Source organism: Neopelma chrysocephalum, unplaced genomic scaffold, assembly GCF_003984885.1.
Source record: "Neopelma chrysocephalum unplaced genomic scaffold, ASM398488v2 Primary Assembly neopelma1_24, whole genome shotgun sequence".
Lineage (NCBI taxonomy): Eukaryota > Metazoa > Chordata > Aves > Passeriformes > Pipridae > Neopelma > Neopelma chrysocephalum.
This window is the reverse complement of record NW_020897693.1, coordinates 16,702,206-17,142,962: the sequence shown is the minus strand read 5'-3', so window position 1 is coordinate 17,142,962 and position 440,757 is coordinate 16,702,206. Positions and strand designations below refer to the sequence as shown.

General features: G+C 42.0%; 11 protein-coding genes and 1 non-coding gene across 78 annotated transcripts; 6 read left to right on the top strand and 6 right to left on the bottom strand.

Moving 5' to 3' along the window:
* The first annotated feature begins 6,750 nt into the window (after positions 1-6,750).
* F2 (coagulation factor II, thrombin) lies at positions 6,751-16,829 on the top strand. 3 transcript variants are annotated; one of them, XM_027705575.1, is made up of 14 exons: positions 6,751-6,882; positions 7,778-7,941; positions 8,922-8,946; positions 9,135-9,185; positions 9,689-9,794; positions 9,879-10,009; positions 11,636-11,932; positions 12,311-12,424; positions 12,711-12,837; positions 13,341-13,508; positions 13,819-13,992; positions 14,167-14,345; positions 15,627-15,697; positions 16,546-16,829. In XM_027705575.1, exons 1-14 carry the CDS (start codon positions 6,804-6,806, stop codon positions 16,687-16,689), a joined length of 1,830 nt encoding a protein of 609 aa, XP_027561376.1. In that variant the 5' UTR covers positions 6,751-6,803; the 3' UTR covers positions 16,690-16,829. The 3 variants fall into 3 exon arrangements, with proteins under 3 accessions (XP_027561376.1, XP_027561367.1, XP_027561385.1); XM_027705566.1 differs by having other exon boundaries at positions 6,759-6,882; positions 7,775-7,941; XM_027705584.1 differs by lacking the exon at positions 7,778-7,941 and having other exon boundaries at positions 6,859-6,882.
* Positions 16,830-18,025: 1,196 nt separating this feature from the next.
* On the bottom strand, positions 18,026-72,738 carry CKAP5 (cytoskeleton associated protein 5). Of its 5 annotated transcripts, none has more exons than XM_027705520.1 (45): positions 72,618-72,738; positions 62,241-62,332; positions 61,498-61,691; positions 60,193-60,399; positions 56,620-56,791; positions 55,587-55,719; positions 55,198-55,301; positions 54,718-54,831; positions 54,379-54,483; positions 51,710-51,799; positions 51,448-51,612; positions 50,591-50,719; positions 49,580-49,762; positions 48,528-48,641; positions 47,187-47,297; positions 45,884-45,976; positions 45,174-45,359; positions 43,434-43,528; positions 42,084-42,141; positions 41,875-42,000; positions 41,409-41,545; positions 41,076-41,250; positions 40,410-40,523; positions 38,326-38,454; positions 37,540-37,734; positions 36,764-36,899; positions 35,882-35,970; positions 34,600-34,725; positions 33,778-33,927; positions 33,182-33,385; positions 32,305-32,440; positions 31,291-31,484; positions 29,402-29,574; positions 29,162-29,185; positions 28,076-28,249; positions 27,529-27,649; positions 26,650-26,829; positions 25,993-26,180; positions 25,496-25,571; positions 24,529-24,717; positions 24,285-24,419; positions 23,674-23,757; positions 23,421-23,580; positions 21,603-21,757; positions 18,026-20,417 (listed from the first exon to the last, which is right to left on the bottom strand). In XM_027705520.1, exons 2-45 carry the CDS (start codon positions 62,295-62,297, stop codon positions 20,163-20,165), a joined length of 6,135 nt encoding a protein of 2,044 aa, XP_027561321.1. In that variant the 5' UTR covers positions 62,298-62,332; positions 72,618-72,738; the 3' UTR covers positions 18,026-20,162. The 5 variants fall into 5 exon arrangements, with proteins under 5 accessions (XP_027561321.1, XP_027561345.1, XP_027561337.1 ...); XM_027705544.1 differs by having other exon boundaries at positions 21,603-21,691; XM_027705527.1 differs by lacking the exon at positions 72,618-72,738 and adding an exon at positions 68,768-68,786 and having other exon boundaries at positions 20,163-20,417.
* LOC113963320 lies at positions 27,356-27,466 on the bottom strand. The gene has a single exon (XR_003532742.1). It is a non-coding gene; the product is annotated as a small nucleolar RNA SNORD67 (small nucleolar RNA).
* Positions 69,168-73,061, top strand: LOC113963252 (proline-rich protein HaeIII subfamily 1-like). Its single transcript, XM_027674217.1, has 2 exons — positions 69,168-69,219; positions 72,046-73,061. Exons 1-2 carry the CDS (start codon positions 69,168-69,170, stop codon positions 73,059-73,061), a joined length of 1,068 nt encoding a protein of 355 aa, XP_027530018.1.
* A 1,301-nt stretch (positions 73,062-74,362) lies between these two features.
* On the bottom strand, positions 74,363-170,617 carry LRP4 (LDL receptor related protein 4). Of its 4 annotated transcripts, XM_027705486.1 has the most exons (41): positions 170,505-170,617; positions 167,001-167,107; positions 162,637-162,721; positions 139,610-139,614; positions 117,800-117,946; positions 106,704-106,820; positions 104,640-104,753; positions 104,073-104,189; positions 101,525-101,653; positions 101,066-101,185; positions 100,824-100,949; positions 98,395-98,520; positions 97,813-97,947; positions 97,515-97,640; positions 96,303-96,533; positions 95,887-96,043; positions 95,309-95,526; positions 94,192-94,368; positions 93,361-93,486; positions 92,423-92,631; positions 91,739-91,820; positions 91,012-91,117; positions 90,018-90,219; positions 89,506-89,695; positions 89,125-89,256; positions 88,315-88,455; positions 87,509-87,595; positions 87,137-87,308; positions 86,891-87,053; positions 86,417-86,642; positions 84,739-85,042; positions 84,194-84,412; positions 83,760-83,894; positions 83,399-83,507; positions 82,923-83,067; positions 82,280-82,393; positions 81,862-81,985; positions 80,800-80,867; positions 80,106-80,193; positions 79,443-79,584; positions 74,363-77,709 (listed from the first exon to the last, which is right to left on the bottom strand). In XM_027705486.1, exons 3-41 carry the CDS (start codon positions 162,639-162,641, stop codon positions 77,374-77,376), a joined length of 5,670 nt encoding a protein of 1,889 aa, XP_027561287.1. In that variant the 5' UTR covers positions 162,642-162,721; positions 167,001-167,107; positions 170,505-170,617; the 3' UTR covers positions 74,363-77,373. The 4 variants fall into 4 exon arrangements, with proteins under 4 accessions (XP_027561287.1, XP_027561271.1, XP_027561280.1 ...); XM_027705494.1 differs by lacking the exons at positions 139,610-139,614; positions 162,637-162,721; positions 167,001-167,107; positions 170,505-170,617 and adding exons at positions 78,811-78,879; positions 156,893-157,012 and having other exon boundaries at positions 77,602-77,709; XM_027705470.1 differs by lacking the exons at positions 139,610-139,614; positions 162,637-162,721; positions 167,001-167,107; positions 170,505-170,617 and adding an exon at positions 156,893-157,012.
* Positions 170,618-170,628: 11 nt separating this feature from the next.
* On the top strand, positions 170,629-253,179 carry CUNH11orf49 (chromosome unknown C11orf49 homolog). The gene is made up of 9 exons (XM_027705507.1): positions 170,629-170,817; positions 181,078-181,180; positions 196,482-196,612; positions 237,881-237,965; positions 243,449-243,534; positions 245,866-246,061; positions 247,737-247,846; positions 251,051-251,114; positions 251,617-253,179. The coding sequence occupies exons 1-9, from the start codon at positions 170,772-170,774 to the stop codon at positions 251,795-251,797; spliced, it is 1,002 nt and encodes a 333-aa protein (XP_027561308.1). The 5' UTR covers positions 170,629-170,771; the 3' UTR covers positions 251,798-253,179.
* A 966-nt stretch (positions 253,180-254,145) lies between these two features.
* On the bottom strand, positions 254,146-263,470 carry ARFGAP2 (ADP ribosylation factor GTPase activating protein 2). 3 transcript variants are annotated; one of them, XM_027705440.1, is made up of 17 exons: positions 263,335-263,470; positions 262,975-263,093; positions 262,002-262,074; positions 261,324-261,455; positions 261,153-261,233; positions 260,235-260,337; positions 259,550-259,606; positions 258,943-258,987; positions 257,820-257,872; positions 257,288-257,424; positions 256,614-256,745; positions 256,008-256,136; positions 255,802-255,930; positions 255,304-255,430; positions 255,102-255,192; positions 254,894-255,012; positions 254,146-254,467 (listed from the first exon to the last, which is right to left on the bottom strand). In XM_027705440.1, the coding sequence occupies exons 1-17, from the start codon at positions 263,404-263,406 to the stop codon at positions 254,447-254,449; spliced, it is 1,620 nt and encodes a 539-aa protein (XP_027561241.1). In that variant the 5' UTR covers positions 263,407-263,470; the 3' UTR covers positions 254,146-254,446. The 3 variants fall into 3 exon arrangements, with proteins under 3 accessions (XP_027561241.1, XP_027561252.1, XP_027561260.1); XM_027705451.1 differs by lacking the exon at positions 258,943-258,987; XM_027705459.1 differs by lacking the exons at positions 262,975-263,093; positions 263,335-263,470 and adding an exon at positions 262,309-262,420.
* A 93-nt stretch (positions 263,471-263,563) lies between these two features.
* DDB2 (damage specific DNA binding protein 2) lies at positions 263,564-314,702 on the top strand. 8 transcript variants are annotated; one of them, XM_027705262.1, is made up of 12 exons: positions 263,564-263,891; positions 273,412-273,513; positions 301,290-301,473; positions 304,285-304,415; positions 305,501-305,692; positions 308,405-308,571; positions 309,655-309,754; positions 311,094-311,271; positions 311,930-312,075; positions 312,309-312,473; positions 312,792-312,837; positions 313,517-314,702. In XM_027705262.1, the coding sequence occupies exons 3-12, from the start codon at positions 301,302-301,304 to the stop codon at positions 313,765-313,767; spliced, it is 1,548 nt and encodes a 515-aa protein (XP_027561063.1). In that variant the 5' UTR covers positions 263,564-263,891; positions 273,412-273,513; positions 301,290-301,301; the 3' UTR covers positions 313,768-314,702. The 8 variants fall into 8 exon arrangements, with proteins under 8 accessions (XP_027561063.1, XP_027561107.1, XP_027561089.1 ...); XM_027705306.1 differs by lacking the exons at positions 263,564-263,891; positions 273,412-273,513 and adding an exon at positions 296,240-296,365; XM_027705288.1 differs by lacking the exons at positions 263,564-263,891; positions 273,412-273,513 and adding an exon at positions 297,652-299,252.
* Positions 271,511-296,223, bottom strand: PACSIN3 (protein kinase C and casein kinase substrate in neurons 3). Of its 5 annotated transcripts, none has more exons than XM_027705315.1 (12): positions 296,106-296,223; positions 283,716-283,798; positions 282,151-282,251; positions 281,545-281,701; positions 280,539-280,774; positions 279,986-280,141; positions 279,265-279,440; positions 278,309-278,429; positions 277,710-277,846; positions 276,990-277,055; positions 276,327-276,487; positions 271,511-274,743 (listed from the first exon to the last, which is right to left on the bottom strand). In XM_027705315.1, the coding sequence occupies exons 3-12, from the start codon at positions 282,202-282,204 to the stop codon at positions 274,628-274,630; spliced, it is 1,380 nt and encodes a 459-aa protein (XP_027561116.1). In that variant the 5' UTR covers positions 282,205-282,251; positions 283,716-283,798; positions 296,106-296,223; the 3' UTR covers positions 271,511-274,627. The 5 variants fall into 5 exon arrangements, with proteins under 5 accessions (XP_027561116.1, XP_027561121.1, XP_027561143.1 ...); XM_027705320.1 differs by lacking the exon at positions 296,106-296,223 and adding an exon at positions 295,804-295,877; XM_027705342.1 differs by lacking the exon at positions 276,990-277,055 and having other exon boundaries at positions 296,106-296,222.
* On the bottom strand, positions 306,695-324,274 carry ACP2 (acid phosphatase 2, lysosomal). 2 transcript variants are annotated; one of them, XM_027705364.1, is made up of 11 exons: positions 324,161-324,274; positions 323,959-324,054; positions 323,800-323,886; positions 321,344-321,496; positions 320,904-321,002; positions 320,652-320,741; positions 318,328-318,460; positions 318,164-318,252; positions 317,457-317,563; positions 317,055-317,230; positions 306,695-307,874 (listed from the first exon to the last, which is right to left on the bottom strand). In XM_027705364.1, exons 1-11 carry the CDS (start codon positions 324,254-324,256, stop codon positions 307,795-307,797), a joined length of 1,206 nt encoding a protein of 401 aa, XP_027561165.1. In that variant the 5' UTR covers positions 324,257-324,274; the 3' UTR covers positions 306,695-307,794. The 2 variants fall into 2 exon arrangements, with proteins under 2 accessions (XP_027561165.1, XP_027561157.1); XM_027705356.1 differs by lacking the exon at positions 306,695-307,874 and adding an exon at positions 315,043-316,972 and having other exon boundaries at positions 324,161-324,271.
* Positions 324,275-324,378: 104 nt separating this feature from the next.
* Positions 324,379-355,859, top strand: NR1H3 (nuclear receptor subfamily 1 group H member 3). 9 transcript variants are annotated; one of them, XM_027705415.1, is made up of 9 exons: positions 324,379-324,498; positions 342,281-342,528; positions 345,641-345,907; positions 349,801-350,009; positions 350,315-350,494; positions 350,901-351,000; positions 352,532-352,645; positions 353,451-353,545; positions 353,948-355,859. In XM_027705415.1, the coding sequence occupies exons 2-9, from the start codon at positions 342,411-342,413 to the stop codon at positions 354,092-354,094; spliced, it is 1,230 nt and encodes a 409-aa protein (XP_027561216.1). In that variant the 5' UTR covers positions 324,379-324,498; positions 342,281-342,410; the 3' UTR covers positions 354,095-355,859. The 9 variants fall into 9 exon arrangements, with proteins under 9 accessions (XP_027561216.1, XP_027561174.1, XP_027561189.1 ...); XM_027705373.1 differs by having other exon boundaries at positions 345,638-345,907; XM_027705388.1 differs by lacking the exon at positions 324,379-324,498 and adding an exon at positions 325,659-325,749 and having other exon boundaries at positions 345,638-345,907.
* Positions 355,860-358,715: 2,856 nt separating this feature from the next.
* MADD (MAP kinase activating death domain) lies at positions 358,716-431,866 on the top strand. Of its 36 annotated transcripts, XM_027704956.1 has the most exons (40): positions 358,767-358,796; positions 370,086-370,126; positions 372,300-372,492; positions 375,297-375,911; positions 378,545-378,848; positions 379,195-379,326; positions 380,357-380,470; positions 381,169-381,249; positions 382,407-382,463; positions 383,222-383,400; positions 383,983-384,218; positions 384,586-384,742; positions 385,698-385,804; positions 386,662-386,855; positions 387,464-387,795; positions 388,434-388,573; positions 389,835-389,936; positions 390,783-390,821; positions 391,832-391,891; positions 392,351-392,453; positions 395,074-395,260; positions 395,434-395,584; positions 396,831-397,037; positions 401,933-401,986; positions 404,988-405,085; positions 405,428-405,511; positions 407,953-408,111; positions 408,574-408,682; positions 409,219-409,281; positions 409,658-409,778; positions 410,945-411,050; positions 413,463-413,573; positions 414,513-414,620; positions 414,711-414,875; positions 416,397-416,469; positions 418,220-418,326; positions 423,358-423,366; positions 423,625-423,694; positions 428,641-428,687; positions 430,379-431,866. In XM_027704956.1, exons 3-40 carry the CDS (start codon positions 372,431-372,433, stop codon positions 430,484-430,486), a joined length of 5,151 nt encoding a protein of 1,716 aa, XP_027560757.1. In that variant the 5' UTR covers positions 358,767-358,796; positions 370,086-370,126; positions 372,300-372,430; the 3' UTR covers positions 430,487-431,866. The 36 variants fall into 36 exon arrangements, with proteins under 36 accessions (XP_027560806.1, XP_027560767.1, XP_027560796.1 ...); XM_027705005.1 differs by lacking the exon at positions 370,086-370,126 and having other exon boundaries at positions 358,716-358,796; positions 385,701-385,804; positions 387,515-387,795; XM_027704966.1 differs by lacking the exon at positions 370,086-370,126 and having other exon boundaries at positions 358,716-358,796; positions 385,701-385,804.
* Positions 431,867-440,757: the final 8,891 nt, after the last annotated feature.

Genomic DNA, 440,757 nt, shown 5'->3' with positions numbered 1-440,757 from the left:
GGGGGCTGCGGGACGCACACATGCGGGGGACAGCTGCGGGGCGGGCCGGGCTCCCCCGTCCGCCGCTCGCTCCGTTCCGCCGGCGCGGAGCTCCCGAGCCCGGCGGGCGGCGGCGGGGACGAGGGGGTCCGGGCCGGGCCAGCGGCGGCGGAGCCCCGGATAGAGGGTGTTGCGCCCCAGCCGGGGTTGGAAGAGCGGCCCGGCCTTCAGCTGTCCCCCGCATGTGTGCGTCCCGCAGCCCCTCCGGGACGGCTGTCCTGACCTTGCGCCGCTTCTAAGAGCCGACAGCCGAGAAAGGAGCATGCCGCCCTGTTTTATTCCTAGATATCTCCTAGAAATACAGACCATGAAACACTGGGAATGCTGCACGGGTACTGTCCGTGGTGAGAGATCAGAGATTCCTCCCTCTTCACCGGTTTAAAAGATAAAAAGGTCATAAAAGTAATGGTTCTCATGGCAGAGCCTCACGATTACTGCATAGCAGAGTATCTGTCTCCAATGTTCCTCTTAACCAGCAGCAATCATTCCATATGAAACCACAGTTCTCAATGTCCCTGTTAGCAGGCCATCCACCAAACATTTCCACAGGCTGCAAGAAGAGGAAAGCACAGCATCTGAACATGAGCCATGGCAAGCCAAGGTGCTGGGGACTGAGAATCAGCACCTCGAGCCCATCTCAACCATTGAGGCCAATGGCAAGTGTGAGGAAGAATTGGTCAAGGGTGTGATTCCCAGATCTGCAGCAGAAAAAGTGGAGGTGGGGCATAAAGAGGCAAGGCCAGGAGACTTGGATCTGTTGTCTCCCTCAGGTAGGGTTCGATTCAGGGCTCACTTGGCTGGCAAGCCATACACGGTGCATGCTCTGGCCAGCCAGGTCCAGAAGTGCCTGCAGGACTGTGGTGGCAGGATAGCTGGGCAGAGATCCCAGCAGGCCAATTCTTCAGAAGGAGAGACTGTAGAAATTTGTGAGGAGAAGAGCAAAGCTTTCAAAAACTCCAGACTGGCATCCCTGGAGCAGAGGTGAAAGGGCCCACTGGAGGGGCCTGAGGGGCAGGAGGAGTATGCAGGTCTGATGGAGGGTCATTCTGGCAGCCCAGACCCCACAGCAAAAGTTCTGTCCCAGAAGGAGATGATCAAGCGCAGGTAGCACTGTAAGGAGTGTGGTAAAGCCTTTCTGTGGCTCTGCCACCTCAAGAAGCACCACTTTGTCCACTCTGGCCACAAGCCCTTCCTGTACATGGAGTGTGGCAAGAGCTATAGTTCAGAGGGGAGCTTCGAGGCCCATGTGTTGACCCACGGGTGAGCACCCAGTATGACAAGGCTCATGTGCTCCCTGAGTGACATGGTCATCATCCAGAAGTGGTGGAGGTCGAGACTGGGACCTGACTATCCCAGCCTGCTCATTACTAAAATGAGGTAAAAAGACAACAAAAAAACTAGCTCTCTTGTCTCTGTTACCGCAAGGCCCTGTGCTCAGCCCCAGGCAGAATTAGCAGTCTCGGAGGTAACTGCCTGTGTAAATGTGGGTCTTTGCAGTAGCTGCTTCTTGAAGCTGTGAGCCTACACCTGCCACATGCCAGTCCTGGTGCAGGGAAGTCATTGGCTGTTGATGGGAATAATTTCTTAGAGAAGACACCCACAATGTTAATGAGTAGTGCTTCTGCTCCGCCTCTGTCACACTGTCAGTTGGTGACAGTGCCCTGTGGGGAAGGCAGGAAATGTCTCAAAGCAGCGACTTTGAACAATGACTCCCTTTCATGATTTTTTAATTCTTGTTATTCAACAAGGTGCTTTCCCGGGCTTTTGCTCTTGGAGCTCAGTAACACTTCTGATCAAATATTTGAAGGTGATGCTCATGCCAGACATTACTGTACTCTTGTAATATGAAGACCATTTTTCACAATTAGCAGAAGCAAAGTCCTGCCATGGAGCTAGGGCTGAGTGTTCCTTCTCTCACCTGGTTTGCTTGCTGCCAGCTTCCTGGCCTTATGGTGACTGGACAGTCTGTCTGAGGACATGAAAAAGAGAGTTTTGTCTCACTGTGCAAATAGCATTGTACAGTGCAATTTTCACTGTCCCCAGCTGAAAGATTTTCTCTTTCCTCTCCGGGTTCAAGTTGGGTTCATTAGTCTGTTTCCCTTGTTTCTTTTCTCACATACTTGATTCCTCTCTTCCACTTCTTTCCTTCTCCTGCACCAAAAAGCTAAAAGATAGCACCACCACAACTACACCCCAATATTCCCTCTGCTCCATCTTCTTCAGTGCCTGTTTGCCAACTGAAGCATGCTGATAGAAATTGGTCCTGTTTCAGGAAGGAAGTGCACAGTTCCCAATGCCATGAACTTGACCTCAAAGGAAGAGACTGACAATACCAGACCTAACAGGTCTTTCAGACTTGCCCACTCTGCACCCTTTTTTCACGTGTTATACAAACACCACTTTCATTTGCTGCATCCTCAGTTTTAGCTATTCTTGCTCTCTGTCTTGTGCCTCTCTAACACCTGCAATTCCCCAAAATTTTTTGTTTAGTGGCTTTAAATTCTCTGGGCTTCTTATGCCCACTGCATATAAAAGAGAAAGGACAGGGGAAACATCAGTAGCACAGTTTCCTCTTGGGGTTCTATGAATGCAGTCATGTGGCACTCTGAAAAGTCACTCTTCGCGGTTTTCTACACTAAACTTTTTTTTCCCCTAAACTTTTTTGACTGGTTTGCAGACAGAGTGCTACAGTCAGATCCATGACACTTTGATATGAAGTGAGGATGGAAGATGAATTCAACTGATAAACATTTGGGTGTCTTTATTTTTAACTATTTTCTTTAAAGTCAGGGGGCACATGAGCTGAGTCTTTACCCTGAGTGCTTGGAGCACAGGCATATGAGGGGGGGCTCGTATTTGAAGCTGCAGTGCTTCCTACTGTTCCCTCTTTGGTGCCTATCCAAACTCAAATATTGACACAGTTGCAGAGTGTTCTTACTGGAGCTGGGCTTGTGTGCTGTTTTTTGAAGCACATGCCCTCTGTCACATCAGAACTGGGAGAGAAGGGGGAGCAATGGGGGAGAAGGGAAGGGGAAAACCAAGGCCTCTATTTCCTAAACAGCTGATCTGCTTCTTTATTCTGAGGTAACAGGAGAGAAATAGTAGGAGCAATTATGAATTAAGAGGTCTTCACAGAAACATTGTTCACCTAACAGTTGATCTGAGTAGCTGGGGCAAGTCTGTGCTGTGCTGCACGTATCACTTGGTTGCAAGATAAACTCAGCTGACTAATCCTGACTGAGGAGCCCATAGGGGACTCTGACTGGGCACCTGGTGATGGTGCCATGACTGTGTCTTTGTCTTTATCTTAGAAACACCATGTTCTTATGTGAAAAACCTTTTGCTTGACAGTAAAATGATGAATAAAGTTGTTTACTCCTAAGAAAATCCTACAAAAGCCCTGAAGACCGTAATGCTGGTGAACCTCAAAATGGATAGGATCTATACAGGGTGCCATGGCCTGAGTAGATACTGTCCAATGCTGTATAGCTTGGTGTTTGCAGCATCTGAAGGGGTCTAGGATTATCTAATGCTCTACCGTTTCTTGTATTTTTAATTACTACATTGTGGGCTCTGAATGCCTTTCTTACTGGGATCCATAACAAAAACACTTGCACTACATCTGCATTACATTTGGTGTAGGCAGCAGCATCCTGCTGAGAAACACTTTACTGGAAGAAGGATAGCAAGGAAAAGGATAGGTACCTGCTTGGTCCTATATGCTGGCATGGGCTTCACCAAGGCTTTGGAGTGCTGTTACAGCACTCTGGGGTGACAAGTGCACAAGTCTTTTGGATGATCGGGGTCCTTCATGCTGGCAGGGCTCACCGGCTATCAGGCATGCATGTGAACTTCAGTGTTACACTTAAACTTCACACCACATTCAAGGTTCAGCCCTTGGACAACTTGTAAACTGGCTTAAAGCTGACCAAGGGGTTTGAACGAAAAGACAGCAGCAGGCTACAAGGGAAGGGGATGATTCTCTGGGCCCTAAAGTCCTTCTGACTCAGCAGCTCCCCTGCCCTCAGGGGCAGGGGAACCCCTGTGTGAGGGGATGGGGTTTCATCTTTGTGATTGTATCCAAAGTGTTACTTTGATTAAACTGTTATCAAACTGTATAACTCACTTGAGGAACATATTGATAAATACCCCAACTATTGAACCAGCAAACTCTCCATCATAGAGCAGACAAAGGCCCAAGAAAATGGGCCAAGGACAAACCTATATTCTGCTCCCTGAAAGCTGGAAAAATAGTTACATAGGAAAAAAATAATTGCTAAAGGCTTTCTTCACTTAAAAAGAAGAGTCAACACATAGAGGGAAAGAGATCAAAACTCCCAGCTGTGTTAAAAGCCAGAACTGTGGGATGGTAAAGCTATGAATCTTAACTCTCTTGTCCTAAGAAAGAAAACAGCATGCATCATTCATGAGTGGGTGAAGGTAGAAAGAAAATGGAATGATAATAAGTCGCTTACAGGAATGGTGAACAGGTGGAAGAGTTAAAGTTGAAGGGGCGGAAGTCAAAACCCCTGGAGAGGTGATAGCTTATGCATGCTGTGCTGCTGCAGAGGCTAACCATACGAGTGGGAGAAACAGAGAGGAGCCCTAGAAGCACATTACAGAACAGAAAAGACCAAAATGTGAAGAGTCAGCATCTCAAATTAAACATTGTTGTAAGATACCAGAAGGGCTGGAAAGTGTCTCAGGATGTAGTGAAAATCTCCAATTTACAAAGCAAAACCAATGTAAAGAAATAGTAGAAACTTAAGTGATGAATGTAACTGTGAGTAATCTAGAGACAAAAGGCTTCAGCAGTTACAGTTAACAACATAGTTGTCCTGATAGGTGGGTTTGTCCTATGTCACAAGGAGAAAGAAGAACAGCAACTGGAAAAGAAGCAGCCAAATATAGTGACAGAATCCTCACTTTCAGTAAGGCTTCTATAAACAAGTGCTTAAGCAACAAAATGAATGTAGGAACCAGAACAGAAGTAATACTAAAGAAAGATGGCATAGATAAGTTCTGTAAGATATTCATACCTCTCTGATAATCAAGCTTAACTGCTGTATTGTAGCATTGCTTATTGTCAGCCTTATATACTGCATGATACCATGAAAGGTGCTAACACCTTTCCTTTAAAGGGAAGACAAGAAGATGGTAAAAATCTATGCATAACAATGTTGACTTAAGCTGCAGTGTAAGGGCTGCCTGATTATTATAATAAGAGACAGAGAGAGATTCAAGAATGAAAAAAAGTGACTGAGAATATTGGAAAATGTTTGTGCCCCATCCCACAGCAAGGAGCGGAGGTGGCTGCTGTGTAGGACACGGCAGCAGCTCTGACTTCACCACTCTTCCCAAACCTGTTTGTGCTTTGATGCCTCCTTCCTGTCCCTGCCTGTGCTCTTTGACTAAGTGCTACTTTCCGGCTAAGTAACATGGGTTGTTTGTTGGGTCGTGTTTAATTTCAGAAACACTTCTCCACCCAGGTCGTCTCCACTCAGGGCATCCCAGCCACTCCCAAAAGTGTCTCTCCAAAATCTCAGGGGGCGGAGCAAGTGTGTGGATGAGAACAGGAGACATTCTTATATGAAGGGGGGAGCCTCTGCAACTGCTCTTTGTACCAGTGGCCACAGAGTCATTCCTCAGCCACCCTAATGCTAATATTTGCACTCCTTCTATGGAGATAAACATCACAGATGTATCTGCTGCACAGAGGCTCAGCACAAAACATGCTCCCTGCTGGCAGAAAGCACTTTCATGCCATGCGGCAGTTCCTGAAACTACCCCCACCCTGCCCTGCTTTCTGCTGTTTTTTTCACTCTGCCATTGTTCTGCTTGCTGTAGGAATCACTAGAGCTTTCCCAGCTCTGGTAGCGCAGTTCTTGACTTATTAACTGATGTCATGACATCCAGACCAGTCCTGCCTCTCTGCTCCTGGAAGCCCTTGTTTTCCTGTCTAGTTTGGGGTATGCTAGCTCCCTGCTTGTCAGAGCTGCTGTTTCCTTTTTGGATGTACTTTAGTGTGTTCCACTGTGGGGCAATAAAATGGGAAGCCCAAACTTCATGCAGCTTCATCCTCCTCGACTCAGCAGGGAATTGTAAGGCAGTGGGAAGTATACACTGCCAAGGGCATTGCTGACCTAACTGGTTAAATTCCAAATGGGCTGTTAAAGGCACCCCTTCTGATCCTTTGGCATTGGTGAGGGAGAAGAGGGAGACAAACCCTATGTTCTGGTGCCAAAATAGCTGGGGCTGAGCTTGCTGATAACTGCAGGAAGAAAAGACAACTGAACTCTAGGGAGAAGTAGAGGGGCTTGCAGCTAAAGAGAGAAGGACTGGGAATGGCTAAGGAGCTCTCTTGCTGCCTGCAAGGCTACTAGAGAAGAGGTCTCTGAGAAGAGTCAGCATGGTGGGGAGGCAGTGATGGTGCGAAGAGCTTCATGGGAGCAAGGTGAGGGAAAAGGAGAAAGCTCCTCTCTGTGCCAGCCCAAGTTCTCCCTGTGTCCTGGGACAAGCTTATCCTCTCGCTCCCCATGGCATCTTCCCAGTTATTCAATAGGATGTTAATTAAGTAAGAAAATGAAGATGCTCTGAAGAGAGGGAGAGATGCCAAGAGAGAGGAGCCTCAGTCCCACTGTCCCTGACACACCACGACCTCTGGAGTCCTGTTTCTTCATTCTGGTTCAATATTAACCCAGCGGGGCTGTGACTCTGCTTATTCTGCTTCCTTTGCAATTCCCCTGCAGCCAGGGCTGTACAGCATGGCACACACCAACACCAGCATACTGAAGGGCCTGCTCTTCTCCAGCCTTTTGCACCTCACATTGGGCCATGCTGGAGGTAAGACTCAATGGCAGAGGGAGAAGGACAGTGCTAGTGGGTGACAGCAGAAAGAAAGATGTGATTATTTCTTTACGGGGTAAAGCAGGTGGCAGGTTTTCTTGGTAAGTCAGGAAGACCTGCTAAAAGCTTGAATTGAAATCGAAAGGGTGCTGAGAGTGGAGTGAGCATAGGACGATGCAACCAGCATCTGTCAGCTGGTGACAACAGCTCAGTGGACTTTTTGGGTGGCCTGGGAAGTGGCAGGGGACAGAATGTGGCTCAGTCCAGGATCATGTGTAACACAACTGTGGGACTTTTGGGGATAGAATTCCTCAGCTGACCTGGGTGGCTTCAATTCTCCATTGCCTCCCCAGCTGTTCCTTATTACAGCTTTAGGTCATACAGAGTATGCCGCCTTCCTGCTTACTGCTCTTTTTATGAGAGCCTCTAATTCATCTGTCTTTTCTTACTATGATGCACTACTGTGTGGGGGATGAACCTGTCTACAGGTCTCAGATCATGGGCTCTGAACATGAAGATGGAACCAAGCTGTGCTTATTGCAGTGGTCTGAGGCTGGAAAGACATAAATACAGTGGCTGGCAGGGACAGTAGCAGGCTCAAAGCAAATATGCCTCTACCTAACTGCAAATCAGCAGAGCAGCTTTGCTGAGGAAGCACAGGATTCCTTTCACTTCTGTTACCTAAGTGACAGATGAATTACAGAGAGCCTGCTCTGATCATCAGGTGTACACCAGACAGGGCTTCTCCTCCTGTATGGTGCACTGTGGGAGGCTGGGCTGGGCTGTGGGATCACTACATCAGCTGCTTGTGGTTTTTGGAAACTGCAAGGGGAGACAAAGGGGCCCTCCAGCTGCAGGCAGCCCTTTGACTGGCAATATTCTGACCCGGTAGTTTTCCTGGAAAAGGGGCAGGCACTGTCACTGCTCAAGCGCCCACGACGTGCCAACAAGGGATTTCTAGAAGAGATGCTTAAGGGAAACCTGGAGCGAGAGTGCCTGGAGGAGACATGCAGTTATGAGGAGGCTTTTGAAGCCCTTGAATCCACCGATCAGACGGTATGTATAGGTGTTCCCAAGGAAACATTCCCTCAGCCAACCTCTGTAGTGAGAGACCAGCAGATCACACACACAGCCAGGGACTCAGTTCTGTGAACCAAAGATGAGGCTGGTGTGTGTGGGCCCCAGGGACAGCTCAGGCTTTCTTAGGGAGCTTTGCTCCTGGAGACACTCCAGGGAATGCAGCTCAAAGCTCAGGTTGCTTTTCCTCCCTCTCTTTGCATGAACTGACAAGAGCCTTCCCATGGGTCTGGAGTAGCATCTACTAGCTCAGCATGGTGCCTCACACAGGTGAGCTGCTGAAGTCCCAAACACTCAGAGAAGAGCTGGCTTGGCAGCCAAACACTGAGTGCAGATGCCTCGAACTCCTTTGAGCTGAAGCCTTAACACATCGTGTCCCCTTTTCTGGTTTCCAAACTCACTCTGCTAAATTTGTGCTGCATCCTTTTGTGATTTGCTCCTAGCTCCAAGGCCGGTGTCCATGCTGAATTCCACACCCAAGAATACAACAGATAAACAGTTAGGAGCCTAAGCCAGCAAGACACCACCTCTGTGGAGTACTTCGAAAGCAATTAGCCCCAGGCTGCACAGGAGAGACGTAGATCTAAACAGCTGACCTACATGTGATCTGTGCACTTAGAAGTTCTAGGTTCAGCTGCTTGGATATCTGCACTGTAGCCCACTGCACTGTAGAAGGCTCTGCTTTCTCTGCAGGTTGATGAAGGTTGTAAGCATCTTTAATCTCTTTAGAAAAAACAGTACTCTCTTAATCCTGAGCCTGATGAGTGGGAATGTGGTTTTACATCAGATTTTTTGCTTTGTTGAACTCTGTATTAATTAGTATAAACAGAGCTAGGTTAGTCTTTCCTTTTGTTGTAATGCGGCATTCTCTTACTGGTTTGAATTGCAGTAGCCAAGCAAGGTCTGATGTTCTGTGTCTCTAAATACATTTTTCTAATTATTTTTTTATTTTTTTACAGGAGGCATTTTGGTCAAAATACCAAGGTGAGTTGTTTCAAGTCCTACAGGCACTGTAGGATGCACTGTCCCATCCTAGAGAGATAGCTGCCTCTTTCAAGAGCTCACTTTCTGGGCAAAGCACTTGTGTTTTGTCTCTAGATGATAAACTGATTCAAATTATGATGCTTATTTGGATTCCTTTCATATGTGTTTCTTTTTTCTGATTTTGCTAGTATGTCAGGGCCAGAGAACGCCCAGGACAGTTCTGGATGCTTGTCTAGAAGGTATGAAATTCATGCTGACCTCAGTCTCCCAGACACAGTGAGTGCCAGGAACTTGCTTCCTGCAGAGCTTGTACAGAAAAAAAAATAATCTAAAGTTGGAGAAGCCGTACAATCATAAAGAAAAATATCAGGAGGGGAATTTGAATTCTTTCTTCCTCTTTATTTCCCCACTAACAATTTCACAAACAGCCTGACTTGTGCACTGAAACAGCGTGGGGTAAATATCCTTTTCCTTGTGACACAGTCAGGTGCAGCCTAAGGTGAGTGGCCTCTCAGAAGGGCCTCAGCCAAAGCAAAGCACAGACCCTCAGGGATAGCTCCCTCTGATGAGGCAGAGAGAGCTTAGGCTGCGTGCTCCTCTCATAAGAAGAGGATGACTGTGCTTGTGCAGGCTTCTGCACACAGCAAAAGCTAAAGGGATATGAGGGATGGTACCTCTGACCTTGGAAGTGCAACATCCAGTTCCATTGACCCTGGTTTACACCGTCTTGGGATTTTGACAGGTGACTGCTCTCTTGGGCTGGGCCAGAACTATCGGGGAACAATTAGCTACACCAAATCAGGGATTGAATGTCAAGTGTGGACAAGCAAATATCCACATATTCCTAAGTAAGTTCATCTCCTGCATACCCCTAAAGGGTTCTCCAAGGTGTCCTTCCTTCCTTCCTAGCCTAACCAGCTTTTTTCTCATAGATTTAATGCCACCATTTATCCCAATCTCATTGAGAACTACTGCAGGAACCCAGACAACAACTCAGAAGGCCCGTGGTGCTACACCCGAGACCCAACGGTGGAACGGGAGGAGTGTCCTGTCCCAGTGTGTGGTATGTCTCAGCACTACACTCCAGAACACCTTTCACTCACAGCAAACACTGCACTGAGACTGATACTAAATCAGTCAAGGAGAGGGTTAGGAGGGAGGGAGCTTACATGAACAGAGGTTAGTAGAAGTAGAGAAGCTATATCTTAAAGGGTAAAGCAGCTGAGGAAGAAAAGTTATTGAGTTGCCCATACATAATGTGCTGTTTTCTCTAGACTACCTTAATCCAAATCTAAGTTAAATCCAGTGTCAGTAGTCCCCTGGAATCTACTACAGTTTTTTATAGTCAGAGTCGTCCCAAAATCCTGGCTCAGTTGCCTTTAATTTGTGACAGCCATGAGTCATACTGGTTTTTGGTCTGAATTCCCACCTTTAGACAAAATAACTACAGGTTGTGCTTGATTGTCTGCCTTAACATTCACTTCTGTGGAGACATGCAGTGTAATACCCACAAACTCAAGAAAAGAGAAGATGCCCTTCTCTTATCATTGCATTTGACTCCCTCTACACTAATACGTTCCCATTTCCCCCCAGTGCAGAGCTGTCTCCCCTGGGACTTGGCCTCTGTCTCAGAAGAACTGGTAGAAAGCAGAGAAGCTTCTCACAGCAGAAGTGTCTCTTCCAAAAGCAGAGACTAAAGGCAACAACCCTAAGTGAAAGTCGGAGAGGTCAGCAACCATTTTGACCATGGGGTATTCTGAAGTTTTAAAAGCCTTTACCATTGCTCTGGTCTGCAGTATGACAAACTGAAAAGAGATACTGCTCTGCTTTGAGGCAATCAGGCATCTGTACTATCTCTGTTCACTAGTTAGTTTCTGACCTACAGTAGCTTACAGTTACACTTACATGTGCATGGATATGACAGGACTAAAAAAGCCTTGGCTTTGTGCACAGTTCTTTTGTAATCATATTGACACAAGTCAATCGAACAGAAGCAGCCTCACCTATTAAGGTGAATGCTACTTGCTCAGTGGCTGTTGTGCCCCAGGATGAATAGTCAAACAGGGGGGTCTCTCCCCCTGTGCACAAGGAGAAGGCAGCTTGAGGTCAAGCAACTGCCACAGGACAAATTATTGGGTGTCCACTCCCTCAGGAAATGCTGCTTAAAGCTTGCAGCCATTAGAACACTTGAAAAAAAAGTGTGGAAAGTCTTGCAGGAAAATTTTTCACTTATCATTAGATTTAGAAACACTGGCAAAAGTAAAATTTTGCCATTTTAGTAGCATATCACAGTAAAAAGCTCCCCCAAATATGGCCTAGTTATTATGCATTTGAGTATAAGACATTGGAGGTTCTAATACAGCAGCATTATGATGCTTGGAGGCACCTACCCATCCCTTGAGCTGATTCTCAAAGATACCCAGAAATGAACACAATATTGTTCCTCACATCTTAGTGACAAAGAAAAGTGTGATGAATAGTGCCAGTTTCACCTCACCTACTGTTGAACCACCTGACACTGCAATATTTTAGAGGGCCACCACATGCATGGGAGCACAGCAGGAGCTCCCAAACGTAATGGGATGCCCCATGGAACTCTAGGGTTTCGTAAAGGGGCACTGGTGCAATTCACTAACAGTACTTCTGAGTGCAAAGCTATGGCTTAAATCACAGCTCTCTGTCTTTCTAGGTGAAGACAGGACAACAGTTCCATTTACTCCTCGAGTCACACCACCTCCCCCAGTGGAGCCTTGCGAACAAGAGAAAGGCATGCTTTACACAGGGACCCTCTCAGTCACTGTGTCTGGAGCTAAGTGTCTGCCATGGAACTCTGAGAAAGCCAAAGAGGTGCTCCATGGAAAGGACCTTGACCCAGAGGTGAAGCTGCTGGAGAATTACTGTCGGAATCCTGACAGAGACGATGAGGGTGTCTGGTGTGTCACGGATGAACCACCCTACTTTGACTATTGCGATCTGCACTACTGCGGTGAGAAGTCTGCATAGGTTTGGGTAGGCACACTTGTGAGGCAGTGGCATATACAACCAGTACATGCCACTAGGGTGAAGTGCTTGGTCTGGGAGGTGTAGACAAGGATCTATGTGCACCATGCACGTGGGAGTCCTGTTTGTCCAAATATAACATGTGCTAACCTGCCTTAGGTACACAATGCTGTTAATGTGTCTCATGGGTTCTCTTCTCCCTGAAAACTCACATGGTGGACAACGAACATTAAAAAGAGCAGTGGTTTTAAAACATCATTCCTTCACCAGACTCACTGTGTGTAGAAAGGAACATTTACATTGCTGATAATTATGGAAACTAGAGCTAAGCCTTTTACCATGTTTGTCTTTCCATCTCTCTCAGACAGCTTGCTAGAGGAGGAGAACGAAGAGGGGGAGGGAATATCAGGACGTTCTACTCATCCTCAAGAGTTCAGAACCTTCTTTGATGACAAAACTTTTGGGTCAGGCGAAGCAGGTGAGCAAAAATTCTAGACACAGCATCACAGTTTGTAGAAAGGCTGTAGGTTCTTCCCACAGGGCACTCACTGTTCCTCAGAAACATCAGCTAGACAAATACTGTTAAAAGCAGGGGAAGATATTGAAATTCCTTTAAGAACTCTCAGAAGTCAATATCTAGTTACAATCATGGAGCTAGTGAGCACTTCCTTCCTAGGATCTTCCAGCTTAGCATGATGACTGCAGATGACAGTTCTCCATGGTGAATCAGGTAGAGTAACAAAGCCAGCTGCCTACTTTTTCAGACTGTGGCACTCGTCCTTTATTTGAGAAGAAGAAGGTAACGGACAAAAGTGAGAAGGAGCTGTTGGAGTCCTACATGGGAGGCAGAGTTGTCCATGGAGATGACGCAGAAGTTGGCAGCTCCCCCTGGTAAGTATTATCTTTGCATAGTCCTTCATAAGGAATTGTGTCTTCCTTCTCTCCAGCTCAAGAAAGTAGAAATAAAAGGGCTTTCTTATCTCAGGCAGCACGCACACATTATGGAGTCTTATCAAAACTTCTCCAAATGGTTGATTAGGGCAGTAGTAACATAGTTGGAAAGAAATTTACCTCTTGAGCTAAGTACTCAACCACCTGGGAAAGAAAGAGTGCTTGTGTGTTTCATCTTTGTCTCTTCCTCTTTCCAGCATTGCTGGGGCAGAAAGGATGAGGAACCTCTCTAGGTGAAAGAAATGGGGTAATTGGCCTACTACACAGAACATACGTGTCCAGGGAAGACTTGCTACAGAGCCACTTATGCAGTTCTCTTTGTCAGTACGGTGCAATGCTCTTCCCTGCTCACTGCAAATTCTGCACTTTCCACATGACACTGGGACCTGTTCAGCCAGCCATATCTTAAGTCCTGCTAAGTCTTCCTCCTCCTCATCTCTCAGGCAGGTGATGCTCTACAAAAAGACTCCTCAGGAGCTGCTCTGTGGTGCCAGCCTCATCAGTGACAGCTGGATCCTGACTGCTGCTCATTGTATTTATTACCCACCATGGGACAAGAACTTAACTACAAATGACATCTTGGTGCGGATTGGCAAGCACGTAAGGACAAAGTAAGAGTCTGGATGAAGTGGGAGTGAACTATTCTTCCTCTTGGAGTAATGAGATACAGTTCAGTATCCAAGGAAATATCACACCAATGTCACATGTCTCTCAATAATGGGATCTAATGGGGCTGTCATTTGCTGCTCTTGCTGATCCTAAAGATTAAAGGGAGGGCAGAAGCATGGGAAGCCTAAAGGGGTGCTCCAATGTAAAGACAGCATTGTCTCAGAGGTTACAAAGCACCCGAGAGTATCACAAACCCCAGAGGACTCTTAGTTGCTACTGTACAGCAAGTTCTTTCCTTCATAACTATTTCAGATATGAAAAGAATAAAGAGAAGATTGCTCTGTTGGATAAAATCATCATCCATCCTAAGTACAACTGGAAAGAGAACATGGACCGAGACATTGCACTCATGCACTTAAGGAGACCCATTGTCTTTAGTGACTACATCCATCCTGTCTGCCTGCCTACCAAAGAGGTCGTGCAGAGGTGAGGAGACTGTCCTACAGTCCTAAAAATATAGGCTACAAAAGCCATCTGTAGTCTTTAAAAAAAAAAGAAAAGACAGAAAAAGACGACTTATCAAGGCTATTTGCAGCAAGAGAGCCAGGTAGGAAAAAGCTGTTAGAAAACATTTGATTATATTCATGCATCCTTCCACAGGCTGATGCTGGCAGGCTACAAAGGGCGGGTAACTGGCTGGGGAAACTTGAAAGAAACATGGGCCACTAGCCCCAGCAACCTGCCCACAGTTCTGCAACAGCTCAATGTGCCCATTGTAGACCAAAGTATCTGCAGGGATTCCACCAAAATTAAAGTCACTGACAACATGTTTTGTGCAGGTAAGTAGCACTGGAGACAGAGGTAAAACTTGCTACAGAAGACGAGGGCTCTGAGCTCCTGGTGGGACTCATGCAGTAAGGTTACTTTCTGATAGATTTGCAAATGCCTTCCGCAAAGAATAACTTCCCTGTGAAGAACTTTCTCAGCTCTCAGAAAACATAAAGGCTGGAGAACTTAAAGCTATGAATGAAGTTTGTAACACCAAGCTGCGTCAGGCACTAGTCTAATGGCACCAGGTATCAGCGGCAGCTGATTCAGTGGGAGAACTAAGCATATATAAAATCATCTTTTCATCAGTACATAGAACAATTCAGTGATTTCCTAAATTAAAGGCTGCACACCCATTATTCTGTCTACTAGCTTGTCTCAACATTCTGGAGCCCATTCATACTTATGCCTGCAAATTTTGTGGCAACAGGCTCCCACCTTCCTAAATCTCTTCTGGCCCTATACCCTTTTTCAGTGAGAAGGGAAGTAGACAGAGAATTCAAGATACCAAAAGACTGTGGATTTATGTAAGAGTTTAACAGTTCCTGCTGTATTCTTTATTTGTGCAGACTTTATCGGTTCCTACAAGCAAACCTCCAGTGATCTCTGAATAAGTTTGTGCTGCTTGCATATAAGCGCATGGGATTGAGTTAGGATGGAAGCCAATTTCATGAGTGTGCTGAAAATACACTGTTCTTATGGTTTCTTTTTCTAGACAACATTCTTGAAAAACAGCTGAGATGCAGACATACAGAAAAAAAGGGAGACAGAGGTGATGGGAAAATGCAAAGATACCATCTAGTTCATCAGGAATGAAAGTGAAATCCTGTTCCTCTTCATAGTGAGACTTTAGGAAGACAGTTGGGGGAGAGCAGAAACAGAGCTTGCAGAGTGACAGGAAGGTGACAGTGAGGACAGCAAGGTATCTCTGTAGTAAACAGAATGATAAAAAGGACACATGGAGTATTACAAATAAGTTTCTGAGACAAGAAAAGCACAGTAGCTCAAGCTACAGCTGTTGAACACAGTGGCAACTGACATGGCTATCCTGATTAATAAAACAGGAATGAGAGCACAGAGGGTGAATTCAAGAATGTTGCAAAGACAGAAGCAGAGGTAGCTGGTTTACATATAAATTTAGAAAATTGCTTTGTTTTTTTATGAAGTCCGAGTTGGCAGGAGCAGCAAACAAGCTATCTCATGGGTCTCAGAAAATTTATGCAACTTCAAGGAAAAGATGGCCAATGCCAGCCACTTCCCCTACAAATGTCTGACTTTTTTCTTGGCTGTAGGTTACAGTCCTGAAGACTCAAAGAGAGGAGATGCCTGTGAAGGGGACAGTGGGGGACCTTTTGTAATGAAGGTATGTTCAACAAGCTCAAGCTCATAAGACATACGGAGCTTGGTTTGTGCTACGCTGAACTTTCATAATAGTCTAAAAGACAGCAGCAGAGGTGGAGACTGCTGAGTGGCTGAAGCAAACCCAGCTCATGTCCAAGCTGAATCCTGGAGATGAATCCTGCACTCAGCCAGCCCCACTTCTATACTGAGCTCTCAGCATATATGGAGATCTGCTGCAGAATGCATAAGTGATGGCCAATTCTTACTTAGAGATTTAAGAGTAGAGACAAAAAAACTCCAACAAGCTCTGTTGGAGATGCCAGTCTGAATCCCAAAGCAGTATCCCTCATTAAAGAGGCTAGGGTGCATACAAGGTTTAGATCTGAAAGGGCAACAAAGCTGCTAGAAAATCTAGAGCACAAGTCCTATGAGGAGCAACTGAGGGAGGGGGGTTATTTAGCCTGGAGAAAAGGAGGCTCAGGAGTGACCTTATCACTCTCTACAACTACCTGAAAGGAGGTTGTAACAAGGTGGGGGTTGGCCTTTTCTCCCAGAGAGCTACCCATAGGACAAGAGGAAATGGCCGCAAGCTGTGCCAGGGGAGGTTGAGGTTGGACATTAGGAGGAATTTCTTCACTGAAAAGGTGCTTAAGCATGGGAAAGGGCTGCCCATGAAAGTGGTGGCATCACCATCCCTGGTAGTGTTCAAGAAATGACCAGACTTTGAACTTAGTGCTAGTTTAGTTGGTAGGGTGGTGTTCGGTCAAAGGTTGGGCTTGATCTTGGAGGTCTTTTCCAACCTTAATGATTCCATGATTCTATTAAAGTCTCTTGCTCCTTGTGTCAATCCCATTTTTTTATTTGCTTTAGAACCCAGACGACAACCGTTGGTATCAAGTGGGAATAGTTTCATGGGGAGAAGGATGTGACCGAGATGGCAAATACGGATTTTACACCCATGTATTCCGCCTGAAAAAGTGGATGCGAAAAGCCATTGAAAAATATGGGCGATAGTTGAAGCATTTACCTTGCTTGCTCTCAGACTTGCTACAATGCTCCATTTAAAAACATAAGCACAGAAGATCCTGAAGTTATATCCTTACAACTTGACAAAGGAAAGTCTTATCCCTCAAAAATAAAAGCTCTTAAGCCCATTCTCTTCCTTTTGTTCATGCTGAGTTTAGTTGCACTTGGATCTAAGCCATAACAGTAGCCAAGAGTAACATAGCACTGGTTGTATTGCTAATTACCTTTTGTGCTTCAAACAAATTCTCCTCCCTTCCATCAGCTATAATCAACAGATTTTGGACCTGAGATGATGGCCTTGGCAGTAACAGCAAGCACAACTGCCCCCTCATGCACTGTCCATTCTCTCCCTTCAAGACAACTCATTTTCTGTTCTAGATTTTGAGCCAAGAATGTACCAGAGATAAGCACCCAATGGTAACTGTGGCATTACACAAAACACCAGTGTCAAAAGAAAAGCCATAAAGACATTGTTCTCAGCTACAACAGCAGGCGACAAATACCAGCACCACTGTGCAATGCACCCTGCAAAGGAATATGGGCTTCAATATGTTAAGCAGCACTTCCACTAACTTTCTACATAGCAGGTCCTGCTGGGCCCTCATTGTGTATTTTCCACCTCCATAGCAAGATTCAGAAGGAAGCAATTCATGCACTGTCAAAGGGCCTCCAAGGGAAGCATCCTGCACTATACTTGTTTGCTTGTCTTACAGAGGCTGTTTAGGGATCTCTCCCAAAAGAAGCTTCAGTTCTTTCATGAACTCTTTAGCAGCAATTTGTGGACTGCTGAGGACCCAGCAGTACAGCAGTAAACACATTCTTGGCTAGCCAACTTGTTCAGCCCAATTTTCTCTTAGAGCAATCATGAGATTTGAAAACTCTCCTTGCTCTCTATGGCACCTCATTCCTGAACTCCTCGCTCATAATGCCATTAAGGCACAGAAACTGGCAACACTGAAATTAGTTGTTCTAAAAAAACAGTTACTGATATTAGTGTCTGGCCACCTCCTTTAAGATGGCTCACGTGGGAAACAACTTGAAGTAGCCCAATTTTATTGCCCTAACAAAGCACAAAACCCAACCTCTTAGTGACATCTGAGGAATGAAATCTCAAGAGCTCATGTTCCACGACTGTTTAAAGTCATTGATAACCAAAGGCACAAGACACTGAAAATGTTTAGCCCTTCTAATGTTTAAAGGCTCACCCTTTCACTACTATCTAATAATCTGTGACAAATTGCATATCTAAGAGGGGAACCAGGACCACAGAGTTTCTGGAGTGAGTCACTGTTCATATTGACTTGTTACAAACAATACAGAGGAATAATTTTTAAAATTCAGTTTAATGTTATTTAAATATTGTCTGGGCTAAAGATTAGGCTTTATTAATTTGTGTGCACAAGTTTTAGTTCAGAACTCCCAGGATATTGAGTCCAACCAAACACTACAGAGACACAGGGCAAAAACTCATTCAGAAAAAGAAACTATATCTTCTGCTACTCAGTTTTCCTGTATTTCACTTCCAATTCAGCTTCAAACTTAAAATAGTTTTTACAAGTTTGCAGGCATTGCTGTTTTAACATCCTGAGCTAATTAACAAATAGTTCTTCAGAATGTCTGCTGGATATGGTAAAGGAACATATGGATTAATTTAAATGTCACTAAGTTTCAGAGAGCAGCTAGTAATTGAGAGGTAGTGGCAGTAACTAGTGCCAGCCAACACAAACTGTTCAAAAACTGCCCGAGGTAAAGTGCACAAAACTCAGCACTTACCAATAAGGGCCAACCTCCACTTGTAACAGAGCTCTGTTCCACAAGAAAGTGCATGCCCATTTCAGGTTATGAGAGGAGACTGAGACTACTAAATCAAGGTAGTGGAGCAAGGAACGGCATCATATCAATTAACACAGGATGGAGAACGCTCGCAAGTCACCTGCTATTGCAGTGTGCAAACTCATCATAAGCACCAAGCAGCAATACATCAACTGCAACCCCAGCCTAGGGGTCCTGTGAAAGTTTTCAGACATTTGCAGAAGCTCTGGCATAGATCTGCTGTACAAGTACTAATTTAAAGCCACATTTTTACTGTAATCAGGCAAGGCAGTTTCAGTAATGGCCTAATGCAGAGACTGCTGGTGCACAGAGCAAACAACAAAAGCAGCAGTTACATGGAACAGATTAAAATATAGAGCAGAAGTGTGCTATTTTAAGCCTGCCTGTCCAACTCTTCAATAACTCTGTTCTAGCTACAGAACAGATGTGCAATGTATGCTTCACAACCAGTTCTCACATGGAAGTGCAGTAGTAAGGTCAAAACACATCACCTCCCTAGAAATGAAAGGGCCAGAAAGGATACACAGTGTGTCTGTCTTCATCTTCATATTTGTAGCTTCTGAAAAAGGCTAATTACTCTTAAAAAAAAAAAAATTAGTGGCTACATCTTTTTCAGACTAGTCCTACTAGGTGTCTTAGTTACACAAACTAGTAGAGTTTGCTGACATCAGATGTTTAAGAGCAAAAAGACTGTAGTGGTGAGGTCTACCTGCAAGAGGAAGACTGCTTAACCAAATGAGTTCAGGATAAATGAGCCCACTGACTGTACATCACTGCTAGTCTATTCCATACCAATAGCAGCAGGCTCCCTCAAAGAAAACTCCCTCAGCTGGGACTACGCTTAATCTGGCTAAAAAGGCATTACAAGGACTAGATAACTTAAAATAAGCATTTCAGCAAACTAAATATTCTCAAGTTACAGAAACATACTCCAAAACATAAAAAAGGAACTATATAAAAATGCACTACTGCTCTTAGAAGAGTGCAAAGTCTCAGAACTGCACCCACAGACAGTATATTTCCACTCATCTTCCTTATAATGTATCCAAATCCCAAGGTTCATGTCAAGAATAGCTTAGTTCAGTTTCTAGATGCCCAGTCACTAACATTCAGGAATACAGAGTGACCTATAACCAGCAGTTGCTGCTGTTCCTACAGAGGCTGGTATAGTTAATGCAAACTTTATTTACAAAAGACACTTAAATTAGTTACTTCATGCCATGTGTCCATACAGAATCAACAGTTCAAGGATTACATGGAGAAGAATTCACAAAATTAAAAGTGAAATCACTAAAGATCTTCTAAGAGTTAAGAACTAGGAAAAAATCTTAAAGACAATTTTACAAATAAAACCCCCAAGTTATGAGAAACTAGTCTGAGCAGGATGGTTGTTTACAGGTCTGTACACTAAAACTAATACACAGACAGCCTTCTATTGTCAGAGATGCTCACTGAGAAGCAGAGTATGTACAAATACTTGTGCCACAATGACTCGACCCCCCAAAATCCACTGTATTATACATAAACCAGTTTGTATACATTAGGCCTAAACGAGGCCATTTAACTATGAAGACTTCTAGTTTAGTAAACTAAAGCTGAAGACAGCCCCAAGCAACAGCATTGCTTCTCTATTTGCGACTGCTTTTTATTCTCTCCAATCTTTTTTTCAAGTCATCAATATTGGCCGCTGCAGAAGAGGGTGAAGCCAGGGTAGTTCCAATGCCAGAGGAATGAGTCTGATTGCAGTCCAGGTCCAGATGTTGGTACTGCTCCCGGGACTCACGGAGCTGGGAGAGCTTACTGTGAAGCATATCTGTAGAGGATGCAACTGTAGGGAGTGTAGGTTTAGAGAGCAGAGACGTCAGAGGGGGTCTGTCTTCCTGCTACGAGGGGGGAAAGTGAAGTGTTAAGACATATAGTGGTAAATGCTATATAAATACAAATCATAATCAATGGATTGTAATCTTTACAGCAAACAGTGAAAACAGAGAAAATGGAAGGACCACTACAACACAAGTGAATCTGGAGCAATAAGTCAGAACCATGCAAAGCTAACCAAAATACTCAATTCTTATCATTTGAGTAGTTAATGTTTAACTTCATGTCAGTAGGGACACAAAAGAACTACAGTCTTTAAAGATCAAAAAATTCACTGCAGACCAGTGTTTTACTGAGACAGACCGCCAGAGTCTTAAACAGTCTGAATTCTAACACCACAAGTGCAAAGTCCATGCCTATGTGCAGTATCAACAGGCAATGAGTTTTCTGGAGGAATGAGAAGAGGAAACTTGAATTAATTGGCAAGATAGACCCTGCCAAAGACTTAAAATGTCAATTCACTGTTCTTTTACCGATGGATATTTCCATCTGAGTTATTTACCTTGTTACTATCATCTAGGAAATATTTCCCCTCCTCAGAGCTGTGAGCTGATATGAAAGTTAAAACAGTGATGTACCTTGATAACTATTCCTTGAGTGAACATTACTTCTCACGTGGCTCAGTGCAAATTTCAGTAACTGGCACTAGATTCCTAGCACATAGATCACTGAACTGTAAGAGATGTTGGTCCACAGGTTTCCAATACTAAGCTCATTCTGCATTTCTGTGCCTCAGTATTCATACACCCAAAATATATACAACTTCAAATTAATTCAGCTCTTATGGTTGTTTCACAGCAGAAAGATCTAGAATTTTCCCATCATTCAACTCAGAGGTCAATATATGTTAATTTTTAGAGAACAGTAGTTATTTGAACCTTTCTCAGACTCAACTACCCAGCAAGTGAAGATACCAAACTACAAGGCTGTAGAAACAACCTGCATGCACACCAGTACTGCAGACAGAGTGGATTGAAACGTAAGCCTACTTCACCAAGTAATGCTTTTAAAGCCATTTATACTAGGCACAGTGACATGCATTGAGTAACTAGGACATGCACTATAATGAAAGATCATAAATTCTGATTAGAATCTGACTTTGGCAGAGAAATCAATATTAATTCTTAAAAAAAAAAAGTACAAATCAAGTTCCTTTCCCAGAGATTTACAAGAGTTGTCAAGTACAATACCTTTGCGTTGTCAAGGCCACAACGCTGCCTGAGGATTTTTAGTCTTTCCAAATAAACTGAAGGCCCCACTTCCTCCCCATTTGTGTTTCCTATAGAGGAAGATACAGTGTGGGTAGACACAGGAACACATGTTCCTTCCATCTGAGAAGAAATTCCTGGAAGATGAGGGGAAGGAAGGAAGAAAAGTTAAAACCAATTAAAAACATCAAAAAAGAGTAAGCCTCTTGGTCAGTTCCTTGAAACAAGATGCAATGAATGAAGAACTAACCAATCTATAAACTACCAAGCTATTTGCATTTGCTAGTATAGACATATCAGCACTTCCAATTCCTTGCAAGAGTGACAACTGAAAACCAAGAAAAGATATGAAGAAATTTAAGAAGTGGCTGCAGAGCAGCTCCAGAAGCAGAGCAGCTGAAGACAACAGTGGGGAGAGAGGAAGATGCTGATGTGGATCAGCAGTAAGCAACCACAACATCTGACAGAATGAACTCAGCAATTGGCAGGATGGGAACTATTTGAAGTCTTCCGTCTTCTTCTAGTTTAGTACCACTTTTGGGTTTACCACTGATCCTAACGCCTCTTTACTTCCTTTGTGTAACTTAAAGCTTTTTCTTCCGGTTTAGTCTCAAAGAGCTATTTCTGGAAGGCACATAGCAAGGTTTTTAAAGCTTCCCTACCAGAAGACTAGAAAAGGAATTTACATGATGAAAAAAGCTTTTCCATTATGAAATGAATTGCAAGTTCTAAGACTTAGCACAGACAAGGGTTTGTTTTCACTAATTTACTGCAAAGGCATTTAAACTAGATAAAGGAGAATTAAGGTTAAGCATTTATACTTTTAATACACTTACTTATATTTTACTCTAAATAAAGTACTGTTGCAATATGGAACAATATCCTTTGTTATAACAAAATTACAGTTAGGGAGGGAAAAACAGACAATTGTGAAATGTAAATTTCATTTTGAAAACTGCTGTACTAATTTCTCAGTTGTACAGACTTTTAGGATGAAAAGGTAGAATTTTCTGTCCTACCTAGTTAAACATATTTAAGAGGTTCTGAAAGAATCTCATTATCTTCCTAAAGTAATCTACAATACAAGAATAGGAGAAAGAACAATAGTAGAAAAAAGGACAAAGTCTGACAGGACACAATGAAACATGAAAGAAATGAAAGTTAAAGTAAGCTTAGACAGACTGTGTATCAGTTTTTACTCTCAGCTAACAATTTGTCACATTCTCTCTCTAATATTGCATTAAATACTCATTTGTACTTATCTGCAATGAAAAGACTCACTAACAAATTGTTTTACAGTAATTTATCCAATTAAAAAGCTAGTTTATTGAAAAGGGATCATCATAAAATCTGCTAGAGGAACAGTTCAAGTTATTTAAAATAAGCTTTCCAATGCCATAGTAAATAATACTATAAAAAAGCCTCCTGCACCTTTTTGGTAAAAAGGTAAATGGAGAACCTGCTGCTGTTGTAAACCAGCTATATACCTTGCAGAACCAATTTTTGATACCGGACACATGGAAACATAGGCTAATGTTCAACCCACACTACAGGATACATATTAGAACCACTTATTTACCAAGCCTTTCAGATGTTTTCTACATTTAGTGTGGTTATAACATTTTTTTTGTAAACAAGAATGCATAGTTCCTGCAAATGGTGCGTCATGAAACAACACAAGCACCAGGCTTGCTTTGGAAATCCATAAACATCTATAAATATTAGTTTCTACCAGGAAACATGTAACTGATCTCTTATCTCTGCTTCTCATAAATGAATCAGTTTTGCTATAACATGTACCTGTAGAAGGAGCAATGCGTCCTTTCCCCTCACGTTCTGTTTCTATCAATCGGAGGCCTCTTTCCACATAGCTCTGGAAGAACTGAGAGGAGTTTTTCAGGAAGGGCTCAATGTCTGCATCAGAATATTTCTTTTTATATTCATATAGCTCTGCTAGACCCTGGGAGGGAAGAGTTCCTAGGTATTACTACAAGTGCTGTATACACCATTCCAACGTATCATGTCCTCTTCCGTGCAGGAAGGGAGCACTCACCTCCTTGGTGTTCTCCTTTGAGCCAATCTTCTTAAATATTTCTGCCAAAATATCATTAACCTTGGCTTTTGAAGCCTTTTCCTCCTAAATAAATAAACAAAAGGAGACTTTTAAAACAAAGTGAATAAAACCAGATGGAAGTCAGACAAACCCATGCCACCCTCAGATCTGCTAGTTGGATACAGAGCTTCCAAGATGAAGAAAATCTTCAAGTGATCAGGGTTCTACATAGCCACTGTTTGCACAGAATGAGAGGAGGGACATCATAAAGCTGTAGAACTTCTTCTGAGAAGTTAGTGTTTACAACCTGCTTTGGGTATGGTTAACTTCTAGTAGATCAGATGCAGTATCAGGGAGCAATAAACCTATGCTGCTCACTTGAATGTTCTGGAGAGCACTTCATCCTGGGTTATGCACAGAATACTCACATAAACACACACAGCAAGTTCCCAAAACAGCCATAAATGAAAGGGAAATTAGAAGAGTATTTCCAATATTAGTTGCACGTCAGAAAGGCAATCACTACTGCACATTCCACAAATATAAAATTAAGCTTGTTTCTTAAATTGCCTTACATTCCTTTTCCCTACCAACACATTTTCTTTACTTACTATGCGAGAAGCTCCTTTTTCTGTATCCTTATCAGCTTTTCCACTCTGGTCCATGGAGTGTTTCATTACTCTACAAAGGTGAGCTTCTAGCTCAGACTCATTTTTGTTGTCTATCATTGTTAAATGATCTAAGATCTAAAACAAGATAAAAGGAGAATAAAAAAAAAAAAGAAAAAACAAGGAAAAACTTTAGACACCGCATGAACATTCAATTTAAAAGCACATGACTAGTGATTGCTCTGACCTTGGGCCCTTTCAACTTGCACAGGGTGTGAAGCAGAGTCTTCAATGTCCTTATAGGAAAATCACTCTTACATTGCTTCAGCTTCTCTTTGGGAAAGACCTTCATGAAAATGTGGATATCCAGCAGAATCCGATCCAGATTTATGCTATTAATGGTTTCCGGAAGAAGACGCACCATTCTCCACAGACACTGGAACGAGAGGTTGACTTAAAGCAAGACAACTCAAGGAAAAAGCATTCAATTATGTAATGAGAGATTACACAACATTACCACTGAGTCACTTCACTCTGCTACCATTTACAGGCACGCAGTGTCTGTCTGCTGAAGCTATATTTGCACTGGTACATACTTTCTCTTTGTAACTAGCTGTACAGTATCCAGATCTTTCTTTAGAGCTGATGCATAAATGCAGTGCTGACTTCTCTTATCTACAGCAGGAGACTGAATGCTTTGTGTGAAGAAATTTCAGCAGATAATACATACATGCTATGTACACCGACTTGAGGTTTAACCTCATTAAGAATGCCTAAGTTGCCTTTAAATCATGCCAGTTACAAAAGGGTGTTGTATGATTAAAACAAAAGATCACACTCATGCTTTAAATGCAAACATTTGCATGTTCATTCTATCTATCATTAGAGGTGACAAAACAGAAGTCAGCTCCAGTCTGGGACTGTTTGAATCCATAGTACAGTGCTGTGCCCAAGCAAACGAGCCCAGCAGGTGACTTTACAGCTCTGTATGGAGTTTGCGTTAGTGTGAGCAAGTTTCTGTAAAATATTAGCAGGCGTTAAGCTCCCTCCTGGCATACAAGAAGTCCCTATATGTGACATCTAATAAGGTTATAAGAGTTATAAGAAGTATTTCAAGTTATGGTCACTAATTTTTTTTTTTAACTGTATGTGTCGTTTCAGCTAACACGATTCAGATAAACCAAGTAAATTCAAAATCTCTATTATAGGCTCACCTTCATGACAAGTTCTGAAAACTTAGGAGAGCTGGCTGTTGCTAGAAGACTGTCTTGGAGCAAAACAAGCAGAGCACTAAAAGGAATAAATTTACAGAGGTTAAACAGAACACATTCTATACAAAAGAAAAAAAGATGCCAACTCACCCCAGAATACCACACCAGAGACTGAGGTTAGTCCAGCAGTTTACATCACATTGTATAACAGCTCTTTCCTTCTTTCTTTCTACATACAAGAATTTAAGAGGCAGTCTGCTGAACTATAAGGCATATAGAAGCATATACTAAGCTGGTTTGTTTAGCTTGCCTCCAACTGCGCAGATTGTGCAGTCAAATTCTGATCACCACTGACAGTGAGTGATAATTCTTTATCAGCTAACTGAATGATTCTACAGACATTTGTCTTTGCTTACAGAATGACTAACAAACTCAGCCATTCAAGGAACACACAGGAACAGGTGAAGAAAAGCAGTAATTGTGCAGTTTTCATTATATACCTCAAAATGTTGGTCTGGTCAGACTTCTCCAGAACTTTCACTACCAAGAGGTTGACTGATCGGATGACCTGCTCCCCCTCCTCAAGGTCTTCAACCCGAGAATCCAGCATTAATGTAATAAGACCATGCATTAGGTCTTTAAGCACACCAGTGGAGGCCTCTCGAGCCAGACTCTCTATCTGAAATAGCTACAGATTGAAGACAGTATTAGTTTTCCCTGTACACGATCCTTTAATACAGGGAGTTAGTTCTCTAGACTAACCTGTCTCTAGACTAACGCTGTCTAACCATGACATCTCCCTGTTTCCCACAACATTAAACAATCAAAACACAATTATGAAGAAAGTTATTTCTATTGAGTGTCTTCTGAAAATACTTAGGCCACCAACTCAGTACTCAAAAAGGAATATTAAAAACAGAGCTTAATAGAAGTATTACAGTGGCTGTATTCTGCAGAAGCAGAGACCTTCTTCCCCAGTTTCTCATTCCCCACTCCCTCTCAAAAGATGCATTGATGAGCAGACAGTTAGAAACAAACCTTCATAAAAGAGACTCAGTAGTAATCTAACCTAGGTACAGGACAGACATTCCATTCTCCTTCAACTTCTGCACAGAAGTTATTTGCTCTTCACCTCACATTTTACATCAAAGCCTTACCGTGATCATGCTCCCAATAATACAGCTGTAAAGTCTGACTATCTCATCTTTGTCCAGCTTCTCATCTGCCATGTGTGTGTTGTAGATTAGCCGAAGCTGCATAAATGTAGCTATTAGGAATTGGTCAATGTGGCCAGACATAGCTTCTGCTTTGTCCTCCTGTTTGAGCACCTCATCAATCTAAGATTTAAAACCAAAACACTAGTAAAGTCAACATAATGCAAACAGTGCAAAATAACAATGACTTAAAAACTTTTCTGTAGGAAGGGGCTTGTCTTGACCAATTGATTTGCCAAGGCACTTGTATTCTAAGCTTTCACCTGAAATCAGTAGCCACAGACCTGTATTGCTAATCCCAATACAACCAATTATTAATCTTTTAGAGAACTGCAATCCTATCCTGTACACAAATGAAAACACTCCATTAAAAATTCTGGAATTAACAGCTTTATGAAATCTTTTAAGTATTATGAAAACTCTGAAGTAGTTAAAGCCACCCTAAAACCACATAAAAACCGAGGCAAGACAATCCTTTTGCAGAGGATCTATAAACCAGTTTACATTAAAATTAAGTCTCACTGACTAACTGGCTTTTTCAAACTCATAGCACAAATAATTTAACAAAACCAAAATGATAACACAGAATAACTAATGAAAAAAGCGTTAAGTCTATTCTACGTCTTCCAAGTGGAATTTCTATTGCTGAAGCGAGTCAGATGGCCCCTGTGCACTTAGTTTTGTCATCAGGGAGATTCTGAGCAGAGTCCACGTCACCTGACATGATTGCTCCACCACAGTGCAACTCATCACCCTCGCAGACAAATAGTTTAATACAGTGTGATTAGTTGCTATGATTAGTTGCTACCTTAATTCACTTACCTGAGTCAGAGCTTGAATGCTTGTATTTATATCACCACTGGCTACTTGGGAAATGACAAAGTTGATAGTAGAAGCTGTGTTACTGTGCATGTCATCAAAGTGCGGGGACACAGCACGAATTCTAAACAGTTGAAAAGAGAATTCATTATTTTTTGGAGAGCTACTTTAATTCACACTTAACTGCTACATTTCAATCAAGATTTAGAGATAAGGGAAAAGGATTTCATTCTTCACTGAGGATAGTCAAGGAAGGAATCACTCTTTTCAAACACATCTATTGCACTACTTGTAAAGACACTGATGACGCACTTACAAACTCAGAATTCTTTTACTATAAAAATACATAAGTAGAACTCAGATTTTTCATTAAAAATAACTGCTCTCCAGATTTCAGAACAGCGTAAGGGATCTTTGTTTTGACATCTCTTCAAATCAGTTGACACTACCCTCTTATGCAAACAAATCTGAACGTAGAAAGTAGCCAATTCAGCTTCACAAAATAGCTTTCAAGCAGCCCTGCTGGTTTCACTTAGGAGTTTAAACTCACTTGGGCTCAGGAATCAAGACTGGCTCAAAAATGTCATCTAGTTTGTGCTGCACAAGTGCTGGCATCTCACATCTGACGGTTCCATTGTCATTTTCAATTTCATCAAGATCCAGCTGAAATTCCCGTGGAACAGTATGTGTTGTCTCAGAGTGACTGCCCATGTTGCGATTTTGGCTATAGAAACCAGGAGAGAGGTGTTTATTACACATACACAGGAGGCAAGAGTACTAGCACTAGCATCCACTGGTAGCCCTAAAGCTCTCAGAATAGCACAGATTTTGGAGTTCTGGTTATATTTAAGCCCCCTAATAACTCCCTCACCTTTCCTCTAAGCCATGAACAAAACAAACTTTTGTAGGCCAGAAGAGCAGCTGCTAGTCACTTGCTTTCCTACTTCCTCTTGTAACCCACAAGACCCCCTGCATCTGTGACAGGTATGCAATGGTTTGAGATAACTAGTAGAGTTCACAGGAGTATAAATGGAACATAGCTTTGAAGTTAGTGTGGCTTCTTTTTCCTCTTTCGCTTTTTTTAATGACGGACGGGATGCATATGTACACAGCAACCTGGCAAGTTCCTCTGAACTTAAGACTCCCAGCATCCCACATAACTTGTGCTGCATATTGGATTTTTCAAGGAAATATTCTAATACATAGTTCTCAACACAGATTTTTACTCAGAAATAATGAGCAGGCAACAAGGAATACAGTTTCTGAGCTTTTTGTTTCTGGTACTGTTGCCCCAGGCTCTATGATTCACACATGCTTATCCAGTTCTGTGCTTTATGTTTAACATAACAAGTTAAGAACAGGGTCCAACCAATACAAAGTTTAATGTAACACATTGGAAGTTCTCCCAATATTTTGAACAGCTGCTTAATGTGGAAGTGCCAAGTCTGCCTGCAGCTTGATCTATAGTCACCTTGACAGAAACCTGTATTTTTTGGTTTCTTTTCTTTACGTCAGAGACCTGTAAATAAGCTAGAACTAGCCATGGCAAACCCGTCACCCTCAGGAAGGGATGACTGGGATAGAAACTGAAAGATACAAGAGCCTTGCTACCAAGGAGTTAGTGGGCAGTACTTACATCCTATAAGTGCGATACATAATTCTGTCCATGGAGAAGCAGTGAAAAGAGGCACAAGACCATTTAGAAAGATTTCAAGACAGACAAGACAAAAAAAGTTTCAGACATTTTGATTTATATTGTTTGGCCGATTTTCACAACATGCAAAGATGATGATATGAGAACTAAAACTGACATTGCCAGACATGATATTAGCACATACACTATGCAAGGTAGAGATCACAACCTATCATTACATACTTGAGCTTGGAGGACATGTCCTCAGCTGGCCCCTTCCGCATCATGCCAGCGTTAGCACTGATGTTTTGAGTACGCTGAGGTTTCTCCTCTGTCTGTCTCACAGGAGCTGCAGAGGGTCTCTTGGCTGACCGTTTTATTCTTTCCTCCAGCATGCTCATGTCTTTCTCAGAAAGCTGTAACACACAATACTTTCACTCAACTCAAGTTGTATGGATTTTAGAAATCTAGGTCACCTACAGGATGCATACCACTTACTACTGCAGACTGAAGTTCCCTATCCCCAAGGCAGGAACTGTCAATGCTATCACCTACCAGCAAACTAACAGGGTCACTTTGGACTGCCAGATGTTACTTCAAGAGCTAATTAACCAACATTGACAAGCTGTAATACCAAACACGGTTATTTCTAGTCCACATAATTTTCAAGAAACAATTCATCTCGAATTCAAAATACGGTACTATTAAGTATTTCCAATTGTTGCATGTGTTGCTGCAAAAAACTCAAACAAAAAGCTGCCACCCACGTTTTCTATACTACCTACTAGGAGATGAGGCAGTGCTTTAACACTCTGGACCCTGCCACAGAAGCCAGAGTCCTTCTTACAGTTGTCCTGTTCAATGTACTCATCATTCAATCCGAACACAAGATCGAACTTTAAACTCCAACTCAGGCAGTGAAAAGATTCACATATACCTGCTTACCTACTGGACCAAGATTACCAGTAACTACATATGAACACAAGTAAGCATGACAATTTTGTGAGAACTACTCTACAGCATCCCTATGATTTGGAAGCCTTCCTGAGAACCCATACATTTTAGCTGTGGCATACTGAAGCTCAGAAAGTCATAGGTAGAAAGGGTTGAATAGTTCAGGTGCTATAGTTCTTTTCTTAACCTTGAAAATCCAAAAGCAAATGGACTACGCAAAGCTAAGGAGGAGACAGATTGCACTCTGAACAGTAGTTGCAATTTGATTGGAATCTAAAATGTTAATGAAAATGCAACATTAATTCTCATGGAAATGGTTACTGGAGAAAACAAGAGTCACAATAAACTTCAACTTTTCAAGAAGTTGGAAAGGAAAAAAAAAACCAAAAAGGGGCAGCCTTGCTACCCTGCTCATCATATTCCATAAAATATCCATTCAAGTTACTCTTTATAAACAATTTAATTCCCATGAAAGTCAGTGTTTTCCTTGTTTCTTCCAGTTTTGTTTTTCATTCATGTATACCCAGGTTATATACACCTCTCCTACGAAGACAGGCTGAGAGCCAGGGGTTGTTCAGGATGCTGAAGAGAAGGCTCTGGGGAGACGTCATAGCAGCCTTCCAGTACCTAGAAGGGGCCTACAAGAAAGCTGGAGAGGATTTCTAAACGGAGCACGTATTGATAAGACAAGGAGTAATTACTTTAAAATGAAAGAGGGTAGATTTAGACTGGATTAGAAATTCTTGACTGTAAGGGCGGCTGAGGCACTGGAACAGGATATGCCATCCCTGGAAGTGTTTAAGGCCAGGTTGGATGAGGCTTTGAGGAACCTGGTCTAGTGGAAGGTGTCTCTGCCATGGCAGCAGGGTTAGACCTAAATGATCCTTAAGGTCCCTCCTCAAACCATTCTATGATTTCATATATTCCACAATCTGGGATTAACCAAATAATTTACAGCACCACAGATCTTATGATAGTTATTTTCAAAACTACAAAATGCTCTTGACGGCAACAGCAAGATGACCAATCACAGGCAAAACAGTGCTAATCCTCTACAAAAGAGTAAGGAACTAAAAACCCCCGAACAATCCCACAAACCAAACAAAAACCCCCCAAACCAAACCAAACCTATCACCTAAATCCCAAACCCCCATAATCTTATTTCCAGTTATACTCACATTTCCAATGAGCTTGAACACTTGATCGCCATGAACGTTATAGACAGTCACAATGGTGTTCAGTGCAGCATTGCGCACAGTGTTGTCCCTATCACCAATATGAGTTGCCATTTCTTTTAAGGCTTTCCCTGGAGTTGGCTGGCATACATTCATGCCATACGATTCAACCAGGCATCCAAGCTCTTCCAAGCATTCTAAAGAAAGAAAATAACATACATGCATTCAACTTGAAAAATGCTGGAAAGAGAGCACTCCCAGTTTCTGTGTTGCTTGCACAACGTGAACATTCACTGTAGAGAACTGTCAATCACAAAGCTGATGACAGACACAGTCCAGGTGATTTACAGGATGAATAAATAATAAATATTGATGAATAAAAGTAAACTACAGGTTCAGACTACTTCACACAGACAGAGTATGATAAAGCTGTCAGTCAGCCCTATACCCTTCAAAGACTTCCTGTTACCATATATGAGCAATGTTACAGTTAACTTCACATCTAGATAGTTTAGACAGTTGTGAGCTTGCAATGCTATATTATGTAGAGAATTTAACTTCCACGTTATACCAGGATAAGATATTTTCAAGGTGACTAGGGAGCTGTTTGTAGTTCAAGCATCTTACCTTCATTACAGACCTTACTTGTGCTGAGACAAATGTGCAATGTAGAGACATTTGTTGATCAGATTAACTGATTCCCTTGGTGACTAGGACAAGAGTATTGTCACCCTTCTCCCCAGCACTGTTTCACTAAGAAAACAAGCCTACTCAAGGAAGACACAATCTTAATACTGATAGCAACGAGAGACTGCTCATCTTTGGAAGGTACAGAGACACCAAAACAAAAAGCAATATGATACTTTAAAATCTGATCCTCTAAACACTTACGAACATCTGCATAAAATGCCACATGCAGACAAATCTCACATCCCACCCAACACTCTTATGCTGGGTTTTTCAAGACACAAACCAAAGCAAATTCAAATAAGCCCAGTTCAACCCGCCATTTCGCACCTGCACGTTGTTTTGAGTTTTTGGATTTTGTTCCCTCCATGATGAAAGGGAACATCTTGCTGGCTGGATAGATGAGACACATCCTGTTCAGAATGGCACGTACATCTTTGCGGATGACATCTTTCGGTTCTCCTACCTAACGGAAAATTAATAAAAGAAAAAGAAGAGAAGAAATATAAGATATTTTAAACAGTCTCATGACACTATTTCACTATTTTAAATAATGTTAGGCAAGCCAGATTTATTCTCAAGGCAAAATTCCTTTCTGGTCAATGTCTTTTAAAGGGAAATATGCAGGCTTCTAAGTGCCATATCTACATATCTTTTAAATACCTCCACTGATGGAAACTCAACCACTTCCCTAGACAGCCTGTTCCAATGCTTGACCAGCTGTTTGGTGAAAAAGTTTTCCCTAATATCCAACATAGCCATCTCCTGGCACAACTTGATGCTGTTTTCTCTCATCTTATTCACTTGCTACTTAGCAAAAAAGAGACCAACACCCACCTCACTACAGCCTCCTTTTAGGTAGTTATACAGAGCACTAGATATGCCCCGAGCTTCCTTTTCTCCAGGCTAAAAAACTAGGCCTGTTGTATCTCATACAACTGGCCTCGGTCCATCTATCCAGCTTGTTCAGATCCCTCTGTAGAACCTTCTGACCCTCCAACAGATTAACACTCCTGCCCAATCACTGATGAAGATATTAAACAGGACTGCCCCAACTCTGAGCCCTGGGGAACACTACTCATGACCAGCAGCCAAGTGGATTTAACTCTATTCACAATATATTTAGAATGAACGTATTGCAGTATTTGATGGTTCCTGCTATATTACTCATGAAAAATAAGGTTAGTTTGTGTAAAATAAATTGTACCTTCAGGATAAGATATGGAATGAAAGAGGATGCTTCATTTTCAGTGAGGTGATACTCTTCTTGACTCAGCATATTGAAAAGCAATTTAAGATATTCAAGTGTTTTCATCAAAACACTTGTGTTGGTATCAAAGAACCTCAGGGTAAGCCATTTTAAGATCAAATCCAGGCAGCTGATGACTCCGTCTTTTTCACTCTCCAAGTGCTTGAGGGAAGAAAAAAAGAAAAAAGGTTATGCACAATGACACACATACACAGAGTTCAAGAACAGAACAGAGAATAAGCTAAGCTATGTCTGATAAGATAGTTTACATTTATTAGTCAATTCTCAGAACCATAAGTACTCACTTTTAACTTATACAGCTTTTCTGAAATTTTAATAGAAGTCTCTAGTGAGGAAGTTTTCCCTTCTCCCAAGAAACAGTATTAATACCAACTTCACCATATATATTTCTATATATGTTTAGGTTTCAACTTCACAGAACAATGACTCCTGACTCCTCAGAGTAATCCTATTTGATTTGAATTCAAGCAGAATCTGCCATAGCAGAGAATAATTCTATAGCACATCATCTACTACCACAGACACAAACTCACCTCAATCATAACAGCCAGTGCTTTGTTATGGTGCTGAAAGTCTGCATGAAACATCTCATCCTGTAGCCATTTGGCCACACAAGTGGACATCTGAGTTTTTAGCTGTTCAATATATTCATCACGGGGAGTAGTGAAATTCCACTTTAACACCTGTAAAAGGCAGCATTTAAAACTCGAAGTAAGCAATACATTTTCTTCCTGAAAGACTCTGCTGATTGTATATCTTTTAGTTCTGCTTTAGAATCTGTTTTCAAAGTCTTCTTATTGTCAATAAGTAACAGGAAAAATCAGGGGTGTTTGCTCACCTTCTCTTACGCGAAAAATTTTCTTCATGTGGACTAGTTATCTTTAGGCCATCATCTTAATAATTATCACTTGAAGTAGTTGTTTTTAAGCTACAGACAGGCCTATCTACTAGCAAGTCACAAATAACATGCATGTTTTCAGTAACAGAATTTCCCTAAGAATTGCTAAGTAGGGCTGTTCAAAATAAGTAAATTAAAGCATTTACAATGTATCCTAGAACTCTGATTGTACCTGAAAACAGCTGACTGAGCTTAATGATCCTTCACAAATTTTCAGCATTTATACACTGTCATAAAAGCCCCATATCTACAAAATTTGGAAATCAGAAGAGAAACATCACAGTAAGCCAGATATTGACCTCTAAAATTCAACTGAAGAATCAGGTAATCAGTCCAAGAGATGGACAGTGACTAGCACTTTCATGCCATAGTACATTTTATTCTAAATTAAAAACTAACAAATGCCATTAAAAAAAATCTCCTTCAAAACTTGTGAATACATTCCAATTTTTCTCACCTTCAGACCTTTCTCCTCTTTCATCCTCTGTTCTTTCCCATTTGGGACTATGATAAAAATAGGACCTGATTTGTCATCGTCTTCCTTCAAATTAGGCTTGCTTAGCACTTTCTTCCCTTGTATACCCTGAAAAAAGCATAGTATTAACAGGCAACACAAGACATATATGTGCCTCAGTCCCAGCAATTGCAAGCATTAGATACCAGCCAATCTCATGCTGCCTATGTATACAAGAGCCAGAGAGAAGCTGAAAGAAAAATGTTGATTAGAATTTTAAAAGTGTGTGCTCTGCTGCTGTGGAAGCAATACCCATGACAGTGTGCACAGTAGTACCCTGTGAAGTATGACACATCACTCAACCAGTGTGCTAGTCACCCACACATCCCTAAAATCCAACGTGGTACCTGTTTGATAGACTGGCTCTTTGTCAGACTTGAACTGCCTTTGCTGAGGCTTGTATTAGCTTTGGGCAGGCTGGCATTACCCTTGGATATATTGCTATTAACATTTGACTGCTGTAAATAAGCCACAGAAAAGTCTTTGTTGTTAGACAGCTATTTACCCTTAAGAGTTACCATTCCAAACCTTTTAATGCATTTGCAGCAAAGGCCTTAACTCTACAATCCCAGTTCTGAACTCTTGACAGAACACCACATCGACTTCAGCAAATCTGCAATATCTTTCAAGGTCTGCTTTTCTCATTCTTGCCATTAAGATGGACCTACATCAAATGTTCTTGTTATAGCACTACTTCAGACAATGGAGGCAACAGGGCTGTAGAATAATTCAGGTTATTTTTAGTTATACCCACAGGACAAACTTTAAAGTTAATAGCAAAAAAATTACTGTAAAGCAAAACAGAAAAACCTAACCACAAATTGACTGTAATCAATTGAGATTATTGTGCTTTCAAGCATATTCCTTCCCTTTTTTCACTAGTGATTGAGAACATATTACCCTTCATATTTTAAGGCAGAGACAAATTTCTTTTGATACATGGGTTCAAAATTAATGTTAAAGTATAACATTGGAAGTGTTATAGCACAGAATCAAGGAGGCCAAGCAGATTTCAGACAGATTGAGTCTCTCACAAGACCGCATTTTTGACAACACAGACTTTAAGAATTAAATAGAAAATGACAACAGCTGTGATTGGGTAAGTGATACAGGAACACCTATCACTTTAGAGCTCAAGGACTATATTCTTCTACCCATAACAGATTAACAAATCACAGCTATTAACTTCATGGAACTGACTTTATACAAAATAAAACTGACATACCTTAGTTTTAGAGGACAGTCCTCCTGCTTTGGCTTTTTTGGGATCAGGCTTGGATTCCATGGTATTAGACCCCAAGTCATCAGCAAATGCTAGAGAAACAATAGACCATTTCAAGCTATCTTCAAGCCCATTTTAGGTTATCAATTTTCTGTTCTAAGAACAGAAGAAAAACTGTTCATGGATACAATATACTTATTACACAGATGTCTGAGGATTTTAGACCCACAGAGGAGGTCCCTTAAATTCCATGTTAGCATACAAAGTTCTCATAATTAATATCATACTATGGTAGCAAATTTGTCATTTTCAAAACAATTTACAAATGCACAGACATATACTTTCCAGGCTAATGTCTAGAGCTGTAGTTGCACCTGGTTTGAGCAGGCAAGCTAGCCCCAGCAGAGCAGTAAGACAGGACTGCTTCTTCAAATCACTTGTCCCCTAATCCCATTACCCTCTTTTGCATCAGCAGAAGCAATCTGGTAGTCCCAGAGTAAACTACACTGAAGAAGTAGTCTAGATAAAAAATAATGTGAAAACATTTAAAAATCATATTATATTAAAATCAGATTAGTATTACTAAAAGCCTCCCCCTGCAGCCCATGGGTTTTAACTTCAATACCAAGTAGATATTTTCAAATTTTCAAATAGCAGCTGACAGATGGCTGTGTGGAAAGGAAGCACCCTCCTACACTGGAAGCTGATTCAACTGCAAGAAAGGCCAGAACTGCAGACAGAACTCACTAGATTACACAGTTCTTTGTAACCCTAACTATGCTGAATTCCTCTTCTCCAGCTAAGTATGTTTCTTCCTCTGGAATGTCAAAAAGCTTCAAAACCCACCCTTTTCTCAGATGTTTCCCAGAATATAAGAGAGGTTACCTGATGCAGGTTGGAATTTGGCTGGAGCTGTTCCCCCTACCACTCTGGAAGATGATTTAGCAGGGGGAGCTGGTTTGGCTGGCATGTTGGCTTTGGCTTTCTCAAGCATGGCCAGTACTTGGTCTTTGGAAGTTGGCTAGAGAAAAAAAAGGGGGAAAAAAGGAGTGATAAATTTAGCAATGACTATCACTAATCTACTAATAAACAAGCCACAGACAAGGAAAACAATAATAGTTTGAAACAAGCTATTCTCTGTTTACTACTTTCCAGGATGCTTATCTTAAAACATCAATGTTCTCAGATACTTTTGTTCTGAGATAAAACATCTTTTTATTAAGTTTCTTCTGCAAGTCCTGTGGGAAACATGTGCAGTACCAATCTGTTCTAGGTGAGTGGTCCTATGAAGTCAATGGAATGTCCTACAATTATTCTTCACTCAAAGGTTCATAAACCAGACCAAACTGCTAGAAGCCATCTGAAGTATGAGCACGAAAGCATACAGTGGGACAGTAACTGGTATGGAAGCTTTCTGCAGGTGATTTTTTTTTTCAGAAGAAATGAAGAGTGAATAAATATCAGGCTCTTGAAGTGATAAGCCTATAGTGGCAGTAATCATTTCTGAAGTAGAGCCTCCTGATACTATTTTCAGCCCCCTGAAAATATTTGATGCAGACAAGCTTACATGACTCAGGACAGCATATCATGAGACTGTGAATGTGACTTGTTAATATTCACTCATTCAAGGTCACATTATCTAATCTTTGTGACAGAAATACCTTCAGCTTGCCAGTGGCTTTTGCCATCTTCTCAAAGCCAAGATGCATCATAAAGAACGGCAGGGCATCCTGTGCCTTTTTGCGCACATCCCCGTTTCGATCTTCAAGGCAGGAGTACAGGTGAGGCACGCACAAGAGTAGGTCAGAAGGAACAGAACGGAGGGTAGGCAACTTCTCAGCCAACCAACCAAGAAGCTGAAACAAAGTTTTAAAATAAAAGCTTTTGAAGAAGTGTTAACACTGCTCTGTCAGGCCACAAGACTGAATAGTAGTCCCTCGCACAACTCTGTGTGAGTAGGAAAAACCCAGCCCAAACTTTCTTCAGACAAATATTCATAACTAACATCAACTTTGATGTTAGCAATTACAAAAATAAAAAGTTGAGTACAATATGTTAATACACATCTATCTTAAAACTTGAAGCATAGTCTCTTAAAACTGTAAAGGTTGTTGCTTTTGAAAGCAACAGAATTCCATCTGCTCTTTTTAATGACTCCAGTTCTGTTCCATGGTGAATTTGAGGGAAAACACACTAGCACTTAAAATGCTAATCAAAATAGACAAAAGTTTCATTTTAGAGGCACTGAATGACAGCTAGCATGCAGGAAGAAAGCTTGTTATTAGCCTTCTGAGGTTTAACAATTTTATGTCAGTACAGAGATTCAGCTACTTGTTTTCTCATACAATTGTAGCATTGTGCCATTTCAGTCTGCATAGATAAACAGTCCATAGAACATAAGGTTATTTTGATTAGACACACAAGAAGTTTACTTGACAGAAGCCTACCTCTTGTCTTAGGAAAGGATTTTCTTTTTTGAGCTCCTCAGACAGGTCTTCCCCTTCCAACCACTCTTTCATGCCAGTTTGTTCAGCCCAGGCATTCACAGTTGCTAGTGCAGCAGCACGAACGTTATTCTGCAGCAAGAACAAGATTTAAGAAGAATAAACGTAAAGAGGGGTCAGAAGTTTACAACAGAAGAGGCAACAATCATCCTTCCTATGAAAGGAAAAAGCTTTCACATCATGCACTTTGAAATCTCTTTTTTTATTCACTGCTTGAGAAGTCTAAGATTCGGAAGAATTTAGTTTTAGTGATGGTATCAGCTACAGCAATCACCAAATCAGACATTATACTTATCTATCCTACAGCACATTAATGAATCAAGGCAGGTGGGTTACAGAGCCTGCTATTAGGGCACTCTTAGTTAGGACATACATGAGCAAAAGTCAAGTCAGGAACAGGGAAAGCCCTCTAACTCCTACCAATTTCCATATTTAGGGTTTTTTCCAAGCAAAATTTAGAACAGCGCCCTTTTTTGAAAGAACTATGTAAAGTTATGAGAAGCCAGATGGAATACCTAACAACCACAGTTCTTTAAAATGTTATCAGTGTAGACATGACTCTATATATGACCCTCTACTGCACGCAGAATTTACGAGGAAACTGGTAATGTGACAGATTCATTTATGTTCAGTATAAATCAATATTAAATGCAGAGGTAACATTCAGGCATATATGTAAATAAGTAGTGAGCATCCTTGCAAATAACTTGGCCCATCTTCAGGCTCATTGAGGAAAAGAAACAAATCATGTGCTGCAGATAAACAGATGCTCATCAGCCTCTCTGGCAAGACCTTGGTTCCCCATCACCCAAATTTAATGCTTCACTCATGCTACAAGCTGTTGGCTTTCCTCAATTATTCAGTGGGTCCACTATAAACATATTGAAGCAGGGTGCAGAAAGGACCATCCTCATCCTCAAAAGCTGGATAACTTTGATAAACTAGTTAAATCTTGCACTTGCAGTACTTAAAAAAATACTACTGTAAAAATGTTTGAATGAACAGCATTATAGTTCTTACAAGTAACATTGGTATTACTCATTTCAGCAACACTAAGTTAATCACAATTAGTCTTATCCCTAAACCATGTACTTGGAACTGAAGTACCAGGCATAGCTTTAAGCAAGCTGGTCTAGAGGAAAGTGTCTGCCCATGGCAGTGGGGTTGGAACTAGGTTGGAAGATAACCCTACAGACCATCTAAACAATTCTATGACTCTACAAAGGGAGTTTGATGTTACCTCAAGATAACTGGTGAACAAAAGAAGAATTCAACAGTCACGTAAAATCTCAGTTCTTGAAGACTCTTAAAAGACAAAACAATGCAACCAGGAGTTTTTTTATCCAGCCCTAGGACCAGTCCTAGTCCTCCGTTGCTTGGGACAGGCAGATCCAATCTACTCACATTTAGAGTGGAGACAGCTGAAGTATGCCACCTCATAACTGCCCGCGACTTCTGGCACAAGACATCGGCACCTTCCCAAACTTCTTTCCTCTACTACTTCAAATTAGCTCTTTCCCATGGCCCTAGCTCTGATCTTGACATAGCATCCTGACAAGCTTGACACTGACATTATACAAGCTTCAGTGTCAGTTGTGAGTGTCCTGTGTCTACCTACAGGTCTCCTACACAGTGAAAAGACAATAACAATGTATACTGGGATCCACAGTGATATGCTAAAAGCACCTTTACCAAGCAAACTGGCTTAGTGCCTAAGGTAGTGTACTTGCAGCACTAGAAAATATGCATACACTCACCACGTTTCATTTAAAAGTCAAATTATGACACTGACTGGGTTTAGTTACAAGCAGGAGACTACAGCTCAAGTAGAATATATATTCAGGTACAAATTCATATTTGGATAATATGCTGTCATTCAGGCAAGAACTTTTCAAAAAAATGTGTAAGCTTCCAAAGAAAGTTTAAACTGCCATCCACCTCTTAAAATCAAGTCCAAATAGCAACAGTTACTTTCAGACATAGATCAGATATGCAAAAAGGCAAAGAGATCTTGATGACTGTCCTACCTTACTATCTCCTAGGACTGTAATTACAGGAATCCCCAAATTTTTCACATGCTGTTTGATATTGGGGCCCATTGCTGTTGCTAGCTGCTGAAGAATGCTCAGTGTTTGTTGCACCTGCACATAAAGAAAAAAAGGTTTTAAAGAAAAACAGTGTTACAAGCACGTCTACAAAAACTCCAAGTTATATGGGGAAAAGCAACACTGATGGTTTTTACTTTTTTTTTTTACTTTACTAAAACACTAGATTTTTACTTTAGAATGCCTGCTTAATGACACCTATTCCAGACTTCAAATTCATCACACAAATAAATTAAAAATACTTCCATATTCTGAGCAAATTAAATTTCAACTAAAAATATTTTTAAACAACAGACAATTCACTTTTCTCAAAAGTGAAGCAATTACTCAAACTTATTTGAAGATTTGCTTACTTTACACTCAGAGTAAAGACAGATTTTCCTTTTTTCAAAGGCTTTTTTAAATAAAAAGAAAGGCAAATATTTATAAAAATAGGCAAATATATGATTTAGAAACATACAATACACTGTTTTCCAGTTGTTGATTTCATGACATTGTAACAGATCAAGTACTAAGCAAGGTTCAGAAATCATAAATAACTGAAGTTCTAAGCTGGAATCAGCTGAAACAGGATTTTGGAAAACATACCAAGATTTTATTGGAGTCATTGAGACGATTCTTCAGAGCAGCTGGAAGTTCTCCTATGTTTGGATGTATGAACTTGGCTTCATTTAATATGCTTGTCACTTCATCTAGACCTTCCTTTCTGATCTTCCAGTTTTTATCCCCAATCTTAGACACTAGTTCAGCTGTGATCTTATCACTGCAGGAGAAAAACAGGTAAAAAGCCCACTTTCTTAGTTATCTATCTATTAGTATTTGAGTGCTTCAACACCACAGAATTCTGCTTACAAAGTTTATAAACACAAAGTTTTGAATTGCAGTGAAAGTAGGTCTTCAGGCTGCAGAATCCAAACCTACCCAATATCTGTTCTTGGCAAGAGATCCACAACATCATTCCCAACTTCCTCTTGTTCTTCTTCCTCACCATCATCCCCACCTCCTGCACTGTGCCTGGAAATTCCACGAGTCGGAGTTGGTGCTGTCTGGCCTTGCATCTGCAAGCAAAGCAAAAATCAGAAACAGCTATTTTACAATTTTTCATTTGACCTTAAAAATAAAACCCCTTGCACAATACAAATGCACTGGCTCGGGAAGAGAGACTTCTATAACATTACGCTATTCAAACAAAACCAGGAACTTTTGAAGTTTGTAATGAAAAATGTGACTATTGACATAATGACATGCAGCTTTCATGCACTGCCTTAAAAAATCTGGTTCACTTACAAAAACACGGGTTAGACCATAACATTACTACAGATTTCAGCTACTGAAGTCTTAAAGTAGTTTTAATGATACTTGCTAGTAAGAGAGCTACACTTCATACCTTTTCAAATTCTGCATCTATCTGGGAGAGAAGGGCTGGCTTCTCATCCTCAAAAAACATTCGCAGAGGAGGTCCCACATAAAGATACATTACTCCCAGCAACGTAATGGCAGAAGTCCTCACAGCCTGCCAGAAAAAGGACAAAACCACTCAAGTCTTCAGATTAAGGACTGCTAATAATTCAGGATTAATGTTCTAAATTTACTCACTGGGTTAGTTGCAGCAAGAGCTGTCTTCACGTTACTGATGAAAGCTTTGACGTTCAGTCTGTGGGAGAAAGATTTCTGCCATAAACAAAATGCAACACAGGAAACACCAACAACAAAGAAAATCATCACAACATGTTAAAGAAAAAAAATACCTGGAGACAGATTTATACTACTTGCTTATGTGAAGAAGATATTTGCACCTATAAAATATCATCACAGGTATAGTGTAGATAGTTGCTATTTAAATAACTACTGAAAGAGAGCGGTTTGGAGAATAGTCTATGTATGAAAATCAATACAGTAAACATATGATAATCTATATCAAAGCCAACTATTATTACAGCTAGAAAGTTCCTTAAACTACATCACCTGCTACATAACTGCTAGGACTGAAATACTGATGAAAGAATTTAGAATAATTTTAAGCACCTGAAACACGGCTACATAATAAAGGGGAGGGTTTGCTGTTATTGTGGGGTTTTTTTTTGTTTTGTTAGTCAGGCTCAGGATCTTCCAGAAAAAGGCATGAATATAAAAAATAAATTTGCAGGAGAAATAAAGGAAGGTTTCGATTTCTGAACCTTCTATACCATCTGTGTAGCCTCAAACAGTGTTGTTCTAGTAGCATATCTACACACACGTTACCCGACTGTAAATACATACTTTTTGGGGAATTTGCCAAAGAAAAGAGTTTACTTTCCAGACTTATCCATTTAATAGCTGCAAAATACCTTAAAGACAGGCATTGTAACTGCCCAATTAGTCAAATTGATACTTGAAGTCTTCACTGCTTAGAAATTTTCTTCTCAACAGTACACTGTATTACGTATGCTTGATCACATTCAGTTAAGAGACCGATAAAAATTTAAGAATGCTATCCCTGGTTCTGATGGAGAACCCATTTCTTACCCTCACAGAGCCAGATATAACTGCTATTGTGTTGGCTAAATCTTCATCCTGTTATCAGCATCAAAATGTCTCCCTGGAGAGTAATTAATACTCTTCGTAGCTGTCAGATTTGGTTTGTTGTTTTTTTTAACTATAAAACATAGTGAACCACCTGGGTGCAAGTGTGTATCCAAGCAGCATAACAGAAATGCAACGCTACAGCTCTTTGCCCACCCCACACCTATAGTACCTCAAGTTTAAGAAAATGCTCCTCAGAGAAGGTCAAGTGATCTTGTAACGTAATCACATCCCATTCCACTAATAATGTCAGATACTTTCATTTACACAATTAGAGCTAGCATCAGAGTTTAAGGAACAAGAGTTCAGATGAAGAGAATCTTAGTCCTAGATTACAAATATTTTCATTAGAGTGTCTCTTCTCAATTTACTTAAAAGACTTACCCAGAAAAGCCAAACTCTTTAATTGCATTTGAAAGCCAGTTCAAAGTTTCTGACTGGTTTTTAGGATTCTTCTGAGAGAAAGCCGTAGCCACAACCTGGAACGGAAGAGAGTTAGGTATAAATTTTCACTGACAAACCAGATGACAAAGCATTGTAATAAAAAAGACACCCGCAAAAAACACAGGGCATTGCAAGTGAACAGAAAAGGCTGGACTAACATAGGAGGAAAAAGCAATTGTATCACTGTAGTAGAAAACAACTGGAAGTGAAGTGAACCACAAGTTCCTGAAATACTTAAAGGCAGCCAGAGACACCTTTATTACAGACTGCTCTAGCAGTATTAAAAGAGATACTGGTGAATTTCTCATTATTACTGACGTTGGAAGATCATGGAACACATCCTCCTAGACGTGTGCTAAGGCACATGGAGGACAAGGAGGTGACTGAGACGGCCAGCACAGCTTCACCAAGAGCAAGTCCTGCCTGACCAACCATAGAAGGCCTTCTATGATGGAGTGACTACACCAGTGGAGTTACAGATGCCATCTATCTGAACTTCTGTAAGGCCTTTGACATGATCCCCCACAACACGCTTCTAAATTGCAGAGAGATGGATTTGATGGGTGGACTGTTGTGGATAAGGAATTGTTTGAACAGTTGCACCCACAGGGTAGTGGCCAATGGCTCAGGGTCCTGATAGAATCAGTGACGCGTGGTGTCCCGCGTGGTGTCCCTCAGGGGTCTGTACCGGGACCAATGCTATTTAACGTCTTCATCAACAACACAAAGGGACTGAGTGCACCCTCAGCAAGTTTGAGATGAACCATGTTGTGTGGTGCAATCAACAAGCCTTAAAGATGGGATGCCACCAGAGGGACCTGGACAAGCTCAAGAAGTGAGTCCATAGGAACCTCATGAGGTTCAACAAAGCCAAGTGCAAGATGCTGCACCTGGGTCAGGGCAACCCCTGGTATCAGTAGCAGCTAAGGGGGAGAGTGAGAATGCAACCCTGCCAAAGAAGACCTGGAGGTGTTGGTGGACAAGAGGCTGGACATGAACTGGCAATGTGCATGTTCATCCCAGAAAGCCAATCATGTCCTGGGCTGCCTCAAAAGCAGCGTGGCCAGCAGGTCAAGGGAGATTATTCTTCCCTTCTACGCTGGTCTTCTGAGACCCCACCTGGAGCACTGCATCCAGCTCTGGGGTCCCCAGCACAGGAAGGATACAGACTTGATGAAGCAACTCCAGAGAAGAGCCACCAAGATGACAGAAGGATGGAACACCTCTCCTATGAGGAAACACTGACAGAATTGGAATAGTTCAGCCTGAAGAAGAAAAGGCTCCAAAGTGATCTTATTGCAGCCTTTCAGTACTTGAAGGGGGCCTACAAGAAAATTCTTGACAAGAGCATGTATTGATAGGACAAAGGGGAACAGCTTTAAACTGAAAGGGGAATTGTGAATGCCCCATTCCTGGAAATGTTCAAGGCCAGGTTGGATGGGGCTTTGAGCAACCTGGTCTAGTGGAAGGTGTCACTGCCCATGGCAGAGGGGTGTGGACCTAAATGACCTTTAAGGTTCCTTCCAACTCAAACCATTCTATGATTCTATTTCTGCTTTTGGAGTAACATACCTTCTTCTACCTCACAAGCCCTCTTGCAAACAAATAACTTTCAAGCAACAGAGAAAAATCAAAGATTTAGGATTTACTCCTCAGATGGAAAGGACACTGCTTACTCACCTGCTCAGCAGTCCATGGCAACTGACATGCTTCTGCTATTGCTGTCATGGCTTCTTTTGCATTACTCCCACATTTCACATCACCGACCTTGTCTACAAGACCATCCAGCACAACCTGTGCTGAAGTTTTGGAGAAGTTTCCTTTTTGTGCAATCAATGCAACTATATGCAGCTTCATTTGCATCACCTAGAATGTCCACAACAGCAAGAAAGTTACTCATGTCTTTGTGTATCTTAGAGTGATTTTTTAATTCTATCTACCTATAGATACATATAAAAATTAGATGTATTTGGGGATAAATGCAAATGTATACAGACATTTTACATGCACACATATTTATGTTTTTGTGTGATTACACACAAAAATTTGTGTGCACACACAAATGCGTATTGTTATATTTATATATACACAATAACACTGGGCAGCCGTTATCTACTTTTAGAACTTATATATACACACACACATGTAAATTCACACACATGTATGTACATACATCCAGAGAATGTTTGAAGATATCCAACTCTCAACTGTCAGCAGAAATAAAACCTAATTTCAGAGTTTATATGTCTCACTGACTACAGATAGAACTGTGGCCATGGTGCTATGACTATCACCAACGACATATGCACCTACAGCCTTTTAATTGGAAAAACAGCTCACATTAAGTAACAAAAAAATGAACTGTTAGTTACTGAAGGATAATGTATTACCTGAAAATTCGTTTCCTTCCAACCAGGTTTCTTGGCCAGCATTCTTACTAGAGCTTGGCAAGGCATTTCACTTCTCTCCATAAGCTCAACAGCCTAATGGATAAACATTAAGTTAGCCAGTGGGTCAAAAATTATACAAAACTCAAACTCAAACAGACTGTCCTCTAAATATTTTCTTAATACTGAATTAAGTTGCAGAAATTCTCAGCATAAGAATTTACCTCAAGAGCCTTACTATAAGACCCACTTTTACAAGGAGCCCATTTACAGGGACTGAGCCAACATTTAAACTATAGGATTCACATCACTTTATATGTTCTTTAACAAATGTCCTTAATGAACACTACTGGCCATACCAGCCCTAAGAATTTAACACTTAACTAAAAACAAACAAAAAACCCCAAACAACCCACCCACCCCTCAAAAAGCTATTTTTGGTTTTTAAGATTAAATATATTGCGCATCTTTCACATTGGAACGCTGTCTACCAGCAGAGATTCAGCCTGAATGTAATCTAAATTACTGTTTTCTACTTGTTGTTAGGCTTATTTATTCAACTGAAACTGGTATATCTTTACATTTGAATAAGCTGGCTTCTGCAGCAGCATTTCATTGCAGCCAGTCACCATTTCCTAACTGAAGTTAGCCACTTTTTCCACTAGAACATTAACATTCAGTCATAACTGTAATGGTGTAGTGCTATGAACTACTTGTACATCTGCAGCTGAAGCCTTTTTGAATCTGAAGTCTCAAAGGTCTTCTGATGGATACCATTTGAGTGAGATGTGATGCTTTTTTTGTTTGTGACTACATGAAGCACTCTTCACCACTGTGAAGATTGTTAGTATTGTATAACGCTCCAAACATGAATTATTTACCAGTTGAAATTTTTATTATAATCAATTGCTGCACACGCAAAAAGCAGGAACTTATTTGCAACAGATTTAGCCTATTCATTGCAAAACCTTTTGTTTAAACCTAGCTATCTTTGAGACCAAGCTTTAGAATTATTTGGAGTTTTAAAAAGACCTCTAAGAATCCTCCATCAAAATACAAGTATTTTTGACTAAAGCGTAACTATCTACATGAACCTAAAATACTCACTCCACTGTTGTTATGGAACTTAAACCACAATAAGGCACTTGGCTTTTGCAAGTATTGCTTAATCCATCTGAATTGCTGACATACCACTACTACTAGCATGTCTTTCAGGAGAGTTACCAGGCCTAAAGAGTTGAAGAAATTATTACTTTGTTTTGCTTTTCCTACCTGTCTCTCTTCTTAGCAACTGTTACATACTTACCTTCTGAAACTCCTCCATGCAGGCAAGCCTCTCTTTCCAGTTACCACTGTCCAACTGCTGGATACAAGAAGCTGGAAGGACAGCAGCAGCTTTCTCTTCACATACTTCCATCTGCAGACAGATCAGAACAAGGTTAACACCCCACTGTATCCCTTCAGGAGGGCAGCAGCCTTAAGGACAGGTGATATACTGGAATGACCCTTGTACTGTAGTGCATTTACAAAACATGAAAATGGTTCTGTTGTAGGTTGAAAGATTTTGTATGGATTACAGTTTAGGGGCCTTGTGGGTTTAGGAAGCTGCTAAATCATACTGCAAGAGAAAGGTAATCCCTGAAAAGGATGATAAATTGTGCACACAGTCAAAAATAATCTTGAGTATCCACTATCTAGTTATAAAATCAAGCAGAGTTAACCTAAAATCTGCATGATAATTTTGTACCAAGTCTGAATAAACACTGACAGCAATGAATCAGTAGCTGATGAGGATGGATGGGAAAAGGCATCATCTGCCTCCATTTTAGGAAAACGGAAAATTAAAGTTTTTATTACTAAATAACTTCCCTTGTTTCACTGGTGTCTGTATCACCTTCAGGAACTGTATAGTTATTGTCCACTCCATAACTAGCAACATAATCTGGACACATAATGGAAATTATTTATTCTAAACAACACTCTAAGCATAACTCACAGTGCAAAAAACTTGCAGATACATCTAGCAGAGCTTTAATAGTTTTTTCTGTTACTGTTTGACTTACAGATACCTTAGCTTACATGGTTCCCTACCAAGAAGGTAGGTAAATGCTCAACTAACATGGAGAATTCAGTCATTTTCTTGAAATGTAACTTAATATGAACAGCACAGAACAGACTTGCATTAGTTCATTTAATTATTACTGTATTTCGCTTCAGATTTTAATGTAAATTCCAGAAGAATGTATTCTCAGGCTTTTAATACCAAACACCTCCAGCAAATCTTGAGTCCTAAATTATGCATGAAGTAGTCATATCGTTACTTTTTTCATTTTTTCCTAGTTCAGGGACAATTATATACCCTGTTATATTAGCATGATTTACTGCTTACTGTTTTAAATGGCCTGGTACCAACAACAGCCTGAAGAACAACTGTATTTACCAAAGATCCATTTCACCAGTTACGAATTTATCCATATCGCTTTCCCTTCTCCTAACAAAAAATCCTTAAAGCCAAACAAAAAACCTACCACCAACAAACCCTCCCCCTCTCCAACTTCAGTGAAAAATTTTATAGTAGCTGTAGAACTGATTACCAAAACTGTAATCACAGAGGACTTCATATTTCAGAGAACAGCAGAATACTCACAGATAGCTCTGACTCAAATATTTCTTTGGTCTCAGGACCCTTCTTGCCTTTAGCCCCAGCACCGCCTGCACCTGCAGCTGCAGCTGGTTTGCCTTTCTTGGGTGGGACCCCAGACTAGAAAGATAATGGATAAATTAGCCAAGATCAAACATATCTCTATTTTGGCTATCAAAAAGAACTGCTGTTTTTCCACACTTCTATATTCTAATGTCAAGAAAATATGTATCTCTTTGGTAGCATAACAGCCACAGTCAAAATAGTTTTCTGCTAAAGCTTATTTAATTTCATGTTGCTTTCAGACTACAGGTTTTAGGAAACACATACAGTAAAAACAGGGACACACAAAACAATGAAGGATGAAATGGGAAAGAATGTATGTATTTGTGAGGTTCAGAAAATAATTAATTTATCTATAATATCTAATCAGTATCCACAGGAAAATATAAATTTCTAACTGGTTGTCTTTCCCGGGTTACCAGAGTATCAATAGATTTCAAAAAACATGATTTATTCCACTAGTCACTTCTGGGGAACCCACATGGAGAACTAAGTAGCATATTACAAAGACCACCTATGGTGCTACTTAAGTCAATTTTTAAAATCCAAAGAATTATTTTAAAGAAATATAGGCTAATGGTTCAGATTATTTAAAAATAAACAAAGGAACAAAAAAAAATGTTGCTGAAGAGAATACCCAATACTTAATCAGTAACCTTGCTAGTTACAAGAAGAGATGTTGACTCCAGCCAAGTATTACTATATCACCAGAGAGTACATCAATGTTACAACATCTGAGGCTCCTCTGAATGCCTCCAGTGGTTTATCACTATTTCAAAATCAAAACCTGGTATTAAGACATAAGTGACAATACAGTTTGTATCATTAAAAACTGACATTTCATCAAGTACATTCTCAGAAAGTCCCAGATTATTTTTGCTGATAGGCTCACCTACTCCTGCAAAAGGACAGCGATACCTCAGCGGAAGGGGATGTTCAACAGTCCACCTTCGATCTACAGTAACTATTTGATGCAATCACAGACAATCTCCCACCTTCACAGCGGATGCTTTTTTCAGTGGTCCTGCTTTGGTTGCTGCATCTTTTGTTTCTTTATCTCCCCCAGGCCCTGGAAGAGCAGCAGTCTTTCCAGCAACAGGCTTGCCTTCTCTTTTCTCAGCAGCTCCTCCTGTCTTTTTACCATAAACCAGTTCTACCTTCTCAGCGCACTCTTTAATCTGCCAAGCAGCAGGAAAAGAAAAGGGGAGGGGGGAGAAGCTATTTAGCTAAGACAATTGGATGTACAGTGTCCCTTCACCAGCAGTGCTTCAAACTTGACTACTCTGGAAAAAATGTGAAAAGTTCAAGTTGTTTACTTTGCAAAATTTTGTTATCCTGTACTCCTTACAACAGTAAGGTTAACCAGTCAATGGCATCAGCCATGACTGTATTGCCAGAATAATTTTCCTAGTTTAAAATAAAGTGCATTTCTTCACAGAGAGAGCATTGACATCCTACTGATATTTAGAGATGCTCTGAAGACTAATTTTTAGCACCTTAAATTACAAAATCTTCATTCAGTTAACACATCTGTCAGCTTATGCAAAAGTTCCAGCAAAGTTGTTGGAAAGTAAGTCTTTAATACCAAATCCTGTCTAGTAATATGATTGTGACCTAAAACCTTGTTTCAGGCAACAGACAAAGTGTTCAAAAACAAAGCCCCACATACAACCAACCAAAACCACAACCAAATCTCACAACCCACTCATAGATAATACAGCCTTGAAAACAAACAGATACTTAACATAATTAACATAAGAATAATAAGGTGCAATGTTACGAGTATTAGTGCATTTTAAGGAGAAGTAAAAAGCTTGATAATCTAGAAGAAATAAGATTTTCAGATTCCCTTCAACATCAGTAGAATTTAAGTAAAAAATAAATTTAAAAGAATCTTTGTTAGAAGTCACTAGGCTAAAGCATCCTCTTTCATCTTCTCTAGCCTAAGATGCATCTTAAATGGATAAAGATGGAGCCTTTTTTACAACATTTATAACAACACTCACCCGATCAAGCTTTAGTTTGTCTACATCTGCTAGAAAAGGATTCACAGCTTTTTCTCCAGCCACCTTCAAGGCAGTGCCTAATGCTTCAAATCCAGCATCTCTTACTTCAGGAGCAGAATCATTGATATGCTGCAGAGAAAGACAACTTGTGTCATGTGACTTGCAGTTCATATCTAAATATCTTCTACATAAATCCCCTCCCCTTTTTTAAAAACTACATCTACTACAGCGTAATCCTTAACACTCCACTGCACAAAGAAAAAGGTTTTCCTATGTACTGACCAAGTCTACAGTTTCTAAGATACAGTCATGTTCCCATCTTTGAGCCTTTCACACAAGAAGAGGTTAAACATTCATGCTTTAATAGATACTGAAACACCATGAAAGTTCACAAGGAGTTAAAAGTTCTGCAGTCTTGTTCGAATCTCCATTTTTTAAGCCAGGGAAATCTCCCATAATAAGGAAAGGACTATTTTGCAATAAGAAAAAAGTATGTATCATTATCATTTACACTGGTAAATGCTCCAGTGTCAATGCTGTGCATGAATTGATGGTTCTTTTACTCACAGTAAGTGGGATGTAGCATTCCAACAAAAACTTGTTAGAAATGTCTGCAAGAAGCAAGTGTCTGGAATTTTAATAGTTGCAAATCGCTGTCTTAACCTATTAAAAACTTAGTGAGTCTACAGCTTCAGAAAAGCTAAGAAAAAGGAAATTAAATTGTTCCCTTGACTGACAGCCACTTTCAAGTTTGACATCAGTCAAAACTGACTCTGAGGACTACATAGCACTACTTCTTGCACTACCAGAAGGGTCCTTATCCCAGAACAGAGAAGTATCAACTCTTCCTGCCTTACCTTGAGAAGTGCAGCACAGAAAGGTTTTAACAGGCTTTTTGGCAGAGTAGAAGGTGTGCAGTGTCGGAAGCTTCTTGCAATGAAAAGCGATGTTTGTTGCTTAATTGTTGGGTTTTTGTTGTCCATGACTGCCAAAATATCTTCACTTAGGTTCTGCAATGTGGTCTACAATGTTGAATAAACAAGCCATTAGTTTCAGTAAAGAGAACAGCAAATCAGAGACCAATTCTCAGACAATGGGAAAATTTCCACTCTTACTTACTGTAAGAAAGATTGCATCAATGGCCTCCTGAAGTGCCTGCACTACCTGAGGTTTCTTCTCTTTAAATTTCTCCAGGATTGTTGGAACAACCTATGGAGAAGGGAAACAAACAAAAACATCAATCCCCTCTTCACTAATATAACTGCAAAGCCTGAGAGTCTGCTCCCTGGTACTTTGCAGAGAAGCCAGTAATTCAAACATCACTGCTGTCTCTCTCCAGGGGTACACAACAGCAGAATGAACTAGTTTATTCTAGTGGATCTCCAATATTGAATTTATTCGAGTCACTATTAACAGATAAAGATTTTGTTAAAAATTTCATAGCACAACTAAACAGAAGGCGGACATACAAGTCCATATAATTACAGATTAATGCTCTAGCTCTACTGGTCTGGAATACAGAGCAATAGAATGGAAATAAACAATTTCACAACACAGAAGTACTGCGCTCTTTTACTATAAGAATCCAAAAAGGCATATAACCTGTCCTCTCTTTCCCAGCTTTCTGACAGCCCTAAGCATGGTTCATTGAGAAGTCCTCATCTGACCCATAGCTGACAAGACCATGATTCTAAAGCAAAGTGAATCCTCTGCAGAAATATTTTTCAGACCTATCACCTTGAAAAAGCATACCTGACACTAAACTATGCTATACTGGAATTTGACAGCAATTTCTACCCAATGTAGGTGTTCAGTCAGTCACTGTTGAAAAACAAACAAATAAAATATTCAAGGGGAAAAAAAATAAAAATAACTATTCAGCCGACGTTCTCGTGTGCCAGTAATATGAGCAGGTCCATTTAAGTATGGTCTCCATAACAGTAAGAACTTCTGTCATGAGCCAGAAACACGCATGTCTTAACTGTGGAAGGCAGGCTATTTTCAAGATTTTCATAAATGTAACACAGTTCATAGCTTGGAAGCAGTTGGGTGCCTTACAGAAGTAATAAGCTCTTGCATAACACAAAATAGATTTGCTTTCTCCTCAGAAGCCGACTATGTCATCTCAACCCCCGTAACACACAGTAACTAAGCTCAGGTGGTATACCTTCTTGGGCTGCAACTTCCAAATTCCCTGTTCAGAGATTTCAGCACTCAAAAAACTTCAGTTAACACAGATAGCACTGTAAAGGCCCTTATACCTGCTATTGCAGATGCTAGATACCCCTAAACCCTACAGAGAACAAAGTCAAAAAAAGGAGATATTTAAAATCATTAAGCCTCTATTTTAGAAAATGCTGACAGCCAGAATGAGTACTTAGAAGCTGTGTCCCATGTGAGAGGAAGGGAAGAAAAGCCAGTCCAGGGCTACAAATGCAGTCAGAGGTGAAGCTGAGGCACTCATTTACAGTGAGCAGTATGATTCTATTCATGATTTCATCTCTTGTTTGAGCACAGACTGCAGACTAACATTACAGTCCTATATTTAACTAATACAGTTCATAATAATCTCACAATTGTAGCAACAATTCTGTTTTATAACACTTCAATGCCTACTCTCAGGAGAAGTCTACATCTTCCTCACAAGTAAATAAATCCAGCAAACAAAGTGAACTGCAAAATGAGTACTGAGATCATGCACTTCATAGCTGCCATTACAGTACTGACAAAGTCATCTTCTCAATGCCATTTGCTTGGCAACCACAGAGCGACACCCTTATTTTAGAAGCTTGGGTTTTTTCAATACTAACTCTGTAGATGTGAAGGTTAACCATTAGAATCAAGTGTAAACAGATGTAGAGAATGCTTCTTACAACTACAGACAGTTTTCAGAATCACACAATGTCTAAACTGTTGTTCAGAGTTCAGGAGACTTGGATGTTTCTGAAGCAGTGAAATTCAGTAACTTTCCAAATCAAATACAACACTACTGGCAGCCAGGCACATCAGTTCTCTCTGTCTCTAAGCTCTAACTTCATCACTCTTGCTTATCACAAGAAAAATTTAATTGAGTAGCTTAAAGAACACAGTAACAGAGGCTTGAGAAACAAGTGAGAACTGCAACTTATAAAAGCTCCCTTCGTTTGTAAGCTTTCCTGTATTCCCTGATATTAGCTGTTGGCCAGAGATGATCAGCAAAGGAGAACAAAGAGCAATACATTAGATGACCAGAACATTTTGGTACCAAAAATCTCAGAAGTTTTGGCTACCTACAGCAGACAAAAAAACCCCAAACAACAAACAAAAAAAACAACAAAAACCCAAAACCAAAACCAAACAAAAACCAGACAACAAAGAAACAAAACACCCACCACCTACCTCCCCCAGCATTCAAAAAAATCTAACCAACATAAAACATAGACTACAGAGCTGCTAAGCAGAACTCTGATTCAGAAGTTATTTTTTCCACTGTGGACTAAAAATGCGTTTCTGTGGGTGTATCTCGAGGATGAGGTAAAGTAAATAAAGTTCATTTCATGGCAGAATAATTCAGAGTTTTCTTAGTACAGAAGATTTATATTGCAATAGAAAGCTTCATGTTGCTGGATATCAATAAAGAAGGTCCTTTCAAACTTAAGCCGCAAAGACCTTGGCAGGTATTTCAGTGCTTGCCCTTTTAAGGGGTAGGTAAGTATTCAAAATTGTACAAAGAATACCTTTGAAAGTACCAAAAGAAAAAAGGTGTCCAGCATCAATACAATCAGAAAAAAGTACATACTCTTACTTACATGCCCTGCATACTGTCCAAATTTCTTTCGGAGGCCAGTAGCTAGTCCAGCAAGGCATTTGGCAGCCAAAGCTACTAACATAACATTTGTATCCTTTCCAACAACCTGAACAGAAAAAAACCAACCAAACAATGTTAAAGACTGAAAGCCCAAGTTTCAGAGACATGGAAGAATTTCTCCACATAGTTGGTGGGCCACAGATTGGGTTATTTCCACCACTATTACGGCTAATAATTTTCTACTCAGGAGTACTGCCTCAACTGTAACTTTTAAACTATAATACAAATAAATTACAAAAATATTAATATATATATGAGCATTCCGGGTTTTATTTATTACCTTTTTGAGAACTTTCACCAAGTCTGCATAGTCTCCTGATTCCAACTTGGGATTTTTCACTAATACTTCAACAGCCTCTAGAGCTTCTTTCCTTTCTTGCCACTTTTTTGCTTCCTGTAGAGCAAATTATTTACATTAACCTATAAATGTAAACAGTTCTAGAGAAGCATACTTGCCCCAAACCATAGATTAAAGATTTTAATTCCATCCTGAGAAAACAAAGATCTCCCTGCAGTTCAACATCAGCAATTGCAATGAAATACAAATTCCAGTCCTTTCCCAGGACATATCTCAGCTCCTTAAAATTACTTCTTTCTTGCTGCTAAATTCAATTGTGAGACTCATTTATGAGTGTATATTTCACTTACACTAGCTTGTTATTACCCATGCAGCACTAAAGCATACATTGCAGAATGTCTGTCTTAGACTTATCAGCTCCATGTCATAGGATTAACAGGTAGTATTTAAGTTTATGCTTACTATTTTCTCATAGAAGTCTTTGGGAAGCTTGGAAAGAATTTCTACAGCTTCAAGCAACTCATATGCATCTACTTGTGGTACCGTCTCTTCCTCATCATCACCTCCTGCAACCAGGAGAGAAAAGTATAAGCAGAGCGATGCAAAATTTTGACTAGAGCACCACCTAAGGCTCATTGTTCAGAAAGTGCTATCAGCAGTTGTGATTTTGCTATTTCAAAGGGCAGATATTATTTCATATCAAGCTTCTGCCCCAGACATGCCTTGTGTAGTGCACCCCGTATGTTTTGTACCAGTCTGAGTAAAAGCTCCTTTACAATTTAACACATTCCTTCACAATCTGTATACCAGTAATATACTTTTCAATGAAGTTCAGAGATTAAACAGTTTACCTCCATCTGCATCCCCTCCAACCGCCTGCTGCTGCTCAAATTTTGCCTTCAGCTCCTGTTGGGAACGTAGGAACCTGGTCTGCCTAGGAACAGCTGATGACACTTTGATCCACTCTTCTTCCAGTTCTTTTAGCTGCCAAAAGGGAAAAGAATCATCATATTGGAGACATTATGCACATACTCCAACACAAGCAACTCATTACATTTTTCCCATCTCCAAGCCAAGACAGCACTACCTTTAAGTTATTCTTTTTTTGCCATTAAAGGAGTAACTTTCCCTTCACATTCACAGTTCAGAAGATTTTTGTCTAAGTATAACCACAGAACAGAATACTATCAATGCAAAGCATTTAGATAACAACCAATTCTAGAACAGTCAGAATGGTGTGGTCCCTCTGTAGACGCCTTGAAATAAAAATGGCTGAACATGAAGGAAGATCTCCATTACAGCCATGCTATCATTACACACTAAAACTAAGACTAAACAAACATGCTCAGCTACTTTTGATGAAACAGTGTAGGTTTTTATAACCATGCATTTTTACAGCAAGCTACTGCTTTCCACCTGAACACTATTAACTGAAGCGGGTAGGAGGGAAGGATGCATAATTTATAAAGTTTTAAAACAATGGAATGTTCTATCATAATGCAATGCCACTTCCTGAAATGGAACAGTCACATCCTGAGCACCATCACAACAAGTATGAAGGGACGCACAGAGGAAAAAACTTCAGTAAAAAAGAAAACCAAGAATGAAAATGGTTGACTTAAAGACTTTCAGTGCAGGGGTCTTCTATAGGGCAACCATTCGACTACTCAATCCCACTCCTCAGTTTCAATACGATGCTGAGAGCAACAAAACATTGTTATGATTTCCTTACAAAGAGTGACTAACACTTTGGGTAAAGTTACAGGAAGCTAAAAATTACATTCCAGCTTTGACTTTTAAGAGGGTCCAACACTACAGAATCAGGGAGGGTGAGCATGGAAGTGTTCTATCAAATGTTTGGATACAGAACAACTTTCTGCCTACCTGAACAGAATTTATGTTCTGCAACGGAGGTCTCAAAGCATCCCTTATCCAGCGGTAGATCTCCACAGCAAGGAGCTTGGCTTCATCTCGAACAGCCTTTTCCCGAGATTCAAAAAGTTTTGGCAACACTTTGATGATTGGCTTCAGTGAGATTATTTTTGAACCAAATTCACTGTAAGTTAAACACATGGAATAGCACCAGTGTCCAGGTAGAAACCAGGGAGTGATTCACAAATAATAACTCATTTTAAAAGAAACAATCTATGAAAGTCTTCTGGTGCACATTTAGGGATTGTGTCATTTCTCAAATCACTATTATAGATATTATTTTGTGATGCTACTGAGCTACTGTAAAATTTAAAGAATATTTGCCCCATCAAAATTACCCTCCACACTTATCTTGGAACTACAAAATCAATTCTAAAATTACTTCAAAGCACTTAATCTAAACTAGTGCTTAAATGTGACCCCTTGACAGGGGCAAGGGAGTGGAGAAAAAAGAAAAAGAAAGAAGCTGTCCTTAGACCAAAATTTGTATGACCTACTTTTTTTAATCAGAACAAAATCTCCTTTGTCTATCCTTGGAGGCAAACTGCAGTAAAAGCATTAGTCATTTTTCCACTTGTTGGACCAGATAATTATAGGGAGCTTGGGTCATCTTCACAGAAAACATACATGTTGAAATACGTGCCACTGGAAGGACACATAAAACAAGTTTCCCCAGCCAATCACCCTTCCTTGTCAGCAGATTCTACATGTTGTTGAACTTAATATACAAAACTTTCTCTTTCAGTCACTGACGAATGAGAACACAAGAACTTTCTTTTCAAACTCATGGTAAAGTTAACTGCTGTAGTTATTAAGACATCATATATAAATCACCTCAAAAGCAACAAATTGTTTTGATTCAGAAGCATTTCCTCTTCAGAATGCTGAATTAACCTTTCTACTAAGCACACTTTCTCTTATGTTTCCCTCCAATCAAGTTCCACGTGAAAAAGCTAGTAAAAAAGGTTGCTCAAGAACTAAAATTTATATATCTTACTTTCTAGAAATTCTAGTGCATATCATTTATTGTCATGCCCAGTTTGAAAAATATTAAGTATTAAAACCTCTAAAAGAGATCTTGGAAGCAACACAATTTAAATGCAGAATATGATGCCCAAGATTTTTATTTTTGTATCATGACTCAAAAAGAGAGCATATTGGGAAGAGTGCCTATACAAACTTATTCTTAGCTAATTCATATAAGATAATTTATATAACAATACAAGAAAGAACAGAAACCTTAGCACAAGATAGAAAACATCGGAAGCTAAACTAGTTCTGCATTCAAGCTACCCACCTAGGTACAACATAGACAAATTTATTATCAATGTAGAAAGCCTGTCAAAGCACAAGACAAATTTAGGTAGCAACACAGTTCAGAAACAGAATATGGAGTTTAAGCCCACAGGGTTCTATGAAAGAATTTGATCTTAACATCAAAGATAATAAAATACCGCACATAAGAAAAAAAGCAGATGCAGCACATTTTATAGGACCGGGTAGTTGAAAGATACTGAGGATGGTTATGCAGGTTTCTAATTACACTGCACTGTTAAAAGGACATTTCACTAGATTGGGCAATTTAAAATAGCTAAAATATATTCTTAAATATGGGACAGTAGTTTCACTTAGCAGAAACACAGATAATGTGCTAAGCACAATGCTTTTGACTTTTTACAGAAGCCTGAAGCAGTTTAACAAGGACTATCTATATATATGCCTCAGCAAGTCCTCTAAAACACACATAGCATAAGACACTCTCCATATACATTATACAGTTTTCACACAAGGTACTTTACTCAGAAAAGTGTTCTGTCCATTAATTCCAAAATTCTCTGTTTCCCTTTAAAAAACCCACCCTAATGGACATTGAATTACATATGTATCAATAATTTTATAAAGCCCCAGTATTTTTCACTCAAAGGTAGCAAATACACTTGACGTGGAACAAAAAAGGAAAAGAAAAATATTACTGAAATGTACTATCTCATCTTAAATTGGATTTGGTTTTTAGGGAGCATTATCAGCTCTCCTTTTTAATAAAGTGGGGTTCCACAGGGCTCCATCTTGGGCCCTGTGCTCTTCAAAATCTTCATAAATGACTTGGACACAGGACTGGAAGGGATACAAAGCAAGTTTACAGACAATACAAAACTGGGAGGAGCTGTTGAGTTCCTCGAAGGCAGGGAGGTCCTGCAGAGAGACCGCGACAAATCGGAGAGATGGGCAATCACCAGTCATATGAAGTTCAGTAAGGGGAAGCGCCAGATTCTGCACCTGGAATGGGACAACCCTGGATGTACATACAGTCTGAGGAATGAGATACAGGAAAACAGTGCCATTAAAAGGGACCTGTGGGTCGTGGTCGATGGCAAGTTGAATATGAGTCAGCAGTGCCCTGGCAGCCAGGAGGGCCAACTGTGTCCTGGGAGGCATCAGGCACAGCACTGCCAGCCGGTCCAGGGAGAGGATTGTCCCGCTCTGCTCTGCACTGGGGCAGCCTCATCTTGAATATTGTGTGCAGTTTTGGGAGTCACAATATAAAAAAAGACATTAAGCCATTAGAGAGTGTCCAAAGGAGGGCAACAAAGATGGTGAAGAGCCCTGAGGGGAAGCCGTATGAGGAGCGGTCACTTGGTCTGTTCAGCCTGGAGAAGGGGAGACCTCAATGCAGTCTACAACTTCCTTGTGAGGGGAAGAGGAGGAACAGGCACTGATCTCTTCTCTGTGGTGACAAGTGACAGGACCCGAGGGAACGGCCTGAAGTTGTGTCAGGGGAGGTTTAGGTTGGATATTACAAAAAGGTTCTTCACCCAGAGGGTGGTTGGGCACTGGAACATGCTCACCAGGGAAGCAGTCACAGCACTAAGCCTGACAGAGTTCAAGAAGCATTTGGATGATACCCTGAGGCACATGGTGTGACTTGGGGATAGTTCCCTGCAGGGACAGAAGTTGAACTTGAAAGGGACCCACCAGAATTCTCAACTCAGCATATTCTGTGATTCTGTAATTATTACACAGACAATGGAAGCTTAGTGTGCAATGAAGGTTTTTTTTAAACTATCTTCTAAAAACACACACTGTGTACCCAACTAAACATCCATCAGTGAGAAAAACTGTTTTTAAGGAAAAAACCAAACTATATTTAGTTTTCACATTCAGTTAGTTTATTTCAAGTATTCAGAAGAGGAGAAGCCTCACAGTCTGGAACAAGACACACTAATTTTGCCCTTCTTTCAGAGGTCTGCTGTGAAAATGGAAGCTTGGTAAACAGCTACCAAAATGAAAGAGATCCAGATGAGGCTTGTACAACATGGACAACCCTCACATCTAACAAATCCCATGATGCTCTGAACTGCTGTTGTCAAGATGTATCAGTTCAGGAAAGATCCATCCTATTCAACACTAACAAGGCAAGGCCCTGCTAAAGACTTAAACAGTAAATTAGACTCCACACATTGCTGAGAAAAAAGGAAAGAAGAAAACCACAAAAAAAACCCCAACTTTAAAGAACTAAAAGCTTACCTTAGTGCTTTCCTCAGTGTCTCTATACATGCTACTATGATTTTTGGGTTTTTGTTGTCCAGACCCTTCAATAATTCTTCTTGTATCGCCTCCCCTTTCTCGATTTCTATATACATTAGACATATATCTAGACCCAGCTCTTTGGCTCTGGCTTTTGGCTGATTGAACACCTTATTTACAACTCCAGATGCTACTTCTCCGGTTGTCCTGAAAGATGAGAGAGTACTACTTTTGGAACATTTATGTGAATTAAGTGTTCTACGCCATTATCCACAGGAAAAAAGCACACACAACAGCAAAACCAGATTAAAACCCAGCAAGTCCCCATACAAAAGAGACTATATCCTAAGCTAATTTTGAAAGTATTAACCTTTTGTAAGGGATAACTTCAACCTCTAGTTTAATCAAAAGAGCTCCTGCAGATCATAATTAACATGTTTCTAATACCAGACTACACCAGTGAATAGTAAACATTCCCAAAAGTGTATTAAAAAACACTAGCTGAGGTTAAAAAATAAATGCCATGTCCTGGAATTTATATGTTACAGTTAACATATTGCATCAGTACATAATCCCAGCACAGGATTTCACATATATTTCCAAGCTTCAAATAAATTCTATTATTTACACCACTTTTAAATCAAGGACTTTGCAAGGTTGTTAGGTTTTTAAACAAAGCTTCGGATTTGCTTTTTTAAATAAGACTTTTATTCATTTCATCAGGTCACAAAGTCAGGGGGCCAAAGCATTAATGTAGCCCGTTAGGTGCTTATACTTCACCCTTAGGATTATGGCCTATTTCATGGGCTCAACAACAGAGAAGTACTAAAAAACATCCATGAAGAAACTGGCAGGTGTGAAGATTAATATTGGTTAGGTTGGATGCAACATCACATAAACATAACTACATTTTATTTCATGTATGAATTACAAAAATATTCCCCTGAAAAAAAGGCTCCCTGTACAGATAGCCTGCTTTAGTCAAACAGAACAGGGATTCTAGTTCCCAGCACCTACACTACCACATTACCGATTCACTCTCTTTGCCATTTCAGAAATTTTTACTACTGCCATTAGTAGCTTCTTAAAATATTGTAAGCAATTTGTGACAAGTTAATATGCATATGGAGGCCATCTACAAGGAAAGCCTGCCATTCGGCAAATTCTCTGGATTAGAGAACAAATTCTGCTCTCAACAAGAGATCAGAATTGTTAGTGGCCACTCCACAATTCCTGTGCAGCCTTTCTCAGAGACTACATTAAACTGTCCTAACAGCCTAACAGCAGCAAGGAAAAGTTACTTACTTCCCAGCTACATGAGCATTTTCAACATAAGCAAGCGCTGCTTCCAGTCCTTTCAGCTGAGCCACTGCATTGGAATCTGTCACAAATTTCTTTATCAATCCAAGATACTTGGACCATTCGGGACTCTTTTCGTCATCTATCTTCTGGAAGAGCTTAAGGGCTTCTTCATAACCATTTAATCTGGCTTTCCACAGCTGGAAGCAGAAATAGGACATTTAAATGTTGTGCTAGTACAATCTTAACTCAATCTCACAAAGTTCTTCAATCATGTTTGAAAGTATGGTCAGCAAGCTGGCATCTGCAGACTTCTTTTCAATGTCTATTTGAATAACATGCAACAGGACAAAATACTTGTTTTTCTCCCACCAAGAATGATCTGGCTAGAGAGATGCCAGTTTTCCCCACTGCTCTTCATTAGTTCTAACAACCACTGATGAGGAGGTGGGAGCCCAACAATGGTTTCAGCTACAGAAGAATAACGAGTGTATGAGTGTACTGATCTTTCAGCACACAAGCTTACACCATGTAGAATATAATGTCACTAAAATCTGCTTAATAAGGGTTATTCAGCCTCTGGGTTGGATAGAGCTGATGCAGTTTCAGAGCTGTTAATACGCATGCCATGCGGCTGTCAAGATTACCTAACCATGATGCCTTTAGATAGAGAAGCTCTACAGAATCACCACAAGCAGAGATACACAGTAAGCCAAACCCAAAGATTTGCCAAACCCAGGATTTCCTACCTTGTGTTCGCATTTCTGGTCAATGGGCAGTTTCATCCACTCACTGTCATCCCCCATTGTAAGTCAGGCTCTCTCTGTAATTACAGTAATTCCTGTGGAGACAGGGACAAGTTAGAAAACAGAAAAATACATGTAGGGTATATACATACTTGTACCTACAAACCCCACCACACCAACCCACCAAATAAAAAAAAGGACAATTCTGTAGCAAATCTCACTGCTAATATGTAATCCAAGTTTGTAATTATATTTAGATACACACTACAAAGACCAGACCACTATTTTGTTAGCCCTGTAAAGCTACCAGAAGCCATTAAAGATTAGAGAGCAGTGCAATTTGTAGTATTTCAGATAGCAGAAGTCTCAATCTGTAAAAATTTTAGTAAGCAGAGAAGGCATGCAGAATATAACCTCATCTAAGCTCCAGGAAGAATGTAGTATGATTAAGGCACTAAACCAAAATGAGTTCCCATCAACACTAGAAAACTGACTCTTACTGACACGTGCTTTCAGCAACAGGTGCCATGAATCAGTGTCAAAAAATAATCGGGTGCTAGTGTAAGGACAGTCATTTTAACAACTTTATAAACAGCACATCTGAAATGATCAGTTACTACAAGAAGAACAAAACCCATTTTTGGCCTTAATCCTAACGTAGCCAGCATCAGCAGCTGTCAACAAGAGATCAATGTTTTGCCACGTGTAGGGCTCAAATTCTTACTCCTTCGAGTTTAAGTGTTTTCCCCCTCTCCCCTCTCCTTTTGATTAAAACAAGAATGTTGACCATTAGGGTACAAGAAACAAAATCTCAGGCTTAATGCTCATCTCAGACATATTGTACAATGTAACGTGACTGCTCAGAGAATAATGAGAGAACATGCCTGACACAGGGAGATCAGCAAAACGAAAATAGCAGCAGCAGTAACAAGGGCTCCCGACATTATTTATACAAACAAAATCAAACCACAGAGGACGTAACATTCCAGCGCACCAGTCTGAATGCATACACAAAGACAAAAACTCTATAAACCGGCCAGCATGCACAACAATTTATCACTAAAGGCAGATAAGTATACAACACTAGCACAATGCTCCTAACAGAAATTCAGTCTATGCCAGCAAAGATGTATACTTTAGCCTAAAAAGTATTTCACCTAATACTCAGAGGTTTTCTGCAGAAAATTAATCCCTAGAACTGGGGGGGGGGGGGGGGGCGTAATTTCACTGATGTTAGTTAATATAAGCAAGTTCTCCAAAGCTTTCTGTCAGCCAACAACACGAACATACAGCTAACTCTATAGCAAAATTAGACTAGCAACAGCCCACAATAAAAACAGTACTTTATTCCTTCCTGGGATTAGTTAGAAGATACAAAAAAACATAAAACCCCAACTTCCAATAATTAAAAAAGTAAAACCAAAAGAAACACAAAGAACTCCAAAACCCCCACCAGTCACCAATAACACACCCACAGCAAAGTACACTGTGCTTATCTTAAATACTTACAAGTTCCTATGGATGTTAATACTGTTCTCACAATAATTGCACAAACCTAATAATTTGCCCAATGGCAATAAAACACAAGTCAATGTCAAAACAGAAGTTGACTGCATACATAAACAAGTGTATCCAAGCATTAAGGTTTGCCCTTCTCATTTCCTTTCTCATCACAAACAGCAATATGGCTATTTTTTTCTTGACATCAGCATAGTATACTGAAAAGTTTGCTTTTAAAGCAAAAAAAAGGCAAAAAAATATTGTTGAGTGGGCCAAAGAACTGTAAACCACTGAGAATGAAAGCATCACTCTGCTTTTTATGTAAGAAGCAAAGTACACAGAAGTAAGGTTGCCTAAAGCCCATTCTACTACTACTTCTGTTCCATTATCTTTTTAATGTTCAGCTTATTTAAAAAAAAAAAAAAAAGAAAAAAAAGCTCAGGGTCATATTCTAGTCACACCATTCTTCCATGTCAGTAATTGACAAGAAAAGGGTCTCTGAATTAAAAGTTACAATGAGAATAAACTTGAACTTTGAAAGGCCATACCAAAACCAAACAATCACAAGAGGTCAAAAGAGCAACTAAATTACTACATCTTTTTGCATACAAGTCCCATCAGCCTTTTGCAATAGATCCTGCTTTCATCTGTTTAAACTCTTTTGAAGTTCTACTGCTTTCATTTTCTCTGCCCAAACCTCTCAATTATTCTCTTATTCCCTCCTTCAGTCTGCTGAGAGGGTTCAAAGTTAAATATAAATCAGCAGCCTCTTAATTTAAATTCAATGCATTTTACCTATTAAAACAAACAAAAAAAACCTCTAATAAAACCAAACTCACCCCAAAACAAAACAAGAAAAAGTGCCATCCCACACTCAAAAGCAAGACACTTATGGAGGTGGGGGTTAAAATAGATCTAGCTCTATGATTGTGATGATTTATCTCCGAAAGCAAAAATGAGATGTCATTCACATGAAAAGGTTTTCAGACAGCCCACCTAGGAAAGAATGCAAGAGTACCCCAGTGTGAACACAGTTACAGCAGCAGAATTCCCTCTATTGCTCAAGTCAGTTCTGCAGCTAAGTGCCATCAGATAAGATGCAGCTTTGCCAGCATTAATGGTGTTTCTATTATGACTACCTTCATCTTAATGGACCAGTATAGAAACAATAGAGTACCTCCTCAGTGTGGATGCAGACAACATAAATAGATAAGAGTGGTCTCTTCCCAAACTCACACTTCGCCAAGAAAAAGAAGAGTGAATTTTATAGGAAGTTAGGTAATTCTGAATCTTAATCAGAAACTTGGAGGTAATTCAAGCTATTGCCTCTATCTTGTTTTGTTGGAAGAACGCACAAAGAACCAAAATAAGGGCAATAGTTATTCTCAAAGAAAACAGGAAAAGGAAAAAACCACTAACACACCTGCCAGCAACAGAAACACCAGGATAAAACTGGCAACTGTACTAAGACAGTAGATGGAGCAGACTCCCATTTACTCCCTGTTCTTTTAGAAAACTGTCAGAAGCATGAGCTTCCTACTTCAAAAATAAAAAGAAACACTTATTTCTCTTCAGAAATCTGTTCTGCCACGGAAAAATCCTATTGACAGTGACTACCTTACTACAATCCTCAAATCAGTTCAAACCCTAAAGTTAGGAGTAACTCTATTAAAATGGCTTGTCCATTGCAAGACTGATACTGATTTACAATTATTTTTACCCTTACATATATATACAACAGGTCAGTGCCACAAAGTGCAACCTCTTGGTAGTAAACTCCAGTGATACATTACAGAATCTAGAAGAAAAGGGTCTAGGATTTCCCTTCCCAACATCACAATGTACTCAACTTGGAGGAGAACATACATGAGGCAGACACAGGAAGGGGAGTTGAATGACCATCAAACAGCATTTCACCTATTTTTTCTTTCAGTCTGGTTAACTCAGTTGCCCTACTATTTTCAGTGGTTAACATCTACAATGGTTACTTCAATTACAAAATGGGTTAAGTTACTTTCTGTTCAGAATCTGACATCTAAAAATAGTGATAAAATTATACTCCCCCCGTAATTTACAAATCCCTCTAGAACAGACAATTTCTCAGAAAGTATTCCACGGTCACAGAGGGAAGGCTCCTTCTTAAACATCCAGTCTTTCTAGCTTCATCACTGCTCACGCCTGTCTGAATGCCAAGATTTTGTACTGTCTACATCTTGCATTTACCAGAATAAAAGACTGTTGTTTCTCCTTTCAATTAAGTCACTGGGTTCTGTATGGTCACAGAGTATCTCGCATTTGACAAAAAGTTTTTTCTTAAAAGCTTGTTTGCAAAGACATGTAAACCTCAAGTCATTACTTCAACATCCAAATAGCAAGTGGCCTCATTATACAATAACGCAGCTAAATTCTGTTATTACTAGTGAATTTGCAGCAATGAAGTGTTTGACCTAGATAGCTTTCTTATTACCACAACTCGGAACAAACAGATTTAAGTCTTTCAGTGACAATATTAATTTTGGTAGAATCCAGAAAACAAGACCTCTGAAGTGACTGAACCACCAAAGTAAGTTTTGTGAGCGACATTTGTCATTAAAGTCATCAACACAACATTTCCAAAAGCGAGTCAGCCAACGAATCTGCAATGGAGATGAATAACAAATCCTCCCTGACAGTTCTCGGCAGGGCAAGTTTTTATATTATGGAGCAGTGAGAAAATGAAGACCACGAAGAAAAGAATAGGATCTTTCAAAAGGAGATCATGTAAAAAGCAGCAAGAGTGGAAAATATTTACAAGGCAGCACAAATGCAGGAATTTCAAATGTAAAAGTGAGAATTACCAACTGAATATAAGTATGTTTGGGAAACAAATTTGTCAACACATTAAAAGATTGTGGGAAAGTGTCAAAACATCAAAGTTTGGATTAACCACGCACTACTCTGAACAGCTCCTACTCAACTTCTAAGTAAATAGTTTTCCTACAGTTTTGAGGGTTGCATAGCATCAACCTTACAACTTATAGTATGGGGTCCCGCTAAGGAAAATCTTTACATCATGAACATTCTGAAGTGTGTTTTCTTTTGAAGCATACATTCATCACCTATCAACATATTTTACTGTGAAGTGTCAGCTTCCAGATCATTTTCTAGAGAAAATCTAGAATGGCAAACTAGGAAGCCATTTTATGCTAAACAAAAACCAGATGTTTATTGATACTGATTGTCTACTTCTCCCTATTCACTTTCACCTATTGAACATTACTGCTGCACAAGAACATCATCACATATTTTCATATTTTGAAAGATTCTCAAAAACACCAGTCAAGAGTAAGTTCTGAGAAATCAAGACAGGCCTTTTTAAAGGAAAAATCTGTTTGAAATGTTCCTATACAGTAGGGCACATACTTGGAGAGTATATAGATGGACGTCACATTTCAGATAAAACTATAGTTCTCAGCAGACAGTTCTCTGCCAGTGCAGCTCACAGTTTTCCTAGCAGAAAGAATTTTTATTTGTTTAATGGCAGTTTTGGGTCATATTTGCTCTTTGGCTCTGAAAAGATGAAATTTCACTTTCTGAGAAGTTTAGCCCGGCATGTTTTTTCATTTTGCCAGCCAAATCTTCCCATTAGATACAACATAAAGTAGCTCAGAAAAAAGGTTGAAAATTCAAGCAATCATAACACAGTTTTTTATTTTAAACAACACCTGGTCACACTAAGTATCCTGAAGAACACACACATCTCAGAATGACAGCCTGATCAGTCAGTGAAACACTGCAACTGTTTTGGTAAATTCCATATAATCAAAAGGAAAACTGAAGTTCAACTAACAATCCTGAACTACTGATACTTACAAAAGCAGCAAAGAGTCAGAAGAATGTTCAGTAAGACTGCAAATGTTCCAGGTTCAGTCCACATATTTTTTGATGACAGACAAAAGAACAAGATTACAAAACCCACAGAAGATTATTTGCTGCTTAGGCAATAATTTCATAGATTTTTAAAGGCTGGTATTTTCAATTGATAGATGAACTAGAAGTTGCAAGATACACCGAATCCTGATGAAAGAATAGCAAGACCTCAGAATAACAAAAAAAAAAAAAAGGACAAACGTATGCTAAAAAGGAATTTTGCAGGTTGTGGAGTAGATGACAGCTGAGAGAAGCTACTGCTTCAGCAAAAATGAAATGGCATTCAAGAACAAACTGCATTAAATTCTTTCTTCCCTGTTCTAACTTATATGTCCTAACTCAACTCAGTGAAATTCTAATAGCACAAAGGGCAAGTTATTGGTAATGTAAATAAACACTTATTTCTCCCGAAAAATAAGTCTCAATACATGGCCACTGAAAGTAACCAGGGCTGTTCCTTTTCATGCACCTAAAAGTGAGAGACAATGTAAAATAAACTGACCTTCTGTTACAGCTAAGAGCAAAAGCAATTTCTAACTGCATAGGTAAGCCTGGAGTGAAGCCAGTCTTATGGAGCAGAGAAGGGCAAAAGGGCAACACACGCACAAGTTTGTGTGCACTGACATAAATCTAAGGATTGCTAGTTGGAGTGAAAGATGTCAGTGGGACCGTGCTTATAAGCTGCAAACTCCCCCATCCCTCAAGGTGTTTACAAAGCTCAGGCATGAAAAGTCTCATGTGATGTTCTTTAAAAGGACGGCCTGAACTGCTGATGAAGGAAAGCTCCCGCAGAGACATCACCAGCCACGAGCTGCCTCCTTCTCCTAGCCAAGCTTCCTCCAGCACGGCTTCTCTCCGTAACTAGCGGCGTCTACACCATCCCCAGCATCTTCCAGCAGAGCAACCCCTACACTTCTGCCCGCAGCCCCAGACGCGCCCCCGCAGCCTGGGGATGTTTCCCGTTCCGCGGGTGGGTGGCCGCAGGCCGCGGCCGGGCACGGCGAGCAGGCCGCCCGCACGCCCGGCATTGTCTCTGCCCGCCGCCCCCGCCCCACGGCCGGGCCTGGCTCGGCCCCACCGCCCACCGCCCGCGGCTCGGTCGGGCCTGGCCGGACACTCACCCTGACAAGCTCCGAGCCGGCTCCCGGCGGCAGCGGGCGGGGATCGCGGGCGGGCCGGGCCGAGCCCCTCCCCGCCGCGGGCGGGGCTCGGGGCGCCGCGGCCGCACCTGGGCGGGAGCCGGCCCGCGCCGGGGCCAGACAAAGGCGGGCAGGGCAGGGCAGGGCAGGGCACGGCCGGCCCCGCAGCGGCCCCGAGCACATCTGGACCCCTCTTCCCGCCGCCGCGGAGCCGGGTGGGCGGCAGCGGGAGCTGCGGTGCCGCCCGCGGTGAGGCCGGGGCTGCCGGCCGGTGACCGTCGTGGCCCGCCAGGCTTGATGTCCTCATGAGTCATACCCCGAACGCCTAGACCCGTCAGAACAATTACTACTCTAACAGAGGGAGCTGCGGTCATACCCGGGCATGCAGCAGACATTATCCCAGGCCACCAATCATCCAGCAATCTCTAACTTAAGTAGGGAGCGGTTCTGAAACCCGACAGGAGGAACAAGGCCTGCCGTGAGGAAGGAGAAACAGTGCCTTCCAAAAGAGGTATGAACGAATAGCCTGGCACCACACCATCCCCGCATTTCATGTTCTGCTGCGAGATGTGTAATGACAGTGCTCCGGTGGAGCTGATTCATCAGCAATCTCTCCAGCCCATCGTCTGACATTTTGAGATGCCTTTTCTACAGTGACAATAGCAACTGAACAAGCTGGTATGGTGGAAATTGGGTCTCACTAGCTTCCAACTCAGAAAAGCATCAAGCCATACGATGCAAGGTTGTATTTCTTCAGCCATCTTTTTAGCTAATCGAAGAAAGAAGCCTCTTCCAGGCACTGCCAGCATTAGCCATGCTCTGCATTGAATAATCGTCCAAGTTACTTTTGCTATCACCTCAACCTATCCCCTGTAACAGGGAGGCACAAACATGCACAGCAGCTTCTATTTTTCAACATCTGACATTCACAGCAACCGAGCTGTCATAAGAGGCAACCCCAAAGACCTACACGTGCTCAGGACAAGAGACTATTCAAACAAGCTAGAGCAACACTGCCTACTGCGAGGCAGCGTTTAGTTTAAAAACGAGGGTTCAAGGCTTTCCCATGTCACTTCAGAATGCCACTCCTATAACATGAACCACTAGAAGAGTCTTACAACAAAACCTCAGCAACACTGTATTAGTATTAGACTACCTTGTCTTGAAACCAACCATTCTGCTACAGATGCAAATGGCTTTAATGCCATCCTACTCTGGCAGAGACTTAACAAACCATTTACATTAAATAGTTCACAAACAAATTAGCAATACAAGTCTATACGTTTCTTTTATAAACCATCTGCTGGCAGATGGAACAGATGAGAAATTCGAAGGGGAAAAAGGAGAACCTGATGAGCACTGATCATGATTTGGAAAACCTTAATTAGAAGGTTTACATCTTTCAAGTGTCCTTCCAATCATACATCCTACACAACAAAATCCTCCAAATTAGATATGTAATATAGACATATAGTTATCTCTATACCACAAAACATTCAGAGCAGATTCAAATTGTATATACTGTTCAAAACATTCATAATTAATCCTTAAAAAGGGGTAAACAGAGGTGCTACATGTCTGGATGACAATTAATCAGGGTAGCAAGAAAAAAAGAAAAAAGGATTGACTGAAGGAGCGTACAACATGCCAAGTGCTTTTCAGCTGTAAATTTATTACCTAACACACACAGTGAAACAACTTACAACATTACACTGAAATTCAGGTTTTCTGCACTGACTAAACAGAAACAGAACCGTCGCATTTTAACAGACACCAGTATGAGAGTACCAGCCCCACCATGGCAGACCAGGTTTTCAGAAGCGGTTGCCCAGCTTATGTAACTGACCCATCCCAGGAAAAGGATAAGAACCAGTGTGAAAGTTAAGCCCCACCAAATACAAGTTATATGTGTACAAGAATCAGGAATCACATTCCATCACCGTGCATTCCCTTTTTTGTATTAGAATATGAAAGGAGAAGCCCCCCATCGGTACAGATCCAAACTGGTCTGAATAAGTCTTAATTTTCCCTATTTCTAAAATTCAAATTTTATTTCTTTTTGTCAAGTTGTCACATAATTTTCCCTACAGCAGGTCCCCTATTTAATGTTCCCAGCTTTGTGTTTTTGAGAATTGTCTTGAGATAATTTTTGAGAATTGTCTACAACAATTTATTCAGAACCAGTTTGCAGTACCTGAAGGCCCTTTGCTGTTGATTCTGCTTTAAGACACTGCTCTCTTGATGTTGCTTAAAAAGCTTAACCCTATCACAACTCTTGAAGTAAGAGAAAAGAAAAAAAGATGGTGCATCTATAAGTTCAATGTGGGGGGAAGCTACCAAAACAGCAAAGTTTAAAGAAAGGCCGAGCCTGATACAAGAAAATCAAAACAAATTCTACCTTTTTCACAATCAACTGATCTGACAGTGGACACCAAAAAGTCAAAACTATATACGGGCACCTTGCACCTATTCTTCTTTTTGAGTTGAGCCCATCTCAAAGTTTTAGTAATAGATTTTTGTAAGTAGCCTTTTAGAGTACTTCAGTATTTGAGACTCACAGCATTTGGAAATACACAGCCATACACTTTCAAACTAATAGATATGTTCACTGAAAGCCTATAGCAATGCTTTCTGCAATACACACAAAATACATAAGGAAGGTCACCCACAGCTGGTAACTCAACTACCCAACAACTACCTATCCCCTTCTCACTTGCAGAACACAACTTAAACAACACTGCAGTTCAGCAGAAGTAACAGAAAACGCAACACTAACCACAAAATAAAACAGCGAAAAAGAAAAGCTTCAGAATAATTAGATAGATAATACACACCAAACACAAATCAATAAGGAAACTGTAGAACATGCAAATTTTTTTTAATTTTCTTTTTGCAAGAGTCCACGTTTGCTTAAGCTGCACAGAAGTTTCATTTCTCAGCCTCTGCCATGCAAAACTTAGTGTCTCTCGCGGGGGTCTAAATTCAGGAGAAAAATCCTCTGTACACCAACCTGAAAACTACCGCCTCTGGAAAAATCACAAGACTCTCTCTGATTCAGAAATAGAATCAAATGAAATGCGGAAAAGGTGTGGGAAGTAAACATGGGATCCATATTCCTATCCAGTCCCTCTTTGCAAACACTAGAGAGGATTCAACAGGAAGCACCTCCTGGCTGGGGGCCCTGGCGATTCAAGACTTAACACCTGCACCCGACAACAGAGCTGCAGAAACAGAGATGAGCTCGTGACCTTCGTTTTAAGATTACAATTACCCCAGGGAACGTTTTCCTTACGACATTTTAGAGGGGGACCCGATCCCGCACGCAGCCTCGGGGGCCAGAAGGCGCTCAGTCCGCATTTCCCTCGCGGGGCGGTGGGAGGCGGCCGCGCTCGGCTCCCCCCCGGCCCCTGCCCACCGCGCCGGTCGCCTCCCCCGCAGGCCCCCACCCCCGGCAGCTCCCAGGCCACAACGAGGTAGGGCGGCGGCGGCCCGCGGCCCCCATCCGTCCCTCGCAGCGCGGGCGGCCCGAGCGAGCGGCACCCGCTGCGCCCCTGCGGCGCGGCACAGGCCGCGGCCTCCCACCGCCACCAGCCGCGGCCCTCGCCCCGCCGGGCCCCGCGAGCGGGTGCCGGCGCAGCCCGCGGGCCCAAGCCGTGCCCGCGGGAGAATGTCCGCGCCGCGGGGGCTGCGCCTCCGCCTGAGCCCCGCGAGAGGCGGGGAGGCTCAGGCCCGGCGGCGGAGAGAGGCCTATCCACCCTCTCGCGGGCCCGGGAAGCGGACGGGGCAGGGGCCGGAGCTCCCCTGTGGCAGTGACAGGGCCGGCGAATCTCACCTGGGCCCCGCAAGTCGGGCCGGCGACGGTCCAGCGGCTGCTCGGCGGGGTTTGAAATCGCCAGCACCGCCCGCACCTCCCAGTGTCCGCCGCGCCCATTGGCCGCCGCCGGCCCCGCCCGCGCTCGTGCCCGCGCGCCTCATTGGCCCGTTTGAATCCGGCAGCCGCAGCGCGTGCTCCCCGCGCGCTCCCGACACCGCGGCGCCGCCGGGAGAGCGCGCGCCGCACCGCGCCGGGGGCGGCCTCGAGCGGCACCAGCCCGGCCCCGCCCCCAGCAACCACCGGGACAGGCCGCGGAGAGGCCGCCGCCGGGTCCCCAGTAAGGGCGCGGGGCGGCTGCGGGGCCCGGTGCGCCTAGCGAGAGGCTCTGGTGAGCTCCTGGGGCAGCCGCGTCAGGCCGCCCGACCCTTTGGCCAAGGGCTAAAGCAGCTCCGAGCCGGTTGATTCAGCCTTGGGGAACGTCCCGTTAAAGGGGAACGGCCTTTCTCCTCTTTACTGTGATCACTGAGTTTGCAAAGCAGTGACTGAAGAGGCGACTGAGAGGGGACCTCATCGATGTCTATCAGTATCTGAAGGTACGGTGTCAAGAGGACGGATCCGGGCTCTTCGCGGTGGTGCCGAGCAACCGGACGGGACAAGGGACAGAAACTGATGCACAGGAAGTTCCACCTGAACACGAGGAAGAACCACGTTACTGTGTGGGTGATTGTGTACTGGGACAGGTTGGCTGGAGGGGTTGTGGAGTCTCCCTCACTGGAGATATTCTTTAACTGTCTGAACACAATCCTGTGCCATGGGCTCTGGGATGACCCTGCTTGAGCAAGGAGGTTGGACCACATGACCCACTGTGGTCCCTTCCAACCTTACCTATTCTGTGAATCCTGTGCTGTTGCAATACAGTGTTTTCCCTCCTTTGTTTCTTCACTTCAGCCAAAGAAATTGAAGGAAAAATTCTTAGGGGTAATTGGAATAGAAGACAAGGGACAGCAGAGTGCCATGCACACAACTGCAGTTAATCTTACAGTACCTTCTCCCCCCCCGCCACGCTGTGTAAGCACCATCAATTTTTTAAAAAGTGAGGTGATTATATTTTTGCATGACCTGACTGAAATCACTTCTGCGCTGTGCTTCACCTGTGAAATGAGCAGGAATAGAGCTAAAATGTTTTAAATGTTTTAGGTACTTCTTTCATCAAAAAGGGACAGAATGTGTTACAAGATTAGCATCAGTACTGCAGTGTCAGGTATTAGTGGATGTTTCATTCATTACTCAGCCTTTTGCACTATTGAAACTCTTGGTTACAAAAAAATGCAACAGAAGCTTGAACAAAACCCCTTACAGACAGAAAAAACAGCTCTTCTTCAGAGCTTTATTTTCCACTGGGCAGAGCCTTGATACCTCTCTACAGTCCTAATACATTCCAAAAAGAACATCCTCTTCTGCTGTTGCTGTGTTAAAATGGGGGGGGAAAGGGGGAAAAAAAAAAGAAAAAAAAGCAAGGCGGGGGCAGAGTGAGAGGTATTATGTGTGTGCAGGAATTTGCAAAAGCGACTGCAGATATTCAAAGTCACAGGGGTACAGTGTGTGCTACAATCAGATTATTCTAAGAACACAGATCTGTTTCTACCTTCTTGCTCCTCTCAAATGAAGCAAAATTGAGGTTCTGTGCAAACAGGTCTGGGAGCTCCTCTTTCAAAGGAGAGTCCAAATAACATGCATGATTCACAACCAAAAGCCAGGCAGAGTGGTTAAGAAAAGCTAAATTTATATTAAATTATCATCAACCCCTAAAATACTGAACACAGTGGTTAAATAACTCCAGAAAGTCCAATGTCTCCAGTGAGTAACGTTAAAACCATTACACAGGAACACACGGAAATCACTGACGTTAGCTCAGGACAGACAGGAGAGAGGTTTGCTTTTTACATAGTAAATCAGTGCTCAAGAGATCATCCTCCAGTAGCCTTTCTACATTCTTTACATCCTAAGTGCAACGAGGGTCTTCTCTTCCCCAGAACAGGAAACCATGATGCAACCCCTAGACAGCATCTCACTGGGGCTGTCTCTAGGAAAAAGACACTAATTTCTGCCCACTTCGCTGATAGAGGACAGGCTGTGCGACATCTTGTTGCTCCTTTTCACCATAATCATTTGAGGAAGGGAGCAGAGAGCAGTTATGAATGGTTGTTAGGCTGGAGTGTGCAGGGTCCCTCCTAAGAAGCAGCAGAGAATATTGATTAAGGTGGAGATTACAAGCACCATGAGTTGTTGAAAAGACTAACTGCGTTTTCCCTTTCCATTCCACACTTGTGACTCAGACAACGATTATTTTAACAGGCTGACTGAACCTCAAGTGACAGGTCTGGGCAGATGTTTCCCTTCACCCCTGTCCCACCTCATGATTTTGGTGCATGCTCACTAAAGCTATTGGGGCAAAAAAAACCCCCAAACAACTCATTCCAAAACTCAAAGAAACCCTGCTCTCCTACAAGTCAGAGCCTTCCTCCTCAATCCCCTCACTCCCAGCCCTGATGCCCCCACCCCTACACATGATTTCTTTTCAAATCGATTCTTCTGCCTACACTTGAGCCCTCTGGTGGTGTCCCTGCATAAGGCGGCTTAGACGGGCAAGGTCCGTGATACACACTCCTCTCTCAGTTCCCAGTCGAGTCCATACCTCAATCCAAAAGTGCCTCTGCCCAACAAAATCAATGCTTCCCAGGCTGGAGTCAATCAAATAAATAATTAAATAAAAATCTAATTAAAAAAAATAAAAATAAATCCCTCTGGGAATAGGGAAGAATCCCACATTAACACAGGGAAATTTCCAAGCCTTAGCTCCAGTTCATTTTCCACAGGAATATACACCAGTCAGCCCAATGGTGCAGTTATGGACAGAATTTCAAGCCACCTAGCCAGGCTGAAGCCGCAACCTTCCCCTTTCTGCAAGGCTACCTCTGCTGTGAAAAGTACAGCCAACCCACTGGCACCTGTTGTGTTTTTCAGGGGTAGCCGGCCTGTTAGTTTATAAACAAGGTTAGAGCAGCATAGGATGATTTTCCTTTTTTTTTCACCAGCTGGAAAAATATCGCATGGGAGATGCACCCTCCCTCTACCTCTAAACTATACCCCTAGTGTATGTTTTGCTCTCTTTACACCATGGGTGGGAATGTACTTGACCTCTTTCTAGGCGATAAAGAGGTTACAGAGTTTGCAGTGAGAAATTCTTCACTGGAAAGTTCTGCTTCCAAGTACCTGGCTTAACGCTTAATATTTTACCATGATGGTATCCATGTGACTTGAGGGGTTAATATAAATCTCATTTTTGAAGAATTGTCAAGAGATATTTTCTCTATCTTTTTTCCTTCTCAACAAACAGATGACAAGAAAATATGAAAAGGTGGCAATAGTCCTTGGGAGCATGCAAGCCTCAGCTCCAAATGCTGCTGGGCTGTAGCTGCAAGGATAGGATGACATTCCCTAGAGGATAAAGGCCATGAAGGCCAGAGAACAACTGAAGCTCATGCAGCTGATGGGAAAAATTACTTGGCAAGGAGAGCTATTTAGTGGTAACAGAAGAATTTAAAGTGCAATTCTATCTGATAAACAACTAGTTAAAATGGCCCTTGCAGCTCCCTGATTATTGTCTCCCATTCTAGGTCAAATGGGCTCAGCCTAGTAATAAAGCAGTTCCTAACTATCAGCACTGAGCATTCCCCTGGGAAAGACTCAACCTAGGAATTCTCTTGTCCCTTATTATGGTAGTCAAAGGTCCTAAAGGCCAAGATAATTGGGACCTTGCAGAATTGGGACTAGTGGGGACCCATCAGATTTTCATTTTTTACATATCAGTTATGCTAAGTCAAGTAGAATTTAAGTCTTGCTGAGATCCAATCCCTCCCATTACCTCTGTAGAGCTAAGAGAAATACCAACCTCTTCTTCCCTCAAGTTCAGCACTCAGACTCCAGTACCCACAGGGAACAGTTCTGAAAGGGCCATTTGCTGACTCTTGTTTTTCCAGAGTAGAAACATGTTTTAACAGGAAAGGGGAGAACGGGAGCAGTGTCCACTGCCAGCAACAGACACAGTGCTCCAATCTGAGCATTCCTTAAAGTTTTTAGTAGCACATGAAAACGTAAGCAGTGATGCTCTCACGAAGTGATTCATGGCAACTGTGGTGACCCTCTTTATGCCTTTTAAAAGGTGACCTGATGCTGTGTCAGTGTCCTCTTGAGCCCCAAAGTATACCCCATCTATACCAAGACCTCTCTCAAGTCAGAGACCCCTCAACACCAAGCCTCAAAGAGTGCTGCTAGTGCTGGAATGACTAGGGATACTTTTGTGACCAGGAGCCAGCAATGAGGCAGCTCTGCTCTCTTCATGGGCATTGACCGTGAGCTGGATGGCACAGGACTTGCAGGTTGCCAGGGAACACGAACTCTGAACCAGATTCAGGCCAGGGGAGTCACTGCAAAAGTTAACGTGGCAGCTTCCAGGAAAAGGGAACATATAAATAAACCACAGACAGTGAAAATGAGTCAAAAGGGTCTCTGGGTTCCAACCCACCCATCCTCCCTCTCCAACCACAACAGCACAGCTGCCCAAGCTCCTTGCTGAAAGGCAGTCACAGTCTCAGGGCCCGTTGTGAGAGAGGCTGGTCTCTGTGCCCTTCCTTGCCTAGCAGGCAGAGTCCTGTCTTTTTTGTGCAGAGCGGAGGGTAGGGAGGGTCAGAGCGATTTCCAAGTCACTTGCACTTTAGACCTCACTCTCCGTGGAGGGCTTGCGTTGGTGTTTCCAGCCTGTGTCTGGGAGTGAGCCACGCCGTTCAGGAGTGGCTGCTGCTGTGTTCACACTGCTGCATTCAGACTGTTCTTCCTGTAGCAGCTGCTCAGTTTCGGTGTCATCCAGTGAACCAGAACTAGCCTGGATAGAGACCGTGTCTGTCTTCATACAGACGTGGTCCCGGAGGATCCCTCCTCGAGAGCTCCGAATCTGCTTAAGGTCATCCCACTCGGAATCATCACTGGATAAAAGGCATATCCCCTCCACAATCTTGATCTTCTCCTTAGTGTAGCTGTGGTCAGGACCAGTCTAGGAAGCAGACAGATGAATGAAAATAATACATCTATGGAAAAATATGGCAAAGAGCAATGCAGAGCTGGAACAAAGACAGTGAAGCAGACAAAAAGCTGGACTTCAATGTAAACAGCCACTGGCTTTAACTGCCACAATGGCAGAACCCATTCTAACTTTCCTTCAGTTCTTTACCACCCCCAGATGAATTCTTCCTGCAAGAGCTCTCATTCCAAATTCCATAAGACTTCAAATCATGGAAGGGGAATGAGGATGAGCTCGCTCCTGTAATTCAACTACACATATTCCCCGACAGCAAAGAGTAAGAACACTGAACCTAAAAAGGAAGAAAAAACCCCACCAAACAAAATGGGAAGCAGGAACAGACAGAAAACCTCATGGTAAAAGTAGACAAGGAATCAATTCTAGGTCTGCAATATATTTACATCTGAGTCATTCTAGACTTCCCTCTCAGAAAAGCACAGCTGGAATACCACTGTTGAGTCGGAGTCTCATAGTGATACAGGCTAAAGGGACCACACTGAGATTAAAGTAGTGAAATCTGCCTAACTTGGCTCACTTACAAATAAGGAGTATTAGAACATCTGATATATCCCTGAGGGGGAAGTAGAAGGGGTGGGGAAATATACATTTGGGTATATCTAGGAGCATCAGAATTCAGAGAAAAGTGGAAAGGATTTAGATTCCCAGATAAATAATCCTGGCTTATCCTTTGTAGATAAGGCTAAAATGGCATGAAAGTTTGGGAAATCTATTGCATAGTAACCTAGAAAAAACAAGTCAGGGAAAACTCCTGCATAAGTCTTGCTGTGATCCCTGCTAGAGGAACTAAGTGATCTAACAGGTTATCATAAATAGTCCTACAGAAATTATCTTTTTCAAATCTCATATACGGAGTATGAGTAGCCAAAGCCCAGACCAAAGAATCTGCCATAGAGAATTACTTATACTTTCTTGACAGACAGTAGAGCTGGTTTAAGGACATAAAAGTGGGAGGGGAAAAAAACCAAGAAAGAGCAATTAGTATGGGACAGCGCTTGAGCCACACAACAGAGCTTGAGTGAGGGAGGCAGGATCAAACACACAGAGTAGTGATACCTGACATGAGGATGTGGACGGAAATCAGAAGAGGGAAGATGAGAAGCTATCTGAGTGATAAGAAAGCTTCTGAGGAAAAAAGAAAGGAGAAACTAAGTGCTGCAAGAGATCATATTAAACCCTTTCCATCCTGTGGCCAGAAGTGTGGACCTCTGAGGGCCTTGAAAATGCTCTATTTAATGAGGGCTCCGGTTTTTAATCTATCCCACCCCTTCCAGGCTGTGCACAGCCAGGAGCCACATTTTTGTTACCAAAGCCCTTCTGGCTGCCTGGTTGCCCTGGTGACTGTCCAAAGCAACCTCGGTGCAACAGTCACTTACTGAGACCTGTATCCAAGGAAGACAATTACAATTTGCTCATGTACTTCGAGGGCCAGCAACCAATGCACATGAAATACTAGACACTTGTGTGAGTGGGAAAGAAGCAGAGAACTAAAGACAGGTCAAATTCACTACAGCTCACTGGGGAAGAAGTGCTGCTGATCTCCATAGCAGTCTCAACAATTCATTGAAGTTGTTCTCCTATGTCCTAGAAGTAAATGCTGACAAGTTGCAATGTTTTCACATACTGAGGTCTGTAATACTCAAAAGCAGCTTCAGCTGGGCTCTCATGTCCTTAGTAGCAGCTCTTACCTCTTTCTTATAGCACAGCTGGTTGTACATGGTTGGTTTGGGAATCGATTCAATCTTCACCTCCTGGGTAGATGTCCGATATGAGGGATTACTGTAGGTTAGGTTCCCCACACCAGGGTCTGTGAACTTGGACTTGTTATGCCTAGAGGAAGAAAGTGGACAGAAAAGACACAGGGTCCTACTGCCAGGATCCAAAGTTCTTGAGTGCTCAGCAAGTGGAAAGCTCCAGTAATCTTCACTTCCCTCAAAGAGGAAATGCTGGCTTCACCAGGCTCTTCAGCTACTAGTCCATTTACTAGCTACAAGTACAGCAAGGCCCTGCCATGTAACCACAAAAGCTATACTGGGAGGAACTGGTGAAGTTATCTGGCAGAAAGCACATGAGCTCATACATCTACTGCGATATGAATTATCTCCCATCCCTGTCCATAACTCATAAGGTCTCTGCAGAAAATAAGGCTTCAGATAATAGAACCGTATTCCCAACACTTCAGAGGCACAGGATTCAAACCTTGCAAATAAAATCATCGAGCACTGCTTCTAATGGAGAACAAAAAGATTGTAAATGACAATAAAGAAAAATTAAGTGCTTTCAGGAGCTTTCTTCTCCTACAACCCTAGAGTTTCCTATTGGCCAGGAGAGGGGGAAAAAAGATCACTTACCTATATATAATTAAAGCAGCAATAAGCAGCAAAATAAACAAGATGCTGAGAAGACCTCCAATAATGTAGCTGACATGCAGTCCTTCTCCTGAAAGTAAACACCAAAGGTAATTTATGCAATCAACTTTCACTGGATAATACTGACCTTGGTGTAATGCCTAATGTGGGGGGTTTACCCATATAGAAGTATGTAAAGCAAAATGTCAGCACATCGAGGTTTAACAGAGGACTTTGTTTGGCTTCATATGAAACCAAACATATTATAACCTTTCCTCCCACTCAGGCCTCAGCAAACCAAGGAGCATTGAGATCTCTGTAATAGTGTTGGAAAAGGAAGAGTTAGGTTACTCCTGCAGTGGGAAACAATTACCCTAGTCAACCATCTTCAACTAAACACAAAGGGGACAGTGAAGAAGAGCATCATTAATGGGAAGAACTCAATGGATGATGCATGGGATGAAAGAAAACAGAACTATTCTTCAGACCAAAGTGTCATTTGGAAAAGTCCGTAGAGAGGCTAATAAATGTCTGTGGTTGATGTTCATCCTTAGATGCACTTTGATCTGCTCAGTGGGCATTTGAGTAATTCAAATCTGAGTTTCAGAAATCTGGATTTCAGACACCGTGGACTGAATGCCCTGGGCACATCTGGAGGAACAACCCTGGTGGAGAGGAGTTAAAGAAGGGAACTCACCCATGGTTGCCAACACTGCCTCGTTGGCATGAGTACACAAGCCTTGCCTAGCATCTTTGTCAGAGCAGCTGAATGACAGAAGGACAAACAGTTACTGCAAGTAGAATCAACAGTATCAAAGGTATCAAAAAACAGGATGGAATGGGCTAGAACTGATATCCCTTCAATTTCCAGTTCAACAACAGAGGTCTTCCTTTCTCTTCTTCAGTATTCTTCTGTATCCAGAGAAGAGAGGACATTTATACAGGGGTGCGTGTATGTATTTATCAATCATCAGTCTGCAATATCCTTATATCTAAGTCATTCTAGATTCACCTCTCAGGTACACAGGTGTACATGTGAATGTATCAGAAAATAAATTTCAGCATCTGTGCTGAAGCACAAATCAAAACACCTCAGAGTCAGTACTAAGACATTTCTATCCAATAAATCCCACTCAACAAAGTGGAATTTTTGTCTTGTAAATAACTCAGCCATATAGGAAACATATTTTTTTTCTGAGTTGTATAAATAGCAGGCTGTAGGGAATTAGCAGAAAAAAAGTCTCTTAACTACCTACATTGTAACTTTAAATATTAGAGCTGCCAATTTTCTGCTCTGCCCCAAGCAATCTATCCCATTGTAGCCAGGGTAGAAGCACTTCCTCAGATGTCTGGGTTAGGTCTGTCATGTGTCAGTGAATTAAAGCAACACTCCCTTGTCCTCCTCTCAGAAAAGAGTTCTTAAAATTAGGAGTTCAAAAATCAATCAAATGAATGACACATGGTGTAAGGAGGATTTTAACACTTCAGCACTCCAGGAGGATTTTAACAGTCGGCCGAGACACAATTTCAACAAAACAGACAGAAAGATTCTGCACCTCTTTCTTGCCAGCTCAACAGTGTTCTGCATTCTTTGTCATAATATTCCCCCCATTAAGAACATGAAATCTGGAGCTGGAATAGCCTCTTTTGGCTAGGGATAGGTACATTTGGATGATGACAACCAGAGGGGGTTTGCATGTGGCACCTTGCAAAAGCTGTGACTTTCACACCCCAATTCCAAGAGAACAAGAGCACTTACTTTCCTTTTGCTGCTTCCAGAGACGTGAGAGGTTGGGTTGTTGAGGTATCTACTCTGCTAGGTGGTGTTTGACTTCTCTCCCTTACACTGGTTGGTTCAGGACCAGGGGGCACCACACCAGGAACTAGAACAACAGAGAAGAATAAACAGGACCCCAACACTGTGGGACAGACGAACAAGTCTGACCGGCCATTTCCGAAACTCTCTATAAATTATATTAGCAGCTTTCTCATCTCAAACCCAGTCTGTCAACAGAAGGCAGCTCCATTGCTCACAACCACCCGCCTCATTTCCAGTATACAACTCTGCATAAGATTTATACACTGGAGAGCCTCAGCTGCTCTGGTTGCCACTGCATAAGCAGTAGTAGTGGCTCACTTATGGAAGCTACTACCCGAGGGACACTCAGTAAACTCACTGGTAGAACAGGGCCGCCCATCTGGTTCATCTGGACACGCGCAGATAAAGTCAGAAGCCCTGGCAAAGCAGAGGTGAGTGCAGCCTCCATTGTTCACTCCACAAGCATTAGTACCTGGAAGGAATAAACAATTTTGTAAATGTGTTGCACATGATTAGGTAGGAGATCAGAGCAACCACCTTTTTTCCTGCTCAGCAGAGATAACTTTGTAGAAATCCAGCAAGTTACTATGTTTTTGGCACATGCTCTTCGTCTGACTGCTAACAAAGTGTTGACAACAGCCAGATACTGATCAGATTAGGGCAGTCTTGAAATAAAGGCACTGGGAATCCTGAGATAGAAGCCAGACAACACAGTTGCACAGATACAAAAATAAAAAGCTCCCATTCTTCTGTTTTAACACAATGTCAGGTGAACAACACAGAAAGTGACATTCGGTAATCAAACTTCTAACAGAACACCATTTAGATGTACTTGACTGAAAAGTCAGAGGTGGACAAGGAATGTGCTGAGGGAAGATGTATTAATAGTCTGAGTATAAGAAAGGATGTTATCCTCACTTGACATCCATAGTAGCACAGTGGTTTCAGAGTTCCTTTTGTCTACAACTAGCATTTGCCTAAATCAAGGTCCTCCCATTTACCTGTCTGCCTCTGAGGGGAAACCACAATGATATCCATCAATCCCTCAACATTGGCCAGGACTGTCTCTTTGTTCCGTCCAGAGTACTTGTCCACTCTCTGGATAGATTTTGTCTGCCAGTCAGTCCAATATATCCATCTATCCTGCTGCTCAGGGAAACAGCAAAGAAAAATCATAGGTGTTAGCATGTTTAGCCATGTAGACACAAGATACCCATAAAAAAAACATATCCCAGTGGCAGAAGGCCCAAAACAAAGGCCTTTTCAAACCCTTACCCTCTTATCATAAAGAAGATTACTGTCTACACCCCACAGGAGTTCAGACAAACTTCCTTTCTTAGCTCCAGAGAAGATGAAAGCACTATCCCCTCAGCCATCTTGGTTTCCCCAGGCTATAACACTTCCCAGGCCCCAAACTCCACTGTCCAAACTCATCAACACACTGTGGAGAACAGTGGCAGCGGGACAATCTTCTCACCTGTGTCAGAGCAAAAGGATGTGACACCTGGCTGACCAACACTTGCCGTAGCTTCCCATTGAGATCACAACTCTCTATGCGATCAAGGTGTGCATCCACCCAGTATATCCTGAAGGAACAAGGAAAGAGATGAGCTTCCATCTATACAACCCCTCTTCACTTTCTAGTCATTCACTAGCCAAGATCATGGAATCATAAGATGGATCAGAAAAAAACCAAAAAAAACCCCAACCCAACAAAAAGCAAACCACTCCTAAAACAAACCCAAACACACAGTGCTACTCCAAAAAACAAAGTTAAGAGGGCTAAAATTCATTACATCCCTTAACCCTATGCAAGTATAAGAAAATCTTTCACTGACCTCCTGGTGTCATAATCCAAAGTCAATCCATTGGGCCACCCTAGGTCAGTGTTAATCAGGATTTTTCGTTCAGAGCCATCCAAGTTTGCCCGTTCAATTTTAGCAATGTGACCCCAATCTGTCCAGAAGAGGTACCTGAGAAGACAAAAGGAAGAAGAAAAGATCATTTCATTTATCCTAATGGAAGTTTTAGTTATGAATGGAACGGTCAGATTCTTTGGTTCAAAAAAGATAATATGGTCTGTAGTTTGGTTCTCACAGCTATCTACCAACCTTCAAATTCACCATCTGCCTGACTATATGTCACTTGGAGTCAGCCCCTTGCTGGTACCTGCAGATTCACATGGCACATCTCTTCTTCCTTCCACAACCTCCTCTTCCAATCTGCCTCAGTACAGCCCTTCTCCCTGCCCCATCAATAATTCCATACCTACCCCTTCTTGGGAAAGACAGCAATGGCTCGGGGCTCATCGAGGCTGTTATTGATCAGCACTTTCCTGGAGCTTCCATCCAGTCTGGCTACTTCAATGGTATTGCGTCCTGTGTCTGTCCAGTAGAGGTTCCTGGCAACCCAGTCCACTGCCAGGCCATCCGTAGTCTTCAAACCCTGACCAATAACAGTTTCCATGTTGCTGCCATTCAGATCAGCCCTTCTGGATGGAAACCAACGACAAATGGCAGTGAGGACAAATGGCACCTCCATATGTTATCACCATCAACCACAGGGCCACTGCATGCTCTGACCTCCCTAATACCTTTTTCCCCCCAGTCTCCATTAGGTTAAACACACCTTCAGCATTTAGTTCAATGACAACATACATGATATTGTGTACCAAAGACAAGGTGTAAGCTGTGGTTTAGTGCCAGCATCTCAGTCTACCCAATTTACTGGCACACTCACTGTATGGCTCACTGTGCCACAATCAGCACAAGTTGCTGGGTGACCTCGGCACCGGCCAAGCAGATAACTTGTACCTACCTGATAACATCAAGAAATACATCTGTGTAGTAAATCTTGCCATCCACACTATCGTAGTCCAGAGAAATGACATTGTTCAGCTCAGGGACAGGTATGTGCACATCTGTGTGGTCACTGGTGTCCAGTGAGATACGACGGATGGAAGCACGGCTAGAGAAAAGTAGGTAGGTCTCTGGAGAAGAGTCACATGTCTGCTCATCTCTCTTCAGCTGGATTCCAGTGGGGCAGGCACAGGAGAAACCAGTGGGATGAGGCAAGCAAAGGTGGGAGCAGCCACCATTACGAACTCCGCATTTATTGAAGCCTTTAGAAACAGGGAAAGCATAGTCTAAGGATCCCACAGACCAAAGCTTTATATAAAAGGCTACATACACACACAACTTGCTAGGAGTTGAGTTCATCCTTACCATCCCAGCCTTGCTGGGAATCTACAGCCCTTCGTACAGAGACACTCTCCCTTCCTCTCCGAGATTCATGGTGGGCATGGGCATGGTTGGCAAGGAGAATAGGAAGGCCCAGAAGAAGAGGAATCATTAAATGCAAAATCTTGACCTGCATTCCTTGCAAATCATAGTTTTCCCATGGAAAAAGGAACAGCCAAATGCCCACAGATTCATGCAACTGCAGTTTAACTTTATAACTGCTACAAAGGGTAATGCTGACAGAAAGATCCGACCCTGTGGGGAAGCAGTGTGACAATGCACCAGAGGCCAGGCTGACAAAGAAGCTTCTGTTTCAACTTAGCTGTACACAGTGGCAAGTAAACAAAGGCATCAGAGAAGCCTGCTGAAAGTGCCTGACGTATTAGGGTCATTTTTTTTAATTGTAAAAAACCCAGCATACTACTTTACTAGGAGGGAATAAGCTCAGAGGATAGGTGCAGGGAGTGGGAAGAAGACAATGGGGATATGATGGCTAGACTTTTGGTCAGCTTTAAGTAATATTGCAAAGTTACACTGTAAAGAGTGATGTTCTCCTGTTAGTAACCACAGAAAAAGCAGCACAGTTTTCTGTAGAAGTACACTGGGGAAATTCTACCAAAAAAAAGCCAAAGCACAAAGCAACAACTTCCACTGAAGAAGGAGGCACGATGTGGTTGTATAGGATCCAAAGAGTAACAAAGAATTCACTCTGTTACAGAAGAGTTGGAGAGCAGGATATATATTAAGAGCAACTAAAGCTGCAGAGATTTTGCAAAGCAAAGTGGTAGACAGGAAGATGAAGCCCGCAATGACTGGGAAAAAAACACTAGAACTTGAAATAAGGTTTCAGCACAGTTTAAGAGGAATTAGTGTCTTTTGGAGTTATAAAAGGGAAGTTGTCCAATGCCAGTAGACTCTGGTGAAGCCTAATAGGGCATGACTCATTCAGTCCTCCTAAGAAAGTGGCTCTACTGTGTGCGAGAATGAGGTTGTCAGTGCAATCCAGTGAAGGAAATGGGATGAGGGGTGTCAAAAGGCATGCAGCAGTAAACAAAGACTAGACCTTTAGGGTTCGGTAAACAGGGAAAAGTGCAAAAATAATTAAAGAAGAGGGAAGAAGAAAAGAAAAGCTGATTTTTGAGAAGTTACTCTATTACTCATGCTTTACATCAAAGGACTTTTTTCAATGACAGCTCTGAAGGACTGCCCTAGTCATCACAGACACCCAGTGATTTAGGGGCAGCCTAGGAACTTACCCAGGGGCCGCGCTCTATCAACAGCTTGAATGTCCATGAGGCCAGGCAAGTTTGCCCTCACCAAGATGACATTGGCACCAGTGTCCTTGTCAGCCCTGTGAATACTGCGGGTTTGCCAGTCAGTCCAGTAGATGTAAGAGTCCAGCAAAGTGAGGCCATAGGGATGTTGCACTGGAGACAGCAGGGTGTGGCGGTTCGCACCGTTGAGATCTGCAGCCTCGATCCGCTGAAGGAAGAAGTAAAACATCAGCCCCATATTAAAGGCACTGCTGCTCTTGCTAGCACTTACTATATCAAGAGGGAAACAGAGTCTAAGCAAGTGATGTTATTCAGGTTTACCCTCCCCCCATTGCCCAAGCCCTCAGAAAAGCTTACATTTCCCTTGTTCTTTTGATAGCTTGCTCAAGAGCTTCAAAAAAGCCCCCAGGCTACCAAAGACCCAAAGACAAATAATGCTGAAGAACAGAATCAGACCTCAGTGTGTGCATCAGCCCAGAGCAGTTGGGATCCAGCCTTATCCACTGCCAGTCCATTAGGCCAGCCCAGGTTGTTGCTAATCAACACCACACGTCCAGAGCCATCCATCCCAGAGCGTTCCAGCTTGGCATTCTCACCCCAGTCCGTCCAGTACATATACCTGGGGAAAAGTCAGCAAGTATTATGGAAAAGGAGATCAGAAGTCCTGTGCTAACCCCTAGATAATCTCTTGACAACACTAACCCCATCTCATGGTATAAAGCTATTGCCCGAGGGCTGTCCAGGTTCTGCCAGATCAAGACTTTCCTCATGGAGCCATCAAGGTTGCCTACTTCAATCCGGTTAGTTCCTGTATCTGTCCAATATATCTTCCTGCCAATAGCATCCACAGCCAGCCCATCTGTAGTCAACAGACCTGAGAAAATAGAAAGACATATTGGTCACAGCATATTCTCCTTAGTCAGGAACTTCAGGTATTCCTCTTGTCCATCTCATCCGGCAGTTGCTTTAGGTTTTGCTTGCCTTTCCACCAAAAATTTATTCTACCAGGGTGTCAGAGAATTACTCTTCATGCAGCATGGAGGCAAGAGGTTCTCAGACCAAAATATCCCTCACCTGTAGTGATGATGTCCTCAAACTGTGAGCCATCAAGGGCAGCCCGACTGATTTTCCGTAGTGTGCTGTCTGACCAGTAAACCTTTCCTGCATGGAAAAAGAAACTTGGAAAAGTCCAGAACCAAACAAAACCAAAACAAATCCCAACAACCAAACAGCAAAATCCTTAAAAAACTGATCCAAGTCTCTGACTACCAGCTACACCATTCAAAATGCATCTGACTGCAAATGAATAACAACAGAAAAAAGATTATTAAGCTGAAGTGATAAAACAGTACAAATTATCTTGTTACAGTTCTCCCTCAAATATGTAGGAGTACTGACGGTCTGATCTTTACACAAGGACAGAGAACACGTAACACTTTACCAGCTAGTAGTAGAGTCCCAGATCTGGTTTCTCAAAATGACCCAGACGACAGCAATCAGATCATCTACCTTACTGTGCAACAATGTGTTTACATCCAGCACAGCATCAGATTTTTACTATATACAAACAGCCACACTCTCAGCTCTACTGCCGTAAAAGTCCTCAGCAGGAGGAAAGCTTTCTTAAATCCAAAACAAAGAACCACCTCACTCAATACAGCAGGAGCATTTTTCCATGGTTTTGGGGTTCTCTGTTTTCCTATAAGGATATTCCTTTCCTTATTGGAAAGCAATTATTTGCGGCACATACTAGAAAAAAACAAACCTACCCAAATCCATAAACTACAGTAAGATCTGTGTCTGGGTGTTTACTCAGACATTTAGATATGAAGCCACTTGTTGCCTTTCAAACACAGTCAGATACACTAAGAAGTTCAGACCTTCACGAGGATCCACACCAATAGCAATGGTGTTCTTCATGGTGACATTGACTGAGACAACAACATCTGCAAAGTAGGGGATATCCAGAGAGACCATCCGGACGTCAGTCCTTCTGGCAAAGATCAGAAAGCTGGTCATTCCTGCAGAGTTGAAAATGAAGAGATATCAGCAAGGAACAAGTTCAGTCAATTGTATTTATCAAATTTTGGAGGTTACAACCACTTCAGTGGAAAAGGGAAAGCGTCTCAGGCAGATCTCGGCTTATGGACAGTCTGTGTACAGAAGCTTTACTGAGCCTCATTTAATGCTTCTTTACATCCAAGTTGAAAAGCAGTGCAGTCATACAAGAGTTACTTCTACTATGCGTGGGAAATGGGAATTAGGAGTCATTTTTTTCCCACTAAAGAGAAAAAGTGGATGTATCATGGCCTGAAGCCAAGTGCCTTCCACAAAAAGAGTCCTCCAAAAGTGGGTCGATGGGAGGAGTGCAATCAGACCTATTAAAGAATATAGCACCTTGTAATTAAAGAATTCACCTTAAGATTAGGGCAAAAGTATGGAGAAAAATGTGGCATCTGGTTTAGTCCCCCACCATAATTCCAAGAAAAATTTCTTCTTCATCAATCCAGTAACCAGTAAGTTTCTCCAGTAAGCAATTCCCACTCAAATTGAAGGTACAGGCACCAAATGAGTTTTTCAAGGTGTAAAGTAGGTAAGCACATAAAAGTGAACTTTGTTCTCTAACAAGGCAGAGGCAAAATGTAGCTGTGATACAAAACTGCAATGAGGATCCTACAGAGAGGACTCACCAGGGGAGCAGGTCTTGCCATCAGATTGCAGGTTGATCCCTGTAGGGCAGGTACAGCTATAACCTTTTGGAAGCGGTGCCAAAAGGCACAGGTGACTGCAGCCTCCATTGCTAACTTCACAAGCTGTGTGTACTATAGAGAAGAGAATAAGAAATCCATGAGCCAGTGGCACTCGCACAAAAAAGGGATGCAACAGCTATAGAAATGCATTCTAGAATGCCCTTAAACATCAAGTTGAGAGTTAACTCTCATGCTTTCATATTCCACACAGACACTTTAGACAATGAGGGCTGACAGGTCAGCTTCTTGCAGAAGAGAAGTGCCACACAGCAGAGCCTGAGCAAGCTCTCAGCTTAGTGTGGCTTGGGGTGAGCTCTGTACCTTGTGGCCTGTGCCGATGGAAAACATGAATATCCATAAGATTCTCCAGATTGTCCTGCAGCGTTTTTCGAGACTGCCCAGTCTGTCTATCTGCGCTCTGGATGCTTTTGGCCTGCCAGTCTGTCCAGAAGATTCTCTCGCCATAAAGAGTAAGTCCAAAGGGGTGAGGTAGATTGCTCCCAATCAGCACCTGGTCAGATTGCCCCCAGGCCCCCCCCAAAAAAAATATTACTAAGAAGTCACTAAGGAGAAGAGGCTTCCCCTGCCCCCTCTCAACATCATAACATACAGTCACAGCAAAAGGAGAGTGATGAGGCAATGTTATCAAAAGGAGCTTCCATTACAGTTTGCAATTGAAAGGGAGCTCTTCTCTCCCAGTGAAAGCAGCTGTGTGCTTTGATTTGTAAATTTCCCTTTCAACTGGAAAAAGAGGCAGGGGCCATCAGCACTCTGTGCTCTATGACTTACACCTCAGGCTCCCAAGACTTCCTCATCAAAGATGGCTTCCTTACCTTCCTGTTGCTTCCATCCAGACTGGCATACTCGATGGTCTTCATGCCTGCATCTGCCCAGTACAAGCGCTGTGATTCATAGTCAATGGCCAAGCCATTAGGCCATGTCAGGTTGGAGGAAATGATCACCAAGCGGTTTGAGGCATCCATACCAGCACATTCAATTTTTGGGTTGGCTCCCCAGTCAGTCCAGTACATGAACCTGAAAAGAAGCCCAGAGAGAAATGAATGTCCACACTTTTTCACTGCCTCTACAGCCAGGCAGTGTTACAGAGATGCAAGAGAGTCTGGTGACTTCAGGCCCTAGCAGGAAGAAGCAGTAGACTAATATTGTACTCATGTCCAGCCTCGAGTTCTTGTAAGGTACCTACGATCATACCCAAATTTATATACCAGCTACTGCCCATGAGCTGGCCTAAGTATAACATCTAGGAAAAGGTTCAAGAAAATAGGTAAAGGTCTAAAAATTAACCAATTATTTACCAGTCTCTACCGTTGGCCCTTTACACTCTTGTTGCATTTGTCTTCCAGTAATCCACTCAAGGAAAGAATAGCACGCTTTCATTGAAGACCTCCAACACTTCTAAAGCAACGGCTGGCAAGCTTTTGCCTATCCATCCTATCCCCACCTCCACAAGGTCTGAGGATATCCTTCTGACTAAAACTCTAATTGATAAGCAGAGAGCTTGAATACAAATTCAACATACAGGGGGCTTCATTCTCAACAGTTTTTGTAGCACATCTTTAGCTATTACCTCCCCAGGACAAACAAATGAAAATACCAGCCAGCTCCTGCAAGCTGTACAGCACAACAGGCAATCATCCCTGCCTATCTTGTTCCATTAGTATCTAAAATCAGGTCTCTAGTTTCAGTCTTTGCCAGGTTGTAGAACAACAGCACCGGTGAGAAAAGCAATTGCACAAAACCAAAGACCCTGAACATCTTCAGACATGCAAGAATTGCTGTGTTATCCCAGAAGAAAGAATCTCTCACCCTCCAACAGGGTCCACCACAATATCTCTAGGTCTGTCTAAATTTTCCCAGATTAGAACTGTTCTCATGGTCCCATCTGTGTTGGAGACTTCTATCCGATCTGTTCCTACAAAAATCAAGAGAGAAAATGACAAAGAGATCAAAGGCCTCTGGAATTGCAAGAGCTAAGGCAAACAAAATTCCATACAACAATGCATTCTTCCCCTCCCATTCATCTCTGTTCATAGCCAGAAGATAGGTAAGAAATGGGGCTCAAAGTGTCACTTTCCATTCTCTCAAGTCATCTCTGTAGCTGTTACTCATGTGGAGTCCTGCATGAATATAAACCAGCTCTTTCCTAAGCCCCCAAGGTGTCTACGCAGGCGTGAGAGAACTGCTGGAAAGAATAATCTTCCTTACATCTCTCTAAACTATAACTCTCCAGCAAAGAAACACCCTCCAAACACTACCTGCTGCACCCCAAGATACACTGTTGGAAGATACATAAACACACACAATCACAAACTGTGCAGCAAGACAACAGTGATGATTGACTTCTACTATAAATCTTTCTACAGAATTAGTACTGGGGGTTCTGCAAAGAGAAATAAACTAAGGGTTGCACCTCAATTCACACTTTGTTATAAGCACAAGATGAAACTGAGATTTTTTTGCTACACAGAAACAGACAAATTTGGAATGAGACAGAGGAAGACAGAAGTCTAGATAAAGCAGAGGACCCCAGTACCTGCATCAGTCCAGTACAGCTTGTTGGTGACCCAGTCAATTGCCAGTCCAGCTGGACTTTCCAGACTAGTGTCCACCACAACCTAAATAAAAACAAAAAGAAAAGATCCTAAGTGAAATTAGACCTTAGTGAAAAAGCACTTGCCCAATGCACTACCCATTCACAATGTTAACTTTCAAAAGTCAAAAGCCCAAGCAGAGCAAAGCTACACAAGAGAGAGCATTAAGGACTTAGAAGTTCAAATAAGGCTTACATTTGGAGAATCATCTATTTTTCATGCCTGTTCAAACTGCAAATCCAAACGCTGAACTCTGTTTCCTTCATTTATAGTAACATTAGCCTAAGGGCATGTGCAAAAAGCATTCTCAAGGAGCATGACTCCTGTTCCAAATGTAGAACATAACACAGGATTTAATACTTCAGATTTTTAGGGCTACAACAAAGGAATTGACTGCAGCTCACAACCATCATGCTTCATGTCCCCATACAAGCAGGAAAATACACCAAACTTGTGTATGAAGTGTCTAGTGATCTCAGGGCTCTTCTGGGCCGGAACTAGGCAAACTACAAAAAATCCACCATGAACTGCAGTGCCCTAAAAGGCCAGAGTATCCCAGCAGCTTCATATATGATGCTCAAGCAGACTCCTGGATAGGTGACCTCCACACATAGTTAACACTGTACCTCCTGGTTTGATCCATCCCATTTTGCTCGGCTGATTGAGTCAGTGCTAACATCTGTCCAGTACACATAGTCATCCTTTGAGTCCCAGTCTAGAGCCACAGCACTGCGAACATCAGCAAGGGGGATGACATCATCTGACAGGTCATCAGTGTCAAAGCTGATCCGACGGATGTCCATCCTTCGGGCAAAAAGCAGGAACTTGTCAAGACCTGATCAAAGGTCGAAAGGTCTTCTTTTAATTTCTCTAAGTTCAACAACAGAGTGATAGACAGACAATTCCCTGATATATCCACAACCTTAACCACCTATATAATTTCTCATTGGCAAGTCTTTGGTCCTTTTTCTTTAACTGGAAGCGAAACATCACTGGGAGAGGATGGGTGGGGTGGATGGGCAAGGGGAAACAGAGCAGTTGTGAGCTCTCTCCTGGGGGGTAACCTATGGTGAGAGAACGAAGCCATATTCTTCAAAGAATGGCGCAGACCTCCCTCCAAATGAAATAGCTATTTGAAAGTAGCTCTTGAGAATCTAGGAGATAGTTGGTCTACTTCTTTCACTTGGTTGCAAACTAAGAGAAACTGTGCCAATGAAGGGGATTGAATTTTTTGTCCATTAGTGACACAGCTCTTATGGGAGCTTCAGGGAGACAATCAGCTGTGTCAGGCAGCACGGTGTCAACAGCAGCCCTGAAATAAGGACCCAAGGATGGAGTTTCTCTGTATCCCCACCCATAAAGCCTAGTGAGGGCAATGAGAATGCACAACAGGGGAATGCATCAAAAAGGTGAAGCATCTTCTGGTGGGACCTTAATACTTCTAACTCAGTCTACTCAGCTGCATCTCCTTGGAAGCAAGTGCTGCTGATGCTTACTCCCACTGCCAACCCTCTGCCACCCATTGAACATCTGAGCATGCAGACTGTGGTCCCACCTCACTTACTCTGGGCACAGGTATGGCTGCTGGTCTTGCGAAAGCCCGTGGGGCAGGCGCAGGTGTAATCCTTGCTGCTTGGCAGGCAGAGGTGAGTACAGCCCCCGTTGTTGTCCCCACATCGGTTTCTCCCTGCTCAAGTAGCCAAACACAAAAACAACCACGCATAAAACAAAGAATAACAAAAAGAGGAAAAACATCAGCTGAGGTGTCAAAACCCACAAGGATATGGTAACTCGTCTACCCAGAAATTAATTGACAATAAGGAAACGTATGACAGAGCTCAAGTACCGCTTGGACAATACTCTCAGACACATGGTGTGACTCTCAGGGATGTCCTGTGCAGGGTTGTTATACTCGATGATCCTTGTGGGTCCCTTCCAACTCAGCATATTCTGTGATTCTGTATAAACTAAAGCACTAACTCTATTTTTAGGGCTCAATTTTAAAATAAATTTAAATAAATCCACTTCTAGAGCAGATTACAGCAATTGAAGCGGAATCAGGGAGGTGTCAGTCATTACTATGACCACTTATGAGCTTTTGCCCCCTCCCAAAACAGCTCTTGCATAAACAAGCCCCAGGTATTTCCTACTGAAAGGTCTCCACCCTCGGTGTCAGCAGGGGGAGCTGCGGTAACACCCAACTCCGATTTACCGGGGCTGAGCGACCTCAGCAGAACTGCCGGTGGAGCCAGTTCTGCAACAGCCCTGGGCACAGGCAGGGATGTGCCGACACACATGTAGCGAGTTCAGCCTCACATGTGGATGATCAACAGGGTGATGGGTGCCTGCAGGTCTTCTAGCGGCTCAACTGGGTCTCTACCTTCACTGCAGTTACCTGCTGGCTGACGCTGAGGATGAAGTGTGTGGATGTCCATAGGAAAGTGGAGCTTGTTGCGGATGATCTCCTGGTTCTTGCCTGTGAATTTGTTGGCACTGTTGATGCTCTTGGTGTGCCAGTCTGTCCAGTACAGACTGTCCTCAAACACGGTGATAGCAAATGGGTGCGGGAGCCCTGTAAAAGACATCCAGTACAGGGATATAATCAGGTCTAACACGACTCAGGCTAGCAGGGAGACAAGGGAAAGCTCTTTTCACTGCCCCTTAGGCTTTACTACAGTCAACCTGCTCAAATACACTTTACACTAATATAACAGACAATTCCTCTCCGCTATCATATAACCACAGAATCATAGAATATTAAGGGTTGGAAGGGACCTTAAAGATCATCTAGTACCAACTTCTCCACCATGGGCAGGGACACATTCCACTAGACTAGGTTGCTCAAGGCCTTATTCAATCTGGCTTTGAACACTGCCAGGGTTGGGGTATCCACAGCCTCTCTAGCAATATGTTCCAGTGTCTAACCACCTTCACAGTAAAAAATATCTTCCTAATATCTAACCTATATTTCCCCTCTTTCAATTTGTATCCATTACTCCTTGCCGTATCACTACAGTTCCTGGTGAAGAGTCCCTCTCTGCCTTCCCGGTAGGCCCCCTTCAGGTACTGGAAGACTGTGATACAGTTTCCACGCAACCTTCTCTTCTCCAGGCTGGACAGCCTCAACTTTCTCAGCCTGTCTTCGCAGGGGAGGTGCTCCAATCCTCTTATCAACTTTGTGGTCCTCCTCTGGACTTGCCCCAACAGTTCCATGTTCTTCCTATGTTGGGGACATCAGAACTTATGCAGTACTCCAGGTGGGGTTTCACAAGAGCAGAGCAGACAGCAAGAATCACCTCCTTCAACCTGCTGGCCACGCTCCTTTTGATGAGGCCACTGATGACTGGGTAGCAAACTCTATCCCTCAGTGGTGGCAGAATTCGTTCCACAGTGAAAGAACAGGAGACAAGCACAGAAGCAGGAGCCAGTGTCTCTGAAACTCAGAGTAGCACTGTGCTACTCCACTGTCTTTACTGCAGAGAGCACTCCCCATACATAGCCCTTTTACTCACCTTGGCTAATAACAGCCTTCCTGTTCCGCCCATCGAGGTCAGCCCTCTCAATGACATGATGTTTGGCATCCACCCAGTACATTCGATGTCCTGCATAGTCAATAGTCAGTCCATTGGGCCAGAAGAGGTGTGTATCCGCAATGATGCGACGGTTAGAGCCATCCATGTTGGAATACTCAATACGGGGAGTGTTGCCCCAGTCAGTCCAGTAGATAGTACTGGAGGAGGCAGGGAGAAACAGGCTAGAAAACTCATGGCCCACATACTGCACCCAGCATCACTCCCTATCAGGGTAAAACAATCAGTCCTGTGACCTTGAGCATGACACTGGGTCACAGCCATGGGAGAAGTGAAAGCCAGCAAAGTAACACCCAGCACTTTCAAGCTGGTGAAAGCCAAAGGACCCAGAGCAGGATTAAGGCTCTGAAGACTCCCAGCATTGCCAGGTTCCCCAAACTCACAGTGCCAAATGAAGGCTTGAGCCCAGAGGCAACCTTTGTGACCAAGAATGGGGTTTTCAATGCTCACTTGGAAGCATGTGCATGGAGGGCTCACTGGGGTCCTACATTTTCACTTACCCCTCCATAGGATGTAGGGCAATTGCTCGTGGCTTCTCCAGGTTCTGCCACAAAAGTACTTTCCTGTGAGTGCCATCCAAGTTTGCTACTTCAATTCGAGATGTCCCAGAGTCTGTCCAGTATAATTTGTCATGGATCCAGTCAATAGCAAGTCCACCTATCTCCAAGAAAGAATTAAGCACAGAATGAAACTATGCATCAGCACAGAAAAATAGTTCCCTTTTTCTCTCCACTTCAGAAGAAGCCCAGTTCAGTCCTCCTGCCAGCTAAGATTAACTCCAGTGGGACACTCATCTTACACCTATTCCATCCAACCCGTACCCTTGCTCAGGGGGATGAACTTCATTTTGAATGCTGGGTACCCACTTTTCTCCACTCACCCACCCCAGGCTGTTGCCTTTTTTGTGGTGACGCACCTGGGCTCTCCAGCCCCGTGGAAACCACCTCTTCCACATTGCTACCATTTAGATTGGCCCTCATGATGCGATCAAGCGTGACATCAGACCAAAACACCAGCTCCTTGCTGTGGTGGAAGTCAAGGGCAATGGCATTTTCCAGGTTGTTCAGGAGCAGCGTATACTCTGAGCGATGAGGCAACACTTGTCGGATATCAATTCGATTGGCAAAGAGCAGCACTGGCTCTGGCCCTAAGAATACATGGAAGGACAGCATTAGAGTATTTGACAGCATTTGACAGGGTCCTGCCTACCATTCCCCCTGCACCAAGTCCCAGAACATAGTTTTGCAGTACTGGCAGCAAGAAATCAACCCCCAAATGCAAAACACTTCAGAGAGCTGTTTCCATATTTTCAACGACTCACAGATGAGCAGTTTTAAACCTTTTGGCAAACATTAACTCCGCAAGAAGTAATCATTCCAGGTCCCACCTAAGCCGCCTCATCTCAACCTCTGAAACCATACCACCAGGCAGCCATTTGGCAGCTGGACAACAGTGGTTTTTTCCCTATATCCATCTACTAGCCATGCAAACACATGCTCTACTACATCTTCTACCGCAGACAGGACACAGCTGAAATCTGCCTCAGCCAGATATAAACTCAGCAGGTACTTCCACAGCAGAGAAAAAAAACCCCAAAACAGTATCAACATCCTAACATCTTAAGACTTGAAATGGAATTTCTAATTCCTCAGATCCTACATTAAAGGAATAAAGTTAAACAAGTGTATAGATGTCCTTAAAAAAAAGGCAGATGTCCACACAGCAGTCATTCACAGCATTCAGGATTGGTGACCAGCAACAAAGGTCAAACCACAAGGACGTGTGACATAACATCACTGACTGGAAAGTTAAGACACTTCCTGAACAGATACAGAAAGCTGGTTTTGTCCCAGGGTCTGGGTCACCAGGAATGACAAGGGACTAGGAAAAGAAGCTAAGGGGGCTTTTCTGCTGACAGGGAAAGGAAACAGTAGTCAAAAATCACACAAAATTTTCACAGGCATCACCAGCAACCTGGGCATATCCAATACAAATCCAGGTACTTCCTTTTGCTCACATGTTGGCTTGGTGTACAGCACAATGCTGCCAATAAAGTATTAGAGACAATTATGAGAACTGGACCAACACACACCCTCCAATTGTGTTGGCAGGTTGAACTCCCATTTACCTAGAGCTTTGCAGCTACGTTTGTCAGGTCGCAGCTCGTAGCCTTGCTCACACCAGCACTGGAAGCCTCCTTCACTGTTGGTACAGCCTTGGCTGCAGTAACCTTCCTCAGCACATTCATTCACATCTGCACGTTACAGAGAAAGGGAGAAAGTTACCATTACATAGATTATCAACAAAGCAGGTAATCTCATCTATAGCTTGCTTAATGCTTCACACTCTGATTTGCACCCTGTCATAGCCATCAACGTCAGACATATCAAAGCAGTAGGGAGGAGGCTACTGCTCCAAAAACCCACCTTGGCATGATCGGCCATCATCCAGGAGCCTGTAACCTGTGTGGCAAGTGCACTGCACCATCCCTCGTACCATCTGGCACTTCTGAGCACAGCCACCATTGTTCACATTGCAATTCTCCTCCCCTGTTCGTGGACCTGCAAAAGGAACATGTGAAGATAACTGAGCTGAAACCACAAGGCAGCTGCTTTTGCCCTCAGCTGTTAGGCAGCAGTCACCCTTCAAACCAAGCTGAGTGAGAGAGAGAGAACACAGGCTGTGCTGGAAGTTTCCTCTTCACAGTCAGAGCTCTCCTCTGCAGGCCACTACTAAACCGGACAACAGAGCTCAGAATAACATGTTTTTAGGATTCACTGTCTCTGCAGACAAACATTGATATCTGAGATCATAATCTTCTCCCCATTATTCCTTGTGTGCAGTCTGTAATTGGCAAAACCACGAAGGCCTTTTTCCTCAGTCTTCAACTCTCTCCCATTATCACTCCAGGCTTTCTTTCTTACACACATTCTTCAGTAACAACAGATTGACTCCCATACATTAGAGTGCCTCCATTTGTGTTTAAGACTGAACTTGAGAGGACTTACGGCAGTTTTGATGTGGGCTCTCATCACTGCCATCTTCACAATCATTTGCTCCATTGCACAGCTTCCTCTGGCCAATACAACGCCCATTCCCACACAGGAACTGGTCTGAGGCACACTGAGGGGTGCCTGCAATAGAAGGAGGGGAATGTAGTACACCACAGCTTACTGCCATGGCGAAGAAAAGGACACAGAACATTTTATATGATTTGTAACAAGCTTTTCATATGAACACAAATCCATGACTTCCTCTTTCCTTGAATTCAGCTCATCTCACACAACTTACTGTTCCACCTATCTCTATGCTGATTTGCAGGCCTGCAAACTCTCCTCCAGTCTGATTCCACTGTTGCTTTACTGTGAAGTTCAGCTAATTAATTTCTCTCAGAATGACTGGAAGGTCCTGGCATAGCTCTCTTTGGTTCCAGATTCTACAATCCTACTCAGTGTGTAAAAAGGAAGAGTCAGTTCTTCACTTTAATCACGTGATCTGTCATCCCAGCATGGCTATGGATCTTAAGCCTGCCTAAGTAGGAGCATCTTGTCCAGCCCTAACTGCACTGTGCTGGACTTGGAATGAGATTTACATGCATCCTTAAAATCTGAGCTCAGGCAACAGGATTTCACACAAGCTACATGCTTAAACTTCTGCTGTCGGCACAGAGACTGTACAGAATTCTTGTAAGTAAAGTAATACTGTTTGTAGGGACTTTACCAATCTGATTGTTTCTTCAGCAATAACTGCACTGTCCTGTTGCCTCTTATTTTTTGTACTTCTTAAGCTGACTTGGTGAGCGGTTTCCAAATCATCACCCTCTGATAATCTTAGGAAGATAACAGGACAATACAGTTACCAGCAAAGAAACAATAAGACTGGCAGACTGCATGTAAGCAGCATGGAAAAGGGTAGTCGTGAGATTAACAAGTACAGTTAAGAACTAACGGACACACCAACTGGGAACATAAAACCAAATCACACGCAGATTCACTTTCCAGAGCACAGAAATACTTAATATGAAGGATTATGAAACCTGGACTTCATTTGCCATATTGCACATAAAGATCCTTACTTACATCAGTTGATCGCCTAGTATTTTAGGAGTCTTCTCTCTGTGGCCAATAAAAATACAACTCTTCTCTAAAACCAAGAGGATTTTACCTCTTGCTACAGACATTGGGACATCACACTATGTCGCTTAGATGAGTCAATACACATTCTGCTTGGAAGTCTCAATTTAATTTTTACCTCCTGACTGTCACCATAGACCTAAAGCAGAACTGCACAACTAACCTTACAGTAACAATAGCTGTACTCAACCACCTTGGGATTGGTTTGAGGTGGAAAAGTTGAATTTCAGGCTCTGGAAGCTTGACTTGGCTTCTGGGTGGCAACTGTTTTTTCAGTACCTCTAAGTACTGTTTTATCAGGATGAGAAAACAGGGTTACCAGTTGGTCTTTAAGTACAATTGCTTTTTCCAGGATCACCACACTGATGCTCATGACAGCTGACCAATCTGAAGCAGCTGCTCTCAAATGGCTACAAAGTGTGCCTGTTCAGGTCCTCTGAACTTAGCTATCCTTGTAGAACATTCACTCTTCACTCCTCAACAGCCCGCCCCAAAACAAGACGTACAGTTCCACAAATCCATTTTGTCACCTCTAAATTCTGTTTAGAATTCACTGATCCAGCAGGGTCAATACACATAGTTGGGCTCCACTCACTAGGATAAATAGATGGAGAAATACACGCTATTCCTCGGCAAGGCCTATAGGAATCCTGAAGGCTTTAAGGAAAAGAGAAGATTCTAGACATTCCTTGAATCCTACCACAACATTAGAGTCTGTTGAAACTCTCCATTTCTCTATAATCATTATCACACAAAAGAATGGAGATATGTGAAATGATTACTAGAAAAAGTGACTCCTGAGCAAACATCTAAGGGGAAAGCTGACACCCTTAACCTCTAAAACAAAGGCTTTACTCTTCCCTTCCACTAAATGTCCTTTTTGATCCCACTGCCTGCTAGAATTGCTCCACAATTTCAAAATGCAGCATGAAAGCTATCCCGAACTATCTAGAAGGTATAAGTTAGACACAGCTCATATGACAAAGGTAGCAACAGTGCACATTAATAATGTTTCCAAGTCTGAATGCAATAGTCTCAGACCTCTGTGGTAATTCACAGTGTAGGGACAGGATAGGAAGATAGAAGGATCTGATACTTGACCAGAAAACACCATCATCTAAGTTAGTTCAAGCACACAGACTTGGACAAGTTCGCAAACATGTAAGACAGACCACAAATCCCATTCTTTGGGAAGGGCAGAAACTCTAGGCTGAACTCACTGAAGCAATCCAAAAGAGACTTCACCACCTATTACCTTGAGGATGGAAATATTAGCTATTAAGCAGCAAGGCAGCAGGCCAAACCTGTGTTCTCACAGTTTTCCTCGTCACTGTTGTCGGAGCAGTCATCTTCCCCATCACAGCGCCAGGACAGACGGACACAGCGCCCTGACTTACAGCGGAACTGGTCAGCTGTGCACATAGATGTAGCTGAGGGACCAAAAAAGCAAGAAGGATCAGAAGTGACCCAATGACAAAGCTAAGAGTCCCAAACACTCTTTTGCACCCACAGAAACTGAATGCTTCCACCAGTTTCCAGCACTCACTGCAGTTCCTCTCATCTGACTGGTCATCACAGTCAAAGTCTCCATCACACCTCCAGCCAGCATTAATGCACAAGCCACTGTTGCACATGAACTCTCCAGAGCGACAAGGCTGGTGAGATGCTGCAGAGATGGTAAAAAATACAAAGAGCAAACTCAGACCAACGTAACATCCCCAAAGCTCCTCAGTACCCCTTACCCTCCATTATTATGAAACTTAGTCCTGAATAGATTTCTCCCAGAAACTGCTTTAATTCCTGTAAGCAGAAGTGCACTTACTACAGAGTTCTCATCGCTATTCTCACTTTCCAGAGTTAAAAAAATCCTAACAATGAAAGAGCCAGCTTATGTCCGAACAATTAGATCGCTGTCTACACCGCAACCCCTCTCCAGCCAATGCAAAATCCCTTTAGGTTTGCAACTCAGATGCTTGGACCAGCACATCACCCTGCGCTAACTTACAGCAGTCAGATTCATCAGACCAGTCTCCACAGTCATCATCACCATCACAGTGGTAGATGTCCAAGATGCAGCGTCCATATGCACACTGGAACTCCTCCAAGCTGCAGGTGGCAGCTGGAACATCTGATGCTAACAAGAGAATCAAAGAAAAAATGTATGAGGTACATGACAGGGTACAATCCAGTTTAGAAGCAACCTTCTCAGTCCAATAATGGACTAGCAAGTATTCAATGGAAGGGGGTTAGAAATTTCTAGCCATTGTTGCATATCTCTGCATGACTTGTATTACTGAGAGGAACTTGAATGCTGCTTTTGCTTCACTGAAAAGCAGGTTAAACCTATATATAAAGACACCTATGCAGACAATCCACTAAAAATAATTTTTAAAAAAGTTACACAGGATGTTAGTCTATAAACATTTAACTTTTCAAGAGCTATTAAATTCTAGAGAAGCAAACAGCTATGAATAAGGAAGAGGATCCAAGAGTGTCACATTCTATCTTATACTTGAAACACTATGTATTAGTAACCTCCAGAAAGTGTTTAAATTGCTTAAATCTGAAAAGGGTAGATACAAAAACAGATGGAAAAACAGAGACACCTTTTGGGGTAGCTCTGCATTAAGGATTGAGGCATGTCAGAATGCAGTGTTAAAGTAGGGAGTGATTCCTTTAGAATTTTAACAAAAATAAGCTCTTGAGGACCAAAGGAAGCAAGCAAGCAGCAAGATGCCCAGGTCGACACCTGACCTTTGAGGATTTCCCCCTCCATTTCCTCTCAAGCTCTCAACAAAACAACCATGCCTTTTCAGTAAGGAGTACTGCCAGAGAGATGACCCTGGGCGAAGCCCAACAGACTTATGGTCAAGGATTTGCCTACTGTTTTCTGTTCAGCAGTAAACTAAGTGGGAAGGGATGGAAAATATTTTGAGTCCCACACAACAGAATCTGACACCTCTTCTCATACTCTCCGGAGAATGAACTGTATATTTCAGGCATACAAGTCTCCTAACTGAAGAGTTCTGAAAATAAATTTATTAAACAAAAGATAAAAGAAAGACTGAAAAGAAAGAATAGTCTGGGATGTGAATTACATCTGTCTCTCCAACCTGAAGCAGTTGGCAGAGCCTGAAGAGCTTTAATTCAATGAGTGTCCAGCGGCTAGATAAAAAAATGTGTGTTCATGTGTGCCTCACCAAAGGAGTCTGAAAGCAGTGTTTGGGTCTCCTTGAGGAGAAAATGAATTCAGTGACTTAAATTATCATCCTGTATTATTCAGTTATAACACACACATCCCCAAAAGAAAAGGAAAGAAAAAAAACACAAAAAAAAGAACAGTGCAGTCCCACCTTGTCCTAGATGAATGATAAGCATGACTGGAGATAAGGAAAAGATGACAACCACATGGATGAAGATAAAAGAACAGGAAGTAGTGAAACTGAGCTTCTTAGCAAGTTACTTAAAATGCCTTATGGAGTCAAATGCCAGCCAGGACTGAAGTAGCATTCCACCTCAGAGAAGCAGGGGCACCAGTCCTGGGGTGCCCCTCCACTCCCATAGGAGGCAATGTTGGATCATCTCCCCTCCCTTCCCGGGTGTCTATCCATGGCCTTTGGCGAAGCGACAGGCAAGGGAACGAGAAAGGGAGAGGGGAAAAGGAAAGGGGCTCCCTTCCTCCTAGAGCCCTTTCCTGGCTCAGAAATGTTTGCAGCCCCTGGCTTCCTGCCAACTCTCATTATCTGGAGAGATAAAAGACAATGCCCCCATGTATCCACTCCCCCTGCCCTTCAGGAGATGATGGCCCTGATCCCCCTCCCAGAGCCTTTTGAAGTTTCCTGCTATCTAGAACAAATTCTGCAAAATGCTCTCAGAGGAGAGCAGGGTGGGGGAAGGGACCACTGCAAGTTCCAGAGACACAGACAGTGTTCACTGACACAGAAGCCAGGCAGTATGGGTCAGGAAGGGACACAAACTCCTGTCTCACTTGCTACAAGCCTGTGAAGGACAAAACAACTGTTGTGGGTTCTCATGGCCTTCCCTTCCCCATCAGTCACTTTTTGGGCAACATCCTGCAAAAAGCATCTAAGTGAAAAGAGGATGGGCAAGCAGGCAATCCCTGTAGTGTGCAGTACGTGAGGATGTCGTCAATAAGCAGAGCACCACCCCTCTTCCAAAATTTCAGTCAAGAGTCAGACAAGAGAAAAAAGAAGGGAATAGTTTTCTTCCCTTCCCCCCTGCCCTCCAGCTCCAACAGTTTTATATAGAGCTATCTCCAGTAAAGCATAAGCCTCCTGCTCTGACTCAAGGTCACAGCCTTGGGAAGGAACAGAGAAGCAGAGAGGCATGGACAAAGTATGCCTATGAGGTAACACAAGAGAGACACCATTCTCTTGTGCCCTCTGGGGTAGGCAGCTGAAGACAGCACAGCTGCCAGTACAGGCAGGACTAACTTGTTTTTGATCTCTGCTGCAGAAAATGTGCCAAACCCCAAGACAAGTGCAGGTCCAAAGGGCTATTTCCTGTGGTTACAAAGGAAGGAGAGCACTTACGGCAATTCTCTTCATCTGAGCCATCCTTGCAGTCTGTGTCACCATCACAGAACCAGTGCTCAGCTATGCAGCTGCCGTCACTGCAACGGAACTCCTTCTCTGAGCACTTTCTCATATCTGTAGAGACAGCAATGCAAACAAAGCCTTGGTTTTTATGAGAGTACCCAGAAAATCATTATAGCATTCTCCAGAAGCTCCTAGGGCACCCACAAACGAGACTTCTCATTAAACCACATGTACCCATGTCAGGCAAGGCCTGAGCAAAACCATCATTGTTCATTTAACTGACACACAGTGCTGGATTCAAAAGGAATCCAATGGGACTTCACAAGTCACAATGTCAAGGAATAAAATGTCTCAAGTGATTTTCTTACCTTGCAGGTAAGCCACATAGCCTGAGGTCCCAAGCAGCAAGCCCATGGAACGGAATATCCCACAAGCCCAGCCCAGAAAAGCCAGCTGTGAGCCTTCACCATGCTCAGGGGATCCTAGAGCTGCACAGGTTGGAGTCTGCACAACTCCTTTTAAAGTATGGGAGGGCAGTACTTACAGAACCACATTACTCACCACACTGCTCATCACTGTTGTCGCCACAGTCATTGTCACCATCACAGTGCCACAGGCTGCGGATGCAGTATCCATTCTGACATGAGAACTCATCTTCCTCACACTCCCGTGGAGCTGCAGGGACACAATGGGCACAAGGTGAAGGCAAGGCAAGAAGATTTAGCTTGCAGAACACCAAATGTGTGACATGTTACAAATTGAGCAACACTGTCCTCCAAGGACACCACAATGTTGGAGAGCAACTGTGAGATTTCTTGAGTGTCTCTCTTCCATTCCATTCACAAGTCAACAGTACAGATGCCTCTAAAAACTGAGAACACAGGTTGAAGGAAGTACACAGAACACAGAGACGAAGCCACCCATCCTGTGCTGGTATTCTAGCACAGCCCAAGCCAGACTCGAGATATCCCTGCACAGGAAAAAAAAAAGGCAATCCAGGCCTCTTTTTAAAGGAACAAATAACTGCTAATTGTATTATATTTCCACCTTCTTTTCACAACAATGCCAAAGCTGTCTTCAAAGGAAAGGAGACGGAAAATTTGAACTTCCTCTTCTGAACACCTCGGTATTTGCAGCCTCATTCCACCCTCCTTGTCAGTCTGCTAAGGAAGCTTGCCTGCAGACCAGTGAGAAAAGGAAAGGGACTGCAAAATTAGCACCCGAGGACTTCATCCAACAGAAACCCTCCTATGGTTACTGTTAATCTAAAAAAATCCTTAGGAATCTTTTATGCACAGAACCTTCCCTTCTTCCTTTCATTAGTCTCTAAATCTTTTGGTCACACTCTTCTCCACTGTTGTCTAAGATATGAGGGCATTGCAACATTTTATGAAAAACAGAAAACCAAACAGACACCGACCTACATACCTGTCCTTTCATTAATATATTTGAATAGGCCAGAGCTTAGTCCTGAGTTCCAGAGCATCACACATGATGCCAACCCCTGAACCTTGCTTCCCAGCCCTTTGCCCAAAAAGGAAGGCAAAGATCAGGGATATACTGATCAAAAAGTGAACTGATTTCCAAGCAAGGAGTGGACAGGGAATACTTTACAGCCAAGAACTTTGTTTTCACATTTCTTGAGATGGGGTTCCTTCATCAGTCACTCTGGAGCACCATGCACAAAACTTTTGTAGAATTCAAGGGCTGCGGAGTGTTGCTTACTAAGGAGCTGCAACCACCTCAACCAGAGAGCAGAACAGTTCTGCTCCCAACTGCAGCCTAATGCCAGCACAGTTACAGCAAAGCTGAAGCTCTAGTGCTACATAACACGCTGGTTCTCCGGCATGTGTTGCCAAGTACAGATCTGATGATTTGTTGTGAAGGATGAAAGTTGTATCCCTGAACACCTTTTGCTAATGGAAGCCAATCACAAGTAACTCTTGTCCTCAGCACAAAGGGGAAAGGAGGAGGCTGAGAGTAAAAGACTCAGGCAAAATTTCCTCCATTTTAATAATTTGTAGAAGCACATCAGCAATGCTCACAGCTAACAGGCTACCATGGCATATCTTCTGAGGATGGCACCTCACATGGCAGCAGACAGTCAGCTTTCAGGGAACCCGTCTCTGTGTGGGCAATATCCTTACAGCACCTCCCTCTCCTCAAGGAGCTCTGTTTGAAGGGACAGGATGCTGGTGACAGCCCAGCACCACAGAAAAGTCAGACAGTGGAACCTGAGGCCACAGGAAGTCAGCCAGACATCCAGTTCAGTAGGATTTGGCAGGGGTTAGGTGTTTCCACAAACAGGGGAGGGCACAAAGAGCTCAGCTCAGGGAAGTACTTCATGGGATATTAACTAGCAAGGCTGCAGGGCATAAACGGTTCTACAGCTGGATGGAGAAGCATCCCCTCCCCCAGAACAGGCAGCTAAATAGCAAGCCAGGTGCCAAGACAGAAGGGCTTAGAGGTACACACCTCTGTCAGAGTCAAGATATAGCTTATTTCAAGACAGAAGTCTGATTCAGTGAATAAGCTCTTCAATTCCTGCAATAAAAAGGGTCAACTTTCTCCAGCCATGGCATGCGGGCACTGCACCCACCCTCTTCCCTCAGAGAGGTGACTTACGGCAGTCCTGTTCATCAGAATCATCCTCACAGTCGTTGTCTCCATCACAGACCCATGACCGGCGGATACATTTTCCGTTGTCACAGTGGAAGTCCAAGGGAGAGCAAGTGGGCAGCACTGCAAGAACAAAGAAACACCTCATGGAGCTGTAGCCAGCTTCTATCCTGAAAGTAAAGTTCCTTCCCTCCTGAGGGAGCAGGGCTACACCTCTTAGAAACAAAAGACATAAAATTTCAAGTCATCAGGAAGACCTGTTCCTCAGATGGGGGGCAGGGTAGGTCTGTAGCTTGGCAGTCTCTCTTCCCCAGAGAAACACTGACCTTTCCACAATAAAGTAGCTGCTGCAATCCCCCCACTGAGTTCTTTTTTTCTCTTTCATCCTTGAGCCTGCTGTCCTCCCATAACTGCACTTGTTTTATAACAAGCAAAATTATACTATTAACATCTTACCTGCCTGTTTCCTAGTGCAGTCCATCCTGTTTCTATTACACAGCAAGTTCTTTAGAGTGAGAACTATAAGAAGCAATGTTTTGGGGAACAGGACTTTACAAGGTAACATGCTATAGCATGTGTTTCAGCACAGGGACTGCCAGTTTTTTTGTCAAGAAATCTGCAAGTAGAAGCTGAGAAGCAGGAATCCACTGCTGGGGGTAATTTGCTGTACCTCAGGTGTGGGCAACAGAATCCAAATCCTGCTAGAGGTTTCCAGAAGGGACAGAAGAAGAGGACAGGGATGGGATGATGCTTGCCTACACAGGAGTCTGTTGGCAATGGAGTGGAACCACAAATCCACAGTGTTTGAAGAGGCCTGGAGCCACAAAGCTGGAATTCAAGGGGGAGCATCAGCCCTGTTCTCTCCCCCACAGATGAGAGGAACACTCAGCCCCAGGAGGTTCATACTTTTAAGTGCTGCCAGCTGTGATAGGCAAGGGGCTGCACAAGACTGTTCCTGACAGGTGTGGCTCGGCGATGTGAAGGGGCGAGGGCTAGAAAGGCTAGTGCCTGAAACCCTTTCATCCCAGCCCAGCTTGCCGACAGCATCTCCCATCTGTCACCAGGCAGGCCAGCCCTCCTCTGCTATGCTGCTACTCCTTCCCTTGCCAACACTCTCCTGGAGGTGGGAGTATGAAGGGAGGGAGGTGGGTAAAAGAAGAAGGTGAAGACAGCAGCCACACACAAAAGGAGAAGGATTAAATAAGGAGAACAAATAGACACATTTTCAGCTTTTCCAGCTTTCTCAACCCTCTGTTTCCCCTCGGCCCAGGACTGCTGCCAGAGTCCTATGACAGCAGCATGGATTATACCATACTGAATCATTCACTGCTCTCTACAGCAAGTCCTCCAACATATCTCACCAAGGGACCGTCCTAAAAGCCCCCCACCATAAGAATACACTAGACTAGTGCAGTTAAATTCAGACTTGCTCTAACGTCTCTTTTTCTAACCACAAATTCAGATCATCTTCTCAGCTGTTCCTGTAGTGTGGCAGGCATAGGCATTTCTGTATCTGAGAACATCACTGCAGATGTAGCTGCTCTCAACACTCACAGAATTTGGCACTGGCCCTTAGGAAAAGGTCCCTCACATCATGCCCAGGATGTCACATGCAGATATCTATCCAGGTCATATCCAGCTTCTTCTAGGCCTCAGAGGGGTATAAAAGAGAGGGAAGCATACAAATCTGTATTTTCACCCTCCAGTTTTGACAGCACCCTGCTCTTCCAATAGCTGGCCCATTTCCTTACATTGCATTTTCTCTGAGAACCTTTGCGTTGCTGCAGCAAAATGAAGAAGGAGCTTCCTCTTTTTCCCTAGGGAAGGTGGAACTGGAAAATTCTCCGCTTCCCAAACTCTGTTTCCGAACAAAACCAAGACATTTTTGGACTCAGATGGTCAGTCCCGTACGAGACCTCTCTTCCCCAAGCACAACTTCCATACATTGCATGCTGAGCAAACCTTCCCTGGCCTCAGCTGCAGCTTCAGGACTATGACCATCCTCCCAGTGTATGCTTTAGTGTGACTAATCACCAAAGGACTGCACAGAAGCCACCTGGAAGGGAATTTGCATGCTGACTCTCCAGGGGAGAATTCTTCAGGTTCCCAGAGGGTTAAGCCATTAGCGCTGGTTCAGACGGATACCATTATTCCACTGAACTGCTGCACCCCTTCGTGAGGTAACAACATAAAATGAAATTCCACCCCTACAGGGAGCAGTTCAGCCAATTTCATACTCCCCCTAGATATAAAAATTGAGCTTCAAGCACAGGGGAGGTAGAGCAGGAGAAAGAGAGCAAAACACAAACTGCTATGAGAACCAAATTCCCAACTCAGCAGATAGCAAGTGTGTGCTAGCCAGACAACACTGGGGGTTAGGGGCAGGGGGGTGGTGTTAAATCCCCTTCTACAGGAGCTTTCCTTTAAAGAAGGAAGAAAAACCACAAACCTACTTAGATAAAAAATCCCAAACTAATGAATGAGGGCTAATGTCTCATAGAGCAGAGAAACTGCCAGTGAGATCAGGGCAGGGATCCACATATAATTGGAACCTGTATTTAATAACGGTCAGAAACAGATGCTTCAAAAGAAGATTCTGCAAGAGATTCTGGGAGCAGTTTCTTCCTAACCCCTTCTTCCTAGCTCTGCCCTCCCAGTCCACCATTCCTTCTTCCCATTAAAAAGCAAAGAGCCTACACAGAAAATTCCTGTTTCCTTCTATTTTTCTAAACATGTTAGGCTTCAGTTCCACTGTACAGCCCTTTCCTCTAGGGTTGTTATTAATCAGCTCTTTTGCTGGACATTTATTACTTCATATTTTGATGCGTTTTATTCCTATGGAGTTAAAGCTGAGGGCATACCACTAGCCCAGAGTGAATATTTAGTACAGTTGAAGATACATCCAAAGCGTTTGGAAATTTGAACTTAGGAGGAAATTCAGAACTTAAGAGGTCACACTTAGGACACTCAAACAACCTCCACTATATTTTGTCCTGACATGATGGAGCAGCTATACAATCTGGTAAGTGTATTGCTTTAACTCATATAGCTTATTTTAAAACCCATAGTCAGAAGAAGGGCACATGACAATACAACTGAAGCAGCAGGAATTCCTTTCGCTGACAGAGATAGAGCATGACCTCTTCATCTTGCTGGAGGACAAGCTGGATTAGCATCTAGAAGACTAGAAACTGAACCCCCATATTCTCTTTCCAGCTTGATACAGATGCATGACCATGGGACAGTTCTGCCTCTTTAGCCCCCTTCTCCAACCTGTAAAATGAAGGATATTTATTATTTCCTAAGACAGCTGCAAGTCCTTCATAGGCATCGCTTCAACTGATGAGCAAGCAATCACAGATTGCACTAACATGCTTTCACCACTACTCATAGCAGGATTAGGTAATGCCAACAGTAAACACAGTTTAGACTCAACCCCCCTTCCCTGCTCAATACCAGCTTGATCTCTCTATATCTATACAAAGAAACAATATTTTCCTAAAAGAGATGAGCTAAGCCAAGTCCTAGAATGGAGTTGAAGGCAGGCAAATGCCTAGACAGACAGGGACCAACTCGCCATCCCCAGGCAGAGCAGAGAGGCAGGACAGGGAGCAAGCCCAAGGAAGGGGAACCAGTGGAAAGAGCAAGGCTGAGTAGAAACAGCTCAAGAGAACACATCTGTCAACTGACAGCAAGCAATACAAAAAGGTCTTTGAACTTCCAACCATTTCCCTGAGCTCATCCCTCTGCATGGTCACACTGGACATCATCCAAGGTTTCAGCAAAGCTATGTCTATCATAAGCCTGCTACTCCTCCCCCCTCCCAACTCCTATTACACAGGACGCTCTTTTATTGCCAAGCAGAAGGGGAAGGGGGGGGGGAAAGGGAAGTTTATAAGGTGAAACGCAGACTGAATCACGTCCCACTGTCCTTTGAACACTTTATCCCTATTGCCTGTGGTGAGCAGGTTGCTTTGTACCCAAGAACAGCAAGCAACCGGTGTTCAGGTCTGGAACACAGCAGTTTGAACAATACTGGTTGTTTAAGACAAACTCTCATTCATGTGAAGAACGAGAAGTTAATTTAAAAAAAAAATACAACTGAAAAAAAATAATTCATACTAGCATATGCATACCTAGCAAACTGCAGCCTGATCCCCAGCTATGTCCACAGCCATGCCTGTGTATGAGTACACAGATACCCGCAAACAGAGATCTGTTTGCTGAGATCTGCAGTTCAGTGGGCAAAAAGTCCAGTAACACAAATAATGGATGTTAGTCCACTCTCAGAAAGAAATAGGAGACATTGCATTTTACTAACAGATGTTTTGGAAACCCTTGTTTCAGAGTAGCATAAAATGTTTCCAATCACACTGCTGAACTATATTTGAGAATGCTGCTGGTCAAAAGAAAAAAAAAAGAAAAAGAAAGAAAAAAATTAAAAGACTATCAGCACCCAATCTTTCACAGCCCTTTGATCACAAGCACTCTGCCCGAGGGGGCACTGCATTAATTCTGATGCCTTTTAAATGAAACACACATACTCTGAGCTCAATAAAATGACGAAGTTGCAGATATGGAACTCGTGTGTTTACAAGAGAATACTGAACTCTTAACAGGAGTTCCTAATTCATAAAACTTGACGTTTAGAAATGAAGCTTCACCTGAGCCATTGCATCTGTGCTTAAGACCGGTGATTAAGTGAAGGGCAGAGGGAAAATTTCTTTTAAAGTTTCCATTAATTTTAGTAAAAGACCTGTGAGATTTTTATCCCCGCATCACCTCAACAATTTTTGTTGTGGGACTGATAAGCAGGCTATACTGACAGTCCTGTTCCTGGCAAGGAAGAGACTCTCTCCTGGACTTGAATGAATTGTAGCTCAATGGGAACTGTGTAGATTTCCCAATGAGATGGGAACAGACCACTTTTAGTAATCTTTAAGGTACAAGGAGTAAATTCTTCCTTCAGCCCCTTTAAATGAAAAAGTATTGTACAACAGTGCATGGAGCTAAGCAAGCAACTCTGTGTCCCAAGAAGTTACCAATTTACAGGCTGGTTATGTATGATACAGATCCAAAATTCACATCAAGAAGGCTCTTCTGGGGGGATAGTTATGAGGGGATTTGACATATCTTAGGAGAAACAGAACTATTTATGAATTCTCAGGCTAAGTTTACTCAGTTGTCCTTTCACCCTTGCCACAGGAAGTAGGACTCATTCACACATGCTAGACTTCAAAGGGCATACAGGAGGGCAGAATGAAAACCATTCCTCCGCTTGCATGTGGCTTTCTTTAGGGACAGTCCAAAGTAGTCTCTGTTGGCACAAGGTAGGAAGGCAGCTGAGCTACTCTGTGCATGTGTAGCAAAAGGCTTCCAAACCAGATACTGTCAGCAAGCCAGAGAGCTGACACTAGAGAAAGCCTATGAAGCTGGCATGACAGCTGGGAGGTTGCTTATTGATATTATTACTACAGCACTCTGGCTTGTAAACATGATCCAGAGCAGGAAGCAAGCATGTCACAGAATAATTGGCTTCCATCACAGCAGGGCTTCAAATTTGCAAGGAAAAGAGTTTCTGTCAAAGGTAAGCAGAGGCAGGGCTTTCCCTAAAACAGTGGGAAAATACCTATGAGTGGCAGACATTCCAAGGACACCAAAACAAGTGCAAAGTGTTTGGGATGTCCAGAAACGGTACCATTTGAGGAAAAACTTAGTGCAACCAACTCAGAAAGTGGTAATTTGTTTTATAGTTTGTAAAAGAACATTAAAAACTAAACAAAAGGAAAACTCACCACATATTAAGAATTTATCTTGAAACCGAAAATGTCTCAAGGGAGTAAGTGTTCCCTGTGTCTGCTCTAGTTTTTCATAGCTGTAACTCCTCTCACTGCCAAGTATCTTGCTTTTCTTTTTTTTTTTTACATCACATGCACTGTGTTTCAAGCTATCATTCTTTAACAAAGTGACAGAGTACCCATTCAAGGTTAGAAAATTGCAATAATACAGAATTTAGTGAACTCCAATCAATTACTCAAGTACATGCAGTACTATATACACACAGATGCAAGACTGAATCTTGACTTGCTAAACCAATTTTCACCTTTATGCCCAGCCTGTGTTTCACTCTCTTGCTTTATTAGGAGTCCAATAGTCCATTGTCTTCCCATTCTCCTCTCTTTTTCCCAAGGAAATAGAATTTTCTCAGAAACTTGTTCTTCTTGTTGTATTGGCTTACAGTATACATATGAGCATATGATACATGGAAGGAAAGTACACCGTAAAAAAGTACAGTTACAGTTTTATTCCTCTGGAAAGTTAGGACATTCACAGGAGAAAAAAAGAAAATTCTAAAACTAGCTTGTAGCAGGCCAGTGGAAAGGTGGGATTCCTTGCAAACACTTCTTTTCACTCTTCTAATCAAAGACATCTACTTGATGATATTATAATTCCTGTCTTCAAAACTCAGAGCTGCACTTCCATACATTGCTGGAAAAGAATCCAGATTGTTTTAGCATCTCAGACTCCATATAAGTGGTTGCACTGATTGAGATTCATAATGAACCAGAACGAACCACTGGGCCCATTCCAGCATGAAGACTAGCCCCACAGTTTCTGAGGAATCTCAGTAATTTTTTAACTAGGTCTTGAATATATCTGGGCCTTGTATGATGACTTCATCATGACAACCCAAACCTTCGGGTCAGTATTTGTATTTAAAAGAAACTGATTGATTTCAAACCTGGTAGAAGTCAATAAATAAATAAATATATAAATTAAATTCAAAACAGAGAAGTCCAAAATTTCACTCCAAGAAAGCCATGCACTTAACATTTCTATAGCATCCTTAGCCCCATTGCTTAACTTTTATTTTTGCTTTCATATGTCCACTAAATTGCACTCAAAGTACTGCTGGCTGTCAGCTGAAAAAGTTCTCCTCTTTGTATTTTTTCTACCACAACATAATATTCAAAAAGGCAACTCATATTCTAGTCCTTCCCCTTCAGTCACTTTTCTACTCTGAATAAATGCTGCTCTTTATCTCCCCTCCTAACTCGTCAAATCTACTGTCCTTCTTGGTACATGATAGTTTACCTCTCTCACTAAATTGTAGAGACCTACAGCACAAGTCATGTTCTGAATGAGATCACAGAATTACAGAATCATCAAACTTGGAAGAGACCTTTGTCCAACTGTCAACTCAGCACCACCAAAATCACCCCTAAACCACACCCTCAAGTGACACATAGTGACACATACAGATGCCTCTTGAACACTTCCAGAGACAGTGACTCTACCACCTCCCTGGACAACTTATTCCAGTGCTTAATCACTCTTTCAGTGAAAAATGTTTTTCTAATACCTGATCTGAATCTCCCCTAGTGCAATTTAAGGCCATTTCCTCTCGTTCTTCCACTTGAGACACGGGTGAAGAGACTGACACCCACCTCACTACAACCTTTCAGGTAGTTGAAGAGGGCTACAAGGTCCCTCCTGAGCCTCCTCCAGGCTAAACAACCCCAGCTCCCTCAGTCGCTTCTCCTAAGACATGCTTTCTATATCCTTCATCAACTTCATTGCCCTTCTCTGGACATGCTTCAGCACCTCAATGTCCTTTCTGAAGTGAGGGGCCCAAAACTGGACACAGGATTCAAGGTGCAGCCTTGCCAGACACTTGTACAGGGGGACGATCACTGTGGCCCTGATCCCGCTGGCCACACTGTTTCTAATACAGGCCAGGATGCCATTGGCCTTCTTGGCCACCTGGGCACACTGCTTGGCTCATGTTCAGCCGCTGTCGACCAGCACCCCCAGGTTCTCTTCCCCAGGCAGCTTTCCAGCCACTCATCCCCCAGCCTGTAGCGATGCCTGGGGTTGTTGTGACCCAAAGGCAAGACTTGGCATTTTGCCTTGTTGAACCTCATACGGTTGTCCTCAGCCCACTGATTCAGCCTGTTCAGATCCCTATGTAGAGCCTTCCTACTCTCCAGCAGATCAGTGCTCCTGCCCATCTTGGTGTTGTCTGCAAACTGACTGAGGGATAAAGATAATAAACAGGACTGACCCCAATACTGAGCCCCAGGGAATGCCACTGGTGACCGGCCACCAGCTGGATTTAACTCCAGTCACTACCACTCCCTGTGCCTGGCCATCCGGTAGGATTTCCACCCAGAGAACTGTGCACCCATCCAAACTGTAAGCAGCCACTTTCTTCAGGAGAATGCTGTGAGAGATGGTGTCAAAGGCTTTACTGATGTCTACGTAGACAATATCCACAACCTTTCCCTCATCCACGACACAGGTCACTTTGTCATAGAAGTAGAGCAGGTTGGTCAAGCAGGACCTGCCTTTTGTAAAGCCATGCTGGCTGGGCCTGATCCCTTGGTCGTCCTGCACGTGTTGTGTGATGGCACTCAGGATGATATGCTCCGTGACTTTCCCCAGTATTGAGGTCAGGCTAACAGGCCTGTAGTTCCCTGAATCATCCTCTGACCCTTCTTGTAGATGAGTGTTACATTTGCTATTTCCAGTCAAATGCAACTTCTCCAGTTAACCAGGACTACTGGTAAATGACTGAAATTGGCTTGGCAAGTTCTTTCGCCACCTCCCTCAGTACTCCTGGGTGCATCCCATCTGGGCCCATAGACTTGTGGGTGTTTAATTGGCATAGCAGGTCACTAACCATTGCCTTCTGGATTATGAGGGTTTCAGTCAGGTTCCTGTCACTAACTTCCAGCTCTAGGAGCTGCATATCCTAAGGACAAGTGGTTTTGGCCTTAAAGACTAAGGCAAAGAAGGCATTAAGTAACTCAGCCTTTTTATCAGTTTCCTGACACTATGCTACCCTCTGCATCCACTAAAAGATGGAGACTCTCCTTAGCCCTCCTTTTGCTGTCAATAGAAGCTTTTTTTGTTGCTTTTAACTGCAGTGGCCAACTACCTTTGAAACCGTAAATTAAAGAAGGCAGAATTCAAATCCAGTTCCTACATTCTCTGCCTCACTTGGTTGTCTGCCTCTACCTCATATACTTCCCAACCTCCAGTCCCAAGAATATCAGCAGATTGATCACAATTCAGTTCTAATTCCCAGTCTGTACAGCTTCCACTCAAATACATATGGGCCAGATTTCCTTAATATATTAGGGATACACCATAACTTCAGCTTTACTGTGCAAGGCCAAAGGTTCCTCTCTTTCAGGCCACAGAGAGACATGATGCATCAGTAGATGCCAAGAGAAGAGTGGAACAGAGTAGCATGAAAGTAGATGTTCTTCCTCAGAACACAAAATCTGCCTCTATTTGTAATACAAAGAATTCCAAACAAGAGGTGGCATATTCATCTTTAACAGTCCTTAGTGGATTATACATCCATTAACTTGTGAGATTGCTGCCCGAGAATGCTTGAAATTTCAGAATCAATGTTTTGTGGCAAGGAGATTCACAGCTTAAGCATATGTTGTATGAACAAACAACTCTTTAGCTTTGAACCACCTCCTGCTAGTTCCTATGGAAGATCTTATCTCTCCCGCCCCCTTGTCCTACCATGCCTACCTGGCTTAAAACTTTCCGTGCTCGTTGTTGAATTACAAAGAAGATCATACCAACAAGTATCATCTGTCTAAATCATTACTGAGCCCACTAAAAAAACCCAAAACAATCCCACCATCATCCCCCTGCTTCCCCACCTCCCCAGCAAACAAACAAACAAACAAAAAAGGGATCTTCCTCTGTGCTTAATAAGCCAGTAAAACCAGTTTAGCTATTGGATATTCCTTACCTCCCCAAGCCCCTTATTCCTGCTCAGATTCTCCTTTTTTTAGCCTGTGCAATTGTGCAGAGCCTCCTCCCTCCTGTTCTTTTGAGACTTTAATTTTATTTCTTCAGTTCCCAGATCCCCATTTCCTCTTTTTCAAGCATAGCAAGTTTTCATATTGGTCCTTTTCTTTACTGGATATAAACATGCAGGGTTTTTATCCCCTTTTTTGATTTCTCCAGTTAAGGTCACTTCCTTGCCCAACAACTCTTTCACTAATCATCTTTAAACCAAACACTGATCATCTCAATTTGCAGGTAGCTGATTTATCAAAACCCCATTTTTCACTCAAGGTCTTCCACATTGCTCAATATTTGCAAAATTTGAAGAAACAAGAAGTGAGAAGGAAACAAATTTTCACAAAGCTAGGTTGACACCTCCCACACTTAAGGAAGAAGAGATTCTCTAAAACAATATTTCAAAGATGAGGAAAGCTCCTTTCCATACAACTAATCAACAGCAGAAACCAGGGAAGGTTAAAAAAAGATCCATGAGAGAAGATAAATTCCTCCTCATTCATGTTCCTTGACAGGAGCCTTAAATCTTCAGCTCTAGGGTTTCCTTTCAGGAAAGGAGTTCCATGAAAACAGGCCTTTTTTTCCACCCTTCAATTCTACCACCGTCTGTGCAATCCAAAGAGATGAGGTAAGAAAGAAACTTACTTGTGACTCCAGGGAAAGAGGCTTTCTCTATTAATCTGTATAATGCTAAACCCACTCAAACTGACATTATACATCAATTCTCACCTAGCTGGGCTCAGCTACAGAGATGTCAACACTATGCAGATACACAGTAGCTGCAAGGTAACTTCTCTCAGCAGATCCCAAGACCAATGAATATTATTACAGTTTTTACCTTTCCCTCCCTTTATAGGGCAGCCAGGACAAAAACTAGAATTTTGCTTAAGAGGGCAGAAACTCTCAAAATGCTTCTTCACACTGTTTGTTTTCCATTAATATTTACAGCAAAACCGTATAATTTAGTTCACAGATAGTGCTTTTGCAAGAGTGGGGAAAAAAAAGTACTTCTCTCTGTTCCTCTTCTCCCTCTAAAATATTCATGTCCAACAGCCATCTAAAACCAGCTGCAAAAGCCAGAGTGGGTGTTTTGCTGTGCTTTATGCTGGTGCTCTGTCGGACTCTGAGTGCTGAAGTCAGTCAAAGGTAGGTCATCTACAACCCAAAACATCAATCATACAAATGGTATGATTTGCCTGTAAAACAGAGAAGCACCAGAAGAGAAAAAGACATTCTATTCTCCAAATCCAAGTCAAAGATGGTATTCTTACTGCAGCCATCTTCATCACTGTGGTCCCCACAGTCATTGTCTCCATCACATTGCCACTGAGCAGGGATACACGTGCATTCACCAAAAGCACTGACAGCACATGTAAAATGATTACGGCCACAGGAGCATTCACTGCTACTCGTAACACCTGTAAAGGAAGAAAAAAAGAAAGAAAGAAGATATTTTTAAGAGATCCATCTGTTTTAGGGTAAACATTAAATACAACGTGACATCACAGTTCTTCTCCATGTACATGTTATATGTACGAACATTTCCTCTACTAAAAAGGAACATGTTCATCCTCCTCATACTGTTGAAATCAGAGATCTATTAATATGCACAGTTTCCTGGACAGGGGTGTTTGAAGGTGACAGCAAAGAGCAATCTGCCAAAAAGAAACTTAGGAGTCAGCTGAAAAATAACTCAGAACTAGTCACAAGCAAATTCAAGGAATGTCAGGTATCAGAACACCCTTTCTATTTTACAAACTCACTCTTCTCCTAGAGCACTGTGCTGCTGCTGCTACACTTAGTTCTGACACTACAAGAGAAGGGATAACTCTGTGGAGTAGAATTCTTTGTTAAACAAATGATTACTCTATCAATCATCAACCCCCTCAGGCTAGTCTGACTGGATATTTTTGCATGGTTCCTTCTTTCTGCAATTCAAACAGACCTAAAGCTCTCTGATTAAACAACAGATCATAAGGAAAGAATTACAGAGAGATATGTGCCCCAAGTGGTAGTCATATACATCCTGAACTATTTGCAGGTTTTTGATTTCATTTACCTCACTCATACATCTAGTGTATCTGTGATGAACCATGAACTGTATCAACCTAAGCAAAAAAGAAAAAAAATTCCCCAGAATGTCCTTATTTACCATGCTAATTGAGAAAAGCAGTATCTTCAAAATCATATGTAACACTTCTGCAACTCTCTCAACAGCTGAATTCCCTGCAGTGAAGACATCCATTTGTGAAACTAAAGCTAAGATTTAAGTTTAAAGGGGATGCATTTCTTCCTTGAGGAAGAATTACAATATGGTTCTTTTGCAACAAAACTGGTTGAGGAGGTTTCTGCCAGCCTCTGCTGCCTGCTCCCAACTGCTACACTGCAGGTTGCAAGGCCTTACTACAAACCATTTTCCAAGCACATCTGGCAAGCTGCTGAATTGCACCAACCAAATTGTTGTGGGACCTTCTGTTCACAGTCTGCCATGGGGGTAATAACCTTTTATTCTTCTCCCCACATTCACTACAAGTTATTTTTAAAAGGTTTAGTAGAACATATACATCTCAAAGTATTACTGCATATACTAGGGAAAGCGGCCAATATCTCGTGTAACAAGGGATCGAGGCTGAAAGAACATGAGGTGAATAAAAAACAAAAGAGGGTAGAGTGGTCAGATCTGCAGAGGACTTACCAGGTATGAACAGGCTGATTCAAAAAGACAGCAAGTGGGTGATGTAGGGTCAGAAGGTAAAAAAAGCAACACAAACATCCCTGAGGAAAAGCAGTGCATCATCTATGCAACATATCCAATTATTAGAAATGCAGGAAAATTCAGAATAACCACAACCCTCCCACAAAAAATCAAACAGGTTTCTTCAAACTGACAGCACAGGAAATTCAGGACAAACTATCCTCTGCTGTTGTCTGCAACTATTTAAAAAGGCAGAACTAGCTGCATATTGTCTCCAAAGTAGCTGCTGTTTAAATCACCTTTTCCAAAGCAATTTTCTACCATTATCCTCAACAGTACCCCAAAGCACTTATCCCAGTTACTTGAAAAGCTCTAATATCACTTTCTGTTGGAGACCACCTAGAAAAAGACAAACATGAAAGTACTAGTGACTGGCGCTATCCTGCCCAGGCTTATGGACAGGAAAGGATCAAACATCAAGGCAAACCATTCTTAAACTAGGGTAATATATTTAATAACTTATTTCTGGATAAGCAAAAATGAGGGAGTTGAGGAAAAGAAGTAAAAGCAAATTATCTTAGCTCCTGAATATAATCACAGAGTCACCGAGGTTGGAAAGACCTCCAAGATCACCAAGTCCAACTATTAACCCAACACTGCCAGGGTCCACCACTAAACCACGTCCGTAAGTGCCACATCTACACACACCTTTTAAATACCTCCAGGGATGGAGACTCCACCACTTCCCTGGGTAGTCTGTTCTCCAGTGCTTGACAACCCATTCAGCAAAGAAATTTTTCCTAATATCCAATTTAAACATTCCCAGTACAACTTGAGGCCATTTCGTCTCATCCTGTCACTTGTTAGCCAGGAGAACAGACCAACCCCAACTTCCCTACCACCTCCTATCAGGTAGTTTATAGAGTGATAAGGTCCCCAAGCCTCCTTTTGTCCAGGCTAAACACTCCCACCCCCCTCAGCCATTCCTCATAAGACTTGTTCTTCAATCCTTTCACCAGCTTCATTGCCCTTCCCCATACGAACAGCAGCATGGAACAGCTCTGCAACAGCAAAGAAAGAATTAGCACAGCTGTCCCAGTCTGCCGACTGTAACTTAATCTGCTGTATTGTCAAACACAGAGTTATCTTCAAAGTTGCTACTAATATCAGGTTATATATATGCACACACATATTAAATCTGTTCCTCCCACCTCATTAAAGTTGCTATGTTCCATCATCTGCTTTGTGTTTTTACTATGCTACTGAAACTGTTGGAAGCTGAAGGATACATTAGGATACCAACACTCTCTCATATGCACTAGCTGATATCTGTAGTACTAATATGTAAGCATAATTTGCCTATTTATTTCAAATTATGACCTTTGCAAATTTAATGGTTTGTGATTTGTGACCTATAGGGAAACTAACCTTATAGTCATTACAGTGAATCATTTTATAAATCACAATTTACCCTTGTCTTGCATTTGGACTAGTAATGCACATGATGGTTCAGAGAGCACACTACTTCCAATCTATGAACAGCATCAGAAGAACCAGTCCTGGGTGGCTGGTCTTTCCCAGTAAAACAAACAAGGTGAATGAAACGTGGCATCCCCTGCAGACAGCAGGAATTTTCTCAATGATTTCAATGTGGATAGTATTTCACCTTTGGTGTCTCATGATTATTTCCCAGTGCTCAGAGCTCCAGTGACATTACCCTGTAACTGTATCTCTAATAGTAGAGGGTCAGGAAGGATAAAGATGAGAAGCATGTTTTCTCCAACTCCCTCAAAGACAAGCGGAAGCGCTGTATTTGGTGTGAGAAACCTTAGCAGAAGACTTAACTCTCTTTACCTCGAGCTCTCATTAAACGCTGGGAGCGCGAGACAGAAGACTAACCAAGCGCACATATAAACCTCCCGTGTCACGTTCCAATCCCAGTTAGTCAGTGGTCCAGGAACAGGACGGAAATCAGCGTTTGCTGTTCAGGCAACTGGACCAACAATCAAAGCAGATATATCTACTTACACTTCTGCATATTCTTCTGGAGAAGGAACAAAGAGGTACTTCTGGGCTTAACCATGCAAATATTTTTCCTAAAACTTTTCATCACATTGCAGGCTGGGACATTTTACTAACTCTCTATATTCAAAAATCTTTTCACTTATGCAGGAGGCAAAAACCCGACATATTTTATCAATGCAATATATACAAAACAATACAAGAAAGCTAAACATATTGGCAGGTGCTGAGCTGACATCACACAACTTTCCTGGCCTCTCCTGATACCTCATGTGACCATAACACAAGTTTCCTACTCTCTCACCTGCCCATGGTATAAACAACCAAAAAATCATCTTCACTGTCTGCAGTTTGGTTCCCTCCAGATGGGATAGCAGCAGGATCCAGTAACTAAACAGTTTTCTAGCAAAGTATACAAACAACCTCCGGATTTTACAAACAGGAAGTCAGTCTAAACACAAGCCCCATACTTAACATCTGCCATCACCTTAAATTTAGCATGGCATGCTCAGTTTCTTCAGATTCTTTCCAAATATCCTCCATACTTTCTTGTTTATCTGACAAATGAAATGTCTCCCAAGGAAGGGTGAGTTGCCCCCAACCCCCTTAAAACAATATTTACAATCTGTGTAATCTGTGTAATTTTGTAATCCGTGTAAAGTTGGCAAAGCAGTTATGTCATTTCTGACCAAAAAGCAGAAGTCAATAATCATCCTGTTATTTCTGCCCTTTTTTTTTTGGGGGGGGGGGGGGGGGGGGGGGGGGGGGGGTTTATTAAACAGTTAGTTGTTGCTCTGCTTCCCCCACCCCTCCCCACAACTCTTCTTAAGGCCAAACAATAAAGCCCATAAAGCAAAACCTAATATATAAAGCTTCCTTTTGCTGATGAGGTCATTTGCAATCCTCAGAGCTACTATATAGCAGCCACAGACTCATAAAAACATTGACATTGCAAAGGAAGCTTAAGTAGACAGAATAATTACCAAACTGGACTCTGTAGCTGTTGCTTTAATAGAAACAGCAGATATCTAGGGGAGAGTGAAAAACTGTTTCTTTTAAGTCCTGATTGCATGCTTTATTCCAAAAAGACACATGCTAATCCTCTCTCTCTTCAGTAAAAATAATGACAGATGGTAGCCCTTATCACTATTTTGTAGCAATTCAACCTTTGACAGGTTGTTGCTTCAACAAAGAATCATGCAATAGTCCAAGTTGGAAGGGATCTCAAAAGATCACCTGGTCCAACCTTTTGTGGAAAAGGGAGCCTGGATGAGACTAATTAGCACCCTGTCCAGTCACATCCTGAAAACCTCCAGTGATAGGGACTCTACCATCTTCCTGGGGATGTAGAATGATTGTTCTTATTGAAAAGAAGTCTTTCTTTTGTTGGCATGAACACATTCCTGCTCTGTCAGGCTCCGGCAGCATTCTAGCAATATCAGAATTTTCTCACATTCACATATGGATGAAGTTTCCTCAATGAACACCTGCAAAAGATCCTGGCATCAATGGTCAACATCATGATGCCTTTTCAAATTTTCTTTCTATCCAGGTACCAAGAACCAGCTACATAAAAGAGACTCTTCCACTCCACACCACCCTGTTGATTGCATCTTTTCCCTTTCATCCTAACACAAACTCTTACTGTAATTTTTTTAATTAGTAGTAATAAGTTCACAGCCATTGGTTTTTTGCGCCACCCTGCAATTCTTCATGTACCTGTAACATGGAATAACACAGCTAAAACCACAGCTAAGTATCCATTTAGTTCTTCCATGGTGCAAGGAAAATAGCACCAATAGCTTTAGAAAAGCCAGAACTACAAACATATTTGGCATGATTTACAGTTGCAGACTGTTCAGCTCAGAATCAGAAGCCTCTGGAAAGAACAATCATTCTTTTGGTCCAAGACTGAGTAACAAATGGGTCTGGGTTCCTCCCCCTCCATGGACAGGCACCTAACTCCATTTCATGGCCTACAGAAGACCTCCAATGGAAGGCAGAGACCTTTCTGCAATCCTCATTATTACAAAAGACAACCAAAAATATGACAATACCATCTTTTATAATTTTAACCCTACCACATAAAAATCGTGTCAGGACAGAAGGTACAAGTGGATATTGAACTAGTGCGAAAATATAGGACAAATTACAGTGACAGAGAAGAAAAAAATCCAGGACTGTGTAAAAGAACTGGAACATGAATAATGGAATTAAAGGCAAAAGGAGAGAACTAAAGTCCTAATAGTGACGGGCATAAGGCTGTGCGATTTTTTCCACAGAGGAAGCGTGGAAGGATATCACCAGAAGCAGTTTTTAACAAATTTGGAACAAGCATCAGAGTATTTTGCCCTGACTTCAAAAGATGCACTTCATTTCTTACTTCTGTATTTTAAGAACTCATAAGCATCTGATTGTTTACTTGGGGTTAAAATTAGTGAATTCTGTAGCACAGTCTTTTATACCCTCTTAATGCCTTGCATATCTGTTGTTAGAGGAAAAAATGGTATCCGACACAGACCTTCTTTCTCCACTTCCAGGCCAGGTTCACTTCTGCATTCCCATCACATACACACCTTGACAAGGGCAGACCTTGGACATTTCAAATGGCCTTGACCATAGTTTACTTGATACACTTTCCTTCTTTATCCAGCACTTCCATGAATTCCTATGGTAAAGCAGCTTGGCTTTATATACTTGCCTGTCTTGAGGGAAAATGACAATTTTGGATTCCTCTCTTACCCAAATAGCAGTTTCCATGGAAGGAAAAAGTACAGTTAATCCAGCTTTAGAAGAGGGATTTGCTGACCATTGTTTAAACTCAGAGCTCTGCTGGCAGACACAGCAAAGGCAAGAGTGCAGCACAACAGCTTGATGTCAGACGGGGCACCGCACACTGATAAAAGCCAACAGTTTTCTCTTCTTTTCTACTCCCATTATGGAAGCATCTGAAGCAGTTCTGATTGGGTACCCACATGGTCTCCAAGTATTTGAAGCCTGCCTAGACTAAAATTAATATCACTAGGAAGATCAATCCAAAAGTTTTCAATTCAAACAGAATTGTTACAGTTTTGTTTGAGGAAGAACATGATAGTGGTAAGGTTAAGGACAAAAAAAATGGGGCATCAAAAAAACCTCAACACAACCACACGAACCAGAGAAGAGAGACTGAAAATGTTACAGCTTTTTGGGAACTGAGTACTATGCCTACTATGGCAGTCTCCAAGTGAGGATGAAAGTTTCCCAATCTTAGAGGTTCCCCTTTCATTTCGAAAAAGCAGAGATACCTCAATCCTGAACCAGCTGGTTCTCAAACATCTGACTGAACAAAGCGCTAGGGAGAGGCACATTACTAAGCACAGTCATCCTTCAGCTACTATATTAAACTGCACAACTTCACAAGTTGCACCTGAAAAACATTACACTTGATATGAGCACAAGAATCGGAAGCATAAGGAAGAGAAATTCCATAGGGCATCCACTAATTAGGACTTAAAGAAAATAAAGGGTGCAACAAAGTGCAAACTGAGTCAGTGTTAGTGCGATGGGTGTATGCAAGAAGTAGAGCGAGACAAACAGAAGCTGTGTTTTCAGAAACACAGCATAGGTCAAAGAAATAGGAGGCCTTTAAAAACATGATTGAGTCTCTGGAGCCCAATGCTGATCCCACAGCAGTGAAGACCAGCAATCCCACCAAAAACCTCAACCTGCACCCAGGGAATAGGAAGCACTTATAGAAACAGCTGTTGAAAAAGAAATACTGAAGGAGGATTTGATTTGAACATAAAAAGACTCAAGGATCAAGAAGCAATTTTTACAGTTCCTTCTCCCAAATCCTAAAGTCATAAATTAATACCTTGCAATAATCAATGTGACTATAACTAAGGTCTCTAGATAGTTGTCCTAACTCTATCCATGTCTACACCACTAGACAAAATTACTTCTTCCCTTCTAGAAGAGGGTATACTACTATTACGCCACCACAATGTAGTAAAGACTTAATGTTTAATCTGTTTCTACATATCTAGAGTCTTTGAATAGAAGGTATAGTTGAAAAGGCATTATGATTGCCATGAAATCCTAGTCAAAAACTAATTCAAATTGGCTAGGTTACCAGCACACACAGATCAAAAAAATCAGCTGAATGACCATAAACAAAAGATAATGAGAAATGGCAGCAAGTCAAGCTGCAGGGGGTAGAGATAGCTAGTAGGTATTATAGGGATCAGCATTAGATCCAGTCCCATTAAGTAACTTCATTAATTAACTGGAAGAAAGAATAAGTATCAAGTTAAAGGAGCTGCAAATGATACCAAAATAGGAAATATTCCTCTACAAACACAACAGTAGAAAAAGAAATAATATAGAGGGGACCTTAGAAGATTAGAATTATGGGCAGGAAATTAAGATTCAGCCTTTAAAAAAAAATTTTTTTAAAGCTAGTGCATCTGGTGGAAATTCATTTGAAACAGATTGAACATATTAATAGGAAAGGCTGGGTGCTGCAATGCCTGGAGAAATCAAGGAGCAATAATAAAAGACCCACTCTCTCTAAAAGTGTGTAAAAAACCATTAGATAGCGGGAGCATCTGTTTGTTTTACCAAGAATCTACAAAGGTGCAAAGACCTCATCTCTGACATTCTGCTTCTCACCTCCAAGGCCCTTACTGGAAGAGATTCAGCCTCCTAGATACTTGTAACCCACAGATTTACATTTTCTCTGTGTACTAAATCATTTTTCCTACCTATAAACCTGGATTCCAAGGAGCAGGAGCATTATGCTTCCCACCTTGTGAAATTTCCTTCCTGTTACTGTTAAAATCATTCCGTCTACCTTGGCATTCATTACCTGTAGATTTTCTCTCTTAAGCAGAGCATGTCATCCATATTACATTACGAAGTGCAGAGTGATACCTGAAGGATGCCATCAAGAAACACACTTTGCTAATTTTAACCTGAAGTAGCATTTCCTTATATAGCTGCAAGCTCCTGTGCAACTGCATGCAACAGAGAACTACAATGAAGAATCCAAGGGACTTACCCCCAGTAGTAAATTACTTGACATGAGGACCACTTAAGAACATTAAACAGAAATGAAATACCACTCAGAAATGGGCAGAATAATAAAAGGTTGTTGCTGCATGACATCATTCAGATGTTTAGCTGGACCACAAGGGCCCAACAGGCAGAGTTATGTGACTCAAACCCTTTCAGAATACACATATGCTAGAAAAACACCTTAAAATACTGCCTTAAACCTACATCATGCTTTGCAAGAATTAGTCACTTCAGCAACATGAGACACATAACTTTCCATTTCTTTCAATGTGGTGGGTTTTTTGTGGTTGTTTTTTTTTAAACCCACACACTAACAGCCTCTACCCTTTCCTGTCCCATAAAGGTTGCAAACAATTTACTTTTCATTTATCGTGAATCATTCAGCACAGTAGATGCTAAAATTTAGAAAATAATGGCACAACACCAGAAATGTTACCAGGTGACCTTCACAATTGCCAAGTGCCAGTTAGAGTAGCAACCTGCTGTTTTAAACAGATAACCCCCAGGAAAAAGGTACTTCTGATGTATTTCACCTATTACAGTCCCCTAAGAGTTTCACTAGCACAACAGCACTTGAGAACAAGGGTCATTGAACAGTCAGAAATCTTTCTACTCTATCAAAGTTCATGGAGATGAGCTACAGACGTTGATCGGGACTAATGAAACACTGGAGTTTGTCTTCCCAGTTACAATGCAGAAAATGTTCGCATTTTAAATTTCATGAGCTTTCCTTTAACTTTTCCATTACTTGATAGACAGACAGGTCTCTCTCATCCTTGAAGTAATTGTCCTAGTGATTCTTACATTACCTCAGCTACAGGAGCACCCAAGGTTTACTACAGTCACAGTAAAGATATGCTCTGTCACTTCTGGAAAACAACCTGGAAGAATCAGAACCTCAGAGCTATTTCAGAAATTCTGAAGCCTTGCAAACCTTCCCCTTCACTGAATGGATGAAGAATGCAAGCAGCCTACAAGGCCTAATGAAAACCAGCTTGGCATCTGTCACTCATAACTATAATATGAGAAGAAAAAGGCTTAATTTGCACACATGCATTCCTCCCCCTTTTACTTCACTTCCCTTTAAGTAACCCAAGTATTAAGTTTTAAGGCAAACAAACAATCAGTACTTTTCCAGCATTCATTCTGTTTCTGCTACTATTCCTGTCATATCCTCTTCCAAGCTGCAAGCATCCTTGAGATTTCACTGAATTCCTTGCTTAACAGCTGAGAAAGACATAGCTGTCATCTGACCATGCATGGACTAACTAAACTTAATCTAAAAACAAGCAAAGAAAAACCCACTCAGTTTTCAGTTTCATCTAGGATAGCTATACATCTTTCTGTCTGCATACAGTCTTGAACAGTAATGGTATCCAACTGACAGATACTACTAAAGAACCTGTTACAGATCACAGCATTAAGAAAAACTGAAATTAATGCCAATTAATTTTAATCTACTGTCTGTAAACTGCACCGATTTACTTGCAGTGTCATGAGCAGCTAAGCTATCTTGAAGTGCAGGAAAAGGAAATTGGAGTGGTCAAAAGAGGGCAGCTAAGAGAAGGAAGCACTCCTGCCATCTTTGCTTGAAAACTAGTGCTCAGAGGCTTCAAGGATCCAAGAAAAACTAAAAGTGGCATTTTTGAACCTGGGTTGCAAGGATAAATGTACTTAGGAAAATTCAGAATCCACCTCCTTACCACAGAACCTTCAGGAAACTGGCTCCTCTCCCTTTCGATTCAGAAGCTTCTTGAGCTTTTAGCTTCCTCTCCCACACCACTCATGAGCTTTGTTAATTACTGCACCAGTGCTTGTCCAGTGCTCTCTGAACTTACAAAGCATCCATAACCTTGTTCACAACACATTTGGAAGCCATTTTTGATCTGCTCTTCAAGGTTTCACCCTGCATTGGCTCTCTGAACTACTCTAAGTAAGTTTGTCCCACAGGAAATTATCAGCCTGTTTCTTTCATCTTTCAGATGCTCCAGGCACTGGACTGGCTGTGAGGACATTCAACCCTTTAGAACATGCACCCAACTTCTCTCCAAAACCCAGAACATTCTTTTCTTTGTTTAACCTAATCAAGAATTCCACCTTGATCAGTCTCAGATTACACCAACACGGACAGCCATACACTTCTTTTCAGAAAGTAAAAGTCAAAGTCTTCTTTTTCAAGGAACTTTAGATTTTAGCTAGACTGCAGTTGTCCAGGCACATAGTGCAAGGAAACAAATTTTGCATCCAAAAAAGCCTATTTTGGCTTTTGTGGGCTGCAATCAGATTCTTCCCATCATTATGGCATGATACAGAAAAGGCCAGGTTCCTGGACAAGATAGGGACTATTCTCTTAGAGAGAGATCATTTTAAGCAGTTTATTTTGGTCTTCTATAAAGTAGCCATCATGTTAGCTGCGGAGTGTCTGAGCTTTGTAGCTTTCCAGCTCTCTGCCACACAAGAGACTGGGAAGCCAACCACAACAGCTCTGCTTAGCAGAGGAGTCCTCCAGGGAAGGGATAGGATACAGTGTGGTTTTGTGGCAATAAGGAGGCAGGAGCTCATTTTGCAATCCCACAGGCAGGAGGACTTCAAAAGCACAAACCACAAGATAAACGGAGCTATCTTGGGACAAAGAGAATTGTTCTATATGTTGTTTTCTAAAACACAAACTCCACACATGATATTATGCTGCCCTCAGAGGATGAGGGGCAAACGGGCAATTATTAACTGGCCAGACTGAGCTGGAAGAATAGGGCTGGGTCTGGCAACAGGGAGGTACTACACAACCACAGAGACATTGTAGCAACTGTGCTGCCTTTTTTACTTAAAAGTAAAAAAGAAACTTTTACCGGCAACATTTTTTTAATATATATACAAACACATATATACAGACACACGTGCACTCAAAAAACACCGGTGGAGTTACTGCAGGGCAGCTATACTGTACATCAGCCCCTATTCAACGCACCCACATTTGTTTGCTTTCTAGGCAGCCCATGAAGTACCAACCTACACCTCCCACAGCACCTGGACTTCAGACTTCTTCGCAACACTTAGAAAGTGGTCATAAAACTCTTCCTCTGCTTAAACTGGAGTCTCAGGTGCTGCTCTAAAAAACTGCAAGTTCCACAGTTCATTCAAACTCACATCCCAGAAAAATTCACCACAATAGCGAAAAGTACCAGAGGATCCCCTACAGCCAGTGTCATACTGTTCACACTGGGCTTTACTTTCAATTAAATAATAGCAACAGCACTGAGGCAGATAGAGGAAGATGAACAAAAAGCAAAATAGCCCAGTTATAGAACCATATCTTTCTAGGTATGTGTGTGGCCTCTACTACTACAGTGTCAGAGTGCCTTTTTCTACTAATGAAAAATTTCAACACCTCTTAAAAAGCTGGGAAGTATTATCTTCAATACAGAAGCAGAAAATGGAAGCCAAACAGCATAGAACTGTGAGTATTTGGGTGCCTAAGTCAATTAAAATCAGTGGAAAACTAGACACTTAACTATAGTTACACAGCTGGCCTAAGAGATTTAGACCTGACTCTCAGTATAACAAAGTACTCATACCTCCCACCACAGGCAGTCTTCATGCTTGGAAACCTGAGCCCTAAGTGACTTCCCAAAGAGCTTGTGGCCAAACTGAGAAATTAAAGCAGATCCGGTCCCACTTCGCTTCTTAACCAGGGCACAATTTGCCCCTCCCTACCTAGGTCCTTACTCCAGAGAGCTCATTGAAACAAACTTGCAGGAAATCGAAGTCTCTGTTGCACAAACCTGGAAGGATTTACACACACTGCTTGGCAAGTCAAAATAACACCACCTGCTCCACTTCACCAGTCTGCCCCCCCATGCTCCCTGACCCAAATTAAGTTGGATCCAAGTCCTGCTTCCTAAAAAAAAGGTCAGAGCCAGGCTCCTGAGACCTCCTGGGGGTTCCCAAGTTCCTGTATTAGCCTTACAGTTATTAAAAGGCCAACATTAAAAGGAAGTCCAGTCCTGAGGCCACTGTTAATCTAATAAACACTGGAATTAGATTTCTTCTCAGTGAAGAGCCTGCCCGCCTGATGGCACAAAGCCAACATTTAAATGCTACTGTTGCTCAGAGCCCTAAATTAGTTTTGGATCTGGGGAGTTTGCCTTGAGCTACAGCCAAAAGAAACGTAGGAACTGCAGGGAAATTTGTTAAACGCTAACAGAGCTGCAGGAAAGGACTACAGAAGGGCTAGTAGGTGGAAGAGAAGAAGGAAGGGAAGCCACAAACAAACACAAGAGAAATGAGAAGACATGGGAAGTGCGCAAAGAGTAAGGAGATTTTTGTACAGAAGTGACTACCCTGCCCAATTCCCCACTTAAGGGTGTGAACAGCAGACTTTTTAGGTCCCACTTGCGCATAGGATTTTTTGCAACTACAGACTACAGTGGTTCTCATCTACCTTCTTCTCTCCATGTTTAATACAGAATAAGAATCTCAGGAAACTCTGCATTCCTGACTCCTTGGGCTACACTGATGCTGAGTTACCATGAAATTTGACTCATCCCTGGTCAGCTGAGAGCAAGTGTACATTTCCAGTCTCCCTGGCTGGGGATCTCAACAGATACCACGTTCTCAGAGGGAGTGGTACACAGTTGCCTGCAGGAGCAGCTTTTGCAGAAGGCTCTTTTTTGTGAAAAGGATGCAGTGAAAACAATGCAAGATCCTGTCTATGCTATTCTTCCTTTTACTGATGAATTGTAGGACTTAGCTTAGTGCCCTTCTTCCTTGAATACTCAAACACTTGACGTAATACAAATGTCTGTGTAGAGAGAGTTTAAAGATACTCCCATTTTGACAATCAGCTCGGTTAGAGTATGGTGCTAATAATATCCAGGTCGTGGGTTTGATGCCCATATGGGCCCTTCACTTAAGAGCTGGACTTGATGATCTTTGTGGGATCATCAACTCAGAACATTCTATATTCTATGGAACTTTTCCCAATAAGAACTGAACACAAAGACTCCTCCATTTAACAGCTGCTTCCCATGAAGCTAAGCCAGTGAGGCTACAACCTGCATTCTGATAGAAGTGACCAGAGATGCAGGGAAAAGAAAAAAAAGGAAGAAAAGCAACTTCCACCTCAGAAAGCTGCTATGACAATGTGACCTGATCAGTAACGAGGAAAGGCTGTGGATGTTGTCTACATAGACTTCAGTAAAGCCTTTAACACCATCTCTCACAGCATTCTCCTGAAGAAAGTGGCTGCTCTTGGCTTGGATGGGTGCACAGTTCGTTGGATAGAAAACCAGCTGGATGGCCAGGCACAGAGAATGGTGGTGAACAGAGTTAAATCCAGCTGGTGGCCGGTCACCAGTGGCATTCCCTGGGGCTCAGTATTGGGGTCAGTCCTGTTTATTATCTTTATCCCTCAGTCAGTTTGCAGACAACACCAAGATGGGCAGGAGCACTGATCTGCTGGAGAGTAGGAAGGCTCTACATAGGGATCTGAACAGGCTGAATCAGTGGGCTGAGGACAACCGTATGAGGTTCAACAAGGCAAAATGCCAAGTCTTGCCTTTGGGTCACAACAACCCCAGGCATCGCTACAGGCTGGGGGATGAGTGGCTGGAAAGCTGCCTGGGGAAGAGAACCTGGGGGTGCTGGTCGACAGCGGCTGAACATGAGCCAAGCAGTGTGCCCAGGTGGCCAAGAAGGCCAATGGCATCCTGGCCTGTATTAGAAACAGTGTGGCCAGCGGGATCAGGGCCACAGTGATCGTCCCCCTGTACAAGTGTCTGGCAAGGCTGCACCTTGAATCCTGTGTCCAGTTTTGGGCCCCTCACTTCAGAAAGGACATTGAGGTGCTGGAGCATGTCCAGAGAAGGGCAATGAAGGTGGTGAAGGGTCTGGAGCACAAGTCACAGGAGGAGGAGCTGTTTAGCTGCAGTAAGGGAGGCTCAGGAGAGATCTTTACACTTCCCTGAAAAGAGTTTATAGCAAGGTGGAGGTCAGTCTCTTCTCCTAAGTAACAAGCAACACGACAAGAGGAAATACCCTCAGGTTATGCATAGGGAGGCTTAGTTTAGATACATAAGGAAAAATTTCTTCACCAGAAGGGTTGTCAAGCATTGGAACAGGCTGCCCAGAGGAGGGGTAGACCACCATTCCTGTAGGTATTTAAATGACACATAGACATGGCACTTAATGACATGGTTTAGTGTTGGACTTGGCAGTGCTTGATTAACAGTTGGACTCGGCAGTGCTTGATTAACAGTTGGACTCTATGATCTTAAATGTCTTTTCCAACCTAAATCATTCTATGAATTGGAAGGAATGAGGAGCTTTAGAGAGCAAAAAGCAATCCTTCTGTCATCTTCCCAGAGCCCACAAAGGGCCTTTGTTTGCTCCAACTGCATCTCCACTCTTTCCACCTCTCTACGGAAACATTTCCGAGCCAGTGGGCACACATGTGCACAGGGTGCTGTAGAAAAAGATAAAACTATTGGAGAGCATACTCATTAGAGATCTTATGTGCCATCCTTTACTGTACCATACTTGAAGCTGAACATTGCTGGGGGGCAAGAGTGTTTGCCCCCCCTAACAATCTCCTCACACTGCAACACACAGACCCCTTTCAAAGCTTGAAGAGTCTATTTGAATAAATCATCTGTGCTTCTCAACAGAAGCAAGCTATAAACAGGGTATTAAAGAAGCAGAAGAATGAGCAGAGGGTATTCAACCATGTTCAGACATTAAATCAGCTGAGTAAAAAACAGGTTAAAGAAAACCAGAAGTATCACAATATGGACTTCTTTTTCAACACATTTGAAATTAAATATATAATAAAAATGAGGTTTCAGTCCTAGAAAGGGGTCTCTAAGCATCCTGAAATTCCATCCCATCACTGCTGAAACAACATATGTCCAAGCTGCCCATCCACTTTCAATCTCCCCATCATTCCCCAAATTCAGCTCAACTACAGCTTTGTTCTCACACAGATTACAGCATTCTTTTATATACTTACCTAGTTTTTATGTTCCTCATGTTTCTACCAAGTTATTTTGCAACATTCCCCAAGCAGTCTGTGGAACTTTTCATTATCTCTTCGCAGATTTTTCCTACTGCCACATTCAGAATTGCACAGGAGAGACATATATGGACAAGGGCTGCTCAGTTCTGCAAAACTATTAAAATATAGCCAGCAACATCTGAGCAAACCCCCATACAACCTCCTCATGAGCAAAATAACCCTAAACCTTATTTTCATTCTTCAGCTCCTTGTCTTTCATGAGATACAGCCTGTTTACAGGTCTCCTGCAGCGCACACAACTCCTTCCCCAAACAACGGAAGTCCTCTCTCACACAAACACATAGACTGAGCAGTTTTGACTCCGGTGAGCATCCCCCTCCCGCATTAGCCTTATAAAGGGTTAAGGCCCAGTCATCACACACCAGTAGGCTGACAGCTTCATGTCTGTAATGTCTGTGTGGGTTTCAGACTCTCCCTTTAATCGGGTTCCATTGCAATTAATCAGTGGGCTTCTTTATAAGAAAAAAAAATAATAATAATAAACAGCGAGCATTCTATTCAGCCCAATTCAATCTGTCCAGCCAAATCTCACGACCAGCTGGAATGCCCCTTTCCTAGTCTGCCCAGCAGGATGCCCAAGAATGGCGTGTGAACGTTTCTCTCTGCTCCTGCTCCAGCGTTAAAATGAACAATAGTCCCTGCCAGTGTCATTCTTCGGCAATTCATCTCTTCCTGTCGCCAGACTCTTTCGTTCCTTCTTGCCCCTTCCACCCTTTTTGTATGAAAAACAACAGCAGATCAGCAGCAATATAATAAAATAAAATTGTATTTACTTGGGAGATTTGAGGGAAGGGGCAAGAAGGGGGTTGGGAAGAGGAAGAGCCCCCAACCCCCTTTGGCAATGAAGACACGGAAGGGGAGCGTTCTCAAGCCCCAGTTGACCTGCTCCACTCCACGCCTGGTTTCCCTGCTGCAAGGAGCATCAAATTTGCCAGGGGGACTGTAGGGGAGACAGGGCCCTTTTCTTCTGGAGGATGTTGGAACTGTAATTACAGAGAGGTACTTTCAGGGGAGGGGGGGGCGGAATTAACATGGATCTCAATTCATGTTCCCTGTGTTTTTCATGTGCAGACCTGTGGCCCTTACTCAGCTTTCTCATTCACCAGGGAGCGGGTCCAAAGAGGCTGAAAGAGGCTGCAAGCACAGTGTTAGGAGAGACTTAGACCTCCTCTTACTGAAGGAGCAGAAGCAGAAGGAAACTAATACAGGACAAACTCCAAGAAAAAAAATATTATAGTATACGCATATATACATATACACATATATTCCCCAACTGAGCAGGAAATGTGTAGCATGAAAAATTAGACAACACTGAGATCCATGAGGAACAGAATAAACACAGAGGTAGCAGCAAATACCATGCTAAGAGACACACCATGAACCCCAGCACCAGCCTTCTCTCCATTGAAGGGAAATGAGGGACTAGGTCCTGGAAGATTTTAGTAAGTTTAGTTTCACAGGTGTGAATTTAAAAGGGTTGCTTCCTGCTATTCAGAACTGAGCAACAGTCTGGGAAAGCTAGTATCTTAGATAGCATGCTTCAGAAGAACTAATCCAGCTGCTATTGATTACACAGGACATTTAAAATCCATTATAAGCAAGTAAAAAAAAAGCCTTACTGAAATCCCAGAACTAAATTCACCCGCTCAGCTTTTAATAGACCCCTTTTGCCCTTCAGGACACCACACAAACCCCACTTTATTTGCAACACAAACTCTTGAACTGAATGTAGAATTATTATATGGTATTCATCACCACAACAGTCAAGCAGTTCATAAACACAGGTTCATCTTCATATCTTACTGCTACAAATCATTTCATCAGCTTTATTTTCTAGATCTCTGACAGCCAGAGTCCCAAGCCAGAAACCTTTGTTTCTAGGTGTCCAACTTGAAATGCCAAAGCATAACTTGCACGAGTGTTGGTTGCTCATAAAACACAATGGAAGAAAAGGTGATATAGAAATAAAACACTGTGCCAAACAGGTCAGCCTCAGGCCTCTCAAACTTGCAAGTCCCCTTTTTTAAGAAAAAGGACAGGCAACAGAAAAGAACATAAAAGACACAAGTTGCTTTGTGGTTGAGCCACTACAGAAAAGTGGGACTTGGGAGTAAGAGGTACAGGTTGGATGTAATAGCAAGATGTAGGAAAAGAGAGCACAAGGCAGAGTGTCCCATCTCACACCCACTTCCCAGAACCTTCCTTCCACCTGCCCACAATCCCTTATTCCTTTTTGCCTCTTAACAAGCTTCCCTGCTTTTATAATCCATTTCTCTTCTGCTACTCCTTCCTCCTAAACTTTTCTCTTCTTTTTTTTATTCCCCTGAAAAATGCCCATAAATTCAAACGTGATTCTAATCAGGTGCATGCACAGTCACCTTTCTCTCTATTCCCACTGAGTACACATATACAAGTTTAAGCCAGGTGCAAGCTGGTGGCAAAAGAACAGCTCTTTTCCATCTGAATCGCCTAGCTACCAAAAACTTAACCCCTTAAAATTACCTAGAATAATTTGAACAGGCAGACAGGTTGTATTATTCAGTATTTGACACCACACAGCTGCACCATTTTTGTGTGCATCCCTTGCAGGATGCAGAAATAGCTCTCCATGCTATTTCTTGCATTGCAACACAATCTTCAACACCACTTTGTATCACACAGAAATAGCCTAATGCCTTTTCCTCCTCCTCACAGCCTGTAGGCCAGCAAAGAAGCACTCAGCCCAGAGGGCAGCCTCTCAGAAGGCATTATGTAGACCACAGTTCCTCTGCAGCCCTTCACTTAGGGGAATAATTGGAGCAGAGCTCCTGTTCAACTCAAGCCTGTCACTGGCCAGTCAATGTCTATCGCAGAGTGTGTCAAAGGGTCTTTTGCTAACAGGTTTTTCAACTCCTACTCAGCACATACAAGCACCAATTGAAATTTCTGAAAATGTTAGAAACATTTGAATATTTGAAAAGTATTTACAACTCCACCATTCATGCGTGAATTTCAGAGAAACCAAAAAATTCTTAAGCCCCTTCTGTTTTGTTTGTGGGGGTTTTTTCTAATTCCTGGAGCATGGGAGGCTTAACAAATATTCTCAAACTTTTCTGTACTATGGAAAGATTTTAAACATGGAGAGCAGAAGCATTTTCTCTCTGTCCCTATTTTCCAAACTAAAGTTTCGCAGGCAGTTTTAAGCAGAAACTCTTCTCTCTCTCCCTCAAGTTTCAGCCTGGAAAATTACAAATCGGTGAAACTTTTATCAACTGCAAAAGAAAATCAGGCAAAGATTGCAGTAGGCTTGGCCCCAGTGACACCACTCCTTTCCTACACATCATGCCCCTTCTGCTCCAGAGGTATTGGGACTTCCTTTGGAATTTCTAATTCACTAACACAGTGGACTCAAAGCAACTGTTCTCAACTTGCACTTAAAGACTTAGGCTTCTATTTTAGTTCTCAGGACAAACTGCTCCCAAAGGCTTGTTTGTTTTTCCAGCCACATTAGCTGGTCTAACCAAAGTTGTTCTCTTTTCCTATAAACCTTGCCTCGCTAGCAGTTGTGATGCTCTAAGGATAGAATGCTTCTACAAATACTATATCATGAATAATATAAAATAAAGGGGCAGTCACCAGATGTTAGTGAGGGTACAGATATTCTATATTCTTTTTACTCAGTTCGGTATTTGGCCTATTAGTAATTTCCTTCTCCAAAGAAGGTTTCATATTCTATGCCCATCTCCAAACGAAAGGCAAGGATATCCTTTATTTAAAAGCATTGGTTATATCCATGCTAAGAACTTTACTTCAAGCTTTACCATTGCACAGTAGTCTTGCTCATCCTGCATATGGCCTTGGCCAGAGAGTTCAGGAAGTTCAGTCTCCATATGTACAGCTCTATATGTGCTCAGCGTAAAAAAATCTGTGCAACTATGACCTTACAGTAAAAGTACTCCCTGCCCTAGAAAAATACTGACACAGGTAAGCATCTCCACCTCAAATTTAATTTCTGACATAATACATCTGGAATGGGGATTATGTTTCTGATATTCCTACTGTAACAAGAATATTGGGTCTAAGACAACATTTAATCTTTAATACACATGCAACACAGCTCAACTAATGTAAGAATTTAACTCCAAACTGTGGGCATGCCAAATTTGTTGCCAGCCTTGCAGAGATGGAAAGGAATATTTAAAGGAGGTAACCTGGTTAATTTTTCCCCATAATGCTACAGAGAAGTGGGTTCACAGGATCTCTTCTTGACAAAATTGAGCAGTTTCATCCTGTATAGGTTATCTCCACTGCAGCTTTAGAAACAGGGGACAGACCAAGCACAGAGAAATGAGTTTACGGGTCTATCCCAGGACTACAGTAATGGGCTCAAGGCACATTCAAGGCCAAAACCTGTCAGACAGTGCAGTTAAAATAGTTTGCTTTAAAGAGATATCACTTCTCTGATTTATTCCATGTCTGGAGCTGGGACTCAGATCAAATAAACTAGAAACTGAGAGACAATTCACAGGTAATAGAGGGAACAAGAAATCAAGCATAAAATCCTACAGAATGGTTAAGCAGAAATAAGCTAGACATACTTAGCACAAGAAAAAGCTGTATTTTCAGTCTGCACCAACACTTTGGATGAAACTACACACAAGGGGCTTGTCACCTATGTTTCCTTCTTAAAGAAAAACAAAAAAAAGGAGACTGGCTGAGCTGAAAACCACTATGTGTTGTGTGCCTTAATCTCCCTTCTCCTTCAGATTCAACACCGATGCTCCCCCAAACACTCTCTAGCTTTAGTGTGGATGCTGAATGCTGACAAAGGTTCCTTTTAGAAGCCTGGACTGCAGAAGCCAGAGATAAATCCCTCCACCCATTTCTATTTTTGTCTCCCTCGCATATACAAAATTTCTTTCCCCCTCCTACCTCTCAAACCCATCTCACCCTCCCCCCCTCAAAAGCAATTAAGGAAAAGCTGTAGAAATATTTGCCCAAAGCTGAAGCCTGTTGCTGGGCCCAGCTGTATTGTTGGTAGGAATACACACAGCAAACTTTCACTGTGAGGAGCCCTGCAGGACTCTGGGCACTTCAGGGAGGCTTTGTGAGCCTAGCTCTGCATGCAGTAGCCAGGCTATTGTGAAAGGGAAACAGAAAAAAGTGCTACAAACCCCAATGCTCCCCCAGTCTCATCTCCCCCCACCTCCCCATGTGCCCCCCTTCCATCAGCCACCACCTTCCCCAAGACAAATCTAGAGGGGAGGGGGCCACTGATGAAGAGACTGAAAAGGTTTCTTCAGTTAGATTTAAGGCAACAAGTCAGAGCTGCAAGGAGTCTTTTATCCACCAGGGAAGCCTCCCACTGCTCCAGAGCTGGGCCGAGCGGGGATCCTGGGGGCCAGTTTTCTGAAGGCTGCCATTGATTTGTCACTGATGATAAGTGAGGCTGGGGTCGTTCCCACCATCGCCTGCAGAGGGGACGACTCTCCCACAACACCCGGCAGGGGAGTGGGACGGCAAATGAGGAAACGTAGAACCCAATGGTTGAAAACTCCCGAATGACTCTTTTTCTCTAACGAGCAGCAACAAAAAGGAGCAACCGTGCTGAGACCAAGGCAGGGGACCAGAGGCAACAGTGCACAGGGGCAGCACAGTCGCTCATCAGTGGGCAAGCCCTCCCTGGGTGAGAAAGAGCAGGGGGGATTTCTTTAGCCTCAGCCTCCAAAGGGCCTCACAGCGCCAACTCGGTCAAACAGTATTCCTTCAAAAACTCTCCAGTCGCTCCTTTGCCAATAGCTTTTAAACCTGCTCTATTTACATAGAGACACTCTTCTCTCAAGCACAGGCTGCTGGAAACTCGTTATTCTGCTTTTTGGGAGGGGAAATCTTTTCTCACAGTACTAAATAAATGAGAGAGGCTAATGAAGCACCATGTCTAAAAGGTGAATTCCCAAAGCAACAGGAGATCTTAAAGGAGCACCGGAGCTCCCCCAGGGAACATACAAATAGAGCAGCAGCTGCCTGGGCAAGACCAGATGCAGATGGGTGAACTGAAAGCAAGACAAAAGGTGGAGGGGGAGGAAAGCTGAAAGGAAAAAAGAAAGAAAAAAAAAATCAGCAAAAGAAGTAATGATCCCTGGCCTTTCTGATGTAACTAGTTAGGAAAGACCATCAGAACTGGTTCAACTTGCATTATAAAATGTCTCTTTTGTACTCCAAGACGCTGAGGATGTTTAAGAGTAAATAGGACACCTTTCCTTCCTTTCCCTGCCCTCTGCAAAAGCCCTCAGCTAGCTTCTGCCCTGGCCAGGCTGAGCACACAGGCCTTGTAACACGGCCTGAAGAGCAAGAAACACGTCTCCAGAGGGAAAAAGAGAGTCACGCCTGCAGCTTCCTTCCAGTTCAATCAGACTAGACCCAGCAATCCAGAGGATCTTATCTGGCAATACGTTACCTCAGGACAGTTGTGCGCAGCTCCTAAAGCACCAGTTTATAATCCAGCATGCTAAAATAAATGGAATTTGCCAAGCTGTAAACTGTGACATTCAGCAATATTTTACCTCACATTCAGCCACTCAGAGGCACAGAGTGGATCACTAGGAGTAATTATTTCAGATATTCTAGTTATAATTTCTTGCTATAAAAGAGAGCATAGCCTCCATGGACCCTTAAGCTGTGGATGAGCACAATATCAGAACCTTAATAGATAAAATCCAGTCCAAAAACTTCATGAGTTTAAACATAAAAAAAAAACCAAAAAACCCACTCCACCCCAAACCTCATTCATATTTGGGAAACAGCCAGCAAGCAGTTAGCTCAAAACACAGGTTTAACATGCTTCTTGCCAGAAATATCACTCTGCAACCAAGCAGCCACATCCCAAACTAACCAAAGCTTTTGAACAGTCCTAAAGTGCAACCCAATTAAAGCCCATTCAAGACCTCTGCCTCCTAATGAGAGAGAAATAAACATCTCCCGAGCTTGAAGTACTAAGCACTTGGACCTTTGCCACTACTTTGGAACCTGGAAATAGGCTTATGTCCAGCAAGACTCCAACTTGCACACCTGAATAATTCCTATAGCTAGATGAGAAACAGGATTAACAAAGCCAGTTTCAGATGGATTCATCTCTAATAGTCCATTTTGGTGCATCTGTTGCCAAATGGAGGGAGGGGATTCTTTCATGTCTAACAAAATGCAAACCCATGAGGAAACTTCACCCACAGCCAAGTAACTTCTGTGGTCCTTTCCCTTTACTGTGCTGCCTGCTTTCATGAAAGTGTCATTCTCTGAGACTAGTTTTTTCAGGTGAGAAGATATGCACACATATTGAAATAACCACTGCTTCCCTCCAATGCAAGCTGAACGGGCTTGCAGATTTTTCTCATGAGAAGAGTCTGTATTAACAATATTATTAAGAACTGCTTCTGATATTACTTCCTGGACCAAGTTCCAGGATCTGAAGTGCATATTTAAATAAAAGATTCCTCACAAAGCTCAGAAAACATTTAAGCAGATATATCATTCAGCCCTGGAAGAAGAATTTTTGATACTGAAAAAGCTTTTTAAACTCTTCTGTCTCCTACATGCAGACATACTGCCTTTTGCTAGAACCATGATCTCATGGCCAAAAACCATGAATAGACTGTGTGGTGTCTCCTGTCTTACAGATGCATTTACCGCGATGACTCAAGAGCAATTTTCCTTCTGTTATTCCACTGTACTTTGGGACTACCCAAAGGGTACGACAGACAAATCAAGTTGAATCAAGCTTTTGAGTCAATTTGTGGGCATTGCAAGACGTGATATTATTCAGCCAAATACAGAGTGCTTCCTCTGATCAAAGAACAACCCAAGCCCATCAGTGCTATAAATGCTACCTAAAATGATTTGGTAACAGTAAAGAAGCAACAGAACACAAGGCTACTTGTCTAGTTACTTTTACTCATAGCAGAATTTTATCTCCAATAATTACAATCTACCTTGAGAAGTTTCTGCGAGTTTTTTTCAGTTGGACACAGACTTTTTTTCTGTCTTTCCACTTACAACTGGAAGAGTTATATAGTAATCCTTTTCAGTGGTTGTGCAGTAAAATTACTTTTTTCAGTAAGAAAAAAAATATTTCTGTGGTGGGGAAAAAGGCCTTAATATGCAGTTTGTATCTTCACTAAATTTGCTAAATTTTTCTGGTACCTTACACTGCCATTCCCTAACACTGTAAGAACATAACATTTGTTCCTATGGATCATTCTCTAAGTAAGATCATCTGGTACATTTGGACCTTCAGCCAACAAACCTTGCTAAGCCAAGATCAGATCAACTGAAGTCACAATATGCCACTAAGCTACACACTATTATGGTCATGATGGCATTCATCTCAACTTCAGAGGCTGAGCTCAGTTAGATTTCCCATTTTCTGGTCCTTTATTCTGAGGCTGAATGTCGTCCATTAAGTCCAGATTCTGAGAAGTGTGCTTAGAGTTTCGTTACCCTCCCTCCATTTTTTTATTATACACTATCAATGTGGCATTACAAATAGCAACAGCATTCTGGAAATCATTCCCATGTCCCTCCTTATAACTGCATAAACACTTGGCAAACTGAAATACATACAAGATGATTTAGGTATCATCTTTCCATGGGGAAATTATAATCTTCTGCCCTTCATGCTATAATCTAGTTTCTTGATTTCTTTGCCAGATATCCTTCCTAAACAAACCTTCTTCTGTGCACAATAAGCAAAGGACAGGAAGCAGTCTTGATTTGACTATACGTAAGTGATAACACAACTCTCAGGTCCTCCAGAAACATACTGATATTCGCTCAAAACAGAAGAGAAGCTTCAAGACGGTGGTTTTATATACTCATCAGTAATAATACCCTGAAGAGCTCCTAGCCCTCCTTCCCCTACTCTCAGTTCCATGATCCCCATAAGCTGGAACAGCTTTGTGCAGTCTGGTAAATAACAGATAAGGAAAGTGGTCCAGTGAGTGACGAGCTTCAAAAAGATAAAAACTTGAACGATCTTCCAACTCCTCCTCACTCAGCCCAGTTTGATTCCTTCTTTTGCTTCACTGCTTCCAGAAGCATGGCCTTAGAGCCAAACTGACAGAAGCAGTTGGGGTCATTTCCTGTTTAAGGCTCTACAGATGTATTTACTCCAGTGGCTCACAAGTTATTTTCTTCTTACAGTCTGTTTATCAAGTGTTCATACATTTAGAAGTAGGATAGGCATGCTACTCTGCTGAAAATTCTTACGAAAAGGAATAAACACAGTGAATTACATCATTTTATACTTAAGTACAATAAATGTTTAAAAACCCGTAACATTCTAATCTGGGAAAAAGCCACTGACTTTACTGTGCAGAAAAAAAACAGCTCTTAAACAACCAGTCACCATGGTACAGTTCTTTACCCTCATAAGAAAAAAGTCCATAGACTCCAAAGTAAAGTTGCCAACTACCCTTAGAGAGGAAAAAAAAAAAAGACCTAACTATTAGCACTCCTGACCCTACAACCATAGGTAACCTTTATGTCCCAGTCTGCAAAGATGACACTCCCAAGTTAAGTTCTGTACAGCTGATCTCCAAAGGTTATGGGGAAAAACACTTAAGCTATTGGGTAAATACAGCCACTGGAGCCAATCATGTATTCACAGAATTCTACCCAGCAATCTAGCTTGCTGCTACAAAGCAGCAAAAAGGAACATTCAAAAATTACTATTTAAAGCTTGCCACAGCTAAACTATCCCAAGTCAGGAATCCAGGGTTTAACACTTGGATTCCTAACCAAGTCCAAGTTATGCTTCTGTTCTCAAATTTCTTGACCTTTGTGATTACATGGTTAAATACCCATTTGTGATCCATCCTAAGAGCTATTACAGTCAGGATAGGGGAAAGGGTGGAAGAGTCATAGAGGCAGAACAGGTCTTTGCAGCCTTGGTTTAGATATGATGCCCCTCACTAGACTAATGCAAACCGTTTATTGAATATGCTGGCAGACAACAGGAACATGCACTATCTAGGACAAAAAGAGCAACTAAATCCTCTTAGAAGGACATTACATCTGAGAAGAATTTTCACTCTGCCAGTACCAGATCACAGACACAACAAACATGTCTAATTGTGATAATGTTGCATGCAGTGTATCAGAGGAGGGAAAAAGAACAGAGAAAGACAATTTCAACAGAAAGATATTTCAGGGATCGAGAAGACAGGACAAGAAGCATCAACACAGAGAGTAAAAGGCAAAGCATAAGTGGAGCCTCTATTTAGTTTGTTAATCAGTATTTCACTGTGGGTTTTTGTTCTCATTATTTGATACATCTGTCAATTTATTACATGTAGAAATTATTAATTCTTTAGAGTAGGGGTTGTCCTTATTGTACAGACATGCTGCATGTAACATCATGAAGGCTCTGATTTCCATCAGAGTGAATCTTTACGTGATCCAATTGACAATTCATGTGTAAGATTCAGCCTATGTAAATCTTCCCCTTCAGCCTGCCACATATTCATTCAGGGAGAACAGGAATGGTCATTTAGGCAGCCTATGTTTTCCCACAGCTAGCTCTGTCTTCCTTTGACTAACCAGACACTTAGCATCAGCACTGCCATTTCTGCATCAACTCGGAAGGAAAGTGGGATTGTGCTTCCTTTTGTGTGCATGCCCAGGCCAGGCTTGTCAAACCACAATATCATACTGCATCAGCAGAGAGTGGTGGGGAGAGCAAGCAGAACTCTGATCCAGATTCTGCAAAAAAGGGTCAAAAAAACAACCCTCTACTAGACATCAGTCATTTAAAAGGCAAGATTAAGGAAGAAAAGTCAAAGCACTAACAAGGGGATAAAGTCTTTTGTATTTAGATTGACCATTTCTCTGGCAACAACTCACAACATAAGTCTGTGCTAGGCGAACTAAAACAAGATAGTAGGTCTTTGCTTCCAACCTTAATGAATAGAAGTTTCCACCACAAAAGGCATCACCAATTAATGTACTGCACCAATCGCAACATCTGTAAGTTGATCTTTCACCACACTTGGACACTCGTACAGCACTAAGACTGTCATACGAGTACAATACAATAAAGAGATCTATGCTTATATAAACCACAGAAATTGAATCTTGAACTTGAATCCTCACCTTCCCTTGTTTAGAGGGAAAATCTTTCCAAATTACTGCGAAGGCAAAAAAAGAAGCAGCAAGCCAGTGCCAAAAAATTGGTTAGTCTTGCCTCCCTCCATCCTTCCATCAGGTCTATATTGATGAGCTCACTGGAAAGTAATTCGCTCCAGCTTGCCCATACCACACAACCTGTGGTTTCACCATTTTGCAGACCAGTTCTGGGAGCAGATCAACAAGCTGAACTGATTCATCCAGCAGACATCCACACAGACCTATCAAAGGGACAAGGGGGTGAGACCGCCCTTGTGGGGTAACCCACAGTTGCACTAGACTAGGCATAACAAGAAACCACACCCCTGGGCCAAGCAAGCCTAACAGCTAGAGGCCAAGCCACATACACTGCGGGCAGAGGAGAACAATCCTCAGCAGTGACAACATCCTAGCATCCCCACCAAAAAAATTTCTCTCAGAGATATCAAGTTTACTGAAATCTCTGAAAGGAAAAGGCAGCAGGAACAAAAATTTCTAAACCCTTCTCAGTAATATGCCCTTGTAAATCCTTGGAAGTTGCATTCCTAATGCCACCTGAAACAACTGACTGTGTCCCAGGCAAGCCACATCTCTACTGTCCAGCCCATTGTTTAATCATTCTAAGCAGTGTGTATAATTTACAAAGTTTAAACAGGAGAAGAGGACTAAAAAGAGAGGTGAAGGAACAGAGGATAGGAAAACTGATCCATAAGTCATCTCTTCTAGTGTTCATGCAAGAGACATGGATCTGCAGGAAGGTAAGTGGGTGATAATTAGGGACAGTTGGAACATTGTTTATTTCCTACTAGCAAAGACAGCAATTCAGGCGTCCAAGGATAAATCAAATTTCTTAACCAGATGGAAGGCATTTCATTTTCAAACATCATCTATACAACAAGGGACCACAGAAAGAAAGGAGCCAATTCACAAGAGCAACAAGAAAACAAAATTACTAGAGATTTTAGAGACGAGTTCTCATCAAACTCTGCACTTACAAAGAGCCTCATGTTACATCAGAACTCGCACCACATCCCACCACGGTCGATTCAAAGACACTTTTATTGGCAAAACAAGCTCTGCAAGTGTTACCCACATGTAAAAGACAGCACGCTTGAGTTTCTCCCAGAAGCAGATTCAACATATGAAGTGCCTGTCTGCACAGAGATTTTAAACAGAGGGATGTATGGCATGGAGTCCAAAGATAGAAATGAAAATGTTCCAAGGAATAACATTTTATTTCTAGTAAGGTGTTTCCTTGCTCTATTATATTTTATATTTTACTCATAGGATTAAAAGATTTTCTTCCCAGTCTCTCTTTTTACTTCTCATTCCCAGGTATTTATTGTTTGATTCATGGTATTCTCCCTGTATCCAACTTGTAAGCCAAGTTGCACAGGCCAGTTCAGTATTTGGTAAGAGTCTGACTTGATTTTGCACATTTCATTGGTACTATCTGCCAGCATAATAACTTTGCGCAATAACTTGTGGCAGCCCAACTGGCTAGCAAGTTCAGAGTTCTTTTTTTTTGTTACAGAAACTAGCATTCTGGTTTAGATTCTGAATAGTTTCTCAGGTGAATTTTGGATTAAGTTATTTGCTTCATTAGCCTCAAAAGGAGCATCAAACCCCAGAAACAATATTTTCATAGGAATAGACAGTGTTTTCATTTGGTTTCAGCCTATGGTTCTCTAGTACTTTTAGGTGGAGACAACTTTTGCTGCTTTGGCCGAGATTGCATAAAAAGACTTGGTTTTGGTGCTGCTAAGATCAGCAACAGAAATCCTTCCACCCTACTCTGTAGCAATTGTGACATAGATTTCATGGGTTTCGTAATATCATGTCTTTGCACATCTGAAAATAAAAAAGTTAACTTCCCTTTAGTTACATACAGAGCTCTGGAGTTCATTCTAATGGGAATCAAATATTTAATTTGTTCCTGATTAGTATAGGAGGAAAATCTTGTATTCAGTTCTGATGGTTTGAGTAATTAAAATATTGTCTTCCTTTGCTAGGGTCACTACATAGCCAGCACAGCCACACAGAGACTCAAGAATGCAAGGGTGCCTGAGGCTGATTAGTGTGGGGCTGTAGAGGGACCGTGCTGCCTTCCCACCTTAGCTCAGTCCCATCCTGCAACAGATCATGTACTCCTTATGGAGTTACTGTCATTTCCCTCCTATGAGCCATTCCCCTTCTGCTTGTCTCAAAAGGGCACAGAGCCATAAAGCACATACCTTAAAGACTTTGGTATGCAGCCCGCAAGGTCAAAAAAGCTGGCTCCCTAGGCATACCTGGTCTTCTGTGGTATAACTCTGATGGACCTCTTTCCTCACAACACCTCATTAGGCAGTTTTAGCACTGCCACCACATCTAAGATCTTGACATACACCATGCAAAGCATGTTATTATATTGTTCAAGAAAAAGCTCCAAAAAAACCCAGATAACACTCCATGCTTTTCTCAGATTAACCTGCAGGACCAATGCACTGCTGTATATTAGCTAGCAAATGTAGGTGTTTTGGCAGCTGTCCCAGTCACTTAATCGGAAGCCTGAGCTCAGAAGTTGTTTCGCCTGAGTGGGTAAGTCAAGATGTACATACCAAAGATGTCATCTCCCTCCCTTCCTTGCTCGAAGGCTTCTGTCTGAGTACTGTTTATTTTTATCTTACAACTGATGGACTGTATATAGGTTTAATTTGCCCTGTATCTACCATAAATTCTATATTGTAATTGTGTTAGATTTCACCTCATGTACCTGATTAAGCTAAAGAGGGGGGTTTGCCAAGCATTTAAGTACACAAGTGTCTGCCACCCCTCTTCCTTGCCAGTCTGTTCTAAAGCACCTGCAGCACAAAAATTGCTCATAGGTCACTTCTCAAAAAATAATGATCTGAGTTCCTCTTATTCCTCCAGCATACATACCATTATCAAGTTTGCTTCTCCAGCAGAACCAACCAAGAAAAAGTTACTACAGATATCACAGGAATTAACCCCTTTTTTTTTTTAGACATTCCTTTCCATCTTAAAAGTCTGTTCCCAGACTTCTGAAGACTTATGGGTGAAGAACTAACCATAACAAGGCAAGAAAGGAAGTACCAAAACTGACTGGAAAACTTAACCTAAGTAATTGGCTTATTTTGTTCTAGTCTGGACTTTGCACTAAGAGCAACAGAAGATTCCAACTCCTCATCTTCCAGTTCACAGAAAGCAGGTCAGAAACAAGAGAAACCTCAGAGAAACAACAGGCTTCTCCTCTTAGTGAATAAGCTGCTTCAAGCCAAGGAAGTTTGTAGTGGAAGGTTGCAGAAGTCAGGGATCACCAGCATTGTTCCTATGTGAGTACTGGTAGCATAGAAATTACTCAACATAACTGCCAAAGATACGAAGATGACAAAGCTGCCCTTCTAGTAGAGTTGAGGCCCAGGCAGGTGATCCACCTGCTTCAGAGATAAAAGAATCTTATGTCTGGAAAAAAAACCAACAAAAACAAACAACAAAAAACCCCAAACAAACAATTAATGCCCAAAAAGCCTAAAGGTCTTCTGTTGCTTAAGGTAATGCTGACTGCAGGTCTGAATTCTTCCTTGCACTCAAAAATGCAGCTAACAAAGGCCTATAGACAGTATTGATTCATGAGCAGTGACAGTTCAAACTGGAACATATGAGGTTGTGGTGGAGATAACCATGAAGGAATCAGCTGTTCATGAGTCAATACCCTCTTGCAGCTGCCATTCACTGGATCAGGGAAGAAGTCAGATCCAGAGGCAGTCTTCCCTAAGATAGCAAAGGGCCGTAACCACACTAACCAGACAAATCAGTCCTTCCCTGTTTCCAAGTCAATGCTCGAGAAAAATCCCTTCACCACTTTGACTCTGCATGGATACAGCTCTCAGCTCAACCTGCTCTTTCCTTGTATTAAATTTAGGTCTGTTTGCAGGGCAATGACTACTGCTCTTGTCAGGAGACTCAACCTAGTCTCCCACCTACTCCTACATCATGCTTTCTAAGCTTCAGTCACTGAATACTTCTACTTGAGATCCATGACAAAAATATAGATAGCCCACTAGCAGTCCTAGTTACCAATGACTATTCTCTCCTGCTTCTTAGATATTAAAGTCTCCAGAATGGCAGCCTCCAATCTTTCTCCTCTTTCCCATGCCACAAACACTCCAGTTTTCTCTCACAGGTAGACTCATTACGTTTTTCCTCATGCTAATAGTTATTATGCTGATCAAGGGCCTTTTATAAAGGCAGCACAAATTAGTGGTACATCCTTCAGCCATAAGAAACTCAATTCAGGCTTTTCAGGAGTAGCAGGCTTCAAAAATCACAGTGAGAAGAACACAATCTCTGAGGCCTCAAAAACCTCACTTCTTCAATTTGTCAAGCTTGAAGAAGTGGCAAAGTCTGAATAACAAAGAAAGGATGTCAGTAAAGCTGGCTTCCTCTTAACAAATGCAATTTTAAATCAGAGAATTAGCCCACCTCCTGCTTCATCCTCAGAAGCTCGGAAAAGAACCAGGAAATTACAACCCTAAGACTTCTCTTTTTTTTTTTCCCCCTGCCCTCACAGTTGCAAAGAAAGGATTTGACTATTCAGCAGTTATGGAAATTCAGAACTAAAATTGGGTGGGAGCACAAAAAAAAAATGAAGGTGTGTCTTTTATTTATTCTAATCCTAGATCCCATGAGACAGTTCTGATACAGTGAATGGCTGCACCTTAAGCAAGAACCTGTCCCAGACACTACCAGCTGTCACCAAGTCAAATGAACTGACGGAGCTGGAGATTCAGGCCAAAGGAGCAGAGTGTGTATTTCCCTCTAAACCTTCATAGTCACACAATGCTTCTTATGAGCCCTTCAGAGGAGGAGGACGAGAATATCACGTGTCTGTGTTTTAACAGTTCACACTAGCGACTCACTGTTTCACACAGTGATTCTTAATGGAGACAAGGAAGAGAAGTAGGCTCCTTTTCCAGGAAAGGTGCCATTTTTTGCTACCAGACAATGCTTCTGTATCTAAACTCCTTACCAAACCCAAAGTAATCTCCTAATCTCATTTTATGCTTTTATCCAGGCAATCATCTCCAACCTCCCAGCTCCTCTCTTCAATTCTGGCCTCCCATTTCATACACTTTTTCAGATTGTATTGTCCTCCAAAATATCCTCCTGGACATCCCACTCAGAAATCCTTCTGGCTGTAAGTGCTCCTAAGGCTGACAGGTCCCATATTCCACAACTGCATATAGCTTCATCACCACCTCTATCTCATGGGCTCACCATCTCAATGTTATGCTAACATCAGTCTCCCTTTTCCACCTCTGCCCTCATTGCCAAGTTCCTGATATTTCATAAAATCATCCCATTAGGTAAGGGACTCTACTGCGGGTCCCTAACAAGTTAAGTGTTTCCCTGCCTCAGCAGGGAAATTCTGCTCAGTTCTCATCTTCACTTTCAAAATTTCCATATTTTATGCTACCTAATTAACAACTCTTTCTGCCATCAGATCCTATATAATTACTCCCCTTGGATTTCCTTACACGACTCTTTTGTTCCTTTGCCAGCTCAAGTCCTTGGCTCTCATTTCCAAAATGCCTATCTTTGCTTCTGTTAATACCTGTACTCCTGTATACCTTCTTCTCATGGTTTACACTATTGCATCTGCTTCCTCATCCTTATTTAACAGTTACCAGCTTTCAGTAGTCTTTGATGCACACTCCTACCCAAAACCCCTCTCTATCTTTGTTCTAAGAAGTGATTGGAATGAAAAACTTTAGAAGCTTTTCCCATTAAATCAAAGATAAAGGAAATTTGATTAGAAAGCTATGCCATTTTAATATTGACCTTATTTATTCCAGTAGAATTATCACATCCCTGATACTTATCAGATGTCAGATGTCCAATTTAGAATATAAACCTTTTGGGGCAAATGTAGCCTCTTCCTCCATGTAACAAAGAGCCACAGCACTTAAACCAATCCTTAAGGTAAGAAAAACATCTCAGAAAGTCAAAGAACTTCATTTTGCCAAGAGCAGCACCATTCCATATACTGTGACTTGGAAATGACCAGAGAAGTTGAAAGTCCTCACTCTTTGAAACTTCTAAATGCAAGAATAGGGTTCCCCTCAACAGAAATAATGTCTGACCATGTCTGAGAAGAGAGGAACTGAGTACAGAATGAACTAAAAAAGTTTTTCCATGGTATCTCTAGCCCCTTCCTGCCTCAAGTCTACAAAGCCATCACTTATCCACTTCAAAACAGCAGGAGAGTCACTTCTTTTTTCCTTCTCTCTCCAGAAGGAGCACAGCAGAAATAAACCTTGAGTGATAAATTATGCATCACTTTTGTGTGGCTGCCTCTTGGCTAGACGGGAAATTTTTCTCCCAAAGCCTTTTGTTTCCAGCTTTGATCCTAGTGTTGGATCCGCTCTGTTCAGCTTTCCCTCAGCATGGAGGTGAAGGGAAAGCTGACACAGGCCAAGTTCAGGCTTACTGCAAGTCACAGTCAGATCTTCCATTAGCCTTCTCCCCTCCCCCTTCCCAACTGGAACTCTCCTTGAGTTTGAAAAGATCCTATTAAACATTTTTCAGAGGGCCTACAGAGGATACATTATTTTGATGGATGCTGGGACTAAAGGAGGAGGATTTCTAAGTACAGTGAAATAATGGAGTTTGTTCTAACGGGTTTAAGAGATGCCCGGGGGCACCAAGTAAGTTCCTTCACTGCAAATCAAAAACACAGAAGACCAGAAAATGGAGCTGAACAACTAAACGCCAGGAAGCAGGGAAATCGGGCTCTATTTAACTGCTGCTCTTGGTTACAGCCAACTTCGGGCTGCTTGGAAAAACAGCACACACACACATCACTGGCACAAACTTAACAGGAGAAAACAAAGAGACAACAGGGGTCAAACTGGGGGTGGCAATAGGAGAAGGATGCAAGGCTGGGTCCCCACCCCCTACCAGAGAGTCGGATCAATTATCCTTGAATACTAACAAGATTTCTGATTAAAGAACTGCTGCTATGCAATAGAAATAGAAAGCTGCAGCAGCTGGGAGGGGCTGTCAGGCAGTAACAAAGAGACACAGAAGACTATGCCCTGCTAGGGCATGCTGAGGAAGTCACTATGCTGGTAGCCAGAAGAGTAAAACTTCACCTTGACACTACAGAATATAGGGTCTGTTTTCAGGCAAGTATGTTCTCTACTGGAAGCTTTGCTGGACAACAGTTCTTTACACAACCTCATCACTGTAGTACAGGGAAACGAATCCTTTAGTACCCCTTCCAGGGGAAAAATCTGGTGCTTTTTACTTCTGAGTACTGCGACACCAGAAAGTTGCAATCAACATACAACAGCTTGAGAAACAAGAATGCACTGTCTTTGGTCATACACTTTTTGACAAAACCGCAGTTGGCAGTACCAGCATTGAATACGCATGTACATTACTGTCTGATAATCTTAATGGTGTGTGACTTGCTGACTGGTGGCTAATACCAGAAGAACCTAATCACCTAAGAACATCATGACAGACAAAGCTTCTGTTACTACTTTTCACAACCCACAGGTGTACTAATATGAAGCATTTTGCTATACGCATGTATCTCATACCATCAGAATCAGGCTCATGGCTGTTCAATCCCCTTTTTTATTTTTCTTCTATTTTAAATAACAAACACGGTTCCCTGATGTGAGGAGTTTCAGTCATCCACAATTTAGCAATGCAAAAGTCGACAAATATCAGCTCCATTTAATGTTAATACAGTCTTTATGAAAACTTATTTTCCTGCCCTTACATAGCGAGTCTCCTTTCATCTAGGCTCACAGCAGCCAAGGAGATCTGCTCCTCACAGAAACACTGACTCCCTCAGATTAAATATACAGGCTGGAATGCTTCAGCATTTAACAGACAGTTCTGCATAACAGAGGCAAAAAAAACATGCCAGGAAAGCTGAAAAACCTGAACACAAATTCACCCACAACATGAGGACAGTCAAATGCTCACAGGTAACAATCCCAGAGTGATCAGGTATATAGCATGAATAAACCACAAGCCTACAGAATCACAAACCCCTGAATCCATATAGTTGCTACCTTTAGTACAGGGAAACTAAAATCTAGAGGGAATATAGATATAAGAAAGAAGATATTCAAGAAGAATTACAGTGCCCAGTCTTCACCCAGTAGAGACAAAAAAATCCCATAAAAGAGTAATACCTAACAAAACAGCCATAGCAAAGAACCACTGGCACTAGAGACACAAAAGCAAGAGCCTAACCATCAAGGACAATAGATTCATAAAGGAAAACTACAATTAGTGTTTTCTGGCACTTGTGTGAAACACAGACAGCCACTAAATACAGTATGCCAATTAATGGAGGGGGTTTGTTGGACGCCAGAGCTCCAGTTCTGGATGTTTTATCAGATAAAGCCAATCATCTTAAAGACGGTCAGTTTAAGTGTGCATATATATATCATCTTATTATGTAAACCCCTCCAAGATAACCTAAGCTGGAAATAACAGAGGACTAGAGAAATTACATATCCACTTTTCTAGTACATTTCTTTTAACAACACATTACTTACCAATTCAACCTTTCCAAGAGAGGGTCAGTAAAACTTTGTGGTTTTATGAATCTTTTGATCATCAGCAAGAGAAGCAGAATTATTATTAAAAAGAGAAATAGCCACAAGTCACAGACAGCAGAGGAATACAATGAAGGTGTAAGATGTGCTTCCTTTACAAACCTATTTTTAAAACCTTGACTGGTTTTTAAGATAATATCTCTTTATCAGCTTTTTTAAGTGTTATGAAGCATATATTCTATTGTGTTCAACGGTAAGTTGCATTCTACAGCAAATGGAGTTGGCCTTGGGCAAGACAATTTCTACTTCACTTCCCACATTTACAAAACAAGGATAATATTTGCCTATTTCACAAGAGCGCAGGAAGATTCAAGAGCATTATCAGACTACAGATCATTCTCATAGAATTAATGTTATAACTATTTTTTAATGTTAATTTCACCAGTCTGGAGAACTACAGGTTTTTAGGAGTAAAAACAAAATACAAATCACTTTAACTTCTTTTTCTAGTTCACATACAGCAAGTACTGCCTTCTGGTTTGAACTACAGATGACTGGATAATGTTTATATCCAATCACTTTTTCTTCTGTAACTTCAATGAACACAATGTTGGGCAACAGCTCCAAGTTTTCTGAAATCTCATTTTGTGGCCCACAGGAACAGAATATGCCTCTTCAAGGTCCACAAGACACATTGGAAATGCAAGCACTTCATGTAACTAAGAACCTATTAATTTTCTTTCTGCATACACCCACACTCCCATGATACAAGAAGGGATTCTCTATTGCACAAAACAGTGTTAAAACACACAACTGAAAGCTTTTGGAAAGAGAATATAAAAGAAAATTGCTTATATACACTATTAACTTCATACTGGAATATTTGTGCTGTATGCTTTTCTACCGAGATCTAGTAAAAAAACCAACAAAAACAAAACCCCACCAAAATAAAACAGAACAAAAAAACCCCACTGTATGTCAGCATTCTGCAGTACCTTACTCTTCATTTTAGAAGTGTAAGGATGTTACTCAGTGCCATCAGCACTTTGAAAAAAAGAAACAATCAAGATAATTCAGGATGATCATGAGATCTGTGAGTATCATCCAACCTGACCATCAGTAAACCCTGGCACTCTCAGCACACCCAGGAAGTAGAACATTATCAGCTCCAAGCTGACAATAAGAAAATGGGTGTTTTGCACTTGGTTGAGAGTGGAAGAACCAACAGCAATGCCAAGCACACGTAATTGAGATTGTGATTCCCACTGCAAACTACACTTCTACAAAGGTATTGCTTTCAGGCTTGTGACTGTAAAATGTAGTCAAGATGTTTGGGAAGTGAAGTTCTGATATTAACAATTTATTTTGCTGGCAGAGCTCCAGGAGCCAGAACAGCAAACACATTACCCAGACAGGTTCTGTGACATTCTGTAGTTATACTAACACAGACCATCTTAGCATGAGGTCCTCCTGCACACCATCCACCAGCAGTGCATGCCATTAGTGTTAAATTCTCTATGTATATCCATTTTCGCCTGTAACACACTCTTCCAAGAGCTCTTCCAAGGATACTTGCAGACCTCTTTCGATGGTTTTGGGGTTTTTTTTTGGCACAGACTTCTCCAGTTTTAACTGCCACTATCCACTCATCATCATGGCTAGGTTTCGCGAACGAAGATTTGGGAAGGGTTCTACCCACGTTTGTTGCAAGAGCGTTGGTGGCTAAAAAGGCCAATACGAGAAAGGCATGTCCGGTTGCAAAAGGCACAGCAGAAAGACTCCTTAGATGGTATATTCTGCAAGGCACGATTCTTTCTGCGTTGTCTTTTCTCCTCAAGGGTGATCCTGCGTGCTTTCTCAAAAGCATCAGCAGCGTTATAGATGGGCCACTATCCACTACATGAGAGTCAAAGGTCAATCTTGCAGACTTGTACACTTTCGCTCCTGTACTGAGGCAGAGTACAGGATTTCTAACGATTTACCTGTTTGGCATCGTGAGTTCTGTGGCTGTCAATGCTTTATGACAGTTAAGCTGTACACTATCCCTGGAGGTACTTCTAAAGGACAATGTTGAAAAATTTCTAAGTAAGGGAAGGAACACTGACTGACTCATCGCAAATTTTGGCATTTTGTCTGCCACCTCCATCCTGACACCTCCTCATGTTTTTCCTTGCTTTAAACAGGAAAAAGATTGCTTAGGAATCGTGTCCTTATCTTTCCTCCACATCTTTCCATGGAGGAAAGAGGATATTTACTTCTGGAAGTAGTTGGCACGTCCAATCATAAACTCCCACTTATATAACAAGAGGATACATGAAAGTGCACTGATGGGAAAACTACTTGAAAGAGAGAGAGAGACTGCCATAAAAAAGTATCCTAGAGACATCAAGGCACAACCACCTACTAGCAAACCTGCATTTTACAATCAGACATCTCCCACATGGCTGTTAACAACCCAGACACATTAACTAGGAGCACCTGGGTAACAGCCAAAATAAAGCACATCCAGATCTGCACCTAAACTAAGATCTATGGTTTAGATCCTTCTCACTCCTAGATGGCAGCTGAGTATCTGTGTGGCATTTGGGAACTTAAGAGTACTTCTGGCTTCTAAAAAGCAGACTTTCTGATACACAGAACTATGGCCCTCTCTAGTCAGTCTTTCCAAGCTGGCTGAGCACATTCTTCAAAGCTGCCTGCAATTAGGTTTCTTGTTAGAAGAGAAGTAATATTACTTGAAACCCAAACTCTCTCTGATCGTGCCCCAGGGGCAATACTTGTAGAATGATGGAGGTCAGCAGCACTACTGCAAATGCTTCCTGTAATTTCAGAGTAGCACAGGAGAAAACGGATGGGTGAAATTATACAGCAGCTGCCAAAGGAGTGAAGGAAGAGAAATGAGGTACGTATCTCTTCTCCATACCCCTCCCCCAAAAGCCTTCTAACTTTTTATAAACAATTCCACGAACCGTTTAGATGTTTTCTTCTCCACTGGGCGCACTTGTAAAATAGAGCTCCACCGTACAACACGAAGAAACAGCAGATGCTTTTCAGTTAATGGAGCAACCACAAAGATAAAGTTTCCATGGGCGAGACTTGATGGAACTACCTCCCGGCTTGCTAAGAGCGCAGCGAAGCCCTCCCCTCGCCACTACTTTTGGTACTGCTCCTGCCCCAGCCCCGCTCTGCCAGGGCGCTGCGGGAGGACTCCCAGTCCCCGCCGAGGGGAGACAGGTAGCCCGGGGCGCCACCGCAGAGCCGGACTGTACCTTTAAGGGGCCCGTCGCGGCGGGTGCGCGGCTGCATTCCTACTCCGGAGCGGCGGCTGTCCCGACACGCCGGGCACGGCAGCCTCCGAGGCAACCTGCGCGCCCGCCCCGGCCCGGCCCGCCGCTCGCACCGCGGGAACAAAGCCCGCGCCCGCCGCCAAACTTCCGCGGGGGGCAGCGGCCGCGTGGGCTCTGCGGACTCTCGCTGGGGAGAGAGTCCGCCGGCCAGGGCAGCGCCGCTCCGGGACCCGCGCTCTGGCCTGCCGGGAGACCCCGCCGGCTCCGGCCCGCCGCGCCGGGGCACGGGCAAGGCGAGAGCGCCGCGTCCGGGCGCAGGACGGGGCGCGGACAAAGCGCAGCGGCGGGGCAGGGCAGGGCAGGGCTCCCCGCCCGGCGGCGCGGGCAGGTGAGCGGCGCGGCCGGGCGGGAATCACTACCCGGGAGAGGGATCCCCGCCGACGAGCCCGGGACGGCAGCTGGGCCCCCCGCGCTGCCGCGGGGCAGAGGGTGCCGCGGCAGCCGCTTACCTCTGGAGCGTAGCAGCGCTCCCAGCAGCACCAGCAGGAGCTGCGGAGGCGCGGGCAGGAGACAACCCCCGCCGCGCCGCCTCATGGTGGCAGCGCCCCGGCCCCGCGCCTGGGCCGCCCGCAGCGACGTCGCGAGCTCCTCCTGCGCGGAGCACCCGGCACGACCACTCCTCACTCCTTCGCAGCTGCCGCAACACCGGGGCCAGGGGCTCGTTCCCCGCTCCGCCCGGCCGAGGCCCGGCCCCGGAGGAGGAGCCCCGCCGGGGCAGCCCCCGCCCCGCTCCCCCCAGCGCCGAGGCACTTCGCAAACTTTCGGCGCGGCAAAGGCGGTCCCGGGGCTGTGGCTCCGCAGCGAGGCACACACCTCCCTTCGCCACTCCCTAGAGCTGCCGCCGGCAACTGCGGCGAGACCCTTCGGCTCTCCCAGCGCCCCCGGACCCGCTCCACCCTTGCCGACGGCGGGGAAGCCCTTTCTAACGCGGCCCTGCTGCTCGAGACTGTCGGTGCCGGCTCTCCCTGTCCCAATTTCCGCAGCGCCGCCCAGGAGCATCGCTCGGGGCTCTCGGCTGCCCGCCGCAGAGCTGCCCGGTATCCTCCGGTCCCCGCGCGTTGCCACCGCTTCCCGGCTTGTGCCAGCTATCTGTACCCAAGACAAATCGCAGAGCCCTTGTCCCTGTCCCATCCTCGTTTGCCAAACGCCCTTCGAAAGGGAAACATTCACGAGCCCTTTGTCCGGCATACATGTTGCTACCGAAGAGAAACGTATGATTTTTCCCTCCGTCCATGACAACCATTCTGCTCTTTGGTGTTTTCCTTATAGCCGCCGCGTCCGAAGACAACTGACTACGTACGAATTTCGGATGCCCTAAAAAAAAGAGCTAGGGTCGTTTCCTGTAGGAGTAGAAATTAACACTTGGACAATTGGCTTATGTGCCTTCTGCTTTTACTACATTAAAAAGCAGACAGGCATTCACTGTACATCATCCTTACAGCCAGTTTTATGATCCTCTGTGGCATGATTTGGCATTTTAATACATAGGGTTGACAATGCAAGAAACTGTTGTTAAATAATTAATCTCAGTTGATTTCAAAGTATTAACTTGAACAGAAAGCTGATTCAGATAGTCCAAACCATGGACCACAGGGGAAGATGGGAATTTTGTCAAATTGACACCAAAGAGCCAATGGATAGGAATGGTCTTATTTAAACCCTTCACAAAGGCGAATCCAGGGCAAGCTGCAATTAAACCCATCCTTTAAACAATCACAAGGGTAAGTAAACAGTACAGCATGTGATTGAGAGAATTCTGCCACTCCTATTAATTAAGTGTAAAATGGTGAAGACAAGGGGTATTATTAAAAATGTCAATGTAAAATTAAAACAGGCACTGAGCCTTGACAAATTGTGCTCAATGTAAAGAAAAAATAATCCAACACAGCTTCACTGAGGAGGAGAACTCCCAAGAGCAGGAACACTGTAAGAAACAGTAAGCAGCAAACCATGTATAAATTTACATTACATAGCCAGCACAATTTTAAAAATGCGGACTTTTTGCTTTATTTGCAGAATCACTGCATCAAGATAGGAATAGATCCACTTTATACAGCAAGGGTGCAATAGCATGTAGACAAAGGCATTGAATTCTATGTATTTGATAGGCGAAATGTGCAAAGTTGCAGAAGAGTAATAACAAATATAGGTAGTCAAGAGGGACTGACTAAGACGGAGAGATTAAAAAACCTCTCTCTTCTAACACTGACTTGGAAGCAGTGACAAAATGAGACTAGGAAAGTATATGCAATTATTGTAAAGGAATGAACTCCAAGATACAAGAGTTTAAGATGATTGAACAGAACCATGGATTAAAGTTAAGAGAGAGAAAACAATAACCTCCCACTGACTGGGCTCTGGCTGACTCTGTAGCATGCAAAACCCTTACTGCATCTCCCTAAAATACAGGGCATTTAAGTTTATATTCTCTACCAAGGCTAGATCATCAGGTAATATAAATCAGGGGAACCCTTCTGACTTCAGGCTCACAGAAGCTTGCAAGAAGTTTAGATGTCGAAGTACTGAACGTGATAAAGCACAGACACAGGGCCCAGAACTTCCTAATAATTATATACTTAGGTCATGGAACAGTTTTCTAACTGTGGAGATTAGTATTTTCCTGTGTTTAAAACAAAAGCCTCTTGAAAAATATTGTCCTAAATGCAAATAAATTCACTCGTTAGCTCTTCAGGTCTTCTCTCCCCAGGGAACAAATGTTTTTACCCATTTGTGTTTGTTAAAGTGTGTTTATCAGTCCTCTGCATCTTGCGCTGTATTTTGGAAAATCACTTTCCTCTCTAAGCTCAACTTCCCGAAATTATATCTCTCTCTTATTAATAATTTTGAAATCCCCTGGTGAATGTTACAGAAGCACATAGTATTGTCTTTCACGATAATCTCCTAAATAGGTTTCAGTTGAACAGATGAAAATTTATATTATAAACCTCTCAATTACCTATCTGTTGATACAATACTATGATTGAATATAGCCCTCATTCTTTGAGGAATAATTGTAGATTTATGCAGTGTAAAATATATATTTATGGTAAAGGTAGAAGGGTTGCTAAATAATGCTGGTAAAATTCAAGCATACGTTTAGGTCTTGCCACTCTCTGACCAAGTATCTTCCAGAAAGACTATCAGAATGCACTTCAACCCATGCACGAGGTAGGTACTTGCTTTTACCCATATCTATGAGGGAGGAACATTATGAAGTAACCTGTAATAATTTATAGATCACTAGTAAGTGACATATAACATAAGTATTGTAAAACAGATGAGAAAGAAGTAATTAAAATATAATTAACAACTAAATTACATGACAACATGCCTAAGCAAAAAAAACCCCACCAATCATTATAAATGGAACAGAAGATTATTATCCTAATAAACATTTTGAGACATAATTCTCCTCCCTCCAAAAAGAGACATTAGAGAAATAAACCAACCCAATGGCAGAAAATAGCTGCCATGAAATAATACTAAAAGTTTGCATCATTTCCAGAGTGATTTTAAATAGCAATCCTGTGTCAGGAAAAAGACAACCAAGGACATGGTGTAAAAGAAGAAAGAAAGGAACCACAACAAGGTAGGATTATTAGGGAAAATATATATATTATCTATTCTAAAACCACAAAGATCTTAATAAGATGTTTAAAGAAAGAAAGGAGAAAAAACGGTCGTAGTCTTACATATCAAAGTATTTTTAAAGCATTCGAATGAGCTGTTCCTTGTGAAGATGCTTCTCCACACTTCAAGTTACCTAGAAGAGAATGATCAGGTAGCTGAATTTTTGTGTTCAGAAAGGTTTGGATAACTGTGTTTTAAATATTTGAGACAGAATGAATTCATTTCATAGAATGAAAAACACATGAAAAATGGGCAAAATGCATTTGTGCTAAGTGAAGTTCCCTTTTTCAGTAATGTAAAGCTCACTGAGTAAACAGAAGGCAACAGACATGATACATCTTGTACAGCTTTTGGCACCATCTCACAAGACACTTTCATAGAATGACATTTTAAATACAACTAGGGGAAGGTGTGCAAGCATCTGATAGAAGAAAACCATGGTCGTCATTAGTCATGACTCATCAAAACGCAGAGGCACGTCAGAAAGACACATTTCGGGATATATCCTGTGCTCTGTTTTATATACTGTGTTCACTACCAACTTAGATGATATATTATTATGATTATAAAATCTGTGCTATAACAACTGATAACCTCAAAACAATGGCAAAAGGGTGCAAACACTAGGAAGGACAAAATCAAAAACCCCAATTCCTACTGATGAATTGGACAGGTTGTCCAGAAACAAACAAGGGAAAAAACAGTACTGAAAAATATTTTATACTTGGGAAAAGAATGAAACATGAATAAACTGTGTTGAATTCCAGACTAGACAGAAATACAGCAAAACCTGATCTTAGGGTGGTAGGGATAACCAACAATATAAACCAATAGTGCAGTACCACTGCCAGAAATGTGTTTAATTCTGGAGCACGTTAACAGCTGTGTCATATACAGGACAATTAGTTTGGTTTCTTAAATTCTCATGGTACTGAAGCCCCAAGTGGCATAATGTGTCTGGTCCTGGATTAACACCTTAGAAACATAAACATAGGTGAAGAGAAGCAAGAAAATAATAAGAAGAAATTTATGAATCAAACCCTTGGAGAAAAAGCGGAAAGAATTAGGTATGCCTAGTCAAGAAAACAAAAGCTTCAAGCAAGATGCATCTTTCTGACACATACAAGCTCATTACAGAGATGTCGATCAGCTATCCTCTATGGCTCCCGTAGAAAGACATGAAAGAGTCAACTTGATTTGCAGCAAGAAATGCTTAAAAGATTTTGCTGATCAGCATTCCAGCTAAGGATTTTTCAACACTGGAGCAGACTGTCTAGGAGGACTGCGGAATCTCTTCCACTGGATTTTTTTAAAAACAAAGTTTGATAAGCATGCTGGCACTAGCCTTGATATATTTAGTCTTGATGTTGTGCAGGCTAGACTAGGTGATCTTTTGGGACTCCTCCCAAACTTAAGTTCCACAATGGATATAATTCAGAAAATTCTAACTAGAAAGATAATTTCAAACTCTGCACTCTGATTGATCAAATTCTGTATTACTAGTAAGTTCCACTAAATAAACAGAAAAGCCAGGAAAATAGGAAATTGTTCCCAACAGTTCTCTAAGTTTAAAATAAAATCACAGGTTCCATGCTCTCCGACTATGAGATTTTCCAGTGGCCCTTTTAATTTCTATAATTATTCCACTGGTACATTACCCACATCAGTTCTCTCTGCCATATCACCAGTGAACTAAAGAGGTGGTAGCTTGGAATACCAGATAGTTAAAAGTCAGGATTTTACCCATACGTAGGAAGATGCAGTGAGACAGTTGGGCCTCCAATTTCACTGTTGGACCTGTAAAGAAACAGTTTAATTTTCCAAAGACTTGAGGGTCCTACAGTTTTGCATCTGGTGACCTAGTTTGTAAATTATAGTCTCTGTGTTATATACATTAAATGAAATATTAGTATTGACTTATATTTTATGTTATCACTTTTTCCCTTTTTGCCTTCCCTGAAGTTTTCTAAGTAGCAGCACTACTACTGTATACCCACCTATGCTCAGAGGTGTCATAAACATTCAAATACTGTCACCAGTGTCCCCTACAGTGTTTCTCAAGTTACTGTTTATTTATTTTTAAGAAAACAGTAATTCATTTGCCATCTTCTGCAGTGTTACCACAATTGTTTTCATTTACAACAAAATAAAACTCATGTTAGCAAGTCAGAGCTTATATGTTACTTAATTTTCTTCACATTTCATTTAACTGTTGCTTTCTAAGTGTTCCAATTGCACATTTGTTTGGGGAAACTTTATGATCATCTCATGGACCACCATTTATTCTACTTCGCAGTGCAGAACAGTAAAACTAGAGATTACATTAAATGACTACATTCAGAAGCTGAGATACAAAGAATCGTGCAAAAGATCCTTTGTAATGTAATGGCCAAAGTACAGATTCATCTAACCCCATCCCTTTTTTGTGTGTCTGGAAGGTGGGACTGAAACCAACCTGCCAGGCTATTCAACTTTCCACTCTAGGGAAAAAAAGAAAAAAAAAGAAACAAAACCCTAAGTAAATTAACTCTCAAAATAGGGAAAAAAAAAAAACCCAAACAACTTCATGTTTTCTTTGAGATGGTAGCTCTTCCTGTGTCTCTTGAAATGTGGTTCTGCTCCTTCTTTTGCTGGTTCCCTAACATCCTCTGTGTAAAAATAATGCAAATACACCATCTTTTATTACTGATGAGTCTCCTCCCCGCAGTGAAATGGCAATTATCCAGGCCTTGCACAATGTCTGCATTGCAAAAGTAGCCCATGGGCTAGCCTTAGGAACAACACAGCTTATCTGGCACAGAAAAAAAAGAAAAGAGGAAGAGCTTAAAAGGAAAACTTTCTCTTAAAAGCCAGCAGTAGAAGAATTCAGTTTGAAGACAGAAGCTTAATGACCTTTATTCTCCAAACACATTCAAATGGATAAGTAGCAAGTTGTGTCTCCTAAATTAATTTTTGACCCCACAGAGAAGCATTTTCTAAAGAACTGGAGATCTGTCTCTTTCTCTGACTCCCAGTTATTAATGTAATTTGCTATCAATAGTCTCTGTACTCAGATAAGAAGTTTGTGGTAAAAATCAATCACGCAATCAGAAAGAAAGGTGACCTTATGTCTTGGTATGTGGAATATCTCTGATGGGCTGAGTTTTCCTTTCTTAAAAGCCTAGAATACATGAATTGGGCCTGTAAAAGAAGCAAGTAGTCATGGGAATAGATGCGAAAGACATAAATGTATCTTCCCCTCAGCTCACAAACCTTTCTTGTTTGCAGAAGCTCTGCAACTATAGATGTAAAAATGTAAACAGACAGATAGTTTTCTTCCTTGAAGATGATTCACTTCCAATACTTCACTGGCATGATGGTTTTGGCAAGTACCACCAGCACACACGAGATATAACCCTTGAGTCTTTCTGATAAGATGTCAACCATGTGCTTTCCTATCAGGTGCCTGAATCAGAGATATCTCTTAACACCTCTCCCTCTGTCATATTAGCTCTTGATAAATGTGAATGAGGGAACAAATTAATTGCTCCTTACCAGCACTAGGTGAGACCTGAACAAAGGAACAGGTGGGAGCAAGATCCAGAGTTGCTCACCCCCTCCACATGAGTCACCCATGCATATGCACACACATCCAACCTCCCTCCTAGTCACATATACTTGTGTCCATACCATTGCAATTTTGGGATTTTAGGATACTTAATGCATTAACATAACATTAGCATTCTAAGAGTTTAAAGGTTTGTGTGTTGCATTTTCATTTATGCTTCATGCTAGATCAGCAGAGTTGCTGGAAACTCTGTCAGAAACTTCAGCGCACAAAAACCAACACTTTTAATGCTCAGGGAAAACCTTGTCACAGAGGCCGCAGGTTTCTGTCGTTTCCGTTTCATATAACTTAAAGCACACTGAGTATGCTTAGGAAATTTCAGAAATGGGCTCTAGTCACAGAATTTGAGAGAAACTGTGACCCACATGTAAACTTTATGTACTCAAGGAACAACTCTTCCTCTCTAACGCGGTCTAAAGTTTAACATATAAAGTTAGAATCTTAAGGACATATTTTTACTATCTAACAAGCTATTATCAGATTTAAGGGCAGAATGGCTGATCTATTTTGCTGTGCTATAGAAACTAGAATGATAAAGTTAACAAATCCAAAGAGAAATTTAAAAACATTCCTCAGATAAAACTTAATTAGGTCCTAATTTTCTACTATATTCTGAAAGATGTTCCATGTTCCCTCTAGTTTAGAATTAATTGCCATAATCTTCATTTAGTGTTTCAGTTTCATATGGCTTATCTTCTTTCTCGGTAAGTTGTTTGCATACTACCCTTTCCATCTCTCATCCTCTACTCCTCAAGTTCTCTTCCTAACATTATATTATCCTTGGTCTCTATCTTCACTTCTAGTGAATCCACAAAGATCTTACTGTTAAAAACACCTGGAGTATTGTATAGCAGAAAGAAAAAAACATTCATCACTGTGTCCTCTTATATTATGGAGTGAATGACCAGGATACTGATGTGTTCTTTCACTGAAAAAAATTCTGACTGCAGCTCCTGCAAAGCAGCAGGGTTCCACAGTGCTGTCTTCCAAAAGCCCTCTTGTGTAGCTAACAAACAGAACTAATAATTGTTTTGAAGAATTCCACAGTTTTAATGAATCTGATATTCTTTCTTCTGTTTTTTTTCCCCCTTGATTCCATCATTTGAATTTCCATGTATATGTTATAAGACAGAATACTTTCAGAGCATTTTGCATGTGCTAAATCTCTATTCTGCACACAGAAAATTATGTACTGAAATTTCCCATAAGAGCTGGCCCGTACAGCCATCAGAGTTACTACTTGATTTCATCCCCAGACAATAGGCACTCCCACTTAGATTTGCTTACTCTCTTGTGCACATACAAAGCCTTTACTTACTATAATTTTCTCACACAAACACCTTGTCTAATGGATAACAGACTCTGGCAGCGCAAGTTTGCAAGGAACATTTGATAAGCAGAAATAAAGAACGAAAATTGCAGGCCTTTTTGGGTTACCCCCCAGGATGAGCTAAGCCTTGGCTGTTAAAAATGCCTCCCATACCAGAATTTCATAGCGATATTTATTTTTACCAACCATTTTAGACTTTTTTTTGTTTGGCATGAGAGATCCTGCAAACTCTGCCAGAAATGGCTGTTTTTCTTCTCTGCATCATTAGTGGGGCGGCATTCCAACAGAGAAGGGTCACTCACTTGGTACTTAAGTACTTTTAAAGATGTTGTCCTTTCCTTCCTGGTGAGATAATGGGAACAAAAACTGAAGTAGAATCTTTCAAGAGTTTGCTGTTACAAAAAAGCTAACTTTGCTTGCTAACACTAAGCTCAAAATCAACTAGAATTTGGACAGTGCATTTAATACACACCAGGAATCTATTATACAACTTACAGCTACCTCTGATTTTAAAATGGAGATGTGGCCTCCATGAGCCATAGAGCCTGTCATAATACTATTTCCTCTTCTCTTAAGCAGATCACCCAGAATTCAAAAATACTCCTATGACTGAGGAGTAGAAGAATATTTCAAGGGCTTTTTTTCCCAACAACTTGTATTTAAAATACAAGGATCTTGGAGCTTGGTTAGACCTAAATCATTAGGTGAACATAAAGTTCATCAATATAGACAGATCTCAAAATTAGATCAGATCGCTATTTACATCCTTTCTGTCCATGATTTCAACAGGGAAAATAAAATTTCAGCAATCCAGATTAAAATGCAGCTAACCTAGTAAATCAGTGATGGTATAATGTTCACAGCACAGTTTCCTGTATGCTTATGACATCTTACCAGTTAAGTATATTCTTAACTTAAGACTTCCAGGTACAATTACAGGTGTCATGTTTAAGCTCTGTAATGGTACAAATGCTGGCTACTTAAGACAGCTGCTGCTGTTATCATGTCCTATTACTAGCTGGAAAACACAGAGTTGTTTCCAGAATTCATCCTGTGACAGATGTTAGGAGTGACAAACTTTGTGCATCTTATTTCTCTAATGCCTATTAATCTTAAACAACAATATAAGTCCTATCTGTTTGTCTAGGTTTTACCTGAAGAGGTAAACTAATATTAATACTGCATTATTAGAGGAAAATTATTCATTTATTTGTTGGGCAAAACCACTGTGCTGTATGTGAACCAGATAAACAGTTCATTCAGCTTGAGAAAGCTCAGATAAGACTAAGCACTAAAAGTACTGGATCTTTCTCTGTAAATGTCTCCTGAGGAATCAACAATATAAAAATATGGATTTCATCACATAATTTCATTGTGATTTTGGCTGACCTTTTCATTTAAAATAATCTTATTTTTAGTGCATGTGTTTAGTGAGTTTGGTCATAATCTGTATAAATGATTAGTAAGTAAAAAATTTAATGAGACATTTTTATGGGTTTGCAACTGACTCATAATTCAATCTTCAGTGCCATTGATTTTTAAAAGGTCTTACATAACAGAATCCTAATTTCACTTATAAGATTTCCAATAATTTACATAAATAATAGCATATGAAGATCTTATTCTCCATTTCTTCAGATCTTTCCTCAAAACTTATCTCTGCCATGGTGCCCAAAATAATAGATTATCAAAAAAGATTGACAGTTGTTTAAGTCAATGTTTTTCTCCTCTCAGTATGATGTGGTTTTCACGTGTCTTTTTGTTATCACACGTGCAATTTTATTAAGTATTATATTCGAGGTAAAGCTGATCTGAAAAATATGTGGGAAGCCCCAAAGAATACAAAGCACAACCAAACTCAGAAAAGCTGAGTTCTGCACAAGACAGACTCTTAGCTAACTGTTCTAAAATAGGACCAGGCTTTGGACACTCAAAGGATGAACAAGAAAGGCTAGAGACAATTTCATAGTGAAATGAAAATTCATCTTACATTGATTTCATAGAAGTTAGATGGAACAGTACTGAAGACTGCCCACAGCCTAGTTCTTTGTACGTTGTAGTTGTAATACTTAAAGCAACAGCATTTCCAACTGTCACCTGAAAAAAAAAAAAAGGAAGTTTGTGTCCTCTAATATGTCTAGGCTTTATTGTAACTACTTTAGCAATATTGTTCAAGTTCTAAGCAAATGAAACATTTCATTCCAAGAAAATTATTAGAAGCCAGACAAAATGACTCAATCTGTTTAAAACTAGGCATTTCCTTTGGAATTTTTTGCTTGATATCTAGTCCTGTTTATTATTCTATATAATACTCTCTCTGAAAGAGGAGCTGTTTCTCAGCAGAACTTTGTCCAATAAAAAGAAAATATTTCAATTCAGCATTGATAGTATCACTTAAGAAGATGAACATAAAAACAGTGAAGAGTAAGCTAAGCAACGAACATAGTGGGGGCAAAGTATGTGGGACTGGAGGAAAATAGAAATCCAATTTAAGCTAAGTTGCTGAGAAACACTTATAAAACTGACACAGAAAGGAGTTCTTCAGTCCATACACCTTAACATAGTCAAGACATTTTCTTTCATTATATAATTTAAACTACACCACTGACTATTTTCAAACTTGTGGTCACATGGACTCTTACATAACTAAGTTAGCCTAATGTACTTAAAGTATGATTTCTAGAAGGCTACTTAAACCACAAAGTGAATTAAGCCAAATTAAATCGAGGTCACATTAACTCTGAAAGAGGGCATGCATAGAATGTATCAATGTGGTCCAACTGATCCTCACTGAATGACTGACTCGGCCACTCATATGTCCCTGGTAGACAAAATCCAGCAATTGAAGACATGTAAGGGTAGATGACAAAAGTGTGCTCCATAGGCTTCCCCTAAAGTGAGACCTATACCACTGATAATCTACTAGGGAGTTGTGACAGAGAAAAATACATTTTTGCACTGTCATTCCTCCAGCTGGGTCCAAAAGAACATTAAGCCCTTGTTAGATGTGCCCCTCTGGGGGCAGATGTTAAACTTGCAGGTGGTTTCCAGTGACCCAGAAAAGCCTTCTCAATTTGTTAAAATGCACTAGTCTAGGGTTCTAAAGTCAAGATGGGAAAACAAACTTAATACCTATGGCCAGGCTGGCAGCATTTCTCCCTTTTCAGGTCATGAGTGTGAGAGAGCAGGTGAGTGCTGCAGCTGATCTGTTACATCACCTAATCCTGGCTCTGGCAAGCCCAAAGAGAAATAATAGTAAACAGGGAAGTCTATAAATGGCTCCAGAAATGACATCTTGTTTTTATATAGTTTTCTTTGAGTCGTTAACAGTCAGGCGCCACTACTACTGAAACGTATCGTTATTAAAACCACAAATGGGATCAGTGTCCAAAAGGTTTCCCTTAGCTGTCTGAAGGAAATAGCAAAGTCTAACCCTTAGAGACCAAAGAGTAACAAGTGAAAAAAAAACCCAGAAACTGGAGGGATATTGGAATGTAGTATTTAAAATTGGACTTTAAAGGCCTCTTGTAAATCAGTGCTCCGGATACTGATCAAGGATAAATTGTGGATTACAGAAATGGTTTAAACAACATAAAAGAAACACAATCTATGGAAGGCTCCTACCAGCTCAGCTGACCAGCATTATGGAAAAGGTTTTTAGATTTGGCTTTTGAACACCACTGAAACTGCCTGGACAATGATAAATGACTGCTTGTGAAAAGAGAAATCTTGATGCTAGTGCAGGAAGTGTGCTCTTGAATATAGTGATCACAAGAAGTCTATCAAATTCCATTTCTCCTCTCCAACAGTGGCCTAGAACCAGATACCTCACTGAAAAGCTCTAGAAACCCTAAACTGTGCAGTTATAGGATAGATATCATGTTAGGAAAAATATTTTCAAAAACCCCACTAGTCAGATAATTGGCTTCATCATGAAGTAGGATACTTTGTGTACCTACAGATGTGTTCTTTTTTTCCCTATGCTTTTATGCGTAATAACATAATACTTTGTTTTCTCATTCTGCTTGAGTATATCTACTTCCTTTCTAAATTCTGCTGAATTCCTGGCCTCAAAAATATCTTGTGTCAATGTATTCTATGATCTAATTGTATCTATTATTTAAAAAATCCTATCCTTAAATTTATGGCTTATCACAAACTGCAAAACTGAACACATTGGAATTCTGAATGAGTTTCATTGTAGCAAAAATAATTTTAGATAGCATCATTTCATATGTTATGCTTAGCCTTTTTAAGACAGTCTTACATTTTTCCAGTCATTCTTCATGCTGGAGTGTCTCATTGTCTACTTCCTAAATTATTCTCTCTGCCCATCCTTGAAATATGTGTATCTAAGCCATATGCTTTTAAAGACAGAACAAAGAGAAGTGGTCCAGATAATTTTGTGGGGGATATTAATAGTTAAGTTATAACATCCTGTTTGCCCTTTTTAACTGTGGTTTCTTTGAGTATAGATTAAAGCTGAGTTACCAATAGTCACCTTCAGCTCTTTCCTCCAGTGGAATAAAGGTAGGTTATATGCTTGTACAAGTGGTTAATTTAATTTCTGTTCCTTTGCATTTGTCATTAAAAACATAGACAACTCTTCCAGCCCCCTCCCTTTTTTTTTTTTTTTAATTCCCAGGATTACATCTTGGGCTGGTATTTTTCTAATGGTGATGGAAGAAACTGCAAAGTAATTTGGGAATTTTATCCCCATCCACTTCTGGGAAAGAGGAGCCCAGCAGGCTTGCTTCCAGCCATATGAAGAGCTCTGCCTCTCCCACATTCCTGGGACAAAGGCCATTCCCAGACAAGCTTTCAGACAAAAACCAAAAGAACCCTGTGGCTCAGGACTTTGCTGCTCGTTTTTACTTGCATGTACAGCAGGGACAATTCCTGTTCCCCATAAGTCCCTCTCCTGAGCACAAGGGTTGCAAAAATTCCAGCACGGTAGTGGTATGGACAGAAGGACACAACTGTAAAGGATCTCTTTAGTCACCCTGTCAGTCCCTGCACTCTGAGACAAGGTTGCTACACAGTGAACTTCATTAGTTCATTAACCCAGCAAAGTGGTCACAGCACCAAGCCTGGCTGAGTTCAAGAAACGTTTGGACAACACTCTCAAGCACATGGGGTGTCCTGTGCAGGGCCAGGAGTTGGACTCGATAATCCTGACGAGTTCCTTCCAACTCAGCATATTCTGTGATTCTATGATTTGAAGTTATTACAATTCACCTTCAAATTAAGGTCTTTCCCCCAGAGCCGTAGTGCTAATAGCCCCTGGCAGTAGACACCTTCTGATTTCCAACCTAAATCTAACCAGAATGACTTTACACTCCTCTTGCCATTTCGGTTCTTCAGCTTGACTCGCTCTTCTCCCTCTGAGGTGCCCCTCGGCCCTGGAGCAGCTGCCCCGGCATTGCCCCCACCGCCTCCTCCTCACAGCCTGGCCGCCATGCTCCCCACAGCCCCTTCCCCAAGGCCATGTCACCATGCTCCTCCCAGAGACCCTTCCCACGAGGTCTCTCGGGGCTCCCACCCCTGCCCCAGCCCCTGTGGCCGCACAGACAGCCCGGGGACGGCGGGAGGGGACTGAGGCCGGGCGGGGGCGGATTTGGGCCGGAACGGTGGCGGCGAAGGGCGTGTTCCCAGCCGGGGCGAGCGGCCGAGCAGCGCCGGGAGCGTCGGGCGCCTTGGAAACGGGCGGAAGCTGGGAAGGAGCGGCGGCGGGAGGAGCAGGAGCAGGAGCAGGAGGAGGATGCTGAGCCCCGACCGGCTCTCGCTGCCCGGACCTGAGTACCTGGGTGAGGAGCAGGGCGGGGAAGCGGGGCCGTGAGGGCTCCTTCCCCCGGTGTGCTACGGCCCGGCCCGGCCCGGCCCGGGGAGGGCGCGGCGGGGCCGGAGTGGTTGCGGCCCGGCCCGGCCCGGCCCTCCCGGGGACTGCGGCGAGCCGCCCCAGGCTGGGCCGGGCTGGGGGGAGGGGGTCGCAGTGGCTCCGTGTTCGCCTTCTCGGCTGGAGAGGGGGCAGCAGTGGGGGGTTACAGGTCGGTGTTGTAGGACGCTGCTTCTCCGGGTACTCCCGGAGGAGGGAGAGCTGCGGAGCTCTCTTGGGCATAGGGAGCATCCCTCCGGTGCCCTGAGGTGTGGCTTCTGTGAAAACAGCGCCGGCCGGAGGGAAGTGAGCTGCGGTCTCCTCCCCTGTCCCGTTCCACGGTGTCAGTGGTGGCAAGCAGTGTTAAGCTACCCTGTGACAGGCTGGAGCCTCATTTCACCCACTGCCAACCTGTTCTGCTCCCGGATCTCTGTGAGCATCCGTATTTTGTGCTCGTTTCCCTACACAGGAAGGAGTGCAGGGAGATGGTTTGAATGTCGGCTTCTGTTCTGAAATAGCGTAGTGTTGGTAGTATTTCCCACATAAAATGAAAATCTTTTAACCTGTGAGGCAGCCACTCCATTGAAGACTACACCCATTTAAGCTCGCTGTAACTGTTTCATGTTCCAGGAAACTGTGAGGCAAAGTGATTTGGTATTATTGTGTCAAATAAAAATAATTAGGATGGAATAAAGTCAGTATGACTTCATTTAATCACTAAAGAGGAGATGAATTACAAGAAGTAAGCATTTGGAATGTGTTCAAGAGAGTATTTGTGAAGTGAAACTCTTCAGCCATTGCTTTCTAGGCCCAAGAGGCTGTTTGGTAATAACTCTTTTAAAAGTGTGCATAATTAATTGTGCCTTTCTTGTACAAGGACCGGTCAGAAATTGAATGGATTGGTTTGTGCTACTTGTTCCATCATGATTTTGCTGTCTCTGGTAAGTCAAAATGGAACAAGAGCAGAGAAACACTGCTGGCTTACAGTAAATGGAAAACCTGTCTTGCAGGGACCAGACTAAAAGAGCTTGGCTTGTTTAGCCTAGCAATAGTGTCTAAGAGGAGGGGTCCCACTGTATTTCAAAGCATATCTTAGCAATAAAGAGAAATGAATTCTTTAAGCAAAGGAATGAATGATCTAATTTACCTTGGAGTAGAATCTCATTGTGCTGTTACTGGTTGGCTGTGGTTAGGGTACTCTGCATACCTACATAACTGCAGTGCTATTGTGTGTCAGGGAAACTCAGGGCAGAAATAGGTTGGTTTAGTGCTCAATTTGGGGTGATTCTCATGAGACTCACTTTGCTGAAGCTCTTATTACTGATTTCAGTTCTGGAACTAGTTCAGGTGTTTGAGAACAGTATCACAGTTCCATGCAGATACACCCTTTGGTTTTGTGCTACTCCATCACACTACATCAGCATTTCAACCTACACATTAAAAGAGAGGTTCATAACTTTTCCAGAGTTGCTCTAGGTTGAAATTTGCAAAATTTCTTTTATTTTTTTCTAATAAGCCAAGTTGGTTTTAGGTTCATTTAATTGTTTTTAATGAAATAGGCACTTGAAACTTGTCAGTAAGGATTGAATCACTCAAAATGATCTAGGAAGCAGACTAAAAATTCTTAAAATGTAAGAATAAATCAGTTTTCTGTTTCACATCTGAAGTTGAGAAATGAGACTTCTAAGAGATGTGAAAGATTGCTAGGTGCAAGCAGCTTTACTAGTCACTTAAATGAGCCTCCTTTTATCTTTGTTCCACATGCTGATTTGGAATGACTTTTTCATTTTGTACAACCTTCTAAATTATTCTGATATCAGGGTCAGAAAAAGATGCATGTGTGTTGAGGAATAACTTGTATAAGAGTCTGTTCGGTTCATCACTTGGTATGACCTTCTAGTTTAGATTGCAATATCTGTTGTCTATTAGAGAGGAAAAAGTGTTTGCTACCTGATGGTGTTGTATTAGCTGTAAGTATTACCAATAACAATGCTTCTGTCTTTGTGAGACTTTGTAACTTACCAAACTGCTCACAGATCCTAAGCAAAGCATTGTGTATTAGCTGCAGGAAAGTGGTTAAAAAACAAAGAACCAAACCCCAAGCTCCCCCTCCCCTCTAAATAAACGTACCTCTCCATGTGTTTTTTGAAGTTGCCTTTATGTTTTCTACATGGACCTGGCATTCTGAAATCACCATTATTTGAATTTGTTCTATTGTGTGCCTCGAAGCCTTGTTAATATAGTTGTCTGAAGTGGGATTGTAAGCAACTGTGATAACTTTCACTTTCTATAATTTCATTCTGAAGTTCTGTTGCCCTAGGCTGCCACATAAGTTATTCTCTGTGTCTCCCAGATCAGACGTCACTTTTCTGACCAAGCATGGGCAAACTTCACCTAACCTCTTTTTCCTCTTTTCCCTTTTTCAGTATCAAAAACAGGCCAACACATAAATTGAGCAGACAAAATAACCTAACATACTACTTGGTGCATTACTCTTTTTCCCCTTTTTTTTCCTCCATTTGAGATGATTCTTCCACATCCAGGTAGAGTGCTAAGAGGGAAATAAAAGCAGTTGTGAGTTAAAATAGAAGTGAAGAGGGAGAGAATTAAGCATTCAGTTAAGATGAAAAATATTTGCAAAGCTTTGGTATGCCAGAGCTCCTGGAAAATAAAAATCAGGGCAACATCTCATGCCACAATGATTATGAGACATTGTGTAGAAGAAAAGAGATGACCAATACTCACTCAATAGGAAAGGAGATGAGGTCTGCAGAGGTGGTAGGAAGGCTACAGTGAAGATGATATTGTAACATTTAAACAGTATTTTCACTGAATAAACAACAGTTATTGTTTGGGCATAGTGATGAAAATGTGTTTCTCATTTGATGGATGAGACTGGAACTACAGCAGGCCAAATGAAGCATATTTGAGACACTTTTTCATACTTTCCTCATTATGGTTTAATAACTGATGATTGCTGAGTTATTTGTAGCAGGCAATGGAGCCCTTAGTGTATTGTTCTGCTCATGCAGCTGTCTTCTGAAGCTTTAAATTGTATTCCTTCCTCACTACCCTGTTGTGCTAGGGAGGAAAAGCAGTAGAGTATTGCATATTTCAGAACTTTTATTTTTCTCTGTATTCTCCTCTTCTCTACTTCCCGACTCCAGGATGTGCTTTCTTTTCTTCCTTTGCTGATATAAGGCACGTAAGAATGCAAATACTCTGCTAGGGAAGTGCCTAGTAAAGCATGGGACTATTAAGTGCGAGAAACATGGTTGTGTTTCCTCACCTCTCATAGAAGGTCTCAGGCTTCAATGGTTAGAAAGAACATTTGTGCATTTACAAAACTGAGTAGCTCCCAACAGAGAACTTCAGTTGTGTAGAAACTTTACAGATGCCTGGGATGTACTCTTCTTGTGAACAGTCTTAAGAAATATTGAGCTGGAAAGTCCAAGTACAATTGTTTTCTTTAACAGCATAATCAATGTATAGGCTACATTTTTATCCAGATATCTCAGCTGACACTGAGTCTCCTCCTAGCAGCAGGAAATTTGATGAGCTTCTATGAAGCAGTCTGGCTGAAAGAACTCATGGTCTGAAAAAAGAGAAGAGAATGCCTTTTTTTTTTCTTGTTCTGTTGTACAGATAGAACTGTAATGTGGAAGATGAAATTATTTCCCCACTGATATGTGAGAGTTTGCTTATAGAAATATTAGTTAAATTTGAATACTCTTAGACTCTTAGACCTCCAAAAGATGGAGGTTTCATCCCCAAAGCTGCTGTTACACCACAGGACTTCCATCTTAACTTGAAAGGTACAGGTGAAATCTGATCCTGACCTATGTAGAGTTCCAGAACTGGAGAGTACACAGTCCTTCTGCATATATCCTTCTAAGTATGAATAGGTAGGGAACCATTAGGCTACTTAATACCTTATAACAAGCTGGAGTGACAGTTACTTCCACAATGTTAATAATTACACTGCATAAGTTTAGATTAAAAAAAAAAAAACACCCAAAAGAAAAGATAGCTCAAAGATTGCTTTGGTGAGGTGGTGATTTCTGGCAGCTGTGTGACATCGTGCAGGAGGTGTCTGCTGGAAGGACTTGGGCAGTTAAGTCAGTCTGTGTGCAGCCCCAGAAGCACAAACCAAAAGAGTACAATATCATGGCTTGTGACCAATATGCTGATTGTTTGAAACAAATTTTCAGTTATGGTCAAGATTAAATTATAAATGGAAACATTTCTTAAATTTTTTGTTGAAAGTGGGTTTGAAACAGTGAACACACAAAATATGGTGTAGTTGTGCTGTGTGGCCACTTGGCATGCGTTCCCAAATAACAGTGCATGTCTCACATTGTAGTGTTATCTCTGGTATGACAACACGAGATATGACAAGGTCTACTTGCACTTTGTTAAGTGTTCTGTCCTTCAAAAAAGATTTTGTTTTTGAGGGTTAATAGGAAATTACATTGTGAAGCTGTGCTAAGCTAGACAGAACTACAGCTGTTCAGTGATACAGCTTTTAGGTTGATTATTTTGTTTATATACTTCTCTTGCTCAGGCCATTTCTTAGCAATATCTGAAGAGATTAAGACCCTAATGATATCTGAAAAGATTAAAAAGAACATCCTGAAAGACTATGAATGCTGGAAAAACTTCCAGATTTCACGTGATTTCGTTCTTTAAGTATGCATCCTTACTATTTCTCTCTTGCATCATTATTGTTTTGGTAATATTTGCATGAAATTGATTTTGTGTTCCTATTGATGTGTCTTTCCAATGTGTGTAATACAGTAGTGTCTTCAGATAAGCTCCAATTTAGAGTAAAATCTGAAAGGGAATTTGGCTATTGCTTTATGCTCTCAGAGATCAAAAAATGCCAGAAATATTTCAGATACATTAAAGCTTGTTATGCTCTTGAGCTTCTGATAACTGAAATGAATTATAATATTAATTGCATCAAGTAGTCTGTATTTTCAGCACTTCAATTGAGGAGGAGGCAAATAAGTAATAAAAGCTGGTCTTATTTTCCAGGGATTCCCACTCCTGACTTTTCAGCATATACAGTTATGCTAGGAATGAACCCACTGTAAAAATAAAAGCCCTAAAAGCCCTCTTGTGTGCATGCAGAACAGATTGCTTTGATAGACAGCTCATGTTCCAGAAGAAGTCATCTCTCCTGAAGAGTTCAGCAATAATGTAATAGATGATTTGATAATAATTTTATAAATAAGAACTTACCTCTGTAAGTAACCTGTATGGCTCTGTTCTGCTGCTTCTTTAAACAAGGGATGTGATACATCTTTTACCGTCTGATACCAATTTATTCCAATCATACCTTTTCTTCAGGTTATTTGGCACACTTTATAGATATGTGTCTCCAGACCTCCCGATTGGAGGCCAGAGTAGACCAGTGATAAAGATCAATTTGGCCAAGGCTGAGATATTGTTTCAGGGAGTCCTTGTATCTCCTCTTCAGGGCTCCTCTCTTGTGGCAGCCGGTGGCAAGTTCACCATAAAGCAAGATCTTAGGGAGGCGGTGGTCCTTCATCCTTGAGACGTGTCCTGCCCAACGCAGCTGCGTTCTCACCAATGTGGCCTCAATACTTGTGACTGCTGCTTGTTCTAGAACAGATGTATTGGTCACATAATCTGACCAGTGGATGTTTAGGATTGTACGGAGACGGCGTTGGTGGAAGCATTCTAGGAGTCGCAGGTGGTGGCGGTAGATGACCCATGATTCGGATCCATATAAAAGAGTAGACAGCACTATGGCTCTGTAAACACTGATCTTTGTACTTTTCTTCAGGTGTTTATTTCACTAAACTCTTTTATGAAGCTTTCCGAAGGCACTATATGCCTTTGCTAACCTGTTGTCTATCTCTCCATCAATCTTACCATCAGAGGAGATGAGGCTGCCTAGGTAATTAAACTGCTGGACTGATTTGAGCTCTGCTTCGCCAACGGTGATATGGGGATGATGGAAGACTTCCCGATGTGCAGGTTGATAGAAAACTTCTGTCTTCTTTAAGCTGACTTCCAGCCCAAAAAGCTCAGCAGCCTCAGCAAAGCAGGATGTTAAACGCTGCAGAGCTACTTCTAGCCATGATTTGGCACACTTTATTTTTAATTTGCATTATCTGCTGTGATTTTTAATTTTATCTTCTGGTCATCACGTATTTTGCTATTCCTTTCAAGTATGACAGGCAGCATCACTTCTTGGTAAGTGTGCTGGTATACTAATGTTCAGTTTTTCATCTCTGTCTTTAGGAAACTCAGTCTTGTTGGAAGAAGAAGCTTATCATCAATGTAGCATTAGGGGATTGCATCTAAGTTGTCAAACTGGGAAACTAATATGTAAAACCAGTATGGTTAACGTGATGGAGTTGCCAATGTGTGCTGAAGTAAGTATCATGTAACTGATGCAAACAGTACTGTGGCAATTCCAAGGTCTTAATCCTCTCCATTCCTGAGCACTGCTGATAATAAAACCATTACGTATATGCAGTATCATGACTTAAAGGTGACATGTATTTCCTTCCTTCCTCCTGAACTTCTGTGTTCAAGGATTTCGGTCCATGTATTCTGTTTCATGTAGCAATATTATTTGCATTAAATTTTCCTTCAAGACTTTCAAAATATCAATGCTTGTTCTTACCACATTTGTAATAAAACATATAAATTAGTGGATTCTTTTTCTCACAAGTAGATTGAAACAAGTAATTTGGTGTCTTATAAAAAGACTCTTTTTACTATTTTAAATATGTGTGCAAAATTATTTGGTGTTCTTATGGCTAAGTGGAATTAGTTGTGATTGTGTAATCTGTTGTAGAGAAGTTCAATGAGATTGTGGATTGACTGTGGATGTAATCCTCATTGTGCCTTTTACTTGTAAGCTGGAGGAGATTTGTGTGACTTGGTCTGGCCAAGCTTGAATTGAACAGCCACTGCTCAGCCCTGAATTTGGTTCTGAGCCAAAAGTGCATTCATTCCAAAATTCATTTTAAGCACTGGGCATGTGAGTGGTGGTAGGATGTGACCGCGTGAGTGTGGTGGTAACACCATTGGAGGCCATTCTTTTAAGTGCTGCAGGAGCCGGCTTCGGAGCAGCTGTGCTGTGCATGTTGCTACTGATTGGACAGAGGCTCCAAGTGTAACATCACTGCTAGTGGTTTAGTGATAAGAATTAAGATGTTCTGCTCAAAGGTATTTACTTAACATCAGGTTACGGGCTGCCTGCCTGAAAGCTCCTCTGTGAACTTATTCTGTCAGATCCCTCTGTGAAAGCTGCCTGTTAGTTCTTAAATCTGAGAGCAAAGAGTAGCACCTATCGAGTGAGGCAGGCATGCTTACTTAGTGACTGTGTGGAAGCTGCAGTATTCTGGAGTTCTGTCAGGAAGAAAATTATTAGAGACAACAAGCTATAATAGCATAGTGGTGTGACTATTTGGGCTTTACATTCTGATTTGGACTTGCTGCCTTGTTATTGCAAAGTGGGCCTCAAAAATATGAGCAATATGTATACCAATACATCATTATCCCTGAATTTTCAAAAAACATTAAAAGATATGACTCATCTCATATATTTTGCACAGAACCCCACAGATTTTTGACTATGCTTGCATAAATAGTTAATGTTCCTGTATGGTTCCAATGGTTGTTGTGGAAAGTACCATTTGTATAAATTAAGGAACTATTCTTTTGCTATAACCAGACTCCTGGCACTTTATTTTGCCTCTCTGGCCTGCTAAAACCTGCCTGCAAATTACATTTTGTTTGACTTTTCTGTGTAGGGTAGAGTTAGTTGGGTTATAAAACTTACTACTTGCATTGTTCCATGGAACTGGGTAGTCAGTGAACAGGAAGCCAGAGCTGGAATTTGGTTTGGCAGAGTGAACAGTGCTACCTGGAAAACAGCACAGCAGCCAAGGAGACAAAGAAGGGGACTTCTCAGAAGATTGCAAGTGCTATTTTCTTTCAGCTTCTCTGTTCACAGATTTTTTCCCTCCCCTACACCTCTACCCACCTTCTGGGAAATAGGGAGAGAAGCTCTTTGCCCAGATCCTTAGGCTGTGCAACAAAAAGCTTAACAGAAATACTCTTTTACCAGCTACTGTATTTACTAGTGACCTATATGTATTTCTGTACATTTTGAAATGTGATAGAAATGTCTAAAATTCTATGTTGAAAGTTAATTTATTCTCCAGGAGCAGATTCAAAGGTATTTGTTATAGAGGTCAGCTTACACTGTGCTGTGTAGCACTGTGGGACCATGCCTGTCTGTTCCGATAGGTTTTTAGGAGAGAGGTTTATGACTCTAAAGAAGCAAAATAACAGAAATATGGTTCATTGATAGGGGCTATTCTATGAAAGGAGTGTATACTTCTGCAGAAAGTTTTGAGAATGGTTTTTCCATTTAGCAGAGGTTTAGTGCAGGCTGAGAGGAAACCTGTCTGCCAGGCTTGATTTCCTGGCTTGATCTGGTACCACTGACAGCTCAAGAGGGGCCTGGGAACACCATTGCTGAGTGTAAGATGGACTGCATAAGGAGGAGGGAGGAAGATGGGCTGAAGTAAAGTTACACAGTTGCTGCTATCTTGAGCCTATGACTGAGCTGCAGGACTCATTCTTCCCTCAGGGGACACAGGTGCGCAGAGCTATTTTTCTTTAATCACTCACATAAATTAAATTTATTCCTTCACATTAAAATAATTAAATAAAGCTACACCCTATATCTTTTAGTGCCAGATAATATCTTTAAACCTTTTTGCTATCAGCTGCAAGGTATTTTCCAGGGTGTGCTTAACCAATTTTACCATTGTCCTGAAAAGTGTTCCAGGCAGAGAAATCCCCTGATAGCAATCAATATTCATACATACTTTTAATCACTGTATCCACTGGGAATAATAATTTCCGGGCCTCTCTTGAAGTCCACCTGCCCCACACTAAGATGAAAGGGACTTCCATGCTGTGTATCAAGTGGTGCAGCCTTGATGCTTACCAGGATATTAAGCACAAATTAAAATGGTTTGAAGAATATTTGTGTGGGTCTGAGGTTGGCCAGTTGCTGGTGAGGGGATGATGCTGCTAAGTCTGGAGCAGATTGGCATGGAGCAAGAACAGCCCTTGCCTTTCCTATATTCCCTAAGGGGTTTCTCCTGCTCTTTTTAGGACATGACACTACTTGCAAAGATGCAGTAGCATACATGTTTAGGATGGAGCTGTGTGCTTTGGGAACAGGGTTTGTGTGCTTTCCAGGTTAGGAATGATTTTCCTGGGTTCGTTGTAACTTGCCTTCTGATCACTGAACTTGTAGATTTGGAAAGTCTACTGCTTGGTGCTGGCACATCACCTCAGACTCGGCTCTTTGTTGCTCCAACTTGGTTTCTAGCCAAAAACATCAAAGGGGCTCAGTGGCAAATCTGTGCTGCTTCCTCCCTGGCAAGTGCTTGATTTGTAGAGTCTGCCCCTACAGAAGCAGCAAAACAGTTTGTGTTTTACTGAACTGTCTTTACTCAGGAGTCTTATAAAGCAAGTGGCACTCTGTGGTTGGGTAGTGGCAGATCCACCACTTCTGAAATTCCTTCGTGTTTGGCCTAGGCAGTAATTTGAGACTGACTGTTGAGCAATATAAATCTCTCTTGGCATTGAGACCTGTTCCCCACCTGCCACATTCACTGATGCTTGTTTGGAAACAGATGTACTTTTATTTGCACCTTTAGGAAAAAACCTTTACAGAACAACCTTAGAGCTACTTGGCTTTGGTAAAGAGGGAAGGGCAGGGAACACCCAAAGCTTTGCAACAGCCCTATTGAAACGTCTTCGATGATCTGTTTATAAAGATGGCTGTGACTCCGAACACAGATCAGGAACTCCTCCTGAGTGAGCATATTCCAGTGAAGCAGTCTCACAACTTCTTATCCTCTCCCTTCAACACCAGAATCTCCGGGGATTCTAAAAAAGGGTCAGCATTGTTAATGACTAACTGTGTAGCCAGAAAGGAAAGCAGGATTTAGGTTAGGAATTTTGCTATCCATATCTGGGAGAAAGAAACCTCTACTCTGTAATTGAGGGAGCAAATGCATATTGGCTTGTTGTGTAAAGCCCAGCACAACTGGGCTTGTCTGGCTCTGGGCTTTGCAGGCTCCTTGTATTCTAACTTCTGTTTCTTACTGTCTTTTATTTGCAGCTCAAAGACATGTCCTCACGTACATGGAGGATGCAGTGAGCCAGCTGCTGGAGAACAGAGAAGATATTAGTCAGTATGGCATTGCCAGGTTCTTCACTGAATAGTAAGTACATCAGGACACTGCCAATAGGACCAGCCTGAGGGGGGTATTTGGAAAAAGACAGGGTACATGGAGAATGGAGCTGGACACATGCTGATTATGTTGTGAATGCTGGATTTCACTGGGTTAGCCAAGGGCTGCCCGAGCATGTTTTGGAAACGTGCATGGGTTTCATACAGTTCAGTACCTTTTCTATTACAAACATTCATGTGAAGCAATCACTTTGGGGAACAGAGCTTTTAAAAACATTTTGGCAGAAAATCAAATTCTGCTTGTCTTAATCAGGACTATTAGTATCAAAAGCAGATACTGGTTTCAGCAGCACTCATTCTTTCTTTTTCTGAGTATGAATTTGAACTGTTTTTCTCCTCGTGTGATTGTTGTCCTATTGAATGCTTTAATAGAATGCCTCTTCCCCCCTTAAAACCACCATAAGTCCTTAAATACTGAGCATAAGCACAGATAATCTCTTCCTACTAATTAGCAAAAAGGTTCTTGAGGGAAAAGCTGTGTGCTTTCTGTCCACGGAAAGTAATACTAACATTAGGCAGCTGAGCAAATAGTCAGTAAACAAGAGCTTAAGATAAAGAGTGTGACTACAGTGACCTCCACCCACCAACATGATTTCTTTGGCAGAGTTGAAGGCGAGGTGGCTTTGAAATACCCAGCTGAAATTGTCATTCAGGCATCTCTCCAGATTGGATTTTGTTTGCATCTAATTTCAAGTTGATGCTTTGGGACCTTTTTTAACCTTCTGATCATATATACTTAAAAAATTAAATGATGACCAAGAGGTCTTCCATGCGGTGAAACTGTTCACATTACTTCTCTGTAGTATTTCTTCATCTTGATGTGATGACCATCTTCTTTTTACTTCCTGTTCCTCTTCTACCTTTGAAAGAATAACTAGTAATTCAAGACCACTATAATAAACAAAACTCTCACCATAGAGCACAACCCTCTGATTAGGTGCTAGAGATCTTTTCCATTTATTTTCAAGAATACAACTTTTTTACAATGGCTTTTTGTTCACAGTGAGTGTTTTGTGGAGTTTCTGATTTCATGAAAGACAGGAAAAGGCTGCATGTTCATTCTCTCTGTAATATAGAACCAGTCATTCACTTTTTTCTTTTTTTTTCTTTTATAATATGTCTGAAGTTTAGCAGATCAAACTGTGTCCGTGAACCAAAGCACAAATAGACATAGTAACATGCAGAGCTGTGAAGATTTAAAATGTGGGATTCTTCATTAGAAGTGGAGAATAAATGATAGGAAACATGGGTGTAGACTCAGAATGCAAAGTTTCCTGTTATGAAAGTGTCATATGTTCTGGCTCCCAGGGCTTAGTGGTGAGCCCTCACTGCCCAACAGATCTCTCAACTGTCTCAGCAGTTCATTCTCTTAACTGTCAACATTTGTTCAGGCTGTGCTTTGAAGGCTACGCTGCTCTCCCAAGCAAAAAAGCTTGATCTTTAATCTCAGCATCTTCAAACTCAAAGATAACTTGTGAGATTCCAGAAGGTTTGTGGGCACTCTCCCAGTGTTGTTCTTGTTCCAGGTTTTTCTAAGGAAGAGTATTGGAATGTGCATGTTTGGAAGTATGCTACAGTGATTTGAGATGAAGGGACTTAATATTAGGGCATCCAGTTTTTCACAATGTCCTTTCCCTGTTTATGCTCACTTAAGATTAGAGACCAAGCCTGAGGTTTAGAAAGCTAGTAGGCAGGCCCAAGCAAGTAACGTGGGTTTTTTTAAGTGTGTATGGGGTAAATTAATGTCATCTGTAACCTTTCAGAAATTATGATGTTAGTCTGTCAGGGAGGGGTGTTAGGTATTCTCCAAACTCCTCTCAGAGGGCACACTTTTCAATAGAGTGGTGTTCCATGGACCTCTCCTTCTGGATTCACCACTGAAGATCAACCATGGCCTTTCCCTCATGCACTGCAGTGGCCCACCTTACCATGAGTTACTTCAAGTCTTTGAACCAGTTATAACCACTATTTTTCTGGGTAATTAAGAAAATTTTGTTGAGGCTTAGTTTACCTGAGTAAAATTTCAGAACTGAAAATTACGTTGTCACGTAGCTCTATATGGATCAAGCAGTAAGTGTTTTGCTGGCAATGAGTGTTTCCAGTTGTTTCTGAGAAATGAAACTGGATATGTATTTCACTGCTATCCACCACCTTGCACTGGGATTGCTGATTGCCGAGGGCTGGCCTTCATCTCTACACTTTTCCTTCCAGGACAATTTTAGTCTTCGAGGATAGTTTTTTCTCCCACTTTATTCTATTGTTCATTTGTCCCAATCATGTGGACATCTGCTTTCAATCTTGGGAGTACCTTGAGCCTCCCCTCATCTGACTCACTCCTGACCCTTACAGGAATAGGGATCAATCACCCTTCTGCCAATTAATCCACATCTTTTAGCTAAACAAGTAGAATTATGCCTCTCTTAGGGTTGATCTTTATAGATATGCTGAAATGCTACTGGTATTTGTTCATTACAAGCCTGAGGAGTCTCTGCTCTGCTTTTGAATCTCCATGAAATACAGACTCTTGAAAGCCCTCTGTGTATTTACACACTAGTGCTGCTTTACTTCTTCCAGCCTAATGTCTGTACCAACATATCTTAAAGGGACATGTCCCTCCTATACATTATTTATCATCCTGTTTTCTTGATCTTTCCTGTACTGAAGAAAAACAGGGCCCCCACATTAATGCATTTGATCACGCAGAGGGAATGTGCATAGCATCCCACTTTATATTTTCTGGGATCTTAGAGGGAGTCCGTGTGTCTTTTTTTCATTTCAGCTGGAAGAAGCAGCAAAAAAAAAAAAATTGACAAAGATACTGCCTACTAGTAAATTTTGCTTTTCTTCTAGGCTAACCTTTTGCCTGAGACTTTTTCTTCCAGCATGTAGGTAGATATGCTACTCTGTTCAAGACTCTTTGGAAAGCTCAGAAATAAAACCAGAGATAACTTACCTTGGTCAGGAAACTCTTTTTCCCATCACTTCCATTGTTTTTTTGATAAACCAAACACAAATGAACTGGAGAAACAGGAAAGGGCATTTTTTTTGAGTGTGTATTCTTATCCCAAAACACTTCTTTTCTTTTGTTTCTGATGAAATGTCTCCTGACCACCTGCCAGCTGGAACATGACTGAGAAAGACATCTTGCTTTTAGGTTGCAGATGCAGCACTACTCCATTGGACTCTGCAAACTGTCTGAGAGCCACTTTTTCTGTAAAGGATGTTTCTGCTGGCTCTAACTTGAATGCCCCTGCAACAGTTTAACAGTATTTATCTGAGAAGGCATTTATGATGTGTGTGTTTGAGGAGCTTGGGGGTCAGATACCGCTTTTAGATCTGCTGTGTGCCTGGCAGTTCAAAATACCATCTCTGCACTGTGTAGAGCCCTGTTTTACAAACAGAACATTTGCTTTTTTCAGAGTAACAGGACTGCCAGTGCTATATAATTTGGGATCCTTGGGTAGGAAGATGTTATCATGGTGAGAAGTATCAACTACCTCATTTTCTCTTGCTGTCTGGATTAGCTGGAACAATTCGTTCAACTCTTTTCTTAGGGACAAATATGATACTGTTCCCTTGGCTTACTCTGGAAAAGACATAGGCTTTGATATCAGAAGAACTTTTGGCTTTTTCAATCCTTTATTGCTATACAACATTACAGAAATAAATCTGTAGAGTAAACAATGCCCTTCTCTTTAAAAAAGTCTCAGTACCCTTGGGGGAAGAGAGAGGGGGAAGGGCCAGGCACAAGACAGATGGGATGCCCATGAGAACTAAGCCACTCGCTGAAGACAACCTTAATTGGCAACTGGAAATAAGCTGAATTATCTGCTTATAAAGAGGAGAGATTCTTAGAGCTAGCTTAGAGCCATCGATTTTCTTTTTTCTTTGCATCTGTGTATGTAGGCCTTATCATCATCGTCATCTTGCTATCATCTGCTCTGCATCTTTCCCCTTTTCAGAGTAACTTGTTTTATCTTGTTTGAAAGGATAGTGTAAGCTCTTCAAGACAGAAGTGATATTGTACTGCATGTACTTTACAGCATCGAGCATTGTAGAGTGTCGTCTCTGTGCTTTGTACGATTATAGTACAAACAGCAAAAACAGTAGTGAGAAGGTCCTTAGGGCTTTGACAAGTTGTGCCAGATTCCCTTTCTGAGAGGTGGAGCCATTCATTAGAATTTTTCAATATGACTGTTTGGGGGAGGGGCATTGGTTGTTGGGTTTTTTTAGTGTTAGTTCTGTGTATTTTGACCAAATCAGTAGCATCTGGGAGGTAACAATACTTTTAGGATATTACATAAAATGTTGATATTCTCTCTGATATAATCTTATGAGCAATTGCAAAAAAAAAATTTAATGCGTTCCTCAGATACTCTCAGGATTCCTACATGTCTTCTGCTTTGGAGAGAAAAAGACAAAATTGTTACACTAAATGCAAGACTGCACTGAGCCATGTGATCGGTATCAAGCTGCTGCTGTCAATGACCTAGCTGTGGAGCCGCCCTTTAGGCTGAAAATCTCAGCTGGGATAATGTGCTTGATGGTTCCTGACAGGTTTTTACTTGGGATTCCTTGATCCCTAGGGCACTGTGTAAGACTGCTGTCTGCCATTCCTTTGCTCTTCAGTTATCAGTGGAAAGAGGATGAATATATGAACTCAGACACAGCACTCATGCCGGAAGCTCTGAGGAGTAGATTTTGCAGTTAATGTGAATAAATTGCTGTGAGAGAGACATTTTCAAAGTTCCTCTCCACACAGTACATGGATTTGCAGGACTGAATTTGTTGATAAATCTTTCTGGGGAACCTACAAATAATTGCATATTTCTCCACTAAGAGTGTTGCTAATGGACACAAAGCCTTTCTGTTAAAATCCCTTTGTTGCATTCCAGTCTTACCTCTACAGAGAAGAGTTGTCAGAAGAGCAAACTCTCTTCCTTGTAATCTAAGTTTCCCCAGCCCATATTAGAAATGGGATTTCAATACCCCCTGTCTACTGTGCGTGGAGTATGCATTTTATATGAGAGCTATGGGACATCTGGGGATTGTGGATAAATCAGTTTATTTATGATTTAAATTATGTGAATTTTGGCTGGAATCTGTAGATCTGTCACCTGAAGTGGGATGTTTTTAGTTACAAAATTGCTTGACAGCAGAAACAGCGTTGGGATTTTCATATGATAGACAGTATCTATGAATTCCTGATTTTTCCCAGAGTTGTTTCTTTGTAACAAACATTGCAACAAGTCCTAACCTGACAGATATACTGATTGGGATGACTGCTGTTGAGTAAATAGCTGGAAAAAATGCATATATTAATGGCAATAACACACTGATTCCCACTGTAGTTTGTACATGTTGCCAACATAGTAGAAAATGTAGTATTTTCTTCCCACGTACTTGAGAATCTTACAGGTCAGTAGATACTCAGTAGATACTACCTTGCAAAGAAATACAGGGGGGATAAAAATGTAAGGAATCTCTTTAGTAAGCAGGACTGTCTTGGAAGACTTGTAGCAAAGGAGTAACATAAAATTGAAGTTCAAAGGCAGTATTTACCAGTGATGCTGTATGTGGTAATATACTCCACTCAGGAAACTTACCATTCTGTTTTGGTGACAGAAAAATCTCGAGGATTTGCCATACCATATGTATGTTAGCACTTGATATCAGCATCTTGTCAGCATAGGGTAGTTATCCATAGATAACTCTTCACTTATACACTGACTTGAGCTGCACTGTGCTCTTGCTCCTTGAAGAGAGGCAATCAAAACTTCCATGTGCAGTGTGATCAGATTATGATGCTCCTAGTATGTATTCACTGGTGTAGCAGTGCAGTCTTTGCCCACTTCTTCCCTATTCCTTTACATCACAGAAATTACATATTTATTTGTGGTCTTTGTCAGAATAGTTGCAGCAGAAGTGGGCTAACTACTTTATGGAGACCTTATGTAGTCGGGTATGTTTGTATTAGTTCTTACAGCCTTGAAGGTTGAAAGGCAACACATTTGCCATGGAGCTGAGTTTTCTTTAGGTAAAGCCAGTTGCATATAGGCAGTGTTCATGGCTAATAATACTGGAGGAAAAAAAAGTTTGACATTTTCCAAAAGCTGAAGTCCAATAATGTGGCAAATGGTACAAACATTTAGACTTTATGTATCTAACTGTGTCTGTGATTTTTCTCTGAACTAGAGTTGAATGTACTATCTTCTTGCTAGTTTTAGTTTGTAATTATTACTGAATTTGTGTCAGGGGAGGTTTAGGTTGGATATTAGAAAGAGGTTCTTCACCCAGAGGGTGGTTGGGTGCTGGAACAGGCTCCCCGTGGAAGGGGTCACAGCACCAAGGCTACCAGAGTTCAGGAAGTATTTCAATGATACTCTCAGGTACATGGTGTGACTCTTGGGAATGTTCCTATGCCGGACTAGGAGTTGGACTTGATGATCCTTGTGGGTCCCTTTCAACTCAGAATATTCTGTGATTCTGTGATGATTATTGCATAATTCTATTTATGTTTCCAATTTTTTTATTGCTTTTCATCATAGTTGCTGATATTACTAGTGCAAATTTGGAGATGTATATGTGATCCCAGCTGGGAGTTAAAATCGGACTTCTGTGACTTCAAATGTATGAATTTATACAGGCTGAGGGATGAGTAGGTCATGAGTAGCCCTGCTAAAAAAGCCTTGGAGTGCTGGTGGATGAGCAGCTGGACATGACCCAGCAATGTGCACTTGCAGCTCAGAAAGACAAATGTGTCCTGGGCTGCATCCAAAGCAGCATGGCCAACAGGATAAGAGAGGTGATTCTGCCCCTTTGCTCTGCTCTAATGAGATCCCAGTGGAGTACTGTACCCAGTTCTGGGGTCCCCAGCACAGAAGGACATGGAGCAACTCCAGAGCAGGCCACTTAGATGATTAGAGGGATGGAGCAGCTCTCCTGTGGGGAAGGGCTAAGAGTTTTGGGATTGGTCAGCCTGGAAAAGAGAAGGCTTTGGGGTGATTTTATTGCATCCTTCCTGTATCTTAAGGAAGCCTGTAAGAAAGGTGGAGAGTAACTTTTTGCAAAGGCATGTAGTGGCAGGGCAAGGGGGAATGACTTCAGACTGAAGGAGGGTAGGTTTAGATTAGATATTAGGAAAAAATTCTTTACTGGGAGGGTGGTGAGGCACTGGAAGTGCTTGCCCAGAGAAGTAGTGGATACCTCAGCCCTGGAAGTGTTTAAGGTCAGGTTGGGTGGAGCTCGGACAAACCAGGTCTAGTGAAGGTGTCCCTGGCCATGACAGGGGAGTTGGAACTAGATGATCTTTAAGGTCCCTTCCAACCCAAAGCATTCTATGATTTTATGATTACTAAACAAGTCTGGATAATTTAGGGAGAGAGGAGAAAGGACAAAAGCCGAGGATTTGCTGAAAATTGATTTGTCTGATCTCAATTAGAAAGTAATAGAGAAGTAATTTTTCTTTGTTATGTGCATTTTGTGATTAAGTTTTTCTACTTCCCAGTCCATCCCACTGTCTGCATTTGGCAGTACAACAGAATAGATACGGAAGTCATTGCTGTTTCTAAGAAAATCTTTAAAGAGCCTTCTTTATATGTTCTCTTTGTGGTTATTTTACCATAACTCATTTCATCCATTGGTTATTTCATAGTGCTTATCACATCCCTTTTGGGATGCCACAGGGTCTTTTGTTTAGTTTTATTTTCTCTGTTGGTCTGCTTTTTTTAATATCTCACGTTTCTTATCAAATATCTCTGCTGTGTTTTTGTTTGTGTCCTTGCAAAAGTAAAAAAGCCCTCAAGTCAGAATTGGTGAACTCTGACAATCTTATATTGTCCATCTTCCACTGAGGAAAGGTCTGTAGTAGAGCTTACCATGATGCAAAACAGGTATTCAGTGCTAACGTCACTGTTTGACATGCATCTTTCTCCATCATTCTGGAAAACTGCTTAGCTCTGCTTGCTGAGTCACTGTTGGAATATATAGGAAAAGATGAGAAAGATAAATATTGATATATCCACAACAGATGTAGTGGGACTATTTACAGTCTTTTGCATACAATCTGGAATGTGTACATAAAACAGTAATCTCACCATGCTTGCTCATGTGCTGCAAGGATTGGATTTACTGCAGCTTCTGTAAATGTTTTGAAGAAAACTGTTTTAGCAATGTGCAATTGGCAACTGGAATTAAGTAGAAATGCACAAGAGAATAGCAGCTTTGGAAAAACCTAACAAAGTAGAAAGTTTGGTACACATCAATGTTTTCTCCATATTACATATGGGGTTTTAAAATTAGTCTTAAGAATTACAAGACATTTTCTCTTTTATCATTTTCTGTTAGGACTATATCTTTTTTCAACATACTGTTTCTTCCAATAAACCTTTGGTGTCTCAAGCTGTAAGAGGATTACTGTTGGATGCACGATAACTTCATCAATAGCTATAACTCTCTTTGTATTACTTACTCACATGGTTTAGCTCTTGTTTTAATGAAGCACTTTGGCATGGGTCTAGCCTACTTTGTGTGTATAGGAGATCAATTTTGGAGTTCTTGGCTTCCATCTGTCTGAGCTTATAAGACTTTCTATTAAACTGGAATAAAGTAGTGTAAGTTTGAGGAACACATTATTTTTCCCAGAAATATCTTTAAGGAAAGATGAACCAAAACTGAAGGTGAGATTGTTTTTTTTGTTGGTGTTTTGTTTGTTATGTGTTGTTGGAAGGACTTTTGTATTTATTCTTAGACTGCAAAATGTTGTTGTGTCTCAGAAAGTCTTGAGGAGCACTTCTAATTGCTTTGCTTAGAATATATCTGTTCCACTGTGGACAAGGCCAACAAATGTAAAATTTCTCCTAAATTGGATACACCAAGCTGTAAAAATCAGCAAATGCCTGCAGCAATGGGATGTGATAAGATCCCATAATAGGATTCCTTATCCTTTACAGGATAAAATCCCTTAACTATGTCTGTATCTCCATGAATAGCAAACCGCTGAAAGTCTTTCAAGCCTGAAAAATGCATTTTAAAAACATGGTTAATCTTTCTTTTCTTTAAAAACAAGTAAACAAACAAGTTTAGTTTCTAGAGATCTAGATGTCTTCAGAGAACCTGAGATTTTCTGTGCTGTACCGTGTTGAACCCATACAGATCCCAGAATACATTAGCTTTAGAGACTTGTAGTAAACTCACACAGTTTTCTACTGTAAAAACTTAATCTCTCTTTATACCAGTGAGACCTTTGCAGACTTGCTGAAACACCATGTAGTCTGAAATAGTACCTGATCAGACTGAAAGAACTAGTCATGGTTGATTGATGCTTATCTGTGAAGGCTTCTTTTCCCTTAAGCACCTTGGAGGACTTCTGCAGGGTTATTTACCATCTTCCATTGTATGCCCTTTCCCATCTTCCTGAATACTAGGCTTCCCAGCTCATAACTCTGAGAAGAAGCTTTATTTCACAGTAGAAAAGGGCCCCAATATGTGGCCTATTATATCCATATCAGCTTGCTTACCCTTTTCAAACAGCTATTGTGTTTTAATAGGGCCCTGCCTGGCAGGGGGAGTCCTTAATTCCTACTGTGTAAGAATGGTCAGCTTGAGTTACAGCAAACTGCAGGATGCTGCACTGATCAAAAGGCCTCTGTTTTTACAGATTCTTGCCCCCCCCCCCGTTTGCCTTTTTAAATTTTTTTTTTTATATAAATCCTGGGCTAATAACACAGTACAGTCATTTTAGCTTGTGATTTGGAAGCCTTAAGGTGTTAAATTACTGACCTAGCATAGGAAAAATTATCTAAAAAAGATAAAGGGTTTCTGGGTAATAACAAGCAAGCATAGCAACTCCCTTAATCCTTTCCTTCTCCAGAATCTGTAGACTGGTCTCATAGGGTTTGATTTGCTACAAAGCAACATAAGAAAGCTTGTTCGCTGCCTACTCTGAGCTGTGTCACAGGTGGTGTGGTTCATGTCCTTTATCCCAGTACATGGGATAATCCCTGTACCACCTGTATTAACTTTGCTATGAATACAGAGATTCCTGAGCCTATACCAAAAAGTCTGAAAACACATAATTAAAATTTGTGTCACTCCTTTCTGTCTTTCCACACCCTTCAGAGGAAATAAACTTGACTGGGTGAGACAGAAAGGATCTCAAAAAATCCAGTCTCTGTGTTTGCAGTGTTACATCACCCAGTCTTGCCAAAATTTTGAGTGTTAATGATTTCCTATCTGCCTGCTTATTAAAAAACCAGATCCTTAAAGCCGGTCGTCAGGAATAACTTTTAGCATCTGTTTTGTCAAAACGCTCCTAACACATTTTGGAGGAATTGCCTAAAAAGCACTGATAATTTCATTAGAGGAAGAGGGTGATTTCCTTGAGGCTGACTTCATTGTCCCAAGCTCTAATTTCTATGGAATTTTAAAAACCACTTGATACAAGAGCTTTGAATTGAGGAATGCTAATGATCCTATGCTACCTTCTGAGGGATAGCTACAGAAACAGTCGAATGGTTCATCTGAATATTGCAAATAGTGTAGCACACTTAAACCAATAGGTGAAGAATAGAATGATCTTAAACTACATTCGTACAGCAGTAATTTAATCTGCACATCAGTGAATTTTTTTTTCCTCAGTGCTGCCTACAGTTTTAAGTGTTCCCTCTCAGGGCTCCTTCCAGACAAGGTAAACTTCACTTTGCTATTTCAGAGCATAGCCTTGGGGTAAGTCTGATTGGTCATTTGGGGATGCTTTGTATGGATGAGTGATTCAACAACAGATATGACCTGGGATTTAAATCCTTTTGTATTTCAGTATTTTCTATTGCTAGAGCTAGTTCTTTGTTACCCATTGTACTATAGTCTCTAATCCTAATACTCCTGATTATCCCTACTTACTGTGCTTTAGTTCACACCCTAAAGCAGTCTTGGAGCTCATGACCTGGCTTCCTTTCAGATGGAGCTAAACTGGAATATGTGTTCCTACTGCAAATGAGCATTCAGTCCTTGGGACCAGACTAGAGCTAGTCTAGAGCCTGTTTCGTGAGAAAACAAACCCTAGGATGCGCATAATGTTGACAGCAGATCCTCTGCACTATTTCTCTTCACACATGTTTGGGTCAGTCTAGACACAGCCTTTGATGGCAACTTTGCATTTGAGATTACCTTATTTTTTGCCTAAGACACTGTTTTAATGACTTAGACACCTGTGTAATTGGGAAGGAAAGTTGTATGTGTAAATTGTTCATGCTGAAGAAGCAACATAAGCCTTCAAAGTGATTTCCTTCCTTCTTCATGCTCTTGATAGAAAATGCAAGCAGTAATGCTATAAGTTAAGGAATAATGGTCATTGTTCCTTGTTTTCCATTTAGTAGAGGAGGGATCCTGTAAGCTCATTCAGATCTTTGCATGGTTACCAAAGGTGGGACCTGCTAGGGGGACAGCAGGGTCCTGGCAAGCTCTTCTGTCCTTCTTGAGGACTTGAGGCTTTCTCTGCATTGTGTGTATTTGGCTTTGCTCGAGTTCAGCAGGCAGAGGCTAACTGCTGTAGTGGATTTCAATTGGGATGTTACCATAGCATCCTGGGACTTTTACAATCTATTTAAGTCCAAAGGTTTGAAAAGAGTGCTTGAAAGTTTCTGAACTCTGGCAGGTTGCCGAAATGTAATTACACAAAAGACAAAGCCTTATGAAAGCAGCTCTGTACAGAACAGCAGCACCTGAGTGCTAGAGATCCCAGCATAGCCATTTGAGAGCTAAGGCTGTTTTATCACAGTCCTCTCCCAGAACTTCTTTCTTCCCCTCATATGCATGTGCCATCCCACAAGCATAAGTCTGGGTGTGCTGCAAGACACAGCTTTCTCAGCAGTGGCATTGGAAGAGACTGTTCTGTGGTTTGGCTGCTTTGGGGCATTTAAACGAAAGGAGTGAGGAAGTAAATATCTTGAAGTCCCTACTGTAAAAATTTCTTTAGAACTTTCCATCAAGTGAGAACCTTGCATTATTCTTTTCTCGTCTATCTCCAGGATATTCTCCCAAGTGAATGGGAAAAGCTGTTTTGTTAATGGAGTATGTGGTTGCGTAACAATTCTTGTGTGAAGTGTGAGTGTTCACAGTAAACTGCTGCTAACTAATGAACATTCAGTTCAATTTGTAGTTTTGGTTTCAGCAAGACAAATAAAATAACATGATTGGTAACTGTTTGTTAATGTTCTAATTTACCTACTCTATTTACTGGTAATGTAGAGGACTGGAGCAACCATTAAGTCTGCAATAGGAGGCTTGGAGATTTGCAGAGTTGTTGAAAGCTTTCCTCTGGAAGGAATCTCTTGCAGATGGCTGCACTAAATGCCTAAAGGGGGGAAAAAAGTTAACCAGAGAATTGAAAGATTATTTTCCCTGCTTCTGAGTTCACAAACCCATTTCTAAATGATTGAGGACAAAGTAATAACTTGTTGAAATACCCTGGTTTGTTTGTAAGTCTTTTTCCTGCAAATGTGTTGATAAGCTCTGGCCACCTAACTTTGCTAGCGACGAGGAACTGGAGAAGACATCTGTTCTCATGTATATAAAAGTCATAGGCAAGGTGTTGGTCATACTCCCTACCTGCTGTTGGAATACTTGTAATGGCTTTAGGTTGTCATAATGTCTTTTTCTTCCAGAAGAGTTTACCTGTAAACTTGCCACATTGATAGTAACTTCACCTCTGGGCAGCTGTTAAAAGAACAAGTGGCCACGTTATTTTGGTACTGCTCATCTACCCGTGATAAAGGAATTTCAACATATATTTTGTTCAAAATGTGTACTGTTCCTGTCCCTTGTAGGGATCTTGACCCTGCCTGTGAATAGATCTGTTGACTTGCTATTGGACTGCTTGCTGGATAGCTCCATCACAGGCTGGCTCCTTTGAGCTGAACTTTTACAGCTTATAAAAAGGAATTTATAAAGTAGGGTGTCTGAAATGTAGCATCTTAACTGGGATAAAATTCTGACTCCCATGCTTGCAGACTTCAGCTTTTTGGGAAAAATTTTTCCATTGTTTAGTTAAACAAAATCCTCTTTTACTCAACTAGCTGGAGGCACTTGGCTGTCAGCACATCCAGGTGTGCTGACGTTCCAACATATCCACCCACTCTTTTAACTGAGTAAGCAACAACAAATGATATCATAGCCTTCTGCCTGGTAGGTTTAGAGCCATCCCATGCTGAAAATATTAGTGATTTGAATTTTCACTTATTAGAAATAAGGAGTAATATAGTAGGGCTGTCTGCTGTGAATTAATAGTATGTTAGCTTCATGTCCGGACCTTTCCATTACAGTTGTACCAGCATCTGCTTCCAGAAATTGCATGTTCTGTAGTTGTTCTGAGCAGGATAATTTGGTGCATGTAATTGTATCATTGTACCTTCATCTTCTTTCTCTACTAAAATGTCTCCCTTGTATATGTTATCTTTCTGAAAGCTGCCTTCTCCTATTACACCAAGTTTCTTCTTTTTCATTTGTATCCTTTTCTCCATCAGCCTGTCAAATCATCAGCAAAACAATGCAAATCAGAAATGAAAAAAATCTTACAGGCTGTGGTTTGGGATGAGAAGATCTGAAATTCCATTTCTAGCTTTGTCACAGGCATCTTGTGAGACCTTTTGCAAGTTACTTTCCCTTACTCTGAACTCACTTTAAGACAGTGAGCTACAGCACTTTGTAATGAATACTCTTTACTTGCAATGATAGTCATGTAATTTTGGCATATTTTGATCTGGCACATGATTTATTTATTTAATCTCTTGTGACAATGACACCATGCAGCAGTGGTGCATGAAGAATGCTTCATAAATATGAAATACTGTATTTGTCCATGATATTTATAGAAAGAGTTCTCCTAATTCCAGGATTCAAGACTCATGAGTGTTTCTTAATTGCACGGTAATTGTACTTATTTTATTTGAGTTGCATTTCCTTCTGGGCAGGTGGGCTAGAAACTCTGTTCTGTCCTATTCAACACATGACAAGAAATTTGCATTTGCTCACATGTGTTTGAGAACCAGGATGTTAAAAATGAGAAATTATGATTCCTTTTGTAAAAACTGAATTGGCTTCTCTCCACATAAACACACAGGAACACACACACAGCCTCAGTCGGTATATGACTTTTAAAATTTTGCTCAGCTCTGTCTGGTATAATTCTCTTGCAAGTCTGAGACCCTTTTCTGTACTACGAAGGATAAAGTGATTTAAACTATTTATATTTAAAGAGGTGATTTAAAATTGCAAACTGAGAGGGTTCACTCACCACCAGATTTTGTCTGTTGTGGAGATGCTACCTATGGAGAGGATATGCTGTGATGAAAGTAAACTTGTATCTTAGCATTAATTCTCTCCTATGCGGGGAGTTAAGCTGCTGTCCCAAGTGAATGTTTTTAATGATCTCTCTGGAGTGTTTCAAAGCTTTGTCCCACTTGCATGATGCAGGGCAGAATGCACAAAATCTATCTTTGAGGCAACCCTGTCATTATACCTTTTGGTATATAATGTTTGTATTTGCATTTCTTTTGTTCTTGCATCTTGAGCTTTACCATGCCCAAAGGAGAACTTCTTGCACTTCAGAGAAACCTTTGTAAGACAAATGTTTGCTGTAATAAGTTAGCCTAAAGTGCTTACAGCTCACATTTTAGAAATTTATTCTAAAATACAAAAATGTGAGTGTCAAATTGACATTGACCAGCTACTCTTTTCAAAATGCACTAGTGGAAAGTGTTGTTTAGAGATGTGTCAGTCGTCTTTTCATGACAACTGCAGTAAGTTTTAGATATCCAATACTGTAAACTTTCAGTAACCTAGAAATGAAATCTTGAGACTTGTGTTAAAGAGGATTTTTTTTTTTTGGTGGCTTTACAGAAAACTGTAATGAGAATAACAGTGAAGTTCAAATGGTACTAAAAGAAAGGGCATCTTCTGGTCAGATAAACAACAGTTACTCTTGACCAACCATTTTTCCAGTGGATTGTTTTCAAATAAGTGTCTCTTGGACACCCCTTGCTAGAATTCTTTAGAATGAATTTTATTTTCACAAACTTCTAATTCCTATAATTAAATTTCAATGTGTGGTTTTTGCAAATAGTCTTCTCTCCAGAGAACAGATGGGTATAAGCTTTGGAGATTTGGTTTCACAAAATGTAATGGCCAGTGGTTTCCTTGCTACTGTTCTAGCTGTTCTCAGAACATTCATGTTGGTTCAGCTTTCTAATGTTCTTGTTTTGACTTAATCTCCACAGTTTCAACAGTGTGAGACAAGGAACACACATCTTATTCCGTGAGTTCAGCTTTGTTCAAGCCACCCCTCATAACAGGGCATCTTTCCTTCGGACCTTCTGGAGGTGTTTCCGAACAGTGGGGAAAAACGGAGGCAAGTATTCCAGCATCTGCTGCTGTCCTGTTACCTTGACAATAAAATCATTAGCTAGGCTATTAATGCAGTACAAATACTGACACTTCACACTGTGTTCTAATGTTCTAACGTTCTAACATTGTCAGTAGGGAGACACCATCACAGTTCCCTGTGGAATGGTTAAAAAATGCTCCCGGAATAAAATAGTGTAGGAGCACCTTGTTTCTGGTGTTTCTTCTGTTAGAGAACAGCATGTCAAACAACGATGGATCAGCGGGAGGACATCTATGGGCCTGTGCATTGGGATAGATAGGAAAAAATATGTGCTGGGGATTGGTGTTTGGGACCCAGAGATGGTTAGAATATTGTATATGGAGCATGAAGAAAGGAGGTGCTGAGATTATCAGACAGTTGAGGTAACTGAGTGCTTTGTTTAGAAGCCCTGCAGGAGGTTGTTTGTAGCAGTGTTGGGCTGTGGGGTGGTGAACCTGCCACCTGAGCTGTGCCTGAACTAGTCCTGCCACAGCTCCTAGATGATTGTGCAAAATCCTGATGGCTGTGGAAGGGGGACCACTGACAACTGTGTGACCTCTTCTGCAACCCTATCCACAAGGAAAAAACTCCAATGGCAAAATAACAATTCAGCACTGTACTATCATGTCTAGTTATTCTTATACTGCACTCTGTATATTAGGATTACAGAACTGGCCAGAGTTCAAAATAAACTCATGTAACTTCATGCAACTAAAATTATGTTTTGCTTTACTTTTTAATTTACTATTTTAAGCAAACACACTAAAGTTGCTGTACAAATATGAATGTTGATGGGGTTTCTTTTACTATAAACCTCACTTTTTTGCAGGCTATTCAGCCTCATTTCTTCTTGCAGGAAAGACTAGAACTATCTCTTAAATATAGATAAAAACTCACCTTCTGGCTAGGCTTTGCAACACTTCTATTTATGTTGAACAGAGTTTGCAAGACTGTGAATAAAGACTTTTTTGACATATGCCATTTAGATCTTTGGAAATTAAACAATCATAGTTCAACATGACAAAATCTGTAATTAACTACTGAAGTAACTGACTATGCTGTCTGTAACACCTTCTTCCCAGTGATAGGAACTTTGTTATGTTATAAATCATTTGCTTTAGTTCAGGGATAATATTTTAGTCATCCACCAGAACTACAACTGTTAGTGGTAAACCTTATTGACAAATTGAGAAGAAACTTATCTAACGGAAATTACCCACTGCAGTACTTTCAGTGCAAGTTTTCATCACTCATCATTTATCTAGCATCTGACTTCAACCAGATGAAGGGCACCTGGATTTGTTGGAAAGAACTGAAAAGTTTTATCTACATAACATCTCCCTTCTGTTTTAGTAGTTTTATGTAAGTATGAAAAAGGTTGTGGAAGAAAATGTATTTGCCAAGGTACTTGGAAGAGAAAGGGTGAGCGCAGGAACAAAAGCTCAAGTCGATGTCACTATGCTCTGGTCGGGGCCTTAAAACAGTCCAGTGTGTATTTTTCTGACCTTAAAGTCCAGTAGCTTCACTTTTTAGTCTGAACAAATATGGCATGTTTATCTGTATATTTATACATTGATATACATTTTCTTTTTACATTAACTAGCCACAGAAATACGTCACTTTAGAGAAGTTGCTGTCAATATTTTCATCTACTTAAACCGATTTCTCTGATTCTCTAGCAGTAATTATCGACTAGAACCTTGATTTTTTAATTTTTTTTTCATTTCAGTTTTATTTGCTATGGGATTTTTTCTGTTATACTTGTGTGTAGGGGAACTCATAACATTCATGGCCACTTAAGAATTGAACTAATTGAATAAGAAACTGAACCTGTGCAACATGTTGGGTGAAATATGGTTATTACCACACTCAGACATAGACTAGGTCTGGATTTCTTTCTTTGACTGTGACTGCATGGGAAACCCAGGCTGGAGGAGGCTTCTGGAAGGACCTGTGGCGAGAGGAGCCCATGCTGGAGTAGCTTTGCTGGCAGGCCTTGTGACTGACTCCATGGGGGAGCTCCTTGCTCCAGGCTGAAGCACTGTATTCTTGAAAGACTGTACCCCATGAAAGGGACACATACTGGCACAGTTTGTGAAGAGCTGGAGCCTTTGGGAGGGTGCCATGCTGGAGAAGTTTGTGGAGGACTGTCTCCCATGGGTGGGACCCCGTGTTGGAGTAAGAAGGAAGGAGTGGCAGAGACAATGTGTGATGAACTGACTGCAGCCCCCATTCCTGGTCTCCCTATGCCACTCGGGATGGGAAGGTGTAGAGAAATCAGGAGTGAAGGTGAGCCCAGGAAGAAGGGAGGACTGGGTGGAAGGTGTTTTTAAGATTTTGTTTTATTTCTCAATATCCCATTCTGATTTCATTGGTAATAAATTCAATTTAATTTCCCCAAGTCAAGTTTGTTTTGCCCGTGACGGTAATTGGTGAGTGATCTCTCCCTGTCCTTATCTCGACCCACGAGCCTTTCATTATATTTTTTCTTGAGTGTCCAGTTGAGGAGGGGGAGAGACAGAGCAGCTTTGGTGGGCACCTGGTGTCCAGCCAGAGTCAACCCACCACAAGGAGGTAGGTAAGTTATAGATTCCTGGTAAGAAATTCAGTTTATGGTTATCATATGCTGTGCGACAGAGCATGGGACCTGCTGCTTCTGAAATTAGAAGCAATATAGCTTGGGTTAACATCCATATATTGCTTTTGACACCTGAACTAGAATTTCTGTATTAGATGCTCTGTGTCAGGTGTATGGAGCGTTATTCATCAAATGGCCATTTTATGTCAATGGAATTTCTGTGTGCAGAAAAGATGAAAATATACCCTTTGTTTTCTACAGCAAGGTTCTGCTCTGCCCCAGTTTTCTCTCCTGGGTTTGTTTCTGGCCAGGGGTTGCTGTCTTCATTGTTATTGTCATTGATTTATGTCTGTGAAGAACATCTTTTGTCTTCCTTTGTCAAAAATATTACATTCATTATCTTCCAGGTCTTCTAGGATGTTCTTGGTTTTGGTTATTCCTTTACTGCTGTTTTTCCCTCTCTCATTTACTTTAAATTTCATTCCAGATTTGAGTTTCATGTTTTAAGAGGAGTGAGTGGTGGCTTTTTCTTAGTTTTCTCCATCTGTGGAGGGTATCCCTGATAAACTACATAAATGCCAGCCCTGTGGGGATGTAGGTCAACGTAATAACTAACTTGCATCAAAGCTTGTACCCTGGCTGGAGGGAAGCAAGGGAGAATAATAAGGATGTAAGATGATGCAATTTCCAAGCTTATACAAGCTCATAAACCCCCAAACAAACAGAACCCTCACCTTTCCACTTCTGAGTGTTTAGTTGGGATTTTAGAAAAGTAGACAAAATCTCACAAATAAGTCAAGTGATTTCTTAATCTGGCTGCTAGATGCTCCTCCTTGATGCAGGGAAATTTACTGCTTTGTCTGCCAGTCTTGAAATAACCATGCCTTGACTTGGAATGTGCATGTCATTCACCCAAGCAGATGCATCTAGCCATGAGTTCTCAAAGGGCTAATAAGAGAGAAATCTACCTGAATACAAGCAATACCTAAGTGTAACAATCCATGTATGTGCAGAACCATGTATATAGTAATTGAAATGCACTAATGTTACTGTTTCTCTTGGAAAATTACTGTATATGTTACTTTTCCACTTAATTCCTTATCCTTTTGAATTACTGGAAGGTGGTTCTTCATGGAGAGATATAACAGCTTTTAGGTGATGTTTTTCTATGTTAGCTCTGCTACTTACTGGGTTCTAGTTACATTGCCCTTTATAACTCCCCTTTGTTTGGAGACTAGGTTTATTTTTCCTTTTGTCTCTGAATAGCAGGGAAAAATTACTAGCTTCACTAAATGTGATACTAACACTTCAAAAAGTAAAGAGAAGTTTGTTGTTTGGGGTTTTTTTTGTTGGTTTGTTTTGGTTTTTTTTTCTGAAGAGGAATTCTATTTGGTGATATGCTGGATCTGTTTTACAGGATTTTCCACGGGTTTTCGAAGCTTAGCAAGATACAGAGTTCTATTTTCAAGTATGCATAAGCATATCGGGATTCCAGGCATAGGGAATGTGATACCAGGACTAGAAGGAAACACATATTTGACAAACAGATGAGTGTGATTCAGTGTCAAGAAACTGAGGTTTCTTTTAGAAAAAAAAAATCACAAAATTTCTTATCATAGAATCATAGTTTATGCTGAGTTGGAAGGCACCCATCAGGATCATCAAGTCCAACTCCTGGCCCTGCACAGGACATCTCAAGAATCACACCAGGTGCCTGAGAGTGTTGTCCAAGCGCTTCTTGAACTCAGCCAGACTTGGTGCTGTGACCACTTCACTAGGGAGCCTGTCCCAGTGCTCAACCACACTCTGGGTGAAAAACCTTTTCCTGATATCCAACATAAATCTCCCCTGACTCAGCTTCATGCCGTTTCCTCCAGTCTTGTCACTGGTCAAGAAAGTGAAGAGAACAGTGCCTACCCTTCCTCCTCCCCTCACGAGGAAGGTGTAGACTGTAAGGAAGTCTCCCCTCACTCTCCTCTTCTCAAAGCTGAACAAACCAAGTGTGGCCTCAGCTGCTCCTCATAAGGCTTCCCCTCCAGATCCTTCACCATCCTCATGACCCTCCTTTGGATGCTCTCTAATAGCTTAATGTTGTTTTTCTATTGTGGTGCCCAAAACTGCACACAGTATTCAAGGTGAGGCTGCACCAGTGAAGACCAGAGTGGGATAATCCCCTCCTTTGACTGGCTGGCAGTGCTTTGTCTGATGCCCCCCCGGACACAGTTGGCCTTCCTGACTATCAGGGCACTGCTGACTCATATTCACCTTGCCATCGACCATGACCCCCAGGTCCCTTTCCACAACACTGCTCTCCAGTCTCTTATTCCCTAGTCTATACACACTATCAGGATTGCCCCGTCCCAGGTGCAGAATCCAGCACTTGCCCTTGTTAAACTTCATATGGCTGGTGATTGCCCATCTCTAATTTGTCGAGGTCTCTCTACAGGGCTTCTCTGCCCCTGAGGGAGTTGACACTCCTCCTAGTTTAGTGTTGTCAGCAAACTTACTTGGTATTCCTTTAAGTCCTGCGTCCAGGTCATTAATGAAGATGTTGAAGAGAACTGGGCTGAGGATGGAGCCTTGTGGAACCCTCCTAGTGACCAGATGCCAGCCTGATGTAACCCCATTCTCTGTAACCCTTTGTGCCCTCCTTTAACATGTACAATGATATGCAACACCCACAGAGGTGGTTAGAGGATAGCTAGTGTTTGTATTGAGAAGCAGAGAACATAATGATCAGTTAGCAACAGATTTCTCCCAGAGGAAGGCAGAATGGCCAGAAGTCTTGTTTTGCCTCTGCTTACGCTTAAATTGACCTCTTGGAATCTAGCTGACCTGCTCTTTTGAATTGTCTGTTCCTCAGGACTCTTTAATTAAAACTGTGCTTTCTCAATTTAACCAGCGCCTGCAGAGTTCTGCTGTGAAGCTTCATAAGGTCAACATATGCCTCTCCCAACCCCCATGGCTTTCATGTCTTGTTGGTTCTCTGTTTTTAATTAAAAAGATTTTTCCTTAAATGCTTTCCAGCCAATTAGAGAAATTTTGCACTGAGAAACTTGTTCCAGGCCTGATGTATTGAGAAGTGAACAGAAAGCTCAGTCAGAACCATTGGCACTTTTTTTCCTAGAGCCCCAGCTTTCTTTGTGCTTTTCAACAGCTTTTCTCTTTTTTCTTTCTTCGCACTGCCCCCCCCCCAATTTAAAACTTCTTCCAGCAAAAATAGTTGTTGTTTGATACCTTAGATATAGCACCAAAACATAAAACTGCGGCAGAAAGTATGTTGGACTATATTGGTTGTGAATCCTTTTTACAGACTTGCCTCCCTTTCAGACAAAAGGTACTGTTACTGCTCATACTGAAATAGAATCTTCTTATAAAATTACCATGTTTCTTTCACATTTATCTTTTGGTGTGGTGGCTACCTCTTTGCTTCTGCACACTTGAATTAGAAAACTGGAAGCCTAGCTACCTCTAGAGCATGTGGAAAGGGAGGCTTAGCACAACCAAGCACATAAGCTCTGTCATGAAATGAGGAGAGTGGTGTCTCTCTGACTAGCTTTTCTTGAGTTTACCAGGAAGGTTAGATTCCTAACAAAAAATAATAAGTATCCTATCTGTATAATTCATGTAACCTGGAGATTGAGAAGAGCTAAATGGACCACTGTTCTCCAATCTAATTTTGGACAAGATTACTTTCTTTGGGTTATCAAACCCCTTCCTTCACTAGTGTCATTCTAATGCTTCCACATCTAACTCTTTATATTAAATTCCTCTGTCTTTTTTTACTCCCTCCCTTGTAAGCTGTTGCACTATCTCCATTTTTAGTTTAGCCAATCTGTTTAGTGAGGTGCATAGAGCAATATCGTGATGATCACAGCAAATGTCAGAATCTTCTTTCCTTTCTCTTTTGTTATTAAAACTAAATCAGATTTTTATACCATATTATTGTAGGAAATTTCTGGTGAGTCAGTAAGGTCTCATAGTATGTCCTAAAGATAATTAAGCTGTGAATTTTAATAAAGTGTTCTTTGGAAACTCATTCCTCAGTGAAATAGCCTTGGCTGAAATGATTGATCTTCAACCTTATTCACTATACCTTTGTCCTAGAGCTATAGGTGTTGCTATTTATGATTTATCAACATAGCTCTGCCTGGAACCATTGATTACTCTGGAGTATCAGGACAAAGGGTTTCTGAAGTTGGGGAGAAATAAGTGGAGGATTACATTTCAGAGATGGTGAGGTGTATCTACAAGCATTGTAAGTTAAAACATCTGCATTGCATAGATTTAAAATGCATTGCAGTACTCATTTATAGAACTGGGTCAGTGATGAAGTCCTCAGCTACTCTCTCCCTGGATTAAGTTCATACCATTCTGTCAATGCAGTTTGTGAAATTAAATGTAGTACACTGGAAATCCTCCTTATCTAATCTGGTTTGGGGTTTGGTTTTTCCCTCCAGTATTACATTTCCTTTTCAACTATCTCTGAACATACACCAGCTCTTCTTAATTTTCAAATTTTTTTTTCAATTTCATATTCCAGAGGTATATTTCTAGATGTACATTTTTGGAAAACCAATAAGTGTTTGTTTGTTTTCTAATGTTTTCTGGCTATTTTGTGTCTTTTGACAGTACTTCACTGTTTGTGTCATTGGCAAATTAAATTAATATGTCCTTTGCTTCTTGTCCCAGTTGAGTGAAACATTTAAATAAGCAGTGATCTTTGTTGAAGTCTGCTAAGCAATTATCCAAAATTCAACTGGTAATTATTATTACTATTTGCTTTGCAGTCATTTGGCAAGTTTCCCATCCCTATGACGGCATTTTTATTCAAACCAACTGAAATGGATTTTTTCAATTAAGACTTTTTTAGGTTCCAGTATGGGCCCAAATAATTAGTATTCCAAATTATGAGGAAGTTCCCTGGAAGAAAATTAGTTCTAAATTGTGTGACCTGGTCTGGGATTCTGAATGCTCCATGTTTCTTATATTAAATAAACTTGGTCTATCTCTTCTCTCATTTGTGACAAGTCTTGAGAGATGATCTGCACACTACGTATGCATAGGCAATCATCCAGTAGAATGTCTAGGAAGCCTTGGTTTCATTAACTAGTATGTTTTATGATATTTTTGAGATGCTGAAAGGGAGAGAGAGGTAGAGAAAGAACATGAAAATCTTGGTTCCTTATACTGTGACTTTCTGCAAAGGGGTTGTAAGAGGAGTCTGTGAAGCCCACATCTGCTTTCAGCCCACTGTTGGCTCTCAACCTTCCCTGAGTTGTGAAAGTGCCTGTACTGAGGAAAGTATTATCTTCATCCCTTCTCAGTGAACCATAAAACATACTTCTCCCCATGCTGTTGGCTTCAAGTGTATGTCTGTGCTGTGTAATGCAATGTTTGTATAATAAACTCTGGCATCTCTGTGTTGAGCTGCTGTGAGCAGTGTAGGTGCAATCTGAGGAACAGCATTATAAATAAGGAATGTGTATTCCAGTTCAGCATGAACAGAAGAGTAAGGACTCTCTTTTACACATATGCAATTAAGTCTTTGATGTAGCCTTGGTACTAGGAGTTAGTATAAGTGAAGTGAGAACTACTTTTTTAAGTATCGTTGTCCAACTGCACAGAAAATCCCTGATTAAGAAATTTGTGTGTCTTTATAATCCCAGCTACTTCTTATGGCTTTCCTCTCTGATGGTCTTGTTATTCGTGGTTTCCATCATTGCAAATTCACTTCTTAGCTTTCCTAAGTTAACCCAATTGATTTATATAGTGTGCTCCTGACTCTGCATTCTGTGTCTCCTATTGGATTGAGCAGTCTTGACCTATATGTAGAAGTTTTTTTCCTGCTTGTTCATTGTGAATTTGGACAACTACAGTCTCTAACCTCCTGTTCTTCCACTTCATCTATTAGTTATACTCACAAAAACTTTAAGTTATTTTGATAAAATAAGTTTTGGAGTGCCATTTATTTCTTTTGAGGAACTGATTTTTCCCTATGGTGTTAAAAGGACTGACATGAGCTAAATTTCTGTTTCTGTAACTATGTTACTGAACTCTTCCAGCAAACCTTTTCTTGTTAGGCAAGATAATTGATTCCTAGAAATTCATAACCTCTCAGGAATTCCCTACTTTGCACTTTTCTTTGAGGCCTTGGTTCCATTCAGTATGTCCATGTTTGACTAAAAGTGTGATGTTGAGTTGGTTTAGCTAAACAGTACAGCCATGCTTAGGTGCAGAAGTTCTTACATCACTTCAAAGTTGCCTTACCTAAGGAAACAGCTGTAAGTCTGGTTTAAGTTGGTTTGATAATGTATAAAGTTGTTGTATATGATGAAAAGGATTGTTGACATATATTCTGTTATGCCACTTTCAAGGATCCTAGATGAGTATCAGTAGAAGTGATCTGCATGTATGATTATGCCTTTGATATACTACTACTACTTTGTGAAATGGTGATAAGGTAGTACTGTGGAAAACCTGTAATCTGCAAATGAGTTATGAAATGTAGGCAGTAATATTTATAAGTTAAGCTTGATTCATTTTGAATTCGTCGCCGGACGTGATTCTGATAATGTGTGATACCTTCCTTCGTAAGCTGATCTGAGAGTGATTTGCGTTCTGTGATTCTACTAAGGATGAATCTCACAAAAATGGACCCTTCTTTATCTTGGAGGAGGAGATATTTAAATATCAATGAGCTCTTCTTGATCCGTTTTTCTCTCTAGAGCCATATTCCATAGGATTCTTCCAAGGAGATCTCTGAAGTCATTAAAGTCTGCTCTTCTGAAATCCAGGACTGTGGTCCTTCTTATTGCCAGGTAGATAAATTTCTGAAATTCATGAAATGGTTTTTTGGGTATAAAGAAAAAGACCTTTTAAATGCTTCAGGCACAGGAAAAGCTTCCATAGAAGTTCACACTTTCCTAGACTTCAATACCAGTTAGCCAAACCCCAAAAATATGTAGGATAAAAGCTTTGCTAATTCTAGTGCTCACAAACATACTTGTCAAATCTTGTCTCCTCCGAGGTTTTCCTACATTAAGGTCTAGACCCAGAAGCAGTCAAAATTTACATCAGCTAATTTAATAAACTGGTATTTATTCTCCAGTAGAACTTGTGTACTATTTGTAATGGAGTAATGTGGTATTTCTCAATAGAAAAAGCCAGAGCATCAAGGTGGGCTGGAGAGGACATAAGAAACCTAAAGGAAACCAAACACTTGAAAAGAATTTTTTTTTCCTATTTGAAAGTACAAGTACATCAGGTTCCAAAGTGTTACTAGTGTTCATTTTCATAGAGGGAGGAGAGAAGTCAGAAAAGGCAATATTGTCCTGCATAGAATTGCAACCCTTCCCCTTTAGTTCCTTTGTGTTGTAGGACAAACTGTTTGTGAACTATATGTGCCCCCTCCTTTAGTCAGCTCTTTACCTGCCCATTTTTTAATTATTTATCTGTTTGTTTTGATCATCTGTTTCTGAAATATTTGTTTGTACCAGCTATGGTATCTGGTTATCTATTACTACTTTCTCCCTCCACTTTCTGCTGGAGTTAATGTATTGCATATTCAAAGTTCTCCTTTACCCTTCAGTCAAATTTCCCTTATATAATTCCCAGAGTAACTTCTACATTATCTGAAAGGAAGTCAAGCTTTTGATGTGTCTCTGCATCACTATCTGATATCAGAAACCAAGCCTTTTCTTTATTTCCTCTTTCTCATCCCCATTCCCCATGCTGCTAATAGGTATTTCTTCATTTCTGCTGGCAGAGGGATAGCCTTGCTGTGAAAAGTGCAAAGCAAATGCTAGTTAACATGATTGGAGTAATGAACAGTTAATATTGCAGCTTGTTCCTGAAAGAATTCAAATTTTTCTGTCTACTCTGATTGGAAACTTCTTTTATCAAACCCTTGAAGTGACTGAGTGTAGGTACTGAGAAGTGTTTCATGGCTTTCTTCTGTGATGGACAGAACCTGAAATGTGATGTCTTAATTTTAAGATGGTGATTGATGATGTACCTGCTATCTGGATTTCCAGGTATTTTACAGACATTAAGGAATGAAGCTTCCCAAAATTCTTGACAATACTATTTTCATTTCACAGTTCCAGAAGGTGAAACAGGGAAATGAAGTAACTAGCTGAAGTCTGCATAGTGAGAGGTAAAATCAAGATATCTGGCATTTTGAGATTGTTACTTCAATTTTATATGCTAAATTTGTATTTTTGTTACAGATATAGGATTGTTTTACTGTGAGACAAGTAGGAAAACAGACTTATGTTAGTATAAAGCAGTATAGTTTTAGATAAATTATTTGTAAGAGTCTGTAATCTTTTATTTTTTACAAGTTTTGAGAGTACTTATTGCCTTATCCAGTATAGTCGACCACTGTGCATGACCTGCATGGGATGATATAGGATGTATTTGTAGTTGTTTTCAAGTTTGATGTTATAGCCTCCTTCACTATATGCTTTTCTCAACAAAGTCTTTAGAACAAGATAGAAATCAGTCTAGTTAACCTATGTCATGAAGTTTGTAATCTCTAGTGTAGAACCACATGCTCAGTATAATTTTTCTGACCATTCTTCCCTCTTCTGGAGGGGAAGGTTATTTCATGTGTGTGCAGTAGTAATGTATACCCTGTCTGAAAGAGTCTTGGCTCATAAGCAGTCTGGTACTTAGCTGGTGACTATATCACTCACAAAGCCAATCTTGGTGTACAGAAGTTGCTAGCTTCTAAAGTAAAATTGGCAAGAGATTTTCCCTTTTGAAGGAGCTCAAAATAGAAACTACTTTATATGCTGAAGTATCTTCTTTATTCATCTTCCCTCATTGTAAATTCAGACTATTTCCCTTTTATATAAGGTTACAGTCTTTTGTTGTTTTTCCGTAGCTTCAAAGTACTAACAAGCAGAGTCTTGTTCAAGCATCTTGTTCTTCAAGGGACCACCATATAAAATAGCAGACTGTTCTCTCCCCTTAGGTCCAGTCTGCTAGGTGAGTTGCATGTAGTGTCTAGTGAAAGATTTCTTAAGATCTGTTCTGTGAAGGGCCTTCTCCTGAGTTCTTTTATTTAAGCAATAAAACACAGAAGCTTAGAACCTGATCTGGCTATGTCATACCTTGCTTTTTTTCTGGAAAAACAGGCTTAAAGCTAAACTTTGGATCTCAAACCCAGCAAAGTGGGATTTTGGCATTTGTTTTAAAGAAGCTACTGCACGGGAAAGTTGAGTTTGTGCACTGGTGTAGCTAGAGCCAAAACTAAAGAATACCTGCTGGAGATTGTCCCTTGTTGCAGCTTGTGTCCATCATGTCTTGTCCTGTGAGTATACGAGTTTGATGCCTAAACTGGCAGTCTAATGCCCTTCTTTGGTAGTCAACAGAGAGTGCCTGATCCACTGGGTAGTTTTGAACAGTTCAGATGGGCTTCCTGCCATGAGTCACTATCTGGTAATCTTTCTCTCTATTGATTACATTAGGAGTTTAGGTAGAGCAGACTTTTCATTGAGGACCTAGTTTCAGTGCTTGAAGTTAGGCAGCATAAAAATTATCCTTTCACTCTGCATTTCGAACATTTGCTGTTTTCCAGATTAGTAGGTTAAACCCTTAGCAAAATGTATCGTTCTAATGCTGCTGCGATGTTTTATTCTGGCACTCACTGTTCTGTAAAGCTTATGAATAAACCTTTTAGGAAAGATTTTGGTTCCATGATGCTTTTCTTATCTTACCAATCTTCCACAGCTTTTGAATTTGAAGTATCCCCTAAGCAAAGCAAAGGAAAGTGAGTACTATGTAAATCTTACTAGACTGGAGGAGCTAAGGAACAAATCAATGGTTGCTGAAACAAAATTTGTAATCTTTTGAAGTGTTTCCTTTGAATCCTAAGACATCTTGCAGAAGTAATATTAAAGTCTAGTTAAATGTTATTCTCAGAAAGTAAACACTGCCAACTTTAACAGATTGTTGTGGGTTGACCCTGACTGGATGCCAGGTGCCCACTGAAGCTGCTCTGTCACTCCGCCTCCTCAACTGGACAATCGACAGGAAAATATAACTAAAGGCTTGTGGGTTAAGGATGAAGAGAGATCACTCCTCAGTTACTGTCATGGGCAAAACTGACATGACTTGGAGAAATTAATTGACTTTATTACCAATGAAATCAAGAGTAGGATAATGAGAAAACTAAATCTTAAAAACACTTTCCACCCAGCCCTCCCTTCTTCCTGGACTCAGCCTCACTCCTGATTTCTCTGCCTTCTTCCCCCACAATAGGCCACAGGGGTATCTCCACTCTGGCACTTGGAGCACCTTCTGCCCTTCTTTCTTGCACTGACCTTGATGTCTACAGAGCTGTTTCTCTCACATAGTCTCACTTCTCTCTCCAGCTGCAGCTGTTTTGGTTTTTTTTTAACCCTTCTTAAATGTCTTATCCCAGAGGTGCTACCACTGTCACTGATGGGCTCAGCCTTGGCCAGCAGTGGGTTCATCTTGGAGCTGGCGGGCATTGGCTCCATTGGACATGGGGGAGAAGCTTCTGACAGCTTCTCACACAAACCACTGCTGGAGCTCCCCCTGCTACCAAAACCTTGCCCCACAAACCCAACACACAAATGCAGCAACTAAACATGGTTACTAAAGGAAGCAGTTTTTTGAGAAGTAATACAGCTACTGAAAACTTTGTTCGTTATTTCTTTTGACTTTCTGTTAGAAGAATGTATCTGCAACATCCTTCTACACACACAGAGCCTGGAGCTTTGTTTTACAAGGTCTTATGCTGACTTAAAAGAAATTAGATTAGTTCTTGTGTACTCAAAATACCATTTCTCATAATAGACGTGCTTTAGGGGTATGTAAAGGGAATCTGTAGGCAAACAGCTGATACTGAATAGGCATTTGAAGGATTTTGTTGATGCTAATTGGAAGATGTAAGCATTTTCTTTTCTGCTGTCCTTGTTGTACTTAGTTTGCTAGAGCAAATGTGGGATGAGCAGAGAAATTCAAACTGGCAACTCCTGAATCCTAATCCTGTTAATCTGTATCTTTGGCAAATCACTTAATCTTAGTGTACCTTCATTTTTCTATTTATAACCTGGAGTTCCACCTGTTAGATTAAATTAAGTAATCTTTGGACATACAAGTTGTGGCTGGATAGGTAAAACTGAAAGTTCTTGGCTCTCTTTACAGATCAAATTTGATGGAATCAGGGCCTCAATGAACTCTTACTTTTTTGTTACTGATAAACAGTTAATTTTAGACCGATGCATGTAAACTTGCAGCTTCTTTCCATTAAAATCATTTAACTCGTCTTTAAATACAGAAAAAAGAGGGAGTAAAACTATAAGCTTTTGCAATTTAAAAACTTTAACATAAAAAAGCCTGTAATATCAGTCTTTCTTCTCCTTCCTCAATTCAGACTCAGAAAATTTTTCCTATGGGAATTTTTCTGCCTTCTAACAGTTCTTTGGATGATATTAAAATCAGTTCTGGAGGAAGGAAGGAAAGACTTTATGATAGAACTGGATTTCAAGAGTAATATCTATTCATGTGAAAACTAACCAAACCTGCAGAGAGCAAATGTGAAAGTGGCGGCTCTGTTTGTTGTGGTTTGATTGCAGAGGATTGTCACACACAATGTACACAATCATCTTTAACTCTTTCAGATCTGGCATAGTTTCATGAGAGCATGAGGTGGACCATTCATTTTAGCCAGATTGTTAAAATTTGTTGCCTTGCCTGGAGCCTTTTCTTACTCTCTTTGTATGTGAGCATTTTCTAAATGTTTGATAAAAAAATTAGGTGTTGGTCAAATACATCCAATGCTTAATTTGTGGATATTTGTATGATTCTATTTCTAATTGGTACAAATTAAGCATATGAAAACCATGAAAACTCAGATTATGAAAGTGACATTGTACAAGCAAATTGGTCTTCTTAATTGCTTTTTCTTTTTTGAGCTTTTTTTATGTAATGGGGATATAGATAGAGAAGAATTTTGCTTTGTACTCACTTATGACTACTCTGCAGGGCATAGACCTCACTATTAAGTCAATTCTAAGGAATGGCTCTAAGGTATTTTCAGAAGAAGCTTAGGTAAGTGTTAAGTTAATCTAATATTTTAAGCAGCCTCAAAACACTGGATATTTGCTTGCTACTAAGTTAACTCTTCTTAGAAATTTATTTATTTGATTTGTAAGATCATTTAGAGGCACCATAGCTAAAGAATTTACGTAACTCCTAAAGTTATGCCATAATGATCAATTTTGAACTGGAGTGTAGTAGTAATTGACTGTAAAGGAGCCTGAATCGTCAGGGATGTGTCATCAAACATATCCTTACAACCGAGGGACATCATTGTTCAAGTTATAGCCAGAAGTTATTCTAAAATCTTGGTTTTAGACTCTAGTAGCTTTTTGAGAGAATACAAGCAAAAATAAAGAAATGCGGGATGAAATAGATTGTATTTCTGCAAAAGAGATGATTTAAAGAAAATATCAAGTTTTCTTCAAGATACTGCAGTTTTAAGGTATTGAGGTATCCAAGAGTGACTTTTCTACTCCTTAGGAACCTTTTCAGATCACTTTGAACTTGAAATGGTTTCAAGTTAAATGCAGATCTGACAGATACTATTATCTTTGAGCCTTAAAGAAAAATTAGCCTTTATTTTTCTTCTTGCAAGTGGTTGCTAAATTTTGCTAAACAAAAAAATCTATTTATGTGAAATTTTATACCTGTTTCTAGTCTTGGTGACTGTGTACCTTGATATAAAAGTAGGCAGCAAAATACAGAAGTGATTCCAATGGATAACTTTAACAAACTTTAATCAGTTATTTTAACCAACATTATTTTACCTCTCCTTGCCATGACAGTTATAAATTAAAACTATCTACCAGAGTAGGTTAAGGAGCTTTTGATGGATGTCTCAAATATAATTAGCTTGTTCATTATAATGATGAGTGTAGCAGAAAGTGAGGAAGTTTGGGCATAAGTGGCAGTAAATGTTATTGACTAATTTATAGTTCTGAAATTAAAATTAATAAACAGGAGAAGGGGAAAACTGTTATGTCGTGCTTCACAAGCTGGAGCAGGATTTTGGGTGGGCTATCATTATGAACAAGCTTGCTTTTTTTTCCCCCTCCTAAAACCACCAGAAGATGAACAGTGCATATCCACGCTTCTCTGAAATTTTGACAGTGGATCAGACTCAATGGGATGAGTTGAGAATCAACTGGGTGACTTTTCACAGAATTCAGTTTCAGCTTTAAGTGAAGTACTTCAGATTCTATTAGAGTTAATATCTTTGAAAGTTGTTGCAGAGTTTCTTGTCCCATTTTTGCATGTATAACTATATAACTTTTTTCCAGTCATGTTAGCATACAGGTAAGATCCTGAACGGATACTGTGTTCTGCAGATTTAACCTGATCTGGATGCTACTTCTACAAAATGTCCTTTGGTTCTCTTCTACAGTTTTGGCATGTGACTTCCATACTTAAGTGCCAGAAGACATCTAGGGATCACTAAAACATTGTGGTAGTTCATTTGCTTTGTGCATGCAATCCCCTTGCTTCCAGGTAGTATCAAGTGATTTGGAAAGGGCCAAAAGCACCATAATAGGAGCTTGGAAGGCAGCAAAAGGGAAGCAAAGTACTTAATTGGTTTTAAAGGAGTTTCAAAATTCTAAAGGATTTTAAATTTTTGCTTGTTGAAAATGAAAGTCCCAATCCTAGAATGTTTTACTTTAGTCACAGGTGAGTTTGAAGAAGCTGCCCAGTAACTACATTGTCTGTGTAGGCTTTGTCTAGCATGGAGGTGAAGGTGTTGTGGTAGAAATGTTTTCCATGTTTTAGAGAGTAGGAGGAAGCACGGTATGTTCCATTATTTCTTAGTGCAGCCATCTTCAATTACAAGTACATAAGCAGGTTGGAGCACCTGTTCCTGGCATTTTCTGGCCACTGAGTATCTAATTGTATGCCTTTTATTGATGGAACTGCATAGTATCTGTGTGCGAGTTTAAACATCTAAATAATTGGCAGCTGGGTCTTCTTCCTGTAAAATTGCAAGCATTCTTCTCATATCATACTGTCCTCCCTTAAATTCCCTCTTGTTGGCTTCAGTCCCTCTCTGAAATCTTCTATTTCAAGGACAGAGTCTGTCAAAGATGCATTGGCAAGAAAAGCAAAGTCTCCCTTTGAAGAGCTGGTGTCACTTTATTAGCATGTGAGAAGAGTGATTGTAAATAAACAACAAATTACGTTGAGTTCTGTGTAGTATTAATTCTAGTCATGTATACAAGGACAGGTGGCTGACAGGATAAGGTAGAGGTACCATTATTGTTTAGAAAGAACTGATCCCTGTGCCCAGTTAAACGCTTGGCACTTTATCCCAGAAGCCTTATTGTAATGAGAACAACTGATACTACTTTTATCTTAGTGTTACCTCTCGCATCCTTGGTTTGTTTAGTTGGGTGAAAGAGAACCAAGAAAGTACACGTGCGTGCCCTGTAGAGTTGTCCAATATTCAGTTAAGCACTGTTACCTGTAGTGCATTTTATGATCCCACATTGTCTCTTTAATATAAATAAAGGGAATATACAGGACTGTATGTTCCACCACACAGTGCAGACGGGTTGCCCAGGAATACTGCAAGTTGAAACCTGTTCTTTTGGAAATTCTACGTTCGTTACCTTGAAAGCAATATAATTTTTCTTTCTTCACAATAATTTTTTTTAAATGGCTTTAAAACCAAACTGCCATGCTTCTCATGGCTGTGAAACATTTATAGTTGGTTTACTCTACTTTGCGGTAGAAGAAGCTTTAGCTCAGTATTCAGGAGAAGGATATCCTGGTGATTCAGTTTCTTGTGGTAAGAGCTAGACAAGAAAAAGAGACCTAGTCTAGTCATATGCCTTAGATAAATTGACTGAAGCAGTTGTCTTCTCTGAATTGAATGCATCTGAGACTTTACTAATACCTTAATTAAATCTGCAGTATCATGTCAGCATAACCTGATCTAATTGCTGGCTAGTGAGGTACTGCCTTCTTCCATCCTTCTTAATGCAGCACTGGTTCAATCTCGTGCTGATCTGTCTCAGCACGCTAAACTGGCAGCAAACTATTCAGTACTTCTGCTGCTTGAGTTAGTTTTCTCCCAGCATAGTGCATTAAAATGTGCCAGTGCAAGGTCACAGAAGAGGTGGAATGCAGAGTGCGGTATTCTGCAACCGTGGCCGAACTTAAATCATCAGCAGTTCTTAAATGCAAAGATCACAGTGTTGACAAACCCGGCCTTAAAATACAGATCATATTGCTTTGTATTGATACTTGGCCAAGCCTAATTAGGTAATATAGTGAATATACTAATATTTTGCTTTAAAACCTCCTTTAGAGAGTAATACACTTGTTGAGTTTATAGCCAGAAAGTACCATTAGGCCATGAAGTCTGACCTGTGTAGCACATCATTAAACTTCACTTAGTAACACCAGTATTGAGCCAAAACACTTTTGTCTGACTGAAATATAATTTGCATATCTTCCAGAAGGGCATTCAGGTTTGATTAAGTCATGTGAGCCTGAAGGGGCTGAAGGGCCCCTGGGAAAAATAGCAGGAGGAAGCAGTCAGCTGCAGGAGCTGCCAGAGCAATTAGGCTGGCCTGCAGCCCGGTCCCCATGAAGTACTGAGTTTTCATGGGAAGGAGGGCTTCTGGAAATAGCCTGCTCTCAGCCACCTTCCTCAGGAGGGCTGATCTATCTGTAGTCATTCTGCAGGCTTGCAGTAGGGTGGCCCTTGTGCACACTCCACACTGCTGCTGCTGAGAGAACAATTGGTTGTGAAGACTGCTTGTGACGATAGAAGGGCCAAGTGAGAAAGAAATTGTCCTGACAGAGGCAACGGTTGTTTATTGAAAATTTTTGTTTTGTTGGAGGTCAGAATTTAACAAGATTTACTTGATTTTGAACTGAAATGCATCATTAGGGGCTAGTAAAATCAGAATCCTGAACATGCTACTACAATCTCAACTTGTGGCAGTCTTTAACAATGTGATTTTCTTCACCCTAAAGAAATTTTTTTTTAAAACTGTGTTTTAAAATTAAAATTATGTTCTTTAAGTGTTTCAATCATATGTTGAAATCAATTTCTTATTCTTTTTGATAAAGAATAAGTAAATTATCACCTTGAGCCTCTGTCTGTGAAGCATATTTTGTAAGCACATGATCATTCTTGCAGCACTTCTGACTCCTTTTCAATTCTCACCATCATTCCAAAGTTGTGGGTATTTCAGATTGGTCACGTGCTGTTAACTGAGCCTCTCTACTTGACATTGCTGTGTTTACTCATCTCAGAACCATATTATTCTCCTGATTACATTTTTCTGAGCATTTGTGGTCACCTTCTTCTCCACTAGTCTTTGTAGAAACGATTTACCCAGGTGGAGCCCACAGCATTCTTTGTTTCTAGACACAGTGTTTTATATATGAGGATACTCTAAGCTACCTGTGAGCCAACTATGCCAGTGAGGTTTTTCCATATTGCTACTCATTCCTTTAAAATTTTTAGTTTTTCCTCAGTTTGTGTGTGGATCACAAATGCTATCCTTAATTCTTTTTCTCTTCTAGGCCATTAATTGAAAAATTGCTTTCAAATGTAGAACTAAGGGGGTATTCTTGGGGTTCTCAAGAGAAATACATCTCCCAAGTAGTGATTCCTCATCCTTATTTTGAGATGTAATGGTTAGCCTGCTAATGTGTTTAGTGGTTGTTTTGAATAATTTAAATTTTTTTAATCACAACACTGTTGAGTATAAAGTGTAATATCTCTCAAGGCCTAACTGTTATTTGATGCTTTTTTACATCTAGACTTGTGTTCCCCTTTGAAAAGATTACTTAATGCACCAAGAAACTTTCTTTCATGTTTGATAGCTGTTAGTAATAACCAATAAAATGCAATATTTTCTGTTTGAATGTTTTGTTTGGGAGTGCTATCAAAGTGGCTATGGTACAAATGCCTAGGTTGTCTCAACCAGTGGCAGCACTTTAAGCCTTATTTTGACCCCATCCTTGCGCTCATTGGTATACTGTGTCCTCTTATTAGGTAGCCACTTCAGTCAGTGTAAGCCTCAATCTTACAGTTTTTAAGTGCTAAAGTGACTTCAGCTTTTTTCTACACCTATAAAATTTCCCAGGTGTTTCAGGCTTTGAAAATCACTTCTCAGTAGTGCTAAGAGCTTGTCAGCCAACCTTTTTCGAAATTCTCACAGAAATTATGAACATCTGCCTTTAATTTTTTAATGTTAAGTACCACTCCACTACTGACATCTTTGCAAATTATCATTGAAATGGAAGATGTTTTGGATTATGCAGAAAAAGAAGGGTGATATGTATCAGATTAAATACAGCACACACTTTTTTTGAACACTACTTTATTTTTCCCCCATGTAGCAAAATGTCAAGAGGACTAACATTACTACAGTTTTCTCCTGATATGCATATTATTATCTTTGCCTTTTTGTCCCCTTATTTTTTTTTTATAAGCTTCATTTTGTTTCTCTTCCCAGTTTTCTCCAAATTCCTGGCTTCTCAGTATTATTTGCTACTGTCAGCAGGCTTTTTTTACATTGTATTATTTATTTTTATACTACTTAGAAGTCTGTGAAAGATACCTATGCTAATACTGGATGACTTTTACTTGAATCTTCTGGTTGAAATGTATCAGAAAGGAAGTTAAAAATATTGTCAGTGTTTGGCAGAGAACTTAATCTTTCCTACTATCTGAATTTCATCGTGGGTAGGCTGTGCGCCTTTTGGAAAGGAATATATGTGACATTTCATCCAAATAAAGTATAATACAAAAATGTGTGAATAAAGATGTTTGCCAGCACTGTGACAATGAAATTTGTATGAAGTATGGAAGAATGATAAATGTTATGAAGAAACTAGGAAAAACTCACTCATAGCGTAATGCTTCAGAATAGTGTTTGCATAATGGACGAAGTGATGACATAATTTATACAGATTTGAGGTAGTTTTCCACACATTGCTAATTTTAGCATTTTATGATATTTGCAATACTGTATTCCTGTCAAGTTTTAAATGGCTTTTCCTTGAGGTTTTCTTTTGAGATAAACAAGATCTTACACTATTGAAATAGATTAATACTAACTGCCTTCCTATTCCATGTACTCCCATATATTCCAGGTACTGAAAAAATTCCATAGCAGTTAGTTCTTCTTTTTTAATTTTTTGACTTGTACATGAAATCAGGTAAAGGCTTGGATAGAGTCTTGTTATATTCTTTGCATGACTTCCAAAACATCTGAAGGAGTAAACAGGGAAAAATTTCAGTTTCAGAAACAGGAAATTAGAACATAAGATGAAAATTTCAGTGCTTAGGTAATGCTATAAAGTTTCTAAAAAGGTTATTTTCCATAAATGAATTTAGCTCTGCTCATCCCTATTTTACTCAATTGAGTGGAGAAACAGATTTTTAAACTGTGAAGATCCAAAAGCAGGTCTTTCAATTTACTCAAGTTAGAGTGGTTTGCTGTAACACTATTTGCCGTTCATAAAGTTGAATAATAAGTCTTCTAAACAGTGATGTAAACTGACAGCAAAGGCAAAAGACGCCTTATGTTGTCAAGTCAACCCAACTGTGGGTGGATTTTCAGAATTTTGAACTCTTTAGCTATTAATAACCTGCTCTCTGTAGAGAAATCTAATCTGGTAATTTTAAAATTAATTATCACACTTTCAACCACCAGATAGTCATGAGTAACTCTTTAAAAAAAACAACCCAAACCAACAAACCCCAAAACTTCAAAAGGGATGTACTCCCATTATGAGGAAAGAAAATTGACTTGTCTGGAATACCTTAAGGCAGACATGGCACTTTTGAAGGAGATGCACCTTTCCAAGTCAAATACAAATGCATAAGAGAGGGTGGAACTAGCTGCATCTAATGACTTTTTTGCCCAGAGCAAGGGGTGTTCCAGTGTTGTTTAATAAAATACAGCCTCTGATGCTACAAAACAGAGGCTCATACACCGTTGCTGAGTACTAAAGTGACTGGTTAAAGATTCATTTGTCCTTAATTAAGATGACCCTGAATTTCTTCAGGTGGTGGCTACTGGAGGATATAATTGAAGGCACCTGGCACTTGTTCACTAACTTGAGTTCAAGATTTTACTCTTGTAAGTGATTCTTCAGGAGATAAATTCAGAATGATTTATCCCTTTAATGCTCTAGCTTTAATAACCATAAGCTATTTCCTTAATGATTTAGATTTGTGTGATGCAGGAGATAGTTAAGCTTACCCTTCAAGAGATTAATTTCCTGCTTTTACACTAGCGTTGACTTTTTTTTTTTTAAACAGGAATATTATGGATTTCAATCATGTTTTCTAATTGCATGTACTGTAATTTTTAAAGGATTGTCTGTCACTCTCTCCTATGTGCTGTGGAGGTAGGGACATTTTGTGAATTGCATTCTGAGGAAGGTGATGCATTACTTTCAGACACTGTACAAAGAAGAGTTTTCCTGGGAGTCCTACGGCCAGCTGTTCTACAAGGGGCTTGCAAGGAAACTGCTTCTTCCCAAGGAAGACAACTGAACCTGTGGCTAGATAAGGACTTTTAGGTTGGCATTGTGAGGGAAAGGAGTAGTCTTTGCCTTCCTATTGCTCCTGATTTTCTTCCATTTCTTTGTGGGGGTGCAGTTGGCTGTGTAGTGAGGACAGCACAGAGCTAATCCAAACAAAAAATAACCTGGAAAAAAGAAATTACTTTTCAATTTAATTATTTTCTTGTCATATTCACAATGGGGCTGTACAGGCAGCTGTGCTGGAATAATTGAGAAGATGGGAATAAAAGGTAGGCAGGAGAATAGGACTGCCCTATTCAGTAGATGACCTGGTACAAAATTTATTGTTTGTATTATAGCTTTGCCTGATGGTGATATAAAGGGCCTAGCAGACCAAAGTTGCTCGTAAAACTATAAACTTCTCTTCCTCAGAAAACATTTTATATATAACTTCAGATCTCTTGTTTACAACTGTAGCATAAGCTATCAACAGCTTGCTAAATTTGTCTTGTCTGGCTTTAACTGCATGCTAAAGAGTGGGAGTCAAACCAGAAAGATGACTAGTATATTGGCTTAAATAACATTTTACTGAGAACGCCCTGGTTGCAGGTATTTCTGGTGTCGTCCTGAACTTTCCATACAGAAGGTACTATGGATGCTTAACTGACAGATATTTATTGCTCTATGGTATAGGTCCTAACCTTTTCTCAGTTTATTGTTCCTCTGTTATCCCAAAGTTGTCAGAATATTTTTTCTCTTTTTTTCCAAAAGCCCACTGAGGTTACAGCCAATGAAGTAGCTTTTTCTTTTTCTGAACTTTCTCATGTACGTTATAATTTGCTATACATACAGAACAGAGTTTGAAGAAAACTATGCATGTTTTACTCAAACCATAGATGTAGCAAAGTTGCTTTAACAAGCAACTTTAATATATGTCTGCCCTTCTCAAACTGTGAAAAAGGCTGTAGGGGAACCAAGAAGATCTGCCAAAACTGTTTAGCCAAATACCTAAACATATCCTCCAACCACACTCACAGTGCTTGGGCACAGCAGACTCAGACTGAGTCAGACTGACAGTGCTTCTAGAATAATTCTGTTTCAGATGTTAAAATTAGTGGATGGATAATGAAAGCACCTCTGCTGACTGCAAGTACCTTAGAATAACAGAGCAAAACACACTACTGCAGACAGTCAGGAGACTAACATTACTCAAGGTGTTCACCTGTATTTTGTATTGAAGCTTCCCAAAACAAACAAATCCACTGAACGCATTAGTCAGGCTATTAACCATGGTTCCTTCATCTTGACAGTACCAGCTCAATTCAGAGCTGGTTAGCCTAAGGATTCTTTCTCTTTAGTAAGTAATGCTATCTCTTGCACTTATCTTCTGAGCATATCCACTTGTATTAAAGTGCCTTTGTGTGGCAACACTTGAAAGCTTCCTTCAGAATTTGTTGTGCCCTGTGTTTTAACTGAGCTGTTTATATTACAACCATTTCTGCTTCCCTTGCCTGTTCCCTCCTTCCCCTCTTCTCCCCCCCCTTCTTCCTGAGTAACTGTAGGGTGAGAAAAGAAGCAGTTTTGCATTTCAGTACACTTAGTGTAGCCAAGAGGTTTGTTCATTGCCGCTTTGTACTTTCAGGCAAACGAGAAAATTTAGATTAATAGGTTGTTTATTCTTTTGCGTGTTCCTCAAATCAAAGGCACTGGATTGCATTATTAAAGCAGTTTTGTATGGCAGGCTTGGAACTGTCCTCACTGAGCTGTACATGAAGAAAAACGATTGCTTTTCATCCCCCACTTACTATGCAGATTGGCACAGGAACACTGTTAAATGTGGTATCATGTACTATCACTTAAGAGACCTTCCTTCTGTACAACTAATGCTGTACAACCAATTTCACGGGATGATCAGTCTTGAGACAGACAGAGAAACCCCTAGAAACAGAAACACAAATGTCCTTATTTTTTGAAAATTTAAATATTAACCAGTTGAATAAAGAGAGGTTTTGTTCAGAACACTAGTGACTGTCTGCTTTGCAGTGCTCTTGGATCTCTTCACTGGGGATTCTGTTCATTTGTTTCTCATCTGCTCAGTTAGCAATAATGCATAATTTAGGCTTTCAGCAATGATCTACCCAGCCAAATTAATGAGGAAAATTTTCAACATTATTTTGAGACCAGACCCATAACTGAAGGATCTAGCTAGAGTTACTGAAGGATCTAGCTAGTTTGGGTAGCTGACTAAATGCAAGACTCTTTCCTGTAGCTGTTCTGTACTGAATGGACAGTAGCGTTTTTCTGAGTCTCTGATTACATTAGGTACTGTCATTCCTTTTTCATTCTGTGACAGGAGAGTCTCTCTTGACCCAAGGTCTTCTGCCTTCAAGGTGAAAAGTCTGGGGCACGTAATTTAAGAGAAAAGGATGAGATTGTGCCTGTCTTAGGTAAATAGGAGGAAACAAGTTGCTTTGCCTTATAGTTTTGCTCTAGCTAAAGTTCAGAGCAAAAAAAGCAAAGTTGTACATTCAGCATTACATTCATAGTCTTGAGAAATGGCAAGACCTCTACTGTGTGCAACACACCAGCATCACCAGGTGCCTAGTGGGAAGTAAGCAAGGAAGTAAGCAGTGTCACAATTACCAAACTGGCTGAACCTCTGAACTTTCCTTGTGTAATAGCAGGTATTCTTCTTCAGTCTCAGACCTAATGCAGGATGGAATAATTATGATTTTTCTCACTGCATGCTGTGTTCCTGATTTTGCAGTCCCTTTCCCTGAATTAGAACCATCTCGTTGGTAAGTTCCTGCACTTACATTCTCTCTGAGGTACCAGTACTAGGTTCTCCAAATCTCTCTAGCAAAAAGTGTTTAAAGAAAACCTTATATGTATGCTTCTTTATAAGGTATACTGTCATCTTACACCTGAGGATCCTGTAGAATTCCTCCAGCCACTTCCATATTTCACTTCTCTATGTTAGTTTGCCTCTGTTTCACAGATCACTGGATTTTCCCTGCCAGGTAACCATTTTCGTCCTCCAAGGGATCTTAAATTTTTGAAATGAGAGCACCAGTGCTTTGGTTTTTAGGGTTTTGTTTGTTTTTTTTCAATATTTGCATGGAAAAGTGGTGTATCTTTTCTACTTGAAACATGCAAATGTAGTGTCTTGTAACTGCTATACCGTACTTCTAGGGACAGTATCAGTTTTGGTCTTTTATAACTTTTCAATTGTCTAGAATGTTCATTCATGCCGTGTTTTCTATTCCTATTAATGCTTACAGGCATTATGAGAGCCAGGTTCATAAAAGAATGACAGATCTCTATTTATAATGTTACATATCAACTTTTAACCTGTTATAAAATGCCTCAGACATGAATAATTAGACCACTACATTCATCCCAGACATCCTACGTGCGGCTAGTGCTGTTTCATCTGTGATAAATCTGGCAATCACGTAGCTGAACATTGTCACTTTTTTCGAGAAAATAATAAATATTTTTTATCTTTCTGCTTAATAATTCTAGATACTATTTCACTTGTTTAAATTTACTCCTTAATTCAATTATTTTTTTTTCCTTATAGCTTTTGGACATTTTTCGAATCAGATATGGCCATTTGCTAATATTTCATTATCACTAATCTTGTTTATGTTTGTAACCAGCAGTATTCACATTTACAAATACTAAATACTGAAAAGATGAAGAATAAATTAGACTTGTTTTACAGAGCATAAGTTCTATCCAGTCAACACTCTTCTGTCCCTATTCCTGTTTATTTTCTGAAGGCACATTGCTGCAGCCACAAACTCACTCCTGCATCTCCACATGTTCCTGCTATACAAGACACTTCTAGTAGTTCTATAGTTTTCTTTTTATTTCCCAATAGGTAGAATAGAAAGTATTTTCAGTGCTTCCTTTTAACATCTAGAATAGTTAATGTTTTTCTCAGACATTGAAAGTAGAATCTAATTGTCTAGCACTGAAAAGCTTTCAAATTTACACTGTATTCATGGAAAGACTTTAGAGTGATACAGACAGCAGTTCAAAAAGAAAAGGAAATCAGAAGAAAAGCTCCTTAAATTTCCAAATAATTCACTGATTTGTTATATCAAATATTAACTGCAAAGCAATTAATTATCATCTTCCTTTTGCTGTGGCAGTGGCTGCAGAACTGTGTGTCCTTCATTCAGCAAAAGTCTGTTCTGGTCACAGCTGTGTATACAAAGCTGCAAATGAAAATGAGATATACACTTAAAGGCTCTCAATCTGTTTCCCTTTGCAGCACTCATCTGCTTGTTCTTTACCAAACCCCAGAAAACATCCTCCTAAAAGGACAGAGCAAAAGTAAATAGTGAGAAGATTTGTTTTTTCTCTTGATAAACATGACATGCAAAGTGACTTTCCAAACATATCCCATTTCATGGAGATAATGTAGAAACCTTGAACTTCAGCACTGTTTGTTGCCCATAAGCATGAATCCTCAAGGCCCCTGCTCCTCCTGTTTTCAATTCCAGGAGCTGTTAACTAAAGTCTTGTTTTGGCACGTGGACCCATGTTGTTAAATTCAGAGAGTCATTTTCTGTATTTTCTAATAACGGAGGAGCTGTCTCTTGCATTTGTTTGCTGAACATCTCAGAGCATTGGAGATGGGATATTTTTTGCTTTCCTTTGTGATCCTCTATATGTTAAAATTTTATGTAATCTTGAATCTCTTAAGAGCTAGCACTACTAGTTTCGGGGCTCTTAGTACTGCATGTGGGTGGGGACTTGGCACAGCAAAGCCTGAAACAGATCTAGACAGAAGATAACTCATGTGAAAGACAACTGGAAGGATGCATGCTACCTTTAAACGTGTCATGAAAGTGAGAGGAGTATGAATTAATATATTCATATAGCATGCCCTTTTTTTTATCATCCACTTCACATAAAGTGCTACTAAAATGCAGCTATGTCTGATGTAGTGAGTTTAGATACAGCTCTTTTTACCAGAAACACCAGGAAGCAATTTTTTTCCCATCAGGGCAGCATTAAGAAACATTTCTAATTGCATGGAGCAAATAGGTTCTCAACTTTTATGCTTTGCTTTGAAAGATGCAGCACATTTCCTTTGAGTCAAGAACATATGCTGAAATACATTACATTTAAGTACTTCTTAAAGCTATATTGCTGTATGATTTGCACCATCTGATTTTCAGACTTGCTCCATAAGTCTCAACATGGAATGGAAAAGAAGGACAAATGTTGCAGCAAATAAAAGAAACATGTGTTTTCTAAGTCTTCAATGGCTAGGGATGCTTAAAGAGCAGCTTTCATCTTAACTCCTACTCTGAGGGTTTATCATACTTGCATTTCCATGATGGTTTTTTTGCTGAACAGTCAGGATATTGTTGCATAGGAGATGAAAAAGTATAAGTGAAACTACAAAGAGTACAGTTGTAGCTGAGGCCCCAGCTGCTAGTAGAGATTAATACAGTGTTACTATGGATGGCCCATCTCACTGGTGTCATTAAATGGGTTAATCAGCAGTAACTGTGTTTGGGGTTTTAGGACTCCTACTATCTTCTGTTCCAAGTAAGGACAGTCCTACATCTTTTAGAGGTTGTGTTTTGTTTCTTCTTTGTGTTGTCTTCTCAGTAGACTGCATCACAGCAGCAATCCATCCAGGAGTTTCCACAGAATACTGATCGTGCTTCCTTTAGGAGAAATCATTTGCGTATCTTATCTGGTCAAAATAATTTTTTCACTATGCTAAGCTATATCCCACAACTAATCAGTTAAGTGATATTCCTTTTCATTGCTCCTACCATAAAGATCCTTACAAAGATCTTGAAGGGCCTGACCTCATTATGAGGCTGAAAAGATTACACAACTGAACTTTGTTTTTAGTTTCTACAAGGCAGGACTTCCGTATGGATTCATCTCTATATTTGTCTTCCAGTAGATGGCCTTTTACTCCCCTCTAGAAAGCACTGTGCGGCAACAAGAGTGTCCTTTTTTTTTCCACAACAACTCGCTCTTTTGTCTAGTTTCTTACACTTCCCTGATTACCATAATATATGCATAGCATCAGTGTTAAGGCATAATGCTGGAATATTTAGGGAATTTGCCTGAACTTTCTTCCAGCAAAACATTCTTGTGGTTCAGGGTACATGGTCCACAGAAGTGGATTTAGCTGTAAAATTGGTGGCATTTAAGTTAGACTTTGACAAAGATGCATGATGTCCATGAAAAACTTTCAGGATTAATGGTAGAGTTTAAAACTTGCTTAAAGAAATGTTAAAAAAATAAAAAGGCTTTGTTTCATTTTCATATAAATTAATATCTGTGTTAAATTCTTATTAAATGTGTATTTCTCCATGTGAAATACAGGGAAAACTAACTTATTTCCTTCTCAATCTTTACAAAAATTATTACTATTTTTTAGGACACACAGCTCACTTGAGTATTGTAAGAGTTAAAATCAAGAGATGTTACAGAACCTTAGCCAAAAGCATACCCCTTAAGAGGGGCAGTTGGATGCCTTGTTGTTTCAGGTTTCTCTTAGTGCATTCATTCTGTTCTGCATTCAGACCAGTTCTGTAGGGGTGGTCATTTATAATCATTAATCTAGCTCATTGATATTGTAATGGGCTCCAAACATTCTCTGTGGAGCTTACATGCTCCACTGCATTTCCTTCTAAATAACTAATGATGACTTCTTCGGTCTTGTCATTAACCAGTTACCTTTCTCCAGCCAGTTCTCTTATTGATTTGTTTGCTTGGAGGTTCATTTTGTTTTTAAGTTTTCACACTCGTAAAAGAAACTCAATATTGGTGAGTGTAAGAGCATTTTACATGACTGAACAACACTGCCCAAGCAAAGGTCCAGATTCTATACTTATTTTTATGAAAGAGGCTTCAGCTGTTGACTCAGAGGCTCCTAAAAACTATGCTCTTTTCCTTTCAGACTGTTTTTCTAGGCATTATAATTTGTGAAAGAAAATTGGAGAAAACTAGCCAACAGTCTGGGTACTTGGGATTATACTTCATAGCCTTTATATAGACTTATACATAAATATACTGTGCAGTAAAGTCAAGGAATGGCCAGGACTATGAATGGCTTTCAGTTCTTGGAAGATTCACATTTAAGTCAGGTAGTCAAATTGTTCCAGGTGTACACAAGCACAGAGAAAGATGTGCTAGACCTTCAGTGCTTTGTATATCACTACCAACTTCTTGAGTTCAACCACAGTGAATTGACTGCTTTGTGTAATTGCACACTGGTGTCCCTCTCGGTGGCATGTAGGATTCTCCATTCGTCATGTGCCTGAACTTGTCTCTTTCATGGTTGGGCTCATGATGGACGTGTTTCAGAGAAGCAGTATCAATGTGCCTGCTGTGATGACAGCTATTGATGAAGGTGCAGTTAACTGTTCAAAACTTTGCAGTGGATTAGTTAAGGGTTGGTGTGGACCAGAGACAAGGGGAGACACACAAGGCTATCCCTGGTCATGATATAAATTATGCTGAAATGTTTGTCTCTCTTCCATCGGGTGCTTGTAGCAGCTGCACTGTTCCTTGTACGCTTCTTCCAAAGCAATCATTAAAAGAGGAAAGTCCTCATTGTTCTGAGAAAATTGTTGACTGTTGCACCTCATGCTTTTGCATGCCATGTTGTGCCATATGAACACATGGGAGATTCAAGGTATTGAAAATACCTGATTCTACTGGAATTAATTCACTGGAACCTTTCACTGGTCTTTCCTGGAAAAGTAAGCTAGAAAGAAACTGGAAGTCAAAGGGAGCTTTGATCTGAGATTGCTGCAGCAATCTGCAGCATTTCCATAGTTCATTGTGTGTCCTCCTTATCCTCTACTTCCTTTCCTTTCTAGATCAATGTCATAGCTTTCTTATGCTCCCTGACCCTGTGTGCATGACACAGATGAGCTCTCTACCAGCTAACTGTATTTCTAGGGTATCCGAAAGCAGAAAGGAAATACCAAACAGCAATTGAAGAACTGGCCATAGTCCCATATTGTCACTAGTCCTAGTACATATCCAAGGGAGGAGGGGTTGTATGTGAAGTCCTGCACTGAATGAGATACAGCTGTATACCACCTGCCTATTTACTCTGCCCATCTCGTGGCGTGTAGCTATGAATTCTTCAGTTGTTTTGAAGATCTTAAGCTTAATGACAACTTGTTTTCTTGAACAGAGGCTGATCCACATCTTGTCTAAAGATTACTGCTGCTGTTTGAGAGCTTGGGGAAATGTTGATGGTCCCCTTCAGTGAAGTGTTGCCGACATTCCTCTACTTCACTATTAAGAATGCTGTGGGTCCTGTTTTAAGTGGTTGAGCAGTCTGCCCCCCAGATGGCCAGAACTCCAAGAGTGTTTTCTCCTTATTGTTTACAAGACCAATTAGCTCTGGAATTGGATTGATTATTCTCTATGAGTGACTGAAAATTCCTCAAAGTGAGAAAAAGTCAACTGTTGAACAAGATAAAAGCAGCCTATCACTATTGCTGGGGAGATCTGCTAGTTACGTCTTTAGTAACATTGCAACGAAAGGAAAAAATAATTAGTGGACACATACATAGTGGACACATACAAAAATTGTCAAATGTTACAACATTTCAGTTATAAATTACTCTCACTCTGAAATGGTACCTTATTTCTGGTTTTCTAGTTTATCTGTCTTAAAGGCCTGTCTTGTCTTATCTTGGTTTGGGTTTGCTATGCCTCTGAAACATGATGAGTAGTCATACATTCTCATACTGTAGTCCACAAAACTAGCCTCTTTCCTTCAGGCTTATGTCCTTCGGAGAAGGCTGAGTATCCATTTGGATCATACTTGATGAGCTGAGCATATCTTTGGGATTATATGTGCTTCAGAATATGCATGGAATTATCTTTGTAAATGTTAAAGAAAGCTGCATGGAGCAAATCGAGTGTCCATTTAAACCACCATCTGGTTGCTGTAGTCAACAATGTACTGGAAAATTTAAACCAGGCTCTTTTGTTTGTCACCTTCTATCTTCTTTTTCTACTTCTGGAAATACTGACAGAAGTCGTGGATGCTTTTCCTTTCTTATTGTCTACTGTTCTTGCACTTTAGGAACTCTGAATTCTTTAAGCCCTGACTTCATTCAAAGTCCCATCCTAGAATTAAGACAAGAAATTAAAGAGTTAACATTGTCTTTAGTGTTGCATTAGGTATGGTATTAAGGTTCCCAACGTAAGTGGAAGGATCAAACTTGAGTCATGTTTCAGACTATGGATTCAGGAATATCACACAGCATAAGTTAAACTCTTCCAATATTGGAATGTTTTCTTTACAACCATGGGAGCTGAAAACTTCTTCTCTGTTTCTAATGAAAGTTTAAATTTTTCAGTTTGTGGATGTGCCATGTTAGCCACATAAGCACACCAAATGATAGCCTTGGACTGTACCTTTGGCACAGCTCATGATGCCCTGAGTAACATTCACTCAAAGATGAAGAAATGCTCCCACATGAAACACTTCATACTAAAGGATAATTATGGGGAATTTGAAAGGGACTAGAGGATGATTAACATTTGTATAAACAGCAAGATTCTGGATTTTGGAGATAGAATTAGATCAGTGCTGTATAAATTCATTTCTTGTTTTTGTTTATCTGGCAAGTGGTTTTTTGATAAAAGGGCTCAAGATCAAAGTGCAGAAAAACAATCACACCATCTAGAAGATTCTACTCTTTCAAAATCCTTTAGCTCACTCAAAGTAGGGTGCTACAAGCTTTGCCCATAATAGATCCGCTTCTCAGTGAATTCACTGTTCGTATGAACTGTCCGGGCTACCTCCAGAACAGATGAGTTCATTCTTCACATCAGCTGCAGATGAATCTTTTCCTTCTTACCTGAGTGCCTCAAAACTAGCTTTCTGCTCAACCACAGTGCTAATCCCCTCTCTCTGTTCTCTCTTGCAATACTCCCCCAACAAATCTGTTCAGGTCAGTCTGCTTAGCTCTCCACTATATTTGTCCTGAGTCTGACATAGGTTGTTCCAGGCAAATCTCACTAAATCTCTTTCACTCTTTGTTTTTTCACATCATAAGCTGTGTCTTTCTACCTGTTGTCCACAGGAATCACCTATCTAAGTCTGCTGTTTGCAGCCACGTTCCTTTTGTAGAGTGAAAAACATCTTGTTTGTGAAGACTTCTTGCCTGCAGCAGCAGTATTCTCACAGGTCAGGAGAGGCAATCCAGGGTGCAGCCAGTGCTGTGCGTACCCCTCTGGAAGACACCCCCACCCTGCACCCCACACAAGAATCCCCCACTCCCCTCCATCCTGAGCCAAACTGTAGTAACTGTGCATTCTTCAGTTACCCTGTCTGCTTTTGCTGTCATGTCACATCGTGTCATGTCATGTCAGACACAGAGGCTTCTGGGATCCTTTCCTGAGGATGTCCTGGGATCCCTTCTGGGAGGACCTAAATGGTATCAGTGGAAAGAGTAGGTCTGTGAATAACCTGAACTCATCTGCCTGCTTGGATAGTAAGGATGCCAAAAGTTCTGTCTTAACTGTGTCTGATACCAGCGTGTTCACAAACCATCATAGCAGGTATGGTGCAAGTACAGCCAATAAAGCTGAACCTGCTTTTAATTAGGAGGATCATTAATCCTATGACATTGCCTTGCATAAATCCTGGACTTTAAGGATTAAAACATCTTAAGCAGGGAACTACTTAAGCCTGTCTAACAGTTTTTATCTGCTGAGGAGGTGAGATTCTGCTGACCTTATCCACATCCTTCCCTCTTCTCTGCACCTGGCTGTGCTCTTCCACAGCTTGCTTTGCACGAGCTTTCATTAGATATTTCTGAGAGTCAGTGCAATTCAGTAGCCCAAGGAAAAGGCTGAATCTTCTCAGCAAGAGGCCTGCTGAGTATTAGAGCTGGTATAAGGGGTGTTTCAGAACCACATGGCCAGCAGCAAGTGGGGGGAAAGAAAAAGAGAGAGGAGTGAAACCTGTCCCTTGCAGCAGGAGTAAAGTTTTAGTTTGGCTTGACTGCGTGTTGAACTTCACCATCAGGAAGACAGAGTTAATACATCCACTTGGTAAAATTAAGAAAATTATGTGTGCTAGTATATGAGATTGAGCCAGACATTGGTACAAAGCCACAGTATTTAGAGCTACTTATGTCCAAGATTCCATGTAAAGAACTGATTCTTAAGCTGATTTGTGACACTGATTTTACCCTAAACTATTCACTAGAAAACCTTCCTTTAAAAAATTAAGTTGTTTATTGTCTAACCTTGTAGCAATCTCTGGCTTCTAAAGCATTTTCCTTAAAAGTAGCAAATGAGTCTTAGTTTTCTTCTGATTTTCCTATGCTCTTAGGACTATGATTTAAGGACTGTAGAAACTGTCTATACACTTAAAGAGCAGAATGAATTCTGGTGTACACATCTTACATGAATATGCTTATACAACTTAAGAGGAAGTGTGTGACTGCTAATTCTTTATTGTGTAGTTTAGCTTTATTTGAGCTTCCATCTCAAACTATGGGGATAATTATGTAACCTGCTCCTTTGCTTTTTGTTTTTTAAAAAATAAGAAAAATAAATTTTTAAAATTAGACATGCACATTCTGAGTCTGGTTTCTCTTTATATCTCTTCTTGTCAGTTGAAAAAGCAAATCAGTAAGAGAAAGAGTCCTTGAATGTTTTTATTTTGTTTCAAATTCTTATTTAAACAGCCATTCTCTCAGGAACAGATCTTTTTCATGATAGGTCATAAAATCTCCCAGTGCAAAATTTATGAATGATTAATTGAAAAGGAATGACTTTTATTTTTAGAGTAGAAAGTGTTCCGAGAAAGAAATGGGGAGTGTATACAGTACATTGCTGTTTAGGTCCTACTTATGGATTAATTTTCCTAGAATTCTTGGCCCTCTGTTTGCTATAAGCACTAGATGTATGGAAGAAATTAGGCTATAGGTATCTTGTGAACAAGGCATGTGCAGAGCTTAGCCTACTAGCCAGATGTTTGTTGTGAAGTTCCAGTATTATCAATACTCATGTTTTTGTTCATTTTTTGTAAAATTGTAGCTCCTTTGGACACCCTAAGAACATGCACACTTTTATTTTTAGGGGCTTCTGGTTTTTTTGTTCTTTTCTACCAGGTTGCAATCTTGCAGAGATATAGAAAGAATCCTAAGGATGTGATACTTACTTATACCAGAAACACTAAAAACTAAAGGCCAGGAAAGACTCTTCCAACACTTAAAGAAAAATAAATTAGTCTGTTCTCTGTTATATTTCCAGGAGACTGATTTACAACTCTGTGACTTTATGACTCTTGAATGACTTCATGCCTGTGGTAAAGCAACCTGTGGAAATTGTGTGTCCTACCATAATTCAAAGGGGACAGCTACACTGCCCAGGGCTCCAGTCTTCTTGGATACTGGTTGTACATAAAAAATGATGGGAATAGGGAGCTTTAATGTATATTCATCAAGGCAATCCTTGTGTTTCTGGGAATTTACCAATGTGACTTTTTGGGGCAGATTTCATACACCAGCTGCAGTAAATATTCTCCTGCTGCTCTGGGCATTTTTAAAGTTGTCACAAATGTGACAACATTGTAGATAGCTATTTCTTGTGCTGAAAGCAGCCTAGATACAGCAGCAATGACTGCAATTCAGTCTAAGTCCTAAATATTTATTGGCATCCTGGGTAGATTTTGCAGCCTTCACTGAGCTCCAGGCTTCTGTGGCTAGGCTGCTGTCACTGTGAAAGATAACTAGTTTTAAGATAGCTCAGGTGTGTCTACACTTCATACACACACTGACAGCAGCATAAACACATCATTTAACATTCCTGGAGTTTGCATCACTTCAGGTCAGGTACCACATACAAACCAGAAACAAAATATAAAAAACAGTTTAATATGCACCTTAAAAGCCAGGGAAATACGAAGCAGCTGCCCTCATCTTTCTCAGATGTTGGCCATTTTTATCCAGAAAGTGGTACCTTGTAAGACTTCTTTCTCCACTATATCTCTGAAACATGAGAAAAAGTCCACTTCAGGCACTAAAAGACAATAAACTACTCACAGGACAATTAAATCTGTAGAGAAGAGTTAGGATTTTGCTAGTGGCATGGCAGCAGCAGCAGTACAGGCTGGGCAAGTGTTTGAAGACCAGTAGAGCAAAAATTATGCTGAACAGTGAAAAGTACTTCCTGTTAAGCCTCCCAGCTCCTTCTTAGTGAGCTGTTATTTTAAAATTGCTTTGGAATTGGTATTAGCTGCTTTGCAGTAGAAAAGCAAAGTGTTAGTTTAGCTGTGTATGAACATGATTAACATGAAGACTGCAATCTCCATCCTTAAGCACATGGTATGACTGAGTTTGCTCCACTGCAAGGGCATGGTAGAGTGTGTATAGCTCATTGCCCTGTGCTGTGGGGTCAGATTTAAACACTCCGTGATTTGCTTCATTTGTTACTGGAACTTGAGATGCAGTAATTTGTGGTAACAACCAAAGTAGTAGTTGTGGATTCCAGTTTTCACTCATTCTGACTGGTACCTTCCTTCTTTTCTTTCTTTCTTCATCATGCAACATTGAACACTATTTACTCAGCTGTGGCCTGGAGACAGGAAGGAGCAACGTGGTCATGCACCAAAACTGCTTTTGTTTATTCCAAGCAGCTCTTGGCAGACAATGTGGTGTATGGGCAAATGTAATTTTCGGCATGGTCTTCACTGACCTTGCTGTAGGGAATAGGAAAACAGTCATCACGGCAAACTGTAGACACCTCCTAAGGTCTGTGGTGATCCCGCTTCCTGTATAATAGGTACCCAACTATAGTCTGAGAAATTGATACGATTTGTTGGTCAGGCGCCTGGGTTGTCTACAGGCTGAGTTGTGTTATGGCCTAAAAGAGTCTGCCTGTGTACTTCAGTGAATAACTTGGCACCATTTCCCCAGGAGTAAGAAGCAAAGGGCTTCTTTCTTTAAAGAAGGAACTTCTCTGCACCGCCTCAGCTTTGTGTGCAGTTCCCATCTAAATGGACCATTTGCTCAAAGACTGAAACCATAATTAATTCCACTTTAATTGACAACAAACTTCATCTTCTAATGTGCTGGTTGCAGAGGATCTCTGCCACCCTTTCCCAAAGTCTTTTGGAGCAGACTTCTGCTTTTGTTCTTTGTTGTTTTGTGAGGACTAAGTATGATGCAGTGACTTGCTATGAAGAGAGAGAGGAAAATAATTATTTATAATCATAAATAATCATAAGTTTTAAAAGTATGTTATTTTCAGCAAGTGAGAGATCTCTATTTATGCTTCAAAAGTAAAGCTAGCTGAGGGCCGTGTTACCTTCTCAAGCTGCTTTTGTCTATCAACCACATAGGGACTGAGAACGAAGTGCAACTTTCTCTGTAAACCTCATCCTTCAAAAAAAAAACCCCTCAAACTCTTTCACCTTCAGGGGGAGAAAAGAGGAGGCTAAAAATCAAAATCAATGAAAAGGGGCTTTGCTGATTAAAGTGGGCAGATTATCCTTCTAGAGCCTGCCTGTTCTGAATGCACAAAGGACGCTTTGTACACCACTGGACACCACACTGTGAAAATCTAAAGAGGATCAAAGCAGAGCAACAGATATGACTGGGCTAGGTAGGGAGAGATGTAGAGGGTAAGGTAAACAGATTTAACTTTACATAAATGTAGTTACCCATAAATAGATTGAATAAGATACAGTTTGAAGAAGGGGTTATTATAATGATCTGTTGACAAATGAAAGAAAAAATAATGAAGAACGAGAGGTATAAGGATGCATAAATAGGAATTTGAATTTAAGCAAACAAAAAATGGAAATTGAGTATTACACAAAGCTTCTAAATGATGTAACTCCTTCAGACCAACATGTAGAATTTTTAGCAAAATTCAGAAGTTTAATAATACCCAGCATTATTCAAAGCCTCGAAGAGTAAAAGGTCCATATTGTCCATACTGTTAATTACGAGAAAGTGTCTGCTTCAATAAAGAGCTTTTTTTCTGTCCAAATTCTCTCTTTTCCTGTAACCTAATTCCTATGCTGGGCCTGTGGAAGATCACAGAATCACAGAATGGGTCAGATTGGAAGGGACCACAGTGGATGATCTGGTCCAACCTCCCTGCTCAAGCAGGGTCATCTCAGAGCACATTGCACAGGATTGCATTCAGATGGTTCTTGAGTATCTCCAGTGAGGGAGGCTCCACAAACTCTCTGGGCAATCTGGCCCTGTTCCTCATGTTCAGGTGAAACTTCCTGTGTTTCAGTCTCTGCCTGTTGCCTCTTCTCCTGTTGCTCAGCACCACCAAGAAAAGGCTGGATCCTTCCTCCTGACACCTTCCCTTCAAACACTTATAGACATTGATGAGGTGCCCTCTCTGTTGTCTCTGCTCAAGGATGAACAGGTCCAACTCTCTCAATCCGTGCTCATAAGAGAGATTGTCCAGGCCATTAATCATTTTTGTAACCCTCCACTGGACCCACCCCAGGAGCTTCATGTCTCTCTTGTACTGAGGAGCCCAGAACTGGACACAGCATTCCAAGTGAGAGACCTCACCAGGGCTGAGTACAGGGGCAGATCACTTCCCTTGACCTGCTGGCAATGCTCTCCCTAGTGCCCCTCAGGATACCATTGGCCTTCTTGGCTACAAGGGCACACTGGTGGTTCACGGACAGCTTGTTGTCCATCAGGACCCCCATGTCCATTTCTACAGAGCTGCTTTCCAGCAGGTCGGCCCCCAGCCTAAACAGGTGCAGGGTGTTGTTCTTCTACAGGTGCAGGACCCTGCATTTGCCTTTGTTGAATTTCAGAAGGTTCTTCTCTGCCCATCTCTCCAACCTGTCAAGGTCCTTCTGAAGAGCTGCACAGCCCTCTGGGGTATTGGCCACTTCTCACAGCTTTGTGTAATAAGCAAACTTGCTGAGGAAGCTCTCTGCTCCATCATCCATGTCATTGACGAATAATTTAAACAGTATTGGGTCAAGTATAGAACCTTGGGGGACACGAAACTTGCATGTATCTTACATGACCAGATAGTTTTCTTAAGAACTTAGGAAATAAAACTTGGGATACTTTGCTTGATGACTGTTGAGCTAACAAAATAACAGAGAAAAAAATTTTCTTTCCTCTATATTGTGTCATGAGAGAGAAATAGTGAGCTGAAAATTCAAAATATGCATCACCCTACTTATGATAACTGGAACTTTTTCAATAGCATCCTTTTGCAGTTATACGTAAAACTTAATGATACTTTTCTTGAGGACATTCAAGGAACTGATTAGCTAACATTGCAGGAAGAAACCCCTCCATTCCACTGAATACCATCATTAACCCAAGCTCAGATATACTTGGACTGAAGGACCAAGGTAGTATTTGCAATAGAGAACAGCCTCTGATTTGTCTTTTAGGAAGAAATGACAATACAAACAAGTTACATATGCTCCCAGACACCTGTTATTTTGGTGAATTCACAGGAATGTAACTCAGCTCAGCATTCAGGTTTTGGAAGAAGAGAGATTCGGATGTGTTTATCCCAACAGTAGAGTGGGTTGCACAGATCCCTGCAATGGTATTGTAGTTCTGCACAGGCTGGGACTTTTGTGTGTTAGAGCAGGTTTCTGACTGCAGAATTGGCTTTTCCAGATGGAGCAAAAACACCTTTTCATACCATGACCCTAAACCCAAGGTGCTTCATTAGATAGAAGGTCCTTTCAAGAATAGTGCAAAGTATAGTACTCTAGAGAGTGTCTATAATGGATGTCAAAGTGTCTGACAACAGTTTTTCAGCTGTAGGCTTCCTCAGCTGAAGAGAAAAATCATAGCTCTCGCTTCTCTTTCCTCCATTTGTTGGCTAATAATGTAGAGGAAGGAAAAGTCTGTAACTTGATTTTGGTCACAGTCCTCTTGCACTATTTCTTTAGTCAGCATTGAAAATATTAATTTGATTGGGTTGGATGTCACAGTGGAATGTCCCCTTGATACTGCATACCTGCCTCTTGAAATATCTGATCAAGGCGTAATATTTTACCTTTCTCTTGCTTTTGTTGAACTGCCAGGCTTTGAGGAGTTGTGGAGATTGGGAGAAGCCCTCGTCCACTAGGGCTCAGTATTAGGGCCAGTCCTGTTTAATCTTTTTATCAATGATCTGAGCAAGGAGATTTAGTGCCCTCTCAGTCAGTTTGCAGATGACACCCAATTGGGCAGAAGTGTTGATTTGCTGGGGGGTAGGAAGGCTCTGCAGAGGGATCTGGATAGGCCGGATCAATGGGCAAAGTGCTGGGTCCTGCTTTTGGATTACAACAACCACATGCGATGTTACAGGCTGGGGAAAGAGTGACTGGAAAGCTGCCTGGTGGAAAAGGATCTGAGGGTGCTGGTCAACAGCAGCTGAACGGGAGCCAGCAGTGTGCCCAGGTTGCCAAGAAGACCAATGGCATCATGGCTTGTATCAGCAATAGTGTGGCCAGCAGGGCCAGGGCAGTGGTTGTCACCCTGTACTTCAGCACTGGTGAGGCCGCACCTCAAATCCTGTGTCCAGTTCTGGGCCCCTCACTACAAGAAGGACATTGAGGTGCTGGAGCGTGTCCAGAGAAGGGCAATGAAGCTGGTGAAGGGTCTGGAACACAACTCTTAGGAGAAGTGGCTGAGGGAGCTGGGGTTGTTTAACCTGGAGAAGAGGAGGCTCAGGGCAGACCTTATCGCTCTCTACAACTACCTGAAAGGAGGTTGTAGGAACGTGGGTGTCAGTCTCTTCTCCCGAGTAACAAGTGACAGGATGAGAGGAAATGGCCTCAAGTTGCATCAGGGAAGGTTTAGATTGGATATTATGAAAAATTTAGTCACCGAAAGGGTTGTCAAGCATTGGAATGGGCTGCCCAGGGAAGTGGTGGAATCGCCATCCCTGGCAGTGTTCAAAAAACATGTAGATGTGGTGCTTAGGGACATGGTTTAATGGTGTACTTGGCAGTGTTGGGTTAATTATTGGACCTGATACTCTTAAGGGTCTTTTCCAACCTTCATGATTCTGTTATTCTAAATTGTGGCTGTCATCTGGAACAAGGTTGATTATTTGGATGAGAGCCTAATGAAGACTGAGATGTGTCCGTGGCAAAAGAACTCATGCTCTGTACCTCAGTCCTAATGCCTGTGCCCTTGTGATCCCCTCCCTGACAACTGCTTGGCTCTATTTCCACCCCTGGCTCTTTCTTCCATACTTTGCATTCTTCTGTATATAGAAGTACTGCAAAATTGCTGCTGTTCAGCTAGTCTTCTCCTTAACTCCAGTCCACAGCCTTTTGGACTATGAACATACAATCATGTAGGGCTTTTTGACATCCAGTTTCAATTCCCTTGGGATCCTATAAGCTTCCTAAGAGTCACCTCTTTTAGACTCCTTCTGCTGAACCACAGAGGCCCTTCTTGACCAGTTTTTCACAAAGCTGCTCTATAAAACAGGAATCATTTGATTGGTTTTCTTGTGTGTTTTGGATCTTCGTTCTGTGCTTCCTATAATACAGTGACCAGATTTGTACACATTATTCCAAAAGAGACCATCCAGCTGCCTTACCGAATGCCAAAGTAATAATGTCTGTGGTTTATACTCTGTAGCCTTCCATACACAACCCAAAAACCTTGTTTGCCTTTGTTACTGCTGCCAGATGTTCTGTGGATGATTTTCAAGCGTATTGTGGGGAATGTCACCATGCCAGTGAATTTCAGCAAATTTAAGCAACTTTGAAATTATTTCTTTTTCCACATGGTTATTCAAGTTGAACCAAACTGTGTTCTCACTTGAAACTGCCCTGTTTTGGTTACCCCTTTTTCATGTTGAATCACTACCTGTTACCGGTTTCTCTGCAGGAGCCTCTTCAATAGAATTTCCTCTTCATCAGGCCTCTTTTAGATTGTCTTTGCTGGAAACTCCATCTGAAGAGCCCTGCTCTTAGATTCTAGGGAGCAGTTATATTATCATCAGTACCCAGACTACTTGAATGGAGAGTAAAGGGAATATGAGGGTTTTTTCCTAGAGAGAAAGCAAGGGGAGGGAACAGCTTTTAAAAGAATTACGGTGTTCTCACCTCTCTTTTCCTGCAGATTTGCTGACGGCACAGGAATACCACTGCCTGCTGCAGCTGCTTTGCCCTGACTTCCCAATGGAACTCACTCAGAAAGCAGCAAGGTGGGTCCACATCCTCTCTTTAAAGGCAAGATTAGTCCTACACGCATGCACTAAGGAACTAGATCTGTGGGTAAAGGTATGAACAGGGACCTTCAGCTTTTAAGGTTTGGGAAGAGAGACACCCAAGAACAGGGCGTTTTTCTAGCGATGCGAAAGAGTATATATTTAAGATATGCAGAGACTGAAACATCAGACCAGAATGCTGCTGCTGGCTGTCCATGCAGATAAAAAATTGTTAACCAATATGTTTTTAACTGACATGATTTTTAAACTCTATTTCAAATGCTGTTTACCATTCTTAAAATGTGTTCCCCCTTGCCCCAGCTTCCTATGGTTGATCACATTTAAATGGCACTAACCTCTGAAGGATTGCCAGTGTTTTAAAGTACATTTGGTAAGAACATAGTAGCTAATCTGTTTGAAATTTTATTTTAATCTAGACAAGGCAAAAAGCAGATAGTTGGCTCAGGGCACTGATAATGTGATATGGAATTTTTTACTGATAGTGCTTGCTGATTCCAGTCCAGCCCAGGCAGTTGATTATTAACTATCTGATAGTGAAAATGTAATAAGGTACACGCATCTGTTGTTGGGGGGGGGTCAGTTCAGATCTCAGTAGGAGTGTGCGCACTCACACATACATATATGATCACAGCAAGGTTACTGAATAAATGCTTTCATTCTTAGCCATCTCAGCAGAGGAGGCATGGAAATTTAACTTTTGTCATGGTCCTAAATGTGACAGTTGGAAATAGAGTCCAGACACATGATCAGAATATTAGCTGCTACCTATGTTGTTCATGGCCTAAATAATGAAAAGGTCCTATTTTTCTGTTTGTCATTTTGTAACCTTTCTTTAGCATTAGAGTCCCATGAAAATTATAATAAGAAAGGAAATTGAAAAAGAGAAGTGTTATCCATCTGCTAGTGCTTCTACTTGGCTGATGTGCTGAATTCTTCCCAGGCTCCTAAGTGATGCTATCCAAACTGAACTGCAGTTTAATCTGTGTTGGTTCAATTATAACTAAAAGTTGAGAGTCACTTTTCCCTCCAGCTCATCAGTGGGCCTTTGGAGTTCAGTTGCTTGGCCCCCAATGCCAGACTAAGAAAGAATGCTAACCCTGTAGCAGAGATATATCTGCTGCTTCCTTTCATGGAGGTACACAAGCACCATTCCCATGTGCTGGTGTGTATTTCATAGGATTCCAGCTGAGCTGAGCAGGAATTTGTGATGGTGCATGCGGTGAAGGAGACTTCAGCATATCTACACATGTTCTGATGTTTGTGTCAAGGAATTTAATCCACAAGACTGTTGTAAACTAGAGGCCCCATTCAGGGGCCTGCTGCACTGTTGTGCGTGTACCATAGAGACAGACAAGCCGGCTTTGGGAGCAGGTGTTGGAGAGAAATGAGATCTCTGTCAGAGGCACCCAGGCTCAGGTGGGGATGACCTCACTCCTACTTTTGGCTGGCTAGAGATTTACTTACACATTGCTATTATTCTGTTACAATCTGTGTGAACAATTTTAATAAAACTTGTCATGTTTCTGAACCGTCTTTCTCTTTGCTTACGACTGTTGCTCATTCTCTTGTCCTTTTTCTGGTGTACATTTCCCATTGTCCTCCTTGGTCTCTGCCAGTTAGAAGAGTGAACTTTGCAGGCTGTCTTACAGCACCAGTTGATCGAGCCCTTGCAAAGCATGAGTGTCACACGCAAATCTACTGACAGTGTTCCTCCTTCAGGCTGCACACCCCCAATGGTTGTGTTGCTAATTTTCTTTGGAAAGGAATTAAACAAAGTAGCAGCGGGAGTAGTCACAGCATTCACTGATACAGCCAGGACCTGTGTAATTACTGGAGCTCTTGGGAAGAGCACAGTCGTAGTTGTAGTCTTTGTGCTGCATGACTGAGATGATCTCACAGCACGGTGCAGTCCGCTTGTCCAGGAGCTGTTGCTATGCACCGATAACAAACACTGGGACTAAGATCGGGAAATGTCAGAACATAAGAACAGAGGCTGCTACAATATAGGTTTTATTCACGTGACATCTGAGAGCTCCATTTTTCTGTTCCCGGTGCTACACAAATGCAGAAGTCATACCCAAAAAAAAGAACCGTGCTATCTGTGTCTGTGAGACTTCTTGGATGTTTTTTTTCTTCAAAGGGTTATAGCCATTAGCAGATTAAAGATTTTAATCTACAGAGGTACCTTTGATGTTCAGAGACACCTTTTGGCTTTCTGAATCTTGAAATTGCAGAAGGAAAGAAAATTAAGGGATCTTTCTGGTTTGATGCCATGATTTCAAGATCTGTACCTGAGCACTGACTTTTCCCTTGTTAGAGAAACACAAGGAACTCACTACCCACATTTGAGTAGCGGGAGCAGAGTAATTCATGGCTCCTATGCTGTTTTATGTGATGTGGGAGCTCATGTTGCACTGATCAGTGCTAATGGAACTGGGGCTTGCAATTCAGTACCCCTGTTGTTAAAAGATTGTCTGAGAGTGCAGATCTTGCCCTTTCGGTATGTTTTGCTTATTTTTGCCCCCATGTATCAGTAAATAAGCCAAGTCCCTGAGGACTCATTTGAGCCAGCTTGGCCTTCAGACAGATTGTGTCAGTTAGCCTTTTTAATGGTAGCAGAAAACGGTTAAAGTCCTTTCAACGTGCCTGGTCTAGAGTTTTTCCTGGGGACATCCTGTCTAGTCTGGATTTCTGAGATTTTAACCACCATCAGTAGACCACAAAGTTTCCCCACTGGCACCATAGCAAGGCTTTCCTGCCAGCCAAACCTGCTTGAACCCTGAAAGACCACTACACCCTTTACCAGAGTCCCTCAAATGTAGGCATTTTTCTTCAGTCCTTTCCAAAGTTCCTCCTTGATTTTCATTATTCATTGAGTGCTGCCTAACTAACTTTACTAACATTGTAAATACATCTGTTCTCTGAGGGCTTAAAGTCTAAACTGGACAAAAAAGAATGAAAAAAAAAATCCCTTGAAATATGAAATACCTGGTGAACTCTCTTGAGTTGCAGTTCAGGCTTTCAGATTTTGTCCTCAATTTTGGTCCTGCTGTCTAGTTACAGTCCTTAGCTAGGATGTTCTTCTTGCCAGATATTCAGGGAAGAGGTACAGATATGTTGCATATGATGCTCTCCCAGCTTCAAGAGCTCATTCAGCTGGATATGTGGGGAAATAGCCAGCTGCAGTCAATCTCCTCATAAATGATTGTATTGGATTTAAATACTTCTCAACATTTCTGGCATGCAAACTCGTGGGCCAAGCGGAGTCAGTAACCCAGCACCAGAGTGCACCTGCTTCTATTTAGATGCTCCTCCATCACATATGTGCTGTATAATCTTCCTTAGAGGCTCCTTACTGTCTTTAACAGCAAAAAATGCCCAGCAAATTCTCATACCTCTGCCTACTTCCTCATGCTCTCCTCTGACTAAGAGACTGGGACTTGGTGCTGCAGAACACAGCCATTGACCATAGTTTTAGATTTAACAAGTGAAATGATTTGAGTATTATGAAGGTGATGTAATATTGTCTCTGTGTATAACAAACATGTAAAAAAACTCTCTGCTGTTGCTCTCCTGCATCTTCAAGACGGAGAAATGCACTGGGAAAAGCTTTGGTGCTTTAAGGGTACCTGGAAGACAGACCATCATTTCAAAGGAGGAAGTGCAGCTCATCAGTGATGTGGCCAACTGCATTTCCACTGCTTAAATAGTGGTTGGAAATGCCAGTGGCTGAGCAGTATTGCCTGAGAAGATGCTCTGCCTGCCAGCTTCAAAGCCATTTCCTTGATGTGGCCACCGACAATCTCAGTAACATGCTTATTAGTGAGAATTAAGAACTGAAGCTACTGCTTCTTTAGAAAGGAGGAGAGGAGGCTTCTGGAATGTAATAAATAAATCAGAAGCACTTTGACATCTTCAAAGGGTTTTGTTTTAAATACTGGCTTTTCTCCTGGGGACCCTCTCAGTCCCAGTCTTTCTTCTTTGAGATAATTAATTCAAGCTGCTCTACATGTTTGATTTTGCCACAGTGAACAGAACTGGTCTGAGTGGCAGGGAAGTCTTGCAAGATCTTATGTTCTTCTAGGTCAGCCTCCCACACAGCTCCCTGGAGTCTTTTATATGAGACAGAGGAGTGTTTCCCCAGCAATGTGTTTAGACAACTGATGCTGCAGAGTTGGTCTGTAGATTGCATTTGTCCCTGTGTTCAAAAGGGTCCTAATAGATGACTGGTATTTTGGCTATACTGAACTGACAATCCTTCTCATATGGCACAGTATGCCAGATACAGACTGTACAGGGTTAGTAGACCTACATAAAGTTGAGAGAAATTACCAAATGCCTTTCTTTAGCATTGTCTGAATGCTCTGGGGTTTTTTCCATCAAAGTGGAGTATGCTCTTCTGTTTTACAGTCTAAGCTGTCATTGATAGATGAGTTTAATTTTCCCCACTTCAGAGACTGACCTTTTAATCCTTATGTAGTGGCAGTGACCAGAACCTTGGTTTTGTTTTCATTTTTATGAAAGCTTTTGCCCTAACTTACTTCTGAAATCCACAGTTTTTTTCCTGAAAGGAGTTGCACTTTGCTATCACTTATATTTCATCTTTATGGCCTGTGGCTGATATTTTCCATATTCAAGAAGTATGCTTCAAAATAGGGATGCATGCAGCTGGGACTTAGCAGGGAGAAAGAGGACATTGTCACTTGTTCAAGAAGTCTTCAGTTGCCATGAAATTTGGCCTGATAGTCAAATGATAGACCTGATATGAAAAGAGACTGATTCATTTATCAGGAAGGGAGGATAAGACATTCACAGTGTGCAATTAGAAAGCTGATTGGTGCTGTTGATGCAATGTTATTTCCTCTGTAGTCAAGTAGAGTTTGTTTGACCACAGACTGCGAATTAGCAACTGTAGTTATCTTTATGAATCTGAAAAATATCTCAGTTTGATGAATTCTGGTATACAGAGAAATAGCATGACTCATTCTGCTTACACCAGTTTACTACTTGTGTAACTGTCCTGTCTGTAGTCACAGTTAGTCAGGAGTTGGACTTCGATGGTCCTCGTGGGCCCCTTCCAAGTCAGGATATTCTGTGATTCTATATAGTCATATGAACCAGCCTTGCAGTTTTTATGCCAGCATTTGTTCCATCACGCTTTGAATGCTTGACATCCATGTCACACTGCTCTGTTCACACTGTTGCTGAAGTGTGTGATAGCACTGACATTCAGGATCTTCTCCTTCAGGTTCTTAAGCTGGCTTCATTTGGTATTAGGGCATCCACGTCCATGCAGCAGTGGGTGTTCCTATTCCTCTCTCCTAACTTCTTATACTGGGCCACTGGCAGTCCTCAGTTGTGCACAGTTCCATGGCTGCACTTTCTCTAGAGCTGGGGCTCCTGGCTACAGACTTAAGTTCTTTTGTAGATGCTAAACTGTTTCTCTCATCTTGTCATAGGATTGTGCTGATGGATGATGCAATGGATTGCCTGATGTCTTTTTCTGATTTCCTCTTTGCTTTCCAGATCCAGTTCTACTACTCAGGTAAATGCTGGGAAGCTGCTGACCACCACTAGTATAGCATTGCAACTTTACAGCTTCCCAATCCTTGCACTTTTTTGAAACTTGAAAGGGTATGTTTTTTCACAGAAAATATATAGATAATAGAATCTACTGATGAAAGGCATCACTGATGTCAAGAGATTAGCAGGCTTCATGAGTAGGTTCCAAATTTTTGTGAATAACAAGATACCTGCAACTGTTATGTCTTAGGCATGTATTTGTCTTAGTCTTGAGACATAAATTTCCAGCTTTATCAAGGCTATGTTAACACCTAACAATTAACTTTTACTAGGAATATTTTTTTTCCTTTCCTTAAGGAAATTAATCAACTGTGCTGGAGACAGGATAGGAAAAACCCATCAGCTGGTGCCTTGAAAGGAAAAGGAACAGGACAAATTGATACAATTCTTCCCCCCAATACTTGCCCAACTATGAGTTGGTTTCAGCTCAGATAGTTTCTGAACTGGATAGTTTCCATGGGTTTAGAAACCCCCAGAGGACTCCACTACCGAGAACTTCTCCAGCCTCCCCTTGAAATCACATAAATTTGCAACCTCCACAGTACCTTTTAGCAAAGAGTTTCACAGGCTTAGCACCTGTCCCATGAAGAACCACCTTTCTTGTTTAACTTGAAAGCCCCTAGTTGGAAAGGAAAATGAACAGATAATGCATGTGAACATTCTTCGTATTGTTGGTCATTTGTTATATTCTACCCCTCTCTCACCAGCTGGAGTTTTAACTAGATGGGATACTACTAAGATTTTTTATCAGAAAAAGTACAAATCAAATAATTGTTTGTGTGTGTGTGTATATTTTACAAATGCTCACCCACACATATACATCTGTAAAAATCCCCAGGTATTTTTAAACTCAAGTCCAGAAGAAAAGGTGGAGAAACTTGGATGAGCATTTCCTTTATCAAAGTTAGATATGCTCCCAAGCACTGGGGACTGCTGGTTTGCCACTTACTCATCTCCTGGCATACTGCACCTTCTAACATAAAGCTCATGGATTTCTGTGTGCTCCCACTGAAACAGCTCCCTCTGATGGATGTAGCTCACAATTGGCCTCGACGAGGCAAAACGGGCCAGGTCTGTGTACTGGGAGACACTGGCTACAAGCTGTGGTGAGCATAGCGTGTGAAAACTTGGGTGGCCTGCTGATCTGATCTAACCTGTCAGTTCCCATCTTTCTAGCAGTTAAGACTCAGCTGCTATTCCTAATGCAAAAATCTCTTTTTCTCAGTACTTCTCTGTATATATTTCCCCAGTGCATATCACAACTCTATCCATGACAATTCATTGTAGACAAACAGTTGAAAAAGATGATTTTAGGTTGGGCAGAACCAGGCTTGTTGGGCAGAACCATTAGCCAAGGACAGAAAATGTGTTTGGAAAGTTTTTCTCTGATATAACAAATATTTCCACTGAGCTGGAGGACCTCAGCAACAGCCTCAGGGCCTGCTGACATCCTGACTTTCCTCTCCACCCACCTCACACACAGAATTACATTTCATTCCCTTGAGACTTAAATGCCACTTTAGTCCTCAAGAGCTTGTTCTTGTGTACACACACTCAAAGATCCCATCCCTGTCCTGTTCACTCAGGCATGGTGCACGCACACAGCCTGTCATACGCTCTCCCACCAACCCACACACATGCAAACCACTCCAAATGGAATCTAGATTTGTAAACTGCTGACCACATCCATAAACAAACTTGTTTAAAATTAGACTCCTGCAGTAAACAGTGGGTAGTATGAGGAGCCTGGGGAGAGGCTTTCTGCCAACTCCAGCCCTGACCTGCCCTGGCCCTCCCTCTAGATCTTGTATTGTATTTACTTTGGAGCAGCACAGAGGCAAGCTGGGATACAGCCTGGAACCCTAACTAACTTGCTCCCTTTCCTCTTGTTGCAGTTCATTATAGTTTGCTCCCAACTTGCAAGAGTTCTTAAATGATGAGTGGCAAGAAGGAAAACATTTTAGTCTTTGCAAACTAGTTTTGTGTTTGACATTAGCTTTCACGCTCCATTGTTTTATCCATGTGCTAGCTAACCTTTGTACCCTTCAGAAGAATCTTTTTCAACGGAGTGGTCTCTCATAATCATCCTGACAGAAAGAAGCCAGGAGCTTCTATGGAAATGGCTGTTTGGGCCTGCCTAATATCTGATCTGAATAAGCAGGGTGCTGTAGAGTTGTGCTTATTTCCTGTTGGTGCTATGTACAACACAGAATGACAGTTTAATCCAAACTCTGGTAGGTCAGGAGGATGCTGGTTATAGCCCTGAGTTTTAAGTCACTTTCTGTTCTTTCAGAGTTCCTGGAAAGTGTGGCTGGCATTTATCAGGATCTACTGGCTGGTAAGAATCCAAATACTGTGATTGTGCCAACATCATCTTCTGGGCAACATCGGCAGCGCCAACCCCCAAATGATTGCAACCCACTCGAAGGGGTAGAGGCATCTCTCTTCTACCAGTGCCTGGAGTCCTTGTGTGACAGATCAAAATACAGGTATGAATGAAGTCTAAAACACAAATTTGAAGTCTCTGTCTCTGGAAACCCTTTGTAAGGATGGAGCTGTGAAGAAATACAGGACTTTGAACAAGCTGTAACTCCCACATGGATCTCATTGGAGAAGTACGAAGGGAAACGTCATAGCTGAACAGCTTAAACCAAATGAAACATGGGATTTGAGCTGATTCTTGAAGTAATGGATTGATTTGGGTCTCTGCTCTCCTTCTCACTTCTGCATTGGCACTTTCATCAAGGAGAGATCCATTATGAGTTAGCTAGAGGAGATAAACAAGTGCAGTTGTGTTCTTGGGAGTTGAAGCCTAAGAAAGGCCCACTGGGATGGATGGAGTATGAAGCCTTAGTACCTAGGCAAGTTCACACTGCCAGTCTGTACCTGAGCCTGTGATGGAGTTGGTCTCCAGCTACAGTTCCCAGGCACAAGACTAGCCTTAGTTCAGCAGAGGATGGAGCAATACTGGACCTTATTGTATGGCTTTGACAAACTCTTCCTTCATAGTTTCTTGCAGGTAGCAAGCACACACCCTCCTAGAAGGTCATGGCATAGATCCACAAAATGACTCAGGACACAAGTTCCATCTGATTTCTGCTTAATGTGCACATTAAGCATACACAAAATTACTCCTGAACTGCTGTCCAGTGCTATAGATATCTAAGCATGGAGTTGACAGGTTGTTTTGTTCTTTTAAACAGCAAAAGCTCTACATTCCCTGTATGTCCTGAGAACTTCAGATGGGAAGGGTACTGTGAGCCTATCTGGCAAGTCAGGCTTTGCACAGCACTTTGAGGGGAGCCATTCCCAGCCTTTCATCCAGTAACTCAATACTCGGCCAGGCTTTGGTAACCACCTTTGCCTAAGGGATCACCAGCCCAGACCCACATCTCCCAGGGTGACACTACACCATTGACTGTTCAACACTTACTCTTTATGAGGCAGTGTGATTTTGCATGAAATCCTTTAAGCAGTATTGGGCAACAGCAAGAATCACTATGAAGATATTGCTTATAAGTCAGGACCAGGGGTTAAGGTGAGTGTAGGTGAAGGGAACATGTCAATTTAGTCCTCACCTAAATATTGTTTTCTGACATATTTAGGCTGTCATTGCAGAGGTTTTCCTGCCCCTTGGATGACTATCACTGATAAAAGGATGATGATAGCATCCCTAAAGCATTCAAAAAATGTTTAGATGTGGCAGTTAGGGACATGGTTTAGTGGTGAACATGGTGGTGCTGGGTTAACTGTTCGACTCAGTGATCTTAGAAGTCTTTTCCAACCTTAACGCTTCTATGATTCTGAGAAGGTTTATTGACTTCTAAAAGAAAGTATTCCCCAGATGATTTTTGAAAGAACATGCTAAGAGTTGGGATATGTGTGCCTCTGAGTGAATCTAGGCTTTCTCCCTGTCCTTGGAATGGAGACAGGTAAGACTGCTCCTAGGGATGTACCCCAGCTCAAAGATCTTGCTTAGCAAACAGGGAGCATATGCAATGCTCAATAAGCAAGCTGGTGCCTATGTGTTTTAAACTGAGTCAAGGTAACTTGACAGTGTTAGAACAGGTAAAAGGGTTTATTTCTCCAGTTTGAGCTGAGTCTTAGAAAAAAAAGGATTATAATTTAAAAGACAAGATGACCTCTTTGTCTCCCTTTTCCTAGCTGTCCACCTTCTGCTCTTCTGAAGGAAATGTTGAGTAATGCACAGAGAATGACCTTCTATGGATTCCTTGTGGCACTTGCAAAGGATCAGGGGATCAATCGAGCCCTAGGTAAGACTCCTGTGAGTGATTCAGCTCTAGATTTTCAATCATTCTGCATTTCTGTGGAATTTCCTCTGTAATTATGCCCCACATTTTACACTGTCAGGAAGAGAGCAAGGGAAAGTTTTTCATCATTTTGTTGATGGATTAACTTTAAAAACCTAACACTGTGCCTTACTGTCTACTTGAAGCTATGGAGCTTCTTCAAGGATAAAATTAGATATGAAATGTTGCCCTAAAATAGTACTGTTTTGCCTCTTGAATAACTGATAATTGTAGCAGAACTGTTGTTTTAACATATTTGGCTGTAAAAGTTGGGCAGAGTTAGTCAGGAGACAAGTAAGGTGTCTGGCTGGTGTTGACCATACTGAAGTCCCATCCTATGTTTTAGCCCTTTGTGCTTCCACAGATTTTAAATGGCTGCTCTTCTCTACAAGAAAAGGAGAGAAGACTTCCTTGGCTCAAAGGCTTATAGCCCAGTCTTTCCCAGCTCATCCCCATCTTCCCTCAAGGCAGTGTGATCTTGCCAGTAGCAATCCTGCTGAAAATCTGGTGGTATGATAAAACACAAACTGCAAAAGAAATCTGTACTAGACTGTTGTGGGAACCACAGGGATTACCAAGCAGCATCTCACTGCTTGTTTTCATGTTGTGCTAGTTCAGAGCAAGGAAGCAGTGCAAAGCCCCCTTCGCATTGGCAAAGGGGAGCATGTAATCCATATGCAATTCAGACTCACAGTTCCATATGTCCCCCATATGCCTTGCTTACTTCTTCCTCTTGCAAAGGGGAACAGAAATGGCTTTTTGTGTTTGACAAGGCTGTATCTACGAGGTACATTTAAATGGGAGAGTGGGGGTGAGGGGCTGAGTGTGTTCCCAAACACTCATCTTCAGTCATATGCACTCAGCACATCATCTGGCCATCAAGAGTAGGCTCTCTGTCTTTGAGTAGGTATCCTCTTCCTCTACTTCTAGGCCTGAGTATGTGCCAGTCCCTATATTACAAAGACAAAACTCAATGGAAAGGTGTACTTTGCCTGAGGGCTGCTTCTTTTGCACAGGTGTGTGTCATAGTATGGTAAAAGTGTGCCCTCCCTGGCTGAGCCCCCTCTTACAGCAAACTATTTGAGCTGCTAATGGTCCTCTGGGGCAGAACTGCTTACACAGCAACATGGAGATTATATATCAAAAGTGGATGAATACAGCCCGTCTGCAATCCCGTCTGCAAACAAGCTTAGGAAGCAGTGTATTCACTGGGAGGAAGGTGATGCCTGGATGGCAGAAAGCAAAATCTTTCTTTTCCTTTGCCCTATGAAATCCATTTCTAGTTGAGCACAAAGAAAACAGATGAAAAGAAAAAAAATCCTGCCCACTGCCTCCATTGTGCCATCTACAAAGTGTGTGGGTTTTCGTTTCCATTAATGTGGGCCCATCCCCTGGCCCTCTGCCAGCCTCCTGCTGAGGCCTCTCTCAGAGGAGGGGCAGCAGCCACAAGTCTGACAGGTGCTAGTGTTTTGGCAAGGAAAGGAGGATTCTTTTCCTGGTGTCTTTTAATCTCTCCTGAAGGGTGATTTCAATAGTCTTTGGTCTGTAGGGGATCACAAGCTCCCCAAAGCCCTTCAGCAAGAGCAGTTTCAGGCAGAGGAGGTTTCGGTCAGGTTGCCTGCCTTCTCTTTGGTCTCACAAAGCCAGTAGCCCCTCTTGAGGAAGAGGGCTAGGGATTAAAACAGCTTGTTCAGGCTGGGGCAGTGCTGATGAGTTTGCCAGGCAGATTGGAATCTGCAGTGTAACTCCAATGTCAATGTTGATTTGTGAATTTTCTAAGTGCTATTTACCGACTCTCCCAAGTAATTCTTGTGCCCTAGAGACCTCACTGTGCATTCTGCAAATACAGAAACAAGTTAAGCTTTAGTTGCTTATTCTTTTAATTGAGGCCATGAAAGAAAGGAGGCTGGGACACTAGCCTAGACCTCCTGACACTGTGTTGCGGTGCCAGGCTTTCCTGTTCTTTTGCAGACAAGAACCAGAGAAAATGGGGGAGTCAGTTCTGGTCTAAACTGATTCTAGTTTTCACGCACTCATTGCTCCTTCAAGGGAAAGGTGCCAGGGCCAGAAAACAGATTTGTGTCCTCACAGGGAGTACAAAGCCCCTTCCCAAAGGTATTGAGTGTAGCACCCAGGTCTCCTGAAAAACAAGAGCATTCTTCACTGCACTGTTGGTACAGATTACCAAATGGGTTTTCTTGGTCCTGGTGTGCAGTGGCACTGTCCAGGCTCTGGTAGGCAATTTTTATCATTTCTGTGCTGGCTGATCATACCCTACATGACCCCTACACAAGGTGGAGTTTGATAAAGAATTAGGAAGGAGGGCTTTCCTAAGAGCCCCATCTTCCTTTCTGGGCTCTTCTGAGGTGCCAGTGTCCTTTCAGAGAAGGGTAAGGATGATCAACCAGCTGTTCTAGTCCTGAACTATACCACATCCTTCATCTTGAATAGGGTTCCTAATGTGAAAAGGAGCATGCTGATCTTATGCTGACAGGGGGTACCCAAATACTGGCCCAGCCATTCATGCTCACACCCAGACAAGCAATGCTAGAGCACAGTTCATCCACACTTAACTCCTGTAGACTTAATGTGCACCAGAGTCAGGCCTGACTTTCCTGAATTGCAAGGAAAGCAATAGCTTTACATTGGTGGAGTGTTTTGATCCCCAACCTCAGTGCACCACAAGAAAGGCAGGTGGCGCAGAAGTATACATCTCCCTGGGTGGTATAGGGCATGTTTCAGGCTGTGGCACCGACACCACCACATCTATTGCTCTGATAGGATCTGGGACTGGTGACTATATAGGGCAATGAGCAAAGGCCTAAAGTTGACAGACTGCCATCTCCCTGACAGTCAGTAGTCATTAGTTTTGTATAATGAACAAAAGCTGCCAATACTTAGGGCTGTGAGAAGTGAGACTACTGACGCTGCCCCCCATTTAGTCTGAGCTCAGCTACAGCTTGTGTGAAAGGCACAGAAAATGAATCATCATTCTTTATCTGTCTGTGATCCTCAATATTGTTTCCATTTCTCTAATAGGTGTAAGGAAAAGTCTTCTCTGTCTTGCAGGCCAGAGCTGGGATACTGCTATGACTTTAACACTTTTCATTAAGAATGAATACCCTAAATCTGTTCTGATACTTTCTTTCATCGATTTTCTTTCCCCAGGGGCTTTACCAGATAAAGGAGACTTGTTTCTGGACCCTGCCATGGACCAGGAACTTGAGAAATTGTAAGTGGAATTGCCTAAACTAAGAGGTAAAGCAACGGATTAAAGGTAGCATGCTGTGGAAGAGTGTAATAAAGTACTGTCCCTGTTCCTCTGCTTTACTATAAAACAATAGAGGAGCTAAAAAAGTGGCCTGAGCAGGGAGAGTTTCTTTTTTTGGGGTGCTTTGGTGCACCTAACAAAATCCTTAGAAGAGCCTTCAGAAACAGAGGGGACCAGTGGGACCTAGAGGAAGCAGCAGTCTCTAATGAACAGGGAAATTTTGTTTGGATGGTGAAAACTAGGAGTGTTGGAGGACACAGGCTCATATCAGAAGATATATTTCAACAGTAAAAGATTCACACAGTATGTCTGGGATGTACCAGTGCAAGGTGTTCCCCCTCTGTGATGTGAACATCTTTCCATCCCTAGTGTAAGTCTGCCTCCTAGGTTCACTCCTAAAGTGCTATGGTAAAGGTTGGAGATGACAAGTCAGGTTGCCTAGCATTTGTCTTTTCTCTTTCAGGGTAGCTCAGATTTCAGGGCTTTCCATGTCTGGTCCTGCCAGCTCCAGCGGGGACACAGCTAATGTGCCTGTCCGTAACTTACCCAGGATTAACTCACCCTGGAAACCTCTACACCATCGGCGAAAAATGGATGCTGAGAGTGAAGGCTCCAATGAAGAGACTGACTCCTCTGAAAACTGAAGGTTGTAAGGGTGGGCACCATTCCCATCTTGGGTTTCTCCAGAACCCACTGGAGGAACAGTACCTCTTCCCAGAGCACCTGCTCTGATGGAGGGTTCTGTCTACATCACCAGTGTATGCGTGTGGTTGTGCTAGTCCCCAGTATCAGGCTCACCCATCTTTTCCCAGGAAGAGCTTGCATTTTTCCTAGCTCCAAATTTGTGCAAGAATAGCTCCTCTGCAGAAGCCATTTACAGCTGCAGAATCATGCTTCCCCCTGCTGGCAGGCAAGACCAGCCAGCAGATGTCAGCTCTGCTGTCACTTGGAAACAGCCGGGTATGCTCTCACCGGGCTCTCCCTCACGGTTCAGCAGGTACTGAAGCAGTGGGAGCACCAGCACAGACCGCTTGCCAGTGTTTTGGTGTGTAGCTCTGTTCAGATTTGGCCCGGACAAGAGCGGTTAAATCGCCAGCAGCAGCTCTGCACTTGTGTTCCATTGTAATTATTCCCACTAAAGCTGCAGCTGCATATGACCAAAAGCAGAGAAATTCCTGAAGTTCCTAGAAAAGGGCGGCTTAGATATTGCCAACTGTGTCTGCTCTGTGCTTTCTCCTCCATGTGTCCAAGACTGGCCAAAGCAAATACAGCAAATAAGCTAGATTGCAGTAAGTACTGCATGGTTCTCTCAGGCTCTGCTGCTGTGCCGAGTTCCATTCTGTGATGTCTCCCACTGCCTCCGATGGCATATCAAGGTCATTTGGAATGGTGAGTTTCAGAGAGACTGGAGGAGAGGGAGTCTTTAAATTCCTTGGCCACAGGTGGTGTGGCTTGCAAGTATATAGAGCATCTGCTGGGGCTGGGTGGGCAGAAGCACTAAGGGAGAAGGAAGCGGTTCTCAAATGAGATCCGATCGGGGTTTTCTGTAGATAGTGGCAGTGTTGTAGCAGCATCATGTAGCCCTTACAACTACAAAAATAAGTAGCATAGCATTGCATTAATGGTAACGAGCTCTGCAGTTTGACTTCCACAGATCCAAACACTTTGTCTAGCCCAGCTCCTGTGCCCCATCTTGCACAGACTAGTTATTTCCTGGGGAACTTCAGTTTCTCATGTGTCTTTGGGAGCCTCCTTGCTCCTCCTGGTCATAAAGTGCTGCTACATGGGCCACCAGGAGCTGGTAACCCAAAGCTTGTACCAGCCCTCTGCTGTGGATTCAACACATGCTAGAGCTGTTTTAAGACGAATCCCATACCTACTGCTCAGTCTTTACCACAGCTGCACCTGTGGAGGTAGTGGGAGGGATTATTTATTTATTATAAGTTATATTATTTATGATCTGTGTGTTCTCTCCCCGCTCGGTGAGTGGCTGTGACAGCCCGGCAATAAAGCACGCTTTGTCAGGGCTCTGCTGCATCTGGGTCTTCTGGGCTGCCCTGGCCCCTCCTCTGGGTGCTGCCTGGGGCAGGGCCTGGGGGAAGCATCACTCTGAGCACTGCGGAAGCACTTGCTGCCATGCAGGTGCCCACGAACTCCCGCCCTCACCCTGTGACAACACTGTCACTCCTCGGAGCTCCGGCCCCTTCCCGGACACTGTGATGGTAGAGCTGCGCCGGGACACAGGTGGCAAAGCCACGGGAAGACCCAACCCTTACCCCCTGCCCCATCGCAGTGGCCCTGGGTGGCAAAACATCAGTGTAGAGCAGCTGAGTAACGCTTCCTCGTCCCAGCAGCTACTACAGCCCCTCAATGAGCAGGAGAGGTGAAGCCCATGCAAGCCTCTTCCCAGTCCCACAGAAAAGGCTTCAGAACAGCCTCAGCCTCTCTTCTTAGTATTACTAAGTGTGTAACTAGCCCTTTCCCACCCTTTTTCTTACTACCTAGTCCTCAACACCATAGTCCAAGGAAGAGAAAAAATGCTCTTGTTAAAACCAGAGTCAGAAGCAGAGACCAAGTTGAACAGGACTAAAATGACAGTCCTCACTCACTGCTGCATCTCATGGTGATGTCAGAGGCTCAGTACTTTGACCTCCATCCAAACCAGGGCAACAAAATAACCAGGGATCCAGTAAATATCTTTACTTCTTTACCTGGGCCTTTCTTGCTGATGATGTAGTTAGAAGCTAAAAATATAATCCTTGCTTTGAGTTTTTTTTCTCCTGCATCTATATATGCTGGTTTAGAAGACAGTAAAAAGGACCATATCATGGCAAAAGTCAGACCCTGCAAATACAGAGGACTCCACAGCACCATGGATTGGGAGCTCTGAGCAGAACAAAAAAGTCATGTCACATGCTGTTCAGAAAAATAGCATTCCCCTTTCCTCTGTCACTAGGTGAGTTAAGGTATGGGCCAAGGACAGGAGCACTGATGAGGGCAGTCCAGGAGTTCCTGTCATATCTTTTACAACAGTGAGGTTAACCCTGTAATAAGGCCTGTCTCTACTGGCTAGTAGATAGCAGTGGGTATGAGGGCACATTGAATTTTAATAGAGTGGAATCCAGAGATATTCAGAAAGCATCCTGGGAACAGCCATGTCCTGACTCCCTCCGGTTACCTTCTCCCCTCCCCACCCAACCCAGATAATAAGACAGTCCTGCAGAGTTTACTCCAGACAAAGGTGGCATCAGTGCCTCTTGCTTGCTTCCCTTTGAGTTGCAGCCCCTGGGTCATCAATATGAGCCATAACGATCCTGAGGAGGAAACAACAAGACATCATGCTACAACACCTTCATGCAAAATTCAGAGACCAATAACAAGAAATTGGGGTGTTTGGTATTTGAATGCAGTGTGTGGTTACCTAGACAGGACACCATGCAAAGGCAGAAGGTAAAATGACCTTAACTTTTTAAGTTCTGCCTGGAATTCGTGGAAAAGGCATATCTGACATAACAAGGCGTCCTGTACAGCAGGAGAGTAAGATGGCCAAGTAGAGTTCACTGGCCACCTGGCATTGCTCAGCTATTGTACCGTAGTCATTAGCTATAAAAGACCAGTCTCTACCTGGAACTTTTCCCATAATTTAAGAAGACAACAATAATTCCAGTAGAAGCCAGATTATTGTGGAAGTCCCTGACCATGACAATAGCCTGTCTGAAGGTGCCATAGTGTAACCTCACCTGGAGGGAGTTCATCACCCCATTGGCTAGGACAGCCATCTTGCCAGCAACTGATTTCACTCCTTGCTTGAACTGTGCAATGTCAGCTGCAGGCAGGACATTTCCAATAGACACGCCACCTGCAAGAACCAGCAGGAGTTAGCCTGGAGTTCCTCAGCTCCAGAGAGCACCCTGACCCCCTTCCTCAACCCACTGAGTGCTAACAAACCTGAGTGTACATTGTCAGCCTCTCCAAACAAGTCTGCAGAGCTGATGGCGCTGCTGCCTGAGAGCTGCTGCAGTCGGGATCTGGCTTCGTACTGCAGCAGAAAACAAAAGGTTATAAAAGAAGGGAATAAAGTAGGACCTGAGCAAACAGAAGGAGGTAAAGCCAGAGCTGTAGCAGCATAAGCACTGCAGAATGCATCTACCTCAGCATCTGCCTCCCGCCCGAAAAACATATCTGAAGAGATAGCTTTAGCCCCTGCAAACTTCTGCCGAGCTTCATTGGATTCCACAATGGATGGCCTGTTCTCAGTCTCCCGCCTACTGGTGGGTCTAAGGAAACAAGAAAAGACATGTCAGCTTAAGCTCATCAACACAGTAAAGAATCAGACTTGTGTCTCAGACCCCATCTGATCAAAGGAAAGCAAGAAATCCTCAAGTGCTAGCTACCATCTCTCCCAACCTCAGGACAGCCAGCACTTGATGACCATAGAGGCTGTATCAAACTTAGGGATATGATAGGGAAAGAAGTGCCTAAGGCCCTTTCACTCAAGGCCCTTTTTCTTGGGCTTGTCTGTGCAAGTTATCTTTTGTAGCACAAGGCTCCTGCTGTAACACAGCAGCATCTCTCCCACAGCTCCCAGACTTATCTCTTTGTCCCACACACAAGGGGCACAAGGTACACTAGCAGCAGCAAGCATTACCTCTCTGAAACTGGCCGAATACTGGAAACAGTCACCTCAGGTTCCTCCTCTTTGTCCATACCCCATGAAGAGTCTGTTTCCCATCGTGAGCCAAAAGCATCTTCAAATGAGAAGGGACTGTATTTGTACCTATTAGAAATAGGTTAATTGAGGCCAGACATAAAATTCAGGATTAAGCCAAAGACTATACTGAAGCCAAGTCTTACTTGGGGGGTCCAGATGTGAAGCTTCCACCATCTTCAAACAAGTCCAATTGGGAGCGGGAAGACTTTGCTCCCAGCGGCGTCTCCTGCTCGATTACTTGCATCTCAGCCATCACCGAGTGTGAAACAGGACTAGCACAACAAACGGGCAGTCAGGGCTGATGGGCCTGGCAGCATCCGGCCCCTACAACCAATCTGCCTCAAAACTGAATCTGGCCTTCTGGCAGGCAGGACAGGTGCCACAAGCCTGGAAGGAGAGCTTTGGGATTGTCAGCCCCCTTCACCACTTATCTATGCTCCTTCAGAAGTCTTGAGCTACCTTCTTAAAGGAAGGATCCTGCAGGGGGACATCTGTCAAGCAGCAGGGCTCTAGAGCTAGACACTGACAGGCCACACATCTGTGGAAAAGCTCAGATGAGAACTAGAACCTTTGAACAGAGTGCCCATTCCTTCTGCTGCCTGAAGCATTTTTAGATCTAGACCAGCAAATGAACTCTTTAAATCATCTCCTTATCTGTTACAAGAGCAAGCTACTGCCTTCAAGAAACTTTTCCAGAGCAGGGTGCTTCCAAGACACCTGTCTGTCCTATGCCATCCACAGCCAAGTACCTTCTGGACACCAAGCCCATGCCCAGCCTCTCTGCTTGTTCACGCTTCTTCCCTTCAAGATTCTGAAGCTTCTTCTCTTCCTTCTTCCGATCAAGCTGCAGTTCCTGATAAGCCAGACGCATTGAGGTGACTCTGAAGGAAAGAGGTATGGTGGGTACCACCTCATTACCCTCCCTTGCTGCCCATGCTGTGGAGGAGCAAGTGGTAACCCTGACAACCCATCAAAACAGCCATTTCCAGAACAGCTCTGCCAAAATCCTTGCACAAAAGCTACTGCTTGTTTTCCAATCTCACCTCCCCTGAGATTCAACTCTTCTTCTGGCTAACCATGATTTCCTTACTGTAAGCATTGCAGCATCTGTCTTCCCCTCCCCACCACGAGAATGACCCATCGAGTTAACCCTTTCTCTTTTTTAGTCCTGTCCAAAGGTGAACAGAAACACAAAATACTTGCATATCTGCTCCCTAAACTCTTCCAGGGATGATAATTTGAATAAAATATGTCAGTATAACTTGTGCCCTGTTACAAGGGCCATATTGGCTTATAGCTACTGCTCCTCCTATCATGCAGTGTGTTCTGTACTCATATTAGGTGGTCCTACGATGAACAGCATTAACCTCATATTACTTCTGCCTTATGTATGCAAGGTACTCATCCCAAACAGGGCACTTACATAGACTCCTCGGCTTGTTTCCTGGACTCCACTGCCTGCTGCTCCCTCAGCTGCTCTGCCACCTGGGCTTGCCGCTCAATCTCACTGAAGCTCTGGCTGCTTACTTTCTGGGCTCCAAGACCTTTTTTTGCACCCAACTAGAAAAACAAAACAAAAAGTTGTGATTTCTTCACCCTAGAAAGTAGAAGAAAACCTGAATCCTACTTCTTGCTGCACTGATCAGGCCTTCGGTCTCCCTGTGTAGTCACAACATACAGACCCAAAAGAGCTTGCAACACAGTATGGAAGAACACCTAAGAGTTAACCCACCAGTGGCCAGCACTAACAGATCAGCCACATACACTTCAGACTGTAACCAGTAATGATCCAAAACCTAAATTTTTTGTGCATTAATATACAAGCTGTCTAAGCTCTCCCTTCCCCAAACGGATCTCTCACTATGTAGCTTTGTTAAGGGCAGAAAGCAAGGGCCAGGGAAAGGACAGCAGTAATATGAGACATGCCTCTCCAAAAAACAAGAGCTCAGACATACCCCTTTCTTGGCAGCTCCTGGCTTCTTCTTTCCAATGAGGGAGGATTTAAGTTCTGCAAGAGGAGGGAAGCAGCAAATAAGCAGAAGTGAATTAATTTAAAAAGCCAAAATTAGACAGCAACATGAACATCCACCACAGTCCAGCTGCTATTGCATCCAGGGCACACCACGCACTTTACATCAGAAGACTGGGTGCCTTCACCCAGCTAAGTAAGATGCACTTAGAAGCTCCACAATTGCAAGCTGTTGGCCTAAAGAAGCATGTCCATTGCTGAAGAAACTTGTAAGTGAATTAAGAACTGTGAATAGCTCCTCCGAGTGTTATGCAGCAGGTGACCCCATCCAGTAGGGATCAGGGTAGTTAGAGAAAGACTAGATTTATTCCATACACAAATTTGAGAAAATGCAGCTTCAGAGGCATATGAAGGACAGTGCCTCACCAATGCCTTAGGGACAAAGCAGCAAGAACCCTGAAGTCATGTTTACATGAACATTCCAACAACAGAATGGACCTAAAGTGCAGCGGGCTGTAAAAGCAACAAGGTTCCCCAAGACCTTGCACTTATCACTCTGAGGGCATACCACACTGGTAAAACCAGACAAGGTCCAGCCAAGCAGCAGATGCCTGGGGAAAAGGGTAGGAACAAAGCAGAGAGGGACTGCCCAAGACATTTTTCCAAGCTAAGAAATCTTTTATCACCCTTGTTGGCTTTTCTTCTGCATGTGTCTCCTTACTTTGTACAGCCACATGACTTTTGTTAGCCCATAGATCATTCTTGACAGCCCTTCCTGTATCTTTTTTAGTCTTACCATAAGTTTTTGAAATAAGAGGATTCAAAACATTCATGCTATCCCAGACTGTTTTCCACTCACTGTTCCTAACATTTGATTTGAGGTTGTTTGTTTTTATTTTTACTGTTAGAAAACATTTAACAAAAATGTCAATAAGGTCTCTTTACAGATGTGAAATAGCTGGTTTAGATCCCAATACAACACATATAAGCTTTGGCTCATTCTCTCCCCCCAGGCACAGGAAGTTAAGTTAGAATTGAAGGCAGAATTACAGAAGGGGCAAGCAGAGTTGTCACAGGCAGCCAGTGCAGGCCAGCTGTTAGCCAGTTACCTCTGGCAGGATCAGCCCCTTGTGTTGATAGATACATGGACATGTCTGAGGAAGAGACATAAAACATGGGGAATGAACAGACACTTGAGGACACAGGCTTTCCACCCAGAATGAACCCACTGTGGGCTAGGAGCATGCTCTCAGTAAGGAAAGAAGCTCCAGTTAGATGCTTTGTGTGCAGCCAGGACAGTAATGGCAGGAGAGAATCAGATACAAATCCCTATTACTCCAATTCTAAAAATTCATTTGTCTCCAAAGGTTCTGTGGGGAAAAAAACCAAAAAACCAAACACCACAGCCATGTGGCCTTGGTCATCCAGGTTCTCGATATGCACCTGCCAAGTCTTGTCCAAAGCTCAAAAAATGAAAACATGTTTTTGGGAAGGCAACAGCTTTGAACTCAATCACCCGAAGGAGGAGGAAATCTCCAGCAAACTATAGCTTGGCTTTGGGGTTCAGGACCATAGTTAGTACTGGCTCCACAGGAAGATAAACTTCTTTAGATATTCTGGAAATTGGCTCATTGGTTCCAGCTCCACTGAGCTTACTACTGAACATAAGGTATAAGAGCAAGACCGATCAAAGAGACGGTGAAGAGTCTTACTTACCTAGAGGAGCTTTAGGAGATGTGCTCAACAAGTCAATAGATGGGCCTTGGCTGGCATCTGTGGGCACAAAACCAGAAGAAAACATTCAGTGGATTGATTCTCAACACCTTTTTTCCCCAGTGTGCTCACAGGTTCACTACATCTCTTCCAGCTCCTCTGCCCCCACAAACAAGTTACAGCTTGAAACATGCAATTTCCCAACAACAACTTTATGTCTCCATAGAGCAAATTATTCTCTCTGCAGTGTTCTTAACACAGTAAAAGAAAGCAACCACTCTGCCGGGAAATATACAAAGCTGTTTCAAATTACAGCTATGTCCCCAGATTCTTGGTTTCCTTGTCATTCACCCTAGAAACAGTTTTCTGCTCTATATTCATATGTCATTTTCAGAACCACACAATTCAAGGGATAGAGAAGAGTGTTTAAACAAATAATTATGCCTGGAATCAGGAAAGTGGGGCAGCTAAATCCACAAAACAGTTTTGCGTGCATTTCAGGAAAAGCAGAGAACTGATCCCAAACAGAGCAGTGTCTTTTAAGTCTCCACAAATTTAATAAACATCACAGAGCGCAGAGAGCTTCCACTCCTTCAAACTGCTCAACCCTTCCAACTGCAGTACAGAGCTGTATTCTCCTGGAAATGAAAGCAGGTCTTTGGAAAAAATAATTCAGCAAGGAACTCACTCGACACTTCACTGCCTTCTGATGACTTTGCTGCTTTCTCCACCTCTGGGGAAGACTGTGCAGGATTCTGGCTGGCATCTGCTACATCCCAGGTACTGGAAGACTGCAAGGAGATGCTCATTCCAATGACTTGTAGAAGATGAATGAACCAAAAAATCTTGAACTTACTTCAGGTTTGGTAACCCATATTCAATTTTAGGCCGAAGGAAACTTGTTCTAAACTCCAGACTATGTCTTCACTGAAGATAATATACGAACAAGTCAACGTTCCCTTACCAGGGACAAAAGTTAAAGAAAAAAATGAAACCTAAGCTGAATGAAAGACCAGGAGGAATGACAACATCATCTGACAGGTGGCTACTGCGAGGACTTCTCAGGTTAAAGGAGATGAGCTTAAATTTGGGAGAAAGCGTGAATGAGTTTTCCTGGAAAAAATTAAACCTCTGCTCCCACTGTCTCTATTTGCCATTCTCAGCCAATTCTCATGTTGCTCTATTCGCCTGAGAAAGTCTGCCTAGCATTGTGCAGACAGTTGCCCAAATCCATTTTGCCAGGGTCTGTGCACTGAAAAGCTGACTAACCAGAAGTTCAAAGGAATAGCCAGTTCTTGCTTAAACTGTACGAAGAAACTATGCATTAACACAGCACACACTACCAGGGAGTAGCTGGTAGCTCTGAGTATTCTTTGAAGGTAAAGATGGTCTTAAAAACAAAAGACATGGATATTACAGGCCCCATCAGGGTCTGTTCAAATCTGTGACTATGTCCAAGACAGATGACTGAATCTTAGTTCTTCCATGTAACTACTGATTAATTATACAATTTAGAGTCCCTCCAAACTAAGTGGGACTGCTCCTGATTGAACAGCTGGCTATCTGAGAGCTAGTAAGGCTGCCTGGTTTAGGCAGTTCTTCTCACCTGTGTGTGCTCTGTAAAGAAATCAGCATCACTCTTGTCAGGGGAGTGCCCAGGGGCTCCACTCAGTCCATCTATAAACAGCTGAAGAGAAGAGAGGGAAAAAAGAAGGTATCCTACAAGACTCAGCATCCAGCACTACCCATCTAACAGTGCCAAACTGCTCAGACTTACATCAGTGCCATACTTGGCCATGGCAGCACTTGCCAGCTGCCGGATCTTCTCCCTGTACATCTGGGCAGCTCGGCTGTTATACTTAGCATTGGCATCTGTGGTAGTACAGCCATGCTGGCGGAAGAAAGCAGTCTGAAAAGAGAAGAATATTCAATCTCCTGACTGCTAGATCATACTCAAGCATGCATTAGGCAAACTCAATAGAAAAAGAAAGCTTCCCAGAGACAGGGGATGACATACTGAGGACACAGCACGAACCAACCATTCACTGATCAGCTTTCTCCAAGATGTCTCACTCCAGGCCACAGAGGCTTATGAAAACCATCCATATCCTCCACAGAAGGATGATTCTGATTCACAATGCTGAGCATGAGCTTTCAAACTGATGAGTGTTATTAACTCCTATCATTTAAGAAGACTGTGCCTCATTTAAATGAGGTGCAAGAAAATGACAGAACTGCACATCAGAAAACAATACATGCAAAGATCACAGTCTGACCTCTAAGCACACCTGACAAACGCCTCCCCCTTCATTACACATTTCAGAAGAGTTTGCTATCCAGAAAAAGAATAGGTGAGGTTGGTACTGAGAAAGCCACACAAAGGAAAGGTACAAGAAACAGAGGGTGTGGATTAGTAAGAGGGAAACCAAGCAAAATGCCCACAGAGGCTCCTCACCGCATTGGCATTGCTGCCCACTTGCATACACCTCAGCTGGAACCAGTTCCAGTTAGAATCCAATTCCGTGGACCTGTGTGAGAACCAATTATTTCTATTAATGAAAAGCAGGCATACCAAATGCAAAAGCAAGCTTTGACCTAGAATGGTCAGATATCCCACTACTATCCCAGAATATACAAGGCAAAGAGGGAAAGAACATCTTAGTAACTTCTTTGCTCCTGTAAAAAAATTAGTTTGAACTTTAAAGTGAGGAAAAAAACCCAGCTTCACATCAAATAATATCCAGATTTTGAGGATCTCTCACTTGTACTGCTTGTTTAGAGGGCAGAGCTTGAGCTAGGAAAGTACAGCCAAGAACTTTTGTTCTACATGGGATCTCACATGTAGAGACTCGTATTCAGCCTGTCCAATGGATTAGGCCAAAACACACGACAAAGCAACTGAGAAAACATCCAAGTAAAGTCAGGGGACACAGTGTGTCTCATATCAGTTACTCAACTTTTCTCTGAACAAGTAAAGGTCACAGTTCTATTACTTAAAATGCTAAATTTTATAAGTATTGAAAAGAACTAAACTGAAAATCAAAAACCATCTTTCCCACTGAGTTGATACAGAAAAGATTAAATAATATTCCTCTTTTTGCCTTGTTCAGCACTACAGGAAAGACTACCATACTGCTGCTTTACTGGCAAGATTCACACCCCACACTCCCCTCTCTGCTTCTACAAGTCAAAGTCCAGACAGCACTTCTGCAAGCTTAGCGAAAGTAACATGGTTGATGGTCCACTTGGGGTGCTTTGGAAGCTCCATCTCGGAAGGACTGAGTGACCCCGAACCTCCGGCGAGCGAGCCACACACAACCCGAAGCGATCGCTCCTCTCCCAGTCACTGCCTGTTCCCACGGCAAGCAGACGCGGCTGCCCCAGGCCTGCCGGCGGCACCGCGGGCCAGGCCCCCGCTCCCCACGCACCTGATGAAGCTGAGGTGCACGCCCAGGGACCTGTGGACACCGGAGCAGTCGATGCACAGGAAGACTCCGTAGGTGATGCTGGCCCAGCTCGGGTTCTTGGCGCCGCAGTCGAAGCACGACTAAAGCGAATGCAGAAGAACAGCCAGGCTGAGGCGACGGCTCTGCCGTTCCGCCACCCGCTGCCGCAGCCCGGCGGCCCCAGCTCTCCCCGGGCCCTCCTCGAGAGCCGCTGCCCGGCCGCCCCAAGAGCCGCCGCAGCGCGGCCCGGAGCCCACGGGGGTCCAGTCCGAGCGCAGACCGCGGCCGCAGGGCAGCAGCCCGGCACGGAGGGTCCGGTAGCCCCCGGCCGCTCTCCGCTACCTTGTTGGCCGGCGCTGCCCGGAGCCGCTTGAAGAGGGTCTGGATCTCCGTCTTACTCGGCTCCGCCGCCATGATCTCTCCTTCCCAGACACCCCCGCGGGGACGGGAGCCGGCCGGACCCAATCAGCGCCGCGGCCGCGACCGGTCTGTGCTCGGCCGGCTCGCCCCGCCCGCTCCAGGGCTGCCCCCCTCGCCCTGGGAGCGGAGCAGCCAGCCCGCCGCCCGGGTGCCGGCCCGCGGCTGCTCGGGTGTCACGGCATCGCCTTCCGCACGCCGGAGGCTAAACACGAGCGGGGACGTTCCGCGCGCCGAGACCCCCGTCAGCTCTGAGTGCTCACGGCGGTTCCGCAGCCCCGTACCTGGCACTTCTGAGGGAGCCCTTCTGGCTGTGCCCGTCCTTTTGGGGCCGCCTGGACCGAGATAAGGACCCTTTAGAATAGCAGAGAGGCAGTGCCTGCCGCGGATCAGCTTCTACCGGGGAAAAAGCTCAGCAATTACAGGCAGCACCTGCTCCAGCAGCCCGACCTCAGGACACCGCGTCTGGAATACTGGCACAAGTGAGTGGTGATTTGCAAGTGATTCACAGAATCACAGAATGTCCTGAGTTGGAAAGAACCCACAAGGATCATTCAAGTCCAACTCCTGGCCCTGCAAAGGACCATCCTCAAGAGTCATACCATGTACCTGAGAGTACTGTCCAAACACTTCTTGGACTCTCAGGCTTGGTGCTGTGACCACTTCCTTGGGGAGCTTGTTCCAGTGACCAGCCACACTCTGGGTGAAAACCCTTTTTCTAATATCCAACCTAAACCTCCCCTGACACAACTCCAGGCCATTCCGTCTGATCCTGTCACTGGTCACCACAGAGAAGAGATCAGTGTCTCTTCTTCCCCGCACAGGGAAGCTGGAGACTGCAATGAGGTCTCCACTCAGTCTCCTCCAGGCTGAACAGACCAAGTGACCTGAGCTGCTCCTCATACAGCTTCCTCTCAAGGCCCTTCACCACCTTCATAGCCTGATTTAGAGAGGGGGGAGACCTCTCAGCACTGGCTAATCCTGTGCAGTAATCAAGGCAGCATGAGGCAATAATCAAGGTAGGGAAATTGTTACTTCAGAGCAAATATCATGTCAGGGCCTTTAACTGCTGTATTACCCGCCTGGAAGCAGGAGGGTGTGGGATAGAATAACACGAGAAAAACAGGAAAAAATATGGTTGTGCTTTGAACTAAAAGTCAATGGCATATAGCCCATTTCATGCTTTAGCAAACCAAAAAAAAATAAAAATGGTGCAGAGCAATGAGAGATTCAGAAGAGCAATAACAACAAAGGCTAATCAGTAGCATGGTATTACAGAGATGGAATAGGTTGGGATTTCCTTACCTCTGAGATTCCTCTGCAACACCAGCTTGTCACTAAAAGAAACAGTTAAACATACTAACACCTGGACAACTTTCAGTTTAAATTTAAAGACTTTCATTTCACTCATTTCCACATTATCCACAGATATTAAGGCAGACAGTAGAATTCATTTCAATGGGAACCTAGAACCCATGATCTTAGGAAGATACATAAAGTCGGGACATAGAGATGCAATCAGGAACAACAGAGTTCTTGTGGAAAAAAACTGCAGGAAAAACCCCCTGCAGGTTTAGCAGGATCTTGTATTCTGGGAATCAGAAAAGCTCCAACTATATGATCAGAGTGAGATCTGATATAGGAGGCACATACAGTAAGATGAGAGGCTTCTGGCTGGCACATCTGATTCAAGCTACTCTGAGATGAGTTTCTGAACTGGGTAGTGAAGCCTGATCTAGTGTGACAGGGCTCATTCTTGGCAGCAGTCTTGTCTTAAGCAGCCCCAGGTTTCTGTTGCTCTTATGCTGCTACCTTAATTGTGTCTATATGCCCATTTCTGTGATTACACAAACAGCATTGGGGAACCAATTCAGGTGAAAGTAACTGATAGCAGTTTCCTCACAGCTATTTTTAAAAGAGTTGAGTTCCCTGATGCCATTCATGGTGCAGCTGTCCTGGCAGTCATACCAGGAGAGCTGATGTCAGGGTGCAGTAAGGGCTGGTTGCACACTAGGAAAAGAAGAGCTGTGAGGGGGGTGATCCTGAGGCCAGCAGGCCAGGGCCCTCACCAGCCATGGCCCATTGCCACAGTACTTGATCACGTAGAGCAAGGCAGGCCCAGCACAGTGGCTGGATTTCAGCAAAAATTGAGATAGCTAGGCAAGCTCGTGGTGATGAGGTAGTTTGTAGTCAAGCTGGGTCAGGATCAGCCCAGTGATTGCCAGGCATGTCTGTTGTGACAAGGCAAGTCAAGCCTGAGATCAAGCTGGTAAACCAGCCTACAGGTCAGGCAGGGACAGAGACCATTACTCCTCCAACTTAGACAGGGACTAGTAGCTCTGGGCTGAGCTTAAATGCAAACACATCCAACCCCCCCAACCCCATGGGCTGGGAGTTTGGGTAGAGTCCCAGGTGAGGCTGCTCAGGACAATGAAAACATGTTAGTGCATTCAGGGCCCTGACAGAAGAGCAGGAGAGGGAGTCTATGGAGCCAGGGTGGAGGCTGTGTAAGCTGCATCTTGTGTCGAGGAGCAAGTTCAGATGATGAGCATGCATTGGGAGTGTTTGTGTTCATGTTGGCTAGAGCTGCCTCAACCTGAGTTGCTTGCTCCTGCCTTGTCATCATCTGGTGTGTGGTGCTGCTCCCCTCCTCTGCTTGTTTCATTCTTGTGAACTCTGTTTGGCTGTGTGATGGAGATGTCACACAAGGGTTAGGAGGGACAGACTCTGTTTATGCTGGCATTCCCCCAGCTGAGGCTTGTGAGATAGTGTCCTGGTTTTGACTGGGATAGGGTTAATTTTCTTCCTAGTAGCTGGTGTTTTGCATTTAGTATGAGAAAATGTTGATAACACAACTGATGATTTGGTTGTTGCTGAGTAGTGGTTACTGTAAGCCAAAGACTTTTCAGTTTCCCAGGCTCTGCCAGTAAGGAACTGCCTAAGAAGCTTGGAGGGAGCATGGCCAGGACAGTTGACCCAAACTGGCCAAAGGGATATTCCATACCATAGAATATCATGGCCAGTATATAAACTGGGAGGAGTTGTTTGGGAGGGGCTGATCACTGTTTGAGGAGGGGATGGGCAGTGGTCAGCAGGTGGTGAGCAGTTGTATTGTGCATCACTTGTGTTTCTTGAGTTTAATTCCTTTATCATTATTATTATTATTATAGTTTTACCTTTTTATGATTCTCCTCCCCATCCCATGGGGGGGGGTGTGGGTGGATGGAGTGAGCAGGTGGCTGTGTGGTACTTGGATGCAGGGTTAAACCACAACAGAGAGAAATGGCATGTGCCAGGAGGAGGCAAGGCAGCCTCAGAGGCCAGTTGGTCAGTGTCACACTTTGTCTCTGCCTGTCTGTGCTAGGGGACATGGGGAGATACAGTACAGGCTCCTCTCCTCCGTGGAGGGAGCACAGTTTCTGTTCACTGCACCGTGTCCTAGGAAGGCTTGCTACAGCAGGGTTACTTAAATTCTCTACCTCGGCAGGGTCCCTTGCAGGCCTTCCAGCTCATGCTGGCTGCTCCAGGTCCTGGCAAAGCTGTTGATCCTGTCCATCAGTTTTCCATAAAAGCAGCAGGAAGAGCATGCTGCTGGTCTGAGAAATAATCAGCTTCTTTTTGTTGCCTTTGTCAGTTACAGGAAAGACCTCCTGCTGCTGACTGTTCCCTGTGAGCGTGTATTGTCATTGCACTGTTCTTGCTATTTCCTCCATCTGTTTCTTTTGCATCTCATATGCTTTAGTGCTGAATTCCTGAGCTCCAAGCTGGCAGCCTGCTCTTTGACCCTCAGCTTCCCTGTCCATCAACATCACATCTGACACTTGCCTCTTTCTTCCTGACTGCTGTGACACCAGACCCTGAGCCTGATGTAGTCTCCTAATCAGAGATCACCTTGCTGTTACCCACCTCTATTTATGAAAGATAGTCCCCAGCATCATCCAAGAGAGCAAAGGAAAGCAAAGGACCGTGACTAGGCTTGTTCTTGGAGTCTGCCATAACACTGGGGATGCATTAGCAGTACAGAAGTCTGGTTATCTGAGGGCATGAGGTTACTGTGAAAGAGCTGGAGAGACTCAGGAGTGAAGTGCTGTGATGGGGATCAAACATGCCCTGCACTTTCAGGCCTGAAAACAAGAGAAGAGAAAAAGAGAAGTAAAGAGAAAGTGCTTCTCTGTGAGTCAATCCAAAAGCAGGGTGGCAGAAGGAAAGAGGGACCTTGCTCTCTTCTCACTGTCCAGCAAAGAACATGGGTGAAAGGACTGTGCAAGAGAGATGAGGTGGCTGAGTCCTGCTCTCCTACTCAGACCCATTGGCCTCTCACACTTTTGCTGAATGAGAAGATTTGGGAAAGGGTCTGACAAATTCACTTAACTACCCAAAAAGTAACAGGGAGATATAGTTTCCCATAGATCACAGTGTTAGTGGTGGGGTACCAGGAATCTACAATGATACCTTGGGCAGAGAAGCAATTCCTAACACAAATCTGTTACTTCCCCCCCCCCCCCCCGCCTTCCTTACTAAGCAGTTTACAGACATGAATTAATCCACGATTTCCCTCAGGGATAGTCAATAACCCTGGGAGAGAGCTCTGCTCAGTATTTCAGGGCTATTTTCGGTAGTGGAAAGAGCAAGCATAGCCATGAATGAAGGAGTGGAGAATCAGATAGAAAGCATTCTCCCTCTCACTAGAACAAGGGATGGGTTCTCAGCAGGGATGTCCCTTCCCAGAGTAAGAAGATACTCCCAATTTCCCGTGGTTTCAGGGATCATGTGGAAACTTTTCCATATGGTTAGGTTAGATTTCTGTCAAGTCAGCAAACTGCCTGCGTTCCCGTAAGGCCATATATTTGCTGGGATTGATGTGAGGGAAGCAGATGGCTGAGAGTCGTGGGTGACTGGCCTGCTGGTGTGCTGGACTGAGTGTAATTAGTAGCTGCCTTCCTAGGAAGGAGTATAGCACTGAGGCAGGCAGTCACGTCACACACTGACTCTGTTCAATGCTTCCAGCATGATCTAAGATAAGGAGCTAATAGACTATGTGTAGAGTGAATATTTTGTTCAGGGTTACAACTTACACAGTTTTACTGCAGTCTTGCAAATGTTGTGGTTTGGAGAAAAGCCAGCAAATGTAGAAGAAACACATAAGTTAAGGAACACAATGGATGGGTAACTTGAGAGATACTGAGGAGCAGAGTCATGGCTGGCTTGCTCTGATTTGGGGTTGTGTTGCAGCTGAAAAGCTGGTCCTGCTGCACATGCTGTCCCTTGCACCCGCCCTGGCAAGCCGCAGCCGTGGGCTGAGTCTTGTCATCAGCCCTGCTCAAGTGCTCATGGTCATTGCACTGCTGAGCTTATCTCCTGCTGAGCTTGTGTGACTGCTGAATATGTAAGGGAAAGGCTAGGAGTTTTGAAAGGAAGAGAGGACTGTCCCTTTCAGATGATGTTGCTGGGCTGCCAGGCAAAACTGCTGGGATTTGATGGAAAGGGTAACTGGAGTGTAGGGCCAGGGGAGGAGCGTGCTGCTCCTGGGTTGAGTGTGTGTGTGTGTGTGTATACATGTATGTCTTCAGGCTTTTTTTTTGTAACTCCATTTCCTATATTGTAATCAAATGTTTATTTGCAAATGTCTGGTAATATCACCTCTGGCCTAGTAGGAGCTTTGGACTTGGGAGGCTTTGGGGATACCTCAAAGTAGGGGTGAGCTGGCTGATGTGCCCTGGAGTTTCCTGGATCTGAGGACAAGTTTTAGACCTTGCTGTAATGTCTGTTTGTACATGTTACAGGTGTCCCTGCTGGGAGCAGGCTGTTTGGCAGGGGACAATCACTCAACTGATGGAAAACATGTTCATCACACCACTTGGGAGCAAGGTGGAGAAACTGGGCAGTGAGCAGACCCCAAGCTACCTCACCTTCTTTCAAGGGCAGTCCACAGCACAGGCACTAACTTGCTTGAGTTCAGAGCCAGCAGGGCTGTCCACCTATCAGACACAACCCTTCCAAGTTTTCCAGTGCATGTGTAAACTCTCTTCCTTGAAGCTCACTCCACTCACCAGTTTTCTAAACTGAATCCCTCTAGTACAGGGACTAGTTGCCTACAGCCCCTACAACAAGCGTAGGGAGCATGCCTTAAGCAGAAGACAGTGACCCTTGAAAGCAAGGCAGGAAGAGCTGACAAAAAGAGAAGATAAGCAAGGCAAAACGAGAAAGCTCTTTTGAAAACGTACAATTATCGGAGTGCAAGCACCGCTGTCAAACAGGCCATTATGAGGGATTTGGGTGGAGTGAGAGTAAGTAGCAGTGCTTCAGCTCCTCATGTGTAGAGGGGATGCAGGGCCACTGGTGAAACAAACATCCATAGGATTGTGGATGCAGTATTCCTGAGGAACTGTGTGGCACCTGTGAGGAAGCCCTGAGGAGAATTTGAGAGAAGGGCTAGTGTGGTCACAGCTGGGGGCAGTGACTGTTTTGGTGTCAGCCTCCTGCTGAAAAGCAGGAGCAACAGACTCAGGAAGGAAAGAGGTAGTGAAGTCAAAGGGGGAGAGTGCAGGACCTGGAAAAAAACTTCCAGCTGCTTGGATAGAAAGGAAACACAAGGAGGAAGGGACCACAGGATCTGCAATTAGCAGGACCTAGCGAAAACTCTGAAACTGAAGAGGAGAGATTATGGGCCCCCACACTAAGGGGGAAGAAGTGCTGAGCACCACTACACTGCCTGTTGAGAAAGGAAGTCTCAAACTGAAGCTGTAATTGCCATAAGTGAAGAGACTGACAAACCAGGAACCTCTGCAAGCAGGGTTCCTGAATGATGAAAAACAAGAGGACATGGCCAGAAAATGGATGTACTGAAAGCAGCTGAGGTGATTTGGCCTGAAATTTGGTTTGGAGAAGTTCACTGGAGCCATGTTGCTTAGTTAGATGTTCTAAAGATAACTAGCCAATTTTTTCCAGTTACAGAGCCTACTCTATTACCTTCTTCCCCTCCCCTTCAGCAAGGATTTGTTCATCTTTTCATATTAATCCTCTTTGATCTTCTAAGAACTTAGGTAGCTTAGTAAACAGTCTCATTCTCTTGCAGCCCATGAGTTTTTCAGCTCCTTGTAGCCTGGACCTGGGTGGCAATTCAACACATGGTTGCAAGTCTTTTTCTGTCTCTCCTTTTTTGTTTTTGGGTTATTTTTTGGGCAAGGTCCCTCTGAAGACACTTTCCTTTGTATCATGCAGCCTTACTATTCTTGCTTGTTTTGCACAATCTTTCCCCAGCCTGCAGTGAGTATTTTCCAAAATTTCCATGAGTCAAGGTGGAGTTTGTGGCACTGGCTGTGTCTCATGTTCAGCCCCGTCACCTGTCAGCAGCTGTCTCAGTGCATATACCCTAGAAATGATCACCTACTGGTCTGAGTGGAGTGTTCAAGCCCATATTGACTCCAGCACCAGCTTTCTTCACAAGCAGAAGATTTTTGTAGCCTGCTAACCATAAGCATAATGTCAGCAGCTATAAGAATGCAGCTGAGGCAGCTCCAGTTCACACACAGCCTGCACGGCAGGCAGGGGGAACCTGCCTCAGATAACAGAGCTGAGCTCGCCAGTGCTACAGCCTTGGGCTGGGTCTGCAAACAGGGCAGGAGCAGAGGGAGTGCAGGACAGTTTGTAACAGTGCTGACGGGTCTCTGTGCAGGATTGCCACATACTTGCACCTGCCTCAGTGTTCAGTGCCAAGCAAAACAGCCACAAGGACACAGGGGATGGGGAAGTGGGATGGAAAGTAAACTGAAGCAGCCATGGCCCCAAGCTCCACACAGGGCTGTGCGAGCGTCACCCAGAGTTGGTCGCTGACCGCAACTCTCAGCTGCTGTCACAGAGCACAGCTGTCCTGGGGGCTCTGCCATCCAGATTTTGCCTACAGGGCAGAAACATCATTACTGGGTTGAGCAAGCTGAGCTGCTGCTTTGGGGAAATGGGTGTGATCCATCATAGAGAATCTTTAACTTCCTCTTCCTAGAAAATTCAGCAGCAGCAGGAGATCCAAGTTTTGCATGATACTTCCAAAATTATTTTCCAGGAAGATGCCAGAACCAAAGTAATTATCTGCTAACCATAGATGTATGAGCTTTCCACAAGGAGCAGCTTTATTAAAAAATAAAATATGACTAGATACTTTTTCAGTGTGTTGTCCATCAGGCACAGAGATGCATCTGTATGTTTTTACAGAAACCATTGGAGAAGGCTTCACCGGCCTTCTGGAATTCAGGCACAGCAATTAGTTCATGTGTACATGTCTCTGTTTGCACACAAAACTTTTGGCATGGCATGGATGGCAAGTTTCAACTTGAGCCTTTGTGGTTAACAAAACCTCCTTTGCTTCTGTAGGAAACCAAGTCCCCAGGCAGAGTTATTAGTTTAAAATAAGATCATTAGATGTGGGTTGTTTTGTTGGTTTTTTTTTTTCACTTCCCTCCAGCTGGTTCTTTACTACACAGACTCTCTTTTACTAATCCAGATGGTTTTGGGTAGCCAGGGCTAAGTGCCATGCCAGTTTATGAGGTACAGCCCAGCCAAGCAATTCTTCATTCTTGATGTGTTGTCTGCTGTCCATTACTTCAGCTCTTGGCAGGACTTTATGATGTGCAAACATTCCTTAGGGGACTTGTTCACATAAGCTGCAGTATGTCACTACTTCTGGAAACCTTCAAGCAGCCCATTATAATCAGGTGGTCATGTTTTCCTAGGACAAACAAGTCTGTTCAGACTTTGTCCTGTGGAATTTCAGGTTGGTTGTACTGTAATCAGAGGTTCTGTCTGCTGGGCATTTCTGTCCTCTAGCACGCTCTGGCCACACCTAACTCCATCCCAAATTATAGCCTGACTTGGACTCCGAAGAGGAATCGGAAGTCAAGTTTCCACATTATCCTTTGTAACTTCTACAATTTTTTGACCTTACATGAAAGTCAAGCATTAGTGTTTGAAAATATCCAGTCTAACCAGGTAAATTTCACTATTGACTATAGAACATCTCAGGTCATTTTATATCTGACTTTGTCTCAGTTATCTCACAAGCCTGTCATGTCTTGACATTCATGTGTGCTAGGACAAAGGAGCAACAAATCATTCTGTTGTAGATCAGCAAGTGGAACACTTGCAATTACTGTACAACACTAATGACACTTTACCTGGGACACAGAACTGAAAGAAGAGACAAGATCTTTAAATAAATCCAAGTGCTTATACACAAACACATCTTACATGGCATAAGCTTAGAGGTTTCTTCAGATATTGAACGTGGAATAATAGGTAAATTCATAGCTCAGTCCAGGCATTTTTTAATATCTGTTGCTTAGATCTTTAATTGCCTTTTGGAAATATTTTTTCTTAAGAAATAACAGATTCAGAACAAAGTGCTTTAGCCTTGTTCTTTTAGTTTGCACCCCGCTCCCCCATTCATGAAGTACAGTGCTAGAGATACTTTTGAAACCTTTCAACTGATGTGTTTCTGCGGTCTCACAAGAACACTAAGTAGCATTAGTCTCTGATCTCTTTGTCCATGGCAAACTATATTTCAAGGCATCCTGTGTGCTATAAAAGGTTTAATTTCTGCTCTGTCAGGCAGGCAAGGAGATGTTTGTGATACTGTTAGTTTATGAGAGATTAAAGTATTTGAATTTGTCCATTTTGGTTTACTAGCTGCTGTTAACATTCTATTGGTCTTTAATCCCAGTGCTCACATATGACTTCAGAACTGTATGTATCACCCTTTTTCCAAACAGCTCTGAAGCAGTTCACCACGTGTGGTTGGTGGAGGCTCAGCTGAGTTCTGTGAGCCTGACTTAACCAGGTTACTCACTCAGGCTAAGCCAGACTAAGAATTCAACTACAGAACACTACTACAAACTCACAATGCATTTCAACAGCAGCTTCAAGCAGATGTACTAAGTAAGCCATTTTGCTTGTTTTTCTTTGTTTCTCCAACAATGGGAGCTTTTCCTTTTTTTTTTTTGTTCTCTCAAGCTCTAGGGCTTACCAGTCCTTATGTTTGAATATGAAGAACACTAGGATCAGGATCCCACTTTGTCTCAGCAGCCTCAGAGACATTCAAGAGCAGAAAGACAGGTGAGATAAAGATGTTTGATACATCTTCCCTGCCGAATGGCACTTATCAACTGCAGCAGTTCAGGACTAGAAGGGGAGTTACTTCTCTATAACTAATGTTGTCCTAGCCAGCAGGCAGCTTCCACACTGTGTAGCCCCTCATCACAGTGCAGGGTATCTTTGGCAAAACAGGGAGTGCACTTCTAGCCCTGTATAAGGCAAGAAGATGTAGAAGAAAAGGGGGTCTCTGCTGTGCACTGAGTGTTCATGAAAAGAGGTGTAGCCAAAATTATCTAGATGCATTAGAAACCCCAACACATACTAGTGGATGTAGTGGTCCTAAGAAGAACAGTACTGCAATGTGACTGTCATTTTGTTAAAACCAGCCTTCAGCATGTGTCAAGGCCCACTTTAGCTCAGGGAGCCAGACAGTTCTGTTAACAACTTGTTAGTCTGAACAGCCACATCATGCAAGATAGAAACTTCTTTTTCCTGTTCCCCAGCTATACTATCATCCATCCTGGGGTTATCCCAATAAATATGAGGGCAGTGGAAGGGGATATCCAGGTTGTTGAAGCTGTATCCCTTGTACCAGCTGCCTTACCAAGGAAGCCAACAGGCTTTCAGCTTAGGGATACTGAAGACTTATGAAAGATGGGGAAGAATAAATAGATTTCTGCCAGTCAGCCTGACTGAGCTGAAAAGGGGAAATAATACAAGTTCCCTATTACCCTGGACATCCAAAATTCCTTGAACAGGAAGCCTGGGGACAGGGCAGACTCAACACCCTCTAGATGTATGCGCACTGAAGCCAAGGAAATGTGATTTCTGTTTTATAGTCACATGAAAACAGTTCTCCTTGCACTGAGTGCAAGTCAAAAAGATCTGTTTCTCTCTGCGCTCCTACGCTACCATAGTGCTCAGTCAGAGGAGTCTTAATTCATCCTTGTTTATTTTTTAGAAAATCCCTACATATCTAGGTGCTTAAAATGAAGCATTAGTTACATGGAATATGTGCCCTCAAAGTCCAGAAGTTGCTGGATATACTGCAAAGGTGTATTGGGGCCAAGAGTGACCCAGTGACCTCTGCAGGAGATGCTGGTATGGCTGTGAGGCACTGGCAGGGCAGCAGCAATCATGATCCAACCTTCTCAACATAATTAGCAGGATAGAGTCCAACTTGGCCAGTGAGAAGTTGGCCCTTGCACCAGCCCTGCTCATCTTCCTCACTGATCTTCATTAGTTCTTCACCTAAAAGTAAAAACATGCATTAGGAAGCAGCCTTCAGAAAGGCAGCATGGCATTTTTACCCACCTCAGAAGATTTGATAAAAAGCAAGACCTATTGGTTTGAATCACCTCACTTTTCTCCCCTTATCAACACAATGTATCATACTGCACAGTTTAATCAAAGCCAGAGTTACTAATCTCTTCAGTATCTGTGATCGATACCATCCCCTAGGCCAAGGAATTTAAACAGGCCTTCACTTATGCTATTCAACATCAGAAATACTTTTGTGCCCTATAGTTCTGCCTGCTTTCCTGCCCCAAGGAACATGCTTACAAGCCAGAGCAATCAGAAGGATCTCAGATTTTCTTCTTAGTGGCTCCTCTGGTAGGCAAGTGGGAAGGAAACATAAGAAACTGCTAAGCTCTGTTCCATGCCTGTTTCATGATGAAGTGTCTGGTTTAGCCAGCAAGGCATGCAGTCAACTAATTTCACAGACTTTGACCAGAAAAAGCTTTTAACCATCCCACATCTACTTTGGGAAGGGCAGAGAGGTCCCCTTCTCCACCAGTAGAAGGTCATATTTCTGCCAGAAAGGGAGGTCTGACTGCATCAATAGGCACATCCCACAGTGGCAGAGGCTCAGAAAGTCATTGCTGTTAAGCTGAAGCCTTACTGGTGCATGTTGCTCAGAACAGATTTGGAAAGGAGATGACTAAACGTAAGAAGTCATACCCCATTGCATCTGCTGGGTGGGAAAAGAGAGCAGTCAAGGTCTAGAGCACCCGTACTGTGAAATATTTTAAAATCCACAAGTTAATGTTAGAAGTCTACTAGTATGCTAACACTGCAGCACAGATACTGGTCTCAGGCACAAGCCCTGCTACTAAAGGACTTCAGTGCCTTTTTAAAACAGGTGTATTTTGGAGCACTATTGCACAGAGACACCATGTAAAACTCAAAACAAGTGAGATGAGAGAGATACTCCCAAGACCCAGATGTCCTCTTGAAGTTGAGAAGAGGGCACATGCAAACTAATTTATGTGCAGGAAGGAAAGGGAAAGGGTCTGTTTGCTTCAGCACTCAATCCTCTGCTGCAAGCAAGAATCTCCATTCTCAAGATACCCATTTTGAGCAACAGCTGGTTTTTTGCCAGTTGAACTCTGCCTTCAGTAGTGCATGTCAGTCAGCTCAGCTTTCTCCCAAAATATCTATGTTCATGTTAATTCAAAGGACAATCCAGATCACCTATGAAATTTTTATATCAATGGTACAAGGGAGAAACATTTCATAAAGTCTCAAGATACAATGTAGAATAAATGCCTTGAGGAGGGTAGAAGGATCTGTTTTATCCCTTGGGGTCTGCTCTCCCTACACTGTGTCCAAGGCCTAGACAGCCTGTTTTCATGTGGCCTCACTGTCTTTTAGTCTAGAACAAGTTGGACTTCCCAATGTACCATCTTCCTCACAGGAGCTGGCAATGCATCAGACCAAGTGAAGAAGAATAAGTATCAGTTTTCAAGGGGACATCCAGTTCTTAGAGTATTTCAGTCAGTCAGCCCAAGTGAGGACAGCAAAAGGTTAGTAAGAGATTAGTGCTTCTGTACCTGCTTTAAAGCTCAGCTCATCAGCCTCCTGTCCTGTGTAATCGTACAGCGCTCGTACCCGTACTCCTGGTACCTTTATGTCCTCCTCGTGCCCGTTGGCATCCAGGCACTTCTTGGGAGTGTCTCCATCTGACCACTCTGAAATGTCTTCCTTCCCTCCGCTTTGTACGTGGAAGGCAAGAGGGGACAATATGGTTGTTAGTTAATTCATCTCTCACCCACCTCCTCCTGAATCACGCACCACCCTGACTCCCCCTGAGACTGCTCTGCTATAGAATAGGGTGCAAGAGGCCCAACAACCAAGTGAGGGTGAACAGATCCCCAGAGATACTAGATTCTGTTGAAAGCATCCTAGCATTAGAGCCTTGAGGGCAAGTAGGGTAACTCACTGAAAGTATTTTCACACATGCACACCCTTCATGATCCAATCCTACTCTAGTAGACCCTCTTATACAAGAAAGGCCAATCCTAACTGGAGAGCCCAGCTATGTCCAGAGTTATTCCAGCCAAGAATAAGACAGAGAGGAAGAGCCATGTTTCCCATTCTAAAGGGATGTCTGGAATTATGTTTTCCAAGTCAGGGACAAGAGCAGAAGTGAAGAGCAGCAGAGGACAGACACCTGGAACCCAAAAACCCCTGAAGAGGCTGTGTTCCATACTAACTTCACATGCGTAGGTGCCTTCAGGCTGTCATAGAAGAGGCTGTTCTGCTCCTCTTGATAGGAAAACCTGTAGATTGACAAATAGGGCCCCTGAATCCAATAGACTGTGAAATACAGTAGTGGTCCTGAAAGATCTTGAAATCTCCATTCTTCTCTGCTCAGTTTACTTAGGCCAGAGTTCACCTTTTAAAGCAGGACAGCTACTGGAACAGTAGGACAAGTCTGTTCAGCCTCTCCCTATTCTGCAGCTTGCTTCCTGTCAAGGGAAGCAGCTATACCCAGACTTGTCAGGTAGTACTCAGCACCGTGCCAGGGAAAAACAATAAAAATCTGATGCCTGCATTTAGGAAACCACACAGCCAACTGGCAAAGCTGCCAGTTCCCAACTCTTCTCACCCTGTCTGGAAGGAGGAAGAAGAATCAGGGAAATACATGCCAGAATAACACAACATTAGCCTAATTGGGCTAAGTCTTGTCACTAGAAGGATCTTTACAAGGAATGTATCTTGTGAGGCAGCATGTACTGGAAGAAAACAAACAAACCCAAACCAAATCCAAACAGCTGCGCTAAACTGCCTTTTCTACCTGGTCTTTTCCAGAGTGACACAGGCAAGGCCACGGGCAAGAGACAGGAAGTTAAGGAAGAGATCACTCCTCTCAATCCAATTCATGCGTGACCCTAGGCAGGACTAACTGATGTATCCCAGACTTCTGCCCTTACCTCTGCCTTGTCTGCAGAGGGGTCTGTGAGACAACACCGTCTCGTGCAGGCATAATGCTGGTCAGTGTGACATCATCAGCCATCTTGCCACTCTTCTCCTTCTTGGTGATTTGCCGCTGTGTTTCAAGGGACCATTCCTGTTCAAGGAAAACCAGTAACACTATCAAGCCACTCAGACAGAAAAGTTCTGTGCATCTTTTTTGCCCAGTATAGGACAGAAGACCAGGTCGTATTTCAGTAGCAACTGAGCTGGTTAGCCCAATGGCCTTGCTGGCATAGCAGGCTCACTTCTGTTGAATTCCAAGGTGCAACAACTGGCTGTGAGGAAATTATCACAGGAACTTGTCAGAAGGCCCTGAGCACCACCACCTGTTTTTCAACCTTGCAGCTGGATGGCTGGAGTATTTGCAGTTTGGCAGGGTTGCATATGTCCCTTTGGGCACCAAACAGCTTGCAACACAACAGCAATTTTAGAAGAGCTTAACATCCTGAACCTGCTGAGCAAAGACATGGTCTCTCCAACACAAGACTAGTAATCCCCCAATTTCAGTAAAGCAGCTAATTGTTTGGAAATAGTACACTCTAGAACGCTACATCACCTCAAACTGAGGCCAATTCATCGCCATGCCCGGTCCATGAGTGTTGCGCCACCACTTCAGGTCCTCTTGGTTGTCTGCAGCCATGATGACTTGGTGGAGATCTCGATACAACGCATGAAAGCTATGACCAGAACAGACAGAACTGCCAGTAACCAAGTCTCTTGGCAGTTTCCCAAAGGCCAAGTTGGAAGGAAGAGATTAAATTCATGCACAATTACACAGCATCCTAAATCCCACAGGATTAAGGATCCTAGAGCAGCACCTGTTCAGCCCTTGGAAAACACAGCCACCCTTACAGAAGAGTCAGCCTGGCAAACAGGACAGGCTTGTTTGGTGTGGCACTGGCTAACAAGTGCCAGCTCTCAGCACAGCTCATTAAGTGCGCACTGAAAGAACCTGGCACATTCTTGCACACAGACAGGGAGATGGCTCACATTTGTTGCCTCTACCTTAAAAGTATAGGGGCACAGAAGATTTTTGACTGCAACTATTTTCCCTGTGTAACCCCTGCTTAAGGGCAACTTGTGGGCTTTACAGTTATTATTTCACAAAAGGTCTCTACTCAGGACAAAATGGGTGGAATAACTATAGATACCAGAAAGCAACAGAGCTGCATTCCTCAGACTGGGATTACATATAGAAACATGGAGGCATTTCATAGAATAGAAACACACCCACAAGACAGTACTGGACAGTAGTGAAAGAGGAAGTGTTCAAAGGCAGAAAATCCTCATAGGGAAGCCTGGCATTGCCCTCAGAGATACCAGCACTCTGAGGTATTTGGTCAGTCTAAAGGGACCAAATACCAGTTCTAAGATACACTTTAATGGGGAAGGAACAAAACCTGGCAGATGCAAGCAGCCAGCTTCCTTTCATTGACACCAGAACTGGCACCCCTCACCAGAGCCTAGGGCACTCCAAGTTGGCAGAATTCCCTCCTGTATCAGGGCTGGTACCTTTCACTGGTGGAGAGGTTGAGATGCTGGTGAAGATTCAGGAGCATCTCCTTAAAGAAGGACAATCGCTTGCGCTCTGCCTCCTGACAGCCCTCAAACACTTGCTCCATGTCCTCCATGTAGCGGGGATTGTAGCGGTTCAACTCTTCCAGCATCTTCTCATATTGATCCTTGCACTGTATCAACACAGGAGAACAGCAATGGTGAGATGTGTTGCCCTGATGTCAAACCAGCAACATTCCCCCTACTCTGGCTTGGGACTGACAAGTTTTTTTCTCCCCCTGCACTGTTGAACAAACACACCAAAGAAAGAAGTAGTCCCACAGCTCCCAGTCCATTGCTCTCCTAATATACTTGCAAGTTCCCTGTCCTTCCTTGCTACTCTGTTCCACAGAGGACCTTCCACTCATTCACTCACGTGGACAGGCAAATCAGCTACTTTTGGTAGCAAAGTCTTCAGCTCTATAGGTTCCACCCCCTGCACCAAATCCCCTACACTTTTTTCCTTTTTTTATTTTAAATTCACTTACAAATTAGATCTTACCCAACTCCAAAGACAGAGACCTTAGTTACTGAAATCCTAGTCTAGCTCACTAAAACCTCAGACAACGGAATCTCACACCTCCTTCAGCAGGAGCCATTTCACTGAGTGACATTACCACCAGTGCTTTTTCCTTGAAAGGAGTATCCTTTGACCCACATACATACAACATACTCTCACCTTCTCAGCCTCCTGAGTGCACTTCTCTACACGCTCCTGCAACTTGCGCAGCTGTTCCTGTGAGACAGTTGAGTCTGCCTTGGCATGGTTCTCTCTTGTATGAGCTGTTTTCTCCTCCTTCCGGGCTGCATGATAGTTTTTCTTAGAAGTCTCCACCTGTAGGAGGAGGAATGCAGAGAAAGTGATGATCCAGCCCTCACTGATCCTCCAATACTCAGAGAAGGCACGTTAACATTTGTTACAGTCTGCAGCAACCTATTAGGAATGCTGATTTGGCATTTAGTAAACAATGCTCCAATGGGAAGAGGTACCTTCAAATGATTTCTTTTTCAGTGTTCACCTGCTATGCAGGAATACAGAACCTGTTACCAAAGTCTTCCCACATGCAAAGGAAGTTATAAAACCACAAGAACAAGAGACCACCTAGACATCCCTCCCTCTCTGGAATTCTCTGCTACTCTGGCTAAACTCAGTTTGTTTGCCCACTGGCTCTGCCATCAGGCAGCCAGCTCAACTGCCCTAATCTCTCCTTCCCCATTCACACTTTGCTCACGTCTTTCATCTTCTTCACCCAGGGTTTCTGGGCTTTTCGGAACCCGTCCTCTGCGTCCTTTGTTTCCTTGAAGCCTCCAATCATCTGCTTGTGGTAGGCCTCCTTCTGCCAGGCCTTGATCTTATCTGAGTCTTCACCAGCCAGGTGGTTCCGGACAGCTAAGTGAATTTCACTCAGTTTGTCTGCAGCTGTCAGGAAGGCATGCCAGGCCTTTTCCAGAGTACCATACTGTGGACCTGCAGGAACAAGCACCAGAGGGGCTCTTATACCTCCTGCCCACAGAAAGGAATGCACATCTTTTCCCCTCCTACATACATCTACCAGTAGAGTCACTTCCTTAACTTTGCCCCATCACACAATTCAGCATTAACTGTTCTCCACAGACCCACTAGGAAGCATCTAGACTGGCTGTTACAGATGGGCATTTCTTTCAGGGAGCCTCAGCTGTCCCAGATGGTCCCTGTTAGGAGAAAGTTTCTGTAAAAAATTCTCTTCACAGATCTTGCCTGAGCTTGACAGATAGCAACACTAGTTCGTGACTGAGGCTAAGCTTCTGCTCCACAGACCAGTAGGTCCTTTGGGACATCTGTCCTGCTGTTTCCTTTTACTTTCTGAGATGCTATCAGTTTGAGCACTCTGCCACTAAATCATAGCGTTAGGAATTATTCTCTGACTGGAGGAGACACAGCCAAGCCATCCTCAAAAAGGGATACCTGCAGCTTCATTTAAGACTTGAACTACCCAAGGACTTGGCAAACTAAGCAAAAGGATTTTTTTTCTTTTGTAACCAAACACATGCCAATGTAGTGAACACCTCTCCGAGTGAATCAGAGGACTGACTAGAAAAACAGGCACATACACAAAAAAGACACCCAAGAAAGCCACCCCCTTCCAGGGGAAGGGAAGCCTGTCCCCCACAGAAACAGTGTCACCTCAGTAAGAGATAGCACTCCAGGAAGAGAGTGCATAATTGCTTCCTGCTCCCAGTCCAATCTGCCAACTTTACCTCTCTCCACATTGGTCCTCCACTTACGGGACCACTCTGTTAGCTGTTGGGCATAGTTCTTCTCTATCTTGGCTCGTTCCTGGAAGCAGGAGATTAAGTCATTGCAGAGCCGGTAGCCGTCATCCACACGCTTCACTGTTCGCTTGTAGTTTCCAGCCTGAAATTTCACACAGCATTATTGTTCATGCTGTACTAACTTTCACGTTCCTTCAGAACAGACAGCAGCAGGTCAGTCATTGTGTGGGGAGGGAGTGTAGGCCCTTCTGAAGCCAGCATCTGGGTTCAGACCCTCCTCTGACACTCTCTCAGGCAGACACAGCACTGGAGGGAAGAAGCTGAGATGCTCTGCTTGCTTCTCTCATACCTCAGATCAGTGTCAGCTGAACAAGGAACTCTCACTCCACAGAATCTGTGGAAGAAAGGGTCACCTCCTCCCTGCAGTAACACACAGCACGGTGCTGAACCTCCCCCCAGTTCCTTCCTTCCACTTCGCAAGGGCAACATGTCACCCACAAACCTGGAACCCAACCCCCTAATTCCACCGATGGGCGACGGTTGGTAAGACAACATTCCTACTTCCCTCACACTCCAATTATCCTTCCTTACCTCCCAGAAACTGCCCCCAGGAGCCTCCCCACCAGCATCATCTTCCGATGACATCACCCCCTTTTTCTTGCAGCAGAGAATTTTTGCAGATTTCAGTTAACCTGAGAGGAGAGAAAAGTGATTTCAAACACAGCATTGGCTGAGTCTTTGAAGACAGCACAGCTCTCCATGACTCTTGGAGCTGGAGGAGCCCAACTTGCTACCGTACAGTCAAGTACTGGCATCACTGCCCCTTCAGCTGCAGATGGCCATGTCCAGCAGATGCCCGGGACTGAACCAGCCTCCTCCCTCCCTGCAGACAGGAGGCCACCTTGGCAGGCCTGTAACAGATTAGGAAAGGATTTTGTAGAAGACAATCTTGTTAAACTTTGGCTGTACAGATATTGTAGATGCTCATGAATCCAGATATCTTTGCAGAGATTCCTTTCTTAACCAAGGTCCTCAAGAGGGTAGCAGAAACGGAGGTAGCTAAAGCTATTTGAAACCTGCCTTGAAAGATTTCAGTAAGTCTTTTGTCAATGGGATGACTCCATCTTCCCAGTATGACTCAGGATTACGGGATTACAACAACTGAGTGGAGAAAACAAGGTTGAGCAGTCAGCAGGCAGGCATGTCTTGAATGGGGAGGAGCCCTATAAGCTGCCCACCAGCTGAGCTGGGCTTGAGCAGAACTACAGAAACATGCTGGGGCATACTCAGCCAAACAGCAGCACAGCATACGTGCCCGTTACCCAGCACTGCTTCCCTAGAAACAGCCCAGCACAGCTGGCATTTTCACTACCCTCAAGTCTTACTGCATTAGGCTCAAAATCTAGGCTGGAAAGTAAAAGCTTTTTCTCATTCTTCACTGTCTCAGAACTTCTGCCCATTTCCCTGTGCTAGCCTGCACTGCCAGTTTGTTCCTGACATGGTGCAATTCTATGATTTCCTTAGGGAGAGGTTCAGGGTTGTTCTTGTGCAGAAATGAGAGCAGGAGTAACAGGAAAAGACCCAAGCCCAGTCACTTGCTGACAAACCCAGTCCTTTCCAGGCAAGCCTAGGTTACTGCAGCATATGTGGCCTTTGCTGCCCCTTCTCCTCTTGCACATTCCTAGTTATAAAAAGCTTCCCTCACACCCCAGAGAGGTATCTGCTCATTATACCAGCCCACAGAGCCCACAGATGAAGATCAGGTCAAGAGTCCACATCTCCCACCTCCGGCAAATCCTTCTCAGTGTCATGAGTGGCACAGTGAAGCACACCAACACAGACTGCAAGAATTTCCAACATTTGGCTCTGTTTGCCCAGTGTCATCCCATGGAGTGTGTCAGAAATATATTAATGCTGTTCCTCCAGCATTCTTCAGAAGGCTGGAAGTGCTGAATTCACTGGAAGTGCTGGAAGTCACTGAAGCAAGTTGTTAAATGGGATGTGACATTCAGGTGGGCAAACCTTGAAAAATGATGAATACTTCCACCAAACCATCTGTCCCTGTCCTCCCTACCCACTGTTGGTCAGCTAGCCCCAAAGCCACCTTACACGCCCCTGGGGCATGCAACTCTACTGCTGTCCCAGTAACTACATACCTGAAAGCTGAAAGTGAGATGCTGCAGGGGAGCAGTGGGAAGCTGGCAAGTATGTCTCAAGTTCTTCAAACTCTGAAAAACGACTGGAGGAGACAGAGATGGGCACGGTCAGACACTTTACAGGGATGATGCCTGTTCTGATGCGCTGCAATCCTAGGGATGTCCCCCTTCTACTAGTTACTTAGGAGGGGCACCCTCTGATATAGCAACTGCAGCCAGCGTGCCTCCCAAGATGCCATGTTCCAGCACGTAGCAGAGACGCCAAATCCTTGTGTCACAAGATCTAGCCCCAGAGAGAGTTAAAATAGAAACACTGGGGCAGCATGACAGCACTGTGCGGGAAAGGTAGCATCACAACAGCTGAGCACAGGGAACAGCTTGGGCCAGAAAGGCCTAAAATAAGCACATGCCCCAGGCACCCTATGTGGGGCCTGGTCCCCCCTCACTGGACAGTGTCCAATGCAGCAAACCCCACCGCCTTCATGCACTGCTGCACACACTTTTACAAATAGCTGGCTTTGGGAGAAAAAGAGAAGGACACATATACACACATACTTTTTCCAGTCCCTTTTAAATGAAGATGAAGAGGATTTATACACAAGTCAAAGGACTTGCTAATTCTACATTCAAAAAATAAAACCAAAACTCACAAGAATGCATATTCTGGTCTAGAGTCCCTTAAGTAGCAGAGCACCTAGCACTGCCCTGGTAGGATGCGGCTCTCTATTAGGAGAGCTTTTTTTATCCCTTGGTTCTGTTAGCTGTTCCTATCACATTCTCAGAAATACTTTATTTTGCCATTATAGTACAGGTAACTGTCATCAGCTTTCCACAAAGCAAAGAGAAGCAGAGGCTAAGGAAAGGGCTGAACGAGGCACTTTTGATTTTCTTACATTTACATACCTGGGAATTTACTTCAATGTAAAAGTTTACTTATTTAAAAAAAACCCTCAACAACAGACAAGCAAAAAAAATCCCTTCTCAGTCACCAATATCCACTCAGCTGAGGCTGGAAGATTAGGAAACAGAGCAGAAACTGCAAAACCTGGAAATGGGATTTTTAGTCAGACAGTAAGACCATTTTTGAGAAGAAATGAAAGAAGGTAGGAAAAGAGAAGGAAGGAAACAAAAGCAGATGGGTTATTGCAAAGAGACTAATGACCTTTGGTGAGGAAGAGGGGGGGAGGCTGGGAGAGAAGAGTTGTGACCCTTTTGCATGGTCCAGGTCACTGGACAAAAGGCTAAAGCGGATCATAAACCTTCTAAGGTTTCCTAGTAGTCCCCAATAAAACCAGACTACGCATTCCTGAAATTGCTATGTAAAAGTATATTTAAAACTGTCCCAGACCCTTTCTTTCCTTCTTTCTCCTGATGAAGACACAGATCAATTATATATGACACATGAAGGCTGTATCACTTTTTCCACACCACACCCCCATCCCCAGTTTATCAGGAAGCAATGAATCACAAACATGCCTTCCATCTCTGGTTTCCAATTCAGGCTGACTACACAGTGCTAGAATTTGGGGGGTAAATGTGGAAAGCTGTTGTGTGTCACTATGTGCTTGTTCATTTGAGGGACGGTCAGGCAAAAAACCCTGAAAAAAAACCCCAAACCATTCCGAAACTTGAATCCATTCTTTCTGCAGTTTCCATGTTAGAATTTGAGCCATACCTGCCCTACTTTCTCAGAAGTTACAAACCCAAATAACCAGTTTTACTATCACTAAGACCAACAGGCTCTGAAACATAATAGTAGGTAGCTCTGCTGGATCAGACTAAGGTTTATCATGGCTGCATAGCCTCTGTAGACAGCAGCCAAAAGCAGATACCTTCCCTCACTTTGAGAGCAGAGCAAGCATACATGATGCCTCCCTGCATACTCTCCAAGCCTCTAACCACTTGCTGACAGGATCTTCCTGAGCTAGACCTGGCACCTATGAATGAGCACTCAACAGATTTCTCTTCCATTAATTTCTTCAATCAGCTTTTGAATTCACATGAATTTTCAGCATCCATAATATCATGTGGCATCCCACAGCTCAAGGGTCTACTGTAGTCATCACTACCGAAGCTAGGTGGGAGAATACAATAAAGTAGGATATTTCTACAGGCTAATTTTCATGACCTGAATAGCAGCCAGCTGAACACATATTTCCATAGCAGTTGTACAGACTTTAGAGAAGTCCAGAAAAATCTAGCTTGTCAGAAGCTAAAGTCAGAGAACAAGGAGGACCCTTTTCTGCCAGGCTTTTTCTGGAGTTTACATACTCCATGACCCCACGTCAGTCAGATCAAATTGGATCTGCATGCAGACATAGGGAAGGTACTTAGTACTGGACAGAGATGCTGAAGAACAGCTGCTGCTGTCACCCTGAGCCCAAGAAGAGCAAGCAGATTGGCAGTCCATCCCTTCATGCCTAGCTATTCCTGAAATGCCATGTGTTGTGAGCCACCAAGAGCTTGAGACCAGGGAAAACCAGAGTTTGATAGAAAAAGCAAGTATATGCCCTACATGCCAAATCTTGGAGGCTGTTTTACAGCAGAGATGACAGGAATACAATACCTTGTCGACAGCCTGATATAACAAGAGCCACCAAATGATTAAGGAGAGCTAGCAGAGCCTGTACAGTATGAGGAATGTAGCTGGAGTTATACTGGGTCAACTAGAGTTTTATGTGGGTCAGTGCCACATACAAGACTCCTGCTGATGCCACTGCCACCTCTGCTAAGAGGAAGCTATTTAGCAAATCATATTTGCAGGGCAAAGGAATGTTTATCCCTACCGTCCTCTATCAGCTCTCACAGTTAAGAGCTACTTAAGACCTCACTGCAGCTCCTGCAAGACAAGCTCTCTGAAGAAAGAGGGAAAGAGTAAATACATCGCTATTCATTTCACACCTCCACAGGTTTATGGATAAGGACATCACAGACACCACTACAACCACCAACATTAGGCAAACTCAACCATGCAAATGAGGTTTCTGCAGAGCTACAAGCATTTCTGCTAGTAGTGTTAGAAAAGGTACTTCCCTCCTTCCCCCAAATACCTGCTCTCTCTTATGGACCAACATAATTATTAGGCTACACCTTCTATCAACTCCCTATTAAGTTATCAAAAAATGTCTCTTGTTCTTCAGCTGCAAAGAGGTGGAATGGCTTGTGACTGCTTCACTGGTTCTGAGCTCCACTCAGGAAAATGCCAGAGGGTTTGGCATAACGGAGCTGTTTCTACCTTTAAACCATGTTGTTAGTCTCACCCCGATCCAGTCAGGGACGCATCTCAGAGCACAGATCCTTGCCCTCAGACCAAGGTTCAGACTAAAAACCTTCCTTTTCAAAAACATGCGTGAATCCAATTAAGCACTGCAAGGTGTGCCTTTTTGTTTCATGCTCTCACATCTGTGCAGCAGTGTCCTGATTCACAAAGAAAACTTCCAGACCCAACAGAAATAATAGCTCTTCTCCCCTGAAAGCTTTCCCTAAGGCAGGTAAACCACAGAAATCCTCTTCCATGTACATCACATTCCAATACTTCTAGCCTCCAAATGCCCAAGGCATCACTGTGCATTGTTTGACTGCCTCCTGAGACTCCTTGTAAGCAATTGTTTTCCTAAGTTTGCGAGATCAAGCCTCTGAACTCTAAAAAACTCTAAAACTCAAAAGGCTGGTGCATGGAGCCCTGCAGGAATTAATCCACACAAACTGAGCTTGTACACGGCACCAGGCAAGGCCTTCTGCCCAATACCTCTTCCCTTTCCTAACTGCAACAGCAGATGCTGGATACAGACACATGTAGGAACAAACTGAGTTATATTTATCTAGTAACTGAGGCTTTGGTGGAGACACATTTTTATTACAGACCAATTTCTATATAGGTGTTAAAGCCAAGCTAAGCTAGAGTTTTAATAAGGAATGGGCTGCTACTAATATCCACCTCAAGACAACAACTGACACCACAAGGCAGCAATATGATACTTTCTGCAGCCAATTTGTTTGATTCCCAGAGTTACTTTTCTGTGTAGCAGACAGTGGTGAAGGTATTGTTTTCACTCCAGGGCACTCTGGTGTAGGGTGAATCTGAAGTTTCAATCTGAACAATTAAAATACACTGAAGGATGGCAGCCCAGCTCCCCTTACAGAATGATGGCCAAGAAACCCTTTTTTTTTTTTTTTCCTCCTGTTAACTTGTCAGAATGGAGCTGGAGCCAGGAGGTTCCACATGACTCCAGCAGTGTAATAAACTGGATCGCTGCTGGTACAGTAGAGTTAGGAAGGTCCCCGATGGAGAGAATGAAATGGGGCATGGGGCAGCGTGTCCTTTCCAGGCTCACCATCTCTGGAAGTGCACATCCAATAGCTCTGAACCAGTAACTGGGATGATGCCCAGTAATGTGCTCTCCACTGCCATTATACAGGAGGACTGATATTTACAGGTATACTCACCTTTCTCCAGAGAGGTCAGTTCTCTACTGCTAGAGAGGATGCCAAGTAACACAAAGATGCTCCAAAACTTCCCTTATAGGTATTTATCTTAGTGCAGTGGTCACACCCTCAGTAGAATCACCTGACTGGGAAAAGGACTAAGCCAGTGTTTCCCAGCCACTCCCTAAGGACTGAAGCCTGCCAGAGCTGCCTAATACAGTTTCAAGCAAGATTTCAGCTCATCTCTCCAGCCAGGGAGAGGTCAGAGAAACATCAGGCAGAACAGCAACTACACACAGAGGTCACTTTAGCTGTGTGCAAGCCTGTAACAGAAGCCTGTCTCCCAGACAATGATTCTCTAGAAATCATGTGGCTGTCCACTAGCAAAATTCTTCAGGATTATACCAAAGTACTAAAATACAGAGAAAATCCTGTTCCACTTGAAGGACTGACCTACTGACTCTACATGCTGCTTCATTATACTCTCTTATTTCAGACCACAGCTTCTTTATATTGGTCTCCTTCACATTCAAACCAAGCTAGTGTACAGATGACAGACATGCCCCATACATCACCCAAGTTGTCTTCAAAATGTTCATGCAGAATTCAATACTTTCCACATTTATTAGCTATTCCCTGTCAGCGGTCAAGGCTACAGGACAGGCTTCTACTAATACACTGCTGCTGATCTAAGGGTTAAGATTCCTGGCTGACATAGCTATACCAGGCAGAAATTGTTTTAGCAAGAAAAGGAAAAAAATCTGCTTTATTTTCCAATATGATGTAGGAGATCTTTAGTATTACAGGAACACAGATCTATTCTGGTTAACACAACAATATGAGACAATGTTAATGAAATAATGTATTGGGATATCAAGGTATGTTCTAAGCTTTTCCACAATTGTGCTTCCTATTAAAAAAAAAATTATAATCTCAAATACAGAGTTAAAGGAGGGAGGAAATCAGTGTTGGACCATTGGGTACCACACTCCAGTGGGGCGACAGGCCATGTTCATTTTTATTTGAAATGGTTGCTGGAATAATCTAAACATGTATGCTGTGTCTGTGTACTTAACAGGCAGTTACAAGCTGAAGCAGCTGACAGTTCAATAAGAAGACACACATGAAAGCTACCAGGAACAGCACTACAGTAGCCTGCTTTCTTAGTCCTGTGAATTGCATTGCTCCTGTTCCACACATTAGTCAGCATGCCCACTTCCCAGCTCTCACTCTCTGTCTTACCACTCTCTCAGGGCAAGGTTTTAACCCAGGCAGATGTTGAGAACCTGCAATCTCTGCTGTCCCACTCCCCGAGCCTCTTCACTTGTTTGTTTCTATGCTGGGTATTTCCCAGGGTACTTGCCAACCTGCTGCATCCATCTCTCCAAGCAAACACCAAGCTTACCAGCAAATATATGAAGTCAGCATTTCCCTTTTAATCAGAAGGGACCCCAAACAACTGGAAGCTCTTTCTTCCTAAATCACTGATAAATAGGTGTTTAAAGCTCCAGTCAAAGCTATTATATCCCTCCTCAGCAGTCTCATTGCACACTGAATGCAAAATTCCAGGATTTAATCTACCTTTTACCAGGTAATGTTTTTTTCTGCACTCAGTGACTGGTATAAGTCAAGATCGGTAGTCCATCCTATAATCCAGTTGCCTGTAACTTAGTAAAGGTAACTCATTGTAACAGCAGGCTGAGCTACTCTACCCACTCCAACTAAGCTTGAAGGAAGAAGTTTCGTTTATTTGGATCTTTATGTGAACTGATCAAAACAGAACAAAATGCCCCAGCCTCATCTAACCCTGAGTAAAGAAGGCAGAAATAATGGGAAATGGTGATCAGGCATGTTTCCTGCAGTTGGGGGTAGCGGGGGTGTGTGTGTGTGTGTGTGTGTGTGAGGAAGCAAACTCCAGTAAGTCCCTGTCAATGGAATATTTTCCTTCTGTGATTTAATCACCTTTCAACCCCCAGAGCAGGGATCAAGTTTACTTGAATGCATTAACTCTTAAGGAAGCAGACTTCAATCAATGCAATCAAGCAACGTTTAGAGAAGCCACAAGCTAGTTAGATCCATTCTAACACTGAGCTTCTGGTAGTTTCTTACTTCACTAGACTGTACAGCAGTCAGATACCTCCAGCCCTCTCTGCCCCCTTCTCCCATTTGGAAGTCACACTAGTTTTTTAAGCCATCTGGAGTTCTGCAACTTCTGGCTTTACCAACAATCGTCTTTTCCATTGGCTGCCTTTTGAGGAAGGGGGAAATGGAAGATAAAGAGTTGGCAAGAAATTCATCCTTCAGGGCCAATTAATTCAAAGTACTGTATTTCTTTATCTATGATGATTGCATCAAACAGATTTCTGGTTTTATTCGGTAAAAGCTGATTTACTAAAACTGCTTAATATGTGAATACTTTCCTTCCAAATATACATCTAACATAGACAAAAACATGAAAGATCATCATCATCAAGGCATTTCTGAAGTTCATCCAGTTCCCTGGAGGCCTTCAAGTCCCAAACAGGCCATAGAAGGGAGGAAAACCCAACTTCTTGAATTGAGAGCTGAATAAGGTAACTGAGTGCTAAGACATCTCTTATGGTAAAAAAGAAGAATGAAGTAATGCGTAGCACCTATTACTCATTACTTCTGTTCCCTGCGTGATCAGTTCCTCCACTTTTGATAGCAAAGCTCTTTGTTCACCTTTTTTCATCAGAACTAGGTTTACTCAATTGCTTCCTTGCAGCATAAAAAACAGCTGCAACTGTAACGCAGACTTCAATACCATATGAACTGGAAGGACTGTATACCAGCTTTTATACCAAGTCATTTCACATAGTCTTTTATGGGTCCAGGCATGTGGAAAGAAAGCATTGCTTGCTCTGTGGACTGAAGAGAACATTCAGTAATTCAGATTCCCTTTGTAGTATCTCCTGGTTCAAGAAGAGTTTGGCAGATCATTCACTTTGTGGATATTTCATTCCTAAAGATACTCTCATACCTTTCTAACAGATTTGCTAGAGATTCACACAGACAACAAAGTTGAAGTAGGAAAGCCATTAGGAACTGGCCTGCACTGTGGAGATTTATACTTCATAAAATCATAGAAAGTCTTGGGTTGGAAGGGACCTCAAAGACCATCTAGTTCCAAGCCCACCTCCATGTGCAGGGACGCAACCCACAAGACCAGGTTGCTGAAAGCCCCATCCAACCTGGCCTTGAACACTGCCAGGGATGAAGCATCCACAGATTCTCTGGGCAACCTATTCTAGTGCCTCACCACCCTCTGAGTAAAGAATTTCTTCACAACATCTAATCTAAATCTCTCCTCTAGTTTAAAACCATTCCTCCTTGTCCTCTCTCCATCTATCCATGTAAAAAGTCACACTCTTTTTTATAAGCTCCCTTTAAATACTGAAAGGCTGAAATTCTTCCACTGAAAGGCCACAAATACTTAACACATTCTTCTTGAAGTTCATTGTCCTATATGTCACGGAGCAACTTTTATCTGCTTTCACAGTATCTACACAGAATCTGCTCTTTGGTATCAGTGGTGCTTCTTCAAATAGATTTTTGGATCTCAAGCTGAAGGACAGGACTATTAATATAAATTACTTCATATCCCAGATGTTATCCAAAAGACTCCAGGAGAACACAGGCAAATGGGACAGTCAGCCCACATGACAGGATAGATTTTAACTGTTCAGCATCACTGCAATGTCATCTGCTTTCTCAGTCTACTGCCCAAAGGAGTGATCTCAGTTTCTAGTCCTCAGGACTCAACCTGACATGTGAGGAAAGAACACTGGAAGGCTTTTTAAAAAACTGCAGGCACAACAGAGCAATACAGTGGGCTTTATCTCCCCCCTCCCCATGCTTCCTGAAGCAGCTCAAACCCTGAATTTTTGCTTGCATTGGGGTAGAAGCCTGCTGGAGCCAAGAGCAGGCTTTCACACAGGTTTCCACACATCAGCAGTCCTAGCACAAGATAGAGCTGACTGGAAACACTAAGAAGCAAAAGTAAATATCCAGAATCATTCAAGTGAAATATGCTGCATCTTCTCCCAAACTTTCATGAAAGCTTCTTGCCCTTGTCAGAGAAGGCAGCAAAGCTACTTCAGAGCTCTGCACAGCAGTACTGCAGCTGATATAGCCCAGCACACTCAGGAGCAGGAGAGTTTTGGTTCGGCAGCAGGGGTACTAAGGACAGGAGGAAGCTACTGCCAACAAAAAAAATCACCTGTAGGCAACTGAAAAGACTGACTATGGCCCCAAGAGCTCAGGAGGTAAGGACCATATCTTCCTACAAAAAAAAGAGATGCAGGTTGGACAAGCTCAAAGTACAGACAGGGCTGAGGAGGCTGAAGACTTGCTAACATTTTTAGTTATGGGTTGCCTGCAGCAATTTTAACTCCTCTAGTCTGGAAGAGCTTACTGACACATTGCAATAAACAGAGTCCTACCACAATCACCTTCTAAGAGAGGATAAAATCCCACACAAGCTTAATGCCTCTGGATCCAAGCCCCTGGCACCATGGAGATCTCACATGCCTCTTCAACAAACTATGGTGCCCAGTGACAATCACTAGATTTAACACACAAATTCCGATTATCACAAGTCTGAAAGGCTCTTTCCTATCATGCCATTCACAGCAAGAAGAAACCACTGAAAGCTCAAATATGATTAGGATGCCAGTCACACTTACTGCCTTACAGCAGTGCCCAGCTTCAGCCCGTACTTCAGCTTGAAGGAACTTGAAACTAATGTGCCAGTCACTGAAACAAAGCTGGATGATTATAGCAGAGGATGCACCAAGCTATTTGCACCAACATTACACTTTGTTACGCTGGAAAAATTTGTGCCCAAACAGTCAGAGTGCATTTGGATGTTAAATTACAGTGGTCACCATGCTGCAAGGAAGTAGCAAAAAGCTACCACTTGAGCAGCTTCTTAACTGCTCTATGGATGCAAAGTTCTTTTGTAATTGTTCAAAGAGCAAAATCCGAAATTCTTCATGAAAACTTCCAAATACAATAGCCACTGTTTTCTGAGGCCATCTGAGGCCATCCACTATGGCCTCAAACTAAAATCTTAAGGCTTTTTTTTTTAATTTATCTGACACAGTTGCCTGTCACAGAGTACCCTCTACACCCATCACGCTGACTAGTGATAAAATAGCTTGCCTGATCACAAAGTCTGTTTTAAAAAGATAAGAGCTTCTTAAAGGGCTTAAACAGCTCTCCTATTGTTTAGGCATTTCCCCATGAACTCTTAAGAGCAGCCCAAATTCACACATCACTGATCAGCTGATGGCAAAAATTGTTAATGCTTGCTGATCAAGATGGCAGTTTATTAATGCTTGCTGATCAAGAGCATAGCTTTTTCCACTCAGCTACAAGCAGATACTTTTAGCTTTTGAGGTCCCTAGTTCAATCCCTGGCTGTCAGCCATGACACAGACCAAATAGATCAAACAACAACTGAATAATCTCCAGCCCTCAAGATGGCCAGAATAAAGAATATACAGTATTTGCCATGCTTGGTGATATCATGAGTTCTTGACAGATGCTCACATCCCCCCTGCTGCAGTGACTGATGTGCTCTCACAGCTTTGCATCTCCTAAGAAGTCACATTACAAATATACCTGACTATATTATTGAGTGAATATATATATGTGTGTGTGTATAGATTTTTTTTTTTGTTGGAAATTCATAATTGTCCAGGGAAAGCCCAGAAGATTCAGGCTAGGTCTTGTATAAGCCACAACACCCTAAAATGACTAAAACCACCAGTCATTGTCCTGTGAAGAAATTAATTTGGGTTCACAAGACTTTCAAGCTTTTATGACTTGGTTACAAACAGTCTGCCAATGACCTGCAGCATTTTAGTGTAGTCCAGTCACACACAGTCCTACTCACTTGCTGACATTCGATAATGGAGTTACAGGTGGGCAGTTGTTCTCAGGCCTACACATAGCTAACGCACTGAAGTGACTGGTTTTTACAGCCTGAGAAGAAGACAGTCTTCACTTGAACAAGCGCAGGCAAGCCAGAGAAGCTCAAACTCATAGGTCAGAAGAAAAAAAACAGAAAAGCCAATAAAGCAATACAATAGAGCAGGCACAGAATAGGGAAGGCAACAGGCAGCTGATCCAGCTCACACATTCATTCTATTCCAAGCTGCAACTCAAAGGACAATCTAGCAAATATTTTAGGGAACTTCTAGTGAAATACCATTAATTACACAAAACACAGTCAAAGCAGAATTGACTCCATCTCACACGGAGCACATTGTGCACTTCAGAGAAAGGTGAATCCTTGCCTGAAAGAATGTGTCCAGTTATGCAATGCATGGGGAGAAGCTCCACTTTGACTCCACCCAGAGACCAGCTCACACCTGGAACAAGGAGTATCTGGACCCTGTCATTTTTAGCCCACATGCTGCAGTTGTACGTTCTGCTCCCACACGGCCTCCAGAATGACTTGTGTCACCCACTGTAAGGCTTAGTGACTTCTCAGTGGCATTTCAATTCCAGGGTGGAGTGGGAGGCTCTGCTTTGGTTCTGTACTGCAATCAATTACCATCATATCAAAAATTGCTTTGTGCAAATTAGACTGGCAGTTGATTTGAAGGGGAGAGAGGCTCATCTCCAGTTTCAGGAGGTAGGGAGCATGCGTTTCCAGGGTTAAAGAGTGAAAGAAAAGGCCAGACTACTTCCTAGGGCCAGGAACAAGTATCCAGAAGTGGTCAGCTAACCTCACCCTTGCCACCAAGCTCTGAGCCTTCTGCATGCCTGAAGAACTGAAGCAAGTGAAGAACACATAGTTGGCACAGAAAGTGGTGAAACAGGTTAACGCGTTCGGGCCATGCTAGCTTCACTTATCAATAGCGTTGCAGAGATCATGGAACCCTCCTCCCGTGAACAGTGACAAATGAGACTGTCTTCTCAAGCACTGGATGTTCAGGCCCACTAACGCCCTCCATGTTTATCAGCTTTTTCCTGCCCTGGGCTGCAGAGGACACGGTAACCCCAGCAGCCTGCCAGGGGCCCAGTGACACAGCCGCAGGCAGCACCGCTGTGCCTGCCCCCCGCCCTCCTCTCCCCTCCCTGCTGTCGGCAGCCAGAAGGGACGAAGAGAATGAGCAAGAGCACTGTCCCGCCTGCCGAACTCCTCAATCCGGCTGTCAGGAGTCCGGCTCATAGACCGGCAGCACGGATCCCCTGAGACAAGGGAGTGCAGCCGCCCTGAGCCCGGGCCTCGGCGCGGCCCCTTCCCCCAGGGGGTCCTGGGAAGCGGCTTTATCCCCCCTCTCCACAGCGCTGCCAGCGCCCGCGGCTGCTGTTTCAGAGTGGGAAGCAGCTCAGCGAGGATCCGGCACAAAGGGGCCCCTGTCCGCACGGCGGAGCGGAGGCGCGGGCGCCGGAGGGAAAGAGGGAGGGGGAGCCTCGGCAACCCCCAGCGACGAGGCGGCGGCAGCGGCGAGCCGGCCCCGGGAGGCCGACGGCGGGGCACCCGCCGAGGGCTGGGCTGGCGGCTGGGCTGCGAGGGGCGCGGAGGGACCGGAGCTCTCCCCGGAGCTTCCCTAGCTCCCCGCTAACAACCTGCTGGGGATCGCAGCCCCGCCGCCCTTCCCGGCCGCGCCGCCCCTCTCCGTACCTACCGGGGGTCTCCGCTGCGACTCCAGCCGAACTGCGCCGAGCCGCCTCCCGGTCCCCTTCTACCCACAGGCAGCGCCCAGCCGGGCACCGCCTCCCCCACCCGCCCCCTTTCCATGAGGAAACTTTTCCCTCGCAGCTGCCAGCCCCTCCCGCGCCGCGCTGCCCGCCGCGGGAAGGCGGCGGCGGCGGGACTGGGATGAGCTCTGCCGCCAGGACCCCCGCACTCCACGGGGCACAGGTCCGAAAGCCGCCCGGCCCGGAGGAGTGGAGCACACAGCCCCGCAGAGGTCACCCCGCCGCTTACCTCGCAGGCAGCGCTACTTGGCGGGACGTTCGGCGGGCAGCGGCCACCTGGGCTGGGCGCAGGCTGAGCCCTCCCCCTATTTCAGCCGCGGGACACGGGGGCTTCCGCCCCGCCTCCAGCAGCTCCCGCGGGGCGGGCCCGACGCCTGCTCTCGGGGCGCTCCGGTGGCCGCGGCGGCGGAGCAGCTCCGACACAGCTCCCGCCTCCCCGCCCCCTCCGCCGGGCCCTTGATCCAATTAACGGGAGCGGGCTCTGTCCAGGCAGGTGGGGCCGGGGCAGGGCGCTGGGAGGGCAGCTCTGGCTCCCGTCGCCTTTCCCCGCCACGGGGAGGGCGTGAGGTCGGCCCTGGGCCCGGGGTGAGGAGGGCGCCGGCTGAGGTCTGAGCGGCCGGGCCCCTGGTTGTGGTGGGCGGCGGGAGCGGGAGGGTGGCGGCCCTGTGAGGAGCTGCCCGCTCGGCCCTGCCGTGAGGAGTTGGGCTCCTGTCCGTGTTGCCCACTGGCTTTGGGGCTTTAGTCGGTTGTAAGTTAGTTCCTCTGTGTGCTGTGCCGGCCAGCTGGCCTCCGGTGTGCTGGAGCAGGAGGCCCAAGCAGGTTCCCCAAGGCCGGCTCCTACCCAAGTGAAATGCTGTGCTCTTGTGAGCATGGCATGGGTCACTCTCCCTGGGCTTGAAGACTCTCTTCACCTCGGTTTGGCTTGGCATCCATCTTTCAGCCCAATCCTGTTTTCGGTCACTCTCCCTTTCCTCTGAAAACTTCTATCTGAATAATCTGGACCTTTTCTTTAAGCCCTCGTAGCCTTTAAGATGACACCAGGTGTTTCTGAATGCCAGGGAGTTTGCCTGCCAGCATTTCCATTTCTAACGCCAGGCCTCCTTGCAGGAGGAAGAGAGGAAAGAGTGTGCCATAAATCTGTACTTCCACTTCTCTGGAGAAGTACTTGGATGTTTTTTCTTTACAACTGCCCCAGGTTTCATAAGACCCAGGAAATTACCTGTACTGATGCCCTTCACGTTGCTGTGTTGGAAAGTGGACATTAGGAACCATTCCACTTAAATTCTTTTAAGGCAAATCCTCAGTGCGTGGTCTGTGGAAGATGGGCACCCATGGCAGGTCATTGGCTGGGATGTGACCATGAGCATCCTTTCAGAAAGTGAGGAAAGATGCTTATCTTGTCCTCAAAGTTAATCACAGTTGAGCGTATAAGCAACAACTTTGTTTTTACTAAAACATAACCAAACTCAAGTCTTTGACATTGGTCCTCCCTAATTCAATTATGTTCTGAGTTTTTCATTGCATTATCAAACTAATGTATCTTAATGAAGTACAGAAAAGGCAAACACGTCGTGCATTAATATTCTATATCCAGCGTTTGCCTTTGCTATGTTTTCGTACTGATTTCCATATTGATAGTCAACGTACTGAGCATCTAAGACAGATAACGTCCATTTGGGACCTGGGCGCTGCTAATACTGATTGCAAGGTGAGGGTACTCCATAGCATGGCTGCTGCAAGCCTTGCCTCCAAGGCTGGAGTGGCTTAGGGAAGATGGAGAGCTCAGGTAAATGAGGTCATAACAACTGTAATATTTTTGTTCATTTTCCTGGTGCAGGCAGCTTAGCAATGGTCATGGGATAGGAGGTCGGATATCTACTCTTTCTCTTTTATCTTCTCAGGATTATATATTTTTTCCTACTTTTTAGTGGAATATAGGCTTGTTTTCACGTGCACGGCAAGCTGTAGTTGCTGTAATGGTATACGTTAGTATATTAGTCAAACTAAAGTAGCCAAAACCATTCGTGCTTTGGACAAAGATCTTGGCAACAAGGAGGACACCTAATGGTATTACCAATACCATGAAATTGATCTTAATCACAATTTAGCTTTACCAGACCCGGTGACAAGACAGCTTTATTCTGTGGAAGAGAACCACAACCTCCAACTGCGGCACAGCCTCAACATAATTGTACATCAGACAAAAGGCATCATAAAAATAAGCCTAATATCCTGCCCACACAGAATTATACTCCTCTGAATTTGCTGCATACTGTAGTTCAAAGAGTGTGAAACTGTAAATACATATAAGAATATTTTCTCAAATTAGTCTTTCTCTGGCTTGCTCAGAGTACCATACAGACACTGAGCTGTGGGACCCCAGGCCAGTGGCATTTTTTCTGTGGATGAATTGTGTACTGTCTGCTGTTCTTGTCCTTAATGGATAAAAACTACAAAAATATCTGGTGATTCTCTAGAGAGAAAGTCAACTCGGTGTTAGACATCGATATAAACACTGTATTTAGCATGCGGCCTCACCTTTAATACTGTGTACAGTCCTGGGGGCCACAATTTAAGGGTGTTGAAGTCCTCAAATGGGTCCAGAGTTTGGACTTGTCTAGTCTGGAGAAAAGGAGGATAAGGGGTAACCTCATGGCTCCCTACAACTTCCTGAGGAGGGGAAGTAGACAGGGAGGTGCTGATCTCTTCTCCCTGGGATACAGTGACGCACGGGAAAGGTTTGAAGCTACACCAGGGGACGTTTAGACTGGACACTAAAAAGCATTTCTTTACTGAGAGTGTGGTCAAACATTGGAACAGGCTTCCTAGAGAAGTGGTTGATGCCACAGTTTGTCAGTGTTTAAGAGGCATTGTGACAATGCCCTTAATACCAACCTTTGACTTGATCAGCCCTGAACTGGTCAGGCAGTTGGACTAGATGCTCATTGTAGGTCCCTTCTATATGAAACAGTCTATTCTACTCTATTCTATTCCATTCCACTTCTGAAAAATGCTAACTGTGATAGCTCCAATAGGGAAATATGTAGGTTACTGTGTGTGTGCTCTGCATGGGGACAATTCTGCTGGGAGACAAATGGAGTGGAGACAGGAAGTGCACATCTTTGTTGGAGATAACTTGGATAACAGCATCAGAGTTTTCTTTGGGATCCTATGATGAAGACTTCCACAGACCTATAGAAGAAAGCATTGATCACTGTCAAGATATGAAGATATTTTTTTTTCTGTAGTAGTTTTTCTTCCCAGAAATCAAACCTTTGAGGCAAGAAGGGAAGTGCTGTGTTCAATTTTTCCTCTTGCTGTATTTTGCTAATGGATACAGTTCTAAGAAGAATGGAGTGTATTAGAGAAGTGCCTGGTAAGGCTTTAAGACTTGCTGATTAGGTTGATATATATGTTCAAAGACAGATTGTGTTTGTCTCTGATTATCATTTTTGTGTATGGCATTCTAATACAGGATGGCAGCAACTAATACAACTTTGTTACTGTTCAGGGAAAAAGCATAGAGACTGGGTGTTTGTTGTTTTTCCATTAGTTTTTCTGTGCATTTCCTAATATGTGAGAAAATGCATAGGTAACTATAGTTATAGCACAAAAAATACCAACACTCAAACCCAAACCCTAAAGCCCCACAGTTCAAGGCATGGCTATGTACAGATATTTTAGGACCTGTGTTCATAGCCAGCTGTGAGTGACTGCACCTTAATTACTGAGCATAGGCACTGGGAGGCCTGAAGCATGGGAAGGTACTGCTCCGGAGGTAAAGGATAAGGTTCGCCACGCAACACGGCCCCTTTCCAGGTGGAGGGGAAGTGCTGGTACCTTCCGCTGTGTTGGTAGGGCTCTTCCTTCCCCATTCTTGTCAGCTTTGTCATGTAAGGTCTGGTTCTCTCCGAGCTGCTCTTGACATGTCTTTTTTATATGCTTTTGAAGCGCATTTTTTTTCTGTTGGGTTCTGACACCAGGTGTGTTTTCTTGTGTAAGTTGTGTTTTGAAATAGTATCGGTTTTTTAGTTGCTGTTGGTTACTGTATCTGGGGCCCTTACCAACCAGTTTTAATAAGCCAGTTTGGTGCTCTAGAAACCAATAAGGTAGGTAAGATTGTTGAGTGCTGCACCGAAACAACAACAACAGGCAGACAACGGACACCTTGCAGCCGCCTCCCGTGCAGTCCGGCTCCAGCGGAGTCGGAGGTGCCCACGCTGATCGCCGGGGAGGCCGGCAGGGGTAAGGGCGGTGGAGGCGGGCAGGGGCTGGGCCGGCACCCCGCGCCCTCTCCGGCTTCCCCCTGCCGAGGCGGGTGCCCCTCAGCGGCGAGGGGCGGGTGGGGGCCGCCGTGGCCGCGCTCGGCTCGGCTCTGCTCCCCGGGGCCGGGCGGGGGCCGCTGACCCCCGTTCCCGCCCCGGTTATGAAACCGCGGGGGAGGGGCCGGTGCCGCCCGCCAACCGCGGCGGCGCCGGGGGAGCCGAGGCCGCCGGAGCGCAGGTGAGAGCGGGGCGGCCTTTCTCGGCCAGGCCGCAGGGGCGGCGAGCCGAGCCGGGTCGGGCCGGGGCTGTGGGGCGGCCCCGCGAGGCCCGGAGCCGCCGAGTGTGCGCTATTTGGGGAAGCCTGCGGGGTGCCCGCCGAGCTATATTTGTATAGAGCCATATATTTAAATATATATAGCCGTGGCAGCCATTTAGGAATTCTAAATAAGTTCAGCGCGAGCACGGGATAAACCCCTGGATGTGCTTCGGGGAGGATCCGCCGGGGGGATGCGTGTGACGCATCGCCCGCCGGCTGCGAGGGAGGCTGTGGGAGGCCCGCGCCTTTCCTCAGGGGCCTGGTGGCGTTGTGGTCGTCACAGCACGGGACACGAGGGGCTGCATCCCGTCGCTCTCGGAGGAGCAGCCCGGGTGTGGTTGCCAGCCAGTGCGGGAGCCCAATCCAAATACCAGGTGGTGGTTGTGAGTAAAAGTGGCCGCTAAACTGAAAGTACCTTCTGAGCACGGTTGTTGGAAGATCAGTCAGCCCAGGCCATCATCGTGAAAGCTGAATCTAAAGAGTTCTGTGTTAGCTACTACTGAAAAAGTTAGAATATTATGTGGTTTCACAGATTTACTTTAAGCAGATCTGTGGGTTTCAGGCTTAAAAGTTTGGTAGAAGAACATCTATCAAAACATATTCTAGTGCTTTAGGATACGTTAGTTTTAATAGGTGAACAAAGTAGAGTTTATTGAACCTCCTCCCCTCTTCAGCAGGGCACAACAAAAAGCCAATGCCATACTGATGAAAGAGGGTACAGGTATAATCACTACTTTCAGACTATTGGCATATGTTTCATTCCAGTTTTCTTCTCTGTTCTCTAGTTAGAAGTGTATGAAAGTCTTACCTTCCTTGCTTTGTTTGCTTTCAGTGGTCAGACAGGATGGCTCCAGTGAACCAGCCAAAGGACAAGGAGTGTGAGAGTGTGTATCAGCATTGGCCAGAAGAGGCAAAATCAGCTGGGAAGAGGAAAGCGGACTATGAGAAATTGGGGAATGAGACACAAACAAAGAGGTTGTTTGTGAGAAAAACATCTAAACCCCCAGGGAAAATTGGTAACATTTCCTCAGATCCTTACTGTTTTCTCTCTACCAGACTTACTGCAAATGATAGGCTTTGACTAGTTAAAGAGGGAAAATGCCAAGAAATGTGTTCAGACATGAGTGTTCAGATGGTGTTATATATTGAAGTGATAGGTGGGCATGTATTGGAGTAGTACATCCTCCAATTTTCTGTATAGTGAGTGCGTGTGCATGCATGCATGTTTAATTTTTGAGACTCTGTACCCCTTGGCGAAAGCCTGCTCCCTGAAGATGCTGTCATTTGAGCTCATTTGAGGGGGTTAAGCTTTGTGGAATTCCTCTGTTACCAGATCTCTGCTTTAGTATAAAACAGACCAGTCTTGGTAATACATCGTTTTTCTCTCATGCAATTCCTAATGCAGTTTAGTAGTCATAAGGTTGGTATCCTGCAGCATGCAGTCTAAACTGGCGTTTTCTCCCGCTTCTTTGCATATTTTAACTTTTGCTACAGTAACTAGGAATACTTTCTACTTCTATGTTTAGAGTTGAACGGACAGAATTTCTACTAATCACTTGTCATTATGTGCAGTTTTTTCCTTTAGTATGTAACTTAGGTAAAAAAATCTAAAGATTTTTGGTGTAATGTGGAGAGGTAATTGATTTCTAATATACTGGAAAGTTTAGTGCTTTGAATTATCAAGAAAGTTGACTAGATTTTACCTACAGCAAGGACTTTTCATAGAGACATTTAGGTTGGAAGAGACCTTTACGATCATCGAATCCAACCGTTAACCCAGCACTGCCACCACTAAACCATGTCATTAAGTGCCATGTTTACATGTCTTTTAAATACCTCCAGGGTATTTAATACCTCAATGTCTTCCCTGGGCAGCCTGTTCCAGTGCTTGACAACCCCTTCAGTGAAGAAATTTCTCCTAATGTGAGTCTAAACCTCCCCTAGTGCAACTGGAGACCTTTTCCTCTTGTCTTATCACTTGTTCCTTGGGAGAAGCGACTGACTCCTCCCTTGCTACAACCTCCTTTCAGGTAGTTGTAGAGAGCAATAAAGTCTCGCTTCAGCCTCCTTTTTCACAGAAAACCTGTAATTCCATCAATGGTTTAGAAGATCACTGGGGCTACTGCCTTGTGTGGAGATACTACACACTTTCTGTACAATTTTGGCTTTAAGGAACCAGAAAATACTGAAGTGCATTTCAACAGCCAAAGATACAGGGGTTTTACGATTTTAAACATTTCCATTGTGTGGTCTGTAGGTCCAAACTTGGAACAGTTAGCAGCGTGAACAGTGGAGACAAAATACTCTTTGAAAGGAGTTTTGTATGTAATTGTGGATAGTTAGAGCATCTTCTGTAGTTAATTTAGCTACATGATTTTATTGTAAGTTCATGGCCTGATTTTCAGATTCAGTAAGCATCTGCTATTCCTGTAAGATGCAGAGGTAATTGGATGTAGCTAGTACTTCAGAAAAATGAGGCCAATCATATTTTTCCCTTAACCCTTTTTTAAAAAGATGAAGACCTTTGTATTTGAACTTTTCAGTTCTGTGTTACAGTTTTTATGTGTTTGGAAAAAACATTTTTTTCTCCTGAGCCATATAGGACAGTTTCTGTTTCTTGCAATTAGAACAACCTTTTTGAAGGATTTCTTCCAGCAGATTCTAAAAAGGTCTGAAGTTTGTTTCTTAGGAAATTATCCTTCATTGTAGAAAGGAATTTGGAAAAAATACCTGAATTTCTGTCACCTCTGAAGAAGGAACTGTGGATACTAATTCTTCTGTGAAAAACATAAATTAGAATATAAATACTTTTATACCTATTTCAGCAGGAGTGACAAGTGTTGGCACTATGTTGGCATGTGAACAGAGAAGTTCAGTTTCACACCTGTGCATTTCTGGGCTCCACCACTGCATTAAAGAAAGATTTCATTTAGGTTCTGATCATATAGAATGATTCATGTGTTTTCAATCTTCTCTTTTTTTTTTTTAATAAATATCCTTATTTGAAAATTGCATTTATGTTTCTAAAGAAGTACATTTGACTTCTGGATCCCCTGGGGTGTTACAGACCATTGCTGTGGGGATGAGTAGATCACAGACGTGGGACTGAACAGATCTAGTTTTTACGTAAAAGTCCCTGAAGATAAAAACTTAGAACACGAACAAAATGTAGAAACAAGCTGTACTCTCAGCAAAAATCACTTTGAACAGAAATGTTTTCAGGCGATGTGGCGTCAGCAAGTCTATTATCAAAAACAAAACTCGCAGTGCTGTGGGCAGGCTGTACAGGCTCCAGCACAGGCAGATCGAAAATTCTGATTCACAAGCAGGCATTTCAGGAACTGGGTGGGAACTCACATTGCTGTGCTTGGGGAATTTTCAGGTGTTTCTGCTGGTCACACGTCTGACCTTTCTTTTGCTGGATGCAGGGGCTTGCCACCTCCCATGGCATATTTACAAGTTGTTGGGGTTTTGGATAGCAGCATTTTGCTTTGGGTTGAACCATTCAAATTGTACACTGCCCAAGAGATGCACCACCCACCTGTAGTATTGCTTTAGTGCTCTCCTGTTGTCCTTAATAAATCTTTGGCAAAGAGAAGGAAGGTTTAACAAGAGGAAGCATACACAAAGCTCTAGCAGTCTATGGGAACCACTGGACTCCATAGTTGCAGAAGCTGCTGTACCTTGAGAAATATAAGAATTATTTAGAGACTTTTATCTTGTGGCTGAAGCTTTTCATGGGTATAGCAGCAAATGCAGATGTCTTCTCATGCTGTTAAGTGAATGAGTTGCCTGTCAGTAAGTTTTACTCTTTTCCAATCTGGCAGGTTGGAGCGGAGGTGGGTCTGTGGTGAGAAACAACAGAGTCCTTTCCCATCAGCTGGAGCAGCAGCGCAGCATTGTTCATTATGTCTACCAGAACATGCTGGGAGGCTCCATTCGGGCACCGCTCAGGCAGGTGAGAAGTGTCTCCTTCATGACCTGTTGGACATCTCAACTCCCTACATAAAAAAACCTTCAACACAAGCAGGAAAACTTAAAGGGGCTTAAAAGTTCTCCTCCTACACAGTTTATGGCTCCAAGTCTGATGCACTCTTATGTTTCTTAATTGTGTAAAATGCAAGAGATGAGATGGCTTTCTCTTTTCGTTGACCCAGCCCTGTCATCTACATTTTATCCTCTGTTAATTCAGTGCTTCCTTGAATCATGTTTAAACTTGCCCAGTCTATCAGCTGAGTAATTGCACAGTGATACATTTGCATGCTGCTCTGACTGTTTTGTCATACTCTTCTTGTATTCACTCTGCTTTTCTAATCTTGTCAGGTTAAGTGTTGATTTTTACTTCTTCACAGATGTAGTCCCTCAAGTCCATAATGTTTTACTGTTTTCCAGAGCCATAAACCTTTCATTTGAAAATTAACTCTTTCTGTAACTTTCATAGGTGGGAGGCACTTGGGCTAGCTTTATTTTCCTGATGATTTATGTATTTTAAGTATCCAGATGATAAATTGCTGAGCTCATCCAAGCAGTACCTGTTTTTCAACTGAACAACAATGCAATATGTCATGGTTTCTCATTCCCTATTTCAAGTGTTCTGTTCACTCTTATGCTGTGTAGTTGAGCTGCAGACAAATTGGATGGAGGACCATAATATTGTATGTCTGGATGACATGTAACATTTTGAGATGCTCAGTAAAGACATAGATAATCATAAGTGCCTTTTCCTGATGTGGAGGCACGTTCTTCTCCCTTGTTAATTAGTCCGCGTTTTTAGCTCAGCCCACAGTCTCCTAACCCTGTACATCATTTAAAATATGGTATCTCTCAGTTCTCTGTTGCTTTCTGAGTGCTGTGGCTGATGTGGATTTTTGTGGTCACAGGCTGTTTCCCTTGGGTTCAGCATTCATCCTCTTCATTTTACAGAGATGTTTAGAATTTTGTGTGAACGTACTACACTAATGACAATTAGAAATTGTTAGCACTTGTCATTCAGAGAATCTCAGGAATGCCTGCAAAAGTCATAATTCTCTACCTTTTTAACAGTGTCTGCAGCTGCCTTTTCTGCGTTCTCTTGCCTCATATCGCCTCTTTCGAACAGCAAGTCCCTTTGACAGGAGAGTGACATGCTTGGAATGGCATCCAACACACCCTAGTACAGTAGCTGTCGGTTCCAAAGGTGGAGACATCATCCTTTGGGACTATGAAGTACTTACTAAAACGTGCTTCATAAAGGGGGTAAGCCTGTGTGTGTGTGGAATGGGTGGGAGGGAAAACTGGAGTACCACAAAATACTGCAGATAAAAACTAAGGTCTGTTGTGAGAAGCACATAAGGGTCTTGGGTTTCAGAGTAGTCTGTTATGGGGCAGGACTGAGATGCAACAGCATATCTGTTCCTAAGTCCCAGACTGTTCTAGCACTGGGGAGAACTGAGGCGTGGTGATTAAGTTCACAATGAAGCAATACTTGGTGTGTGCTTAGTGGAAAAATAATACAGCAACTGGCAAAACAGTTGTCTTAAAGGGATACCAGAAACGACTGTGCAGAGAGGGTCAGTCTGCCTTAGGTCTTGATCTTTCTCTACTCACCTTTTATTGTGTCAGAGGAAGAAACATCTTTGAGTGGGCAGAGACAAAGTGCCTTTATCTAAAGGGAGAAACTAAGGTAGAATGAATGGTTTATACAGCTGGCATACCCCCTTGTTGCTTTATTCAGCCATTTCTATTCCAACAGGGGCTCAAAGACTTCTTAACTTTTATTGCCTTTCTAAATTAACATAGATATACATTGAGAGATCTATCCTCCAGAAATTCCAGAGTAATATTTCTCTTTTTGTAAATAGTGAAGTGCAAGCCAGCAAGGGAATACATTGCCTGGGGACCGAAGGAGTTGCAGATTTGTCCTCCAGGAGGGCAGCTGTCTAGACAGCTGTCATGTGGGAGACATGGTTATCCTTGCCTGTTTAGAGGACTGTGGTGTGTTTCACTGTTGCTGTTATAGACATAGCAGTGAATGCAGACTTACAGAACACACTTTTCTCCTTCCCCATCACTCAGTGGATTTTTCTTTTGTTCATCCCCTTCCTTGTAGATGGGAGCTGGAGGGGCCATCACAGGAATGAAGTTTAACCCTTTTAACCCTAGTCAGCTGTACACTTCATCAGTTGCCGGCACTACCACCCTGCAGGATTTTAATGGCAATACTGTCCGGGTCTTCACCAGCACCGAGGACTGGGAGTAAGAACACAGTAATGCTTTGGGCCTCTGTGTCCTGCTGGCAGGAGCACTACAGGGAGAGAGAGAGAGAGAGAGAGAGAGAGAGAAAGAAAGAGAGAGAGAGAGAGAGAGAGAGAGAGAGATGTTTGTCTTGAATATGTGAGAGCTGGGCTTCCTCTTCCCCACATACATGTTTTCTATCCTCTGAATTTCAGGGAGACTCATTCTTTTTATTTTTCCCTGAAATGGGGTAGTGGGTAGGAGAGAGCTTTTCTTCACCGAAGGGGAGGGACTCTTTGATGCTGCTTACTTCTTGTTGTACATGAGAGAGTGAGGGTGCCAGTGGATTTTAAGAACAGCTGTCTGTTCTTAAAACTTCCCAAAACTCAGTACTCTACGGACCTTCTAACCTCTTCACCTGCTAGCAGTGCTGCTTGTTGTCAGATGGTTTTTACATGACAATTCATAGTTCTGTCCATGCTTCTCCACTAATGCCACTGACTTCAAGCAGTGCATGCCATAAGGATCACACCAATTCATTCCTCCTAGCTTTTGGTGCTTACCCAAAATACCAAAATTAAGAGTCTGGGCTCCTTTAGTAATGAGTGAAAAGGGGACATGAGTTGTTAGAGGCATCTCTAAGATTTACCTTCTCAGACTGTTGCTTTTTCTGTGTACTCATGAGGAAGCCTCAACTCTTCAATTAGTTACTTCCATTCAGTGCTTAAAGGTAAGTGAGAGAATTTGGATTAGCTTCTGCATTACTTTTCCCCACCTGATTCTTTCCGTGTGGCAGCTTTTATGGTTGTTTTCCAAATTGGCTGTTCACCTGCAACCTTGTAATAGCGCAGAAGGCGAACCCAGGTAGTGCTGGGATGACTGGCCAGGTGAGCAAGGAGAGATAAACTGGGTCCTGGGACACAAGGATCCCAGTGGGATGCCTGTCGCAGCAATGACGCCTGGATTTGAAAGGGCATGCCATCCTCCTTCTTCCACTGCTGTGAGGACAGGCAGGCTCTATGGGTGGGCCTTTTTTTAATCTTCATTGGCTTCTTGAAGTCTAGTATTTACAGTGAGACCTTAAGTAGTTTTTCTTTGAGCAGCAGATGGAGTGCACTTGAGTATCAAAGAGTTTGGGGAATCCCAGGTACTGGTCTTCTTTTCTGCCATTGCGTAGGATTTCCAAGTTTCCTCAGTAGACAGGTTGGGGGAAAACAACATAACAATATGACATAACACAAGATTCCTGTGCCACGCGGTTAGCAGTAAGATTTCTCTTTGCAACAGTCTCATCCTGCCTGTTGGTACCTTGAGAAAGACCAGATACAGCCTGTGGGTAACTAGTGACGAAGTCTCTCTAAGAAAAGCTTGGGGCTGCGCTGTCATGAGATTTTTTGTGGTTTATGCATGGGATGGTGCTGGTTTTGCTTGTGATCTCCTAAGCCTGGTTTGAGCCAGGTGGTTCACTGCAGATTAGTCCTATCCCCATAACAGAAGCAGCAATGCTGCTAATGAGGTTTGCAGTGCAGCGTGGTGAGGGTGAACTTAAAAGGCTCAGAATGTATGTAACCAGGTTGGAAACAGGTTAGAAAAAAAGTTCTTATCTATCTTCTCTGCCTGAAAGCAGTGCTTATGCCTAGGGAAACTGGCAGTGTGTTCCAGGAGGTGACTGTTGTATTAAGATTTTGTCTTCCACTCTAACCTTGATGCCTCTTGGCTTTGTGTGTATTTCAGAAAGGGGCTGGAGATTTTCTTGGAGACATCAAGTTCAGTCCTTATGAGGCAGTGAAGCTTTATGTGGCATCAGGTGATGGCACCCTAAGTCTGCAGGACCTTGAGAGCAGAGCGGTGCAGGTGATCTCTCGTGCCCCGGACTGTGGCCATGAGCACCATAATGTTTGGTGAGAAGAGGGCACTGCAAGGTTGAATCTCTGTTTCTTGGGGTTAATGCTGCACTACTTCTTCAGATCTCTAACATCTTCATCTTTGCCAGTGTCAGGAGACTCTTGGTATGAATTAGTCCCTGGAGGGAGCTTGGAGACAGAGTCCTGGTCCTGACCTAGCACTGCAGGGTGGTGATGGGCAAGGCAGCACAGGGCACTTACACTTTTACAGTAGCTGAGTGTGCTGCCTGCATCTTCTGGTGTTGCTTTCTGGTGATACCATCTTGTATCTTGCAGATATTGATAGCTTTTCACTTTATAAAATGTGAGGTGAGAAGAGCAGGGTAACTTCCTCCTCTTCATTGTTGCCACTGGTCTGTTTTGTCTGTAGCAGCTCAGGTAGCATAGGAAAGCCACAAAACATTCCTGTGCCATCTTTCAGGTTATTGAGTTTACCCTGTGGCTCTTCTGGAGACTTCAGGCTCACAATGTTCATTTCCATGGCCTTGAATTCTTAGAATAATTTATCTTGCAAGTAAAGTTTTCATAACAAGTTCCCAAAGGATCCCAGCTTTATTCTTGCTGCCCTTCCCCTCCCAGCAGAGCTGGGGTTAAGACCTATGTCTTTATCAGATAAGTTTTTATTAAGTTTTGTTTTCCTGGAGCATGAAGTTGAGACAGTTTGAGGTGCAACTTTTCAGTACAAAGCTTTTGTTTTTACTGCTGCTTCGGTGTTTTGTGAAAAATGTAATTTTAAAGCTGTTTCTGCACATTTGTCGTTGTCCCAAGGGTGTTCTGATCTTTCCCAAGGTATGTTCACGTGCAGGCACCAAGTGGCTCTTCAGCCTCTATTATGTTTCACTGTCCCGATATGTTACATTCCATTTAGTGAGGACTTCGAAAACACCTAGGAAGTTATTTCATATTCAGTCACCAACAGAAAGCATTGCTGATAAGCCGTCCTTCCTGATACTCAGGCCCACACCATCGGGCAGTTACAATCTGTTGCATTCTCCCTTGTTAGGGATGAGATGTGAACCAGAGCTGCACTACCTTCACTTTCCTGTGGGAGGAGCACTGATTTTGTCTCTTTCTCTCTAGTTGCTGGTACTGCAGTGTGGATGTCTCTGCAAGCTGCCGTGCAGTGGTGACAGGTGATAATGTGGGAAACGTGGTCCTGCTCAGCACTTCTGGTGAAGAGGTTCGTATGGCTCCATGGAGCGTCATCTCTATGGGAATCTTCATGTGCTTTCCTACACTACAGGGACCCCGAAAAGAGAAGCAAGTGCCTTGCAGCTCAGGAGATGAGTCTACCCGTTGTCTGAGTAGTGCAAAGTCCTCCACTTCTGCCATCCATTAGACATTTTCACATTGTTGAGTGTAATGGTAATAAATCCCAAACAGGGACTGTGTCATGTGCTGTCCCTTCCTTACCGTATTTGCTACTGGCCAGGGTAATTATAGGGTAATGTGAAAATGTGAGCACCCTCTGCCCACAACCTTCACACTTCCAGAAACTTAGTGCACTGATGGGAGTCATTTGAGAGATACTGCTTTGATGTACATCCTTCCATGACCTAGGAGTAGGCACACAGCCATAATGCTGTGAACTTAGGGATGGAAATCGCACTCCTGCCGTTAGACACCAGAGGGCAGGCAGAGACAGACTGAAGCAGTGCAGACACATAGGAGAGAATAGTTGGAGTGGATCCTGCTTCAAGAGCCTGCTGTACTGCCACACTGGCTTTGCTATCTCTCCTGCCTGTAGGGGTAACATCTGTAAGAGTTTGCCACAAGGCAGTTGTGTAAATTAGCGGGCAGAGTCAGGAGTGCTCCAAATTATTTGCCATTATTTAAGGTTAGTTGCTTACTTTCCTTTTTTTTTTTTCTGAAAGAATGTGACAATCTTTTTTGCACTTGGGAGATATCCATTATTCTAGGGAGGATGGGTCAGCTTCAGCCTTTTGATTAAAAATAATCTTCTGGCTTTGGATAGAAATTTATTCATGGCCAGTTTATATTTATTTGTTGTTTTTAATAGAAATATTTGACCTACACTCATGTTTCTTTGCTGATATGTTTCTAGAAGCCAATTATATCTCCTCTCACCATTTTTACTAAGATAAACAAAGGAAGGTTCTTTGGTCTTCCACACAAAGCAGGTGCTTCCTCTTGTTATCTTGGCAGCACATTTTTTGTACCTGTTCCATTTTGTTTTAATCCTTCTGCCTAAAGTCTTCCAGATGTGATCTTGTTTTGTACAGTGGCACTAATACTTCCTTCCATGAACCAGGGATTGCATCCTCCTTTCTCACATCTGTAATAAATTGGTGGATCACAGTTCTCCTAGAATTAAACAGTTATTTCCCAAAGTAATTCTTTTCCTTTTTTGTTTCCAGTGAACAAACTCTTGGTGTATTTTAAAAGTTTAGTTACTCTGTAAATGTGAGACCTCTTTACCCTGTAGTAGTAGATTATTCCATTTCTTTACTCCAGACCTTGGTCATTTTTTTTTCTTTATGATTTTCTGTTTGCTGCAGATTTGGAAGCTGAAATTGCACAGGAAGAAAGTGACTCATGTAGAGTTTAACTCCCGATGCGAGTGGCTGTTGGCCACAGCGTCTGTGGATCAGACAGTCAAAATCTGGGACCTCAGAAACATCAAAAACAAAATGAGCTTTCTTCATGTGCTTCCTCATGAGAAACCTGTCAATGCAGGTAAGTTGAGATAAGGATTTAATTGCATGGATATCTGCAGAGAGTCCACTCAGCTCAGGTTTTATTGTGGTGGCAGTGTGAGGTTTTACTCAGATTCCATTGGGAGGAGGGCATTGGGAATGTGTGGCCAGAGGCAGGGAGGTGGATAGGGCAGCTGCAGCACGTTCTTAAGACTTGACATACAAACTGTGGCACTGTACCTTGAGAAGTGAGTTTGGAAGCATCAGCAGCGGCTGAGATCAGAAAACTGAATTTATTGGAGCAGTCCTTTGACAAAAGCAGAGCATAGGACTCTGTTTCTTGGGTGCAACTTTACCAGTTCATGAAGTCCAAACTGCAGATGACTGTCTCATTATTCCACTGCCTTTTCATTTGGACAAGCATGTTTCTTTCTTCGCAGTGTCTCCTTCTGTGATTCTGAAATGAGACTAATGATTCTTCCTAGGTAACTCCGCACTGTAGGTTTCAGCTTACTGTATGTAAGAGCCTTGAGTTTGTTTGAGACAGGTAAAGCCTTGTTTGTTGAGACACACAGCCATATTGAAATCCCTATTAAAGAAATAGCAATGGCTTTTCAATCAGAGAAATGTGACTTTTCTGTTTCGTATCAGTCACAGCATTGTGATCTTTAATTTGCCTTACTGTCCCCCTCTCCTAGCTTACTTCAGCCCAACAGATGGTGCAAAGCTTCTGAGCACAGACCAGCGCAATGAAATCAGGGTTTACTCATCTTCAGACTGGACCAAGCCACAGCATCTGATTCCACATCCACATAGGCATTTTCAGCACCTCACACCTATTAAGGTGAGTTAAGTCTCAGAGGAGCATCACGCTTGGTACTAGCAGCCAGCTGTAAATCAGAAATGGTCTGATTACTGGTCAAGATACTACATTTGTGGGTGGATATTTACACTGCTGCACCTTCCAGTGGACCACTGTTCCTCAAGCTGTGGGTGGGATGTATACAGTGTTGCTTAGTGTCAGTGCTGAGCTCTGTCCCTTTCTCTAAGCTCTACATCACTCTGCTCTATGACTAGGCAACATGGCATCCTCGGTATGACCTCATTGTCGTAGGTCGCTACCCAGACCCCAAGTTCCCAGAGTACACAATGGATGAGCTACGAACTGTTGATGTATTCGATGGAAACACCGGAGAGATGGTTTGTCAACTCCATGATCCAAATGCTTGTGGTATCATCTCGGTGAGTTGAGCGCTGCAGCTAAAAGGGTGGCTGTGTACTGAACACCGCTGTATCTCTGGGAAGGAGGTACGGGTTAGTGACTAGAACAGTATCCTCTTTACTTGTGATAGACTCATGCTGTCATGGGATATGGCTGCCAGCTAAAGCTGCTGATTCAAGCAGGGCTAGTCCATGATCATCTATGGGGGTTTTGTGATGCTCCTAGGGAACGCTGGGTTTTCCAGATGGTTTGTTGCTGTTATATAAGCTGTGGTGCTCTTATGACTGTTATATAAGCAGTGATGCTCTTACAGACTCTGATTGTGTTTTCGTTTTCAGCTCAATAAATTTAACCCTATGGGAGACACACTGGCTTCTGGCACAGGTAAGTAAAGAGAACCCAGGGTACTAAGCATGGGTGGATTCCAGTCCCAGAAAGGGCTGCCTTGTTACTCTATACTAAAGCAAGTTGTAAGAGGGGGTTTCCCAAATCCCACTTGCCAGTAGTCCTCTATAAATTCCTACATCTGTAAAATAGATTAAGACTTTCTTTTCAGTCTTACACCTTTGCACTTGGAAAACAGGTCATCTCCTGTGAAACCTTCATGAGAATATCAAGTCCAGAGGAGCGGGAAGCCTCCTGGCAGCAGGGAGCCGCTGCCACCTGCCGGCCATGAAACAGTAGAAGAAAACAATGGAGGGGGGGAAGCCTTTTTCTGCTAGGGTGTACCCTTTCCATTCATTTAATTTATCTCATTTCCTAGGCCGCAGAGCCAAGATTACTGTTTTTCGCAGGCTGTATTTGATTAAGGTAGCTGGCTATAGATTGAGGTCTTAGACTTCTGACAGATGAGATTAGAAATTACTTCTATTTCTTAGTTAGATCGGATTTCCATGGCTATGTGAAAATAGTATCTGTAATAACTATTTTTGCATTCTCTGTATCTTGGAAATACCTTAGAACAGACAAAGCCCTTTGAATTTCTGACTTTTAAGTGACATAGCCTAAGGTATTGTGTTTGATGTAGAATTTCTGATGTACAGTGTTTAATTTTTCTTCTCAGGCTTTAATATTCTGATTTGGAGCCGGGAGGAGATGGTGGCCAAGAAGCAAGAACATCTTTTGAAAGCCATGACAGAACAGGGGATTGGAAGCTGGAATTCATCCAGACGTGGAGGGCAGAGGCAGGCAAACCCTGGCACAAGCAAACTCAAAGCTAAGTTATTGTCTTGGGAGCTGGACGAAATGAGAACAAAAAACAATGATTCTAAATCCAAGGGAAGAAAGCGAAAAGGGAAGGATCTAGACAAGTGATTTAGTATTTTGATCCTTTCTGAATCCCAGGGTACAAACTCAGTTGTTGCCAATGGGCAGTATAAGCTGTACAGGGCATTAGATTTTGTCCCTCCTCCCTGGATCTGATCTTGGTTCCCTCATCCTCTTGGCTTCCCCTTCTAGAAAGTTGTGTCAGTACTTGGTTCCTCCTGCAAATGGAGTTATCACTTATTTTCTGAGGCACTAGGATGTTCTCAAGTCCTGCTGAAGTTACTGCTTCCAATCTGCCATATCTGCTTGTCATCACTTGTCAGAGGTTACCATTTCCTGTAGTCTGCTTTAGAGAAGCTCATGGTAGGGTCCCCAGCCTGTTCTAGTCCAACTGAGTTGAGAAACCATTTGCTAACAGGATTTAACATCCTGAAAAGGTAGAATGTTTACAAGGCTGAGGTGATGGATAGCTCAGGTAGCCTAGAAAACATCAAGCTCTTCCATATGCAAGCTTCTTGGAAAATGTTAGTCAAGACCTGTTCTGTGCTTGCAGCTATTTAACTGGACCACAAAGAACATCATGATCCCAGAGGTGTCTACCTGCCTCATGGGATGCAAGGGCAGTATGGAGCTGGGCCTAATGATTCTGTAGTTTCTATTGTCAGAGTTCTAGGCTCTTTCTTGCCACCGATTAGGTAATTTTTTTCACCCAGGTGCTTCAGAATGTTGGATAAAAGTGTTATAAAGCAGAAATGAGGAATTTCTTCCAAACACCCCTGCTTAGAGCCAAATCTCAAGACTGTTGTTAAAGTCTAAAGTTTTGCTTTTTCTGATTTGTTTACAAGGCTGCCCAGGGCCTTGCTGCTGTCCCAGAGGTTGATGGATGGGATGGGCTCCAGGCCTGCGCAGATTCTCCATGTTCACTTTTATAGTTTTGCAGTATTAATAAAGTTTTGTATTAAACTAAAATTCTTTGATACAGAGTGGCTGCCTCGAGTATTCTGCTGAACTGCATTTGTAGGGGAGAAGAAGTCTGAGACCTTTCTGCAAGAGGGCTGCAAGACCTAGAACAGTGGTGGAAGTACCAGTCATAGTACTGGGTTTGCAATGGACCCCCTCAAGTAGGGCAAGATGCATTATCAGCTCTATCTTTGCATAGTTGCTGCAGTCAAAAATAGCTTATCTCGGTTCTCCCTGTGCTATATGCGGGATTGTGAAACAGGGAATTCCTTTGGGAGAGGATATGCTGCAGTAAGTTCTGCCTGTTTTCCAACACTGAGCACACTGGTGCTAGCCCCATGAACTGTAAGAGAAGACGACGAGTAGAGTTCAGCACGAATTTGATTTTAATAATGAAATGTATCGGAACAATTACAGGAAGTCATTCACAGTCAAAATGTCTAAATCATCATAGAAATGTTTCCTTTGTGTGTGCAAAATTTGGTGCCTTTAAAAATAACAGGTCTGGTCCTCTGCAATGCACTTTCTATTACCCCCTTCTTGTGCCTGTTCTCACAGGCAGGAGCTTTTTTTTTTTATGACTGTCTTGCTGTGCAGGAGACCTAGTTTATATCTTCAGCAGACAAAAAGGTGAGGAAGATGCTGAGAACAGCAAGCTACTTCTGCTGATTTACAGTTCCCATGGTGGCAGATGCTGATTACGGTGTGGGGAAAAGTCCCCATGGTACTCCTTAGGGCAAGAAAAGGAAATGTCTGTAACCTAAGAACTGGCTTCTGCTGCCAAGAGGGGAAGGGAACTGCACCAGAAAGGGAAGTAAAAGTGGGAAGTGAATGTGCAGCATCACCATGTGAAGAGCCTGTGCTTCTGGTGCCCGCTGCAGTCTCATTTTTTGCCAAAAGCTACAAGGCAGGTAGTGAGCACTTGGCGTGAAAGTCCCTGCAGCAGCTGCAGTCACTGAAAGGCCAGCCAGGAGAGAAAGAATCACACTTCGGACAAAATGCTGAAGTGTGGCAAATAAAGGAATCCAGTCACTTGCCAACTCTGATCCTTACTGGGGTTTTTTTTGATTGATTGTTGTCCATCCAGTAGGGAAGACAGGAAGAAACACTATAGAACTTGGCATTTAATCTAGTCTTAGGTAAACAGCTCTGCTGCATCTCTTAATTGCAGCATAAAAACATTCTGCTAATGAAGCATATTCCTTGGGCTGAAATCTGGACTGCCTGAAGTACTGGATACTCACTTGATTTGGACTTACTCAAGCCTGAACTTGCTTGAAGTTCGGAGGTGGGAAGTAAAATTCAAACTTTGGATCTTTAGAGAGAACCTAGCTTTCCTATCTACGGGGACTTTCCTTTCTAGAGCCAACACTGCTCAAGAAATGGAGTGTGGGTTTGCTATGGTTGCAGGAATTGCTCTCACTCATGAAGCTCTTAGAGCTTTGGGTTCTATGGTTCTACTCTGAGCTGAATCCTAGGAACGACTGCCAGGTTTTCAATCTTGCCCTGATTTCAGGCCAGTCCTCTCTTGAGCCACAGAGTGAGAAGGGAAAAAAAGACCAGCTGCCAGCAGCAACTACTTGGCAGCTGCCACTTGGCAACAACCTCAAGAAACACTTCCACTGTCTCCCATCATCTGCAGCAGTTCCCTCTGCATGGACAATAGATGAATCTTGGTGCATCACTGGTGAGCTGCACCCTCAGCTCCAAGCCCAGCCTTCCCACCATCAGCAGCCCTATGGTGTGAGGGAAAAGCACTCAAAACAGGTTGACCCTGAAGAGAAATGCAACTGGATGTGGCAGCTGCTGGAGGCCCAAGCTTCTTTGCCAGAGTCATGATGAGTGGTAACATTTACAATCAGTTGAAAGGAGGAAAACTTGAACTGGCTATGTTGTTACCCGACCAGGTAAGCTGTATGAGGACCAGGGGCACCACACAGTATACTGGCTTCAAAATTAAGGTGTTAATTCCACTAGAGTAGCTTAGTCCTTTTTCTCTGGGATGTCACCTTTAGAAAACATCCAAAAATCAAGTCCAGCTTTGTTTTGGGAAGCAAAGGCCAAAACAGAAGGCGGCTCAGTAAGTGAAGGTGCCCAATAATTCTTAGGGGCAACACAGCTCCCTGCTACTGCCTGAGAAGGAGTTGAAGCAACTGTCAGGCCTGCTCTTCTCCCTCATTGGAAACATGCCGGTAGCCGGGGGGCTGAGACTGTATGCGAAAGAGTACAGTCAAGAGGAGGATTATAAGGAGAAGGAGAATGGATCCACACACAGCCAAACCCACAAACAGTTCTGCAAGGGAGAAAACAAGTGGTCAGCATGGTATTGTCCAAAATTTCCCCTTCTGCCACACTCTGGTCCAGCCTGGGCTCACCTGTGTCATGGATGCTGCTGGCTACCTTGCATTCTTGCTCCCAGTCCTGGGGAACAACAGGATCTGTGAGTTGCAAGAATCTTTGCAGTGGGCATTTATGCTCACAGCCAGGGATTGTCAGAGGGAAAGGTTCCTTCCCACTCTCATTCCGGTAAAACATCTCCACGGAGAAGTTACTGAAAACAAAACACAGGAAGATGTGTTTTCATCTTTTTTTTTCCTCTAGCTTAAGTCATCCCTTCCCAAAAACTCAGTGTGCACACCCTTTCCTTTACTCTCATAAATTTTCCTCATGAGAGTCTGCCACTAGGAGCAAGACTGCATGCCCCTAGGGTGGAGCCTGGCCTAGGTATCTAACCCTCGAGGTGAAATCAGAGCAGATGTCTTTACTGCAGCCCTCACCCATCATCCTCTTGGTACAGTTCAAATAAATGACATGAGGCGTATGGTGCTTGGATCTTGTTGTAGACATCTAGAGCCATCTGCAGTGCCACAAGTGTGGTGTCATGCTGAGAAAGAGGGAAAAAAACCAAATCAGTCATCCTTATGGATGTGGCAGGGCAGCTCAGACCGTACCAGCGCTGAAGGGACGTCACCTTTGTAACTTCCATCTGGAGAAAGGGAGAGGAACTGTACTGCTAGAACAATGATCTGTGATGGAGGGGGAAGGGGAGGAAGTGAAACACAGCCATATATATCCTGCATTGTTTTTTAAGAATTAATCTCTAGAGAGCAGTTTGGGAGAGATGTTTGACTTTCCAGTCAGTAGGCTGCTGGAAAGGGGAGATGACTGTATCTACGTTTCTGAAACATCACTCTAGAATCTACCCATCTACTAAGTAAATACAGCAGTGGTTCCCCCCAGTCTGCCAGTCTCATCCATGAGCCTGAGCTAAAAGGAACTAAGCACGCATCAGGAGTTTTCATCAGGGGCCCCAGAAGAATGATGCCAGACACTGCACCTCCCACCCAGCCAGAGGCAAAGATGCATGTCCTGATCACTGCATAGGCTGTAGAGAAGCTAGAAAGGGTTAAAACTATCACCAAGCCCCAGTCCCCTGTGGAGCAGGAGGAGATGGCTATAAACTAGCACCCTAGCTCTGACTTACTGCTGAATAGGCAAGTAGTTTCAGGTTCTGATGGGCAGAAACATTTGCTGCTTTGGTTAAGTTTCTCCTTATGTGATCCAGCAGGACCCCTGAGGAAAGAGAACAGCTGGTAAGAGGCAAAAGCCAGACAGAGCAGCACAAGGCTCCCTCCCTGGTGCACTCACCGCCTTGCAGACGAGCTTTTTCTCCCCGATTGTGGATCCCAAACAGAAATTCAAACCCAAAATCTTTTAGTTGCTTCAACTGCATCATGACATCTGGTGTCACCCATACAGGCAAATCCATTTTGTGGGCTTGCTAGAAAGAGAAACAGAGTACTCATCTGCAGGTAGCACAGATCGCACATTACTCAGAGAGTGGGAGGGTGCCTGGATGCTTCTGACCTCACACTGCTGTGCTGCATACAAAGGATATATGTGGGTTTTAATGTTGTTTTAGAAACTAATAATGAGAAGCATAAAGTTTACAATCTAGGAGCTATATTTCTGTGAAAGCACAACTGGAGTGCAGGGTTATGTTGTAACACTGAAACCATAATCTTAGGGCATTAACTTTACATGTGGCTGATTCTGCCCTGCAGATGGCATGCGGTCAAAGAGGAAAAAAAAAAAAAAAGATAAGTGAGTGAACACAAACTTGGAGTTTCTGGTGTACTTGCAGTACAGTTTCCTTGAAGGTTCTGTGGGCCACTGAAGGGCACTGGAGAAAGTTAGGAAGGGCTCTGTGGCCATAACAATGGGATGCACCACCGACAAAGCCCTGTACTCAAACCCCAAAGCCAGAAAACTGGGAAGCAAGAGAAGAACTTGCTTTGCAGCCAATCCATTACAAGAAAGGATTGGTTATAATGGCAGACAAACAGCAGTTGTGGTTTCCCAACACTACTTGGAACAATTTTCTGTTACATATCCCATTAGACTGCCAGAAGATGAGGCTGAATATCCTTATGGGCCCATTCTGTCTGAGCAGTTCAGAGAAATTCCCATTAGCAACTTAGAAATTTAGTTAGTTCTTCATTAATTTACAAAGAGAATAAATAGCTGGTAAGTTCAGCAATTTCTCAGACTTTTTTATTGTCTCCTGCCAGAATTAATCTACTGGCTCAGGTGAGAAAAACAATCCTTCTCTTCAGGGCACTGTTTGCATGACTTAGAAAAAAGGATGAAAACCAAAGCAGCTGAAGAGACCGATCAGCCTGAGGGTATAGTTCTGAGAGTGAAATTCCCCTTCCTTAAAAACATTCTGGTTTTGTTTTGGGACAGTGAGCTATTTTCCAAGTTCTTGGGGATGATAGTGGTTTTCAGCTGGCCTTTCAGGCCATTTGCAAACTCACTAAGTGACTCTTGAACATTTTAAATTCTTGATCTCTCTGACCAAAGGATTTTTTTGTTACCAACAAAAGTTGATTCACTGTGATTGTTACAAGACAGGAGACTGGGTTTGTGACACAAAGGGTCACATAGTGCAGTGCAGCTCTGGACTGAAATATTCTTTGCTTGCAGCAACCCAAGCTGCTACTTTATACAAAGTGCAATTCCACACTGATTTATCTTTTACATCCCCAAAATAGTACATACCACTGTATAACACTGTCAGCAAGCGAAGTACTCTTGCACCTCCATAGAATTATTGTGACACAATGTCAAAATGCTTGGGTTTACTGCTTCTTCTGTAGTTTGCTAATTTGACATGAAAGATGTCTGTAATTTACTTCATCACGCTGTACAGTTATACACAAAGAAAGTTGTATGTAACAACTGTAAGTCTCCTGGATACAGGACCTTTACCTTTGCATTATCACAGAACAGCTAAGCCAAGTTTTGATTTTGTTTAAGCCTTCATGAGATGTGCTTTCAACAAAAATACATGCGAATATAGAGTTTGGTGCACCACCCCAGATAGCAAAAGAGTAACATTTGTCTCTACGGTCTTTCTCTGACAAGGAACCTTATAATAAAGGTCAAAAACCAGATGTGGGTGAATCCCACTTAACCTAGAAGAGCATTATTTACTTTTAGAGATGGCATTAACAGAAGCGCAGAAAGAAAACTGGTTGATTTAAAGTGACAGAGAGATAGAGGTAGCACCAGGAATAGTCCTAATTTAAGCTCCCAACTTAAATCATAAAGTTAACGCTTCTTTGGTTTGCAGAGATCTCATTTCTACCATACTTGATTCAGATTTGTCCAGAGAGATCTAAAGATTTCAGATTGCAGTCATTTTCTAATGACTTTCAAGAGCAGGTGGGACTTTTTCTGACTCCTGACATGATATAAGCTACAGAGTGGGAGGTTATAGGGTGCAATAATAGGTAACTGTTGACACATGCCTCTAGTGAGTGGGAACTGTTATTACTCTGAAATTAGAAGATTACTTCCAACTGTAGGGTGAAAAGTTGTTTCATGGGATTTTGCAAAATACTGTCTACCAAATCCAGTGAATTCTAAAGACCAAATTCCAGTGGCTGTAAGATGATGGCCAAACTTACTTCACAGAACAGTGTGTCATACACACTCCATACACTCTCGAGCGAGATATCCCGGATCCCAGTCTCATTTGCCACCATCTTCAGGAATTGCTGTAGGTTTGAGAAGAGAGAAAGACCTTCAATTTTCTAATCTCATACTGTATTACATGCACTGGTATCCCTACCCTTTTCTCAGAGCTCTGATTATATATACGTGATAATACTTTAACTACAAGCCTAAGACCACCTTATCTCATGCAAACAATCACTTACCCAATTCTCTTTGGTCTTATTTATGTATTCGGCTGAATGTCGTGTTTCAGTCTGTAGCTGTTCATACCGTGGACAGGGGGTCAAAGGAAACTTCAGTAGCTGGGCAGAGACAACAAGAGCAGCCAGGTCACCGAGAACACCGAAGTACAGAATTTGCAGTCAACACGTGCAATTGTAACAAAACCCTGACTAGTAGGTGCATCTATAAACAGCCTCAGTACTTCCTGCTGACATACTCCAGTCTGTGGTCTGCTGGAGTGTTGCACCTGACATGTTAAGTGAACACAGCCCCTGAAGTCTCATCTTGTTCTGAGAACAGAAAAACCTCAGCAAGATAGGTCCCAGGAGAAGTTCAAGACAATCTGAATCAAGACTGTAGCAAATATTTTTGGAGACTACACTACTTCAGTACTCAATACATGTCTTTGAGATGAACTTACCCTTTCCTCAGACTCGGGCACTGTGTGCACAGGGATAGGCTGCCAGGAGATGTTAGGGTTGAACATCTGTTGTCCCTCTGGGGGATAGAGGCCTGCCAGATTGGCCTCTGCACTCATCAGTGTCCGATCACAGTCTGTGCTGCGGATGAAGATCTGCCAGGACAGGGACACGCACCATTAGTAATGCTACTGTAGGTGGCAGTGCTTGGGCACAGGACCGTACACTGGCCGAGGAACATTGCCAAGTGCCCTGCAGCTGCTCAAGGACAACAGGATAACAGGAGTTGAAGTGACCAAGTCTGCTGATGTCAGCCTGTATGAAACTGTAAGGGACAGACAAAAAGACACTTTGGTGTGTAATACTAGAGCGGTCTGGTCTGGATTAGTGGGATAGCCAGGTGCACTGTGCAGAGGTTACAGATAGAAAGGAGTCTGAATATGAGGAAGAGTCAGAGAAGAGCAAGACAGAAATGCATATAACAATGGCACAGAATAGGAAATGCACTACATTTACAGAGCAGGGCTGGGGCAAGCTCCTGCATTCAGTTCTCGGTTCTAGGAATGACCAGCTGTGCCCATGAAAAAAAAACGGCTTCTCCAACCTCAGTTTTTCTGTCTCAGAAACGAAGACGAGTGATCTGACTAGGAAAGGAAGAAAGAAAAGGGAGAGCTGGGATTTTATCTGATCATTGTAGGCTCTTGAGATTAATGGGCCAAGACCTATCATTCCAGAGCTCAGGAGAGATCTGAGCCAGAAAAAAAGAGAAATGAGAAAAATAAAGCAATGTTCAGAAGGTCAAAATGGCAAAACTTTGGTATTCTGGTATCTGTGTACTGAAAACAGTTAAGGGGAGACTGGAGAGAAACCAGTGATAAAACAAGAGGAACAACAGGAAATCATAAAAGAATGTCTTAGAAAATAGCATGTTGAATCTGAAACAAGAATAGAAAGCCCAAAGAATGAAATACAATGTAAAGATAAGGATTCTTTTTAAATGTTAGGAAAAACATAAGAAAAAAATATATACATTCACAAGAAAAAATATGTGTAATATCTCTCATGTGAAACGTATCTCAGAACTTAACAGTCACAAGAAAAAAAAAAACTTGTCTTTTCTCCAACATCAATTTCTACCCACTTTTACCTCCTAACTGTGGCTTGAAAAAAATGATACTGTAGTCATTAGACAGGTTTGCTTTCATCCTTGGTAAATTCTGAAGAAATAAAATGGTAATATTTTAAAAGATAAGGATCTAATTCTTGAAGTGTCATAAAAAAACAATTAAGCCCTGGGTGTACATGCTTTCTTCAGCACCTTCTGCCAGGGCTCCAGCTTGTCGCTGAGTCAGGTGACAAATGGTCATATGGTGTCACCCAGAGGCAACACTTCTTACATGGGAGGTTGCTCAACTCAAGCAGGAGTTCAGGCTTGGTTAGCAGAACAGCTTTTGTTTGCACACGCCTTGGTTTGTTTTTTCTTCTCAAGCAAGAGAAGGAAAACAGCTTCAACTTGCAAAAGCTGTGTAAGAGTGAAGTACGTTTGGAAAGGAACTACTGAGGAAGGTTAAAGGATCTGTGTTTCAGCCAATGCTGGAAGTTTTGTTGATGAAGCAAATGTCAAAGAAGGGATGTAATCTGAACTATGTCAAGCTGGGTTCTTACTGGGGAGACCTATAAGGGGAGAAACAAAGAGAGAAAATTGTATGGGGATTCTTAGTACCAGCAGGGGTACCTGGGGGTTGCTGGTTCTATTTCCTTGCTTTTTTTGATATTTCACATTTTCCTCTGTGCTCAGCACACAGTTCCACAAGGGCTCTGTAACTTTTTTCAAAAGAAACCTAGCAGTTTCTCAACTTCTCAACTGTTATAAAGTGTGGCAACATTTGGTGACAGAGAGAGAAATTAATGGCTTTAGGGGACTGAAGCTGTCAATACCTTACAGGTGGAAGCAAATGACAGGGTCATTTTTGGTCAGTAACTACTGCTTATATGTACAGACTGGTGAAGTTGTACCTGAAGTGCACTGGGGAAGGCAGGGCCAACACGGGCTGCATTCTTGTCAGCTACTGTGACAAAAAAAGTCTCAAAATCTCGAGTGAGAAACAAGTACCAGCTACAACACAGCACTGCTGTTTTGTTTCCTGGACTTCAGAGAAGGCGGTTCTATCAGTCTCCCAGCGGTGCTGCAGCTCCTGGATTTGCTCTGGCCGGATTTGCCTTCGCTCCCGCAGAGAGGGCAGCGCTGAGACACGGCCGACCCGCGCCTCGCGGCCAGGCTCAGCACAGAGCCTGGGCTCGGGCCCCTCTTCTTCTTCCTCCTGCGGTGGGAACGGGCTAAGGAACGAAAATACTTGGGGAAGCGGCCCAGCGCTGGCGTTTCCCTTCCCAAAGAAGCCACCCGCACCCTGGGGCGGCCGAGAGCGCCGCTGCCCCCGAGCCCCGGGCCGACACTGACCTCCTGCCGCCGGTACGTGTCGCTGAGGAAGCCGCGGTAGCGCCGCCGCAGGGCCTGGCCCAACTCCCACTGCTGCCGCATCCCCACCTGCAACGGCACCGGGCGTTACCGGCGGGCCTGGCCCCCGGCCCGACTCCGGCCGCCCCGACCCGCTCGCACCTGCGTGAGCTGCCCGAATCCTTGGGGCCAGGCGCTCTCCTGGAACGGGTCCCGCGGGAAGGTCTTGATGGGCGAGCGGTCTCCGTGCCGGTACACCTGCGGGCGGCACCGCGTCACCACGGCCCGGCCCGGTCACCTCGGCCCGGCCCGGCCCGGCCCAGCCCGGCCCGGCCACCTCCCCGCCGCCCCCCATTCCCCTCACCAGCGTCACGAAGCGGAGGCTGCGGGCGCGGGCGGGCGGAGGCCGCAGGCACAGCGCCAGGAGCAGCAGGACAGCGCCGCCCCGCGCGGCCGCCATGGCGCTTGCACACCGCCCGGAACCCAGCGCCGCGGACCGCGGGCCCGGGCGGACGCGGTTTTCCAGTGCACAGCCCCGGCGGGCTCCCGCGCCGGTCCCGCCTCCAGGAGGAGGATCCCGGGGTGGGACGACCCCGCTCGGCCCGCGGAGGATCCGCGCTGGGCTCGCGGCCGTGGCGGCGTTGACCTTTGCTGTCAGCCCTGCGGAGGCTGTGTCCCGGGCTGCAGCCGCGGAGGCGCTCGGTAGGAGCGGGTCGGGAGCGAGGGTGAAGCGCCGCGGCTCCGTGAATAAAGCGCTGCTTTCCTTCCCCCGCCGCGGCTTTGCTCTAGGACACAAGGGTTTCACGGTGTTCTGACAACCGTCTGTGTACTCCTGGGTAAACTCCTCGTGAGCAGGAGTAGGGAAAGTACCCTCGAGTCAGCCTGAGGATGCCTGTCTGTGTCGAAGTGGAAACCTGCTGCTGCTCCTGGCTCTTGGCAAAGAGGCTGCCCAGGGTTGGCAGGTTTTGCCCTGTTTTGGTAGTTTCTTACGAAGCTTGGAGGAATTAGACGAGTGTGAGATGAAATCCGGCCTCTGCTGCCGGGTGTGCATCCGCTGGATCGCTGGCCGAGGATCCAGTAGGTGCCGAGTAAATAGAGGGGGAAATCATAGGCGGTTAAGCAAATTTAGTGATATTTAGTGCTCCTCTTCACCTAGTAGTGGGGTTCTCAGCTTTCTCTTTTTTAAAAAAAGGAAACATAGCTCTCACGATTGCAAAGAAATCTTGGAGTCGTGAAGCCCAATGGCTCAAAACCCAGCTCTTTTGTACGTGTTTATTTGCTTCAAACTTTCTGTAGTTTGCAGCATTAGAAGTTGTGTGTAAGGTCTTACAGGTGCCAAATCGTTCATGAAGCACAGGGGTTATGTCAGGGCAAGCTTGGTGCAATACATGAAGTTCAGCTGGACAGAATAACGTGTTTAATTTGCTCATGCTCGAATGCTTGGTTAATTTAAACCAATTCTATTTCGTATCTCTAGGAGAGCATGAAGCCGCGTTGTTGGTTTTTTTGCCGATACCTCCTCAGTGAGGAAGTGCTGGAAAGAAAAGGTTCTCCGTGGAGGGGAAGTGCGCGCAGTTCCTGCGGCACCTGCTTTGTGATTGTTCTGCTGCTGCTGGTGGTGGTTTCGCTCCGCTCCTCCGGGCTGAGCCGAGGGCGATGAGCGCCGCGCACGGGGCTCCAGGCGCCGGTAACTCTGCGGCGCTGGGATCGCGCCGGGGACGCGGAGCCTTCGCGTCCCGCCGGACCCGCGGGGGCGGAGCGGGGCGGGCGGAGCCTCCACGTGACCCAGGCCCGCGTGACATCACGGCAGCTCCGCCGCGGCGCCGGGAACAGAGCCGGGAACAACGCAGGGAACAACGTCGGGCCGAGCCGCCCCTCCCGCCCGCGGCTCGGGCACCTGCGCCACGGGGGGCGGCGGCGGCCGCGCATCGCCCGGAGCCGCGGCCCGCGCCGGTAACTCATCGCGCCAGCCCTGGCCGCGGGGGGCGGCCGCGCCGCCTCCTCGCCGCCCGCGGGGCCGCCCCGCGTGTCCGAGGGTCACAGCAGGGGACGGGGCCGCGCTGTCCCGCCCCGCGGCCTGCGCCAGCCCGAGCGGCCTCAGCGCTCCCCGGGACCTGGAGCCGGCTCGCAGCGCCTCCCGCCCGCGTCGCGCTGTCGGGCGGGTCGGCCCGGGCCGGGCGGCGCTGGAAGGTGCTGGAAGGAAGGGGGACAGCGGCGGCCCGTCCCGTCGAGCCGCCCGGGGCCTGGCGGGGTGCGGGCCGGGCTGGCGGCGGCCCCCGAGCGAGCCCCGCGGGCGGGAGGGAGGGAAGGGGTCGGTCTCTCGGCGTGAGTCCGCAGCGCTTCCCCCGCCTCCGTGCGCGGTCTGTGCTGGCGAGAGCTGCGCGGTCGCGCCGTCGAAGAGGGTCCCTCTGCTGAGGAGGTCGGAGGCGTCTGGGGAGGGGTGTCAACTTCTCGTGCTGTTACTGTGCATCTGAAGAGCCCGGATTTCTGTCGTCTCCGGACGTGCTGTCAGATGTTTACTTGCTTTGTGGTAACTTGTTAGCTTTCCTCTCCTCCGCTCAGCTCTCCGTTTCTCTGTCTCGTTCACCTGTTGCATCTTGTCAACCCAGATCGTGAGTTTTCTAGGACACAAACTTGTCTGGACGGCTGTCATTTTGCACGGTGCTGCTAAAAGGTAGCCTTGCTTACGCTGCTGATTACTCTTCATTGTGCGATTTCACTGACGCTCAGGGTGCTAAGGTCCACAGATAAGTCAAGACAGGTATTGGCTGGAAGCAGACCTTGGATTACTGGTGAAAGAGAAATGTTCTGTCTCTTGAAACTTCTTTCTCCTCTTTTCTTTTTCCTAAAGGGATATCTGGGCCCTTCCCTTACAAGGCTTTTTAAAGGAAGTCTCTGACACTGAGTCACATTTCTGACTAACCATTTGGATCACTCTGTGTCAGACAGTTTCTGGCTATGACTGCAGGTTATGTTTGTCTGTAGGGAAGAGTCCTCTCAGATCTGCTGCTTGTTCCAAGGTACATGGAGTATCTGCTGTTCCCTAGGTGTCAGAAAGAAGTCTATACCTGAGGACAAACAGAAGGAAAAGTTATTTTTTCTTTTTTTAGTGAGTGGTGGTCCTGATTTTTCAATTATGTGAGTCTTAATCAAGCCATAACCCCCTTGCTGGCGTAGAAACAGAAACATGTGTTTTACCTTTTAGTTATAGAAGCAAAAACTATTTGAAAACTTCAGCCAAGTGTTGCTGAGCTCAGTCCTTCTTTCATTTGGGCTATGGAAAGAGGGCATTGGATACGGTACACATTGTGCCAGGACCAGGTGGAATTTGGCTTGGCTGTGCTGCTCTGCTGTCACACCTGTGGCACGTTCACCAGAAGATACAGTTGCCGCAAGTCTTCTGAGGGCAGGCTGGCTCTGTGGCTTCCTGGTGTGACCCCTTCTGAGAGCACTTGTAGTGATACCTCTTTCTCATACGTGCATGTGCTCGTGCATCTCCTTTTGCAGGAGAAAAGCAGGAGTAAAAGTATTTAATATCCTTCTTCTGCCTCACCAAATAAAAGATGAGGGAAATAAACCCAAACCAGCCTCAGGCAGGACAGAACATGGGTCACTGCAGAGATGCTTGGAGGTTCTGTAGCTGCCAGAGGAAACTTGCAACTACTCATATTGTGAAGGGATGCAGGGAGAAGTACCATAGCAGGGACTATGTATATATATATATATAAATTGCCTAATCTAAAAAATAGAGACAGGAAACTTTATCACAGAATTAGTGTGTCCTGGCAGTGTGCCTTGGGGTTACTGTTGTTGGCTGTTTCCAGTTACTGCTGCTGCAGCTCCCTGTGCCATGTCAGCATGTTTCCCTTACCAGCTGGCTGTGCAGGAGGGAGGCAGGCAGAGGGTGTGTGGGACAGGCCGTGCAGCCCTACAAGCGCAGAGCATTTTTGCTGCCTTATCCCTGTCTCACACCTACAGGAAGAGTCATGTTTCCAGTGTGTTAAAGTGCACTTGATTGCTATGACTTTCTCTTCCTTTCTCTTGGATTAGTCCTCGAAACTCCATGCACTTGTTCTGTGGTAAACAGAAGGATTGTTTTGTTATTGTTAAATGTTTGATTGAGTGGTCTCAGAGCTCTCTTGTAAGTCATATCTCTTGTAATTAGATCCGGTTTGTGATTGTATGGCTATCAAGATTGACAGGTTTTAAAATTTTAAGTTTAGAATTTAAGATCTTTAACTGTTGCTGTTTTTCAGAAGTTGTGATTCCATCTGCTCATCTGCCTAAGGAAGAGTATGTGCTTTGTCTTAGATGCATTGAAGGGTGATCCTGCTTTCTGCTGTGGAAGCAGCTGCTGTGAAAGTCTCATTGTTGCAGATGCGTGGGTCTTTGCATGTTGAATAGGAAAGCTTATCAGATTGATTGTCAGTCTCCCTCCTTTCCCTCCCCCACCAGTAATAAGATTGACACACCTGACAGTCTTGGAGAAACATCAGTCTTCCACAACTGAGGTGAAGCCTGTCATAGATGTCCCTGCCTATGGCAGGGGGGTTGAACCTAGATGATTTTTAAGGCCCATTCCAACCCAAACCATTTTATGATTCTATACTAAGATATCTTGTTTCACTGAGGGAAAATGTTGTCCCGGTCTGCAGTAAGGTAAGATACCTTGTTTTCCTTACAGCCTAATAATTTAGGAAGGCAGAATTGCATTCTCTTGGCTGTGGAAATTCTTGGTGGGAAAGAACTTAATCTTGGGAGGAAATTAGAGGAGTGCTTCCTGCTGACAGGTATAGGTCTGTATTTAGGCTGCCGACAGATTGAACTTGGTCATTACATCATGTTTCTGCTAATATACAAGTACAACATTTGACTTACCATTTTCATTGTGGTTACTGCAGGTAGATGCTGTATTGTAGTTACTTTGGGTTTGAGAGATGTGTATAATATTGTTAAAAGAGGCTGTCCATGTTCAGTCAGACCTTAGAAATTTATCAATTAAAAATGGTATGATGGCTTACTTTAGCACTGCTGTGTTGTTTTTGTTCTGTGACTTCCTGCTCAGGACAAAATACCTTTTTTCCATTTTTGGAGCACATACAAATTCCTTTCATGTGTCCTCACTAAAAAGGAGACACCCCTAGAGCTATTGCAGCAGCTTGTACTTTTAAATCTGGAGATCTCAAAACCATATTTCCTGTAAGGCAAAATTTGAGTGTCAAAAATTGAGTGTCAAAAATAAAATATTAAGGTAATATACTCAATTTCAGTATAATTTCATAAATAATTTTGAAGTATACACTGTCAAGCTTTTAAGTGTCTTATTTGGGGAGGGCAAAGGCTAATAGAGGAGAGCAGAGCACTGCAGATCTTCCCAGTAGGTTTAATAAAGGGAACAGATAAATGTTTTAGTGGGACGTTGCTGAAGAAATTAACAGAAAACGTTAGAGCATGAGAAATCTAATTCTTGTTTTGAACAGACCAAAACTAATGTCTGTAGGATTAAGCAGGAGAACTACCTCGTGGGATGTGAGAATTGAAGCAATTTAAAAGCCATGCTGCAGAGTCAGGTTGTATTGTGTACTCATAGAAACCCCTCTGAGATGTAAAGAAAAGATGTTAGGTGAGTATCAGACTGATTGCTGAAGCACATGACTGACAAGAGAGTAGGTGTCTCCTGGAATGTAAGGCTTTATAGTTTGTTTTAAGGTTTTAAAAAAATATTGGCAAATATACTCGTAAAATTTCTGGAAACCAACTCCATGGCATGGAGTTGTATCCTCGCTCCCTCCAGGGAGTGGGGCAGTTTTGGCCTGCTGGTCTTACTGCAGCTATGATGCAAACAAGGTTGGTTGGTTGGTTTAAATCAAAGCTTCCCACTTGCTGATATAAATCATGATTAATATGATTTAAATAATTCATTTAAGCTTTGTTTTGCATTTGATACTGTGTTAAAAGGAAACTTCTATCTAATTGATTAGCCTCACTTAGTATTACTTGCAAAACAGGACGATACAGTGTGTCTACATGCATCCATTTATAGTATTTCACAGTTAATGTTTACATTGCAAAATGGTCATTTGTATTTACTAGGTGATTTTCTTTCTTCATGACTTGTACAAAACTGCATTTGAATAAAGAGGTCAAATCGAATGTGCACTTTTTTTATAATTATACTGTAGTCACACAAATCATGCACTGCATACATAAGAGAAAATATGCTTGCTGGAGTGTGTGCTGTTAAATCTGACTTATTCTGTCAGGGTAGTGTTATCTGTACTTAGCAGAATGAACTGGTTGTTTTTGGTCATTGTGTCCTTCCAGATCTTACAGTGAGCATAACTAATTGTCCCTTGTCTTGTTTTTCTTCGGAGACTGGAAGAGAGAGACACCTCCCACCCATTTCATGCTGCCTCCCCCAGCTTTGAGCGAACTAATTTTATAAGTGAATTGAAGAAACTAATGCTTCTGCCTTTTTTAAGAAAGATCTGTTTTGTACTTCAGTGGATCCTGGTTCTGCAGACTCAGTGGCTTTCTTGAGTTTAGGAATTACACTCTTTAAACATCCAACAGCCATTTGCTGCTTGAACAGGGGGTGCCTGTGTTTGTTTAAATGGTTGTTTTGGACTTTATCATAAATTGCCATTAACTTGGAAAATAAACTGAACAAGTGTAATCTTGAAAACTGTGTGTAAAATCCATTTAAAGGAAAACATTTGGAATTTAAATAGTCTCTTCTAGGGCCCTTATGAAATGAGGGCAGAGAGGTAGGCTTCTACAAAAGCTCTGTAGTGTATCTTGGTTGCCAGGGACATACATGCAGAAATGTGCCAGCCCCCAAAGGACTCCGCATGCCTTGCCAGTGACTTTTCCTGGAGGATTTCACACAGTCAGGCTGTCAGATATGCACATCTAGTGGCTTTCTGCGTGCCTACCGGCAGAAACTCACATGCAACTTTGTGTGGGCACGTGAACTTGCGCTGGAACAGCCTTTGAGACCTGCTGTGATGGTGCATGCCTTGACATGCAGGCACACATGCACATGCAGAGTCCTGTGGGCAGCCCTCACCAGGCTGCTTTGGCTTGCATGAGAAGTGCCACTGAGGCAGGGCAGCTCACCCAGCTGCAAGCTCTGAGAGTAGAAGGAGAAGCTGTCACCTGACCTTCAAATACCAACTTTTGTGATTCTGGTCTTCTGATTGTCTGCTTCCTACCCTTGGCCATTTTCTGTAGGAGAGGAATAATATTCTAGTTCCCATGAAAGGGCCAGGAAGAAGTTCAAAAGGTGGGCTTTAGTGTTTAAAGCTGGTGAGGTGGACAGATTCTTAGGCATCTGCAGGTCTGGGCAGGAAGCCTTAGGTAAGTATATGCTTTAAAGTCTCTATAGCATGTGGACAGGCAAGGTTGCACTGCTCCCTCTTTAAGGAAGGTGTCAGAATCCCTTAGCGAAGAAAGAGGGAACTCCTGTTGTGAGGAGTGTTTTAAACTGAAAAATAAAATTTTAAAATGTAAGAGGTAAAATAACCATAAATCATATAATGGAGTCTCTGTTATCTGTCTGTGTCTGAGAAGAGGGGATGTAATTTTCTGGCCTACATGGGGCTGAAGAAAAATTTTGCCTTCGTCTGTAGAAAACTCCCAAGTTGCTGTTTGTTCTTCCAGAAATAGAACAGGAGTGGAGAAAGGAGAACCGTTTGTCTGAGGAAAACATGAATTTTCTCCCTATCACTTGTACTTTAAAGACATTTTCTATGGTGCTGCTTTTAAGCAGCAGCCTGGGGGTGAAGGCTGAAGAAGAAATAAGAAGAGACCGCAGACTTTTTCCTCCCTTGTTTCAGTATCATCTTCGAGTGCTACTCCCTGATACTTGCTCTGGGTGGTGCCTTTAGCAGTGTCCCAGAATCGGCAGGCCATCCACACCCTTCTTGCTTGATACAAGGATCAAAATAAGAAATGGACCCACCTGTTGGCTTAGCCCCATTGCCCGCTCCCGCGCACTTGTATGTGTGCTCATATTTTCCAGCCCTGATCTTGGATTCGCATTTGTTGCTGAGAAGTCAAGGTGACATGAGCACTCTGACGGGGTAATGTTTGCTTGCTGGCTTCATACAGACCCTGCTGGAGTGTCAGTCTTTGTAGGATCCCTGGTTTGTCTGTGGGTTATGTGTGATGGCTTCCTTCTCCTTGTGGCAGGGAATGTTTCAGAGTTGGGAATGGATTGGGCTCCTTGCAGCATGATGCTTGTGACAGACTCACATGGTCTGATGGTTACATTCTTTCGCCTTCTTGTGTTGGGGCCTTTGTGCAGGCTTTCAATTTGTTCTGGGCTGCATTATTTGGAAATCATTGCACCTCCACTGTCTTTGTGCCTTGGTAGGGCTCTTTCTGCATGGATGAGGGTGAGGCCTCCTGGGTGCTTGGAGATAACCTGTGAGGAGAGTCAGTGGCTCTGGTTTCCCACTGGTGGGTGTGCCATGAGTGCAGCCATTTCACTGGCTGGTGTTTGAGCAGTGGACTCTGTCCGGCTCTGGACTGTTTTCCAGCTGAGTATTTGTAGTGATGTCAGGCAGTGTGAGAAGGGAACATGACTTGGCAGGACAAAGTCTGCAGAAAGTTCAGCTCCACATTTGGCCAAGAGCCTCAGAGGGAATGAGATCTACACACACATTCTCCTACACAGCCTGTCACACGCCCTCTCACATGCTCCTTCCTGTCACAGGAATCTCTTTCTCTCATTTTTATACCTTTAACCCTTCCCTCCTAGCTTCTTCCTGGTGGGTTTATAAAACTCAAAAAAGTCCTTCGTATGCTGCTGTTACTGTGTCCTTGTTAAGGGTTCAGTTGCCATGACCCCCAAAATCAGAAATAGCCCATACAGGCCAGGATCCAGAGTAGTAGTCAAAAGCAGGGCAAGTTTACTTTGCAACGAAGCACTTAATAGTCCTTTATTCTGACCTGCACTCCTCTGCCAGTCTTCACTGTGTTTCTTGGCAGCTCTTCTGATCTTTATTGCTCTATTGCAGTCTTCTGTCTGGTCTAGGTTTGGATATATACATCTGCAACTCCTGCATCTCTCTCTTGTTCTTGTAAAAGCAGTATTAGCAAAACCTGCCAAGATACATCCCTTTTAATGATTGAGTGGAATAGACTAACAGTCAGGCTTACTCTGGAGCAATTTAAAACTCTGTTCCAATATCCCTCCGATCTGTTCTTTATATGGGTATTTCTGTGGCACTGTAATTTCTTCCTGACCTTTGTGCTACATCTAGAGATGATACTTCTATGAATGGAAATTGGTGCTTTCCCCTACTGCCCTTGAGGGAATATTAATGAGTTTCCTGCCTGTTTTGTAATCCGGTACTGTATTTCTGTTTTGCCTATGAGGGGTAGTATTTATTTTGATTGATGCTTTTAGGTGGGATGGTGCTTGGATACAAAGTGCTATGTAGATACATTATTAAAAGGCTGTTTCCCAGAAAGAATCATGTATCAGTTAGCAGTATGGTGATGGAAGTACACTTGGGGTGGGAGAAAAGGAGGAAATCAGAAAAATGAACAAACAGTTGCACTGTAAGCAGCCCTCCCCTTCTGTTCTTTCCTCTTTTGCCTCTATTCATCACGTCCTCTAATTTCATAGCTGGTAGAGGATGAGGAAGACTAGTTTGAAAGAGAAGGTAGCCTGGACAGGGGTTATGAATTGAGGGCTTTTAAGTTCTCTTTTTGGCATTGCTGTGATACATCCCACAGCTTTGTGTCCTTTGTCATCTTGTCTTCCTGGTAAAATGCTGCAGCTGCTTCTTTTTGCTTTTTTCTGTTTTAATAGCTCAGTGCTGAGAGTGAACTGTGCCATGTTCCTGCTCAGAGGAGTCAACAGCAGTTTGGAGTCCTGTGTTGAAGAGATGAGCTGAGACAGTCTGGGGAGCTGAGCAGATTTCCCTTGTGTGATGCCAGCCAATAAAGGTGCTTGGCTAGAATAGGCAAGGGTCATGAAATGTTATTTCCTTACTGCATAGTTCAGTGGAGATTAAATTATTTTTTAAGGAAACAATCAGGTGAACAGTATGTTGTGGGATTATTTATCATTTTCTACATACAGAAAAAAGGCCTGCAGTGCTCTTTTCTAGACGTAATCTAGTAGATTCTTTTCTTTTTTTTTTTTTTTTAATTCTTATCTCTTGCTTCAGTTTGGAAATCACATTGGGATGACTTCTCAAATCTGCTGTGAGTCACACTCATATTCCCTGAAGGGGGGCTGTAACATCTGTGGAATTAAGGGTCATAAAGGAGGAATGTAGGATCCATGGTAGAGTTTTTATTCTGTAATGTGGTGCAACAGTGAAAGTCCGCAATGATTGAAGAGGCTTCTCTAACTCTCCCCCCTTCCTGCCAACTCCTGTGCGAGCCTTGTTTCAAAAAAACAGCTTTTTGGACCTAGTTGGATATTGCCATTACCTCTGATCTCGATGACACTGTATATTTCCTGTCTCTTTTAAACTCTTTTCTCTGGGAAGATGATAGAAGCTCTTAAACTCTGGGTCTCACTTTTATGTTTTGCAAAGCTATACATAGTTGTGTAGAACAAGATATTGGTGGCTGAGTAAATACAGAGAAGGTGTCCAGAAAGAAATTGAGTCTGTGGACATGTTTTCCATGCTGCCACGCAGTGGCATTTATGAAGAAACTAAGGTGGTGGGGTCAGATCACATTTTCAGCCTTCAAGTAGGACATGATGTGCTGTCATTGCATGAAGGGTGTGTAAGAGCTGGTCAGCAGCAGGAATAATCAGCTGTAAACATCTCAAGTTTAATTTTCCAAATTGAAGGGGGATTTTGTTAGTTAGATTATTTTATAGTAGGAAGTTTTCTTGGTTGCTTGAACACTTTACATTTGATTTTATTCTTTTTTTTGTTTGTTGGTGTGTGTATCTGGTACTGTGGTTTAGAAGTGTGAAAGAATGACATCATTAGCCGATACAGGGGCCCTAGAAAGAAAAAGAGACACACAAACCAAAACCACCTTTGCATAGATACATTTATATGTGCAAAGGGAAAAAAGGCTTACTGCTAGGATAGTTAAATTTGCTTGGAGAAGTTGAGTGGTATTGGCAAAAGAATGCTGTTGCTATTTTAAAGTAAGTTTCCATAGGGAAAATTTGCTCTTATAGTTGATGCTGACAAACATATTCTGTGGACAAGGCTCCAGGCTAGATCCCCTCCCTTCCCCTTCCCAAGGAGTGGCACTGAGCTGCCCTTTGCTTCTCTGCTAGCAGGGGAGGGGGGTAGCTGCTCTGCTTTGTATGTTTCATTCTCTTGGGTGTAGCACAGATGGATTTTTCCTGTTGGAAGCCTCTATCAAAGCCTCAGTTTTGCTTCCTGCCATCTGAAGGTTGGTGCGATAGTGATGTTGAGCTGTCGATGAGCTGGATTCGCAGCCAGGCACGGGGGATTATTGCAGTTCAGCTACAAAGAGCAAGTTCTGCCCATATTTATCCTGGTGGGTGCTGCAGAAGTTGGTGTCGCTCTGAAGTGGGTGTGCTTGGTCTGCTTCCCGTGTTGGGACACTGGCTTCACAGCTCACCTGGCCAGACAGAACTGAGGAAGGATGACTTGTCATTATACAGGATGGCTTGGAGGGGAGAGGAAGGTGGTGGGATGCTGCTACTGTAACATCTTCCTTGCTGCAAGCTGGTACATTCCCTAGTTTTTGCCATTCTTGAGGTGTTTATAATCTAGGTTAGCCAGAAGCTTGAAAACTGAGGTGACAGTAGAAAGCCTAGAAAGGATAGAATGGGCTGGAGATTTGTTACGCAGATCGGGCTTATGTTGTTTTCCAGGGTTCAAGGGAACTTGTGTCAATGGCCTTTTAAAGGAATTTCGTGGCAGCAAGGTGGCCACATTATTCCTGATATCACTTGTTATTCATTTCCAGGAAACGGTCTATCGTCTTACCATAATCTCCCTCCCTCCCTCTCCCCACCCCCCTCCCCTCTCTCTCCTCCCTTTCCTCTCCTTCTCCCTTTCCCTCTATCCACTTGTCTGCCTCTTTCTCCCTCCCTTTGTTAGAGGGACCGATACTTCCTTGCAAACAGGAAGAGAGGCGAGAGCAGCCCTGTGCGCAGTGTGAATGAACTCCAGTAACCTTGTCTCCTTTCTCCTCCTCTCAGTTGCAGAACCAAGGACATCTGGCAGTCGGGAGAGAGCGAGGGAGGAAACATAAAGGCACAGCCCATTTCAGGATCTTACCCACCCTGAAAGTGGTCACACATATGCTCTCTTTTTCCTCTTGCTCCATGTGTTGACATGGCACTCTTTGATCAGGCAGAACCTGGGAGGTAGGCAAGGGCAAACTCAAAACCTCAGCCTTTGCCAGGCAAGGTATAATGAGAGGCAGGTAAGAAGGGAGGAAGCATCTGCTGCTGGATGAGGCATGTGAACAGGAGAGCTGACTTGCAAAATAGTTGCTGTTGGGGTGAGGAGTTGCCTTGCAGAGCCTGTAGCTTCCCGGGTGGGACTGGTGTCAGCACATTCTGTCATCATGTGATATAAAATTTGGGAAGCCCTATTCCCAAAATGGGGGGGGGTGTCCACAAACTACGTAGGAAAGGAATCTTGTACTCTGCAGATCATGGACAAGGAGTGAGTTTGGTTTTTTTATGTGGAGCAAAGCAAAAGTACTTTGAGCTTGTTCTTTCCCTGAATTACTGTATTCTGTTTGGTGGTACAGTTGTGCTTTATGATCCTAATTCACTTTGCTAACCTGTTTTAATTGTTTCAGTCCTGTGTTCCTTCTTGCTTGATGTGGGGTGCAACTGGCTTGGAACTTCTGTTGCTGCCATTGTTTGTTTATAATAGCTATTCTGTGGGTGGAGAGTGCCTAAGTCCTATTAAGTTCAGATTCAGAAATGCCCACAGACCTCTTTGCATTTTGGTTGTAATATAAGGTCTAATTTTGGAAGGAAAATTATGCAGACTTCTTTCCAATCTGCCAGAACTCACCTTTAGGTTGTTTTTCTGTGACAGCCTGACTTTCCCTTCCTCGGTTTTCTTCTATTCCTTTTAAGCATACCATCTTTCAGAATAATACTTTTCAGCCTAACACCGTTGTTATACCTCTCTGCTTCTCTTCCCAGTACTCTTTCCAACCAATTGACACTCGTTTGTTTATTTTAATCTGTTCAGTTGTTAGTCACTTCTGCTGCTGTTCTCTGAACCTCTGCCATGGTTTCCATACCTGACCTGGTAGGAGATGGCATGCTTTGTGTTGAGACCAGACTAAAGCCAGCGAGAGCTGGATGCTGCAGTGAGAACCTAGTTCAAAGGACGAGACAAATGCATAGGAAAAGGCCATGCCAAAAGTCAGCAAAGTCATGGGTAATAAAGGAGTTGGTCAGCAGCAGGAGTAAAAGCCAAAGTGGGGTGGGGGTGAGGGGCAGGCTCTGAAACTCAGAGCTAGAGTGGGAGAGGTGGGAATAAGACCCTTAAGTTGAGGGCAAGAGACCAGAATGCAGCTGCCCATCCCTGGGGAGCAGGCTGCGCAGCCAGGACTGACTTGTAGGACTCTTCTGCATAATTGTCAGAGGTGGCAACAACTTCAAAGGCTCACAGACCAGTGCTACAAGCTTGGGCAGCTGCTCATGGTCAGATGAAGCTTAGCTGGACAACAAATGAAAGCAATCAGGAGGCCGAAGCTTTTCTTTATCAGCTTAGGACTGATGGTGGCTTACAGACTTCTTCCAGTTTGTGGTTGTCTTTATGCTTCTGAGAGATCAAAATGGATGATGCGATTTCAAACTGTGTCTCTTCAGTTCTCCGTAGAGAGGGATTTACAGCAGGGGCACAGAGCTAGTCTGTTCCCTGAGGGTTGGAGAACTGTTTTTCCCATTCTTTATAAACATACTGTTCGAAATCATTCTTTATGGTATCCTGTTGCACTGCTTTGCACACCCTGCATTTTCATGTTTTGTCCCTCCTGTTGTCAACCTGAAGGTGATTGTTTTTCCTCATAAATTTTGACAGTTTTCACATGTAATATTACTTAATTTTCAAAGTGACAGATTCTGTTTCTGTCTTCAAAGGTGTGTCTCTTTCAACTTTTTCCTAATGAAACTTGTTATATGTATACTTTTGCCCCGCTCAGAGCCCCTCTATCTGTTCCAGCATTTCTAGAGAAATGTGATGATGCAGAGGGAACGAAGAAGAATGAGCCAACCTGAGCTGGGAATAATCTTTGTTTCTCTGAGACAGCTACAAAGTAGTACCAAGATCCTAGGGAAGATTTGTGAAAATCATCTGGCTGCTATACCAGACACAGTATAGGAAGAGCATTGGGTCACAAAATATGTTTACTCCCTATGAAAGGATTGGAACAGCAGTGTCTCCCAAAGGGCTTAGCTTTGTGCTGGTGCTGTAGTGTCCTGTAAAATCTCAGTCCAACAGGTGAGTGTTTTTTCTTGGCCATCTAGATCTGCAGCCAGCATTTGATACCCAAGGTAGTGCCATCACTGTGCGAGTTGTTGATTCCAGCAGAGGCCATTATGTGCTGCCCATTGTGCGCTGCCTGTGGGCCCAGCTTTCAGATGTTGATTCACACTGGGGGCTGGCACTTGTATTGCATGTTAGAATACATTTAGAATCCCAAATACCAAATTATATCCCTGATTTGATTACCTCTGAAAGATAGCATCCTGTCAGATGCATTTGTTTGCCAACAACCTGTTAGGCCCATGCACAAAGGCACGGTCTTGTTGACACACAGCAAGCACAGTCATGTTAACATATGTATACAAATGTAAGGTCTCTTCTGCTGATGCTGACATGCTGCAGAGCAAAAGATGTATGCTTGTGATTCATTACAGAACTGAAACATAGCCATATATTTTTCCCTTGGCAGAGCACTGTTGGATATTGTAATTTATAGGGCCAGGACTGTGATGAGTAAATCCTGTTTTGAAAGATCCCAGAGACTTGAACAAACTTCCTAAAAATCTACTGTTTCATCTGAACATCCAGTATTTGGAGGTAAAGGGCTCGTTGTACTATTCCTCTGATTATTTCTGTGTTCCGTAGTACAGTTTCTTCAGAGATATGCTTGCATCTGATCTGATTCCTGATCATTAAACTTCTCATAGAAGGCACCAAACAAAGAATACCAGGGAGAGGACAGCACTGTTTAGCAGAAGTGTCACAGTAACTACATCTGGCTTATTTGGTTTCTTTATGTGCTCTGCTGCTCAATGTTATCTCCTTTACTTATCCTCAATGAATGTTGAACAATAGTTTGGTGTATTCTGTAGCTTTGTGTCTGTTGATATAGATCAGATCAAAGAATGCATAAGTGCTTCATCTGGCTTGGAAGAGGACTCTAGCTGAGAGAATGGGATGAGACTTACTGGAGGGAGTGATGAATGTTTCTGGCATTTAGCATGAGGTACAAGAGCCAGGGCTGCCATCTTTAGTCTGAAAAAAGCAGTACTTTCTGATGCAAGAGTGCTGACCTGGAGACCATCAGTATCTGTGTTGTTCAGTTGTCTCAAAAGAAGGGAAGAAGGAAGAAATGGAGTAGGGCAAGGCTGGTGGCGACACATTGATACATGGGTGGCGAGGGCTGGCAGAAAATTGTTTCCCTCAGCCTTTCATCTCTATGTGTTTCCTCATTGGAATATGTCTGATCATCAGGTTCCTCTGTTCAAGACTCTGAAGTGATTAGAAGTGATTGCTTCATTTCTTGTCAGTTGGCCAGTCCTGGGTTCTAAAACTGAAGGAGTTGAGACAGACAGTGGGAGGCAGCATAGCAGATTATGTCAAGAAGACAGTGTTCCCTCTTGTAGTTATGGCTTGCGTCACATTTCTGCATTTTCAGTTGAAGTGGTGGTGCAGATCGGAAGGTATGAATCTCTAATAACATGATTCTTAGTACAAAACTTGACAAGATTTCTCGTCATTTTAAAACAATCCTCATGCATTTCTGTGAAAATTAAGTCCCAGGTCTAGTCATACAACCTCTCACTTGTGTGCATATGTGGAAAATGGTAGTTTGGGTTTCTTTACCTAGCACCAGAGTGCTGCTGTTTGTAGTTAGGTCAGTTTTCCACAGCCTGCAACTGTTGCTGCACCTACAAAACCAAAAGACGCTGTGTCTTAGGAGTAGAGAAGACAAGCAACCTTTCCTATCTGGCCCATTCTGTTTTGGGAAGGCTGGAGGCTGGTGCACGGAGCAGGAACACGTGGGTTTGTTTTACGGCATGAAGATAGTGGCTGGTAGGCCTTACCCCTTGCTGTGTCCTGGATGTGCACAGGAATTTATACTCCCTTCCCTCTTGGTAGCTGCAGACTTCTCAGGATGTCTGCAGTCTCTTAGACACACCCCTTTGGGCTCCAGATGTCTTGCTGACAGCAAGTTTCACTCTTGCAATGTCAGTCAGGGTTGTGTGGATCACACAGTTTTGAAATTCCATCAAACTGTACTCTCCTGTTTTATTTTTCTGGAATACATTGCCATTGTGACTGGGATGCAGTAAGACTGGGTGACTGAACTGAAGGCGGTGGGGCCTGAGCACTGTCACTCAGTTCCTCAGCTGGGGAATCAAACTCTTCCTTTGAAAAATTGCTGAGGTACTGCTGCTGGTGATTCATTCTGCACAATAATTAATCTTTGAGTGAGTCTGTTGCATGGTTTAAAGGAATGTGGAGATGAACAGAGGCAGTATGCTTACCTTTCTTATTTCATGCCCAGACATATCTGGAGGCATCTGATATTGGCATCAGTGAGGAGCTTACATAGGACTGGGAATACAAGTCGGGTTTGGGTTTGTTTCAGTGAAGTTCCTGTCTCCATCTGATGTTCAGTGCCTCTCCAAGATTTTCAGCTGCTGCAGGATTTTCTGGGGAGACTTTTTAAAAAAAAAGTTGGTTGTGATAGACACATTGTTCCTTTGAGGACCATGAGTCTCTTTGAATTGGTTGCAAATCACATTGTAGCCTCCCACGGCAGAATTTCTTCCTTTATATGGCTTTGAGTTTCATATTTGTTGTCACTGCTTTTGTCCTAGATAGTCTCTTTCTTTCTCCAGCAATTCAGTGGCTTCGTGCACCAAAGGGGAGGAGGGAGCTCTGAATTGCTTATACAGTCTGAGGCTGTATTTACAAAGTCATGTGAATTAATGTGCCCTGTGGGTTTTAACACCTGCATCCACAGTGTAATGGGAGATGGCAGGAGCTCAGCAGGCTTGACAGTATGACTTGCTTTTATACTTAATGACTAGTTTAGAGTATTGGGAGGGGGTTGGTTTGTGGAAGTGTTGCTTTCATCCTTGTCTTTGGCATTCTAAGAAAAATTGCATGGTCTGGTCCAAATATCCAGGAGGGAAGAAGGGATGTTAGACGGTGGGTCCTCTGCCTCTTGATAGTCAGCACTGCAGTGTGTGAGGCATGCCCCTAATTACCTGATACTTTTGTATTTGAGCTGATGCAGAGCTTTCTGTCACCTCTTGCCTTTCAGAGAGTGACAGGCTTCCAGGCGTGGGTTCAATCACTCAAGTTAAACTGGTACAGGCCTTTCACGTAGTTGCTTTTTAAACCAGTTAATCTCTTTAGCTTGCATTGGTAAATCACTGAGTTAAGATCAACTGATCAAATGCATGTTCAATCAGATTAAGGGTGTTTACATTAGCAGTTTGCATCAGTTTCACTGGGTCTGTGTAGTCAAATCAGTAGGGCCTTTTTCTTTGCAGGTGGGGATTTTTGGAAGAAGTGATTGGATTTGCTCTGCAGTTTCAGGTTCTGCAGTGGAGTTCAGGCTGTATAATGAAAACGCTTTTCAGTATGGTTTCTAAGTTCCAGAAAAGGCTATCCTCAGTAGGTTGGTGGTGAATGTATTTCCTGAGGGTGGCATCATGGTCATTTGCTATAGGTATGATGCTGGCTTTCAATTGCTTCCTGTAAGTGAAGGGAGGATTTATCATCTTTGATACGTCTTCGATCTTTCTCACAGTCTTTGGCTACTGATAGTAATAGGGAACTTCAGTGTTTGTAGTGTCTGCTAAATAATTATCTTGTACAGTTTTCTATATGCTCTGCAATACATGCCACAAAATCCAGGGCAGCTGGCAGCAATGAGCTATTTGTTTGTTACTAGAAGCTTTAACAAAGGCCACTGGTTATAAAGTCTGGAATTTCCCTCTTACACACTTGGAGAGGTCAGGGCTGAAGTGCCCTGGTGGTGTTAGCAATAGTGAAGACTTTTTCTGCTTTGATAAATCTTTCAGCAATAAAAGGATAGTTTTGCACCTGGATATGCTAGTCTTGTACCTTTTATCACAGTTTGTTCAAATACTGTGTTTCAAGAGTATAAACATTGATAAAAGAAAGCTAATTAAGGAAATGAAATCTTGAAGCTTGCTTGTGGTGCAGCCCTTAATAGATTTTGGAAGTTAATATCTCAGTAGTTGAACTCTTGCCTCTTTTGCATCTGTTTGTTTTTTCCACAGGTACTTCCTTTCTGACTTTGAGTAGCAGAGAAAAACTAAAGACCTTGAACAAAGACACCTACAGCCCCTTGCTTGGCAGAAACAATGCTGCAGCGATGAGATTACAGTGAGCCCTTCCTGTGTGGCCTCCATGGGTCCCACTCAACTCAGCACACAGGATCATGGGAAGAGGGTGGCAAGTGTATTTGAGATGGAGGAGGAAGGGCTTTCGCTCTTCCCTGGCTCAGAGAACCCCCCTGAGCATGCAGGTATGGAAAAATTCATACTAAATCCATGCAAGCTAAAGGCTGTCCATTCTTTCAGCTGCAAGCAGAATTGACAGTTGGCAAAATTTTAGGGCAAGTTCTGAAGTGCTTGAGGCACTCAGAGATAATGTCTAAGAATAGAATCAGTTACTGATAGTTGAAGACAACTGGGTTTATGTAGGTGATAAATATTTTGCTTATTTGACCTTTTAGAGGCCAGGTTCATGGTACTAAAATGAATTTATTTTTGTTAGCCTTATCAAAAGCTGCTGAGCAATAAAGTTTTAGTACAGGTGACAATCCAACAAGGATAGGTGGTGCAAAGAAATGATAGATTTTTGCAGAGTCATATAATGGGGACCCCTGGTGGCCTAGTGGTTAGCGTGCAGGACTCTCACTGCTGCGACCCAGGTTCAAATCCAGCCAGTCCCCCGGGCAGATGGAGTCCGTTAGGCCTGTGAGGCCATCCATCTATGAGAAGGTCACTCTAAACAAACCTACGTCCTGAGGACCTCACTGCCATTGTCCAAGCTTGCTTGGCCCCGGCAGATGAACCTTAGGATTAAAGGGTGGGCTCAGTTCAGCGCAGGCTGTGTCTCACCTAAAAAATCCATTGCGCAGGCTGGAAAGGTAAAAGACCTTTCCCCAGATCTTCGTTCGCGAAGACTGGCCATTATATATTATTATTATATATATATATATATATATATATATAATGGGAAGACAGTAGAAGTTTCCTGTACATATTTCTTCGGTTAACTGAGGTTAAAGGGCATCGGAAATAGAATGGAGATTTTGTAGTTAAAATTGCTGCTCATGGCCACAATCCTACGCTTTAAAACTGTAAGGCGACATAGTGTAGCATCTCTGGACAGCTAACAGGAAAAAAAGGAAAACACAAATGCATAGTGTCAGCAGCTTAATGAAAATATGACAAATAAATGTATTTGCTCAACCGTGAGGCAATGGGCAATCCCTGATATAAAAAGAAGAGGTAATTGAACACTGAATGAGGACTCATCAGTAGAGTAGAAACAAAGAGAGTAATTAAAAGGTAATATATTAGCCAATAAAAGTCCTTAAGCCATATTTGAGGACAGGAAAAGAAAGCAATTGATAGACTGTTTCCTTACAAAAATGCAAGGAAAAAAGTCACAAAATGTGAAAAAAAAAATATATAATAGAGTATCTTCCAAAGGAGGACCCTAATGAGAGCTAAAGATGGCATTCATGCTTGATATCTCTGACGCTATTTTTGTGTTATCTTTAACTACAGAAAATGACAATAGTCAGCTATATAACTAAAATGCTTAGTGTTCAGAGATGGAAAATAATTTGCATAGATCAAAGAATAAGCCTATCTGTTTCAATAAACCAGTCATAGAAAAGGTAATAAGGTATTTATGTAACGTCTTAAAGGCAGCTAAGAAATCCACAAGATGGACAGATTCATCTGTAGAAGTCATTGGATTACTCTGCTGTTCCTCAGAAGCATATGAACAGCACTTAAGGCTTTGGAAAAGTTGTTATACCAGTTAGTCTGCCATTGCATATATTTATACTAAATAATCTGAAATAACTGTATACATTGCATGATTTCCTCTTGGTAATATATTGTGTGAGTCAAACAAGAAAGGAGAATATCAGAAATTTAACCTTTCTGATGACATTTTCTTGCTGTCCAGTGAGAAGTGCAGGCTGAAATGAGTGACCTCCAGGCCTCTGTAAAGTCAGTGGGATTGAAAATCAACACCAAGATACTTATGACTGAAAACTAATATGTAGTGAGGAACACTAATAATGATTTCTGAGACTAACCTAAAATGGTTTACCCTTTCAGGAACTTGAGCAGAATAGTAAGTGTAAACAACAGTAAGGATTAGAAGTATTAGAACAGTAAGTACAAAAATGAGACATGCAATTGTAAACCTGATGTTGATCAGGAAATGCAGTAGCTGTGTCCTGCAAACCTATCTGTATGCATTAATTCCAGTGTAAAGGCTTTCCAGGCATATCTAAACATAATCTGGAGACCTATCAAGACGTTGCTTGTAATCTTTATGAACAGCTGCCATAGAAGAATCTATGATATCTAACATACAGAAAAACACCTGCTCTGTGAGCTGTGTAGAATGTCAGATGTTAGCCTATCTAGAATTAAATGGAATGAGAAGAGAGATAGCTAGTAGGCTGGAATGCTTAATTTAAGATGCATTGGAGAAAACCAAAGATGTTTTCAGAATACAGAGCCGCTGCTAATAGTAAGATCTCTCAGAATGATGTAGGAAGAGCTGGGAGCTGCTGCATAAGACCATCTGAAATGTGAAGCAGTAGTGCAGGGTCTGTGTTTCAGGTAGAATAACAAGGTTTAGTAAATGAACTGTCGCTATGAGAGTGTTTCAGTTTTAGGGGTTGGGAGCACTCTCCTTGAAGAAGAAATGATGGCTTTGGGGCTCCAAAGGCTCACAGAGCTTGTGCAGTGTGCTGCTTGCCTCTGTATACACTCCACAAGGTGCTGTGTTTTGTCTTGACAGTTTCCCCAAGTGTTCCAGTTACAGGGATTGCCTGCTCAGTCTGCTTTTTGTAGAGTCACCGTTTCAGGACTGTTTTTTTGTCACTATTAGATTGATGAACTGTTTTTCCTTATTCTTGTGCATAAGTATGGCAGAGAATAGAACTAGGAGAACTGGAGGTGAATTCTGAAGAAACTTCTTTCTGTGCAGTCTTGGATTTCAGGTCAACTTTTTTGTAGGTCTTTCTCACATTGGGAACTTAACTGTAACTGGAAAGTGCAGAAGAGCATCTGGCCTGAACATGTTTTGTCTCTTCCACTCTGTTTTGGAGAGGAGCAAGTGTGAAGCTATATTTGTTTATATATTTGAGGTGAAACCTTGGGGATTATGTCAGTAGTTTGTTGCAGAAGATATGCCTGTCTAGAAGGGGAGTGTGTGAAACAGGAGACTTGATCTTTTCATCCATGTGTTTGGGAGATGGTGGGTTTGAGTGAGGATATTGGTTATTTTAAGGAATGTGGCAGTCAGCTGCAAACATGCTTCCTTCATGTGTGGTTTTTTGTTTGTTTTTTTTTTCCCCTGGGTACTGTTCATTTCAGTAGAAAATCCCCCCTTGAAGCGGAAGAAGGGCCCAGCCCCTAAGATGCTGGGAAATGAAGTGTGCAGCGTGTGTGGGGACAAGGCCTCTGGCTTCCACTACAACGTGCTGAGCTGTGAAGGCTGCAAGGGCTTCTTCCGCCGCAGCGTCATCAAGGGAGCACAGTACGTCTGCAAGAACGGTGGCAAGTGCGAGATGGACATGTACATGCGTCGCAAGTGCCAGGAGTGCCGGCTGCGCAAGTGCCAGGAAGCGGGCATGAGGGAGCAGTGTGAGTGCAGGAAATGGTGCATAGGGGCATGGTGGTGTTGGGACAGGAGGCGTGTGGGAGCAGGCTGCGGGGGTGATGGATGTAAAGCAGGGGGCAGTGTGAATGCTTGGGAAGGAGGGGACACATAAGTCATGCAGGCTGTGTGTTGGAATGTGTGTGGGAAGTCACTGAGAGCTTAGCAGGGATCACATGGGGAGGTGAGGCTGTTAGTGGAACACCACTGGTGTGCTGAGAGCTGCAGCCTTGCTTTATTCCTTATAAGAACTTGTGGACTATGAGAGCAGAGGAAGGACTCGCACATTCTTCAGGATGCTGTCAAGTGTATCAGTAAACTCAGGCTTCTGTCCTGTGACCAGGACTGCAGGATCGGTCACCATGCTCCTTGAACAACAGGCACTTTCCTTTGCCTCCTACTGTGAGCTTGTGACAGAGGTCAAGGGCAGCACCACAGTACTGCAGCTGTGTTTGTGCAAGAGCTGATCTCATTGCTCCCTTTAGTGAAATCTGCTATTTTTCTCACACAAGTAATAAGGCTGTTGTTCCTGAATATTCACCAGTGTTTCTGCTCACATGTCAGGAACAGCTCTCCTTGGCCAAGGCATCCAAGTTTCATCCCTTTGGTGGCCAAGACTGACTGAATGGATGCTTCATTAATGTTAGATCTGTGTGAAGTCTCCTTTTCTGACATCCAGCACCCAGAACAGTGAGGAACAGGGAGTATTTCAGAAACATCTTATAAAATAATGCTACCCCAAGGAGACATGCTGTTTGGTTTTTCCAGCATGAAACATAGCACATCAGTATCTGTCTCACTGGTTTGTATCAGCATTACATATGCTGTGTTTACCTCATTTGCCCCTGTTCCTGAGAGCTACAAAAGAGATATATTTGAAAAGCGATGTGGTAAGACTGTCTGTTCACTTTGCTTATCTTTTGTTGCAGGTAGATAGAGAGAGCCTCAGTATGTTTCTGTATTTACTCATTGTCTTGTGTTGAAGACAGCTCAGGAAAATTAGGTCAAAAGTGTTATTATTAAGAGCTTGGCAATTCCTGTCAATGCTGTAATCCCCACTGCAAATTTGCCGTGTTAATTTTGACAGAAATGGAGGGCTTTTTCCTCCAGCTGTTTCACTTGGAAGGTCATTCCAGAACTTCCCCCTTGTAATTGCTGGAAACATTCTTCTAATTCCCAGACTGAAGTTATTCATGGCCAGTTTATTGTTCTTAAGCCAGTGTGAACTGTGAGGTTAAATAGTTCCTTCCTGGCAAACCAAGTAAGTTAGATTGCTTTGAATTTAACATGGTGCAGAAGCTTGCACATAGGCAGTTTTCAAGATTCAGTAATAGCCAAGTAACAAGTTACCAGTTATAAATTCTTTGTGCATCTGAGTCCCAAGTTGAGGGACTGTAATCACTTGGATTAATTACTTGCCTTCTTAAACTAACACTGTGAATAGCATTCTCTAATCTTACAGATCCTCCTTATTTTGGTAATTGTATTGAATGTCTTTGCTGTTAGAATTGTAAATTTTGTGTGTGCGTGTACCTGTGCATGCATCCTCCCTGTTGGAATTTGGGGATAAAGGGTCCTCTCAGCTTGAATGTGTTATATTCTTTATCTATCCTTCCAATTCCAGAGTACTCTCTGACAGTAATTCTCCAGTTCTTGTCTTCATGTTTAACATGATTCATTTAAGAAGCATAAGTGTATAATTGTTCAGTTTTGGGCCCTGCTTTCCTTTGTAGCAGCTATGTGTCTTTGTTACCTGTGCATAAAAAAACGGCCAAAGAATCTTTCAGCACTTTTAAAATCTTGTTTGTAAGTCAAGCTTTGTTTATTGATCTTTGTTCCTGAAGATGCGGAGGTTTTTTCCCAGTCAGTCCCTTTTCTGCTTCTTGTTCTTCATCATTAACTCGGAGGATGATTCTCTGGAAGATAACCCTTGAATCCAGGTATATCTGCTAGTTTCCTTTTATTTTTTTGGATTTTTTTCAGATAGTTTTTGCAACTTTGGCTTAAAGAAACAACAAACCTTCTCTACATTCACATCAGTGAATTCTTCAGTTCATAGAATCACCTTCAGTCCTTCTTAGGGCCACTTTCAGTCCAGTCTCTGCCCTGCCTCCATTTGTGCTTGGGATTGCCCCGACCAATGTGCAGGATCTTGCACTTGTCCTTGTTGAACTTCATGAGGTTCGACAGGCCCACCTTGCAAGCCTGTCAAGGTCCCTCTGGATGGCATCCCTTCCCTCCAGCTTGTAAACCACAACCACACAGCTTGGTGTCGTTGGCAAACTTGCTGAGGGTGTGCTCAGTCCCACTGTCCGTGTCACTGACACAGACATTCCCAATACAGTGTGACACAGTGCTGGTCCCAGTACCAACCCTGAGGAATGCCACTCGTCTTGGAATGCCACTGCTTTCCACTTGGGCATTGAGCCACTAACCACAACTCTTTGAATGCAACCATCCAGCCAATCTCTTAACCACCATCCGATCTCTTATCCACCAATCTCTGATCCATCTGTTAAATCCATGCCATTCCAGTTTAGAGATGCATTGCTCCTGAGCTTGGAGGAGATGCTCCTTAAATATTAAAAACAGCTTTCTTGGGCTTTCTCTTTCCTTCAGCATTTTATCCCATAGTACTTTATTGAGCAGATCCTTGAAGAGTCCAGAGTCTGCTCTCCTGAAGTCCAGGCCAGTGAGCTTGCTGTGCTCCCTCCTCATTGCTCCAAGGATCTTGAAATTCACCAATTCGTGATCACTGCAGTCCAGGCTGCCCTTGAGCTTCATATTCTCCAGCGGGGCCTCCTTGATGAGAGCAAGGTCCATCACAGCACCTCTGCTCATTGGCTCCTCTATCACTTGGAGAAGGCAGTTATCATCAACACATTAGAGGAACCTCCTGGATTGCTTATTTGCTGCTGTGTTGTCTCTCCAACAGATATTGGGGTGGTTGAAATCTCCCAACAAGACCAGGGCTTGTGAATGTGAGGCCATTCCTGTCTGTCTATAGAGGGCCTGCTCCACTCAATTTTCTGATCAGGTGACCTTGTAACAGACCCCCTCTGTAATGTCACTTCCCTGGGCAACTTTAGTTCAAATCCCTCTTCACAGGTTGGCAAGCCTATGAGTGAAGATGTGCTTCCCCTTCTCTGACAGATGGACCCCATTAGCCCCCCATAAATCAGATGCCTCCGATTTGTTCAGTTTCTTACAATGTTACATCCAAATGACATCTCCTGTGGCTTAATGACTGAAGAAGACTTCTAGCCCTATTCCTGAAGGACCTGTGGTTGGTCCTCAGTACATTTTATGCAAAGCTATTCTTTCACTCTTCATCTTGCACTATGTTACTGCTCTACAGTTTGCTGCAGATGGCCTATATAGCAAATTGTCCTTTCACTCTCAAACTCCATCCAGGACTGGCTCTGACCTCTGAAGAGGAAGATGAAATGACACAAGCTGTTAAATTAACAATATTGAAATAAGGCATAACAGCAGAATAGTATGAAATACAGTGGACACACCATGGCATGTTAAAGGAGCACTTGTTGGAATCTGTTATAACATGACATTTTAGGGAATTACTCAATGGGGAAAGTCACTATTGTTTTTCTGAGGTCTGCATGGCATTGTGAAAGGAGCTTCTGCTCTTTGTGAACACTTTGCATGACGGTATGATTAGAAGAAAGGTAATGGAACAACTTAAAGCGGGAATAGAGGGAGAAACAAATGACAGTATCACTGTCTGCTGTGTTGTGTACACTCTGCTCTGCCAGATGCAGGCAGCTGTGATCTCCACTTCTCCATCCACAGCACATTACCCTGTGTTTAGTGTAGTTTCCAGTATGCTTCTACGATTGATCACAGGCATTTCCTGCTTTAGATGTTCTGTCTGAAGAACAGATCCGACTGAAGAAACTGAAGAAGCAGGAAGATGATCAGGCTCGGACAGTTGTGGTGCGTCCAAACCCTCCGAATCCGCCAAGCCCTTCCCACAAACTAACGCCGGAACAGCTGAACATGATAAAAAAGCTTGTGGCCGCTCAGCAGCAGTGCAACCAGCGCTCATTCACAGACAGGCTCAAAGTGACGGTAAAAAATCTACAAGTTTACAAAAATTAAGAAAAATTGAAGTTTGGGGAGTTGGGTTTTGGGTGAAATATTTGGGAGAACAGACGTACTTCAGGCATTGCATCTGTGGACTAAAGCTCTGTAAAGAATAGCAAAAGATGATGTTCTGATGTTGGTTCATTTTCTTTCATTGTTCATTTCATCTGTTCATCTTTCTGTGCTGGCCTAATCTCTCACATGCATCCCTCTCTCTCTCTCTCTCTCTGTGTCTCTGTATATCTATCTATCTATCTATATATATATGCTATCTCTTCCCATTCCCACAGCCATGGCCCCAGATTCCTGACCCTAATAACCGTGAAGCGAGGCAGCAGCGTTTTGCTCACTTTACAGAACTTGCAATTATCTCTGTGCAAGAGATTGTGGACTTTGCCAAGCAACTACCTGGCTTCCTGGAGCTCACCAGGGAAGATCAGATTGCTTTATTGAAGACATCTACAATAGAGGTGAGAGTTTGGCTCCACCACAACACATAGTAGCAGAGATGAAAGAATTTGGCATTACCCACATGGAGAACTAGTTCCATCCCTTTTTTTGGGATGGTGGACTGAAGGACTTCAGCTATGGGACCATTACTGCAGTGCCAGGTTATACTGGCAAAGGGTCATGGAGGAGAATGAGACAAGTGTCTTGGTAGTGGTAAGCAGGAACTTCCCCTTTCCCAGAAGCAGACACCACAAAGGATGCAGCAGAATTTATCTTGGAATTTTTAAGCACTCTGAGAGAAACTGGAGAGTTTTTGTTTGGGTTTTTTTTGGTTTTTTTTCAGAGGTGCTCTAACATACAATGAATTATTGATGTTGTAACATTCTTTCCTATTTTCAAATCAAGTATATCCATTTCTGGTTTCAGGTGATGTTGCTGGAGACATCTCGGCGCTATAATCCAGAGATTGAGAGCATCACCTTTCTTAAGGACCTGAGCTATAATCGGGATGACTTCGCCAAAGCAGGTGGTGCATTAGACAGGTGTTTCTTCCTTCCCTGTGTCTTGTGTTCTTATATATTTTCCTTTTTAATGTGGACTTCTGGAAATAGTATGTGAGGTCAGATGAGAAGCTTAGAAGAGGACCAGACCAATAGCCCCAAAAGCCATATATTTTTTGCTTTTAATATGTGTCTACCAGTTCAGTTCATGTCTTTTTCCAGATGTGAACTTGCTTGGGAAAATTTGGACTCTTAAAGAATGAAAATCTAGTAGGAAATGTCCACCTAGGGCTAGCAGCTGGTGTGAACTTCCTCGCTGGTAGAGATGTGATGTGGTCATAGAGTTGTATCAGATCATAGCAATTCAAACCACACTCTTCTCTCCTTTGCAAGTATATCACTTGCTAATCCAGATACACACCTCGAGTAGGGACATCAATGCATGGTATAGACTTCATATTAACTGAAATGTAATCACATTAAAGATCCCCACACATTGCTTTAGATGTTTTATCATCCCAGTATATGTTGGTCTGTGGTGGTGTGATTTCTGAAGTCTATTTTTTCAGGAGCTATGAGTGTCTATAATTTCAGATGAAGTAACAGGAAGTATGTACCTTCAGCATTTCTAAAAGCAAGACATTAGCTGTCCTTCATGTGATTTTTTTTTTAATTATTCTTTGAGTAGCTCTTTAACCATTTATACTTGGGATGGCTTTTATATACAACTTTCCTTTTCAACACTCTTCCTGGTAGCCTTTTTTTCAGGTTATTAGGAAGGCAAAAAGTAGGCAGCCAGAAAGATTCCCTCCATTTTGTTTCTCCTTTTCTGATGCAGTTGTACTGCAGGAAATTAGAAACTGAGATGCTATTTTGGGGAAAAGGCCTGAAGTTTTCAGCATGATTACATAGCACAAAAAGACCTGATTTGACAATGGTCTCTATATGTAATGGCAATAAATATCAGTGCATTTCTGCCTGACTGCATGTATCAAAGGAGGTAGTTGGAAGCCTAAGTCAGGCTCTGCCTCAGCTCTCCCAGCTTTTTGAGCTGAAGGAAATGGCATAGTTCAGAGTTCTTGGAACTGTATGTTTTCAGCTCAGACAGACTTCAGATGAATCTGGATCACGGTATTAAAGCTTTCGCTGAAAGCATGAGAGCTACTGGATGTGATGGAGGTGATGGTGTCGGAGTTGAAAGTGCAGATGTTGTACTGGTAGCTTTCTGACTTTTTGATGGACTTATATGATAAATAATGTTGTGTTCCTTTAGCTATTGCCTGGTGATGTGCTGTGGGGCATTTAAGGCTCTAGGAAAACCCAGAAATAGTGTAATTTTATAGTTAGAACCCCACTCCTCAGCCACTGTTGTTGGTGTTCACTAGTAGTGGATGTAAAGGGAGGTTCATTGGAACATAATGTAAGGGTTTTTCCCTGCCTGCCTGTCTTCCCCACTCCCTGGTGTACTGCAGTGGGTTTCTTGCAGCTTATTCCATGAGAGGGAAAGAAAGGAGACAATTGTTACTGCTTCACCTTGTTCTCTTCTGTTCGTTTCAGGTCTGCAGTTTGAGTTCATTAACCCCATCTTTGAGTTCTCAAAGGGAATGAATGAGCTACAGCTTAACGATGCTGAATATGCACTTTTAATCGCCATCAACATTTTCTCTGCAGGTAAAAAGCCAGGGAGGTCTGATGAGCTGCAGTAGTGAGTCAGAGGGCAAAGAAAGTAGAGTTAAGGAACGTCACAAGCAGAAGAAGAGTAATAAAGGGTGTATAGAGTTCAGTGATAAAGGGAGCATGTTATTCATTATATTCTGAATTCTATAGTGCCACTTCCAGAAGAAAGCAAATTCCCCACTACTGAAAAAGTGTATAGAAAAATGGGCCAGTATTTGTCTTCCTTGTTTAGAGATTGCTATTTAATTGTCCCCTTAATGTCCTTGGCACCTCTCTGGTGTGATGCAGGTCCCACAGCATGAGTGACATCTAGTGGGCAAGTGAAAATACCCTGGACATGAGACAGTATTGCTCTGGGCCAGAGCTTTGCCAAGAAGCCACTTCCATTCTTCTGTCTTGTGACTTGAATTATTGAGTACTTTTTTTCTTTTTCTTGTTTTCTAACTGGCTCACCTGCTGCAGAGACTTTCCCAATCACTCTTGCATAGACAGCTTCTCATTTCTTCTGTGACAGGAATGCGAGACCAAACAGTACTATGTAAGTGTGTTTGGTCTCTAACCTTCCACCTCTGTAGGAGTCAGATTGGATACCCCATGTGCAGGAGGCATCACTGAGAAAGAACAGTCACAGACAATTGATATAGCTGCTACAATCATGGATATACCTCCCAGCTGTGCTGCATGAATGCTAGTGAGGTTTTGGGACGAGACCATATGAGGGAGTAGGGTTAGGCAGGGATGTTAAGTCCTGTGAAGCTGCCTGTGGCAATCTCCTTACTTCTAACCTGCTTTTTGGCAGACCGACCGAATGTGCAGGACCAGTCCTTGGTGGAGAGGCTGCAGCACACCTATGTGGAAGCCCTTCATTCTTACATTTGTATCAACAGACCAAATGTAAGTGCCTGACCAGAACATCTCCAGCGATGATGAGAGCTGATTTTGTGTTTATGCAGACACAGTTCCTGTGATACTGTTTGTAACAGGTCTCTTGCTACCTGTACTTTCGTACTTCTCCCTTCTGTGGCTCTTTGATAGCAGCTGGAAATGCAGGACTTGTGAGCTGTCGCAGCCTGCTGTCCTGTATCATGTTCCATCGTTTATCCAGCATGGAAAGTCTGGAGTTTTGGGACATGGTGTACTATTTGTGTTCCTCCACACTGAAGCCTCCTGGTGAATGCTGGGTTTAGAGGAAGTCAGGATCGTCATTACAATACATCATCTGTTGTGGTATTTTTTTTCTTTTTTAAAGTTTTAGTGTGAATTTACTAACAGCTGTGTCTTTGTCTGACTCTGCAGGACCGCCTGATGTTTCCACGGATGTTAATGAAGCTGGTCAGTCTTCGGACACTAAGCAGTGTCCACTCTGAACAGGTGTTTGCCCTTCGGCTGCAGGACAAGAAACTCCCTCCTCTGCTCTCAGAAATCTGGGATGTGCATGAGTGACCGCATGCTCCCAGAATGCTGATGTGCTGACATAATGCCATCTCCCAGCCTTTGCTAATGAGAAGCCAGCCTCTCCTCTCCAAAGCACTGAACCCTGGGCTAGGCATGCAGGGAGTGATGAGCCCGGGGTTTCAATGTTGTCATGAGACTATGCAGGAGGCAGCTGGGGTAGATCAGATGGAGGGGTTGGTTTTGATGTAGTGCCCATACCCCAAAGGAATAACGTGAAACATTCGAAAACGGTAGAAATGAAGACCTTTCCCCTGCCCCCCAAGTCCTCTTTCTTCAGAGTCTTTCTCTTCTCTAAGCATATGCTGAAGGTTTGCCCTTTGATCCTCTTCTCACTGATTATGAAAATGAATTTGCAGGAACTTGCCAAAAGCTCTCTATTGAGAGTAACCCAGCTCGAAAGGCTTCTGCAGGGTCCCCAGTGTACCTGGATCTGAGGAGCTCAGGGAAGTCAGTGTGGATGTTCTATGGGTTTCACTGGGTTTCCTATAAATAAAATCTCTTGAATGTGCTGCCCTCTACAATGATTCCAAGAGAAGTAGCTTTTATTTCTTTATTATGAGACTTCATCTCTAGAGCTGCCCTTTATTCTGGCCCTCCTTTGGAAAAAGGATTCCTCTAATGTGTAGTGCCCTTTGTCTAACAGGGAGATTCTCTGGGTAGGGAACGTTTGTACATCAAAAAGATGTCAGGCATAAAGTAGTGGACTTTTTTTTAATATAATGCATCACAGTTTTATCTTGTGGTTCTCAGACACTTCAATTTACCTTTGATTTGCTAACAGCTGGAAAACTTTAGTTCAAAACAGATCAGGGCATAGATTTTATCTTTAGGAGTGGAATAGAAGAAAGATAGGTGGGAAGGACTGGTACCTAGGTGAGGTAGGTGTGGTGGAAGGATCTCAAAAACTTCCAAGAATCTGAAGCATGTGGTATGTATTCCAAGGTAGGTGTGAAGATGTATTGGCCAAGGAGAAAGGACACACTGCATTTAGTGAAATATGTGAGCATTGCATAAACTATGGGCTGCAGGAATATTGCGTGTAGTCAGATCCACTTGCGTTGTCTTCCTTTTGCCAAAGTCTTTCCAAGGTTTTAGGGATGATAATGGGATATGGAGGTCCCTCCTGTGTGAGGAGTGCCAACTGCTTTAGAAGGACACTTGGGTCTTGTATCCTTTCTTCACTTCGGGCATTGTGAGATCCACACTGGAATATGCCCCAAGTTTTTAAGTATCCACATTCATAAGTATTCTAGAATTTACAGCAATATTTTGTCTGACAGAAGAGAAATATACTGTTGTAAAACATGTTCCTTACTTTCCAAGAAACATCATCTTATGGCTGATCTCAGAGATGTAACCTTAAGTATCCTGGTAGCTTGGTCTCACGAGTCTTCTCTGTCATAGGGGTCTATGTTTGCTTGCCCAGTGAGCATCCCAAGAGCATAGGTTCACATGGCTCGGGGTTTTTTTGTTTGTCTGTTTTTTGGTTTGTTTGTTGTTGTTTTTTTTTGGCTGTGTATCTGAGCGCTATGCCCGTGGTGAGGGTATCGTGTCCATTTTGCACTTGAGGTTGGTCCCCTGCCACTGGCCTTCATTCTGCACCTTTGTAAAGCACTTGTAACAATCTGTAAAATAATCTGTTGTTTTTTATAACTCATTGCAATTGCAAAAATTCTTGTTTAAATCTGTATTTTTAACTAATCTGTTTGAGAAATGTTAATGTTTATATAAAAGAATAAAGCCTAATACAGGATTTTGACATTCTCTGATGTGCTGTCATTAGCTCGGAGGAGGGTGGAATAAGTTCTTGCTGTAACAAGCTTAAAGTTGATAAGAAGGTTGGAGAGAAGCAAGAAGTGGTGAAAAAGAAAGAGCAGTGCAACCCCAGGCAGTTTATTTTGGCCTCTAGGATGAGATTTTTAGTTTGATATCCACCTTGCTGTATGCCAGACCTGGCAAATATGTGAAGTGGATTAAGTGCGTATCACGAAGACCATGAATTATGCAAACATCCTTCATCTTGATATGTACAGCTGCATTCAGAATGTAACCCTTTTATTCCACGTGCTGTACTCCATTTTCTGCATATCATGGCTTGTCAAAATTGAAATGGCAGTCCAGCGTGCCCCTGGCTGTCAAGTGGATTTTCAGATGGACCCTAGCTGATACCTCATATACTGAGACTTTCTGATGTACTCAGAGGAGAATCAACGAGAATAGTTGTCCGTATGTATTACCTCGAAGGGAGTGGTAGGACGGGAAAGCAGAGAGCTGTCCAGCATTAGCTGCTTCCTAAGTGCTTGATCCTCTGCCACAATGGGAAAGGAAAGCGACTGTCAACTCAGCAACTCCTCACACCACAGGCTATTCTGCTGAAGCCCCTGAGTTACTCTAAAATTTAAATTGGAATCCGCTAAACCAGAGGAAGGAGTAGGCTTATAGGAAACTGCAGTGAGGGATGAGATGGGGAGTAATGAGCATAGCTCGAGTGCTCAAGTCAGCCCTGGGTGGACTAGAGGGTGGCTGGGCCCTGCTTAAGGGATTTGCTAAACAATGAGGCTGTCAACAGTCAGAAGAGGCAATGGCAATGAAGCTGCAGCTTCATTTCTAGCTTCAGTTTCTTTATTTTGAACTGCACCTCCTTAATTTGAAGAGAAAACCTGCATATAAATTTGAGGGATTTTCAAGGTACAATCTATAACATTGCTGTGGGTGGCATTGGTGAAAACAGTGATTTTCCTTGGCTCTGTGTTACAATTTAACCCCAGCCAGCCACCAAGCCCCACACAGCCACTTGCTTACTCCCCCACCAGTGGGATTGGGGAGAGAATTGAAGGGTAAAAAGTAGAAAATTCATGAGTTGACATATAGAGAGTTTAATAGGGAAAGCAAAAGCTGCACACACAAGCAAAGCAAAATAAGGAATTCATTCACTGTTTATGGGCAGGCAGGTGTTCAGCCATCAGGAAAGCAGAGCTCCATCATGCACAACAGTTACTTGGGAAGACAAATGCCATCACTCCAATCTTCCTCCTTCTCCCCTGCTTTATAGGCTAAGCATAATGTCATGCGGTATGGAATATCTCTTTGGTCGGTTGGGGTCAGCTGTCCTTGCTGTGTCTCCTCCCAACCTCCCATGCACCCTCAAATTCCTTGCCAGCGTGGCAGTATGAGAAGCAGAAAAGGCCTTGGATCTGTGTGAGCACTGCTCAGCAATAACAAAAACATTTCTATATTATCATCAGTATGTTCAGTACGAATTCAAAACACAGCCCCATAGTAGCCACTGTGAAGAAAATTAACTCTACACCAGCCAAAACCAGCACACTCCGCCTTGTGCATCCCTTTTCATTATCATCTAGTCAAATATAAGCTCCTCATTTACATCTTCACATTCCCATTTTTTGAAAGTGCAAATTAGTACAGAATTTTTGTTTTATAGAAGCTTGCCTGGTTAGCCCATGGAGCTCAGGTAAGCTCAGGTAAGGTGTGGTGGAAGAAACCTTCCTTGAGATCAGTGACCCTTTTTACTTTGATATTTGTAAAATGCTATCTAGGCTTGAGAGTGAGTCCTGCTGCTCTAAGTCTCTATACCCAATTTGTTTCAAATTAATTTTGCTGATTTGGCCACTGTAGAAATCATGGGGTGCTTGAATTACAATCTCAGGAAGTGTTCTCTGTTGGCTGTGTTTGCTGTGTTTGCTCATGATTGGTTCAGATCAATGGGGAGGGAGAAAAAATGGGTGTATTTCTGAAAACCCAATTCCTCTACAGTTTGAAGAATCCTGGGGTGCATCAGACAAAGCATTGCCAGGTGATCAAGGGAGGTGATTGTCCTGCTCTACTGGTGTGACCTCACCTTGAATGCTGTGTGCAGTTTTGGTCACCGCAATGTAAGAAAGATATTAAGCTGTTAGAGAGCATTCAAAGGAGGGCAACAAACATGATGATGGGCCTTGAGGGCAAGTCGTATGAGGAGCGGCTGTGGTCACTTGGTCTGTTCAGCCTGGAGAAGAGGAAACAGGGGAGACCTCATTGCAGTTACAACTTTCTCATGAGGGGAAGTGGAGGGGCAGACGCTTCTCTGTGGTGACCGGCGACAGGATGCAAGAGAATGGCCTGAAGTTGTGTCAGGGGAGGTTTAGGTTGGATATTAGAAAAAGGTTCTTCACCCAAAGAGTGATATATAAAAATATTTTAAACTCTTGGGTTACTTGCGGTGCTTGTGGTTGCATTTTGAGTTTATTTTGGTAATTTTTGTTTTGTTAATAAACGGATTTGGTTGCGCAGTGGTTTGTGGGAGCTTGGAAGGAATTAAAAAAGCTGTATCTCAAGCTTTTAATAACCAAATTCTCTTGTAATCTCACGAAGCCTGTAGCAAATCAGCGGGTAAGTAGCTCAATACAGAGGGTGAAAGTACAAGCTGAAGCGTTCCCCATTCTCCTCATGCAGCCTGCTCTGGAGAGCTGTTCCCACCCCCACATCCCGCCTCCCTCCCGCCGGCTGCCGCTCAGAGGCCGCAGCGCCCCCTGCGGGAGGCTGGCGAGGCGGCTCCCCCCGCCATGAGGACGAGTGGTTCGCTCCGCCCCGCCCTCTCTACCCCCCGCGGGCCGCGGTGGCGCGTCCCGCTCCTGGCGCTCGATGCGGAACTGGCGGGGCGGGCAGAGCGGCGGCGGCGGCGGCGGCGCAGGTGAGCGGGGCGGCTCGGCCGGGCGGGCGGTGCCGGTGCCTGTACCGCAGGCGGCGGGGTGCGTGCACATGTCAGAAGCGGAGCCTGCCCCACCGCCGCTATGCGTGGGTCGGGCTGGGAGCGCAGCCGGCGGCACTGCCTGCAGTGACCCGCACCCGGACAGCTGCCGGCGGGGCATCCCCGCCGGCCCCGGGCTCCGCCGCAGCCGTCCGGCCGCGCGCGGCGGGGATGCTCGGGAGCGGCGAACCCTTCCTTCCGCAAGGTCACGGTCGGCGGCGGGCAGAGATCGGGGCCCGCCGCTGCGGGGAGCGGGGCCGGCCGGGCTCTGCTCCATCCTGCCGGGTGCCGATGGCGGGCGGGGCCGCGATGTCCTGCTGTGGCCGCGGGGCTCAGCCGGCCGCGGTCGGGCAGCAGCCCCTGGGAGGTCGCTGGCGGGTCCGGGGGTGCGGGCGCGGGCCCCGCCGCCTCCGGGCCCAGGCCTCCCGGCGGCTTTTGCTTGCTCCCTGCCGCGAGGGAGCGGGCAGGATAGTGAGGGAAGGGAGAAGGGAGGCGCAGGGCGGACTATCCCCTTGGAAGGGGTGGGGTGTGTAGCCTTGTGAAGGGGTTGCTGCGGTAATGTGACTGGAAAGGTGCTTTACTCCTTGGTTTGTAAACAGCAGATCCAATTACTCCCTAAGACAATAGAATAGGAAATCCACTTTATGCTAGGCAATTTCTTGTTAAGTCACCTATAAATCAAGAGCACTTTCTCTTTAGAAATGGGTGTCACCACCTTGCTGTGTTGCTCGCTTTTATTGTCGGGCGAAGGAGGGGAAGCGAGCTTGGTCTGTGTCACTGTGTGGAGTCACGGTAAAGAAATGCTTAGAGAAATGATAAGCCTTGGAGGAAACTGATTTGTTGCCTGTCTTTCTCCTGTCCCTTTTTCCCCTGAACTCACCCATACACCACACTGTTTTCAGACATACCCAAAATAACAGACAATATAAATTTGTAGTCCCATGAAGATGGGTTAGAACTGTAATCTGGCAATATTTTGTGATCTCCCAAGACAAGCCAGCCATTTTCTCTACATCCAGTGCAACTCTGGGTCAGCATTTCTGTTGGTGTGCTCACAAGTGTCCTTGCTGTGCTCCTTGCAGCAAAAAATAATCGTTTGCTCCTTATCTGTAAAAAGGATGCTACTTGTAGGCAGAAGCAGGGGGAGGGAAGATATATTGTGGTGTCCTCAGGGTCACATAATCAAACCAAAGTCATCCAAATATAGGTTATTTAGGTCTCTATTTTTGGACTTTATGCTGCTTGAACCTAGGGAGCTGTTTTGGATGAGCACAAGAAGTACTTGCTGTTTTCAGCACTAATGAAAATCTGCAATACTGACACATCAGAGAGAGAGCACTTCACATCCAACATAGGCAAAATGCAGTTTCTACAGGATTTCATCTGGCCATCCCATCATAGCACATTATGTAACACTGAACTGATAGATCATTCTAGCTATAAAATACTACTTTTGCTTTACTGTTGTATTGTTAGAAAATGCACAGCTCTTGGACAGGATTTAATAGACACTGGAATTAAATATACACTCATTAAATATTTTACTGTGTAATAAAATGCAAAATCATGAGCAAGTCTCTAGAATGCTTTGTTTGGAAAATAATACAGCTTTGTCCTCACTAAAAAATCTTGTACATGCCTGTCCAGTGGTGCTGCAGTTTTATCATGAGTCTGGACTTTTGTGTTCTTCTCAAATTAACAGGTTTCCAGGTGTAAGCTTCAGAATCCTACTGCATTAGTTTCCACACTGTTATTACTTTAAAAAAAAATTATAATTTCATGGACAGGCAAAAAGGAAAATAATATCCTCACTGAAAGAATGCTGTCCATACAAAGCATGTAGCATGGCCGAGACACAGTTTCATGATGTATGTGTTATGGACCAAAGCCATGAATGGTGGTGAAGCAAAGGCTGTGTAGCAACTGGAAAAAAAAAGTCTTCTAGTTTTCATGGAAAAACATAAAGTAAATATACTAGAGGGCAAACCTCTTCTTCAGCCTCAATACCATTCTGTAACTCTTTTGAAAACAGACGGGGTGTGTATGTAATGAAGTCCAACTTCAGTCTGTTTCAGAAGGATTTTGGAGTTGGAGAGGTAAAATCTCAGCTCTTACTAAAACACTTGTTCATATCATCTTCCTAAATTAGTGTTGGCTTTGATTTTATCTGCCTTGGGGTGAGGGGTACAGAGGCTCATGATTTTTCTCTCTCACCTCAAGCCATATTGAATATTCAGGTTCTGTATAGACAGAATATACTAGGCATACCTCTGTCAAGATATTCAGTCTCGTCTGTTTTAGATCTTCTGTGATGAGCCAGTTGAAAAACCAAATATTTATGAGAATTTCTGGTATTAAATTAGCAAGTCACAAGTACTGCTAAATTCTAAGAGAATAAATCTCTTCACAGTTTTTAGTTTACAGCAGTCAAGCTAATAGATTTTCTCTGATACTCCATTCCAGATTAGGTTTTTTTTTTGGAAAACATACTGGTAGAGATTTAGTGTGTGAGTGGATAAGAAATGGTGTAAAATGTAGTGTCTTGCCTGTCATTTCACACCATAGTTTTTTAACTAGGTGGGTAGTGCCATCATGCTCACAAGTTGGTAATTGATACTTTTTTGTTAAACCTTAGTACAGTTGAATGTTTCACTTACTTTCCATTAGGAAGGAATCGGAGACAGAAAATGCATATGTTACAACCCAGATTAATTCCTGCGAATGTCCTTTGGCCCTATTGGGTCTGCATTTCAGATATACTCCATTAAATTTCTGGGCAGTCCCTCAGCAGAAAGGCTTTGACGTAGTTATTCAGTGCAATACTAGAAAATACAGAATACAGCTTCTGGTTAGGGATTTGCAGCAATGAGGAAAGGATTTAGAAAAAAGAATGAAAGAGCGTGAGATGTAAGATTAATACCACATCCCCAGTTTAAATGGCCTCCATCGATCTCAAGGTATAAATTTTTGTGAAGTAAAAGCATTGTCAGTGACCTAAGTGACAACCTAAGACACAAAGTGAAATAAAAATGAGCAGCATGAAGCATCAATTAGAAAGGAGTGTTTTAAGTGGGATAGTATGTTAATCTGTAGAATAATTGTGATATTTCTTTTGAAGACAGAATGTTTTACTGCTTTTCTTTCTCCACCTTGAGATCTATGAAAAACCAATGTTGACCTATTGTTCATTCTCTGTAGCTGAACCTGTATAATTCTGCTGGTCTTTGCTCTGTTGTCTGAGCTAGAAAAGAATTTTAGCACAACTAGATTCTCTGTTACTGGAGGTCTTTAAACCTGTCACAATCATATGAAAATTACTGTTAATGATTGACAAACATGCTCCTGGTTTGTCTCTTGGAACTAGAATAACCAACTGAAACGCAAAACCCAGCAAAACTCTGAAGAACTTACCCATGTACTGCCAGGAGCTCTGAGATCTCTTTATACTGGAGAACTCCCAAATGGGGAGGCCATGCCTTTTGGTGCCTTGAAACCAGAAAATTGTGAGAGGTTGTGTTTACTTTAGATACCTGCTACTAGCAGGACCCTTACAGTAATTTGAAAGTTAGAACTGCTACTTGCATATGCCTAAATTACCTAAGCTGAGGCAGTTCTTATGCTGTGTTCCTAGACATTGCAGTTAAATGAGAGACTGTTATGTTTCTGGGTCCCTGTGACAAGTAATGCATTGGCATAGCAGCAAGGAACAAAGTTTCATGATTTTCTTCCACAGTCTTCAATATTTCAAAGCAGCAGCGTCCCTGAATAAAGGGCTGGTCATCATATTGCCTTTGACTTATCCAGTAATGTTTGTCAGATCTTTACTTTTTGTTTTGTTTGTAACTAATTTCTGAACTGTTATATTTGTGACAATCAGGGAATCAACACTTGTTTTTTTACATAGGAGGCAAAGATACGCTACTGTCAAATTTGGTATCTGGTGACCTCCAGGAACTGTGTGTTATCTTTTGAGCAGAGCAGCTTTTTTTTTCTTAATCTGTTGCATTTCTCTGTCTCATCTGACAGTTCAGCACTGTGGTTGTGTCCTGCTTCCCATTGTATTCTAACTGAATTTCCCACTGTCAGTATAAAACGTTTGATGCTCTTCTTGCCTGTAGCTTTGACACCAGCTTCCCTGGATCTGTGCTTGCCTGGGTATATTGTACTTGCTCTGGAAAGGCCCTTGTAGCAGGAGATGGGGAGTTGTGCCTCTGCTTGTTTGCACCTCATCAGGAGGAGAGGTGTGCTTTTTGTGATAAAAATGATTAAGAATCAAAACCGGTTTCCACCAGAATTGCTTCACCCACAAACACTGAGCCACTCTGCTACCACGTCTGTTTCCACCTGATGGCAGTTGAACTGCACTCTGCTGGAGCCACGAGCTGGGTACGCTGCTTCTGTCCTCCAGGACACCCGGTTTCTACCTTCTTTCTCTCATTAGTCTTCAGCCATATCCAGCAGGCATTGTGTGTCCCCTCCTTCCTTTGCCATGGTGACTGCCAGTGTCTAGAAGGTCCTCTTGGGACCCCTTGTTCTGTCATTTGCTGGCTTGAGCTGTTGCTTGAGGCAGTTCCTGTCCCGTCTTCCCTCTGAGCTTGTTTCTCCCAATGTTTACATGTGGATGAGTCTGCCAAACACGAGCTTCTCACATCCCAGCGCTCTTGCAGACTAAAAAATGGGCTTTATTTCCTTTCAGTTTTGACCAGCCGGTACTGTGATTTATCACCAAAATTAATAGTAGGATTGGTTTGAGAGTAGGAATTTCTGATCTTCCACAGTGTTGATGAAGAGAAGACATGTAGAAGGAAGGAATAAGAAGGCACGTGGTATGTGTGGGGACACAGGCGGAGTGTTTCTAATACATGGCAAAACAGATTTGAGGCTCTGAGTTCCGTGGTGCTAACAACAGCCAAATGGCTGGATTATTTTAAGTACTTTATTTTCTGGTTCTCATTGCCCTGAGCAATGTTTCAGTGTTTCCATAGTTTGCGAGTGTCCCCTTTTTCTGTCTTACAAATGGCTGGAATTTATTGTTGGGATCCCAGTGAGCCTGTCATTTGTCCCTGTGTGACCCATCTCCAGAAAAGAGAGTTGTATCTGCCTGTATTTGGTGGTGATGGTGCCATGAGTAATGTCTCCTGGCCTAGAGTTGCTTACCATGGCTTGGGGAGGCGCCGTAGCAAGGGAGAGCACTGAATAATTTAGCAGTTGCAGCTCTGTCCAGCAGTTCTCTCAAATGTCACGTTTTGTTGTTTTCCTGTTAATTTTTTATGGCTGTACATTTGCACTGTTTGGCTTTTGGAAAAAACCTTCTGGTGCCTGGATTATGGGAACTGTGCCCTACTTCTCAAATGGAAACTGGGCAGAGGGCTGGGAATGGAAGCATCTTGTGGATGCTGCGGTGTAGGCTGCAGTCAGAAGCAGCAACAAAGTTTCTTAACTCAAAGCTCAAGGCAAAAATGGTTCTGGTTTGGAAAAGGAGGTAGTGCTGTAGTGGTTGAGGCTAATTTGGTTTGGGAGCATTGCGTAGGTTTTGGTTTGCCCTTCCTTCCCCCCCACCCCCATGCCTTGGAAAGTGTATGAAGGGTTGCTACTTCAGATTTGAGAATAAATGAAAAACTGATGAGGTAGAAATAGATGAGAAAGCTCTCGTATTTTGTGATGGTGACATTTCATAAGGAGGGGCAGAAAAGGATAGACTTGAAAAGAGTGAAGGACAGGGAGCCAAAGCTCCTGTGTTACTGTTCTCTTGTGCAAATCTCTGGAGATTAATTTTAAATAAAAGATGAGTTTAAGTTCAAACAGTGTAGAGCAGAAGAACCAGCCAGATTGGCAGAGGATTTTTGTGCCAGAATTTGTTCTATGATTCTATAGTGAGTGGTACTCTGTGTGTCCTGTACAATGATCCTGCACAGGGAGGATAACTAAAGGGATGTTCCAGGCAGTGAAGAAGGGGAGGAGGATAAGGGCTTTAACGTAAAATGAAGTGTGTGAAATGACCTGGGGCTAAGGCTAAAATCTGTCATCTCCTTCCTATTAGGAAATGGAGTACTGTAAAAGTGTATGCTTTTCCTACATTAGTTAATTGTTGATGGGACCCCTGGTGGCCTAGTGGTTAGGATGCGGCACTCTCACCTCAGTGACCCAGGTTCGATTCCCGGTCCCCCGGGCAGATGGAGCCCGTTAGCCCTGTGAGGCCATCCATCTATGAGAAGGTCACTCTAAACAAACCTACGTCCTGAGGACCTCACTGCCATTGTCCAAGCTTGCTTGGCCCCGGCAGATGAACCTTAGGATTAAAGGGTGGGCTCAGTTCAGCGCATGCTGTGTCTCACCTAAAAAATCCATTGCGCAGGCTGGAAAGGTAAAAGACCCTTCCCAAAATCTTCGTTCGCGAAGACTGGCCATACATACATAATTGTTGATGGTTTTTCCCAAGAGTGTAATAGAATAAAATGGGTAACAGTATTTGCATACTGTTCTTTCTCACATGCTTATCTCTTGTTGCTCATTCAAGGCCTCGGTCTTGATTTTTCTGCGTGGTTTTCAAAAACCTACTGGTAGGTACAGCCTTGCCTCTGTGGAGCAGGGGCTGCTGGAACCACTCCTTTGCGTTTGCTGCTGTCTGCAAGTTATTAGGATTGTGTTTTAGCACACTTTGCACATCCTTTTTCTGTAATACTAAAGGAGCAGCTGCAGTGCATGTCTGTGGAAGCATCCTGTGAGTACCTGGATAAGTGGATCTTGTGAGCTGTGGTTGGTACTCAGCTTTCCATGGGTAATAATGACTTCTGATATTTTTAGTATTCGTGGATATGGGAAACCTCACTGACTGGGAGGTGTTTATTTACCGTGTTGCAAATACTACGCTGTCATCTAGCTTGGGGGCCTGCAGGTGCCAGGATGGGTGTGTTTCAGTGTTCACTCCAGGCGGTCCGTGTGCCTGGGTGAAGCTTGTTTGTAGCGTGGGCAGTGCTGGGAGCTTTGGTGGTGGAGCAGAGGGGGTGGAGCACTGCAGCTGCTCTATAAATATACCCGACAGGCTAAAATCTAGAGACTAAAAGATTGGGTTGCTATGGTGATTGATCTGAATCAGATTACCTGTGGGTCTGTTTTCACACCATGTGCATGTGTGGTGACTGCGTGATCTTGCATGTACAGCAGGCTGCTTTAACCAAGCATTTGGCTGAAGCAGGGAAGCGAGAGGAAGCAACGCTGAAGGGCCAGCATATGGCAGGGACAGGGAAATCTGTCACTATAGCAACTGAGAACCTGAATCAGTCCAGCTTCACTCTGTGATGCTGCAAAAACGTTCCTCTCTGTATGGCATGATACTTCTGTTTGTGAACTCATTCTGGTCATGTTCAGTCTATTTGTCAGCATCCCTGTCCATGCTACCTCCATTTTGCTCTGGAAAACTGATGTGGAGGCTAAAGATCCTTGGCTGTATCAGTACTGTTTTCAGAAGGCAAAGAGATAATATTATGTAGTAGGAAGAAATCTTTAAATTATTATAATTATTCAGAAGGTCTTCAAAGAAAGTCTTCCTGTATTACCAAAAACTGTTTTCACAGTTAAATTCTTTAATTTTCTCTAATCTGGTTAATTCTGTCCTTTTCCTCAAGCTTTATGGATAGATGGAAAGTGAAAACAGTTGGGATGCATCTGCTATTTTATCCACAAGGAACTGTTACTGGTTGAAGTGATGCATGTGCTCCAAGGAGGATGCTTTTAGAATCTGCCTGCAGTCCTGTTCTCTACTGGGTGATTTCTTATGCTTGGAACTATCCCTAGGCATTTTGCAGAACCACACCTATATTACAGACTAACCATACTAGATAATTATGCCATTATCTGTTTTAGACATGCTTGCAATGCTTTGAAAATGCCCTTTTTTTTTTTTCTTCCAAAGTGCTAGTATCTTTTTAGGAGTCACAGGGTTGGCATGCACTGCTGCCTTGCCAAGGTGGATGGTAACACACATAAAGCAGCTGCACCAGTATAGCAAGTCCATCCAGGTCTGATTTTAGAAATTGTTCCATGTTCTGTCAAGCTCTGAAGAAGGAGGGGTGTTCTTGTCTGTGCTCTCATCTGTGTTTCTTGTGTTAGTAGAAGCACTGTATTATCTAGATAATAGTGATAATGAGCTTCCTAGAATGTTGCATATTTTTAAGTATAAAACTATTAGCAGTGTTTAGTGTTAATATAGATGTTAAGCAGAGAAAATGGAAAATGGATCATGTGAAAAGAGACCTTCTTGTCTGCTTCTTTAAAACCTTAGTACAAGCAAAAATAGTATGTGCTTTACCAGAGAGAATGGATGAGATCATTTGAAACAGACTTGGAAGAAGAAATAACCAAAATTTCAGTGGTAAGGACTCCATAAAGTTTATTAGAATCTCTAAAGACAGGTCAAAGCTACCATGAACAGTTCATATTGTGCTTCAGACCATGTTGATTCAAGTTCTATGGTGAGTTGAGAAGAGTTCCTGTGTGTGGGTTGGCTGGTCCTGAGGGATTTGCACATATTTCTCATAGCTTAGCAGATAGGTAAAGGTGTGTGATGTGAGAAAAGGAAATGTAAATCACCCCAAAAGCAGGCATTGAAACTTCTGGCCCTATTTGTGTTTGGTTCAGTTTTCAGTTTCGTCCAATTGGTATGGATCTTGAGTTCACAGTAAACAATGCACTAAGGTCAGGCATAGTGGCTGTAGAGCTGAACTAAGTACAGACTGTCTTGGCTGAGAGTAAACAGAAATTCAGGGTGTTCCAAGGACATTTTAGAACTAAAAATTGTGTTCCTTTTGGACGTGGCTGGAAATCTGGTATTTCACCAGGTGAAAGTGAACCATAATTCATGTGGCTTCTGTCCTGTAATTCATTCTGTCTCCTTATTGATTTCCTCTTTTTTTCTCTTACAAATTAATGTCCCACTGCATGTTCTTTACTCAGTCAGTGTGCAAATGGAATTGTAAAATGCTGATTTATATTCTAAAGGTATCCACGCACTGGTGAACTGTGCAGTATGATCCTTGTACCAAGTAAAAGCAGGAGATAATGGAAGGAGAAGCCTTTCTGGTACCATCCTGAAGTATGGAAGAGTTGCAAGGAAAGCAGGACTTAACATCTGCCTGTTGGAAATGAATCTGTTGTCTTTATATCATTTTTACAGGCAATGATCTAAATGCCTGCTAACTGTCCTATAGTTGAGTGTAAGGCCTGTCAGAGCTGGAAGCTTCTTTGTGATGAAAACAACTGTGAGTGTGGTGGGTTGACCCTGACTGGATGCCAGTTGTCCACTGAGCCACTCTGTCACTGCCCTCCTCAGCAGGACAGGGGTGAGAAAATAAGATGGAAAAAAAACTTGTGAGTCAAGATGAAGGCAGTTTAATAAAGCAAAGGTTATGTTCATGGAAGCAACAAAACCCAAAAACTTTTGTTCTTTACTTCCCATAAGCAAGTGATGTCTGGCCAATTCCTGGGAAGCAGAGCTTCAGCAGGCTTAGTGGTTGCTCTGGAAGACAAATGTTGTAAATAATGGATTCTCCTCCTTTCTCTTAGCTTTTATTGCTGAGCAGATGTCATATGGTATGGAATATCCCTTAGGTTTGGGTTAGCTGTCCGGGCTATGTCACCTCCCCAGCCTACTGGTGAGGGGGGAATGTTGGAGAGACAGTCTTGATGCTATGAGAGCACTGCTCAGCAGTAGCCGAGACTCTGGTGTGTCAACACCTTTCCAGCTACCAACACACAGCACAGCACTGAGAGAGCTGCTGTGGGGAAAATGAACTCCATCTCAGCCAGAGCAAATGCAGCGAGCCAGGTTGCATTAACAGTTTGTCGTATTCAAGTTATTCTTTGACTAAATTACTTTGTTCCTCTAGCTTTGTGTCTACAATGAAAAGACACTTAAAAAAGGCTGAAGGCTCTAAGGGATAGATGAAACAGAGTTGCTGCATGATTCGTGTCTCTTGGGATGCTGGGTATTGGTCTGGCACAGATGGCTCTAAACTGATAAAATGTCTGCTGTGGTTCTTTCATGCAGCCATATCCGTTCTGTGGTGTGGAGCTTTTCATGAGTTTGTGTGTGTTTATATAGACTTTTATTTCTGGGAGGACTTTAAATTGCAGAATGCCATGCAGATTGTCCTCTAAGAAGTTGTGCTACAACCTAAAACTTGGGGTTTTTCTTGGCAATTTTGAAATGCAGAGTAGTGCCAGTAATAGATGTGTTTGTTGTTTTGAACACTTCTTTTGTGTCTTGAGTTACTGGTAGGCTGTGGGTTGATGCTGGCCCTGGCCTTTTGTCTTTACGTCTAGGCTACTGTGCCAACTTTTACTAGTTCATGAGTATTGCTGACAGCTGCTACAGTAGGTGGGTAGTGTTAGTTCTCACCAACCTGTTCATCATCCATATAAGTGCTTATTTAAATTATGGTGTTGTCTGATATGTGGTCTGTTTGTGCAGTATGTTTCTATGGTGGCCTTCACTTCTTTCTTTTTCTTCTTTTCTTGAGCTGAAGTTATAGAAAGTCTCTTCTCAAGTGCTGCTAGAGGATCCAGCCTTCTAAGGGCTAGTTCCAATATGTTTGCAAAGAGAAACGCTGCAGAAACCTTTTCAGAAAAAGCAACTTTAAAGCAGCTTGACAGAGAGAAGAGGTTTTGACATTGATATGTCAAAACTTGTACCGTCTCCAAGTCAAGTTAATATCTCAGTTCAGGTCCAAATGCCACCATGAAAGAGGAGATGAAGTATCTCTTGGTTGTTTGATCTATTTCGATCTATTTCTGTCCTAATGTACTTAGTCTCTAAAATCCAGAAGGTAGGGGGAAGATGATAGCAAATCTCTGAGAAAGAAACTACTTTACCTCTGTATTGCCTGTAGAGATGCTGTCTGTAGTTCTGTGATCATATTATGTTCAATCAGGTTTTCCAGATTCCCCTAACTGCTTGCTCCTACTTATTTTTCGTGCCCTCACAAGCGTTTGTGGGGCCACTTGGTGAGCCAAATCAGAAAAACCCTCAACCTAGTAAAACCAAAAAATGGCAAGGGAGGAGAAGGGAAGGTTTTAGTTTTAGTCCATATCAATTCCACAATCTAGGTCGCCATGTAGCTGCATGAGCACTTCTACCAGCACAGAGAAGGGAATGACACTGGCCTGAAAACAAGCTTTTGGCAGATAGGGGGCAGGAGGCAGGACTTTGATGTCTGTTTGTGTTGCTTTATACAGATCATCAACTGTGGTGTCCAGTTTCAGCCAGGATTAGGAAGGTGAGTTCCAACAAATACTGCTACAATTCTCTTTAATGCTGTTACTAAAAGGTAAAGTTAAGGTTGTGGTCTTGTAGTCTCTCAGTACTCTGTAGTCACTGCGTATGTTTTTACTCCACTGTAAATGCATTTTACTTTCTCCACCTTCACTGAGGGGTAGGGTAGTCTCTGTTACAGAGGAAGAACATATGTTTGGTTACGACAAGTAGCATAATTTCCTCAAAGTCATACTTCTAGGTTACATTGTGGTAACTTATTCCTGTTCCTATATCTGTAACTGATCAGTTTGTTCTTAAAAGAGTTCTGGATAAAGGTATTTGGAAAGAAAACAAACTGGAGACGAAAAGGTCCACTTGATCTTCCCAACTTCATCTTCTTCTTGAGTTAATCTAAACCAAGATATTTGTAGAATATCAAGGATCAAAAGCTTTTCCAGGGCAAATTCTACAATGTTTCAATAATGTTATTAAAATGAAGAAACAGGAACTTTGCTTCCTGTGTCTGTATTTTGTCTGTTATTCAGAGAAGATAATTTATAACAGTATTGCTGCTCAGAAAAGATAATTCATAGTGCTGTCACTTAGGAGCCTACAGTGACTGTAATTGAGGATCTACTAAAACTGTGCAGCAAAGTTTTACAAGTTGTGGGGTTTTGTGTGTGTCAGCATTAAAGTTTCGTTCAGTTTATTATTCCTTAATTAATACTTACTGACTAGTATGATTTTCCTTTTTTATAAGTCACATACATGCTTTATTTTTTTGTGTGTGTGTGTTTGTGTTCTTACTGGTATTTGGAAAGCTAGTTAATAAAATTCCCCAACTCTGTTTCTTGAATGTGAAGGGCTAGGAAGAAAGTATGTAGCTAGACTTCGAATGTGACTCTGAGATGCTGACAGTTACAGTGCTTTTAACTAACTTTTGGTTGTGAATTAATGAGAGAAACATCAAGAAAATAATCTGATTTTGCTGAGATTTACAGGTTGTTAGTAAATCTGTTTTACTTTTATACAAATAAAATATAAACTTTACGCAGCAGAACTGAAATATTTTAGTACAGCAGTAATAATTTTCGGAATTCTGTGACAACCTTAGGATAGAAACATGAACTGAAGTGGAAACCTTACTCTGAATATGCCCCCAAAGGCAATCAGTTCAAATTTTTTGAGTATAAAATAACTCTACTAATACTTTCATTGGGTTGCTCAGTAAGCTTGTAGTATACTTTGAGCATCTCTGACTTTTAGAGTTTCTGAGAACTTTCTGTTTCAGAAAATTTCTGTTTTCAGATTGATTTTAAACATAGATAGGGAACATTGTAATGTGGAACTGTATTACTTTAAAAAAAAATTTTTTTCCCCTCTCTCTGTCATGAATTCTATGAAGTATGAATTGTGGGATTGGAAAGAATGATTTTACAGTGCTTGCTGAGTTCTGGATATCTATTAAGCATAATTATTGACAAGTCGTAATGGTGCAGTAAAATACCAGTTGTAAGTAAGCAAAAGGAACAGTATGATTTACAAGAGGCACTTTTGCTATTGCAAACTGCAGTTCTGTAGAACTGCAGTTCTATACCTTCCCAGAAAATGTGTTGAGATCACAGTCATTGGGGATTGTGGAGATCATTCTTGCTGTAGGCTACTTGCAGGTTTGGGACAGCATTTTGTTAAATTGGACTTCTCTTGATGTTACCCCTTCTGTTTGTCACACAGCTAAAGTTCAGATTGTGTCTTTTTCTTCAGTCATGTTTAGCTGTGCAGCGTTGCCAACTGAAGCTCCTTTCCTAAGCACTGTAGGGATGTCATGGATTTGCCTAAACATCACGCAAGCCACTTAATGAATAACGCTTTGCAAATAATGCTGCTTTGTTTGTCTGTGTTTTCCTTTAGAGCAGTATCATAGAATCGTTTAGGTGGAAAAGGCCTCTAAGATGATCGACTCCAACCAGTAATTCTCGAGATCCTCTTATTCTTTTCTTGTGTGTTTTTCAGCTCTCTCTGTTTTTGTGGCCATGTGCTGTGGTTTTATAGTCAAGAAGATAGAAATCTGTGGATGGCCACGTGTGCACAGAACATTGAGCCTTCTGGGGAATGTCATTAAGGCCATTAAGTTGCTTATGTGTATTTGATATTCCTGATTGTGCTTTTGACACTCTTGCTTTTCTTGATTGTAGATTGGACTTCCCACATAGTTTCCAGCACATTCTGTTCCCCGAGGCGGTTGATCACGGCTGATGGGATAATTGATCACTGGATCGATGAACAGAAATTCACTGAGATGACATAGGGAGGGGTGTCAAGGAAAATGGTGCAGAAAAAGAGAATCTGCCCCCGCTTACTGGACTATCTTGTCATCATTGGAGCCAGGTAACGTAAAAGAGTCTCAGCAATGCTTTGGCTTGGGAATAAATAGCCTCACATCCATTGATGAAGCCTTGCTTGGTGCTGAGTAAGTGCTGTTTGAAATGTGTGCAGAATGCTACCCTAAGAGTAGCATCTACTTGGGCCAGGGCACTTTTTGAAAGATACTAGTGCAGCCAAAGGTTTTTAATTTGTGGTCCTTAGACTTCTTTTCCAGGGTCTGCAAAGGGTGACTAAGAAAAGCCAATTTATATATCACTTTCTGGTAGCCAGTGTATCTGAACTTCTTTGCTTTTACTGGCATCAGGACAGAGGGATTAACAAATTGAAAACACTGAAAGCTAAATGCAAGTAAAATACTAGTTTTCTACTAATTTTACTACTAGTAGTATACTAGTAGTAAAATACTACCACTTTTCTCTGTAAACTCAGGTTGAAAAAAAATAAATCTGAAAATTGCCTTACTTGGCTCTTTCTCCCTCTAATACTTATTTAATCCTCATAGGAATGACATGAATGCTTTCATTTTTTTAAAGTCTTGTTAACTACCAATAGATAAAATTTTATGCTTATTTACTTAAAGTATGTATGAAATGTGGGGTTGATAGGTGTTCTGTTTGTCAAACACACAGTTGCTCGGTAAATATTACTTTACTTTATTCAAAGTTTATGCAGCTGCTTTCTGAGAGTCTCTTTAGTGGGTGTATCCCAAAGTCTATTTTGCTTTCATTTCTAAATATCAGTGGTTTATGTGCATCAGCCTGTTGCTTTACTTCTTGCTTTCTTTTCAGAATACTTTGAATGCAATATTTAAATAGGCTAAGTGGAGGAAATGGCATAATCCTAACTAATAGTTATTTTTATTATTGCATTTTATGGACAGAATAATAGTTAAATTACTTCTTAGTGTCTGTAGGAAAATAACCAAGTTTTCCATATATGTGTCACCAACTAGAAAAAGGAGGAAGAAATGTTAATTGCCTCCTCCAGTGGCATTTATAGTGTCTGATATTCTCACTTAGAAATTTGCTAGTATCACTTCTGGACTCCTACAGTTTTCTTGCTTTTTGTCAGCCCATGGTAGCTAAACTGCTACTGCTCAGAGGTCTGTTGTCTCATTAGTCACTTCAGCAAATGCTTATGATAAGAGATGGAGCTGACTGAAGTAGATTCTACTACAAAGTCCTCAGGAGCTCCATGTGGCCTTTTCTGTTACCTCTTTTTATCCACTGTGCACAAATAGCAATGCCTTTTGTAACTATTCTCTTTTATTAGATGCAAATGTTCTCAATGTCTGAGAAGACTCTGTCCTTGTAGCTAATATTACTGCAAAAGATGTGGTGATATATTCACTGGTACTTCATTGATGTCATTTTTTGACCATTTACTGTGAAATAGACTCTCTAAACCTTACCGGCATTATTTGATATTTGTTCTTCAGCAGATGATGCATTAGTTGTGTCTGCTAGCATGTAAAAGCTTTTTAGTTTCATTTTTCTTTTCACACAGTATTTCAGTACTTAACTATGCAGGCAGTATAAATCTTGTTAGGAATTTATGCTTCATTATGAAAACATTTTTACTTTTTCTGTAATAAAATATTAGTTTGGGAGAATTAGTCAGCAGAGCTATTTGCACCAGTTTCTTTTATAAATTAGGAACATTCCATTACTACTTGTTTGGTTTTTTTCACATCTATTATAGGAGAAAAATAAGTGTTATTTGTATTTTGAAATAAGCAAATCTAAAGTATCAAAATGAGAAGATGTCTGGTGTCATATCCCATAGGGAAGTGATGGTGGAGCCAGGTCTCCTACATTCCATTTAGTAAACATGATACTAAATGCTAATTACTTTAGAAAATGATAAGAGATCAGACTATAGCAAAGAGGTGAAACCAGAGAGAGGTTTCTCTGGGGACAAGTTTTTCTTCCTTCACTATTTGGATCTCCTTCTATATCTCTGGCAGTTATTCATTAACTTTCATGGAAAAATAGTGGTAGGAAAATTGTTAATATTTTGAAAGAATCTGTTCTTCCAGTGGAAAATTAGGAAACAGCAGTACTGCCTTTCTGTCTTTGTGTTCCGTTGGTCATTTGTGGTACAAAGATTAGTGAACCACAATGTTAATAGGCCCACATGTTACCACACAGCTTTTATAGTAACTTACACTTTAAATCCAACCTGAAAATCAAAGCTAGAAATATATATAGCTATGGTTGCTAGGACTTTTTAATGAAAATTTTTTAGGATGAGGTCCATATCACTCCACCATTCGTCTGAGTTCTTTCCTTGTAAATTCTTGTTTTCCCAGTTAGGAATTGATACTGGATTTTCTCATTTAATTTTTCATCTCGTTCATAAATGGCTGAAATACAGGGGCTTTTCCTCTTACTGGATATTGGGAGAGGGACAGTGTATTTCCTACCAAAATGTTGCACAGGTCTCTACCTGTGCAGCTAACTTAATTTTGAAAGTCAGAGTCAGGGAAACATGGCAATATAAAGTTCTCCTGGGAACAACATACTCCTGAAAGTCCTTTTCTCAGTCAAATTTGAACAGGCTCCTTGCTGGGCCTTGATAATGATGGTATAGACTTAGACTTCTTTACTTGACCTTTCTGCCTTGTGCTAGCGATTGAGCTTTGTGGACAGCGACTGAGAAGCTGCACTTTCCCTGGATAGTAGGGGAGAGAAGAAACAAAGATGAAGCTGAGCCCACAGGCTCCTGACATGTTAGTAGGAAGTTCACAAAGATTTTTATTGGTATTAATCAACTATGTATGGGGTTTTTGTTTGCTTCTTTTCTAGGCACCCAAGCAGTGATAGCGTTGCTCAGACTCCTGAACTGCTGCGACGTTACCCTCTAGAAGACCATGCAGACTTTCCTCTACCGCCTGATGTTGTGTTCTTCTGCCAGCCAGAAGGATGTCTGAGTGTGCGGCAAAAACGCATGAGCTTCCGTGATGACACCTCCTTTGTCTTCACCCTCACAGACAAGGATACAGGTGTAATTCGCTATGGAATCTGCGTCAACTTCTACCGTTCCTTCCAGAAGCGAGTACCCAAGGAGAAGGGAGAAGGCACAGGGGGACATCGAGGTCGGGAGGGACAGAAGATCCCTAAATCTGGAGAGGCATCGGCACCCCAAGAGGAAGTGGGCACTGAGAGTTCAGAGAGTGGTTCTTCACTGCAGGCTCCAAGTGCAGAGTCTACCCCTGATGTGAATCGATCACCGTGCAGTAAGCGTCTGGCCAAAGGCAGTCATCGCTCTCGGAACAGCACCCTGACTTCACTGTGCATCCTTAGTCATTATCCCTTCTTTTCCACATTTCGTGAGTGTCTCTACACCCTCAAGAGACTTGTGGACTGCTGTAGTGAAAAACTGTTGGGCAAGAAGCTGGGCATTCCTCGTGGGGTGCAGAGGTATGTTGAGACGGAAGAAAGAACTTTTTCCGCTTATTGTTTGTGTCCAGGACTGCAATTGTCTGCATGGCAAATTGTGGCTGTAGGTATGGTTGCTGAAGCAGCCAAACACCAATGGTTGGCCTTTTTCACTGTTTTAACCCAGGTTCTTGTTAGGAAAAGGAAATTTTTATAATGATGTCTTTAAAACTTCTCTGATTCTGTAAACTGATATGATTTTCATTTTTGACACACCTAAGGAGGCACTACCCTTCTGACAACTGAAGCTGAGCACTGATGCTGTTATTGTTGCTTTGGCATTTAAGCTCTGTAGCAGAGAACATCAAGACTGATTCTCTGGCAAATTAGAAACAGCCAAGAAATAACAGAGAGAGTTTCCACTTGGGGCAAGAGGGTAATGATGAAAATGTGCTTAACGAGCTTGTGAAACAATCTGAACTTCAGTGTGGGAGAGAAAAGACTAGAGAAGCAGGATCAGCTGAAATAGGTCAAAGTACAGTATTTGAAGGGGAGAGCGAGGAGAGGTAGAAAAACAAGGGAGTTGTCTAGGAAACATATGAGAATGGTTGTTGGTAACAGCAAATTAACAGGAACTTGGTGTGTATTTAATGTAATGTATTAATCTTGCGTATCTTCTATTATAGTGTTGGGTATGTTACAAAAGCTGTTGCACTGTAGGGTAGAGAAGGAAAAACGTTTATATGTATTTCAGTCAAGGATGTATATCTGTGCTGCTGTGCCTGGCACCTATGTTCCAGGGTGATATTTGCCTTTCCAATATGCTAACTGAATAGAAAAAATATGAAACGAAACTCTGGAGAAGGAGGGGATTATCTCAACAGCAAGAGGGACAGGGCTGTGAGATAGTACATAATATGAATTAAGTAGCTTGGTACACTCCAAATTAAACTTGTCAAAGGCAAAAAATGACAGGATTATTATAATTTTTATCTTTATAAGCTCTTTACATTTTGCATGAAATGTGTCGTGTTCATAGAGCAGTAGCCTATTTCTCAGGTTACTGCCCTGGAATAGTTCTAGGAAAGTTTTCTGGGCTAGTATGACTGATTCCTGTGTTAGCAGATTTATCACCTGAATCCACTGATGGGGAATAAATTATTCTGTCAGACCAAAATTTCCCCCCTCCCCTATGGAAGTGTCTATTAAGGAAGTTTATTTTGTCACTTGATTTAGTCTGATAATTACTGAAACAGAAAAAACACACTGAATTTCATGATTTTCCTCAAATCAGTGAGCTCATATGATTTTTTGAAAGGGGTGGTGGAGTATTCCAGTGTTTGAGTGGCATGTGTTATATGAAAAATTTGCTCTTATTGGACAGAATCCTTAAAGAGGAGAATTGAGTGATGAATAAGGAGGGCAAGAGAAAGCATAGTGAGCATAGATCTCTAGGAAAAGTTTTAGCAGGTTTGAATTACCATGTGGTTTGCTAGTGGTGACCTGGAAAAGTAGAATAGTTTTGAAGTGGTGGCAGAATAAAGGTGAAACCGAATCCTCACTGCTGTCGAAAGGTGGAGCATGCCTCTTAACAACCCGGTGTCTTGTGCATGACAAGTGGCTGAAGGAAGAGCAGAGGATGAAAAGTGTCACAGTTCCTGAGAGGTGTATCCTGTACTTATTTTAATCTCAAATTGCCCTTATTTTGACCCATCCAAATTTCTCTAATTATTCTTCATTTGTGAAGCCTCCAGTGTCATAATCTTTTTTCTTTTTTTTTACTTTTTTAAAGTTTTGAACTGGAAGGTAGAACCTCTAATTTGAACCCATACCTTTCTAAGGGATCTGTTGCAGTAACTGAAAATATTTATCAGGCTGAAGTTTTTTGCAGAATGAATACAGAAGGTTTGCAGCCTTCTCTGTTCTACAGCATTAAGGGCTGAAGTGTACAAGACCCTTGCTTCCCTCATCAGATGCAGTTTCGAGTTTTGAAGCTCTGAAGATGCTGAGCAATGCTGTATATGATTTTTGGCCAGCCCATCTGTGAGCTACAGGTTTGCAGATTGCTGGCTTAGGGCATGGAAAAATTGCTGCTTATTATGCTAAGCTTTTAGAGATTTAGCTGAAATACATCCATTTCTGCCATGGGTTATTTAGCTCTTAAGAATGATGCAGCACAATTTAGGATAGGATGAAGAAGAATATTTTATCATGCCAAAACATCTGGAAGATCTTGGGTGTGGCATATTTTTATTATCTCATGTTTAATTCCTATTCTTGCAAAGGTTTCTAGGACTGCTGGAAGCAGAGCTCTACAGTCAGTATGCCACAATTCTGTATGAAATAGAAAAGTATCCTGTGTGTCTGCTGAATTTCAAGTGAATGAGAGGGCAATGAGATTTCATCAGAGATCTGGACCCGACTGAATCCTTTAAATGAATGAATGAACTCTCAAGTGACATACTTGTATTGATTCCTGCCACAGAAAGATTTATACTTCCCCACAGTGGTTGTGTCAGTAAGCTTAAATCCCTATTTTCCATTCCACTGTGTAATCAAATGTTTGTTAGTTGCCTCTTTTAATTCTTTGTGGATCTACCCTTTCTCTGGAAGAGCCTTGCAGAATGGCTGTCAAGTGAAACTGTAGGAGTCTTAACCTTGTTCTCCCTGTACAGGGATACGATGTGGCGGATTTTCACAGGCTCTCTCCTGGTGGAAGAAAAGTCTAGTGCGTTGCTACATGACTTGCGGGAGATTGAGGCTTGGATATACCGTCTGCTCCGGTCACCAATGCCCGTTGCTGGTCAGAAGCGGGTGGATGTGGAAGTCTTGCCACATGAGTTGCAGCCAGCTTTGACCTTTGCTCTGCCTGATCCATCCCGCTTCACCTTGGTGGATTTTCCATTACATCTGCCTTTGGAGTTGCTGGGAGTGGATGCCTGCCTGCAGGTGCTGACCTGCATCCTTTTGGAGCACAAGGTAAGATGGGAAGAGTAGATCTTTGATAAGTATGTAGAAAGCTCTGCCCTCTTCAAAACCAGCATAGGCTGGATGTGTAAGAATAGCTGTCTCCCTGCACTGCCTGGAATCAATTTGTCTGTGGGAGTGGGGGGAAGAAATAGATTCTTCTGAAGTTCCTGGTTTGAAAAGTTCTATTCTCACTCCAAAAAGCATCTGAAGCTTGTTTTTAGACAGATTAATGGAGAGTTATCCAGTTCACAGCCATTGAATTGGAGCCTGCAGGCTGTGATCTTTGTATATTCCCGAAGGAAGTATTAGAAGTGAATGGTTGCTGCTGTGCTAATGGGAGGTTCTTTGGTTGCAGATTGTGTTGCAGTCCCGAGATTACAATGCGCTTTCAATGTCTGTGATGGCCTTTGTGGCCATGATCTATCCATTAGAGTACATGTTCCCAGTGATCCCTCTGCTTCCCACCTGCATGGCCTCTGCAGAACAGGTACATATTTTTCCTTTGTTGCTCTCATAGAATAGAGTGATTCAAAGCAGTAGTAAACAAACGATGGACTGAATGGCCACAGATCCACAATATTATGACAAATATTTACCACCCTACCCCACCCTCCTCTGCCCCCACTTTCCCCCACTGAGTATTAACGTTTGTTGGGGAGGGTCCAGAGTAATATTTAAGGATGTTTGAGGGCTCTTGATTCAGAGTTTAGAAACTATTGTCTGCAATTTAATCTTTTCAGAAATATCAGCTGGGAACCTGAGTTTTGCCAATAGTTGGCTCTTTGCCGGAGCTCATTATTTTGCTTGGAAAAATAGAATTCAGGCCATCTTGTTACTTCAGTGCTATCCTGTAACTGATGCTGCAGGTTTATGCCTGTACCACCCCTTGGAGGTGACCAGCTGTTCTAGATTTAAAGAATAAATTAGCCTCCCAAGCCACTGGTCTCAAGCTGCTACATGCATAATTGATTTAAGCCTTTTTCCTCTGCTGATTTGTTTTTTTCCTGAATTTCCCCTAAGGTTTTCCACATACATTTGAAAAAATATGTCTATCTTCTACTTCGTAGAGATGTTATTTTTTTTGAAACCAAATTACCACTACAAGCATAAGGGTAAAGCCCTTGCATATAGTTTGTGCCTGTTTACGATGGCACAAACTCGTTCTGAGCTGAGGATGTATTAATCTGTGACTTGCTGCTTTTCAAGTTAAGCTCTTACTCTGAACATTTTTTTTCTTGGTCCATGATAAATGTGAGAAACTGTTTCCTGGGGAGGAGAGGGACATGAGAGGTGGAAATGTATTTTCTTCTAATTGAACATTAAAGCTTTCTGAGCAGGAACTTTTATTCTTTTTTTTTGGTAATGTTTCTATCGTACAATAATTATTACTTATTTATCAATGCCTTTTGTGTTGTCTGCTCTGCTATGAACATATTGTAGTCAATAAATAAATATTTGGGAAAAATGGTAATATCAAATGTGGATCTTGTCCTTAGTAAAGTCCATCTTTCTCTCAGTTGCTTCTAGCCCCTACGCCTTATATCATTGGTGTTCCAGCAAGTTTCTTTCTTTACAAACTGGATTTTAAAATGCCTGATGATGTTTGGCTTATTGACCTGGATACCAACAGGGTAAGTAGTACCCATCAGGACTTGTGGTGGTGTTTCCAGGGAACTGTGTACTTTCATCAGTGTACCTACTGAGAATTTAATAATGCCTGCCCTCGGTCTGTCTTTGCCACTCCCATCTTAAACTTTAGGGTTCCATTCCTTATTGTGTCTCAAGGTTCCCATTTCTTTTGCATAAGGTATCCTTTTTCAGTTAATCCATCTGGCTATATCATTAGAAGATAAATCCTCAAACAAATGATAAAGCTTTCTTCTTGACTACTTGTGAGACTGTTTCTTATAGTCCTACCTAAGAAACCCAAACTGTTCAGAGCCTTCCAGCAGCCTTGGTTGTCATGATTCGAATGGGGCTATGTATCTCACTTTCTACAGAGGTATGAGTAAGGCTAATTCCGGGGAAATGTGTAAACCATCATCTACTTGATGGAAAGTGTGGGTTAATTCAAACTTCTCTTTTTTCTGTGGTAAATGATAAAGTAACTCCACTGTTTGGGATACTGTAAACAAAAACAACCATAGAGAAGTGAACGTCAAAGTAAAATGCAGCTGTATGTGTGTCAGATTGTGTTTTTTTAATTATTAATTATTTTACTTTATGACTTCTATTCCTTGGTCTCTAGGGTGGTGGAGATTCAGGAGATTCTGTTTTGGAAATGACTGCAGATCAGGAATTTTTAATTTGTTGCTGTGCTTAATTCCAGGTGATTGTTCCCACAAATGCGGAATCATTGCCAGCACTGCCAGAACCAGAAGCTTCAGAGCTGAAAAAGCATCTGAAACAGGTAATATGCACTTTGAGGAAAGGACTCAGATTCAGTAGAACTTAGCAGATGTAGTCTTGCCCAGCTCTTCTGCTATAGTGGGTAAGAATGCAATGCAAATGTAAAGCTGAAATGGCCCTGTACACAATAGATAGTTTCTGATTTTTACTGTTGCTTGGGGCTAACTTATTTCCAGTTGGTGCAGAAAGTTCCAGATTCCTCCTTTTACATTTGCCATGTGGGCTTTAAACTCTGACTTGATCCATCAAGCTATGATCATCTTTGTTTCCCCTCCATTCACAGATCTGTGTGTGAGGTCTCAGTCTCTCCTCTCAGGTCCTGCTAAGCCATTAATCAGCTTGGGTCATCCTGGCTGATCGTGTCAAGCAGGTTTTATCTCTTTATTTCTGTTTTCCTTATGCACGCTGCATGCAGTATCTAAAGGTAAAGGTGTTACTAGTGTGATGAGGTTTGCTCTTTCCTCATAGACCAAGAGAGCAAAGTGTGTAACCTCTGTCATACCCCAGTACCTGCTGTCAGCACAGATGGAAGTGATGTGTTGCCTGGAGTTTTGTTAGAACAACCTTCCCCCCACTGCTGCCTCACCCCCTTGCAATTTCAGGCACTGTTTAGCAAAACTGTCTCACTAGGGCAAAGTTGGGTATCAGAAGAACAAATTGCAGGTTTTTTTAAGCCATATTTAAGATTCTCGGAGTCTGCACTCAGATTCAGCTTACATCCCTATGTATTCCTTATGGACATTATCATTACCATTGGCAAAGAAGGAGTGCTGCTGGTTGCTGTACAAAGTGGACAAGACAAAATTGTGGCCCACATCACTAAGGTTAAAGTTTTGTGTGCCTTTGGGTCTTAGAGTCAATAAATGAATTTTGGGATATCTGCTTTTAAACCGTAGTAGGAAGTTCTTAGCTGCATCATTAAGGACAGCAGGCTTTCCAGTTTCCAAAGTGGCAAGATGTGAATGTTTGGGGGTGGGGCAGTTAGACCTCTTTCCTAAGATGTGCTTATTTTGTGGTCCCTTTTGTTTCCTCTCATTTGTGATATTTGGTAGTAATAGATTTTTTTTTCCTTCCATCTGTTTCTCTGTGATCATGTGTTCGTCTTGGCTCTGATGGGCTGCTGTGGTGTTATTATATGATCTTCCATCTTGCCTCCAGTGTCTGGTTAGCATGACTGCAATCACTCAGAAACAGCTGCTCACTCCTGACAACAAGGTTCTTTATTTTATTCTTTTCCCCTCAATTTTCCATTTTATACTTTTCCTTTGGAGGTTTTGTTTTTGTTTGTTTGGTTTGGTTTTATGTATTTTTTTTTAATGAAAAGATGAAGCCTCAGTGGGCAAATGGGATACATGAGGAAGATTTAGGATAGGTCTGGGTGTCCAGGACTGATTTATCACTTGTGCTGCTCCAGCGCGTATCCATGAAAACTTTATGAGGGTTGAAGAGGATGGTAGCTTTATGGAGAGATGAAGACTCCAATTAGTTGGAAAGTGGAGGTTTGCAGGGGTACAGGCAGATGTTTGTGTTAAGGTGTCTTCACATTGTCCTGGTATATCAAACTCACTGGCTGAATGGCCAAGTTGCAAGGCAAGTTACAAGGTCTTTAGGTCCCAAGATGTATTCAAACTGCACATGGGAATAACTCTACAGTAAGTTGTATGTGGAGCCATACTACTTGTGGTCCTATTTGGACTATCTGTTTTCATGTCATGAATGATCTAGCAAAGTGGACTTCTGTGCTACTCCTTGACTGGCTCCAGAACTGTTTAAGCAATGAAGAGATCATTATGACAATAAACATAAAGGAGGGCCTGGAGATATTTATTGACTCAGCATAGGAGGAGGTTTAAAACAAATTAATGGAGCATGCACAATTGTTGCAATTGCCTAGAGGGCAGGGTAGCTCTGATCTCTCTTTTGTTCCTTGAATAACTGTTCTTGCTGAACGTCTGCATAATGTCCTTCGTTAGGCCCTGGCCAGTATGAGTCTGAATACTCAGCCCATTCTTAATCTAGAGAAGTTCCAGGAGGGGCAGGAGGTGCCACTGCTGCTGGGAAGACCACAGAATGATTTGCAGTCTACTCCCTCCACAGAATTCAACCCCCTGATCTATGGAAATGATGTGGACTCTGTCGATGTGGCTACCAGGTGAGGCTGAACAGCAAGGTACCATTGAGTCTTCATAAAAAAGTACAAACACTTCTGTGGATGAAACAGCATCTTCCAGGTTCTATTGCAGATTCTACTTCACATCATGGGGGGGGAAAAGAGCAGAAATTACAGTGTTTATCTCAGATCTATTACCTGCATGAACATAAGTGTATCTTGAGGGGGTGTTTTGTTTCTTGCATTTTCCTATAGATCATCCACTTTACCTGGATTTGTCAGTCTGATATTGTATCCTCAGCTTAAATCATAAGCCTTGAACTACAAAAAAAGCTGGAGACTTAGTTGTCACCTCAGCTAGTAGATATGAGAATTATATCCTTCATTGAGTGGATCTTTGTGTTGGTGAACTAGGTGGCGAGTTAGAACGAAGTGATTTCTTGGGTCTTGGTTTGTTTTTTTGCTTTTATTTTTTTCAAGACAACTGTTTTCTAAGAAGACTTAGGTTACTATTCTTCAAAGGTTTGAAACATTGCCTGTTGCATACCTTTTAAAGCCTCTCTGTCTTCTTTTCTGTTATGCTCTGTGTTTTTATCTGATATATTGTTCTCTGTTTCTTTTTAGAGTTGCTATGGTGAGATTCTTCAACTCACCAAATGTTTTGCAAGGTTTCCAAATGCATACTCGCACTCTTCGTCTCTTCCCACGACCAGTGGTGGCCTTCCAGGCAAATTCTTTTCTTGCCTCCAGGCCGAAGCAAACGCCTTTTGCAGATAAGCTTTCCAGAACACAGGCAGTAGAATACTTTGGAGAATGGTCACTCAACCCTACTAACTATGCTTTCCAAAGAATTCATAACAGTAAGTTTTGGTCTCATCTTTCCTGCACTTGGACATAATGCAGGAACTTAAAAAGCAAAGAGATTCTAGGGAAGGACTTAGTTTTGTACCGTATTGTTCCTGATGGGGAGGGAAATTCAGTTAAAAGAATATTTTTCTATTTTTATGTGTATACTCATGTTTCTTCCAAGTTAGCTCCACTGTTTGCCACTCCTTCAATTAATTTTAGTTTTTGTCTTGTTTGATTACAGAGAAGTCTTGTAGGCTTCTTAGAGTAGAGACTGTCCCTTTCTTTGTGCAAGAGTCAGTAAAGGGTAGTTTCACTGTGAATGAAGCCTTTGACACCAACAAATTAGTTCAATTAATGCTCTCCTTGTATTTTGTGCAGACATGTTTGACCCAGCCCTGATTGGTGACAAACCCAAGTGGTATGCTCACCAGCTGCAGCCGATCCACTATCGAGTCTATGACAGTAATTCACAGCTGGCTGAAGCACTGAATATCCCAGCAGAGAAAGAAACAGATTCTGATCCCACTGATGACAGGTTAGTAGGGATCATGGCCCTAGAACACATGATAGTTGCTTCAAATTGCTGAACCTCTTCTCCTACTTCATATTTGCAGCCTTTTCCTGTAGCCTGCCAGGTTGCTGTTTAATTGCTTCTGTCTGGGCAGAGTACTGACACTGAAGTAAATTTTTGCACTGCTCTGTTATCCCAACAAACCTCTTAACCCTTTGTTAGTGTCGTCATTTAAAGTGGTTCTCCATAAGTATTTTCCTGTTTTTCTTTTGCTACCTCTATGCCACTTGACATTTGGCATATCCTCACACCCTAATATTTTTTTTCTTCCATGCTGTTCCTTCTCTAGTTATTTCTATTGCAGTACTACAAATACTCCCACTCATCCAACCACTCTTTCAAATCTCTATTCCCTGCCCATAGTTATGCAAAGCTTGTTAGTACTACCCGCTGCCTGCGACCTCCTTGTAGGTTCAGTAAAATGAAAGGAAACTTTTTTGTTATAGTAGTTTTTGGCCATATTTCCTGGAGTTTTGTGTCTAGTTTCATTATCCTTCATTCCATCCTAGTCTGTGAGATATTTCAGGCTTGGACTTGCACATATTTTACATTCTACACAGCACCAGTGGTGCTAACAGAGTGGCTTTTATCACTAGTGTAAAAAGGAAATGATTTCCTATTCTCTTGAAGTTGGCCTACATAAACACATACGTATTTTGTGAATTAATACACCATTCTCTGCTCACTTATACATGGCCTCATTAACTTTGCTAAGAGGCTTTAAATCCCGTCTCTCTTCATGTACCTGAAAGTTATATTTTATGCTCTGACCTTTCATGAAGCTGGCTTGTGAAATTTGCTTGTAGATATTATAATATGAGATTTATCCATTAAGACAGTGCCAGTTCACATCTTTAAAATGTCAGGCCCTGCTATTGCTTTTATGCTGCCACTCATCTCTCTTTCTCACCTGTTGTGGCAGTGGCAGTGACAGTGTCGACTATGACGACTCAAGTTCCTCCTACTCCTCCCTTGGTGACTTTGTCAGTGAGATGATGAAATGTGACATTAATGGTGATACCCCAAGTGAGTAACTTTGATCTTTACTTTCACAAGGTCCACATGGGTTCTCTTTCACCATTCATCTGCACTTTGGGAAAAATGCCTCCCCTAAGTCCCTGAATCAGAACAAGGTATTGTTCCATTGAGGTCTTGCTCTGAGATAGAAGTGTGTTCTATACTCCTTCAATATCCAGGGGTAGGCTGAAAAAGGACTTTCTCTTGCTTAGAAACAATGCCTTACTAAGGACACTGTGGGGAGGAAGAACAGAAATAGGTGCTGCTGAACAAAACTGTCTCACTAGATCTGGAAACAACATGCTGTTTCCAGTAAATACTGTGCAATATGGGTAACAGAGTGTGAGCTGTTTCCTGCCCCTGCATATTGGTTCTCAGTCCTGGCTTTAATGTATCACTCTATCCTAACAGAGGCAAAAAAATGCATTCTCTGTGGCTTGTATGGAAGCTGCATAAACTCTCACTTTCTTAAATAAAAATCTAGGAGTGCCAAAACATTTCTTATGTCCCAAGGACAAGAGGTAAATAATCATGAGCTGCAACAAAAGAAGCTCTGCTTGGACATTAGGAAAAGAACTTAATGCTTATTTTAGTTAAACAGGTTCCCAGGATCACCGTAGAATGTCAAGCCTTGAAAACTTTCAAAACTCAGTGGGGCAAAGCCCTGAGAAACCTACTTTAATTTTGAAGTTAACCTCTGCTTTGAGCAGAGAGTTGGAGTAGGTTACCTCCAAAAGCCCTTTACAACCTAAATTTTTGTGCAAGTTTATTCTGGTGAGCAGTACTCATCTGCTAGGGATCTTTAGTTAGTTGGACAAAAGGCTGAGGAAAAAAGTGTTGTTTAATGAAAAATAATGTGTTTGCAGATGTTGACCCCCTGACTCATGCAGCCCTTGGTGATGCTAGTGAAGTGGAATTTGATGATTTTCAAGAATATTCAGGGGATATGGATGAACAGACCATGGACAGTGAGAACTCCCAGGAGAACAACCAGCCTCGTTCAAGTTCCAGTACTACAGCCAGTAGCAGCCCCAGCACTGTCATCCATGGAGCAAATCATGTGTGTACTGAGATGAGTTCAGCCTCAAGATCAACGTATTAGGAGATAAAGAATGGGAGAATGCACATGGTTCTTTCTGAGAAGGGCAAAAGCTAATAGGACTGTGAAACCATGCACAGATTAAATTGCATGCTCTCCCTGGACTTTCTGAGCAAGGTGGAGTTTGCTGGTACACTCTTGTGCTGGGATAGACCATTCCTGTGCAAAAAGTTCCAATGCATTGAAAAATGCAGCACTAGCAGAGAGAAATGGTCCGGGTTGTGACTACAGGAATTCCTTTTACAGAGTCTGGAAAGACCTGATGTGTTTAGAGGAACAGAGTGGTGTGGGGAAACTTATGAATCTGTGGTTGGTTGAGAAGAATGGGAATTACTTGCATAACCACCAAACATGGTAATGGAAAACCATTATCTTGAGCTAACACTTACTATTAAGATCTGGTTTACAGAGGACTAAGTCCTGAGAACAGTGCACAAATACTGTGCACAAATATATAAAGACTTAGGTTAGAGGCACAGATAGTGGGGATGGGGGGGAGGCCAGTAGCAAGCATCAGGGACTGTGCAGACTTCCCAGTTTGAAATAATTGTTCTTGTCCTGCCCTTCAGTTGTATGTAATGCAAATTAGCGAACAGATCAATGATTTGACTGGTCCACAGGAGGCAACAGACTCAGCAGAAATAGAAGAGAAGTTGGCTGCTGGATTTTCAAACCACCTCCCTTCCTTGCCACTGCAACCAAGCTTTCCCAAGATAAGCTTGGATCGTCGTGAGAGTGACATCGCAGCTGGCAGCATGAGCTCCTCAGAAGGGGTGGTGAGGAAGCGAGAGTATGACAATCCATACTTCGAACCTCAGTATGGTTTTCCTACAGAGGATGAAGATGATGAGCAGGAAGAGAGCTACACCCCAAGATTTGACCAGAATCTCAATGGAAGCAGGTGAATCCTCCTTGTCTCCTGCCCTTCTGTACAGCACTTCTGGGTTTTCTGTCTGCTTCATGTCGTTTAACATTCACTCAAATGTCTTTTGCACCTGAAATGTGTTGTTGATCACTCTCATCTAATATTGAAATGCTGTCAACCCTTCTGGTTTGAGTAAAAGCACTTGCTCAGTTCCCTCAGTTCCTTGCTTTTATGTAAGCAGCAGGAGCTATGAGAATTATCAGTTCTTTCTAGAACATTCTAGCATATCACCTACTGATTTCTGAAAACTGTTGAGCAATTATTTTTTGTGTGAAGCTTTGTCTTTTGGGGGAAAGGTAGTATAGCGATTGATGACAATGGGTTTTCTTGTTATTGCTTTCAAAGCAGAACCATTTCACCCCCAAATCCACCAATGCTTTTTTGCAGACCAGTTTTCAGCATGCCCTGAAAGGCAATAAAAGCCTGAATGTTCAGTTCTCTCATTTTTTCTTTCTCTTGTTTTTTTCTTTTCTTTTCTTTCCCAAGAGGTACAGGTAGTGTAGTGAAAACTGATGGGGAATGATACCAACATCAGTCTCCCATAATCATACAATGTGCTGTTTTGGGATGGGAGGGGGAAATGCTAATAATCGTTGTACTTAATTTCTTTAAAGGTCTCAGAAGTTACTCCGGCCAAACAGTTTAAAACTGGCCAATGATTCTGATGCAGATTCAGATTCCAGGGCCAGCTCCCCAAACTCTACTGTCTCCAACAACAGCAGTGAAGGTTTTGGGGGCATCATGTCTTTTGCAAGTATGTACAAGTGCATTCATTAAGCCAGTTTTATTTACTATATTAGAGCTTACAGAGAGACGGAATAGAGGGATTGCTAGTTAAGAGAATGACTTGGTTGTCAAATTGTTATCAACTCTCCAGAAGTCATGTGGGGAGCCACAGGACCTATTTATCTTACACTACTGACAACTACTGCTTTATGATTTTTTCATATAATCAGTAAGAAGGACTTTGTTTATGTAGTTAGCCCCTTGAGTTGTGTGGCACTTTAGGGCACAGATGAGAAATTCTTTCAGTTTCATTCAAAGCAAGCATCATGCAATTTCATGAAGCTGATACAAAAATCTTACAGTGGTGTACCTTCCATGCTGCCACATTGTGTGTTTAGGTGCCAAATTCAATTTCTTGACCGTGCTCACCTACTTTCAATTATATTTTAATAAAAAACCCCACAGACGTGGAAAACCGATTTAGGATTTCTCAGTAAGAAGACATGGCCAGTTGAGTCTTGCACTATAGTGGGGAGCAGTGAAAGAAGTTTGCAGCAGTGGGGAAAATATATTGGATGTTCTGGTAAAATGACTGTTACTAAAATAAGGCTGCAAAAAAACAAAAAGAAGGAACCAAAGCAAATTGAAATAGTACGCTGGGCATTTTAAATAAATAACTTGAAATGTTAATCAGCTCCGTGATCTAAATGTGATGCTTTCAGGCTGCCTAGAGGCTTAACCAGATGGTGATACATTATCATGTTCTTAAGATTTGTCTGTACCAGGTAGAACGTATGTTTTTTCCTAATAAATGAAAACCTTCCATTTCAAAAAGCATGGTTCTGTGACAGATTTACAGTGTTTCACAAGACACAGTGCACAGTCCTCACTTCAGAGGTACATGGTTTGGAGATGTGTCACCCTTTTTTCTCATGTGGCCCAGTCATTCCCTTGCCCTCAAAAAGAGGCTCAAACTATAAGATACAGCTGAAGTGATGTTATCTGTTTAGGTGCAGGAAGACAGGTGGACATTACTGTTACATTTAAGACTCAAAGATCCAACAGCAATTATTGTGACATAAAAGCTAAAACTTATGTTTTTTACAATTTAGAATAATCTGGTTACAGATTTGGTTGCAATGTAAATGAGATCATGTTATGCTTGTGAGACTTTTGGGTAATAAAGAACAACTTAACCATTAAGGATCTGGAATAAGATGGTGAATTACAGAAAATTGTGTGTGTGCAGTGAGCACTAGGCATTTAATTTTTTTCCTCTTCTGTCTTAGGCAGCTTGTACAGAAACCACAGCACAAGTTTCAGTTTGTCCAACTTAGCCCTACCAACGAAAGTTGGGAGAGACAAGAATACTCCTTTTCCCAGCCTGAAAGGTAACCATTTTTCCCTTTATCTTCTACAGCCGTTACTGTTCTTGTGACTTGGAAGTCCGAGGTCTTACCTCTGACAGGAATCCTGGGAGTGATGCATTTTTGTTGTTTGGGTAGTACCTGTCTTAAGGATCAAGACAGTAAATTGTCTTGATATTTCTCAGTCAGTCTTCTTCCTAACAATTGGGCTGTGTTGGGATGGGAGAGTGTCTGGTCTAGCCTGAGTTAACAGATACATTATGAATGTTGGTTTTGTTTTGTATTTTGTTTTATTTTTAAGTACTTAGTGTAAAGAATGGGAACCAAGAGGTAGGTCCTACTTTTGTGCTGCCACTATCTTCATGACTAGCCTTAGGTAATTTATTAGAGTAATGATGCTGCCTTTGTAAGTGGAGATAATGCCATCCTCCCATGGAGACTGCAGTTTACGTGAGCTTCCGAAGTGTTTGTAGTCTTTTCAAATCACTAAATAGAAAATCAAATTATAACCATACTTCAGCTCTCTCAGAGTGAAGATCAATCCCTAGTACATGTGCACAATCTTTTCATTAGAACATCTCCTATTTGTCTGCAGTATCAATAGTTAATATGTCTGAATGGGCACTAGAGAAATGACCCTCGTACCATGGGAAGTTAGAAAGCCTGGTCACCCTTGTACCAGCTGTAATAACACAAGGTGACTGAGCATGTGCTGGTGCCTTAGTGCTGAGACCTTTTCAGATGCTAAACTGGGGAGAGATTTTATTTTGCCTTTTGAGTTATTCTGTCTGATTAGAACGTACTGCTTTTGTTTTAATATGTTGATTTTTTTCATTTATGTTTTCCTCCTCATCACTTTTATCGGTAAAGATTACTTTAATCTGGAATTGGGAAGGGATGTGGATGAAGGTTGGTATGATATTTTGCTGACCTTTGACCTTGTAGAAACAAAGACCAAAAGCTCGATTTTGTGTTTCTGCTTTGGACTTTGTTTTTGAGTCAAGTAATCATTCCCTATATGTAAAATGAGGAGTAACAGGACTGGTAGGGTGAAAACGCTAGCAGAGACTCTGCACAGCTGTTTTTGACAACCTTTTACCAGTTGGTTATGTTTTCATGTCCAGTTGTGCTGGATAAGAAACATAACTTCATGTCAGGGTTATTTCCTTAAGAAAACTTAATGACTGATTCCATGCATTGGAAGAAAACAGTGATGGGGTTTGCCATTCCACGTTCATGCTTTGTACCTCATCTTCTGCACTTTCGTGTTCTTTTCTTGACTATTTTAATCCTGTAGGGTCTTTGAAGTTACTATGCAGATATGAGGATGGGATTTCCGTGGAGTAGCTCAGTCTCTTTTATGCATGTGCGTGTGTGTGTGTGTGTGTGTTTGTGTTCATTTACATGTGCATGCTGGCTCACTGGGATTCCCACTGGGCACTTCAGTGTTTTTTAAATGTTTTTGTCTTTATTGTACAGATATAAAATTGCTGCACTGTTCTTGCCAAGTGTGTGTTTCTAACTGTAATGGGAAATGATGCTGGGACTCCATCTCATTGCTGCTGTTTGACCACTTTCCATCCTCCTTTTTAATTTTTATTTCACGCGCATCCATTAATATTTTTTCTTCAGTGATGCAGATGTTTTTCATAGTGCTGTTCAAACACAATACGTGCAGTGATGTCCTTGAAGATGCAATACATTGGTTCCACGATGCCAAATTTCAAGTCAAGCACTATCTCTTAAGTTATTCTGGCCCTTGTGGTCTTGGGCTTTCAAGCATCCTTCCTGCTCTAGTCTCATCTGGGTTTTGTTTTGAGGGAGGGCTGGGAAGAAGCTGGTAGCTGAATTCGTTTGATGCTGACAGTGGGGCGTGTAGATATTGTAGTACACTACTAATTGTATATTTTGTGTCCCAGTATTTGGGTTAAATACTATAATGGAGATTATTACTGAAGCTGGCCCAGTAAGCAATGAAGGTGGGTTCCCTACAGCATGAGCTGTGCATGATGTAACAGTTTCCAGCATTCCCTATGCCTCACTTTGGGCTACCTTTCTCGCTGGGTAACCAGTACCACATGATCTATACTAGTCACCCTCAATGCATTATGCTTTTACATATAGTGACTAATTTGAAGATGGTTCTTGTTGTGGAACTGCATGCAGAGCAGCCAAACTTTTCCTGCCTCTCACCTCCTGCTCCCATTACCATCTTCTCTTTTTCTCTCTGCATTACTCCCATTACTGTTTTCTGCCGATGTGTGATGCTAGAATATGATACATGCTGCTGCTTTTTTGGAGTTTCCATTTTGTTTGAAGTCTGTTACCTGTGATTCAAGTAGGTGTGTTAGCCAACTTTAGCATTGCTTGTTACTGTCCCGGGATCAGAATGTTTTCCTCCCACCCCTTTCTCTCATCCTGTTTCCTCTTCTCTTTAGGAAATAGACGAGCTCTTGTGGATCAAAAATCTTCAGTCATAAAGCACAGCCCAACAGTGAAGAGAGAATCTCCATCGCCTCAGGGACGAACTAGCAATTCCAGGTAATATTGCTAGTTTGAGTGTAATATTGTTTTTTGAGTGTACAGTGTAGTTAGAGTGGCCTCATACTTGGCCAATGTTTTCTCAGAAGTCTAGCTGTTGAAAACTAAGTAGTACTTTTGTGGCCCTAGACCTGGACATACTATTGTCTGGGAAGATTCCATATGGATGGTCTTACAGTTAATAGCGCACATACTTATTTTTCTGTGCTTCAAAACGTATCCTCTTTCTGTATGAGATTGAGTATTTTCCAGGTTCCTACTTTAGCTCAGTAGTTATTCTTTGTAACTGAGTGTGTTCTTGACAAGGTGATCTAGCCAGCAGAGTTTTAATGCACCACACAGGGGATCAACTGAGTCAAATGAAGCAGTTTGATTCCATGAATTCACGTGACATGATTTTCTGAGCCTTGGGAAGGGACTCAGAATAGTGCAAGTAAACGTTACTTGATCTGTGCCTGTGCTTTCTCCTCCCATTCCTATGTAGCAGTCACAGGTAGAGTGAAATTTACTGTGAGCTACTGGGTTTGGGAGACAAGTGTTATGAGCAGGTTCTTTAAAATTATTAGAGAGATGCCTCTGCCCAAATTAAGGTGCAAATGAGACGATATGCTAAAGTCAGTAGTACAGATTTTTATTCAACAGTAAATGTGAGATAGAGATAGAAAGAAATAGGGAAAAGAGAGAAAGGGGGAGAGAGTGTGACCAAAAAACATTAAGTAAAAAAAATAATCACCATTTCATGGATTCCAATGGAATCCCTTTGATCTCTTCTTGTGTTCTTCTGGGTGATGAGAGTGCCAGCCTTGTTGAAGTGATGATTGCAGTTTGGATCCATTGAGGGAAACCCAGGGTTGGGAGGGAAAAAGCCAGTGGTGGTGAAGGAAGAAGTTCATGATGCCCAATGTAGTAAGGAACTATGTCTTAAGTGAAGTTCCTGCCGTCTTTTATTGGGCTTAGGTGAGGTGGGAATGCCTCCGGTACCTCCCCTGGGGCAGGGAGTTTTACAATGGACGTAATGCTGGATCATTTCAGGAGTCTTTGACACCTTTTAAGATGTTACAACTGCCTGTTACATCAGCACAAGTGAGTCAATTATGGCCCATCAGCAGAGAGGACTGTCTTCAGGCTGTGTGTGAATTGTTCTGGTGCTTCCCCAGAGGGGAGTTATTACAGCTGAGTCATTTGTGTAAGGACAAAGAAACACTACCCTGCCTAGCCGGATTTGCCTCTCTCCCGATCTTGTTTAACAGCCAGCTTGTAGCCTGAGGTGTTGGATGTGCATGCCCTCAGCACCTGAGTGGTTACTTTACACTGTCAGTTTGCACCTTGACTGAGCTATTAGCATCTCAGTCTTTTACACTTCTGGATACATTCTGCTCCTGGGATAATTGGGCAATAGTACCAGGGATCAGTGTTGGGCCCAGTTCTGTTTAATATCTTTATTGATGATCCGGACGAGAGGATTGAGTCCATCATCAGCAAATTTGCAGATGACACCAAGCTGGGGGGGAGTGTGGATCAGCTGGAAGGCAGGAGGACTCTGCAGAGGGACCTGGATAGGTTGGAGAGTTGGGCCGATTCCAACGGGATGAGGTTCAACAAGACCAAGTGCCGAGTCCTGCACTTTGGCCACAACAACCCCCTGCAGCGCTACAGGCTGGGCACAGAGTGGCTGGAGAGCAGCCAGACAGAGAGGGACCTGGGAGTTTGGATTGACAAGAAGCTGAACATGAGCCAGCAGTGTGCCCAGGTGGCCAAGAAGGCCAATGGCATCCTGGCCTGGATCAGGAACAGCGTGGCCAGCAGGTCCAAGGATGTGATTCTTCCCCTGTACTCAGCGCTGGTGAGGCCACACCTCGAGTACTGTGTCCAGTTCTGGGCCCCTCAGTTCAGGAAGGACACTGAGGTGCTGGAGCAGGTCCAGAGGAGGGCAACTAGGCTGGTAAAGGGACTCAAGCACAAGTCCTATGAGGAGAGGCTGAGGGAGCTGGAGCTGTTCAGCCTGGAGAAGAGGAGGCTCAGGGGAGACCTCATCACTCTCTACAACTACCTGAAAGGAGGTTGTAGCCAGGTGGGGGTTGGTCTCTTTTCCCAGGCAATTGTCAGCAAGACAAGAGGGCACAGTCTCAAGTTGTGCCAAGGGAGGTTTAGGTTAGATATTAGAAAGAATTTCTTTACAGAGAGGGTGATCAGACATTGGAATGGGCTGCCCAGGGAAGTGGTGGATTCACTGTCCCTGGAGGTTTTTAAGATGAGACTGGATATGGCACTTAGTGCCATGATCTAGTAACCGCAGCGGTAGTGGATCAAGGGTTGGACTTGATCATCTCGGAGGTCCCTTCCAACCCAGCTGATTCTATGATTCTACTTTTATTGTATCTCAAATTCTGTCATAGTCCAAATTAGTGGGCATATTCGGGGAGGGGCAGGCTTTGGTGAGCAGTTGCTGCTTTGCACAGTTTGCTACAGTGACCAAAAGCCTTTCCATGATTTTAACAATGTTTAAGCAATAAACCATTTCAGTGGTATTTCTGTCTGTGTCCTGGCCATATCTCTCTTCCCATGCAAACCAAAGTAAGCAGAGGGTTAACTTTTCCTTGCTTTCTCTTAAATCTCTCAGTGAGAACCAGCAGTTCCTGAAGGAGGTGGTACACAATGTTCTTGATGGGCAGGGTGTTGGCTGGCTGAATATGAAGAGGGTCCGACGTCTGCTGGAGAGTGAGCAGCTCCGTGTCTTTGTACTAAGCAAGCTGAATCGCACCATCCAGTCAGAAGAAGATGCTCGACAGGATGTCATACAGGACGTGGTCAGTGCTGAACTCAGCAGGGTCCTCACACTCAGTGTTTGCTGAGGCTCAATTCGTAGAAAGTTTTTCTTCATTGCCTTCTAAAAGCTGATGTTACAGCAGTTTTGGAATTTAAGTTATTGAATTACTTTCTCACTTCTGAAATAGAAACACTAATGGGATTTTCATTGCAGGAGATCAGCCGCAAGGTTTATAAAGGCATGCTGGACTTGCTGAAGTGCACAGTCTTAAGCTTGGAGCATTCATATGCAAATGCTGGCCTGGGAGGCATGGCCAGTGTTTTTGGCCTGCTAGAGATAGCACATACTCACTATTATAATAAAGGTAAGAAGAGTGTTTATGAGAATACTGTGTTTATGAACCAAACAAGATCCTTATTGTGAAGGTAGCTGTGTTGTACCGTCTGATATTTCAGGGGTTTTAAAACATGCCTTTTAGTCTGACACTGATTCTAAGCAAAATTAGAATGACTGATGTAAAACTCAATGGTAGTAAAAGAGTAAAGACTAGATAGCATAATTTGATGGTAAGTAGACTTTACCCAGTAAATTAATTGAGGTCACAATAGACAAAATTGATGCAAACTTCTAAAGCCGTGATATGTCTCATTATTGCATAACATCTTAATTTATAGTAAAATTTTAGCTGTTTCATATGTTTTAACTTGTTTTCAATTAGTTGATCTAGTTATTTAAGTAGATGTTTTATAGAGATTAGCATTTATCTTAAAGTTATTTAACATCTAGTAATAAACTAGTAATCCTGAAATTGTTTGGTTTGCATATGATGCATACTGTGTTGCTGATAGCAGAATCTTTAATCTACTGAACAAAGGTATCACAAGGTCTAGTGATATGACAGATTTAGATATTAGGGTATGAAGTTTTGACTATTAGACTCGTCAGCAATTGGAACAGTTTGTGCAGGATTGAAGGAGGCTCTTTATGGAAAACCTGATTTTAATTATTCTATTCTGAAGGTGTTGCTGTAATTCAGACTGTGGGGTTTGATACAGAGAAATAATCCAAACTACCTGTTGGGACGTAGGGTTATAGGAAGTCTCGGAGAATGATGGAAGAGCTATAGCTGATAGGTTCTTTTTGTTTTTTTCCTAACTGGTTTCATTTAGTGTTACCCATGAAAATGACTGTATTTGTGACCTTTGCACTGTGAGAGGAGCTTACTTATATTCTGTAAGTGATATTCTTGGCAGTTTAGGCAGAGTTGTTTAATTTTTCACAACTTGGCAGAGGAGATGGTACAGTTAATGTGTCAGAGAACATTCCTAGGTTTCAAGTATACAGGAATGAGATATTTGAGTACCCTAAAACAGCATTCTGGCTTTCTCATCTACTTATTCCACCAATGTGTCAGGCTATCAGCAAGCCATGTTGACCTAGGGGAACAAATGTGGCACTGAGCTGTTTCAGTGCCAGGCTTAATGATTTAGTTGAGACCATCTGTCTCATCTTTCTTTTCCCACTGTCATTTCCTTTTTCCTTATGTTTCTTTCTATCTATCTATCTATTTATTTATTTATTTCCTCTCAACACTATTCTTTTCTTTAAAGAACCAGAAAAGAGAAAACGAAGTCCAACAGATGGATCTGTCACTCCAGTTGGCAAGGATCCTGGATCATCCCCAAGAGTGGAGCCAAAACCTGCGATGCAGCTGCCGGTACCTCAGATAATGCCAAAGCCACCAAGCCCTGCAGGCAAAGGGCCAAGGGAGTTTGACACAAGAAGTCTAAAGGAAGAAAATTTTATTGCTTCCATTGGTGTGTATTGAGATTCATGTCAAGTGCAGAAGGGAATTCTATTTTGGCATTAGGTTCTATTTGCATTCTCTCCATTTTAACACACTACATTGCTGCTGTAACATGCTTCATTTACACCTTGGATCACAAGAAACAATCATATGTGTCTTCACTCTACTTTGAGTTAAACTACCCACTGCAGTTTTCTCCCAGAAGCTTTCTAATCTTAAATGTTTCTAAATTTCATTACACTTATAACAGCTTTATTTTTTGCTCTGTGATTGCTGTTTTCAAGCAACAGGAAATGGCAAAAGGGAAACAGGGATAGCAGGACTTCAGAAAGGGCAACCGTGGAAGGGAAACATGGAAACATGTAATAAATGTTTCTTATAATTGCTTGCTACCTGTCAATTATCTAGATCACATCCTGATAGAAATGGGACCCAGAATATGCTGATTGTTAACAATAAAATTTCCAAAAGAAGTTTAGTTGTAATGTTAACAGTTTCAGTGAACAGGACTGATGGATTTTCCTTCCATGCAGTAGCAAATAGAACGCATATCTGTCTAAACAGCATCTGCTAGGCTGGTTGCTAGAAATTTTCCTGCCTTAATTTCTTAGCTGGTATGGCTTTTCTCTATGTCTTGGGAAAAAGTTAAAGGTAGGCTTTAAACTGTTTCATCTAAAAAGTGCTTTACAGGTTTTTTTGGTGGAGGAGAAAAAATATTTTGGTTAATCCAGCATGCTGTCGGTTGTAAACATGAGAAAAGTAGCCTCAACATATGAGAAAATTTTTGTCAACTGCAAAAATACATTAAATTTTAGCCATTGCTTCTTGCAGCTGGTTTAAAATAACATTTTAATGGAGTCATTGTATGAAAGAATAATCTTCTGAAAGTGTGCATACCTGTAGTATGTGGTATAAGACAAGGGAATGTGTATATTGAGCAGTTATGTAGCAGGAATGCAAACATTCAGTCTTATACCCGCATAATAGCTGCAGGCTAAATACTGTTGAGTCCTTCTGAACTGATACTGAATCCCTCTGACTTGATTTGCTTTCTTGTTTAAAGAGGTAATCTATGGAGGCAGTTGCTCAGAAACTAGTCTTGCTCTCTCTTTGAAAATCTATCATAAAGCTGGAAGAGATTCAGATTCAGATTTCCGGTATTTCAGTTAGTTGTTTGGTTTGTGCTGGATACTTCATTACTTTTCTGTAGAGGGAAAAAAAGGAAAGTTGCCTCTGACACAACTAAGAATAAATCAGGCACTAGGCTGGTGTTCTTTTAAAGAATGAAGAGAGATCTTTTGATTGGATTGCTAAGACTGCTTCTTTCCCTTAGATGAAATTAAAGCATCATAGAAATGGAAATCATAAAGATCAGACAGTCCGTGTTTGTGAAGCATCATAAGGAGTCCTTTTAAAAAGAAGAGCTACTTAATATGTCATGTTAACTACTGTTGCCAGAATATTAGCCTTAAACAATTCACAGTCTTCAAGGGCAGGCAAAGGTACATTTTTATTGGTGGTTCTGATGCTCTGAAGATTTCCACTTGTCTTCTGTGGAGCTAAGTTACGAGAAGGATGTGGTTTTACCAAAACGGATCAAAGTTGTAAAGACTTTAATGTTTTTTCTGAAGCCTTTTTTTGTAACTGCTTTTGTCTTTCACCAGAACTGATATGCAAGTTAGTCTTTAGGATATTGCTGTAAAAACAGTATAGTGTCCATGTTCATTTGACTCATGTGATCTAGAAATAAAGAGAATTTCTCTTGTGTTGCAGGACGATAATTTAAAGCTGCTTGACTATTATACTTCCTTTATGTTCTGTCATGAAGGCTTCAGAATAAGACAACTTTGGATATACAGGATTTGAGTTAGTCATAGCTAGGCTGAAATTCCTTCTGCAGTGAAATGCAGATATTCTCAATCAAATTAATTTATTTAGGGATGAAGTATTTGGTAAACATTTACATGTTTCTGAAATAACAAAGTATTTGTAAGTAGTTCAATTTAAACATGAGAAAAAATGTTCTTGTGTGAAGATGCTCCAACACTGGAATAGGTTGCATGGAAAGGTTGTGGATTATCCATCTTTGGAGATAGTTAATACCTGACTGGACATGGTCCTGTGGCAGCGAGCTTTAGTCAACCCTACTTTGAGCAGGGACGTTTCACTAGATGGTCTCCAGAGGACCCTTTGAACTTCAGCAGTTACTTGATTCTGTGAAGTTTGGAAGGTACTTACAGCCTCAGGTTGCAGATATGTAAATAAAACTTTTGATGAATTTGTTGGTATTGTATAGATGAAATACAAATTAGGCTGCTAACCTTTTGACCTAGATACAAGAGGAATGAGAAGTCTTCAGAATGATAGAGTTAAAATAATGTACAATGCTGTTTGCAGTAGCCATATGAGAAGCGTATGTTAGTGTGGTAATTAAACTAAATCTCTGAGATCTAAAGGTGTGGTAGCTGAATTTGTATGGATTTTTGTACTGTGGGAACAATGGCCAGGAGGTTCAGAGTTTTCCGAGGGTCAGGGTGGATATGTTCTTCCTTGATCTCCTTTTCTTGTTCACTTTTCAGGAAGTTTATGGGTTTTTGTGTACTTTTGATGTTCTCTTGTAACAGAGCATTCAAAATTCTTATTTCTGATGTGAAGTGGGGGGGATTTTTACCAGCTTAGGCTTGATCTTTGCTGTGCTTAATACCTAATTCTTAGCTAGAAAGTTCATTGTGAAGATGATGCCTCTGATACTTCATTTCCCAAAAGATCATCGGATGCTTACTTCTGGGGTACTTGTCTTCCAGGGTTCATGGTCATCACCTCTAGTGTTGGTCTTTTTATTAGGACACTGCTGACTTTAAAGTTGATAGTGGTTTCCCATTTTACATTAGTGGTTGGTTTAGTTTATTGAATACTTGCCGTAACTGATAATGAAAATGTCAGTACTTACTGAAGTTTCCATTACTACTTTTAAAATAATTGTTTAATCCTGTCAGATCACTTTATCTTAGCTGGGTTTTTAAAAAGAAAAGATTGTGCTACCTACTTTGTCTGCATCAGATCCTTTCTGGACCTGATGTCCTGTTTAGTTCAAGCTCATTTAACAAAGTCATAGGCATAGTATTTTATACCCCTTGAGTTTACTTGGAGTTTTCCTTTTCTTCTTTGACTAGAGTTAAATCTAGTCTGTTTGTAATGTGCTAGTATATATGATACCCTGAATTAACAGACAAGTCAGATAAAAGTAATCTAATGGCAGGTATTGTAGCTTTCAGTCTGGTGGTTTTTAAAGTAAAGCTATATAGACTAAGCCCCTAAGAGGCCAGATGTTTTCAAAGCCGTTTAACAAACAAATTTAGTCTATCTTAGAGATTGTTATCTGTGTCAGTGTGTGCTCAGCTAGATAAGCCTATAGGATGCTGTTTGGATCCGTAAGCAATTTTATCCTATCCATCTGTCTGTCTATGAAAGTTGAAGGAAGATCCATCAATCATGAAGCAGATCTAGAAATCAGTTGGCTAGAGGCCGTCTTTCTAGCTTTTTCTACCTAGTTGCATTTGCCTTGTTCCTTGCCTTTTCCTAATGTGTTTAATAATAATATTTTGGAGCCTTCCTCCACAGTTGCAACACTATCTGTTTTAATTTTTTTCAGTGGACATTTTGTTTTTTAGAGCCTGTTGTGCCCTTATTTCTGCCATTTGCAGGGTGGGGTGGGTTTCTGACACAATTCAAGTGACCTTTCAATTGCTCAGGAAGTCTCCTTGAAGAAAAGAACATTGTACTTCTTTTTCCTTCCCTTTGCAACTTTTCTGAGAGGATCTTCCACTGTGGTCTTCCCACCTTTCACTGTGCTAGTGAGAGAGGACAGTGCCTAACATTCGGAGTCAGTTCAGCATGTCAGCTTGTAATGTTTCCTTTGGCCAATAGGCCAGCACCTGGAATGATCAATGTTTCTGAGCAGAAAAGGTGACTGCATTTCAAAGAGTTGAGAAATGTGAGGAGTGTGAGGAATGTGAGTGACGGAAAAGTGCAAGTGTCTTATCACTATTGTCCCAGGACTAAGTTTCAAATGTAAGGAGAATTCAGACTTTTTTCCTGTTCTGTGCATTGTATATCCTCTTAGGGAATTCCTCGACTTGATTGGAATGCTGTGACCTAATTTGAGTTTTGGAAATTGGTATTAAGCATGACTGATATCTTGCTCATTTTTCTTCTTTTCCATTTTCCATTCTTTATATCCTGATAGGAACAAGTGGATGCAAAGAAGTTCAGCTCTTTGCATATAGGACAGGTTGATAGGCAGAGCCAGGCATTTATTGAGAATGTTGTGAGGTCAAAAATAACTTGTAAACTTCGTGATAAGCTGTTAAGATATAATATTGCTTAAATGTTGTGTTAACCTACGGTTTTATTTTTTTGGGAATTGCTGCTGCTGTTTTTGTGTCTTTTCCTTTCAGTGATATAAACTAGAGACATTAAAATGTTTCTGTTAATTAGAGCTTCTGTGATGCCTACACTTTAGAGGAGTAAAGATCTGAGAGTCTTAAATACCTTTCTCAGGAAAGGTGATTAATTGCATTATATGTGTTCATAAGAGCTGTTTTTCCTTAGTTGATTCACTGTTGTCATAGTGTGGCCTGAGGAGGGGAGGGTGGGATGCACCACAGCTGTTATTAAGAAATGATACAGTGCTCAATACCTAACACTGATTTATTTTAAAATGGTATTTATTAACCATTCATGAAATTCTACCTTTTTTTTTTTGTTCCTTTTTTTCTTTTTTTCCTTTTTTTTTTGAGATGAAGGGGTGGGTTTTTGGTTTCAAATTTTTTTCCCCTCTTTCACCTGTCTGACCAGCTGCTGACTCTTTCTCTTTCTCTCCTGCTTTCAATGCATCTTGGGTAGAATTGTGGAACAAGCACCAGGAAGTGAAAAAGCAAAAATCTTTGGAAAAAACGAGTAAGGAAATTAAAAAAAATGTAGAAACTGACTCCTCCAGCCTCCCCATAACTGCCAACTCACCAGGTGCAGGGTGAGCTTGCATCTATGGCACACAGGTTTTATACCCACAAGAAAAAAGGTCTATTTAAAGAAAGTGTGCATTAGAGAGACCAAACAGATCAGTTTGGCCTAGGGAAATTGTGCACAAATGTCTCTTCTTTTTTTTTTCCTTTCTTTTTTTTTCCTCCCCTGAATGTTGCCTTCTTCAGAGATGGGGAAGCAGATATTCTGCATCCTCACCATATCAGATAAATATGGAAGAATTTTAAGATAGCTCATCTCCTTTCTTAAAACTTTAAAGACCAGTTTTGTTTAACAGGTTATTGGCACAGATATATTGATTGGTTGAATATTACTGGAATGAAGAATTCTCTGTTCAAGCCATGGGATGGCAAATTTTGTTACCTGGAATCAACCATGAACAGTCTGTAACAAGAAATACTTCTGAGGGGGAGAGAGAAGGTGTATGTGAAGAATTGTATTTAGTGATGGCTGCTAGAAAATAGCCTCATAACAAGGAATCAGCCTGGTTTTGTTTTCTGTATCCATGTTAAAGAAGGAGTGAAAGAATTTGAAGCTGTTTACAGAGTCTAAAAAATAGTCTAAATTTACACAAATCTGAACATCTATTGAAATACAATAATGGATAAGATATTGAATGTGTACTATCTGCAGGGGTAGTACAAGGTTTTGCTGTTTTGGTTGTTACTGTTGTAAATAGGGACTATGACATAAGGACAATAGCTAATTTATAGCAACCGTTTTGGGGTAGATGTTTCCTAACTGTAAGCGTAGTTTGTACTTTGCAGAGCTGATGCCCAGTTTACAGACTGAAGGTCTGGGGAGGATTAATAGATAAGATGAATGAGTGAAAATTCCTAACATTCTGACTAGGCCTGGATTTGCTTTGATTAGTTTTAGGCTCCTTGGTTAAATACTTCTGTTAAGTACAAATTAGCATCTGGAGTTAGTTCAGAGAGAATGGGGCAAGTGGGGCACCTCTGCAGTACAGCTTGCTATATTGAAGTTGTGAGTTGCTTTCTGCTGAGGTAGGAGTGTGTGTGAGACAGACACATAGCACATGCACACACCTACTCTCCTAAAATGAACCTTTCAGATAGGTGCCTACATTGGGAGGGATAAATTGAGCATTTAGTGTTTTATGTGTATTACACGTATAACTCTGTAAAGAAGGGAAGGGGAGGTTTGTAAGTCCCTCTAAATTGAGATGGCAACGATGTGATTGTGGTTATTGTGCTTCTTAAACTCAGTTACAGCTGTCAAATATCTGAACTTTAAAAGTCAAATTGCCAGAAATATGTCTGAAATATGTGTTGGGACAGGAAACTCTTAAATTGCTTAAAACACAGCTGAAATTTAGTGTTCTCGCTGTAGTAATGAGATAAAACTTTTTGCTGTATTGGTATTCAGAACTAGAAATGCTGGTCACTTGAATGACTGGGAATAGACATCTAGAAGTAAGCAATGCATATTGCAGTGGGGAAAAAGATGCCAAATTCTTAGAAAAGATACTTTTAGGTTTTTTTTGGTAAATTTTGTTTATGCTTTTTCTTTCCTAGAATCTTTGATGATTTGATTTACAGTAACTAAGGCATATGGATTTAGAGGCAGAATACTATAACACATGAAGAATACTTTCTGTAAACACTTCACAGGAAGAATTGGTGGTTGAGTAGTAAGCTAGTATGGTCTGCACAGCCCGCTTATGGCTTGGCTATCCATGAGTTTACATACCATCTCAAACTCACTCCCACAAATCTTTGTATATTATCCTTCTCTCTCTCTCTCCTCCCTTCCCTTTTTCTTTCCTTTTCACTGTCTTACCCTCTCTAATGTTACATATATTACAAATGTTCATAATTCCCAGGTTGTTGTGATCAGCTGTTATAGAGATAGTGGCATTGTTTGCTTAGAGATACTGGATGTAGTCATGGGTATATAATACAAATATTCCAACAGCTGATCATGTCTTCCTGTTACTGAATAGTTGGCAGATATGGATATGGCAGAAGTGTTGCATTCAGTCTCTTTGCGTTTCTGAGAGTATTGACATTCTGTGTACAGTCTATAACACATTTTTTCTTGCATTGTTACTAGTTTTGTTCAATGCTTATCCAAATTTCTTTTCAGGCTCTATCTCTCCATCATTCTCTTTTCCTTCTGCCATCCCATCAGAGGACAATAGATGATACAATTCTAGAAGTGCATGAGAAATTGAACATAAAATTTTTTATCCTTTTTTTCCCTTCTTTGTTTTTGGATTGTTGTGTTAATGAATGCATGACTTAAAAGCTTGGTGATTCCCTCTCTCAATTTTGACCTGTGTGATTGCCAACTCTGGAGAGCCATTTGTTAATAAATTGGAGAATATTGTGAAGTATACAGCATCAAACAAGCTTATTCCTTGAAAATCTTACTGGGGTAACATGTTCTTGTCATATGTTCCCTGATTTTTGCCTAGATAGTTGCAGTGGGCAACCAAAAAACACTCAGTCCAGGCCTTTGAGCAATTTAGCTGTTCAAAAAAGGATTCTGACTTTAAGTAAGTAGGTATCTTTTGTTATTAACAAGAATAAAGGAAGTGGCTTCCTAGAGATGAATGGCAACTCCTCTGCATGTGTTATTGTAACTGGAAGCTACTTGACCTTTGTCTGTTCTCTTTTCTGTCTTGAATGGCTAAAAAAGGTACTGCTTAGTTTTAGTCACCCCTGGACTGTGCCTTCGGAGTATTTGAAGTTCAAACTAATGTTCAAAGACTAGCAGATTTATCCTGCTGGCCTTGTTGTTTTCAAGACCAAGGAATGAGAATAATAAAAATCAAAGAAATGAGAAAGCAAATCTGTTTTCATGGTACTATTCCTGCTTCCAGTCTGTCATCCGCTTTCTGCCATACTGTTTTTTCTTGGTACAGTAATGATTTACTTCTTCCTTTGTTCAGGAACAGAAGGTGTGAAACAATTCGATTTGGGAGAAACAGATGAGAAGAAATCCCAAATCAGTGCAGACAGTGGCCTCAGTTTGGCCTCAGGTTCTCAGGTCAGTGACTCCTATGCTTGCTTTATTTATGTGGTAAGAGAAAGGATTCTTCTATTCATTACTTCATTATGGGAAGACTTACAGGGTTTGAGAATTCTTGAGAGGCACATTTGGTAAAATTTCTTCCCCTCTTTCTGTAGGGGATTGATCTTTTGAACTCAATTACAGGACACTGTGATCTTTTTGACATGCAGGCAGTAGTTTCTACTTGGTTGGCTAAATAAATTAAGAAAGCATAAGGCATGTGATTCCAGACCCCAGAGGAGTGGGAATTGATGTTCTCTCATTATGGTAAGGACTAATGTGACTCTTCTTCTTGTCCTTTATATGTTTTGATTGCAGAAGAGTGATTTTGACTCTATTCCCAGTGGAGGACCAACAGTTATGGTCCGAAGTACAAGCCAGGATTCTGAAGTCAGCACTGTGGTAGGATATGCCCAAAGTGAAATCTTGGTGTGATTGACTGCTTGTTAACGTGGTGAAGGGCATTTCGTGCCTACATTTTGTGTGGTGTGGCAACATTCTGTCACAGATGCATAATGTATGTCTGAGTTCTCTCTCCAGAGCCTCTGAGTGGGTGGCAAGCATGTGTGTCTGACAACATACGTAGTGCTGTCTTTATTAGCAGACTGCATCCTTCATATATGATACTTATTGCTCTTACGTATTCCTGCATATTGGTGTATTTATAGAACTGATGGATTGCAACAATTCTCTAAATATGTCTTAGTTTTGTATAAACCATCTATAAAAAATAGATGTTTAAAAAGGTAACCTGAGAGCAAAAAAGGCAGATAGTTTAGTGCATTAAAAATAAGAACAAATTTTCTCATATATTGCCTGAAAGCTCTTGAATTACATCAATGTATCTGCTTTCCAATCAACTATAGGGCCTAGAGGGAAAAGGTAGCAGGAATGCATTTAGTAAAACAAAAGAATGAACCTTCTCCCTACCAGATTATATGATGTTACATATTCCAGGGATAAAAACCTAAGGAACTTTCCCTATTTGTTGTTGTTGCTTGTTTTTTTTCTGTACTGCTGCCTACCTGTGAATATCTGGCTTTCCATGATCCTTTGTTAGCCTGTAACAAGAATAATACTCTAATTGTCTTTCTCGAATGGAGAAAAAATTGTATTCTCTGGGATACTGCCCCAGATAGAAGAGGGGTCTAGAGAGCTGGTTGATATTCAAGTATGTCCTCCTTCAAGAAAGGTCCATCCCAACAAGTAGGAAACCAAGCAAAGGCAGCAAGAGGCCTGCATGGATGAGCAAAATGCTCCTACTGAATTCAGACATAAAAAGGAATTACACAATAGGTTGAAGCAAGGGTGGGTGACACAGGAGTATGCATTTTCTGTCTCACCTTGCAGGGAAAGGGTTAGGAAAGCCAATATGGACCTGGAGTTGAATCTGGCGAAGAATGTGAATGGAAACAGGAACAAGTACATAAGTAATAAGAGAAAGGACTGGAGAAAATATAAGCCGCCTGCTGAATCTGATGGCAGATGGAAAAGACTGAAGCATTTTGGGGCATTCTGTGCCTCAGGAATCCCAGGCCTCAGAAACCAGAGGAAGAGTGTAATGAGAAAGATTTACCTCAACTCCAATAAAGCTTTTGACACTGTCCCCTGTAACATAGACAAACTGATGAAGTATGGGTTAGGAAAGTAGATTGTGAGGTGAACCGAAAGCTGGCTGAACGATGGGACCCAGAGGGTTGAAATAAGTAGCACAAAGTCCATCTGGAGACAAGTCTCTAGTGGTGTACCCCTGGGATCAGTATTGGGGTCAACACAGTTCAGCATCTTCACTGATGACCTGGATGACGGTACAGAGCAAGTTTGCAGATGATATAAAACTAGGAGGAATGACTGACACATCAGATGGTTGTGCCACTATTCAGAGGGCCTCAACTGGCTGGAGAACTGGATAGAGGAATAACCCCAGGCACCAGCACACATTGGAGGCCAATCAGCTGGAAAGCAACTTTGTTGTGAGGGGCCTCAGGATCCTGAAAGACAACAAGCTGACTGTGAGCCAGTAATGCACCCTCATGGCAGAAAAGGCCTATGGTGTTCTGGGCTGTATTAGGAAGAGCAGATTGTCTGCAGGTTGAGGGAGGTGATCCTTCCACTTTACTCAGCACTGGTGAGGCTGCATGTGTCCAGTTCTGGACCTGCCAGTACAAGAAGGATAAGGACTTACTGGAGTGAGTCCAGCTCAGGGATACAAAGACGATTAAGGGATTGGAGCATCTTTCATAAGAGGAGAGGCTGAGAGAGCTGTGACTCTTCAGCCTGGAGAAGAGAAGACTCAGGGGGATTGTAATCAATGGGTGTAAATACCTAATGGGAACGAACAGAGGCAAGATATCCAGACTCTTCTCAGTAGCACTGTCTGAGGGCAGGACGAGAGGCAATCAACACAAAAATTAAAGCACAGTAAATTCCATCTGAATACAAGAAAACACTTTTTTATAATAAGGGTGGTCAAACAGTGGAGCAGTTTGCCCAGAGAAGTTGTGGGTTTTCCATTTGTGGAGATTAGAAAAACCTAACTGGACATTGTCCTCAGCAACATACTCTCGCTGACCCTGCTTGACTGGGGGACTCATGTATAGATGATCTTACCAGATCCATTCCAGCCTTAACAGTTCTGTGATTTTTCTGAAGGGCTTTTTGAGTCTCTTAATCTCTTCCTGCAGAGTAGTATTTGATGAAAAGATAATGCTACTGAAGAAGAAAAGGCAAATGTGGCCCTCAGTTGTACTGCTTCTTTTGTGCATTAAGAAGAAATGTTTTACAATTTTTCTGTCCACAGTGTCTTTGACTATTGAAGGTAATCGCTTTATTTTTCTCCACAGGTTAGTAACAGTTCTGGAGAGACATTAGGAGCAGACAGTGACTTGAGTAGCAATGCTGGTGATGGCCCGAGTGTGGAAAATGGTGGCAATTTGGCAGGATCCAGAGGCACTGTGTCAGACAGCGAAATTGAGACAAACTCTGCTACTAGCTCTATCTTTGTAAGGGCATTGCAGACTTCCCTTTCTTTATTTTTTTTTTTTTACTAAATCTTGCACAATAATCATTTCAATATGTGTGCCTGTGTGGAAGAGGATCTCTGGTTCTGTTCTAAGGGTTAATCAGCAATGACTTAAAATATTAACATGTCAAAGATGTATTTTTATGTGGATCCACATATCAATCTTCATTTCCTGTGCAATGAACGGTTCTTTGAAAGTAATATTCACATCTTGTACCACCTTACAGTTTCTAGCAATATTTAATTCCCCATCATTCAGTATTTCTCTCAACCAAGTGGACATTTAAGTGCCCTTCAGAGGCAATACAACATTGATGAGCATTGTTCGTCCTTACTTAAGAGGAAAAATTCCTGTTTCTTAGGAGCAGCTGAAGTAGACTGCAAGAAGGAGCCCTGCAGAGTGCAGAGTTAAATTGTCTGACACCTCTTGTATTATTTTCAGGGGAAGTCTCACAACCTGAAGCAGAGTGTGAAGGATAGCAAAGGCAGTACTCCAGGGAGAGGTCCAGAGGATGGGAACCAACGTGTCTATCTATATGAAGGACTTTTGGGTAAGCTACTTTTTTTGCAGGGAGGGAATCTTTTAGCGTGAAGTTTGGATGAAGTTATGTCTGGGACAGACTGGAATTTTTACATTCCCTAACAGTGTTTTTAACTTACTACTGTTGTCCATGCTGGGTGCATCAGGCCGTTCAGAGTAAAGCCAGAGATTTGCTGGGGAAATTGAGTAAGAGTAAGAGGACATGGGTGTGAGTGGTGGAGTTTGCATAAAATGTAGTTTGTCCAAGTCTCTTGCTGTTCTTGAATATGAATTCTTTAAAATGTGAAGAAGGGGAGAAGGAATTTAACTATGCATAGAAGGCTAAAATATATCACTGATCTTGAAAAAAGATCATTCAGCTTAAGTCATTGAACAGAGGGCTACTAAACTCAGAATATTAATGGCTTTCAAGTGTATCCTTGAATTAGAAGTATATTGGCTTTTCTGGAATGTATTTCATCTGGACTTGCTGTTAATCAAGAGCTCTCTCTTCCTGTGTTTTTCATCCTTTCCATTTATCGTTCCTACCTGCTTGGAATGGTGCAGGTAGGGATAAAGGATCTGTCTGGGACCAGTTAGAGGATGCTGCAATGGAAACCTTCTCTATGAGTAATAATCTTATCTTTCCACTTCTCTGTGTGTTTGCTGTGATCTGTGTTTGTATGAGATATTTCTATTTCTTTCGGGCAGTGTTAACAGTTTATGGAAGAAGATATACTCCTTAAAGACTAGAGATGAGAGGTATTTTTGTGTAAGGGTTTAAAAATATTATGCCATTAATGAGAATGAGAGATATGTGTTGTGTTTTCTTTTACACTTTTCTTCAACTGTGGTATTGCTTGTGGTTTATAAGTAACCTCTTTTTTATTTTCATTGTGTGTTGTCTTATGGTATTTTCAAGGAGTGGGAATGAACAGGAATTAATGGTAAAGTATTTGACTGGAGTAAATGGAATAAATGCTCAATTTTTGTATACATTGCATAGGCAAAGAGCGTTCAACTTTATGGGACCAGATGCAGTTCTGGGAAGATGCTTTTTTGGATGCTGTAATGTTAGAGAGAGAAGGAATGGGGATGGACCAGGGACCTCAGGAGATGATTGACAGGTAAGTTCTTTAGTAGACCTTTTTCCTCCTCATTGTTTCATCTGGGGCTGAAATAGTAAAAAAATTTAAATTATTTTAATTCTGCTTAACCTCCTGTTGTCACTTTGTAAACCTTGTTACTATACCTGACTGTTCCAAAGTGAGCCTTTTGTCTTTCTGCTGACCAGTATCTCCTGATACTGAAATGTTTATTGTTAGTTACAAGAACTAACATTTTTTTTAACTCTTGTGAAGAGATAATGTTTCCAGAGAAATGGATAATGTAAGCATAATCACAGTATGAACAGATGGAATAGACTAGATAAGTAGTAAAGCAAGAGATTTCTGTGGCACGATGACTATAGAGGAATAAAGGAGAAGCTATCAGCATGCTGACATAAAATGAAAGAATTAAATGTTTTCAGAAATGGAAGTTTGAGCCTTCTCAAAATACAAAGTAACTTATAGATGTTTTTACAGTTTGTAGTCAAAGGGGAGGAAAAACCCATGAGGGAACCCCTCTCTAAAAATAGCTGCGGGGTTGCTTAAGGCTAGACTACTTCTGAGATGTCAATCTTCACTACCTACTTTCCTCTTCTCCCCCACCCCATAGCTCTGTTAATATCTGATCATTCTCTGTTCCGTCTGCCACCTGTAGCTGTACTGCCTACACTCATGCTATCATGTAACATGAGATCTGGTAGCCAAAATAAGAAGTAGTTTGTGGGGTGCTAGTTTGAAAACTGTTTTTCCACAAACTGTCTGCCTTGCTGGAAAAAGAGAGTACCTGTGCACTTCCTTGATCAGTTTTTTTCTCCCCTGCAGCTTTTTTTGAACTCTAAAGACAGATGGCTCTTGTCATATTACTGAGTTGTATGTTCCTCCTCTGACAGTTGTAATTGTCATGGAGCTGTGACTGCAGAAAAGAGGAAATGGATAAGCCCAGCAGACCAGTTACAACTTTCCTACTGACCAGTTGTTATTTGCTTCAACTATTAATAATTAAGGGAAATGTTTAAGTAGTGATCATGGTGTTTTACTGGAAAATGACCATTTGACTTAGTGGTTTTAGAGATTTTATTTGCCATACACTTTACAAATAGTGCTCTGTCTCCTGCCAGTGCTTTAGTGAAGGAAGAGGAGGAAGAATTCCTGTGAATCTGCTTCAGATCTAGCTCTTCTTGCAGGTATCTTTCCCTGGGAGAACATGATCGAAAGCGTTTGGAGGATGATGAGGACCGTTTGTTGGCTACACTGCTGCATAATATGATTGCCTATATGCTTATGATAAAGGTGATTTCTTTTTCTTTTTAGTAGATTGCTGCTCAGATTTGGGCAATATATTTTGTTGGTGTCCTCTTGAAACCATACATCTCTGTTCACGGAACTCAGAACAATGGAATATAAAAGAATGTTATAAAACATCTCCTAATCTTAATGAAAAAATGTTGTCTTGAGTTTATGCAGTTCTGTACCATGGGTATGCATATATATTGACATTGAAAGTAGAAATTTACTATTTCTGCTAGTAACTTTAGATAATATTCTTATTTTTAAGAGTATAGGTATAATTTAAGTAGAGTATTTTCTGATTTTATTTCCTCACAGCTGCAAATTCCAAATGTGGACAGATTGTGAACATGTATATCAATTAGTTAACAAGAAATTTGCTATGACAAGTAAACAACCTTTTTCTTTCTCAGTCAGTGGTCTGTCTGTATACACCTTAATGATGTAGATGTCTACTAGAAGTATCTTTCTTTTATTCTGAATAATTTCTTAGATAGGCCAAATCAAAGTCCCTGGAAAATCAGTCTTCTAAATTTTTTGTCTTGTTTAGAACCAGCTTAAGTGCGTGGTTTTACCTGTAACGGATTTGATGCACTGTGCTGTCCAGTGCAACAGCTTGACAGTAAGGATAGCTGTACATAGGTGATAGCTTGATAACTTTGGCTTTTTAAATGATGAGGTGAGACATCATACCATAGATGAAAAACGTGTGATATCCAACCAGTGGAAAAAACTATGTAATTTTTTGGGGGGAAGGGAGATGCAGTGCAGAGGGGTGGGTCGGAAGGAGAAGTGGGGAGAGAGGAAGAAAGCATTGATTTTTCCTGACATAAATGGAATGTGAAGGTAAGTTTTAAGATGGGATTTGAGTATAGTTGGAATGAGTTTATTTCAGAAGAAGACTGTGGGATTTGGCCATTAGGACTTGCATTGCTGTAATACTTAAAGTAGAATTAATTATAAGTAGTGCACCTACTTTCATCGAAGTTGTAAAAGAGGAGAGCAAATAATATTGGTTTCAAAAGGCTCTCATGAGACATGTTGGTAGAGTTAGTCTCATAGCGGGAGGATGTCTTTTGGTATGGTGAAAATAATCAGATCCCCAAGAAAACAGTTTCCTGGTAGAAAGGGACAAGGGGGCAAGCAGGAGTTTCTACCTTTGAAAATTATGTCTCTCTGGGCCTATCAGTTACAGATGAAAAAAAGGAATACAGGGGATCAGAGAGTTATGATAAAAATACAGTTCCTTTCTGTGCATCTTCAGACATGCTCAAGAGTGAGGGTAGGATGCAGAATTGGGCAAAAAAAGGGTTGTGAGGTGTTGTCTGTTTGACTGGGGTTTTTTTTATTATTGTTTTTTCCCCTGATTATAAGTTTTGGGATAAAAGGTGGTGGATCTAGAATTTGGTATGTTTTATTTGTATATAGGACTTTTTTCAAGCAGGCAGAATTAAGACCTTAAGACTGTACCAAGGTATGTCCTCTTAGGGCAGCTTATAGCAGAAACTGCAAAGTTGGAAGGCTTTCTGTTACTGGAGAGTTGAATTCTTCTGACTATCAAGGGAAGCATAATCCTTGGTATTTTAATTTATTGTCTTGTTTTGGATAGCAGAGCCTAGTAGGTTTTACTTTCAAAATATCTTAAAAAATACAATGCTTCTTTCAAGTGCAAAGAATTCTTGTCAAAGGAAGGAAGCAGGTTGAGTTTGTTTTGTATGCTCCATAGCATTAAGGTCATAATGCCAATATGTTAAAAGAGAATGTCTGATCCAGCTTGAAGTCAGCACTCAAGCATGAGTGTACTGTCTTGAAGCCTTTATTAGCAGTGGCTGACATTCATAATAGCCTTTTGAAATGACACCCAAGGCAGAAATATTTTGCTTCTGAGCTTCCCTGCAGCTCATTTTCAGGAGGAACCTTCTGCTGTTTGAAGACTATCTGAAAATGTTTGTTAGAGCCCCAGCCTAGTGACCAGGAAACAGACTGTGGAGGAATGAGAATTCCAAAAGATACCATGTTGTGTTGAGGGCTCCACAACTGATGAAATCAACTCTTTGCAGAGAAGGAGGTGGAGGAGCTAGCCTGGCCAATGAAGCTCATCACATAAGTGGCAACATGGAAAACTGAGGCTTTTGATATCAGTAGTTGGAAGTGGTAGGTAGTGGAATTGCTGCTTGTGTGCACAGATAGGCAGAAAATCTGTTGTGCATAGTATCATTTGCCCAGTAGCTGGAAAAAGTGGTGTATATGCAACTTCTTCATGTACTGCTGGGCTAAAGAGGTCCTAGCATGACTGAACTGGAGATCAGTTTGTTTTGCTGTCTTAGCAATGGAAACCAAGATATATTTAGGAGATAGGAGTTGCCTTCTGTGAATAGAGAAGAGTATTTGACTGTCTTTATGTCTGCATTCTAGGTGAACAAGAATGATATTAGGAAAAAGGTGCGACGTCTAATGGGAAAATCACATATTGGATTGGTGCACAGCCAACAAATAAACGATATTCTAGACAAACTTGCCAATCTGGTAAGTAAAACAGTGATGATGTGTCTTTTGGATCTACAGTAGAGAAAATAAATTGCCTTAAAGTTCTTCTGTATATTCTTTGCAACACTAATTTAAAAATATTAAAAATAATTAAATTGAATTATTAAATGCTGCCTTCATATGTATACAATAAAGACTATGACTGTATGACCCTGTTTATAGTGTTATAATGTTATGCAGTTATCAGTTAGAGCTGCAATACAGGTGTGTATGAACATGACACCTATGTACCACTGTTCTATGCAACCCTAATGTTTTCTGAATATCACTTTTGTGGGCACGCAAATCTTTGTTATTACAATGACTGTAAGAAGTGTTCAGTTTTCTGTCAGTTTCCAGGTCATTATAAGACTTGTAGCAATCAGTTTCTCTACAAAACTGTTTCCACTGTCAGCTGTCATGCAGAATAAACGTTGCATCATGTAATGATTACTAAGAATATAGGCTAAAACTTCAGTTAATAACTCTAGCTACCTTTTAATACAACTGTCATCAGGGTGGACACAAATTAGGGCCCTTTGAAAGGTAATTTTTCAAACATTTTTCCATTTGGAACTTAGTTTTAAGCATAGAGAAGACACAAAATTTTCTTACAATTACTTTGGAAAAATCAGACCAGTTTACTCCAATGTTACTGGAGCTCAGACACCTCACTATCCCATACTGAGTATGATATCAGTGTGAGTGTTGTTGTATGCTGTGATGAGTGTCATAGTCACATTTGTTGAATCTAAATTTACTGGAGTGACTTGCTTAAGACTTTGTCCAAAATTGCCTCCAATCAGCTGTGTTAAAAATACTTTTTTCTTCTATTTGTTGAGAATGCTTCTAGTGTCACCTAATTGATTTTTTTTTCCAATAGATAAGGAGAAATTGGTTTCAACGTTCATTAATGATTGCATGTGGGGTTTTTTCTAGAATGGACGGGAACTCCCTGTGAGACCCAGTGGCAGCCGCCATATCAAGAAGCAGACTTTTGTAGTACATGCTGGGACAGACACAACAGGAGACATATTTTTTATGGAGGTAGAGACAAGAATAAAATCAATGCAACTAGCAGCAGACGAAATAAGAGAAATAACATTAGAAATCTTACATAATATTTTGTGCTTCTAGGTATGTGATGATTGTATTGTGCTTAGAAGCAACATTGGAACTGTATATGAACGTTGGTGGTATGAGAAACTCATCAACATGACTTACTGTCCCAAAACGAAAGTGCTCTGCCTCTGGCGCAGGAATGGTCAGGAGACACAACTGAACAAGTTCTACACAAAGAAGGTATGCATTTTGTTTAATACTGCAGGAGTAGCTGCACAGAAAAAACAAGTCCTTTGTGTGTCATATTCCGTGTTTAATCAAAAAATAGCACTCTCTTTCCAGCACTGGTTACTGAACTGCAAGGGCTGTTTAGTAGCACTGACATCTGAAGCTGGCATTATGCCTTGTCATTTACCTGAAGACAGTAGTACACCAGAAAGTAATTTAAGAAATTGCATGTAGCTGTTATTTTTTTTTTTGTTAGAAGAAGGAAAACATGAGTATTACTAAATTTTGTGTGAGCCTGCAGGCTTGTGAAGATAGCAAAAATATTACAGTAGATTCGTGGGGGAAAGCCTAAATAAAACTGTGTCTTAGTAATTGAGTTAATTTTTAAATTTTTGATCATAGAATCATAGAATGGCTTGGATTGGAAGGGACCTCTAAGATCACCTAGTTCCACCCCACCCCCACCACGAGCAGGGACCCTTCCGCTAGACCAGGTTGCTCAAAGCTCCATCCAACCTGATCTTGAGCACTTCCTGGGATGTGGCATCCACAGCTTCTCTGGGCAACCTGTTCCAGTGTCTCACAACCCTCCGAGTAAAGAATTTCCTCCTAATTATCTCATCTAAACCTTCCCTCTTTTAGTTTAAAGCCATTCCCCGTTACCCTATCACTACATGCCCTTGTAAAACATCCTTCTCTAGCCTTCTTGTAGGTCCCTTTTAAGGTGCTGGAAGGTTCCTCTAAGGTCTCCCTAGAGCCTTCTCTTTTCCAGGCTGAACAACCCCAACTCTCTATGCCTATCTTCATAGGAGAAGTGCTCCAGCTCTCTGATCATTTTACTCACCCTTCTCTGAACTTGCTCCAACATGTCCCTGTCCTTCTTATGTTTGGGGCCCCAGAACTGAATGCAGCACTTCAGATGTGGTGTCAGGAGAGCGGAGTAGAGGGGCAGAATCACCTCCCTCAATCTGCTGTCTACGCTTCTTTTGATGCATCGCAGGATGCTGTTGACGTTCTGGACTGCATGCACACATTACTGGCTCGTGTTGAGCTTCTCATCAACCAGGACCCCCAAGTTCTCCCCAGTGCTGCTCTCAATCCATTCTCTGCCTGTGTTTGTGCTTGGAATTGCCCTGACCCAGGTGTAGTGCTTTGCACTTGGCCTTGTTGAACTTAATGTGGTTCACACAGACCCACCTCTCCAGCCTGTCAAGGGATGTCTCGATGACATCCCTTCCCTACAGCTTGTGACCTATCTACGGTAGGAAACTGTATAAACTTGGCTAGAATGTACCAAGCCATGAACTCTTTGCTAGCTTGTGCAATGAAATGCTATGAAATAGTTTCTCTATGAACTTGAAAAATAAATAGAAAAACAAACTAGTAATTAGGTGTGCTTGAACTTTTATAGGCTTTTTGTCATGCACCACATGGGGCTTGTTACTTTTGTAGAATCTTAGAATCTTGCTGTTCTTTTCCCTCTCCTAGTAATTTGGAGAAATAACATTGTATTACTCTTCTTATACCTGTTAGTGTCGGGAACTATACTACTGTGTAAAAGACAGTATGGAGCGAGCAGCAGCAAGACAGCAGAGCATTAAACCAGGTACGAGATTTTTCTTGTTAGGAACATTTGTTGTTTAATCTGCAATCAGAAAAATGTTTTTGTTAGTAACTTCCTTGAACATAATCTCGTTTCACTTGGAAATCTTAGGGTGACTTTGTACATCCATGTGTGCGTAGCAGACTGCTATCATTAGCTTGCCCTCTTTACCCTCACTCTCAATACAGGCACAACCAAAACACCTGTATAAAGAAGAGTTATGTGTAAGGAGGACTAGCTGCCAGTAAAATGATAACTAGAAAAGATTACACAACATCACCTTCAGTTTCTCTCCATGGTTGTCTAATTACTGCTTATATTCCTGATTGAGACATAGAATTATGTTGTCTACTTTGTGTCGAGAATAATAAATACTCTTGTTTGCATTACTGAATCTTATACTAGTAAATTTTTTTATTTTTGTAAACACCTATTTTACTGTTGAGTCCAAAAACCATAGAAAGTGGATTTGCAATTTTGGAAGACTGAGTTCTTGGGGAGGCAATTTTCCATTTTTTTTTTACTTCTCAGAGAGGAACAGGTGCTGTATGTACCTGAGTAATGAACATGAAGGTGGCTTATTTTATACCTTCGTAAGATGGTTGTTTCTCCTTTGCTGGAGTCTGTTTGCAGGGTAATGTCATTGTGGTTTTGTGTTTTCAAGTTTGATTTTTGTTGCAAATATTTCTTTTTTTTTTCAAGTGGATGTTAGGACTCCGAGAGCCATGCTTTGAGGCACAAGCCTATTTTAGGTGTGTCTAAATGCTGTGTCTAAGTGATCTACATTTTATACACATAACTGACATCAACATGACTGAGAAAATGACTTGTGTTTATATCTAGCATCCTAGCTGTTCAACCCTCGACTAGCTGTTGGGGCTTGGAAGAGCTACCATTTTCTTTCTCCTACCAATTTAATCCTTTCTATCAGTTTAGTCCAGTTTAATTTGAGGATGGGAAAGAAGGACTGAACTTTCACTGAGGGTAAAGAAGGCAAAAGTGTCTTTGAAAGCTATTTTAAGAATTGGGCATTAATATAGTATTAAAAATGTGTTTGAAAAGTGCTTGAAGTGTGTTGGAAGTCATTCCTCAGGGTTCAGTGGTTCTGCAGAAACAAAAATTTTTCAAAAATAATTTCAAGAAAGCATTTTTTAGCTGAACCGAATAATGAAGAAGAAACTAGATGAAAGTGCCTAAATTGTCACCTACTAATATCTTCTGTTAAATTGTTATTGTTTTAATTATGTTGACTTTTTAATTGCCAGAAGATTAAAACAACACCATACAATGCAGCTCACGAATGAACTTGTGCTTGCTTATGTGTTTGTACTTGTACAGACTATGCTGTCTGTGGTATTATGTGATTGCAGCATCTTACCATGCAGAAATGAAATATGGCATTTAAGGCAAACAAAAAAAACCCCAGTATGAACTACAATAAACACAGACTGAGCTGACATTGATGTCCCTTCATATAACCAGAATGAAATTTATTACAATACTTAAAAGTCTAGTGGTTCTCAGAAAACTGTCATTAGTGGGTAGAATCACTGAAATGCTCCTTACTGTCCTTAGTAGCATCCTTTTGATATGGACATCAATAGGAATTATGTTTTTACTATTTTATGTTTCCCTTCCACGTATCATGACTTCACTGACTGCTTTCTCCACTTTCTCTCTCTCTTTCTGGATTTTTGTTGTTGTTGTGGGTTTTTTTGTTTTGTTTTGTTTTTTTTTTCAATTAACATCACAGGCCCTGAGTTGGGTGGTGAGTTCCCTGTGCAGGATATGAAAACTGGTGAAGGAGGTCTTCTTCAGGTCACATTGGAAGGAATTAACCTGAAATTTATGCACAGTCAGGTATGAGGGAAATCTGTGAGAAAACTGAGCATGAAGCTTTTTGCCGCTTGCCTGTATAGGTGTTTCCTTTTCCCAGAGTATCAAAAAGGACAAGGGGTAGCTTGATGGGGATAAAAAAGCACATGCATATTTACACTCAAACACACAAGCATATATAAATATATATATGTAAAAACACACTGAAATTAAATATCCGCAGAAAAACTATAATAAGTTAAAGAAAGATGTTGCTACATCTTTCAGCTTCTTGGTTTTGGTGGTGTGAATTATCTAAGCACAAAACAAATGTTAGCCTATGTAAAGGTTAGAAAAAGTGATCAATAGTAATCTAAATTGCCATAATGCATCACACAGTGAATGTATCCTGATTGCATAAGCAGTCAACCTTAAAGATACAGTGTTTGAATATTGGTGGTACAGAGGGTAACTTTCTGCATCATATATAGTCTATTTTATTTTAAAATTTTAGAACTAATCTGTAGAATTTAGTATGAAAATAAGATGGGAAACTGGTTCTTGATGTAATTCACAAAATAAGAAAAAAATATTGATTCATTTTTCCTTCCAAATAGCAGATATTGTGGGCATAGAGGAAACACAACTAGAGTTGTCATTTCTTCCTTTCTCTGGTTGTTGTTTCTGTTGCTTCCTTTGATCCTTGTTTTTTATTTTGCTTTATGGTTTTTTTGTTTTGCTTATGATATTAAATGCATGCAGCGCTAGACAGTAGAGTCAATTTTTAGGAGAGAGACTGTGTGTGTGCATGAGAGAGAGAGAAAAAGAAAAGCTTCTGTCAGTTCTCTGTGGAGTGTTTTTTCTTTTCCTCCTGACTAGACTTTTCTTCCCACACAAGCTTTGTTCTTCTTTGAGGATACATCAGTGTAGACCCCACTGGAAGTGCACATGCATCTCAAACACACATGCTCAGAATCTTACAACTTCTCTCAAGGTCACAGCAGCACCCTGTGCCTCTTGGAGTTCGTATGTGCCAGTATAAGGAGTGGAAAGTTGTGAACCTCCCTCAGTTTTCCTGCTGTCTCTTACCAGGATAGAACGTAGACTATACCTGCCCTGCTGTAGTATTTCAAACCTCTGTGATGGAACAGTCTGCCTGACTAAGTTAAAGATTTTAACTTTTCTTTGGATATGCTGAAATACGAAGAACTGCAAGAGGAAGTCATCAGTAGTACAGAATGAATTTTCATAGTTATTGGAAATGGCAGATCTAAAACCTTTGAAAATTAAACCCTGGTCTCAAAGCAACAGTTTGATATCCTTATAGATGGGCATAATAGAAATTACTTTGTCCTAAGGTAAGGACACACCATAGGAATGTTCTGTTTGCCTCTCCTTTTTCTACCAGAAGTCAAAAAAGTTGTTGAGCTCAAACTGCTCATCTCTTAAACAGTCGATGGAAATTGCAGAGCTGAAAAGCCAGGCACATATATGGTTGCAGTGAAAAAAGATGTATAAGAAGGTAGTCATATCATCAGCATGGTTTCTTAAGTGTAGCAGGCATCTTCCCAAGACAGAGAGACACTCAGTGTTAAGGGCATAGTGAGCACACATGTATCTTTCAGAAAGAAAACCTCCAAATCCTGGAACATTGCCTTGTCCTTGAATTCAAAGCCTTTTTTTCCCCCTAAAAGACTGGAGAAACATTCTGAAAGAAACATTAGGGAATCCTAGTACAGATTGTTATTATGTGACTGTCAGGAGCATTACCACTTGAATTCTGTACAACAGATACTGAGACCCGTGCTATTAGTACTGGCACTCCTAGAATAGCAGCTTTATCATATCCTTCCTTACAGAGAATGGTGTTCTAATTTGCTGTCTGTGATGAAAATTCCTACCTCTTTTCTGGAAGACAGTCTGTGTAGGAAGTATGCCAGCTGTCTGCTTCACCTGAAGGATTATTCCTTCTCTTTGTGACCTTTCCAATGACGCTGTAGCCAGATGAGTTACCATTACTTTTAATGGATATTGAAACAAGTAGTTTTGGAAAATACACTGCATTTACTCAATATGTTTAATTTTTAGTTTGTTAGATTACATTGCCAGGTGACTGTGACATTTAGTTCCATTTAATGGACCTAATATGTCTTTGTTTTCCTTGTCAAAACAAAGTGTCTAGACAGATATCAAAAGTCTCTCATTTAAGGGTTTCTATAGAATGGACAACTGTAGCAGTTATATAAGGGACTCTACTAGTTGTACCATGCAAAAAAACTCCCCTCTAGTTTCACAGTCTGTGGAGCAAAAGGATGTTGGCATTCTTATTCTGACACTCATCAACCAGTCTGCTTTCTTAATAAAAGGTGTTCTATTCTAGATGAAGTGTTCTTTCCAATTTTCATATACATTGCATGAATTGCTCCCTAAGTGAGTTGGAATATGTATATAAACATCATTAAAACCAGGATCCTTCAGCTATTTCTCTGTGTTGAAAATGGGTTTTTCTGTTTCTGTTGAGTTTGTATGGAGATACTGACCAACAAAGACCTACAGGACTTCCTCAGGCACAGCTTTCTCATTATCTTCCTTTCCTTACTCCACATACAGGCCCTGTTCTTGGCTATCTTCCCATGTGTTCTTTTCAGTATTGTAGCTTACTAAAATAAGGGATTTCTATTGCTCTGCTTGATTGGACATCATAGAAGTAATTCATTTAGAACAGAGGAAGAGGGATTTCCACTTTTGAAAAAAAGTATTAATGGAGTCTATCTGAGAAAACTGAACATACTGCTTCAGTGCCAGAATGGAGCTTGCTGTTATGAAGCTGTTTTTGATGGCTCTTGTTTTGCAGTGTATATATTTTCTTACCTTCTTGTGAATTCCTTAGGAAATGTCTTAGATGCAGGGTGGGAAACCTGTTATTGACACATGATACCTGTCTTCAGTGTTCACAAATTGTGTCGCCATGCTGCAGCACATGTAAGTTTAAGAAGAAAAAATGTTCAAGTCTATTTGTGCCTAGCAGGTCAGAGGAAGTTCTTTAGAATAGGAAGGTGTCAAGTGTACCTGTGGCATTGGCAGATTATTCTGAGTTTACATCTGCAAATTGTAATATTGGGACTCAGTACCCTGTCCCCGTTATGAATTCATCTGTGTCAAAAATAGATGGAAGCTTAATAAGATGCATCAGACACATGCCCATCTACAGTAGGATTCACACTGAATGCTCTGTCTTGAAGAACCACAGTTTCCCTAGGGTAAGTAACTGTTATTTCTGTGTTTTCTGATTGAGTGAGAGGAGAGCATCTCTGTGCCTTAAATAATATAGCAAGAAATTGCCCATCAACTTATATCTTCTAAAAATGGATTGTAATTGTGACAAACTTGATAAATTCTCATCTTACTCATAACTCTTGTGGAAATGCAGCACTGATTAATGCAGCACATTAACTCAGATCATGACTACGTGGGGCAGTCAAGTCTTTTAGGCAGTTTTACTGTTACCAAATAAAATAACCAGTGTTTTGCCTGAGTCTTTCTATTGAGTTTCTGAATTTTTGAACTTTAGACTACCAGCAAAAACCTTTCACAGAAAAGATTACAGAAAAAGGAAACTAATTGCAATAAAGTGTTCTGTTATTGACTTGTTAATTTTGTAAGTATATCTCAATAAATAAAATGGTTTTGACCAACTAAACTGCTACAGAACATGGATGAAAACAGGCAAACAAAAAAAAAAAAGATGGAATTAAATATCCTTTCCTTTGACTGCTTGAATGTAAGCAGAAAGCAAGCTTTAGACTTTTGATTAAGTGGAAGTTTTGGAGTTTTATATTGCACAAAAAATATCTGGGTCTGTTGGTTAGTTCTCTGCCAATAAAAATAACAATAAAACCACTTTGACTTGAAAATCAACCTGTCTTCTCTCAGATATACAGTGCATTTACTGATGTCTCTTGATACAGATAAGTCTGTTTCTTAAAAAAAAAAAGCCCACAACAATTTCTAGTGTTAATGGCCTTTCTTGGGTAGCATATTATGTATGATTTCATCGGTGTTGCTAATATAGGATTCAAGAGGGTTGCAAAGTTTTCCTTTCCCTTCTTTCCAAGACAATGAAGTTTCTCCAGTACCATTTTTAAAAAAAGGTCCTGAGATCATGGTGTCATAAGTGTATAAGCACTGAAAGTATCAAACCAGACTTCTGTAATATAGTTTGGCAAAGATCTCTGTAAGGTGTTTGACATAGACACTCTGAATGTTAGGGCAATGTTACTCTTAGTGTTTCTCTTGCCTTGAAAAGCAAGTCTACTAGAAACTGGAATATGGATTTGATTCCTTATAGGACTTGCTACAGCTTCTTATATCTGTGTACTGACTTTGACCCTTTTGGAGATGTGCACGTAAGAGGGGATTATTTTGTATCTTGACATAGATTGGATATTGAACAAACTCATTATGCAAAGAGAACTTGTTTATTCATGGAGTCTTGGCATCTAGGTTCTGGACTGAAAAACCTAGCCATGTTCAACTGCTTTTGTCTTTTGGGGTTCAAGTGACTGGTCAGCTGGCAAAACCCATATGTGAAGTGAGCAAACCATAGAGAAGGATCCAAACTTTCCCATCCTGCTTAAAGCAGAAAGCTAGTACTGACTGTTAAAGGAGGAGGTTCCAAGAGTAATTATGAAGATTATATATCATAAACTTTAGTAAAATCTTAATGGCAGAACTGTCAGGGAGAGGAAAGACTAGTGGTTCCTCATTGGATTCAGTTCAACTACTGGATAGGTTAGGAGGATCAGTGTCATGGTGGGAAGTATAGTGCCCTTTACCTGCCCTCTGTGCTGGAGGAGGATGCATGGAGGGGCAGAAACCAACTGGGATGGATAAGAGGTTACAAATAGCGCCAAATTTGGGAGTCAGCATTTTTCTCGTCCCCCTCTTTGCTGTATTTCAGGTGTGTTGGTATTCTTTTTGCAATAACTCATTTGAGTGCCTGAAGGGGTAACAATGTTGGATATGTCAGAGTTACTAACTCCTTCGTTTCTCTTCCATGCTTTCTCCTCCTGCAAGGAGCGGAAGGTACTTCATCTTCTGCTGTCTTCGCTTCTTAGCACTTCTAAGTTTTTTTGTTGATTTCTAGCATTGTGGCAAGTTTGTCTTCTGAATATTTATTTCACCCTTTATTTATATATTAAACTGTAAATGAACTGGTAGTGTATGCTATAAAACTTCAGGTTGTGTCTGTTGTGATGATGTTTTTGTTTAATTTTGGGGTTTAGTTGAATACAAAAAAACAAACCCAACTAATTTTATGTTACTTTCCTCCTGTTTTTGTAGGTTTTCATAGAGCTGAATCACATTAAAAAGTGCAATACTGTGCGAGGAGTCTTTGTCCTGGAGGAATTTGGTAATTACATTATTTTGATATTAGGTCTGTACTCACACGGCAGTAACTCAAATTTCCAATTTTCAGATTCAGAGTTGCACTGCAATTTCAAAGATGGGAGAGAATGTAGACTGCATGTGAGAAGTTGCCCGAGAGATGGGTGACTTAACATAAAAATTTACACATTAATTTTCATCATATTAAGATTTGTGACCTAGGTGCTTTTTGTTATTAGACAGAGAAAATGTCCTGAGTCTTCTGAAGCAAACAAAACAACAGTTAAGCTTGGATGTGTGTGGGAATTTTCTTTGGTATGTTTCTTTCTTATCTGAGAAATCACATTTTTTAAGCAGGATTTAAAACTGATCTTTCTCAACACACTATGCTTTCATTACAAAGAACAGCTGTTAATTGCAAAGTTTCATTTTTGCTCTATGTGGAATTTAATTATTGTTGTACGGAGCAGAAGATGTTTTGTCAGGTTGCACTTAATTTATCCTACGATCTTTGTTTTGGAGCCTGACTCGTAAAGAGTGGAAAAGTAAAGGTTGAGGAGAACAGAGAATTTGTCCTGTTTTGGTCAGTTATTGCTATTGCATATAATCTGCCTAACACTGTAGTTTGGGGAAAATTCCAGGTTACTCTTCAGTCTTAGTGCCAGAAACGCTATTCTTAACTAGGGTCTGAAAAAAAATGAGTGACTTCAGATGCTACTCTCTGGAAGAGTGATCCACATACTTCTCTTGAAATAGTCCCCAAACCTGTATTGGTTTATTCTTCCACCCATCTGTGAGACATTTGTCTAGGTCTTAGGAATATCTATGAAACATTTAAAAAGAAGCTAAATTTTATGACTTTCTTTCCATAGTAGATCAGCACCCATACTTTGGCCATAAATCAAAATCTGAATCACCAGCTCCCATTATCAAGACTCCCCTTGTTCTTTGGTAATGTGTGTAGAATGTTCTGGCTGAGGGATTCTCCCTTAAATTAATACAAGATTTCTGAAATTAATGTCTTTTTCCATAATAATGTGTTGTTTCCTTTTGGTGATACAAAGTTCTAAGGTATCCAAATGATAAAACCCTTCTGACTGTTGCAGTTTGCTTGTTATTTGCTATAAATCTCCAAGAAGTTTGGCTTTGAATTCATGAACGATTTTGTCCCAATTTCTAAAAATGTTGTTCATGGTTCAGATGCTCAGATCAGTATATTTAAACCACAAAAAATTTCTGGTATTTTATATGTTCAGAAGGTGTCCTCAATTTATGGTTGCATGTTCCTTTGATATCATGTTTTCACCATGATGGGCATAACTCATCTCAGTAATAGAAATTGTTCAAGTCAGTAAAAGATTATTGATGAGTTTTACAAAGATGAGAATTCAGAAGTCATAAAATTAGCTTAAAGAATGGCTTCAGCTTCTGAAATCTTTAACTTAATAGAAATTACTTGAAATAGAAATGAATTTTGGATCACTTTGAGAGGTTTAATGCAAAATATTTCTTTTAATAGTTTGTTTATATTGCACAAGAAGAAAAGACAGTATTTGACTTGGTTATTTCTAGTCAACTTATATTGATGGCTCTGTAACACAGCAGTTAGCCCCTAAATAATGTCTGTAATAAATATAAAAAAAAGTACTTCTTTTTATAATCAAGGGCCTATTGCAAAAGGTAGAATTGTGATATGGAACTTATAAAAGGATAATTTTCAGAGGTAATTAAAAATAAAGTGGGAGTTGGATTCCACAAGCACAAATTGAGAAATTAAACATTTTAAATTCAAAATATCCTCCTCCCAAAATAGATTCACAGACAAGAACCAATTTAAATGTACCAAATGAGATTTACAATTTGCCAATCCAGCTAATAAAGAGAAAGAAGAAAGAAAGATGTTGAAGGGGAGTTAACCTTTCTTTCTGTGCAGAGATGAGAAACTACCTCAGAGCTGCTTTTAAAATTGCTGTAAAGGTGAGAAGATATGTCAGTCTCTCCAGTTCAAGATAAATTAACGTGTTGGTTAATAGTAGACTAACAGCATTCAGCAAAAACTTGCTTGGACTTCTTAAGAATGAAGTTATTTAGCTGTGTTAAACATGATGAACCTTGCCATCAAATTCATTATAGTAGGAGTATATTGAAGTAGTAGATCCTTTTAGAAAAGTAGAGACTGGTAAGCCTGCATGCTCTAGTCTGATGGGAAATGGTTCAATGCAAGATTTATTTGATTTTATGAAGTGTGAGTGCTCCAAGTTAGTGATATCGCATCAGGAAATTAAAGGTCTGTTTGTGTTAATGCTGGGCTCAGAGGCAGCATGAAAATTGGACTTGTGGTTTCAGAGCAGGATGCAAGCAGACATTCAGGAATTGTGTCCTACAAATGGAAGTGGAAATTTAAGTGAGGAAATGTAAGGCTTTTCCCACTGAAATTTGAGTTACTGCTGTGTACTTGTGCTTTACTTTCTTGTGGCCCCTTCACCGTCGCTGCTATGAAAACCTTCATTCTCCAGCAGGTAAAGTGATGTCCCCTAAACCCATTTTGTGGTAGCACCATAATTTAATTCACAGGACCAAAGACTGCAGGATGGTGCTTAATAATTTACTCACTTCATCCACTCAGTTCAACAGCATCAGGAATAACTTTTATGTTAAAAGAAAAGTGCTTCTGCTCATCTCTCAATTTGAGGCTTGAGTCTTAGGAGGCTTGGGTATTTTCTTTTTTGTTTATTTGGGTTTTTGTTTGTTGGGGTTTTTTTTTGTTTTGTTGGGTTTTTTTGTTTGGTTGGTTTTTTGTTTGGTTGGGTTTTTTTTCTTTTTTCCTTTCTTCTTTTTTATTTGTATTCTACAGTGGTAGTGCTTTGACTTCTCTGAGTGTAAATGCAAACCCACTCTTTTTACTCTTCATAACTCAGTCATCTCAAGAGAATTTCCTGCATTGCAAGGACAGTGAAGGAGTACTTTACTTAAAGACAAGGCAACTTTTACTGACTCTGAAGTGGGGAGACAGTACCTCGCCTAGGTGCTCTCCTGTTCCCTCTCTTCCTATTCTCAATTATGATACAGGACATTACAGCTTCCCTTCTCTCCTTCCCTTGTGGCACAAGGTCCTTACAGCTTTCCCTTCCTGCTTTTTGAAGAGTTTATGAACAGTTGTATGTTATCCAGTGGGCAGTGAGACTTACACAGCTGTAAAAGTCCTACCCTATTTGGCTGTGCACCAGCCTCACTCCCACCTTTATCCCCTGGTGACATGGAGTTAATTTGGAACATCTGGTGCCAACGGGTAAGGTAGCTTGGATGTGCACCTCCTTATCTCCCCAACTCTAGTCTCTGGTATTGCTGGGGCAGTGCAGCCTGGGTGTGCACTTCCCTTGTTTCTGAGTCCTTAATGTAACTGCCAACTTCAAGAAAAGTGAAAGTTGAAAAATAAAACAAAACCATTACTCTTTACCATCATATTCTTTACTTTTCACTAGATTTTTTTTCAAGAATGACAATACCATAGCATACGAGAATTAGTAGGCATTGATTTATATTTAGAGAAATTTCTCAAACCCAGTCTGCACTGCCTACTTTTGGCCCTTTAGAGTGTGATTCGTCTACCTCTCCAGCGTTCAGCTGTGTCATATCATAGTTGAAAAGATGACATCTGCATGGAAAGGTTTTGTTGTGGACTTTTCCTAGTTCTTCATACTGAACTCATCTGCCTCTGTTTCTTTTTTTGTCACTAGTACTATGTGTAATAAAACATTTATCCTTCCTCTATGAACCTGGTATGATTTGGTTTTGGGTAATTTCTGTACTGCTTTGAAATTCTTTTGTTGTGACACAGAAATTCCATGGCAAATTTCAGCTGTTCTGGAAGGGAAGTATTCAGAGTTGGTCTTGGTATTCCACTGATCATAACGTTTTAAATATGCCAGTTGTATGTTAGTGTGGTCTTTGTTCTCTCCTGGCGATTTCCCATGGTACCTGTTCACAACATTTGCAGGCCAAGTGTGGGTCAAAGGCGCAGTTCAAATGCAGTGAAATGGGATGGTTACAGCCTGCTTTTTTAGCCATTCCACAATGAGAACAAAAGACAAATTTTCTTCAGCTATATTGTGCCTGTTTTCATTTCTGTCAGTTTGAGGCAGTGCAAGGGAGCAAGATGAAATTTTCTGGATAATAGATTTTTTTCCTCAGTGCCTTAATCCTCTTTTTATATAGAGACTTCTATAAGTCAACAAGCTTCGTATTTTAAGAATACGTGTCACTGAACTCAGTATTTTATTTGAGATAACTTTTTCAAAAACTATGAACGTTTTCAATCAGTATGTCAAGTAAATACCATCGCACACATCCTATGCAGGAGAAAGAATATCTTGAGAAACTTAAAATTAAGCTGGGAAACTGTCTTCCAGTTTAGAAAATTTTCTCCCTCAACAACTTCTTTTTTTTTTTCTGGATTTCACTAACTTACTGTATAGTCTCAAACAGTTCTTTTGAGATCTATTATTCAGCAGAGAAGGACTCAAACATCTCAATGGGAAAATCTTTGGGAATCACATATTGATAAATTCCCATGGAATTGTTGGTTCCTGTTTTACTGTAGTAGGCATAAGGCATATTTTGTTATTAGGCATATTTTTTCACTATTTTTGCTGTCTAGCAGGAATAAGTAATAAGAGAAAAACCAGAATCTCTAAGAACCATCAAATATCTACTGTGCCAAACAGAGAGCAGTGAAAATTTTTGCCAACCTGAGTAATGTATTATCATTATCAGTATCTTCCAAGGACATGTATAATGTAAATGAAAAGAAGGAAAAGTAGCTAGAAGTGAAGGATAGTGATGTGGCCTGTATCTGCACCTGCTGTCTGTCTGCATCCCTTCCCTTTCCTATGGGAACATTGTGCTATTTCTTTCCCATTTGCCTCTCGTTTTTTGAACTTTTTGTTTTGTCTCTTGCCCGTCCGGTTTTAGTTCCTGAAACTAAAGAAGTGGTGAGCCACAAGTACAAGACGCCAATGGTGAGTCACCTGTGATGTCTTCTGGTAGTTCTCTAGAGGATCTATCCTTACATTTTCATGTGGTGAAAAGAATTACATTGGGATTGCAGGATTTGCAGTGAAACCCCAGCTGCTTTTTATGCTTGTTTTCCTCCAGGGAAGACAACAAAACTCAGTGATTTTGTACCTATGAAATTAGAGGAACTCAACAGGTAGTACAGAAAGCACTGTCTCTTTTTAAAGATAGATGAAGATGCAAGGTAGCCGGTTTAGCACAATAAGAACTAGTGGAACTGTTAGTTTTAAGACAGTGCAGAACACAATCCTTAATCCATAGAAATAACGTATAAGGAGACTAGTTCCTAGGCATAAAATGATTATTAACAGTTTATGAAAAATTCCCATTTCCTCATGAGAGTGAGCGGGGAGATGCAAGAGAACACTACAAGTATTGATTCCTGCTGTATAGATGAATTATTGTTGTGATTTAGTGTTCAGTTTTTATAACATTTTGTGAACACCATCAGTTTATAATGATATTTAGTACTTTTACACATGATCAGGCTTATATGCACTTATAAGGAAGAAATAGAAGACAATGATTATTGTCAGAACTGAAATTTCTTCAGTTATTTTGTGTCTGAAGTGCAGCATGCACATTTGTTGATTTCATGGAAACTCACAGTCCTTCAAGGGGAGAGAGAGAAAAATTAACTGAAGGAGCTAGAAATGTTTTAGAACAAAATGCTTAGAATATATGTAGTTTAAGAAGCAGATAGCTATATCTGTTAATAAGAAAAGCCAGTTCAATGAAAAATTGTATTTGACGTGTTTAAGGTGGTACTATAATACAACAAAACGTTGTTATGATTATTAGATTTATAAAGATTTTAAATGTCAGTTTATAGGATAAGAGTTTTTAACATTACCAGAATAGCCAGTATTAGAACTAGGATATAAATTAAGTCTAAGTCTTACCTTCACTGAATTGTGGTACCAATCACATGCTAAAAGAGGATTTTCAGTTAAATAATAGCACATAATGAGTTAAAAGTAATAATTGTAAAACTTGGTAATGCTGTGTGAAACCCTCTCCTTTAAGATAGTGACAAAATTGCCTGGTATTCTTCATAGGAAACCTGCAATATTGGGTTGTAGGGGTTTTTTTAATTAAAAAAACAGGCAAACCCAAAAGCTCATATTATTCACTAATGTTTGATGAAAAATTACAAGGGTTACCAGTCCTAGCATAACAAGGTAGTTATGAATAAGGAAGAATTCCATCATCTTGTTAGTCATGGTTCAGTATTGGATGTTTAGTTTTTTTAGTTAGCTCTTCCAACCCCTCCCAGAAAATTTCTTGTAACTTCATACAACAGACCGAAAGTAATTATGTAGAATGTTTTTTCTGAAGCCAACTGTCCAACTTTCCAGCTTGGCATACTATTTTTAAAAATTATTAAATCATACTACTAAGCAACTAATGTTTTTATCCTAAAGAAGGTTTTTAGTTTGTTATACATATTTTCTGCTCTATCCATCTCAGGATAGAGATGGATAGAAGGTATGGGACACATTTTCCTGATTTTTGTCTCTAGCCAGAGTAGTTGTCTTATGAAGAAAGACATATAGCAAAATACAAAATGTGCAATGGATTTTGCACAATACCTAATAACCTGAATTTCATTATCTCTTCTTCTGAATTCTTGTAGGCTCATGAGATCTGCTACTCCGTGCTGTGTCTCTTCTCTTATGTGGCTGCAATTCGTGGGAAAGAGGCAGAAAATAAAAGCAAACCACCTCGACCAGTTTCCAGTTGATCATGATATTTAGAAATACCTACCCTTTGGCACATTGACATGCAGAACTCCCAGTTTTGCTGCAGTTACTGGAGCTCACTTTCTGTCTTTTATGAGAACGTGATTATTTATGTATGACCCTGCAAGTCTTTCCCCATGGAAAAACCTGAGACTTCACTGTGCAGTCTCCTTCTGAATTCATCCGTAATGGAGTTTTTAAATGAGCTTTTAATCAGACAGTTTTGAGCATCTGCATCCAGCTGTGAGTTACTTACTCTGGACATTCCTTTGGAATTACTTTTTTCTTAAGATGACTAACAGCTTGAGTTCGGTTGTTTTTTTGTTCTAGTGGTACTTGTTACAATTTAATCACCTTACAACTGCAGGCTTCTGCTTTCCAATTCTCTGGTATGTGCACAGTGGAAGCAGTCTAGTCCTGTATGTTGTTTAAATGTAGTGTTTTATTGTTTTCCTTCTGTGTTGTTCATTTTTAACTACTAACACAGAGTTCTTGTCACATAGTTCTTCAGACTCTTTTGGTAGAGATGAACAATTTAGCTGTCATAGTCTTAAAATACCATGTGACAATTGAAGTTTGGCTGTTAAATTGGTCCATCTGTGGACCCTCTCAAGAGGGAAAAGAAGCGGAGAGAGAAACTTTGAAGGTAGTATATTGTGAAAAACCTCGACACTTCATGGATTGTGTGAATTTTCAAATGGGAATTTAGGTAATGTTTGTAGTTATCCCAGCAGTAGACTTAACAGATGCATGTAAGCACTGCTTAAAGCAGTTAATCACAGGGATTAGAAAATGAATAAGGGAGTGTAAAACTTGGAAACATTATTGGCAGAAGTACACTATAGAAATCTGCAGAACATGTTCAGAAGCCCAGGGGATTATGCTGTCTTCAGTTTTTTTAAACTATTGGTTGGTTGTTTGGTTTTTTTTTGATCTGTACCTGTGTTTCAAGGGATCTTGAAAATACTGTGTTTGTGTATAATGAAATTCACATAGTTAAAACTATCCATACATTCCTTATTTTAAATAGGCCAAATATGAATGGTTTTTTGCATCCTGTTTTTGTTCTTGAACTGTACTACACTTGTCCGGAAAGCTCTTAGGATGCTGGAAGATGAGACTGTCTAGAGAAAATAATGTTACGTGTAAAATACCAGGAAAAATTGCTCTGATGCAAACTGATGTATTGTATGTTTTGACTTAGAATTCTGACTAAATGCACCCAGAAATAACCCTGTTTTGGCTTGGTCAGGGTATCTGCCATTTTAAATGGAATATACCAATATGGGTGAGGAAATGATGTAAATATTATAGTATCACATCTATTTATAGAAACTGTACAGCTCTCTGAATGTGAAAATAAAATGTCATTCAACCAGCAATTAGTTTTCATCCTTGTGTGCTTTTCTATCAGTGTAACTTATTCTGGAATGAATGTAATTATACAAAATATACCCTACACATATATGAAATAATGAAGAAGAGAAGACTATAAATGGACAATCTAAATTTCTTTCCACATAAGCAGTTTAAAGTAATTTTGGGGTTTTTTTTCCTTCTGTCACAACACTTATGTGATTTGTCTTTAAAAAAAAAGTGTCTGAAAAACATGAATAGGGAAAACAGACGCATCTGAAATATGGAAATTTTTATTGCATGCTTGGAAATAGAAATGACATGGAAAGGATTTTTCATCCTTAAAGGCTCAAAGGCAAAACTGAAATTGGTAAATCATGAAATTAGCCTGTTTTGAAATTTTCTTTCTTTTGTCCTCTGAGACTGTGAATTTTCTTATAGCAATATCTGAATTTTTAGCAATTGTAGTGTTCTTGATACTACTATAAGTACAGTTAAGACTGAAAGCACTTTGGTCTGCAATAGGTGTTCCATTTACTACAACACTGGGTCCCATTCAGACAGTCAATTTAAATTTTTAAATTGTAATTATGTTATCAGCCTATTAACATGATCAAACCATTAACTTCAGATTATAAGGGGAAGGTTATTAAATGCATAGCATCACTTACTATATACAGCTCCTTTTTTTCCCTTGTAGAAGCTATATTTTTGCTAATGTATTTTTCTGTGACTTACATAAATTACATAAACTGCTATATGCTCTAGGCTGCTGAAAAACTTCAGAGCAGAATAACACTTTTAAAGGACCTTTAATAAAAATGGCCCTCTGTCCCTTTTGACAGAATTTTCTTAAAGAACATGTGTGGCTAAATATATTGTTTGCTGTTCTGTGGCAGAGATGAATCAGGAACAACTTCAGCAGGTGGGCTGACACTGTGCCTCTGCTCTTTAGGTGAGAGCAACTGTTTTGGCTTCAAAATTGAAGACATTTTTGAAATATATGAAATCTTTCTTCCACTTGATGATGGGGATTTAGCAAATGTTCTGAGAGGTGTAGGCATGTAGCGTATTCATCTGAGCCAAAGGCATGCTGTGCAGTGTTTCCACTACTAAATGCACAGCGCTGCTCTTTGGATACCAAATGCAGGTGAGATTTAGAAGTGGTACAAAAGCATAAGCCTTTCGGAATTCAGTCTTCCATCCTTTCCTCTTTCCCTTCATCACACCTAAACACTAAGAGGTCCCTAAACTTTATTTTGGAGGAAAAAAATAATTCCAGTTGTTTGCATGTGGTCTTAGTCATGTCCCGCTCATTTTGATATTTAGATAAAAATTCCTTAGCAGCAGTAAAGAACTTAGAGGTTTCTAAACCTTCCAGAACCAAATTGAAGGCTGAGAGTAATTGGTAATAATAAATAGTTCTAGAAGTTTCTTAGCACAAAATGAATAATTCCTGCGTTTTTACCACTAGGAGGAGCCTGTGTCTTAGTTTTAAGAATTTCAAAATTGCAACCTTTTTATTTTAACACTTGTGTTATTTCCAAGGCACTTAGACAAATGTCACAAAGAATCATAAACTTGCCTTAAAACTTCCTTCTGCTGAACAGGTTTCTTTTTCTGCTACAATTTCTTGTTTGTGGAAATTGGTTTTCAAAATGACCATTAAATGTTCTCTGCAAACATGGGAGTTTGAGACTAGTCTTCCTGGCAGTTTTCAAAGTGGAACAAATGTTACTAATTTGTCTCCTGGTTCATGGATCTTCATCATGATATTCCAAAAAAAAAAAAAGTTCTTGTTTTATTTGTGAATGCAGTGTCCACTTCTCATATGAGTGGATCCACATTTTAAAGTTTAAAGGTTTAAACTTCAGTGAGCGTCACAACACTGAAGTGATATTTATTAAGGATATAACTGGAAAAAACTTACGATGTCTGTTGAAGGAAAGAATTCATTACTTTAAGAAAATGGTTGTAAAAATTTCCTACATCTGTTTCCTAACTTCAGATGATCGGTATCCTCCTCCTTTGACACTCAGGACAGCAGAGTAAGATAAAATGTTTGTCTGGGTATTTTAAAGTTAAAGTGCTTGTAAACATAGATCATTAAGAATTTCAACTAAAGTTCTCTATGAGTAATCAAAGTGGATGGGAAAATGGCTGTGATTCTAAGCCTTCCTAGGAACCTTTATTTTGCAAAAATATCGAAGATTTTTCTAGAATCTTGCCACTTATGCCAAAGGAGGGCTTTTGTTTTCTGCAGAGTGTGTTTCTAATAAGGAAGCAGTTGCCTACAATGGGAACAAATGGGCATAGGCTCCTGTTATCACTGAATTCAGAACTAGGCAGAAAATAGAAGCTAAGCTTCTCACAAAGACCAATATTTACATCCCAGTTCCCCTTGACTGCCAAATGGTTGAAAGTCAAGTGATGTTGCCTCTGAGGCAAGATCTTCCTTCTGGGAGAACAATGGCTCCTGCTTAACTCTGACTCCATATTAGGTATTTAGGAATTTAGGTATTTAGGAACTCCAAATTCCTGCTCTTAGACAAGCCAGGTGTTGGTGAAATAAAACATCCCCTAGCTCCAGAATAAGTGGTAATTAGGGTGAAGAAGCAGCAGCTTTGTGCAAAGGACCTTGCCACACAATGCCAAAGAGCTTCTTGCTCTTACAGAAGTCACAATCCAGCCAGACATGTCTGCTTCTCACAAGGGCAAGACGTTTCCAGACAGCTTCTGGTGACTTTGCTTCTGATAGTGGCAATGGCTTCTCATACAGCCCTACCCTGTAATGCTCTTGTAAGATGTTCAGTGTGAGCAACAGCTTTTAGATTCTACAGCCATTCCGAATTTGGCCATTTCGCTAAAATAGCAGAAATGTGATAATGCTTTAAATAATAGTGTGTATGTGACCCCTTTTTCCAGGACTGTATCTGAAGGTTTAAAAGCTTGATGTTGGTGACAAGTGAGGTTTGAGTGTTGTTGAGTATATGCCACACTTAGAGAGTACCTCTTTCAGGCAGATTCTGTGCTCAGATAAAAATGAGCTCAATGTTTATACCAAGGTTAGTAAAATCATAAGTTAACTTTCTGTTTACAGGTGTACAGTGTTTCAAAACTTCTGCAGCATAGTAGTTTTAGCATTGATTAATTTTGTTTTAAGGTGTCAGAAAGAAATATATATATGTCAGCCAAGGGCAAACAGTCCTGCTTCTATTTGCAACAGTTACTATAGTGATAAACGTGGTTTAGGAACCTACATAGAAATAGAAATCCCCATCTCCCAAAATAGCTCTACATAAAAAGGAACAAACGGTGGCAGGAAAAACACCAGTAGAACTCTAAACAATTGCTTCCTTGAATTATATGAAAACTTTAGTTCTGTATTTCAATTCCTTCCACTCTTTTTTGCCTTTTTGGTTTCTTGTATTAACTCCAGTGAGTACCAGTCTACCCACAGTGGGCTGGATATCAAGGCACTCTCCTTTTTCTCTTTTTACACATCTCCCTGCTTGGATTCCTCACCGTTTCCTCACATTTCCTTGACCTACACTCTCTTCAACCAGTGAGGCTCAGCTCTACACCTCAATTTCTCATCAGATCATCTCTATCTGTTTCCCCCTGTGCTTTTTTGGTCGTGCATTCTTCTCACCTCTGTGACCATCATCATCTCCCAGCCTCTTTCCCCAAGCAGTTCAGACTTAAGCTCTTCCCAGTACCCTGCTAAATCAGTCTCTGCCCCTTTCCAGCTTCCAGTCATAGTCTCTTATTCCTCTCTCTTGTTCTTACCAAATACTCTGTCATCTTCTTTCATTCTCAGCCTTATTCCACTCTTACTCCTTTTACATTTAAATAAAGTTAGTTTTGGTGGAGTGCTGAAGAGTGCTATAGAGGGAAGAGATAAGATTTCCAGTCTTATTTCTGCTATTCTGTGATAGCTCCCAGCAGCAGCTCTAACTCCTTGTTAGAAATGGCTCAACCATTCAATCTGCTATTAAAAAAAAAGAAATTTGTCTAAAACAGACTTGTAACCTAACAAATTTTATAAATTGTTAAAGTTTTCCAGTACTGTAGGAAACAAGAAAAATCATGAAAGGAAATATCATGCTTTGTAAATACACAGTACTGTTATCCCCTCTTATACCAGTGAGGAAGAACAAGTCCAGGTTTCAGGTAGAAATTTTTGAGGACTTTCTTATGATCAAAATGTACTATACTTGGAGTTTTTTTAAGTCAACATATGTAATGAACTAGCCTATAAAGCAGAAGAAAAGCTTGGATTTTTTGGCCATTTTTCCTCGGTTTGGTATATGAAAACCATCAGTAAATAACTTTATTTGAGAGTTATATTAGTAGGTGGTCTTTTTGTGATCATAATTTCCTGGAATAGATCTGGATTACTGGGGCAATTATTAGCATTATGACAGATACCAAGCAAATGCAACCTTACTGAAGGTCAGACTGCGTTTATGCACCATCTGGGTTCATATATTTGGGTCCCACAATTTATACTTTCAGGCAAAAGAAAACTGTGTATGATACTCTTCCTATTTGCTAAATAAGCTGTAATGAATACAAAATCATGTTCAGACTATTATCCATGGTGAAGAAGAAAAAGGGGGCATACTTACCACTTATTTAATATTTTCATATCCACTGATATTTGTCTTTGGTGAAGCTATCCTAACACACAATAGATCTGAAATGTGTTCATAGCTATGACAGTTATCTGTGGTTTTAGGGCTGCTTATTGTCAACATTTCTGTCTGGCACAGAAAGCAGATGCTTGATTGTTTTTTCCATATCTGGACCTAATAAATGAAGCTGTTCTTATCTGTTTCTTTTAAACTTTCACCAGTTCAAGCTGTCTAAGATGTGTTGCTTATGCAGAGTGCTGTGGGGTCCCTGCCCAAAGACAAATAAAGGATATCTCAATGACAGCTTTTGTTTCCCTAAAATAGAGTTCTGTGGTTGGGAAGCACTTGAAAGGTATCAGTGGGGCTATTTTTAATCTCAGCAGACTGTTCTAAACCTACATATCCAAGATGATGTGTTAGTGACAAACCTCTCTCCTAAATACATACAGTGATTTTATTTCAAAGAAATTCTGTGATAAAGCAACATAAATGACTTTTCTGATTTCCAGAAAAGTATTTGCTCATGCTGCTCTTATATTAATGGCCATTGTATGATTAAATTAAGGAAAAAGTTCTACCAACTAATATTTTCTTGTGTTCTCATTCATTCTACTCAATTGTAGACCTTCCTTGAAACAGCTAGAACAATAGTCCTTTCTCATAAGGAATGAAACCTGCAGGCGAGGAGTACTTAGGTTATCTTTAAATATCTGTCATGCCATGTGTTGAAAAAAATTGTTAAATAATAAAGAGGAACCTCTTGACCTCTCACTGTAATTTTCAACAAGTAAAACATATATGATTTCATAGAATAATCTGTAAAAGTTGGTAAAGATAACTATTCTGTATTACAGAGGGGAAGGGGAAGATAAACTCATGACAGGTGAGGCACTTTTCATAAACATTCTGTTGGGACAATTTGCAGTCAATCAATTTAATTTGCACTTCACCCCAGTATATCACATAAGTATCGTAACTTAAGAGCAAGCAGGGTGACAGATCATAGAATCATAGAATAGTCTGGATTGGAAGGGACCTTTAAAAGTCATCTAGATCATCTAGGTCATCATCTATATCATCAGCTTATGCTAAAATCAGGTCATGCATTAACTGATTATATAAATTGAAACAATCCGTAAAAGATAAGGTTTGGAGTTTGCAAGCTACTAAGAAAGGTAAAGTTTTTCTAAACATGATACCGAATGCAAGTAGTTTTCTCTGTTTTACACTGATTTCTGCCTAACATTAGAATGATCTTCCAAGCAATGGTTTATTAGCAAATATGTGAATGTGTGAAAATATAGGACTTTTCCATTTTACAATATTTCTATCTGCATAACTGTGCTACTGTGCCCTCAGTTACAACAAGTATTGATTGTAGTAGTTAACCATATCTTGAATAGCTAAATAAAATACATCAGTACCTGATTGGCAACAACATGCAGTAATGGAAACATAGCTTCTTATTACATGCGTTACCCTTCCTTGGTCACACACATATCCACCTGCATTATGGATATTATAAAAAATATATGTAGTAGTTGGCCCCCTTTCTGCAAGAACAGCTTTAGTGCTAGAGCATAGCACCTGGATTTACAGTGACTTGGAAATGAAATACTTCCGGCATTTTTATTAACCAGTCAGAAAACTAATGCTCAAGAGGGAAACAACAAGTATGTTTATTCTGCAGCTGTTACCACAGATATGCCTGCTAGTTTTAAGCTAATACTCACGTATCTATGATAGCAGAATACAAAATAGGCTGCAGCCTGAGAAGCTATGCCAACAGAGTCACTGTCATGACTTCAGAATGGACATTACGTTATTTAGTTCTTTAGCTCCAACTGATTCACTTCTCATCTGTGAATAGGTAAAATTAATTATTTTCGTGGGGGACCATTAGTTAACTCTCACACAGCCTTTGACAGCTTCTGTACAAGCCCACTGAATTAAACCTGGAAGAGGAAAAGGATGAAACCCAGCAGCTTTGCCTTAATCTGTTATACTCACACCACAATTTGAAGAGATTTTCTTCAGGCTTTACAGCCCTGAGCAATAATCTCAGACCGAGAGCTGATGAGTGGGTGGGAGAGTTTCTAGAACTGAAGAGGGGAGCTGGGGCTGCAGCACAGTGCGGCTCTTTGGCCTTTTTCATTGTTATTTTAAGAAGTAATGGTCAACCATTAACTCATTTTGCTGTTGTTATTTGCTCAGAGAATAATGGTCAGGATTTGAGCACTAAGGCAATCTCAAGTAAATAAAGGAAACGAAGTGTTCAGATAAGGTTTGCTTCCATTTGACAGTTTAATTCCATCTGGTGGCTTTATAAAAAGTATTACGTGAAGCTTCCCATTGCCAGGGGCAAGTACATATTGTTTACTTATGGTATTTACACAACAACGCTGTAAAACAGAATGAAACAAAAGAATTGATGCTGTGGTGTGAAACGTGTGCTGTCCTAGGCTAAAGTGTCATCTGGAGGTTTATTTGGCAGGCAACACCACCCTGAGAGAACTGAGCTAGCAGGAGTACTGGAAGTATTATTTGTTGTCTTAATATTTCTGAGTTGATGTTTCTTAGAAGTGGTATCTTAGCTCAAGTGAAACACTGGGCTAGCTTGACCATTTCTATGCTGCATGACTGCGTAGTAATGCTCTGCAACACCCCGTGCTTCAGATAAGTCTTACCTATGTTAATTCAAACATTTAAAATCTCCATTCCTGGTGCATTGTTACTAGTTTGAAGGAGAGGCATGTACACTGAACAGGCAGCCAGCAGCCTGAATTGGTAGGATTTAAATGGAAATTGTGGTAGCATCATTAAAGTCAATTTCACATCCAACTAGGTAGAAATAATTGGCCTGGAAAGGTTATGTTTGTCTAAGTAACATATGGTTTTCACATGTAAGGATCTTTTACTTGAGCAACAGATTTTTTTGTCTTGGGGAAAACTACAGAAAGGACTTCAGTAGGACCGTTGTTTTTGAAAGTAGTTCCTCTCAGTGAAAGGCACTTAATACATTGAAAGAGAATGCTGATAGATAGAAATTTTTAAACTTTATGGCCTATGTTATTTTTTCTTTTGCTATTGATCTTACCTTGCACACTTCTAACAGTAGTTAACAATTACAAGTTTAGAGATAAGGCCATCTGATTTTTGCATCACAGGAGATTTCACACAGGAAAAGATAGTGAAAACCATCTTTCATCAAGTAGTCTTTCAGGTGTGATGGAAGGAAAATTTTGAGATACTTTGTTGTTCTCAGCCATCTAGGTTTGGGAGAAGATGGTCAGTTTATGTGGTTTTAATCAAATTGGGAGAAAAATTATTTATTTAATTATTTATGTATTACCAACATGAGATTAGTGGACAATTAGTGACTATACTTTCAGGATCAATATCAGACATGGAGCAGGAAAAAGACAATACTATATGCTTGCAAAACATCAATAAACACCTACTATTTTCTGAAGACCCTTCTAGAACTAATTACAAGAAGTTCAGATCTTGCAGGTGTCCTTTCTCCCTAATCCTCTTTTCAGTGTGTGAGGAATGGTTGGCTTTTTGAATTCAGAATTTGCATTTTTAAGAAGAACTTCTAGAAACCTAACTAGACCACACTTCTTTTTTTGTAACTTCATGGATTTGCTTTTGATTCATTGTCATTGAAAGTTTTGGAAGTAAAAACTAATTTGTGTTTTTCATGTAGAAGCATTATCTTAGAAGGCCCGGTGGAATTAGGTTCTAACTTTTGCCGTTCAGTCTCTGCTTTACAGTATGCATTGTCCCACAGATGCTGGGATGATCCTCTTGGTCCACTGCATTCTGGTCGTAGGTTCTTTAGAATATGGATTGTCTCTGTCTTTTATGTGTGGCATGTGCCCTACTTTTTAATCAATAGTGTTGCTCAGAAAATGAAAGTACAAAACAGCGTAAACCTGGTTGCATATTTTCCTTTTTTAATTTTATTTAACTGTTTAATAAGAACAATGTGCAACAGACAAGTGTAGAGCTGGAATAAGTTGATGTTGGTTTCAGAGGGTATCCTTTTTTGTTCTGATATCATAATGAAACAATCAAAATACACATCTCATGCTTTTATTAGGAATACAACTAACATGCTGTGTCAGCCATGCTTTCCCATCTCAAGTGGCATGTTGGCAGGGAAGTAGTATTACCTCAGTTCCTTTGTGTTGATTCTTTCAAAAGGCAATGCTTCTTTGATTAATATCATCTTCCCACCGTCTCTTGTACTGTGATCATTAAAAAGTACTCTCCAG

Excerpts from the sequence above, each read along its gene's own strand:
- MADD (XM_027704950.1), top strand. The coding sequence starts at position 372,431 with ATGGTGCAGAAAAAGAGAATCTGCCCCCGCTTACTGGACTATCTTGTC. Across the intron at positions 383,401-383,982 it reads TCTGTCGATGTGGCTACCAG|AGTTGCTATGGTGAGATTCT; the intron begins GTGAGGCTGAAC and ends GTTTCTTTTTAG. Across the intron at positions 397,038-401,932 it reads AAATTTTATTGCTTCCATTG|AATTGTGGAACAAGCACCAG; the intron begins GTGTGTATTGAG and ends CATCTTGGGTAG.
- ARFGAP2 (XM_027705440.1), bottom strand. The coding sequence starts at position 263,406 with ATGGCGGCGGAGCCGAGTAAGACGGAGATCCAGACCCTCTTCAAGCGG. Across the intron at positions 257,425-257,819 it reads CAGGAGCTGCCAAGAAAGGG|TTGGGTGCAAAAAAAGGTCT; the intron begins GTATGTCTGAGC and ends TTGTTTTTCTAG. Across the intron at positions 255,431-255,801 it reads ATTCGGCCAGTTTCAGAGAG|ACCCACCAGTAGGCGGGAGA; the intron begins GTAATGCTTGCT and ends TTGTTTCCTTAG.
- LOC113963252 (XM_027674217.1), top strand. The coding sequence starts at position 69,168 with ATGCAGCAGACATTATCCCAGGCCACCAATCATCCAGCAATCTCTAAC. Across the intron at positions 69,220-72,045 it reads TCCAGCAATCTCTAACTTAA|ATTACAATTACCCCAGGGAA; the intron begins GTAGGGAGCGGT and ends CTTCGTTTTAAG.
- PACSIN3 (XM_027705315.1), bottom strand. The coding sequence starts at position 282,204 with ATGTCATCGGAAGATGATGCTGGTGGGGAGGCTCCTGGGGGCAGTTTC. Across the intron at positions 279,441-279,985 it reads GCACTCAGGAGGCTGAGAAG|TGCAAGGATCAATATGAGAA; the intron begins GTGAGAGTATGT and ends GTGTTGATACAG. Across the intron at positions 277,056-277,709 it reads CCTCTGCAGACAAGGCAGAG|GTTTTCCTATCAAGAGGAGC; the intron begins GTAAGGGCAGAA and ends GTCAATCTACAG.
- ACP2 (XM_027705356.1), bottom strand. The coding sequence starts at position 324,256 with ATGGCGGCCGCGCGGGGCGGCGCTGTCCTGCTGCTCCTGGCGCTGTGC. Across the intron at positions 321,003-321,343 it reads TGCCCGAGTCTGAGGAAAGG|CTACTGAAGTTTCCTTTGAC; the intron begins GTAAGTTCATCT and ends GTCTCTGCCCAG. Across the intron at positions 320,742-320,903 it reads ATAAGACCAAAGAGAATTGG|CAATTCCTGAAGATGGTGGC; the intron begins GTAAGTGATTGT and ends TCAAACCTACAG.
- CKAP5 (XM_027705520.1), bottom strand. The coding sequence starts at position 62,297 with ATGGGGGATGACAGTGAGTGGATGAAACTGCCCATTGACCAGAAATGC. Across the intron at positions 45,977-47,186 it reads GCATGGAGGAGTTTCAGAAG|GCTGTTGAGCTTATGGAGAG; the intron begins GTAAGTATGTAA and ends TTTATCCATTAG. Across the intron at positions 23,581-23,673 it reads CAAAGGAGAACACCAAGGAG|GGTCTAGCAGAGCTATATGA; the intron begins GTGAGTGCTCCC and ends CTTCCCTCCCAG.
- LRP4 (XM_027705470.1), bottom strand. The coding sequence starts at position 156,977 with ATGAGGCGGCGCGGCGGGGGTTGTCTCCTGCCCGCGCCTCCGCAGCTC. Across the intron at positions 117,947-156,892 it reads AGCGCTGCTACGCTCCAGAG|GTGTTACGAGTAGCAGTGAA; the intron begins GTAAGCGGCTGC and ends CTTCCTTTACAG. Across the intron at positions 106,821-117,799 it reads CAGTGATGAAGATGGCTGCA|TGCTGCCCACTTGCTCTCCC; the intron begins GTAAGAATACCA and ends TTGTTCTTGCAG.
- NR1H3 (XM_027705373.1), top strand. The coding sequence starts at position 342,411 with ATGGGTCCCACTCAACTCAGCACACAGGATCATGGGAAGAGGGTGGCA. Across the intron at positions 350,010-350,314 it reads CAGACAGGCTCAAAGTGACG|CCATGGCCCCAGATTCCTGA; the intron begins GTAAAAAATCTA and ends CCATTCCCACAG. Across the intron at positions 350,495-350,900 it reads TGAAGACATCTACAATAGAG|GTGATGTTGCTGGAGACATC; the intron begins GTGAGAGTTTGG and ends TTCTGGTTTCAG.
- DDB2 (XM_027705262.1), top strand. The coding sequence starts at position 301,302 with ATGGCTCCAGTGAACCAGCCAAAGGACAAGGAGTGTGAGAGTGTGTAT. Across the intron at positions 312,076-312,308 it reads AGCACCTCACACCTATTAAG|GCAACATGGCATCCTCGGTA; the intron begins GTGAGTTAAGTC and ends CTCTATGACTAG. Across the intron at positions 312,838-313,516 it reads CACACTGGCTTCTGGCACAG|GCTTTAATATTCTGATTTGG; the intron begins GTAAGTAAAGAG and ends TTTTCTTCTCAG.
- F2 (XM_027705566.1), top strand. The coding sequence starts at position 6,804 with ATGGCACACACCAACACCAGCATACTGAAGGGCCTGCTCTTCTCCAGC. Across the intron at positions 9,186-9,688 it reads TCTGGATGCTTGTCTAGAAG|GTGACTGCTCTCTTGGGCTG; the intron begins GTATGAAATTCA and ends GGATTTTGACAG. Across the intron at positions 13,993-14,166 it reads ACCAAAGAGGTCGTGCAGAG|GCTGATGCTGGCAGGCTACA; the intron begins GTGAGGAGACTG and ends ATCCTTCCACAG.
- CUNH11orf49 (XM_027705507.1), top strand. The coding sequence starts at position 170,772 with ATGCTGAGCCCCGACCGGCTCTCGCTGCCCGGACCTGAGTACCTGG. Across the intron at positions 170,818-181,077 it reads GCCCGGACCTGAGTACCTGG|CTCAAAGACATGTCCTCACG; the intron begins GTGAGGAGCAGG and ends TTTTATTTGCAG. Across the intron at positions 246,062-247,736 it reads TGTGACAGATCAAAATACAG|CTGTCCACCTTCTGCTCTTC; the intron begins GTATGAATGAAG and ends CCCTTTTCCTAG.